Source organism: Rhinolophus sinicus, chromosome 7 (assembly GCF_057876585.1).
Source record: "Rhinolophus sinicus isolate RSI-liver-muscle chromosome 7, RSI-T2T, whole genome shotgun sequence".
Classification (NCBI taxonomy): domain Eukaryota; kingdom Metazoa; phylum Chordata; class Mammalia; order Chiroptera; family Rhinolophidae; genus Rhinolophus; species Rhinolophus sinicus.
The window spans coordinates 24737247-25313962 of record NC_142507.1 but is presented as its reverse complement, the minus strand read 5'-3'; the positions used below and the strand labels follow the sequence as shown (position 1 = coordinate 25313962).

The following is a 576716-nucleotide window of genomic DNA, read 5'->3' as shown; positions in this document are numbered from 1 at the left end:
ATTTGCCATTTGTATGTCTTCTTTGGAGAAATGTCTCTTCAAGTCCTCTGCCCATTTTTCAATTGGGTTGTTTGTTTTTTTGTTGTTGAGTTGCATGAGTTCCTTGTATATTCTGGATACTAGCCCCTTATCGGAGGCACTGTTAGCAAAAATCTTCTCCCATTCAGTTGGTGGCCTCTTTATTTTGTCAATGGTTTCTTTTGCTGTGCAGAAGCTTTTAAGTTTCATATAGTCCCATTCGTTTATTTTAGCTTTTACTTCCATTGCCTTTGGAGTCAAGTTCATAAAATGCTCTTTGAACCCAAGGTCCATAAGTTTAGTACCTATGTTTTCTTCTATGCAGTTTATTGTGTCAGGTCTTATGCTTAAGTCTTTGATCCATTTTGAATTAACTTTGGTACATGGTGACAAATAGCAGTCCAGTTTCATTCTTTTGCACGTGGCTATCCAATTCTCCCAGCACCATTTATTGAAGAGGCTGTCTTTTCTCCATTGTATGTTTTTAGCTTCTTTGTCAAAAATTATCTGTCCATATTTATGTGGTTTTATTTCTGGGTTCTCAATTCTATTCCATTGGTCTATGTGTCTGTTTTTCTGCCAATACCATGCTGTTTTGATTATTGTGGCCCTGTAGTACAGGCCAAAGTCAGGAAGTGTGATACCTCCATTATAGTTCTTTTTTCTTAAGATTGCTTTGGCTATTCGGGGTCTTTTGTGGTTCCAAACAAATCTGATGATTTTTTGTTCTATTTCTTTAAAATATGCCATTGGGATTTTGATGGGGATTGCATTGAATCTGTATATTGCTTTGGGTAATATGGCCATTTTAACTATGTTGATTCTTCCAATCCATGAGCATGGAATGTCTTTCCATTTCTTTGTGTCTTCTTCAATTTCTTTCAAAAATGTCTTATAGTTTTCAGCATATAGGTCTTTCACATCCTTGGTTAAGTTTATTCCTAGGTATTTTATTCTTTTTGCTGCAATTGCAAAAGGAATTGTTTTTTGTATTTCTTTTTCTGAGATTTCATTGTTAGTATATAGGAAGGCAATGGACTTTTGTGCGTTGATTTTGTAGCCGGCAACTTTACTGTATTCGTTGATTGTTTCTAGTAGCTTTTTGGTGGAGTCTTTAGGGTTTTCTATATATAGCATCATGTCATCTGCAAAGAGTGATAATTTAACTTCTTCATTCCCAATTTGGATGCCTTTTATTTCTTTCTCTTGCCTGATTGCTCTGGCAAGGACTTCCAACACTATGTTGAAAAGCAGAGGTGATAGGGGACATCCCTGTCGTGTTCCTGAACGTAGAGCAAAGGGCTTCAGCTTTTTTCCATTAATTATGAGATTAGCAGAGGGCTTGTCATATATGGCCTTTATTATGTTAAGGTATTTTCCTTCTATACCCATTTTATTAAGTGTTTTAATCATAAATGGATGTTGTATCTTGTCAAATGCTTTTTCTGCATCAATTGATATAATCATATGATTTTTGTCCTTTATTTTGTTTATGTGATGTATCACATTGATGGATTTGCGGATGTTGAACCATCCTTGTGCCCCGGGGATGAACCCCACTTGGTCGTGATGAATAATCTTTTTAATGCATTGTTGTATTCGATTTGCTAGAATTTTATTTAGGATTTTTGCATCGGTATTCATTAGAGATATTGGTCTGTAGTTTTCTTTTTTTGTGCTGTCCTTACCAGGTTTTGGTGTCAGGGTAATGTTGGCCTCATAAAATGAGTTAGGGAGTACTGTCTCTTCTTCAATTTTTTGGAAGAGTTTGTGCAGAATTGGTATTAGATCCTCTTTGAAGGTTTGGTAGAATTCACTAGTGAAGCCATCTGGTCCCGGACTTTTGCTTTTGGGAAGGTTTTGGATGACTGATTCAATTTCGTTACTGGTGATCGGTCTGTTTAGATTTTCCAGTTCTTCATGGTTCAGCCTTGGAAGGCTATATGTTTCTAAGAACTTGTCCATTTCTTCTAGGTTGTTGAATTTGGTGGCATATAGTCCTTCATAGTATTCTTGGATGATCCTTTGTATTTCTGTGGTGTCCGTGATAACTTCCCCTTTTTCGTTTCTGATTTTGTTAATCAGTGTCTTCTCTCTTTTTATCTTAGTAAGTCTAGCCAAGGGTTTGTCAATTTTGTTAATCTTTTCAAAGAACCAGCTCTTTGTCACATTAATTTTTTCTATTGTCTTTTTGTTCTCTATTTCATTTATTTCTGCTTTAATTTTTATTATTTCCTTTCTTCTGCTGACCTTGGGTTTTACTTGTTCTTCTTTTTCTAGCTCTTTAAGGTGTAACATGAGGTTATTTATTTGGGAGTTTTCTTGTTTCTTGAGATAGGCCTGTAATGAGATAAATTTCCCTCTTAAAACTGCTTTCGCTGCATCCCAGAAATTTTGGTAGGATGTATTTTCATTGTCATTTGTTTCTATGTATCTTTTGATCTCTCCTCTAATTTCTTCTTTGACCCAGTCCTTTTTTAAAAGTATGTTGTTTAATCTCCATGTATTTGTGTTCTTTCCCGCTTTCTTTTTACAGTTGATATCCAATTTCAAAGCCTTGTGATCAGAGAATATGCATGGTATGATTTCAATCTTCTTAAATTTGTTGAGACTGATTTTATGTCCCAATATATGGTCTATCCTTGAGAATGTTCCGTGTACACCAGAAAAGAATGTATAGTCTGATGTTTTAGGATGAAGTGCTCTATAAATGTCAATTATGTCCATTTCATCTAATGTGTCATTTAGGGCTACTATTTCGTTATTTATTTTCTGTTTGGATGATCTATCCATAGCTGTCAATGATGTATTTAAGTCCCCTAGTATAATTGTGTTTTGGTCAATTTCTCCCTTTAGTTCTGTTAGTAGTTGCTTGGTGTATTTCGGTGCTCCCTGATTGGGGGCATAAATATTGATGACTGTTATGTCTTCTTGTTGTACAGTCCCCTTCACCATTATGAAATGTCCATCTTTATCTCTTGTTATCTTTTTCACCTTGAAGTCTGTTTCATCTGATATCATTATGGCTACACCTGATTTTCTCTGGGTACCATTTGCTTGGAGTGTCAATTTCCACCCTTTCACTTTGAGTCTATGCTTGTCCTTGTAGCTGAGATGTGTCTCTTGGAGACAGCATATGGTTGGGTTTAGTTTTTTGATCCAATCTGCTACTCTGTGCCTTTTTATTGGTGAGTTCAGTCCATTTACATTTAGGGTGATTATTGATATGTGAGGATTTCCTGTCATTCTATCTTTAGTTTTCTGGTAAGGCTGTGTCTCCATTGTTTCTTTGCCTTTTTGTTGTTGTCTATTATTTCTGTGTGGTGGTATTCTATGATGTTTCCCTGTGTTTCTTCTCTTATTTCAGTATATATTTCAGTTCTGGATTTTTTTTGAGTGGTTACCCTTAAGTTTATGTAAAAGAAAGTTTGATATTTAGTGTATTCCATTATCTTCAGCACGCTTACTCTCTCCATTCCCATATTCCGATTCAGGCCTTTACTCTCCCCCTTTTTGAGTTTTGGTTGCCACAAATTGTCCCTGTTGATGGTGGTCGAATAGCCTCCTTTAGTATTTCTTGTAGTGCAGGTCGTGTATTAGAAAATTCCCTCAGCTTCTGTATGTCTGGAAAGGTCTTTATTCCTCCTTCATATCTAAAGGATATCTTTGCTGGATATATTATTCTTGGCTCATGATTTCTCTCTTTCAATAGTTTGAATATTTGGTTCCACTCCCTCCTGGCTTGTAGAGTTTCTGCTGAAAAATCTGATGATAATCTAATGGGCTTTCCTTTGTAAGTTACCGTCTTCTTTTCCCTGGCTGCCTTGAGGATTCTTTCTTTGTCATTGATTTTAGACAGCTTCAATACAATGTGTCTTGGAGAAGGCCTGTTGGGATTGAGGTAACTAGGTGTTCTATTTGCTTCTTGGATTCGAGGGTCCAGTTCTGTCCACAAATTTGGGAAGTTCTCATCGACAATTTGTTTGAATATTTTCTGTGTTCCCTTCTCTCTTTCTTCTCCTTCTGGTATGCCCATTATTCTTATATTGCTCTTTCTGATGGAGTCAGAAAGTTCTTGTAGAGTTCTTTCATTTCTTTTAAGTCTCAAGTCTCTTTCTTCTTCTCTCTGTGTCATTTCCAGGTTTCTATCTTCGATGTCACTGACTCTTTCCTCCATCTGGTCAACTCTACTACCTAAGCTGGTTATTTCATTCTTAATTTCTTCTATTGAGTTCTTAATCTCCAGAAATTCTATTTGGTTCTTTTTTAAGATTTCAATCTCTTTTGTAAAATGCTCATGCTGTTCTTTGATTGAGTTTCTGAGTTCCTTTAACTGCCTATCTGTGTTTTCTTGTATCTCGTTGAGTTTTTTCAGAACTGCAATCTTGAATTCTCTGTCATTTAAGTCGCATGTTTCTGTATCTTTAAGTGCCTTCTCTGGAGATTTTTCACTTTCTTTCTGAGTTATCTTGTTGCCTTGGTTATTCATGGCGATTACTGGTTTACTATTTCTCTTCCTAGACATCTACAGGAGTGGCTTCTGCAACAGGTTGATAGAAAGCGGTCTTTCTTTTGTTTGCCAGTACTTGTTGGTAGAATGTTTTATTATTTCTCCAACTGCAACTTATTTTCCTTCTCCCACACAGTAGTGCTATGTGTTCTCTGCACTATTCCAACTTCTCACGCAAAGGGGGGATTCCCTGGGAGACGGGCTTCTCCTCTGTTAATAGTTCGTCTAGGTCACAGGGCGCAGTGTCCCGGTGGGTATGCGGAGAGCTTTTGATGTTCGAAAGCTCTTCCAGCTGCTGATTCAGAGCCCGTATATTTCAGCAGTTCTGTTTACTCCTGCAGGGATCCGCCCAGATAGGTGGGGTCAGGGGCGGGGTGAGTTGTGAGAGGTGGCCCAGAGCAATCGCGGCGACCACCACCACAGCCGGTCCTGCTTCCACAGCTCTCTCCCCTTTGCTGGAACTAGTTGGGCTGTGAAATTGTGTTTGCAGTCCACAGTTCTCAAAACAGCAAATTTTCTGTTGTTTTGATCTGACACTGCTACTGTTTCGCTTTTAGCACCGGGCAGGTGGGGGCGGGGCGAGCTCTGGGAGGGGAGGGAGGGGGCGGCTAGTCTCAGTGCCTAAGGCTCCATTCTCTGCTCGGCAGTGCGGGCTTAAACCACCGTTTTCAGCCTTTTTCCCTCAGTCTTTTCTCCGAGGTCTCTGCCGTGAGCGTTGGGTTCAGCCGTGTTATATGCTGTCCCCTCAGCCCTGTGGAGCCCTGGCGGAGCCCTAGCAGTCCGATCTCCCGCAGCTGCGGTTGTTCTGGGAAGCAGCGAGCTCGGCGCACTGAGCTAGGTCTGCGTCCTCCGCCCGCGCGGTTCCGTCTCTGCGCGCTTCTCCCTTTCCTCCTCCCTCCACTCGCGCGCGGATCTCCCACCTGTAGGTGATTTCAGTCGGTAGTGGGCCTCTTCGTGTTGCCTGTGTGCTGTGCAGGGAGTCCTTTGTGGAGTTTTTGTTGTTCGATTCGTTGTAAATTCCAGGGGAGCTTTACAGAGGCTCACCTCACGCCGCCATTTTTCCGGAAGTCCATCCCATTCCTCTTTATGGCTGTGTAATACTCCATTGTATAAATGTACCACAGTTTCTTAATCAAGTTGTCTACCGATGGGCATTCAGTTGTTTCTATGTCTTGGCTATTGTGTTTAGTGCTGCAAGAAACACAGGGGTGCATAAATTTTTTTGAATTAGTGTTTTGGATTTCTCCAGATAGATACCTAGGAGTGGAATTGCTGGGTCATAAGGTAGTTCCATTTTCAGATTTTTGAGATCCATCCATACTGATTTCCATAGTGGCTGCAGAAATCTGCAATCCCACCAACAGTGCACAAGGGTTCTCTTTTCTCCACATCCTCTCCAGCACTTGTTGTTTGTTGACTTATTGACGATAGCCATTTAGACGGGGTGAGGTGGTATCTCATTGTGGTTTTTATTTGCTTTTCTCTAATAATTAGTGTGGTTGAGCATTTTTTCATATGTCTGTTTGCCATCTGAATGTTCTTTTTAGAAAAATGTCTTTTCATGTCCTCTGCCCATTTTTTAATTGGGTTGTTTTTGGAGTTAAATCGAGTGAGGTTTTTGTAAAGTTTGGATATTTTACCTCTTATTGGATATATCATTGGCAAATATGTTCTCCCATTCAGTAAGTTCCCTTTTTGTTTTATTGATGGTTTCCTTCAGTTTGTGGTAAGTTCCGGAGTGGAACTCAAGTTGACCACCTCGCTGCCACCATTCCTATGACGTCAGGAAACCACTTTAGGTACTCTGTAAGCAAGATGATCTCCTCCAGTTGTCTGTTGTTGTTGTTGTTGCTCATTTGTGGTTTTTTGTTTTATATCATATGATTCTTATCATTTTCCACTTATTTCACTTAGCATACTATGCTCAAGATCCATCCATGTTGTCACAAATGGCAATATTTTATCTTTTTGAAATGTACCGCATTTTCATTATCCATCATCCATCAAAGGACATTTAGGTTGTTTCCATTTCTTTTTTTTTTTTGTAATTAAAATTTATTGGGGTGAAAATTGTTAGTAAAGTTACATACATTTCAGGTGTACAGTTCTGTATTACATCATCTATAAATCCGTTTCTTGGATATAGTGAACAATACTGCAATGAACACAAGGGATCATCTATCTTCATGAATAAGTGTGGTAGATACTAAGAAGAGGAATTGCTGAATCTATTCTTAATTTTTATTTTTTTAAAATTAAAGTTTATTGGGGGAACAATAGTTAGTAAAGTTACATAGGTTTCAGGTGTACAATTCTGTATTCATCATGTATATATCACATCGTGTGCTCACTACCTACAGTCAGTTCTCCTTCCATCAAGATATATTTGATCCCTTTACCCTCATCTACCACCCTGTTCCCCGCTTAGCCTCTGGTAACAACTAAACTATTGTCTGTGTCAATGAGTTTTTGTTTCTTCATTTCTTTGTCTTGTTCTTTTGTTGTTTTCAGTTTTAATTACTATATGTCAGTGAGACCAAATGGTTCTCGACTTTTTCTGTCTGATGTCTGTCTGACGTATTTTGCTCAGCATAATAATCTCAAGGTCCATCCATGTTATCGTGAATGGTAGTATTTCAACTTTTCTTATGGTCACATAGTATTCCATTGTGTATGTATACCACAACTTCTTTATCCATTCATCTATCGAAGGACACTGGTTGTTTCCATGTCTTGACCACCATAAATAAAGCTGCAATGAACATTGGAGCACATATGTCTTTATGGGTAAATCTTTTCAGATTTTTTTGGTAGATACCTAGGAGAGGGATTGCTGGGTCATATGGTAATTCTGTTTCTTAAGTTTTTGAGGAACCTCTACACTGCCTTCCATAGCGGCTACACAAATCTGCATTCCCACCAAAGTGTAGGAGGGTTCCTTTCTCCACAGCTTCTCCAACACTTGTTGCTATTTGCCTGGTTGTTGATACCCATTCTAACTGGTGAGGTTATATTTCATTGTGGTTTTGGTTTGCATTTCTCTGATCATTAGTTATGTTGAGCATTTTTTTCCTATGTCTATTGGCCATTTGTATGTCCTCTTTGGAGAAACGTCTATTCAGGTCCTCTGCTTAGTTTTTAATTGGATTGTTTTTGTTGTTGTTGTTGTTGTTGAGTTGTGTGAGTTCCTTACATATTTTGGATATTAGCCTCTTATCATAGGCATTGTGTGCAGATATATTCTATTCGGTTGGTTGCCTCTTTGTTTTGTTGATGGTTCCTTTTGCTATGCAGAAGCTTTTTAGTTTGATATAATCCCAACATTTATTTCAGCTTTTACTTCACTTGCCTTTGAAGTCAAATTCATAAAATGCTGTTTGAACCCAAGGACCATAATTTTAGTACCTATGTTTTCTTCTATGTAGTTTATTGTTTCAGATTGTTGATCCATTTTGAGTTAATTTTGGTTCATGGTGACAGATAGTGGTCTAGTTTCATTCTTTAGCAATTGGGTTTCTAATTCTCCCAGCACCATTTATTGAAGAGGCTGTCTTTTCTTCATGGTATGTTTCTGGTTTTGTATGTTATCTGTCCATATTTATGGGAGATTATTTCTGGGTTCTCAATTCTATTTCATTGGTCTGTGTGTCTGTTTTTCTGCCAAGACCATACTGTTTTGATTATTGTTGCCCTGTAGTATAAGCTGAAGTCAGGGAGTCTGATATCTCCAGCATTGTTCTTTTTTCTAAGGATTGCTTTGGGTATTTTTGGTATTTTGTAATTCCACAAAAATCTGATGATTTTTTTTCTATTTCTTTAAAAAAGGCTGTTGGGATTGCATTAACTCTGTAAATTGCTTTGGAAATATAGCCATTTTAACTATGTTGATTCTTCCAATACATGAACACGAAATGTCTTTCCATTTCTTTGTATCTCCTTCAATTTCTCTCAAAAATGTCTTATAGTCTTCAGTGTATAGGTCTTTCACATCCTGGTTAAGCTTATTCCTAGTTGTTTTATTCTTTTTGTTGCAATTGCAAAAGGAATTACATTTCAAATTTCTTTTTCTGAACTTTCTTTGTTAGTGTATCAGAATACAATGGAAGTTTGTATGTTGACTTTGTAGCCGGCAACTTGACTGTATTTGTTTATTGTTTCTAATAGCTTTTTGGTGGAGTCTTTAGGCTTTTGTATATATAACATCATGTCATCTGCAAAGAGTGACAATTTAACTTCTTCATTCCCAATTCAGATGACTTTTCTTGTTTTCTTTTGCCTGATTGCTATGGCTAGGACATCTAATACTATTTTGAGAAGCAGAGGGCATAGGGGACAGCTGTATTGTGTTCATCAATGTAGAGAAAAGGGCTTCAGTTTTTCACGATTAATTGTGATATAAGCTGAGGGTTTCTTATATATGACCTTTATTATGTTAAGGTATTTTCCTTCTATACCTACTTTATTAACTCTTTTAATCCTAAATGAATGTTGTATCTTTTCAAATGCTTTTTCTGCATCAATTGATATAATCATATGATTTTTGTCCTTTATTTTGTTTATGTGATGTATCACATTGATGGATTTGTGTATGTTGAACCATCCTTGTGCCCCAGGGATGAATACCACTTGGTTGTGATGAATAATCTTTTTAATGCATTGTTGTATTCGATTTGCTAGAATTTTGTTTAAGATTTTTGCATCTGTATTTATCAGAGACATTGGTCTGTAGTTTTCTTTTTCTGTGTTGTCCTTACCAGGTCTTGGTATCAGTGTAATGTTGGCCTCATAAAATGAGTTAGGGAGTACTGTCTCTTCTTCAATTTTTTGGAAGCGTTTGAGGAGGATTGGTATTAGATCCTCTTTGAAGGTTTGGTTGAATTCACTAGTGAAGCCATCTGGTCCCGGACTTTTGCTTTTGGGAAGGTTTCAGATGACTGATTCAATTTCTTTACTTGTGATCAGTCTGTTTAGATGTTTCAATTCTTCCTGATTCAGCTTAGGAAGGCGATATGTTTCTAAGAACTTGTCCATTTTTTTCTAGATTATTGAATGTGGTGGCATACAGTTCTTCATAGCACTCTTGGATGATTCTTTGTATGTCCGTGTCATTTGTGATAACTTCCCCTCTCTCATTTTTGATTTTCTTTATTAGTGTCTTTTCTCTTTTTATCTGAGTGAGTGTAGCCAAGGGTTTGTCAATCTTGTTAATCTTTTCAAAGAACCAGCTCTTTGTCACATTAATTTTTTCCGTTGTCTTTTTGTTCTTATTTCATTTAGTTCTGCTCTGATTTTTATTATTTCCTTTCTCCTGCTGACCTTGCTGTTCATTTGTTCTTTTTCTAGTTCTTTAAGGTGTAAAGTGAGGTTATTTATCTGGGATTTTTCTTGTTTTTTTGAGATAGGCCTGTAATCATACAAATTTTCCTCTTCAAACTGCTTTTGCTGCATCCCAAAAATTTTCATAAGATGCACTTTCATTCTCATTTGTTTCTATGTATCTTTTGATCCCTACTCTTATTTCTTCTTTGACCCAGTTGTTCTTTAAAAGTATGTTGTTTAATATCCATGTATTCGTGGTTTTTCCTGCTTTATTTTGCAGTTGATATCCAGTTTCAAAGCCTTGTAAATGTGCTTGGTATGATTTCAATCTTCTTAACTATACTGAGGCTAGTTTTATGTCCCAATGTATTGTCTATCCTTTAGAATGTTCCATGGACACTAGAAAAGAATGTATAGTCTCATGTTCTAGGATGAAGTGTTCTACAATATCAATTATGTTCATTTCATTTGATGTGTCATTTAGGGCTGCTATTTATTTATCTATTTTCTGTTTGTATGATCTATACTTAGCTGTCAATGATGTATTTAAGTCCCCAACTATAATTGTGTTTTCGTCAATTTCTTCCTGTAGTTATTTTAGTAGTTGCTTGGTATATTTTGGTGCTCCCTGATTTGGGGCATAAATATTGATGACTGTTGTGTCTTCTTGTTGTATAGTCCCCTTTATCATTATGAAATGTCCATTTTTGTCTCTTGTTACATTTTTTATCCTGATGTGTATTTCATCTGACATCAGTATGGCTACACTTGATTTTCTCTGGATACCTTTTGCTTGGAGTGTCACTTTCCACCCTTTCACTTTGAGTCTATGTTTGTCCTTAAGTGAGATGTCTCTCTTCAAGGCAACATGTGGTTGGGTTTAGTTTTTTTATCCAATCTGCTACTCCATGTCTTTTTATTGGTGAGTTTTCAGTCCATTTACATTTAGAGTGATTATTGATATATGAGGATTTCCTATCATTCTATCTTTGGTTTTCTGGTAAGACTGTGCCTCCATTGTTTCGTGGCTTTTTGTTGTTGTCTGTTATTCCTGTGTGGTGGTATTCTATGATTTTTCATTCTGTTTTTTTCTTTTATTATGTTATATATTTTAGTTCTGGATTTTTTTTGAGTGGTTACCATTAAGTTTATATAATACAAACTTTCATATTTAGAGTATTCCATTTTTCTGCAGCATGCTTATTTTCTCCATTCCCATATTCCAGTTCTGGTCTTTACTCTCCCGTCTTTTATGTTTTTCATGTCATAAGTTATCCTTATTTATGTTGGTCAAATAGCCTCCTTCAGTATTTCTTGTAGTGCAGGTCGTGTATTAGAAAATACCCCCAGCTTTTGTATGTCTGGAAAGGTATTTATTCCTCCTTCATAGCTAAAGGATATCTTTGCTGTATATTACATTCTTGGCTCATAATTACTCTCTTTCGATAGTTTGAATATTTGATTCCACTCCCGCCTGGCTTGTAGAGTTTCTGCTGAAAAATCTGATGATAATTTAATGTGCTCTCCTTTGTAGTTTACCATCTTCTTTTCCCTGGCTGCTTTGAGGATTCTTTCTTTGTCGTTAATTTTTGACAGCTTCAATACAATGTGCCTTGGAGAAGGCCTGTTGGGGTTGAGGTAATTAAGTGTTCTATTTGCTTCTTGGATTCGAGTAAGTTCTTTCCACAAGTTTGGGAAGTTCTCGTCGAGTATTTGTTAGAATGTACTCTCTGTTCCCTGGTCTCTTTCTTCTCCTACTGGTATGCCTATTATTCTTATCTTGCTCTTTCTGATGGAGTCAGAAAGTTTTTGTAGAGTTCTCTTATTTGTTTTAAGTCTCAAGTCTCTTTCTTCTTCCATCTGTGTCATTTCTTGATTTTTATCTTCAATGTCTGATTCTTTCCTCCATCTAGTGAACTCTACTATCTAAGCTGGCTATTTCATTCTTCATTTCTTTTATTGAGTTCTTAATCTCCAGAAATTCTATTTGGTTCTTTTCTAAAATTTCAATCTCTTTGGTAAAATGTTCATGTTGTTCTTTGATTGTGTTTCTGAGTTCATTAAACTGCTTGTTTGTATTTTCTTGCATCTCATTGAGTTTTTTCAGAACTGCAATCTTCAATTCTCTGTCATTCAAATCACATATTTCTATGCCTTTAAGTTCATTTTCTGGAGACTTTTCATTTTCTTCCTGAGCTGTCTTTTTACCTTGGTTATTCATGGCAATTAATGATTTGTTATTTCTCTTCCTAGACATCTACAGGAGTGTGTTCTGCAACAGATTGATAGGAAGAGGTCTTTCTTTTGCTTTCCAGTAGGTGCTGGTAGAATGTTTTGTTTTCTCTCCAACTGCAACCTTTTTCTCTGTGACGCTGTAGTGCTATATTTTCTCTGCACGATTCCAGCTTCTCACACAGTGGGGGGATTTCCTGGAAGGCAGGCCTCTCCTCTGGGAACAGTTTGCCTGGGTCAGGGCGCCACCTCTGTGGGGAGATGTGGAGAGCTTCTCAAGTTCCAAAGCTCTTCCTGCACTAGATTCAGGGCCCGTGTTTTTCAGGAGCTCTGCTTACTCAGGCAGGGATCTGCCCATATAGGAGGGATAGTTGTGGGATGGGTTGTGAGACGTGGCCCAGAGCAATGGCGATGACCATCACCATACCTTGTCCTGCTTCCATGGCTCCCTCCCCTTTGCTGGAACTAGTTGTGCTGTGTATCCATGTCTACAGACCACAGTTGTCAGAACTGCAAATATTCTGTTCTTTTTATCTGACACTGCTACTGTTCCGCTTCTAGCACAGGGCAGGTGGGGGCGGGGTGAGCCTTGGGAGGGTAGGGAAGGGGCAGCGAGTCTTAGTGTCTAAGGCTTCTGTTCTCTGCTTAGCAGTGAGGGCTTAAACCACCATTTTCAGCCTTCTTTGCTTAGTCTTTGCTCCGAGATCTCTGCCATGAGCATTGGGTTCAGCCGTGTTATATGCTGTCTCCTCTGCCCTGTGGGCCATAAGCGGAGCCCTAGCAGTTCTAGTTCTTCCCTCTGCCGCAGCTGTGTTAGTTCCAGAATGCAGCGAGCTCAGAGAACTGAGCTTCGCCGGTGTCCTGCGCTGCACAACCTTGTCTCTGTACTTCTCCCTTCCTTCCTCCCCACCCACCCCTGCTCGTGCAATTTGCCCACCTTTAGATGATGTCATCAATTATTTCTTTGACGAGGCTCTCTGTTCCCTTCTCCCTCTCTTCTCTTTCTGCTATACCTATTATCCTTATGCTGCTCTTTCTAATACAGTGAGATAATTCTCACAGAGTTGTTTCATTTTTTAAAACTCTTAGTTCTCTTCTGGGTCATTTCTAGGTTTCTATCTTCAAGTTCATTAATTCTATCTTCCATTTGGTCTGCTCTATTTCCACTGCTCTCTAATGCATTCCTTATCTCATTTATTGAGTTCCGAAGATTCAGGATTTTTTTTTTTTAGTTTCAACATCTTTGGTAAAGTATTTCTTTTATTCATTTTTTTTAAAACTGAGCTCAATTGAACTGCCTTTCTATGTTTTCTTGTATATCATTGAATTTCTTTATAACTGTAATATTTAACACTTGGTCACTTATGTCATAGTCTTCCATGATTTTGAGTTTGGTTTCTGGAGACATTTTGTTTTCTTTCTGTGCTCCCAAGTTATCTTGGTTGTTCTTGGTTTTTGATGAATTGTTTCTCTGTTTACACATTTGAGGTAGTGATAATTTTTCTTGATTAAATACTGTTTTACTCTCCTCAATATAGCAAGCAAAACTTTATTTTGTTTTCCAATAGATTGTGATATAGCACAAGTTTTTGTTTCTCTTACCTGCATTATTTTCACCTTTGGGATTATGGTGGAGTGGCATCACTTTGGTTAAAGAATGTGCCACATACTCTTTGGGATATTGGTCACCTCTGTGACCAGCTCACCTCTGTCACCACTGTGGAGTGGGAATGTGGCAAGTGGTGGAGACCCAGTTTTATAAACCCCCAGAGCTACCTCCTTTTTACTATTGGCTGTTGGCCCCACTGTGTTTTTAGAGGTGTCTCCACTGCCTCTCTGGGGCTCTACCAGGATGGGTAGGACAGGGGAGGTAAGTTCTCTGTTTAATATCTCTACCTTCCTGCTAGCAAATGCTGTTAGCACTGTTGTGAAATTTAAAGCTTCCCAGGTTTCTTCACTGAGCTCTGCCAGTGAATGAGGGGTAAGGGGATCAATTTTGAGATCTCAGGGCTCCTCCCTCCTGCCAGAAATGATTTTTGGCACTGCTGTATTTTTTAAGGCTTCCCGGCCTCTACCCAGCTCTGCCATGAGGGAAAGGAAATGCCTTTTTCTGCGGTGAAACTCCTCCTGTCCCTCTTATGTTTCAGGCTATAGAGTGAGGGCTGCAGCTGAATTTCTCCACCACTTCTGTGCTTACTGGAGCCAAGGTGGGCACTGAACTGTGTCTGTGGCCATCATCTCTGTCCTTCCCCCTGCCTCTTCTCATTTGTTACAATATGCCCATCTTGAGATGTTCTGATTTGTGGATCTTTCAGGCATGTTTGTGTGTCAAGCAGGGGGTCCTTTTTTGAGTTATGGTTGTTAAACTTATTGTAAATTTAAAGAGAAACAATGGAGTGTTCTCACTCTGCCATGATGCTAGTGTAAGTGTAAACTCAGAATTTATAACTCTCAAGTCCTCAATCATTGGAAATTTGGCTAAATCAAAAAATCAAACCTAATTCATGCCATTAATTGCAGAACTCCTGATTTCTATTCAGCTCTGATAGCTACATTATCTTGAAGAAAATGGCAACAATTATAAACCGGTTATTACTGTTGGCTCAGAAATTCCAAGTTCTTTGGGATTTTACCCAATTCTACATTTATTAAACCATATTTCCCTCACTTGTTAGGAATGAAGTGCATTGGGAAATTACACAGATAAGCTTGGACTACTTTGCGTTCAGCATCACCACAAATACGCCAGAGCTGTGAGTCAGACAGGGTGGAAAGGTTTCATTTTGCCTACCCAATGTCTGTTCCTCGTCAGGTCGCAGCACCCACATTTGTGCTGGGGATTTAATTCCTCTCCCCAACCCCCGCCAAACACACTGTTTCAGTATTACTAGGACTGTAAATTAAAGTGTTTTCCCCTCTCCTGTGCAAGCAATGGTGACATTCTATTCTAACGAGATGCTCTCTACCTATCTGGGAACAGAGTCTGTCCCAGATGTTCAGGTGCCCACTCATTCCTGCTACCCACATCTCCAGAGCTATCCTTGGTGCCAAACATCACAAAGCCTAGTTCTACCGTTTCCCATACATTCTGGGAATCACATGAGGGGCTCACACTGTACCTTTTTACATGTTATGCACAATGAGTCCCTGTTATTTATAACCAAAGAACTCTAACTAATACATTTAAGAAAATTTGTATTAAAGGGAAAATATTTTAATCTCTGCCTCATTTTAATCAACGTAAAGTGGCTATACTCAATCCACATACAACAATGATTACCTAATAACAGATTCTAGGTTACTGGGAATGGTCTGCCAGACAGCCTGAGCCTGGACTTTTCATCTATAAACCATGATCATAAAACTACTAAATACATTTTGTTATAACCTTGCTATGACAGAAATTTTTTTTAAAGGAAACAAAACAGTTTTTCAGATCACAAAGCACTTTACAAAGTAAGACACTTATTTACCTCTCACTATTTTAACAAACATTTCCTACAAAAAAAACAAAAAAAAAAAACAAAAAAAAAACTATTCCTTAAAAAATTACTATTAAGATATTTTAGTATTCGTTATGCATATTTCAAAATAAATCAGCTGTTTTCTAAAATATGCAATGTAAGTATCTGAATGTTGACAGTATCCTTAACAGGTACGGTGGCTCTTTATTTTGGTTTGGTTTGCAATAATATCTAGTATTGCCATTACTTGATTTTAATGGGCAAATATAATAAGGAGTATACATTTAAAAGATATTTGAAGGAAAATTTTTAGGGAAAATGTAATAAAACTCTATGGAAACAAATGGAATTATAACTGATAATATTGATCAGATAATATTGACAATATTGTTTTTAATTTTATTTTTATTTACTTTTGTGTGAATTATTTTACACTATTCTATTTTTAATGTACAAGTTATTCATTGGGGTGCCCTTGGACTCACACCTCTGGAAGAAAAGGGGAGGGACGATTATTTGGAGGGACAAATTAAGTTACACTCTGGAGCTAAAATGACTCTTTAGAACTGTATAGAATTTGACTGAAAAGGCTGGGGTCTTACAACCACATCAATCAGTTATGGTATGTGGGTTGCTGCCCCAACAAGAAGCATGCTTTGGAGCCAGACAGCTTTGCAGCTGAAGGAATTCCTGAAGGGCTGATGTCTGGAGGCTTACTGCTGACACCACTCTCTGCAGTGATGGCAACAAATCCTTTAGCATGGGGGATCTGGGAAGCACACTCTAGCATTCACCACAGAAAATATTATTGCCTTTACTTCCCCCAATATCCTTTATCTCATCTCTCAGGTTCATTGCTAATTTATTCTCCCTTGTCACATTAATTTTTTTCTTCTTTTTTTTTTTTTTATTAGTTTCAGGTGTACAAAACAAAGTAATAGACATTTACACCCCTCACAGTGATAACCCCCCTTCCCCAATCTACTACCCCTCTGATATTGTATAAGCTGATACAATTCCATTGTCTCTATTCCCTATGCTGTACTCCACATCCCGTGAATATATATATATACATATAGTATAAAAAACATATAATATATACATTTTAACATGTATATTGAAATATATATAAATATATTATATATACATACTAAATATATATAAATATATTATATATGTATATATGAATATTATATAATATGAATATATATGTATATTTCATTGATGCAAAAGTTACTGCGGTTTAACATGTTAAATATACATATGTATTTGATTATAATTCACATTCAATATTATTCAGCTTCAGCTTCAGGTGTATAGCACAGTGGTCAGACATCTACACAGTCCTTGAAGTGGTCTCCCTAATAAGACAAATGTCCATCTGACCCCCAGCAAAAACTTTACAACATTATTGATTATACTCCCCAAACTATATTTCATATACTGTGGCTGTACTGTGATTACTAATTTGTACTTTAACCCCTTATCAGATGTATCATTGGCAAATATATTTTCCCATTCAGTAGGATGCCTTTTTTGTTTTATTAATGGTTTCTTTGCATGAAAAAACTTTTTAGTTTAATGTAATCCCACATGTTTTTTTCTTTTGCTTCCATTTCCTGAGGGGATATATCAGTAAAAATATTACTAAGGGTAATATATGCATACTTCCTATATTTTCTTCTAGGAGTTTTATGGTTTCAGGTTTTACATTTAAGTTTTTGATCCATTTTGAATTTATTCTTTATATGGCATCAGAAGGTGGTCCAGCTTCATTTTTTGGCATGTGTCTGTTCAATTTTCCAAGCATCATTTATTAAATAGACTGTCTTTACCCCAACATAAATTGTTACTTCCGTTATCATAGATTAAATGACCATATAGGCATGGATTTATTTCTGGGCTCTCTATTCTGTTCCATTAGTCAATGTTTCTCTTTTTACACCAATACCATGCTGTTTTGATTACTATAGTCTTGTAGTATGATTTGACGTCAGGTAGTGTGATACCTCCCACTTTGTTTTTATTTCTCAAGATTGCTGTGGATATTTGGGGTCTTTTATGGTTCCATACAAATTTTAGTATTACATTTTCCACTTCTATGAAAAATGGCATTGGTAATTTGATAGGGATTGCATTGAATCTATATATTGCCTTAGGTGGTATGGACATTTTAACTATATTAATTCTTCCTATCCATGAGCATGGTATATGTTTCCATTTATTTGTATCTTTTTAATTTCTCTCTTCAATGTCTTATAATTATCTGTTTACAGTGCTTTTACTTCCTTGGTTAAATGTATTCCTAAGTATTTTATAATTTTTGAAGCAATTGTAAATGGGATTATTTTCTTAATTTCTCCTTCTGATAGTATATTATTTGGTATGTGCAAATGAAAATGATTTCTGAATATTAATTTTGTATCCTGCTACCTTACCAAATTCATTTATCAGCTCTAATAGTTTTTTGGTGGAGTCTTTTTGGATTCTCTATATATAGTATCATGCCATCTGCATATAATGATAATTTCACTTCCTTCTTTCCAATTTGGATGGCTATTATGTCTTTTTCTTGTATGATTGCTGTGGCTAGAAATTCCAAAACTATGCTGAATAAAAGCAGTGAAAGTGGGCAACCTTATCTTCTACCTGATCTTAACGGGAATGCTTTTAGCTTTTCCCTAATTAGTATGATGTTAGCTGTAGGTTTATCATATGTGGCCTTTATTATGTTGAGATATGATCCCTCTATTCCCACTTTGCTCAGACTTTTGATCAGATGTACCATTGATAAAATGGATGCTGGATTTTATCAAATACTTCTCCTGCATTTATTGATATGACCGTATGATTTTTATTTTTCATTTTGTTAATGTGGTGTATCCCGTTAACTGATTTGCAGATATTGAATCAATCTTTTATACCAGGAATGAATCTCACTTGGTTGTGGTGTATGATCTTTTTAATGTATTGCTGAATTCGGTTTGCTAATATTTTGTTGGGGATTTTTGTGTCTACGTTCATTAGGACTATCTTCCTATAGTTATCTTTTTTGTAATGTCTTTGTCTGGTTTGGGGATCAGGGTGATAGTGGCCTCGTAAAATGAACTTGAGAGCCTGCTCTCCTTCTGGGTTTTTTGGAATAGTTTGAGGAGAATAGGTAATAATTCTTTTTTGAATATTTGGTAAAATTCACTTGTGAAGACAACTGGTCCTGGGCTTTTGTTAGTTAAGAGCTTGTTGATTACTGATTCAATTTCATTGGCAGTAATTGGTCTGTTCAGATTTTCTATTTCTTCTTAATTCAATATTGGAAGATTATATGCTTCCAGAAATTTATACATTTTTTGCAGATTGTCTAACTTGTTGGTGTATAGTTGCTCATAGTATTTTCTTAAAATTGTTTGTATTTCTGTAGTGTCTGTTTTCACTTCTCCTCTTTCATTACTGATTTTATTACTTTGGGTCTTCTCTTTTTCTTCATGAGTTTGGCTAAAGGTTTACCAATTTTGTTTATCTTTTCAAAGAATTGGCTATTGGTTTCATTGATCCATTGTATTGTGTTGTGTTTTTGTTGTTGTTGTTGTTGTTGTTTTTGTCTCCATTTCATTTATTTCCATTCTTATCTTTATTATTTCCTTCCTTGTACTTCTTTTGGGCTTATTTTGCTGTTCTTTTTCCAGTTCCCTCAGGTGTAAAGATAAATTGTTGATTTGAAATTTTTCTTGTTTCTTTTGGTAGTATAGCATTGCTATGAATTTTCCTTTTAGGACTGTCTTGACTGCATCCCACTGATTTTGGGCCATTGTGTTTTCATTTTCATTTGTCTAAAGGTATCTTCTGATTTCTTTCTTGATTTCATTGTTGACCCATTTATTATGTAGTAATGTGTTATTCATCCTCCATGTGTTTGTGTGTTTTCTGGTTTTCTTTTTGTAATTTATTTCTAGTTTCATAACACTGTGGTCAGAGAAGACGTGTGATATGATTTCAATCTTCTTAAATTTATTGAGACTTGTTTCATGGCCTAGCATGTGGTCTATCTTGGAAAATGTTCCATGTGCACTTGAGAAAAATGTATATTCTGCTGTTTTGGGAGGAAATACTCTAAAAATATCAATTAACTCTAACTGCTCTAATGTGTCATTTAAGGCCAATGCATCCATATTGATTTTCTATTGGGAAGATCTGTCCATTGGTGTCAATGGGGTGCTGAAGTCCCCTACTATGATAGTGCTACTATTGATCTCTGTCTTTATGTTTTTCAATACCTGTTTTATATGTTTAGGTGTTCCTATGTTGGGTGCCTAGATGTATACTAGGGTTATGTCTTCTTGTTGGATCGATCCCTTTATTATTATGTAGTGCCCTTCTTTGTATTTTATTATAATCTTCCTTTTAAAGTCTATTTTGTCCAATATAAGTATTGCTACCCCAGATTTTTTCTCATTTCCATTTCCATAAATTATCTTATTCAATCCCTTTACTTTCAGTCTCTGTGTGTCTTTTTTCTTAATTAAAGTTTATTGGGGTGCCTTGTTAGTAAAGTTACACAGATTTCAGGTGATAGAAAGAGAACTGACTCTGGGTGTGTGTCTTTGGATCTGAGGTGGGTCTCTTGTAAATAGCATACTGTGTTTCCCTGAAAATAAGACCTAGCCAGACAATCAACTCTAATGTGTCTTTTGGAGCAAAAATTAATATAAGACCCAGTCTTATTACACTATAATATAAGATTGGGTATAATATAATATAACACAATATAATATAATAATAATATAATATAATATTATCACCCAGGCACCCAGAGTGCACCTGGCAATGCAGTTGTGGTTGGGCAAGGCAGGTTTACAGGGGTCTACAGTGTGTGGTCCATGTTTTCTACAAATTTGGTGTAGTCTCATCTCCTGACTCCCCAGAACAAAACAAAACAACAGCAAAAAATACACACACACTCAAAAACTACACAAAAACAACAACAAAAATACAAAAAAACAGAAACAAGAAAACAAAAGCAAAACAAACAAGCAAACAAAAAACTGAAAAACACCAAAAAAACAAAACTAAACAAAAAAACAGAACAACAAAGAGTAGAAAAAAAGAAAAAGAGAAAGAGAAGAGAAAGAAAGAAAAAGAAGAAAAGAAAAAAGTGAGAGTGAGACAGAAAAAAAAGGAAAAAAGAATTTAAAAAAAGGAAGACAAAGAAAGACAAGAAAAAAAGCAGGTCTTGTCTTAGTGCCCTCTGGTAGTCTATCCTGTCCTTTGTGGATTGTCATCTGCTGTAAAAAACCTCTTCCTTGCAGCTTGCAGAGGTGTGGCTGGCCACCAGGTGCCCAGAGTGCCCCTGGCAATGCAGCTATAGGTGGGTGGGGCAGGTATCCAGGGTGCTATGGGATGTTGTCAGTTGTTTCTACAGAGTCAGTGCAGTCTCTGTCCCAGTCCTCAACAATGCTCTGAGAGCACCACAGTCAGAGCTTCTGAAATCCCAAAGCTTCCCCTTCAGCTGAATGGTCAGCTGTGTGTCCCCGCTGCCCTGGTTACCCACCGGAATCTGCCCAGAAAGGTGGGTGTAGAGTTGGATGTGGAAAGGTGGCTGAAACCTGTATTTCTGACTAGCTCAGAGCTGTATTGTCCCCCTCCAGCTCCTTCCTATTGCTTGAGTAAACTGGACTGTCAGCACAGTTCTTAGGGTTGTAGATATTTTGTTCTTTAAACCAACACTGCTACTTGTTTCTTCTGAAGCCCAGTTCTAACTGATGAGGGTGGGTGTGCAGCAAGTTCTGTGAGGGTCAGAGGGAGGAAGCGAGGCTCTGTGCCTTTATTTTCTGATTTCTGCCTGGCCGTGCAGGCTTAAATCTCTGTTCTTACCTGAGGTCTCTGCCTCGAACACTGGATGCAGCCACCTTGTATGCTTATCTCTCAGGCAGAACTGTGGGTCATAAGGGATGTATCTGGAGCCTGAATTTTTCCCTCTCCTGAGGCTGCGGCTCCAGTCCATGTCCTGGGGCCCTTTGGCCTGAAGCTGTGTCTTTGCACTTCCCCCTTCCCCCCTCCCCCACTAGCCTGATTTGCCCACCTTCAGTTGATTATCAGTGCGAGTCTCTCAGACGTACTTGTGTAATGAGCAGGGAGTCTTTTGCTGAATTATAGCTGTTCAATTTGTTGTAACTTGCAGAGGAGATTTCAAGAAGCATTCCTCACATCACCACTTCTGTGCCATCCATACACTTCGTTTAACATTCAATATTATTTTATATTAATTTCAGGTGTACAGCATAGTGGTAAGGCATTTATATAATTTAAGAAGTGATCCTCCTGATTAATTCAGTATCCACCTTGTACTATGCACACTTATTACCATATTATTGACTATATTCTTTATGCTTTACTTTACATCCCATGAGTATTTTATAACTACCAATTTTACTTCTTAATCCCTTCACCTTTTTACCATACCCTCAACCCCCTCCCATCTATCACCTTGATAAATCTAGTACCCATCTGACACCATACATAGTTATTATAATATTACTGACTATATTCCTTATGCTATGTACTACATCCCCATGACTACTGTGTAAAAACCAGTTTGTACTTCTTAATCCCATCTCCTTCTTTCACCAACACCCCCAAACCCCCTCCCATCAGGCAACCATCAAAATATTTCTGTTTTGTTTGTTAACTTTGTTCTTTAGATTACACATATAAGCGAAATCACTTTGCATTTGTCTTTGTCTGACATACTCCACTTAGCACAACACCCTCCAGGTCATCCTTGCCACTGCAGACAGCAAGAACCCATTCCCATCTTTGGCAGAGCAATATTCCATTGTATGTGTGTACCACCACCTATTTATCTGTTCATCCATTGACAGACACCCAGTGGCCTCGACATCTTGGCCATTGTAAATAATGCTGCAATGAACATATGGATGCATTCATCCCCTCAAAGTAGCATTTGGGTTTCTTTGGGTAAATACCCAGAAGTGGGATTACTGGGTACTTCTTTGTCTCTTGTTTTAAAGTCTATTTTGTCTGGTATAAGTATTGCTACTTCAGCCTTTTCTGTTTGTTTCCATTTTCACTAAATATCTTTTTCCATCCCTTTACTTTCAGTCTGTGTGTGTCTTTTGATCTGAAGTGAGTGGCTTGTAGGCAGCATAAGCAAGGATCTTATTTTCTTATCCATTCATCCACCCTATCTTTTGATTGAAACATTTAATCCATTTACATGCAATCTAACTGTTGATGGATATGTAGCTATTGCCATTTTATTATTCATATGTTTAATCTTTTTTTTTTTCTTTTTGTCATAAAGAAGTCCGTCTAAGATTCCTTGTAATACTGTTTGGTGGTGATGAACTCCTTTAGCTTTTTCCTGTCTGGGAAGCTCTTTACCTGTCTTTCAATTTTAAATGATAGCTTTGCTGGTAGAGTACTGCTGGTTTTAGGTCCTTGCTTTTCATCAGTTTGTATATTTCATGCCAATTCCTTCTCATGTGCAAAGTTTCTGCTGAGAAATCTGCTGACAGTCTCATGGGAGCTCGCTTGTAGGTAACTAACTGTTTTTCTCTTGCTTGCTGCTTTTAAGATTCTCTCTTTGTCTTTAAACTTTGGCATTTTAATTATGATGTGTCTTGGTGTGGGCCTCTTTGGGTTTATTTTGTTTGGGACTCTCTGCTATCTGTGCTTATATATCTATTTCTTTTGCCATTTTAGGGAATTTTCGCATCATTATTTCTTTAAGTACATTTTCAATTCCTTGCTCTCTCTCTTCTTCTTCTGGTGCCTCTATAATGTGAATGTTGGTATGCTTGATGTTGTCCTAGAGGCCCTTTAAACTCTCCTAATTTTTTTGGATTCTTTTTTCTTTTTGCTGTTCTGATTGGGTGTTTTCTGCCACCTTATCTTCTGAGGCACTGATTCCATCCTCTGCTTCATCTAATCTCTAATCTACTGTTGATTCCCTCTAATGTATTCTTCATTTCAGTTATTGTCTTCTTTACTTCTGAGAGATTCTTTTTTGTGTTTTCTGTCTCCATTTTTGTGTTTCCTATCTTTCTGTTGAAGTTCTCCCTGAAATCACTGAGCATCCTTATAACCAGTGTTTGGAACTCTGTGCCTGGTATCTCCATTTTGTTTAGTTCTTTTTTTTTTTTTTTTTTAAGCTTTGTTTTGTTCTTTCATTGAGAACATATTTTCTTGTCTCACCACTTTGGCTGCTTTTCTGTGTTTGCTTCTATGTATTAAATAGTGCTGCTATGTCTCCTGATCTTAGTAGAATGACCCTATGTAGTACGTGTAATGTGGGACCCAGTGGTGCAGTCTCCCTGGTACCAGAACCAAGTGTTCTAGGTGTTTCCCTTCAGTAGGTTGTCTGTACCTCCTGTTGTAGTTGAGCCTTAGTTGTTGTTTACACATCAATGGGATGGATTGACCTTCAGGCTGATTGCTTGTTAGGATGGGTCATGACCACAGTGGAGAAGATGTGGTGCAAATGTGGACTCTACAGAGCAAGATTCATTTTACCAAGGCTCTGGTGCCTCATTAGCTTGCCCTTTGGGTGTGTCATACTTGGAAGTAGGCTGGTGATGCTCCAGCTTGATCCAAAGCTGGTAACCAAGCATGCCAGCCCTGAGGCCTCCTGGAAAGGGACCCACTGTAGGCCAAGTTTAGCCACAGATTGTGCTCTGCTCAGGACCACCTGGTATGAGCCACAAAGCAATCTGTAGATGGCTGCTGTCCTCACTGGGCTTGGAGTTGTCTAGAGAGGCCAATATGCAAACCAAGACCTGCTCTTGCTAGTGTCAGCCTTACGGCTGCTCAGCCAGGAGGTACGGAATATGTTGGGGCCTGATGCTGCTTGTTTGGGTTTTGTGAACTTTGAAAAATTTTATGAAATTTCACAGTATGAGCTAAGACAGTTGTATGGAAAAGCCACTGGAAGGGACTTGGGTGTGCCCGAAAGTTGGGTGGGGTGGGGTTTCAGGCTATAACTAGGACAGGAGAGATGAAGGATGATAGCCAGTTTGATGGAGACTCAGATATGGCATTTGCCTGTGTGTGCATGCAGGGAGGGTAAGAGCTCAACAAAGAAACAATGGCTTCTGCCAGTTCCTCCTTCCAGGAGAAAGCTGTTCTTCCAGCCCTAATCATGAAGCTAGACAATTCAGTTCCTTCTTGTATGTCCCTGGCACTTTTTGAGCTGCTGGCCTTTTGCTGGAGCTCAAAGCAAGTGAGTCTGTCAATGAGTAAGTCCGTGCATGGGCCCTTAAGTGGAGTGCCTATGACTGCAGCTGCCCTCTGGCTCATTCAGCCACAATCTCTGCTGCTTTTCAAAAAAGAAGTTATGGGGACTTCTGTCCCTGGAACTGCAACCCTGGGCTGGGGAGCCTGGTGTGAGGCTGTAACCCCTTGCTCCTCTGGGGAAGACCTCTGCAACCGAGATATCCTTCCTGAGGTTTAATGGTCACACATGGGTGTGGGACCAGCGTGTTCCATGTTTCTGCCCCTCCAGTCTCAAGGTGGCTTTTTCTGTATGTTTATAATTTTAGGGCTTCAGTTCAGCTAGACTTCAGGTGATTCTCAGTGATGGTTTTTCTGTAGTTTAGCTGTAATTTATGTGATCCTGAGAAGAGGTGAGCACAGCATTTTTCTACTCTGCCATCTTGACTGGAAATCCTTGATCAGCAATTTCAATTGGCCTTTCATTTTTTCTGTTAAAATGTAATCTCATTCCTTGTTATTTTCATTCTAAGGGGACAGCAATTTATAGGGAAAAACACATGATTGACAACCATAGTGCCTGGGTCCCAGTCTAGGGTCCTGCATTCATCTTTGTGTCTTTAAGAAATTGGTTTACTTCTCTACATCTTTTCCTCAGCTGCCAGATGAACCTAATCTGTCCTGTGTTGTAAGAATCAACTAATATGGATTCTTTCTGAAGTGCTGAGCACTATGAATATATAGGTGATATTTACCCACAAGCAATTATTGTTTGCTTATAATCAAATATTTATTTAATACTCTTTACATACAACTACTTTGTGATTACTTTCAGCTAAAAACTTTCTTGTTTTTTTTTTCCTAGTACATTCTACAATTGAGCTGAAGATACATAATTTGTATTATAATGGCTATCACAGATTATAGCATGTAGCAAACTCTAAAATACTTACTAAATGAATAATAGTCATGGAAGCAAAGATTAAATATAGGTATTGCTAGAGAATGCAACTAAAATACAATTTATATCAAGTATATAAGTATAAACTCTAGCAGGATGTGAGGAACTTCTAAAACAGTGATAAATCTGTAGATCAGTGTTATTTTGACAAGGCTACTTTATAAGGACCAGGCCAACAGCAGCAGTAGCCCCTGAGAGCTTTTTAGAACCCACATTCCAAGCCCCAATTCAGATAAACTGAGTCAGAAGTGCTTGAGCTGGAGACCAGGTATCTGTGTTTTAACAGGGTCTTAAGTGGAAAAACACTAGCATAGACCTTCCCATTCCATTTACCCTTCTTAAATTATTATTATTATTTTTTAAAGTTTATTTTTTCTAGCTTTACTGAGATAATTGACATATAACATTGTGTAAGTTTAGGGTGTACAACATAATGATTTGATATATGCAGATACTGCAAAATGATTAAAACAATACAGTCATAAGTTTACTTAACTTTCATCACCTCACATATTTATGATTTTTGTTTTTATAGTTTTGTTGTCCAGTTATTCCTTTGTATGTCAAATGTAGTTCTTCGTTTTAGTAATAATAACTATAACATTAATGACAATATAATAGTAATGATAGTATAATAATGATTATAATAAGTATTTTTGCCCCCTCCTTCCTTTAGTCTAATATGCATGGGAAGCCTAAGTGACCCAAATAAGAAATATCACTCCTTTTCAAAACCCTCCAGAAGCTTCCTGTTCTCATTTGCAGTAAAATCCAAAACACTGCAACCTATAAGTTCCTGCTGATTAAGTTACTCTGACTGCTGCTTAGATGTATTTCCACCAATCTCACCTTCCATGCCCCTGCTTCAGCCACCTTCACTTCCTCTTTGTTCTTTGAATGGCCCAATTATGTTCTCACTCCAAGGCCTTGGGATTTACAAGTTCCTCTGCTTTTCTCCCAATCTTTCCCAGACTGGTTCTTATTTCTTTTAGACTCCAGTGGAATGCCATATTACCAGAGACCCTTTCCCTCACCCCTTCCCTAATTAGCCCCACTCCATTCCACTTACTGATAGCCATTTGACATGTTTGTTCCTGCCATCTGATGTGCTATTTCCCTTCCCGCATCACAGTGTAAGCCCCACAAGAGAAGGGCCTCTGTCTTTAGGCAGACATTGTTTCCCAGAATCTAGGACAGGGACTGCCACACAAGAGGGGATCAATACATTTTTGCTAAATGAAAGAATAAAGTACTTGCTGTATTCCAGGAACCATGAAAAGAGTAGGTCCTCCAATCCTTGCTGAGTTAATGATACCCCAGCTTTCTTAAGTCATGTCATCCTGTGAAATTTTGTAGGTGATGCTCTATTACCAGGGCTCTCAACCTCCAATGCCTAGGCCCACCCCTGGAGATTTTGAGAGACAAATATATGTGTGCTTTGTGGTGTTACCCTGGGGATTCCAGTGTGCAGCTGTGGTCAAAACCCTCAATTATAGTCATTCACCTACATTGCCCATGTGGTGAGGCACTCAGTGACAGTGGTCAAGATACAAGGGATAAGGGTGGTCAATACTAATAAGCATGTGTATTAATCAGAGTTCTCCAGAGAAACAGAAAAAATAGGATGCTATCACTATCTCTGTCTGTCTGTCTGTCTCTCTCTCTCTCTCTCTCTGTCTCTCTCTCTCTCTCTACACACACACACACACACACACACACACACACACACACATACACACACATGTATACATATGTGTGTGTTCCAGTTTGAGTTTGAAGGTCAGAGATGCTGTAGAATGAGGAAGAGCTGATGTTCCAGTTCAAAGACTATCAGTCACGAGAGTTATTTTACTTGGAGGTGGGTCAGCCTTTTGTTCTATTCAAGCCTTCAACTAATTGGATGAGGCCCACCCACATTGGGGAGGGCAATCTTCTTTACTCAGTCTACTAATTTAATTGTTAATCTTCTCCAAAAATACCCTCACAGACATGACCAAAATAATATTTGATGAAATAATATTTGGGTACTTCTTGGCCTAGTCAAGTTTACACATAAAATTAACCATTAAATCATCAGAAGTATCATGGCTGGGCTTTGTGCTTCTATGGCTGTCTCATTCCATGTTCTCAATACTTCATTCTTATAATTTACTGTTGTTTTTTGCAAAGGAAATTGAGACTCAAAGTCAAGTTACTTTATTCAGTTAAAACACAGCTGAATAGAGGGTATGAGTCCAAGTCATATCTAAACTCCAGTTATGTGTTTTGTTCACTACATAAATGTGTTTTTTCACAAGATGTTCATGTGTTGTGTGATAGAAGTGGACATGAATAAGAGTTGAGTAGTTAACAGACAGGTTTTTGTTGCTGTTATTCTTATTATTTTGTTGGGTTTGTTTAAAGGCTTTCTCCAGCTGACTCTAAGCTGGAGATGAATAATTTCTTGGGGAATTTTCAATGTCTTTTAGGGACATTAAACTCTCTGTCACTCAAAGACTCATTATGAATTTTGTCAGTCACACTCATTCTCTATAATAGCTTTCCACAAATATCTAACAGCTTAGGGCCTATGGAAATCCTTAGCCAAGGTAACGGCAGTGCTATTCATATTTAGACATAAGTACAAAGTTTTATTCACTATGACTTCCAGCTTTTGGCTCTTCTATGTGACAGCACTACAAAGTCTCTCCTATGTGTCCAGTCAAAATATTGAGTATTAGCCTTTGGCTCAGCACAGCTTTCTCTATGGATGTTTTTCCTTCACTATCTTAAAGAACACTCAATTCAAAGATGTCCTATAAAACAGAAAAGAAAAAATAATTATTTAACCCCTGAGAATAATAGAAAAGACTGTGCAACGAAAATCTCCACATGAACCACATTAAATTCTCGTATTTCTGCTTGAATTAAAGACAAGATTCATATGTTCCTTCTCTTCACCTAGAAATAAGAGGAAAGGTTTGAAATAAAAAGACAGAGCTTTTGGGGGAGGATAATGCTCAGCTACAATATAATGGACAGCTGCCACCATGCGAAGGTGCACTATTTGGCATTTTTCACACCAAAATGAAGAATAAAACCTAGAAAGACATTAGTTCACAAACTTAACATGGATGAAGGATGCTTTTGGTTTATTTTTCGTCAGGAGAATGAGTGATAAGTGATGAGTGGGGAAAACACATCTGTGCATCATGGAAAGCAGATGGAGCCCAATTAGAGCTCACAGAACAGATGCAGTCCTGGAAGTGCACTGCAGACGGGTTGCTGATGAGCACAGGCAAGCTCTGCCTGGAGTCTCTAAAAAGACCTCATAAGAGGAGGTACCAGGTGAGGAGGAAAGCTGGGGCTGAGACCAAGAGGAGCATCTGGAATGAGTATACTAGCCAGACCCTAGATTCTCCTACTCTTCTGCTCTGCTTTACAAAGACCTTTTCACACAGGGACACTAGAGGTTTATTCCCTGGTGAAAATGAGCCACATTGGACACTAACTCACCAGGCTCAGCAAAGGGTAGGGTGGGGATGAGTTGAAGAAATCAGGGAACTGAGAGAAATTTCACCGGTGAATGGTGAGATGTTCATACTCCTCCCCCAATTGGCTCCTGACATTCTCTTCCAGGTGGGATACTGAGTGACTCTTCTCTGGATAAAATGAACATCCTCAGGGAAAAGGTCTGGCATAAGCGACTTGGGAGACCTCCAGCTCCCCAGCTGATTCATCTCCATGGAGGCCACTACTTATAAGTCCTACCCAGCACAAAGAGGTTCCAATAGGTTTTTCAATGTCTCATTCTTACTTATGAATGAACAGCCAACAATTGCCAGCAATAAAGTCATTAAAGTCAATAATTAAGGAAGAGAAAGAAACAAAACAGAAAGAAATAAAGGAACTCATGGACCAATGGTAATAAAGTTATTAGAATAAAACTTAAAAAAAACTATACTTAATACCTTCAAGGAAATAAGAAATTAAATTTTATTCAAGACAAAGTATCAGCAGGCACAAACGGGGAACGAAAAAAAAAAAAAAAGAAAAGAAAAGAAAAGAAAAGAAAAAAGCTCTGGATAATAAAATACATGGGAACTGAAACCATGACACTCATCTGAAGATTTGGAAGATAGAGTGTAAAAAATCTATCAGAAATAATGAAAATAATATGGTAAAAAATGACAAATGGGAAAGATAAGAAAATAAGACAAATAGTCGGTGAGTTCCAATGTCCTTTAAATAACTTTATTAGAAAAGATGGAAGAAAAAATATTTTTAGTGTAGTTTTTTTTTCATAACTGAAGAACATTAGTTTCTGTGTTAAATGCCTTTCCTCCCCCTAACCTGACTGCTCAATACGGTGAACAATAAAGAAGAGTCTAAAAATATTGCAAGATTAAAATAAATGATTAAAACAAAGACAGAATATCAGAATGCCTCGATGCTTCTGAAGATCACACTGGAATTGAGAAACTATAGAGACATAGCTCCTAAGTTACAGAGAAAAATAATTCTACCTTGTGAAGGTAGAGCAAAGACAACTCCATACAAAAGAGTTCTCAAGAAAGATTACCACTCAAATACACTTCCATAGGAAAGAAAGTGTGTTTTCCCAATACAAAGGTATAAATCAGAACAGAGCAAGATACAGGTTTGAGAGAACAGGTAATGTGATGTAGATAAGAGGAAAATGAAAGTCCCTGGGAGAATGCTGTGCAGCATAGCTAGATATCTAGCTTTTATCAGAGCATAAACATGGGGTCTCCAGGGGAATAAGAAAACTAGAACTGATAAACTACTGAATGTGTTGGACTATATGGAAAATCATGTTCAGCAGTTATAAATAATACTGTTGGGAAGTTTAAGAAGAATTAATGATAGGGAATAGAAAAATTAAGCTAGTGAAAAAATGAGTCAATTAATAATAATGTACAGTAAAGAAAATCAACTTGTAGTGCACTGATTGGCTCAGCAGTGAAAAAATATCTACAGAAGCTCAATTGTATTTACACACAAAATGTTGAGATATGCTTACACTGGGAGGAAAGTGGAAGAAAAGTAGGGGTAATCAGGAATAGAGCACTAAATCCCTGCCATTTACATCCAGATGTTAGTAGACCATAGCTAGTCAAAGTTTAAAAAGTCATTTTAGACAATATCTAAAACTGGAAATATGGAGATAAATTTGAGGTAACAGCTAAGTGAATTGAATGTGGTAGCTTTTGAGAAAGATGCCCGGGAGTAGAAAAGGGGGGAACCAGGCAAATTATTGGATTTTTTTAATGTCATGTAGATGCATCAGTTTGATCGCTCAAAAATTAATTTTATATATGTGGTATATACAACTGAAAACAACAAAAGAACAAGACAACCAATGAAGGAACAAAAACTCATAGGCATACAGAATAGTTTAGGGGTTACCAGAAGGTAAGGGGGAGGGAGGCCCTGGAAGAGGGTATATGGGGTCTAATATATGGTGATGGAAAGAACTGACTCTGGGTGGTGAACACGCAATGTGAGATATAGATAATGTATTACAGAATTGTACACCTGAAATCTATGTAACTATACTAACAACTGTCACCCCAATAAACTTTAATTTAAAAAAAATTTAAATAGATAAGCATTTCAGTAAAAGTATAATTTCTTATGTTTAAAATTTTTTTCCTACATTTTTTATAACTTAAGTTAGGAAACTATTAGGTTGGTGCAAAAGTAACTGTGGGTTAAAAGGTTAAAAATAATTGCAAAAACCGCAATTACTTTTGCACCAACAATCTACTATAATAAAAATATTTCTTAAACTGGTTTTGTAGTTATATATGTGTATTAGTCAGGGAATCAGCAGACTATTGTTTTAGGAAGGTTTAATAAAGGACTCCTTACAAAGGAGTTGGCTGGATATAAGCCACCAGCAGGGCTGTACCCAGACTTGAAGGGAAAGTCATAACCAGCCAGTTGCTAAGGAGAATTGGGACCCAAGTGGAGAGACTCCACTGGAAGGGCTGGGAGGAGCCAGGAAACAAAAGCTCAATTTCTTTCTCCACTCTCCTTCGGATTTCCTGTTGGGGTTCAGGAGCTTATGGGGGTAATGCAGAGCTGATGGGAGAGTAGAGAATGGAGTAGAGTACATCTGGAAAAGCACACTGAAGTGACCTGAGAGACAGGTATGGGAACAAAGGAACTTAATTCAGGCATGATACTCATGGGCAGCGGTCCCCAACTTAGTCCTATGAGTGCCTGCTGAATCAGGACTATGACATCTGTGTTCATCCCTGGACCCTATTTCTCTCCCTGTTCAGTCCAGGCCTCTAGATTTTGGTCCCTGTGCACCTGTCTTCTTTTTCTGAACCGATGGAGACTATTTGGCTTTTGCTCTATTAATCTTTGGTTGCGGGCTGCATCATTGGTCATGAAAGACTTGCCTGAAAGGCAGGCAGCCTGGAATGATACAAGTCCTCACTGCTACTTGCCAGCTCCCTGACTTAGGGAAATTGTTTAATGTTTCTGAGTCTCATTTTCTTCTTCTATGAATTGAGGAAAATACTTCCTAACTTTTGTATGGGTATTAAAGAATACAATTTATGTAAAGCAACTAGTATAATGCTTAGTAAATGCTATTTTCCTTTTATTGCACTCAGAGAAGATATAAGATATTAAGATAATGTATAATGGGCTTGTGAAAGTAGACTTGATGAACTCCAGGAATCAAAGAAGAAATAGTTTCTTAACAGAAAATTTCTAGTCCTTTTAGAAGAGAGTTAAAGAAAATACTGTGAGAAGTAAGGCCTGGATTATTTTACATAATGCAGGCAATGGAACAACTATTGTGCAAACTTTGGTTCCCTCGTTTTACAAATAAGACTAATCATGATACCACTTATCTTCGAAGGTTAGATGTGCTGATACAAGGAGAATGCTTAGAGCAGTGTTGGGCACAAAGAATGCATACCAGGAACTCAGATTTTCAGGTAGTTTCCTGAGCCTTTGAAACTTTCCTCATGCTCACCACTTTCCAAATTTTTTGTTGCTTTTTGGTAAACTAGTAAAAACCAATATAATACAGCATATTTCTCTTTTCTGAGACAGCGGGGAGAAAGACAAATGGAGAAATAAGAATTGTCCCATAGCCAATGTTTAGAGAAGGAAGGTAGGGTCTCCTTGAGAAAAGCAATGTGCAGAGAAGAAGGATGAGAGCTCAATTTTTAAAGGATCCAGAAATAAGTTGCTTTAGGGAGCCTACCTGGCAGGAGGCCCAAGTATGACTTTCTGACTCAAACATATCAACCACCCATCTGCAAGATCTCGTTGGCACACAACTGTATTGTGCATTTTGAAAGTTCTTCTGTATCCAACTCTGTGCATTATGATTTAGTACAGTATACTTGCTGCATAATATGGGCTAGCTCAGTAACATGTCTTCAGCCATGCCACCAGGGCATTGCTAACATTTCTTCCATTAGAATCACACTTTGAGCACCTTTCTCAGACTTCTATGATGATGTGTTTGCATTTATTTATTGTCTATGGGTCTCTTTGGTCCTTTGAACAATGTGTATTCCTGGCTGGTGTAGTGAGTAGATTATGATCATGTTGGTGAATATGTTCACCGTGCAGTTAGCCTAACGCATAATTAGCAAGTAGAATTCAGTGTAAAGAGAATATGAAATGTATACAAAATGTTCATGACATCTTCTAATTGTCTGAGGGTTTTCTTGCCTTTGAGTTCTCATTAGTGTTAGAAATTTTTCATCTAGTCATTAAGCAAGTATTTATTGAGCATCAGCTATATGCCAGCTACTGTAAGGCTGGGGAGAGAGGCTATAGAAATAGACATGCCTCCATTTTCTTGGGGGTTTGCTGTCGTATTCATAAAAATCACTTTGGAATTATGCATTTCTGATCTAAAGGTGAAAGTCTTTCAACTACTAGGACACCAATAAATTATTTGAAAGTCTTCTCAGATCAGACCCAGAGTGTAGACTGTGTGTTTCCCAACCTGTTAACTTTGGCTCCCTTAGAGATCCATTGAGCTTGCTACACAGTAGTCTATATTAACTTTGTGAGAAAGAGCAAAGATAATTTTTCTTAAAAACATTTTTGTTTATTACAAAAGATGATAAGGAGATGGAGACAAAAAAACACATTGAGATAGTCATTAATTATAACTTTATAGGTTTTTCAGACTGAGCTCCAGAGTCTTTTAAAATCAAAGATATCCTTTTTATATTATGTATGTATTAAAATGTGTCCATCTTATTGTGAATAGTTAAATAGATACTTCTACAGTCTTTAAGAAATACCTAGTCAGGGTCATTGGGTCCTGTAAGCCCTATGTATTTTTTAAAGTTATAATAGCAGAGAATGATGAATTGTGCTTGCTTCTGGGGTGAGCAAACAGTATAAAACTCCTTAATCCTATCATCAAAGTGAGTTATCATAATTCAATTTAAATAGTGCCAGTTCAGAACTGCTAGTACAGATCTGAATAATGAATGTGCACTATAAGTTTTCTGGTCTTTTTGGCTCTAAGACAAATACACCTTGATTTCCAACCTTCTAATGTATTGCTGATGAACTGATGATCCGTGTATATGTGTATGTTCATTGAATATTAAATGTATCCATGACATTTGACTTAGCTTTTATGTTTCTATCTTTGTTGAAAGAATGCAAATTGTACTTCAATGGTAAACTCCTCTTAGTCAACTAGTATTTAGATTCTTGATTATATTCAGGAAGAAAAATGAAATGTAGATGTTCATATGTTTGGGTATTGAGTCTACGTAAACTTCTTTGTAGTAAACATTTACTTTATTATTATTGAATAATAGTATAGTGTTAAAAATGTGTTTAACACAGTTTTTGATTCTACAGAAAAAATGGGAGAATTGAATTTGTATATCCAAGATGGTGGAGTAGATAAACACTGTGCCTGCTTCCTTCCATGAACACATCAAAATGACAACTAAATTATAGAACAAGCAACCTGGAAAAACCACCTGAAGTCTAGGTGAACAAAAACTATAACTAAGGATATAAAGAAAAAGCCATGTTGAGACTGATTTGAGTGGTGGAGATGTGAAATGGTCTGGCCCCAAACCTCCATGTGGCAGTTGAGACTCAGAAGAGATATCTCAGCTGTGGAGGTTCCCCACAGAGGAGCAAGAGACTCCAGCCACACACCAGGGTCTCCAGCCCAGAGTACTGGTGCTGGAAAGAGGAGCCCCACAACATCTGACTGTGATAAACAGTGGGAATTCTGACCATCCAAGTGGGACAGAGGCTAAAACCCAGATGTCCTCTTAAAGGCACCATGCACAAACTCACTCACATTCACTCACCCTGGGCTCTGGCAGAGGGACAGTGACTGGGGGGCATTGGAGGCATATGGAGGGAAGACTGAAGTGTGTGGCTGCAGAGTGAGGGCTTGAGGACAGTTGTCATTTTCTCTGTGTGGGGTCTTCCTCTTGTGCACCCTGTAGGCAGGTGCCATCTTTTCTGTGTTGAGCTCTCCCCCAACACCCACGGCCAAATCTGAATCTGACTTGGTCTGGTGATCATCCCTGGGACCCTGCCCCACTCAACTCCCCCATTGCCAGAGGTACTTTTGGTGAGCAGCCAGCCCCACCTGCATTGCACCTTTCTGGAAAAACTGTTGGAGTCTGCAGGCTCAAGGAGGGTGACAACTGGCCTGAATGTGTTCTGAGACTTTAGCTGTGTATTTCCAGGCTCAGCACTGGCACCAAGCCACAATCTACATTAACCTGGTGACCACCACTCTTCCCACTCTAGCGATTCTCTGAGACCCTGCCTCACCCAACTTGCATATCATACAAGGCTTTATCAGTGGCTGAACCTTAAGGAAGCTGTCAAGTGGCAGTCAGCCTGGGGGTGTCCTGGCATTTTGCAGAGCCACCCCAGGCCTGGTACTGGTGGCCAACATCTTCGGTTTGCAGTGTGGCCTCTCTCATGCACCTCCAGATTTTGTATAGGCAGCGAACAACTGTGGATCACTTTGTAGCTCCTACCAGGTAGTCCCCAAGCAGTTACAGACAATGGGTGACCTGGGATTGCACCAGAGCCCCTGCCAAGAGGCCCCAGAACCAATATACTTGGAGGTTGGCTTCAGACTACAGCAGAACAGTGTCCAAAAAGCCCCACAAGCAGCATACACAAAGGGCAGTCTCAACAGGCACCAGAGTCCACTGGGGCAAATTCCACTCAGTGGGGTAAGCCCTTTGCACAGCAACCAATCAGCTGGATATGGCCAAAATCCATAGCCAATCAGCCTGAGGGGCAATCCCACCCACTGATGTGATAATGGCAATCAAGGCTTAACTATAACATGAGGGCACACACAATCCGCACAAGGGACACTTCTAGAGCACACGGAGCAGGTGACCAGGGAGGCTGTGCCACTGGGCCCGACAGGACACCTACTAGATAAGGCCAACTAGTCAAGATTGTGAGACATAGCAGACCTACCTAATACATAAAAACAAACACAGGGAGGCAGCCAAAATAAGGACACAAAGAAATATGTTCCAAATGAAAGAACAGGAGAAAAATCCAGAAAAAGAACTAAATGAAATGGAGGCAAGCAACCTACCGGATACAGAGTTCAAAACAATGGGTATAAGAATGTTCAAGGAATTTAGTGAGAACTTCAACGAAGAGATAGTAAGAATAAAAAAGAACAAAGAAACCATAAAAAAAGAACCAGTCAGAAGTGAAGATTATAATAACTGAAATGGAAGAATGCACTAGAAGGAATCACCAGCAGAGCAGATGAAGCAGAGGATTGAATCATCGATTTGGAAGACAAGGTAGCAGAAAACACCCAATCAGAATAGCAAAAAGAAAAAAGAATGCCCCCAAATGAGGACAGAGATCTTTGGGACAACATCAAACATAACAACATTCATATCATAGGGGTACCAGAAGGAGAAGAGAGAAAGCAAGCAATTGAGAATGTATTTGAAGATAATGACTGAAAAGTTTTCTAACCTGGTGAAGAAAGTAGACATTAAAGTCCAGGAAGCGCAAAAGAGTCCCATAGAAGATGAACCCAGACAGGCCCACACCAAGACACATTATAATTAAAATGGCATAGATTAAAAACAAGAAGAGAATCCTAAAAGCAGCAAGAGAAAGGCAACTAGTAACTTATAAGGGAGTTCCAAAAAGACTATCAGCTGATTTGTCAATAGAACTTTGCAAGCCAGACGGGATTGGCACAAAATATTCATTGTGGTTGAAAAGTAAGGACCTCCAAGCAAGGGCACTCTACCCAGCAAGGCTATCATTTAAAATCAAAGGACAGATAAAGAGCTTCACAGTCAAGAAAAGGCTAAAGGAGTTCATCACCACCAACCAGTATTACAAGGAATGTTAGAGAGAATTCTTCAAGGTGAAAAAGAAAAAGATAAAAAAATTATGAATAATAAAATGGCAATAACTACATATCTATCAATAATTACTTTAAATAAAATGGATTAAATGCTCCAATAAAATATAGGGTTGCTGAAAACAAGACCCTTACATATACTGCCTACAAGAGACTCACTTCATATCGAAAGACACACACAGAAGGAAAGTGAAGGGATGGAAAAAGATATTTTATGAAAATGCAAATGAAAAAAACAAAGAAAAAGCTGAGGTAGTAATACTTACACCAGACAAAATAGACTTAAAAACAACAATGTAAACTTTAATACATAATAAGAAAAAAAAAGGACCCAGTAATCCCACTTCTGGGTATTTACCCAAAGAAGTCCAGAACACTACTTCCTGGGAACATGTGAAACCCTATGTTCTTTGCAGCACTGTTTACAATGGCCAAGATGTGGAGGCAGCCTGGGAGTCTGTCGATGGATGAATAGATAAAGAGGAGGTGGTACATATATACAATGGAATGTTGCTCAGTCAGGGAAGGGAATGGTTCTTGCCATCTGCAGTAGCATGGATGGAGCTGGAGGGTATTGTGGCTGAGTGGAGTGTCAGACAGAGAAAGATAGATGCAATGTGATTTCGCTTATATGTGGACTCTAAAGAACAAAATAAACTAACAAAACAGAAACAAACTCATAGATACAGGAAACATTTTGATGGTTGCCAGATGGGAGGGGTGTTTGGGGGTCTGGGTGAGAAAAGGGGGAGGGATTAAGAAGTACGAATTTGTTGTTACAAAGTAGTTATGTGGATGTAAGGTCTAGCATAAGGAATATAGTCAATAATATTGTAATTATTATGTATGGTGTCAGATGGGTACTAGATTTGTTGGGGTGATAGATGGGAGGGGGTTGGGAGCTGGCTGAAAAAGGTGATAGGATTAAGAAGTACAAATTGATTGTTACAAAATAGTCATAGGGATGTAAAATAAAACATAAGGAATGTAGTCAATGATATAGCAATAACAATGTGTAATGCCAGGTGGGTACTAGACTAGTCGGGGGGGATCACTTCTTAAATAATATAAATGTCTAACCACTATGCTATACACCTGAAATTATTATAAAATAATATTGAATGTCAACAGTAATTAAAAAATAAAATTAAAAAAGAAAAAATGGGAGAGAATGAAAATTAATAATTAAAAATGAAGTGGAATAATAATAAAATATTAAAAATAGGGAGATCAATACATTTTATAGGAATTCAGAATTTATAATTAGAAATGCAACTTATGGAGAATCAAAAGATTTGATCTAGAAAATAAATCTGAACAATACAATTGATTTCCTATGATTATATCTTTAGATATTCATAGCTAACCTTGTTCCAAAATTTAAAATGAGTCAACACTACTAAAAAATATTTTGACATAGAGGGCTCTTTTCTAGAGTAAATAAATATGCCTAATTTTCAACACACTTAAAATAAAATAAAAATTTAAATGCAATCAGTGTTTAACTTAGCACCACTTTTTAGAACAGTTTGATGATGTTTAACTGGAAGGCTCAAGTCAATTTTTTAAAAAGTTTTTAATTGAAAATTTGAGTATATATGAATAAAATAAAAATCAGATATCAACTAATTGAAATTGATTTTGCCGTTATCACTAACATTCACGATATGAAAATGTCCAAAAATGATTTTACAAAGTACAAAATAAAAAAGTTAAGGACTATGTACTTGAGTCAGTACTGGAATCATTCCAGTAGAAAAGTGTCCTCAAATCATGTAAATAATTCACAGAGCATCTTTTCCATAGATTTTCTGAATACAAATGACAATTTGTAAATATAATTCCTTTTTTTCTATGATACCTTCTTCTATTCAAACTATGTGTGGAAGTTTGCTACAATGTACAGTGAGCTTTGTGCCTTCTTTAGTATTAATCTTGGGAAAGATCCTCTTTAATACTACTACAGTAAAGCCATGATTGGATTTTAGATTTCGTCTAGAAATGAATCCCAAGCTGAGTCTGTGCAATATTAAGTGAAAGGTCTTATCTGGAAATTATTCAATTTGTAGTAAATAAAAATAGCAGGTTCAGATAATGGTAAATATTGATGTACAACTGATTTAGTTAGTTTCCACAATTTAAATTAACCTGACAAATTTCATGTCAGACCAGAACCCTTTACACTTGGAACTTGACTTGGCAGCTTTCATTGTTTAAAAATGTTTTCAGTTTCCCTGAAGTTGTCCCAACACTCAGATCAGCCAGGTGTTTCAGAATCTTGTAGAGAAAACTCACTGAGTAACAGCAGATCTTTTACAGAGACAAGAATTCCTAGCTGACTCAGGGACTGGTACTGCAAATGGCAAGCTCAGAAAAAAACAGCTTGGGACTCAAAAGGAGGGAGCAGTGCCCTTCTCTGCTGCTTGAGCCACCTGGCTTCCTTGAGCCTGGGTGCTTCTCTCTCCGTGCTCAGTTGGGTTCATGTGCATGCGGGTAGCCCTTGACCTCTGTGTTCTTGATATCATCTTCTTTCCCTAACTGACCTCCAGATCCCTCCCACTGCCACTGCCACTACCACCAACAGGAGACATATTTAGCACGTTTCAATGTTTTACTGCCTTTTCACTACTTTTAAACCCAAATTAAAGAATTAAAGCTCGAACTCACTTTCCCCATGTCCTCACCCTTTAGTATATTTTGTTCTACTTTCCCAAAAAGCTTCCCCAGATGGTTGGTCGATATACACATCTTGATAAGATTTCTGTCATTTTCCTTCAGCTTCATTTCCATGCTGTTGAAATAGCACAATCTTATTATTTTCCATCCATAAACTTAATGGTCTGTCCTTCATGTAAATTGTATAATCAATGTCTCTCATTGCTTTTAATTCTTACAATTTACACTGGAAATAGAAATTCTTTCCACATTGTTGCAGTGAGTTGTCATTTACAGACATCTGAGTCACCTTTGACATCTCCCTTTCCTCACTGTTGATGTCATTTTCACCAATTGCTGTGGATTGTCTCTACTCCTTATCTTAAACCCACCCTTCTTTCTATTCTTTCTGCAGCCTAGTCTTGATACATAATCTCCTCCCTGGATTAATTCACAGTAGCCTCCAGTCTGGTTTTCACACCTCTGATTTTACCCCACTGCAATATATTTGCTGTAATGTTGTTGGAATAAATGAGCTTTCTATAAGTCATACCTGATCCTGTTATTTTTCTGCTGAAAATTCTTTAATGGCTCCCAACTATACATATTCTAAAATCCTTTCCAAGACATTTGAAAATCTTGAGAACCGAATTCTTACCTATATCTTGACACACTTGCCAGTCACATTCCATGCTAAAGCTGGTGGCTTCTGGAGGCCTTGCTGCAGGCTTCACTGCTGTGTTCTCCACTCATGTGGATCCTCCTGGTTGGAGACCCCTGGCTCTGGCACCAGGAGGCTTTCCATGACACCCTTACTCTGTTCCTCTAGTGTACCTCACATAATATTTTCTTATATCACATATTGTAGTAGATTATTTTTTGCTTGTCTGAGCTTCCTGGTAGAGTTAGACAAGGAGACTTATGGTCATGGACCATCTCCCTTTATACTGTGTTTGTTTTTGCATATTAACACGTAGTAAATCCTCAAAATTTTTAGTGGATTAACCATATATTTGTGAAAATCTGAGGTAAAAATGTATTCCCACTATCCTTTCCTCAAGTTATATAATTATTAATCATTTTTGAGTAAATGCCATTATTTACATGCCATATTATTTTTAAAAAATTGAGTTATCTAACAAGAAATTCACATCATATCATTATAGTGAAACATAAACAGTGGAAGTTATACAACACAGAATGGGATGGTATATATAATGCTATCTTGACTGCTAGAGAAGAACACATGAAAAAGCAAAAAATAAAAACCCGAAAAACATTAGCTACCACTGGGTGTTATATAGCTTAGCTATTAAAAAAAAAAAAAGCCATTACTTGTAACTCTGTGTTTAATTTCTGACTTTTAAAAATCTTTAAATATTAAACAGCTCTTTTATAGCTACTGTGTTTTTTTCCACTGAGCATATTTTCTCTTCTCCCCTCAAACAAGGATTGTATGAAGATCTTGGTCAGGATTATCTTGGCCTTTGGATTCCATTAGGGTCATATTTAGAGCTTGGCTAGAGCAAAAATCTGGCTCCAGCACACCCCTGCCTAACCAGCATTCTGTTTGGCAAAACCTGCCAGGTGCCTGATTGCACAGAGAAATGGGATGGGATCATTCAGTGTGACAATCATGAGAGATTTCACAGATCACAAGTGTTTGGAGAGACAAGTCAAAACCAAGCCATGGAAACATGGTCTGCCATTTTCCCACTAAATAGGGGTGGCCTGCCAAGGAGGAGTCCAAGATCACACGGAAGCACTGCTCCTTTGGACAATAGCCCAATAAAAAGTGATATCTTGAGGTATACCACTGGCGTATATAATTTTTTTGAAAAAAAAATTCCAAACTCTATTCTTTACTTGGTCAGCCAGCAAATACAGGAAAATTGGGGTTCAGCATGACTTGGTGGATAATAAGCCTCTAAATAATGACATTTTTACAGTTCATCCTCAAAGGAGTACAATGCCAACTTTGTTGTGAGGCAGATGGTGGGGAAAAAGGTGGATGTGAATCTGATCATTTAGCAGGCAAATTAATTTATGTGACAATAACCAGCCTCCAAATTGGGTTTATTGACTCATTACATTTTCTCTCTATGAAATTTAGTAAAATGCCAAACTCTACATTTTAAAGGAGCTAAAGGTTATTTTCTCATTTTAAAAGGGGCACATTCAGCATTAGTTAGTATCTATAGTAACAATATTCCCACAGCTTCAAGTTAGTTGCCGATTTTTCTGTAGTTTATGGATAATATGTTTGTAATAAAATTATGGTCCCCTAAGCAACCTTCATTAATCTTGAAAATAGTCAATTATATAATTGCTGGATCACCTTTTTTTTTAGGAACCCAAGTTTTCAAAACAAAAATAAAATAAGCCAGTAAAACCTCAAATCATTTTGATAAGTGCAAAAAAAAAAGAAAAAGAAGGAATGAAGGGAAAGAAAATTGAGGTGAAAAGTTTAATGTCATTTTAGCTCCTCCTTGAGTTAGAAAAGTCCACTTACAATGGAAAGGTTGTCTTATTTGATTTATTAAGGCCAAATTAATGAAAAGGAAGGATTTTTATTATGGAAAATCAAAGAGAGAAACAGAAACACAGACATTGTTGATTAAACTGTACTGTAGATTGTGCAATACATTCTTATAAACCTTACTTTAGAATCTCTGGCTAAGTCCCTGCTGGGGCAAGCTGCCTTGTCATGCTGACAAGAGCCAAAGGCTCTTTGGACAGGTGCATGCTTCACCACACCAAGACCCACCCAGTTGCAGTCTCCTGTGTCTCCACCTTTTAAAAGCAGCATGTTCTCAAAGTTTTCTTGCTCTAACTTTACTTATCTCCACAAGCCAAGAAAATATGGTAGATATTTACTTTTTGCCTGCAAAACAAACAAAAAAATTGGCATAGTAACGTTGCTTTTACATTTTTTTAAACATATATATATATATATATATATATATATATATATATATATATATATATTCTTGGCAAAAATCTGAACAGTGTAGGTGGCTACAGGCTAACAAGGGCATGTTCCTTTTTTCTCTAGAGATGATTGTCTTTATATTTATGAACACAGAGGTATGCACATACTGATCATGTCCTGTTTGTTTTTTAAGTAAATAAACTGGTATTTTAATGTCATTCTCTGGCTTGTATTATTCACAGAACACCATGTGTGTTCTTGGAAGGATGTTACCTCACTACAGAAACTCTGCCTCGGTCTTTTCCAAGCTGCGTAGTATTCCAAAGTGTGGATATACTCTCTTTTGTGTAGTCAGGCCTTTTTGTTTCTGCCTCTGAGATGGATGAAAAGGGACAATTTTGCTTGTTTTGAATAAAAATTCTAACTTCACCACTTTCTTATGTCTTGCCCAATGAGAAAATCTGGCAGGAGACCTGGAAAATAAGTATAACAAAACATAACAAGGATTAATAATCCTTAATTTATTTAAAAAGCTGTTTATCGAACAAATGATTTCTATAAAATGCTCTCTCAGCTGGTGCATCCAGTATGTCCCCAAAACACAACATCCCATTGTCCATTATATGCCTCTTCCTGGCCCAGGGTTTCTTTGCCTAGAGGCCTCCCCATCGCCTGTTACTTTGGCCTATGTCTTACCCTGAGCATGACCTTCAGCTCATTCTTCCTATAATGTGGATCATGACATCTTGTGCTCAAAGATCATTAACTGCTCTCTCAGCTACCAGAGTTGGATAAACTCTGAATCTCTGAATAATATTCATGTCTTGGCTCAGTTGGAGTCAGGGGGATGTATGTACTGTCCCGTCCCAACCACTAACCAGCTGTGAAGTCATCGATCACATCAGTGGCCCTTCCTGAATTTCAGTTTCCTCATCTATGAAAGGGGAGATGGTGACGGCATAACCTACGTGGTTATTTCCTCTTATTTCCACTGTAAGACTCTCAGCCCATTTCAGTATTGATCAAAGAGCTGAGAAATTCTGTTTGTTGTGCCAACTCTCAGATCAGCAGTATATTTCATTTTCTCTTCAACACAATTTAAGATCTTTTGAAGGATTTTGCTTCCATTTTAAACATATGAGTATGGATGTTTATTGAAATCCAAAAGCCGGATGGGACCTGGCTCATTTTTACATCCTGGCACCATTTGCAGCTAGTGACATGAGGTGCTTTTGCCAGCAAAGCCTGTTGTAATGCAAAGCTTTCATCTGAATTGCAGTTCACGATTTCTGGGTGATATAGAATAATTCCCTGCAGGATGGATGCACAAAGCTGTAATGCTGAGCTCTTTAACTGCCTATAGGAGGTAAACTTCTTTCATTGGACAAACTTGCATCAAGTGCTCTTTGCAAGTCACTATCTAAGGTCACGTGATGACTAGGATGCTGTCCGTGGCCTCACGTCGCTCAGAGTTGATAGTAGATAATCCATGAATACTGCACTATGATAAAATATGGTGAATATAGAAACATTATGAACTCCTAGAGTTTTTTCCCTTCACAGAGGGGAGAAAACACTCATGACTAGGGTGAAGAGATAAACAGTCAAGAAGCAAAAGGAATTTGTATTGCATAGTTTTTGTTGTTGTTTGGTTAGCAGTTACAAGGGTTATGGATGGGGGCATTGGTAGTATGATTTAGAACTATGCATTTGTGTAGACTTCACTTTTCCTCACTTTCGCCCACTAGGTATAGCAGTTAGCTGACTTTCAGTGATAAACCTGGTGAAAAGACAGGCATCATGACTCCCTGGAGCATATGTCCCAGCTATTTCAGTAGTGAGAGAGCAGGAGTGGCAGAGTTGCAAACAGAAATGAGAAAGCTGTCACCACCACTCCTCATAAGTCACAACCAATCTAGCCACATCCAGTAAAATATTTTGTTACTACAGTTGAGCAGTGATAATCATGCACACACAGTTTTTTCTCTAAGTTTTGTAACAGGGGAGAAGTAGATGCAGAAATCAGACAGGAGGTCAAAATTATATTTTCTGTGCTGCTGATAAGCCTTAGGTGGAGAATGCAGATGGGGTCTAATCAATAACCCCACACCCCCTTCTTCCTACCTCCTCCCCACCAGCCTGAATTGACTCACCCTCTAAAGCTACAGGCCTTCCCCCAACCTGCCCAGGCTGGAGGGTTGATTAAGTGAGGGAGAACAGATGGCAGGCAAGGAGGAAATGCAGCTACCTGCAGAAGACAGCGATGAGCAACACAAGCGCGGTCCCCTCTCAGAATTCACCAATCAGGGAAGCCATAACTCCTTTTGGGATAGTGAGCATAGGATAGAGGCAGAGGACAGAAGCCAGGAGGGTTCTATCAGTAGAAGTGCCCCATGTTAATACCAAGGCACGAAGAATATTCCTGGGGGTTTCATTTTCTACAACAGACTTGTGGTTGATCCCTGGATGGAGGAAATCAGAAGTTTAATGTTTTCTTCATCAATCTTGTGCCAGCTTTCATGAGATGGGTGCCCAGCATCCACGATTGCCTGCATCATTTTAGATATAGATCAGTTGTACCAGCAGTTATTCACCATACCCACTTTGCTCCAGGACACTGTTGTTCCAAGGATGGCAATTCTCTTCCTGTTCTGGTATCCAGCCCTGGTCTTGCCCAGCTGTGTGATTGAGTATAGATATCCAGACATTATACACTGTGACTGAAAGACCAACTAAGAATACTCCTATTCTAAAATGCCAGCAAAATATAAATGCTCCAAATTTTACCACTGTGAATTTCTGTACATTAACAGATTTCCAGGGAGAAAGTAGAAACTAAAAATGATCCCCCCCATTTTTTATTTCTCTCAGCTTTGCCAGAAAGTCTTCACTGTGATCCCTGATAGCAACTGTAGCTCAGGCTATCTCTGCCAACCCTACTTTCTTCAGGATCTTAGAAGTAGAAACAATTCAAGGTAATGCAAGTCTCTCATTGTTTTACTTCCTAAAGAATCCAGAGAGCTAATAGAACATAAATCATGCCACTAGCTCCATTTCCATCACATGCATATATACACATATGCATGCATACGAAGTCTGAAAATTACATTCACAAACTCACCACCAGGCGCTTACATTGGCAGCACTGTACAAACAGCTCAGTAAGATTTCATAACCTTAGCATATCAGTATCTTAAGCTGTGTTCATGCCGATGTGTGGCAGTGTCTTGCGGGGTGGCATTCATAAGTGTTGTTGCATGTTTTTGTGTGCCATTGTAAGAATATCTGAGCTTAAATTAGAGCAATGAACAAATATTAAAGTTCTTGTTAAACTTGGCAAGAGTGGAAGTGAAATCAGGGACATGTTAGTCCAAGTTTGTGGGGATAATGCCATGAAGAGAATGGCAGTGTACAAATGGATTAAACGTTTTTCTGAGGGGAGAGAATGTGTCACTGATGAAGAGAGTTCAGGGCAACCAGTAACGAGCAGAACTGACAAAAACATTGCCAAAATTAATTGAATTTTGCATTAAAATTGTGAGCTGACTGTGAGAAACATAGCAGACCAAGTAAACATCGATAGAGATACAGTTTAGAAAATCTTAACTGAAAATCTTGGCATGAGAAAGGTGTGTACAAAAATGGTCCTTAAGGAGCTCACCGATGAACAAAAGCAAAGGAAAGTTGTAGTTTGCCAAGACCTTTTGGAGAAACAAGATGATGTTTTGGGCCATATTATCACTGGGAATGAAACATGGGTGTACCAATGCGACCCTGAAACAAAGCGCCAAAGTGCACAATGAAAGTCGGCCAATTCTCCACGACCAAAAAAGTGCCATCAGTCCAAATCAAGAGGCAAAATGATGTTGCTAAACTTTTTTGATATCAGAGGGATTATTCATTATGAATTTGTACCAAATGAACAAATAGTTAATCAAGTTTACTATTTGGAAGTGCTGAAAAGGCTGCATGAAAAAGTTAGATGAAAACAACCTGTACTTTTCACCTATTCATGGCTCTTGCCTCACGACAATGCACCAGATCACTTGACACTCTCTATGAGAGAGTTTTTAGCCAGTAAACAAATAACATATTGGAACACCCTCCCTACTCACCTGATCTGGTCCCCAGTGACTTCTTTCTTTACCCGAAGATAAAGGAAATATTGAAAGGAAGACATTTTGATGACATTCAGGACATCAAGGGTAATATGATGACAGCTCTGATGGCCATTCCAGAAAAAAGGGTTCCAAAATTGCTTTGAAGAGTGGACTAGGCACTGGCATCAGTGCATAGCTTCCCAAAGGGAGTACTTCGAAGGTGATCATAGGGCTATTCAGCAATGAGGTATGTAGCACTTTTTCTAGGATTAGTTCACGAAGTTAATTGTCAGACCTTATAACCTCTCTGATGTGGGGTTCAGCTTGGTCCTAGAGATGGAGTGTAATTTGGATGTTAGGGTCTCACATGCCTGACAGTCATGCCTTGTGGCTTTCAAGTGTGGTTTGTTTGCTGCCAGAGTCCTTGGGGTTCTTTGCTGCTAGCAGAGCAGTGTTTCCATTATTAACAGATGCTATAGCCAATTCAGAAATGCCAGAAGATATTCTGCAGCCTAAACTTGGCAGTCTTAGAAAATTAAGGTGAATGTTTCTTTTCAGCTGAATAGCCAATAATTTATTTCTGCTTCTGTAAATATTCACCAGATCCTTTGATTTAGCTATAGTAGTTATATTCAGCTATAGATAATATTTAATCAGAATTGAAAAAGAGGATAAAAATTATCCCTTTAAATTAAAACAGAAAGCCTAACTGTTATGGACTGAATTGTGTGTCCCCAAATCCATATGCTGAAGTCATAGGCCTCAGTACCTGACAACGGACTGTATTGGAGATAGGGTTTTTTAAGATGTAATTAAGTTAAAATGAGATCATTAGAATGAGCCCTAATCCAATATGAATGGTGTCCTTGTAAAAAGAGAAATTAGGACACAGAGACATCACACCAGTGCACACAAAGAGGGAAGACCATGTGAGGACAGGGAGAAGAAGACGACCATCTACAAGCCAAGGAGAGGCTTTCAAAGAAACCAACCCTGCTGACACCTTGATTTTAGACTCCTAGCCTCCAGAACTGTGAAAAATAAATGTCTGTTAAGTCACATGATCTGTGGTATATTGTTATGGCAGCCCTAATAAATACTAATAAATTAATACAACAGGTCCTCAAATGTTTTTCTTTCAATGCCATTTTATTATAACGTTGATAAGATACCATGAGAACTTAACTCTTGTTTATATCAATTAGCACATGGTAAAACTGGTTTCATTTTAAGTTGTTCCTCTTAAAGTCCCACAACCTATCAATGATGTTAAGTAAACACTTACTGTACTAAGTAAATTAGTACAGTAACACATACATTTTATTTTTACTTTTTTCTGAGTGACACTTATAGCTTTGTTATGTTAATCTTATTTTTACCATTGCTGATTCTTTTCATTTGTTCCTGTGGCTTTGAATTGAATTACCATCTGGAGTCATTTCCATAGCCCAGTACAGCTTTTCTCCCACCCTCCTTGTTTGTGCTGTTATTGGCAAATATATTACATTTTTATATATTATAGGTACAGCAACACAATTATATGCATCTTGTTCTATGTAATTGCTTTTAAAATCAGTTAAGAGAAGAAAGGAGAAAAAACATGCACTTGTACTTTCATAAATACATAATTACCTTTATCAGAGCCCTCTGTTTTTCATGTGGATTCAAATTACTGTCACTCACTTTCAGCCTGAAGAACTTTCTTAAGTAAGTTCTTTTAAGGCAGGTCTGCTATCAACAAATTATCTATGTTTATTTATACGAGAATGTCTATATATTGTCTTCATTTCTAAAAGATAGCTTTGCTGGACATGAGCTTCTTTGGTAAAAGTTTTTTTCTTTGAGAAACTTGAAAATATTACCCCATTTCTTTGTGATTTCCATCGTTTCTGATGATCCTGATGAAAAGTCAGCTGTAATCCTAACAAGGGCCCCTTCTCAGTAACAATTTAGTTTTTTCTTGCTGATTGGCAAAGTCATGCCTGGTCTACTCAGCTTGCTCATCCAGATGTGAAATCTCTGCCTCATAAGCCAAGATGGGCTAAGGGCAATCTGGGTCCCAATATTTTCAGTGTCTGCACTCAAAGTAGAGTCTCCATCCCAAAAATGGGGACTGTGTGGAAAAAGATAGCCTTCATGTTTTGGCTGCACCCTTAGGAACTGAGCTTTTGCCACAGGTTGCCGAGAACAGGATGAGGAATACTGACATCCTATCCTGCCCCTTTCAGGAAGATACCTCAGTTCTCCACCTGATTGCTGAGGAGAGAGGGAGTCTGGTGTTCTTGGATACGCCTACGTGGAATGGATTTTCCATCATAGTGGAAGGAGAGAGAGGAGGGAGGAACGTGTAATGGTTCAAATGCCATAGACTCTTGCTGTTCTTACTAAGTTTTATAAGGTGTTTGTGATTAATGCTTCTTCATTTACTGTTTAGCCTTAGACCTAACTATAGAAGCTTTAAATTGCTATCTTTTTATAATTTTGACCAGTTCCACTGTAGAGTAGATCCATGGAACTCCCCACATTATTACGTTCAACGTGGAACTCCTGCTCACTTTTCTTTGTCTTCAATCTTCACTAAATCTCCGTTCATCGATTATATATTTTTCAGACAACTGTTATAGACTTAATTGTATCTCCCTCAAAATTTGTATGTTGAAGTCCTAACTCCCAACACTCCAGAATGTGACTGTATTTGAAGATAGGACCTTTAAAGTGGTAAATTTTAAGTTAAATGAGGCTAAATGGGTGAGGCCCTAATTCAATATGACTGGTGTCATTAAAAGAAGAGACACCAGATATGCACATGCACAGAGAATAGGCCATGTGAGGACGCAGCAAGAAGACACCCATCTAATAGCCAAGGAGAGAGGCCTTAGGAGAAACCAAACATGCCAACACCTTGATCTTGGACTTCTAGCTTCCATAACTGTACAAAAATAAATTTCTGTTGTTTAAGCCACAATATGTGGTATTTTGTTATGACAGCCTTAACAAACTAATACAATAACAGTATTAATTTTTCCTTTTTGTATTAATATTTTTCTCCAAGAAAGCTGAGCAAACATCTTTCCATCCCTTCCTATTAACCACTAAAAACAAAAACAAAAAAATAAATAAATAAATAAATAAATAAATAAATAAATAAATAAGGCAAATCCTGGCAATTCCTTCCCACCCCCCCACCCCCCACCTCCCAGCCTGCAGTGGAGGTGGTGAGCTACTGAAGTGGTGAAAGGCATTTTACTTTCAAATGGTTTTCTTTTCTTTTGGGGCTAACCTCCATAAGAACCAAACCCCACTAGCTCACTTTTTTTTTTTTTTTTTGCAAATGGGGTGGTATTATTAAGATTTTAGAAGGTTTATTAACTCACCCTTTCCCCCCGTATACACACTATTTCTGTTGGTTGAAAAGCAAGAGTATTAACTACTCAAAACTCCTCAGTAGTTTTTTTCTTTATTTCTTTAATATTCTCTTTTAAAGACAATAAATAGTGTGAAGTTGTTCCCCTTCCTGTGTAGGAGAACTCCTGTATGGTTTTCATTGCTTTTAAGCTTTGTTGTTACCTATTTTTTTCAGTTTCAGAAAACAAGATGTTGCCTTCTGGCTTAATTCTGTCACTATTTTATTATTTCATTCTACCCTCTTATCTCAGAAGAGCATCTCAAAAGAAAGATGGTGCAAATTTGGGATTCTGTTAGCCTACTTCTTGAAAACTCTCCTAAGAGGCTTTCATTCTATCTAAGGCAAACCTAGAGTGTCCTAAAGCTAAGCTTCTGTATTTCTGATAGTGGTCTGGTACAAGTGTCATAAGATTCCTCTGTCCTACTGTATAAAATAACATCAAGAAATGTGTTGCCTTATGAAAACATACCGCTGACCAGCACAAGTAATGTATTCTACCCCTCCATGATGTTAATTTTTTAATTGGAATTAACAGTCCAAGTGTGGCATTTAACTATCACCATTGCACAATCTGTTTCAACACCATAGTTGATATACATGATATATTGAAAGATTATTTTAAGAGGTGCAGTTTATGATGAAGCCTTCTAATAGTGCCTCATTACTGAACCAAGTTGATATTTACAAATGCTCAGGGGGGAAAAAGCTACGGAAATTGCATCAGAAAAAAAAAATTGAAGGGTTTGTTTAATATTAATACAGTGTACAATTACTTCTGAGCTCTTGCCAGGAGTTCCAGGATAACATAGGATATGGATGTCTCCGTGTACCTGAAAACTATTTTAATTTACAAAACCCTACTCAAGCTGCTGTTTGTAGATTTAAACTTGAGGGCAGATTCAGCAAAAGGAGCAGAATATTTGTCAAAGTATGCAAATATGCCTTAGAATGAAACCCCAGGCTTACAGCACTTTATACCAGCTAAGATGACAGGGCACAGGGGGAGACATTATATAATATTCAAAAGGACAAGACACTTCAGGAGGCTGCAGATTTTGCAGAAGAGTTCTGAAAAGGCTATGAGATAAAGGGAAGGTATGCTGCCTAGATAGCTCTTTCTCATGGAGTTCTCACATCCTTGCCTTTTCTCTTGGTCTTTGTGTTACTCAATTTCTCTCACCTAGTTTCATTATCATTTTCTTCAATTGCAAAAATTAACTTTCTTTGTTCTCTATCGCCTTCCAGATTATAACTTGGGGACCTTATCTTTTCCCTAAAAAACATACTTTCCTAAAATTAAAGTCATCTATTCTGAGATGAATTATGTACCTTCCATAGTGCTTGAAAAGGCATTTTTTCCTTTCAGTATATCATGCTATCATATTTTCATGTTTAATGGAATATTTTTGCATTAAAATTTTACAAAGAGTGCAAATTATTATCAGAAACAAGATAGCATAACATTTGAAATATAAATACACAAAGTTTAAATTTAAAACTTTGAACTGAAGCTAGTTTATCTTTGTTAATTATCTTTTGGATTAGGCACATAGTATTTTTCTCAGGGGCAGCAAAACTTCAGTGTTCTCTGAAGTCCTGCCATCTATTGGTTAATCAATGCAATAAGAATTTATTCTAAAACGAATGAAAAAAACAACCACTACAATGTCTTTCTTTTCATGGAATAGAAAATAGGTGCATTCTCTGTAAAATCACATAATTTTTTTCAGAAACAGTATGTACAATGAATAGATGAATATCAATTTTAGTGTTAGTAATTAAGTAGAAATATTTTTGTTAGAAATATTTTGTTTTCATAGAGGTTGTGGACCAAACTAAAGAAAAAATAAATAAGTGCTTGATACATAGCACAAAATAGAGATAAGATAACACCTAACCAACAAAAAATGTAATAGTCATGGTGATATGTGTGTTATTATTTCCATTTCATGCAAAAAAAAAGGAAGTAGATTACAGATAAGTTAACATCCAAAATCACACAAGGAGTAACCAACAAAGCCAGATTTCAGTCCATGTTTGTCTAATTCCAAATTTCATGCTCATGGCACTTGGAAAAGTAATTGCTTAAAGGCCCAATAATGATAGTGGTAGTCAAAATAGTCACTATGAAATATATGTAAGTCTAAAATATATCTTTTGGAAAGCTGTGGCTTCTCATTCTATGGCTTGAATAACTGACATGTAACAGTATCTGACAGACATGGTGCAGTCACCATGTCTACTATCCTACAATGCGCACATTGGTGGGAGGAATCCCCTCCATCTAGAAATTAATAGTCTCAGTTGTGGGAAGAACAACTGAAGAATAAGCTTAGTTGTTTCAAAGACACCTCACTGTTATTATCTTACATAATCCACATCACAAGTCAGTGAAGCAATATTACATTCTCAATTCCTACTTGAGAAAATGGAACGTGAAACTAAGGGACTGAGGCATAGAGGCAGTGTGGCAGAACTGGACTCTAACTCAGGGCCTTAGACTAATAATATCCCATAGCTAGTCTACCAATCAAATAAATGAATGACATTTGATTTTAATTCTGAACAAAAAGGAAGAACTCGTTAAAAAAAAAGTGAGAAAACCTTGGGAGAGTGGTTGTTAAGGTATATCTGTTGCTGCAACAAAAAACTACCCAAAATCTTTGCATCTCTAATCATAACCATTTTATATGCTCATGATTCTGTGGTTAGGAATTCAGACAAGCTCAGCAGCGTTGTTCACCCTACTCCATGTGATGTCTTCTGGGGCCAGAATGTTCATGATATTCTTTTCACTCATTTCTGGTTCCTCATTTAAGGTGGCCTAACAGCTGGAGGCTGGTTGGGACAACTTGAGTGGGGTGATATGTCTAGGGCCTTAGGATCTCTTTGTTAGCTGTGTTCCTCAGTTCTTTTCTGTGTAGTCTCAGGGTCTCTTTTCTCCTCTCCTCTCCTTGTTTCTCCTCTCCTCTCCTCTTCTCTACTCACTCTCTTCATCTCGCTCTCTTCTTACTCCCTCTCATTCCCTGTGGCTTGTGCACATGGTCTCACACAAAGTTTTTTCACATGGTCTCTTCAGCTAATTTCTTACATGGAAGCTCAGGGGTCCCAAGAGTGCAGAAACAGAAACTTCAAGAACTTAAGAATAGGCACAAAACTGGCACAGCTTCACTTCCACCATATTATTTTGAATAAATCAAGTGACAAACCCAGAATGGATTTAAGAGGAAGCATGAATACTGGGAGATGTGGTTAAATGGAGGGACTGATCCAACAGACTACTATAGTCCACCTCCTGACTTCTAATGATTCACGTTTCCGCCTGTGAGATTGTGATTTATAATAAGAAATGTATATTTGGTCTTCATCCTATTTCTGGCTCAGTGCTCCTAAAACTCTTGGAATTTCCTGCAATAAAATCCATAAAGGTGTGTTTTGTTATGATAATCAGGTGACTTTTGGACCATACCTAAGAATGGGGGCTGGTTACTAGTGGAGTGCACCATGTGATTCAAAAATTGGAACTTTCAGTTCCCTCTGCCTCTACTGACCTCTAAGAAAGGAGAGGAGCCAGTGAATGAATTTAATCACCAATGCCCAATGATTCAGTCCACCATGCCTATATACCCTGTTTTCCCCAAAATAAGACCTAGCCAGACAATCAGCTCTAATGAGTCTCTTGGAGCAAAAATTAATATAAGACCCAGTATTATATTTTTATATTACATTACATTACAATACAATATATTATATTATATTATATTATATTATATTATATTATATTATATTATATTATATTATATTATAGACCCGGTCTTATAGTAAAATAAGACTGGATCTTATAATAATTTTTGCTCCAAAAGATACATTAGAGCTCATGGTCCAGCTAGGTCTTATTTTGGGGGGAACACAGTAATGAAACCTCTATAAAACCTCAAAAGGACCAGGTTTGGAGAGCTTCCTGATTGGTGAATGCATGCAGATGCTGTCAGAGTGTCGTTCTGGGAGAGGGCTTGACAGTTCTGTTCCCCTTACCATACTACCTTGCTTTATGCATCTCCGCCATCTGGCTGTTTTTGAGTTGTATCCTTTTATAATAAACTGATGATCTACCAAGTAAAATGTTTCTCTGAGATCTGTGGGCTGCTCTAGCAAATTAATCAAAACCAAGGAGGAGATTATTCAACTTTTGATCTATAGCCAGTTGGTTAGAAGCACAGGTGACAATTTGCACTTGCATTTAGTGTTGGAAGTAGCGGAGGGGCAGTCTTGTAGGACTGAGTCCTTAACCTGTGGGGTATGATGCTATCTCTAGGTAGTGTCAGAACCAAGTTGAATTGTAGGAACTCAGCTGCTGTGGCAGAAATTTTTAGTTGTGCGTTAAACACACACACACACACACACACACATTGGAATTGGTGTCAGAATTGTAATATCACATATATTATACATTTACTCCTATAATGTCTTCCAAATATCTTATTCTAGCATGACATAGGGCTCAGGCCTTAGGTCCAGGATCTCCTTATCTAAATTAGGGCCAAGTACAGATGAGACTCCTTGGCAATGGGCCCTCTCAATCTGAAGACCTGTAAATTCAAGATTCAAATGATGTGTCCACTCACCTAACACACATTGGTGAGACAGTGACAGGAAAAACAGATATCTCTAATCAAAAAAGGAGAAAATACCTGCTGCAGTCACTGATCCATAGCAATCCTGAAATCCTAAAAGGAACAAACTGCTTATTCTTTGATTCTATCCCAGGTATCCCTTTGGGGAGTGTTTCTCCATAGCCCTTGTTTCCTCCCTTTGAGTCATATTTCTTTTCCACAAGAAATGGCATTTGTTTGGAGCAAATACTTTTCACAGACTATGTGATGGGGGTCCCCAAGATCACCCTCAGGTTTGGGCTTGAAGGACTTGCAAGGATTGGAAGCCATACTCATTATTGTGAAACTGTTATACTCATGGTTGTGGTTTATTACAGTGAAAGAATAGAGATTAAAATCAGCAAAGGGCAAAGGTACATGGGTTGATATCCAGGAGAAAGCAGTCACAAGCTTCCAGGTGTCTTCTCTCAGCAAATGCATACAATATAGTTAATCCTCCCAGCAACAATGTGTAATAACATGTGTAAAAGGTTTCCAACCAGGGAAGCTCATCTGAGCCTCCCTGTGTTTGTATTGGGGTTGGTCAAGTAGGCACACAGCACCTCAGGTACTCAGACTCTAGCCCCTCAGAGCAAGAGCAGACATTTACCATTAGTCACATCATTAGCATGAACTCTCTCATCAAATTGGTACCACATGGTCCAGGGCCTCAGACATACAGAATCACTCTTATCAGGCAGAATATTCCAAAGATTCATAGTTTATAACCCAAAAGCCAGCCAAGGTCCAGTTCTGAAGTGAGACCTTTCTTGAGAATGTGCATGGTTTAAGCAATTTAGATCTGCTGATTTAACCTTTTCCTGCACAGACCAAACCCTGGTCCTTGCCCTAGGCTATCATTTGGAAAAATAATCATATTTTTATGAACATACACATTTAATATAGCATTTATGTGATAGCTATAGTAATAATATCTGTCATATAACATTTGGAGTGTGGGGTAGGGATAGACTTAAAGAAACAAGTAATCCATTATTTAAAGCCGTTACATACATTTGTATATTTTGTACTAATTTGATTACCTGCTTTTCCATCTGATCTACTATTATTTGTCCCTTGTGATAAACTTGTGCAGAACTATTTAACATAGAGCCACCTGATGGTTTGCTAAATCCAATACTTCCTCAGGCCAATAATTTTCCATGGGTGTTACATTCTGAGGAGGCTTTAACTTGATCTCCCAATGCATTTGATCATCAGCATCAGTGTTACCATGTCACTTATTTACATACGTTGGTTGAATTTTATAAACAATGCCAGTGTTACACCATACTGCAGTATGGTCTTGGTACAGTTCAATTTTATTGAAAAACAAATCAGTAAGAATTACAAAGGCATTTGCTATGCCTTCCCAACAGAATCATTCCTTGTCCACATACCAGATATAATAATGGTAAAAATTGGCCATGGTTTTGTTAGTTCTGGGTTCCAAGTTAGTTGGGGGCAAAGCCAGTCATCCTGCCTTAGTTCACAGGATTGTACTGAGACTGGCTTGCATTGTGTACCGTTGTGCAGTGGGGCCTACCTCTTTCCTACAGGAATGACACAGGTGGTATTCAGAATATTTTCTATCCCTGCTAACTCTTCTACAGAATATCTCTTATTTTGATCTATTCTTGGGACAAAGGAAGTTGTAGTACATTGAGGTTAATTACACGTACCCTCAAAGAATTTCCATAGGTTTGGTGGTCCATTAGTTTCCCACAAGTGTGCCTCTTGGACTTTAGCAGCTAGAACAGAGGGCCATTGTCCCATGGCTACGTCAGTTTCCATCTATATTACAAGTCAAGAGGCCCTGTTGCGTCAGGGACTAGCCTTTGTGAATGCTGGGTCCTAGCTTCATGCAGCATTGTTTGTTGAGTTTGCCTGAGACACTTCACTAAAGCCTCATTATCTTTCCAGGATGACTCCCATTTATTGCCTTCTTTCTTGGGGAGAATTCCTTCTAAACTGCTTATTCTAGTTAATAAGTCTTTTCCCTCTGAATGCTGTTCCTCATTAAAAGCAAATTCAACTTGACCTGCGAAATTTAGACAAGCACCAATCTTCCCCTAAAGTCCTTTCTATCTGTGGGCCAATGTTGTTTAATCCACCATGCACGTTGTTGCCAGTGTGTAACAATGGCCTGAGTTAGATACATGTTCTGTGTCCAAAAATGTTAGGTCCCCGATACTAAGGTCAGGTGAGTGATAGTTACATTTAGATGTAATTTAGTCTGAGTCTGACAGAAGGCAACTCACAGCCTTCCTTGCCTTAGGGTGGGGCTATTTCCCAGGGAATTTTGGACCCACCATGTGATGCATACTTCTTAATTTCCATCATTCTTTTCTATTGTTTCATAGCTTTTCATCCACAAAAAATGCTGGTATATATCTGTGCACTACACACTGTAGCATGTCAGGTATGCAGCTATGTTTTATCCACTATAATGAGGGACCTTTCTAAGCATTTGGTCAGCAGGTTTACAGTTACACAGGTCAGTCTGCCAGGAGTTGTATACTGCAAGGTCCAATGGCTATATGCAGAGTAGTTCCCAGAAATTCTTTCCCAAATGGTATCTTTTATAATAGATGTAACTTGAAAAATAAGAGTCAAAAGATACTGACATAGTACTAAAGTCCCATTCATTACTAAAAGTTAGTCCTGTTCACAATCATATTGTATGAACAAAGTGTCTCTCAGAGTGATGCCATTCGGGTTTGCAAGTTTCTGTTCAACTTGTCAGATGTGGTCTGACAGATGTGGTCTTGGCAATATATGGTTTCATCTTTTCAGGCATCTGGAATAAATGAACTAGAAAACAGTATGATTCCTTGCTTTGAGCCTCTGTTGAGGCAGCAATGTAATAGTGGATCATTTCATAGTTCATTTATACATTCATTTACCCTCAGCTAATATTTCTTTTTTTCTCCATTGCTCATTGACTTTTACCCAAACTTTTCCAAATTTGGAAAGAACATTAGGTATCATCGCTGTGCTGGTTCAAATATCCATCAGTAATACTTGTCTAGCAAATGCCTCTTCCTCAGTCCACTTCCATTGATATGGGCTAAGTTTACAAAGGTACAGAACAAGTGGACTATCTCAACCACTAGGTAATATAGCTGCATTCACTGTCAATCCTAATTTTGCCAGGTGGGGTGAAGTCACAATCCACCCCATAAAGACCTTAGGAATTCTACCATAAATGTTTAAAGATAAAGTTCTTATTTAGGGATTATCCCTGCTTCCAGCACCACTGTTGTAGCTCTGGTCCTGGAACAGTTGAGCTGATGTGGAGAAGAATTATATACTTGCGCATGCATCCTTTCCCACATCTTCTTCCCCAGATCTTGCAGATAAGTATTATATAAACCCGAACTTGCTTCTCCATTCTATAACATTTAAAGCCAAACAACTGTGCCTAAATTAATCACTTTTACGATCCATTTTAGTAAAAGTTCTTCAGAAAGTTGATTATATTATTAGTTTCTTGGTTTTGCCTTTCCTTACCACCTAGACTAGGTCCTAGAGGTAATATCTGTTTTTCCAGCATAAAATTTCCTTTCTGTAGTGACCCCGAGACTAGCAGCTGTAGCTCAAACTAGTTAAATTCTGAACATGGCACAGCGACAGAATCAGCCCCAACACACCTTTTTCCTTTCATTCTCACTATCACAGACTGAAAACAACTAAGAGATTTGTATATTTAGGTTGTTTCTCATTATTTTGCATTTCCTTATGTATCCAGTGATCCAGTTTCTCAGGACTTGGGTCTGTCATTCCCAACTTATATTGATAACTTTTACTTCCAGTAACTGAGTGCAGTGCAAGAGCTTTCTCAATTCACAGGGTGAATTGGTAGTGACCCTGACATTAAAGGTTTGTCATGCTTCATACTATACTCCTGTCTTTTCCCTAACAATGCTTTGATATGTTAAAGTGATTCAGGTCATTCTAACAGATCCTATGTCTTATGTCCACTGTGTCAGAGATCCTCAAGACTACTCTCAGGTTTAATGATTCACTAGAAGGACTCACAAAACTCAGAAGCTATTATACTCACGGTTTTGGTTTATAGCAGTAAAATGGTACAGATTAACATCCGTAAAGAGACAATGTCTAGGATAAACCAGATGCAATTTTCCAGATTTCCTGTGCCACGAGTCATATGGACAGACTTAATTCTCCCAGCAATGATGCATAGCAACATATATGAAGGGTTGACAACCGGGAAAGATCACTTGTGCCTTGATTCCATGGTTTTTAGTGGGATCAGTCGTGTAGGCATATAGTATGACTTACTTCAGCTACTCAGACTCCACCCCCTCCGCAAAAATATTCACCATAGTGTGACTGGTTAGCATGAACTAACCAGTCTAATAAGTACCACATGTCTTAAGGCCTCAGGTATACAAAACCAGTTTTATCAGGCACACAGAGTATCCAGGGACTCAGAGCTCATCTCCTAGGAGCCAGTTCTGAAGACAGGCCTTTCGTGGCAGTATGAAGGGTTTGAGGAACTTAGGTCTGCTAAATTAACCTATTCCTGCACAGCCTGTTTTCTTCCATGGGAAGCTGAAAGCCTAGAATCCTTTTTTCATTTTGAGCCACCTCCAACCTTTTTAGTACAATATAAGTTATTTTAAAAGTTTAATAGGGCTTCCATGTATCAAATTATAAAACCACACCATTAAATAAAAATCATACCCATAAATCTCTTCAAGACAAATCTCTTTCTATTTTGAGCTGAAAGTCAGGGTAGTATGGAATAAATTAAAATTATTAGAAGCCCCAGTGTCTATTTGAGGGAGTCTAGAAGGTACACTCTTAAGATACTTAGAAACTGAAACGTTTTTTGCGTTCCTGAGAGTCTATGAGGTTTTGCTGTAACTCTTTCTGAAATCTTAACAGTGTCTTACAGGTTTTTGTTCCTGAGGCTCTTCTTTTACTGGCAACACCATGAATTTGATCTTTTCTCTGAGGAAATTTAGAATGTTCACAATCTTGGGTTGGCCGGTTAGTTCAGTTGGTTAGAATGTTCATAATCTTTTGTTACAAGACGCTGGGGATAAAAAAAAAAAGCTGTATTTTGAAACCCAGAAAATCCTGTTTCCTTTATATTTTCTCTAAATTTTGCTTGAAAACAAAACATTTCTTTCTTTAGCTCATTTTATTTCTCCTGTATTTTAACATAAGCAGCTAAAAGAAGCCAGTTGCATTTTCATCATTCTGCCATAGAAGTTTCTTTAGCCACAGCTGTAATTTTGTTAGAAATCCTCTTTGTTGTTTGTTTCCTGAAAGCAACACTTAATGCCTATTGTTCTGACCGGACATAAATCAGCTCCGCAATTGCTTACAGACCTTCCAGCCTTCAGCAGCTTGTGAGGCATCCTCAGTATTGTCTCACGGCCTGGCATTGAAGTCAGTGGGGCATGGCTTAGTGTTTGCTGATTGATCTATCAGTTTCTAATGAAGATGTGTTACATTTTCTTACCATGATGGTAGTTTTAGAAATTTCCCTTAAGATTCCATTGGGTTTTGAGATTATCTATCTGTCTGTCTGTCTAGCTATATCACAAGGCCATTTTGTCAGGTACGTACAAGTTCATGATTTCATTATATCTGCTAGCTTAAGTTGTTATTTTTTATTAATAAACCATCTCACTTCACCTGTCTTAATGTTTTATCCTCAAAATTTCTTTTGTCTGGTATTAATATCCCTATACCACCTTGTGGTTTGCTTGGTATATCTTTTACCAATTCTTTATTTGCAACATTTCTGTTACTAAGATTTGCATAAGTATCATATTGCTGGAATTAAAAAAAAATCTCTTTCCAGTAATAATGATTACTGATAGATTTGGGCATATTTCTAAGGTTTCAATTTTGGTTTTGTTTGCCATCTCTGAGGACATGTCATTTGATCTGAGACCTTAAGGATGAAAAGCATCCAGGCATGGGATGGGCCCTTTGTGGGGAGAGAGAAGAACAAATGCAAAGGTGTAACGGCAATAAAGAACTTGACATATTTGAGGATGAAGGAGGAGGTCACTGTGTCTGAAGCACAGTAAAGGAGTCCTCTGGGGTAGAGTAAGGCAGGAACCAGATGGGGGAAGGTCTTGTAGCCACGCTGAGTGTTGGGCTGTCCTGTGTCCTTATGAAGGGAGTTCTCCGTTAGGGGAATGCTCTTGACTTCTTTTTTTTCTATGTAAAGTTTTTATTTTATTTTATTTTTTAATTAAAGTTTATTGGGATGAGTAAAGTTACATAAGTTTCAGGTGTACAATTCTGTAATACAGTATCTATATATCACATTGTGTGTTCACCATTCAGAGTCAGTTCTCCGTCCATCACCATATATTTGATCCCATTTACCTTCACCTATCACCCTTCTTTCCATCCCAAGGGGACCAGTGAGTTTGCCAAATGATGAGACTGGGAGAAGCAGCAAAGCATGCCCCTTTCTGGGCTCTCTCTCTGCTGGGGGAACCCACATGCCTATAGAAGGGCTGTGTCGCTTCTGTGCTCTGCCATGTGATGATCTCGGCCTGCTCTTGTCATGAAACCTGCAACTGTCCAGCAGTGCCTCGGTCAAATCCAGGGCTGTAGGGTCCATGGCCCCACTTGGCCTACATCCAGAGCTGCATTCTCCTAACAGTTTTAATAGAAGTAAAGATTGTGCCTTTCCGACTATATGCTTATCTCCTGTGTCTAGTAGAACACAAAGATATTATTTAGTAAACACATAAAAACCCAGCATTAGTAACTTAGTATTTTTTCCAGACTGCAACGGGAAAGTTTTGAAAGGTTTCAAATCAAGGTTTGGGGGTGAAATGATTTGATTCATGCTCTATAAAAATCATTTTGGCTACGAAAACAGAATGGAATGTATAGGTAAATGAACAGAAGCTCATTAGTTATTCAGCCAAAAAGAAAAGTGGGTTAAGTTGAGATCTGCTTAGATTGGATGTGGGGAATGAACGATAGGGAAGAGTCTGTGCGATACCGTGGTTTTTAGGGTTAGTGCTTGAATAGAAGGTGCTGCCAGGTACTGAAATGGGAAAATCTATGAGGATAATATCTTTAGTGGCTGATATTAAGAACTGTGTTTGAGATTAGTTGAGCTTGAAATGCCCATTAGAAAGTCAAGTATGGATATCAGGTATGCAATTGAATTTGATGTTGAAGCTGAGGGTTACGTCAGGACTAGAGGCAGAAATTTGGGAGTCATCAGCGAAAGGGGGTATTTAATGTTTTTGGATTCTGAACAAAACATAACAGGCGTTTGATAACTCTAAGTATGTGGTGGGTGAGTCTGATGTTATAACAATATGAGGTAGGGGGGAAGTGAGTGGGAATTCAGTTATCACAATTACTAACAGTAGAAATCATTGCTTTATAAATTTATATGTTCTTCTCATAGTTGAGATAATCAGGATGGTGTTATGGCATAAAGCTAGGAAAACAATGTCAGGAATATTACGTTTAATCAAAAGGATGAACCACAATCTTTGATTTTAAATGTACTTATTTCACTCTTTTATAATTTTTTGTTAGTGTACAATTTTATGAATGCTATTGATTTCATAAAATAAAATTTCACAAAACAGAAAATGCATATATCAATACTTAAACCAGAAAACACAGATTTTTTATGTTGATGCTGTTTAACTAAATATATGTGTGTGTGTGTGTGTGTGTGTGTGTGTGTGTGTATTCAAAATATATTGGAGGAAAAAAATCCTAAAATCTCAAAGTACCAAAGCATACATAAAATTATATAGAAAAAATATAAACTTTTTTATTATTAAAGGAAATTTTGGACACACTTGTGAAAATGAATAAAAGTAAAAGGAAAATGTGCCAAAGTCTTTGTCATTATAAAACTGAGAAAATGTTTAACTGTAAAAAATTGGCAGCTTGATAATAACATAAAACGATGAAATATATATATATATATATATATATATATATATATATATTAATGATACAAAGTGCATTAAAATCATCGTAAGCTCTGCAGGAAAATATCTACAAACAGATTGTCCTCCTATTATTAGATTGGTGCTAATAATTATCCTGGCGCCAAATGGCAGTTTGGAGAATTGCTGAAAGAATTTCAGACCAATTCTTCCTTTTGAGACATTCCGGGACTAAAAAATGTGTGGAATTGAATTAAAACATTGGTAAAGCAATTTGTTTTCTCTTCTCCATTACAATAAGTTTATCTAACATTCTGGTTGATCCTCACAAATGGAAGGGAGAGGAGAAAGGAAAATGACATTTACCAAGGCCTCAGGTTCCCACGCTTAGTCAGTCAGTAAGGATTCAGGGGAAGTGAAGACACTATCCCAGTTCCCAGGGAATTCTAGTGGCTACTTTCTGTCACAGAAGTTCCCCAGGCAGATATAATAGTTCTTGTTTTATTAGAATACCCAGACTGAGTGAGAGGACCTGGGAGGGTAAAGAGAGATTGCCCATGGTCTCCACTAATGTGTGGAGATGGGTGCCGCCCAACCTGGCTTGCAGGAGCACAGGATCAGAAGCGGCAGAAACTGAAAGTCTGTGATATGTTTTATGAGTGGAACAGCATCAACAGGAATCTGTTATTCATTGATTCATTCATTTAACAAATACAGCGTACTGCCAATGTAGTCTAATACCAGGCATATGGAGGGAAATGGAACTATGATAGTGAGAACAGATGTGTCCTTTCTCTTAAGAGTTTACAATCTAATAGGAGATAATAATTATGAAGGTAAAATGCAGTGTGGAAAATACTGTGACAAGAAATACCATGGGTATCTTCACTTCATTCCTTCACAATTTACTCCAGTAACAGACCAGCAAGATTCCTGGGCCCTCTCAATCTCTTTGATTACTATGAATGTTGACTATCAAGGGCTTATAGATAAACTTAACCAAATTGATAGGTCAATTAATGGATAATTGGTAGGTTATTTTGAGATGTATATGATTCCTCTTGTTCCAGTTCACTCATCATAATCCCCTAATTTTGTCAGGGAATACAAGGAATTGCTGAGACTAAACTTGGTAACTGATTTTCTTATGATTCTTTAGCAAGAGAAGATATAAAAATAAGCTTTAAATTATCTGTAGATTTCAATTATTCATGCCTTTGTTGGCTTCTCCTTTTTTTTTCTTAAGAGGTTTATCTGCCTTTCCAAAAACTTGTCTCAATATTATATGGAGTAGGTATATTAAAAGTCCTGATGACTTTTATAAAATGGAATTGACTTGAAAGTTTTAAAAATTAATTTTGAAATATATAAAAATATAAATTGAGAATAGTAAAATTTGAAAGTCCATATTAAAAAATAAATACAAACATATTTCATTAATCAGAGATAACCATTGCTAATATTTTGCTATATTTTTACAATTTTAAATATTACAATTTTTCCTTAATACAATTTTTTTCTATATTAGTGAATGTAATTCTAAATTACCACTTAATGGTTATAGTATTCTATTACATGAATGTGTCATAAATAACTATTTTGTTATTTAATAATGAAAATATTTCTATCTTTTTGTTATAAACAATGATGTTCTTATTATCTTTGCATACATTTCTATTTTATTAGGTCTCATTTTTAGAAACAAAACTGCTGAATCTAAGATACTAACATATTTAAAGTTTTGACACATCTTGCTAAATTTTCCTCCAGAATTATAGCAATTTATGCTTCTAATAGCAGTGTAATAGAAGGTTTATTTTCAAAATCTCTTGTCAAGACTAGTTTTAATTTTTTTTAAATCTTTACCAATATAATGTATACAACTCATTGCTTTTAATTTAAAATATTTTGAATTCTAGTACATTAGCATTTTAAGGTACAATCTTTTGATTTTTGTTTTAGATTTATGCAGATGAGCAGGAGACAGGGAAAATTAAACCTACACTGTAAGCACTGAGCATACAGGGTTTAATTAATGACTTGAAGGAAAGATTTTTTTGATTTCATACCAGATATGAGGTGAGAAACACTAAAGATTAAGCCTACCAAGGTTGGGCAAAGGGAAGTGAAGGGACCTTCAGCCTTGGTCACCATCAGCATTGGGCCTATTAGAGAATTTATGAGAATAAAGGAAACTAGTGTGAATTGTCAGGAGATGCCTGGGGAAGGAGAATGAAAAAGAGTAGATACAGAAACATAGGGGCAGAAACCCAATAAGAAATTATTACAGAAGGCTAATTATAATGTTTATGATAACAACTCTCAGAAATTAAAAAAAAAAAGTGAACTGGTATCTATAGTTTTGTCTATTCATAGTTGCAACCATTGTCTTCCTACCTTGTTTTCCTTCATCATTTCAATTCACCAGTAATAAGAGTGGTAAACATTTATTAATAAGTATTTGTAGAGACCCTTTATATGCATGATTGTTGTCTCTCATGGAAAACAGTTCTGTGGGGTTGGAAAAATGTGACTGTTATCTATTGTCTTTAAATTAATCACATCAAGATCTATTAACACTTTTCTCTGAAATATTTGTTGTGCATATTACAAAAGTAAAATTTGTAATACTTGTGGCCTTCTAAACATTAGATCAGAGAGAGATGTTTTCCTGTTGAATATCAATCGAATACAGAATTATTAGTTGTACAATGGCTCATCATTTCTGTCCCAGGAAAGGTAATATTGGGGTGTTCATAACACCTAAAAAGTCATGTGGTTACGTATTAAACCCTCTGTGTTTGCCCTCCAAAAGAGAATGAGGCTCAGAACCAGTTTGGACTTTTGAAAAAAACAAAACAAAACAAAACAAAACAAAACAAAAAATAACCTCTTTAGTAGCTGGCTTAATTGAGTCTATCTAGCTGAAGGCTGAAACTAATGTAAGTAATAGCCAAATGTTTAATAGTATTATTTTGGATAGAAGATAAAATGGGTAATGGAAAATCCTTGATGGCCTTAGTCTCTCATTGTCACAGAATGTCTATCTCCTTGTTTGTTTTCAAAGAAACAATATTTATCTTAGCTAAGAGAATTAAGACACCATTAATTTGACCAACACTAAAGGCTTCTTCTAGCCATAGAACTTTAAAAACCAAACTTGTGGCAGTTGAATTAAAATATAAAATTACTTTTTCTCTCCATTAATAATGTCACAAAATGAAATTTCTTACTCATGGTATGAATCAGAAAAAATAATGACCATTTGTTGAAGTTTATCAATTCTAATATTAAAAAATACCCACTTTTTAGGAATTTCAATATTGTGATTTTTTTCTGCTGTAAATTGGATATTCTAGTAGAATCCGTCATTACCAGAATGATTTTCCTCAGGTCATCTTACAGAAGTGGCTGAAAAATCTAGAATGAAGATGTTAATTTGATCTGTTCTGCATTAATAAGCTTTCATGTGGTTCATCCCCAAACAGAAAATTAAGTTAATGTGGAATTATTACATTAAGTGAATTAACTAGTTCCAGAAAATTTTTTTTGATGAACATAGAAATTCTTTTGTTTCAATATGTTTATTAAAGCAAACTCTAACCTCCTTAATTTAATTTTGATCTGACCTGTCCGTTATAAACTGTAGCCTTGACTAGATGACTTCTGCTATGAATATTAGCTCCTATTGTTAGAGCTAGTGCAAAAAGGAGTCTCTTAGAGAGAGATACAAGAAACAGTTGAGTGGCAATAAGATGACTGTAGGTTGAAATTGTTTCAGTGGAATTTTAATAATATATATTTTAGAAGAAAAAGATACCCAAGGGATCTAATCCAACCTCTTATTTTATTGTAGAAAGGTAAGCCAGAGAAGTAAATGGCCTTATCCAATGTTAGTTGCAGATCTAAGACTAGAATATATGTCAATTGAGTTTAATTCAATGTTATTTCTAACCTGATTGATGTCAATATCTCTTTCTCTCTATTTCTCCATCTGTACATATACAGTTATGATTCTGTTTCTATGTATGTATATGTGTGTGTGTGCACGCATTGTGTGAGTGTATAATCTTGTCCTCTGAAAGTATTTAAATTTTGAAAAAAGTTTAAAACAGTTTCCCTCAGACTTTGTGACCTTGAGACTTAAAGTAAACTAAGATTTTGAAATAATATAAATATGGTTTATTACAAAAATAAATTAAATTATTCTGAACTTGTTTTTAAATTACACATCACACACATTAACATGTGTTATCATCTTTATAATTCATAATTAATTTTCTATTAACTTAATATTTTGTTGCAAAATCATCTAAGCTGGCAAAGAAATGAGGTTGTGGCAACTTGCCAAATTAACTACCTGTGGGAAAAATGCTTCAGAATGAGGCACACAAAAATATTAGGATTATAATAGGTTATTGATAGATTAATAAACCTCTGTTTATTAATTACAATAAGGTTAGTTAACACCTCCATCACTTCACATGATTACTTCTTTATATAGGTGGTGAGAACATTTAAAATCTACTCTCTTATCCACTTTGAAGTACATAACGCAATATTGTTAATTATAGTCAGCATGCTGTACATTGCATTTCCAGAACTTCCTCATCTTATAACTGGAAGTTTGTGCCCTTTGACCAACATCCTTCCATTTTCTCCTCTCCCAGGCCCTGGCAACCACCAATCCACACTCCATTTCTGTGAATTCAAGCCTATGTTACTTCTAAAGTTCTGACTCTTAGCCAGATATTTACAAAGGTGAGAAGGAAGTCAGGGTAACTGGGAAGATTGAAATTCCTGGTGATACAAGAGAACATCAGTTTTCATATTGTACAAGGGCAGAAGGGATGAAAAATATTGATTAGTTTAAAAAGATAGAATATGTCATTTCTCAACAACTCACTTATTCATTGACAAAAATCGGGGAGGAAAACAATCTACTATTTTCCCAGACAATGTGCTCAGAACTTTATATGTTACCTCATGCCAATTTTGAGAGGTCACTACTGTTTTGTCCTATTTGAAGAAGAAAGGCACCTGTCCTGGGTCTGTGTGTCTAAGCCAGCCTTTCGTACTCATGGATCCACCCATGGAACTCTCCTTGCTCGTTGCTTCAACTTCTCCTTCTTCTGATCTCATCTCATCTTGTTCTCATCTCTGTTCTTTTTTTTTTTTTATCACCCTACTCTCAGCACTTTGGACATAGCAGTGGATCTTCCTGGCTTGCTTTGAAACTCCTTAAGGATTCAGCTATTGCCTTAAAAGTTGCTCAGTATGGTCTGTGGAGAACTGGGTAGGTCAACTCTGTGCAATTCCTCTTGACAGCATGTTAATTCCAGCAAAAAACCAAAGGCTTGGAGAGGGTCAGCTGGTGAGTGGTGGATCAGACAGGGCTCTTTTGGTTGAAATGAGAGAATCCCAACTCAAATGAATGCAAATTAATGATTGGGGAGAGAGTTCTGGATAAAACACACACTTAGATTTCCCTTCCCTTTGTTTACCCCTGAATTGTGCATCTCCTTAGAGCTGTAGATGCTAAAACCTGCTAAGTTCTAAGTTAGAGTGAGGTCTTGGGCTCTGCTGAATATATCTTGGCAATTAGTTCTTTTTATTTTTTATTTTTTATTGAGGAATACTGGGGAACAGTGTGCTTCTCCAGGGCCCATCATCTCCAAGTCATTGTCCTTCAATCTAGTAGTGGAGGGCGCAGTTCAGCTCCAAGTCCAGTCGCTGTTTTTAATCTTAATTGCCGGGGGTGCAGCCCACCATCCCATACGGGAATTGAACCGGCAACCTTGTTGTTCAGATCTTGAGGTCTAAACAACTGAGCCATCCGGCCACCCCCGGCAATTAATTCTTTAGTGACAGTCACTAGCCTGCAGCTTAGTGATGAGGACTGGGGAAAAGAAGATACTGGGGAGATCCTGGAGTTAAAGGATTTGTAGATACACAGGGGAGATTGACATCAGCCCAGTGCGATAGGCCCAGACTGATGAGCTGTTTTTTAAGACTGAAGAATGCAGGGAAACCAAAGTGCAAGAAGCCTGGGCACTAGGAGTATATGTATGTACTACATCTTCTTTATTATCCATTTATGGACACCCAGGTTGCCTCCAATTCTTGGCTATTGTAAATAATGCTGCAATGAACAAACACATGGATGGACATATGCCTTCAAAGTAGTGTTTTGGTTTTCTTTGAATAAATACTCAGAAGTAGAATTACTGGGTCCTTCTTTATCTCTTGTTATAGTCTTTGCTTTAAAGTCTACTTTCTCTGGTATAAGTATTGCTACTCCAGAATTTTGTTTCCCTTTTCATAAAATATATTTTTTCTATCTTTTTACTGTCAGTTTATGTGTGTATTTTGATCTGAAGTGAGTCTCTTGTAGGCAGCATATGTAAGGGTTTTGTTTTCTTATCCATTCAGCCACCCAATCTTTAGATTGGAGGATTTAATTCATTTGCATTTAAAGTAATTGTTGATAGATATGTAGTTATTGCCATTATATTATTTATATTTTTGATCTCTTCCTCTTTTTCTCTTTCTTCTTCTTCTTCTTCTTCTTCTTCTTCTTCTTCTTCTTCTTCTTCTTCTTCTTCTTCTTCTTCTTCTTCTCTTCTTCTCCTCTTCCTCCTCCTCTTCCTCCTCCTTCTTGTTCCCCTTCTCCTTCTCCTTCTTAAAGAAGTCCCTCTAAGATTCCTTGTAATACTGGCTTGGTGGTGATGAACTCCTTCACCAGTTTTTCCTTGTCTGAGAAGTTCTTTATCTGACCTTTCATTATAAGTGATAGCTTTTCTGGGTAATCTTTGTTGTAGTTTGTTGCTTTTCATCACTTTGAATATTTCATGCCAATCCCTCTGGTGTACAAAGTTTCTGTTGAGAAATCAGCTGACAGTTATATCGGCACTCTCTTGTAGGTAACTAATTGCTTTTCTCTTGCTGCTTTTAAGATTCTTTCTTTGTCTTTAACCTTTGGTATTTTAATTATGTGTCTTGGTGTGGGCATCTTTGGGTTCATCTTGTTTGGGACTCTGCACTTCCTGGGCTTGCATATCTATGTCCTTTGTTGTCATTATTTCTTCAAGTACATTTTCTGTCATTATTTCTTTAAGCACATTTTCTATTCCTTGTTTACTCTTTTCTCCTTCTGGTACCCCTATGATGGGAATGTTGGTATGTTTGATGTTGTCCCAGAGGCCTCTTAAACTCTCCTCATTTTTTTTTTTCTGTTCTGATTGGGTGCTTTTGCTACCTTATCTTCTAAAATGTTGATTCAATCTTCTGCTTCATTTAATCTAGTATTGATTTCTTCTAATGTATTCTTTATTTCAATTACTGTATTCTTCATTTCTAACTGGTTCTTTTATATGTTTTCTATCTCCATTTTTATGTTTCTTGTTTCTTTGTTGAAGTTCTCCCTGAGATCATTGAGCATGCTTATAACCAGTGTTTTGAACTCTGCGTCTGGTAGATTGCGTCTCTCCAGTTTGCTTAGTTCTTTTTCTGGAGCTTTGTTTTGTTCTTTCATTTAGGAAATATTTCTCTGTCTCCCATTTTTGTTGCCTGGTGTTTATTTCTATATATTAGGTAGGGCTGCTATGCCTTCTGGTCTTAGTAGAGTGGCCTTATGTAGCAGGTGTCTTGTGGGGCCCAATAGCACAGGCTCCATGGTCATCTGAGCTGGGTGCTCAAGGTGTGTCCCTTGTGTGGGTGTGTGTGCGCCTTCTTATTGTAATTGAGCCTTGGTTGCTATTTGCATGTCAATGGGAGAGTTTCATGCAGGGGTTGATTGGTTGTGAGGACTGTCTGTGACTACAAGGAGGAATTGATGTTCAGGAGCTGACTCTAAATAGCAGGACTGACTTTAGCGGGACTCCGGAACCTGCCCTGACCGCCCTTTGGGTGTTCGATCCTTGTAGGTGATCAGGTGGTGCTCTGGTATGGTCTGAAGCTGGCTACTGGGTATGCCAGCCCTAAGGCCTCCTGGTGGACATCCCAATACAAGCCAAGTTTAGCCACAGCTTGTGCCCTGTCCGGGCCTACCTGGTATGAGTCACAAAGTGATCTGCAGATGGCAGCCACCTGTGCTGCTCTTGGAGCTGCCTCAAGAGGCCAAGCTATTAACCAAGGCAGGCTGCCACTAGTGCCGGGCTTGGGGCTGCTTAGCAAGAGGTACGGGCATACTGAGGCCAAATGCTGCTTATTTGGGATGTGTGAGCCTTTGAGAGATTTTAGAAAAATCCACAGCATAGGCCAAGGCAGTCTGTTTGTATGCAAAAGCCACTGGAAGCAGCTTGGTTTGGCCTGCAAATTGTGTAGCGCAAGGTCTCAGGGAATCATCAGGGTATGGCAAACAGTGTTAGCCACGTTGATGGAGAGTAAGATATGGCACCTGCCTGCATCTGTACACTGGAAAGATGGAGGACTCAATCAAGAAATAATGGCTTCTGGCAGCACTTCTGTCTGGAAGAAAGCTGCCCCTCCAGCCCTCTCCCTGCAGCCAGACAGTTTAGTTCCTCCCTGGTACCTTTCAAGCTGCTGCCCCAGCACTGGAGCGCAGAACAAGTGAGTCTGTTAGCAAATAAGTCTGTGCGTGAGTCTTTTAAAAGGAGCACCTGGGACTCTAGCAGCCCTTTGTCTCATTTAGCTACAATCTCTGCTGGTTTTCACAGCCAGAATTTATGGGGACTTCTCTTTCTGGTGCTGGAACACTGGGCTGGGAAGGCTGGTGTGGGACTGGGACCATCGACTCCTCCTGGGGAACTGCACAGCTGAGATATCCCTCCTGATTTGTAACTGCCATTTGTGGGCGTGGAACTAGCTTGGTCTGCATCTCTGCCCTGCCCATCAGTCTCCTCCTGGCAACTTCTGTATGTCCTTAGTTGAATGGCTTTGGTTCACCTAGACTTCAGGTGATTCTCAATGATGGTTGTTCTATAGTTTCATTGTAATTTTACTGTGATCACTAGAGGAGGCAAGCACTGTTTACTAGTCTGTTACCTTGACTGAGAAGCTTGAATTATTTTCTTGACTTTAAATATGATTAATTGACAAAATTTACACTTCATCATAACTTTTTTGGATGTTTCTATTACAGTAAAGCAAATTAGAATTCAGGGAGAAAAGTTGGTCTTTCATAATATAACAGCAATTGCTGACAAGAGAAAATAAATCTGAGTCAAGTGATTAAATTTTAAGAATTCTAAACAATGATAGAAATTTATAACATCTAAGATAATTACGTTTCCTGAAATGATTATTAGTTTTAAAATACAGAGTACAATTTAATACAGGGTTTATTCTTTGAACATATGTAAAATATATTTTGAATAATCTGACTTCCAAAATTTTGAGCATAATATGGTAATTCTCTATATTAGCACACACCTTCCCTGAAAAGAAATATTATGCCAGTGATGCAAATGTATCAGGCCGATTTTTTCCTAGTGTTTTTTATTTATTTATTTTTTTGAGGTATAATTGATATACAAGAAAGCTGTGTATATTAAACTGTACAATTTGATAATTGCGAAACCATCACTTAATCAAGATAAAGAGGACATCCATCACACCTAAAACTTTCTTGTGCCCCTTTGTATCCTTCCCTCATGTCTTTCCTCTCCATCCCTGACCCTGAACCCAGTCAACCATGGGTAATGTTAAATCTGACTTGAGCCCTGTGCTCCTGAAGAACAGGAATGGTTAAGAAATTCCCCCATCATTTTATTTTCCAAAATATCCCTTCCCCCCCTTTCTAAAATTAAAGTTTGTTGGGGTGACAATTGTTAGTAAAGTTACATAGATTTCAGGTGTACAATTTTGTAATATATCATCTATATATCACATTGTGTGTTTACCACCCAGAGTCAATTCTCTTTCCATCACCATATATTTGATATGAGGGTAAGGGGTTACCCTCATCTACCAACCCCTCTCCCCCTTACTCTCTGGTAACCAATAAACTATTGACTGTGTCTATGAGTTTTTGTTTCTTCATTTGTTTGTCTTGTTCTATTGTTGTTTTCAGTTTTATGTACCACATAACACTGCAATCATATGGTTCTCTACTTTTACTGTCTGACTTATTCACTTAGCATTATAATCTCAAGGTTCATACATGTTGTTGCAAATGGTAGTATTTAATCTTTTCTTATGGCAGAGTAGTATTCCATTGTGTATATATACCACAAATTATTTACCCATTCATCTATCAAAGGACACTTTTGTTGTTTCCATTTCATGGTCACTGTAAATAAAACGGCAATGTACAATGGAGCACATATATCTTTACACATAAATGTTTTCAGATTTTTTGGATAGATACCCAGGAGTGGAATTGCTGGGTCATATGGTAATTCTATTCGTAATTTTTTGAGGAACCTCCACACTGCCTTCTATAGTGGCTGCACCAGTCTGCCTTCCCATGAACAGTGTAGGAGGGTTCCTTTTTCTACACGCATCTCCAATATTTGTTACTGTTTGCCTTGTTGATGATAGCCATTCTAACTGGGGTGAGGTGATAGCTCATTGAGGTTTTTACTTGCATTTCTCTGATCATTAGTGATGTTGAGCATTTTCTCATATGTCTATTGGCCATTTGCAAGTCTTCCTTGGAGAAATGTCTCTTCAGGTCCTCTGCCCATTTTATAATTGGATTGTTTGTTTTTTTGTTGTTGTTGAGTTGTTCCTTATATATTTTGGATATTAGCCCCTTGTCGGAGGTGTTATTTGCAAAAATCTTCTACCATTCAGATGGTTGCCTCTTTATTTTGTTGGTTTCTTCTGTGTGCAGAAGCTTTTTCGTTTGATATAGTCCCATTCACTTATTTTAGCTTTTACTTCCCTTGCCTTTGGAGTCAAATTCATAAAATCCTCTTTGAACCCAAGGTCCATAAATTTAGTACTTATGTTTTATTCTACGCAGTTTATTGTTTCAGGTCTTATGTTTAGGTCTTTGATCCATTTTGAATTAATTTTGGTACATGGTGACAAACAGTAGTCTAGTTTCATTCCTTTGCCCGTGGATTTCTAATTCTCCCAGCACCATTTATTGAAGAGGTTGTTTTTTCTCCATTGTATGTTTTTTGCTTCTTTGTCAAAAATTATCTGTCCATACTTATGTGGTTTTATTTCTGGGTTCTCAATTCTATTCCATTGGTCTCTGTGTGTCTGTTTTTCTGCCAGTACCATACAGTTTTGATTATTGTTGCCCTGTAGTACCAGCTAAAGTCAGGGAGTGTGATACCTCCAGCAATTTTTTTGCCTTAGAATTGCTTTGGCTATTCAGGGTCTTTTGTGGTTCCATACAAATCTGATGATTTTTTTGCTCTATTTATTTATAAAATGCCATTGGGATTTTGATGGGGATTGCATTAAACCTGTATATTGCTTTGGGTAATATGGCCATTTTAACTATGTTGATTCTTCCAATCCACAAATATGGACTGTCTTTCCATTTCTTTGTATCTTCTTCAATTTCTTTTAAAAACGTCTTATAGTTCTCAGTATATAGGTCTTTCACATCCTTGGTTAAGTTTATTCCTAGGTATTTAATTCTTTTTGCTGCAATTGCAAAAGGAATTCTTTTTTGTATTTCTTTTTCTGAGATTTCATTGTTAGTATATAGGAAAGCAATGGACTTTTGTAAGTTGATTTTGTAGCTGGCAACTTTACTGTATTCATTTATTGTTTCTAATTGCTGTTTGGTTGAGTCTTATGGTTTTCTATATATAGCATCATGTCATCTGCAAAAAGTGACAATTTAACTTCTTCATTCCCAATTTGGATGCTTTTTATTTGTTTCTCTTGCCTAATTGCTCTGGCTAGGACTTCCAATGATATGTTTAAAAGCAGAGGTGATAGCGGACAGCCCTGTCATGTTCCTGAACGTAGAGCAAAGGGCTTCAGTTTTTCACCATTAATTATGAGATTAGCTGAAGGTTTGTCATATATGGCCTTTATTATATTGAGGTATTTTCTTTCTATACCCATTTTATTAAGTGTTTTAATCATAAATGGATGTTGTATCCTGTGAAATGCTTTTTCTGTATCTATTGATATAATCATATGATTTTTATCCTTTATTTTGTTTATTTGGTATATCACATTTATGGATTTGCGTATGTTGAACCACCTTGTACACCTGGGATAAAGCCCACTGGTCATAATGTATAATTTTTTTAATGCATTGTTGCATTTGATTTGCTAGAATTTTGTTTAGGATTTTTTGCATCAGTATTCATCAGATATATTGGTCTGTAATTTTCTTTTTTTGTGTTATCCTTACAAGGTATTGGTATCAGGGTAATGTTGGCTTCATAAAATGAAACTCTTCTCAGGGAGTATTGTCTCTTCTTCAATTTTTTGGACGACTAGGAGTAGGACAGGTATCAGATACTCTTTGAATATTTGGTAGAATTCACTCGTAAAGCCATCTGGTCCCGGACTTTTGCTTTTGGGTAGGTTTTGGATGACTGATTCAATTCCCTTACTGTTGATCAGTCTATGTAGATTTTCCAGTTCTTCGTGATTCAGCCTAGGAAGGCTATATGTTTCTAAGAACATGTCCATTTTTTGTAGGTTATTGAATTTGGGGGCATGTACTCTTTCATAGTATTCTTGGATGATCCGATCCTGCGTAGTTCTGTGTCATTTGTGGTAACTTCCCTTCTTTTATTTCTCATTTTCTTTATTTGTGTTTTTTTCTCTATTTATCTTAGTGAGTCTAGCCGAGGGTTCTTCAATTTTTTTAATCTTTTCAAAGACCAGCTCTTTGTTGATTTAATTTTTTCTACTGTCTTTTTGTTCTCTATTTCATTTAGTTCTGCTCTGATTGTTATTATTTCCTTACTCCTGCTGTCTTTGGGTTTCATTTGTTCTTCTTTTTCTAGTTCTTTAAGGTGTATCGTGAGGTAATTTATCTGGGATTTTTCTTGTTTTTTGAGATAGGCCTGTCATGATATAAATTTCCCTCTTAAAACTGCTTTTGTTGCATCCCAAAAATTTTGGTAAGATGAATTTTCATTCTCATTTTTCCTATGTATCCTTTGATTGCTCATCTTGTTTCTTCTTTGAACCAGTCATTCTTTAAAGTCATGTTGTTTAATCTCCAGATAGTTGTGTTTTTTCCTGCTTTCTTTTGCAGTTGATATCCAATTTCAAAGCCTTGTGATCAGAGAATATGCTTGGGATGATTTCAATCTTCCTAAATTTGCTGAAGCTAGTTTTATGTCCCAACATATGGTCTATCCTTGAGAATGTTCCTTGTACACTAGAAAAGAATATAAAGTCTTATGTTCCAGGATGAAGTGCTCTATAAATGTCAATGATGTTCATGTTCTTCTAATGTGTCATTTAGGGATGATATTTCTTCAGTTTTTGTTTTTTGTTTTTTGTTTTTGTTTTTTTCCCGTTTGGATGATCTATCCATAGCTGTCAATGATATATTTAAGTCCCCTACTATAATTGTGTTTTGTTCAATTTCTCCCTTTAGTTCTCTTACTAGTTGCTTGGTATATTTTGGTGCTACCTGATTGGAAGCATAAATATTGATGACTCATATGTCTTCTTGTGTATAGTCCCCTTTATCATTATGAAATGTCCACTTTTGTCTCTTGTTACCTTTTTTATCCTGAAGTCTGTTTCATCTGATGTCAGCATGGCTACACCTGATTTTCTCTGGACACCATTTGCTTGGAGTGTCAATTTCTACACTTTCACTTTGAATCTATATTTGTCCTTGTAGCTGAGCTATAGCTCATGGAGGCAGGATAGGATTTTTTGATGCAATCTGCTACTCTGTGCCTTTTTATTGCTGAGTTCAGTCCATTTGCATTTAGGGTGATTATTGATATCTGAGGATTTCCTAACATTCTATCTTTGGTTTTCTGGTAGGACAGTGTCTCCATTGTTCCTTTGCCGTTTTCTTGCTGTCTATTATTTCAGTGTGGTGGTATTCTATGATTTTTTACTCTTTTATTTTTCTTTTATTACAGTATATATTTCAGTTCTGGATTTTTTTTTAAGTGATTACCATTAAGTTTATGTAAAAGAAAGTTTCCTGTTTAGAGTATTCCATTTTCTTCAGCATACCTACTTTCGCCATTCCTTTATGCCGGTTCAGACATTTACTCTCTCCCCTTTTATGTTTTTGTTGTCAACAAATTAAACCTATTTATGCTTGGTTGAGTAGCCCCCTTCCGTATTGTATTGCAGGTCATGTGTTTGAAAACTCCATCATCTTCTGTATGTCTGGAATGGTCTTTATTCCTCCTTCATATCTAAAGGATATCTTCACTGGATATATTATTCTTGGCTCATAGTTTCTCTCTTTTTATAGTCTGAATATTTCAGTCCACTCCCTCTTGGCTAGTACAGTTTCTGCTGAAAAATTGGATGATAACCTAATGAGCTTTCCATTATAGGTTACCATCTTTTTTCCCTGGCTTCCTGGAGGATTCTTTCTTTGTCGTTAATTTTTGACAACTTCAATACAATGTGCCTTGGAGAAGGCCTGTTGAGGTTGAGGTAACTAGGTGTTCTATTTACTTCTTGGATTCAAGAATCCAGTTCTTTCCACAAGTTTGGGAAGTTCTCGTTGACTATCTGAATATACTCTTTGTTCCCCTCTCCATTTCTTCTCCTTCTGATATGCCCGTTGTTCTTATATTGCTCTTTCTTATGCAGTCAGAAAGTTCTTATAGATTTCTTTCATTTCTTTTAACTCTCAAGTCTCTCTCTTCTTCCATTTGTGTCATTTCCAGATTTCTATCATCAATGTCACTGATTTTTTCCTCCTCTCATCAGCTCTATTACCTAAGCTGGCTATTTCATTCTTCATTTCTTTTATTGAGTCCTTAATCTCCAGAAATTCTGTTTGATTCTTTTCAAAAATTTCAATCCCTTTGGTAAAATGTTCATTTTGTTCTTTGATTGTGTTTCTGAGATCATTAAACTGCCTGTCTGTGTTGTCTTGCATCTCATTGAGGTTTTTAAGAACAGCAATCTTGAATTCTCTGTCATTTAAGTCACATATTTCCATGTCTTTAAGTTAATTTTGTGGAGACTTTTTCTTTTCTTCTTCTTCTTTTTTTTTCCTGAGCGGACTTCTTACCTTGGTTATTCATGGCAATTTGTGAATTATCATTTCTCTTCCTAGGCATCTACATGATTGGGTTCTGCAACAGGTTGGTAAGAAGAGGTCTTTTCTTTGCTTTCCAATATGCGTTGGTGGAATGCTTTATTTTCTTTCCATCTGCATCCTTTATTCTTTCTTACACTGTAGTGTTATGTTTTCTGTACACTGTTATGGGGACAGAGCCAGGAGTGCAGTTTCCAGACTCCTGGCCTCACATGGAAAGGTGCTGGCTCAGGTAGTAAATGGCCATCAACTGTGATTGGATGGCCATCAGCTGTGGCTAGTTGGCCGTCAGCTGTAACCAGTGAGCCATTGGCCACTAATATAACTGCCATGGCTACGCTAGCAGCAAATGAGGTCTAGTAAGAAGATAGTGACTAGCAAGGGCGGATTGCAGCTAGCAAGTGGGGTTAGTTGTCAGAGAAGTGGACGGCAGTTTGCAGATAGTGTGGCTCCTGCTTCCTGTGTTCTCAATCCAGCCTCCATCGAGAATACAGTCATATGTCTCCCCAATGTATGGCTCCGTGGGTGTTCCTTTTTGGCCTCACCATATCCTGTGTTCTTATGTGGGGAGCAGGATCTGAGACCCCGCATGACACATGGAGCAGCGAGCAGGGTATGGTGCTGACCAAAGCTCTCTGAAGGACGGTGGAGCAGTTTGTGTGTATGAACACTCAGTCTCAAGAAGACCAGGAGGAGCAGCTGCCGGAGAGCTGGACCCCCGTGGAAGGTGGAAGGGTAGACGTGGACGGTTCTCCAACCAGCATAGGCCGGAGAATGCGAAGGTCATTGAGGCCCTGTGGGCTGGGAAGTTCTTGCTGAGGCAATCTGGATGCCGGACTTGTAGTCCCAGGAGGAAATGTTTGCTGAGTCCTCCGTGGGAGATGAGGGTGACGTCAAGGTCGTTCCTCACCCCCAGGACAGCCCTGGCGAATGACTGTGGACTATGGGGAATTGCCTTCCATCCCTGATTTGATGGACTGCGTGACTGTTTGCTTGGGAACATACCACCATGTAGTGGAACCAGTGGATGTTTGCTTCCTGTGTCTTGATTTGCCGCCATCAAGAATATGTAAGCACGTTGACTGTGAGCTGCTGTTTTTCCAGCACAGTACCCTGAGAGGCCCAGAGAGATTGGCAGTGCCCTGAGAAACCTCGCTGAGCCCAGGAAGTCTGGCTGTGCCCAGAAGGACTGGTGGTGCCCTGAGAAACCCTGGCTGTCCCCGGGAAGCCTGGTGGTACCCTAAGAAGCCCAGGAAGTCTTGCTGTGCCCAGAAGGACTGGTGGTGTCTGGGGAAACCCTGGCTGTGTCCAGAGATCCTGGCTGTGGCCTGGATATTCTATTCACCTCCAGGGTCCTCACATAGGGCCCCTCGCGGAAGACGCTTTTTGCATAGATTGTGATGCGAGACCCTGTAGGGGTGGAGTGTGGGGACAGAGCCAGTAGTGCAGTTTCCAGGCTCCCGGCCTCACGTGGAAAGGTGATGGCTCAGGTAGTAATGGCTATCAACTGTGATTGGATGGCCATCAGCTGTGGCTAGTTGGCTGTCAGCTGTAACCAGTGAGCCATTGGCCACTAATATAACTGCTGTGGCTACACCAGCAGCAAATGGGGAAATGGGGGTTAGCTAGAAGATGGTGGCTGGCATGGGCAGATTGCAGCTAGCAAGTGGGGTTGGTTGTCAGAGAAGTGGACGGCAGGTTGCGGATAGTGTGGCTCCTGCTTCCTGTGTTTCCAACCCAGCCGCCAGTGAGAATATAGTCATATGACTCCCCTATTTATGGCTCCATGGGTGTTCCTTTTTGGCCTCGCCATGTCCTGCATTCTTATGTGGGGAGCAGGATCTGAGACCCCGCATGACACCCTACATGACAAGTGTTCTGGGTTCTCTCACAATGGGAGGATTCCCTGGATTGTGGGCTTATCCTCTGTGAACAGGTTGGCTGGGTCCTGGGGCACCTCCTCTATTGGGAGATGAGGAAAGCTTCTGAAATTCCAAAGCACTTCCTGCACAGATTCAGGGCCTGTGTGTTTCAGCAGCTCTGTTTACCCATAAAGGGATTCACCCAGATAGGTGGGGGCAGGGATAGGGTTCGTTGTCAGAGATGGTTCTGAGCAATGGCAGCGTCCACCAGCACAGGCCATTGTGCAGCCAAGGCTCCTTCCACTTTGCCAGAACTAGTTGGGCTTTGAGTCTGTAGCTGTGGGCTGCAGTTCTCAGAACTGCAAATATTCTTTTCTTGTGATCTGACACTGCTACTGCTCTGCTTCTAAGCATTGCGCAGGTGGGGGTGGGGCCAACTCTGGGAGGTTAGGGAGGGGTCGGCTAGGCTCTGTGCCTAAGCCTTCCATTCTCTGCTTGGCAGTGAGGGCTTAAAGTGCCATTTTCACCCTTCTTCCTTACACGTTTGCTCCGAAGGCTCTGCCATGAGTGTTGGGTTCAACTATGTTATATGCTGATCCCTCAGGCAGGACTGTGGTACATAAGCAGAGCACCAGCAGTCTGAATTCTTCCCTCTCTTGTAACTGCGGTAGCTCTGGAATGCAGGGAGCTCAGAGCTCGGAGCTATTTCTGCGCCCTGCACCGCATGGCCCACGTGTCTACTTTTTCCCCTTCCTTCCTCCCCTGCTCGCCCAATTTGCCTACCTTTAGATGATTTCAGTTGCGTGTCTCTTAGTCTTGCCTGTCTACTGCACAGGGAGTCCTTTGTAGAATTATAGTTGTTCAATTTGCTATAAATTCCAGGGGAGATTTCAAGAGGCTCACCTCACGCTGCCATTTCTGTGACGTCATCCTGAGATTAGTAGTTCCCCTCCCTTTTGTTGTCCAAAAAAGTGCTCACCATAAGAGACTGCCTGCCTTTCATATTCTAAGGTAAGACTTATCTCCATCCTTTCTTATAATTCACCCCAGACTCTGGATGAATCTCTAGCTACCTGCCTTTCTAAATCTCCAGGCCACTTTCCTCTTCTCTGAGATGTTTCTCATTAATCAACACTCTCCCTTTGTAATAGGCTGAATAAAATCATCTCCTTAATTGTCAGGTACCTTTTGTGTTTGACAGCATGGTGACATGATTCCATATGATTGCAAGACTGCTTTGAATCCTTGCTTATTTGTCCTAGGTAAGGAGGCCTTCAAAGTGCCCCATTCCTGATTGCCCAGCTGGGGACCCAACAGCATGACTGACTTCTGATCCTCTACTCTGACTCTTGTCAGAACTCTTCACTGACAGCAGCATAAGAATTTGTTTGTGCTTTTTTGTGTGTACTCACTTGCTTTCTGTTGTCAGCTTCTTTTAGATTTATGACCTACCCATTTGGTAATCTCTAAATGAATTGATGCTTTGTGGAGATCTTGCATCTGTTATGTGAAAGACAATGGAGAATGTGATTTATTAATTTGTTTAACTTGTCTATTTTGAACTCAAATCAATTAAAGGTTCAGACCCATTGGGAAGAGAACAGCTCTGTGATATGAACCAGTGAGTTTATAATTTTGTATTTACCTTTAACCCATAGCTGGTATTTTGAATTGAAGCTATAAGCTTTCTCTCTCTGAGACATATGTTTATGTGTCTCTTTTTCAGAAAAACTTTTACCTCTCATTTGTGAATATGTAATGTTTTCCTGCCTCTAGATGATATTAATAAATTAGATTATAAGTCTCTTAAATGAAAGGAACTATACTCTGATTAGCTTAGAGACAAACAAGCATTTACATAAACTGAATATTTTTAAAATTCCAAGAAATTAAGGAAATTTAACTTCCAGTACTTTCAGTTTTCTCAAAAAATGGTATTCTTATAGAAACCAACTTAAACAAATATTTTCTCTATTACAATACACTGAATAAGATCACATCTTTAATTGTCTAACACTTTTTATCCTTGACACCACCGATCTACTTTCTGGCACTACAAATTAGTTTTTATTTTTTTAGAGTTTTATATAAATGGAATCATACAGAATGTACCCTTTCTTTTTTGTCTGGCTTTTTTTTCATCTGCCATAATGCTGTTGCCTGTATCAATAGTTCACAACATTTTATTGCTGGTGAGTATTTGTTTATTCATTCACTTGTTGCTGGACATTGGGGTTATTTCCAGTTTGGAACTATTACAAACAAAACAATTATGAACAAATATTTTTATGGACATATGGTTTCAATACTTTTGGGTCAATACCTAAGAGTGGGAAGGCTGGTACTAAACAAATTTTAATCTTTAGGTCTGTACTGATCTTCCCCTGTTAAAATTTTTTGAAATTGACTCTTCAGTATATGAGTAAGGTCATGATTTTAGGCAGAAATATTCCTGTGTATTTTTCTAGGCTAACAAGATGACTTTAACAATATTTTTGGGAAAAAAAACAACTTATGAATTTAAGAAATCTAATTGGCTTCTAAGGTTATAGATTTTATAAATAAAAGACAGAATTAATGTTGCCTGTCTGTTACATCTATAGTTTCAAATAATAGTTTCCATAGCATAACATTATCATAATGAGATGCCATTAACAAGAAATTATATTAATACTAACAATTGTGATAAACACAAATTAATAGATCAAAAGTATAATTAATACAGGAAAGCAATATTATGAGTGTGATGATGGGGGTGGGAAATATAGATAGTTGAAAGATGATTAAAGAGGTAAAACGATCTCAAGCTGTCACTCAAACATATTTCTTTATACCAGTTCTTTTCCATCAGCCTGGAGTCATGTCCAAGTCTTTTAAATAAGAAAACAAAAGGACTCCTTTGAACCAGCTTGCCCTTCCAGCTACTGGCCTGTCTCCTTTCCTTCTCTCTTCTGCCCCTGACCCTAACAACATGCTGCTAATGCTCTGGAAAAGTCCTAAATGACCTACAGTTGACCTTATTCAATAGATAGATTTTGATTATTATTTTATTGGACCTGTTTGCTACATTCGATATTGTTCATCATGTTCTTAAAAATTTCTGCCTCCCTGGGCCCTATGATACTGTTTTTCTCCCAGTGCTTCCCCTACATTTCTGACTGTGAGCTCTTGGTATTTTTTTTGTGGACCTCTCTCACCCACCTCTTAAACATCAACTTTCTTACTGCTCTTCTTTTTCTACACACTCTTGCTTTAAGGCCATTGCAGGGACTTCAGAGTCCTTTGAGTGAATTACAGGAGTACTTTTAAGTGGATGAATTAGGAAAAGGCAACCATTTTCTTTTGTGACACAGCCTAGAGCAGGGCACACGGTTTCTGAGGACTAGATGGCACCTTTATTCATTTCTTTGTAGGCACTGCTGAGCCAGAACACAAACAACACAGCTGTACACTGGCCTCCTCTCACTGGACAGTGCTTTCATGCTGATGATGTTTCTTTGCTCCCTGCTGGTTCTCATTGTTCTGAGAAATGTATTTTAAAAGATTGAGGTAGGGTAAAAATGTTTAGCTGCACTATAGATTTCCTATTTTAACTCCCCATCTTTTCATTCTACTCTGATAAATGATATTGGCATCTATAATTTAAAACAAGATTCATATCCAACTTGCGTGTTTTCTGAGAACAGCAGGATGCACAAAAGTACCTAGTAATGTTTTCTGGATAAAATGACAGGGTTTTTCTTCAGAGTTGTTCATCAGAAAGGTTTTAACTGATAAGATTTTCAACTCATCTTGCCAATGATTAAATTTTTTATAAAAATATATGTGTTAGGAAAATTATTGGGGAAATATTGGGAGAAGGTGAGGAGAAAAAATTCCGTACAGTTGGAAATGGCTACAGATGAATAATGTATACATTTAAATATTAACATTTTTTAATAAAGAAATGTTTTTTAATATTTCTTTGTGTTTCCTGAATTTCAGTGCAAGTTTTTCTATATTACTTGCTAATATATTAGTGTGTCAATGAAGACTAATTTGCAAGAAAAAATACAACTGGATATTAAATAATAACAAACATCATTATTGTTATTTCTGCTAGAGGCCAGACAAAATAAACATGGCAGAGACTTTTTCCCTGGGTCCTTCATGAAACATAGTAGAGCAGAGCTATTTCCAATGTATATTACACAGCCACATGCTTTGTATTTCTTTCAGCTTTTCCAGAGCCAAAAGGAAATAAATCTACTTCTGTAAATTATATAGTTGATATTGTATCAGTTTATTACTCTGACTTTTTAAATAAAATGAATAGTTTATGAACTAGTAACAAAATTCTAAGCATTTATAATGTTACCTTCTTTACCCAGTTGTTTCTAAAGTGACTTTTATAAAGATAGATGAAGTTTCATACATTTTTTTAAAAAATGTACAATGTGAATCAGAGAAAGGAATTTGTTCAAGAGTTTTATAATAAGTAGACTGTTACACATCTTAGTAATGAACATATTTTACATATTATATTATCTTTAGATTTGTTAAACATTAAAACTCAGTAAAATTCTACATCTACCAGGAAGCTTTCCGCACATCTCCCTTTCCCATTCCCTGGCCTTGAGTTCATTAATATAAAGATAGAATCGACAGGCTTGGGATCAGGAAGATGTGGCTTTGATTCTGATAGCTCTGTAAATTGAGGCTAACTCATTAACTTTTCTGGAGGACATGACTGGTGTTTATAAGTGGAGGAAGTCACACGGAACAGGTCAGCAATTGTGACTGCTTTGAATGTTACCCAGAATTGATGGAAGCCGGAATTTAGAGTGAGAGGCCACCAGAAGAATACAGCCCCTCTGGGAATCCTAATATGAATTGGAGAAGGTGCTGGAATTCCTGTAGGATGCAGGGTAGAGACATGAGTTAAATCACAATTTCCTTTAATATTCAAATTATTCAGAAACCAGAACTTGAGGACATTTATAACACTTTTGACTAATGCTTCCCAGAGCTACACTTTATCTTATAAATGATAATTTAGTAAAACAGACCTTATATGCTAAATTTCAGTCTTATTATTAGCTCCCTCATCTTCCTTTCCTGAGCAAGTGTCATTGATGTGTTATGACTACTTATTACGAACACCAGAAACTTTCCCCATTGTTAGTGTTTCTCCTTCCTGCTCTCATTTGTTCTATTCTTGTTTAGGTAACTTTTCTCCACTTACTTTCACTTTATTACCTTTTGCAATAGTTAAATCTGACCAATTGATATTTGCCCCCAAATACCATCCTTAACTTTGCATATTTTATTCCTCTTTACATGTTTCCTTCACTTAGAATGTCCATCTTCCATCCCCCCCCTTTTTTTCCCCCAAATTCTATCCGTTCTTTAAATCCCAGATCAAATATTACTGCTTCCATGATGTTTTCTTTGGTTTGATCAGAGTTCATCTTATTTGTTCTCAGATCATACTGTTTTGTTGTTTTTTCCCTTCTACAGTAGCACTCGATACATCCTGCTTTGCAATGTAGTGATTTAGAAAGAGTGCTTCCTGTTGCATAGAGTGTGGTTGAGGTGGGTGCTTGGTGTACCACCCAGTCCTTCACTACCAGGCTGAAGCACTGACACCCCTTCCCTCCAGCTTCTGAGAATTTGGGTGGCCAGCAGCTCACAGCTTAACCCATCTCCTGAAGTCAACTGCCATGGCCAAGCCACGCTCCCTTCACAGGGCTGCTAGGGTCAAAGGATTCATCTGCTGGGGGTGTGTGGGGTTAACAGACCAGCCCCCTTGCCTCAAAGTGGAACAGCTCCGTAGGCCATATCAACTCTGGAGCTCTCTTTGGGTTTGGCTGAGTTCTTGTGTGACTGCATTATAGTTCAAATCCTCCATCTGCTCAGTCCTGCTCCAATAGGACTTGATCCTAAGGGTACACCCCACTAAATTTTCTTCATGCAAAACTTTTACCTCTGTGTCTGTTTCCTGGGTTCTCACATGTTCCTCATTGGATGCTGTAGGTAGTGCTTGGCATGTGCAGTGGAGGTACTGAGAACATGTTGGCTGAACTGAACAGGAAAGAGTTTCTTAGTTCTGTCTCTTTCAAAATCCAACATCAAAAAGTAATCCAGTTGAGTTTTTGCTCTCATTGACAGATTTGCTTTGAGTTGATTGAAGGATTTGCATAGGAGACTGGGCCTTTTATTCCTGATGGGAATGCAATACTGAATTCAATTAAACCTATGCCCTATATAGTAGGAGAAAATGAGGCCAAGAAAAATTAAAAAACTCATTCAAGATCACACAGCTAGTAAGTAACAGAGCTAGACCTGCAACCCAGTTGTTTCCTTAGTAAGGACAACTTCCTATCCATTTCATAAAGAGCCTGTGACTTTGAGACTCTAAAAGTCTTGACTGCAGTGGGATCATTATAAAAAATAAAAAATAATTTTTAAAAACTGAAATAAAATCAACTTTATCTCCACCTTGGACTTCATGTTTGAGGTCCTACTTTGCCACTGAATTAAAATTCAAACATTCCTTGTTGAAGTGGCTGGTGGGCCTCTTCTGGTCCTCACTTTCCCTTTAACAGTTCCAGACTTTTCTCTGGAATCTGGACCTTTGTCTGGGTGGTCTCTAGTTGTTTTGACACTTTCCTTTGGAGCTGGGTCTCCTCTGTCTCAGGTATCACTTGAAATTTCTGGCATCTCTGCCCGGAAGTGCAGTGGTAGGACAGGAGTCACGAGACTTTGGGAGACATGGAAAATCAGTTTGCTAGTCTAGGTTTCTATCTCCAGTGTTATAACCCCAAACATGTTTAAAATTCCCATCGACCTGCCAAAGCTAACAGGGTAATGTGGCTGGAACACATCCTTGTGGATTTAGCATCAGACGTATGACGAGAGAGTAGCTTTACGGAACTCGCTATGTCCATCTTCCTCTCTGACAGGGTGCTGTCATGCATCGCTTGGCAACTTCGTGGGCCAACTGTACTAGATGAATTCTCCCCATGGTTCTAGGAGGACGAGCATAGAGGGGAATTTGCCCTTCCTTCTGGCTTGAAAGGATACCCTGCAGAGGTTTATCCCTGAGGAAGTTGCACCGTGAAGTGATGTCTGTTGGAGATCCTTGGGAGTAATGAAAACCTATGGCAGGAAGTTATACTTCTGTCTGATCACTTCTTTGGATTCCCCAAAGCTAATACAAGTAAATCGCAGTATGAGTAATTTTAGAAAAAGTCTTCAAACATGTTAAGTACTATTAAAGGATATTATTAAGATAAATTGTTCTGGGTCTACAAAATAGAGTGGGTATCAATTGATTATAGGGCTTTTGACTAAATTAAATCAGAGAATAAATTGGACTAATTTTTTAAATAAAATATTGTATAGGCTTTACTGGAAAAGAATTATTAGAGCAAAAGAGATGGAAGAAAAACAAATTAAAAGGAGTTGCTGAAAGGTAATAAAACTAGGTCACTGTCATCATGGTCTATGAAATATATGTAAATCCCCCCTTCTTATTTTAATGAGTTCCTCTCCGAAGATCTTGTAAAGCAACCCTTTTACTAAAGAGTAAACCATTTATTTATTTGTGACATAGATTTCCTCACATTGTGTGCCCTAACTAAATCAGGTGTTAGAGGAATCAAATACAGAAACAGCCTCAAAATCATGAGGGAACATTCAGAAAAATGATATGCACTCTGATAGGAAATGAGTTTTGAAATTAAGAGCATCGTGGGTAATGTGCATAATTCAGTCATAGGAACAGGCTAGAAATGGCTATTGAAAAGTTGATTTACTCATTGTTTAGTGCCAGATCCAAATGTAATTGCACTGGAGAAATTAGCATTAGATCATTGCATAGCAGTTTTGAAAAACTGTGTCTTGGCCAATTTGTTTTTCTAAATCTATATAACATTAGCTAATATGAGTCAGGCTGTAATATTATTCAGGCTCTGTTTACTTTGTACTAAAACCTTTAGATGGAAAGTTAAAAACAACAACAACAAAAAAACCTTAAACAACCAGTATTCATACAGATGCAGATGTTTTTAGTTCTAAGCCTAACACCTCACCTAAGTACCTTACAGTTTTTGCTAATATCAATCATAGTTTTATATACTTTGGGTGAAACAAAAAACGATTTACCTGTTGAGTAGGATTTTGCAAAGTGTAGTGTAGAGGGTGACAATCTTTTCGTTGGGCTGCCTGTGGGTGCCTGGCCCTGGCCCCTACTTACATCCCCAAATTAAGAGACCAGATGTAGGCAGGACGGTGAATTGGGAAGGCTATGTTTGGCCATGCCCCTTCTCTGCCTCACATTTGTTCCTCGTAGCCTTGTTGTGTTTTCCATCCAGAAATCCCTGAGACCAGGATTTCAGTGAATATGATATTAGGGAATATTTGCAGGAAAAACTGGTAGGGGGTGTTGGTTAAGGGGACAGGGAGTCCACATTAGTGTGTGATGTTAAGCAAAGCACATAGAGGCTGTGCTGCATCGCAGGTCTCAAAGTTTCCCCGGGCTGGTGTGGAAGGTTGCATCCAGTTAGAGGAGGCTCCGGTCTCACAGGCCTTGGGCCCATACTGAGAGGCATTTAACTTCCAGGACACAAAATTGCTAAGTGGCAAGGCTGAGACTCAAACGCTTTCCTGTCTGATGAAGCTTCTGTACTTTTTTACCATCCCCTTCTTACTGGCCATAGTCTCCATGTTTTTTATAACATTAAATATAAATTTTCTTCATTTCACAGGAGAGGGAATTGGGATCTAGACAAGCTCAGTGCTTTTTCTCAAATATCATGTAGTATAAGTATGGTGGAAAAGGGAAAAAAACAGAAATTACAATTATATCACATAATGTACTAGATAATATTTTTCAGGACACCTCAAGCATTTGTAAAACCAAATAGCATTACTGTACTGAAGATTTCTAGTAATCACAATTGCTATATAGTATAGTAATGAAACAATATAATGTAATATAATATAATGTAATATAATATAATATGATATAATATGATACTATGTAACTCTGCTTTAAAAATTTTCCAGGTATTCTCATACCTGTTATCATCCAAGAACCTCGAGGAAAACTGGCTCATATACTATTTCACATTTGGGAAAACAGACATAGCAAAGATCTAGTGACATTTTAGATGTGACTCACTCAGTTGCTTCTTTCACATATCCATTTAGTCAATTATTCAGACTCTGTTTGGGGACTATCCCTCACCCTGTGAAACAACAATGACTATAGTAGAGGTCTGGTCCCCTTTTAGCTGACATTTCAGCCAGGTAAACAGTCATAAATCATAAAGTGTTTGGTGTGTGTGATAGTGCAAAGCTCATGCTCATCCCATGGATGGGAATTTTAAGATCAATGGAGAGTGGCACTCTGTGGGGTCAGTGTTTAGAGAAACTGGGCTTTTTTGCCCCCTCAAATTGAGACATACCAATAAGTGCATATCAAACTTTGGACATATGCAATCCATTAATGAGTGTCCAACAATTGCAAACTTCCACTTTTTAGGAAAAAATAGATTTATCTGAATTAAAAAAATAATAAACAAAAAGTGTATTTAAGAATAATGACTTAAAAATTGCAGTTAAATGAATGCTATTATTTAAAGAACTTTTACCCAACTGTACCCGGGATAAATGAGCCACATATGTTTCTCCACATCATGTTGACTCAGTGGTTGAGAACTAGAGAGGCCTATTTCAACATCTGTTCTCTTCCTACTGAGTAACAGAACTCTGAACTCCAATTCTTAGCTATGTACACTGTTATCCAAAATAAAAGACTTCCTCTAGAGGAAGGTAAGTCCATGTTACTAATTCTGGCCAATGAAAGTAAATACAAGTGTTTTACACATAAGTGGGGTATGGGATGTCTGGTTAAAGGGACCTGGCTAAACTCTGTGTGTCCCTTTTATGCTCGTTGCCTTTCTTGCCATCCTTCTCTTAGTATAGGATGCAGGTGAGATGGCTGGAGATCTAGCAGCCATGTTGGCTGATGTGATAACCTTGAGGATGCAAGCTAGTGATAAGATGGTGGATTAGAAAGACAAATAAAATTAGAGCAGCAACTAGACTGCCATCCATCCAACTTCTTGGGGAGAGAGAGAGAGAAAAAAAAAAGAGAGAGAGAGAGAAAGGGCTTTCTATTGTTCTAAAGCTACTCTTAATGAGGTTTTACTGTTATGTTCAGATGAACCAAATCTACCTAATACAATGAAGTGCATCCTTATTTCTATTAAATTAGAAAACCCTAACGTGATGATTAGTCATGAAGATGACAGCGATTTTTTGGTGGCTCTGTAGGAAGTTCTGGATATTTATATTGAACATGGACCCAAAAACAATGGTGCGATTTCTTTCTCCTTACTAATTTCAGTATTTCAAAAGAATTAAGGTGACAAAAACCTCACACAAACACTGAGAAAGTTCTGTCAACTTGGACAACAGCCATTAATAGACTCCTAACCCATTCCTTGGTTGTATATGTCTCTGAAAACATTTTTTAATGTATTTGATCTTAGCATAGTTTATAAATACGTACAATAATAGGCCATTGATTTCTTTCTCCACTGAGTGAAAAAATAATCAAGTACTTCAGGGGATCAAACAGTTTGATCCATAGTCAATTTATTCAGTAATTAAGCTATTTTATCCTCAACATTTAAAATTATGATATTTTGGCTTTAAAGTTATAGGTTCAGCATATTTAAGACACTGAATATTTTTGATATCCAAACTTGACAAAGCAGCATAAAATCTTAGAGATGGTTATAATAGGATTATCCAGATAATAATGAAATATTTCTATCTCATTTTTCATTAAAAAAAATCTTGAATAGTATTTACACGTTCCCTTAATTAGAAAGCACACTCCAGGATAAAAAAGCAAACTTGCTTCCTAGTTCTTCACAAAAGAATGTATATATTGTGTCCAAAGATAATTTTTGAATTTCTACCATTTCCTTTAACACAGCATTAAGATCAAGAGGCATATTGCAATGCCAGCTGCTCTCTGTGAATGAAGTAGTTTGTGGATTGGCATTCAGGTTGAACCAATTTTATTCCAGTACGAATGCCCTTCCTTTTTTCACACTCAGCAGGTGCTTCATTAGTACTGAATCTAAGTATAAATAATGGCTTAAACTTTGTAATTAATTCAGCAAAAACATCTCACAGGTTTTGGGTGCTAATAGAATAGCACTCTCTCATTAACTACGTGGCAATGTATCATAGTGCTTACAACTGTGGGCTCCAGACCCACAATGGCAGACTTCAAATCCAAACTCTGTCACTTAGGAGCTTTGTAATTCTAGTTTAAGAAATCTCTACAGGCCTCCGTTTCCTCATTTATCACTGGGGAGAGTGTTTGTATCTGCCATATGGGATTTCTAAGTTGAAATATTTGTGTTGGAATTGCCATCTCTTTGTTTCACTTCAGTGAATCAATTTTGAGTCCTGGATTCATTTTTGTATCAACAAAACAAGACAATGAAAATTTAATCAACTTAAACGTAAGGCAAAATGGATGTAAAAATACATTTTCTGAGAGCGGTACCCCATTAACAGAACGTTAGCTTGTATAAACTAATCTAGGCTATCTGTTAGCTCTTTTGCAATCCTTAAGAACCTAATGATAAATGGGACTTCTGGGAAAATAATAATTTAGGTTATATTTCAAATTTGTAAATGAGTTGAACAAATTTTTTTTTCCCTTCTTGTTCCTTTAAAACTGTTACACCTTTTACAGATTATGTAGCTGGCCTCTGGACCTCACCGTGGTCTGCTTGCCACACCTCAGAAGTCCCAGCATTGGATGGTCAGCTAAGTTTCAGGGTTTTTGTTCATCTGGGGTAAAAAAACAAACAAAAACAAACAAACGAAAAACAAAAACAGACCAACAAACCCCAGAAATCATGATCATTAAGTGTACAAATGAAACCTAGGTGTCAATTTTCTTAGCTAATTTAAAATTATAACAATTCTACTTTTAGACATGTTTCATTGAACTTGGTCTTCCTCTTAATTTTCAATACAATAGCCCGTGTTCAGGTCCCCACCATTTTTTCTGTCTTTGCAATAGTCTCCCAGCTGGTCTTCCGAACTTTGTCTCCACCATCTACTTCATCTTCCACCAGGTCTGGTACTTTTCTCAATCAAGGATCAGGTTCAGGATAATTTGGGAGAACCTTGATATTTGGAGTCAGACAGACTTGGGTTTAAATTGTAGCTATTCCATTAGTCAGCTGGGTGACCTTGGACAAGTTACCTAACTTTTTTGAGTCTTAAGTAAAAAATATACATGTAAATACCTGCCTCGTGGTGAGATACTTTCTAAGATCACATATGCTCAGCATTTGGCTGCATTTGGTTTACATTAGACATCTCTCCTTTTGTTTCTGCCCCAGCCCTCTGCTCATCCATTTTGCTGTACTCAAGGATTATGTGTCTATCTGCTAAGGGCAAGGGCACTGTGTATTCTTTCTGTTTTCCCTTCTTCTTTCTTCTTCCTTCTCCTTCTCCTTCTCCTTCTCCTTCTCCTTCTCCTTCTCCTTCTTCTTTTTCATTCGTTTCAGGCTTAGAAAGCACAAATTGGTAGCCACAATATTGCCATGAAGACATGAAAGACAGTTTGGGGAATATAACCAATAATGCTGTGTATGCTTTCTAATCAGCCCTTCCCAGACACAAAATAAAAGTGTTGATTGAGGTGTTCAGACTGGTGCTGACATTACTAGTAGATAATGGCCTTGTCTCTGTCACATTTTGAGAATGTGTCATGTCCTCATGCCTAGGAACTCCTGCTGTGCCTGGCTACTTGGTCTCCACACTTTTCCTGAGTCCATCACTATCAGCTCTGAGGCCTCAGGATTCCTTAAGTCCACCATAAAATCTCTGCAAATTTACCTTTGAGAGCAGAAATTATTTACCCCACACAGCTTACCATATAAATTAATACAACTTTACCATTGCAGTTCTTTATCCACATGACTTTATTATTTAAGAAATTCTGTCTGGTAAGATAAAGCTTCAAATAACTTTGTTCACGTCAGGGTTTCTCCAAAATCCATTTAAATGAACATTAGAGCAGTCAATGTTTAATAGATAGCATCAAACAATTGTTTACTCTCCCAAGACTTCCTTCTAAACTCTCACCTCTTAACCCGTTCCACTGATTATAAGTTATTATATCACCAACCTTACTCAAACCTAGCTAGGCACTGCCATTGAAAGATCTATCTTTAACCCAAGCCCACAACCTATTATAACCTACCATTGCCTTTCCCCTTCAAGGAGTGGTGCTTTCCTTCCATGACAACAATAAAGTCAGGTTTTCCTATCAACAAAAGATCAATGTTGCTTTAAGGAAGAGAAATCTACGTGATATTTTTGGTTCTCTAATTTCTTTCTTTTTAAAAAAAAAATATTATTATTTGGGAATATTGGGGAAGAGTGTATTTTGCCAGGATGTCAAGTTGTTGTTTTTTCAATCTAGTTGTGGAGGGTGTAGCTCAGCTCCAAGTCAAGTGATTGTTTTCAATCTAGTTGTGGAGGACGCAGCTGACTGGCCCATGTGGGACTCAAACCAGCAACCTTGGTGTTATGAGCACCTCACTCTAACCACTGAGCCAACTGGTTGTCCAGGTTCTCTAATTTCTAATACCTTCTCTTAGCTTCTAATTCAGCATTGCATACTAAAGAAAAACTATTCCAACTATTACCGTGATCTTTTAAAGCAGAATTTGGTTATGTACATTGGCAATTATAAAAATAAAAACAAAACCTAAAACAAATTTATTTTAAGGTTGTGTAAGCATATTTAATATGTTTATGGATTTTATAGTGGATTAACCACTTTGTTTCTTGTCTGAACACATAAATATTTCTCATATGTTCTCATATTTTGAGGATTTCTCTGTCAAAAAACAAGAGGAGAAAAAAGCATTGTGATTTCTGAGCTATAGAAACAGTAAAAAGCATAATTTTTTGTTTCTTTTCTTTGAACACTGTTTTGACCTCTTGGCGAAGGAATGGTCAGACAGCACTTTTCAATAGAAATTGAGTGTGAACCACACATGCAACTTCACATTTTCTAGAAATTACATTGAAAATAAGTAAAAGGAAAATTAATTTTAAAACCATATGTTATTCAACACAATGGAGCCAAAATACTTTATTTCACCCTGTGGCAGCAGCCATAATTCAGTGCTCAGCAGCTACTGTATTGGATGCTGCAGGAAGTGCAGAAAGGTGAGATGGAAGAGGTAGGTGGGGGCCAGAGGCTGAGGGGGAGAGTGGGCAGAACAGAACGGAAATGCACCCACTGATTGGAAGAGCTGAGGAGAAGGAGGGTATAAAGCTGTCCTCTACTGTACACACGTTACTTAGTCACTTGGTGAATCCTTTTCAAAATGTGTATAATCATTCATAATTCACAGAACTGTGAGAATTAAATGTGTAAAGTGCCTGAGAAATTCCTGGTGACATTAAACACTGAATAAATGTTAACACCTGCCCCCAACACACACACCTTTTTTAAAACCGTCAGAGTGCGTTGCAGTACTTGTGGGAAACAGGGGCAGGGACTGTGCTTGTCCAGGCTCATGAATTAACTTCTGCTGTTGCCTGGAATTCACTTTTATTGCCTTTTGAAAAACTATGTGCCACCAGGAATGATCCATTTCCTTATCCTTGTTTCTCCTCTTTTCCTTACTCTCCTTCCTCCCTCTCTTCCTGTCCTTCATTTCCCCCTGGTTCTGTTGATTGCTTACATTTTTATTCATCTAGCTGATTCTCTGGAGACGGAAAGGGCATGTGGCAGAGAGTAAAAACATGCAGTTTTTCTTTATGTTCACAGAAGTATCCAAGAAGGTTGCTGGAAATATTTAGAGTTAAGCTTTTAAGTTTTCAACAATTCAAAATTAAGCCATTTATGTGCCTGCTTACTGAAAACTGAGGAGATATATGTATGTATATATATTTTCATGGCAGTTTGTAGGAATTATTTGGGTCTGTTGAATGCTGCTCCCATAGAATACAGCCAAAATAATCTGTTGATACATAAAACTTCATTCACCTTGACTGGGTCTTCACATTGTGGAGAAGGGCAGGAAGAGATGGGGTGTCGTGTAGTTTGGAAAGTCTAGTTTAAGAGGGCCTTTGAATGTAGAGTGCGATTAGAATTAGGCAAATTCATTAGTCAAGTTCACGACGTAACAGTTTAGAAGATATGCACCAGCACAGCTGGGGTTTCAAAGGGTCTCAAGAAGAAAACTATCATTTCAAAACGTGTGTTCCAGAGGAGTACATATTTACTTTGAGAGTACATTGAGTAGTTCCCATTCAGATCAATGCAGTATTAAGAAGTTCTTGGAACAAATAATAAAGATATTTTCCATTTTTATTCCTGGGCAAGAATTTCCTGGAAGAGCAAACTCATGTTAATAGAGACATCTCAATAGCCAACATGTGTCAGAGCAGACAGCACACTGTTGCCTGGGCATAGCCAACTCTCTGGGTGTGGAGATTTCTGGTCCTCGGGGTTTTGATAAGGCATAGTACTTGAAAGTTCTCTCAAGTACACTATTCTTGGGGATAAATATTTATAGAGATTTCTAGTACTTAAAAGTTTGATATTTTAAACCATTATTAGAGTGCTATATCCCCGAAGAGCCATTCTTACTTCAAAATATCTTGCCCATCCATCCAATCCTGGATTTCATTTCAAACTGAACAAGATAATCAATCACAGAAAGAAAATGACTATGTTTGTAGATGACCATACATATTTGAGTGGAAAATTCTAAAACAACAGCTGTTTCTTAAAAATAGGGAACTTGACATTCTCTTTGTAAATATTTAAGAACTGGTAAAGGTCAGTACGAAGTGTCTTTTTATTTATCTGAGGCTAATCCAAAACTGTCAAGCATAAACAAAGCAGCTAATGACAGAACACATACCATGTTTCCCTGAAAATAAGACCTAGCTGGACCATCAGTTCTAATGTGTCTTTTGGAGCAAAAATTAATATAAGACCAGGTCTTATTTTATTATAATACAAGACCAGGTCTTTGATATAATATAATATGATAATGTAATATAATATAATATAATATAATATAATATAATATAATATAATATAATACCGGGTCTTATATTAATTTTTGTTCCAAAAGCCGCATTAGGGCTGATGGTCCGGCTGGGTCTTATTTTTGGGGAAACGGGGTACTTATGTTGTTTTGCTCTAAAAACAACAAAATGAGTTGTTGCATTGTCCTTATTTTTGGTGTTTTTACAACCATATTAAGATTTTTCAACCCCTATTTGTCAAATAAATTATTAAGGTGTCATATTTTTATGATATGCCTTTACGTGAAAAATATATCATAATAGGGCGATTTAAACGTGAAAATGATGCTTTGAACAACTTTATCTGCAGAGGTGATTAAACTGGACCAATCACAATGACTTGAGGCACGTTAGGATGATGGTCAGCAAGTTAGGGGTTGGCTAAAGACAGTAATGATGGCTCATACCAGAGGGGACAGGAGCTCCTCTCTGGGTCAGAACCAGGTTGAATCCTAACCATGGTACTTATCTCTTATGCATCAAGCAAATTATTCTCTCTAAGCCTCAGGTTTCTATCAGTATAATGCTGATCAGAATACTCACATTGTAGTGTGGCTGTCAAGACTCTATGAGGCACTCAGTAATAGTAGGTAGGCATTATTATTATGTCAAGATTTAAGAATATTGGATATGTCTGAGCCCTAGCATGTATCTTAATATTAACCAATTCTTGGTTTCTTTCTTCTAGGTGAGATGCATCTGATGGGTGACTAGACAGATTCCCATATGTTAATTATTAAAAATAGTGGAAAGAGCTCAAATCTTAGCTGTACCTATTCCTAGTCTTACAGTATTGGGAAAGATACTAACTTTTCTGAGCACCAGTTTTCTCATCAGTTTAATTGGGCATGGTGATATTTTCTCCACAAATTTGTTAGATTTCATGAGTTGAAGTATACAAGACATCATTGATTGTGTCAGACAGTGTAGGCAGTTATTGGCCAATTAAATCTGCTTACTTTATAATTATCTGCTGAATAATGAGAGGAAATAGCCAAGTACTATTCCCAGACCACAATAAAATGGACATAATATGTAGAAAGAGATACAGAGAACATTAGTTTTATGAATATTAATAAAATATTTATGTACCATAACAAGCTAATTTTTAAAACTTTTTCTAATTAGGCAAATCAAAGATTTGTTCACTCCTTCTTTTCACTCAGGACATTGGTTCAAGTAGAAATATTTAATTGTGTGTCTAAAGGTACCAAACACCTTTCATGGGATGGTGACAATAGTTTCTATATAGCAGCCTGAAAACAATTATAGCAAGACTCATTGCCAATTTTTATTTTCTACCATACAGCAAAGATACAGCATTGAACACAATTATGTTTATGTAAGAAATATTAATTGTTTGAATTACTAGAACAAATTGTCTTTAATGGAAATCTGATCCTGTCATTCTCTGGTTTTAAATTTTTCATTGGCATTCTAAAGTCCGCTTGCAGAAATTAGAACTCTTTAGCATGGCTGCTTATAATTACCCACTTTCCCACTTATCTGAGACTTTTGCCTTTTATTTTCTTACTTCTCATCAATGTTTTGATATTTTAATTACCTTAAGTTGCTTGGATTTGTCTCATCACCATAACTTTGCACATGATATTCCCACCACCTGCAAATCTTTTCCTCAAATTCATCCAGCTCATCTGTAGCCAGTACTTTCCCCAGGAAATCAGATAAGTAACTCTCCACACTTTCCACAGCAGCCTGTGTGTACCTCAGTCATAATACCTATCACTCATTTCATCATCCCCTCTAGGCTGAACTTACATGGAAGTCAGGAAGTGAGCCTGACATAAATATATTCCAATTAAACTTCTGTTGTATGAATGTAGTGTAGTATATGAATGTGTAGTTCTTACTCATCGTTTTATTCTTATCTCCAATAGAAGTGGTACTGTTCTTCTGACATCTTGAGTGACAAGAATGCAGATACTACTCACTGATGTAAAATCCCAATCAGGGCAAGACACACATACCCTGCAAAGGGTAAGCTAAGAAGTCGGCTGAACAGATTTGCATTTGCACAGGATGTATCATACACGCATCTTGTACAAATACACTTAGTGACTAAAAGCAAGCTATATTGTGCATTGACTGCCATATACCAATCCCTGTTACATTAAGGACTGCCTAAGTTCCTTGCCTTTTCTCTGGGGACCGAGACTTCCCTTTAGCCAACTTTTCTTCATTACATGGGTTTTACCACATTGAGTATAAATGGCAACCATTTATACTCAAGCATTTATACTCATGTCCTACAGATGTGTAAGTCTGAGCAGAAACTGGACATTTTTTCATTAAAAGTACTGGAATAATATTGGTTAATAACACTATATAAATCTCAGGTGTACAACTTTACAGTACCACATCTGTATACTCTATATTGTGTGCTCACCACCCAAAGCCTAGTTTCCTTCTGTCATCATATACATAACCCCCATCATCTTTTACCCTTGTCATCCTTTCTTCAACCCTTTTCCCCTCTGGGAACCACCATTCTGTTGTCTGTATCTATGAGCTTGAGCTTTTTGTTTGTTTGTTTCTTTTTGTTTTATATACCACATATGAGTAAGATCATACTATTTTTGTCCTTTCCACCTGACTTATTTCAGAAACGTGAAAATTAAATTAAGCTGATTGATATTAGGTGGGAAAAACACATTACATGATAGAAATGGTGGCATGAGGTGAGTGTCTTGAAATCTCCCCTGGAATTTACAACAAATTGAATAGCTATAATTCCACAAAGGACTCCCTGTGCAGCAGACAGGTAAGACTAAGAGATGAGCAATTGGAATCATCTAAAGGTGGAAAATTGGGCAAGCGGAGCTGGAGAGAAGAGAGAAGATTGGAGACACTTCTGGGGCCACAGGCGCCCCAGAAAGCAGACTGAGCTCTGAGCTCTGAGTTCCCTGCATTCTGAAGCTATAGCAGTCACGGGAGAGGGAAGAATTCAGACTGCTGGAATTCCCCTCATGGCCCACAGTCCTGCCTGAGAGATCATCATATAACACAGCTGAACCCAACACTCACAGCAGAGACCTCGGAGCAAAGACTGAGGGAAGAAGAGAACGGTGGTTTAAGCCCTCACTGCCAAGCAGAAGATGGAAGGCATAGGAATGAAGACTAGGCGACCTTTCCCTACCCTCCCACAGCTCGCCCCACCCCCACCTTTCCAGTGGTAGAAGTAGAACGGTAGCACTGTCTGAATGGAAGTTCAGAAAAGAACAGAATATTTGCAGTTCTGAGAACTGTGACCCACAGCCACAGACACTTGGCCCAACTAGTTCCAGCAAAGGGGTGGGAGTCTTGGGTGGAGGATTGGCTGTGCTGGTGGTCCCCACCATTGCTCAGAGCCACCTCTCACAACCCCACCCCTACCCCCACCTATCTGGGCACATCCCTGTAGGGGTAAACAGAGCAACTGAAACACACAGGCCCTGAAACTGGTGTAGGAAGAGCTTTGGAAGTTCAGAAGCTCTCCACATCCTCTACGGAGGCAGTGCTCTGAGACCCAGGTGACCTGCTCACAGAGGAGAAGCCCACCTTCCAGGGAAACCCACCCATGTTGTGAGAAACTAGAACAGTGCAGAGAAAATATAACACTACAACATGAGAGAGAATAAAGGCTGCAATCAGAGAGAAAATAAAACATTCTACCAACACCTATTGGAAAGCAAAGGAAAGACCTCTTCTTACCAACTTGTTGCAGAACCCACTCCTGTAGATGCCTAGGAAGAGAAATAATCCATTAATTGCCATAAATAACCAAGGTAACAAAGTAGCTCAGAAAGAAAATAAAAGTCTCCAGAAAATGAACTTAAAGACATGGAAATATGTGACTTAAATGACAGAGAATTCAAGATTGCAGTTCTGAAAAATCTCAATGAGATGCAAGAAAACAGACAGGCAGTTTAATGGACTCAGAAACACAATCAAAGAACAAAATGAACATTTTACCAAAGAGATAGTAATTTTTAATAAGAACCAAATAGAATTTCTGGAAATTAAGAACTCAATAAAAGAAATGAAGAATGAAATAGCCAGCTTAGGTAATGGAGATGACAAGATGGAGGAAAGAATCAGTGACATCGAAAACAGAAATCTGGAAATGACACAGATGGAAGAAGAGAGAGAGACTTGAGAATTAAAAGAAATGAAAGAACTCTACAAGAACTTTCTGACTTCATCAGAAAGAACAACATAAGAACAATGGGCATGCCAGAAGGAGAAGAAAGGGAGAAGGGAACAGAGAGTATATTCAAACATAGTCAACGAGAACTTCCTAAAGTTGTGGAAAGAACTGGATCCTTGAATTCAAGAAGCAAATAGAACACTTTATTACCTCAACCCCAACAGACCTTCTCCAAGGCACATTGTATTGAAGCTGTTAAAAATTCATGACAAAGAAAGAATCCTCAAGAAAGCCAGGGAAAAGAAGAAAGTAACCTACAAAGAAAAGTCCATTAGATTATCATCAGATTTTTCAGCAGAAACTCTACAAGCCAGAAGAGAGTAGAATCAAATATTCAAACAATTGAAAGAGAGAAATTATAAGTCAAGAATAATATATCCAGCAAAGATATCCTTTAGATATGAAGGAGGGATAAATACAGACATACAGAAGCCGAAGGAATTGTCTAACACACAACCTGCACTACAAGAAATACTGGAGTAGCCTATTCGACCTCAAGCAGAAAAGCAAAGGACTACAAAACCATGAGTAGTATTATGAACAGACAGACAGAAGCAGGAAATGGCAACCCATAGACCAAATAGGACAGTATACATTTAAACTTAACTTACAAGGTAAAGGGGAAAGAAAAAACACTTAAAAAAAAAGAGAGGAAAAAGACAACTTGCTACTGCAGCACAGAAATCAACTCACAGCATAGATGTTGTGACAACAAAAGCATAAAAGGGGAGAGAGTAAAGGTCTGAACCAGCACAAGGAAATGGAGAAGGGAAGCATGCTGAAGAAAATGGAATAACCTAAATATGAAACTTTCTTTTACATAAATTTAATGGTAACCATGCAAAAAAAAAAAAATTAAAAAAAAAATCCAGAACTGAAATATGTAACATAAAAGAAGAATTAACAGAGGGGAAAATCATAGAATATCACCACACTGAAATAACAGACAGCAACAAAAAGGCAAAATAACAATGGACACAAAGACCTACCACAAAACCAGAGATAGAATGATAGGAAATCCTCATATATCAATAATCACCCTAAATGTAAATGGACTGAACTCACCATAAAATGGCACAGAGTAACAGATTGGATAAAAAAACTAAACCCAACCCTATGCTGCCTCCAAGAGACATATCTCAGCTACAAGGACAAACATAGACTGAAAGTGAAAGGGTGGAAACTGACACTCCAAGCAAATGGTATTCAGAGAAAAGCAGGTGTAGTCGTGCTGATATCAGATGAAACAGACTTCAGGATAAAAATGGTAACGAAACAAAGATGGACATTTCATAATGATAAAGGGAATTATATAACAAGAAGACATAACAGTCATCAATATTTATGCCCCTAATCAGGGGGCACTGAAATATACCAAGCAACTAGGAAGAGAACTAAAGTGAGAAATTGACCAAAACACAATTATAGTAGGGGATGTAAATACATCATTCACAGCTATCGATAGGTCATCCACACAGAATAAAAATAAAGAAATATCTGCCCTAAATGACACATTAGATTAAATGATCATCATTGACATTTATAGAGCACTTTATCCTAGAACATCAGACTATACATTTTTTTCTAGTGTACACGGAACATTCTCAAGGAGAGACCATATATTGGGACATAAGAGGATTGGAATCATCCCAAACATATTCTCTGATCATAAGGCTATCAAATTGAATATCAACTGCAAAAAGAAAGTGGGAAAGACCACGTATATGTGGAGATTAAACAACATGCTTTTAAAGAACTACTTGGTCAAAGAAGAAATAAGATACCTAGAAACAAATGAGAATGAAAATACATCCTACCAATTTTTTGAGATGCAGCAAAAACAGTTTTAAGAAGGAAATTTATATCATTAAAGGACAAAAATCATATGATTATATCAATAGATGCATAAAAAGTGTTTGACAAGATACAACATCCATTTATGATTAAAACACTTAATAAAATGCATATGGAAGGAAAATACCTTAGCATAATAAAGGCAGTATATGACAAATCCTCAGCTAATATCATAATTAACAGTGAAAAACTGAAGCCATTTGCTCTACATTCAGGAACGCAACAGGACTGTCCCCTATCCCCTCTGCTTTTCAACATAGTATTGGAAGTCCTAGCCAGAGCAACCAGGCAAGAAAAACTAATAAAAGGCATCAAAATTGGGAATGAAGAAGTTAAATTGTCACTTTTTGCAGATGACATGATGCTTTGTATAGAAAACCCTAAAGACTCCACCAAAAAACTATTAGAAATAATAAACGCATACAGTAAAGTTGCCGACTCAAAATTAACGTACGAAAGTCCACTGCATTCCTATATACTAACAATGAAACCTCAGAAAAACAAATAAATAAAAAAACCCATCCATTCCTTTTGCAGTTGCAGCAAAAAGAAAATACCTAGGAATGACCTTTACCAAGGATGTGAAAGACCTGTACACTGAAAACTATAAGACATTTTCAAAAGAAATTGAAGAAGACACAAAGTAATAGAGAGACATTCTGTGTTCATGGATTGGAAAAATCAACATAGTTAAAATGACCATATTTCCCAAAGCAATATACAGATTTAATCAATCCCCATCAAAATCCAATGGCATTTTTTAAAGAAATAGAACAAAAAATCATCAGATTGGTTTGGAACCACAAAAGACCCCAAATAGCCAAAAGAATCCTTAGGAAAAAAGAACAATGTTGGAGGTATCATACTCCCTGTCTTCAGCTTGTACTACAGGGTAACAAAAAGTAAAACAGTATGGTATTGGCAGAAAAACAGACACACACAGATCAATAGAATTGAATTGAGAACCCAGAAATAGACCCACATAAATATATACCGACAGATAATTTTTGAAAAAGAAGCCAAAAACACAAAATGGAAAAAAGACAGCCTCTTCAATAAATGGTGCTGGGAGAATTGTAAAGTCATGTGCAAAAGAATGAAACTAGACTGCTATCTGTCACCATGTACCAAAATTAACTCAAAATGGATCAAAGACCTCAACATAAGATCTGAAACAATAGACTGCATAGAAGAAAACATAGGTACTAAATTTATGGACCTTGGATTCAAAGAGGATTTTATGAATTTGACTTCAAAGGCAAAGGAAGTAAAAGCTGAAATAAATGAATGGGACTATATCAAACTAAGAAGCTTCTGCACAGCAAAAGCAACCTTCGACCAAATAAAGAGGCAACCAACCAAATGGGAGAAGATTTTTGCAAACAACGCCTCCGATAAGGGTCTAATATGCAAAATATATAAAGAACTCATCCAACTCAACGACAGAAAACCAAAGAATCCAATTAAAATATGGGCAGAGGACCTGAAGCGACATTTCTCCAAAGAGGACATACAAATGGCCAATAGGCATGAAAAAATGCTCAACATCACTAATGATCAAAGAAATGTCAATAAAAGCCTCAATGAGATATCACCTTACACAAGTCAGAATGGCTATCATCAACAAGACAAATAGTAACAAATGTTGGAGAGGCTGTGGAGAAAAAGGAACCTTCTTACAATGTTGGTGGGAGTGCAGATTTGTGTAGCCACTATGGAAGGCAGTGTGGAGGTTCCTCAAAAAATTAAGAATAGAATTACCATACGACTCAGCAATCCCTTTCCTTGGTATCTACCCATAAAATCTGAAAACATTTATCTGTAAAGATATATGTGCTTCTATGTTCATTGCAGTTTTATTTACGGTGGCCAAGACATGGAAACAACTGAAGTGTCCTTTGATAGATTAATGGATAAAGAAGTTGTGGTATATATACACAATGGTATACTATTTGCTATGAGAAATAATGAAATAGTGCCATTTGCGACAACATAGATGGACCTTGATATTATAATGGTAAGCAAAATAAGTCAGACAGAAAAAGTCAATAACCATATAATTTCACTGATAAGTGGTATATAAAACTGAATGCAAAAAAGGAACAAGACAAACAAATGAAGAAACAAAAACTCATAGACACAGACAATAGTTTAGTGGTTACCAGAAGGTAGGAGGGGAATAGGGTGGTAGATGAGGGTAAAGAGGATCAAACATATGGTAATGGAAAGAGAACTACTCTGGGTGGTGACCACACAATGTGATATACAGATGATGTATTACAAAGCTGTACACCTGAAATCGGTATAACTTTACTAACAATTGTTACCCCAATAGACTTTAATTAAAAAAGAAATGTGGTGAAAACACAAGTAACATAGGTGTTGTCAATAATTAATCATTATTTTTCTTTAATCTGAGTTCAGTTGACTTGTTTGAAGATACAGATATACCCACAGCAATTTGGAATCAGGGAGTGGGCCCTATATTTTATAGCTCACTAGATTCAGGTGTATTTCCTGCTAGTGCTACTGCTTCTTACATCAAGGGTACTCACTATTCTGTAGATGTGAACTGAACCAAGAGCTGTGACGACTTGCCAATTGGCAAAAAATCCTCTATACTTGGGGTAAAAAATAAACCAGGCAGACTTGTTGACAGAACCAAAATCCTTTAGAACTAGATGAGGACTCAGATGTACTCTACCCCAGCAGAACCCCTCTGGGACAGCGCTTTTCACGAGATGATAATAATGTTGTCTATATAGTAGCTTGAGAAAGATCACAGCAAAACTCATTATCAATTTTTATTTCCTACCATACACCAAATGTACAGCACTGAACACAATTTTGTTGCTTTGATGTAAGAAATATTAATTGTTTGAAGAAACATTATACAAACTACTTGAAATTAAAAAAAATGCATACATCATTGCCCTTTTGTTGTTTACAAAAGACCCAATTTACAGTATCAATCATTAACATAGTTGAAAGGAAAAAAAATTCAGTGCACATTATAAAACACATCAAGTACAAAGGAGGCAAATAAATACAAACGTACTTCACAAATATCCTGCTCAAACTATGCAAACACAAATAAATTAACCCAAAGTCATTGTAAATTATAGTAATAAATACATAGGTTGGTAAGAGATTTCTTTTAAATTAAATAAAATATATAACAAACTTGTTAAAATATTTAGCAAATTAAACTTTTGTCTTTTTAATAAGTGAACTAATTTGTACGCATCTCTCAAGTACTGTATAGCAAAATGTTTGCAAGTACATAACTTTAATAGAAAATTTTGTTTGGTGTCCCATTTGTAATAGACAGCACATATGGTAGCTCCTTTTCTTTTTAAATTGATTTTTAAATAAACACCTTTCCTACCTAAGAACAGACATTTCATTTTCACTAAACTAAGATTTAAGGGTTCAAATGAACCCCAAATCAAAGATAAGCCCCACTTACTACATAACAATGGCCACAGTTACATGGAAGTGGAATTACTGTTGATATTACTTTTCATTGTGCAGGTAACAGTAATAATGGGAATAATATATCAAGCCTGTAAGTGCCATCACATTCAATCTACATATCTATGACGCTAATAAAAAATAAACACTTTTGTTATAGAACAGAAAATTAAGCCCACACTAAGTTCAAGTGTCCATTTACACGGAGGCACATTGCACACGAGGTGTGTGTGCACACCAAAAAGGCAGTTTAGCTGGTTGTCTATACCTTTTTCTTAAAAAAAATAAATATAAAAAAACTTTTGAAACAATGCTTAACTACTTTACAATCCCTGAAATAGACATTGCCTTTACTATAGCAACTACTAAACTCTGATCCATCCGGAAATTCAAGGTTGCAGGCTCAATTTTATGTGTGTGAGTGTACTTGAGTGTGTATATGTGGGTGTATGCCTGTGTGGGTGAGTGTGTATACTTTGTAGCACTTATAATTCTACAGAAAGATTTTGATCAAATTGAAAGTTATCTTGTTGCCAAAGAGGGTGAGACCATATCACCTGTGTTCAGATCAGAGTAACATTTTTTCATGTGTTACTATATTTTCCATTCCTTTCCAGTCAACCCAGTAAGATAAATGCTATTTCAGGGGATATGGTATCTACAAAATTTTCCATTTGGATGTGTTTGTATTTGCTAAGTACAAATCTACATCAATATTGTCACTTGTATATTGTACCAACATATGGTAGGAAAACCTGGCTGGTCACATCAAGTCTTGTTTCTTGTCTCGGAATAAGAGTTGCCAACTATCTGATATGACTTGAAAAACAAACAGACAAATCTGCATCACTAAAAAAGCTTATGTTTCTTTAAACAATTTCAAATAAATAATTCACATTAGCTGAAACCGTACAGCCAAATTAAATACTTTACTGATTGCTATATTTAATTATTGCTACCCAATTCTGAACAGGCTTTTCCAGTATACTGTGCTTCTGTGAGAGCGCATCGGCCACTAGTGGGCGCCATTTATCTTCTTCTTCCACGAATCTTACCTTACCACAAGCCCACTTAGAAATACAAAAGCCAGTGAAAGGGGGGAAAAAGAAGTGTGCAATAAAATCAAACTGGAGCATAGTGCAGTCCTTAGACAAAGATTTCCTTCATACTTTTCTGTCTTCTCATTTTAACCCAGAAAGATATGTGATTTGAGAATAGCATTTCTATTTAAATTCTATTGGAAAATAAACAAACATACTTGTAAAAATATGACAGACTTCAAAATGCAGTTAAAAGATAAAAAATTCTTTGATTAGAAATAAATAAAATATAAAAATGTTACATTAATTTACATATACTTTACAAACAAAAAAATTTAAAAGAGTGCAATGAAGAAATAAAAGAAAAACATATGAAAATAAATAAGATCTAATATTTGACAGCATTGCTTTTAATCCAGAGTCTATCATAGTTTTTCTTTTCTTTTTATGTCAGCTGGGGGAATAAATTAGTGCAATGTTGCAATTGTAAATGCGGTATGGCAACCTAGTGCCTTAGTAGTGCAGGAGCCAGAGCCCCTAGCAGATCCATCGGTATTACTGCTGTTGGTGATTTCTGTTGCTTGGCAGTGCTGCGGTCCTACACGTGGATGCCCTTCACTGCCTGTTTGATACTTTCTAGCAGAGCTTTGCATTCCGGGGAATAGTCCCGTTCCAGATTGCTGTACATGTCTGTGAGTGTATTTACGTAAGCTTCAAAATTCTGCTCACTGATAGGCCCCTAAATGAAGACAAAACAATTTAAACCAATCACAGGGATTCAAATTGAGGCAAAAAGAGGATCAAATAACATGAAAGGAAGTCTGGAGTCTGGAAAGGAAGGTAAGGACACATATGGCTGCTGGAGTTTGGGGAGCTGGAGAGAGACTGAGTGTGCATTGGGATGCATCTGTTCATTCTTTACTCAATTAATGGGATTAACGTGATTGTACATATTTTGTGGTCAGGTGGAGCCACTAAAGTAGACGTCTGGCTGCTGAGTTGGACCCCTCTGGCTTAAGAGGCAGTCTCAGCTTCAACTGCATAAGCTCAGCATAAAACAGACTTCCTGTTTGCAGATGGTGAATGTCAGTGAGGCTGGGGAGGAAGGCTTGCTTGTACCAGATGCTTCCTTTCACAGCACTGGGTTGAATTAAGGAATTTAAGATTTGAGTGAGCTGCTTGCTAACTAGTTGTCTGGTGGAAAATGTCCTGTTTCATCCTCAGACACCTCTTTGTCCTATTTTCCCTTGCAGTATCATTGTAATATACATTTTATTTCTCTATTTCTCTTTCTAGGTAGAATGTGAAATTCACAAAATCACAGTCTGCTCATCCCTTATTATTATTATTTTTTTTCCGCATGTGTTTTGGTATTTTCTTTGCCTCATGTGGTGCTTCAAAGAGAATAGACACTGGATATGTAGAAATTTCATGCTGTGTGAAAGGAAATGAATGACACAAAGGAATGCTACCCAACCATTCTTTGGTGCCTCCATTTTCCCATCTTTTTGAAAAAAATTGACATTTGGCTTACTTCACAAGGTGCTTGGAAGAAAGGACTTTTAAAAGGTCTAAATACTATAAAGTATATTATTGTTATTGTTATTTAGAAGGTAGACTTTCTAAATTTGAAGAATATTTTGTTGTGCTTAGCAAAGTACTGATCAAAATTATTAGTGTTGTCTAACTGTGGTTTTCTGTGCCTTTTAGCTTCTGTCTTTGTGGTGCACATGTTTCTTGGAGAGTCACATCACTGGACTAGGTGGCAGAGTGAATAAAGGCCATACTGAAAGCCAGGCCCACCTGACTTGTGCTAGCTTTGGAACCTTGGTCAAATTATGTAAGCTCTCGGAGCCTCTGTTTTCTCAACTATAGAATGAGAAGCCAACGCTCAGTCCTTGGTGCTTTGTGAGCATTCAGTGTGGTTAGCCCTAAAAGGCACCACTAGAAAGCCTTATATGGTGACTATGCAAAGTACTAGTTATCTTGTGTGGTAATGATTATTTTTATGGTATTGGTTAAGGAAAAAATATTAAGGAACACAAATTTGAAGTATAAGTTAGACAAATGTTAACAAATAATATTATAATACTGTCCAATAATTATTTTAATACTGGCTACAAAGTAATAATTTATTTTCGTTTGTGTTCTTTATTACATTATTGAATTTTTTTAATTATTGATTTTTCTTTTTTTTTTTTTTTATCATCAAGAGACATATTTGGAATTGGTTAAGATGACAGCTCCATGCTGGGAAGTTGGGAAAATTGAGGGATTTATTGTTTTTAGGAAACCAATCATATTTCTTTATTAATTGCTGCTTCTTTAAACCACTCTAAATATAAAATTTGAAGCTTTAGAAAACTTGTTCTAAAAATACACGTACTGAGTAAATTAAAGGCATTCAACAATGCAGCCTCTCTCCCAAATGTTTATTACATTTACGAAAATGTAAAGCAAGCTAATTTTCTATTAGTTTTAAATAGTTGTTATACTTCAAATATATGTTTAGATTTTGGAAAAGGGATCCCTTACTCCCTTTGGTGCTTTTTATTCTATATGAAGGAAACTTAAGTATGTTCTTCATACTTAGTATAAAGAAAGCACCAAATTAAAAATTTTTTCTACACTTCTTGAGTTGGGTGAATGACACAAATGGCTGGGTCTCAGATTTCATAAACTTTCTATTTGAAAACAAATTTTTAGCAAGAAAGTTTTGGCCTCTGATATTCACATTACATTGTGAAACAAGTTTCAAATAAACTCTCATCTTTAAATGACTCCTCCGCTATCAAAAATCCTTGACCTTCATGTAACCTAAGTGTATGTATCTATCATGTTCCCAGTGAGGGAGGTTATTGCAAGTCGTACATGAAGAAGCATGATGCCTCTGTGACTGCTGACAGGCTTTCTCAAAGCGAGGTGGCTCTGTCTGGCAGCCCTGTTGGTGACTGCACACGGACATTGCAAACACTTGGAATGGAGCAGCCGCATTCTGGCCTCAGACTTACCATTTGTGGGAGCTGGATGTCGGCAAGGCTTGAAATGAGAGCTTGGCTTAACCCTGCCAGCTCCTTGAGCAGGCTTTCATTGTTCTGTTCTATAAGTTTATTCTCTTCCTCTATTGTCTTTAAGTTGCTCTCCATAGATGTGATCTGAAATGGAGATAACTTGAGAATATGAGAAGTAGAGTTTGGAAGGAGTACAAAAGGTTTTTCTCTGAAGGAAAATGCATCAGCTGAATTTAAATGCATACCCTGTAACTTCTCTTCACAGAAGGGCAACCCCAGAAGACTGTTCTTAAATTTTGCAATCACATTCCCAAATTTATATCTTTAGCCAAAACTTCTCCCATGAATTATAGATCCCACCCCGTCTCCACATAGATATCTTAAGCTCACTATGTTTAAGAGCAAACCTTTGCTATTTCCCCCAAACCTGCTTCATATACAGGTTTCTTCCCAGGTGGTGGCAACCTGAACGTTGCTCAGGCTTCGAGGTCACCCTGAGGACTCTCTTCCTCTCACACTTCAAATTCACCGGGCTCCTCCTTCAAAATGTACAGGATGGGATTACTGTCTCCACCTGCACTGCTGTCCCTTAAGCCTAGCCACCAGACTGACTGACTGCCTTCTCATGGGTGGCCTTGCCTGTGACTTTGACCCTCTGCAATCTATTCCTGGCCTATGTTCAATGCAGCTATCACTACAAGTCTCTTAAAATGTAAGTCAGATGCAGGTCAAATACGATCATGTTAACCCTTGGCTCAAAACCCCTCAATGGTTCTGCCTTCATTCAGAATAAAAACCAAGGCCTTTAAAATAGTCTAGGACACTCCATGTACTATCTCTGAGACTCATCTCCTTTGATGCTCCCCACATCACTCACCTGGAGCCACACTTACTCTATTTCTCAAAACTCTGGGCCTTCTCAAGATGTAGGGTTCTTGCACTTGCTATTTTTATTCTTTGAAACACTCTTCCCATACCTGTTTGGCAAACTCCCTCAGTTCCCAAAGTCTTTGCCAAAATGTTTCCTTCTTCCTGAGGCTTAGCCTGGCTATCCTCTTTTACATTGAAATCTGGCTGCATCTCTCTGCCCCCTTCACTCATACAACACAATTTATCACTTATCGATATGATTTATTTTTGTTATTGTCTGCCTCTCCCTTCTAGATTTAAAGTTCCATGTGGGCAGAGGCCTTTGCTTTCTTTGCTAATAGCTGTAAAGAGGAGTTCCTACAATTTGTAAACCAAGGCATTAAGCTCTTTTTGTAGACCTGATCTCTATCAATGGAAGTTTATGACATTGGTCATGCTGTATAAGGAAACCAAACCTGTGTTTCAGACAGACTAAAACCTTCAGTCTTAAGCTGCTGTGAATGAGGACTACTGAGCGTCAGTAACCACAGTGGTCTAAAACTCCTGCATTTCAGGAAAGGAGAGAGGGAGTAAGATACTTCAGCCTACATTTGTCTCATTGTTCTTTTCTTTCTGATTTGTTGCAATAGAGTTATTGTTAGTATTTTAAAAAATCCTGGACTGAACTTTTAATTTCCACTTGGATAAATTTAATCAGAAATGGGGAAGGAGAATGAAGAATTGAGAAACTGCTTGGAGTTTTGGTAAAGAATCTGTTCAGGAAAATCTCTGTTCAGGAAAGATCTGTTTCTAACAAAAACTGACATATTCAAATGTGTTATAGAAAAAAAAAATTAAATTTAAAAAGTTGTTCTGTTTTACTTGAGGTACATATATACTATGGAATATTTCTTGGCCATAAGAAAAGATGAAATGCTGCCTTTTGTGACAACATGGATGGATCTTGAGATTATCATGCTAAGTAAAATAAGTAAGAGAGAAAAAGTCGAGAACCATATGATTTCACTTACATGTGTGATATAAAACTGAAAGGAACAAATGAATAGAAAAACAAACAAAAACTCATAAACACAGACAATAGTTTAGTGGTTACCAGAGGGTAAGGGGGGAGAGTGGAGAGAAGAGGGTAAAGGGGGTCAAATATATGTATGGTGATGGAAGGTGAACTGACTCAGGGTGTTGAACACACAATGCAATATATAGAAAATGTATTTCAGAAGTGTACACTTGAAACCCATATAATTTTACTAACTAATGTCAGTAAAAAATAATGTCAATAAATTTAATTAAAAAGTTGCTCTGTTTTACTTGAATTTTGAATAAAACTAAGTAATCTTATATCTCCTCATGACAACTTTTCTAAAGCACCACATACTCTACAAGGTGATCTATTGGATGATCTGCTTTATTTGCTTATAAAGCTTTTGATGCACCCAAAGCAAAAACATGCAGCTTTGTCTTCAGCTACCAAATCAATATTCACATTTTTACAATAATTATGTAATCCAGACATGCTCTGTATATTTATTGTAAGATATCAGAGTACTTTTCTTCTTATCACAAGGTTAATAGTTCAGTGTTTTGCCTCCACTAAAGATTATATTTACCACAGAAAGAACTTTGTTTTACCTGTGTCTGAAGTTTCATCATATCTGCTTCAATTTTAAGGTTGGATTCATTCAGTTCCTTTATTTCTTCATCCAAATGTCTAATTTCTTCATCACTCTCTATACCTAAAAGAGTCAGACCATCTTAGTTCAAACTGAAAATATGAGACTATGACAAATCTGAGTCATTTTACATTTAATTTGTGGTTTGCGAAGTGAAAATTAGACTTTAATTTAAAATATTGAATTTTTAACCCAAATCCATATCCAAGATTCTAAAATGGTAGGTAAAAGGAGTTGCATGATTTCAATCCTTTGTAAGAAAAAAGGGAATGTATAAGTACCACAATTTAATGTTGCTCCATTATGTTCTAGGTGTGCTGCAAGATAACGTTTGTTAACGTTTTCTCATTTAAACTTCACTACACCCTATGGGACATATTCCAGTGTACATTTTTCACATATGAAGACACTGAGCCTTAGGCAAGTGAGGCCATGCTAATCACTGACAGAGGTGATATGACCTGTCTTGAGTATGATACAGAGTATGAGGCAGAGCTGGGACCGAATTCCTAAATTCATGCACTCTCTTATATACAGTGCTGCAATGACAGTTAAGACGTGAATTTTGTTTTAATTATACGTTTGTTAACTGTGGGGACTTTATGAACATTATAGAGGCAGAGCTGGGGTGCTGGCAGGTGGGTCACAGTCCAGGAATACACAATTTGGGTTCTCTACGTGGACTTGAATAAGGAGCAAATGCAATCTAGGAGAAGAAAAATGGGCTTTAGAGTTTGACGCTGGCTTTGGTTCTTGAACCTGGGAAACTTCCTTCTTTGTGCTTCAGTTTCCTTGTCTGTAAACAAGCATAAAATCTATGTTGTGCGAATCAATGAAATGAAATATAAAGCGCTGAACAAAGAGTAGGCTCTCAATGAACAGGAGTTATTTTCCCATCACTATTTTGTAGAAGGAATATGAATACATTTTAAAGATTTTTAAAAGGTGGGAAAGGTAGTAAATATTAAGGATGCCAGAAAGTTAAGGTAATCTCAACAGTCCACAATGATGAATCTAAACCAAAGAGATGCCAATTAAGTGGGATAAATGTAAACTTTTGTACTTATATTTAAAAAGATCAATTTTATGAAAGCAGGATGGGGAGACTTGACAATTTGTTTGAAAGAGATCTAGGCTCTTATACTTTCCTGGCATAACTACTTTGGAACACAGTTCACTATCTACTGAAGGTGAACTTCACATCCTCTAAGATCCAGCAATTCAAGTCATAGAATTCTAGGTACACGCCTGAGACAAACAGTTGCACATGTACAATAGGTAGCATGTGCAAGATGCACATGGTATATTGTTCACAAAGTGCAACCTGGAAACAAGTCACATGCCCACTAAAAACAACATGGATGACTCTTACTCACACAATGTTAAGAAAAAAAAAGTAAGCCCTGAAAATTTATATATAGCATGATAAAACAGGTAGCTGTTCTGTAGGTACTTCTCGCTTTATTATAAGTAACTAACTACCTGGATAAAAGTGGGCCATGCAGGGACCAATGAAGAGAGTGTGTCATAAGATTAAACTAATGCTGAGTTCTGAGATTTGATAAAAAAGAAAAGCAAACCCACAACTGAGATTTAGATATTTTAGTACCTAGATCAACTTGACTATGAGTCAAAAGTGTGACATGGCTCCTAAGAAAACAATAAACAATTTCCCAGGACCGCACTAATGAAAATATCTGGAATATAGGACTTACTCTGCATGGGCCTGTATATCTAAAGAATCACATTGCATTCTCAGCACCACACTTTGCTGGCCAGTATGCTGGTAGAGGAATCTTCTCTCAGACAATAGAGATTGAAATACTTGTTTTCAACAACTTCAGGGAGCACAGATTCTCAATTAAACTGGTATTTTTCAGTGCTATCAGCACTTAACTTTCTAATTTGAGCAAAAAAAAACCTTCGTTTGCTATCTTTCTTTGGCATATTGTTTTTTTGTGATTTTACTTTTTCTTTTTGCCTCTTTGGAATCAAATTCCACTTCAAGGAATGGTATTTTCTTCCATAATATCTGGTAAGGCAAACGATAAGCAAGGAAATGCTTATAATATATGAAGAGCTTCAAAGGAACCAAGCAGGGTACTATGGGTACCCTCACTGGAGAAACCTCATTTAATCTGAGGCTTTACTCAAATGAAAGAGGCAGGCATATGAAAAGCTAGTGGGTGAGAGGCGCATTCCAGGCTGAAGCGGCAGAAAGCACAAAGGCCTGGAGCGGGAAGGAGATACTCCTGGGACTTTCCTAAGAAGGTCCTTGTGAATGAAGGCACAGTGAGTGAGGGAAGTGGGTCATGGGGTAAACTCACAAGGAGCCTGCATTTCTTCTAAGTGCTATGGAGCCAGTGAAGGATTTTAAGTAGGGAGTGATGTGTTCTGGCTGACTTTTTGATAGCATAACCCAGATTTTTGAGCAGAGCATGGATGGAAGAAAAACAGAGTAGAAGCAAGAAGACTGGTTAGGAGATGATTGCTGCGGTCCTGCCTGGGTCGGATGACCCCTTGCCCAATGACAGTGGAAGCAGGAGTAATAGTAGTGGGCTCAAGATAAAACTTGAAAGTAGAATTTGCAACACTTGTCATGGATTGGAGGAAGGGGATGAGAGAATGGAGGAAATCAAGGAGGACTGCCTGTTTCTGCTTGAGCTGGGAACTCGTGGTGTTTCTGGGATGAGGAAGACTCAGGGGAGCAGCAATTTGCAGCACGAAATTGAAGAGCTTAACTTTGGCTAAGTTACGGATGCTCGCGAGAAGACTGTTTAAGTGAGAGTCTGTATTCTTGGTACTGAGATCTAGTTAGGATTATGGATCCCCGAGGTCCAATATTAGTGCCTCTTAATCAAGATGGGGCCAATTGGATGACGCCTAACAAGAAAAGGAGCCTAGAAGCCTATGGGAAAGGACCTCAACAAGGAAACATTATGATATAATCTAATACATAATAGGCACTGCACAAACTCTCATGAAATTAATAAATGAGTAAACTATGTCTTCATTAAGATTTCTGAGATTTGGGGAGATATTTTAGCCACAAGAGTAAATTCACCCAATGTCTTTGTACTTTTTCCCCATGAATATATTATCTTACCTTTTTCACCTGACCTACTCCTTTCAATACCTATACTCTTTAAGAGCCTTCACTATTGAGTGGAACTGGGAGGATGATATTGATTTTGAGTTTCACACTGTACTTGCAAATAGTAATTCATTTGAATCTCACAAGGAGACTATGAAGTAGGTATACTTAATTACCTCATAATGGGTGGGAAAATGAAGGCATGAAAGGGTTAATTAGTATGCTGATAGAACTGTGTGGAGACAGAGCCAGGAGTGCAGTTTCCAGGCTCTCTCCCTCACTTAGAAAGGTGCTCACTAGGGTAGTAAATGGCCATCAACTATGAATGGATGGCCATCATCATCATGGCTAGTTGGCTGGCAGCTGTAACCAGTGAGCCATTGGCCACTAATATAACTGCCGTGGCTACGCTAGCAGCAAATGGGGGCCAGCAAGAAGATGGTGGCTGGCAAGGGTGGAGTGTGGATTGCAGTTGGTAAGTGAGGTTGTTTGGCAGAGACAAATGGATGGCGGGTTGCGGATCATGTGCCTCCTGCTCCCTGTGTCTCCAACCCAGCCGCCAGTGAAATTATCGTCCTATGACTCCCCTATCTATGGCTCCGTTGGTGTTCCTTTTTGGCCTGACCATATCCTGCATTCTTATGCGGGGAGTAGGACTAGAGACCTCGCCTGACACCCTGCATGACAAACTGCAATTCAAAACGTAAGTTTTCTGGTTCTAGAATATGTTCTCTAACAATTATAATGCTACTTTTACACACAGGTATTTAATCTGTTTTGAAAGTGTTAGTAAAATGTGTGTGCTGATGTGGCTTTACAGATATACTTACATAGAATGTTAGACTAGCTAAGTATTGCTGATGAAGGAAACCATATAAACTTTCCACTGAATATTTTACTGAACTATTTCATGGCCCTTTATAGAATACACCTGTTTAAGAGCAAGGGCATCTGCTTTTTTTCGTTCAATAATTCTAACTTTTACTTGATACTAATCTAAGTACATAATCAGGGATTATATAATTTATAATAAAATTTTCTTCACATTCCATATAAATATATGTGCTGTATATATCTGTATAGAGGAGGTGTACTCATCTTATAAGGGTCTTTAACAAGTTATTTTTTCATATCATACAAATGAAACAATTCTATTTCAAACGGATTATATATTTTTTGAGGGATCCTTTATTTTTATATTTGGTTTACAGAGTAAATTTTTAGTTCTGTTTTTATTTAGGGGAAATGAGTTAACATACATTTGATTATTTTTATTACTAAAGGGGTGAAGAGATAATATCCAGAAAAGAATGATGTATCAAAACATTTAGAATATACTATGTTTTACCACATAGGAATAGCTAGAAGGATCCTAAATTAAAAACATATATGTAGGTCAACCGTCATAACTTTTAGTTGTATCCACAAAGACTAGAATGTCAAGCATTTGTTCTTGTACATATGATCTAATTTTATTATCAAGAACTAGTAATGGTCTTAAAAATTAGTGTGGCAATTTAATTATGGCAAGGATGAAGAACAGAGATCAATTCTTAATGAAAATTTTTTGATATAAACTTTCCATGTTTTAACTGGTTTGTAGGTAATAATATCATATGTTACCTAATTAGACCAATTGCATGAATAATTTATAGTAGTTTATACTTAACATAGTACACTAAGAAGTTTAAAGCCATGTATACTTTATATTTTATTGCAATTTGAATTTTTTTATGACGAGGGAGGCTTGGCTTAGACCTGCTTTATATAAATCATTTAGGGTATAATTATTGTGGCCACGCTTTAAGGTAGGGGGCTACAGAGGGGGAACGATATTAGAGCAGACTTAGAATCACGTTAGTTCCTCCTCGACCCTCAACTGATCACCGACCTGAATTCAAATAGATTTTTCTTCATGAAAAAATCATTAGAGGTTCTCAAGCTTCGTATTAGCATCAGCCCCTAGCTCCTAAGATTGTAAAAACGTAATTTTCTGGTTTCCTGGCCCACCTAGAATAACTGCACATCAGACACTTGTTAATGTTTTCCACCCATCTCACTGTTGCTCCACATCCTTGGAAAGCTCAGCTGAAGATGCTGGATTTATAAATGTCCCTGTGCAGGGTGTGTGCTCAGTGCAGCTGCTCCCAGATGACTGTAACAGTCTATCAGTGGGTTCGGACAGACCAGCAGAGGAGTGTAACTAGCCCATATCACTCCAACCCTCTATAAAAGCTTCATCGTGATTTGCTATAAAGCCACTGGCTTACTGTTTTCTTATCTTCATTAGGAGCAGCCTGTAAGGTGTTGTTGGTGCTAGCATAATGAAGATTCATAGGAAGTATTTCTTCAAGCACTCAGTTCCAGAAAATATTTTGCTCTGAATTTACTGACAGTGTGATTCTCATAGTGATTATACTCTCCTTTTGCTTTGACTTCTAAAAAGCTGAAAGTCAAATTTGAGGTCCTTTTTTACCCACCATGAAATGGCCGACTTCACACATTCATTCTATTATCCTCATGCTTGTCCTATCTTGCTTTCTTATCTTTGATTTCCTTCTGTCTCATTTTTTTTAAATTAAATTTTAAGTAGCTTTCTTTCTTTTTTTCTCCCCTTAAATGTAGTTTTGCACTCCCCACCCTTTAAGTATCGTTTAACATAAGGCGATGTACAAATAAATATTAATTATGACAATTTTCCTGAGAATGTGCTAAGAGGCATTTGAGTGGGGAGTATTTCCAAGGAACAATCAAAGCATCTGGAGAAAGCAATTTTACTGAGCATCTGAACACTGGAGAGCATGAGAGTGCAGATCTGTTCCTAACATCCAGCATGTCTTTCCTCCTCCACAAGCGTGCTGACCTACCTCAGCTCTCAGGAGTGAGTGCCCACGGAAGGAGCACCCACTTTAAGAAATGCCTCTGATGGCCTCAGAGGGAAACAGAAGGAAGCTTGAGACTGCTCTCCTCCTTGGCTATTGCATATCTTCTTTTAAAAATCCCATGCGAATTAAAAAGATTGAGCAATGTTTTCAGAGAAATAAAGTTACAACAGTTAAAAGTCTCCAGCTCAGTTCCATGGGTAGTCATGTGTGAAAGACATCATCAAATAAACCCTCCAAAGCAAAATAATTGCTTTGCTATTGTATCTCAGATGACGTAGTATGATCTTCGATGGAAAACAACACATGCCTGAGATAATGCTGATGAGAAATCTTAAGCAAAGCATAAATTATATAATTTATAAATATTTAACCACTATGCTGTACACTTGAAACTAACATAAAATAATATTGAGTGTCAAATGTAATTGAAAAAAATTAGAAAAAACAAAAATAAGCCACAAGTAAAATAATTTCTACCAAAAAAAGGAAAAAGGCTAAAAACATAAAAAAACAGAAAAGCACAGAAGAATCAAAGGAAAATTGGGGAATACAAATATAGAGCACAGAAACTGTATATTAAATTTGATCAGGGACTAACACTAGATAAAAATGTAGGGAAATATAAATATAGATGCTAAATTGAAATCATCTGGATTCACCGCGAAAATCATTTAGAGTATAGAAAGAATTTAAGGATTCAAATATAAATGACAGAAATTGATTCTTATATCTGGTAGAGAGCTAACACGAGGAACACACATGTACGCATGCACACATATATGAGCATGCTCATGCAGCTGTCATTTTGAGGACTGAGGGCAAAAGTCCGCTTGATTTTCTCTGTTGGGGATCCTTATTAAAAAGTAAGGAAAAAAATCAAGCTGTTCTCTTTAGATAAAATTATTGCTTTAGTTCAAATGTGAGGAAAGCTTCCTTCCTGTATAAAATTACATTCCCCACATAAGGTATAGTTTGGAATGCAGAATTATTTGGGGAGCTAAGGTCTGGACCTTGGTGGGGATGCTGATCCCCGGCCATGAGCTCTTACCTCCAGTTGCTTTGAGCTTGATGGTCATTAGTTCTTCTGAGACTTTGCCCTTTTTGATGGCTTGTGCATTTAAAGGACATCCAGATAAGCTGTAAAAATAGAAATTATACCAATCTGTGAAACATTATTTCTTATAAAAATTAATTTTTTATTCACTACTTACTATTTGTTTGTCTGCCTACTGATTGCATTATAATTTTCAGTCCCTTTGTAGAAAGTAACAAGTAAAAAATATCTATTAAAACAAAAGCAAAAGGCCCTGAAACAATGTAATATGTTTTGTGTTTTTTCTTGACTCAAAATATAAACAGTACTGTTGATATTATTTAATTAATTTTGTTAAAATGTTACTATTCTGCATTCATAAGCATCTTTCTTTAGTAGTGGTTACTTTATTTTCTATAAACAAGAAATTTTATATGTATATTACAAATAACAATTGTTCCAAATTAGTAAAAATTTCATGAATAATAAAGCAGAGTCTAGTTTTTTCTGTTTTTACTGTAGTCTGATCATTACAGAATGACTCAAATTATTACAAGGCCAAAATAATAACCCTCCCTCTCCATAACAAATTCAGTTTGGGTATGGGAAAGTTTCTAATTTATTCTTTAACTTCTAAAACATTGCGTTTCATAAAAAAAACTTTACTCTTAACGAGAATAAAAGGAACCACTATAAAAATATTCAGATACAATAATTGCTGAGGCAGTGTATGGTCCTGTGGTGGTGTTTATGCTGTTCCTTAATTTCACTCTTCAGCAACATTTTTTTCCTTTAATGCCATCTGTTTTATTTAAATTGCACCAAGATGAAAATGACATTGAACAAAATTTGTTTTCCATAACTATGTGTACTATGGTATTTGTTTTCCATAGTACACAAGCAGATGATTTCTTTTTGTTTTAAGCACCCATTCTTTCATAATTTTGTTGTATTTTTGGAGATACAATTTTTAAATAAAATTAAAATTTATCTCAATCAGCCATTTACATTTTGTTTCTGCTAAAATTTTATTACAATTCAAGTGTGAAACAATTATTTTCAATCCAAAGATTAGGATACTTGGCCAAGTGAAAGAAAATATTTCTGAAGCAAAGCCCTTAATAAATGCTGAATGGATGTATTTTTAAAGAATTCTAAATTATTCAATATAAAGATTATATAAAATATGAAAATAATAGGTTTGTAATATAATACATAAAATAAGTTTATGTGGTTTGCCAAAATTTGATAAATTATAAAATATTTTACACAGGAAAGAAAAATGAAAAAGCCCAAACTGAATTTGAACCTGATTTTTCTAATTTCGAAGCTTCTCATTGTCAAGTGTGGCCTATTTAAGTTTCATCATCTTTTTTTCTTTTTGGGGAAGTTTGCACAAATCTGTCTTGTTTTATGTCACATATTGTGTCCTCAGAAAATGGTCATAAACAGGGTTAATATTTAGTTGGTAAGTTGAATTTTAAAAGTGACCCATAGTAAGTCCGTTTGTAACATAATAGAAATTAATAGCTCATGGACTTCTCTGACTGTCTCCCTTAAAAGATCTGCTTTCTTCAGACAACACAGCAGTAAATGTCCAGTTGTAACACAGTGGTGTGGAAAGTGAATGAAGTGTCCAAAACTATGTGACTTAGAACCAAAGAGTATAAGTAAGCCATGAAAGTGAGGCTTGGTTTCATAAAGGCCACTTGATATTTTATATCTTCCAATGTAGTTATATCATCAAGGATGTAAAATAAATATTAAATTAAAAAAATTGGGGTGGAAAAATATTTAAAAAGTCTTTTTCTTGTGGAGGATGTCCTCTACGAGACTCCACCTCACTGGTGGAGAAGAGGTGGAAGTTGGCTGGGGTGTCCCTGTCGGGTTTTGGGCTCCACATTGCAAAGGCCAGAAAAATGTGCCTTATGTAAGTTTGACCAAATTTGCAATTCTATCAAGGCATATCAAGACCATGTAACACTACATCTGCTTTGTTAAAGTAAAATGGCCGGTGATACAATTTATGTAATGGACATCACTATTTTTGTTAATAAAACCTCAATAAAATTGCTAAGCTATGACATAGCCCTGAGTTCTGTTAATCAGAGAACTGCTTTTAAAGCTGCAAACATCCATAATGATTGTGTGTGTGTGTGTATTTTAATATAATATCATCTGTCTTTTAAGATTGCTATTTTTTCAAAGTGGAAGTTCATAACGTAAAGCTTTAAAGTAAGGTTTCAAAGTAATAAACATAATGCTGATGTAACACGAGTCAAATTGTTCTTAACCATTTTATAAGGTAAGTTTTGTCATTATTCCCATTCTGCTGAATCATAAAGTGGGAAAAATGACAAAACTTACCTTAGAGTATGGCTGAGGAAATTATGTGTCTAGTACATGGAAGGACTCAAACTCAGGGAGGCAGATGATACTGCGCTCACAAAAGGGGTTCTGGTGTCCCAGTACTTTCTGCAGGGGCAATTCCTGAACAGCCGTGAGCTCGTGTCCTTTTCTGTCCACAGAGGATAATTACAATACCTCTATAGCTCGCAGGGTTTTGTAAAGATTTTAGGGACTAAACCATGTAAGTTACTTAGAACAGTGCTCTCTGCTGGGACAAAAAGAGCCCTGAATAGGTGTTAGTCAGCATTTGACAGTATTGGAAAGAGTCCTGAATAGAATATATAACACATGACAGTGTATGGTAGGTTAGAATGTGGTATTCCAATATGTCATGCTTACTTTAGCACATTATTGTATATATGTATTTTAATATAATTTTATGAAAGAGAAAAGAAATAGAGTCTGTATGGAACACTTATAGTATGCCCAGGCAATAAGCTAGGCATTTTGTTATATTATTTTATTGAATTCTATATATACCGGAGGTGCAAAAAATGTGTACACATGAGTTGTATTCATCTTTTGTTGTCGGTATATATTGAGCATTACAATTTTAATGCAGTTTTTCCTTTCTTAAAATGTGTATACATATTTTTGGCCCCTTCTGTGGTTTAGAAAAGCATTCCACCTTAAAGAGAATCCCCCAAATTCAACATCTTAAATCTTTTAAGTAGTAAAATAAATCTCTAGTGAAGAAGAGTGAAATCTGAGTTATTCAATTGTTTAAATTCTTAATTGCTTTCGTTCTAGAAAATAATATCTTGGCATTAATCTTACAGCCTGTATTTTTTGAACTCATAATTTTGTTTTTTGTATTATGAAATACGTAATATGTACATAGATACATATAATATAGACTGGCAGTTTAAAGAATACTCTTAAAATGCACACCATTTCCTTCATACATAGAGCATGCCTTATTGTATCTTTGAAGCTCCCTAGGCCCCTCAACAATTGCTGTCTCCTATCCCCCAAAGAAAACCATCAACTTGAATTATAGGTTAATAGTTACCTAATTTTTTTAAATGTAATTTTGCTACATTTTTAACTCTTTGTAAACAGAATTATACTGCACATATTCTTCAGCACTATTTCCCCTTCAGTACTGTGTTCTAAAATTCACCAGTGCTGCGCCTTCATTTTCACCACTGTGGGGCAGCTTCTAAATGCAGATACTGCTCATTTATGCTCTTGACTGGTAGGGGGCACGTGGGTTGTTTCCAATTTGGAGTTAATAGAGCAAGGCTACCCCAGACATTGTCAGACGTGTCTCTGGACTCCACTGTGCAGGAGATTTTCCTGGGGCATAAGCCTAACAGCTCAGTGGATCGGCAGCAGAGGCCATGCATCTGTTCTTTGAAACTTGACTCCTTAAAGTCAGCTTGCTTCCTCAAATGGCTTTACCAATTACTCTTCCACCTACAGTTTATGAGAATCCCAGTTGCTCCTCACCTTGGTGTCATCATTTAAAATGTCTCCAGGATTTTTAAAAGTAACTGTGTAGTTGCTAACTGACAGGTGTGCTCACCACAGTTCTGCAGTAACATTTCATTATCAGTGTTAACATGGATATTGTTCAGGCAGTGATAAGAAAGCAAAGCTGCTGTGTAGTAAACGTGACATTAGGCACACTTGATTTGTGACTGTCATTTCTGAATATGAAATGATAATTCAAACTCAGAGTAAAACAAAGTACTATTGTGGAGGTTAGTAGGTATTTGAAAAATCATCAAAAAATAAACCAAAGTTCACGTTTTATCCACGAGCAGTTGTTGCTGCATATCCACTTAAATCAGCAATTCCTGAAAGGCTTCATTTTCTCAAACCATTGATATGTATCTTTAAAAGTGAACAAAATGTCAAAATGTCCCAGCTTTGCTCAATTTGATTCTGCTGATTAGCAAAACATCAGGGCTCACTAAAGCTTCATTGGATTTTAACTCCACGTCATGTGCAGTGGACCGCAAGGCTGGACGAGCCCTCATTGATCGGAGAAGTGTGCAGTCAATCTTCTAGCTCCTTTCCTTTGAGTAGAATGTGAACCAAAAAGCTGGACTAAGATCACTGTACCCACCAAGGGCTCTGTTGAAATAGGTGACACTCGGTGATAAAGGAGTTAAGTCATTGTGAAACTACAAAGGGTTATCTAAATCTGTCTCATCCTGTCGTACACTTAGTCATTATGCCATTTTCTTTCTGGCTGCTGGGGATGAGACATCTTCTCAGCAGCAAAACAACTACAATTTGGCCTGAAATTGAGCTAGTTCCCAAGAAGGAAGGAATGACATAAATATGTAAAGTGAAAGTTTACAATTACACAACATAATAGAGTTGATATCACCACTTGAAACAAGTGAACCATAAAAGGGCTAAACATTAAAAAATAGCAGCATAAACAATATTTTAGAATACAGGAAACAAATGCATAGTATCTAGAACACTTGAAAACTGAGTAATGAATTTTCAGAAATAGAGAAGATAGCTTTTATTCCTAAAACAAATCAATTATTTACCTGGCAAGACTTATTGTTATAACATATAAAGTGTTATAATTTATGACCTTGAGGAGGTTCCCTCCCATACATACATAAAGCAACCCAGGTGAAAAATAATCATAACAACAGCACAACAAAAAGAGAACAAATGTTACCTTCTGTGGGTGACAAAAACATTATTTACATGGCCCAGCCCATTGCAGCCTGGCAAGGGACAGTGTGGTAGTTCTTGTTTGTTCAGTTTCCAGGAGAGGGGGGCCCCATTGAGAGGATTCTCCTTCTGTCTCTTGGCAGCCAGGGGACAGCCAGAAGCTGTGCGATGGGATGTGTATTTACCTGATATGTGACCTTGGCCGTCACACCCTGTCACAGGACATCTAGAGAGACACAGCAGAGACATTACTAGCTGGGAGAGACTGAATAACTCACATGAGTACAGTAACTGAGTGAATAAGAAGGCAGTGGTGATTTCATACTATCCAGAAGGGAAATGGTGAAATTATAGAGTTTTAATGATGGTCCACTGACTCTGAGCTAAGCAATTTTCATTCATTATCTCCTGTAATCGTCATTGCAAATCTATTGGGCAGACAGTGTTATTATCCCATTTTATAGGTGGGGAAAATAAGGCTTATTAAGTTTAGGTAACTTGACATCCATTTCACAAGAAGTGGAGTCAAGTTCATGCCAACACTTTTTAGCCCTCGCCAACCAGGTGAGCACTGTCAGACTGCCTCCAAACAAAGACCAAGAGTATAAAATGCTAACTGTCTTGCCCTATTACATAGCACATTGCTCATAGAACTGGAATTTTGGTTTCCAGATGTCTAAATATCATACTTAGAAATGCTGTAGAACAGGCAATTTAAATTTCTGCATCTATATCTGTATATATCATCCAGCACTTCATAGCATATATCTCAGAGGAGGGAATTTAATTTAGATAAAATTTCACCTTAAGTAAAATTAAATTTCAGTATTAAATGCGGCCAATTTGTTGTTCTATGTGACAGTACTTCTGCAATGCTACTTTAAATTTAAAAAATTGGAAAAAATATGATCTCCCCCTTTTTTCTTTTACATCATGTAAACACTGTTGGAAACATAGCTAGCAATAGGAAAATTTTCTCAAACATCCAAACACTGACCACTGCTTCAAGGGTCCTTGTGTTTGATAGGGTACACTCTCCCTGAAACATAATCAATGCTCAGTTGCATCCCAACCAAGGTCCCGCCCATTTGACCAACAAGCTACTTCTGACCCTGATGCCACTACCTCAACTGCCACACTTACTTGAGTTCAGGGTCTTCTTTTTCTTCCTTCATAGGAGTCATTTTGACACCACTTTTCCTGGCACGAGGGCAGCCGGACAAACTAAAATATGTACCCAACAAAGAACAAAACAAAACCATGTGATTTCCATGGCCACTGCTGCTGACACTCTGATTTTATTTCTCAGAAATGGGATCAATCCTACCTTCTGTGGGAAGCATAGTTTCCAGTCACGTGCCCTGAACCATCACACCCTGGGGTTGGACACCTGGAAAACACAGGAACAGAGCACAGGCCACATGGTTGTAGTGGAGGAAGGGGCATCATGATACATTCAAGTAGAACTAAGCAGAATGAGCTGCTTTTTGTGGGACTTTTTGCTTCAGTGTAAGTTTTTGGCTGACAATCCACTTTTAGAAAAAAATATTAAGATATTAAACTACAGCATGATGCTTGGTAGATAATGTATTTGTTGTTATCCTGCATTCTATTCTTTTTTTTCTTTTATTTTAAACCTTATTTGGAACGAACCAGAATTTTGTCCTATAGCTCACTGCTGGGCTTCTGTCTACATCATGCAAAGTTCCTATCTTTTGCTTAAGAAAAAAAGTTTTCCAAATTGTTTTTGTCTGTAATTTAGTTTCTTTGATATGCTCCACTGCCGTGATAATCCATTAAATTCAGACGAACAACAGTGGTGTATGTGAATTCCAGAGACTTGGCACATTAATGTGGTTGCCAAAGAAGCTAAGTCATTTGTACCTGGTCTGTTCTGCCTCAAGGCCCAACTTAAATGGTACTTTGAAAAATCTACTGATAACTATTATTGACAATCAACCATTAAATTTGAAAGGAGGAGGGGAAAAGAGGAAGGAAAATCCAATTTTACTTCAAATGCTGATTAGGACTAGGTTTCAAAATATACTTGACTACAAATTATACAGCTTCTCACCCTTTTGTTGCCTTTTTAAAAATCTTAAATACTAATGAAAAACTTAGAGGCTATCATAAATTGAAGGTTCTTGTAGAAATCACCTTTGTTATTATTTCAGTTGTATGCTCACCCTGGTTCAGATTTTCACCCAAACTAGAGATTGGGGGGAAAAAAAATCTCAAGAAAAATGTGAACACTATGTCTTTTCTTAAATTCTAACCCATTGAACTTTCATGGAAATGCTTGTATATTCAATCCTGAGGCAGTAAATAGAAGTAAATGCTTTTTTCCAAATGAAATATAAAATCAGCAAACATCTCTTTAAGCTAACCATAGAAACCTGCATTGAGTCTTTAAATCAACCATTTTAAGATACAATCTGTATTCTATATTGTAGAAAAGGCTGGAAAGATAGTCTTTTTCTATTAACATTTTTAGTCAAATAGTGATTTACATATTGCAATTATGGAAAAATCTGTGTCAAGTAACCTTGTTTTGGAATTCTCCTGAGTATCTGAAGAAAAGGTCGATGAAATGTCTCTTTTTCTTCTGTGTATGGAACAGATCCAAAGCTGTTACTTGTTAGATGGCTGTATAAAACATGCTCATATAAATAATGGAGATTACTGTAGGACCTATCAATCTATATGTTTTCAATTTATTATCAACATTTTTTCCTAGAAATAATATTTTTAGAAAATACTTAAGAGGACTGATAATTATTATTAAGATATGGCAATGTAGAAGTTTAGAGCAACTGAGTAAGATTAAATAAGTAAGTACTGAGTAAGTAAGATTAAGTATGCCTGGAACTTCTCTCTTTCAATCTGTTAATTATTAGTCTTTACTTGGCATTCTTATATTTCAATCTGGAAAGTAGCAGTCAATAAAACAATTTTCCAAATCTGCACTGACACATCAATTGTACTTTACACTTGAAAATGAGAAAAGTTGTATGAGTGTATTTCACAGTTCCTTTTACTATATCCAGTACGAAAGTTCTAAATTTCTATATATTTTTTCATGCTTTTTTGGGGGTAATATTTAGGTAAAAAAATTTAAACAAATTATAAAATGGAAATACTAATAAAATGTTAAGAAAGTATAATATCTGAAATTTTACCTGATTTTGATACCAAAGTTGATTCTATTATTTATACAAATATTGTTTTATCACTAGACTTAGTAATACTCATTTTCCCTAAAATATAATTATTTGCAAGTAAATTTCATTAATTTTGTTTAATGTTATTCATCTTTTTAAAATTTGTGCTCTGTTATGTTTTTAAAGGGTATAAGGTAAATTAAAACTTTTTATTCTATATGTAAAATAACAAGATAAGAAAACAAGCAAGTAAAAAATTTGGAATAAAAGACGGTAAGAGTAGGAAAAATAAAATCAATAAGCAAAACTTAATATATAAGTGACTTGAGAATCTGTAAAGTAGATAGAAATGGGCCAAGATATGTCTAGCACCCAAAAGTGAAAGGCAGTCATATGATTCAAAATGCCCATAATGGAAAACATTATGCAGTTTTCTTAAAAATCAAATGACGAAAATGGTTTGCCACACCTTTACAGGTCTTATTTACTAAGTACACTCTGAAATTAATAGAAAAAAAGTATTTTGTTTAACTATTACTTCATTGCATTAAAAATTACTGTAAAAAACAAACCCCCAAAGTAAGTGAATTAATTAACTTACAGTGATTTGGTTTTAGCCATTTGAACTTTTTGGTGAAAGAGTGTGTTGGTTATAATTTAGTGAGACACAACTTACTACTTGTTAGTGACCACATTGGTCCTGAATGAGGAGAGTGCCAACATAGTGGACAAAGGGCAAGAAGGTCATGCTTCGGACACTTACTTAAGCTCCTGAGAGTTAGCAGCCATGAGGGATTTAAGAGTCTTATCTGCTAAAGGACATCCAGAAACACTAAAGAGGGATGAGAAAAACAAAAAAACAAAACACACAATACTGACATATACAAATCCAACTCAATTGGCATCCTGAGTCTGTGAACATCTGGTAAATTTACCAGTGACTGGGGGTTGGAGAAAAAAAAATAAACGCTTGAATCTGGCTTTGCTACTCGAACCAGTCTGAGCTGGCGAACACCTCAATTATTTCTCATAGACTCATATTTACTATTTATTAAGTGAAAACCTTTAACCCAATGAGACCCTCCAATTCTAGAATTAAGGGATACAATCATTACTTATGTGGAGTTCATTCTCAGTGCATCACCAAGAGATGGTGGCTTAAGGGTTTAAATGAGCCCCCAAAAGGAAAGCAAATCATAGCGATGAGGAAGGTAAGTGGAACGATTAAACACAGCCTTTTGTCATTGTTTAACCTCTCTCACATGTTGACTTATTATTTGCCAAGGGCCACATCCACAGGGTAAATGGTCAACGCTAGTCACTCTGTTATCTTACCTTTGTTTCACTTGAGTCCAAAAGCTAGAACAACCAAAGCCCTGACATAAACTCTAATTTTTGGTTTGTAACCTGGACCACCGGACAGAAAACCATTTTTGATCAAAAATCATGATTTCTATATCACATAAGTGATAAGATTAAGGATTTAACTTTGCTTTATTTCTGAAAAACAAAAGAAACCATAAACCCAATTCCCAATCCAAATAATATCTTTTTAGAATGGGCAAGAACAAGTATTTAAATTAGAACAAGACGATGAAAACCTGACTGCACACCGCATTATTAGGTACCTGCGATGGGATGCATAGTTTCCTGTGACATGGCCACTTCCATCACATCCTGGCGTTGGACAGCTGGGTCAATAAAAATATATATAATTAGAGTCAGAGGCATTTCATGAATTCATTGGCTCTGACTGATTCGCTAGGTAACTTCTCTTTTCAAGATCAGTTAACACAGTAAAGGACATACAGAAGAAACTGAACTAAGGATTTATGTTATATAAGAACCAGGAGACTAGCTAAAAGAAAATTGGCATGATCTTAAGTTATTAGCTCTCAGCATCACATCCAATTCTCTGATTCAAATAATGTAGGAAAGTGATGCTAAACTATGCGTCCTAGTGATGTTGTGTTTTATTTCTTTGAAAATGTGTTATAAAAATAAATATTATAAGCCCATGCTTTATAATGATAGTCGCTCTTAAGAATACCAACCCCAATTGTATAACAGATTTCAGAAAGGAATTTTTGTGCATCTTTAAGAGACAGGCAACAAAGTAACTTCATAAACATTTTAGAAAATGCCTGAAAAAGAAGAAACACTTTGAAAATATTACATATGACTGAAATGTAAACTGACATTTTAGAAGGGAAAGTTGCTGAGGGTTCAGAAATAGAGAGGTTTAGTTAAAAAGCTTGTGATCAGTTTCATTCAAAACTTGACTCCAACAGGACAATTGCTAATAAATAATTAACCTAAGCAATAGGTTCTCTGGAGAATCTGCGGAAGATCAGAGTCTGTGCCTACGCACTTCATTTTATTTCAGAAGCTGGTTATATTCTATTCTGTGTATCTCTTGTGTGTTTTAAAATAATATAAGAGGATCGATATCCTGAGCAGTTTTATGTTCATAGTTGATAGGTTCCTTGGTTTCTCAATCCTTTATTTTCCTCTGATGCTGTTCAAAAGTCACTAATTTGGAGTAAGCAGATTGACCCCAGCCTCCTCAGCGCTATTTGTGGTGGTGTTAATAGTCAAAGGAAGAATGTACATCATTCGTGCTTCCGATTTTCTCTGACATCCTGCCTAAAGTGAAGGCTTATCCATATGTGTAGAATGCACCATTTAACCCTTTGTAGGGATATTTAGGGAGAGATTGACAACATCCAAGATTTTCTGAAATGCTATCTTCTAAGTATTTTATTTTTCCCTGTGAGCCTCCTTCCAAGTTTTTTCAGGTAATCTAAAGAAATTATAAAAGTTAGAACACTTCCATATCTCAGAGAGATGTTTGATTTTTAGGGCTTGATACAAGAGGAGTCGTCTAGCTCTTATCCCATCACTTTCTTAGATGGGATATTAGAAAGGAAAGTGTGGAAACTATAGATATATGTAAACAAGCAAAGAAAAAATGAACAATGACTAACATTTGAGCTGAATTATCTGGCAAGTGCCATTCTCCCACTAAATGGAGAAACAGTCTTTTCTGAACTTTGCACAACTGAAATATCAGAGGGTGAGATGTGTTGCAACGGCCTGTTTTGCAATTCCCATTTTGGAACTACATCGCCACCTAGTGTTCAAAAATAACGTTGCATTTACTTTATTTTATTTGTATTTTTTAATTGCTACTCCTATTAATACTGCCAGGAGAGGCAAAGAAGTGTTAATAATTTTTAAACGAGTCAGCTATAAATTACTTAGGAAATATAATAATAAGGTGTGCACTTCATTATCTGCATATATATATATATGTGTGTGTGTGTGTATATATATATATATATATATATATATATATATATATATTTAAGTTTGGTGGTATAAAGAGGTCAAGCAATAAAGAAAGGATTGGGGGCATTGTTGTAGTGGGAAAAGCTTCTGTTTCAAATTCTGAAAGCTGGCTTTAATTACAATTCTTCAATGAAAAATCTTACACAATAACCTGTGCCAATGCCAGTTGGATGATATATTCTGGGAAGGTTTGCAAATGAAAGTATCAAAGAGAAAGTATCACAGAGAAAGGAAACTAGCTAGTTCTCTCACTACGTGGCAATTCAAAGTCTAAGCAAATTTATGCTAATCAACAACATCAGAAAATCCTATTTCAACCACACAATTTTTGGTAAGCAATTAAGGTATATTTATCTGTTAGAAACATAAAATAAAACATCATAAGGACAGGGTGAAACTGTAAAGTAGTGAGACTTTCACAAAACCAGTGTACCAAAACAGACACATATATGTGGTATCCACTGAAGCACTCACTTGGCTGTAAAATGAGGTGAGAACCAGGAGGTCTCTAGAGAGTTAATTTTCTAGGAATTCATGAATATATTCCAAAAATTGCTGAAAATCTTTATAGAACTCTTCCTCTTTTGTGTTTACCCTAGAGCCCTTAAGGTGTACCCATTACAAAATAATCACACTTCACTTTTCTATCCAAAATGGTAATGCAGGTTAATTATCAACATTTTACACTATGTTTAGTTTGGAATGACTCTGACAATTTCCAAAAATCTATTCCCAAAATATAAAAATTTGCCATTTTGAAGATATTCAAAATAATATGCAGAAAGAAATGAAATCCATAAAAAGACTTAAAAATTTGAATAGCAACTCCATGAGGGAATAAATATATGGCTGACCCAAGTCACCTCTTGAGAGGAAACAGTATTTAGTGAAATTGAAGTTCTAATATGTTTGTTACCATTCATCATGTTTCTTCAGGTGCCAGGTTTCAGGTGAATAATAAACTCATAAGGGAGCATGGTATTTGAGCTGATAAGGTTTGCCTATGCAATCCTTAAAGAATGCAAAGTCTACGATTAATTAAAAATCACTCACATGTCAAGACAGCAAACTGACGTTGGACTAGGAATAATTTTATTGAACATCTATTATTGCAAAGCCCTGAATTTGGCAACAGCGATTGAAATGTGTTCCTGATCCTAAGTTACTGTCCATGTAGTTGGGGAAATAAGAAGCAGCACAGTAAATATGTTCCAATGGTGTGTACATGGAAGAGAACAAAACGGACGAAAGAACACCCCTGCCTTCCTAGGGCCTCCATTCTAATAGAGGAAGCAGACAGAAGAAAAGATGGGTGAAACAAAAAGTATAAGTACGTTAGCTAGTGATATATGCTGAAGGAAAAACAATCTGGCAAAGGGAATACGGGTATCAGGTTTAGAGGTGGGGGAAGGGACTATAGTAGCCATGATGATCTCTCAGCTAAATGACAGTTGAGAGAAGAACTGAGGGAGGAGAAGATGGCATCCTACAGAGATCTGTGGGAAAAGCATTCTGGGTAGAGGGAAGAGCAAATGTAAGTCCCTAAGGCCTTAAGGGAAAAGCATAGAGAAGAGGGTGTCTGGGGAGAGGGCAGCTCGAGAGGGAGGCTTCTGGGGGAAGGGGAGAGATGATTGCCTTTGTGAGCTGTTGGAAATGAGTTCCATGGTCCCAGCTGGTGATGCCAGCCCAGGAGTTCTCAGTGTAGAGATGGTTCTAACACTGAGAATCGGGAGGAGTGAGTGTAGATAAAGGAGAGTAGAGGAGAGGAGAGGTTCCAGGACTGAGCTCTCAGTCATTCCCATCTTTGGGAAGTCATTCCCATCTTTGGGAAGTCATTCCCATCTTTGGGAAGTCTCCAAAGACTATCTTTGGGAAGACTCCAAAGACTATCATTGGAGGCTGCACAGGAGTCTATGAGGGGATAACAGGGGAGGTGGGAAAAAAGTCTTTAGGTGTGGTGTCCTACAAGCCAAGTGTAGAAAATAGATTGAGCAGTGGGGAGTGATAAGCTCTGTCAAATCCTGCCTCATCGAGTAGGAACAAGAGTATGAAGAATGAACATCCAAATGGGGTTCCCTGGAAAATGTAAGAACAGTTTGTTGGAGCAATGAGTGAAAGCCTGCCTGGGAAAGATTCAGAAGAGAAATTCAGTTACACAGTAGTGACAAGTTTCTTGAGGAATTTTGCTGTAAAAGGAAGGAGAGACGGGTCGGTTGGCAGCTGGGCCAGGAGAGAATTTAAAAATAATTTTTATTGGAAAAATTTAAACATATTTTTTCTGCAGAAGGATACAAAAGAGCGCATGTAGATGCTGGTGCCTAGGTGGAATGATTACTCTTTGCCAGAAACCTTCATTAATTGGCAGCCTTAAATATACGTGGGTATATACTTTAATATTTCAGCATTTACACATGGAAAATATTTTCTGCTTTTTACTCACTTACTTACTCACGTTAAACACAACCTAGCCAAGACTATATTACCTGCTGAGGATGTAAAGGCAAAATTGCCAAGGTTCCTGTCTTGTCTTTGCCTGAAATGCTTTCCTCTTCCTCCTCCTCCTCCCCTACTAATGTCTTCTCTAGTATCTATCTTTACCTACCCTGCATGTTAACCGGATGCTGAGGTAGAGAAGGAGCTCAGGACTGCCTTCTGTCCTGGTGATGGCCCAGATGAACTCATATCTGCAAGGAAGTTGTGTGATTTACCCTCTAAATTCTAACAATCCACGAGAGAATTTCAGGGTTAAAAAAATAAGGACGTGTGAGCTGGGTGAAGTCCGCAATCTTAGTTGTTATCGCTGCAGTAATTGGTGTCACCACCTGCTCTGTACCTGCATACACACTGCTCTGAATTTCCTTCCCAGATTCTACATTCCACCTGCTGGCTGGCCTTCATTATTTTATAGGACTCTTTTCCAAAGATTTGTCCAGCGTTTTCTGATTTAACCTCTTTGAACTTCTGGAGGCATCTGATATCATCAAAAGGCCCAGTTTTGGGATTTTCTCAGGTTTTAGCTCCCATCGCAATCTTTTCCTTAGTTTTCTTCCTCTAGGTGGCCTCATTTCTGTATTCTTTGCGTCATCTTCTTTTAGGTACCAGACAAATGTGTGTCCTCCAATTCTTTGTTGACCACTCTGTTCTTTTCTTTCTGTACTTCCTCTCTCTACATATCATTTGAATCTCTGTATCAACATTTGAGATGAATTTTCCTGACTCCAGACAGACTCAGTATAATTCTTCACACTGCTCCTCCTAAAATGCTACACAATTAGTTTACTTTTCTGCTCAAACACTATGGAGCTTGTTTATGCAAAACCTGCCACCAGGACACTCTTCTCAGGGCCCTCGTCCGTCCTACTGGATTCTGTCCCTGAACTCTGTCTCTCAAGTCTGTCTGGTCCTCAGAGCTCAGCTCAGGATTTTCTGCTCCAAGAAGCCTGGTCCCCACTCTGTGTGTCCTGACCTCCCATTTCAAAACTTGGTTGCAGTTTTAACTAGTGTTTACTGCATTCGGGTGTCCTAGTCTTTAATCTCTTTTGAGTCACAGAACTTTTTGAGAATGTGATGAAAACCATGACTTCTCTTATCCAAACAACAATGTGCATTAAGTTTGAAAAGGTTAATAGACTCCCCAGAACCCTGACTTGGATAATCTGGGGTCAGTGGATGTCAGATTAAGAACTTCTGATCAAAACATAAACATTTCTAATTCTTTTATATTGTTTTGCTTTGTAATCAATTAGACTTTTAATTCTCTTAGCATGAGATCATATCATATATACATTTCCCCTTCCCCATAATCCTTATAGTTCTGAGCATAGGTTTAGGCACATATAGAATATTTAACTACTGACTGGTTAAAATGGCCCTAAAACATTCCTAAAGTTACCTGTATAAGTCAAGATATTATTACTTAAAATTATGAATTTGAGTTTCTTATTTCCAGAATCTCAAAGAGTATACCATTATGGATCACTTACGTGATTAGTTCCTTTTTGAGATCTCTTACATGGAGCTTGGATTTAGGGCTTGGTATGGAGACCTCTCCAGGAAACTTTTTTTCCTCTAAATTTTCTAGAGAGCTCACTGGGTCTTTCTGGAAAAAACAAAACAAAACAAAACAAAAAAAACAGAAGCACAAAAACCATTAGGGAACACTGGAAAGACATCTGCATTTGAAGTCATCAGGGTCAAATTTGAGTTTTGGCTTAAATGTAGTCTGAAATTCCTCATAGGATATGTACACAAAATAAACAAGAAAATGAGTGTAAGGATATATCCTGATTGTTACAGACATCTTCAGGAAAGAATGAGAAATTATAATTCATGAGGACACCTTTAAAAATTTCACATTTTGGTAAATATAACTACGGGGCATTTCTTGAGCTATAGAGTTAATATTTTAATATAGTTTAGGTTTTATTGTATAATAAATGTTTTCAAATGAGAATGAAAATACATCTTACCAAAATTTTTGGGATGCAGCGAAAGCAGTTTTAAAAGGGAAATTTATATCATTACAGGCTTATCTCAAGAAACAAGAAAAATCCCAAATAAATAACTTCATGTTATGCCATAAAGAATAATAAAAAGAAGAACAAATGAAACTCAAGGTCAGAAGAAGAAAGGAAATAATAAAAATCAGAGCAGAACTAAATTAAATAGAGAACAAAAAGACAATAGAAAAAATTAATGTGACAAAGAGCTAGTCTTTGAAAAGATTAACAAAATTGACAAACCGTGGCTAGACTCACTAAGATAAAAGAGAGAAGACACTAATTAACAAAATCAGAAATGAAAAAGGGGAAGTTATAATGGATGCCACAGAAATACAAAGGATCATCCAAGAATACTATGAAGGACTATATGCCACCAAATTCAATAACCTAGAAGAAATGGACAAGTTCTTAGAAACTTATAGCTTTCCTAGCCTGAACCATGAGAATTGGAAAATCTAAACAGACCAATTACCAGTAACGAAATTGAATCAGTCATCCAAAACCTTCCCAAAAGCAAAGGTCTGGGACCAGATGGCTTCACTAGTGAATTCTACCAAACCTTCAAAGAAGATCTAATACCAATCCTACTCAAACTCCCCCAAAAATTAAAGAAGAGACAGTACTCCCCAACTCATTTTATGAAGCCAACATTATCTTGATACCAAAACCTGTTAATGACAACACAAAAAAAGAAAACTATAGACCAATATCTCTGATGAATACAGATGCAGAAATCCTAAACAAAATTCTAGCAAATCGAATGTAACAATGCACTAAAAAGATTATTCATCACGACCAAGTGGGGTTCATCCCCGGGGCACAAGGATGGTTCAACATACGGAAATCCATCAATGTGATACATCACATAAACAAAATAAAGGACAAAAATCATATGATTATATCAATTGATGCAGAAAAAGCATTTGACAAGATACACCATCCATTTATGATTAAAAAACTTAACAAAATAGGTATAGAAGGAAAATACCTTAACATAAAAAAGGCCACATATGACAAACCCTTAGCTAATCTCATAATTAATGGTGAAAAACTGAAACCCTTTGCTCTACGTTCAGGAACATGACAGGGCTTTTCCCTATCACCTCTGCTTTTCAACATAGTGTTGGAAGTCCTTGCCAGAGCAATCAGGCAAGAGAAAGAAATAAAAGGTATCCAAATTGGGAATGAAGAAGTTAAATTGTCATTCTTTGCAGATGACATGAGGCTATGTATAGAAAACCTTAAAGACTTCACCAGAAAGCAATTAGAAACAATCAACGAATACAGTAAAGTTGCTGGTTACAAACTCAACGTACAAAAGTCCATTGCATTCCTATATACTAACAATGAAATCTCAGAAAAAGGAAAAAAAAAAAAGCAATTCCTTTTGCAATTGCAACAAAAAGAATAAAATACCTAGGAATAAACTTAACCAAGAATGTGAAAGACCTATATGCTGAAAACTATAAGACATTTTTAGAAGAAATTGAAGAAGACACAAAGAAATGGAAAGACATTCCTTGCTCATGGATTGGAAGAATCAACATAGTTAAAATGGCATATTACCCAAAGTAATGTATAGATTTAATGGAATCCCCATCAAAATCCCAATGGCATCTTTTAAAGGAATAGAACAAAAAATGATCAGATTTGTTTGGAGCCACAAAAGACCCTGAGTAGCCAAAGCAATTTTAAGAAAAAGAACAATGCTGGAGGTATCACACTCCCTGACTTTAGCTTGTACTACATGGCTACAATAATCAAAACAGCATGGTATTGGCAGAAAACCAGACACATAGACCAATGGAATAGAATTGAGAACCCAGAAATAAAACCACATAAATATGGACACATAATTTTTGACAAAGAAGCAAAAAACATAAAATGGAGAAAAGACAGCCTCTGCAATAAATGGTGCTGGCAGAATTGGAAAGCCATGTGCAAAAGAATGAAACTGGACTGCTATCTGTCACCATGTACCAAAATTAATTCAAAAGGGATCAAAGACTTAAGCATAAGATCTAAAACAATAAACTGCATAGAAGAAAACATAGGTACTAAACTTATGGACCTTGGGTTCAAAGAGCATTTCATAAATTTAACCTCAAAAGCAAGGGAAGTAAAAGCTTAAATAAATGAATGGGACTATATCAAACTTAAAAGCTTCTGCACAGCAAAAAGAAACCATCGACAAAATAAAGAGTCAACCAACTGAATGGGAGACGATTTTTGCACAGTGCCTCTGATAAGGGGCTAATATCCAAAATATACAAGGAACTCATACAACTTAATAACAAAAAAACAAACAACTCAATTGAAAAATGGGCAGAGGATTTGAAGAGACATTTCTCCAAAGAGGACATACAAATGGCAAATAGACATATGAAAAAATGCTCAACATCACTAATCATCAGAGAAATGCAAACAAAAACCACAATGAAATATCACCTCACCCCAGTCAGAATGGCTATCATCAACAAGACAAATAGTAACAAGTGTTGGAGAGGCTGTGGAGAAAAAGGAACCCTCATACACTGTTGGTGGGAATGCAGACTAGTGCAGCTGCTATGGAAGGCAGTGTTGTGGTTCCTCAAAAAATTACAAATAGAATTACCATGTGACACAGCAATCCCTCTCCTGGGTATCTATTCCAAAAATCTTAAAACATTTATCCATAAAGACAAGTGTGCTCCTATGTTCCTTGCAGTTTTATTTACGGTGGCCAAGACATGGAAACAACCAAAATGTCCTTTGAAAGATGAATGGATAAAGAAGTTGTGGTATATATACACAATGGAATGCTATTCGGCAGTAAGAAAAGATGAAATAGGACCATTTATGACAACATGGATGGATCTTGAAATTATAATGCTAAGCGAAATAAGTCAGACAGAAAAAGCAGAGAACCGTATGATTTCACTGATATGTGGTATAGAAACCAAAACAACAAAAGAACAAGACAAACAAAAGAGAAACAAAAACTCATAGACACAGACAATAGTTTAGTGGTTATCAGAGGGTAAGGGGGCAGGGGGGTGGTAAATGAAGTAAAGGGGATCAAATATATGTTGATGGAAGGAGAACTGACTCTGGGTTGTGAACACACAATGGGATTTATAGATAATATAATTCAGAATTTTACGCCTGAAATCTATGTAACATTACTAACAATTGTCACCCCAATAAACTTTATTTAAAAAAGTGTTTTCTAGAGAATATAGGACTAGTTCTTTATGTACACATTGGCAAAACTAAAGAAATATTGCAAAAATAAATCACACAAATTTTTTAAACAGAAAAAGTAGAAGTACATTTAGATTGAGTGTCCTTTCTAATATACAAATAATTAAGATTTAATTTTTTTGTTTAAGTATTTAATAACTGAGTCCACAGTATTTAGACATTTAGCTTGATGTTTTTCTGGATAATTGCTTTTATTCTTATATCACTTCCTGCTTTTCTTAAGTTACCTCTTTTACTAAATTGGTATCTTGTAAAGCTTTTACTTATTGGATGGAATTTCTTATTGGATTATCACTAATTTCTGTGGCCTTGTTTTAGGACTAATAGTGATCTTGATTTCATAAGGAAGACTCATTAATCCTTTCAAATCATTTGTCTTACAGAAAACTAATGATGGTTGTCCTAATCACGTAATTAATTTACTTTATCATTAAGTTTATACCTGGTAAATATCATAGTCTTTGGATTTAATATTAAAATAAGATTAACCAGTATAAAAAACTGTATTCTAATTCTCAAAAGTACTAATCTATTTAAGGTGATAAAAGTATTTTGAACTTCTCAAGGTAAATCTTATTTAAATCGAATAAATATAAAAATGAAAAAAAAAAATGCAACAGCAAACATACTGATAATAATCCCAAGTCTACATTCAAAAACAATAGAAAAACAAAATCCCTAAGTATTCCCAACCGAAGAAAAATTCTAAACCATGATTTCAGTCATAAAGGCAAATGCAATTTCTTGCATTAATTACTTAGATAACAATTCCATCAATTATTTTACATAAGACCATACAGTGGTAAATACATTGGTAAATTATCTCAAGTAACATTATCTTTAGACCAAATGACTACATCCGGTTTTGCAAAATTTCTTTCTTCATATAGTTTATAGTGCTAAGTATTCCATTTCGTTTTATTGATAACTGTTTGAAAATAGTAGCAGATAATAATATACCATTTGACAATAAAGAGAAATGGGTGCTTGGTAATAGTTGCCCACTAAGATACACAGAGAAGTGGTGTTTTAGCAGCTGCTTCCACGGCATCTGTAGCAAACAGATGAATGATGCTTTTCAACTTTTACAGCGTATCTGCCTAAAGTGAAGCAATTCCTAATTATAAGACTTTAAACCTAATGATACCACCATCCATTTTATTTGGTGTTATATGGATTCAGCCTAGGTACTATTTTTCCATTATAATTTATAAAAGTCTTGGCTTTTGGAAAGTATATACAAATGCTAAATCCAATATTAAGTCTCAGTGTGGAACAGCCTTTGTTTTTGTGTTTAGATGCTGAATTTTTCACAAAAATGGCACAAAGAGCCATTTTACTATTTTGTTTATTATAAAGTTAAGAACAAGTATCTCTAAGGAGTCATGATTTACAGATGAACATATAAAGGTTATCAGCTACTATCTGACTGCTGAATCTATACATTATGGAAAGCAAGGGGTAGGAGATTTTCAAAGAAAGAATTATGAAAGTTTAAGTTATTATTTCACTAGAATGCATATAAATATAATGCTTTCAGAACATATGGCATTTAATTTGGTATAGTAATATGTGGTAATGTTTTAATAAGATAATTATATTAGTTTTGACCTTTTAAGTATTTTGTAACTTCTTTTAAAAACTATGGACTCTTATATATGCAATTGCATTATAAAATAATTGTCTTTTTCCTTTTTCTTTGACCAGCATACTACCCCTAAAATACTTGCAAAGAGCATATGTATTCTTATACAGGCAACCGTGACTAAGAGAATTCTTCATTTTGTAATGGATGCATTTTATAATGGATACATTCCTAAATAGCACCTAGTAAAAAAATAAGCCAATATCGTTTATAAAATTTTCTTCAAAATTTGAACTATTATTTTGAAACTAATGATTTTATCCTATGGATATGTAAAAGAGAATGTGGTATATATGTGTGTGTTTCGAGAGTATATGGGTACAATGAAATTCCTTTAATGTACAGATGGAAGTTTATGTTGGTTTCAGTAAAGACCAGAACATAATGGTAACATGAATAACAGATAATAGCATCTGGCACTTTTAACATTTTAAGCCCTGAAATCTTTGGAGAACTGACAGTTGAATGAAACTGACAGCCCTATTTTTCAGTACTTTCCTTTCGAGATATTTTGAGTTTTTTCCAGATTCAGGATTTTTTTTTTTTTAAGGGGGCATCTGGACAGGCTATTTCACTCAGAGAGACAGACAATATTTTCTGAAAATTACCACCAAAATTAAGCAACTGTTGTGCATATGAGCTAGATAACAACGAATTAGAAATAATCGCTCAATTTCTGGTTGTGTGTGTGTATATGTGTGTGCGAGTGTCATGTGGCGTGGGATGTGATGAGGTAGTAGAGGAGGCAATGGGAAGGATGAGGGTGTGGGAGCAGGAACAGACCACAAGCCAGTGCTCAATATATCATCTGGGCCATGTGCAGCCATCCAGTAAATCTCATTGGAAATGACAAGCATGGGCAAGTCCCTGTAACTGGTTGTGTGGTCACATCCTGTGGATCTAGGTCATGCTGTCCTCGTTAGCATCATAGGCCACTTCGGTCTCCACCACACCCTGCCATATACCATTTCTTCATCATTCTCTTTATTTCTTTCCTTTCTAACATTTTTCAATATTCTCTAGTCGTTTCCATTATCTGGTGTTTTCGTTTTGTTTCGTTTGGTTTTCACTTTTTCTTCTCTCTATTTTCTCCCTTTTCCTTTCTTCTTGCTTTAGGGAAGCCCAGGCTCATTATTTTAATTTCCATATAACCAAGGATCAACAATTTTATCTCCTTGAGCCACAATTTTCTCCTCTAAGAACTTTGATAATAATCTTGCTTCTCAGGGTTGTTAAAATAATGAGACACTGAGTATAAAGATCCTTTATCTTTATTCTTCCTGAACATGGTATCCTTCTGCTACCTTTGCAACAAGGACATTGAATACAATCTACTTTTTCAAACTAATACCTGTCAAGTACCACATTTTTAATTTTTAAGATACAGAACAGGATGTGAAAATATTCTCTATTAATAGATTACCTTGGCACAGAAGAAGGAACAAAGAACAAAAGGTGAGAAACTGCACTCAGGAGTTACAGTGATCCAGAAGCTCTCCTGTGTGTGCCCCTGCTGGCTATAGCTTTCCCAAGCAAGGAGTCACCCATGTGCAGATAACTGTGACAACAAGCATTCAGCTTAAAAAATATTTTGTCAACTGAAACCTAGGGCAGGCACTGTGACTCCAACAACTCACTTAGCAGCTCCAAAGTCCTCTTTTTTACTTTTAATGACATTGTATTTCCAGTTTCTAAATTCCAGATTTCAGAATACTTAGGTTTTAAATTGGAGCAGTAAAAGTCTGTACTATCAGACCTGAAGTAAGTAAGCCATTCTGAAAAGAGCGGAAATCTAATCTAAACCCATTTCCCCCCCCATGATTTGCTGGGAAGTAAAACACAATCACAGATATATAAGCATTAGATAAAAACACACTCCAGTTGAATCCATAAAGCTGCCAAGGTGAATCCAGATGATTTTTTTGAATTATGCAAAAAATTGAGATTGGAAGTAAAGATAAAAGTTTGTTATGATATCTCATTTTCTGGCTGAGTGATAAGTGTAGCCAAGGAGGTCTGTGAAGTACTAACTAGACCTCCAAATGGGAGAAATCTCTCAGAATATAAAAGGTACAATATTGACATTGCTGCTGAGGGCACAAAATTATAACTGATGTCAAGCAACACAAGACCCTAAATGGAAACGAAAGCTCACTTGTTGAAAATTTGCTTCATTATGAAATTTGCTTCGTAATGTCAGAACTGGATCCGTATGTCTGACAGTGTATGAATAGAAAGGAGATTTCTGATGAACACTAAAGCATGGTCCATTTATAGCAGTCAAAAGGCTGAGGACAGAAAATCTGAGTTCCACCATGCACATGACCTTGAGATACTCTCAAACATGGTGGGTTGTATTCTAGTAGGATTCATCCAAGAATAAGGATGCAGTGTGCTTACCTTGTAAAGCACTGTCCTTCATGTGACATATGACTTTTTACAAAAGCTCATCAACAGATCCTGTAACTAGGATGAGATTCCCTGTTAGTGGTGTAGGGTGGGATATGCCACAAGTCTATCGGCAATTGACTGGCTAAGGACTAAGCAGTCTTGTGAAGTGGAGGTTAAAACCTCACCTTTTCTAAAGCTGACTTGTATGGAATGGGATTGAATCAACAATTTTGATCTCATCATGATTGTGCTTTATCAGTTAATGTGAATATCAACAGACTTCTAAATGATAAATATAGATGGAAGCTCGGTGTAACTTCTATTCTTTTGCACAAGCCTGAAATGGTGGAGGGGTGGAGTGGAGGAAAGGAATATATATTTGTCATTCTGTGGTTATCACTTACCTTAAACCAGCTTGTTATACTTTACAAGTGTCAGTTTTCTATTTATTAAAGTCAAACATATTTTAAGGAACTGTTCTTCTAAAATAGTATTATGATAGATTAAGTAAGACCATCCCTTAATACTTTAGGTGAATTTTAAAAAGCCAAGCAGAATAAAATGACTAAGGCCAGTATGACAGGATCTAATCAGAAGCTGCTGTTGTGTAAATTTCCCTCTGTCTTTTCTGTGATGGTATGTGTGGTAATCACCCAGAGCCTGCCTTGGGTCCTGGGCCAAGGGTGCTCCTCCAGGAACCCGTCCCCACTCATGCCACATAGAGTTGGCCATTCCTTCGTTGCTGCATTCTGTGCCTGTTCTTGCTACTACAGTTATCAGTGTATCTGGTTGTGCGTCAGTCCTCCTACCAGACTCTGAGCACACATGTGGCGGAAACATGTCCTATTTGGTACTGCATCCTCAGGACCTGTTTTACTGCCAGTGAAGGTGTGCTCAGGGAAGGAAGGAAGGAAGGAAGGAAGGAAGGAAGGAAGGAAGGAAGGAAGGAAGGAAGGAAGGAAGGGAGGGAGGGAACATTGGAAGCAACCCAATAGTGCAATCACTACTGGTTATGGCAACTTATGCTCTGAGATGTTAAAGCATATGCTAAAATCAAATTAGACTTCTCCCAAAAGTTTCTGAACTCAAAAAGCTGAAAAAAGTGGTGCATACTTCCAAAGAGAATGGCTATTTCTGTTCTTTAAACATGTAAATTGGCAAGTATCAATAACCTGCCTAACAAATAGCAAAACAGAATCACTTACTATAATAATTAGGGCCATGTTTGCAATGATATAGAGTTTAAACCACAGAGGGTTCTAGCCATGAATTCTTTTGAATGACACTAAGTCATGCTAATCAGGCCAAACCAGTCAGCTCAAACTTTGGAGATGACGCCTACATCAGTTTCTGCACAGTCACAACATCTGGCTTTCAGGGGTGAAACCACCTCCAAGATAATCAAACTCACAAATGCATGTCCTTGACTTTGGGATTGATACAACTCAGACATCCAAAATTCATGATCCAATCTCTCAGATAATGATTCTATACAGTCGTCCCTCAGTATCTGCAGGGGATTGGCTCCAGAACCCTCCACAGATACCAAAATTCATGGATGCATAACTCCCTTATATAAAATGGCATAGTATTTGCACGTAATCTACACACATCCTCCTGCATATTTTAAATCATCTCTAGATTACTTGTAATACCTAATATAAATAATATGTAAATAGTTTTTTATACTGTATTGTTGAGAGAATAATGACAAGAAAAAAAAGTCTACATGTTCAATACAGACACAACTATTGTAAGTTTAACTACATGCACACGTCAACAACAATATAAATTGTTTTCTGAATACTTTCTAACTCCAGGGGGTTGAATCTGCAGATGTGGAACCCGTGGATAAGGAAGGCCGACTGTACACAGTTATGCTAACACAGTGCCGTCAAAAAACCAAGGAAATGAATTTGACATGATTCTTATTTGTCTCTGAATTTATTTCATTTTTCTATCTTCTAGTGCAGAAAGAATTCGTAAGCTGGCATTTCAGTGTTGAGTGATACATTGCCCCTTACAGGCAACTATATCCGAAAGGATATATAATATAATTTCTTGTGCAGTGCACACAACTGCAACCATAATGGGGATAAAATTCACTATAATAACATGTCAGTTTAGGCAAATGACAGGAAAAGTTGGATTCATTCATATATATCATTCCGATATAGAAAATGATCACTTTAACAAAACTTAAAACAAGGTACAGAACGAGGTATAATTTAAACAGGAATGTGAAAAATAATTTAGGAGGAGAAAGTTAATAATACTCTCCAATCACGCTCTGTCTTAAACTTATTGACATATTGAAACAATACCTCTTTCTCCTCCTCTGTCTTCCCATGAGTTTTGCTATAGTTGATAGGAGTATCCCAGCCCTCTTGCTCACAGAGAGCCTGATAGAACGCTGCATTGACCAAAATGCTGCTTGTTTTGAACGGGGAAGAGGAAGGCGTTGGAATAGAAGTGTTAGAGGAAGTTAGGGATGCAGCTTTGTCCAAGGTTCGATTTCTTTTCATGCTTAAGTCCAATGTGCCATTTTCATCCACTTCTATCTCGGCTCCCTGGTATACAATAGGAAACAGAAAAACATTTAAACAGTTTACAGTCATAGCCTAGCCATGTGGGGCTTTTAAGGGATAATTTTAAATGCAAGCTTTTATGTAAGTATATCTGATTTTAAATATAGCTTTCTGATTTGCTGTGGCTAACGTTCAATTCTTAGGCAGACTCTTAAGAGCAGCCCCATTAGTGAGCTTCGTGTTTCTAGGTTTAAACAAAGTAAGCCTAACATAAATAAGATGTTCCAAATACTAAATGTATTGGCTAAACCTATTATACATATTTTTTAGTTTAGCTTTAAATCTTCTTTGCTAGTTTGCAGGATTCATCATTTAAACCATTTAATGCTTGAGCTTATAAAAAGGCACAACACTACTGCCTCTTCCCCCAATCACAATATTACTCTAACGTGAGAAACATGCAAAAATAACCAACTGGAAGAGAAATTTTATTGGAATATTAGATCAATATGATGGTAGCATTTTACTGTGGGTTATTTGACCCAGAAGACCTTTGTTGAATTTTTGGGGGAAGGTTGAGGGAGGCAGGCATGCAAACCATAATTCACTCTGGGGGCCTTTAGGTAGCAGCTGCCTGCATGACTGCTCAGAGTTTAAGTTTTACAGTGAAAACTTTAGAGTAAAGGTGATTATTTTCTAGCTACTTAGTATGAGACTTAAAACTAATTCTCCTCACATTTCTTTTTCGGATACTTTTGGCTAAGCTTTTGTCGTTGTTTACGTTTATGTCCCAACAAACTGCCCATATGCTCTGGATATTTTGCAAGGTACATGCTATAGGATGGCTTCTATGGAGTCATAAATTGTGAACATTGCCAGGCAACAATTCTTAGAATTTGGGAAGAACATGCTTGTCATTTTCCCAAGTGGGTCAAATGAATATCTTTCTGGCATTTTCACCATCATTCATCAATTTACATTTAACTTCTGGACACCTTCTCTACTCTTTTTCCTTTTGGCTGGCAAAGCAGGATTCTTCTTTGGATGTGTTAGCAAGATCCCTAATGCATGTGGAGCCAGTTACTTCCCAGGGGATTTATTTTAACTCCCCATTTACACTGAGCCCACACCTCCCCACCATCCCCCATCCCTGCCCCAAGAGTTGCCATTGTGTGGCCCACAATAGCTGGGCTTAGTGCTTACTCACTGTTTGCCCCTGATTTAGGAAATAAAAGCACCTCTTCTGTTTGCTTGTTTTACCTGCAAAGTTCCTATTTTTCAATTTCTCAGCCTACGAGATAGATATGCTTTATTATTATAAATTATATTTATATTTGTGGGAGGCAAATATACTTCTAATATGTTTGTACTAAGATGCTTTGGCCATATCTTTCTGTCCTTTTTAGTAAATAGTTTAATCTCCTGTGATAGTTTTAAGCCCTGAATTTAACAGTACAGTTTATCCAGGATAATAACTTAGTAACCACAACATCTTATGCCATCTGTATAAAATCAAATACATTTTTATACCAGCATTAATAAACCTTAGTTACAAAAATCCAAGATATTAACCATATCAATGCCATGTGCTCTCTCCACAATATAATAATGTATTCTGCCATGAGCATATCAAAACAATTATTGGCTTCATTGTGACATGTAACTAAAGCAATGAAATAGAGCTATAGCAATCAAGTTTAATAACCAATGTAAAGTAAATTGCTAAATACTGTAGTTGCAGACATTTTTCATAAAAAAATAAAAACTTGGGTTAAGACTGCACAACCAACATGCACATAAAATTCCAGACCTCTGTGACAGATGGCTTAGCAAAAAAGGAGCCATGTGACTGGGCTGCAGAGTTTTATAGTACAAAACCCATAAATAGTGCAAATTTGATCTTGCTGAAAAAGATATCAATTATTCCAAGGCAACACTAATATATATTTTAGTTTTTACAGAAAAAAGTTCCAAATAGTAAATTAAAAAAAATTAAAAAATGGAGTTGTTGTAATTGTACATCATGAGTAATCATGTGCTGGTTGAAAAAAAAAGAAAATCATTCCTAATGTTTAAAAGAGGCACTTTTCTACAGGCTGAGCTCAAGCTGGCTGCTTAGAGCACCTGACTTGACGGGAGAGAGCTGGGCCACACGTTTGGGTAGCAGGGTACAGATGGGCTTTAAGTGAGCACACAGATGCATTCAACAATTACACACAGTACCAGAGAAGCGTCCCTTTCTGCCCATAGATGGGTGGATCACACGTTTACTGCATGGAGTTTTATTCAGTGCAGTATCAATAGAATCACTTGTCTCTGTGCTTGAAACTCCAAATGGCAGGATAACAAGGAGAGGGTATGGAGGAGGCCACGGGGGGAGGAGGCAGTAGCTCTACAGCTGACACGGAGGCCTTCCCCCCAGACTTTTAATATTCTAATTTCTCAGAGTGCTGCTTGGGATCCTTACTTTATCCATTTAAATTAAATTTTTAAGTTTTTTCGAGGGTAGGTGTTCATCTACTACTATCCAAGTATTTTCCAACTTATGAGCGTATCAAAGACAATTTATTTCATCCACTTTCAAGCTTCAGATGATACCTATGATTTATTTACGCATTAAGTTGTTGAGAAAACACTTAATATTTTCAAGCTACTATATTTTGAGGAAAAGAAAATGGAAAAACTATGTTGTTCCTGTCGTCAAGGAGCTTATTTTATGCATATAAGAGATTTGTAGTGAAAACTAATTTAATAAATATGTTATAAATTAGTATTAAACTGAAAGTTGGCATAATTACTCATTATAATCCTTATCTGTACTATAAATAAGAAGTGTCTCAGTTGTCCATCAACAGAGAAATAATTATTGAAATTATGCTACATCTATTTAATGGCACATTATGTGACCACTAAAATAATTATGAGGACTTTATAGTAACATGGAAAACACATAGCACTGAAAACAGAAAACAACCTGGCATCCCTACTATGCATACAAGTAGGAAAAATAGGTAGACATTTCTTTCCGGAAAAAGAACAAAGAGGAAAATACAGAAATTATTGTAGTTATATTATTTAGAGAATAGGTTTGTGGCTATTTTCCTCTGATATTTTCCAGGCAAATGATGACACTACATTGTTTCAACTATTAAAAATGTTATCATACACTCAAAGATGGTGAAGTTAAAAAAAGCAAATTTATAATTTTAAAAGAGAAGAATATCCATCGATGGGGAAAGGGAAAATGATCTCAAATTTTAGTCATCTTTGTTTGATTCATTGTTTGGCTTCAGCAATTTTAGAACATGGAGCATGTAAAGGTTAAAGACAGAATTCTGAGGAACAAAAAACATCTACACGTGCAGATGGAAAGCATTCAGCTTAGAACCATTTACTCAAGTGATTTAAGTAGGTAGCACTGATCATTATAATCTTAAATGTTCTGATTATGAAAATTATTAATTTTCAAAATATTGATAGAATAAGAGAGCATTGTTTTCCTTTTTTTGGCAAGTTTTCTACTGTGTTTCCCTGAAAATAAGACCTTGTCGGACAATCAGCTCTAATGCATCTTTCGGAGCAAAAATTAATATAAGACCGGGTATTATATTATGTTATATTGTATTATATTATATTATATTATATTATATTATATTATATTATATTATACCCGGTCTTATATTATAGGAAAGTAAGACCAGGTCTGATATCAATATTTGCTCCAAAAGACACATTAGAGCTGATTGTCTGGCTAGGTCTTATTTTCAGGGAAAGAGGGTATTAATAATATAGGATAGATCACCCACCATCTTTTTCTTTTTGACTTGGCAAAAGGGAAGTGCAAAATGAAGTGTACCTCAGACTAGGTTTCTGCTGTAATTAACCCTGGCTTTCATCTCTCCACTCGTTTGCTCATTCTTACTTCAGGGTATTTGTTTGGGGAGTATCTTTTCAGGATTGAAAGCTATCTTTTCAAAGCAGGCAAGATATTAACAATAAACAAATAAAATGAAAATATCTAATTATTACTAAATAGTAATTGAGTATTAAAACTATTAAATTAAGAGTATAAACTTGTGAAATGTACTCAATGTAAATAGAAGGGAATTCAGAGGAGAAATGTGTCTATTATAAGGTATAAAATTGAAATGAAATTTCCCAAAAATCTTTGTCTGGGACTTGGAATCATAGTCAGTGAAAACTCTTGGTTGAGACAGCCGTCGTATACCACATAAGGACAAGATATTTAAGAAGATAAGAACAGGCATGAATTCAAATTTCAGCTGCAAAAATTATAGTGTGCCACTAGGAGAATATTGTTTAATATCTCTATACTACTATTTCCTCATCTGCAAAAGGAGATAATATCTGCTTCACAGAGTTTCTAGAAGGACTAAAAAGGATTAATGTGGGCACAGTGCTTATTTACAGGACCTGGTGCATAGTAAGCATGCAATAAATGACAACAAATAATAATAATTTGATTGGGTTTGAATACCAAAAGAGATATGTCCCTATACTGCTGTACACAGAGGTAAAGCATCAGTTACTAAATATCTATTTTCCCTACGCATGTATTAGTCAGTTCCTTGAAATCCTTGTCCTGATTCCCTCATAACATTTCACTCACAGTATATAGTATAATCTGCCTTGATGTTAAAGTTACTGAAAAGGCTGCTTTTGGACTCTAACCATCCTGAGAGCCACCAGGCTATTTCTGATATTAGGCAGCAAGAATGGTGATATGGTATCATGTCGTTTCTAGGCCTTGTTCAAGCACAAAACAGACTTTGAACTTTAAACATTTCAAGCAAGTGTCAATTTTTTGTTTTCTTTCAAGGCACACTGTGCATATGCCACTTTGTCTAAACAGGTGGGGAAAACACCAAAACAAACAACAGAATGCTTGGCAAGCAGCAGTGAATAGGATAAAGATAGACTGTGAAGTGTGTTTCTACCTCTGTTGATGAGGGTAGGAGGAAGGATGGAAAATGGGGAGTATCTCTGATGCATGTTGGCACAGGCTCTCACGGGGCTGGAAGAAATCGCTCAGCAAACTCAACAAACCCAGGATGCTCACTCCTTGCCTACTGCCCATTTTGATTGAATGCTGGGATCTTATCAGTACCAGCAGTCACCAGGCTAAAGGGGAAAGCTGTGGTCCATCTATGTTTTACAAACTCATATTAATTCCAAATTAAAATGAAGGACATTATAGAAATCTTAGAAGCAACAAAAGTACTAGAATCAAGAGGGCTCCTACTTCAGACAAAATTAACTTTAACTATTATGATATACACTAAGTATTGATATTACTAATTTTTTCACCTGACTTGGTTCCTCAAAGAGATACTTAATATACCTATAAGTGATCTTTGCCAGTTTAGATGTGTTATGTAATGTCAGATTGTATTTTAACAAATAATTCCTTTAAAAATTAATGTTCAGAATATAATGGAGTTGAGCTTGGCCAGTAATGGGCCTTGTTAGCACTGATATCCTTAGCACAGTGTTGGGAAGGGGCTGATGAACGAAGCACTTTCGTGTTAGATAGACAGCTGTTTGAGGAGGCTGAGAAGCTTTGGAAGGAGAACACTGTAGAATATCCACATCATCTGTCCTTCATTGTTTTTAGTGTGTAGGAACTCAGTTCTCTTGCCCCTCTGAAAACAGCCTCTGCTTCCTTTATCTTCCATTAGAGTAGGAATTTTGAAAATCATGAATTCAGATCTCTTACTAAACTTGAAATCAGTTGAGAAAAAAATCTGTATTAGCCCCAAGTGGGTATGAAGGCAATTTCGAAGTTAGTGCCCTTAGGCTTAGTTTAAAAAAAGGTTATGCCTGTGTGACATCATGATCTGTAATTTGCTCTTCTATTGGGCTCTTTAAGCTACTTCACAGAAGCTGATTATGTAGAAGAAAGGACTGGATGGAGATAGAAATAAAATAGGAAATCAGCCTTTGCTCACATTCTGATCAAATTCCCTGCAAAGCCACCCACGCCTCCACTGAACGTGAGGAGTGTTATCTCTGAAAACCTTAAGCTCTCTACCTAAAATGACCAGTTCTTTTGTCCTGCTTTGTCTATAAGCCTGAAGGCAGGGTCTGTGATGGAATCTAACCTGGGCTTGAGCAGTCCAGAACTTAAAGATCTTTTGGTTGGTATAGCTAAGAGTTCATCTGCCAGAATGTCTCGCTAATAAATCAAAACTGCTCGGCTATAGAAGTCAAGAGTAGGGAAAAGCTGTACATCTCTACATCCTTTGTTTAAATAGGGAACTCAAGAGATCTATGGATTTTTTGCTATCAGAAATAAACATACTAACAACTTGCCATGGAGGAAAAAGATCATAGTGGAAAGAGAATCAGGCTAATATCCAGCGTGGAGGGGAAGACTGTTTATACTTAATCCAATGTTAAGTAGAAAACACAGAGCAACGTGCAACACTGACAACAGAAATGGCCCACATTGGGCACTGTTTGATCAGAGGCCATTTTTCAGGATTAATTATTTTGGCTTTCCTCTTTTTTTTTCTTCTTTTTTTTTTTACTACAATAATTATTTTTTTGTGGTTTTGGAATTTATGAGTTTCTCTTCTATATTCAGAAATAGGATCCAACTAGGACAGAATTCTGCAAATTGTTACAGTTGTATGCAAATGCATGCCAGGAAGAAGGATTCTGCACAAAATGCCATTGTAGGGTACCATATTTATGTTATTTTAATAACCACTATGTCAAACGAGACAATTTTCATGGGAAAATGGTTTTTAAAACTGCCAGAACAACAAACTTCTTCTAAAAATCAATCTGTGCATGTTCTATTTCTTCCATCCTCATCATCACATCAATGGTTTGGCTTCCGCAGTTCAGACTTGGTTGGAAGTTTGGAGGCTGAGACCTACAGTAGAATTCCTGTAACACTACGCAGGTGTTATCTACTCCATAGGACAACCCTGGCACACAGAGTGCTCCCAATAGGAACATAAAAACATACACAGGAAATTGGTTATTTGAATTTTTGAAATGTGCCAATTTAACAGTTACTTTTCTGAAGAGAAATGTATTTTACAAGGGAAGAACATCTATTGATAAGGGAAAATGACCTCAAATTTTATTCATCTTTGTTTGATTCATTGTTTGGCTTCAGCAATTAATAGTACAGGGAGCATGTAAAGGTTAAAGGCAGCATTCTGAGGAACAAAAAAATCTACATGTGCAGATGGAAAGCATTCAGCCTAGAACCATTTACTCAAATGATTTAAGTAGCACTAATCATTATAATATTGATATTTTTATTTTCATAGAACAATCTACACAAATAATGAAGTCCTAAGAAGGAAGATATTTTAGTATTTCTCCAAAGACCTGCATATTAGAATATCCCTTTAAAAAGGAAAAATTTATTCAGGTTTCGACAAATAAATTTAAAAAATGACTAAACTTGCATTTTAAAGTACCCTAGGTCATTTATTTATGTAAATAATTTTTGACTTAGATTCCTTTGTATTTGGATAGGTTGGTATTTTCTTTGTTTTTTAAAGGATATGTTTTTCTTTGTTTAAGAACCTCATTTGTTTAAAAATTGTTTTTGAGTGTTTTTTGGCCACCAACTCTTCCTGGGGCTTACTTGGCTCGGATTTGTCCAGAAGCTAATTCTGATTCTTCTGTCAAATGCTCCATGGCACTGTGTTCCTGCTCTCCTGAAGGCCTGGCATGGCCCAGGTGAGCAGCTGACCACACCAGAGATGGGGCTGTGCTTAAAGGGAAAAAGGGAGCTGTATCCTTTAATCGCCTAAGTCTCTGGGTTACAGTTTAACCCAGGGCATCTTTCGCTTAAAGCAGGGGTAAAATCCCTTTTCCAAATAAGCCTGCACACTTTATTTCTGTTGGCTTCGGCCATCTAGGTGGGGAAATGATTTATTTTAACTGAGCCCTTTGTGTAGGTAGGAGTTACTGGCTCCTGCTGATGGCAAGAGCAGTTCCTACCCTCCCTCCAAGGATTAATGTGACTGTAGCGATCAATCCTCCTCTTCAAAAGGCAAGACTTGGAGGATTTCTGTTTCTTGTTTTCATCAAGGTATCATAAACATGGATATGGATTTCTTGTTGTTAGTTGGAGAGGCAAGGTTATTAGAGAAATGTGATTAACTTCAGGGCTTCAGAAATGTGGCATCTTCATAAATTTCACAGAATTTGATTTTGGGTTTGAATGCCCTCAGTTCTCAAGTCCCCCTCAACTATCTCTTGTTGGTTTACCTTGTGTCCTTTAAGATTATCAGGACAACTTAGGCTAGGAGCATGTGCAATAAAGTTTCATGAGTCAATTTTGCAAATATTTTACAAGTCACTGTTTAATCCAATATTTCCCACTATCTTAGAATTGCAGACAGCGAAAAGCTTCCATTGTTCAGACTGATTTTAATGGCAATCCTCTTCTATTGTGTGCCAAACTCCTGAACACAAAAATATGTTTGAAACCTAAAAATTCTTTGGGGAGCCAAAGAATCTCCATAACTCACTTCTTACCCAACTTTCGTTCACTACCTTCAAGAACAGCCACTCTGTCACTCCTCCTTGAACCCTCCTAGCTCAACTCTGTCAATTAGTGCTCCTCTGAGCCTCTTCCTAAGACAAGCAGGGGCTGTGCTTCAGGGGGGGAGCAGCGTGGTAGTGAATGTGGTTAGGAACATGAAAGGCAGTTTATTCTCACGGTTCAGTTTCTGGCCCACCCTCCAGGCTCTTGGACTGGCCTACCTTGGCATGCAGGCTCTGTGGTTTGTTGGAGAGGATGTCTGCAGCTTCCCTGCAGTGGGTGGAAAGGTTCAGGATGGCAGCAGCTGCCGCTATGTGGGTGTCTTCACTACACTGACCGTAGCTGTAAGAGCTGGCACGGCAATGGCTCTGTGTGTGGGCGCCTGCACTAGGCAGTCGATTAGGAAATTTCCCTGGATTTGAAAAATGCTTTGCTGTTGAAAAGAGATTTGATTAGCAATTGCATGTACGTGGTTTTAGTCATTAAATTGATTTGTTTTAAAGATATAACTTCTTGCATTAAAATATGTGAAGAATAAATTAAAACATTATCCATTATTATTGGTACATTAAATGAACGTTATTCAGATTGTTTTTCACAGAAGTTCACAGATCAAATGATGTGATTGCTGGGAAAGAATGCCTATTCTCTTAATATTTTCTGTATTTATGCTTCTTATGACAAAACTCCATAACTAATGTTATGGGGCAGGTGCACTGGCAGCATTTGTGGCAAAAATTGTATATTAAAAACCACACTAACAAAAAGAAAATACATCAGAGACTACAGAGGCTTAAGGTTTGTACATCTACAAACTATGTATGTGTGAAAACCAGTAATTCTAGTAGACAAAAAATGTATCCTTTCAATATTTATTTTCACAACAATAAGTTATATTTAGACATGGAATTACATTTTTATTATTTGATATGCAGGTTTGTTTTGTACTTAAACCAGTAGAAGTTTTTCTTCATCTAATTAGATGGAACTAAATAGATGGCAGAGCCTTTGCATATTCAGGTAGAGCACGTTGAGTAAAGGATGTAGAAAATGTTCTCAAAGTGAACAGAAAGGCAATTTTCTTATCAAGGCTGAACTTCTGTTTTATGTTTCTGTCGTGGGTACCAAGGCATTGCTGAGAGATAGAATTAAACATATTTCTCTTCATTCTGGGTGTTAGTACACATCACTCAAGGTTATGGGAGAAACACCCAACATGTAATGTGGGATCATATAAAGCATTTAGTTATTTGTTTTGCTGTAAATATTGTTTATTTTAAATATTTGATCATTACTTTTCTTCAAACAAAATTTAAAACATTACCAAATGTTATGCCTATAATTATAAAAATATGCAAATTTCACTGTTTTGCATTTTTAAACTAATATTCATATTATGAGTCTAATAGATTACCCTTATTAACTAGCGTCACTTGAATTAAACATATATGTGCATGTTATATTTTGTGTGTATATATATAATAAAACTGTATAAAACTATACATAAAATGTACAAATAGATATGAAACATACTGTGTGTGTGTGTAATTTTTTTTCCCAACTCTAATAGATTCTCAGTGGTTAGTAATGTTGTCTGGGACCTATTTTTGGTAAGAATAGGTAAAATATCTTTTGGAGTATAATGTATTTCTCATTGATGGGCAAACTCGTTTCAAGTCTGTTTACCCACTGCTGGGCTTCACATGGCCTTCTAGTTCTTTGAAAAAGGCGATCAGCATCACAGAAGGAAGCACATACTCTGTGTCCTAAGAGCACTCAGTCTAGGTAACTAGGTGTGAGGTCAAAGGGATTCCGTGGAATTGTTAAATGTGTAAAATTCATGGTCTTTGGAGGACACAAAGTGGGGAATTACTTTCTTCTTCCCATAATGATTAAGTTATCATAATGCAGAAATCAATCCTGGGTTTATTTCCAACATTCACTTTCTCTCCTTTTCATTACAGTATTCAATGACTCTAAACAACTTGAAGAAATGTACTAGTAAAAATACCAAGTTTCATAGGTTATAGCATGTTTGACTTATGAACACATCTTCCAGGTGAATGTGTGAGCATTAGGGTATTAACACATTTTAAATGTTTTTATATCAATTCTTAAATTTGTGGATAAACATCTCTACAGCCACACATATTTTTTTCTAGGAAAACAATTGATTCTTAAATGGTGAATTTCTTCTTAGACTTTTCACTTTCCCCCTACCTTCAGTCTGAATGAGTTTGCTGATTTAAGTAATGTTTTAAGTAGTTTTCCAATATTTTATCTATTAAATTTCCATAGTTTCAATATGAATTAAAATTACTTTATTATAATATTTATTATAGTTTTCAATATATTAATCCCAACCCCAGCCAAATGTGAATTAAATATTTTCTTTCATACTTGTAGAATAATTAATGTATTAACTATTCACCATATTCAGTGTAACTTCATGTAAAATGCTGATCAATTAATCATTGTTTATTTTATTTCATTGTACAATGTGTTTTCTCTCCTCCCAGCATTAAGTAGCATATTTGAGTATATGTACTTCCTCTCAGCACATACATATACATTATGCATGTTTTATGAATAAGTATTAGAATTCAAAGCTTACATTCAGGAAATGGTGGCGTTTTCTGTCCTTGACCTGTTTGTATGAAGGGGCGTTTACCAAAAACCTGGGCATCGAAGCTGGCATAATCAAATGGTACTTTTCCAAATTTCTCTTGTTCTTTTGACACCGTGGCTCTGGGAGAGATGATGGCTTGTGATCGGAAATTGAATTCAATTTGCTTCACCAAGCTTGTCCTGAAGAGTTCAAAAGAAATGTGATGAAACTATGGGTGAGTGTATTAGCATCAGAATTTAAAGCAGAGCAGGAGTGTCATGCCTGTAGGTACTCATAGAGACACTGCACTTTGGAAAAGAGCTGTGATTATAGCATGACAGATCAGAGAGGTCTGCACCAAGAGTAAGAGATAGGAAGGAAGGACTTTGGGCTCTTGGTGGCTAAAGTGAGGCTTCGGTGAAAAAGAGATGTGCAGTCTTCCATCCACCTTATGCTAATGCCATGAGGAACAAGTATTTGATATATGTTAGCACTGGGAGCTCTTTAGAGAAAAACGCCATATAACTATTACTAGGGCACTGACAAGGTGTGCACATTCTGCTTATCAGGACTGTTAATCAAATTAGCAGTGAAAAGTCATGATTGTAACTAGTGAGGAAAAGTCATTATATTCTGTTCAGAAGAAGGGATGCTGAGCTCTGTCTGCTCTGTTCCTCAGCACTGGCAGGAGCCTAACACCTGAGAGGGGCAGTATAGGCACCAGAAACTTGATTCCTGAACTGTGAGTTTCTTTTCAGGCTTCTCCCCTTCCTTGCTAACTTCAGTTTGAATGTTTTTGTTAATTCTAATAATATTTTAAATAGTATTTCAATATTTTATATATTAAATTGCCATCATTTCAGTATAAATCAAAACTATTATATTGTAATAATCATATTTTTCAGCAAAATTATCCTAATCTAAGCTAAATGTCAATTAAATATTCTTTTAAAATTATTATATTTGGATTAAACAAGGGCATAAGTAAGCAAAGATTAAATATTACCATTTGCAACAACATGGATAGATCTTGACGTTATTATACTAAGCGTAATAAGTCAGGCAGAAAACCTCAAGAACCATATGACTTCACTCACATGTGGGATATAAAACTGAAAGCAACAAAAGAACAAGACAAACAAAGAAACAGAAACTCAGAGACACAGACAACAGTTAAGTGGTTACCAGAGTGTAAGAGGAGTGTGGCAGAAGAGGGAAAGGGGGTCAATTATATGGTGATGGAAGGAGAACTGACTCTGTGGTGAGCATACAATGTGATATATACACGATGTATTATAGAAATGTACAATTTTACTAATCAATTTCACCCCAATAAATTTAATATAAAAAACTTAGAAAACAAAAACAAATACATCATATTTATACAGTATCAATTACAGCCAAGGAAAACACAAATGTTGTGCTGTGGTCTAATAGCAAGCCAGCATAAACAAATATACCTTTGAGAATTAAGCAATATCAAAAAAATATACATATATATTGTCTTTTGTTTTCTACCAAAACAAGCCCAACTCATCAGAATGCCAAACTTTTGATTATTTTTTTGGGAATTTGGTAAATTTTTTTCAGCTGAAACAAAAATATTTGAGTGATTAGTTTATCTTGTTATTGTATGTGTAACTTGGTCAATAATCCTAATGCTGCATATATGTTCTAGTCTAAAACGATATTTATTTTTTTTAAAATGAGCAAAATGAAACTTAACGTTATTTCTATATTTGATAAATAACCTACTTAGGGAGAAACTAGAGAATATAGTAATACTAACTAAGAATATTATTATAAGATTTAAAATTGCTAGTTATTTAGTAATTCATGTTCTTCACTTGACATAGTCTTCACTCATATGATTTGAATGTCAATTTTGACTCTTAATTAAATCTATAGATACAAATATTAAGGAAAATCATATCACAAAAATATTCCTATTATTTTGCATTTCAGTATGCAGTAACAACAATGAAGATCTGGTCATCTTGTTTTAATCCTGAAATCACCTTTTTCACATATATGATTTTTATATTAATAAATGTACAACTTCACATTAAGTGGCATCATACATAATTTATTATTTTGCTATAAGTAAGGTTATCCAAACTACTATATATTGTGAAGCATCCAGGACCAATAGGAAATATTTTACCAGTAGTTATCAACTCTTGGAATAAATATTTGTTTTAAAGAAACTATATGTATATGTGGAACAGAAGGATGAATATATAACATCACACAGTTTGAGTGGGTATGGGTGATTTTTGATGGCATTTTCTCTGGGCAGAAAGGATAAGTCAATCATAAGGAAAAGCTTACCTGACTAGTGAGATGGGTTTTGTTTACTAATGCAGAATTTGATTAATATATGTTATCATATACTTTATTTCTTTCAGATTAATCTACATTATGTTGCCTTTGCATACAGATTAATTTCAAGTGAAACTTCGGGAGAGTCTAGAAGTTCCATTAGGTGACAGTATGATCAACTGGACCAGCCTCTTGAGTGGATATTAGTAGCTGAGAATGAAGATCAGGCTAGTGAATTGGTGCCTGAGGAGTGACAGAGCCATTGTGTAGGGGAATGGCATGAATAGAGTATCAAGGACATCATGGGAGAGTCATACCTGTGAACCTGTTCAGGACACTGCCTGGTTTGGGGAGGATCAAGCTGACTTTTGTCTTGGGATACTGCCAATTTTTCAGCTGCAGCAATTGGACAACCAGAAAGACTGTTTTAAAAAAAAGTGGGAGGGTTTAAGTTAAAAAGATGATGTAATTTGCTTTGGCCTATACCTCACAACATACTTGGTACGCACTAAATGTTAATTCCTGTTAATAGTTCTCTTAGTACCATTCTCATACCTAAAGATCCCAAACGGTTTTGCAAACTATAGTGTCAACATCTGACCCTCAACCCCATCTCAGAGATGATAAATAACAAACTCATTTTTAAAATCAAAATATTATTTAAGGGAGAAATAACTAAATTATTCTTAAACTTCATAATATTTTTGATGGAATGTGCTTATTCCAGTTGCAATGTATCCAACTATCAATGATAGCATGATTGTTCCATGATTTAGCTAAGGATATTTAGCAAAGTGGTAAGGACTTAGTTTGATATCATAGTTTAAATTGAAAGAATAGAATATGAAGGTTTCCGGCAATATGCTTATAAATCAAATAGTATTTCAAGACCATATAATCTATACATAATATAAAATACACATAAAACAATAAACAGTTCACCAAAACTATTTATATATACACAATATATTTGTATATAAATGCACACTTGTGTTTTTAGTTGTGGTCTCAATGAGATGAATCTCAAAGAAATGAAATATTTACTTTCAACCACATTTATAGTTAAAACCACAGTATATTGAAGCCCTTTTGATACCTTTTAAGTGCTTATTGAATGGGATTCAAAATACCCCATAAGCAACTCTTTTCAATGTCAAAACAGCCATGGTGATGGTCCAGAGCAAAGAGAACATGTTCTACTTGTATGATTATTTGAATACGTAACCATAGTCTTCAAATGTAACTTTTTTTTGTTAGCATAATTGGCTGCTAAATGAAAATTTCTAGGAAAGTAAATAATGAGGTAATTTTTTTTTTTCTCCCTGACAAATACTTATGTATTTCAAGTGGTAAGGTATTTGATACTGATCCAGTAATTTTGATAACACATTGTTAGTTCCCTATTTTCTTGGTGGAAAGTTTCTCCCACTTGTTTTTGTAATGAAAAAGATTAGAAACTCATCACAATTACCTCCTGTGGGTATTGCGATTGCTGTTCACATGCCCTCTTCCTGTGCATCCTGGGGTGGGACACTTGAGCACATTTTCATGCATGGCAAGAACTAAGAACAAAATATCACATAAAAGGAAAACATAATATACCATAAATACATAACACACTAACAAATTGATTTCTCAACTTAAATAAATTTAGTTACACAATCCACCATGCTCCCTCCCCACAGACATTCGGGTTGAAATAAGTGAGCACATATGGACTTAAAAAATTAAATTCAGCAAGATTGTTCAAGTTTTAGTTTATCTAAACTTCATGTTATGGTTAACACTAGACTTAAATGAGACTATTCTGCTTATATTTAACTTAAACTGAAAAGCTCATAACTTTCCTTTCACAGTTATGTGTTTTTCCCTGGAATGAATGGAAGCCATTATTTGTTTGTTTCCTTTTCCCCCCATTGTGAAGTTCTGAATATAGTTTATTTCTTAAGATATTATTTTGAAACTTTGTCCATCGCCCCCTACTCTCCACCTTCACTGTGCCGTTCAATTGTTGGTGAGAAGATGGTTGAGTGAACAATCAGGTAAAGAGTTTGGGAAACTGCTAATCTAGTGGGACAGTGCTGAGATGATTCGATTCAGTGCTTTAAAAAAATGCTTTTGAGAAGGGTAATTTTGGGGCCTTCCCATCACTGTGGTTTGTATGATCTAAGAGGTGTTTAAATATATATATATATATATATATATATATATATATATATATATATATATATATATATATATATAAAATCTCCATGGGACGTGGAGTACAACATAGGGAAGATAGTCAATGGTATTGTAACAGCTATATATGATGTTAAAGTGGTAGTAGATTGGGGGTGGTTATCACTTTGTAAGGGGTGTAAATGTCTAACTATCACATTGCTTTGTATACCTGAAACTAATAAAAAAAAAAGTAGAAGATGTGACACAGATACTTCAGAACTTAAGAGGCAGCCCTTTCCTTTTCCTTCAGTTTCTTAGCTCATTGCAGGGCTGTGGGTGGGGAGACTAACTAAAGGTTGCTCTTGATCAGGGCCCTCAGCTGCTGTAGGATGCCCTGAGGCAATATCACAGACATCACATGCCCCTAAGTGCCGAGTGGTTCGGGTGGACATTGGTGATGTGATTCACTTTCCATATTTAAATGATATACTGAAACTAACACTGCTTGTGGCTTCAGGAAACTGTGCCTCCAAGTGAGAAAGGGCTCTGCAGTCCCATAGTGTATTAACCATGTCTTTTATTTTCTGTATCCTGATACTTGGACATCTGAGGCCTTGTTGACCCTGGAGAGATTGTCCCTCCCAGTGATATCTAATTGCTAGAGATAGTAAATACTTTACAGATACAACAAATACTTTACAGATACAACAAACTAAGTCTGAGCCCTCAACCAACTGCCTCCTTCATGAGGCTCTTATACTTCAGGAGACTTTCCACCTGCTCTAATCTCCAAGAGCCAGAAACTAGACAATTATAGAATGCCCCTAAATCCCAGAGCCCACTGAAAGAATTCAAACTTTTCAATCCTAAACCTGTTTACTCTGCTCTTTCCCATGGAAACCACAATAAAGGCTCTTGCCCATAATTCCCCCCTCCCTCTGCCCCTGACTAACCCAGGGGTTCCCAGGTAGCCCTGCCTGGTGTGGCCTGCTACCTCCTCTCGGGTACTGGTGAGTAACAAATTATCTTCTCATTGTCAGTCATCTCTTGATCTGTTGGTCTGACTATACCCCAAATTTTCTATTAGTACACTATATTTTAAATACCAGGCTAGATGAAAATCATCTTGACACATAGAAAACTTTATATTTCCATTCAAATTCCAAATTAGAGGAGAAAAAAGATAACGTTGTGATGTCATGGCATGTATAACAAGGCACCTACTTCTTTTAGGGATAAGCAGTACTCACTTTCCAGGGGAACCCGCACCTTGTGGGGGCATCCCGAAAGGCTGCGGTGGTGGGGGTAGAGCCCTGTCACATGTCCTGTGCCATCACACCCTGGGATAGGGCATTTGGTCTCCCTCTTTTCAGGCCTTGGTGAATCTACAGAGAAATTAAATCGAGAGATTCATTTGGTTATTCTTCTTTCCCTTCCCTTTCAATAGAGTGGCCTTGAAGGGTGACATTCTCATTTTATTCAGTTTATCATCATGAACACTCTTCTCACATTGCCTTGAATAAGACCCTCAACTAAGACCTGTGGAAACATAAAACATGTTTTCAATTTTCTTAGTTTCCTAAGCAAAGGCTGACACAGGGCAAGGGAGTGTTAAAACAGAGATGGTTTTAAGTTGTCATGTCACATCCTGTAGTTAGAGCCTCATAATGAAAAATCAATTCCACACCATAGGATGCACAGTCTCCTGAAAAAAGCAAGAAAGAATTTATTTAAACCAAAGCTATCTCCATTTGAAGGAGTCTGGAAAAAGCCAAGTTCAAAATTACATTGTATGTTTTTTTCTTCTGTGTCAAAAATTATCTGTCCATAGTTATGTGGGTTTATTTCTGGGTTCTCAATTCTATTCCGTTGGTCTGTGTGTCTGTTTTTCTGCCAATACCATGCTGTTTTGATTATTGTTGTCCTATAGTACAAGGTTAAGTCAGGGAGTGTTATACCTCCAGTATTGTTCTTTTTCTTAAGATTGCTTTGGCTATGTGGAGTTTTTTGTGGTTCCAAACAAATCTGATGATTTTTTGTTCTATTTCTTTAAAAAAAATGCCATTGGGACTTTGATGAGGATTGCATTAAATCTGTATATTGCTTTGGGTAATACAACATCCATTTATGATGAAAACACTTAAAAATAGGTATAGAAGGAAAAATACCTTAACATGCCTTTATTAACATAATAAAGGCCATATATGACAAATCCTCAGCTAATATAATTAACAGTGAAAAACTGAAACCCTTTCCTCTATGTTCAGGAACACAACAGGGTTGTCCCCTATCACCTCTGCTTTTTCACATGCAAAAGGATGAAACTGCACTGCTATCTGTCACCATGTACATAAATTAATTCAAAATGGATCAAAGACCTCAGCATAAGACCTGAAACAGTAAACTGCATAGAAGAAAACATAGGTACTAAACTTATGGACCTTGGGTTCAAAGAGCATTTTATGAATTTGACTACAAAGGTAAGAGAAGTAAAAGCTACAATTCATGAATGGGACTATATCAAACTTGAAAGCTTCTGCACTGTAAAAGAAACTATCGACAAAATAAAGAGGCAACCAACAGAATGGGAGAAGATTTTTGCAAACAGTGCCTCCGATAAGGGGCTAGTATCCAAAATATACAAGAACTCATACAACTCAACAAAAAAAAACCAAACCACCCCATTGAAAAATGGGCAGAGGACCTGAAGAGGCATTTCTCCAAAGAGGACACACAAATGGCAAATAGACATATGAAAAAATGTTCAACGTCACTAATCATCAGAGAAATGCAAATAAAAACTACAACGAGATATCACCTCACCCCAGTTAGAATGACTGTCATCAACAAGACAAATAATAATAAGTGTTGGAGAGGCTGTGGAGAAAAAGGAACCCTCACACACTGTTGGTGGGAATGCAGATTGGTGCAGCTGCTATGGAAGGCAGTGTGGAGGTTCCTCAAAAAATTACGAACAGAATTACCATATGACCCAGCAATCCCTCTCCTGGGTATCTACCCAAAAAATCTGAAAGCATTTATACATAAAGACACGTGTGCTCCAATGTTCATTGCAGCTTTGTTTACGGTGGCCAAGACATGGAAACCACCAAAATGTCCTTCGATAGATGAATGGAGAAAGAAGTTGTGGTATATATACACCATGGAATACTGTTCAGTGATAAGATGAAACGGTACCATTTGTGACAACATGGATGGATCTTGAGAATATAATGCTAAGCAAAATAAATCAGACAGAAAAAGTAGACAACCATATGACTTCACTGATATGTGGTATATAAAACTGAAAACAACAATAGAACAAGACAAACAAATGGAGAAACAAAAACTCATAGACATAGACAATAATTTAGGGATTACCAGAGATTAAGGGGGTGGGGGGCTCTAGAAGAGGGTAAACAGGGTCTAATATATGGTGATGGAAAGAGATCTGACTCTGGGTGGTGAACATACAATATGAGATATAGATAATGTATTACAGAATTGTACACCTGAAATCTATGTAACTTTACAAAAATTGTCACCCCAATAAACTTTAATTAAAAAAATAAATTACAAAACAATGAAACTACCATATCTGAGAAATACCTCTCTGGCCTTGTCACTGTGGGTCCCTGGAAGCATGTGGCCCTAAGGCTCGGGTCCCAGCGGCTGGCTGTTCATAGACAGGTGTGGAATCTGCTCCAGTGAGTTAGTACAGGGAGTCAAGAATGCCATCTGGTGCCATGCCCAACTAATTGTCAGTGCTGCAGAGGCCCAAAATTTCAAAACCCCAGTGGGTTGTCATTTTGGATCAATATGCAGTGACTACAGAGAAGAAACTGTTGATTTTATTCTGAATGCAGAAACTAAAGAACGGAGGCAATAGGAATAAGGTTTGGCAAAGAATCGTTCTTGTGGGAGACTTAGAGAGAATGGAAATACAAAGAGTGGAGGCTGCCTTGAGTGGCCTGGAGAACAGAGTGCTGCCAAGAACATGGGGTGGGGGTGGGGATCACAGGTGCAGCCAGACAGGGAATAGGGGTACCTCCTAACACATTTTGTGAGGCTGCCATCGGACAGCAGCTTAGAGGGGGGGGGGGGGCTGAAGATAAGCTTAGGGTTTTAATTTTCTGGCACACACAATGCTGAGGGTTAAAGTGTTCTATAAATATATAAAATAAACCAGGACTAACATGAATACCATGGAGGTTAGAGCTAACACAGAAGAGGCCTTCGTTAGATATTTTCATAATGGTGATTGAGATGGTAGATGAACTTAAAACAAATGCATTTATGTATGTCAAACTGCCCGCTCACTCTTGCATGGGATGATACCAGTCATTGGGGCAAGCCTGTCACTCAGCATTCTGGGTATTTAGAGGAACCAGAAGCAGAACAGGTATGAAAACCTCAGGGAAAGGACCAATGTGGAATGGAAGCAGCTGGAGGCTTCTCAGAACATGAGGTATGAGGAAGAGTGAACACACTTGACGCTGAGAGTGAGAATAAATAATCTGTATGATCCTGCTGCCAGAAAACTGCGGACGATGGAATCCTGAGCAGGGTCGATGGCATGTATGCTCCTGCTCCAAGCGAGGCACCAAGAGTAGGGCAATGTCACAGGAGGTGGCAGCTGTCTCCAGGGTCGAATACTGTGTTGAGCAGGCATGCCTCTGTGATAGCACGTCAATCCAGTTGTTGGATTATTAACGGTCCTGGGCAGATGGGCACAGCAGGTTGTATGTAATGCAATTATTTGGCAGCATGGTTTCAGCAAATGGGAGGAGCCAAGGATCCTTCAATTTATCATGCATGAGGGGGTCGGGTGCAGAGAGAAAAGAAAGCTTTAAGTTATGAGAAAGGAACAGTGGAAAGAGTTCCTTGAGCATCAGGCATTTTTGTTTAATGAGAGACAGGATTTAAATACCATGATTTCGAGAATGCACTCTGTTTTCTGTGACAAAGGGACATGTTAAGAGTTTTGACATGGTCTATGATTTATTGGATATATATTTTATTTAATCCAAAAATGTTGCAAAATTTCAAGTTGATCTGGGCATGTAATATCTGTAGACCACTAGTCAAAAATCTTTGAAGTTTGTTGATAGTGAAATATGAAAGTGAATTAGAAAAAAGGAGAAGTAATGTGTATTTTGGTGCCCTTCCTCTCTTGGATCTCATCCAGGTGAGACCACACTTCTAAACCACATTAAAAGGTTTGGCATCAAGCGTTTCTCCTCCTTGCCACACTATTTATCTACAGGAAGCCAGAGAGGGTGTGGGAGATAAGGCAGGGCTGGCACCTGACCAGGTGTGGTCCACTGACAGTCCATCATGCACCTTTGTCAGCAAGCCTCTTCTCTGTGAGTGAAAAAAAGATGCTGATGAAATGCTCTATAGGGCAGAACCTGTTTGCAAGATAAGAAGCAAGAGCTCCTGTGACTCTCAGACCTGGCTTTTCATCTTTGATTTTCTTTGTGGAATGCTACATAATGAAGGTGACCTTATATCCTGGTTTGTCTGGGACTGTCCTATTCACACTTGATATACTTGTGTTACTGTTCATATCACTCCCCCTCACTCTAAAAGTGTCCTTGGCTGTACAATAAATTGTATGATGACTACTTATGTTGTGACCTAAAGTCTCACTAAATGCTTAGTAGTAGCAACAGGAGAGCCAAACTTTTCTTTCATTTTAGAATTGCTGACTCATCTGAAGACTTGAGCAAAACGATATTTTAAAATCCTAGTGTTCTCTTCTTAACAGCAGAGTCACACACGCAAGGTGTATGGAAAATTAGGATGGTATTATGGAGAGCATGGCTCTCGTTTAGGACAAGAAAAATGGAATGCATGCCAGAGAAAATAGTGCCTCTTAGTCAGCTGGCTCCAACATCTGGAACAAGGAACAGGAAGTGAATACTTAATTTGGATTCTGCAGGCATCCTCTGGGCTAAGCCTGCAGAGTTTCCCTGTATTGTGAGCTTCACATCTTTTTTCTTTCTTTTTTTTTTTTTTTTTTTTTTTGTCTGTTTTATACCAGTGTGGTCTCCGTGTTGCATAGGCTTTTAACACCCCACGGCAGGAACTTACCCTACCCAATAAGACATACTATTGACTCATGCAGCCACATTAGTAATTTAGTAAGTCTCCAACTTGAAGTGTCTACAAGCCCAGATTCTATTTCTTTGTTAATTTTTGAAAACAAAAAATTTTAAAACTTCTACAAAAATGACCAAAGGATTGTCAAATATTTTAAGCTAAAGCACAAGTAGTTAAAGTTTCTCCAAATATTGGATTTTATTGGCTGGAAGTTATTAATTGTAAGATGAAACATCATTTTGTGTGCTAGTAAGAAGAAAAAAACTATTGAAAATTAAATCATGCCACACCCTTCTGATTTAAGAGATGTTGAAATGGGAAACTATGTATCCTAGAATGAATGAAATCAATTATATTGGAAATTATGGGTTGGAGGAATTTGAAGTAAATGTCATCTCTTTTTCTGATTTCATAGTTCATTAAAACATACACACACACACACACACACACACACAGGTAAGTTCAACAGTTGCATATTAGTGGAATGCACAGTGCTAAATACAGTGTTAATATTCTGTCTCCATCCCAACACTGGCAATATATGTGCATAGCATTATCTTGCTCCTCACCATATGTCGTTATTTTATAAACTGCAAGAGAATATCTGACAAGATTGGAGGTGAGTACTAAACTGGTCTTAAAAGGACAAATTATATCATTTATTTCTGCATAAATATGAGTTATTGGAACATCTAAACCATACTAACACATTATTCTCATAAGCATTTTGGGGCCACAACCTTGATCTTCTCTAAGATACCCCTGCCCTAATTCTGTGGTTCTCAGACTTTAGGGTGTCCAAGACTCATCTTAGAAACTTGCTTTAAAAAAAAAAAAATCAAGTTCTGGAAGAGTGAGCCTGATGGGATCTCGGAAATACCCATCTTCAATAGCCTTCTAGACACTTAAATATCACTATTTGGGAAATTCACTTAACTGCAGGAATCATCACCAAACCCACCTGGTACAAGGCTGGGAGGGCAAAGGAGGGGATTATCTTTATGAAAGAAGGACCACAATTTCCCTAAAGTCTGAGGAATAATTGTAGTCTACTCCAAGCACATTTTCTCTCTCATTCAAGTAGGCCCTGGGTTAGAGAACTTGTAAAAAGCATAGGCTTATAAAAGCATTGACATCCAGTTTTATTCTAAGAAGGATCAGGTAATCCTACCTGACTTGCTGGTAGTTTGACATTATTTTGAAGTTCAAAGGCAGTCAGATGGTTCCAGAAAGAGGGTGGGAAAGAAAAACTGAATTTTTGAAACTGATTTGACTAATACAATGATTTCAAATCCAATAATACTAATGTACTTCTAACATGTCCAATAAAGTGCTTTTTTAAAAAGTACTATGTATTTTTAAGAAGCAGTCAAATTAAAAGAAATAGAGGCAATGATCCTTTCATCGTGTGTGATAAAGTTCACTAGTAAGTTTAATCTGAGAACAATCTAGAAAGTAGGGGAAAAAAAGAAATTGTTTATTTTATAATATAAATTAGTTTTTAAATTGTAAGTTGTCAAAATACTACCTGGAAAAGGTAATCAAATCTTACTAATTTTTCCCCAAAACTTAAAGCAATTTTATTTCTAAAATAAATGGAAAGACATGTCTTACGTTTACTGCTAAAGATTTGTCTTCCACCCATGTCAATAACTTTGGTTTGCCTCCTTTCCCCTGCTAGGTGCTCCAGTAGAAACCTGTCCAGCTCTTTGTAGGTCTTGTGAAAAACACAACCTCGCTCAGCCTGCAGAGCAATTGCCTGCTCCAGCAAATTTAAGTTCCCCTTTGCTTTCTCCAGGTCAACAGACTCTTCTGTCATAGCTGCCAGGCACTGGTTATCATCTTCCTCAATCCCAGGGAATGCGGGCTGGGTTTTGCCATCCAGTGGTTCCATATGAGCATTCTGTAGGTCTCTCCTTTCTATTTCAGAATCACACCTGTTTTCACAAGAGATAAATTTGTCACCTTCAGTTTTTATTTCGGGAACTTCCAATAGGTCTTTTCTATTATTCACTAAAATATATTTTGGGCCTCTATGTGATTTGGTTTCTTCTGAGAAGTTGGAGCCACTGTCCCAACCATTCTCTGCGCTTCCAGTGTTACTTTCGTTGTCATCAGAGGAGCAGAACCTTAGTTGGGAGTCATCCATTTTGTCTTTTCCATCATTGGAATGAATCATAAAGCACTCATCTACTTCTTCACTCTCCGCTTTTAGAGATTGGATGCCACTGTCATTTAAGTTTTCATTTATGGTCTGAAGAGATGCATTTTTTTCAAATTTCCCCAAGTTCATTAAAGATTTGGCTATGAGCTCTTGGTAACAGCCATATCTGTCTTCCTTCCCTTTGGAGTTTTCTTGTACAGTTGAATGAATATTCTCATCCATAGGTTTTATCATGATTTCTTCTATGGAAAAATAAAACCAATATTTGAAAAACAAGAATAAATTTATTTAATAATTTAAAATTATTTTAAGAACTATTTTCAAAAAGAATTCAAGGAAATTATATATATATGTATATATATATATATATATATATATATACATATATATATATGAAATATGTGAGTATGTAGGGTCTGTCGATTTTTTAAAACATTGGGAGAAAAGTATATATCCTCTTAAGACAAAACAAAACTTACACCTTAATATTCTGAGAATTACCTTTAAAAAAATGAGCGATTAGAATTTTCAGTATATTAAGGTCTAAGTGCGTCTAGGGTACTGAAGTAGATACATAACAATAACAGACTGCTAACAGTGAAATTATTGTTACAGTACCTCTTATATTTGCAAATCTTAGCCACCTAGAATGAAATCAAATATACATAATACTATACATTATAAAGGAAATATTCATAAGATTTCTCTGTTAGCATGACAATATATTTTCAAAGCTTATGTGGTTTATGTTTTATGTCTTTTATCTTCATACTTTCAGATTTTATGGAATGTTAGCTAAAATACATCTACATAGAGATGATAATTTAAAAAATTCTGAAGCTTTCAAGACTTCCTGACCACTCATAATTGTCATATGAAAATTCCATGTTGAGGAAAATGCACACAAATGGGAAAATTAGCATGATCAAATAATATCTTAAAAAGTAACACATTTTCTGGTCTGGTACTTGTGTACATGTGTGTAAAAAGGAAATGAGACAAGAGATGGGGATGGTTGGAGGATGTTGAATGTTACCTAGTTCTCGGTACAGGGCCAACTGGCATCTTGACAGTTAAGTAGGCCTGTGACAAGCTCCCAACAGCCAATCTGTCTAGGATAGTCCACTGGATCTCTGCGGTCTCAGTACAGTTATTAGTGTCACCCTCTTTCACTCTCTGCACTGGCCCAGTTGGGGTGACAAGATTGTACGTATATATATGTCAGCCTACTAAGCCTGTCCCAGTGCAAACACACTAATTAAGGGTACAGATTCTCTGGTGACCTAACCCTGGCCCAGCACGAGGTGTAGTCTAGGGAGCATGGCACCCAGAAGCAGGACCATTTCTGTGTCTCAAAAGGCAGGGTGGGGGAAGGGAAACACAAAATAATAAGCCCCCTTAAAGACTGCTAAAGATACCAAATGAAGTGCATTCTGTGTTAATAAACATCTCTGGAGGGAAGAAAAGCACAGCCATCCTGTGTGAGGATTGAGAGAGAGGGTGTCTGTGTGGAAGACAATGTGTCTTTTTTCGTCTCGTTTAATTTTTTATAAACATTGTCTCTGACAAGGACACTCAAAAATACATCTCCATCATCTTCCTTTCTGGTAATTATCTCCCTAAATCAACACTGGACTGCCAGGATCAAGTAAATATTGCCATAGTAACTAAAAGCATTTTTGGATGAAGGGAAGAATTTAGTACAACACTAGCCCCTTTAAATAATACTGATTATAGGGTGCAGTCTTTTGTTGGGATCTATTCAACATAAAATGAAAAATTTAACATTTTACTTCCTAGAAAAGAGGCTGGATAAACAAGCACATAATATTTGATAGGATGGTCTACCCTCTTCTGAATTCATATCAGAGGAACTCCAGGTTTAAATAATATATTAAACATAGTCTAAAATGCAAATGAAGTTTTTCTCAATATCACGGTTGGCGATTAAGAGAAAGTGTAAAGGGTTATGATAATTTTAAAGTATTATGAACTACAGAAAACAAATAAAAAGCATTTTCAGTGAATATGCTCAATTCATTGAACTATTCTCTCACTCCACTTAACTACCCACATGTGTACAATAATGATTTATAGACATTATACCTAATTATGCATATTTGGGCTGTGTTAGAGTGCTAACAAAAGCTCCAGAAAGCAACAATTACCTCTGTTGCTTAGCTACATAGTTTAAAATATTCTTATTAAGTGCAGATCACCAGAGAGGCGGGAGTGACAAAAATGCACATGTGCACGACAATGCATTTCACTGTGCTGCTGCCAACTGCTAGCATTTTGGGTCATTTCCAGTTTACATAATTGTTTGGTTCAATTGTGTGTTATATACTAAAAGAAAATATTTATTAATTGTTCTTCAGGAAAAAAAGGAGTCCTGCCGATAGAGGTGCCTACGTGCATCTCACACGATGGTTTCCAGGGATGCTCTGCTAGCCTACAAACCAACTTTCTATGTATTCACCTCTCCCTGGCTTTCACTGTAATTTTAAGTAAAAAAAAAAAAAAAAAAAGTTGAGTGAGCTTTTGAAACTGACAGATCTGTGACAAGGCACTTGTTTCTTCTAGCTTTGTAATTGGCTGCCTACTTTTTTTATGCTATTATGTTTTTATTTTCCCCAGTGGCCTACTGATTTACCTTCTGCTTTTGCCATCAAAATAACTAAAAGATCCCTGCCTTTAGAATTAGAGGGACCTTGGTTTAATTCTGGGCCTGGTGTTTATCTCTGCGCAAACTCTGCAGGTCCCGTAACCTTTCTGATGCTGCTGTCCTCACTCTCACAGTGAGGCACACTGGTCAGATGGGAGCACATGGAAAGCAAATAACAACCAACAGGTTTTCAGTAAACAATGACTCTCTTCTCCCTTACTATTTTAGAAGATAGTAATGGCAGAGGAAATGTAGGACCCTCCACATAAGTGAGATGGGGCCTGTTTATCATTTAGAATAAGCAGTGAAATTGAGCCCCGTGAAAGGGCACAGTCCATAGTGCAAGGAAGGCTCAGCCCAGGTCACCACCCATGCCACACATGCTATGGCAAAGCTCACCAACTGTCTGGGGAAACTGGAGGGTCAATGCACAATGAGCAATAGGAAGGGGAAACCGCTATGGCTGTGAGGTTCAGAGACTGGGGTCGTGTGGCTGGCCCAGCACCACCTGCCTGTGTGACTTGAACAGACCCATGTCTTCTGAGTCCCTGATCCTCATCTTCAATCTGAGGATAATCCAATGATCCAATGACTAGATGATCCAAAGGCATCTTAGGACAATAAACTCATGTGTTCCTGACATGGTGTTCAAGTCTTTATTTTGTTTAATCTGCATAATAACTCTAAAAAAGGTACTTTCTACTCCATTTTACAGAAAGGAAACTATGCTTCTAAAGAGCTAAAGGCTTGCTCAAGATCACACAGCTGGCCAACAGGGGGGGTGAAATTCAGAACCAGGGCCAGGGCCTCCCAGCTCTATGCTTGTCCCTCTGTAACAAGCTAACCCCCAGATCCCACAACCTACAAATGTTATATGTCATGGGCGATGTTTACAAAGTACAGCAACTGTCAGGAGAAACTGTTCAGAATACAAACGACTATTATTTTCAAAAGTTTGAATATTTTCAAAAGTGAATTTATGGAAAGATATTAGAATACAATTGACAGCTAACTCTCAAAGAAAAACAATGATCACTAAATTATAAATAAAAATATATAAAAACAAATACAACAACAAAACAAAAACTAGCAAATAAACCCACATCTACTTTCTTAATACCACAACAATATAGGTCAAGAAATTCCTAGTGTCTGCTTCTGGGGACAGTCAGAGAGTTGGGCAGTTACCAAGGACAACCCTTTCTCAGTCCTGAGTGCAATTTCAAAGTGTAAGGGAGATTCAAGGGTCTGGAGCTAACACTTTCCTTGAAGAGTGAAAAAATAAACACCATTTTTGCCTAATATGTGAAAGTTCACATTTGTTTAATTGCTTTAAACCAAAGTCTCTACTCTGAGGTGTCTGGTAATCCTAGAAGGCCTATACTAATGGATTCTTGCACGTATATCAGCTGTTCTGCATTAAAACAACTTAAACAAAAGAAAATCCTCTAAAAATCACAACATATTTTGACTTTGACTCCTTCAGTATAACTGGATTTCGTTATAATTAGATTTTTGTTCTGTTTCTATAATTATCTGAGTTACTTTTATAGATAAATTAGTTCTCCAGGCCTCTTTAATATGTAAATCTTGCTGGGAAGAAAAGCCTTAAAGAAGTAAATTGTCTTTCAAAGTTCTAAAATTTGAGTGGCTTGTCTCTTATTTGCTATTTGTTGAGAGATAATATGGGTTAAAAGTATCATCTCAACCCCTTGTGCTCCTATAACTGACAGATTTTCCTTAATCATGAGCATGTGGCTATAAACTGGGGACTCTACACTGGGTTAATGTCACTGTTAGGTGACCCTTCTTTTTCTTGTCTGCATTGGGAAAGTGTGCACTTGTCCTACCTCCTGGTAGTACTTTGCAAACTTGTCTTATCTTTGCCCCAGTTAAGGTGTATCTGCTCAGTTTTGTTCATCATCCTTAATGTCCTTGAAAGACAGTCAGTTGACAGTATGGTCTGCAGTTTTGCCATCAAATGGACACAAGCTCATGAGCTTAGCTTTCATGAGCACTGTATTTTCTCTTCATCATCTGAACTGCCTGCTGAAGACACAATTGGGCACACACCTGACCAGGTAAAGACATTGGGGTACCCAGAGTACTCCAAGAGATGAAAAGTCCTTACACTGGGCTTGGGCACTAACTTACTCTCTTTCCCTCCAGAGAGTGAGGGAGAACGTGCTCAAAGACTGAAGACAACTTAGAGTTTTTCTCTTTTGACCAGAGATAGGAGCATCTGTGGCCTGTAATTTCTGGAAATGTGACTTTGTGATTTAACATTGTAGAAACTTAGCCCAGTCTACTTTCTAAAGGTAGTCAGAGCTTGGAGATAATTAGATTATGGAACATGGTTATCTGGGAAATAATTTTTTGGTTGTTCTTCAATTTCAGCCTCATGCACAAAGTAGTAGGTGATATTCTGACTCCTGGAGCACTGACTACCAGGGACTAACGGAACTAACTGTGAACTGGGTAGAAACACATCCTAAATTTTTGAAATAGTAACTATATATCACTTAGCATGCAAAAGCACTTGATTAATGATTGAAGAATTGAATTAATGAAACATGATGTGTGCCTATAGGTAAATTAAAATGATTTATTTGGGAAATAATGGCCACAGTGATAAATTTTCTATAATGTATCATTTTCTGAATGAAGGAGACTCTAAACTGCCAAATTTAGGTCTCTTCTGCCATCCATTGCTATAAATATTTATTTTAAAAATGTTGAAAATATTAAGGTCACAGTCCACTGGCATTGGTCAATGGTGTTATCATCAATTATATTTGGGAGGGGGGGCGTAAATTATACTACATGTTTATAAAACAAAAATACAAAAACAAATGTTTTATTAATATGTCATATGTTGAAGCTTAAATGTGTCCTTTTATTTTGAATGGTTCTTTCAGGCATTAGTTATCCATCCTATTAGGGAGTCAAGATACTCTGCAACATTAAGGCTTAGTACCTTTTATTTTCTTCAGAAAGGTCAAGGACCCTCTGGTGCTTATCTTTAGATATTCCACAGTTACTGATAAAAAAAATTGGCCCTCAGTAAATGGATGCTGAGTGAAATTAAGTGTTTGGTTTGTTTCCAAATTGGAATATGGTTTGAACCACACAGACTGTATGTTCTACAGAAATTAAGGCTGAGTCTTTGGTGCTAGGGCATATGAAAAGTTTAGGGCACTCCTCCTTGCTACCTGTGGTAGGTTGGTTGTTGGTTTCCAGAAGACCATCCTCCTCCTCTGCTTCAGTCCTGGTGTCACGCTCTTTGCAGTCCATGTTTGGGCTGTAGTGTCGGGGCTTCATTAGCAGGGATTTTCTCTTGTTGACCGGGACACCCGGAGCCTGTTCTTCAGCTCTCCTCTTCTTCACCATGGAACAATCATATGCAGCACTGTGGTGATTGAGAATGTGGTATTATAAATCAAGAACTTGGTAAAATAGTTTACTGCTATTTGCCCTTTGACTTTACTGAAGTATAATCTAAACTCTGTGGAAACTTGGTCCTAAAGGTTTAGGGTTCACTTTTGGCACTAACAACCCATCCATTGAATAAGCTGTGGATTCTATTTTACTGCCTATCAAAATAGTTTTAAAAAAATCATCCTTAATCCTGAGTAAGCATATGTTAATCTGTGCTTTGCTTGGCACTATACTAAATAACTAGGGAGGGATGAAACAAGATTTGACTGGTTTGCTAATCCTAAGAAACAACTAATGTGAAAAATATACCACCAGATAAAACAAAGCAAAACAAAACAAAACAACAACAAAAAGTGTCCAGTATGGATAAATCACAAGGTTCTTCAATAGCTGTTTGCTACCCAAACTATTTATCTCTGCCACAGTTGCATATCAAACTTTAGATGCCACTTTCTGAGCTTTGACTTGAAAGAAAGAAGCATAAAGGGAGGGGACAAGTTATGAACATTCAATCAACCCATGTCCAGTCACACACACACACACACACACACACACGCACACACACAAAAGGTGAAAAGATGCTACATGGAATTTTGCTTTTTGATTCTTACCAATTTGGTACAAAGAACAAACACATAAAAGGAAGAGAAATAAGATTGGAATTCACAAAAATGGACAGCAGTTTATTCTTACTCCTCTTCTCATATGGTTTTATTTGGATATGCTCCTGAGGGTGGCCCTTTCAGAATGGATTTTTTTTTTTTTTACACACAGCTCTCTCAGAATTAATGTAGATCATTCTATGTATTGAAGTTAACACGAACATTCTCTTGGCAAGATCCAGCAAACCAGAGGGTTTAGCCAACCGTGTGAGTCTATGAGAGATATTTATTAGATGCTCTAGGAACAAACTTGCAACAGCTTTATATGAAAAGATTCAGAGGAGAGAATCTTAGACTCAGAGCAGTAAGATATTACTTACTCCATTACTAAAAATGATGAAATACTCAGTAATATTGCTAAATAGACAAAGGCCTTAAATTGTTCTCTTAGAAACATCAATGCAAAGATGGTGGCCCATTCATGAAAATTATTTTATTATAATCACAGATGAAAACTTCAGAGGAAAAAAGTGCTATTCCTTCTAGGAGAAAAAAATGATTCCAGAAAGAGAGATAATTCAAGAGGCATAGAAATTTCTAAAATAAGATTAAAAATAGGAGAATTTAAAATTATTCTGAGGGAGCAGTGTAGTTACTAAATAAACAAACATGCTTTTGCAAAATTTCTTTGATGAGCTCAAATTAAAAGTGACCATGTACAGAATATGGAGCAAAAGAGGATATAACCAGATAACCATGACAGCAAACACATGCCTTTAAAAGAAGACTGCAGCAAATGAAGACCTACATGGCCTGAACCTGCCAGTTTGTCAAGGAACATTAGTCTATAACATGCAGTTATAAAGTAATGAAAGTGAGCACAGAGAAGCAGAACTGCTTTACACTTGCCTCCTTTGCCAAGGAGATTGACCTTTGAAGGAGGAGGGACAGAAGAAACATATCAAAAGGAAATAAATTTCTTAGTCATGTGAAATGAGTTCAAGAAGTTCCCTAAACTATTACAGTTAAAGTCTCCTAAATCAAGTGAGTTTCCATCAAAGATACTCAGAAAATACACAAGTAAGACCAGTAAACCATTATCTCAAACCAAAAGGATTTACATAAAATGAGAGAGGCTTCTGGCAAATATTATTCAGATATTAAAACAGGGAAAGAAAGTGGAAAGAGGCTGAGAAAGTTTATGAAGATGAAGATTTTTCAGTGTCAGAAAACACTGATTAATGATACCTGGGTCTCTAAAAAGAACTGGTCAGTCAGAAAAAATTCATTTCTTTCTTTAATGGTTGGGGTGATGAATGAGGCTGCACGTCTACCTGTAAGATACTTACAAACTTTGTGATGTTAATATTATTATCCAAATTTACTTATAAAGACAAAATACATTCCCGAAATCCCATATCTGGTAGTTGGTGGTGCTGATATTTGAATCCCACTCTGCTGGGCTCCAACGCTCATGCTCTCCCTTTCATGTTGCCAGATTAGAACAATTAATTTGGGTAATTTCCATCTGCATTTGACAACTGGGTGAAGTAGTACCTGGATAAATGAGTCACTTCTCTAAGTGGAAGGAAGTTGCCTATTACAGGGCTTTATCAGGTGCAGATATATATGACATTCATTAGATCTGGAGATGCTATTGAGCTGCAGCAATGAAAAACATGTTGCAAAATGTAATTAAGACACTCAAAATGTCCATATCTGGAACAGTAGAATGAAACTAATGAGATGACATTTAATGGTAATAAAAATCAAGTTCAGTACTTGGGTCCAAATGATAACTGTGCAAGGAGGAAACATATAAAGTTTTATCTTAAGGATTAGGTTGGTGCAAAAGTAATTGCAGATTTTGCAATTATTTTTAACCTTTTAAACCACAATTACCTTTGCACCAACCTACAAATTTAGCTTAAAATAAATTATTGTGTTTGATATTAACTGTGTATGAATTTCCTTAAATAATATATTAGCTGTGCAATCTGTGACAAACAATTGAATTTTTTGGAACATCAAATTCTTTATCCATCAAACATGGATAGTTCTTTTTATATCACAAGTTGTAGATAAAGTAGATAACTTCTGTGCTGGTAAGGACAAAAATAGGTCAACTTAGAGCTGTTCTGACTCCCAGCTCAGTGCTCTTTGGACTCCATCAACCTCAGGCTGATGTCGCTACTATGCAACCTCACAAATGCTCTCCCTGGCACACTGTGCAGACATACGCATAATTGTATGTCCATGAATGCATGTTCTTTTTTTACATATTATTTATATTTACATAAATTATGTTAGATTTATACATAACATTTTCTTTAAATCTCACACTCTGTACATTTTTCTCCATTGCAAAGTAGCCATGGCCCAGGCAGCATTTGAAGCTAAAATGAAAGGACTTATAATAAATATTACCCTTTGTGTGTGCATGGAAAATGGTCCCTTTCTCTAGTTTTCCCTGAGGGCACACTATTTTGGCTTTATTGTGACACTTCACTGTGACACTGCAATGAGGGAAAGCCATGCTTTACATGTCACTGAAAGAAATGCCACAAATTGCTAACATATCTTCTCAAGGTTGCCAGAAATAATTTCCACTGGGTTGTGCTTTCCCATCTGTGGAGCTCGGAAATGTTAAGGAAATAAATGAGCTCTATTATCTATATTTTTCTAGTAGATGAGAAAGAAAGAGAGAAAATACACTCACCACTGCATTTATTGTTCTATTCAATCAAACTGTTGCTTTAAACATTCAGAGTCCTCCAGGGAACTTTATCAATACACCAAATACCTGTCAACACTATATTTCATATCTGTGGTTTTTGTTTTATTAAAATATCTTTAAAGGATCTGTATTTTTACCCAAGGGAAATTTTTAGTTACATATTTGAGAAATGCTTCCATTTAGAAACTCAAATTCTAATTTGAAATCATACTCCATTTGATGAAAACGTGTGGGTAAAATATTATTAAAAAATGACTGAGGAAAACAACAATTAAATAACATTAATAATATACTTAGTGCTGGAATTGTGTTTAGAAGTCAAATTCATTAACCCTTCAGGTCTCAAAAAATATAACAAATTAGGAAACTGTGAAACCCCAAAATCTGTCCAATAAGAACTGGGCTCCAGAACAGTTTTTCAGCTTATTTTCCACAGTAATAAATTCTCAGTGCAAGTTACTAGAAGATATGTAACAAATTTTTTAAAATGTAGCTTCAGCAATAGATATAGTCTGAGCATACCCGCACCCCCAAAGAATATAACAGAAAAATAAATGAAAGTTATTAATCCCTGAAACCAAGGAAACTATTTGCATGCTCTAGTATTTCCATGGAAAATTCATAGTGGGTATTCCTACTGGTTTCTTGTAATTAGGCAGAATACTACAGACTCATTAAAAGGGATCAGGAACTATGAATTTGAATGAAGAAAGAAAAAAACACACACAAAGGTCTGATGATTAAATAAGAAAAAAATAAACTATTATTTTTTCAGAGACACGATTGAGGAAAACCAAAAATAATCTACAGATAAAATATTAAAATAAGGAAGCAAATTTAGTGAGGGCATTATTAAAAACGTATTTGAACTTCTATAAACCAGCAATAAAAAAATTATGAAAATAATAAAAAATGTAAAACCACTTATAATACATAGAAGTAAGAAATACTTAGGAATAAATATAACAAAGGACGTGTAAAACTCATATAAAACAAATAACATTTTGAGAAAATTAAAGAAGACTTAAGTAAATGGAGAAATATAAAATGTTCATGGAATAAAAGACTCAGTATTGCAAGATTTCAATTCTCTCAAATTTATCTATTACATTCAATGCAATCCCAAATAAAATCTCTAGAATAATTTTCTGTTTAGAAATTAATAAGTTAATTCTGAATTTGTATGAAAATAAAAAGAACCAAGAACAGCAAAGACCATCTTGAAGAAGAATGACGACAAAGTTAGAAGAGTTACAGATTTGGATGTCAAAGTTTATCATTAATCTGTAGCACTTAAGATGTGGTGTTATTGGTGCAAGCATAAACAAATAGACAAATGGAACAGAACAGACGTTCTATCTTTCGGGTCCAGAAATAAGCCCACGCATATGAGACCTGGCAATTAAGTTTGAGAACTTGTTGCAACAATGTTGCTAAACTTTTTTTTATATCAGAGGGATTATTCATTATAAATTTGAACCAACTGGACAAACAGTTAACCAAGTTTACTATTTGGAAGTACTGAAAAGGCTGTGTGAAAAACTTAGACGACCTGAACTTTTCGCCAACAATTCATGGCTCTTGCATCACAACAATGCACCAGCTTACACGGCACTGTCTGTGAGGGAGTTTTTAGCGAGTAAACAAATAACTGTATTGGAACACCCTCCCTACTCACCTGATCTGACCCCCAATGACTTCTTTCTTTACCCAAAGATAAAGGAAATATTGAAAGGAAGATATTTTGATGGCATTCAGGACATCAAGGGTAATACGATGACAGCTCTGATGGCCATTCCAGAAAGAGTTCCAAAATTGCTTTGAAGGGTGGACTAGGAATTGGTGTCAGTGCATAGCTTCCCAAGGGGAGTACTTCAAAGGTGACCGTAGTGATATTCAGCAATGAGGTATGTAGTACTTTTTCTAGGATGAGTTCATGAACTTAATTGTCAGCTCTTGTATATGGTAAATTTATGACAAAGGTGTCACTGGGGAAAGGATTATTTCTTCAATGAATAACACTAGCTTAACTGGATATCTAGCTCTAAAAAAAAAGTCTTGCCTTCTACCTTACGACAAAGAATTTCAGAAGGATTTTGGATTTAGAACATGCACTGTAAAACAATAAAACTTCTAGGAAAAAATGTGAGGCAACATTTTCACGACTTTAACAAAGATTTCTTAACCAGTTTACAAAATCCACAATTCAAAAGAAAAAAAATCCTGATAAAGTAGACCACATTAAAATTAAGTTTTTATTCACCTAAAGATAACCAGTAAATGGAGCTTCCTATCAATATTCTGTTCTTGATGTGTTTACATAAGCATGTTCAGGTTGCAAAGATTCATTGAGCTCTTTTCTTTATGATATATACGTGCATATATATGTATATATATATGTGTATATATATAAATACATACATATATATATATATATATATATATATATATATATATATATATATATATTACAATACTCTTCAAAACAGTTTTTAAAAGACCAATAAGAGTGAAAAAAGTAAGCCACAGAGTGGGGAAAAATATTTGCAATTCATATATACTATATATATATGTACTCTAAATAATCATTATATAAGGCAATATGCACTCTAAATAATCATTATATAATGCTATATCCTGGATAATTTGAATAGATGGGTCCAAGAACTAAGATGAAATTAGGAGTGGCTTGGTTTCCCAGCCTCTCAGTCACTAACCCGAAGGATTTGTACATCCCTTGCTCCAAATCTTGGCTCTGTGGGTCTAATGATCATAGTCCCCAAAAGGAGAACACTTCCACTGGGGTACATAGTATGAGTTCGAATAAACTTTAAACTCTGACTGCCTCTCAGTCACTTGGACTTCTTGTGTTTAGAGATCAAAAGGCAAGGAACAGAGTCAACATCCCGGCAGGAGTAATTGACCCTGATCATTGGGACTAGGAAGGTTGCCATTCCATTTTGGTGACAGGGAAGAATACATTTGGCACTCAAGTGATCTGCTGAGGTGACTCCTACTTCTTTCTGGCACACACTTGACAGCAAATCAACATGTCCTGCAGCCAGAGACTCTGAAAGTCATGGTGACCAGGGTCTCAAATCCCTTAAGGATGAAGGTCTGAGTCAGGCTGCCAAGTAAACCATCTAGATTAGCAGAGGTACTTGGCAAGGATGAAGAGATTGAATAGAAGAGTAAATAGGCAGTGAACTTAATATGCAAAGTAAGTGAATTTGAACTGTGAAAAAGTACACTGTAGTGGATACTGTGGCATGCCACTAACCCCTCCCCACTGCAGGACTAAGGTATTAATTTCCCCCACCTGATGAGAGTGTTGGAAGCTAATGGATCTTAGCTGAATCCATTTCTGGGAATTGCCCTCAGTCAGAGAACGCTCTACCTCCAAATCACAGCCTCATGGGGACAGCCCATATTCAACCTTGCCTTAAGACAGAAAAAACTGTGAAGAGCAATTTCAGCCCCAGAGCTCCCAGTAAGAATGGCTGAGACTTGTGCTGCAATTGTGTTATAATTCAACTTCTCACACTGCCCAGTCCTGCTTCCTTTTCTGCTAACAGGTATTGATGTCAAGAGCATGCCTCCAAAAGCATTGTGTCAAAATTCCTGTCTCAGTCTGTTTTTCAGGGAACCTAACGTGGGGCAAGGGCAGGTAGTAGTGGCTAGGCTAGAAGAGCTGGGAGCTTTGGAGCTCGCTCTTGACCTACAGGACTTAGATACAGTCCCTCTTATAGTCTGTTCTGATGGTCTAGAAGGTACATGATCATGGCTGCAGTTTTTGTTTTTTGCTCTTTGCTCCATTTGAAGCAAAAGAAGGAGACAGAATTCATTATTGTTCATTTAGGAAGCCAAGAGATATTGATGCATTTGACTTAAAAGACCAATGGTGGAGAAATATGCTATTTTATTTGACAAAACAGGGTATTATTTTGACATATGGTTTTCATATTGCTCTACTGGGATATCCATCTGGGGTGAATCTTTATCATTGTATTTTCAATTTTAAAATCTGAAATAGATTGACATATTTCAGTGACTTTTCCAAGGAGTTTATTATCTCAGTATAACAAAACATATAAAAATGTGAGACATGACCTGTCTTTGCTAAGAACTCATAATCTAACTTATGGAAAGAAAGTAAACACAAGACAACAATAACTAATAAGAGAGAATACGCAATTAAATTTGAAATGAGAGACACAGGAAATGTGAGAGAGCTAGGTCAGAAATGAAGTAGACAGGATGGGTACTCTTCTCCATGTGTTTTAACAGATAAGCTTCCTTTTAATGATCTAAAATACCACCTACTGAAATCTAAAAACCTCATTAAAAAAAAGAAAATGTAGTCTTAATATTATGCTTTAGGAAGTTGAGCCTTCAATATTTCCTCACTGCACATTTCACAAAATGAACAAATTATCCTAAATGCCTAAATCATTTCTGGTAAGAATTTATGCAATGTATAGTCATTTGTCCCCCATACATGATGTCACATGAGATGCAATGCTATATTCTCTCTGCATTTTTTAATTGTTTTAATTTAGGAGGTGGTCACTTTGCTTCCTAAAGCCCTCTGACCCAGCACTCTGTGCTGTGGATACCCTGACAATTGGCAACCTGCAACAACTATTTGACTGCACTTTAAGGAAATCAGGAGACAGCAGCCTGGGTAAAAGTTAAAGTCACATGTTCATTTGAAAGAAGGCTCATGATTTCTAAGAGAGTTAAAGGCTATCATAAATGACAAATTTATTTTTATGCAGTGAGGATTATAGAGATATTGTTCATTCTTCAAGCACAGTCCCTGAAGTTCATAAGTCAGCTCTCTCAGCTATGTTTTAGAAACTTGTGACCATGCTCATATTTACAGAGCTATGCCAAGCTATAGCATGCCCAACAGTAAACCTATAATTTAAGCTTCTCCTATTACTCTTGTCATAAATTCATCAAAGTTGTTGCTATTTATCAATGGTTGGTTTGCTGTTATGGAACACTGATTACACTGGCAAGGTTATTTGATAACATCAGGTTTATTAGAGGGGAGAATTTTTTTTCCCATAAGGCCAGAGCTAATAGATGTTTTCTCCTTATTTAATTGGGATTAAGTTTTATGAATGATTAATTAATTGCATAATATTCACACCAGTTTTTTCATAAAAGAGCCACATATTAATAATGATGATGATAATAATAGTAGTAATAATAATAAAAATTTGCTCTAAATCGTGAGGTAATAGTTAAATGGAACTAAGAACACTTCCCACAAATCTCCTGCTGCCCTCCTGTGCCAGATGAACATATCCTCCTTTGGGATGTCCTTCCAGCAACAGTGTCAAGACACATTGCTTCTATGCCACATAGTGTTTGACATTTAGCATGAGTATAAAACATAACCCTCTGAATGGTAATTCTTTCTCCTAGTAACCTGGAAACATCTGCAAGAAAGCAGAGACTGTTTCTTGTCCATTTGATATCTCCTGTGTGTAATAGAAGGCCTGTGTCTTTACACATGTTGAGTACATGCTCACTGAAGTTGAACTCCACGCAGATATGAGCATATAAACATGACTTTGGTGCAAACATGAACCTAGAGAATTGCCTTTCTCTAGGAGATGTCTCAAAAAGCCATCCATTGAATGTACAGATGATGTGCCTGTCCCACCCTCCTTGAAACAAGAGTTCACTGATCTGTGCAAGCTTTTGTTGCTAGTTCCCATCACCACTGACGATGTGCTTTTTCCAGACAGCCAAAAGAGAGACAGGAGGTAAGTTAACAGTATCAAGTAAGTCAAGAAATCCCAGTTCGTCCATAAAAAGATTGACCAAATAACCAGGACATTAGGAACTAATCAATCCCAAACTCTGCTCTCCAGGAATACAGAACAATCATATAGTTTTAAAGATAATTCAATCCTCTCATGAACCAAAAATTTTAAAGAAACAACTATTTAATAATTAACTAAAATACAAAATAATACACCAGCATCAGGAGTACACTCTAATATAAACTTTAAATTATCTCTGCTTTATACCCAAAGACAATGTATCTCAGTTAAAAATAAGGGTACCATTGATCTCCTTTTAATGGCCTATGGATTGATCAAAGAATTCAGTTAATGTATAGCCACATCTCAGTCATGCAATATATAAATAGTTCATTGGCCTTTTCTGAAATATAATATGATGGATCATAGGGATTCCCCCCAAAAAAAAGAAGTTGACTATATTAACATAAAATTAGAAAATTAAAGACAGCAAAGAGATGATCATTATGGATTTTAAAATCCGGATACTGAAAGAATTTAGAAAGAAGTTAAATACAAAAGGATATTTGTTGTTGTTTGCTTGTAAATTTGGCTTCATTAAAGCCAGGCTGTTATTTTAATTTACTTTCTCTTAAGTATAAAAAAAACAATAAAATATATGTGATCTTATATTAATTTTGTCAAATAGTATAAAATTAAAGGTACTAAGAAAAATTAAACATAAATGATCTTCTTTTGATCATGAAGTAATACAAAAACAAAATTCACACATTTCATAAGTGCTTTGCAAAAATAATGATTATATTTGAGAAGATATTTAAAATATGCCTTACTTTAAAAAACTTTAAGATTACTTTAAAAAACGTTAAGATTATTGCATCATCTTAGTTGATCTATGATATTTTATTATAGATTGTATCTGCTGAAAAATTAAATATAGTTGAATAATATAGAACCTTGACAATTCAAGTTAAATGCATTTGTAGAATCGAATTCAAAGTGACTCTTTTTACTTTAATTAGTCAATAATCTGAATTTTTTTTAACTTGAAGCTTGTATTCCTAACCAAAAATTATATATATATGTAAATATATATATGTAAATATATATATATATGTAAATACACACACACACACATATATATATATATATATATATATATATAGAGAGAGAGAGAGAGAGAGAGAGAGAGAGAGAGAGAGAGAGCTGTGAAATTTCATAATGGAGATAAAAACACTGCATTTTTGCATATTATGTACGTTGTAAAACTATATACATTCGTTGTTTGTGTATTCACAAATACCTCATTTTGAAGGAAAATAAAGTTTGCCCTCATTTAATTTCACCAGCATAGTATTTTATATAATTTTATACAGAAATTGTGCCACCAGCAGAAATTTTGTTAGCAGCATATACTAGCAAAGATGGTGAGATTTAAAAAAGCAAAAAACTTAAATGCTGCTTAAGTAATAATAGGTTGAGAGGTACCCTTGCTCCTTCCTCCTCCCTCCTACACCCCTAGGCTGGGTCTTAAGACTGCACAGTCTGCCAGGGTACCTCCAACTTTTGGTGGAGGAACCAGCAATGTTGGCTCACCTTTTCACTGGGGGTAAGGATTTTAAACTCTAAATCTCAAATTTGAAAGAAAAAGAAATATTAAATACAAGTACAAGTATCTTCATATTATTTTCAAATCACCCCCATGAATGATACACAAAAGTTTTATTTGTCTTGCCATTTTATCAATATCCTATTTTATGTTGCTTGGTGAGTAACAACATCAAAACACAGACAATAGTTTAGTGGTTGCCAGAGGGTAAGGGGGGCGGGGGGTGGGGGGTGGGAGATGAGGGTAAGGGGGATCGAAAATATGGTGATGGAAGGAGAACTGACTCTGGGTGATGAACACACAATGGGATTTATAGATGATGTAATACAGAATTGTACACCTGAAATCTATGTAATTTTACTAACAATTGTCACCCCAATAAATTTAATAAAATAAAATTAAAAAAAAAAAATCCTACTTCAGCTCTCATTTTTGTAAGTCTTCTCCCTGAATTTGAAACTTATTTATACTTTATCTATGCTAATTTATAGTTTACATATGTATGTAGCACAGTTCTTCAAGCTTCCTAGAGGTCAGGGAGTATTTGTTGTGATCATCTAGGCACTGTACAAGCACTTTCTGCAGTTTGAGGAGAAATAGAACCCTTCCAGGCACACTTTTAAAGAAAGAAGAAACAGTTTACTTCATCATAAAACTTAGAGATCAAAATGAATTGCAGTTATTTAATAATCAGAATGACACTGCAGCATTATTGACGGTGGCCAGGGCATTGAAACAACCTAAGAGTTCTTCAATGGGTGGTTGGATTAAGAAGCTGTGACACACACACACACACACACACACACACACACACACACACACACAGTGGAATACAACTACTCAGTCATAAAAAAGGATGAAATACTGCCATTTGCAACAACGTGGATGGATCTTGAGAGTATCATCCTAAGCGAAATAAGTCAGGTGGAAAAGGACAAGAACCGTATGATTTCACTCATATGAGGAATAAAAAACAGCAACAAATGAACAAGCAAACAAAGTTACAGACACAGACAACAGTATGGAGGATGAAGAGGGTGAACGAGGTCAAATATATGGTGGTGGAGGGAGACTAGATAATGGGGAAGATGTATTATAGAACTGTACCCTTGAAACTTGTATGCTATTAACCAATGTCGCCTCAATAAACGTAATAAAAAATCAGAATGAGAACTTTAAGACTTAATGGAGATTGGTGAGTAGAATGCAGAACCACTCTCTAGGCACTGGCAAAATTGCATTTCAAAAATCTTATTTCAACTCTCATTTTTGAATGGGAACATCAGAATGGAATAGGCAACAGTGATTGCAAAGTACACATAGAAAAACATCTGTTCTAAATTAGTTTCAAACAAAATTAACAAAGGTGATTAATATTTAATTTGTGATCATGTGAATAAACTCAAGATCATGTGAATTAGCCAGACAACTCAGAGGGGAAAAAATGTTTACCGTGAACAATTTACAAAGAAATTATCTCTATTTAGCACCATGTCCAAAGCCATCAAATACCAAGTTCCTATTTATGTTTGTGATGCATACATCCTTATTAACAAAAATTATCTCATTTCTTCACAAAGTAAAAATCATTAACTAATGATGGGGTTGGAGCTTCTTTGTTACTGTGGGTCAATCACTCACAAAGCACTCAGGCTGGGGCCACATAAGTAAAAGTGAGTTAATTTAGTAGGGCTTGACATGAAGATAAGGAAACACAAAGGTCTAATTAGTACTGTAATGAATAAAGCATAGGTGTCCTTCTGTTCTCTCATATGAACATTTTTCTCTTTTTCCCAAGGTACGCATACATAACTCTTTCTAAGGAGCAGGCTCTGAATGGTTATTGAGAATGACAGACAATGGAGCTTAATATAAGTTCAAAAATTTGATGTAAGAATTAAATGTTTTACATGTAATAGATAGTTATAATCATATCTTACATATTAGAAACTAATATAGTGATTTCTCTTTGAAATATAACTAATTCATTACTTCTAGGTAAAATTTATGGATAAATAGTTTTATTAGGTATTGTTATTTCATATTTTTTTAGTAAGAAGGAGAGTCATATTATTTTTGTCATCGAGAACAAATTTTATTAATGTTGACCTTTTCATTATTCACTGGTTTCTTTTACTGGCAATTTCTGTTGTAGTTTCTACTACAGATATTTCTCAATGTTCAAAAGAATGTGTTTCTCAATTTCGAGTAAGGTGGGCCTAGTATGAACATTTAGAATAGAAATTTGCAGAAGAAGAAAAGATACCACGAAAAGAAGGAAAGGTGAGAGAGAGGGAGAAAGTGTGTGAGATGGAGGCGATCAAAACGAAGGAAGGCAGGGAGGCTGGGGAAAGAATGGAAATTAAGAGTGTGTGTAGGGGGGAGGGCACAATTAGATAGTCGAAGATTAACCGAAATAAAGACACTGAGCAACTTAAAAAGGAGACACAGACACAACAGTATGAGTTAAAGATACACCCACTGAGGGGAAACAAAGCAAAACAGCATATATACAAACACAACTTCATCAAGTAATATGAGTACTATGGTAATTTTTTGGCTTTTAAAGTTACTGACAAAAGACTTTTTAAGAGTATGTGGCTGTTTTATGACTACTATCCAAAAATGCCAATTTTATTTCTTCACATTTACCAGAATGCTGATATTTGGTCCATAAATGTAGGCTGCTTTCTTAGTACCCTGGACTGAAAAACTAGAAACCTACAGATATACACAAGGGCTTTGTTATGAAAAAGAATTGTCTGATATTTGCAATGCTTCCATTTATCCTTCTCAACTTCCCAAAACATACTATGAATCATTTCACAGAACTAGCTGCCATGCTTGGAGTAATATTTAAAAGGAGGATCAAGTGTTAAAATAATGAAGTGAGTATTGACTTAGAAGTCACCTACTTTGATATACTATCATAATTATGTGTATATAAATGTATGTGTAATATCTCTCTATATGTGTATGCGTAAGTATATATATGCACACACACAAATCTGTGAAATTTTTTAGCAGCTGAGAATCCTATTGAATCAGAAATAACTTGCTTTTAAAGGCTGTGCCTGATTTAGAAGTACTCAACTAACAATGAAGCCTACAAGTGCCGCATGTCTCTTCCTGTAACCCAACCCCTTCTATGCACACCTGTTCTTTCCTTCCTATTCACTACCAGAGCTTCTGAGAAATTACCCCTCCTGCCCAGCTATCCCAGCCCCCACTAAGTCAGACAGGCTTGGTCACAACATGGTTCTGCTGTCTCCCAATGAAGCAGGCTGGCCACCTTCCCGTGGCATTCATGGGATGCTGCTATATTTCCATTCACTAGTGGGGGTAGAAGTGAGTGACTATTTTGCCAGCACGTGAATCCTAGTTTAATATTACATCATACAACCTTTTTTAAAAAACTCATATTGTCATTCAGGATATTATACAACTGTGCTTTCCTGAGACTGCCAAAGCAACTGGAGACTCATTTCTGAGCCAGAGTTAACTCATCTAGACAATGTGGACAGTAGCATCTGTCCATATCCTATAAAACAGGATACTGAAAGTGTTTGCACAATTCCTGCGACACAGGCAATGATTCAGGGCATGGAAGGGCTTCGTATACTTGCTTTACAATTTGACCCACATGTTGGTGGGATGTAATTCTGGGAGCTATCCTGTAAATCATTATTTACAAGGATATTTCCATGGGTAATAGGGATCATGAGGTTAAAAACCTGTTTGCAGGCTTGGTCTACAGTGTTGTCAAGAAATTGTACTGCATTTGTTTTAGATATAGAAAGAAACTGAACATCAAAGCTTAATTCATTAAAGCATAAAATTATAAAAATCTAAGACATTTGGATCTTAGAGTGTACACTTTCTTTTGATACATGACTTTTTATCACTTTCAAAAAAATATAGGGCAGTCTTGTTAAGGATGGGTAAGCAGAAGTGGATTTGAAGGAATGGAGGGAATCGGCCTTCATATACACTGAGAGACAAGCTCTGCTCTTATTTAACCTTCCTCCTCTGACCTGTCCCAGCCACTGAAATCGACAGCAGGCCAAGAATCAGGATGCTGAAAGAGTTTGCCTTTCAATCTAATTAAACTCATCTCTACAGAGTACCTGCTTTCTGCCCATGGGAGTTCCCTGCTTGGATACATTCTCATTCTTCCAGCTCAGGTTAAACCCCCAGCCAGAAATGACTACCCATTCCATTGAGCTCCCTTACATACACTTTTTTATAGGAATTATTACACTGTGCTTTTAAGACCTTTAGGCTGTTTCCTTTCAAAAATTGTGAGTGCCTGTTTTATTCCAGTGCCTTCTATTATACCCAGAACACATTTATGCAAGTTTTTTCATTAGCACCTATATGCATCAGGTACCATTCTAGATGTTGTGGATATTATCGATGAAATAAGAGGTGACAATTCCTGCTTTCAGGAAACGTACACTGTCATGAAAGGTGACATATTAGACACAAGGTAATAAGTAGTACTGCATATAAAAGCATGATCATTTTTTTTTTTTCCACTAAGAATAGAGGAAACTGAGAAATGAGGACTTGGCATTTTAAAGGTTAAGGTCAGGGAAGGCCTTAGTCATTTGAATAAAGACTTGAGGCAAGTGAGGGAGGAAGAAAGGCAATTGTGCAGGGAATTGTATTCCAGGCAAAGGGAAGAGCATGTAAAGGCCTGAAGCAAAAGCAGGTCTGATTTAGGAAGGGGTCCGGTGCGCAGGGTGCAATGGAGATATTAAAGAGACCAGGCTAGAGTAAGGATTTTGCATTTTCCTTTGAGAAAAGTGGAAACCACAGAAAGGTTGAGAAGAGGGGAGACTTGATCTGACTTTCACTTAAAAAGTAAAAGTGTTTAAGGTAGTCATTTTGGCTGCCTTGTGGAATGAACTATAAAGGGCAAACGACAGAGGCAGGGAAACCAGTCAGGAGGTTACTGCAATAATTCAGGTGAGCAGTGATGGTTTGGGAGCATAGTAATAGCAACACAGGCAGTGAGAAATGGTCAGATTTGGGTTTATCTTGAAATGTGAGCCATAAGAATGTTCAGAAATTTCATATAGGTATGAAGAGAGGATCAAGGATGGCTCCAACGCTTTTGTCCTTCCCAATTCTCTGACAAGTGGAAAAGTGGTTTGTCCAATTTATAGAGGATTGTGATTTCAATTTTGGATGTATTTCGTTTTGAGGTATACATTAGGGATCCATTTGGAGATGCTTACTACACAATTGGAGATATGACTTTGGAGTTCAGGGAAGACAGGATTCGTTTACATACAAATGTATTGAAAGCCTGAAGGAGATCACCAAGGGATCACCAGCAAAAGAGATTGAGGATGTATCCTGGCATCAAGGTCCACTGTTGGGAGATAGGAGAGCTGAGGGGGAACTAGCAATAAGAACTAAAAGGGCACAGTCAGTGAGGTAGGAGGAAATTAGGGAGCATGTCATGTTGGGGAGTGACATTTCTTTGAAAATGACCATAGAGAGTGAGCCTGCCAGACCTGCCTTTCAGGAACCCAGTGCTGTGGTCCTACAGTACAGACCACAGGCTTTGTGTTGGCTTTCACCTACAAGGATCTTTAGAGGATCTGAAGCAATTACCATAAACACTGAGGTGTCTAGGAATCTAAATTCTCTCTCTTTTTCACAGGGGCAACATGGAAGAACAGGGTCTACTCTATGATTTCCACACAGGGTGATACAGACAGAAGCAGTTGCCAGGGGCATAATGCAATCATTTTCCTACACAAGTTTCACTCCCCTGGCCCTGATTTTGAATGAGTCCCTAGAGACACATTCCCTACCCCTCTTTGGAGAATCATCCCCATGTGTGCCTCCCCACAGACGGTGTAAGCTCCCATGCGTCAGGCTGAGAAACACTGTGAGAATCTTTAAGGAAAACCCCTAAACTGTTATTCCTAATCCATACTGCTCTGTACTTGGTGGCACCAGCCTTCTCTTTCTTCTAAGTGTTCACATGTTCAGCGGTGGCTTTATTTTCTCACCTTGTAGCATCAGGCCACACCTGTCCACAGAATCACCTGGCTGATCACTTCATGCAAGCAACTTAGAAATGGGCAATGTGCATTTCTTTTCTAGTTTTGTTTTCTCTTCCTGACTGAAAATGACCAAATGAGATTAAGAAAGAAGTTAGCAAAATTAAGAGCACCTCACTTTTATATTTGATATTTCCATAAAGTATATTTGTAGAGGAAGACAGTTTTTGGCAGTAGAAAAATGAATTAGAAATGATTATAGTTAGAGGACCCTGATTTGTAACTAAGGGGCCAGTGGAAACTTTGCTGGCTTAACAGTCTTGACTTTAAAGGGACAGAACTAGCAAAAGAATCTAAGAATTTCAAAGCAAAAAGATTCAGTCCCTTTAAAGATAGTTATAGAGAATCAATATATGAAATAGGAATTCCTTTACAATGAATTACTAATTATATTGTTTACCCTCAAAACAAACACTGGTGTGAAATAAAATATTTCTCCAGTAACATCAGGTACTAGGGATACAACAGGGAATAAAATATATTTCTTGTCCTTAAAATGTTGACAGTGCATTAAAGGTTTTTTAAATAGTATGCTCCTTTTTCATTGTCTCCCTAACCAAACTGTAAACTTAAAGGCAGAAGATCTGCTTTCTTTTGAGTGGGTGGACAGATGGACAAATGAATAATAAAATAGCAATGCTTCAAAGTAATAAATGCTTTAAGACAGACAAGAAAATAAGTGCTTTGGGTACTCAATGAGAAAAAGTATCAGCCTGGGAGGTTATGGGGACAATTCATGGAGGAGATGACAGTCATTAGCCTTAAAGGATGAGTACAAATACCATATGGGGAAAGATGAAGGAAATACTTTTCTAGGAATAGTCTTAATAGAGTTGAGATGGAATGAGTATTTTATAAAAAGAAAAATAAGAAATTTCTTTAGGCATGGGATTTCCTGGAGAAAACAGTATGATGATGAGATTAGAAGAACAAAATTTGGGGTGGGGGTGCTTAGAAAAAAATCATTTATCCTTCAAGGAGGAGAAAATAAGCAAGGAGAGAGATCATGCAAAAAAAAAAAAAAAAAAAAGTGAAGAGGTTAAATTTAGCTATGATTTGGGATGGGGGAGGCAGGTAGGGGACAGGGAGGTGAATTTCGAAGCCAGAACTGAAAGTGCTATATAGAAAAAAGTTGTATTAGTCAAGAATCAGCAAGACTTGACATTGGAATATTTCTCCAAAGGCACGCAGCTAATCACTGATAGAGCACCCAGAACCCAGGGCTGCTATTATCCCATTTTTCTGTCCAACACATAAATCAGTCAAATTCTAAGTGAGGGTTTGCATTAGAGTTATGACAGGTCACCCATTGTGAGGAAATATTGAAAACTAAAGCACACCATGCTTCGGTTGTAGGGAGTTGATTTGTCACCATTGTGGAACACATTTATTTCAGTTCACACTTTAAGCAGGAAAAATATTACAAGATTCAGAAACATTAAATTTGCAAACATATAATATAATTGAAATGGGACTTGAAATGGATATAGTTTACTTAAAAGATAACAGTAAGAAATGAAATGCTCTGCCTAAGGATTAAAGTTAATGCATTCTTTCAAGGAGCATTGTAAAGAAACAAGAAATAGTGTTAAATAATTTTGTGTTGTGTTAGAAATACTTAAGAGCACATTAGGGTGAGAAGATACCAGCCAAAACAACAAATAAACTGAAGTGCTGAGCAGGTTGAAAGGAGCCTCAGCATATTTGTTACCAATTTATCAAAGTGGTAAGACAGTCATGTGACAAATGGAAATTGACAGATTTTGGATTTTGTTTGAGACATAATAATTAAATATTCTGAGAATACACTCTAGAGAGTCATCTATGAATGCATATAAAATGGTCTTTTAAAAGTGTCCTTACATAAATTCCCTTTCTAATGAGCTATGGTAAATATTTAAGGAAGATTAAGTTGATTTCAAACTCTTCCAAGAGGTCAAATAAAAGACTTGTAGAAGACCAAAGCTTGTGCTTTTTGCTACACTAATGTCAAAATTATTTATTCAGAATTCTGCTACTCTTCATCAAATAGAAATGCAAACACTCATTAACATTAATCCAAGAATTCACAGACCAAGAAAATTCCAAAGAAATCCAGACACTAAACTTTTCTTCCAGTTGACATCACTGAAAATTAGCAATGAAGAGAAGAGTTTTTCCAAGTAAGCAGTAAAGAAGCTAGTGTCTCTCAAACTTTTATATGCCTATTAATAGCTTGGAGATTTTGTTGAAATGCAGGTTCAATAGGTCTGGGGTGGGCCTGAGAGTCTGCATAGTTCTAATCAGATCCCAGGGGATACCAACCATGCTGATACTCTGCATGTGCAGGCTCCAAGGTTATATTTGAGCCCCTAGTGGGAAGTCATCTCTCCCAAATGCCTGCAGCACTTTGCTTATATCACCCACAGTGATGTTGTTACCTAATTCCCTGGGTTTATTACGCTGACACCATTAATTTTGTCTCCACTGCAATATTGAGTACTACACTGGTGCAGAAGTGTTGAATGAACAAATATTGAAGGAAATACTCATTCCTTAATCAAGAGTGGCAAATTCTGCTGGGTTAAAAGATTTACATTATAAGAAGAAAAGCTAAATGGATGAAAAAATTATCTGTGCGGGTAAGGTCTGCAAACCCGCAAGCCACAATGAAGTAACTCTTCATGTGCAACCTACAGTGGTGGCATTTTTCATTTTTAGAAAATGTCTGATTTCTAGAGATTTTAGTAACTTAGACTCCTATAACCCATTGGTCCACATTGACCACCAATATCCTTGGGATAAAACTTGAACACATAACAAAAGGCAAAGTAAATAAAGTATATTTTGTTCTTATTTTTGTCTGACAAACTTCATTCTAGATATTTTTCAGAAATGGAGACATTACAATTTAATACGGAGCATATAAATTAAACTGTCCCAGGTAATCATAATTATATATGTTATAAATATTTAATTTTATATTTATAATTATATATTATATATTATATATACATACATATATGTATGTATATGTAGGAGTTCAGACAATTAAGTTCACTAACTCATCCTTGAAAAAGTGCTACATACCTCAGTGCTGAATACCATCACTACTGTCACTTTCAAAGTACTCCCCTTGGGAAGCTATGCACCAACTCCAACACCTAGTCCACCCTTAAAAGCAATTTTGGAACTCTTTTTCTGGAATGGCCATCAGAGCTGTTGTCGTATTACCCTTGATGTCCTGAACGTCATCAAAATGTCTTTCTTTCAATATTTTTTTTTATCTTCAGGTAAAGAAAGAAGTCATTGGGAGGTGAGTAGGGAGGGTGTTCCAATACAGTCATTTGTTTACTGGCTAACAACTCCCTCACAGATGTTGCCATGTGAGCTGGTACATCGTGGTGATACAAGAACTATGAATTATTGGTGAAAAGTTCAGGTCGTCTAAGTTTTTCACACAGCCTTTTAAGTACTTCCAAATAGTAAACTTGGTGAACTGTTTGCCCAGTTGGTACAAATTCAAAAAATGTTAGCAACATCAGTGCAACAAGTTCATGAACTTAATTGTCAGACTTTGTGCGTGTGTGTGTCAGTGTGCATGCAAACTTGGAAACACATAGCCATTTTTCCCTCTAAGTTCAATATACTATGAAGGGACTGGACCCCATTGTTGGCTCATTTCTAAATGGTGCCATTGGCCTCAGGTAGATTTTAAGTGGCACCCCTTTCCTCACTGTAAAATTGGTCTCTGAAATACAAGACCCATGATAACTCATCACCTGGGAAGTAGCATTTTGAAGAGGAAAACAAATAGAACAAATAGATATTTGTATTATCTTCAGAAACTGTAACATTGATTTAAAATCAATTCACGGAAAGTAATCTAGAAGGAAAGGACAGTGACCTCTTTATAATTGGCAGTGCAGTGAATAAAAAAAAAAATGTGGTGGCGTTAGTTTGTAGGTCTGAGATATTTCTACTTGATTTATTAATTAATTGACAAAATTTAAATTAGTATTTTCCCAAAAATGTGGATGATAAAACGGAATGCAGTTATGTCAATGTAGGTTCATCAGTTGTACAAATGTCCCACTCTGGTGGGGAATGCTGTTAATGGGGGTGGCTGTACATGTTTGAGGGAGGGGGGTTATGGGAAATCTCTGTAACTTCTGCTCAGTTTTGCTGTGAACCTAAAGCTGTTGTAAAAAATAGTCTATTAAACAAAAGAAGAGGACTTCCAGTCAAGATAGCAGAGTAGATAAACAGTGTACTTGTTTCCTTCCATGACCACAGCAAAATTACAACTAAATTATTAAACAACCATCATTGAGAACCACTTGGAGACTAGCTGAACAGAGGTTCTATAACTAAGGATATAAAGAATCCACAACTAGACTAGTAGGAAAGACAGAGACATGGAATGGGTAGGCCCATACCCATACTGTAACAATTAAGAATCAGGAGGGATATCCCTGCTGCAGAGTTTCCCCTTGAGGAGTGAGGGATTCTAGCCCCACATTGGGCTCCACAGCTGGGGAAGAGAACTCCCTATAACATCTGGCTGTGAAAACCAGCGACAATTGAATGCTACTGATGTGGAGGGCTGCTGGAGTCCCAGGTGCTCCTCTTGAGGGGCCTACACATGGACTTGCTCATTCACAAACTTACTCGCTCTGAGCTCCAGTGCAGGGGCAGCAGCTCAGAAAGTACCAGGGACATATGCAGAAGAACTGAATTGACTAGCTTCAGGGCTAGGGCTGGAGAGGTAGGGGTCATGACAACCCTCTTCAGGGATGGAAGCACTGGCAGGTGCCATTGCTCCCTTGTTGAGCCCTTTCATGACACACACAGCCAGGAGATGCAGGTGGGTGCCAAATCTGATTTCTCCATTAACCTGGCTAACATCTTTCACCCTGCCCTGGTGATTCCCTGAGACCTACCCCACCCAACTCACCCACCGAGCCTAAGCTTCTTCCAGCAGTTTTTCCACACCAGTAGCCTGCTTGGCTTGCACTGTAGACTTTCCTAAAGTCTCCCAAAGTTCCACAAACCCCAAACACCAGCTGGTGTCAATGTGCCTTGCACATCTTGCTAAGAGGTCCCAAGCCTGGCACAAGTGTTGACCAATTTCAATTTGCACTGTAACTCCACCAGGTGGCCCAAATCTGGCATAAGCTGTAGTCAGTATTGGCTTGGCACCTGGCTTCAACTAAGTGACCACAAACCTGGCACAAGTAGCAATTGGCCTCAGCTCACACTGTGGTGCCCAGCAAAGGGCCCCAAGCACAACACTAGTGGCAGCCGATCTTGGTTCACAGCATAGTATCTCTCAAGCACCCCCGAGTCCAGCACAGGCAGCAATGAACCACAGACCACTGTGTATCTCCCACCAGGTGGCCCCAAGCTGGCAAATGGCAGCTGATCTTGGTCTGAACTGAAGCTCTTCCCAAGAGGCTCCAGAACCAAAACACTTGATGGCTGGCTCCAGACCATAACAGAGCACCATCCAACCAACTCCACAAGTGATATACCCAAAGAGTATCACTAAAGTGACTTCTGCTCCCTGGGGTCAGCCACCCCCCACCCCCACCCCAGCAGATTGTATGCTATGGACATGTTCAGCAGATTGTATGCTATGGACATGTTCAAAACTGGCTATGGACAGCCAGTCACAATGAGGGTCAATCTCACCCATTGACATGCCAACAGCAATCAAGGCTCAACTGCAACAGGAGGGCACACAGAACCCTCAGAAGGAACACTCCTGGAGCATCTGGCTCAGGAGAAGAGGAAGACTGTGCCACTGGGCCTCACAGGACACCAACTACTTAAGGCCACTCTGCCAAGACTGGAAGACATAGCAGATTTACCTAATACATAGAAACAAACACAGGGATGTGGCCAAAATAAGGAGACAAAGAAACGTGTCCCAAATGAAAGAACAGATCAAAACTCCAGAAAAAGAACTAAACAAAAATGGAGACAAGTAATCTACCAGATACAGAGTTCAAAAACACAAGTTATAAGGATGCTCAGTGAACTTAGGGGAGAATAGATGAACTCAGTAAGAAGCCTAATAAACAGATAGAACCCATAAAAAGAACCAGTCAGAAGTGAAAAATACAATAACTAAAATGAAGAATATATTAGAGGGAATCAACAGCAGATTAGACAAAGCAGAGGATCAAATCAGCGATCCGGAAAACATGGTAGCTGAAAACACCCAATTAGAACATCAAAAAGAAAAAAAAAATTGAATAAAAAAATGAGAATAGTTTAAGGGACCTCTAGGACAACATCAAGCATATCAACATTCTCATCATAGGGGTACCAGAAGGAGAAGAGAGAGAGCAAGGGAATGAAAACCTATTTGAACAAATAATGACTGAAAACTTCCCTAACCTGGTGAAGGAAGTAGATGTACAAGTCGAGGAAGCATAGAGAGTTGATGAACCCAAATAGGCCCACACCAAGATACATTATAATTAAAATGCCAAATGTTAAAGACAAAGAGAGGATCTTAAAAGCAGCAACAGAAAAGCAGGTAGTTACGTATAAGGGAGCTCCCATAAGACTGTCAGGTGATTTTTTTCAACAGAAACTTTGCAAGCCACAAGGGAGTGGCATGATACATTAAAAGTGATGAAAATCAAAGAACTACAACCAAGATTACTCTACCTAGTAAGGCTTTCATTCAGCATTGAAGAAAAGATAAACATTTTCCCAGACAAGAAAAAGCTAAAGGAGTTCATCACAACTAAACCAGTATTTCAAGAAATGTTAAAGGGACTTATTTAAGTAGAAAAGAAAAAAATATATAAATAAATAAGAAAATATAGGAAAGAAAAAAAATTCCCATGACAAAGGCAAACGCTTAATAAAAGTAATGGATCAACCAACTATACAGCCAGTACAAAAATTAAAAGGCTAAAGTAGGATGATCATGTGTAATTACAACAATAAATTAAGGGATATGCAAACACACACACACACACACACACACACACACGAAATAAAAAATAATTTAAAAAACATAAATGTGGAGTGGGTGAGTGAAAATTTTAGTGATTTTAGAATATGCTTAATCTTGAGTGATCATCAACTTAAAATAGACCGCTGTAAACACAGCTTGATATATATAAAGCATGGTAACCACAAACCAAAAATGGAAGGGATATACAAGAAATAAAGAGAAAGGAATAAAAAAATGACACTATGAGAAGTTATCAACATGCAAGAGAGACAGCAAGACAATAAGAAAGGAACAGACAAGAACTATAGGAGCCGGCCCGGTTGCTCAGTCGGTTGGAGCCTGTTGCTCCTAATGCTAAAGGCTGCCGGTTTGATTCTCACATGGGCCAGCGAGCTGCGCCCTCTACAGTTAAGATTGTGAACAACACCTCTCCCTGGAGCTGGGCTGCTCTGAGCCTCCGGAGGTTGGAATAAACTGCCCTGTGCTGATGTGGGCTGCTGTGTGACGCCATGAGTGGCGGGTGGCCAGCGTGAGTGGCCGGCAGCTGGTGAGAGCTGCTGTGAGCTGCTGTGAGTGGCGAACCGCCAACCAGCATCCGACTGCCTCAACCAGGGGGAGCACAAGGCTCATAATACCAGCATGGGCCAGGGAGCTGTGTCCTACAACTAGGCTGAGAAACAACAACTTGAACTGGAGGGGAGAGGAGACAGAAAAAAGGGGGGGAGAAAAGAACTATAAAAACAAGCAAAAAAAAACCAATTAATAAAATGGCAATAACTATATGCCTATCAATAATTACTTTAAATGTAAATATACCAAATGCTCCAATCAAAAGACATAGGGTGGCTGAATGGATTAAAAAAAACCCAAGACCTGTACATATGCTGCCTACAAGATACCTACTTTAGATTGAAAGATGCACACAAACTGAAAGTAAAGCAATAAAATAAAAGATAGTTCATGCAAATGAAAATAAATAAAGCTGGGGTAGCAATACTTACATAAGACAAAATTTAAAACAATAGCTGTAACAAGAGACAAAGAAGGGCATTTAAAAATGAGAAAGGGATCAATCCAACAAAATAATATAACTCTTGTAAACAACTGTGCACTCAACATAGGAGAACCTAAAGATATAAAGCATATATTGACAGATATAAAGGGAGGGATAGACAGTACTGCAGTAATTATAAGGGACTTTAACACCCCATTGACATTCGTGGATAGATCATCCATACTAAACAGTGAAAAAAATGAAAACTTTTTCTTTAAGATCAGGAAAAAGACAAGTAATTTACTTTCACTACTTCATTCAACATAGTACTGGAAGTCCTAGCCACAGCAATCAGACAAGAAAAAGAAATAAAAGGCATCCAATACAAAAGGAAGAAGTAAAACAGTCATTATTTGCAGAAGAAATGATACTAAATAGAAAGAACCCTAAAGAATCCACCAAAAACTATTATAACTACAAAATGAATTCAGTAAGATAGGACGAAAAATTAACATTCATCTGTTGGTTGCATTTTTATACACCAATAATGAATTATCAGGAAGAAAAATTCAGAAAACAAGCCCATTTACAATTGCATAAAAAAAGAATAGATTACCTAGGAATAAATTTAACTAAGGAAATGAAAGATCCATCAGAAAACTGTAAGATATTGAAGAAATTGAAGATACAAATAAATGAAGCGTATACTATGTTGATGGATAGGAAGCATTAGCATCATTGAAAATAATTAAGTTGTCTCATGCCTCTAAGTAGCATGGTCAGCACCAGCCTCACCCATTACACAAGGTGTAGATGAGAAAGATGTACGAGAGTGAGCAACTGGACAGTGATACTTCAGGCATTCACTAAATGGATACATCTCCTCTTCGAAATTAAATCCTTATCATCACCTCTTTGGTTATCAGTCTCACTTTCCCCTCAAAGTGGTTTACAGGAAAGTGGGTTTTCTTTAAGGTGTCAGATTCTTGGATTGTAATTTATAGGTTTAACCATAATGTTTAGGTGGACATATTGCTAACATATATAGTAGGTATGTTATCAAAATACCCTAACATGTACTGAGCCCTGCATCTGGAAATCATAGTAATGAAAGGAAAGAAAAGGGTTTTTTCCTTTCTTTTATAAAACCTCATGATTAGAAGTACTTATTTCTTTTAACCTTGATGATGGATTTATGGAACATTTAATAATAGAAGTCACTTTCCTTTCGTTCTTTTTCTTTTACTTGTCATCTCCAAAAATTTGTGCAACAAGTAGTTCCAATAAAATCATGGCTACTAAGGAAAATTTCTATTAAAAAAAATAAATTAGAAAGAAAATCAGTAAGTATTAAGTAAAATGTTTGACTGATATAAAGACTGAAATAAGAAGAAAACAGAGAAAGTCATCTAAAGCTATGTCATAATTTTTTTCACATCCATTAAATGTTGCTATTAAATCTATAGCTTATGGATTACAGAGCTACCAAAATATTTAACATTTTAAAACTTACAAGAACATGCCAGATAATAAATGAACAAATTTTATAAAATAAAGTAAATAAACAAGTCAACTAAATCAAAATTTTCATTATAAAACTTAAGCCAACAAATTGGTAAGCAGCAATAAGACCATGGTATTTGTCTCTAATATACTTAAGAACCTTGATTTCTTTTGTGTCTCTAAGTTGTCACAAGAGAAAGCCATTTCAGAAGCTATACTATATTTTCCTAATTAGAAGAAAGGGGCTAGATTGGTATAAAAACACTTTGCCAATGCATGAGACAATTACCAATATTAGTAGATACAATAGGAGGAGGATCAGAGTAAGGATAATAGTAATAAAAGAAAAAAGCAAAGATAATACAACTGCCATGATTCAGAAAGATGCAAGAGAGCCTTCTCAGCTCCACCTGTAACCTGAATTGTGTTGGAGGAAAGACTGGAAATGCTATAAGAAATGTGATTAAAGGTGGGCCTGTGGTTATAAATTGCTTTTTTAATGGTGATGATAGTAGCTGACATAGAGTATAATAAGAAGATGAGAATGTCAGTATCAATTTTTATTAGTGTCATGAACAATGTATAGTATATTTAAATTAGCTTCATTTGTATTAGTATTTTTGTAAGTGGTAGCTCAAGAAGCAATAACATGTCCAATATGTTCTAAAAAGAAAAGCTAAATAAAGTTGCCAGTATTCTCTACAAAATAGCCATAACTTTTATACTGGGGAAAATATGCCACATTTCCTAAGATAGTCAAAATTCAGGCACACACCATATTCTAGATTATACATCACAACAAATCTAGGGAATAAATTGGAGGAGCAATTGTCGCAAATGCATAAAGTCCTACAAATTTGAAAAGACACTAAAAATATAACCTTACATACATTAAACTTCTTTCCAAGATATGCATAGAGTGATAATTACGGTCTATATCTGGGTCAACTTATACCTTTAAGAAATGGGAACTATTCAGCCTGAGCATGGTCATTCTGTTGAAAATAAGCAATTATAAAATTAACAATAATCAGTAATTTTTATAAACTAGTTCTTATTAAAGAAAAATAGATGAATCAGTTTTGTTTATCAATTTTCTCAGCAATTATCACCAGCTTTCTGAGTCGGTCTAATGACAAATTAGGTAAAACAAAATGTCCTTCGATAGATGAATGGATAAAGAAGTTGTGGTACATATACACAATGGAATACTATTCGGCAGTGAGAAAAGATGATATAGGAACATTTGTGACAACATGGATGGATCTTGAGAGAGTAATGCTGAGCGAAACAAGTCAGACAGAAAAAGCAGAGAACCATGTGATTTCACTGATATGTGGTATATAAACCAAAAACAACAAAAGAACAAGACAAACAAATGAGAAACAGAAACTCATAGACACGGACAATAGTTTAGTGGTTGCCAGAGGGTAAGGGGGGTGGGGGGGGAGGTGAGGGTAAGGGGGATTGAATATATGGTGATGGAAGAACTGACTCTGGGTGATGAACACACAATGGGATTTATAGATGATATAATACAGAATTGTACACCTGAAATCTATGTAATTTTACTAACAATTGTCACCCCAATAAATTTAATTTAAAAAAAAAAATATCTAATAAAAACAATTTTTAGAGTATTAGAAGAATAAGAAACATTATTATTTTGATTAAAATATATTCTTTGTTTGAATTTCAGAAAACTAAGCTTTGAAAAGCATACCATAAGGGTTAAAGTATAGAAGGCATGAACTCTGAACCATTTCTTTTTTATTTATATCTTAGACAGTATTAATTGTGTATGAGAGAAAGCATAGCCTGGTGGTTAAGAAACTGGTCTCTAAATCAGAAGTCTGTAACTTACTAGTAGTGAAAACTTGGACTAGTTCCATAAACTACTTTCAATTTCTTCATCTGAAAATTGGAAATCTCACAGTTTCTACCTTTTAAGATTATTGTGATGATTAAATGAGACAGAGTGATGAATAATGCTCAAGAGTGTCTGGCTCATAATAAGACCTCAGTAAATATTAGTTTTATTATAATTATTAATGCTAATAAAGTACTTAAATAGAAATTTCTATTTCTCTAGAAAGGTTAAGTTAAACATTTCTTCCCTCCAAAAAGCCGCTTCTCTCTACTAATTCCTTCCTTTTTCTCTATGAATTATATATTTCTCCTTAGGGCAAAACACACACTTATTCCTTCTCCTTTAAAGCATTCTCCTTTTCGAGTTATTTTTCAAGACACATCACTCAAAAGGCCTTTCCCACATCCTCCAAATAGTTTGATTCTCTAAAAAAGACTGACTGGAAACAGTTACTTCAAAAGGTGAGAGGACCCTGCGTGAGTCCCTAAGCACCGTGTCTGCTCTAGACCACTAGGAAACCAATTCCTGAGATGGCAAACATCTCACTCACTTTGAGCCATTGATCATTTTAAACTTCTCTTGGTCATTCCACAGGGCACATAAAGTTCCAAACTGATAGGAATTTTAAATGAGAGCAGATTTAAAAATCCAAAATTTAAGTGAACCAGACAATTCAGTTATTTAATTGAATGTCTGTGTATTATATGTTTGCTCCTATATAAGTAGTTTAAAATGTAAAATTCTCAATGAAAAAATTGATAATGTAGGCAGTACCATGGATTCCCTACTGACAAACGTCCACAGAGAAGAGCATCAGCATGAAAGCTTGTACTCAATTCTGATAGATACGTGTTCCACTAAACAGGTGGACCAAATCTGACAGAATGAATCATATGGAACACTAAGTAACTAAGATAGCCCTTGCTTCAGGAAATCACAGCACAGTTGCTTGGGAAAATAACGATGTAAATTGTTAATGCACACATTATGAATTTCAGTGTGTATCAGACATTGTTACACATACTCCAGTTTTCAAATAGTTCCCTGAGGAACACATATAGACCACTGTCATTTTCACAAAGGTGGATAGATAGCGGGTTTGGGACTTTCTGTGTTTTGCAATAGCAAATTCAGAGGAGACAAGGGACTTATCTTGTTCCTGACACAATTTCACTAAAAAATATCACCAGTACAGAAAATGTATTGTCAGTATGTGTTTCTTTTTAATCATGTACTTAAAGAAAAACTATACCTCACAAAGATACTGTGAAAGAAAACCTAATTGGAGTTTATTTTGCAAAGCTTATTAAGGTAGACTCCAGAACATTACCTGAGGTGTATCTAAGGTGGAAATGCTTGAATACACATAAAAACCTATCAAACACATTATCTTCAAATGTCTACATTTAAAAAATCATGTGGTTACTTGATAGAATTATCTAATTATTATTTGTTAAATGGAGAATTTAGGACCTGAGCTATCTGTTAAGTTCACAGATAACAAATCAGTTTTTCACTTACCATAAGTGCAGAACCAAACCACATGTGAGGTGTGTACATAGAGGCAGCACAACACTCCATGGAGAAAAGTGGAAATTTACTCACATTACAGCAAAATGCTACTGTTTTTATCACAATTGTTTGGGATCAATTATCAATAGTTTTTTCCCTTTCTCTGTTTCTTTGGTGTATAGATAGAGGCTATGTGAAATAAGTTAATTGGTGTATTTCTCATACCTACTAAAACAGGGATTCTGAGGCTTGAAAAGTACAAAATATTTTACTAATTAAAATAAGTCAATATTAGAAAAAGTAATGTAGGACAAATCTTACCTGAGCTCCTGGATTAGAGAATCCATTGGCACTGTTGGAAAAAAAAAATCAGTTTTTAATTTTGAAAACTGTATGATTGGGACTTTTAAGCCACCTAGAGATAATGACCGATAATGGTTAGTACTGACCCCACTTAATTTCCCTCTGGGTGGGTTGATCTTTTCTGGTTCTGGTTCTTTGGAGAGAAGAGGACAAATTAATATGGTCCAGAACAGATGAGTCTAGGTTTAGTGCCTTAGGTGACCTTGGGAACAGATGTCATGGATTGGACTTTCCAAATATCTGTCTTTAGAGATTCATTAAAAATTTATAGAAGTACAAAGGACTTGAATTACTTTTAAATCAATTTAACTAATTTTATTGTTTATAGAAAATTTTTTCGAAAGAATCCTGTTTACATTTTTATTGACTTTAAACAAATATATAAATAAAACTGGCAAAAGTTTTACTAATGAATATGTCCCAAGATATTGTTCCATAAATTTCATACATAGAGAAAGAGGAGGATAAGCTTCAGCCTTGTGAATATCAACATTATTTTTAAAATAAGAAATTTACAGAAAAAAGAGCTTTGATTTTTCTGACTGAAATCATGGTAACTAAAGAAGTTCATGTTTATAAATACCTGCCTACACAAGGATAAGCAGCATATTGAGATAGATAACAGGTGGTTTTAAAGATTACTCATGCTACATGAGAAACAGTTGTTTCATTTCTCAGAGAACATTTTGGCTCTATTTAAGAGTGTATACATATGTGCCAAAAGAATTTGAAGTCTAAAAAAGAATTGCAAATTAAAAGAGCCACATTTTAAAAGTATGCTAGAGTGGTGTGTTTTTAGGAGTCTAAACAAGAAATTTAAATAATCCAAATACAGTCCTTAGAATGCTGATATTTATGGAAGATGTGAGCTTATCCTAAATAATTATACAAACTGTTTTTCTTAGACTTGTATTTTATTGAAAAGTTTGCTGCATACAAACTTAATGTTTGGAAATACTGTTCCAAATATTAGACTACCAAATATTAGACCACTTCAACTAAAAGTGGAAAATAATACAGTGTGAAATTTCTGTTTAGGTAAAGCCCCATATCTCCTACAGCATTATTCTGCACTTTGAATATTATGGCTAGTGCTAACCATGGTTATATTTTAACTGAAAAAAAAATCATCCTGGAATTTATTAAACACTTTGGGATTCTGGACTTTACTCAAAAAGAAATTATTTACCTTTACTACATATATATAAACATGGCTAACGAAACTATTTCATGTGATTAGCCACTTTGAACTGTAAATTTCAAACTGTTTCCAAAATATTGCACTATTGCTACCTGACTCAGTTCTTCTCAGCAAGGCTGACTTTGAGAAGACTGGGGTGGGGAACAGCTACCCAGAGTGTTTTCAGAGGGCATGGTGAACCTAGTTTCTTGTTTAGAATTAAGGGTCACAAAAATATAGCTAATTATAACAAAAGTTATTTTCCTTAAGGGGTATTATTATTGCCAGTCAATCCTGTTTTCCAGATGTTTAGATCATCAAGGGCCTGTTTATATTTCAATATTATATTACCATCTGTTGGTTACCAAAAGAGAGGGATAACCAGCAAGTTAAACCTTTCAAACGTTTCTTTGCAGAGCTGCTGGAAATTCCCAGCAGGGACAGTCAAAAAACAAACATTAGCATTTTACTTGAACTAAGTTTAGAGTGGGAGCCACTAAACCAGATAACATAAAAATCAAAACCTGCTTTGGCAATAAACTAACAATTTGGTTTTTTCCCTTGGCCATTAAAGTCACTTCAATAATTTGAAGGTCTCCATGAAGCATTCTTCACTCACTGACTCTTATATTGTTTCGCATGATGTTAAAGTCTATCATGATTGCATTTTGTAAAAATTAGCATCATATATCATTTAGACTTTTCCGAGTCCTTTGACTCCTGGTTCGTAATATTTTGCCCCTCAAAACCATGATCCAATGTTTTAGCTTGATTTAAAAAAAAAATGTTATAATCATTCGGACTACACATTAGGGACTGAGCACTGGAACTCCCATATTTCATGGTGCGGTGGGCACGGTGTCATGGAATCTGCTTGCTAACTCACCCTTGGTTCCTTTAGAGCGGGTACACAGCATTTTATCTGCAGCCTCTGCATCCATCTGTAACATGAACACAAGTCCTGAGGTCATTCCTTTGACATTGACCAAAACATGAAAACATGTCATTAGGAGTTCTGAAGGTCATTTTGAAAAACAGAGTAGCCTTTCATGCTCTCTGGTGGTATTCTCACTCTGTAGGGATACAACTGTGACTGCCCTCACACTCCATGAGTTTTGGAAATACTTCTATAGATGCCGGAACCAGAGGAAACAGTGACAACACGGCAGATGTCCTTATCCATAAGTTTGCAAGTGATTCAAACACTTTGGGCATTACAAAGATAGAGTAAAGGACTGTCTGCTTAACAGTGGTTGTGACAAACAGTGGTTGAGACAAAACCTCAAATGCCAAACCAAAAGGTTTCAGACGAATTTACTAAAACCTGATTCCTTTACATTTCTAGATCCTTTCTGATACATACCTTGTGCTAAGTCAGAAAAAATAATTCCCTGTGTAAAAAAGCAACGTGAAAGCAAACCCCTAACATGCCCCCATTTCAAAACACCATTGGAAATGTTGATTGTCAACAACAATACACATTTACTTCCAGTATTACAGAATAAATATTGGTTATAATCATCCAAATCTATAAGGAAGGTGCAATTTGAGTGTTGTGTGTGTCAGTAGCAAACTTCCTTAAAGTACCATTACTATTTTAAATGTAATCAAATAAATTATCAAAAGGATGCAAAAACTTTAAGTCTGTTGTTTTTGTCCACATGGAGATAGATTCTGACCAGAGTACACTCATCCATTTCACTAGAATCCCCAGTAATCTCTTAGTTTAATTCACTTTTACACGTTATCAGAAGAAATTCTTAAATAGAAAAAAGTTGTTTTGCTTGATGAAAATCAGACAGGCCGAAGGCACTCTCTGTGTCTCCCGTCCTTAAATCCTGAACTAGACTAGCATGGATGCCGTGTGGCTGCAATGGTGATGGGAGACGTATCTCTGCTCTCCGAGGCTGAGTTGTGATTGAAGGCACTGACCTGCCATAGACTTATAATAGGGGAGCAGGTGTGGCAATGATGGACTTTAATTTCCTTTAATAAACCTTTTATGTGCCACACTTTTACTGCCATTTGACGCTCTCCAAGGTCCTGCACATAATAGGTTCATTACTTTTGATTACTATAGTCTATTGAGACAAACAACTCCAGAACACACTATATATTATGTTCAGTTAAGCCAATATAGACTATTTATCCATTGTGCATTTTTTCACCTGCAACACTACAGACAAATTAACGACAGCGCTCGTAAGCTAAAACTATTAAAACCACCAGTAATCTTTTGTCATCATTTCATAACAAACACCACACCAATCACTGAACTGTTTTTTTTAAATTAGCAAACAGAAAAGTGTTCACTGCTTTTGAGAAACAGCAGTTGCTTTAGTCTAAATAAAATGGTCATTGTTATGAATATTTTAAAATTACATAAGAGAAAATAACAAAAAAAGATGTGATTTTTTTCCCTGTATTTTTTCCTCCTTTTAAAACAACATGAATTTATGACAGATGTGACACTGCCAGGATTACCGTGTTTCACAGAAAATAAGACCAAGTCTTATACCGTATTTCCCCGAAAATAAGACTGGGTCTTATGTTAATTTTTGCACCAAAAGACGCATTAAGACATATTTTCAGGGGATGTCTTATTTTTTTCATGTACAACAATCTACATTTATTCAAACACAGTCATGTCATCTTCTTCTGGAACATCATCATAACATACTAAATGGGTCCGTCTGGCTGATGATCTTAACTGGGGCTTATTTTCAGGGTAGGTCTTATTTTGGGGGAAACAGGGTAAAATGGTGTGGTTTACTTAGGATGGTGAGTACTGCGTTATAAAATCCCCCTTCTCTGTGAATATCTCTGTTGCATGCAAGATGGCTCAACTCATGCAAACTCCCCTCCATGTGCTAAATGAATAACTTGATTAAGAAAGATCAGTAGCATGAGGGTTAGTATGATGAGAATCATCAACTGTTTCAGAGGAAGCTACTCCCATGGGTGAGCATCAACTCAACTCAAGTCTAATGTTAGCCTGCCACGCAGGTGCTATTTATTAGCTCTCACCAACCACTCTGAAAAATTCCCCCCAAAGGTAAGTGAATGTTGAACTCCATGAGTTTCTTTACCAAACATGAAGCACACTCTGAAAATAGTACCAGTAGACACAAATAAAAGTTCCTAAAACCTACTTAAATATAACTTTATTTATAACAGCTTGAAGACTAATTCTATTTTGCAATTCTGGTACCCAAGTACCTGACCATTCTGTCATCAACCCATGCAGTTGCCTCCCCATTCAGATCATTGGAAGGGATGCACAAATATTCATGGATCTGTGCTTGATTGTGCTGGGAATGCTGGCCTCATAATTGTGTTTTGTGGAGCTACTGTCCTCTTGTTGGTGTAGCATGTATGCACTATATAAATATTGTAAAACCTGATACTCATTTATAAAACTAAGTTTTCAGATTTAACTTCTGGGCCAAGAAGTAGGAGCGAAATAGACCAAGGCTATAATATACAACCTATGTATTTCACCTTCTTTCTCTTCTTCACACCTGAAGAACAATAAAAGATATGAATTTTAGTGTCTAGTCATGTCTTATAGCTTGTCAGTGAATAAGAACATCAGAAAGAGAAAGCACATGCACTTTTCTTTTTGGGTGTGGAAGGTTTTAATATTTATGAGATGGCTTACTCTCCTCAAAGTTCTCAATTTGAAAATAAGTCTTTGTTTTCTAAAACCTTGAATATGGGAGTAGAAATTTTAAGTGTTTTCTACTTGAATTATTCTCATGGACTTTAATAAATTGTCAATAGGTAGACTTAACTTTTATGGGGATCACCATCATTTCAAATATTCCTACAGTTATAGAAGAGGCACACAATTATGGTATGACTCAGGACATTGACCTAAATAACATGTGCTGCAATGTTAAAAACTTTACTTATCACTGGGAACACTGTTTTCTTTTTCCATTGGAAAAGGAGATTTGATCATCTTTATTACTTAAGTCCCAAAATACTATTGGCCAACCCTGCAATTAATTTTGTAAACTTTAATGAGTCATTTCTTTTCTCAAAACACAGATATGATTTTTAAAAAGATGTCCTTATCCAGGTTTCTTTGGGCCTTTATTTACCTCATTCCATTTTTTATGAATGGGAAAAAGACATTTTCTGAGATTCCTACAATGGTTCCTCCTGGCTTTGACAATCTACTTCTTAATAGAGGTAAGACTATTAAAGGTAGGTTTTGGCACTCTTATTTTTCCTGATCTGAAACTACTTTAATAAAGGTTTATTTAACCTATAAATATGGATATATTATATATAATATTATATAGAAAGGATAAAAATATGGCCCTTTCTTGGCATGTAATTCACAGTAAAGCTATGAGGAAAATTTTAAACATACTTTATTCCCTACTTGCCTGGGGAGAAGAGTCAATACAAGGAGAAATGACAAGAGGGAAAGAAAATTATAAACTAAAGAAGGCAAGGAGTGGCCGGATGCCTCAGTTGGTCAGAGCTCGAGCTCTGAACAACAGGGTTGCTGGTTTGATTCCCACATGGGCCAGTGAGCTGCACCCTCCACAACTAGATTGCAGACAACTGGCTGCCGCTGAGCTTCTGGAGGGGCAGCCAGATGACTCAGTTAGTTAGAGAGTGAGCTCTCAACAAGGTTGCTAGTTCAATTCCCTTATGGGATGGTGGGCTGTGCCCCCTGCAACTAAAGTTTGAAAAAGGCAACTGGACTTGGAGCTGAGCTGCGCCCTCCACAACTAGATTGAATGAAAACAACTTGGAGCCGATGGGTCCTGGAGAAACATTGTTCCCCAATATTCCCCAATAAAAATAAAAAATAAAAAAGATTTAAACTAAAGAAGGTAAGGAAGCAAAGCTTGGAGAAAGGACATGCAAGAACAAACACTGGAAATAAATACATAGGCAGTGAAGAAGAAAATAACCATAAAATAAAATATAAAATTTAACTACTAATTTGAATTTGGAAGCCATCCATTTAACATTTTTATATGCTTAGAAACAGGTGTACAATTTCCTAGTTACTTGTACTTAACCATCTTTTCTTACTAATGCTTAAATAAGGGGAAATCAACAGATCTCCTGTTCACATGACACCCATGCACAGATTTGATGCTTTCCTTTGGCTGAAAGGACAGTCCTGGAATTGCCAGTTTGTGGAAGCAAGAGATTCAAAGAGAAGGACACAGAATTCATAAACTCAATTTAGGTGTTATTCACACAAATAAATTACTGGTATGTGAGATTTAGTTCCCTTTGATTTTATTTTTCACTCCCAATCCTATTTTAACACAATGGTAAAAAAAAAAAAAAAAAAAAAAAAAAAAATCAAGTAAATATTTAATCACTTTTTAAGAACTGGATAAAACAAATCTCTTGGTAACGTTTATATTTTATTTCTCCTTCAACAAAATTTTAGACACAGACATCCTTACTATTTTTTATAAGAAAACTTGAGTTGCTTAAGATTAATACCTAAGAAAAGCTATGGTGATTTATAATGTTCTGAGGACATTTTCTCAAAATCCATATACAATTAATCTTAATATTGTTTACATATATATAGTCTCATACTGGTAGCTACTTTAAATTTGAGAAGTCATTCATATACATTCAACTTGCAATAATTTCCAGTTTTAATAAAATTTTATTGTGTTCATCTCCTAAGATTTTTGAACTGGCAACGCAGTTTTGTATGTTGTGTCACTTTAGCCTTGTGCTATGGCATTTCAATCCTGGAGAACCCATTGCCATGATGAGAGGAAGTTCTGTGGCTGCTGAGAAGAGGTCTCAGCATTCTCTCTATGATGAGCCCTTAATCCTCAGTGGATGCTTCCTTTACAAAGATCAATTAAAAAAAAAAAATGACAAAGAGAAACTCAGGAAGTTGGGAAAGACTAAACCCAGAAAATGAAACAACGAGATGATGCCAGGCCCTTGGAATAAAATTTGGCCAGATTGAAGAACAAAAGACCCTACATTGAGTGTCTTTTCTTTGATAATCCTGGCATCTTTTTGTTTAAATATAGCTTTGTATCAGTCCAAAATGGCAGCAAAAGAAGTTTCCCTGTTACACAGGGAAAAGATGGGGGAAATGAGTTGTGACATCAAAAGAATAATAGACTTATTGAAAGGAATACTAAAATAGAATGTTCAAGTATGGTTTTTCTCTGATTTTACTTTTCTGGTTTTATTTTCATACACTTATAAATTACTCAGGAAAAGAATTCCATTAAATAAACATTTAAAAACCTAAAGTAATAAAAACAGGGATTTTTACATCATCAGTGATGACATACTCGTATGTATAATTTTCTGAACAATTTTTGAATCATTTATCCTAAATAAAATAAAAATTTTCTGAATCTTTTATTTAGGGCACACTGTCCCTGATTTCAACTCTCTGTTCCTTCCTTTCTCTTATTGTGTTGTCTTTTACTCTGTATAGAAAGCTGAAGAATTGCATGATGTGTACCCTTCAAATTTATGATCTCTCTCCTCGTCTCCCCTAATCCCTCCCACCCCCAACAAACACCATAACTAAGGAAAGAGGCAGATTCAATCCACTATCAGATTAAATACAGTTCTCTGGGAATAGCTCCTCCTGAGGGTCAAGTGCATGTGCATTCCCCACAGATCAGGTGTTTTTTTCCAGAGTCACTTGGAAATGTACCGCAATAAAAGAAATCTTAGACCTGAGAGCAGTCGGGTATCTTTATAAGGCGGCTCATTTATTTTGATTCTCACTTCTCATTTCTGCTGTTGTAGACTTCATGCTGTAACTTTGCACAACTGGCAATGCTGAATATAAACCAAAGCCATATGTTTGTGTCCTTTTGCCAAACGACTCCAGCAAATAGTCCTATTATTCCCTTAGGTAGCCAATGTGTGCCAAGGATTTCTATTAGTCCTCGTACCACGGCCTCTGAGTCACAGCTTTGTGATATAAGGGGACAGTTGCCGGCTTGATGTTTTAGGAGGCATTTTTTTCTTTGTATTTTTTTAGTATGCCCTGTTTAAAGATAACTCAGAGTAAGTAATACCCTAAGGGCCTTCTTCTTTTTTTTTTCTTGCTGATACTTTGAGATGCATGTGTTGCAAAATATATAAATGTTAGCAAACAAGCTCTTTCATATAGGAGTAAATTATTTTAAATAGATTTTTTTTTCTCCAAGAGCAACCCAATTCCTTTACTTTTCAGTATTTGTAGGAATTAACTTTAGAAGTTATCTATAGTGCTTTCTAAAACATGCTTTTGAAATTTATCACTTATTTACGCTTCATCCTTAAGTAAATTAATTTCTAATACAAATGAATTCAAATTGAATTTTTAGTACTACTTTAACACTGAACTTTTAAGGGCAAATGTATATAACAAATAACACATACCAGTCAATATACAAAGGTTTGTAGCTCAGAGGACTTTACCTGTTTCATATTTTTATATATTAAAATGACCATGTTTCTGACAAAAATCACAATGCTAATTCAGCACTAACAATAATTTTTTTCAAAGCAAATCCACAAAGATAAAGCACTGATATACAGGTGAGCCTCAATATGTAACATTTTTTAATAAAAATATTGCCTTACCTCTCTTTCTCCAGGTAACTTGTATGCCAACTTGGTTTGCCCTGTTTCGTCAAAGTGACTGAATATCTGTCCACTTCACTGAGAAATCTTGAAATTCATTCTATTAAGATAAAAAAAAGAAGAAAAGCATATCAGTTAGGACAAATTAAATAGATCAGTAATGAACACTGAAGTGAACAATAAAGGATGCGTTGACACTTTTACCTACAATTTAGTTGGACTATACTATAAACAGAGTGACAAATTTTATACTACATATCAATGGTAAAAAGATTTTTAAATTTTTAAAGGTTAGCCAAATTCATTTTTGTCTTTATTACTAAACTATATATATATTATGTCTTCAATTTACTATGGAAATTGGATAAGAAAGACTTTCTATTATCACTGTTATTTTACTTTTAACCACCAAAAGAGAAAGTTCAGACAAGATTTGGAATGTACTACACTCATGAAGTCACAAAAAAACAGATTCAAAATTCATCTGTTAGTATATAAGGCTCTCTTTAATGAGGCTGTCATAAAATGTTACTAATTTTTTTTTTTTTTTTTACCAATGTCTTAACCTGTCTCTTATGGAAAAATTTGCCTTTGGTTTATTTTCCATTCAGACATAATACACAGAGCTGCATCACCTCTATTTGGTCCCAGAGATGGGAACAGAATCTGTCATCAGCCCATTTGAGATCCTTGAGAGAAAACTTTGAAATTCAGTGTAGTACACTCAACATACTAGAGAGGGGCTATTTATACAAACACCATGTATGTCAATGTACATTTAGAAAGTTTATATCTGGCAATTCTGGTATGTTACAACATAAGCCACCAACCTTCCTTGCAGATTTCTCTCGTTCTGTATTTTACCCTTTGCAGTAGATTGAAGTACCTGGCTTTTTAAGCATAGATTTCTGTGTTACTTGTAAGCTTTGACCAGACATTAAGCAGATGCTTCTTCAACTCAAGTCAGCAACTGTAGTTCCTGAGGGGAAATAGGGATAAAACTCTCTCAAGTGATAGAGCAGATTACTGCACATTAAGTAAGAATAGAAAAGTAGCATAGGAGCTTGGGAATTCTTAGTTTGCGTTTGAATGCAACTAAAAAAAAAAAAGGCTTTCTCGAAAGTGTGTTCGGCTTATTCTACTCCACCCTCAGTTCAGAAAGAGTTCTGAAGCTTTCCACCTGCCTATTGCCCTTTGTTTGCCATACTCTAACCTAAAACAAAAGATCCTGGAAAACAGTCACAGTGGTGAGCAAAGCTCTTTCTAGATCCTGAAAGTAATGGCTTTTTGTCTAATACCCTATCGTGTTATGTATTTATTAGCAATACATTTTCCATTTATTTTCTCAAAGATTGCCAATAAAGAACTGAATCACATAAGGGAGTAGCTGTAAACCCTCTGAGTTCCCTAATGTCAAACTCATTAGCATCCGAATAAGCACACAGCAGCACATCATCTGCACAATTACAATTTTTTACTACTTTTAATAGCGTTTCTCAAAGGGCTCATTTTCAACTTTCTTCAGTGGTTAGTTTGTTCTCAGGGGAAAAGTAGCTTCCTGATGCTCGCAGCTTCCACTCAACAACCAGGCCGTTTGCTGTCAGACACATCAGCCCTCTGCCCTAACCCCATCTGCTGTCTCTCCCCTCCCTGGGGAAGAGAGTTAAGGCAGCACAGCTGAGATCGCCTTGGAGCAGTGCACAGAGGGCTCAGACAAAATACAACTTTAGAAACATGATTTGACACAAAAGGGCTGGAGAAGTCCAGGTACACCAAAATACAAATGGAAAATACGAGCCCTTCAGAGGCTCCCCGTTCCACGTGTCGATCAGTCTATCATTACTAACTCCACCCACCCGCTTTTGGGACACACTCTTGGCTGACACCAAAAGGAATCTTCCACTGAAATCGGTTCCCTTCATCCCAAGCATCTGCCCTACTGTTATATCAAGGAGATCTGTTTAAAAACCCATTTTTATTAATTGCCATACTTTAATGTACTTTGCAGATCTTAAACTATTTTATAAAACTTAAGGACTTACTAAAATATTCATAAAATATACACATTTTGAAGACAGTTAACCTAAGATTTGGAATCTTGACCAAGCTGCCACACCTGGCAACTGAGTTAGTTCTATCCCCCACCTACCAGGATGAACACTTTTGTTTTGAAGCTCATTTTCTTTTTTTATAAAACTGCAACCTTAAAAGATAAAACTATATGACGAAGAAGGTGTTAGTAACTTAATTAGTTACAAAATCCTTAAGTGTCCTTCTAATTAAGACATGGCTTTACTTGTTAAATGGAGTTATCACAAAGCACTTCATTTGTCTGGTTTACCATATGTCAATAATTAGGGACTCAGTTCTTCACAACTGTTTTATGGGTGAGTATCTACTTCTGAAAATATATACACTGAAGTGGACAAAATATATACAATATCTATAATACAATGTAATGAATTTGCTGTGTTATTAAAACAGGTATATTAGATTATATTTTATTGTGGGGGTGGTGAATGACCTAAAGTGAGATGATGTATATATCAACTGTATCCTTAAAGCAGAGAGTCATAGATTTACTTATGGTTCAAAAAATATGTAATATTAAGAATGTCCTCCAACTAAACTTGAAGTGAAAATTTTGATGATAGGGCAAATAAATTTAATATGAAACGTATGTAGCACTTGTAGCCCTGTAATATAACTAGTATGAGCTGTCCACGTCCACCAGTTCCTTTTTGGAATTTGCGTACTATGGAACCAGACTGTTCTATCTCAGACACATTGGAAATGCACAGCAGGGAACTCTCAGAAGTTTGGAAAGTTAATACAAGCTCCAAAGAGCCCTCTCAGATTTAGTTTCTCAAGGAGTAAAATAAAAGCAGAAGAGTGCCAGCACATTTGCCTTAGCATTGCTATCCTTTGAGTCCCTGTCTTCATGACTTCTAACAGTTTTTACCTCCTGATCACTCTGCTAACTTTAATATCTTCACCAATTGTTCGTCACTTGGAATGATGAAAAGAGAGGGGTACTCTGTGCCTTGTGTGTGTGTGTGTGTGTGTGTGTGTGTGTGTGTGTGTGTGTGAATGGTAAGGCAAGACCTTTACAGTTCTAAGTTTCCAGATTTATTTTTTTATTAATGAGTATGATAATTTAAGTTACAGTCAAAGTTTGTATAAACCTTAATGATATCTTTGCCTGGGTAGTCAAATTATTTGGTTTTCCATTTGCCATGTTGCTCTGTTAAATTTCTAATGAAAATTTAAGTCCCTTTTTTTGGAGTTTCTAATCAGTGAGTTATAGAATTTGTTTTCCCATCATAGCAAGAGATTATATATTTAAAAATTGATGCATACAAATTATATAAGCTTATTGCCACTTTATATTTATGCCGTCAAAGATGACTTTTCTCTGCTTAGCTCTACAGGTTGATACCAGTAGTAGCGGATATACTTCATTGGCTGGAGCAGATGAAGAGAAGCAGTGAGTTTCATTTAAGTTGTTTTAAATACTGCATATTGGCCACAAGCTTCACTTTTACCATTAGCCCATAATCAGGCTCCTGATCACAGTAGGATTAGAAAAAAAGAGCTTCATCAAAACCGGAACTACTCTGCAGGAAAAAAAAAAATCTCCCATTGTAAAGTAAGTCAGTGGTACACTTACCTTTAGGGAAGATGTTTTGGATTTTAAATCATTACATATTCAACGAGATTAATTCTTTGATATTAGCAACCAAAATGCTTTTCATGATCCATTTTGAACATTTTTTTGCTTCCCCTAGTGGTCACTGAAGTTCAAAGATAAACAAAACTTCTTGTTATCAGTATAGTTTGTCATTTTAAAAGAAAAACAAAAATAAGATTTGTCAATATACAAAACGTCCCCTGATGGATTTAATTGATTTGTTTTTTGTTTGTTTGCCTAGCTTTTAAAATCTCTGCTCTATAAAATATTTCAAGGAATTTTCTGTACAAGGAGTGCTATGGCAACTCTGATCTCCCAGAAAATGCAATTTCTGCTTTGCAAATTGCTGGTCATACAGCGCATGCAAATAACTTCTGGTTTCCACTGTACTATATATAAAGTAGTTGTACTAGGAGGCATTATACTATTTGTATTTGTCCTTCCAGTACCTGTACAAATAAAACACAGGCCTCTTCTCCTTAAACTCTGAAGCAATGCCAATAACTTGCACAAAACGTGTATTTCTCACCACAAGAGGATTTAACTTTCACCTGATTTAAGAAACAAAATAGCCCTCAAAGACACTTAAAGCTTTGCTGCAATTAACATAACTGCATTTAGATGCCATTCATGACTGATAATTCCAACACCTTGTGGGGAAAAAAAAGTTGCATGCTGTAAACATTATAAACATATTCAAATAAGCTTAACACAATCTGCCATGCTTATTTCTGCCTAGATCATGGACCAGCGAAATGGTTAATGCAAATGGATTTATAATTTGCTTTGGGGGGCCAGTTTCTTCTCCTTATTTATTAGCCCAGCTGATGGGGCAGATTTGATGAGGCACTTCTGGAATAATTGAGTCATCACACAAAGAAGGCTGCTAGCATTCAGAGTGGTTTTATCAGCAGCAAGCAGGCCTGATTACTGACAATTACACTCTGATCCGGTGATGGAAGAGAAAGAGCCAACGAGTGGGAAATGTCCGTGTTTCTATCCAGGAATAATTTCTACATTCATTTTACATGCTAAGTGTTTCCTATCTCTGCATAATAAACTGTAAACAGGAATAGATGGCACAATGTCCCTTAATATTTCCTGGTAATGAAGACACAAATGTACAGTGAGTGCTGATAAATATAGATGAAACATAAGCTATTCTCCTAGTCTGTATTGTTACCTTTAAAACAAATGCATTTTTGTGGTAAAAGCATAATCATAGCTAATGCAAAAAAATGACAGAAGATTGAAACTGTCCTTGTAACTACATAGAAACTTTGTAAAAGTCCTGTTAATCAATGCTGTTTTAAAGGCTCAGGAGCTGAAGGTGAGATACTAGAAACCACATCATTTTGTTTCTCAACAGCTAACTGTGAAGAACTCCTTGGGTTAGACACAGCAAAGGACAATACTGAAAGTGACCTCCATTAACACTCAAAGAGAGCATATCTCAACACTGAACTGAGAAAACAATAAAGCTGGCACAAAGAAACATCTTCAGTAGCATGGTTTTCCATTTCCCTTCCATCAGGGCTTTCAACAAAATGTTGATCAAGCTTAATAAGTTAGACCTAAGACTGCATGGTCTGTCACAAAGAGCAAGGTATTGCTGTTTTTTGCATGGCACTTTTCACCACTTGCTTATGTCGTGGTTTATTAACAAAACACTATGAACAAAATGCACCTCACAGAGATACTTTATTAAACTAGTTTTCCCTCTGACTCAGAATCTAGCTTGAAATGCCTAGAGAAAGGGGATACTCAGTTTTCTTAATGTGCTGCTAGAGATTTTAGTGGGAAAATCTTTAATTTCCTATAATACCAACAGTTTCCTCTTTTAAAAAACCAATCGGGTGTGGAGACCTGTATAATAAACCTGCTTGGGTCTGTTTGTTTAATTCTTTTCCTAAAGACACTTCTTGACTTCCAAAGAAGTAAAACCTCTGTTCTCATCTGTTCTTGTGGTAACTATGGAAACTCTGTTTTATTAAACTAACCACTTAACTTCAAGGCTTGTGTTACAACTAAATGTTCTATTTTGAGTAAATCTATACTAAACAAGCATATAATGTCAAAACATTTTAAATAAAGTTCAAGGAGCACTTGATGATTCAAAAATGAGGCTTTTTATGTAGAAGGAATTTTATCTTTTTAAACTATTTTATTATATAGGTTGTTATACAGTATGCTTCATATCCATAGACATTTTCTGTTTTCCTTATCCATTTTTAAGAGGCTTTAAATTTTTTTTTTCAACAAATCTGCTGTTTTTCCCAGCAGTAACTGTTTGTTTTCCATTAAAATCTTCACCATGTTCTGTAAATTTGAGTTAAGATAAAAGAATAAAGTCATTTGTCTTCATTATCTCACTTGGAAATATGGGAGAACCTACTGAAATTTACAAAGAAAATGACATGATTCTCAATTGTTGAGGACAATGGGAACTGGATTTTTGCAGAATTATCCTTGGATTTTAATCTCACTTAGGTGTTTAATTTAATATGGATTTTTAAAATACAAGTCTATTTCTTCTAAAAAATATACTTATTATTGGTTCAATACAAATTTACCTAGCATGGATTGCTCTATGCTAGACAGTGGGAATTAAAAGATATATAAATCACAACTCTTGTCCTCATAAGTATAAACCACCAAACTGAGGCTTCCAATACGATATGGAATGCCTGATAACAGAGGGAGGCAGAAGGAGCAATGGGAGTTGAAGCTTTGACCACATTGGAAAATCTCCCAGAAAATGATGATTACTGAAGAATTTATACCTGGAGAGATTCAGAGAACTTTGACTAAAATAAATAAATGTCCCCAATGACCAAGTAGAAAGACACAAATAGTCAAAATTGTACTTGGCTTGGTTAAACAATATATTAAAGCCATATTTTTATATAGTTACAAAAGGGTCAAAGGAGACTAAATGGTCAAAAGCAAATATCTAAAATTAAATGTTTAGAATTTGTCAATTTATTTTTTTTAAATTTCAGAGGAACTTTTCCTTCAGGATCAGAACTGCAAAATCTATCTGCTGAAATGTGATTTATCATTCATGTTGTGGTTCAAGTGACACTATCTCATAGGATTCTATATCCCAGCAGTGTTTTGATGGCACTTTCATCTTGATTATTATGCTTTACCTGATATTATATTCACTCATGTTCACTTACTTTTCCCTGTGTCAGTATAAGCTCATGGAAGTGAAAGGCTGTGTCTTTCAATGTGGCCAGGGTAGGTGATCTATACATTATTATTGAATTGAATTGAAATAAGCCAAAAACAATCCTCTTAAGATAGTTATTATTTTTAATTGTACTTCAATATAAAACATCCCAGACACACAGCAGCTGGGGCTCTATAGATTTAGTCTGTTTGACTGCTATGCCAGTTAAGGAGAATTACAATTCTGTCTCCTCTTATGTTGAAAAAAGTCAGCTCCCAAAATTCAAAAAAGAGCATGAATGAAGTATAACAGATTTTATCCACTGTCTACTTGAATTTATATGAAAAATTAGTTTATGATTTAAATGGGTCCCTTTGTGGGAATAAAAGCCAAAGGTAAAATAGAAATATAGTCTTATTTTTTTTCCAAATTTTGGCAAGAAAACAATCTAGGAAGATCTCCAACTCATTTAAACTATATCCAGTTCCCAGATTTTATACCTTGCTTTTCTTACTCATAGTGGGTCAAAATGTCCTAACTATTATACACCTACATTTTATTTTAAATAAGGTGTAGCCATATACTCCAAACTGATGACTTTTGTATTGGAAATAAAATGGCACTAACCATGAGAAAATACAAACGTAATCAATTATTTTTTATCAAAATAGTAAATGACACAGTACTTTCTAACTGAATATAGTTCACCTTTACTGAACTCTTAACAAGTGCTGGGCATCTTGTGAGTACTTACATGCACTCTTTTCCTTAGTCATAATGACCTGCCTATAGGGAAGTATTACCAATTTTACATATGAAGAAGGGGAACAAAATGAGCTCACTACCTTACCCAGTGTTCCACATGTAGCTAGATGTTCCAATACAGCACGTACTCATTTGCACTTTGGATGATATAGGCATTGTGTTTACACAAATATCATGTGGAGATTTTTTCTTTTTGTTTTTTTTGTATGGGGAAATGTTTTGCAAAACAGAAGACAGAAATCTCAGAGTTGGTGACAATTATCATTAGGATCTACAAATGAATATTCCAATTTCTAAAAATGATTAATTAGTCTTGGCCTCTCAAGAAATTTTTCTCCTCTTCATTTAAACACAGGAAATTCTCCATAGAATTTATATTGCCAGCTGCAAGATATATGCCATCAATTGACTGGCTGATTTATCTTCTGTATTATTAGTTTTCTATTGCTGATATAACAAATTTCTACAAACTTAGAGGCTTTAAACAACACAAATATGTTATTTTCTAGCCCTGGAGGTCCAAAGTCTGGTACATTCTCACCAGACTAACCTCAAGTCAGGCCACAATCTTTTCTGGAGGCTGCAGGGAAGAATTTATTTTCTTGCTCATCTGGGCTGTTGGCAGTCTCCAGTCTCTTGCTATTATAGGACTGGGGTCCCTGTTTTCTTATTGGCTGTAGGTTGAGGGCTGTTTTCAGATTCTAGAGGCCTCTGCATTCCTTGGCTCATGGCTCCCTGCCTCCCTCTTCAAGGCCAGCAATGGTGGGTTGAATTTAGTCCTTCTCATGTTGCATCTCCATGACTCATTCGTCTTCCTTTCTCTTAAGGACAATGTGATTAGTCGGGCCTACCTGCATAATCGAGGATAAGCTCTCCATCTCAAGGTTCTTAATTTAATCACACTATTTGCCATGTAAGGTAGCATATTCACAGGTTTCAGAAATTAGGACATAGACTATTTTTTTTGGGGGGGAGCATTATTCTGTCTACCACATTCTTTAGTTACATATGTGAATTCTGATTATGTTAAAGTATTAATGATCTTCATATGAGACAGGTGAAGTGGTAAATCAAGATGAACAGTTGTATACACTCCTCATAAAATATATGAATATAGTGCAAATTATCGTGATGATACCAACACTAACAAAGTCAATCATCTTTGTCCACTAAAATCAATTTCCTTAATGTCTCAAGGTTTTGAAGGGCATTGAAAATTTAAAATTTAGGGATTACTTCTTTTTAGGGGGAAATTTTAAATAATGTTCACTTACCTTCCCTAATATCCATTGGATTTCAACTGGAGAATTTCCATTGCTACTGCTGAGAAGCATCATCAGAGGAAAAATGAAAAGAAAAAAAGAGAGAAAATTTAATTAAGGGTAATTATCTACAGTTTACTGATTATATAAAACTATCCTTTCAAGTCATTTACATACTGACCATGCAAGTATAGGTTGGGGTAGGACCAATCTTCAATAGTCAAACATAATATTTATTTGAAAGAACTCTGTCAATAAGTAAAACAGGTGTCTATTGTTATCAGGAAATGCTTTTTAGATTTGAGCCCTTTTGTATATAAGAACATTTGAGAACCTTTTCTAGGGACACACCTGAGAGTGAAAGTGAAAATTATCAATGACAGTCCTTTAAAAAAAAAAAAAAAAGAATCAGTGGTTTAACACTAATTTCTAATCAGATCCTACAGAAAGGAACAGCCCGCACGGCAGCTGTACTTTTCCCAGGGTTAATTACCTTTCACTGCTCTCTGCTAATGAGTCAGCTGTTCCTGTCATCGCACACTACACTGGTTCATCTGGAGCTCTAGATGGACAAACACTGAGTGACAGTCCTATTTACATATGGGGTGTTTGTTGTGCAAAAATTTCAAAAGGATTTTTAAAACTCCTTTAATTCTCATGTGTTTTCATGCTAAATATATTTTTACAAATCAGACTTCGCTTGGTCAACTATTCTTTTCCTCCCAGGCCACTGGATTCACCACTAGTAAATGTTAAATGCCAAAGGTTTGGAAAGAAGTAAACTTTATCCACCTCCACAGAAAGCATTCTTACTGATTCCTTAGCATTGTAACAATTATCCTATTGGGATGAGATGGAGCCTTGAAGGTCTGTGACTTAGCTTCACTGGTTAAAAAGACTTTCTAAATAGATTCACTACAGGTAATTAAATTCAAAGGTAAAAAAAATAATCTAATATTAAAGGAACAAAACATAGATTTGTTCGTACATGAAAAGTGAATTAGAAAATTGAGTTTTCAAAAAAAATTAGACTTGAAAACTATGCTTTCACCTAATGTCTAAATATGTATATAATCACACAATATTTAGACATTAGGCAAAAGCATAGTTTTCTAAATTTTTTTGAAAACTCAATTTTCTAATTCACTTTTCCTGTGAATTATACATATATATGTGTGTGTATATATATATATATATATATATATATATATATACACACACACACACATATATTTGCTATTATGGATATATATCATATACATACAGACATATGATTTATTACCCAGATAATAACTCTGCTCCCCGATAATGGTTCTGCTCTCCATCTCATAATGTAGACACAGTGTGTCTTTATGTGTTTTGAATAATGCAGAAAAGAGGTTTACACATCTCTTCATTTTTCTTTCTTTCTTCTTCTTCTTTTTTTAATCCCAGAGGGAACTGAGAGGGATATACAAATAGTAAGGTATCCATTGAGTTCCACTTGGACAGCTCCCAAAATGCCTCTAAATAGAGAATACTCTCCTGTTGGTAACTTTGCTGCTCTAAACCTTGGGTCAGTGGCTTTCAGATTTGAATATGCATCAGGGTCACCTGGGCATCTTGTTAAACTGTAGGTCATGATTCGGCACCCTGAGGTCGAGCATTGCTAAAAATGGCCCAGGTGTTCCTGCTGATCGTGGACCACACTTTGAATTGCAGTGTCAGAGCAGTGGTTCTCAAAATTTCACTGGCATCAGAATCACCTGGAGGGCTTATTAATGCATAGGTGACTGATCAGCAGTCTGAAACAAGGCCTGAGAATGTACATTTCGAACAAGTTTTCAAATGATGCAGGTGTTGATGGTTCAGGGACCAAAGTTTGAGAACCATTGCCTTAGATATTAAATGTATTGAAGAAACCCAGTCCCCAAAGGCTAAATACTTTACATCCACGTGGAACAGAAGCACTCCCATTTTACTCTAGAGCTATTTATTTGCTTTGTTTTGTCATTACTTTCTGATAGAAAGGAACAGATAAAAAGTGAATGTTTTCGACCATCATTTAAGTACATTCTGAGAACACTTTATGGCTTATTGAACTTGATCTTCCCTTCAGATGAAGCCATTCATGTCAAGAAAGAAACAGTAATTATGTACTTCTTCATTACAGGTGCCATTATCAAATATAAGCTCACAAATTACAAATCTAAGATTGTACAATATTTAAACTTGCCAAAGCAAATAAAATATGAAAATGGATTAATTAAAAATCATATCATAAAACCAAATTTCAATGTCAAGAAAGAAGACAAATTTCCTTATGATGTTCAATGTTTTATCAGCCCTAGTAAATTGGAACTTATTTTCTAAATGGTACAATTTTCTCATATACACTGTGTGTTCTTTTTGACTTTTGCTATTTTGAAGAATACATCATCCTAAAAACTTCTTGAAGGATGAAAAAGTCTTTTAGCCTAATACTTTAAAATGTAATTGTATTGCTGTTCATGTAAATAGCTCATTGACAAATGTTTTACAAGGGCATTTTGCAATGTTGTTCATAGGAATGCATATATTAGAAAGAGGAGAATGGAACTAGTTGTTAATAAAATAAATTACAGAACGAAACATTACTGAGTGTGTATTAGCAAAGAGATGGAGGGTGATTCTCCAAATAGCAAGTTACACTCTGAGAAGTTAGGTACTTTAGCATTTATCTGTTCAGGCCAGAAAAAACTATCCATTGTCCTGAAACCTGATCTTAGTAAATAGTAGAGCAGTAAAGCTGGAAGAATATGCTCAATGTAAGAAACACCAGTAAGCGCATGAGAAAGATTTTAAAGGAATCAATGCCACTAATGATTCTCACTGCCACTTATTTGGCTTTGCTATCCCACTGATATTTATTACAAAGCTATTTCTAAAACATCAGTCTCATCTAAATATGAGAAGATGATAATGTCACAAATAGGGAATTTGATTATATCAGTGAAACCACCCCTTCTAGGATAGAACAGTATTACTTAACGAATTCATAATTTATTTACTCAAATCTTCATTAAGCACTTATTCTTCCAGAGAAGAGCAGAAATTGTTTATATAAACAAGTGGAGTCCTCAGTAAGTGGAGAGGTGTATGGTGTGTGCAGCTCTAATAGTACCGATATTTCTGTTGTAGAAATCAAAGAGGCAATAAAATAAAAATATTTGATGAGATGTGGTACTGAATTGATTTTTTTGGTAACATGGGAGAATAATCTGAAGGGTTGGTAAGAATTCTCTTCCAAAAGTACAAACATCAGGGTACGTAGTTTGAGTAAAGAAGAATTCATAACCATACAAATTCGGGTCAGAAATTCACATGGGCTGAGCCTGCATGTGAATGTGAAGATCCTAAACTGATCTCTCTCCTTGGATGATTTTTAAGAGTTACAATGAATCAGACTAACTAAATGCCTTTGGTAATTTGAACATCTGGTTTTATAGTTGTCTCATGTGATTAATCAGAAGTCAGTACAGTTCACATTAGGCCCTTTGTCCTATGCTTACCCAGTTCCAGTCTATTATTTTCATTGGCTTTCATTGGCGAGTTGGTTTCTCTCTGTAACTGTTTCATTAGCTGTAAGTAGATGACTGAGGGAATCGGACCCTAGTTTTCTGTCAGAGTACCAGGCTACATATTTTGGGCTACATTAAATTTTTCCAAAAAAGCATGTGAAGAAGAAAACACTTTTGAAGAACTATAGAGTCCATGCTTTCAGAGACCTAATTTACACAATGTGTTTTCAAAGTGAATAACAAGTGATCATGAAATTAAGACTTTTCTTCAGAGTAATATGGATGGGTTTCCTTTCATTCTATTAAGTTCTTTTCCCCATGTCTGGGTTCCCACAGGAAGCTATGCTTATTCCTATAATAGCACCTGGTCCACAATAATGAATCAATGTTGACACATTCATCCTCTGCTCTAGATTGAAAGCTCCTGCAGGACAATGACAATCTCCCCTTGCTTTCCCTTCCATAGCCAAGGTCCTCAATGAGAGTTTTGACTATTGAAGTATCTGTTGATTAACTTTTAAGAAAATAGAGAACTATGATGAGACCACTGCCTCTGTAGTATAAATTTTAGGAAAACAATTGATCAAATATTTAGAGACTATTGAAATACAAAACTATCCATAGCATGTAGCAAAAAGTTATGCCTTTATCAACATACAGTTTAGATTAGCTTGTAAAACCAATAAATGTAATACTTAAAGTAAATTACTGCATTATTGATTTTATATATGAAAACTAATGAAGTAGAAAATAATCTTATGAACAGTTTACATATATAAATTGATATTAATTTTACAAATTAAAACAATGGACAAAAAGCATATGTAATACTGTTATGTACTTAAGACAACTAACTATTGACTTTAATGCAAAGGGGAGAGGGTATTAAAATTTAAGGACTGTCACTGCCAGTTCAATCATATGTAAAATTAGAGGAGTGACTGGCATATTACAAATGCCAAAAGAAACTAAATTGGCCAGTTCTTAAAAGACTAGGAAATAAAATTAAAATATAATAAAAGAAACAATATTATTTGCCATGAAATTATAAATGAATATGCTAAGAGACATATTGGTCTCTGATTAGATAACAGTGGGGAGGGGGTTAGAAAACAGTAGACAATGCTTTGAGTATCCAAAAGAGGCCAAAGGCAAAAACAAAATCAGATGAGGCTTTCAGCAGTATCTACCATTAAACTGTGAGTGGATGCTGACTCAGTCACTGGACTAGGCATTTTATGGATATATTATTTTTATTTAAGTCTCACAACAACCTAAGGAGGTTGACATTATTATTCCCCATTTAAATTGAGCAAACTTAGGTCACACTATTGATAAGAGCTAGTATTCAAAATCATGTCTGATGCCAATGTTTTTCCTGGTCTGTAGTACTGGGTAAAATGTCAGTGTGCAACTTGATAGCCACATTTTGAAAGCCACATCTTTCCTTGAGCAAACCATAGAAAGGCACACAATGATACAGTGGGAGCTCAAGGGATGTGAACTTTTGTGCTTCATTTAGTCTGGATATAGACTGGATTGAATTTTTAGAAAATCAGTAATGAGTGCTAAGATAATGTAGACACTGAAATATTGTAAAAATCATAAAACTGGTATGTGGGGGAAGACAGTAATAAATAACTTGGGAATGCTTTGTTGATGACTGGAGAGCTTGAGACCTGGCTCAAGGCAGCAGATTTAGCATGGTGACATGCTTTGTCTCTGAACTAACAGCAACATGAGTTTGAATCCTAATTCTGACATTTACTAGTTCTGTGATCTCAGAATTGTGTTTAACGACCCTAATATTCAGGTTCTTCATCTGTTAAGAAGATATAATAACAGAACCTCCTTTTAGAGCTGTGAGGATTACGTGAGATATCGTACATAAAAGATATTGCACACAGTAGAAATTCTGTGACATTTCATGATCCAAAAAGAGATCAGTCTTTATGCAAAGTCCACAGGTAGGTAGTACCCAATTAATAACTCTGTGTGGTCATGGTGAGGATGTGTGTTGATGAGACTGATAAAATCCTTGGAGAGTAAGCCATTCTTTTTCCTTCAAGAGAGCATGTAGTTAGTAGGAAAATTTATTAAGTACTCATTCAAAAATATCTGTTGACTTTTTAAATTCCATTATTTCTTTGTGTTTGGCACTATCATAAATGCTTTATGTATACTATACATTAACTCAATCTTTACAAAAACTTTATGAACCAGGGATAATTAATTATTCCCACCTTTCAAATGAGGAGATTAAAACACAGTGAAGTACTTGCCCCGGGTCACACAGCTAGTGAGGAGTAGCACTGGAAACTGGACTCCAGCTCCAAGGTCCATATGTTTAATCACAACAGCCTCTCATCATCTTGAGACAGGTGATAGAGAAGCAAGGATGTACAGTAGAGAAATTATATCCCAATGTGGGAACCAAACCAAAAGCCAAGGAAACAATACAATACAATGCAATTTAAAGCAGTAATAAGTACTATGGAAAAATAATGTAGACTAGAAGATGGGGATGTGTTTTAGTTTGAGGTAGGAAACATCTTCTTTCATTTGAGAAAGAGTACAAGAACCATATGGCTAGGGTGAAAATAGATAGAGCTCTTGTATCTAAAATATATAAAGAACAATTGCTACTCAATAATAGAAAGACAAATTACCCAGTTAAATATGGGCAAAGTACTTGAATAGACATTTCTCCAAATATACACAAATGGCAAATAAGCACATTAAAAGATGCTCAACATTATTAGTCATTAGGAAAATGCCAATCAAAATCAGAGTGAAATACCACTTTACACTGATGAAGACGACTATAACAAAAAAGACAGACAATAACAAGTGTTGATGAGGAGGTGAAGAAATTGGACCTTCATACATTGTTGATGGGAATATTAAATGGTACAGCTGCATTGGAAAACAAACTGGTCATTCCTCAGACGATTAAACATGGGGTTACTATATAACCCAGAAGTTCAACTCCCAAGAGAAATGAAAACATGTCTACAAACACCAAAAACAAACTTTACACAAATAAATATCCATAACAGCATTATTCAAAATAGCCAAAAAGTGGAAACAAACCAAACTAATCAACTAATAAATGGATAAATAAAATATGGTATATCTAATCAGTGGAATATATTTAGCATTATTATTATTATTATTATTATTAAATTATTCAGCAATATAAAGGAATCAAGTATTGACACATGATAAAACATGGATGAGACTTAAAAACACTATGCTAAGTGAAAGAAGCCAAACACAAAAGATCACATACAGTGTGATTCCATTTATATGAACTTTCCACAATAGGCATATCTACAGAAACATAAAGTAGATTAGTGATTGCCTAGAGCCTGGGGCGGAAGGGGGATTGGAAGGTGATGGTTAAGGGGCATAAGAGCTTTTCTTGTGGGAAATGAAAATGTTCTAACACTGTGAGGATAGATGCATAACTCTGAATATACTAAAGACTATTTATTAAACTGTATACTTTAAGTGGGTAAATTGTACATTATGTGAATTATATATTATTAAAGCTGTTTAAAAAAACAGGTGGAGCCATTTTAATTTAAGTGTGATGGAATACCCTTGGACAGCTTTAAGCAGAGAAGTGAAAGCAGAGAAATCAATTTCTAGACCATGGCAGTCATCCGGGTACAAGAAAGTGGGCCTTGTCTGGTGTAGAGGTGGTAAAGGTAAAGAGAAGGCTAACGGTTAAAGTTCTAGCGGCAGTGTAACACAAGGAAAAATGCAAAAGAAGAGATATTAAGAGCAGAAATGTATCTGCTGCCTGCTATGATCTAAACTCATTACTCTCAACACTCTGACACGTGTCCTGTATGGAGAGAAGCCAATATCTTCCTACTCCTTCCTCCATATGGCTCCAGAAGGAAGGATGATCTCCACTTCCCCTTTACCCTTCCAAATTGTGTGCATCTTTTACAACAGCTCAATCCAAGAAAATCCCTAGCTCTTCTGTTTCTCATTAGTCTCATTAGACTATGCCATTATAAATTACAAATAATATCTAGGAGTGAGGTACAACCTTTTGTTTTTAATACTATAATGTAACTGTAATACTTTTTTTAAAACTAGCATGTTAGAGACACTTGCCGTTTAAAACCATTGCACACAGAGTTGATACAGAATTTTGCTGCCTAATTTGAGAGAAAATTTTGAAGCTATCAACTCTGAATGGTCTTAATATCTCATCTTTACAAACATATTTCCTTCTGTATGCATCCTTGCTCTGAGTTTAGCAGAAGAGAGTGCTTCATTTCTAAGACAGATTCTCCATTGGACTCTATTACATTTGCTTCTTACTTCATTTAGTTTGTTTTTCTTCAATATCTTCAAACTTTTCAGATGTCGTCTCTCTTGTGGTTCCTTCTCTTTGGTATATATACATATTTCTCCTCCATATATTACTATCTCTGTTCTTTAGAGTCAATCATCTTAAAATTCTCATAGACTTTTTTTTCACCCTACCTTCCCTACACAACTCATGGCCATCTGGCTACCATCCTAATTCCACTGAATTTTCTCTGGCTAAGATCACCAGTGACGTCCTATTTGGCATATATAATGGTGCATTTTTAGACTATCTTCTGAGCAATTAACACTATTGCTCAGTCTTCTGTAGAGAAATAGTTTATATCTATTTTCTCTGACTCTCCTGGCTTTCATCAGCCCTCTCTAAATTCCTTCTTTGTTGGCTCCCCTTTTTCTTTTTTATTTCCTTTAGATTACTCAAAAAGCTTACATTTTGTCCCCACCCCTTTTTATACCTTTCCATTAAATATTGGTATTCCTGAGGGTTCCTCATTTTGGTTCTTTTCTCACTTTATATATTCTCCTTGGAAACTACATCCAATGTCCATCTTTCCATTCCAGATCTTACTCTTGAATTTCAGATCCATTGATTAACTGTATACTCAACATCACCACCTGGTTGTTTTGCATTCAATATGTACATCATATTTTTCTTCTAAATAACCTCTTCCTTCTGAATCTCTTTTCTTTGTTACCCACCCACCCTGTAGTCCAAGCCAGATGGCTGTCATTTATGACTCTTGACCAGTTTTCAAATCTGGGTCTTGGGCTTGCCTCTTGTATAAAACAGTCCCACTCTATTGTAAATATCAGTTTGCTTGTCACCTGCTATGGTGGGAGATCTTACAGTACTTATGTCTGTATCCTCACTGCTTGACACAGTTATTCAAATATAATAGATCCTCAATAAGTTTATTGAATGAAAGGATTCAAGAGTCTTTAAATGCCTCTTCTATGAAATCTTCCCAGATGCTACCTCTAAGCAAAGATGGTAATTCTATTCTTTAGGCCATAACTTTATCTTTTAGAGGGAAAATAGAATTGACTAATGCCTGGTGAGATGCTCCAGCCCCATATGCATTAAGGCCAAGTGACAAAGTTGAATTGCATGTGGCCACAGTGTATTTTTCTTTGCACAGGCTACAGTAGTGCATAAGCCTCCCCTATCACATGAACAATTACCTGAACAAGGTTGGGAGCTTCACCTATACCACTGTCCTCTACTCTGGTTCATAAAATCCTTGAGGGCAGATACTATGTCTCTCTGCTTGATACACTCATTCTCTGTACTTCTGGTACCTTCTGGGAACATAAATATTTCTTAATCAACTGATTGAACAGAAACTACATAACCTCTTCACAATTTTCTAGTGTTGATATTCACATTTTTTGCTTCACTTTCTTGGCAACTTTAGGACATATAAAATAGAAGCAACATTTTAAATCATATCCAGCTGGAATAAAATATTTTACTTTTTTTTTTCACTTGATGTGGTATCTACTTAGGAAGAGTTTTACAGTGATTAAACCACTCCATTCCTATATTCTTTCTTTCAACAAATATTTGGTATACTTCTCAATAAATTCAAAGTTTCTCTGTGAGGTATTGAGAAGAATAAAATGATTTTAAATACAGTTCCTCTTCTAAAGGAATTTTGTCAAATCTCATTAACTTGATTCTTTTTACTTAGTATTATATTTTCAACATGGTATTTACAACATTTTTAAAAATTTAAAACTGCCTTCAGGTTAATCTCCTATAATAATTTAAAGAAATTATGTGAGTACTATAATAGTAACTGATTAATTAAGATCTAAAATACAAAAATAAATACTACAATGTGTCTAAATATTTTGTAACCTGTAAGCTGTATTTCCAAACATGATTTTAAGCAAAGTGAAACTTTAATAAGCCCACAGAGGCCGAATGTGTAGTGGTTTGCACACACTGCCCAAGATTATGGTGCTGAGGTGCAGTCGAGGCTCCGACACGCCAGCCACAGTCTCCCACAGGTTGCAGTCTCTTCATTGTGCAGTCTTCTCATTTATAAAAAGGGGATGATAGCAGACTTTATCCTATAGGCTATTTCTCTGCTTATTGTAGTTGTGAGAATTAAAAGAATTCATAGACGCAAAGTACTTAGAAGAGTGGTTGGACCTATGTCAAAGCTATATTATTATAATAAAAAAATAATATTTTCTGCTTCACACCAAAATACTCAGAGGAAGAATTCAATTACCAGACGTTTCTAAGTATCTATGTTTATGTTCACAGAGCTAAGATTTTTGGCTGTACAGCCAAATATTTAACTTTTGATCTGATGGAGCTAAAGCTCATATAGTTCTCAGAATGACTACTTCTAATATCAAGGTTAATTGGCATGCTAAATATGTGTGTCTTCCAGAGGAATAATGAAGGCTTATGCTGTCTCTGAATTATTTTTCAAATTCATGGGATGTTTTAGTCATCAAAAGTTCATAGAGCTTTAGAATTTAGGAAATGAAAGGGACCCCAGGGGTCACCTACTATAAACCTTATCATGACACATGTTATCTATAAGGAAAATAAAGTGATTTGTCAACTTACTTCATCAGGATCATTTAATTACTTAATGATATTTAACTATGACTAGAACCCAGGTGCACTTAGGACCCAGTGTCATTTGACACTATGTTGCTGACACCAAGTTTTCCCCTATATTTTGTTCCCATAGATCATAGAGCACAGGGAGAGATTAAGAGCATGGGTTTGGGAAACAGTTAGATTTGAGCTCAAGCCTCTACCCTGCTGGTGACCTAAAGAAAAGCATCTTAATGTCTCTGCTTCCTCTGCAAAAAAAGGGTGCCAATGGAAATACTATGAGTACTAAATTATATAATACATGACAACAACACAGTGCCTGGCACAGTATAGGCATTTGGTAAATGTTAAAGATTATTATTATTGTTATATATATTATCATTGTTATGAAAAAATTCATACACACAATGTTTGTTCCAGAAGTTCTTTTTCTTATTTGCCGAAAACCCTAAGAACGAGTTCTTGGGTCAAAGATTTCAGAGGTACGTTTGTGTGTGTTGTGTGTGTGTGTGTGTGTGTGTGAGAGAGAGAGAGAGAGAGAGAGAGAGAGAGAGAGAGAGAGAGAGAGACAGAGACAGAGAGAGAGACAGAGAGACAGAGAGAGAGACAGAGAGACAGAGAGAGAGACAGACAGAGACAGAGAGAGAGATATGGGGGGAGAGAGTATGTGTATGTTTCTATTATTTGACAAATCTAAGAAGTCCTGAAATCCTAAAATCTCTTTAAATTCTCCTCAGCTTACTTACAGTCTGCTGTGATATGGCCTACATACTAAATGCCAAACCTGACCCTTGAAATCCTCTGGCTGATAAGCTTGATTATGAAAGAAACATTTCTAAGGAATTAAGTTAATCACATATGGAATGTAACCAAACTTCAAATGTTTATGGTAGCAAAGAAGGGCCACAAGAAGACACATACCAAAGGAAAATCTGGTAAGTACATAAATTCATACAAAAAACACTTGGAAATTTGACCTGTATGCCAAAAGCCTGTATCAAAACATACAAACTTCACCACAATCTGAAATCTACGGCGGAAAGCTTATTCAATTGAGTGTATTTCAGAAAAATAAAACGAGTAGAATAGTCTATTAGTTCAAAAAGTCTAGATGAAATGCATTTAATGTACCTGTGAAAAACAATGTAAGGAATCTTTGGAAGGGTTTTTTATTTGTTTGTTTTGTTTAGACTTAGAACCTGACTTTCAGGAGTAAAATGATAGAGCTTTAATCCATAGGAAAAAAAACTCCCAAATTCATCACAGAAACTAGGATAATCCCTCATGAAGTCAGAAGCAAAAAAGGAAAGAAAGAAAAGGAAAAAATAACTTCCTCTACCATTAAAAATAACCACAACAGCAACCCCAATCTCTATTCTTTCTTTTCCTCAGGTCTGACATTCTGCAGATGACCGCCCTTATTTGTCCCTACATGTTTTCCAAAATATAAAAGTGAAATAGAGTCCCAAGGGCACTGTACTTGAAAGGTTATGAGAGTTAGAGAATTTTAACCATGCCTGCCAAATCAGCAGATGGCTTGTGATTATAATTATATGCATCAATAAAACGAATAATCTTTACAAAATTTGAATTTCTACTAAAGTAAGGGATTTAGTAAGCAGATGCAACAGAATGCATTTTCTTTAACCCTTTTGGTAGACACTGGTATCTTTCACATACACACAAAAAGATCAAGGGCTCTGTACATAATAGGTTGTATACTCTAATTTTTGCCCCCTTCCTACAGTAGTCATATTGTCAGCCTCAAACTTTTCTTGATTTCATTTTCTTCTTGAGCATATTTCGTCCTCACACCATTTTCACCCTTTAGAATAGAAATGTTAAGACTAATTCCATACCATTGTTTGATATTTAAAAGAAGAAAATTTTGAAAAGGTAAATACCTTCATTCTAATTCATACCAAATATACTATAGAAACAAAACAGCAAATAATGGGTGCATCTTTCTAGTTGATGGTATTCTTTTACAAATTAGGTTTTCAACAAAATTTTTCAGTTTTTGTTTTCTTATTCTCTTTAATCTATACCCCAAGAATGAAAGTACTGTTTATTCTCTCTAAATAATTAATCATTTCATTTTTATCTGGTTCTGCCTACTGTGACAAATAAAGATAACTAAATGTTGTCTCGTGCCTAACATACATATATGAAACATCTGAAAAAAAAAGATGAGACAAGGTCTACACACTGACCTTTAGTCATGTTTCTTTCATGAGGAAAAACTCAACATTTAGAAAATTAAATTAAACTAACGATGGTACTTTTAAATTTTGGAAAAGATGGATAAAATGTACCACAAAAATTTGCATACCTATTTTTTTTATTAAATCATAATGTAAATGTTTTTCATGGAATTACTAAATGTAACTCTTCAGTACAATAGTATATCAATTAACATATATTTTACTCTAACAAACCAACAAATATAATATTTAGGAATATTTAGAGAACATGTATTTTGTGCAGATATCTCTGGCATCTTCATATTTACATTGTATAAATCAAATAAATTAAAATGTTCTAATCTAAAAATCTAGTATGCTGTTGTAGTTACTTAACAGTATAAGTTACTAATAAGACTTTGAAGGCATTGGCATTTTTGTGGGCCAGTGCAATTTACCTGTGGATATAAGAAATATGAGATCAGAAATTCTTCTTAGCAACAAAATTCTTGCAAAGTTGCAACTTAAATGTATAGGTCAAATCATATCAGAACAAAATTCCTGCGATCAAAATCTGAAGAGTTAAGAAAGTAATAAATTCTTGCCCAAAAGCTTATAAATTTGATGCGACACTTGACAAAACAATATTCAAATACTTGTAAAGAAATTTGGGTATCTCTTAGAGTTCACTGGAATGAAATTTTGAAATATTCAGCAATAAACTAGGTTCAAGTTTCTTTAAATAGTGATAAAAGAAAATACTTTCCTTGAAGAGGGATTTTTTTTTAACAAATCTAAAGTATCAAATAAAAGAAATAATCTTAGCCAAACCGTGAAATAAATCCCAAAGGGGCAAAATTAAAATATTAATTTTTAAAAAAGGAATGAGGAGTAAATGAAATAATCTTAGTAGATAAAGACTTTTGCTATAATTAAATATTTAAATTATAGATAAACCATTTTGAAATTAAATGAAATTAAGTATTTTTGCTTATAGAAAATTTAAGTTGAAATGTCATGAAATTATGCATAATAGGTCAATTTGATCATATATACTTAATATACATTTAGTATTTTTAACTTGTTACCTTAGACTTGAAATTATCACTCAGCCATGTAAAATGGAATTTTCACCGTTCTTCAAGAAATCTCACAAAATTTAGGGCTCTGAAAGTAAAAACACGAGAAAGAATTCTGTACCGGTAGGGAGTATACAACATGGTATTGGCCACTTACTGTCTCAAACTCCAAGTGAAAGTTAAAAAACACTTTGAACACGTACGATACACCAGGGGCTTTAGGCACATTATCTTATTTAATTTTCACATAAATCATGAGGTAATATTTATCTATCCTGGTCCCCATCTAACAAACCAGGAAACCGAGGCCCAGAATAGTTAAATAACTTATCCAGGATCACAAATTTAGTAAATGGAAGGTTTCAAACATGTGAACTTGAGAAAGGAGTGTCATAGATTCTCTTGTCACTGTATGTCACTCATATGGCACTTATAATGACTGCCTTATTATCTAGAAAATATTTTATAGTTCTTAGATCATAATCTTTACGGGTGGAAATAAGGACCCTATAGTATGCACAGCACCTAGTGATATCCTTTGAAGCAAGTTGTTGTTTTAATAATATTTATTTGTCGAATAGGTGAATCTGAATAAAAATTCAGTAATAAAAAGTTCCCCTCTGTCAACAAAAATTAAGTTTCTCAAATTTCTTTAAAAAAGTTATACATCTGATAAAACCATTTTCTTAGCATATTTCCATAGTTAGTTTTTTTAAATCTCTCAAATTCAAGACCAATATTAGTGGAAACAAGTTCGCATAAACCAAAAAGTAATGATCTGTGCCCTCTAATCTTAATTACAACAGAGCCCTATTTTGTTTTCAACACTTACAATTCCATTTCTGTGAAAATAATTCCACTCAGTTTTATCAGTCTAACAGATTTCAGTCAAGTTTGCTCACCCTTTGCTGTAGTGCTGAGGACAGGGATAAAATATTTATAGCCATCCAAAAGGATTGTGTCTTTTCTGAACAATTTACTTCTATATTAACATGATGGACATTGGTAACTATAGAAAAATAAATTATAATACATGGTATTCAAATTTAAAATGTTCAGTATCAAAAGATAATCTAATATATGTGTAATGCCCGAAAGAGTGACTAGTTGTGTAACTGCCTTAAACTAAAACTGTTAGGCAGCAAGTGTAGCCATTTCAGGGAGCTTTCTTTCCCCATGATTTCTACCATATTAAAGCCATGATGATGAGATTATATATTAGAAAAATCTGAATTTAGTTAAATCAAAGTACATCTTCCTTATATATGTTTTATTTGCGATTAACAAGACACAACTATACCACATTCTTCACAAAATCTATTTCCTTCAAATTCTGGTTACTATAAAATAATATGTTTGTAATACATAATATATGTTATATACTATACACATACAGATTTAAACAAATTATATAAGTAAAATTAATGTTGGGAAAGGAATTGGAAGGCGCTAAGACTGAAAAAAGAATATGTGATCTCTGATCACCCAGATCATATTGTGAACTTCTATTATGAATTTCTCATGAATACTAATAGTAAGATTTATTCTGTATCATATTTCTGTATTCTTACATAAATAAAAATATTTCGGTGCAAGTAGTGTGAGTTAGCAGCTGGTTTCTACATAACATGGAGAATTTTAATTTGTGAACAGATGATTATGACATGCCATTCTAATATTAAATGACAGTGTTTTTAAAAATTGTATCCTGTCACTGATATTATGAATCCATCTATTTTAAAATACCACACTTATGTTAACAATACTTTTTAAATGTTTTCAATGAGATTGTCAGAGTTTATTAAACCGTTGACGATCCACTTAGCTGACAGTTCTCAGAATAAAGTATCTAATTTACCTGAATGTCTTGTAACAATATCATCCCCTCTTGAACTAAGCATCCTCTGAGTACACAAGTTTAAGGCAGGCAGACATTTCAGCAAGGAAAATAAGACTATCTGGCAACTTCCTGTTGCCATATTTCTCTAAAAGGATCCTGCAACCTTATACTTCAATACTGCAAATGCATTTTTCCAGAGACACAGTAAGCCAATGCTCAGTGTCAGATAGCTTTGATTTTTTTCCCCAAGTACAGCAAGCAAACAACCACTAATCCTATTCAATATTACAGATTCGCAGCAATGATTTTATTTGCAGATTCAAGAGAAATGAAATACATGAAGAAAAGAGAAGGCTTTATTTTCTTGTTTTGTTGTGTTGGATTGGTTGACTTTTAAAACACTGATCAAAGAAATGATTATCCCATATATGATATTTAATATATATTAGCAGATGGGACAATTTTATATTGAAGAATGAAGTTCATGCCCCAGGTTTCCATTTTCTTTTAAAAGCAGTAGGACTAACTAAAATCAAAGTTGTCACATGCATTTGAAAGTTTTTCAAACCTGAACACAAACGTGAACGGTAGTCATTTGTGAAAGCATCATTTCTCCAATAAATAGCCTCCCTTGAAATTCAAGTTCACTTGCATTTTGGAGTATACTTTACTTTTGAAATGTAAAAACTTTTTATGAAAAGACAAAACAAAACAACAATAACAACATAAGAGCATTGATCACTGAAGCAATATCTCCAGAAGTGATAGCAAAATCCCTTCATTCTGACCTACGTGTCGAGAAACGGACTTTCAGCTTCATGGTTAGGCTAAGATTTGTTCTACTTTCTCCCTAGGGCTTAATTGCCAGACTGACTTACCGGTGCCTCCTAGCCTTTGTTCTGCCTCTCACGCTGACATCAGGGAAGCAGTGATGTAGAATAAAGCAGGGGTGGGCTAGGTTAGTCCAGTGTTTGTGTCGTTGTGTGGTGTGCAGGGACACTCTGTGATACTCTAGTGAGCTGCTAAGCTTTTTTTGTAGGCTTTGTGTCATTTACTTAACGACCAATCTCATTAGCTGCCAGGGTACAATGGGCTGATGCATTTTCTATGTACATACTCTACACAGTGACCCTCAAGGTTGCCGAAGGTCTATTTAATCAGTCAAATGCTGAATATATTTGCAGTAAATCACTGAAAAAAAAAGAAAAGAAAAGAAAAGAAGAAGAAAGAAAAGAAAAGAAAATTTTAAAAAAAGGACTACTGAGGTATCTTATAGGCTTACTGTTTATGGGTGGTTATTCGCAGGTAATAAAATGCATGCATATTTAGCCAAAAGAAGGGTAGAGCAGGGCAGAGATGAATTATCTAGTTTGTACTGGTGACCTTAATTTTGTGAAACTTTCAGAATCAAAGGTATTTTTTCTTCGCAAGGAACCCAGATTTGAAATTTAATTTCTGTCTTAGTTTGATCATATTAGCAAAACAAAAAAGAATTTATTTCTTTAGCAGTTTCTCCTTACTCTGAAGTCACCCCCACTTCAGTCCTACCCCCTGTCCAAGCAGCCTCAGAACTGGCAAAGTTGCATTTATGCCTTCTTTCAGTTACAAGGTAAAAACCTTTTAACTCCTATGAAAAATGAAATGCTGAGAGCACTATGAATGACGACAGCTGTCCATAAGTATCAGGGAGAGTTCTATTGTCCAGCTTGTCCCTGGATAAAATGAATACTTTACAGCAGAGGCTGTTCAGCTTGGCTAAAGAGTATGGGGAGAAGGGGAGGAGGTCACTGGAGATTTCACACACTAATTTAATCTGGGAAAAGGACAGGCTCTACATCTCCCTTGAACAGACTGGCAGCAATCTGGGCCCCCACAGAACTATCTCCTTTTGCCTGTGCTCTATTTATTCCTTATCTCTGTTTACCAACCGCTAGGTCCCTTTCATTCACACCACGAGGCCGTTTTTCCTACTATCAGTCAGCAGCTGACACTGTGGAAGAGCCTCAAAGGGAAAAAAAAAAAAAAAAAAAGATCAAAACTAAACCAAAGCTGTATAAACAATGCAACAGTACAAGTAAATGCATAAACCCTGATTCTTAACCCAACCCAAAGGGTGCAAACACAACCTTTATAGTAAATCCAACAAACCCACCACAGTGAGCTATGGGCCACAGAGAAAGAAAAGTCAAAAACCATTCATGAAATCACCATCCAAAAAGAATTGCTAAAATATATCCTGGCTCCTGAAACAGGCTTGTTTTCAGAGATGTTCTTATCTCTATCATGGATAAATTAACTGACAACAGGAAACATTTACCTTGCCCAAAAAGGTGACCTATGCATTTCGAAGGGAAAGTTCACTCTCATTAAAATGTTGGGAGATAAAGAATTCACCAATACGACCCTAAGTTAAAGGGAATTTAACATTAACTTTTCTCATACCTTATCACGTTGATTAAATTTAAATAATACAAGAAACTGGGCATCAAATCTCCATTATTTTTATATGAAGATACTAAAAAGTCCTGTGCAACCAGCCAACTACATCTTTTTTCCATGCTTTGTCATAGTTAACATAGCAGAGGAGTTGGGAAAAGACTGCATACAACTTTCTATCTTTTGAAGTATTCTGCAAGGTGCGAATGAAAACAGAGACTGGAGCACCTAGTTTAGAGTGTAGAAAGAGGAGAAAACAAAACAAGTGTTATTTTTGAATCTTGCAACTTTTGAGTAAATATAAATTTTGAATCTAATATATTCTTTACTTATATTAATTTGAGTACTAAATAATTTGGAATATTTCAACAAATGGGAGAATGCTACTTAATATAAGTTCATTGATGTGATTCAGAATATATACATATATCAGAGAATATATGTATATATTATAAGCATAAATACACACACTGCTATCCATATATACATATACAAAATGAGAAAGTGCAATATTTCTAGTGGCTGCTTTCACCTAGGTTAAAAACTGACTCACTTTAAATTTTGCTGAGTCTTTTTTTTAACTATTGAAATGATTGGAAATGATTGGTTATTGTCATAAAAATCAACAGCATTATTGACTCAATCGCTAAGTCCTTTACCAAAGAGGACAAAATGTAGCTCATTATCTAGCATGATCAATTGGACCAGATTTCAGTTTGTGTTTTCACCTATATGCATTATGAGCAAGGAAGTTTTTACTACTTGGATCCTTTTTTTCCAAATGAATTAATGAATTAAATTTATCCTTTCACCAGCTGCTAGGCAGCAGATGGAACCATTTCTGAAGCCTTGTTGAATTCAATCCATAAAACTCATTTCCCAGGATTAGCAGTCCAAAGTTTCTTTTAATGTTTATATACCGCTTGGGATTTTGAATTTCATGATGCTAAACTTTCAATTTAACTATTCTTTTTGCATTTCATATCAAACAATTATGATCTTTTGGATTTCTATAGCAGACGTAGCATGTCACATAAGGACAAGAACTAATTTCAAGAACAATAAATTCATGCAAGTTACATTTTTTGATGTTTGTTCACGTTGGCCTACTACCATGGAAACTATTTGCATTGTGCTTTTATATTGTCAACCTAAATGATTACATACTTAATAGCTTATGATTTTTGTTTATTTACTCATAAATACTTTAAACCTGCAACCAGGAACATTCATTAACATTATGGAAGTTTAAAGTTTTGCAATTTAGTTGCAAGAGTAAGATTGTTACATATCTGCAAATAATTATTGTATATACAAAGTTAATTTCTCTAATAAGAAATTAATCCTGACCTTTAAAAATGGTAATAAAGCCAATTACACAGATTATGTAGATACGCACTTTGTAACAGTTAACATTTAAGAGTCTACTACCATGGACAGCTCCAAACATATCTATTTTTTTTCTACTTAATTTGCACTTATAAATGTCTAATTTAAGAAGAACCAGGAAACTTTAACTCTACTGGTTTGATGTTATAGCAGAATAGTAATGGCCACTCTTCAAAAAACAAAAGTGGGGGGCCTCCTTTAAACATAACTAAATGAGAATCTCATGAAAGTTCCAATGTACTTTGAAATGTTTTAAATACGACTACCTTATTCTCTCCAAGGGACAGTATATTCACATTTAAAATATGAAAGCTTTTAAGCTAAAATGATGCTGCTTCTATAACATAAATACAACTAAAAAAGAGTGAATCACTCTTATGTGCAACAGTGATTTCCGCTAATTTGGCACAAGAAATCTATATTAATCTAATATTGGAGTAAGCCAAGAAGGCCACATAATAATCACCACTGAGTAAATGAATATTTAGAAGAAGGAGAAAAAGAGATCACTGGTAATCTTAGATTACACACATAAAAGTAGGCTAATATGCAGATGTTATTTGCAAGGAAAAAGAAGTTAGGTAAAGTCTAACTTCAGTTTTATTTTAGACTATGAATCGGATTATTTCCTGAAACTTATTTTTTTTCCTAACATAGAGATAGTGTACACAGTTTTGTTCAAGGATCCTTCATCATTTTTTTCTTTTTACTTTACTGGATTTTGCAGTGCTAGTTATGGCATGAGATGAGAGTTGTTATAACTTTTTCTGACAATAAGCCACTTTCTTAAAAAATATCAATATTGGAGAAGTTATTTTACTTACTTTGCCTATTAGCTGCTTTGTTCTTTGAAACTGAGAAAGCTCACTACACCCATTTAGGAGACTACTTCTATTATTTCCACATGTATCAAAGCAAACATATTTAATAAATACCTTGTTAGAATGAAAGGAATATGAGACAAAGTACTTTTTATCGAGGTATTTGAACATTTTCTCTATCCTTTAGTAATATTTCATCGAATTCATCATTTTGCAAAATTTTGTTCAAAGTTAGTCTTTCTCATTCTACAACCTTTTCTAATATTACTCTTTTACTTTCTGAAGAGTCTTCTGACATCTGCATTTACCAAAAATGAACTGTATCATTTTTAAGGAGACTGATCTCATTCAATTCTCTAAATATTTAAAGACAAGATTATAAATACAATACTTATCAATTTAAATTTATTTGCAACTTCCCACAAACTCTTTTCCTATGTGAAGCCATGACCAGAATTTCAGCTTTTCAAAAATAATATATGAAACATCTTTTTGATATTGGTTACTGATTTATACAAATAACTGATATTGTGTTGGCAACCCCTCCACCCCAAAATATTTCTATTCTAGAGAGATGTCAGATTTGGGGTCTCAATGGTAATTTTTGCAATTCCAGAAATTATTTCCACTTTACTTTTTGCAAAGGAAAAAGTATACTGAGTTTCATCTCACAGCAAGTACTCTCTGCTGCAAATTTGCACATTTCAAAATGTATATGAACAAAGGCGTTACTGATGCAGTGTAAATGCAATTGCACCATGACATTTTATTCTGAAATCCTTCTCAGAACACATACAGTAACCTTTTTTTTTTCATAAGAGAAAGAGAGACAGAAATAGCATTTAAAGTAACGACCTAGTATACATCACAGCAAGAACCAAAAGCCAAAGTTCAAGACACACATCAGAAAAACCATCGACACACTTCTAAGCTTCAACCTCTAGTAATATATATTTTTCCAGAAACAAAACTAAATGTTATGACATAAGACATGAAAACTTACTAAAATTCAGAATGGCTTAAACATCAGTGAGAACCATATGTGGTTCAAAACTTTTAAACTTACTTTTTGTTTGTTTCCAAAACTTATATTTCTCTCCTCCCTTGTGTGCTGAACGGAAACACTAAAGCTGTTTCTTTGAAAGGTAGTTCCCATGATATGACAACCCGTGCCTTTGACTGCTTAGAGATAAGCACCTGCATTTGTGTCCCCTCTTTACGTCACACCTCCCTATTCAGACCTTCTCAATATGATTCACATTTGCACATCAACAGCCTCATGCGCATACACAGATTTTTTTTCGGCTCTGGGCCCAAAACTTTCACTTTAATTTTCATCACATGATTGCTGTGGCATATGTCCTTCCAAACCTCCCATATATCAGTCATCATGCAAATGAGATGGAATATCACTCCTCTGCAGCAGATGGCCAGGGATGATAACAATGGCTCAACAGAGGAGATTCAATGTCCCTGACTTTATCGCCACGGCAACAACAACCTAAAATATATGTAATGGAAGTGGTGCTTATTAATTTTGCAGGCTCAAGTGTTCTGATTTTGTGAGTGAATGGGCTGAGTTAAAAAGGGGGCTGTGTCCTCCTGCCTCTAGAAGACTATCTATAAAAGCCAGGGACCTGGAAATTATTTTCAGTGACTAAGAAGGCAACAGCCTAGCAATTATTTGAGTAATTAGGTGTAATTCCTCCCTGTAGGCCTTGTACCCTCCTGTGCTTGCTTCACAGAAGCTCACGAATTAGACAGGCACAGATACTGAAAAGAAAAGTGCCTCAAGATACAGCAGGAGAGCTTGCAGGAGCCCTGTCACTTGGCCTCCACCAGGCTTGGTAAACACAAGCCCCAAGCTATAAGTAAATAGAGGCCCCACTTCACAAACACACACCAATTAAAATGACAAAAGCAACCACACTTCTGGGTGGAGCTTAGGAAAGCTTTATTCTTGCACTAGACCCCATGCAAGTTGCACACAGAAGGGTCTCTTAGTTCAGAGTACCAAGCGCTCCGTTTCCATTACTAGCTGTCACGACTGGACACTAGCTCACACCTCTCTGCCAATTGTGCTGTTGTCACCAGGGAATTTTTTCATGTGGCTATTTCAGTGGATATTCAATATGCACTCCTAATAGTATTAAATAAATTAAATAATGGAAAAACAATTCTTCACAATTTGCAATAAGACCTTCTACATTTAAAGACATGACTACCAAACTGCCCAAACAAGTGGGAGCTTATGATACACATATGGATGAAAAACTGAGTGAAAAATCTTGTCTCCAAATATTTTCCTGGAAAGTATTTTTTAAACACCCTTTGCAATATTTTCATGCTAACGCATAAAAAAAATATTTTTTTTCTTATTTATAGGGTTGAACCGCATATTAACATTTTTAAAAGTTTGAGTCTACTTATTTTGCATTATTTTTAAGAAAAACCACCATGGCAGTCTTATAAGAGCAAACTAGACTCTGTGGAGAGAGAGAGAGAGAGAGAGAGAGAGAGAGAGAGAGAGAGAGAGAGAGAGAGAGAGAGAACTTACTGCTTTAGAAGAGGATAGTTGTTTATAAAAAAGAATTAAAACCTTCCCACACCCTTTCAGCATTCAACAAAGCCCATACACACTGTGCTAGGCTCTGCACAGAATGAGGAATGTGAGGTAAGATATCTTTGTATTCTCTTCCAGCAGGACCTAAATAAATTATTGGAGACCCTTTCCTCCTATTGTTCTTTTACAGTGTTTACTTTTATGAGAAGCACCTCACCTCCCACCCCCATTCCTCACCCCTGCCCACTGTTTCTGACTGGCCTCAGCCTTTCCTCCAAGGAAGTGGCAGCACATGCACAGAGATAGGATCCCTCTAGCCTGTTAGGCTAGTGTTCTCCAAGTCTATGTTAATCAAAACAAAGTAGTCTGCTACTTGCTAAAATTAAGTACAATATTATATGCTTTACAACCTAACTTTAAAAATAGTTTCATTTTCCACCATGAAGGGATGTGTACATTTACTTTCCTTTCTAACATGTGGGCTATCAATTCATCATTTGGTATTGTAAATAATATAATTGCATAGTGTAAAACTTCATTGTGCTATTTAAAGGTAATACTCTAATGAAAGAGAAATTAGGAGCCGGGAATGTCCAGTCTGAAAATACCCACACTGGGAGTTATAATACTTAAACTCCACTCTGTGAATGAATCCCTTTACAGAGCCATCAACTGGACCAATACAAGATGCAAATGAATCCACATAAGAAGCAAATGTTGTTGCCACAAGAACAATGTATTAACAATATGGATTTCTAACTGACAGACCAGTCACCTGATCAATTTCAGTGACTTTAATAGATATTAACACCGAAATAAACCTAATATTGGACATTTTAAAATAATAGCTTTATTGAAATATAAATGACATACCAAATTATCTACCCATTTAAAGTACACAATTCAATGACTTTTACTATACTATAGAGTTGTGCAACCATTGCCATGATTTTAGAACATTTTCATCACCCCATTCAAAAATACCACAACTATTGGCAGTCACAACCTATTCACCCACCCCCATTCCTCTCCTCCCTGGCCAACTCCTTCCTTTAGGCCCACGCAACCACTAACCTACTTTCAGTGTCTATGAATTTGCCTATTTTGGACATGTCATAATAACCCTACAACATCTTATCCTTTGTTACTGGTTTCTTTCACTTAGAGTAATATTTTCAAGTTTCATCCATGTTGTAGCATGTATCAGTAACTTTCTCTTTATTATTGAATGATATTTCATTGTTTGGATATACCACATTTTATTTATTCACTCACCAGCTGATGGACATCCATAAATTATGCTGCTATAAATATTAATATACAAGTTTTGTGTGGATTTATGTTTTTATTTCTTTTGCGTATATACCTAGGAGAGGAATTGCTGGGTCGTTTGGTAACCTTATGTTTAACTGTTTGAGGAACTTCCAGATTGTTTTCCAAAACAGCTACACCATTTTACATTCCCATTAGCAATGTATGTGTCCTATTTTCTCCACATTTTCACCAACGCTTGTGATTGTCTGTTTTTTTTTTTTTTCATTATGGCCATTGTAGGGCATGTGAAGTTGTATCTTGTGGTATTGATTTGCATTTTCCTAATGACTAATGATACTGAGCATTTTTTCATGTGCTTATTGGTTATTTGTATATCTTTTTTTGGAGAACTGTCTGTTCACATCTTTTACCCATTTTAAATTGGATCATTTGTTTTTCTATTATTGAGTTGTAAGAATTATTTACATATGTGTCCTTAGATACAAGTCCCTTATCAGCTATAAAATTTATAAAAATTTTCTCCCATTGTATGGGTTATCTTTTTACTTTCTTGATTTTCTCCTTTAAAATACACGTTTTTAATTATGAAAAAGTCCAATTTATCTATATCAGTTCTTTGACTGCTTGTGCTTTGCTGTCATATCTAAGAAACTATTGCTAAATTCAAGGTCGCAAAGATTACACCTGTGTTTTCTTCTAAGAGCTTTATAGTTTTAGCCCTTACATTTAGGTCAACCCATTTTGACCTAACTTCTGTACATGGTGTAAAGTAGGGGTCCAGCTGAATTCTTTTGCACGTGGCTATCCAGTTGTTCAGCATCTTAGTTGAAAAAAAAATATTCTTTCCCTGTGAATTGCCTTCGCATTCTTGCACAAAAGCAGTTTACCACAGAAGTAGGGATTTATTTATTTCTGGACTCCCAGTTCTTCATTAATTGCTATGTCTGTCTTCATGCCAGTGCCACATTATCTTGATCACTATAGCTTAGGAATTGTAAATTCCAAAATCCACTAAGTTTTGAAATTGTAAAAATGTGAATCCTCTTTGTTCTTTTTCAAGATTGTTTTGGCTATTCTGAGTCCATTGAATTTCCATATAAAATTTAGGATTAACTATTCAATTCCTGCAAAGACGCCAGCTGGGATTTTGATAGGAAATGTTTTGAATCTGTAGATCATTTTGGTTAGTATTGCCATCTTAACAATATTGAAATTTCTAATCCATGAACATCTTTTAATTTATGTAGGCCTTTAATTTCTTTCAGTGGTATTTCATAGTGTTCAAAGTTTTATGCTTCTCTTGTTACATTTATTTCTAAGTATTTTATTCCTTTGATGCCATTGTAAGTAAAATGGTTTTCTTACTTTCATGTTTTGTTTGTTCATTGCTACTGTATAGAAATATAATTGATTTCTGTACATTTGTTTTGTAAACTGAAACCTTACTGAATTTATTAGCTCTGTTTTTTAGTGGCTCATATTTTCTACATAGAAATCTATATACAATATCATGTCATCTGCAAATGGAAATAGTTCTATTAGTTCCTTTCAATCTGGAGGACTTTTATTTTATTTTCTTGTCTAATTATCCTGGCCAGAACCTCCAGTATGGATTAGAAGTGGTGAGAGCAGACATCATTGTTTTGTTCCCAATCTTAGAGGGAAAAAAGTCAGTCTTTCACCACACTAAACATGATGTTAGCTAATTTGGGAATTTTGAAAACTCAGTTTAAAAGCATTTTAAATTTAAACGCTAATTGCTACCTGGCATAGTAAACTGCCCTACATTGGTATAACCCCTAGGGAGACCAAAAAGAAATCCTCTACTCTCTAAAATGTTATAAGTACCTGTTGTGGAATTTGTCATAGTGCTGGTCACATTTCCTCCCTAGCTGCCTCCTTCCCTAAAATCTGCTAAAGTGTGATTAGAATCCTTTGACATGGGAATTCATTCTCTCCAGATTGGCTTGCCTGGGTGGCTCAGCGCATTCTTAAGGAAGTCAGCAACAGCCTGTTAGAGCTAAGTAGCAAAGTTTTCTTTGAAATCTTGCAGGTTTTGGTAGTAAAGGTCAGCTGGATCCCAAACTTAGTCACACTGTAGAGGCCAAACTATAGGCTTGACTTCTAGGTCTTCTATCTTTCATGCCAACATTTATGAACATGCTCTGACAGGGTCAGATGTGAGCAGTGCACCTAGATTCTACTAGCTGCCTGGGATTAAATGAAAGGACAATTCATAAGTATATTGTCCATCCAGTTCACACTGCCCATTTTTTATCTCTTCATATGGACTCTGGGTATTTCCTATAACTATTTACAAAGGTAGAATATTTATAGCCAATAAAATAAAGCAAAATGGAATCAGATTTTAGGAAAATTATAGAATCATATGACTGTTTGATAATGAACGAAAGAAGAGACCCCCCCAATGCAGCAACATGTTAGCTCAAATGATTTCTATAATGATGATATTATCAACAGTAATTGTAGCTAACACTTGTCTTGCTATTTATCTTATGACAAACATTGTTCTAAGTACTTTTTTGTGGATTAATTTGGAAGTTGAGACACTAAAATATCAATAAATTTTCCAAGTACTGCTAGTAAGGTTGCTGGACTAAGATTCATACTCAGATCGTCTGTCTCCAGGCTCACACTCTTAACCACAATGCAATACTGCCAATTTCACTCATACCTCCGCATCATATCAGATCAGTGAAAACCACCATGGGTCTGATAAAGAAATTCTCCAGAGAATTTTTTTTTTCCTTTTTTCTTTGGCATTTTTACAAGACATTGACACCAATGAAAACATTTTCTAATGTTGCATCTTCTAAACTTTCATAGAACTGTTATCATTCAGGAAACTGAAAATTTTTCATGTAAAATTGATTGATGGAATCAGTAAGAAATTTTAAAGCTCTTTCTTTTATCAGGTCCTTCTTTTCATCAGGAGCCAGAGGAACACTAAAATATAGTTTAAAATATAATGAAGGGTAAAATATTTGCTGAGAAACATGGTACATATCTATATATCTATTTCTGTACTTGTATATATATCTTTATCTATACCTATGCCTATATCTATGGTTGTATCTATATTTATCTCTATATCTATTATGTCTATAACTTTATATTTGCAATATGGCCTTGATATTAGATAGATAGTTTTGCTTCATCACCAGGCAACTGAATTGCATACGGTCCATACATTTGGTGGCCAGCTCACTCATATTCTATCTTGTTCACACTCACCAAGTGATATGCAACACCACTCACCTGTGTAAAATCTGTGTTGAGATCCCTTTACATAATTTACATGTGTGGTGAAATGGTGGCTTTGGATAGGGGACTTAGGTGATCTGAAAGGTCACCATGGTAATGTGCTCATCTGCTTCATCCCTCAACATTCTTGCTGGTTCTGGATCACACTCCCATAGCTGAAAGTCCAGCACTTTGTATATGCTGGGGTATGTAAAGTCATTCTAGCTGCATAGGTCCTTAATTTCTCATTTCTCTGTATACTCCTTTTATGCACACACACACACACACACACACACACACACACACACGAGTGCAGAACAGCTATCCTATTTAGATAGATTTGTACTTAATCTTAATTCAAGCTGCTATAACAAAATATCAGAGACTGGGTGGCTTGAACAGCAGACATTTATTTCTTACAGTCTAGAGGCTGGGAAGTCCAAGATCAAGGTGATTCAGTTCCTGGTGAGAACTCTCTTCCTGGCTTGCAGATAGCTGTTTTCTCACTGTGTTTTCACATAGTAGAGAGAAAGAAAACTTTGGTCTCTTTCTCTTCTTATAAGGACACTAATCCCATCTTGGGTGGGGGGTGGGGGGGAGGGCTCACCTTCATGAACTCATCTAAATTTAATTACCTCCCAAAGACCTCACTTCCAAAAACCATCACATGAGGGGTTAAGCTTCAACATATTTGGGGAAGGACACAAACATTCAGTCCATAACAACTAGTTTATTTCCCTCATCACAGAAAGGCAAATCAGACTTATTATGATTCCACTTAGGAAAAAACCCATATTTTCTAGACTGGTAATTTGACTTCCAGGTTTCCTTCTCGCTGTGATTTAACACTGTAGACCACAATGTCTCAAACAAAGGATTCTCTGTGGTTTCTACAATTAGTTTTGTAAATGTATTTGAAAGAAGTGTCTTCATGACTGAACAGTTAGCATTTAAAACAAAAAAAAAAGCAAATACAGAGCAAGGGAGGAAGGATGGATTTAGAATGGCCCAAGCAAAGCAGACAGCCTGTTGGCTAACACTGAATATCCTGGGATTGGAGGTGAGGCTGACATGGTGCTCTGGATGCTCAGCTGCTGCCACTGACTTTTAAAGAGGTGAGAAAAAACATCTAAATAAATCATTTGCAAAGACCTTTAAAATGTTGAACACGTTTTCAGAGCTCACACTATATTTTTCTTACACTTTGCTGAACAGACATCATGAACAGAGGCTATTCTGGAGCTAATCCTAGGAAATGAGGCAAGGATGACAACTATTATGTGATGTGGGGCTGTCTCAGATTTGGTGGGTCTCCTGTCATTCAGTATTCATCTCCAGTCTACAGCACAGAGCTGAAAGCCTCTCAACAGCGTGGAAATGCAGTTTGGTTAAGGAGCTTACTCAGCCATTTCACTGGTCTAGGATTCAAGGCCCTTTTTTATTCTCATTTTGGGTTAATTCCCCAAATATAAGCTTTCTCAATCTTAGCAGGAAGTCCAGGTTTTGAAGGTCTAGTCCTATTGAGTCACTGCCTAGTCATCTTGCTGATTAGTGTCCAAGCTTCCGATTTGCTCCATATAATATGTCCACCCACAGCCACTTTCAGGATCCCCAGGCTCCAACAAGTTCTCTACCATTCCCACAGCTCCCCAGAGCCTTTTATGAACTCCTTCAATTGTATTTCCAAAGCCTTGTTCCAAGCTCTCATCATCCATTATCTGATCTCCTAACATATCCTAGTACCCAGTATCTCTGACAGTCCCAGGGAAATGTGCCCCTTTTCAAGACTTCCTTCCCCTGTCTCCATCATTATTTTTCTATAACGCATCCTTATGACCTTGCTTTCTTCCTGGACAAACAACCAGACCATGTCTCCCACCCTCCTTTGAAGTTAGGTGGGGCTGTGTGCCAAGGCAGTGAAGCAGCATGATGTGTTTGTCACTTACAATCCCCCCGTATAAACCCCCAAAATCATCTCTTCTTCCAACTGCGCACATGAACGCAAAAGCTGTTATTTGAGGATGGCAGAGCCCTGGTCAGTCTGAGTCCTGAATGACTGAATAGACCAAAGCCCCTAACCTCTCTTACAAACCAAGAACTTTTAAAATTATTTACATGATCAAAAATTAAGCTATTCATGTGTTGTGTCATTGTATTTTTTGTGTGGATTTCTTACGTAGCTAATGTTAGCCTAATAAATACACCTCCTGCCTAAAACTCTCTTTTATATATAGCAGTAAGTCCAAACTTCTTAGTGATACTTGGGCTTTCTCAATTTTATCTCAGCCTACCTATTCAGCTACCTTACCTGATACTTTTTACACACAGACTGTATAGTTAGCTTCTCACCATTTATTGAAGGTGTCACACTCATTCTTATCTAAGAATAAGTTTAATCTCTAGACTTTATTTAAAAGAGGCATCAAATGTGACTGTCTCACAGAACACCCCTCTTAAAAGGGGCCAAAACTTTTCTTACTGCTGTACTCAGGCTATTATATGGGTTGTAGCTTTTCCCCAGACACCCAAGTCTATGGAGCCAAATTGAAGCTTCAGTGCTTCTGTGAAGGGCTTCTTCTGCCTTCTTGGCCTTCAGTTGCCCCATTTGGAGTGTCACAATTAACAGTTTAGATTTCATGCTGTTTTTCCATTTTCCACACACATCTAGATTGGGGAATTAATAGGTGATAAGCACATTACAGTTTGGACAGACTGGATTCGTCTATCATATACCAAGAGGAAATGAGGTTGCTTCCTCTTCTTATCTAAATCATCTCCTAGGTAGATATATAGATGACTCAAAATATTTTGAGTTTTGCAGAAAAAAAGTTAAGTAATCCCCGAATGTTAAGACAGATTCATAAACAACTAACATTGGAAGAAGACTTTGCAGTTACCTAAGGCAAGTACTTACCCAGACCTGAGTTTCACAAAACATCTTTGACAAGGATACACTTAAGTGACAACTGAGGGAATCAGTTCAATCTCTGCAGAGCTGTCAGAGCCAAATGTTGTTCCTCGTATTGACTACCATATATGTTAACTTAGTGTTAACATTTTGCTACGTATATTTAATCCTTCTGATTTCTGATAACAGCATATACATTTTTATAAGTGAAATCTACCAGAATTCCTTTAGTTATTTTACATTCTTGAAAATAATGACAATTTCCTGTTGAATTTATGTCCAATATTTTGGGGTGGGGTTGTCCTATTTCTTAAACATTAAGAAACAACATATTAAGAAAATTGGTAGTCATGTGGAGTTTATAAACAGTAAGTCTCCACAATGTCCTCATAAATGGAGAAGGAAACGTTCATTAAGATGATTGCTCCAATCAAGTCAATAATGTTAAAAGTTCAAAATTTCAAAAGCCACTGATCCAAAATGAACAAATTAAATGACAATACTTGTTGAACTTCCAAAGAAAAATTATTTTTAAATTTTTAAAAATTTTAGAGCAGTTTTAGGTATTGTATAAGGAAATATTGGCCAAAGAGATTAACCTCTTAACCATCATGTTGAGTCTGAAAAAATTGGGGCCCAGCTCAGTCAGTAAATCAATATATAAAACTAGACCAGTTTTTATGCCTTTGTTTTTAATTCTATAATTGAGAAGAGTAGAAGCAAATAAATGGAAAGGGTAAAATGTTGATGAGACCAAGAAAACAAGGTGTTTGTTCTCAAGGATTGTTAAAGAAATTTCTAGGTTTTCAGACGAAAATAAAGCTAGATGCAGCCTAACTTTTTCTTCTTCTTTTCACACATTTATTATTGAAAGGGACTTTAAGAAGAATAGTAGGGTAATATAAGCATTATAAAAGCATAAACAAAAAAAGAAAATGAGTACAAGGTAACAGCTGCGAATTAAGTAAAACAGGGCAATGGGATAAAGAATGTGTGTGTGGGGGGGTAAGATTTATAATGGAAGGCAGCACTGAGAACATGATGTTTTAGTTTAGATGCAAGTGACTACAAAAAGTCAGCTGCTGGTGGGAGATGGAAAGGTAGAGAACTCAAAGCGAAAAAAGAGGCAAGTGCAAAAGCCATAAGAAGACAATGACTCTGGTATGTCTGAAAGAAAATAGGGAGGTCCTGTGGTGGAGCAGAGATAACAAAGAAGAGAATAGGAAATAATGTCAAATGATTCAGGGCTTAAGCTGTGGCTAGGTGTTTAGATTAATTGTATGTACGATGGAAAGTTACTGGTTGTCTCCAACTAGGAGACAAAAATCGACCTATATTTTTAGAATATCACTCTAGATCTTGTATGGAGAATAAATTGAAGAGACACAGAAGGCAAGCAAAAAGACAAAGTATGTACTATGCAAATAGTCCAGGCAGTTATAAGGTAGCTTATGTTCTGGAAGGGGAGCAGTGGAGATCGAGAAATATGGTCAGATTCAGAAAACATTTTGGAGATAGAATCCACAGAATTTGTTGGAAGTGAGATAAGAATTACTTCTTATTTTGGGGCCAGAGCAACTGTATAGAAGGCAGTATATTTAGTGATAAAGATAAACTGGAAAGAAGTTTTTGTAGGGGTAAGGAAATAAAGAGTTGTCTTTTGGCCATGTCTAAATTAAGATGCCTATTGGGAATAATTCTGGATTTCAGTGAAAGTTCCAGTTTAGAAGATATAAATTTGGGTGTCATAGCCATGCAGATAGTATTTAAAGTCAAAGGGACTAGATAAGAATACATAGGAAGAGTATAGCTATGGGAAAGAGTAGAAATCCAGGGACTACACTATGGAACAAGATAACACTTAGAGACAAGCACAAGAGGAGAAGTTAGTAGGGGAGACTGAGCATGTGATATCACAGATGTCAAGGGGAGAGAGCTTATTAAGAAGGAGCATGTGGTCAACTATATCAAATACTGGCAATTAGTCAAATAAGTAGAGGACAGGGAAAGGACCATTGAATTGGCAATTTGAAGTCAATGGTGACCGGGCAAGAGCAGTTTTAGGAATGGTAAGAATAAAATGAAGTGAACTGATGAGAAAACAGAAGTGGAGACTTGGGCAATAGATGGCTCTTTCAAGATGTGTTACTATGACCCTGAGCAGACTGATATAAGTGTAGTTAAAGATGGAGGTCAAGGAAAAGTTTGTTCAAAAATGACATATCATTTTCTTTCATAGGAATTCTATACCAGAGTAGGACAAACTAACAATGAAATGGAGGGAGGGTATTGTAATAGGAGTGAACACTTAAGAAAGTGGAAGGGTGTGAAATCCATTGCACAAGGGAACAGAATGTATAGATTCAGAATGGTAGCATATTCACAGGAGAAGGATGAGGGAGTTTCTATCTGCCAATATTATTTAGACAAGTAAGGGAGGATTGATGTCTTGAGAAGAGAGTGACACATAAAGCAGTCTGTTTGTCATAGCCCTGTCTATCTGCTGGCTGCCTGTGCAGAGTTAAGAGAATTTGGCTCTAAAGAGAAGTTGGCTGTAAGGAGGACTAATTTTTAAGAGGTGAATACAACAGAGTGGAGGGCGGGTAACAGGACTGGGGGTGGTTTCAATGATGTGTAGTGATGAATTGTGGCAGCTACACTTATAGAAGAGGGGAGAGTAATCAGGAAGGAGTAATCAGGAATGACTTCTGAGACATTGCAGATATTGGTGACAACAAGCTCATGGTATCAGAATGAGCTCAGAGGGGAATTAAAGGAAAGATCACTGGAAGTGGGGAGGTCACAAAAATGAGAGACCGGTATATGAGAAGGGTGACCATGTTGCCCTAATACCACTCTTAGAAGTGTGGTGAAGAGGAAGATAGTGAGCTGGCACTGGAATGGTCTTTGACTGTGCAGGGACAGCAACATGAAAGCGGTGGTGAAGATAACACGATCTTCACATAAATTAAAATTTTCAAAATTTCATAATAAGTTGAAAGTAACAAGGGAGAGCAAGGCTACAACTTTCCTTCCAAACTCAGTGGTAAGTAAAAAAATAAAATAAAATAAAATAAAATAAAATAAAATAAAATAAAATAAAATAAAATAAAATAAAATAAAATAAAATAAAATAAAATAAAATAAAATAAAATAAAATACAACAAACAAACCGAAACACAAAATCCCAGCCTCCCTTTGGGAAACATTCAGGGATAACGATGTCCTTAGAAGATGGTACACTAGAAGTTCCAATTCCTTAAGGGCTTTATAATTGACTGGAAAAATTATTAATTAACAAAAATAGAGTAATTACTATGTAGCTCATATTTAAGAGCAGTGTTATACATTCTCTTTGCTGAATACAAATTTTAAGAGGGGTATTCATGTCAACACAGTTCACCTGGGAAGCAGGATTAACACGGGGTTGTCAGACTCAGTGGCAAAGAGCAGAAACATCCTTTGGCTGTCAGACTCTGATCTTATCTTGGAAGCATTCTCTTTGGGATCCCCTCAACTGCTGTCTCATTCCCACATTTCATCTCTGCATCTAATTCATCTAGGCATAGATATCTGAGATCAGAGTGAAATTAAAGGGAAGCAGGGCATGAAAATAAGCATAACAATCATAGCTCACCCCTAAATATAAATTTGGTGATTTATTTTTATTTTTCACCTTCATCGGCAAGCTCCCTTTGAACAGAATAGAGTGCACTAAAGATCCCTCACTACAGGGGGCAGCCAGATGGCTTAGCCTGTTAGAGTGCAAGCTCTCAACAAGGTTGCTGGTTCAATTCCCACGTGGGATGATGGGCTGTGCTCCCTGCAACTAAAGATTGAAAACGGCGACTGGACTTGGAGCTGAGCTGCGCCCTCCACAATTAGACTGAAGGACAACGACTTGGAGCTGATGGGCCTTGGAGAAGCACACTGTTCCCCAATATTCCCCATTGTTATTTTTTAAAATCCCTCAGTACAATATTTGCTGATTATGACAAAATTCAAATATTGAGAAATAGCAGAGAGCATTTTGGTCCAGTGTGAATGTGTCTGTACATATGAAAATGAGTCCCCATCCTTCTTCATTACAAAAATTGAGTGTTAATTTAGACAGCAACCACAAACAGCCTTCCTGAGTCTCCTCACATTCAACTTTTTACAGTGTTTTACTTACTGTACTAAGCATTAGTTCCTTCCTTCGCTGGTCTTAAAATCTGGAGGCAGACCAAGGACAGGCATGAGGGAAGAGACCTTGCCCAACATTCAGCAGGCCTGACCTCTTCCCAAGCCTCTGGATTGCTGGTAAAACAGAGGAGACTATTGATTTATTTACTTATTTACTAATGTACTGTTTGTTCCAGGAAGAAATTTAAGCAGCTTGTAAGAATTCATAAAATGCAAGAATGTATAATAAATATAAAGGAGGAGGAAAGGAAGGAAAAGCCAAGTGGATGGATATAAAATTGGACAGCGATATGGCTGAAGAATGTAGAGCAGAAAACCCTATTCCCTTCCTGTGGGTGTGCCAGCAACATTACTATAAGCTTCTTAGCATCAGTGCTTAAGGAACACCTGTCACACAGCTCATAGTACCTGAGGTCACAACAGAGCCAATACTCGGGAGAAGTACGGCTACTTCTGACGCTGAGACCAGCTGGACTTTTGCTTCATAAAGAAGAACATGCAGAACACCATGGACAGTGTACTCAACAACATCTTCATGGGACACACAGTGACTTTTTATGCCGTCCCTCAGTAGAGGCTAATGACATCAAGTTATGGTCATGGAGTCCAAATTGGATAGGGTTTTGCTGCTATAACTCAATTTAGGAATAAATTTTAGAATATATAGAATATCCTTCAAGCAACCATCAATACTACTCTTTCTATCAGAGAAGATTTAGACCAAAACTGGAGGTGATGGCTTTGATGATACTCCCTTGTGGAGTACAGCTCTGTAATGCTGTCAGTTAAATTTGGAGGAAATCTAAAACCCTAACCAGGGCTCTGCACCTGAACAGATGTCCCATTTTCCTCTATTTAGATGTGAACTGGAGGGTTACTCCTAGGAAACCTTTAAGGTGACCTCTAATGCACACATAAATGAGTGAATGCCTTTTTACTTACGATGACTAATGATTTTCTCCAGGAAAATGGTGAAGAAAGGTATAACATTAATTAATGGTTGCTGATGAGGGTGAAAAATAACAATAAATCACCAAGTTTATATTTAGAGGTAAGCTATGATTTTTATGCTTATTTTCATGCTCTGCTTCCCTTTAATTTCACTCTGATCTCAGATATCTATGCCTAGATAATCTTATAACCCGGCTAAGGTATAAGATGACTATAGCCTGGGATACAAAGCTTCTGAAAGACCTCTGTCACTTAATAGGATGTGAAAAGTGCATAAAGGCACAGTTTGTGTCACTGCTGCAGACATTTCTGAGAAAATACTGGCTGCCCTTTGGGCCACTGACCAGTTCCACTGGTATGAGTTCAGTGAGAAAACGTGTGGTTCCGTGCAATTGGAAATCACATTTTAGAAGGGTGTTTGGACACGTTAGAGAGTATTGTGAAATGACTTGGCTCCTCCTCTAAGTGATTCTCCATCTGGAGACTGAGTATTAGTATTTTGCATGTTAGAAGAGAGTAACTCTTTTCTCTGTCTGCACTGCCAATTTCATGGTGGGATCATGGAATCAAAATGGGAGATGTTTAAGGGTCCTTTAAAATCACTTAGCACAAGCCCTTTATTTTACAGATAAAAAAATTGACAGTAGTTGGTATGGGCCAAGTTTACTGGATTATTTATTAAACCTCTGATTCCAAATCTAATGTTCTTTCATACTGTCCCTCTCTTCAGAAATGCTCGCTCTGACAAGTTCAGGGATGGAGACTCTGCTGGGTGAGTCTGTGAAGGCTCTTAAAAACTTACTTTGTTAATCATGGTAAAACCAAACTTGCACCTCTCATAGTTGATCTGTATTTTTAATGTTTCCCTCCCTAAAAAATGTAATGTGTACCTAGAGAAAATATAGAAAATTTTTGCAATTACAAAAGGACAATAATAATTTGTTTTATTTTCCTTCAGAATTTTTCCCATGGAGGAAAAATGTTTATTTCTTGTTTTACATTGTTTGAACATAGTGCATACATAATTTTGTATTTTAATTTCACTTACCATCATAATATCAGCATTTTCTAAATCTTCTAAAGTTTTTGTAAAAATCATTGTAGTGTATGGAGCCGAAAAACTTAATTTCATCGAATGTTTGTTCCATGATATGATCATCTTCCCCTTGTATATAACGGGCTTTTCAGAGTTTCTCCATTATAATCAAGTGTGTGAACACCCTTGTTGGAAAGTATTTTTCCCTATTTAGGGCTTTTATTCAGAAAAAATTCTCAGAAATAAAAATATTGCACCAAAGTATCTGAGTATATATAAAGTGTTTGGTAACTTTTTCCAGATTGCTTTCCACTACAGTAATACCAGTGTATACTGCCACCATTGACTACCGTAAGAGAGGTCCTTGTCAATGTGCCCTTCCAATCGTGAATCAGCAGTACTGTTGAATATTTCTCAAATCCCCATGATGCTTGGTATCTAATGGCTTATCAATGAATATTCAATATTACCACTTAATATATTTTCCTCAACCTCTTGTTCCCTTAAAGCTCATGGATTCACGACATCTAAGGTTTTTGCAGGAAAAAGATCTTACAAAAATCATATAGTTTGTAAAGGTGGAAAGAGGTGGTAGATGAGGGTAAGAGGATCCGATATTTAGTGATGGAAAGAGAACTGACTCTGGGTGGTGACCACACAATGTGATATATAGGTGATGTATTACAGAATTGTACACCTGAAATCTGTGTAACTTTACTAACAATTGTCACCCCAATAAACTTTAATTTAAAAAAAAAATCATGTAGTTTGTAACAATATTTCGCTTTTAGGTTCTCTGTTTTCCACCAGTGCACTATTAATAGTTCCAAATGACACTCAGTCTACTATTTTATCATTTATATTCCTTCCTGACATATTCCCAATTAAGTCATCATCCCCCTGAGAACAGGCACTATCTTTTATACAAATCCTGTGCTTTTATACAAATGTTGAACAAATGCTTTCTTAAATGTGTTGCAAGTAACTTTAAAATAAATTTTTAGTCTATCAACTTCTTCAGTGCTAAATTTAACTTTATAAATCTAGCCATCAAATGGTGGGGAGTAAAATGAATGTGCCTAAAGTATTTGCAAATTAAGACAGAAGTGTTCAATGAATTTTTTAATATAAAAATATTTTGCATATAGGACATAATAGAAGAAAATTCACAAAAGTTGTAAGTGACTAAAAACAGGAGGTTTTGATGAAAAGCATTTTGAAACCTGGCACTCACTTCCTCAAATGCCATAACGTCATAATGACTTGTATTTCTTAAGCACAATAGAATGAGTTAACTGAAAACACTTCATGATTTCTTGTGTCTAAGAGTTGCAGTTCAACTCGAACATTGTATGCATTCAGTTTTTTAAGCTTAAAAGGATATAAGGATCTGTCAACAGAAGCCCTTTATTTCTTACAACAAGAGAACACTGTTTATAATGTGACACCAGCTGCTCAGGCAAAATGGGTTCTATTAGAACTAATTTAATTTTACATAAGTTGATCTATTTGCATTTTGAGTCCCCAGTTAGATGACTAGGTACTACTTTATAGACTGATCTTGTTTCAAGCTCCAGTGTGTGGACAATGCTTAATCAGTGTGTACATCAGAAAATAAACATAATCATCAAGTACACTAATTAAGCCTAGAAAATGTTGCAACATGCATACAGTGAATGGATTAACAAGGCAATTCATTAAAAATCTTAATTATGAATATTATATTTCTCATATATTTTATTCCACAATGCTTCAGATGAGTTCAGCAGTTCTATAACCCATTGACACTACTCTCTTAAGTGAATTCCTTTTAAATCATGATGCATCTGTGTATCCTCTCTACATTGAAGGCCTCTACAGAAATAATGCTTCTCACCTTCAACCAGATAACTTGACATCTTTTCTTATAGCAGCTAAAGAAGAACAATTAAACTGCTAGTAGACACCTTGAAAATAATTAAAATTATAAGATGGAAATGTATCAAATGCCATAATCACTAAGCAGTATCCCACTTATACACATTCACTCTTAAAATGTCATGATTGATGTTGATGGGCTATACAGATTTCCTTTAGAATAAAATACATAAAAAAAGGTAAATGTAAAATACACATGTTGGTAAAACACACACACACACACACACAGATACATATATATGTTAAATATATAAAAATATATGTATGTGAAATAAATATGTCCTTTACCTACACACTTAGTTTTTGGAAATCAGCATTTCTCAAGCAAAATTCCATTAATGAGTATAACACAAACAGAATGAAAAAAGAGTTGAATAGTATTTCAGTGACACAATCTTTTTTGTTCTGTCAAAAAACAGATAATTTCCAATAACATATAAAAAATGGAGGGAAGGAAGTGAGGGGTAGATCCTGCTTGCTCCATCTTATTAAACACCTTAATTATAAATACAAAAACCAAAAACAGTAATTCTCGGTCTTATGGCAACAGTGTATTACATTTTAGTTGCAAATAGTTTTGATATATAATAAATAAATTTTCAAAAAATATCCTATTAACAAATAATCCAATTTTTAAAACTTGTCTAGACCTACAGTCATGTTTTGAACTCTATAAAAAAATGGTCCAGTTAATTTCATACTTTAATAATTGGTGTATTACTTTCTATTTTCCCAAATTTTTGAATTCATAGAAAACTATTTGTTTATGAAGGAATAAAATTTTGTTTAAATTTACATATTTATTTGTCTAACTATATGAAATACATAGAGAATTGTTTATTTTTTATCTTCTGCCAAGCCATGTACAGAGCTTTAAAACATTTTAATTTTGATGGTCTTTTAATAAAAATGTTACTTATTCTTCCAGATTGAAAAGTTGCTTATATAGGCAGATTTTGTTTCTATACAATATATAGTCAAAACCCTAAATATTAACTGATAAAAATCTAAATTCAAATACTTAAAAAATAATTTAATGAGGGATACGTCTATGTCTTTTTCATAAATACAAGTAAAAACTTAAAATAACACTGACTACTGAACCTGGAAACTATATTAAGTAAACAAAAGCTTTTCAACCTGGTGAATAGCGATTATGCACTGTCTTCTACTATCTAGAGTATAGTGTTGTCTCTCATGTCCTTTTAAAGAGTAAATTATAATGAAAATGAGATGGATGACTTTTGTTAAAGTTCACTTCAAGTTTAAATTCATTTGTCTCAGTTTATCAACTTTGAAGCAATTTTGTCTCAGTGCATTTGGTGTGTCATATCATCAAGCTTTGCCAAATTTAATCCATTATCATTGAAGATCCAAGCAATAATAACTTCCTCATCACTGCAATGCAAGTCCTGTGCAAGTCGATATTTATCTGTGGTAAATTATTATACTTTTAACTAAAAAGTTGGCAGAATTATATAAAATATGCTATAATTTATAGAAACTAAGCAGACTTCTCTGTAAGATAGACTGTTATAATAAATCATTTAATATTTTTTAAGGGGGATGTATCACAAACAATTTTGTGAGGCTGATAAAAGCGATAGACCCTATTCCTCAGCAAATTACTTACAGGTGCGAATAGATTTTTCATAGCACAGTAGCACAGTGCCTCTCATGCCCAGACCACATAAGTAAGATGAAAGAAAAAGCTGGAAGTCTCTAAAATTTAGAAGGTCAGAGCCCACCAATGTTGCAAGAAACAAATGTGAGAAGCACTTCTCTAAGGATGCATGATTCCAGGAAAAAAATAAACACACACACACACACACACACACACACACACACACACCTGAACATGATGTCCTCCAAGAAACTCAAAAAGAAAGTTATTTTCCCAATTCATTTAGATAAATTATGATTGACATTCCAGGATCCTATACTTTGTGGCAGGAAGCAAACACTTGCCTCAGGCAAGGAATCCATTTCTTCTCTTGGTCCCTCCTTCAGGTTGCCTCTTAAAATTTGCACCAACAACTCCATACAAGTGATCAGCTCAGTCACTGTTAATGAAACCAACTCCATACTTTCTAAATCTTCAGGAAATTAAATAATCTATTCTGAGAGTAGAAAACAAATAATTACTTGCCCAAATTATGCTCAAAGCTATAAAATCCCTCATGTTTCAGTTGTATTTGATACATTTTAGATCAGAGAATGTCTGAGAATAGACGAGGGTATAAGGTAGCTTGGGCTGAGCACTACCTCAAAGAGTGGCCTAAAAATGTCTGGGCATAAAAAAGGGAGACCAGTAGAAAACACTCATTAGATTATGTCCCTGCTTGTCCTGAGCACTATTTCTTGACGATGTCACAAACCAGCACAGGTCCTCTCCTGCTTTAAGTCCCCCAAATCATGGAAATCATGGTTTTTTTTGTCCTAAAATAAAATAATACCCAGAACAGCAGAATGTAGTACTTTCCTCAGCTTTCTAGAATATAATACTTTTCCTCAACATTAAAATCTCCATAATGTTGAGATTTCAAACCAAGGAAAGGATTTCTCATCTCATGATATTCTTAGACTTCAGAAGAAATTTATTAAATATCATTTAGTCTATGTTTGTGGTTTGGATTATATATATTGTACCTCACCTCATAGAGAATTTGAAGCAATTATGAATATGCTTTTTAAAACATGACAAACATAAAATAGTGTATTTATTCATCAAGGTTCATACTAGCAAATTAAAACTTTAAAAGTAGAAACAAAACAAGTAGGTTATTAAAACCTTACCATTAACAGTACTTAGGAAATATTAAATAACAAAAGGATTTTAGGTCATCCTTGAATTTCAAGATTACTTTTAAAATTCTTCTTCTTTTTTTTTTTTAGGATTTGTTGCTGAGATAGATATATTTTCACATGAAGGAAAAAAATGAGCTTTTGAGACCATTTTTATCTTGTAACCCTTAATTTTCTCTGTTACCAGGACAACCACATAGAATTTATAACAATGCCATTATGGAAGTAAACATGACACACTATTGGGTTTTGCACAATATTATATAAATACATAAAATACTATAATATTAATTATTTTGTGAAGATACTATGTAGACAAAACTTCCTAGCCAATTAATACTACCACATCTACTAATGCTTGTGGTAGCCACAAACTTTGAATTGCTTATCTTGAGCTAGAGACTATGGATTTTAATCTAAATGTTGACATTTAGATTAACTAAGCGATTTCTGCCCAGGAATGAGCATAATGACTGCCCTTACTATCATAATGTTTTGGGAAAGAGTTTTTCTTTTCCTTTTTCTTCTTTTCCTTTTTCCTCATCGAAGATGAGAAGGCATTATATAGATTCCATTTGCTGGAAATATTTAGAGTCAATAGTATTTTAAAAATAGAGATCTGGTCAAGATGGTAGAGTAGGTAAATGTTGACCACATCAAAATTACAACTAAACTACAGAACAGACTTCATTGAGAATCACCTGAAGTCTAGCTGAACTGAAGCCCTACATCTAAGGTCATAGAGAAGAAGCCACCTTGAGGGGCAGAGACACAGAAAGTGCTGGTTCCACACCTGCATGTGACCATTAAAAATTGGGAGGGATATCTCAGCGGCGGAGGTCCCCTCCCATAGGGATCAAGGGGTCACAGGCCCACACCAGGCTCCCCAGCCCAGGGTTTCACTTCTGAGGAGAGAAGTCCCCATAATTTCAGGCTGTGAAAACCAGCAGAGATTGTGGCTGAGCGAGACAAAGGGCAGCTGCACTCCCAGGCACTCCTCTTAAAGAGACCATGCACAGATTTACTCAATGACAGTCTCACTTGCTCTGAGCTCCAGTGCTTGAGGCAGCAGCTTGAAAGCTGTCAGGGACTTACAGGGAAGAACTGAGTTGTCTGCCTTCAGGGCGAGGGCTGGAGGGACAGCTTTCTCCTGGACAGAGGAGCTGACAGAAGCTCCTCTGTTGAGCCCTCCACACTCCCAGCCTTTAGTTGACCTGATGTCCTGAGATTCAACCCTACCCAACTTTTGGGCCCACCTAAGCTGCTTCCAGAGGCTTTTCTGTATAAACAGCCTGCCTTGGCTCATGCTGCAGACTTTCCTAAAATACCTCAAGGTTCACAAAACCCAAACATGCAGGATCTGGCTTCAGTGTGTCCTGTACCTCTGAATGAGCAGCACTAAGTCCAGCACTAGAAACAGTCAGTCTTGGTTCATGGCTTGGCCTCTTAAGGCATCTCCAAACCTAGTGCAGGCAGCAGCCATCTATGGATTGCTTTGTGGCTCATGCCAGGTGGCTGCTGGGAAGTGTACAGGCTGCAGCTGAACTTGCCCTGTGTTGGGGTCCCTCCCAGGAGGCCCTGGGGCAGGCATGCCCAGAGGCAGCTTTGGACCAGGCAAGAGCATCACCTGGCCACCTCCAAGGAGGACACATACAAAGGACAGACTGGGCAGGTACCAGACCTCTGCTAAAGTGAATCCTGCTTCATAGGTAGGGTCAGCCCATGCACAACAGCGTCTCTACTGTAGTCTGGCCAATCCTCACAACCAATTGGTCTGAGGATCAATTCCTCCCACCAATGTCAAACAGCAACCAAAGCTCAACTACAACACACAACCCACACAAGAGACACCCATGAAGTACCCAGCTCAGGTGACCAGAGAGACTGTGCACTGAGCCCCACAACATACCTATCACATAAGGATACTCTACTAATACTGGGAGGTATAGTACCCCTACATAGAAAAAAAAACACAGAAAGACAGGCAAAATGGGGAGACTGAGAAACATATCCCAAATAAAAGAAAACATATCCCAAATAAAACAAAGCTCCAGAAAAAGAACTAAATAAAATGGAGACAAGCAATCTACAAGACACAGAATTCAAAACACTGGTTATAGGATGCTCAGTGATCTCAAGGAGAACTTCAACAAAGAGATAGGAAACATCAAAATGGAGATAGAAAACATAAAAATGCACCAGTCAAAAATAAAGAATGCAATAAGTGAAATGAAGAACTGAAGGAATCAACAGTAGAATAGATGAAGCTGAGAACCAAATTAGCAATTTAGAAGATATGGTAGCAGAGTACACCCAAACAGAATAGCAAAAAGAAAAAGAATCCAAAAAAATGAGAATAATTTAAGGGGCCTCTGGGAGAACACGAAGTGTACCAACATCCACATCACAGAGGTACCAGAAGAGAAGACAGAAAGAATGGACCTGAAAATTTATTTCAAGAAATGAGGGCAGAAAACTTCCCTAAACTGGTGAAGGAAATAAATATGCAAGCCTAGGAAGTGCCGAGAGTTCCAAACAAGATGAACCCAAAAAAGCCCACACAAAGACACATCATAATTAAAATCCCAAAGGTTAAAGACAAAGAAAGAATCTTAAAATGGCAAAGGTTAAAGACAAAGCAAGAGAAAAGTAGTTACATACAAGGGAGCTCCCACAAGACTGTCAGCTGAATTCTCAACAGAAACTTTGCCAGCCAGAAAGGACTGGCAGGAAATATTCAAAATGATAAAAATGAAGGACCTATAACCAAGATTGTTCCACCCAGCAAAGCTATCATTTAGAATGGAAGGACAGGTATAGTGCTTCCCAGGCAAGGTAAAGCTAAAGGAGATATGCAACAACAAAACAGAAGTATAAGGAATCTTACAGGTACGTCTTTAAGATGAAAAAAAAGAAGACACTTGTTGCCTACAAGAGACTCACTTCAGATCAAAAGACACACACAAGGCATGGGCAAAAGATATTTCGTAGAAATAGAAACAAACAAATAAACAAACAGAAGATGGAATAGCAATACTTATACCATACAAAATGACTTTAAATCAAAGACTTTAAAATGATAAGAGACAAAGAAGGACCCAGTAATGCCACTTCAGGGTATTTATCAGGAGAAAGCCAACATGCTACGTACAGGGGGCATGTGCATCCCTATGTTCTTTGCAGCACTGTTTACAATGGCCAAGATGTGGAGGCAGACTGGGAGTCCACTGATGGATGAATGGATAAAGGGGAGATGGTACATATGTACAATGAAGTATTGCTCACCCAGGGAAGGAAATGGGTTCTTGCCATCATTTGTGGTGGCATAGATGAACCCGAAGGGGATTGTGCTGAGTCTGAGTGGAGTTTGTCAGACAAAGAAAGGCAGCTGTGATGTGATTTCACGTATATGTGGAATCTAAAGAACACAATAAACAAACAAAAGAGAAACAAACTCATAGAGAACATTTCCACGGTTGCCAGGTCGGATGAATTTGGGGGTGGGTGAAAAGGGGAAGGGATTAAGAAGTACAAATTGATAGTTACAAAATAGTGATGGGGATGTAAAATAAAGCATAGAAAATACCATCAATAATATGGTAATAACTATGTATAGTGCCAGGTGGGTATGACACTAGTCAGTGGGATCACTTCTTAAATTATACAAATGTCTAATCACTGTACTCTACACCTGAAATTAATATAAAATACCATTGAATATTAACTGTATTTAAAAAATTTTTAAAGGGGTGGAAAAGGTGAAGAAGAATAAGAGGTTCAAATTTCTAGATATAAGCAAATAAGTCATGGGGATGTAATGTACAGCATAGGGAATATAGTCAATATGTGATAGCATGGTACAGTGTCAGATGGCTGTTGGGCTTTATCATGGTGATCATTTCTCTAGGTATATAAATGTTGAATAACTATTGTGTACATCTAAAACTGGTATAATATTGTATGTTAGCTATATTTTAATAAAATTTTAGAAACTAGTATGAAAAAACAAATACATCTTCCTCGGGGGAAAAAAATAAAAATACAGAATATTCTTAAACATACTCAAAATGGTTAAATAAATAAATAACATATATGTGAGCAAGAGAGGATGCTGACAGACATCTTGGAGATATCTGCCAATCCCTGGTTCCCTGGAACTTTGGCTTTAGTTAGCCATGCAGAGGGTGGGGGTAAAGCCTATAACTGCAATTTGGGAAGCAGATTTGGAGATAAAACCTGCCCCCACTACCACCTGCTTGGAAAGCCTGAACCCATGGAAAGAAATACCCACAATAAAAAGATTAACTAGAAAAAAATATATATCAAGGGGAATTGAAAGAAATTTGCCTGCCTTGGACCTGGCTTTGGGTGAAAGTAGAAAATAACCACTAACCTAGGTATGCATGGTGAGCAATTCTACTTTCAAACAACAATAATGACTTATAACAAGAATTAGTCCCTCGTGTGGGTTTGGTACTAGAAGCCACCTACTGTGTGGCACCCCCAAAAAAGCCAAGTTAAGAATTCAGGTTAAAGTGGTTTGGGTTGCCTCCTGGTGGGAGCAAACAAAAACTTTCCCAAAGGACAGACCTTTAAACAATCCTCAGAGACTCCCCACCGATATGGCTCCAAAGCAACTGAATGTACAGTTTTTCAAAGACAATAATAAAACAATTCAGAAACTAACTTAAAAGTATAAAACAAATGAGTCAGAGATAATAAATAGAAGAAAAAGACAGCAGTATCAGACCCATAAAGATTGACATTTGTGAAAACAATGGCCATAAAACATAATATATTTAGAATAATTAAAGCAATAAATGAACATACCTAATCTATGATTAAAGAACAAGAAACTATAAAAAATGACAAGGCATAATTGGTAAAGAACTAACTATAGCATCTAGCAATGAAAAAGTAAAGCAAAATAAAAACTTTAATGGGTAGACTAAGCAACAGATTAGACATAATTGAATGAATCTGAAGAAATTACTCAGACTGTAACAAAAAAGATAAAACATTGAAACAATTAATAGACATTGAAGATAGAATGAGAAGGCCTAACATACATCAAACAGCAATTGCAAAAGAAATATTAGAATCAGGGTGCTGCAATATTCAAAGAGAAATTGGATGAAAAATTCCTCATATTTCTGAATTCCAGTCAGAATAAATAAAACAAACTGTACACCTGCATAAATGATTATGAAAATGTAGAAGATTTAATAAATAAACAAGAAGATTTGGAAAACAATTGGCGATTACTTGAAAGGAAGTGTAGTAAACTGTTAGAAACCTTCTCCACAACAAAAAAGGAAGCCAGGAGTCAGTATTTCCAAAGGCTAAGAGAAAGTAAGAGAAAATTACCACCAAGCTAACTATGTAGCATGAGCAATTCTATCTTCAAAAATGAAGGAAAAGAAAATCATTTTCAAATACAAATTGAAAGACTTTACTACAAATAGGCTCTCCCATAAGGAGTCTTTAAAGAATGTACTTCAGGAAGAAAGAAATCATCCAAATGAAAGTCTGACATGCAAAAGCACTAATAAAGAAGACGGTTAACATGTGGGCAAACTAATCAAACACTGACTCCATAAAGCAATAATAATAATATCTAATTGGGAGAAAAACCATTAAACCGTGGTTCGAAAAAATAGGAGTCAGGAAGGGTTGGTTTGATTTACAGAAGCTTATGACTGTATTGTCTGAGAGGAGGGTGAAAGTATTGATTAATTTTAAACTTATTATGTAGAACATATATGTGAAAGATTCTAGGGTAACCACTAAAAGAATGAAGTATTTATTGAAGAAAAAAATATTTATTCAAAACAAGGCAAGAAAGAAGAAAAAGAAAAAGCAGAGCAAAGAGAAATCATCAGAATTATCTTTATCATTTGTCATATAATAACAAAAATTTAGTTTATCAGGAACATATAACAATCTGGACTTGTAAGCATCCAATTAACATAGCTTCAAAATATGTAAAGCAAAAATTAAAAGAATTTTAATAAAAATCGACAAATCTACTATCACAGTGTGGAGTTTAAACTAACTCCTGCAGTAGCTGATTGATAAAGCAGACAAAGGTCAGTAATGTTGTAGATGATTTAAACAATACCCAAATTTGAGCCAAGGGACATATATAGAACCCATTCTTTAAAAACGTACATAGACAACAGTTTAGTGGTTACCAGAGAGTAAGAAGGGTCACAGGGGTGGTAGAAAAGCGTAAAGGGGGTCAAATATATAGTGATAGAAGGAGAACTTCTATTATGTGGGTGGGGAACACATAATGCAATATATAGATGATGTATTATAGAATTGTACACTATAAATCTATATAATTCTACTAAATAATGTCATTCCAATAAATTTAATAAAAATGAAAAAATAAAAACATACATAGAAAATTATGATGATGATATACTAAAAAATAAATTTCAAAGAATTAATATCATACAGACTACATTCATAAGCATAGGTAATTAAGTTAGAAATCAGTAATAAAAAGTAACTTTAAAAAACAAACATTAGAAATTTAAATCTTAAAATACTTCTGTATAACTCATTGAGCACATGGCAATTAGAAAACACTCACAGAAAGATAAAAATATGAGATATCAAAACCTGTGGGATATGGAAAATGTTATCTACTTAGGCTTTAAATGTATGTATACTTTACCTAAGAACGAAGAAAATCTAAAAAGTAATGAGCTAAACAGCCAATTTAAGAAATTAGAAAAATAAAGAGCGTAATTGTAAAGATAAGAAAATAATAAATAGGTATTAATGCAAATGCAAATGAAATAAAATTCAGGGGCTAAATAGAGTCAAAGTTCTTTAAAAGAAAACCACCTAATTATAAAAGGGAAAACTCAAGTGAGAAAGAGCAAGAAGAGTAGTACAAATAAAAATATTAGAAATGTGAAAGGGGAAATACTCATAGAAGCATTAGGAAAGTAAATACTATGAACAACTTTATGCCAATATAATTTAAGACTGGATAAACAAATTCCTCTAAAAATATAAATGATTAGCCTGACTCAGGATTATCTGGATTTCAAATGGTCTCATAGCTTTAATTAAATTGAAATGACACGTTAAATTCTTCCCTGAAAAACAAACAAACAGTTCCAGAAGGTTTAACAAATGAATTTTACCAGAGCATTAACAGATGATTACAATCATACGCAAACTCATGCAGAGAATAGACAAAGAAGGGATGCTCTTCAATTCATTTTATGAGATTAAGTACAATAATGATACTAAAATCAGGGGGGAAAGAACAGTGGGAGACAGAAAGTTTCAGGATAATCTTATTTGTGAACTTAGACAAAAAATCCTAAATAAAATGTTAGTAAACTCATCTAATAATGTACTATAAAAGGAAATCTGTCATGTCAAAATTGGGTTAATTAATTTCAGTCATACAAGGTTGATTCAACATTAAAAATTCTAATCATATAATAGCTTACAATAGAAAAATAAAGTGTGTGCTGATGACTGCCTTACCCCTGTGGGCAACTGAGGTTCAACCCCACTGGAGACCTCTAGAGATTGAGAGAAACACACCTGAGAATAGCCCTACCTGGGGGTGAGAAAGCCGAGATACTGCCCTTCCTCATTAAAGGACGGTCCCTTCTGCCCTGCTGTGTATAGGCTGAGCACAACCCCATGGCCAGAGAAACTCAAGTGCTTGAGGAACAAATCTCTTGTCTGTGTATTCCAAAGTTGTAGGTGCCCTCAGGTGGGTCATGGGGTAAGGGTGGATTTCCTACAGCATCTGCTATGTAGGCAGGAAACAGCAAATGTAGAGACCCTGAGAACACAGCATACCTGATAGGGTGGATTATCTAAGATCTTGGATTGCAAGGAATTGGTCTTCACTCCCAAAGAAATGGAGGGGTTTGAGTAGGAGAGTAACATATTTGATTTTTTAAATAAGGATTCTGGCTACTGGATTGTGGAGAGTGCATAAGAAAACAAGGGTAGAAGCAGGAAGACCAAGTAAGAGGCTCTCATCTAGGCAAGAGGTGATTGTAGCTTGGACCAAGGCATTAGTGATAGATGCAATGAGAAGTGGTCACGTCCTGGATATATTCTAAAGTTAGAATCGATGATTTGCTGATGTGGAACATAAGAGAAAGAAGTCAAGGATGATTCCAAAATTTTTTGATTTGACAACAGGATGAATACAGCTGCCATAAACGGAAGGAAAATGGAGAGGAGCATGTTGAGGGGGAAGATAAGCAGCTCACATTTGTCATGTCTTGGTTGAGGTATCTATTGGACATTGCAATGAAGATGTTGAGAAGGAAGTTTGACCTTGCACATGTCTAGATATTATGGGAAGTTGGCGATATGAGAAGTGTCAATGCAGTGATTACATTCAAAGTCAAAAGACTGATTTTGAGATTACTCAGGGTGCGGCCTAGAACACTCAAAAGTTCACTGATCAGGGGATTAACACAGAATGAGCAAAGGAAACTGAGAAGTAGGAGTCAGTGGCACAGGAAGAAAACCAGGAGATGGCTGTGAAGTGGAAACCTAGTTTAAAAAAAAATTAAAAAGTATCTAGAAGTCAGTGATAATGAAAATAATACATCAAGGAAGGTGAGATTAACTATATAAATACTGCTGATAATTCAAGTAAAGGGAAAACTGAGACTTGACTATTGGGTGTATCAATATTAAAGTCACTGTTAACTCTAGGGCAAAATCCTGAAAGAAGAAGAGAGGAATTGGGTCTAGGAAGGACAAACAAGTCTTTTGAGGAGCGCTACTGAAAAGAAAAGCAGAGCAATATGGCAGAAGATGAAAGAAGAGTAGTCAAAAAGGTTTCTGAAACTAATATAAAGGAGAGAGAGATGATAGGTGTTTATGCTAATGGAAGAAAGGGAAAAATAGATGTAGGAGAAAGAGTAGGAGAATTGCTGGAATGCTGTGATGCCCTAGCACTGGTGAGAAGGAACGGGATCTAGTGTGAAAGTGGAGTGTTGGCCTTTGATAGAACCAGTGACAGTTCTGTCAGGAAAGCTAAGAGTATGCTACAGTCACGAGTCGGTGGGTAAATGGTAACTTGCAGAAGTTCTCTTCTGAGGGCTGCAAATTTCTTAGTGAAATGTCATCAACTAAGAGTGCGGATGTAGGAGGAAGTGTTGGGTTTGAAGAGACAAATATAAAAGACTATAACATGAACAAATTAGGGAAATGTAGCATAATGTCCATGTGGAATCAGGCCTGAGATTGCTGGTCATGAATATAAAATGAGATCAGTCAGCCGGGTTGAAAATAACCCAGGCACATTCAGACACATTGGTACAGATGCAAATAGGCAAAAAAGGGATTCAAGCAAGTTTATTACCAAAGTTTTAACCAAAGACTTTCTTCTAAGAGAGTAAGACGAAGCAAGAGAGAGGCAGAGCTAGGGTGGTATATATGAAAGTGATTTGAAAGTTTGATTATAGAAAGTTTGGTAACTGGTGTTAGAAGATTTTTAGCCCCTACTACAGTCAAAGGATATTGGAATTGGAAAGTTAGAAGGACTTGCTTGACGAGGAAAGGTGGTGGTACTCAGAAGAGATTCTTGAAGGTGAGACAAGGAAGCATTTGTAGTTACTGGCCAGGAAGATAACTGTGAGAGTGAGTGGCTGGGAGGAATACAAATTTAAATGCTACATTTTTTAAAACAATCATCTATGACATCAATGATTTGGGGGATGTTGAAACCACCCAGAAAAAAGAAAAATCACCTGTAGTGTTTAAAAGAGTGGCTCTGAGCCAGGAGATAAATCTTGAAGAAATGAGGGGAGTGACTAAGGATTTCCAACTGACTGCCCCTAAGAGAGGATGCAGAACTGTGGCTCTTTAGGAAGAGAGGAGAATGGTCTAGAAGCAGCAATTGTGGAGAGTGCGGGTGAGGTCACATATCCCACCTCTAAGCCCATTATCTTGATGAACATTGAAGAAAAAAAGGCCTTCACTTCTGAAGAGTTACAGGGAATGTAGTATCTTCAGGTGAAAACCAGGTCTGGGTGAGGACAGGAGCTTAAACAAGTTCAAGTGATAGAGAATGTTGCTGATGCTGGATCATGAGTTCCAGAGGACACAGCATCAACGCTCCAGGATTAAGAAGAAATGCAAAGTGAAGATAGAATAGGGAATTTGAAAACCATCATGGGGATTAGAGTAAAGGAGAAAATATACACCCCTGCCCCCCCAAAAAAAAAAATCAAATGTAGCTTTAATTATGAGTCGGCCCATTCTCATTTGGAAACATCTTTAGGAAACTTGGTTATCAGAATTGTAAGGTATTTCTTTTTCTTTTATATTGTGTTTCACATCAGAAGGGACAATTAAGACAATAAATATAGGTAATAAAGAAGAAAATGTTGGCCAGCCATAAGGAAGAATGTCCTAACAACGAGATATTAAAAAAATGAAACATGCTAACTTATCACTACAAATGTGTGGGGAGAGCCCAAGTGGTTGTCTGTGACGATATCTCTAAGTGTATTTCCCACAAGAAAGAAAGCTGGATAGGATGACTTCTAAAGTCTCTTTCAATTCCAAGTTTCTCAGGATTTCATTTCCATTAACAAGAAAAATAAATACTTATCATTGTATTCATCATCACCACAGTGCTTGAATCTGGTCCACGCTGAAAGCTATGATCTTGGTGGTCTCCCCCTTTGCAGTCTGGTTCTCACTCTTAGAAATAAAAGCTAGAATAGGATTCCTTAAATGTAATAGAGATAGAACTTGTCATTCCATATATCCAACACATTTCCTTAGTTTAACTTTCTGTTGCTGAAAGATTTCCATACCTCAACAACAGAATTACCTTGTATTTTCTTTGGTTTTCTCACTTTGTATTTACCTCTCCTTCTAAATGTGAGAGGTCAGATGCCAGGCTCTAAACCAGACTGGCTGGGATTAGGATTGTATGGCAAAGAAGATGTATTTCTGAATCCTCAAAAAGGTGGCTGTCAATGTTGAAATACACACAAAGCTTTCAATTTGAGAGAGTAGGGGAGACTTTGCCCCAAAAAGGGGGGCACACAGAGAAGGGGACAGGGAAACACAGAACCCCTGGGTGATTCAGGGGCATAACCTGAAATGATGGGCTTCATTCTGATGCCAGAAAATGCTGTCAAGGCCTGTGGAGTCTTTGGAAAATATCAAATTCCAAAATATCTGCCACATTTTACTACTGGTCTTCATCGATTTTTCTTAAGGAGCATTTCTTCTCTGTATTTTTCATTGACAAGTCAAAATGCCTCCTTTGAAGTTAATTCTTTTTTTTGTTGTTGTTAGTTACTCTTCCAAAATAGGAAAAATCATGTATAAATGAATATCCTTTCATGTTAAGCTTATTTTTAGTCAATTTCCAAATATCCACACTTAAAAACAGAAAAGTGTGAGCTTTAAAAGAAAGTTTACATTACATTTAGTATTAGGCACAGCATGAAGCTGGCATTGTCTATTTTCCCCCATTTTATATGTGAGAAATAATAGTATTCGAGAGACAAAATGTCTTGCCTACATTCATATCATTGTGTAGAAAATAGCAGATAGCAAATCCCAGGTGTTGGACCCAAATTCCATAATTTTCCTGTGTCATGCTGCCTCTCTATATATGACATTTTAAAAAAATCTGTAAACACCACACAAATATAAAGTATTTGTAGTATCATTATTATCATTTCTCCCTTATTGCAAGTTCTTTTAATTTAACAGGCTATGAAGATTACAAAAATTTGTGACAGCTGGCCAGTAGCTGGCATGCTGATTAGGACAGGAAAAGGGCTAGCTTCGGTTTTCCACTGACTAAGCATGGGTGGGCATCAGGATTTTCCTCACATTTGAACCTAGGTATGTCTGACTCCAAAATTCATACTTATTCCACTAAAACACACTGCCTCACAAAAACGTTATCTGGCTACTAGATAATCACAAAGTCTGTGCTTCTAAAAGTTTGGCCTCTGGACCAGCATTACCTGAGAACTTATTATAAATGAAAATTCTTGAGCCCCATCCCAGACCTACTGTGTCAGAAACACTGGGAGTGAGGCCTGAAAATCAGTATTTAATAAGCCCTTCAGGTGATTCTGGTTATGTGTGATGTATGCTCAAGTTTGAGAATTAGAGTCTAGAGAAAAGACTGGGCAAACATGTTTTATCTACAATACCTAATTACCTCAACCCAATAGGCCTTCTCCAAGGCACATTGTATTGAAGCTGTCAAAAATTAACAACAAAGAAAGATCCTCAAGGCAGCCAGGGAAATGAAGACGGCAACCTACAAGGAAAGCCCATTGGATTATCATCAGATTTCAGCAGAAACTCTACAAGCCAGGAGGGAGTGGAATCAAATATTCAAACAGTGAAAGAGAGAAATTATGAGCCAACAATAATATATCCAGCAAACATATCCTTTAAATATGTAGGAAGAATAAAAACCTTTCCAGACATACAGAAGCTGAGGCAATTTTGTAACACACGACCTGCACTACAAGAAATACTGAAGGAGGGTATTAGACCAGCATGAATAGGGATAATTTGGGACAACCAAAATATAAAATAGGGGAGAGTAAAGGCCTGAACCAGAATATGGGAATGGAGAAAGTAAGCATGCTGAAGAAAAGGGAATGCTCTGAATATGAAACTTTCTTTTTCATAAACTTAATGGTAACTACTCAAAAAAAATTCAGAACTGAAATATATAATGTAATAAAAGAAGAAACAGAGGGAAACATCATAGAATACCACCTCACTGAAATAATAGACAACAACAAAAAGGCAAAGAAACAATGGAGACACAGTCTAACTGGAAAACCAAAGATAGAGTGATAGGAAATCCTCACATATCAATAATCACTCTAAATGTAAATGGACTGAACTCACCAATAAAAAGATATGATGTAGCAGATTGCATCAAAAAACTAAACCCAACTATATGCTGCCTCCAAGAGACACATCTCAGCTACAAAGTCAAACATAGACTCAAAGTGAAAGGATGGAAATTGACACTCCAAGCTAAGGGTATCCACAGAAAATCAGGTGTCACCATGCTGATATCAGATGAAACAGACTTCAGGATAAAAAAAATAACGAGAGAAAGATGGACATTTCATAATGATAAAGGGGACTATACAACAAGAAGACATAAGAGTGGTTAATATGTATGCTCCTAATCAGGGAGCACCGAAATATGCCAAGCAACTACTAACAGAACTAAAAAGAGAAATTGACCAAAACATAATTATATTAGAGGACCAAAATACATCATTGATAGCTATGGGTAGATCATCCAAACAGAAAAAAAATAAATATCAGCCCTAAATGACACATTAGATGAAATGGACATAATTGACATTTATAGAGCACTTCATCCTAGAACATCAGACTATACATTCTTTTCTAGTGTATATGGAACGTTCTCAAGGATAGACCATATACTGGGACATAAACTTAGCCTCAGCAAGTTTGAGAAGATTGAAATCATCCCCAGCATATTCTCTGATCACAAGGCTTTGAAATTGGATATCAACTGCAGAAGAAAGGGAAAAACCACAAATATGTGGAGATTAAACAACACACTTTTAAAGAATGACCAGGTCAAAGAAGAAATAAGAGGAGAGATAATCACCAAGTCTGTGCTTCTAAAAGTATGGCCTCTGGGCCAGCATTACCTGGGAACTCACTGAATGGGAGAAGATATTTGCCAATGATATATCTGATAAAGGGTTACTATCCAAAATTTATTAAAAAAACTCACTAAACTCAACTACAAAAAAAACCAAACAACCCAATTAAAAAATGGGCAGAGGACATGAAGAGACATTTTTCTAAAAAGGACATACAGATGGCAAACAGACATATGGAAAAATGCTCAATCTCACTAATCATTAGAGAAATGCAAATAAAAAACACAATGAGATACCACCTAACACCAGTCAAAATGGCTATCATCAATAAATCAACAAACAAATGCTGGGGAGGATGTGGAGAAAAGGAACCCTTGTGCACTGCTGGTGGGATTGCAGATTGGTGCAGCCACTATGGAAAATAGTATGGAGGTATCTCAAAAAACTGAAAGTGGAACCACCTTATGACCCAGCAATTCCACTCCTAGGTATCTATCCGGAGAAATCCAAAACTCTAAATCTCTAAATGTATGCACCCTTATGTTTATTGCAGCTCAATACACAATACACAATAGCCAAGGCATGGAAACAATCGAAATGCCCATCAGTGGACGATTGGATTAAGAAACTGGGGTACATTTATACAATGGAGTATTACACAGCCATAAAGAAGAAGGAAATCTTACCATTTGTAACAATATGGATGGACCTAGAGAACATTATGTTAAGTGAAATAAATCAGACAGAGAAAGACAAATACCATATGATCTCACTTACAGGTGGAATCTAAAGAAAAGAATAAATGAACGAACTAATCAGAGACAGTCTCAGAGACAGAGGAAAAACTGAGGGTTGCTAGGTTGGGGCAGGGGAGATAAGAGGGAAAGTGAGAGGATTAGAAAACACAATCAGTAACCACAAGATTGCCACGGGGAAATGAAACTCAATTTGGGGAATGAAATCAAGAATGCTGCAAAGATTTTGTAGGGTATCCTATGGACACTTGTCTTATTAGGGAGACCACCTCAGGTATGACGTAGATGCCTGATCACTGCACTGTATACCTGAAGCTGAGTTGAACAATAATGAATACCAACTATGATTATATATATATATATATATATATATATATATATATATATATATGTGTGTGTGTTTTTAATAAGAAGTGGAGTACAGCATTAGGAATAGACACAGTGGTAATGTAATGGCGGTATGTAATGTCAGAGGGATAGTAAATGGGGGAGGAGGGTTATCACTTTGTGAGAGATATAAATGATAATTGTCTAACTATTACATTGTTTTGCACACCTGAAACTAATATACATGATTTAAGAATAGAATTACTATATGACCCAGCAATCCGTCTCCTATGTATCTACTCAAAAAATCTGAAAACATTTATCCATAAAGACACGTGTGCTCCAAAGTTCGTTACAGCTTTATTTACAGTGGCCAAGACATGGAAACAACTAAATGTCTTCGATAGATGAATGGATAAAGAGGTTGTGGTATATATATATAATGGAATACTATTCAGGGGTAAGAAAAGATGAAATATACCATTTGTGACAACATGGATGGATCTTGAGATTATAATGCTAAGCGAAATAAGTCAGACAGAAAACGCAGAGAATCATATGATTTCACTGATATATGGTATATAAAACTGAAAACAACAAATGAACAAGACAAATGAATGAAGAAAAAATAACTCATCAACATAGACAATAGTTTAGGGGTTACCAAAGGGTAAGGGTGGAGGGGAGTTCTAGAAGAGTGTAAATGGGGTCAAATATATGGTTATGGAAAGAGAACTGACTCTGGGTAGTGAACACACAATGTGAGATACAGATAATGTATTACAGAATTGCACACCTGAAATCTATGTAACTTTGCTAACAATTGTCACCCCAATAAACTTTAATTTAAAAAAAGGAAATCTTAATGTGTCATCAAGTGAATAAGATTAAATGAAGTTGTCATAAGGATTTTAAAAGTAAGCTTTAATATCAATAGTGTTCCTACATAAAACTAGACCTTAATTTTCTTTAATTTGCTAAAACGACAAAGTATTACTGGACTAATAATCGGCTCTTAATAAGAGATTATGGAGATGTCATTGAAATGGCGGAGTGAGGTGAGCCTCTGTAAATCTCCCCTGGAATTTACAACAAACTGAACAACTATAACTATACAAAGGACTCCCTGCACAACAGACAGGCAAGACGAAGAGGCCCACTACTGAATTCATCTAAAGGTGGGCAAATTGCACGAGCAGTGGAAGAGGGAATGGAATAGTGTGGCAACGGAGCCACGCGGCCGCAGGACGCAAACCTAGCTCAGTGCTCCGAGCTCACTGCATCCCTGAACTACCACAGCTGCGGGGAAGGGAAGAACTCCAATGGCTAGGGCTCTGTATATGCCCACAGGGCTGAGGGCATATAACATGGCAGAACCCACCGCTCACGGCAGAGACCTCAAAGCAGAGACTGAGGGAAGAAGGCTGAAAACAATGGTTTAAGCACTTATTGCTCAACAGAGAATGGAAGCCTTAGGCACTGAAACTGCCACCCCCTCCCTACCCTCCTAGAGCTCGCCCCGCCCCCACCTGCCCAGTGCTAGAAGCGGAACAGTAGCAATGTCAGATCAAAAGAACAGAATATTTGCAGTTCTGAGAACTGTGGTCTGCAGACACAGATTCGCAGCCCAAATAGTTCCGGTAAAGGGGAGGGAGCTGTGGAAGCAGGTCTGGCTGTGGTGGTGGTCACCGCCATTGCTCTGGGCCAGCTCTCACAACCCACCATGCCTCTGTCCCCACCTATCTGGGTGGATCCCTGCAGGAGTAAACAGAACTGCTGAAACACACGGGCTCTGAATCTGGTGCAGGAAGAGCTTTGGAACTGCGAAAGCTCTCTGTATCCCCACACTGACATTGCGCCCGGTGACAGAGGCAAAGCATTAACAGAGGAGAATCCCGTCTCCCAGGGAATACCCCCGTTGTGTGAGAAGCTGGAATAATGCAGACAAAACATAGCATTACAGTGCGAGAGAGAAAAAAAGGCTGCAGTCGGAGAGAAAATAAAACATTCTACCAACAAGTACTGTAAAAACAAAAGAAAGACCTCTTTCTATCAACCTGTTGCAGTAACCACTCCTGTAGATGTCTAAGAAGAGAAATAACAAGTCATTAATTGCCATGAATAACCAAGGCAACAAGACAGCTCAGAAAGTGAAAAGTCTCCATAAAATGAACTTAAAGATATGGAAATATGTGACTTAAATGACAGAGAATTCAAGATTGCAGTTCTGAAAAAACTCAACAAGGTGCAAGAATACACAGAAAGACAGTTTAATGACTCAGAAGCACAATCAAAGAACAACATGAACATTTTAACAAAGAGATTAAAATTTTAAAAAGGAACCAAATAGAATTTCGGGAGATTAAGAACTCAACAGAAGAAATGAAGAATGAAATAGCCAGCTTAGGTAGTAGAGTTGACCAGATGGAGGAAAACATCAGTTACATCGAAGATAGAAACCTGGAAATGACATGGATGGAAGAAGAAAGAGATTTGAGAATTAAAGAAATGAAAGAACTCTACAAGAACTTTCTGACTCCATCAGAAAGAGCAATATAAGAATAATGGGCATACCAGAAGGAGAAGAAAGAGAGAAGGGAACAGAGACTATATTCAAACAACTAGTCAATGAGAACGTCCCAAATTTGTGGAAAGAACTGGATCCTCAAATCCAAGAAGCAAACAGAACCTAATTACCTCAATCCCAACAAGCTTTCTCCAAGGCACATTGTATTGAAGCTGTCAAAAATCAACAACAAAGAAAGAATCCTCAAGGCAGCCAGGGAAAAGTAGATGGTAACCTACAAAGGAAAGCCCATTAGATTATCATGAGATTTCTCAGCAGACACTCTACAAGCCAGCAGGGAGTGGAACCAAATATTCAAACTATTAAAAGAGAGAAATTATGAGCCAAGAATAATATATCCAGCAAAGATATCCTTTATATATGAAGGAGGAATAAAGACCTTTCCAGTCATATAGAAGCTGAGGGAATTTTCTAATTCACGACCTGCACTACAAGAAATACTAAAGGAGGCTATTCAACCACCATCAACAGGGACAATTTGTGGCACCCAAAACATAAAAAGGGGGAGAGTAAAGGCTTGAACTGGAATATGGGAATGGAGAAAGTAAGCGTGCTGAAGAAAATTGAATACCCTAAATATCAAAATTTCTTTTACATAAATTTAACAGTAACCACTCAAAAAATATCCAGAACTGAAATATATACTGTAATAAAACAAGAAAGAGAGGGAAACATCATAGAATACCACCACACAGAAATAATAGACGACAATAGAAAGGCAAAAAAACAATGGAGACATAGTCTTACCAGAAAATTAAAGATAGAATGACAGGAAATCCTCACATATCACTAATCACCCTAAATGTAAATGGACTGAATTCACCAACAAAAAGGCACAGAGTAGCAGATTGGATCAAAAAAAGCAAACCCAACCATATGCTCTCTCCAAGAGACATATCTCAGCTACAAGAACCATCATAGACTCAAAGTGAAAGGGTGGAAATTGACACTCCAAGCAAATGGTATCCAGAGAAAATCAGGTGTATCCATAATGATATCAGATGAAACAGACTTCCGCGTGAAAAAGGTAACAAGAGACAAAGATGGACATTTCCTAATAGTAAAGGGGACTATACAACAAGAAGACATAACAGTCATCAATATTTATGCCCCCAATCAGGGAGCAGCAAAATATATCAAGCAACTACTAACAGAAGCAAAGGGAGAAATTGACCAAAACACAGTTATACTAGGGGACCTAAATACATCATTGACAGCTTTGGATAGATCATCCAAACAGAAAATAAATAATGAAATAGCAGCCCTAAATGACACATTAGATGAACTGGACATAATTGACATTTACATAGCACTTCATCCTAAAACATCAGACTATACATTTTTTTTCTAATATACATGGAACATTCTCAAGGATAGACCATATATTGGGACATAAAATCAGCCTCAGCAAACTTAAGAAGATTGAAATTATACCAAGCATATTCTCTGATCACAAGGCTTTGAAATTGGACATCAACTGCATAAAGAAAGCAGGAAAAAACACAAACATATGGAGATTAAACAACATACTTTTAAAGAATGACTGAGTCAAAGAAGATATTAGAGAAGAGATCAAAAGATACATAGAAACAAATGAGAATGAAAATACATCCTACCAAAAGTTTTGGGATACAGCAAAAGCAGTTTTAAGAGGGAAATTTATATCACTAGAGGCCTATCTCAAGAAACAAGAAAAATCCCAAAGAAACAACCTCACGTTATACCTTAAAGAACTAGAAAAAGAAAAACAAATGAAACCCAAGATCAGCAGAAGAAAGGAAATAATAAAAATCAGAGCAGAACAAAGTGAAATAGAGAACAAAAAGACAATAGAAAAAATTAATGTGACAAAGAGCTGGTTCTTTGAAAAGATGAACAAAATTGACAAACCTTGGCTAGATTAACTAAGATAAAAAGAAAGAAGACACTAATTAACAAAATCAGAAATGAAAAAGGGGAAGTTATCACGAACACCACAGAAATACAAAGGATCATCCAAGAATACTATGAAGGACTATATGCCACCAAATTCAATAACGTAGAAGAAATGGACTAGTTCTTAGAAACATATAGCCTTCCAAGGCTGAACCATGAAGAACTGGAAAATCTAAACAGACCGATCACCAGTAACGAAATTGAATCAGTCATCCAAAACCTTCCCAAAAGAAAAAGTCCAGGACCAGATGGCTTCACTAGTGAATTCTACCAAACCTTCAAGGAGGATCTAATACCAATCCTGCTCAAACTCTTCCAAAAAATTGAAAAAGAGACAGTACTCCCTAGCTCATTTTATGAGGCCAACATTACCCTGATACCAAAACCTGGTAAGGACAGCACAAAAAAAGAAAACTACAGACCAATATCTCTGATGAATACCGATGCAAAAATCCTAAATAAAATTCTAGCAATTCGAATACAACAATGCATTAAAAAGATTATTCATCACGACCAAGTGGGGTCATCCCCGGGGCACAAGGATGGTTCAACATCTGTAAATCCATCAATGTGATACATCACATAAACAAAATAAAGGACAAAAATCATATGATTATTTCAATTGATGCAGAAAAAGCTTTTGACAAGAGACAACATCCATTTATGTAAAACACTTAATAAAATAGGTATAGAAGGAAAATACCTTAACATAATAAAGGCCATATATGACAAGCCCTCTGCTAATCTCATAATTAATGGTGAAAAGCTGAAGCCCTTTGCTCTACGTTCAGGAACACAACAGGGATGTCACCTAGCACCTCTGCTTTTCAACATAGTGTTGCAAGTCCTTGCCAGAGCAATCAGGCAAGAGAAAGAAATAAAAGGCATCCAAATTGGGAATGAAGAAGTTAAATTATCACTCTTTGCAGATGACATGATGCTATATATAGAAAACCCTAAAGACTCCACCAAAAAGCTATTAGAAACAATCAACGAATACAGTAAAGTTGCCGGCTACAAAATTAACATACAAAAGTCCATTACTTTCCTATATACTAACAATGAAATCTCAGAAAAAGAAATACAAAAAAGAATTCCTTTTGCAATTGCAGCAAAAAGAATAAAATACCTAGGAATAAACTTAACCAAGGATGTGAAAGACCTATATGCTGAAAACTATAAGACGTTTTTGAAAGAAATTGAAGAAGACACAAAGAAATTGAAAGACATTCTGTGCTCATGGATTGGAAGAATCAACATAGTTAAAATGGCCATATTACCCAAAGCAATATACAGATTCAATGCAATCCCCATCAAAATCCCAATGGCATCTTTTAAAGAAATAGAACAAAAAATGATCAGATTTGTTTGGAACCACAAAAGACCCTGAATAACCAAAGCAATCTTAAGAAAAAGAACAATGCTGGAGGTATCACACTCCCTGACTTTAGCTTGTACTAAAGGGCTACAATAATCAAAATAGCATGGTATTGGCAGAAAAACAGACACGTAGACCAATGGAATAGAATTGAGAACCCAGAAATAAAACCACATAAATATGGAAACATAATTTTTGACAAAGAAGCAAAAAACATATAATGGAGAAAAGATAGCCTCTTCAATAAATGGTGCTGGGAGAATTGGAAAGCCACATGCAAAAGAATGAAACTGGACAGCTATCTGTTACCATGTACCAAAATTAATTCAAAATGGATTAAAGACTTAAGCATAAGATCTGAAACAATAAACTGCATAGAAGAAAACATAGGTACTAAACTTATGGACCTTGGGTTCAAAGAGCATTTCATAAATTTAACCTCAAAAGCAAAGGAAGTAAAAGCTTAAATAAATGAATGGGACTATATCAAACTTAAAAGCTTCTGCACAGCAAAAGAAACTGTTGACAAAATAAAGAGGCCACCAACTGAATGGGAGAAGATTTTTGCAAACAGTGCCTCCGATAAGGGGCTAGTATCCAGAATATACAAGGAACTCATGCAACTCAACAACAAAAAAACAAACAACCCAGTTGAAAAATGGGCAGAGGACCTGAAGAGACATTTCTCCAAAGAGGATATACAAATGGCAAATAGACATATGAAAAAATGCTCAACATCACTAATCATCAGAGAAATGCAAATAAAAACCACAATGAGATATCGCCTAACCCTAGTTAGAATGGCTATCATCAACAAGATAAATAGTAACAAGTGTTGGAGAGGCTGTGGAGAAAAAGGAACCCTCATACACTGTTGGTGGGAATGCAGACTGGTGCAGCCATTATGGAAGGCAGTGTGGAGTTTCCTCAAAAAATTACGAATAGAATTACTGTATGACCTAGCAATCCCTCTCCTGGGTATCTACCCAAAAAATCTGAAAATATTTATACATAGGGACACGTGTGCTCCAACGTTCATTGCAACTTTCTTCATGGTGGCCAAGACATGGAAATAACCAAAATGTCCTTTGACAGAAGAATGGATAAAGAAGTTGTGGTATATATACACAATGGAATACTATTCGGCAGTAAGTAAAGATGAAATAGGACCATTTGTGACAACATGGATGGATCTTGAGATTATAATGTTAAGTGAAATAAGTCAGACAGAAAAAGCAGAAAACCATATGATTTCACGGATGTGTGGTATATAAACCAAAAACAAGACAAACAAATGAGAAATAAAAACTCATAGACACAGACAATAATTTAGTGGTATTCAGAGGGCAAGGGGGTTGGGAGGTGGGAGATGAGGGTAAGGGGGATTAAATATATGGTAATGGAAGGAGAACTGAGTCTGGGTGGTGAACTCACAATGGGATTTATAGATGATGTAATACAGAATTGTATACCTGAAATCTATGTAATTTTACTAACAATCGTCACCCCAATAAACTTAAAAAAAAAAGAAAGAAAAAATAAGAGATTATGAAAGTTTTTGTCTTTAAAGTGATTTGCCTGGATAACTAGGATTCTGTGTTTTTTTAATAATTTCCTGTGTTTATCAGGTCTTTGATTTCTTAAACTGAGTGTCTTGGTAATGGTTTGTATATTTTCTCACTTAACTGAAGCCTTTCCTTGTAGATAGGCTACTGCTACTTCTGTGACTAAAACCCTATTAGGAAAAAATTCATCCCTATCTGGGGAGACTCGTGAACTTCCTAATTGTATTTATTTTGAGAGCAGCCATACATTAGTACAACAATCTTTCCACAGCTCATTCCTGAGAGAGAAAGACCTTACACATCACACCTTGGAGCAACCTGTTGGAAAGACCCGTATTACGTTCTGTTAACCAGCCCTTGTTCTGCCAAACTCCAAGGATCTATGTGTCACATCTAAAGAAAGCATCAAATCCTGGCTGGTCCTGCACATCAACTAGGCCTGAAAATAAACAGTTCCAGAAATTGAAGCAGATGACGGCTAAAGGAAACAGCTTTCCCAAGATGACCTGACCAAGGGCTCTATCTCGCTATTGCTTTATACCTTATTTTTTCTTTCACTTTCTTGGCCCAATCTCTTGCAAGAGGGGAAAACCTTTCTGACTGTTGGATCTGTCACTAGAAACTCTGATCTGTTCTTCCAATTTCTCTTTGATCCCAAATGCCACTATTGGACCTATCAGATCAGTCTGTTATAACCAAGTATTCCATACCTTGTTTCAACCCTTCTCTAATCATAACTACCTGTCTGCCTTCAGGTATGGGCTCCTGGTCTAGGATTATTAAACAAACTGGGGTCGTTATTCTGCTAACGTTTGCATGTATTGTCTGTCAAATCTCTGCAGAAATGATGTACCCAGTAGGGTGATGTTAACTCAGTACTCCAAATGATCCGCAGTGCTTACCTCAGATGCCTGAGAGTTCTCCCTCCTACCCTTCCTTGTTACTCAAATGTGGCTTCAACAGTTTCCAATCTGTGTACTTTCCCTCTGACATGGGGCAAGACAACCAGGAAAGGTCCTTCCTGTCACTGAAGGAAAAAAACACTAAATACAAAAATTTTGAATCTTGATCAGCAAGGCTTTCAAGGAAAGATCTTGACCGAAAGGGGGAAATGTTACAAATAAATTAAGGAAACCTCATTTAAAATGGAGTCAGGAAGCCCTGAAAGGGGAGCTCTTAAGCACTGCTACCCAGACTCCAAACAGGAGGAGGAAAAAAGAATTTCTTCTTGCCCAGCAAAATACCTCTATTTTTGTCACTTGTCAACTGAACCTTTTTAGCTGCTTTCCTTCAGATTTGGGCTCCTAGTTACAGCCCAGCCAATGAGAAACTGACACACTTAGTCAACGACAAGCCATTACCACCCTGAATTGTTTGAAAGAGCCACCCAAATTTCTTTTTTCCGCTATAGAAACAAGCCCCTCTCCTCTGCTCTTTAGACTTGCCTATGGTTCATCATAACTTTCTTGTCCCAAATTGCAATTCTTGTTATTCCTGAATAAACCCATTGGCTCTTTCACTTTTTAAAGATCAATAGAAGTAAGAGAAAAAGATGAGGCCATGATGAGAAAGTGTGATGACAGAAAGTCTTTAAATGAAATCATTCAGCATTGTTTGTTAAGAATGTTAATATCACCAGAAATTTTAGAAGAATAAAGATTGTGATAATTAACTCTCAAAACAGCAAAAAGACCATCAAAAATATTGGCCAGAGCAGATTCTGAGGAGTATGAGATGGAATTCTATCAGAAGAAGGTCAAAGAGAAGAACAAAGGTGAGGAAGCTGGAGTGGTGAATGTCAAGGGCAGGTCGGCAACGTGGCCTTTACAGATGCAACCTCCAGCTCTCGCCTTAACATACACGTGCAGAGCCATGTCCTTGGGTGGGAAGTCCTGGAACCTGTCCCTGTTTTCCTAGGGGATCGTCAGAGCCACTGTCAGGGAACCCTCTTATTGGCATCTATACAACCATGAAACGTAACTGAGAAGTAACAAACAGTATCTTTTTCCCTCAGATTTAAAGAATTCCAGGCCTTGATGATCAGAAAGCATCTTAACAAGCTACCTCTCTACAGATGACAAAAACCAAGTTTAATTCTAAAAAAACTTCACACTTAACCCTGGGTCTTTCCATTATCTTAGTAATGATTATATTAATAAAATAGATTTCAGGAAGTGGTACATTTTGCCTATAGTAGTCAAATTTAATTAGCATGTCACAGGACTCAGAAGGCCTGCCAACTCAGCCACCTAAGTGTTATTACATCTTTCTCAAGGAATAATCAGTGTTCAGGGTGGGGTGTTCATGAGGGTGAAATAATAGGTTATTACCCTCTCTAAAATCCACTCTCCCACCCTCTGCTATTGTAGCCATTCACCAGCTTCTTTTTTAGTCTTATAGTAATGGGAAATGGTGGCATTTATATGGTGGCTACTCTGTATTAGATTCTTTCCACAAATTTTGCCTTTTAACCCTTGTTAGAGATGGGTGTGTTTATCTCCTTTTTTACAGAATGGGGTATGAAGGCCTAAGATCATGGAGTTAGTAAAAGATGGAACCAGGATTGAAACACAGGTCTTAAGGCGGCGTCTTAAGGTGTTGTCACTGCTGATGTTACACCTAGAACAGCGCTGGTGGCTGCAAGCTCCTCCTTAAGTGGGACCATCTATTTCCCTGCAACTCTGATCCCACGTTACCTTTTGCCTGGCTCAGCACTAACAACCACAAATCTACTCCCTCTTCTAATACCACCTTTGTATTATGGACAAAGAGCTAATTCGAGTCTCCCACCTGAGTATTCTTTTCTCCAGGGTCAGCATCCTGAGCTCCTCGGTTGGTTGGGCTTTTGACATAATTTGGAGACCTCTCATTTTTCGGTGAACACACTAATTATTCCCTCAAAAGGAAACACAACGCCTGATATCTTCTCTGATGTAAAACATGCTTAATGGATAAAACTTGAGATTATGGAATGATTATTTGTTATAAATAAATAATATTTTTAAATTATCTTTAAAATATCAAGACTAGAAAAGCAACAAAAAGTTGATAACTACTTGCCCCCCTTGATATTAGAAAGAAGGTTAATTTGCTAAGCTTCTTAAATATGTTAATTTGCTAATACAGAATTTGTGTAAAATGCGGGGATAGTTAGTCTTATTCCTCAGTGTGTCCCAGGACAAAGCATGAGGTGTGGAAGACTCTTCCCTATCCTCTGTATCTAGTTATCTGCCTGCTACCCACAGACTCCAGCTCAAGGAAGTGTTTTCTCACCTGCCCTTGACCCCCACTACCTCTATAGAATCCTGACCAACCAGGCTAACTCAAGTTTTCCTAGTACAGGATTTCATGGCATCCTGGACTTTTTCTCCCTAACACTTCTTTATAACCACCCTATTTGTACTCTCTGCTACATCGTTCTGATTCTAGGTCTTTGTGCTGACTATTCCCTCGAGGACACACTGTATTGTGGCTGAATATTGGTATCTGGCCAGCACCAGTGTGGACAGCATCTCTGCAGTGAAGCCTTAAGAGTGTCACCCCTAAGTCACCCCTGGTGGTTTCATCATAGTATCAATCACTGCCTACTTAGAGTCTCCTATCCCTCCACAATATAAGCTTTAGAAGAACAGATATACCATCAGCCTTGCCCACTGCCTGTTCCCAGTGCTGGGCACCCATAGGTGTCACAAACCATTGCTAAATAAACTGCAATTTTTTTGGCTGATAACTTTTTCCTCAGTAGTCAGGTTATACATGCCCTGTCTCTGCGCTGTCTCAGTAGTCTATTCCCGCAGTGGCTGGCAACACCTGGTACATCATACAAGCTCAATTAGTTTGTTGAAATACTGAATGATTGCTATGGCTTATTACTCTTGTTGTTTCCTATGGAAAAGCAAAACTAATCTACTACTACCTTCAGCTTAACCATTTATCAAAAAATTTAAGACTATTGGAAATTAAGTTGAATATTAAAGAGATCTTAAGTCTTTCTGTTTTGAAGTGTTGTTTTAATAGTACAGTTATGGACACTTTATGTTAATTATACTCCAGATAGATTCATCGACTTTTAAAGATCTGCAACTGCTCATTTTTGTTCCAAATATATCCTTATGTTTTCATCTTTTTATTGCACATGATCCTTATTGTATTGCATCTCCTTTTTATTTCTCACTTTTTAGTTTCATTAATAGGCATGTTCTCCATTCTTTCACACAGTATTCACACAATGGCTGAAAATATACATAAACCTGACTATCATTTACTGAAAATTTCTAAAATAGATATTCTCTCTTCTCTCAGAAAAATACTTAACTTGCAAAATTTAGAAATATGCTCACTGGTACCACTTTTAGCACTCCATGCATTAATCTGAAAAAAAATGCTTATTTTTGCAATTGCTTAAGAAGTACCTATTTGTATACTTTAATAGAGCAGTGTTACAAATAGAAATGCACTGATGTAAGATGTGCCGGTGTTTGGAAGCCAGATGGTACTAACTACATCATATGACAGTGCTAAGACAAATAGGACTGGTTACATTTTGTGAATGTATGTGTATCAATGGAAGAAGGTCATAAAATATCTGCAAGTAGATGTGATGAGACTCGAAGAAATTATCCACCTAATGCCTTAAACAGCCTCAGGTGTTGTCTCTCAAACAGAATCTTCTCACTCTGGACTATAACATGATAGTAACATAAAATGAATAAGCTACGAACACACTGTCCTTTAGGGAAAAGTCTTGGCTCAACATTCCCTTCAGTGATCACTGGGAATACTGAGAAAGGCATTTAACTCCAATGTGTGTCTATTGAGTTTAATTGTTTTTTGTTTTTTTTTATTCAGACTTACAATTGAGTGTTTTTAAATGACGGGGCTCATCTACAAAACCCTTTTGCATAGCAAACAAACAGAAAGCCTTGGTTTTGTAATATCAAGATACTAATACTTAGAAATTAGGTTGTCAATCAACTCTGTCTCCTCCCTTCAAATAAAGGAAGAAAACCTCAGATATAGGATCTGTGTATAATGAAGTTATTCTGGCCTCTTTCCTATGAATTGTTTGGCACACAGAACTTGTCATATTAAATATTGTACTTTGATAGCTTCAACAATATTTGTAGGAGGTTGGAAGTTAATAAATCATAAGAATTATGTGTGTTCCCTCTGGACCTTGAATTCTATGTGTGTACGAGGTGTGATCAAAAACTACAGAGAATGTTTAAATAAAAGAATTATTACAGTAAAAGACACATTGCCATTAATCCCCCTCAAACTATTCCTCTTCTCTTTAAAGACACTTAACCCATAATTCTTGCCACTTTCTGAAGCAGTTCTGGAAGTCTTCTTTCATAAGTGTCTTTAGTTGTGCTGTCATGGCTGCCTCGATGTCCTGAATTGATTCAAAACGTTTACTTTTCATGGTCATTTTGACTTTGGGGAAAAGCCAGAAGTCACACAGTGCCAGATCCAGTGAGTAAGGTGAATGAGGACACACCGTAATGTTTCTATTTGACAGAAATTGCTGTACCAGAAGTGCTGTGTAACAGGGAGCATTGCCATGATGGCGGATGAAACCATTTGCCCATTTCTCAGGCCGTTTTCTATGTGCATCATTTCTTAAACACTCTAATAAGCCCTTATAATATTCGTAGTTCACTGTAGTGTTCCTGGGTACAAACTCAACTTACACAATTCCATCAAGGTCAAACAACACAATTAACATCATCACCTTGATGTTAGATCTGGATTGACACGCTGTTTTCACATGAGGAGAACTGGGTGATTTCCATTGAGAACTCTGAACCATGGTCTCAGGATCATAACCATAGACCCAAGTTTCTACATGATGACATGTCTTGGAGAGCTGGAATCTGAAGCAGCAGGATCGCACAACGCCAATGAAATTGACAAACGCTGTTGCTTTTGTTCGACAGTCAAAATTTATGGAACAAATTTAGCACTCACTCACCTCATGTTCAAATCTGTTGTTAAAATGCTCTGAACTGAGGCATAAGAGATATCCAGAGCATCAGAACTTTCCCTGATAGTCAATCTCCCATTTGATAAAATCATTTCCCTTACTCTTTCAAAATTCTCTTGGGTTTTTGATGTTGAAGGACATCCCAATCTCTCCTCTCCTTCAATCAATTCACAATCATTACGAAATCACTTGAACCACTTGTAAACTGTCACATACATACATAATTAAATTTGTTTTTTTCCCTGTTAATCTGTCATATCAATTGAATTATTAGACGAGCCAAAGATCCTAGAGAGGGAGAAGGGAAAACTTTTCTGCCTCTACATTCTGCAGATCCTGACTGTGTAGTACAGAAAGACTCCCTGACCCAGCTGCATGGATAAGAGCTGGCCGTGATGACCATCTGAAAAGCAAGGGTGATGAATACACACAATAGTGCCACTGTGATGAGAAACTTGTAGGACGTATTTAGTGTTAGGTACGGTATGTTCTTTCCCATTTTCTTAGTGTTAACACATCCTTCTTCTACTCCATGCTCAAAGACAAAAGTAAAAGACGAGTGCTTTTGGCTCAGTGTTTCCATACATTGGATTAGTAGCCAATGTAACATTTGTCACAACACTTTGCCTTCTCATTTTTTGCATCCAGAATGTGATTCTTGTTGAATTCTTTATGTAAAAAATTTTTTGCTATGTTTGCTTCCTTTATTTTGTCTATTTTGTCTTTGAAATTTTATTAAACTGGTTGGAGACTTAGTTTCTTCATTGATAAGTGGGAATAATGTCTTTCCTGTATGGTTATTGCATGGATTAAATAATATATTACTTATAAATAACATATTATTTTTAAACTATAATGCACCACACAAGTGTTAATAATATTTTGAGTAGGAGTCAATAATTTATTGTCATTGAATGGAATCTGAAGCCTTACCTTAAAGTGAAGAAAGTTTATTTCCTTTAAGTTCAAATTCAAATGACACTGAAAGCTGACCTGGGATTTTGAACAGTGGCCATAGCCTGGTTTTCCATGTGCATTTGCCCATGGTGGCCATCCTCACTGTGACTGAACACAGGTTATAACTGAGTGTCCGGTGAGTCTTGTTCATAGCTGATCTATTTCGATTAATTTGTATGCAATGTGGATAGGGGCTCCAGCCCTATTAGGGCTTCCCTTGTTCCTCAAAGAGGCACTGGAGGAGGACATTTTCAAATTATAAGTGTGATACTCTTTAAACAAATTTGCTGCAAATAAAATGGGAAGTAACATTGACCCCCCTGAGATCCTTTATTTGCGTCTGACCCTGAATCAGAAAGGAACTGAAAAATGAACTGGTTAAACTCCCTGAAACAAATGATGCTTGAGTGGTTTCATGCATAATAACTGCCTTTGATGTAAATGGGGCCATCCATCAACAGGCACCGACGCAGTCAAACCTCTCTATTTCTACAAGGCCTCTCATGCAGGGCCCAAAGCCCACCAAGGAACTTGCTGCTTCCGCCAGCCCCAGGTACCAGGAAACAAGCTAGAGCTTGTTGAAACAAGGGACCCTGTCTTCAGAGAAGATTCCAAAGATTGGAAGCAAGTTCTGCTAGGCAGGGATCTGGCATACGTTCCTTCCTAACAATATTATTAGGGAGATTTGAATTTTAGCTTTCATGGGCTTACCTAACTCTGCTCACACAAAAGTAAAAGGGATGCTGTTTTTACGGAACCTGTGAATGGCTAGTGTGTTTAAACATCACCCTTAAAAGTAAAACTGAAAGAAATGCCTTCAGCCTCAGATCTTTCTGTGCATTGAGTCAGCAGCCAACATAAGATTTGTCTTAACACTTTACCCTCTGATTTTTTGTATCCAGTACATGATTCTTGACAGAGCAGAGCCCCCACCTATAGACTAAAGCTCTGGACTCAAATCTCCTGTGTAGAGAAAACGTTTTGCTCAGAGTTACCATACACAGCTCACTGCCTACTCACATATATTAACAAGTTGCTATATGCGATTGCACTTTATTTCTTTTAAAACAAATATTTATTTTATGCTTGCAGTTTGTATGATGAACTTAGAACGTAAATAAAAAGAGATGGATAGGAGTCATTTTCAGACAAGATTTACCTCTAAGGAGCTCACAAAGCAGCAATTCATTTCATCACCTCTAGCCTGACAAACCACTGACACTAAAGTCAAAGGCATGTCCTAATCATCACACAGGTAACCACTTTTTTCTTTTTTTCACATTTGTATGCTAATTACGAGAAGCAAAAATAGACTTAGATTGGAAATCAAAGATTGGTTGTATACAGGTAATAGAGTATTTGAATGCTTTATTTAAAGATAGAAAAGGCTCTTGAACCAGTCTTTATTATTGAAATAAGACTATCTATCCTTTTTGACACTTTTTAAATTAAGTTCTTCCTCTAATTTATGTTTTTGTCAGCTTTCTTCCCTTACCTGGTTTTAAACTGGCTTTTCCCACCTCTCTCTCTAAATAATAAACAACTCCAGAATAGAGAAAAATTTTAATGACCCTAGAAATTCAGATTAACAAAATGGATCATTTGTATACAGCCACAGAATTATGAATCCTTCTGAAGTATCTGCAGAAATTTTGCCTGATACAAAATTTCATTTGCTCTCTCCTTGACAACTCTCTGACTTACCCTTTTTAAAAATAGAATAGTTATGGCACCTCTTTAGTAAGTAAGGTCAAACTCTGAAAAGTAAAGGGGTTTGGGGACAATTTTGAGGCTTAAATGAAAAAGCTTTTTTTTTTTTTTTTTTCTTTTGAATTAAGGAAGACAAGCTCCAACAATGTTTTAGCATATCAAAGAGAAAATTGTTTGTGGAAGCTGAACTTGTACTACCAGTTTCTGCCTGCCTCCTCACTGAATGTTCAACCTGCCTCCCAGTATGTTCTGCATCCCACCTGACTTATGCAGAGTTTGAGAGAGGTTGGGACAAATAGAAGACGGGAGCAGCTGCATGGTGATGAGTGGTGGCAGCTAGATAATCTACTATGATGTCTTGTTCGAAAAAAACTGGGACAACGTAATTTCCCCAATTTGACATAACCTCTGCTTGGAAAACATAAGCCAAACTTAACATGCAAATTCTTTGCTGCTTGGCATCATTTTGTTTTAACATTTTATGTATAGAAAAAAAACAGTACAATGCTAGGGGAAAGTAGAAATTCAAATTGCTTAGCTTCAATAAAGAATTAGTGATCAAAGTTATTTTAAAAATGACAATAGGTTGTTGGTAACATATTTCCCCCCAAAAGTTATTTGATTTCCCAATAGATATCTGCCATTGAAGTCTGGTTGATTTCCACTAATGGCATGCTTCTGCTTTTCCCTCATTATGTACACTGTTTCTTCTGCCAAAAATGCTTTTACCCCTTCTCTCAGTCCAGCAAGGTATATTACCATCCTTCCAAGTGCAGTCCTGAGGCCTCTGCAGGAACTTCCAATACCACCCGTCTCTCACCACCTAACACTCCTTGTTGGAGGGGCCAAAAGCACAGTGAACACAGAACATGCTGACCAGAGCCAGCCGGCCTGCATATGAATACGGACTCTGCAAGTCTTAGCTGTGTGGCCTCTCCACACCTCAGCTTCCTCATCTCGAGAGTGCAGCAATAGTAGTTCTGCCTTTCCAAGTTATTGTGTGCATTAGGATAAAGTCTATCACATAATAGGCACTAGAATAATATGTGTTAAGTAAGTTAAATTCAATCCATATGATCCAATTTAAAATAATTAAGTCAGACAAGTATTTATTGCCTAACCACCAGCATAGATGGTACAGATAAATATCCCATGTCTGAAGAAAAATTGCAGTCTAGTATAGGATCCAAGACAAGTGTGCAAATAAGTATTAAATAAAATAGAATGAATATTAGAATTTTTCCAATGATGAATTCCAAAAGAAAATATCAATAATGTATAACTCATAGACACAGATAATAGTTTAGTGGTTGTCAGAGGGTAAGGGGGGCGGGGGGTGGGGGATGGGAGATGAGGGTAAGGGGGATCGAATATATGGTGATGGAAGGAGAACTGACTCTGGGTGGTGAACACACAATGGGATTTATAGAAGATGTAATACAGAATTGTACACCTGAAATCTATGTAATTTTACTAACAATTGTCACCCCAATAAATTTAATAAAATAAAATTAAAATTAAAAAAAATAAATAAAATTTAAAGAAAGATGAAGTTGCAATTAACTAAGGAAACGCTAAAAGCTTAACACGAAATGGCATTTAATATGATTTCTTTTACCATTACTAAAATTTTAATGAGATAATAATATATGAGTCAGAGAGATAAATGGAACAGAACGGGGTTACCCACGAACAGACCTCAATTCAAGTAGTTTGTGTACAATAAAGAAAGCATCACCTTGACTCTATAAGTATCGCCCTCACACCCAATTGAGAATGGTGCCAGACAGCATAGGAACCAAGACTACAAACTTTGGGTGTGGAGTCCATTGGCCTGGGTTCAGATCCTGGCTATCCCACTTCCTAGCTCTGTCACTGTAGACTAGATACTTAAAGCTCATCAGCTCCTGTTCTTTGTCTGTATGATAAGATGCTAACAACAGTATTGTCTCAGTGACTGATGCAAGCATTGAATTAAGCAGTGTATACAAAACAATTAGCTCTTGCTCAACAAGTACACATAAATGGCACAATTATATTTTTGTATTTTTACAGTTAAAATATGTTATTAATAAATGGTATTTCCTATAATCATAACAAAAAAGAATTCCACACAGGGTAAAAATTTAATTTAGAACTGAAAGCTTGTCTAGAAAAAGAAAAGTTTGTTCTAGGATGTCTAGGGTTCTAAGCATAAAAATCAATGGAAGGAATTACAAGCAACAACAAAAAAATAGGTCTGATTTCCTAAGATTTAAAAATGTTAAAGGTATTTGGATCAAAACATAATATCATAAATTGTAAAAGCTACTAATAAAGTGAGAAATACTTATAACATATCTGTAATATATAAACAACTCATAGTTTAAATATACATATGAGTTATGATCAAAAGATAGGGTAAATATTTAAATAAAAAATGTATTACAGTAAAAGACACATTGCCATCAATCCCCCTCCAAATACGCCCCCTTGCTTCGAACACACTTATCTCAACATTCTTACCACTTTCTGAAGCAGTTCTGGAAGTCCTTTTTCATGGGTGTCTAGTTGCACTGTCAGAACTGTCTTGATGTCCTGAATCAATTCAAATGTTTACCTTTACTGGTCATTTTGACTTTGGGGAAGAGCCATAAGTCACACAGTGCAGATCTGGTGAATAAGGTGGATAAGGACACACTGTAATGTTTTTATTTGACAGAAAGTGCCATGCCAGAAGCGGTGTGTGACATGGAGTGTTGTCATGATGGAGGATGAAGTAAAGACAGTCATGAAAGAGGACTTCCAGAACTGCTTCAGAAAGTGGCAAGAATAATGAGATAATTGTGTTCAAAGTGAGAGGGAATATTTTGAGGGGGATTAATGGCAATGTGTCTTTTACTGTAATAAATTTTTTTTCAAATATTTAAATGTGAGCATATCTTTGATCACACCATGTATATACATACCGTATGTTGCCATGTATAATGTGCACCCATGTTTTTGGCCCAAACTTTCAGGGGGAAAAGTCTTTCATTTTAATTTTTTAATTCAAATTTTTATTTGTTTACATTTAAGTACTTTTTTATTATAAAGGAATTTTAGCATGTAAATGAATTTAACATATTATGGTGCAAGAAATTTTATATAACAAATAATTAAAAAACACAAGAACAGATACCAGGTATAAGAAATTTTATGTACCGGTAACAAATTTATAATATTTACACATCATACCTAGAAGGCCAAGAATTCTTCATCGTTGCAAGTTTGTCATAAGTTCAACAAAACCAATTATCATAATCCAGGGTATTATTTTGCCCTGGAATTATTAGAAATCGTTATTGATTTCTAGAGTTATATTTTAACTCATAAGCATAAATAAAAGAATTAAAAACATTTATATAGATGCAGAATTAGTACTACCCACGTATAATGTGCATCCTTATTTTTCCCTCACAAATTTGGGCAAAAAACTGTGCATTGTACACAGAAAAATATGGTGTGTGTGTGTGTGTGTATGTGTGTGTACACACATATATATACACACACACATTTATGTATGTATGTGTGTGTGTGTGTGTGTGTGTATATATATATATATATATATATATATATATATATATATATTCTAAACTCAACAGTAAAATGGCAAAGAATAGAAAATGACAAGTCACAAACAGAGAAATATAAATGGGTACTTGTTCTAAAATGCCTGCTATATATGCCCAGGCAAAGGTCTGATCATTATAAACCATGAATAAATGATTTCTCCCTGAGATAATGAAAGCTGTACATGGAAGTTACCTAAGATTGGGGTTTCCCTTCAAATTAATTGACAACAATATAAAAAAAATTAGCTGTTTTCCCAAAATGATGATTGTGTTATCTTCTATAACCGTATTCTTATGTCCTCTGTACTCAGAGGACATAAGAATAACACCAATAGGAGTAAATTGAGACTCTGATTCATGGTCCACCACTAGGGCATCGTCAGAGCCATCCACTCACCCTGGCTTCATTTATAAGAGGATCCTCTGAGGCATTGTAAGGCATGGAAATGCTACACTTCATTTCTGCATGAATTTCACTATCCAGAACAGTCACTAGCCCAAAACTAACACCAGAAAGGCTGGGAAAACATTATCTGTGTGCCCAAGAATAGGAAATGGAATTGGTGAGCGTCTAGCTGGTCTCAGGTACATTATGGGACATTCAAATGATGGACTATTAAGTAGAATTATGAAGTGATATTTCTGAAGAATATTCAATGACATGGAAAAAGCCTCATTTTATAATAGAGATACAAAAACAGTGGATCATATAATTAGCATGTATCTAAGTAATAAGTACAAATAGATAAGACTAAAAGTCATACAGTGAAATAACGATTGATAAATTATGATCACTTTACACTAATTTTTGTAATTTTCTCTCTTTTCCTGTGTGCAACAACATGCATTACACTTATTTAAAATATTTTTAAAAGAGTGAGAAAATTTCCTTTTAAGATGGAAATATGAGACTAGCATTCAAGTCCTCCTATTCATTTCTGGAAAGTAGAAATTCATGGATCCACCAAATGATATGAAATTATACCTACACATTTACCATTACCTTTACACATATTCCTCTTTTGCATCTCATACTTCCCATTTCAGATATTGTTTCTACCTGAAATTGATAATTGATACTTGTCTTATTTCTTCCCAATCTTGAAATATTGGTTTGATGTTTTCTGTTTGCTTGTTTTTTTTTTCTCAGCACACAAGATATGACTCTCTTCAGGATTCCATTGTTACTGCTACAAATTCAGCTATCAGTTTAATGTGCATTTTTTGGGGTAAGTACTCTCTGTTTTCTAACTGGTCATTCTTTTAGGTGTTCTGAAGTTTTATTACTGTGTGTAGAATTCTTTGTATTTTATTTGGCTTTGGAATTGTTGGGTTTTCTAGATTAAGAATTTGGCACCTTTCAATAACTGAGTAGAATTCCTAGCCAGTAGAGTGTGGAATTTCTTCTCACCCTTACACTATTTTTTCCCTCTGGGACTCTGAAATACATGTGTGTATATTAAGTGTAGTAATGAGGACATGATTCTTTGTTATATTATTATATACACCACAGTATACTTGAACATTCATGAAAAGTATTAAAAGAAAAACAGCATTAATCTCAAGAAGATAGAGAAAATGTGAAGTTATATATATATGTGTACGTACGTATATGTAAATATACATGAATCAAGATATATGTGTATAGCTATATATGTATATCATAGAAATGGCAGCATGAGGTGAGTCTCTTGAAATCTCCTCTGGAATTTACAACAAATTGAACAGCTATAATTCCACAAAGGACTCCCTGTGCAGCAGACAGGCAAGACTAACAGACTTGCAGTTGAAATCATGTAAAGGTGGGCAAATTGGGCCAGCGGGAGAGAAGGGAAGGGGAAAGTGTGGAGACACAGGCCACAGGGGCACAGGAGCAGACCTAGCTTGGAGCTCTGAGCTCCCTGCATTCCAGAGCTACAGCAGTGGTGAGAGAGGGAAAAGTTCAGACTGCTAGTGCTCCCCTTATGACCCACAGTCCTGTCTGAAAGATTAGCATATAACACGGCTGAACCCAATGTTCACTGCGGAGACCTCAGAGCAAAGACTGAGGGAAGAAGGGTGAAAACAGTGTCTTCAACCCTCTCTGCCAAGCAGAGGACAAAATATAGGCACGGGGCCTAGCCACCCCTTTCCCCACCCTCCCAGAGCTCAACCCATACCCACCTACCCAGAGCTAAAAGCAGGTCGGTAGCAGTGTCAGATCAAAAGAACAGAATATTTGTAGTTCTGAGAACTGTGGCCCCACAGCTACGGACCCAAGGCACAACTAGTTCTGGAGAAAGGGAGGGAGTCTTAGGTGGTTGTGCTAGTGGATGCTGCCATCGATCAGATCCACCTCTGGCAAACTACCCAGAGCCTGCCCCCACCTATCTGGGCAGATCCCTGTAGGGGTAATCAGAGCTGCTAAAACACACAGGTCCTGAATCTGGTGCAGGAAGAGCTTTGGAACTTCAGAAGCTCTCTATATTTCCCCATGGAGGCAGTGCTCTGAGACCCAGGCGACGTAACAGAGGAGAAGGCCACCTTCCAGGAAACTGAATCCATTGTTTGAGAAGCCGGAACAGTGCAGAGAAAATATAACACCACAGTGTGAGAGAGAATAAAAGGCTGCAGAGGGAGAGAAAATAAAACATTCCACCAACACCTACTGGAAAGCAAAAGAAAGACCTCTTCCTATCAACCTGTTGCAGACCCCCTCCTGTAGATGCCTAGGAAGAGAAATAATAATTCATTAATTGCCATGAATAACCAAGGTAACAAGACAGCTCAGAAAGAAAACAAAAAGCCTCCATAAAATGAACTTAAGACTTAATATGTGACTTAAATGATAGACAAGTCAAGATTGCAGCTCTGAAAAAACTCAACAAGATTCAAGAAAATGCAGACAGGCAGTTTAATGAGCTCAGAAATACAATCAAAGAACAAAATGAACAATTTACCAAAGAGATTGAAATTTTAAAAGAGAATCAAATAGAATTTCTAGAGATTAAGAACTCAATAAAAGAAATGAAGAATGAAATAGCAAGCTTGGGTAATAGAGCTGACTAGGTGGAGGAAAGAATCAGTGACATAGAAGATAGAAATCTGGAAATGACACAAATGGAAGAAAGAGAGACTTGAGAATTAAAGAAATGAAAGAACTCTATAAGAACTTTCTGACTCCATCAGACGAGCAACATAAAAACAATGGGCATACCAGAAGGAAATAGAGGGAGAAGGGAACAGAGAGTATATTCAAGCAAATAGTCCATGAGAACTTCCCAAACTTGTGGAAAGAACTGGATCCCGAATCCAAGAAGCAAATAGAACACCCAATTACCTAAATCCCAAAAAGCCCCCAAGGCACATTGTATTGAAGCTGTTGAAAATTAACAACAAAGAAAGAATCCTCAAGGCAGCCAGGGGAAAGAAAATGGTAATCTACAAAGGAAAGCCCATTAGATTATCATCAGATTTTTCAGCAGATACTCGCAAGCCAAATGGGACTGGTATCAAATAGTCAAACAATTGAAAGAGAGATAATGTAAGCCAAGAATAATATATCCAGCAAAGATATCTGTTAGATATGAAAAAGGAATAAAGATCTTTCCAGACATACAGAACTGAAGGAATTTTCTAACACAGGACCTGCACTACAAGAAATACTGAAGGAGGATATTTGACCTGAAACAAAAAAGCAAAGAATAGAAAACCATGAGCAGTATTACAGACAGACAGAAGCAGAAAATGGCAACCCCAAATAGGACACAATACACTTATACATAACATACAGGGTAAAGAAGAAGAAAAACAACACTTAAAAAAAACAAAATAAGAGGAACAAGACAACATCTACTGTGGTGCAGAAATCAACACATAGCATAAAGAAGGATAATTTGTGACAACAAAAACATAAAAGGGGAGAGAGTAAGGTCTGAACCAGCATAAGAGAATGAAGAAAGGAGCATTGTGAGGAAAATGGAATACTCTAAATATGAAACTTTTTTTTTACATAAACTTAATGGTAACCACTCAAAAAAATCCAGAACTGAAATATTTAATGTAATAAAAGAAGAAACAGAAAGAAAAATCATAGAATACCACCACACTGAAATAATAGACAGCAACAAAAAGACAAAGAAATAATGGATACACCGTCCAACCAGAAAACCAAAAATAGAAGATAGGAAATCCTCATATATCAATAATCACACTAACTGTAAATGGACTGAACTCACCAATAAATAGGTACAGAGTAACAGATTGGATCAAAGTAACTAAACCCAACCATATGCAGCCTCCTAGAGACACATCTCAGCTACAAGAACACTCAAAGTGAAAAGGTGGAAATTGACATTCCAATCAAATGGCATTAGGAGAAAATCAGGTGTAGTCATATTGATTCAGATGAAACAGAGTTCAGGATAAAAAAGGTAACAAGAGACAAAGATGGGCATTTCATAATGATAAAGGGGACTATTTAACAAGAAGACATAAGAGTCATCAATATGTATGCCCCCAATCAGGGAGCACCAAAATATACCAAGCAACTACTAACAGAACTAAAGGGAGAAATTGACCAAAACACAGTTATATTAGGGGCCTAAACATTATACACCATTCACAACTATGGATAGATCATCCAAACAGAAAATAAATAAAGAAATATCAGCCCCAAGTCACACATTAGATGAAATGGACGTAATTGACATTTATAGAGCACTTCCTCCTATAATATCAGACTATACTTTCTTTTCTAGTGTACGTGGAACATTCTCAAGGATAGACCATATATTGGAACATAAACCTCGCCTCAGCAAATTTAAGAAGATTGAAATCCTCCCAAGCATATTCTCTGATCACAAGGCTTTGAAATTGGATATCAACTGCAAAGGAAAGCAGGGAAAACCACAAATATGTGGAGATTAAACAACACACTTTTAAAGAATGACCGAGCCAAAGAAGAAATAAGATGAGAGATCAAAAGATACATAGAAACAAATGAGAATAAAAATACACCCCATAAAAATTTTGGGGATGTAGCGAGAGCAGTTTTAAGAGGCAAATTAATATCATTACAGGCCTATCTCAAAAAAGAAGAAAAATCCTAGATAAATAACCTCATGTTATGCCTTAAAGAACTTGAAAAAGAACAAACGAAACCCAAAGTCAGCAGAAAAAAGGAAATAATAAATATCAGAACAGAACTAGATGAAATAGAGAACAAGAAGACAATAGAAAAACTTAATGAGACAAAGACTGGTTCTTTGAAAAATTAATAAAATTGACAAACCCTTGGCTAGACTCACTGAGACAAAATGAGAAAAGACACAAATAAACAAAATCAGAAATGAAAGAAGGAAAGTTACCACATATAACAAAGGATCATCCAAGAATATTATGAAGGACTATATACCACCAAATTCAATAACTTAGAAGAAATGGACAAGTTCTTAGAAACATATAGCCTTTCTAGGCGGAATCACGATGAATTGCAAAATCTAAATAGACTGATCACTAGTAAGGAAATTGAATCAGTCATCCAAAACCTTCCCAAAAGCAAAAGTCTGGGACTAGATGGCTTCACTACTGAATTCTACTAAACATTGAAAGAGGATCTAATACCAATCCCACTCAAACTCTGCCAAAAAAACTGAAGAAGAGACAATGCTCCCTAACTCATTTTATGAAGCCAACATTAATTACCCTGATACCAAAATCTCGTAAGAATCACACAAAAAAAGAAAATTACAGACCAATATCTCTGATGAATATGGATGCAAAAATCTTAAACAAAATTCTAGAGCAAGTCAAATGCAACAATGCATTAAAAAGATTATACATCATGACAAACATGACCAAGTGGGGTTCATCCCAGGGCCACAAGGATGGTTCAATATATGCAAATTGACAATGTGGTACACCACATAAACAAAATAAAAGGAAAAATCGTATGATTATATCAATAGATGGAGAAAAATCTGCTTATGGTTGAAACACTTAATAAAATGGGTATAGAAGGAAAATAACATACTAAAAGCCATATATGACAAACACTCAGCTAATGTCATAATTAGTGGTGAAAAGCTGAAGCCCTTTGTTCTACGTTCAGCAACCTAACAGGGCTATCCCTGTCACCACTGCTATTAAACATAGTATTGGAAGTCTTAGCCAGAGCAATCAGACAATGGAAAAAAAATATAAGGCATCCGAACTGGGAATGAAGACATTAAATTATCACTTTTTGCAAATGCCATTATGTTGTATGCAGAAAACACTAAAGACTCCACCAAAAAGCTATCAGAAACAATAAATGAATACAGCAAATGTGCCAGCTGCAAAATCAACTTAGAAAAGTCCATTGCATTCCTATATGCTAACAATGAAATCACAGAAAAATAAAAATAAAATTCCTTTTGAAATTGCAAAAAAAAAAACACAAAAAAAAAAACCTAGGAATAAACTTAACCGAGGATATGAAACACCTATACATTAAAAACTATAAGACATTTTTAAAAGAAATTGAAGAAGACACAAAGAAATGGAAAGATATCAATTGTTCATGGATTGGAAGAATCAACATAGTTAAAATGGCCATTTACACAAAGCAATATATAGATTTAATGCAATCCCCATCAAATCTCAAAAGATTTTTACAGAAATTGAAGAAATAAATCATCAGATTTGTATGGAACCACAAAAAATCCTGAATAGCCAAAGCCATCCTAATAAAAAAAGAACAATGCTGGAGGTATCACACTCCCTGACTTCAGCCTTTACTATAGAGCAACAATAAACAAAACAGTATGGCCTTGGCAGAAGAACAGGCACATAGACCAATGGAATAGAACTGAGAACCCAGAAATAAACCCACATAAATATGGACAGACAATTCTTGACAAAGAAGTAAAAAGCATGTAATCGGGAAAAGACACCCTCTTCAATAAATGGTGCTGGGAGAATTGGAAAGCCACATGCAAAAGAATGTTAGTAGACTGTTCTCTGTCACTGTGTACCAAAAATTAACTCAAAATGGATCAAAGACCTAAACATAAGACCTGAAACAATAAACTGCATAGAAGAAAGCATAGGTACTAAATTTATGAACCTTAGGTTCAAAGAGCATTTCACAAATTTAACCTCAAAAGCAAGGGAAGTAAAAGCTTAAATAAATGAATGGGACTGTATCAAACTAAGAAGCTCTGCACAGCAAAAGAAACCATGGACAAAATAAAGAGGCAATCAACCAAATGAGAGAAAATTTTTGCAAACAACACCTCCTATAAAGGGCTAATATCCAAAATATCTAATTATATATATCTCATATATTCAAGCCTCTCTTTTCTATATTAAAATATATTAAACCTAGTTATTTTATATTCTAAATCTGATAATTATATTATCTGACACATATTCAGTCCAAGCTTTGCTTTATTATTCCTGTGATTTCTTTTGGAGATTTAAAAATGTGAGTCCATGTGTCTTGTGGAAATTATGCAGACCTACCTGAAATAGCATCGCTTCCAAGCAGGTTTTTATTTGTTTTTCTGCCAATCACCTGAAACCATTATCAACCTATGACCACTTTATATTAAGTTCTCAATTTCAGCTTTTCCACCAGGCTACAAGTGGATGTGAAAGCCAACTCTGGTTTACAAATGGAAGTTTATTTTTCTCCCACAGGGCCTTGTTCAAGTCATGCTGTTCTAATCTGTGTTCACCCTTCCTGAGTATATAGTCCCTAGCTCTGGAGAGCCAGGATAGAGTCCTTCCCTCGTGCCTGTTAGAAGTGACAACAGAAGCTCTGCATCACAATTTGTTGGCAGATAACTTTCTTAGGGACAAAGTTGCTTTGACACTTTTTGATCAATCCTTCGAGGTCCCTGATTTTAAATTGTTTTCAGCCTCCTGTTGATTCCTTCTGCTTATCTAGCTCAGTGTTATATTTCAAAACATAGTCCATATTTTTTGGTTTTTAAAATGGTTTCCATTGAGTGGGTATGAAAGTTAGTTTTCCATGAGGCTGCCAAATGGAGAAGTGGTTTTCTCTATTTGTAATCTCTTAAGTATCAGGCATTGTAATGTGGTTATGGTCGTTTGTTATTAATACATTCTTATACAGATTGTTGTATTCTTGAACATTCATGAAAAATAATTAAAAAAACAAGCATTAAACTCAAGAAGACAGAAAAAACTAATATTAATAAAAGCAGATAGAAGAGATGACTCAATTCTTAAAATGTTAAGTCATTTAGAGAACAAAGAATTAAGCATAAATATGATTAACAAATTTAAGTGTTTTTTTGTTTGTTTGTTTTTTTGCTCAAATCTGTGAAATAGACTAGGGGTTGGAAAACTAGGGCTTGCAGGCCAAATCTTGCCTGCCACCTGTTTTTGTATGACACTCAAGTTTAAATGTTTTTTATATTTTTAAATAGTTAGGGGATAAATAAAGAGTAATATCTCATGACACACAAAAATTATATAAAATGCAAATTTCATTGTCCATAATAAAAGTCTATTGGAACACAGCCACATTCGTTCATTTGTGTCCTTTCTCTGGCTACTTTCATGCTACAAGAGCAGAGTTGAATAGTTGCTGCGATAGAGGCCTTATGGCCCACAAAAACCTATATATTTACTCCCTGCCCTTTATAAAGAAATGTGCTGAACTCTGAAATACACATACCTCTAGTATAATTGCCAGAAAAAGAGATATGAGAGAGAAAGAGAAAGAAAAAGAAATACGCAACAGCACACATTAAAAAAAAAAAAAAAAACAGACACAAATGCCGAAGATATTTAAATACTATAGTTTTCTTTGAAAGTCAATTTGAAAATATCAATTAAACAAATTACTTTCTAGGAAAGCGCACATTACTAAAATGTTATTTCTTTCATTATTTTTAAATAATTTCAGACTTACATTACTAAAGTGTTATCAGGGAGAGGTAGAATGTCTGAATACAATGGAAGAAATGTTTCAAGTTGTCATAGAGATATAGTACTCTCTTCCCTTCAAAATGGCCATATTTGTTAATGTTTTACAAGCAGGTTACCTCAAATCAAATAATTTCTAATTTATTTAACTCTTTTGAGGCATAGATTAGAAAGAAAATCTTTCAATGTGTTTTTGAACACTAGTATAATACTGATACCAGAATATGAGGAAGACAGCATAATAAATAACAGAAAATTCCTGAAAAATAATCAAATCAATATAATCATATAGTTAAAGAATGATGAGATTTTAAAACAATCAGTGTTTTTTTCTAAAAATGTGGGAATGTTTTAATATTAAGATATTTATTAACGTGTTTGGTTATATTACTAACTCATGGGGAAAACGTCAAACTATCATCTCAATATATGCCAAAAATGCACTTGATAAAATTCGAATTCATTGTTGACAAAACCTAAGCTAAACAAGAATGGATATTTATTCCTAATCTGATATAAGAAAGTCTATTTCAAACCAACTGCCAATATTCACACAAAGTTAAAACACTAGAAACATTTATTAAATAAGAAAAAATATACTGGGGGTGTCAAAAAAATGTATATGAGTGGACACTTTGGTCCACGTTGCTCAAGCAGTAGTTTGCCATAATCAGAAGAATCTAGACACCAATGATAACCACTGTGAGCACCTCTTCTAATTGCAGAAGTCAAACGTGCCTTGTATTCATCTTTTGTTATTGGTATATATTGAGTATTACAATTTTAACACAGTTTTCCTTTCTTAAAATTTGCGTGTTTTTGGCACCCTCTGTATTAACTTCACATTATTCAATATTTCCTTATAAGTGAAATTTGATGAAATATTAGGGAGTCAGTAGAAAATCCATTATTATTTGAAGATGTTTCTATGATCTATTTGGAAAAGCTCAAGAGAATCAACTGAAAATGATGAGACATAGTATGAATGCCTTCCTCCCTCCCTCCCTCCCTCCCTCCCTCCCTCCCTCCATCCCTCCATCCCTCCCTCCTTTCCTCCCTCCCGCCTTCCTTCTCTCCTTTCTTTTCTTCCCTTCCTTCCAACCCAACACTAGATATCAGAGCCTAAGTGGGTTGAAGAAGGTGTCCCAGTAAAGAGGTGGTGTGGTCACAACCTGGTAAGTCTACTGGAGTCCAGGAAAGGTGAAGGTGGTGTCAACATAGTGCCGGGATCATGGAGGGCTGGCATGGAATGAATAAGGCTTCCCTCAGCAGTATTGCTGTGGCCCAGCAAGGATCTCCAAGCCTGTGGAGGGCATCCACCCAAAGGAAAAACAGCAGTCTGCCTGGGTTTTTGAGGAGGTCATCCACATGGCATGCGGAAGAGGTTGGGGGTGACAGCAGTGAAAGAGATTGGTTAAATACAGGGGTGTTAAATGAATAAGAAAATATGTTGAAGATATTGGGAACCATATATGGTACTATCAGAGAAGGGAGTTATAAATGAGGAAAGGGAGAAAATTAAAATAAATCCTATGGTGTTGGACTGGAATTGGAGGTATAGTGTGTAGAACACGGTTTTCGATGTGTATATAAATAGATGTATAAATAAATATAGATTTCAATGGTATGCATGTCTACATTTATATATATGTATGTTACATTTATATATATGTGTGTATATATATATATATATATATATGTTACATATGTATGTTAGGGACAGTGTGTCCATAATACTGTTTCCTGAAAGGACCCACGTGCACCAACACCTCTTAGCAATGGGCATACCTAGCACGTAGATCTTAGTTTCTAAGTATCATTCTACACTAAAAGGAACTAAGACTCTTTACAGAAATGGCTGATTCCAAGGACAGAAAAATAGAAGGTGAACTTAAAACATTTCATTGTGTCAAAAATCATGGAATATATCAAAAGGACACAAGAGCCAGATGGAAGGAGTTCTGCTGACCATATCTGGAATAATTTGAGCATCAATATAAGAATGATAGTAACTTATAACACCTTGACTAATGAATCTACACAGGTATAAAAACATAAAAAAATAACTGGAGAAAACAGACTCTTCATTAGAGTAGAATGCCAACAAATGTACATAGAAGGAATGATGCCATTAGAAAAATCACCATTTGTCAATCACAATGATTAACTGAGCCAAGAAGCATCAACGGATGCTAAAACCTACTAGGCGAAAGTTTTATAAGGGACTCTCTTACTTAATCTCAAAGTATCCCCTCAAAAAACTTATTTATTATAATGGAGAAAATAGTAACTTATTGTACAGAAATCTGTACATATCTCATATTAGTTTCTTAGAGCTGTAGTATCCGATTGCCACAAACTGAGTGGCTTAAGATGACACAAATGTATTCTCTCACAGCTCTGAAGATTAAAAGTCCAAGGTCAAGGTGATGGCAGGGCCCAGCTCCCTCTGAATGCTCTAGAGGTGAGTCCTTCATTGCCACTTCTAGATTCTGGTGGTTTCTAGAAATTCTTGGAGTTCCTTGACTTGTAGACACATCACTCCAATCTCTGTTTTTGTCATCATATGGCCTTCTTCCTTCTGTGTTTCTGTCTTCAAATCTCTCTCCTCTTATAAGAAGATTTTGAGCCCACACTAATCTAGCATGACCTCATCTTAACTTGATTACATCTGTAAAGACCTTATTTTCAAATAAGGTCACACTCACAAATACCAGCAGTTAAGACTTCAACACATCTTCTTGAGGAAAACAATTCAACTGCAATGTACCTTAATTGAGAGATGGATCAAAGTGGACATCAGTACTGGGACAAACAGAAATCATACACCGCCTCATAGAATGCAATGAAAATAATATAGCATCACTTCTGTGAGGTTCTTGGCAAAGATTCATAAACTGAATGTAATCATGAAGAAGCTGAAATTTAAATTCACAGATATCATATAAAATGGTTTATAATATTCAAAAGTGTCAAGGTCATGGAAGTTAAAAAAAAAAGACAGGAATTATTCAGGATTGAAGGAGTCTAAAAGGACATAACACTAAATATAATATTTCATCCTAAATTTAACCTCTTTCCTATAAAAGATATTATTGGGACAATTGGCAGTGCTTGAATGGGTCAGCCCCATTGCATGGTAGGTAGAAATCTAACAAGTTAATTTCCTGATTTTGGTGGAAATTTATTATATTGTGATTATGTCCTTACTTGTAGGAATTATTCAAGTATTTGAGGTGAAAGGCATTACGTAAGTAACTTACTCTAAAATAGGTCGGGAAAAACATGTCCTTTGCATCTTTTCTGTAAGTCTGAAATTATTTTAAAATAATAATCACTTTAGCATAAAAAAGAAATAAAGATACAAAATAATTGAGGCATATACAATAAACTTAGTTAAATGAAGGAATATACTACGTTCCTAAATGGAAACAATCTGCATATTTTAAATGAAATTATCATACAAATTTTAAGCAGTTCTAATTAAAATACCAACAAGATTTTTTCAAACCAAGTAAATCTGAAATAATCAGTGTGCAAGTACATATACACACGCACATACACATACCTATACTTATAAAGTATGAATAATGGAATAAACTTAACATCTGAAAATTATAAATTATATTAATTTAAGCAGTTAAATTGAGGTTTTCAAACCATACACATCCAGAAATATTAATTCTAGAAGCTCACCTGGTAGAAATTATTTTATATTACTCAAGAAGATATATATATATATATATATATATATATATATATATTCATATATGTATATATGTACATATATATATTCATCAAAATGATGTTTACAATATCAAAACCTGTAAACAAGCTGAATGAGCAGTTATAGATAGTTGGATTTAGGATGATATGATGATATTTTTGTTATGCTTTGTCTTAGTCTGTTCTAACAAAAATATCATGAACTGAATGGTTTAAACAACAGAAATTTTTTTTCTCACAATTCCAGCAACTGGGAAGTCTAAAATCAGGGAACCATCAGATTCTGTGTCTGGTGAGGACTCACTTCCTGGTTCATAGATAGCAGTCTTCTCACCGTGTCCTCACATGGTGGAAGGGGTTAGGCAGTTCTCTGAGGTCTCTTATAAGAACACTAATCCCATTCATGAGGACTCAACCCTCATAACATAATCACCTTCCAAATATTCCACTTTCGAAAACCATCACATCAAGAGTTTAAGATTTCCACATGCAAATTTGGGGGGAAACAAACATTCAACATATAACATGATTTATTTATATTTACTCTTGTTTTCTCACCAACTCTACAATGTTTAGGGAATATAAGTAATCAAAAATTTAAGAATCACTCCATGTAACTGAAATGTTGAGTGATTATTTGTTTTATAAATAAAGTTGAACATTAATAGGAAATTTTAGAGCACGGTTCATGAACTAGTCCCACCTAGTTCAAGAATAAAATATATATTAGTTAATGTCTAAGTAATATTACGAGAAAATAATTTATACCAAAGTAGATTGATGCATTTAACACAGCAGATCATGTTCTTCTCTCAGAAATTTTTTTTTTTTTCTTCACTTGAGCTTTCTGGAAAACTTGCTTAGTTTTCCTTTTAACTCAGTGGGCACTATGGCTTCTCCTCTTTTGTTGGTTTTCCTCGTCAGTCTCACTTTTATCTGTGGGAGTACATGAGAGTTTGGTCCTTGGACTCTTTATTTCTTTATTTATACTCATTCCTGTATGTATATCCTCAAGTCTCACGGTTATAAATATAATCTTTCTGCTAATGACTCTCAAAATTGTAGCTCCAGTTGGATCTGTCCTCTGAACTCCAGACTCCTATACTCAATGGCCTACTTGCATTTCCTCTTGGATGTGAAATAGATATCTCAAATGTAACACAACCAAACATAAAATGCTCCTCTTCCATTTCTATACCTGCTCTAATCTCAGTCTCCCCCCTCTCAGTTAATGATGACCCAGCTGCTCAATACAAAATCCGAAAAGCTATTCTTGACCTCTTTCTTTCTCTCCCTCCCCACATCCAATCTATCAGCAAATCTTTGGACTCTTTCTTTGAAATCTATTATCCATCCAAGTAAGATCTTTTCTCACCACTTCCATGATGCCTACGCACCACTTTGGTGCAAGTTCCATGACCTCTTGCCTGGATTATTGTAACTGTGCCGTAACAGGACTCCTCACTTCCAGCATTGCCTCATAACTGTATTTTCTCAATATTGTGGCCAGAGTGTTCTTTTATAAGTGTTCATCAGATAAATCACTTCTCAAATTCTTTAGAGGCTCTCCAAACCTCTGGGTAATAGTCCTCATCTGTACAATGGCCTTGAGACTGAGACCTATTGGCTCTCTATGACTTTCCAGCTGTCCATACATATTGATCTGGACACAGTGATGTGTGTACACTCTCCATCAGAGCAGTATGATTGACCATCCTCTCAATCCAGAATATTCTTCTCTCATAATCTCCATATTTATCCTTCCCTCATTTCCTTCAAATCTTTGCTCAAATGTCACCTTTTCAGTGAATCCCACTCTGGTTGTCTGAACTGAGATGCTAGTTTGGTGCCTTTTCACTCTGAACTATGGATCCTCTTTACAACAATCACATTCTAGCATGGTTCATAATTCACTTATTTATTCTATTTAATTTTTGGCTCCTCTGCTGGAATGCAAAATCCTAAAGGCAGGGGTGTTTGTTTACTCTGTTCACTGATGTGCAGAACAGAGCTGGCATTGAAGAGATGTTCAGTAAGTTCGTTGAATCAATGAATACATGAAAAAATGAATACATAAAAAACTATTGTGAAGGGCATTGTGTACCAAGGTGAGGAGTGTATACTAAATTTGATGTGAGGAGCGTGGGAAAAATCCAAGTAAGATGGGTTTTTTTTAATATGAGATTGGGTTGAACAGTAGGTAAATTAGTAACATGGTGAACAACTTGAAAAATTAAGTACAATGAAAGAAGAAGAGGACACTTGCTGGAAAACAATACCTAGGACAGAAGAAATGGTGAAGGCCTGTAATAGGATTAGGATGGTGGCAGTGGAAGCCAGAGGCCCTGAGGACTTTAGATTTACCATATTTAATCATTGTTTGTAATACAGTGACAAGATAGGTATAAATCAAATATATTTACCAGACTTTGATGGTGAGTGACCTAGATGATGATGACAAGAATGCATAGAAATTTGGTAAGAAAGCTCTTGGGACAGAAAATTCAAAGTACTATTCTGGATTAAAAGCACTAAGGTACAGGTGGGAAATCCAAATCAAGATCTATAGAAGGCTGTTAAAAAGTGATCCTGGAGCTCAAAATCTAGGTCATGTTGGAACTAGTAATGTGGGAATCATAAAGAAAGAATGAAGGTTTAGAAGTAGATGGATTTTTTTATGGAAGACAAATGTATATAGAGTTCTTGATCCTGGAATTAACAAGTAAAACACAAAATAATAAACAAAAACCTTAGGAAATAATTAGAGCTGAGTTCTTGAATTTTATTTTACTTGCCAAACATGTAAAAGAGAGTTTTAGTATTGGAAAGATCAATATTGTAGGCCTTTTTAGATTCTATATTGACTAGACTTAGTTAGTAGATTTAGACATACTACGAGATATATATAATCATATTACATATATGAATTTGTAGTGTGGTTAGCTATATTTAGATATTAGATTTAGTATGTTTTGTAGTCCAAGAATTTTTAAAAATATAAACTAGAGTCTCAATGTTTCCCAGGCACAGCTTTCAAACTGAGGTTTGGGAGGTACAATAGAAAAATTCAGAAATACAGTAGAAAAAAGTACAATAGAAAAAAGTCCTGCTAGAGTTCTGACCTAAGAAGAAAAGATACTGGGGTGATTTTAGACCATAAATTATGTGACACTGCCATTGTCCATCAAGTAACTCCCTAAGTAAAATTCTTTGAATTTTTCCAAATTCCAAAATCCAAAATGTGGATATCCTGAGGGTAAGGCAAACAGTGAACACTACTCGGTCTTTTTAATGACTTGAGGAGTTCTGTCATCATCATACCTTGCATTATTCTGTTGAATTCTATGTCAAAAAGTAATCCTTAAAATCTTACAATTTGCCACAACATGTCTGGACCTTGAAGACGCTATGCTAAGTGAAGTAAGTCAAGAGAGAGAAAGACAAGTACCATATGATCTCACTTATATGTGGAATCCAAAAAACAAAGCAAACAAATAAAAAAGAACTCATAGATACAGAGAACAAACTGGTGGTTGCCAAAGGCAGGGGGAGGGGTGTGGGTGAAATGGGTGAAGGTGGTCAAAAAGTAGCCCAGTTATAAAATAAATAAGTCTTGGGGATGTAATGTCTAGCATTTCAAATATAGTTAATAATACTGTAAAGTGCATTTGAAAGTTAGGAGAATAGATCTTAAAATTTCTTATCACAAGAAATAAAAATTTTGTAACTATATGTGGTGATGGATGTTAACTGGACTTGTTGTGGTGAGCATTTCATAATATATACAAATAACCGAAACATTATGTTGTACACCTGAACCTAGTATAATGTTATATCTCAAATTATACCCCAATAAAAATGCAAAATACAGCAAAATAAAATAATCCTTAGTAATTATGTAACCCAGTCAGTCATAAGCAGATTAGATATAATATTATTCATTGTTGAAATTTCCCTCACCAACTGCATAACTTTATCTTTCATAACTATTTTTCCTGAATTATAAATGCAATAAAATGGACATTTGTGAAAATTTTGAAAAAATAAGAAAAATCACATATGATCTTGTCATCTAGAATAATCACTGTTAAGATTTTGTTATAGCTCTTTCATTGTATTTTCTATGTATGAATGTGCATGCACATGTGTATGTGTGCTATATGTGTATGTCATAGTCAGATACATCACTTTTACATACTATATAGATGCTTCTGTATTTTTTCTCTTATTATAATAATATAAGCAATTACCTTTTGCTACAACTCTTTGATGTTGCGTATATCAATATCTTTTACATATCAATAACTTCAAGGACTTTAAAAAAATTTTTTTTAAGATTTTTACAAAAATGTATCTAATATTCAATGTTATATTAGTTTCAGGTGTAAGCCATAGTTATCCAACATTTATACCTAAAGAAGTGATCACCATGATAAGTCCAGCAACCATCTGACACGATACCATGACTATCACAATATTATTGACTATATTCCCTATACTCTATATTGCATTCCCCAAGACTAATTTTATACCTGAAAATTTAAACCTCTTACTCCCATTTACCTTTTCCCCCTTTTTAATATTTTTCAACTACAGTTGAATTCAATATTATTTTATATTAACTTCAGGTGTACAGCATAGTGGTTAGACATTTATATAATTTAAGAAGTGATCCCCCTGACTAGTCTAGTACCCACCTGGAACTATACATAGTTATTACCATACTATTGATTATATTCCCTATACTTTTCCTTACATCCCCATGACTAAATTTGTATAACTACAAATTTCTATATCTTAATCACTTCATTTTTGGCACCCTGCCCCCAACTCCCTTCCATTTATTACCCTGATAAATTTAGTACCCTTCTGACATCATACATAGTTATTACAATATTATTGACAACATTCCTTATGCCTATATTCTTTATGAATATATTCCCTATATCCTCATGACTACAGTGTAACAACAAATTTGTACTTTTTAATTCCTTCCCTTTTTTCAATCTATCTTCAAGCCCCCTTCCATCTGGCAACTATCAAGATGTTCTCTGTATCTATGAGTCTGTTTCTGTTTCATTTGCTTTTTTTATTTTGTTCTTCAAATTCCACTTATAAATGAAATCATATGACATTTGTCTTTCTCTGTCTGACTTAATACACTCAACACAATGCCCTCTAGGTCCACCCATGTTTTTATATGGATGGCAAGATTTAATTCTTTTATTATGGCTGGGTAATATTCTATTGTATATATGTACCACCTCTTTTTTATCCATTCATCCATTCAGGGACACCTGGGTTGCCTCCATATCTTAGCTATTGTAAATAATGTTGCAATGAACATATGAATGCACACATCCCCTAGTAGAAGCATTTGGGTTTTCTTCAGATAAATACCCAGAAGTGGGATTACTGGGTCTTTCTTTGTCTCTTCTTACAGTCTTTGTTTTGAAGTCTATTTTGTCTGGTATAAGTATTGCTACCAAATTTTTTATTTTTTTTTTTTTTAATTTCTGTTTTCATGAAATATCTTTTTCCATCCCTTTACTTTCAGTCTGTGTGTGTCTTTCAATCTGAAGTGAGTCTCTTATAGGCAGCAAATGTATGGGTCTTGTTTTCTTCTCCATTCAGCCACCCTATGTCTTTTGATTGGAACATTTAATCCATTTACATTTAAAGCAGCTATTGCCATATTATTATTCATATTTTTATCTTTTCTTTTCATCTTAAAACAATCCTTCTAAGATTCCTTGTAATGGTGGTTTGTTGTGATGAACTCCATAACTTTTTATTGTCTGGGAAGCTCTTTATTTGTTCTTCAATTCTAAATTATAGCTTTGCTGGGTAAACTAATTTTGGTTATAGATCCTTGCTTTATATCACTTTGAATATTTTGTGCCAATCCCTCTGGCCTGCAAAGTTTCTGTTGAGAAAAAAGCTGACAGTCTTATGGGAGCTCCCTTGTTGGTAATTAGCAACTTTTCTCTTGCTGCTTTTAAGACTCTCTCTGTCTTTAACCTTTGGCATTTTAAGTATAATGTGTCTTAGTGTGGGCCTCTTTGCATTCATCTTGTTTGGGAATCTCTGTGCTTCCTGAGCTTGAATATCCATTTCCTTTGCCAGGTGAGAGAAGTTTTCCATAATTATTTCTTCAAATAGGTTTTCAATTCCTTGCTTTCTCTCTTTTCCTTCTTGTATCCCTATGATGGTGAATGTTGGAATGCTCAATGTTGTCCCAGAGGCCCCTTAAATTGTCCTAATTTTTTGGATTCCTTTTTCTTTTTGCTATTCTGATTGGATGTTTTCTGCTACCTTTCTTCTACATTACTGATTCGATCATCTGTTTCATCTATTGATTCCCTCTAATGTATTCCTTATTTCAGTTATTGTAGTCTTCATTTCTGACTGGCTCTTTTTTATGTTTTCTGTCTCTATTGTTATGTTTCATATTTCTTTGCTGAAGTTCTCCCTGAGTTCATTGAACATCCTTATAACCAGTGTTTTGAACTCTGTGTTTGGTAGATTACTTGTTTCCATTTTGTTTATTTCTTTTTCTGGAGCACTATTCTGTTCTTTTATTTGTGACATGTTTCTTTGTATCCCCATTTTGGCTGCCTCTCTGTGTTTGTTTCTATGTATTAGGTAGGGCTGCAATGCCTCCTGGTCTTAGTAAAGTGGTCTTATGTAGTAGGTGTCTTGTGGTGCCCAGTGGCAAAATCTCCCTGATCACCAGAGCTGGGTGCTCCAGGTGTGTCCTTCATGTGGGTTTTGTGTGTCCTCCTGTTGTAGTTGAGCCTTGGTTGCTGTTTTCACATCAATAGGAGGGATTGACCTTCAGGCTCATTGGTTGTGAGGACAGATTGTGAATACAGTGGAGGAGTGTGGTGCAGAGGCTGACCCTACCAAGCAGAATTTTCTTTAGCAGGGCTTTGCCCCACCGACTTTTGAGTGTGTCATCCTGGCTACTGGGCATGACAGTCCCAGTACCTAGTAGGAGGGGAGCCATTGCAGGCCAAATTTAGCCATAGCCTGTGGCCTGCCTGGAGCCACCTGACATGAGCCACAAAGCAATCCACAGAGGACCACCATCCACACTGGACTTGGGGTAGCCTCAAGAGCTCAAGTCGCAAAGCAAGGCCAGCTATCTCTAGTGCTCGGTTTAGGGCTGCTCAGCCAAGAGGTATTGGGCACACTGAAGCCAGATGCTTCTTGTTTAGGTTTTTTAAACCTTTGAGAGTTTTTAGGAAAGCCTGCAGCATGAGCCAAGGCAGGTGGTTTGTATGGAAAAGCCACTGGAAGATGCTGGGGTATGCTTGAAAGTTGGGTGAGACAGTGTCTCAGGAAATCAGGGCTAATTAATGGTGTTAGCCAGATTGATGGAGACTCAGATATGGCATCTGCACACCAGGAGTGGAGAGGGCTCAACAAAGAAACAATGGCTTCCATCAGTTCCTCTGTCCAGGAGAAAGCTACCCTTTCAGCCCTCGCCCTGCAGCCAGACAACTCAGTTCCTCCCCATATGTCCTGACACTTTTCGAGCAGCTGCCCCAGTGATGGCGCTCAGAGTGAGTTCATCAGTAAGTAAATCCATGTGCGGGCCCTTTAAGAGGATCTCCAGGGACTCCAGCCATGCTCCATCTCACTCAGCCACAATCTCTACTAATTTTCACACCAAAAGTTATGAAGACTTCTCTCCCTGGCACTGAAACGCTGGGCTGGGGAGTCTGGGGAGGCCTGGGACCCCTCATTCCTCCAGGGGGAATCTCTGAAGCCAAGATATCCCTCCCAATTTTTAATGGTCACTTGCAGGTGTGGGACCAACCCATTCCAGTCTCTTCTCCTCCTACCAATCTTGATGTGGCTTCTTCTGTATGTCCTTCATTGCAGAGCTTTGGTTCAGCTAGACTTCAGTTGATTCTCAATGATAGTTGTTCTGTAGTTTAGTTGTGATTCTGATATGGTTGTGAGAGGAGGTAAGCACAGCATTTACCTATTCTGCCATCTTGACCAGAAATCCCCTTTTTCTAATGTTGACTATTTTGATGTTTTACACCTAAAGGGTAAATAAATTTGCCATGTGTGAAAGAAAGTGAAGAGTGAAGAAAACAGAGACCTTGAAGCAAGAGCATGAAATATTTTTAAAGTAACCTTAAGGGCCTTTCACTGATTACTACCAGTTACATAGTTTGAAACTGTTGAAGGTCATAGGAGCTCTGCCAGGAAGACCCAGGTAGAATGAATGAGCATGCATCAAATAGTCCCTTACCATTTCTAGACTTATTTTTCTATTAATTCACTCTAGTCTTTTCAATACCAAGATTGGCCCTAAAGCACATGAACCACAGTAGATAAACCCACTTAGGATGTGAGTAATGGTATATTGACACTGAGCTACATAGTTCTAGCTATTAAATTTCAAAAAAGGAATATTACTTGCATTTTATTTTTTGTAGAACATTTTACTATAAATTTCCTTCCTTAATTTCCAAAATAACTGTGAATTTGACATTGAGGATAATTATGTTATTTTACACTTGACAAATTTGGGCTCAGACAGGCTACAGGATCTCTTAAGGCTCATACAGCCAAAGCTAAGTAGGGCTACAGTATGAAGACAGGTTTCCTGATTCCTTCCCAGTGTCCTTTCCATTATACTGTTTCAGGGGGAAAATGCTTGATTTATTGGCGATTCTAAAGAGCAAGAAATATTTCCCAGAAAACTCTCCTTGAATTTCACTGATGTACATGTGTCATATGCCCTTTTCTGAAAGAATTACTGTGTTCAGAGGAAAGTGTGGCTCTGTGTAACATTTCTGAACCTGTCCCTGGCAAAGAGTAAGAGCCACCTGGGACCAATTAGACTTCCCTCTGGGCCCCCAGGAAGTGAGTGAGGGTAGACGCTTGGAGAGGCAGTGAGCAGTATCCACCACACTCCCCACATTTCCTGTCCAGACACCTGTGGAGTTCAAAGGGGTTGGGGTAGTTGGCTAGTCAATATGAAAGCCAAGACTTTGACTAAGTGTTCTAAATCTGCTAGTACTCAACCTGGTACACAGAGAGATACGTTATTTTACACTACTTCATTAAGTATTAGCTAAGTGCCACTGTGCAACAGTCACTCTAGTAGACACAGGGAGAAGTCATAGGGACAAAACAAAGCCCTTCTGTTCCTTCTGGTGAGTAGTAAAGAATAAGGACATACATAAAAACCTAATGTAAGAATCAGTACTGACAAACTTAATGAAGAAAAATCAGGCAGAGTAAAGGCACACGGAGTGAAGGGTGGTGGGTGAAAGTAGCTGCTCTATATAGATGGTCAGTCATGTTTTCCTTTTAATAGTGTTAGAAATACAAGTAGTGCATTAAACTATGATACATGGGTCCTATTGTTTACTATGAGGCTCACATGTATTTACTTTAAACAATGAATTTATTTAAATAAAAATATTGATAGATAATAGTAAAATGGAACATAGATATAAAATAATTAAGAAAGTAGTACCCAATATCAGATGTCTGGGTTGGGGGTGTGAAGGTCTTTATGACATCCTTCTGCCTTGTTCTCTTGTCTGAACATATCTTCACTAGGGACCACCATTACCTAGTCAGACTCAAGGCAGTGTGGATAACATGGTCAGTAGTTCTACCCCTTAAATCAAACTATTTTACTTTCCCCATCCAGGACTCAGAAATAGAAGCCTTTAATATAAAAACCTGGATGTCATTAATTCCTTTCTTTTTCTGCCTGTCCCACATTTTACATATATGGGGATGATGGAAAGACAGAAATCGAGAATTGGTTAATTTGCATCCTGGATTCAAAGAGACCATTGGTCTGATTGCTTAGTCATTCAAAACCTCACTTAGTGTTTAATCCATATACATTTTTAGTCCTACATTTGTGACATGTCCCATACCCGTGGCACTACGATGTTTAAAATATGGACCACAGAGAGAATGAGAGACCTTATTTTTCTTTCATACAGTTTAATGGAGTGGTGATGGCATGGCAATTATGCACCTTGGTTGCTATATATATAAATTATCAGCATTAGGAACAGCTAGAAGATAGATAAAACAACTAAAGGATTCTGTGCTGAGTCTGTTTTTGTGATAATAAACAGCAACAGTTCCACAACTAAGTTATCCACACACCTACACACATGTACTATAAATATAATTGATGCTGTGCAACTGGTATGTCCTTTGTTGTCGCTAATTGAATGTTGCTCAATATTTCCACTATAAACCCTTGTTTCTGTGACAGTTTTGATTTTTAATTGGTATCATATAGAAATTATAAGCAAGCAAGGAGTGGGATTGTTTGTGATAGGCTGTGCTTTGTTTTGATAGAAAAAAATGCTGAAGAAAGAAAATCAATTTTGAGGGGAAAATAAATGGATTTTGAAGTCAACCCTTTTTCTTTGCCTACCCTACTCCAATTCTCATGAATGTGTTCTTATTCCAGGACCTCTGTAATGTGACTCCAGTCCACTTCCTCTTTCTCTCTTGTGCTTTATGCATCCTCCAGTGTAAGGACAGACAGAAAGGTGGACCTGAAGGCCGTGGTAAGGTGCTTGGCTTTCAATCAAGGTGCAGCAGGGAGTCTTGGGGAGCTGTGAGCAGGGGAGGGATGTGACCTAGTCAGACTTTAAAAGTCCCTTAACACTCTGTGGGAGTGGTGATGGCATGGCATCACCCACGTAGGCTGGGAGCATCACAGACATCATGAGGGATATCACAGAATGGGGTGGTAGGATGAGCACAGGGACCAGTGATCAAATTGAGACTTATTTTGGAGTTAGTATAAGGGTCTTCTTGATGGATTAGCTATGGGGATGATGGAAAGAAAACTCCTAGATTCTTTCCAGAACAAGTGGGTAAATGGTGAAGGCTGGGGGAGAAGCAATTCAGAAGGGGGTGGGTAGCCACAATTCTATTTTGACAATGTTCTGTTTGAAATACTTACCAGACCCTCAGGGAAGCAGTCAGTTGGGACTCAGCAGAGAGGACTAGGTAGAGTTAGGTGTTTGAGGGCATCTTCCCTGGTTACTCATGCTATTTTTTTCTCCCTTAAAGTTTAAAAGTCTTTGCTGCTTTCAGATTGATGTGATCTTAAGCCTAACATTATCTAGCTCATGGCACCTCCCAAAACCCATGACCAAGAAGTTATTCCCATACTGGCTCTCACCTCTTACCTGTGTCACCTGGGCCAGGAGACTCCTCTGCTCTACAGTCCTATTGTCTCATCAAAAAATGGAAAAGTGAACCCACTTCTAAGGCCTGATTAAATGTATTTAGCACAATATATAGAAAGATGAAAAAATGTACACTGTCAACATTGAGCACCTGAGTATAAGACAAGCTCACAGAAATAATGCTCTGTGTGCGTGTGTGTGTGTGTGTGTGTGTGTGTGTGTTGCTATTTAAACACAAGCATGTTCACAAGCTCCTTTGCATTTACCTCTCGTAGGAACTCCTGAGATATATTACAGGTTATTATCCTATGTTTATAATTCAGGAAACTAGCAGAGAGATATTTAATGACTTCCCAAATCAAACAGCTAGACAGTTGCTGCAATAGGCCTGAATAGCTTTCTCTCTCAATCCTGTATTCTATCCATATTCCACCTACTAGAATTCTCAAGTAGTCAACATGCTCCTGGAGGTCAGGACCCCCAGGCATGGATAGGGAGGTACCAGTGATCCTTAGGTAAAAATGCCATTCCTTTGCAAGGAGAGCAGTTAGGGACTGCCTCCAGCAGTTAATGCCTCCAGAATACCACATTCTCTCAAAGGAAATCTCTGTAATTGACCAACTCCCTCAGTTAAGACAGTAAATCAAAAACAATGCTATACCCTGGAGGAGAGGATGGGGTGCAGAGATTAGTGTCACTCTTGAAGATTTCAAGGATGCAGTGTGATGTTTTCTATCCTGTCATTTGATTCACTAGGATGGGGCCTACAGAAACCAGATGGATCCTGGAGTGTCTTGCTAGAGCAGATCAACATAGCTTCAGATACATGGTATGTGACTGTGGGGACAGAGCCCCAGAGAATAGTTTACAGGCTCTCGGCCTCACGTGGAAGGGTGCTGGCTCGGCTGTGGCTGATTGGCTGTCGGCTGTGGCCGGTTAGCTGATTGGCCGCTGGTATAACTGCTGTGGCTACGGAGGAGAGCCGAGGACTGCCGAGGATTGCCGAGGATTGCCGAAGAGCCGAGCAGAGCCGAGGAGAGCGGAAGAGGAGAGCCGAAGAGAGCAGAAGACAGGAGAGGAACAGAGTCCAGGAGAGTGGAGGAGAGTCGGTCGGTTGGCGGAAAGGCGGATGGCAGGTCGCGCGTCCAGTGGGCCCAGCATCCAGTGAGACCATAGTGGTATGGCTCCCCTACCTATGGCTCCGTGGGTGTTCCTTTTTGGCCTCACCATATCCTGCATTTTTGTGTGGGGAGCGGGAGCAGAGACCCCGCAGGCCGCCCCGCCTGAAAAAATGGCATGGTGAGCAGGGTCTCCCGCACGACAGTGACTATTGTTTAGCAAGTGTATTCTTCTCTATCCCACTCAGAAACACCATTCACATGGAACAAACAATGATATTCATTTAATGATACCCTAGCCCATATACTTGGCATGAAAGGTGGCCGGCTCTGAGTGGGGCCTGGCGTAGGACACAGATCTACAGCATCTCCATGCTACTACCAGCTGGTCTTGCTTCTTTAGCCATATGAGCTGTAGGCCCCCACAATCTTGAGGTGCCCGTGGTGAAGAAAAGATGCAGTGTGCAGCTTATATGAAGACTCAGGGGAAGAAGAAACACAAGGCCAGCCCCTGGCTTTCTGGAAAAAGAACATGCTGTCTGCAGCAGAGAACTTTGTGCATGTTAAAAAACAGTTCCTGGTGTGCTACCACTAGGCCCTGGTAGAGGGCCCACTTGGCTGTAATCCCCCAAGTCCCTACGTGTCCTGCACTGCCCCTGAGGAGATGGGTCCTTGACTCACCAAATCATCAAACTGAACTGTCCAGCAGCAGTCCTTCCAAAGATGAAACTGGAATGTCTGGAATTGACCCTGAGTAAGACTTAAGGGCACAAGTAAACTGGAAGAGCGGGCAGCCCAAATCCATGTTATCTACAAGTTATCTAGCCTACTCCACCCCACCCCCTGCCCCACTGCTTGTACCTATGGTTGTATTGGTGTATGTTCACCAATGCAATGGGGAGAGTTCAGCCGAATGACCCACCAATAAAAGAAAAAGCCCAAGCTTGTTTATAAATTAGAGCAAGAGAAGTATGTGTGGATTCTGTCTGCCTGGGTACCTCTTAGCACTCCCTTGCCCAATTATACTGTGAAGGGACACATACAGCAGCCCTGGCCTGAGAAGTGTGTGGTTATCAGATGCACAGAAGCCTCAGGATGGAGAGTTTGGGTCACACCTCAAACTCAGGCTGGCAGAGGTGACAGGTGAGGCTCAGAAGAATTTGGAATGTATCTTTGCCACCCCAAGCTGTGGGTCCTCCCACTAACCTTCCTCTTCAAAGTTTCTGACAAGATTGGGAGGTCCCTGGAACCCCAAAGGTGCTTCTTCCCAACCACAGATTGAGAATTAGAGACACAGGACACGAGCATGGCAGCCATGCATCTCCAGCATGCCTGGCTCAGCATTCCCTTCAGGAAAGAGCTTCATTTCAGTGCAATCCAGAGCTGACAGAGCTGACAACTCAACCATGACCACCTTCACGATCTACCTCAGCTCTCAAGCCAAGGCCAGCCTCTTCCAGGCTTGAGGTAGCTAAAAAGCACACAACAGAGCACCACATGGCACCTTCCAAGCTGCTGCCTTGGGATTTAGGGCTTTGCATGTAGGCAGTCCTTGCTCCACATCTCCCCACTAGGCTGTCCGAGGGCTGCTCTCCCTGCCCTCTCCCACTTCCTCACCCTTTTTCTTTCACAGGCCTTAACTCCCAGTGAACTTCTTCCTAACCTCTAACTGCCTGCTCCCAGAAGACCACCAGTGTCTGCTTCCAGAAATTGGATATAGGTACTGAATATGGGTGAGTGGATAGGGATGCAGATCTAGAGAATATGACATCCTGCATGTGCTCAGGCCTTCAGATCTACAAGGGATTGCCTGTCCCCATTACTGGGCATGCACCATCAGAGGTGTTGCCTCCCTGCCTCAGGTCTTGAATGAAGCACCAAACCTAGTTTCCTTTATATCTATCAAAGGTGTTGCCTCAAACTCTGTTCCACTAGCCTTAACTCCAGAGCAGATTAGATGAACAGCTAATCCTGCTTCATATCTTGATTCTGTGTAAATCAGATATTGCAGCCAAGCTTCTTCTCTCTCTTTTGCTTATGACTCCTTTTCCAATGCTCTTAAAATGCCTATGACTTTAGACCTTCAAGCCAACCATTGCCCCATCATTGTCTGGCCCATCTTCAACCAAATCTTACCTGCATTCACTTTCCACTCTTACCCATTTGCATCTTCCCTCCCAGTTATTGCAGGACTGTGTTTCCTCTGCCTGAGTCATTCCTCCTGAACCCAGAGACTCAGGGATCAGAGTATGTGTTGCATTCAGCTGGCTCCCAAGAAAGCCAAACAGCCTTGATTTTAAAATAGTTGGGGTCTTACTAGGTGGTACAGACCTTGTTTTCTGAAGAAGTGTCAAACTGAATGTGAGGTGTGTAGATTCCAGCCTCCACTGATGATGGTGTGAGGTGCTGATGCAAGCTTCACACCACTTCTCATAAAACCAAAATGTTGACAGGGATGCCCCATTTTGAAAAGACATCTGATTTCCTCTTTCATGTATGGCCAATGCTCTGATTTCTATATTGCTTATCTAGAAATAAAATAAGCTGAAATGATCAAAATTAGGGTACCCGGGCGGGAATTCCTTCCCGTCTGTTCTGGGGAATATTTTTCACTTTCCCGTTCCTGAATCACGAGACAAGTTGGTCAGGAAGTTTGGGAAAATCAGCTCTTTGAACCCAGTAATACTCACAATGGGAAATAAACATACTACTCACAATGTATTTCTTAGACCTTTTTCCTGTTTACCACTATCTAAAGTTACATTGTGTTACAGTGTTACACACCACCAGACACGCACCCACCAGACACGCAGGTGGGACACCAGATTCAGGTATCACATGACCAGCTAATTTTAGCTCTAGTAAATCAAGCACATTTGATCATGGAGGACAGAAAACTGTTTGTATTTACACAGAGAAATATTTATTTTCACAACCCAGAATTTGACTACAAAGTCATCTTCAAGTGAACTAAGGAAATCTAAGGTAGTTTACCTTAATATGACATTGTAGTCAAATCCTGGGTTGTGAAAATAAATATTTCTCTGTGTAAATACAAACTGTTTTCTGTTCTTCATGATGAATCATTTCCACAATGTGACGGTCGATACTACCAACCACGTTCGAACAGTTTGTTTGCGTCTGACGACTGTGATATATGTGAGTATTCTTGGCTCTCTCAGCTACTATGGGTAAATCAATCTATTTAAAAACAACTTGCACTGCTAATATTTTATTCCAATATTACAATAATTTTCAATCTCATATCATAATGTTTTGATATGTAGCACTTTTTAGCTATAAATATTCGCTGCACAAAATAGGTCTTTCTTAATTTTTTCTTAATGCTTTTAGAGGAAATAAAATTGGAATTGGTTAAACGTAGAAGTAGATATCTTGTGACTCTGACAAAGTAATTGAGCAACGTTAGTTGTCTATGTCAGATGGAAGAGGATGAATTTTTCGCCTTGTCAATAAGAATGAAATTGCATGATTGGCGAAGTCATTAATGGAAAGACTTTTTAAAGGAACATTTACAGCAGAAGAAGTTCCAAGAGAAGAAATAAAGGTGTCCTTACAGAGAGTTCTGACATTAAAGCAGAATCTGATCTGAAGTGTGAATTGACTAAAACAATATCAATTTTGACATCAAAGCGTAGCCTTATACAGGCAAAATATTTGCTTCTCTAAGGAAGGAAATGAGTTTATATGAAGCAACGCATTCTCTCACTTTCAGCTTGAAGATGCCTTTAGACACACTCATAACAACTCAACCAACGTCTACAGAAAATGAAAGAATTTTTCCACATCAAGTATATTTGTTACAAAACGAAGATCACAATTGTCTGATTGGGCAATTAATGCTCCATATGTTTCTTAAAGTTTAATTTTAAAAATGACAAATAAAAACTATTTGAAGCCTTTTTAAAATTTTCAAATGAATAATATTTGCTTTTGCTTTCTATTAATGTTTAATTTAATAAATAAAATATTTAAATGAGATTGGGAATGTTAATACATTGTGTGATATATGTAAAAACTCACTATATACTATAAGGTTTGGTTAAATAAAGCTTGTATTAATTACATTGTTTATATTTTTGGGAAAATATAACAGAAACCTAGCCAAAATGATACCGTAGTAACCCCTGTTTAGCCCTCAGGGCAAGAGATGCACTAGTCATGAAATTCCGGTCAATCTCCATTTAGGAAATTTTATTTACTCAAGCTTTGCATCAACCTTTTACATATAGGAGTGTCTCCAAACCTCTGAAAGACTGCGCCTGGGGCCACGAGTCCTCCTTGCCCCACCTTCTCTATGGCTTTTCTGTTTATTAACATTTACTGTTACATCCATTATTACAGATAATCAATGAAAGTTAAGTTTAAAAGATTATTTCGAGAATTCTCGAGAATTCTTGGCAAATATGATTTCCTGTTCTCAGTTCCTAAAGGTTCCAAAATGTCGGGAATTTGGAAACCCTAATCAAAATAGTGTTTGATTTCATTATTCTATTTTGTCCTTATATAGAAATAAAACTGATTCTATTCAATAAGGGAATTGATAAGACATTGCCACAGTTCCATGGTGACTCGCTGTTCTGATGTGGTATTAGAGGAAATAATCTGTTAAGAGGCTTCGGTGTAAAGACAATACATTTTAAACACATACAACAATCTTTCATTAACCTTGGAAAATGAGTTACATCACTAACCCCTGAGATATTCACATGGCTGACTCCTTCACCTTATCAAATATTTGCTGATATGTTATCATTTCAATGAGGCCGACCTGGACACTTCTACTGAAAATTGCACCTTACACCCATCCTCCTTAACCTGTTTTGTTTGTTTGCTTGTTTGTCTATAGTACTCATTATCTTCTAACACACTCGTTAATTAATTTACTATTATTTTATTGTCAGCTTTCTTCCACCAAAAGATTAAGTTCCAAAAACTTCTAACCTTTTACTTATTTTATCTCTGATACAAATACCAAAAATGATATCCAAAACAGAGTAGTGCTAATAAGTGTTTGATTTAAAAAGTATATCTTAAAATAACTGCAAAAAAATAATAATAGCAAATGTGCTACTCCTGTCAAGAAAATTTAAATTTGAATATTTTTACTTAAAATTCCTTCCCACGCTTTTTGGTATGTGCATCCCCACTATTTGTTGTTTCTTTTATAATTCAGGTACTCAAGTCAAAGAATAAATCCTCCTTTTAAAGTTTATTACAGAAAATACTAAAGTTTGACATCATTCTGAAACAAAACCACTATATCTATTGTGTACCCTTCCAGAATCTTCTCCACTTATTTATATATATATAGATGGACCATTAAGAATGATCATGATATTTTGTGTGTTTTTGGTGAATGGCATCAGACTGCATATATTCTATAACTTAAATTTTTCAAGTGACATATACATTTTAGATCACATAGGTCAACTTTAAATTGGTAATTAGAATTTCATTGTGTGAATAAAACAAAATTTATATTTTAGGCATTCCCTTAACCATGGGCATTTAGGTTGTGTGAACCTCATTAAATATGCCTCCTTTTGTTCATTTGCAAGTATTTCTTGAGAGTAAATACCAGGTAGTAGAATTTTCAGGTGGTAGAATATGCAGATTTTAAATTTTAGCAGTTACTGACAAAATGCCAATCAGGTGCTTATACTGGCTTAGACTTCCCTCAGCAGCACATGTCAGCTCCATGTCCTTACCTACCCTCGACATTAGCAAATTTTATAATTTTTGCAAAACTTTTTAAAATTTGTGTAGAATTGACAGTTTTATAACACCGAGTCTTCCTATGAATATGAAATAGCTCTGCATTCATTTATGATTTTTTTTATGGATTTCATTTTTTTTTTAATAGCTTTTTCCAAAAAGACTATGGTTATTTTGGTTAGGTATTATTGTAGACACTTTATACCTACTGTTACTATTTTGAACATATCTTTTCTCCCTATTACACTTTTTAACTTGCTACCACTTATGTACAGAAAAACCAATAATTTTTCCATTGCTAATGTCTTCCTTTCAGAGTTTATCATTCACTTCTATTTGGTTTTCTAGCTCAGTAGCCATCTTGTATGCCTTACAGTACTGTTCTTGTCCAATACGTTTACATCTTAAAATTTCTCATCTTACTGTATTAACAAGGACCTCCAGGATCATGTGGAAAAGTAGTGGTGAGAATGCACATTCTTAACTTGAATGGGGATTTTTCTAAATTGTGACCCTGACTGGGAATTCATGAAGATGACCCTTATCAAGTTAAGAAAGATTTTTTCTTTTCACAGCTCACAAAATAATGTTTATTCTGAGTGTTTAACTTTTGCAATTCTTTAAATTTGAACTTCAATTACTGTCTTAATTTAGTGAATTTAGTTAGTATTTTAGAAACCATCTTTTTATTTTATTGTTTGTATTGGGGTGTAATGGTGACCCCTAAAAAATATATGTTCACATTCTAACTCCAAGAAGCTGTGAATGCGACCTTATTTGAAAAAAGGGTCTTTGCACATGTGATTAATCTGAGGACCTTCAGATGAGATCATCCTGGATTATCCAGTAGGCCCTAAATCCAATGACAAATGTCCTCATAAGAGACAGAAAGAAGAAGACACAAGCACAGAGAAGGAAACCATATGAAGACAGCGGCAAAGTTTGGAGCAATGCTGCCAAAATCAAGGGATTCTTCAAGCCAACAGAATCTGGAATAAACAAAGAAGGATCCTCCTCTAGAAACTCTGAATGAAACACAGCTTTGAGACACCTTGATTTCTGACTTCCAGCTTCCAGAACTGTGAAGGATAAATGTCTGTCATTTTAAGCCACTAAATTTGCAGTAATTGGTCAATGATACTCTTTCTCTATGCCATCATTTTTCTCCTTTCTTTGCAATTATCTATTTAATTTAAAAAATAAAATTTCTTAAAATATCAGTTAACTTATTTTTCAATATTTTTTGTCTAAAATTTCATTTAAGGCTATAAATTTCCCCTCTTGCTTTCTAATTTGACAATATTTTATAGAATTGAATACATAGAGTTTTCCTTTTTTCTAATTCTACAGTTTGTCATCTCCATTTGACTTGCCTCATGATAAAAATTATTTATAAATCTTAGATATATACAGATTGTGAGCCCATATTTATTGTAGATTTCTAAATTCCTGTTAATTGTCAGTAAAAGTAGACTGTATGTAATTATTCTTTATTTGTAAAAAACTTTAAACAGGATGCAATTGTTGTCAAATTCTTTGTTCAATGTGGCATATTTTTTTAAAAATACATATTCACTTTGATACAAAGAATGTTTGTGTATACATGTACTAAAGCTATATATTGTATGTGTGTTTGTGTGTGTGTATGTATGAGTGTGATTAAACAATGCAGTGAATGTTTAAATAAAAAAAATTATTACAGTTAAAGACACATTGTCATTAATCCCCCTCAGAATACTCCCCGTCACTTCCAACACACTTATCCCATCGTTCTTGCCACTTTCTAAAGTAGTTCTGTAAGTCCTCTTTCATGAATGTCTTTAGTTGCGTTGTTGTGGCTGAATTGATTCAAAATCTTTACCTCTTTGGGGAAGAGCCAGAAGTCGCACAGTGCCAGATCCGGTAAATAAGGTGAATGAAGACACACCGTAATGTGTTTATTTGACAGAAATTGCCATACCAGAAGCTAGTATGTGTGACACAAGGCCTTTCTATTCTGATCACAAAATATGGTGAGTGCTGCTGCTGAGTGCCACCCAATGGAAAGGCAGGGATCTTCAATACTTGAAGTGACACATTGAACATTAGTAACAGTGTGTAATAAGTTTCAACATGTTCAGTTCAGTCAGTTGGGTACGAGCTACAGTTGAGAGAAGGTGTGTTTTAAAGTGTGCCATAAAACATCCTCTCTCGTGACAATGCTCCGTGTAACACAGCAATTTCTGTCAAATAAACATTACTGTGTGTCGTCATCCCCTTATTCACCGGATCTGGCACTATGCGACTTCTGGCTCTTCCTCAAAGTCAAAATGACCATGAAAGGTAAACGTTTGGAATCCATTCAAGACATTGAGGCAGCCATGACAGGGCAACTAAAGACACTCATGAAAGAGGACTTCCAGAGCTGCTTCAGAAAGTGGCAAGAGCAACGGGGTAAGTATATTCAAAGTAAGGAGGAGTATTTTGAGGGGGATTAATGGCAATGTGTCTTTTACTGTAATAAAATTTTTTAATTTAAACATTCACTATATTTTTTTATCAGACTTCATATATATGTCACTTAAATCCTCTCAATTCTGATAGGTTTTTGTCTACTATGTCTGTTATTATCTAAGACATGTGTGCTATCTTTTATTATGATTGTGAATACGTTACTTTTTTTTCCATTTTCTCTTTGTATATTCCAGACCTAGGTTTTGATGCATAAATATATGCCTAGAACATGTTTCTTTTTTCAGTTTATTATTATGAAATATCTTCCTTTATAATTTTAAATTTTTTTACCATAAATTCTATTTTGCTCTATAGTAACTGATCTGGTTACTAATGCTGTGTAACAAACTACTCCAAAGCTTAGTAGTATAAAACAACAAATATTTTATGTGGTTCATGATTTTGTGAGCCAGGAATTTAGGAAGGGCTCAGCTGGGTAGTTCTCAGTTGGGGTCTTTCATGTGGTTCCAATCAGATGTTGGCTGGGGATTGCCTTGTCTGAAGGTTCAATGGGCTATATTCACATGGCTGGCAATTCTCAGGGGCTCTTCACCCCTGCACCTGTATGTGTCTTCTCAGGATAGTCAGACTTCTCCCATGGCAACTGGCTTCCCTATGGAGTGACCATTTCAAGAGGACCAGGTGGAAGCTGAATGGCCTTTTCTGACCAAACATTGAAAATCACATTGCATAATTTCAGTCATACCGAACTGGATGACCAAGTCACAAGTTCTCTCAAATTCAAGGGGAAGGAACATAGAATCCCTATCTCTCAATGATAGGACTGTCAGAATATTTGGGAGACAAATTTTCAAACATCCCATATATACTCTGTAAATATTTTGCTTCGAGATACATTAAGTACAAATAGAAAGTATGAAACAGTTTGTATGGTTTGCTATAATTTGTGCTAAAAAACAGAATTACACACATGTGTATGTATTGTACACCTGTAGGCAAAGAGTATGTTAGGAAGGATATTCAAGAAACTGATCCTCTAGTTGGCCTCTGGGGAGGAAACATGTAGGGCTGCAGTACAGGGATGGAAAGGAGACTGTATAGGAGATTTTGTACTCTTGAATTTTTTTAAACACATATCAATAAAATTTATTTTAAAAATAAAAAAAACTTAAGCTGCATGCTGGGAGATGATACATGCAAAACATATAAATCACAAAGAATCGTTTTTCAGAGTTTGTAAAAGACTCGGACAAATTAATAGACACACACACACACACAAAATCCAATTTTGAAAAGTGTATGTCAAGGATATTAACAGCCAATTCACTCAGGAAGATACCTGAAAAATAAGATGCTCAATTTTACTAATAATCAGGGAAGTGCCAACTGAAACCGCAATGAGAAACTATTTGATTGGCAAACATTAAAAGGTATCACAACACCAAATGCTAGTGAGGATACAAAACAAAGAAGCTCAGACACTGCTGTCAATTGCTACAACTTTGAAAACAATTTGGTAATGCCTGGTGAAGTTAAAGAGATAGGTACCCAATGGCCTATCAATTCAGCAGCTGGAGATATAACCTATAAAAACTTGTGACTGTACACAAGAAGATAACTATAAGGATGATCAGACTGTATTGTTTGTATTAGTGGAAATAAATAAATGCTCATCAATAGGAACATACCATGGAATATAACAAAGCGCTAAAATAATTGGCTAACTTACCTCGTGATATCATGTCTTAACATGTTTAAATTTAATAAACATAATATGGAGTGAAAAAATTTCAAGTTGCAGAAAGATTTCTTTAGTATGCTACCAATGACACAAATTTCCGAACCCCCACAAAAACAACGCCATAAAACGTTAATGTCTATATATACATGGAGAAAATATAAACACCTGGACAGGAAAGAGGCACTCCCATATCAAGGTGAGGATTACCTATGGGAAAAAGACAAGGGTCCAAATCAGGAAGGAATCCAGAGGAGGCTGGAACTGTGTATGATCATTTAATTTCTTAAGGAAACAAACATCTAAAGAAATTTGGCAAAATATTAATATTTTAATTATTAAATGTTTGTTCTAGTTTTATCTGCACTTTTCTGTCAGTATGAACTATTTTGATAATGAAAACTAGAAAACAAATTTAAAGGGTCTATAAAATATATCATTGTTTAAATAATAATCTAGACAATTGACATTTTTTAAAATTTTGTTAGTTTGTTGGGCTGATTTGGGTGAGAGTTAGCTACAAGCAGTTGTAAACGGAGAACAGTATCATTATTCCCTAGTAAGCAGTGAGCTTATTTTTGTGTATTTCTAGAATCACAGAGTGATGTCAATACAAGTCACCAACAATATCACTTACAAGTTTCACAATTCCTGCGAGAAACACTAGCAAAAAAATAATGTTTTAAATAACTAAGTGAACAAAATTAATTATTTTAAATATTTTTTAAAATTCCTTACAGAGATTTATACAATGAAAGTGGGTCCTCGTAATGATATCATGACACTTAAAATATATCACTAGAATTACCATTAATTAGAACAAAGAGGATCTTTAGTCTTTACCCACTAACCAGAACTTCTCTATCAACTACTAAATAATTAGGTTAGAGCCATATTTTTAAAAGTTATTAAACTAGACACATTGCTTTTGTTCCCCGCATCCTGCTTTCCCCTCTCACCTATATGGTTACTGTGGGAGCAGCTATTTTTTTGCAACGTGATGGTGCTTTTTTGGCATAGTTTATGGGATCAGAAGTGGGCAACTAATAAAGTTGAACCAATTAGGATTCTTCTTTGAATTTCTTTGAAAAAGATATCCTGTAATGAGAGAGACGCATGAAGCAAGTATGGGAGTGAGAGGAGGGAGAGAAAGTGTTGGTGACCCATGAGTGAGTTCCTTTCTCCAGTTTTCCCTAAGATCCTCATCTTTTGTTTGGCTCAGCTGTCTTGTAAGATATTCAAATACTTTCCCAGTAGTTCCCTCTCCTCTTTTTATTTACTTAAATTCATTCATACGGGATTTATGTAACTTGCAACAAACAGCCTTAATGAATATTCTTACTGGCTCTCATTTATTGCATGTACAAGAAAAAATAAAATTATAAAAATTATAACATTGATAGCTGATCAATTTTCATTATATTAAAACAACTTTAATCAAATAACTACTTCAATTATACAATAAAGATTAAATTAACATAAAGATAACATAATGCTATTATTTCTTGACACTCTTTTTTCCATCAAATGCCATCCAACCCAGTATCTCCTCTCTAAGGATTAGTTGATCCGCTTATTCAGAGACAGAGTTCAGTGTGATTACAAACCTGTGCTGGCTCCTTCATCTGAAGGCATTTTTTTTCCAGTAGAGTAAATCAGATAAAGCACTAACTGTTTTAATATTTAAGGAATATAGCAACATCTTTGTAATCTAATTCATTTTTGTTAAAAACCAACTAGTAAGCATAGTTAAATCATACCATCAAGCAAAGAAAATACCCATACTCAAGAATTATTTGACAACAATATTGATAACTATAGCCAGTGATTTGGTGGGTTATTTAATATCTTGAATATTTTTCATCATCTGTTACCACAAAAGAATCAGTAGCTATCCCTAATCAATCAACCCAAAGCTGTTTCTTGAGCACTAATTATGTACTGGGCATTGCCAAGTTCTGAAGCAGTGATATTCACACAGTTTTTCTGAAAGACAGCTGCCTGGCCAAAAATCATATTGTACAAAATGATTGTGATGTAGTAACTCTATGGATGGGAGGGAATGAGCTAAGTTCTAGGCATCAAAGCATTGTGTCTAGAATAATGAATTTTTTAAAAAAATATTCGTATGAAGCCAGAAGAGGCCAAGAAGCTAGGGGTCTTGACTTGCACCCTTACTTTAACTACAGATGTTCTATTTGGTCTGGGTTTTAAGGCCAATTTTGTCACATATCAGCTTTATTACTTAGAACAAGCCATATTACCTTTTTTATGGCACTAACTATAGAAATGATATAGCTGATTCCAAGCAATAAAACTGATATGTGACAAAATTGGACTTGAAGCCCAGACATGATCCAAAAGAGTAATCTAGAACTCTTTTGTGAAAATACCAGAAAATATGTTTGGAAAATTAAGATGGGCATATTTTTTTTTTTTTCAAGTTTTGAATGCCAGTCTGAAGACATAGGACTGAATTTTTAAGCAACAGAGAACCAATAGAAATTTTAAAGGGAATAATGGCATGATCAAATGTTACTTTATAAAGATTAACCAGCCTGCAATGTTCAGAACAAATTGTGAGGCAAAGCAACGGTGAAAGAGGCAGAGAAATAAGTAGGAGATAATCAAAATAGCAGAGGTCCAGTGTGGGGGTGAAAATCGTGTAGAGAAAAAGAAAAAACAAAAATATGATAAAGAACAGTAAAAAGAAATCATTGTAGCGCTTAATGACTAATCTGAAGTAGTTCCAACCCTGAGTATCTAAGAGAATGATGACATCACTGATAGAAGTAGGAAAGCCCTGAGGAGATCGTTTGAAAGATAATTAGTTCAGCATTCCTGGCTAATGAATCTATAAGTACCTGGTGTTGTACTGCTTAAAATAAAACAAAATTTGCATGTTTGCATTGCATTTAACCTAAGAGTAGTTCATTTCTATATCTAAGAAAGATATATTCTGTGTAAGTACTATACTTATGTATCCTGAGTGCTGAAGTAGAACAAGGCATCTATTATTATAATTATATCACACTAATAAATTAATGTCAATGTATTTTTCAAAAAAGACATAGTAAAAAGAAGACAGAAAAATAATACCCTTGTATTTTAAGCTTAGAATTATTTTTTTTATCTTCAAACTCTTTATCTTAAAATTCAAATACAACATTCTATAGTTCTCTAATTTGCCTATTTTCAGATACCATTAGTTAGGAATCTTTACCCAGATTCTTTCTAGACAGTATTCTGCACTACTCTTACCTTTTCTAATCTTACCCACCCTCTTTTAGGAATGACAAGGGTCCCCAAAGAAAAAGTCCACATAGGTTACTCAACTTCCCAATTAAATTAATTATGCAGGCTGGTATCTGGCCACATAGTACTTGTTTGTTGGAAGTCTCAAGAATCCTTACGTTTCTCTCAAATGTTTCTTTTCAATATATCATGATAATGTCATTAAACTGCTTCTGAGATAGCTATAAAGAATACCTAGTCATTCTGTCGTAAAAACTTAGGTTGAATACTAACCTGTCTTTAGGCTTTTATGCTTAGTTCCCTGGGGTCATGGGTATAAAAATACAGCACAGACAAAATTTCAGAAAACTTCTATACTTCTCAAAATACAACAGACATATTTCCAACTGTTCGCTTCTATTGATGCAGTATAAATTCCAAAAACAAGGCTAAATTTTGATTGGCAACTCTCAATCTTACCATCTAGTCCCATTTCCACAGTGGTGAAAACTGGATTCAGTACATAGTAGCAGTAGGGGAGAGGACATAGGGAGTTTACAAGAACTGGAAATGAGAGAATTTACTACAGACAGAGGTACAGAATGCCAAAAGCAAGACTTTTCTGGCAACTCTAGGTGCAACCATGTAGAAAATATTCATTGGTGTGACCTTTGGTTTAGTGCACGAAGGTTTATATGATTCAGCAGAACCACAGGATTCACATTTGCAATAATGAAAGATGCATAGTTATAAAACTCATTCTGTATTAAAATTGTCATTAACTAACTATATATTTAGTCAGGTGAGGCTATAGACATTTTACAAATTCAGTAGCGTAAGGCAAAGTCAATGGTGCCTCCTTTGTCCCAATAACAATGCCCAAAGATGTATATGTTCAAGCTGGGAAGTGATAATCATGGAAAATTTATGGGAGGAATATCTGAAAGGCAGCTTAAAGGCCCAGAAACCATAGGGAGCTGCACAATTTCATAAATACTGAAAAAGAATTATTGCAAATCCCCCACCAAGCCCATTATATGTGTCAGACCTTGGGAAATTTGAGAAAAGTGATTTAACGCCTGAGATGGTGACTGCCAAGAATGAATATGTCACAATTTCTCACAGGAGTGAGAAAACCGTCACAAGGGCTGGTAGCAGTCAATCAACAGCCCATGAAGAGTCCACTGACCCAGGCCAAGTCCAAGTAGTGCCCTAGGGAAGCCAGAGAGGTAATGTTCAAAGGAACTGCACACCTCATCAAGGGCTGCTGCTGGGGAAGGAACCCCACAGTCTCAATTTGGGTTTGGTGTTACAGTTACTTGGTCCACAGTTGACTGCAACCTCCTGTAGCCACATTACTCGCAAGCCATAAAGGGCATAAAGGCAAAAGTAGTAATTCTACTATCCTATCTGCAAATGTCAAAGCAACTATCTACTGGTCAAGTCTACACAGTATTTACTTATACACATCACAAGAATGTTTTCCTAATGAGGTCATTTATGGGAATCTGCATTCTTTCATACCAATGTAGTGCCTCACTTGGGTGGAGGTGAACTTCAATGGAGTAAAGTACTCTCTGCTGGTTTCGCCTATTTATTGGATTGATTCACATGGCAAGACTGGTCAGCCCTGTTCTTTCTTTAATTCTGTCCAGTCATGTCCATTCACCAAGAGAGACTGTGTATAGAAACCGCTCGGCCTGTTCTGCCTGCCTAAGAAGGAGAAGAAAATATACCACAGAATTTTTTTTTTAAGCGCTATCTCCCTGTGGTCTAGATAGCAACTCAAATTTTCAAAATCTCTTATTATTCTGATGTGCTGAGCAACTTGCTCATTCCGTTGTAGAGCACCACTGTTTCATGTTTTTCAGGCAGCATTTTTCTCCATATTGTTTTAGACACGGTGCCATTATAATCACTTGCAATTGACCAGTAATTGTTGCAGAAGCAGGCCTCCCTCTGCCAGTGCCACCCAGTTGCTGGACTACACCCAGCTGAGTGCAATAAGTTCCAGAATCCAATCAAAGCTAAGCCCCATCAGTATCCAGGTTTCTCATTATGAAGAGCCAATACTTGCTTCAATGCAATACCTCCCTCTTACAGAGCACACACAAAGACACGCCATTTTAGTTGTGATTCAGGTCCCTGAAATACCTCTGTAGGCAAACTCAATAGGAGACTCAGCCATGATCATTAATTCATGTTCAAAGATCTTGTTTTTGTGATTGGCTTTATAATGAATATGTATACCCATATCCCATCTGGAAAGTGAGAATAGCAACATTTTCTTTCAAGAATGTGAGAATAATCTTAGCTCAAGAAAACAAAGCTAATGTGCATCCTATAGCCTTAGCAAAGTGAGAGAATAGCCTCAGGATGAATAACTATCTCTGAGTATTCATCATATTCTTGGTTTATGATTAAATTGGAATCACACATGGAAAGCACAGACATATAACCCTGCACTAGTTAATTCTCAATAATGTTCCTATCTTCTAAGCTGTTCAATACTGAACAGCCTAGAGTAATTGGAACAGAATGAGAATTTATTAATAGGGTGGTCTTAGCCAAACTACGTAACCTGTTCTATGTAAAATGGCAATAACAGGACAAAGCATCTTCACCACCTGGTTATGCTTAAACAGAGTAGGTGCTCAATACAGGATTGCTCCCAGAGATAACTTCCCACTTCCTCTATTAATAATAATAACTGGCATTTATTCACTACAATTGAGGAATACATCTACTATCACTCATGTCCACAATTTAGCACATGGTAGTCACCTGTCCGGAATTTACAAAAACCCTAAGGATGTTTAAATTACAACACAAGCTCTCACTATCATCCAGGTCTAGTTAAGTAGTTCCTTGCGGCACACACACTAGCACTGACCCTTCCAGCACATTGTATACAACATTATCCCGGGCACGTGTGACTTCATATATTCCTCAGAATGACAAAAATTAATAAAATCATCAAAAAGATGCAAGCCTTTTATTTTTCCAATAAAAAATATCAGCAATTTTCCGCAAGTGGACTGAGTGTGGATGTAAGTGTGCCAGAAGGCCTGCTGATAAACAGGAGAAGTTTCGTTCTGCTGGGTGAAGGATGTGTCATATCTCTCTGGCGGTTCTGGCTTCTTCCCAAGTGCTCCAGTCATTCACAGTGAAACTTGGTAATGTGACTGTTTTATAAAACAGAACTTTCCCTTCCCACACTTCATTGCTTCTTTAACAGTGCCTTTGGTGCCCTAATTATTCATTTATTTCAGTTGATCTTTTTTTTTTATATATTAATTTAGCTTTCTTCTCTCACACAGTGTATTCCAATGACTAAAAAAATAAGAGAATGTTTTTAGAGGGATACATGTGTTTAAATGTTTGTGTGTATTTGTGCCCCTGGATGTGTTGTTCTGTGTGTGTATTTCTGTGTGTAAGTGTGTGTGTGCTGTGTGTGTATTCATTAGGAATGGTAAGGATGGTGAGCACACAATAGAGTATGCAGATGTAGAATTATAATGTTGCATAACTGAAATTTGTATAATGCTATTAACCAATGTTACCTCAGTAAATTTAATTTTTAAAAAAATGACTGACCCTGGCCTTTCCGAATTAAAGGTGTTAATAGAGTTCTTACTCCCTGTGGGTTTAGGCCTCATGGAGACGTTACACAGCCTTAGCATCTCTATATGCTTTCACAACAGGAGAGGGTCTTCTCCAGGAGCGTTCCTTGTTTGTGAAATCCTGAACTCTCTAAGGAAAACAAGGGTTGAATCCAAACCCTGTTTAAATTAATGCTTTCCCAGAGGCTTACAGGGGTCGCAAAACATCACTACCTCTGCTTCTCCATATCTAAAAGGATGAACAGCCTGCTTTCCTAGATAGTGGATGGTTTCACTAGTGGATGTTTGTGTAGTGCTATGAAGTATAACAGACTGCTACAAAAGCTCTTTGTCTTATGTGTTTACATGTTTTGTAAATGACTGAGTGTAATAGAGCTCTGCTCATCTCAGGACTCTTATTGAATCAAGGATAGCAAACATTAAAAATTATCTTAAAATATGCATTTGCCCGAGGACCCACAAGGAATTTTACATCATTTTCTTTATGTGTCTAGTAGATTAATATTTCCTTTATGTTAATATGCAAGTTTATTATTCTTGTTATCTTCATTTAATATCCTAAGGAACCAGGTGAGACAATTTTGTCAGTTTAATGATCACTGGCATAAAGTATACATGAGGGTCACTCAGGACATGCCATCCTTTTCAAGGCATTTTGTCAAAAGAGCCTGGAGTTAATTAATTAATACTAGGAAGTCCCCTGCCAGTCCCAGCTTTGAGAGACAAAATAATAATAATAATAATAATAATAATAATAATAATAATCTTCTAGGCTTTGGCCAACACACCTGTCCTATAAAAATTAAAAGCCTAATCAGAACTCTGATATCAGATGTCCTTTTTCAAAGAGTAGTTAATATAGAATTCATTGTGTGGGACAAAGGATAAATAAATGGTGGACCCAGTCAATTTCTGATACAATATATGGCATCTGTATCATTCTTTATCACAAATCAAGTTACCTTGATAGCTATGTTGGAGTTTGTGTTGATACAATATAGCTTCCATGGATCATGATGTGGCATTCAAGGCAGGCCCTGTGCTCACCTGACAGATAACACTCGGGTTAGGAAGAGTGAAACATGACTTTACCTTGCGTGAACACTGACTGAATGGAGGCAATGGGCAAAGAACTGAAGAGGATAGAATGATTAAGGGTTCCTTGCTTGCTCCTAGTGTATGGTATGTCTTAGCATGCACATAGAGAAAAAAGGCAAAGAAGCAGAGACCAAGAGAGAGTGACTCAGAGGCAAAGAGAGAAAGACAAGAGCCACAGAGACAGAGAGAGAAAGAGACTGACAGAGGGAGGGCAGAAAGAACAAAAGCTGGGGATGAGTAGGGAGGAAGCAAGCACTTCCTGGTTAACTCATCCCCCTATTTGACTGGCTGCTACTTACAACTGTTTCCCTGGCTGCAGTTGCTGTGCAACTGTTTCCTGCAATTAACTGACTTTATTTACTTTGTCTGCTCCTCCTCATCCATTAACCTCTTGTTTGCCAATCCATCTGAGGAGACCACAGCCTGGCTGGAGGAGGTAGATTTATACTAGCACACTGTACTTCATTTCAACCACATCCACTTGAAGCTCTAAAATATATATAAATAAATGTATGTATTTATATCCTATATATTTATATATAAATCATTTATATATATATATATATATATATATATATATATATATATATATATATATATTTATAGAACATATTAATAGGCTTATTTATATTTATATATAATATTTATGTTATATAATCCATAAACATATCTCCTAATCCCTTTAACATCCATGTGAATACAACATCAATTTATGAAGAGCTCATTTCCTCGCAATTGTGCACACCTATACACATACATGCACGCACATACATATACACAAGTAACCAAATATTGACACACCCAATCTTTCTCTGCAAAGAGAAATGAAGAGGGAGAAAGCATAAATCTGACAGTGTTAGGTAGGGCATTTATTTTATGTCTACATATATAAAACCTGGCAAAATGGCTGAAAAATCATAGCTACATAATACATTTAGTGAGTGAATGAATGAATGAATGATAACATATTGTTGAATTATTTACTAACAACTTTGACCAAATAATTTAATAGGTCCTTCTTGAGAAATAAGTGCAAAGGCTCTGGGAAACAACTGAGGAGTCATAATTTTACACAGTGAGTATGGCAGTTCACCATATATATATATATATATGACTTTTCCAAAGGGAGCTATGAAAACAATGTTTTCCCAAAGCTACCTCTTGCTTTGTATTTTTTCTCTGTTGCCTGTTATAATTCCAAGGTTTGGATCAAACCAGCTCATCTTCTCCATATTATTTTTTCCCCTCAACATTTTCTGATAAATCAGATGGAACCCATTATCTACCAAACTTCCCATTTCAACATCCTAACCCACAGAACTATTTCTGAGCTAGCTCTACCCACCCTCTATGACCATCAGTTTTTTTCTCTCAGAGATCACAGAAATTAAAACGTTACTGCGATTTGTTGAATAAAGAACAAAATTACAGTATTTGGAAAGAGTATCTTGAGAATTGAATTGGAGATCTCAAATTTCTAATTTTTTTGTCTTAATTGCTATAGAATTTTATTTTTAGAATTCTAGCTTATTTTCTTCCCCTCTCCCCCACTGAGTGATATAGACATCAGCTATCTGATACCTCCTGGCCATCATTTGGTCGTCTAAAATGAACCTGAAATCTACTACATCCAAAATGAAATGCAAGTCCTGTATCCGAAACAAAGCAAAATTAAAAAATAAAATAAAAAAGGGAAAGAAAAAAGTGATTTTCCAACATTCAAGGTTCCAGGGAATTGCGTAACCACTCCTATACCCAGGAATCTATGACATCTCCCTTCCTGTCATTTGCTTTAGTCAATCTGTCATCAATCCTGTTGATACGAATTCCTAAATAATGCTATAACCTTGCAATGTCTGCTTCCACCACTTCTGGAGTCCAAGGGAATACTGCCAGCCTTAAATCCTTCAGACACCTCTCATTGTTGTTCAAATAAAGACAGTAATTTTTAAGTGGCCTGCCAGGGTGGAGTGTGGGGGGAAGTGAGCAGATCTACCAAAGTCTTGCTTCCCAGCTTGTCAATGATACATGTACATTTCTCATGAAAGAAAATACATAAGTGCTGGGATGTTTTCTGACATTCGAGGATAACATATTCGGCTGAAGTTCTGAGCCTGAGTGGCAGTGATCCCTGCTCTGCCCCATATGTAGTCTCTCACACAATTCTCAGTCTTGCATAAAATAGTTTTCTTGCTCTTAAAATACTTTCATTTTAAATGATTTTGACAAAAAGGCAATGCAACCAGTTTGTAACAATTCAACCAGTGCTTTCAGAATGACATATTTTTACACACTAACTCCACTGAAATATGGGGAAGTCAGTTTCAGAAAGTCCTTTATTCCAAATCTTTGAAAACCAAGTAAAGATGTTTGTTTTTCAAAAGGTTGCTTAATGATCATTCTTTTTGACATTACATGATGGTAAGTCAACAATGTGACATTTGCCATAAGAAAAACAGAAAGATGGGACTGAGAAGTACAATAACAAGAGCTGCCACTGAAACAGCCAGTAAGTCTGGGATAATTTTTCAGAGCAATTTGTTTCTTTTAGTCTGGCAAAGGCTTTGGCTTCAGTTTCATGTTCTTTGATTATTATTATGCCCATCTACTACTGGAAAGTGCAAGTACTCTTTCTGTCTTTCTATCCTGGAAGAGTGAAAAGGAGAAATGAGCCAAATCTGCTTTGAACACGGGTTTAGAAGAAAACAATCCCACTATTGACTCGAAAGACCCAGTAGGGCTAGTTATCCATATAGCTCCATTTAACAGAGTTATTGAGTCCATGTCACACATGTAGGGAAAAACCTCCAATGGGCAGTGTGAGGGGTATGGGTCAAACCCAGAGAGCTACATCATATGCTCTCTTGGAACTTAATTGTTCAGGGTAAGCCATCAGTTTTATTGCTAATGGGGTGGGCATTCCACTGAGATGCCACAGCTTCTCCATTTACAGTGAAGCACTCACTAAACTGCATCACAGGGCACCTCGGCCTCAGGTACAGTAGATGGACAAAACCCTGATTCACCCTGCAGTGGTCTTTGAACAATATCCATGTGATTAAGTGTAACTAGCTACAGACTAGCGGGTTTTCCTTCTGTTATCCAAGTTTTAGGTCAAATTGACATACGATTATACTCCATATCCTTAATATATGGTGATCACATCTACGGTTGTAAGAATGGCAGGATGAACTGAACAGCATCTTCCAAAAGAAAATGTCATTCTCAAGGTAAACTTTTTAAAAATGTAAGGAATATGGCTATATCAATTTCAAGGAATTTTCTTTTTTAATGGCATATCTTCTGGTGATCCCTAATGTACAATTAAAATACATAATTTGTATTTAAAACATTTTATGACTCATACTACAGTAATAGGAAAGAAAGGAGTTTCATGAATTCCATTACTGAAATATTTCTTTATAAAATTAGAGATTGTATAAGTTTTCTGTAGCTGCATAATAAACTACTATAAACTTAGCAACTTAAAACAATACATGTTTATTAACTCACAGTTTTTCAGGTCAGAAGTTCATATACAGCATGACTGGGTTCTCCACTCAAGTTCTCACCAGACCAAAATCAAGTTGTTGACAGGATCTGAGCACATGCGGGGTTTGGGGACTCTTCCAGGCACATCCAGATTGTTACAGGATTCAGTTCCTGTGGCTGCAGGACTGAGGTCCCTGTTCTCTTACTGGCTAGCTGCTGGTGAAGCTCTCAACTTCTAGAGGACATTCTGGGTCCCTATCATGTGGGTCCCTCCATCTTAAAAGTCAACAATGGAAAATGTCCCTCATAAGGGATTCTTCTCCTGCTTCCAATATCTGACTTCCTTTTTCTCTGATCTCTCCACCCAGGTTTAAAGGGCTCATAGGATCGGGTCAGGCCCACTGAGGATCAACTCCCTTCTTAAAGTCCAATGTGCCACATAACAAAACATAACCACAGGAATGAATTGCGTCTTCTGTCACAGTCCCAGGGATTTTGCAAGGTGTGAATAGCAGGGAACACATACCTTGGAGGCTATTTTAGAATCCTGCCTCCACAGAAAGGTGTGGATTTTATTAAGGAGCTCCCAATTCCGCAGATTTACTTATTGGCTCTTCCTCCTGAGGTGTCTAGAGCACAGTGCAGTGGAGGGCATTGGGCTGAGGACCCATGGTCTAAGGACAAGTGCAGCTCTGCTCACATCTCCATCACCATTGTTCCCCCTTGCTTGACTCCAGGCCAGCCCAGGGCCACTCATTCACTGCCACGTGGAGGCTACTTCTTGGAGTTCTCATCTTTTCCTTCTTCCACCACCTCTTTTCTAGTTCTATTTTAGTTCCTTGGATGTTACTGATTTTTGTGGATCTTTTAACACCTTTAATTGCTCTTCTATTCCATGCCTATTAAGTTTTCTCACCCTTTGATATTGGCATTAGAAACATTTTAAATAATTTGCCAAATAATGTTTTACCACTGCTATTTTCTGTAAGTTACACTGCTTTGCCTTTAACCCTGTATTAATTTTGCTGTAAAGTGTTCAGTTGCATGAAATGAGGTTGTTTCACAGACAAGATTGGACAACTCCTTAGATTCGAAGTCTTATTTCTTCTCATGGATATTACCTCAAAGTAGAGGCAATTTAAGATTGTAAATTTGCTCTGAAACTCAGAAACTAATTTTAAAGATGATGTTATCTTTTGGCGTACAATGAGGGTATGCCATTTAGCTAGAGTCTGAGCACTCTAACTCTAAGAAGGAGTTAGAACGTTTTTCCAACACTGAAATTCTCTTAAACTCTCCATAAAGCTAAAACATAGAACATTCATCATCAATACTAGAATGACAATTCTTCACACCCTGGCACATTTCACTGGTGTCCTTTTGAGGTGTTCTGAAGCTTGGACTTGTTTCTAACTCACATGAACAAACAGAGAAATCCTTACACTTTCTCATGATCCCACCCATGGGGGATATGATTCCCAAACTGCAAAAGCAGAGATGAGCTGTAGCTCTATGACCACATTAAAAGAATGGACAAGAGCCACATTTTTTATGTTCCAGAAAATCTACTTGTACCTCTTTTGTCACACGTCTGTGACTTTGAGATCAGCCGGACAGGATTTCATTTCTACCTATGAGCAGAAGAAATTAATTGTTCATGCTGATTCTCAAATAACACCAACTGCTTCAGCACTTAGCCCTTCTTCCCTTGTCATCTGTCCTCTTCCCACCCACCCCACACAATTTCTGCAAAATGTGGCCCACTTTTCTTAAGACACACTCTGGTGCTCTCTATACCAGGAAGAAAGATGCTGTTTGTTCTCCACTTTTTTCCATAGCTCAACTTAAAACGTGTCTCCCTCGTTGTCGCTGAGCTCATCTTAACTGGAAAGTGAGAAAGGAAAGAGTGATGTGTCCTAGGGTGAAGTGTCCCCTTGAAAACAATTAGAAGAAGAAAGTTCTGAGCAACACCTCATGAACAAACTTAAAGACCAAACATTTATATAATTTTTTCCTGAATTTAAACTAGGCACAACTGAAATGTAAGATTCCCTGGGTCCTGTGACCAAAAGTATAAAAATATAAGAGTCCTTTAGACTGGCAGTTGCCCTAAATCATACTGAATAAAATGAAAGTCTACTTTCTTCTATCCCCCTCCCCCACCTAACTTTACCCTACAGTATGTATAGCAAACATATAGTTTACATAGAGATATAAGACTCATACACAAAATAATTGCCATTCATTTCTCCCCCAAAAATGTGTGTGCTTTGAAGACTCCAAAAATCAAATGCACGGAAAGAGATGAGACAAAGCCCTTTCCTTCATCTGGCAAATCACCAGGGCTTCACTATGAGTTGAAAAAGATGTAAAAGATAATCGACTTTTTACGAAACCAAAGGAAATAACCTAAAAATATCTAAAAATTTGCTAAGACTGGAATCTTTTCTTCTCATCCATCTGTGGTGGGCAGGATAATGGCTTCCTGAAGATGTCCACGTTCTAATCCCAGGAGCCTGAATATGTTAGATTACATGCAAAAGGTAATTAAGTTACAGATGGAATTAAGGTTGCTCATCAACTGGTCAGCTAACTTTGAGATGAGGAGGTGATTCTGGATTAACTGATAGGGCCCAATGTGATCACAAAGGTCGCCTAAAAGTGGGAGAAGGGGCCACAGAAGGTCACAGTGATGTGATATAAAAAGACTCTACCTACTCTTGCTGGCTTTGAAGATGAATCAAAGGACGATGAGCCAAGGAACGTGGGCAGCCTCTAGAAGCTGAAAAGGCAAGGAACCAGAGACTACCCAGAACCTACAAAAAGGAACACAGCCCTGCTAACACCTAGATTTTAGCCTGGTGGGACCTGTGTTTGATTGCAGACTTGTAGAACTGTAAAAAATAAATTTGTGTTTTTTAAGCCACTAAATTAATAGTAATTTGTTATGGCAGCAATAGAAAATTAATACAGCATCTAACACATCATTACTAACTAATGCGTGTGAAGTAATAGTATCTGAATTGACATGTTAATTAGCACTGAGAGTTTATTTTTTCATTATAAATTGAATGACATAATATTAACTATTAAATTAACATAAACTACCAGTTGCATGAATGATTGCAAAAAATATAGACATCTTAACTCTGAATTATGTTCCATAAGAGGGGAAATCTGTACACTTTTAATTTATAGTATTCCCTAAATTGACTCCTCCAGGGGCCCTGGAGACTAGTGCCACCACTTATTAAAAGTTCCAGTGCCTTTGCATGGGCAGATTTCCAGACAAGAAGCAATGATTCTTATTTCATGGTTCTGTTCTCCAGAATTCTTTACCACAAAAGAAATGTTTTCTACCTCAGGTAAACTCCAAGAACAAAATGCAGTCTAGAACCATACAATCTCCCATCAATTTACAGGATCAACCTTATAATTTTTATATTTAGACATTTGTTCAGATTTTTTTGGTTATTCCCAAAAAGTCTGTGGTCAGAATTTTGCTATAACTAAGAACATAGACTTGGTGCATGCTGACTAAGATTCACTCTGATGGATTCTCCTGGCTCCTCCCACCCATTGCTGCAGCTCCATACGTAGGACTCAGGATTTGTGGTATCCCTCTTTGGTCCCAGCTCAGCCTCGGGGCTGTATTGCTGGACTTGGGGCAGCTTCTTCCCTAAGGACTCCAGCTCTGCCACAGCCTGGGACCATATAGGGGACGGCAAAATGTGCTACAAAAGAATATCTAGCCTCCGTTCATTTGAAGAAACAACTTTCCAAAGAATGTGCACCTTGAAAATATGAACAAGAAACAAACAAACAAAAATGGTATTCATGGGAGGACTCCATAACAAAAATAAAGCCAAAAGAGAGAGAAAGAATCTAAGATCTTGTATGGGATTTCGCACAACTCTCACACCCAAAAGAGAACAAAATGGTCTAGGAGACCAACAGCTGTTGTTAAAGAGCAACTTAGGTCTTTCATTTAATTATTCATGAAACATTTATGGAAAGCTTATGATGTTCCAGAGCACTATGAGAATGAGAACATGAGTTGTATTATATTATGTTGTAAAATCTCTCATGGGAAGTGACATTTTTAGAACCACCTTCAATGAGTTAGTTAGCTAGGGCAGTGCATCTAAAACTTTAGTGTACACACAAACCTCCTGGGCCCTTGCCACAAGGCAGGTTTTGATGTGACTGAGGCCCCGCATTTTTAACAGGCTCTTAGAAGATGTAGAAGCTGCTGTTCCTAGGAACACACTTTTAATAGTAAAAAGCTAGAACCCAGGACTCATATCCTGTTTTATCTACCTCATTTCACTATTGTTCTCCTGGAAACAGTTTATAAAATTTTTGAGAAGAGATATTTTTCCCTGTTGCAACCATGCAACTATGTTACACAACTCAATAATATTTTCTGACGCTGACCTTGGCAAGTGTCATAAAAAAAAGTGACTGGTAAATCCAAAGGACAAGTATATTTTCATTGTTGTATATGGGGAGAGACGTATGAGTGAGGTAACAACGAATATAGGATATACATTACCTATATTCATCAAAATAGTATGGCTCAAAATGTCAACAACTTTGAAGCTCTTACATTGACTAGACTAAGCAAGCAGGTGTTTTATTTGTCAGCAGGCTATGGAAACACACCTATCACAGACAAGCGATGAGGATTCAAAGTCAGTTTTCAGTGTGAGAAACCTCTTTAGCCGGGGCAGAGGTAGGGGCACAGAGTGGAAGTAAATGTCCTGCATACACAAATAAACTGGGCCATTACTAACCCTCCAGAAAATAAAACTTCAGGAGAGTCGGGTTTTACTACCATATTTTACAAAGCACCGTGCCTTGAACTGCTCCCAGGTGCACAGTTCAGGTCCATGCTCCTCATGTCCTATTCCTATTTTATGTGAGGTGATCATTTCTTTTTCTCACAGAGCTGGGAAAGACGTCCTTGAATGTACCAACCATAGACATTTCTATCATTAACGCTTGATTATAAAATCTCCCCTAAGAACAAATGGTAGGGACCATGCTGGCTTTATAAAAGTTCCATTAGTCCTAGGAGCGAAGTCTCCATGGCCGAAACCCAAATCCCTCACACACAGTGGAACCATCACTGACCATAAAAGACAGAGCAGCTATAACCTTTCACACAGAAAGACATTTGTAAGTGAATTAAAAGTATAATAGTAAAAGGATTAAAATTATGACTATGAATCAACAATTTCTGATAGATGGATACTGCTCCACAAGCTAAGAAGTAGAATAATGAGATTACCTTATTTAATTACAGATTGCAAAACATTTCTTTTAAAATCCTGACTCCACATCCCTAAACTACTTTTATGAGTATTTTAAGTAGTTAATTATCTTTTCACTTAAAAGTATTAGTATTTCCTGCTATATTAAAGGAAATACAGTCTATTGGGAAGGTATTCTCTTTTTAGCTAACATAAACACACAGGACGGATATGTTAATATTTTCAAGGAGTCAAGAAAAAAATCACCATTTTATGCAGATGATAATGTGAGATGTTTAACCTGTAAAATAATTCCCTCGTATATTATAATAGCTGTAATTATAATAGCTATATCATCATTAATAGCCATACAACAGCAGTACAGCTATTAATACTAAGGCACAAAATCAATTCAAATTTAGTCAGAAGTTTTGTTATTATCAAAAAGTTATTAAGACTTCTTTTATGTATAATTTTAATTATCCCCAAAGCATCCTACATAGTTGAGTCAATTGCTGAAGAGCCAGATATCATAAAAGAAACCTTACTTTTCCCTGAAAGCTAACACAGAGTTTATATAACAAAGTATTAGACTCTTAACCTTTTTAAAGATGTAGAGAAATGTTAAAATAATTTAATTTTAAACAAGATTCTTGGATATTGTCTTACATCCCTGGTAAAGCATATTAAATATTATTAAAATCCCATAATAACTGTCACTTCTAAAGAGGATTTTAATCAATGACATACCAGAACATCACTTGAAATATTAATATTTTGTAGTTAATATATTTAATTTTAAAAGTAAAAATAATTAAACAAATAATAATAAAGCTAATATTTATGGAAGGTTTTCCATGTGCCAACAACATGTTTAACACTTCACACTTATTCCATGACTTGATTCTCAGGTATGTATATATTTGTTACTACTGCTATTGTTATTATTCCCACTTATAAATGAGAAGCCTGAAATGCTAAAATGTGGTAGTTGCACAATTTAATTTAAGTTGCTCTGACTCTAAAGTTTATGTACTTAGCTAATATAGCATGCTGCTTTAATATACAAATAATTAATTTCCATATATTGAGGGTGGAACAATTAAGTTGATGAACTCATCTTAGAAAAAGTGCTACATAGCTCACTGCTGAATATCACTACGGTCACCTTCAAAGTACTTTCCTTGGGAAGTTATGCACTGATGCCAGTGCTTAGTCCACCCTTCAAAGCAATTTTGGGACTCTTTTTCTGGAATGGCCATCAGAGCTATCGTCATATTACCCTTGATGTCTTGAATGTCATCAAAATGTCTTCCATTCAATATTTCCTTTATCTTGGGTAAAGAAAGAAGTCATTCGGGGTCATATTGGGGAGTAGGGAGGGTGTTCCAATACAGTTATTTGTTTGCCGGCTAAAAACTCCCTCAGACACTGTGCCTTGTGAACTGGTGCATTGTCGTGTTGCAAGAGCCATGAATTGTTGGCGAAAAGTTCAAGTCATCTAACTTTTTCATGCAGCCTTTTCAGCGCTTACAAATAGTAAACTTGGTTAACTGTTTGTCCTGTTGGTACAAATTCATAATGAATAATCCCTCTGATATCAAAAAAGATTAACAACAGCGTTGCAACAAGTTCACGAACTTAATTGTCATACCTCATATAATTATAACATAATCTTTAATTCTCAGACAAAACAAAACTTGAGTAGTATCACTTGGTTTTCAATTAAAACAATAATTTAGACTTTTGGCTCTAGATAACAAATTAGCCATCCATGTTTGCCTCTTACCCTTCATGATCCTCCACTGAAATGAAAGTCAAAACAGATAAAAGGAAATGAACCTAAACAGCAAAGATAATTGGAGAAGGGTTTGTCAATGAGTGATGATCTCAACATATTTATAGAAGATGAAAGTAGAGGGGAGGGGATTGACACATGGAATGCATGGAGAAAGCTATGTCCTGGAATCTACTAATAAGGGGCTGAAGAAAAGATGTGGGCTAGTTTCTCGGACAAACTCCAGAGTCTTAGAGTAACAGGTACAATGTAAGCAGGAGTAAGACATGAGGCTAAACACAGGTGTTTAATATAGGCAAACTGCACTAGCTGCCCCCATCACCACTCCAACTCTTCCAACTGTGCCTGCAGAGTACATGCACTGAAATTTCTACTCAGGTCAAAGCATAACAGCTGTCTCTAAGAAATCTGAATAAAGAGCCAGACGGTCCAAGCAATCTAAAGTATGTATTCCTCCCTCCAGAATAAAAGTCCTTCTTGTTCTGGCATATAATAGGACCCTTGACTTGACCACTGCTTATCCTCTCACTGAAATGCAAAGATTCCTAGTGATTAAACACTTCCCGTTTCTACTACACACAGAATCTCCAGTCAGAATTTCTACTCAAAGGAGAAATAGAAATTTCTAAAAATCCTAAATACACAGTAGCAAAGAATAGATATATTTACCATCCAATAAAATATAAACAAATCATTAGATATATGAGAAAAATGATCATCATGAAAGAGAGAGACTAATTATATAAATTAAAAACAAACAAACAAACAAAAACTGACCCCAGAGCTAATTGAGTAAATTCAGGGAAAACATAGAAATTAAAAAGTGAATAAATAATAAAGTTAAAGATATTAAGTGACATATTACCTCCACACAGCAGAAAAAAGGTACACGTAAATTTTTTAAAATAAGAAAATGAAAGTCTTAAAAATTATAAATAGAATTTCCAAACAAATATTTTGAAGAAAAAGTCTAACAAAGTCAAGAAAAAAGGAAATGTCCTGTTATGTAAAAGAAAAAGACAAAAAGACCGAGAATATGAGAGAAATTATGTGACCAGTCCAATAGAGCCAATATTCAACTAAAATGGTCCCTAGTAAAACAAAGAAAGTGGAAGGGAAAAAAATAGCAGAAAAGAATTTCCCAGAGTGATATGGCAATTGAATTTCCAAATTACAAAGGCCCAAGGTGGTCTCCTCAATAATTGAAAAATGCTGAGATCCAGACTCATTGTCATTAAATTTCAGAACACCAAGAGCTCTAGTAGGAAAAAAATTAATAAATGAATGATAAACACAACTGCACCTGACTTCTCATTAGCCACACTGTTGCTAGAAGTTAACAGAATATTTTAAAAGCTTTGAGGAAAAATAATTTTAACCTAGAACTTTAGCCCTGATAAAACTTCACTCAAGAATGAGAGCAACACTTTCATATCAGTAAGAATTCAAGGTGGGAGAGATGGAGAATGACTAAATAGAACTATGGTATGGTTTTAAGAAAAAGCAGTGGAAGAAAGCAGTCTCTCGAGGAGAAAGTGGAGTACATAGAATAAATGGAATGACTGGAGTGGGGAAAAGGCAAACAGGAATTCTGGAAAAGTCAAAAAGCTATGGTCCAAGTAAAAAGCAAAGTAAACTATAGTTTCATTGTAAGAAAACTAAAAAGGGGTATGTAACAAAATGGTTCATTTGACCTTGATGCTGGAAACAATCTTAGAGTGATCCAGGATTAGGACATTGGACACATAAAGGTAGACATATAGTCCATGCAGAATGCCTCTTGGTCTAAAATAAAACATTATTTCTAGGGCTATAATGACATAAATCATGTTTATTATTTTTCACCCTTTACAGTCAGTGTTAAACAAAGGAAGAAAGACTTGCTGATTTCAGGATGGCATGCAAACATGTACAACCTCAGCCATTCTAGAAGTATAAACTAATGGGAAATGGGTCATGGAAAAATGGAAAGAGCAGAGTGCATACACTCATCTTATAAAGTAGGGAGTCGATAGAAAATGGGAAGAGGTGATAGAACAGAAATAGCAGCTCATATGCATTATTTGAAATGTCAAACGTAACCAACAGAACAAAAAATATTGATATATATCAAACATTGTGATAAAAAAGAGGGGAAAAGAGAAGGATCGAATAAAGGTGATCATTCCTCGTCTTTTTGGGAAGTCAATAAATGCTTTCTAAAATTAATTTAATAAAAACATACATTACTATACTAATAGTTAGCCCTTAATGGCTATTCACTATATTCCAGGCACTATTCTCAGCACTTTTATGTATTTATACATTTAATTTCCACAACAACTATAAAAGAAAAGGGAAGAAGTTGAGACAGAGATGTTAAGGAACCTGCCCAGATAAAACTATCTGGAGAAATGGAGAGGCCTGGCTTCAAATCCACCTAGTCTGACTACAGAGGCTGTGCACTTGATCGCTATGTAGACCGCGTTCTTAAAACAGCACACACTACGTGCTGTCCGTGTGTAGGCACTAGTCTAAGTTCTTTATGTGAATTGATTTGCATTTTTAAAATATAGACACATATGTAAATGGGAGTAATATGTTCCTCATTTTATAGACAAGGAAACTAAGGAGCAGAATCATTAAGTAACATGCCTGAGGTCAATCCTATTACCTAAAACTATGAAAGTGGTCCTGTAAAGAAAAAAAGAATGTTAAAAGCTGCTGCTGAGAAGTAAGGCAAGGGTGGATCCGGAAATAGTTGCTTTTCATTAGTAGCTTTTCTCTACTATTTGGTCTGTTTTTGTGTGTTAATAGCAGTGTTATCCTCTTCTTCCAGGACATCTGACCTAACTCTTTCATGAGAATCCAGAACCTTTACATATGGAGGTGGAGGAAGGGTTGCATGAGGCAGTTATTGCCAATGAAATATGATGTGTGACAGCAGTTAAGAGTAGGTGTGCCTTCTCTCCTCTCTGTCCCTCTTCCCTTGTGCCAGCTGCTGAATGGAGAGGATGCCCACAACCCACAGGAGGAAGGAGATTCAGATGGAAGGAGCCATAGTCCTCAAAGACTATGCATGACAGAGAAGTCTCTCCACAAACACATTTTCCACCAGTCCACACTGGACTGTGATGTGACTCAGAAATAAACTCTGACTGTATTAAACCAATAAAATTTTGAAGCCATCTGTTACAGCAGTGAGCGGACCTAACTAACAGCCCACAAATGCCGAGATGGCTAGTTATTCTCCAGTCTCCCCTTCGTCTATAGCACAGGATGGCAAACTGCAGCCCATGAGACAAATGCAGTCCAAAGCTGGTTTGGTGGCCCATGAGCTAAGAATGGTTTTACATTTTTAAAGAGTTGGAAGAATAAGAGAAAGGAAGAGGTAGAGAAGGAGGAGGGAGGAATGGAGGAAAGGGGAAGAAAAGGAGGGATGGGATAAATAGATTCTGCATGTGATCTGCAAAACCTAAAATGTTTTCTATCTGGCCTCTTATAGAAACACTTCACTAAACCAGTTTTTATAGTAAGGACTGGGTAAGTGAATGCTCCAAGTAAAGACTATATTTCTCAGCCTAACTTGCACCTAAGATCAGGAGACTTCTAATTTGGACGACACTAAAGCAGAAGTGTCATGGGCAGCTTCTGGTCATCTTTGTCACAAACAGCTGACGTTCATCAGGCTCTGCCTCCTCTGTCACCTCTTTGCCTCCCTACCGGCTGGAGATATAGTAGAAAGTTTGTGTCCCTGAGAGCTTTGTAAAGCAAAGCTGCATATTTGTCCTGGACTATCAGTATTCTAAGTTTTACGTGAGTGAGAAACACATTTCTATCTTGATTTATCACTGTTATTTTAGGTTTTTGCTTCTCCCAGCTAAATCTATTGCTAATCAGTAAAATATGTGAGTGTATTACTCTGACTTTTTTAAAATGTAACTTACTTAAAGGTATGTTTCATCCAGTTTGAGCCCATCCCAACAAGGTGCCTAAAAATTGGTTATAAACATGTGTTATAATGCTTTTTTATTTGAAATTAGATTGTCATTTAACTGTTTTCTGGGACAAATATAAAGGAAGAATAATAAGTAGAAATTGAATTGTAGACATCAAATAAATTTCTGATTTCTAGTACAAATAAGTAGTTCAACTCACTAATCTAGTTTTTCTGGGTATCAGTTAAGGCCCTGGTGGGAAAAGACTGCACACTCAAATTGGGTAATTTAAGGAGTGTTAAATAAGAGACTGCAAAGGTGTGAGCAGGGCAGGAGAATCAACAAGGAATGAATAAGGCAGAGCATGAAGAGGGTGGGAGTAGAGGGTAACTATCTGAGGAGGTCCCTGACAGGACCTGTAGCTTTTGAGAGAGACACACTTCTCCCAATGACAACTTTTCCTGGAGGCAACTCAGGCCTCAAATAAACCAACTCCATGCCCTTCTTACTGCCCAGTCTCCTGCAGAGCCTCCCAAGCCCAGAACCCAACCTGAAGTCCAAGGAAAGAGTAGGACGGGCAGGGTAAAGCAGTGTGGAGAACAGATTTGGTGCAACAATATCCATCCAATTCTCTGAAGAAAGAAAACCCAAAGATTGTATGTCAAAATATCCATTGAGGTTCTAATTTAATGAACTAGTAAACTTATAAAAATAATTTATTCTTAATGCCCTTATTCAATGTCTAATCATTATAGTCCATTGTGGACAAAGGAACACAGTGGATCATTGCACCAGAGAGTGTTTTCTGAAAACTCGGGGGAAATGAACTTCTGGAATGTGTTTGATCTGAGACAAATTAGTGTGGCGATGTCATATATACAATATGCAAGGTCAGATTCAGAGAGTGGAGACTCACACCGCTAGAGAATTGGGTATCATGGGAACATCAGAGGGCACTTGTTACTATCACTATTCCAATGTGAAATGAGGCACAATCATTCTTCATTTGGAAACCATAATAATTACAAACCAAACATAGTAATTTTCTAAGTCTTGAAAATTCATTTCAAATTTTGAGATTAAACTACAACCAAGACTATCGCAGAGTAGGATGGGGAGGACGCAATCATACAGGGACTTCCAACACATCCCTCTATTTAATTTTTCATCATAAAACTTACCCCTATCATTACCTGGTATTTTCTTATCTTTGACTGTTACCTCAAGAAATGTTAGTGTCTTAATAACAATAACAGGAAATATGTCTGTCTTTCTATTTTGTAGTAGATGCCAAATAAATGATTGTTAAATAAATGAATGTCAAAATATGTTCATTTTCTGAGACATTATTTTATATAAGGCTATACTGGTAGAAAATAAATAATTTCAGAACAACTCAGTATCACTCTCAAGGATGTCAACACCTGATGAGATGAGAAAACAATAATTCTCATTTCAAGTGATGCTTCCTCCAGGAAGCCTTCCACAATCAAAAGTGCTATCTCTGCTGAATCTCTAGAGTATGTTTACTTGCCTTTCAGATATGTTAGTAATTTTCCCTATACACTACTTAGTTTTCACTATCACATTATTAACAGATTCCTGGAATACAAAGAAGTAGTTACAGGTGTTTTGCCCCTTTTTGGAACACAATAAATACTTATTGAATCACTGAGATTGAGATATACTAGAACTCTCATAACATAAGGACATCTTTTCTCACTGCCATCTTTGACATCTTTTTTACATATCTTCTAAGTAATTTGGGAAACAAATACATGCCTGAATTGCCCTGTCAAGTGGAGCTACTGCTATTTACGCCACCTCAAGTGAGAGAGGGGAAAAAGCCTTAAAAAAATTCAAATATGGTATTCGAACATTTATCATATTATTTATATATATGGGAGTGAGTGACTATTTTAGACTGACTTCTTTTATCTTAAAATTAGAACTTCATTGATCTACATTGGATTTATTTCAAGGAAAAATGGCATGGCTTTTTGGGTGGTTCAAAACAAAGAATAATCTATTAGAAATCTAGAATCTAAAGCTTCTATAAAAAAACATTTTTCATGTTTACAGTCACAGAGTCTGAGAAGAGTAATTAAATCACTGGTCTAAATAGATGTTAAACACTGGTATCGATTCTATAGGGAACCAAAAATATGTATGTAAGTAGCTGCAATGGAAATTCAGAAAAATAATGTACCTGTGGTTTCAATGAAAACCCAAACCAGCAGAGAAACTAGAGTTGGAAACTGGATGGATGAAAGAGACAGAAATGCAAAGTGTAGTTGATATGGCACATTCAGATGCCAAACAGAGCATTGGCCCCACCTTTTTTTATACCCATATACTTTGGCACAGTTTGCCAAATAAACATCTGGTAAGAGTGACTCTTGAGGAGAGAGATGTGATGGAGAGACAATGGAAGCAAAGTCAACCTGAACTGCTCTTGACTCAGGCAAGGCCAGGAGATTCTGCTTTATCCAGGCACTAGATTCACCTGCATATCGCTTGATGTAGGATTTCTTCAGTACCCAAGCAATAGAGTGACAACAAGGACAAACCAACACCTTCAAGTCGGTGTAGGTTATATTTCGTTTATTAAATAAGCATAAATATAGTCATGAAACCCAGAGAGTGTTCAGGATTTTAAAGATACTTTTTCAAGAACAATGATCATTCTTCCCAGGATTTGTGTGTGCATCCCCGTTCTATATATTTAAGTAAAAGTAATAGCAACAGTTGAATGAACCCTTCAGACAAGTCTAGAACTATTTTCTAGGTGAAAATAGACATAAGATAAGTAAGAAGTTTGGATCAGCAAAAATTCAGGAAGCATCTACTGTCTGCGAGGAGTTGTACATAAGACATGCCCCAGTGGGATGAATAAGTAAACCTGGTGTGTTTTCAGTCTGTATTTGGTGGGAACCTGATAAGTCAAAAGCACTAGATGGGGGAAGACATCACTGAGAGCTGTGAAAGAAGTACTTATACCTGAGTAACCAGCTATATCACAAGCACTATATTAATTTGAAATACCTCACTTCCCAATCAGAAATATCCTGAGAGTTAGGTAAATTTTATAACACTTTAAATATGGCAAACTGAGCTCAGTGTGGAATGAAATAACCAAGCTATGACCTCACAACCATTATGGTGGATTTAGGACATCCAGTCCAGTATGATTCTAAACTCCTGTTCTTTCCACTATTCCACACTATGCTCCCACAAACATACATGAGACTAGGGACCTGGCTTCACGGAGTTTGTTACCTATTAAGGAAGTAAGAGGTACACATAAATGACCACATCATAAGATACTATTATGTACTAAAAGACAAGTAGAATGTGATAATGTGGGAGAGGGCTTAGCTAATAATAATAACATTTATTGAGTATTTAATGATATACCTCACACTGTTCTAAGCAATTTACATGTTTTTGTCTTAAGTTCTAAACGTACAAAACAAGCATAATCTTTCTTATTGTAAATAAATTATTTTAAAGTCATCATAAAAAATGTAGTACCCTATTGCAAATAATGTTTTTAAACCACGAAATGTCCATTGGGAAAAATAAAATATGGCACTAGATTCTGAATGGAGTTAAAGAAGAAATAGAAGATATTACCTTTGCTGCCAGAAACTCTCTAAATAGAGACACACTTCCACGGACACACAAGAAAAGTATGAACAACTAGGAATTAACATGTAGGAACTCTTTACATAAGTATTGATGGGAGGAAAATTGAATGTATTTTAATGGAAACAAAAGTTTTGATCAAGCGTTTTAAAACATCTGCCAGAGAAGAATGGAAAGATAATTATAGTTAAGGGAAATGGATTAAAACTGTAAACAATAAGAGAAAGAAGGATTGAATATAATAAGATAATTAAGATAACTCACATAGCATAGTGCTCAATCAAAAGGGAATGCTGAGTGAATGTCAGTTTCTGCCTCTTCCTTCACCCCTGCCTTCCATAATGGCTGCACCAGTCTGCATTCCCACCAACATGTATGAGGGTTCCTTTTTCTCCACAGCCTCTCCAACACTTGTTACCATTTGTCTTGTTGATTATACCCATTCTAACTGGGTTAAGGTGATATCTCATTGTGGTTTTTATTTGCCTTTCTCTGATGATTAGTGATGAGCATTTTTTCACATGTCTATTTGCCATTTGTATGTCCTCTTTGGAGAAATGTCTCTTCAGGTCCTCTGCCCATTTTTCAATTGGGTTGTTTGTTTTTTCGTTGTTGAGTTGCATGAGTTCCTTGTATATTTTGGATATTAGCCCCTTATCAGAGGCACTGTTTGCAAAAATCTTCTCCCATTCAGTTGGTTGCCTCTTTATTTTGTTGATGGTTTCTTTTGCTGTCAGAAGCTTTTAAGTTTGATATAGTCCCATTCATTTATTTAAGCTTTCACTTCCCTTGCTTTTGAGGTTAAATTTATGAAATGCTCTTTGAACCCAAGGTCCATAAGTTTAGTACCTATGTTTTCTTCTATGCAGTTTATTGTGTCAGGTCTTATGCTTAAGTCTTTGATCCATTTTGAATTAATTTTGGTACATGGTGACAGATAGCAGTCCAGTTTCATTCTTTTGCACGTGGCTATCCAATTCTCCCAGCACCATTTATTGAAGAGGCTGTCTTTCCTCCATTGTATGTTTTTAACTTCATTGTCAAAAATTATCTGTCTATATTTATGTGGTTTTATTTCTGGGTTCTCAATTCTATTCCATTGGTCTACGTGTCTGTTTTTCTGCCAATACCATGCTGTTTTGATTATTGTAGCCCTGTAGTACAAGCTAAAGTCAGGGAATGTGATACCTCCAATATTGTTCTTTTTTCTTAAGATTGCTTTGGCTATTCGGGGTCTCTTATGGTTCCAAACAAATCTAATGATTTTTTGTTCTATTTCTTTAAAAAATTCCATTGGGATTTTGATGGGGATTGCATTAAATCTGTATATTGCTTTGAGTAATATGGCCATTTTAACTATGTTGATTCTTCCAATCCATGAGCATGGAACATCTTTCCATTTCTTGGTGTCTTCTTCAATTTCTTTCAAAAATATCTTATACTTTTCAGCATATAGGTCCTTCACATCCTTAGTTAAGTTTATTCCTAGGTATTTTATTCTTTTTGCTGCAATTTCAAAAGTAATTCTCTTTTGTATTTCTTTGTCTGAGATTTCATAGTTAGTGTATAGGAAAGCAATGGACTTTTGTACGTTGATTTTATAGCCAGCAACTTTACTGTTTGATTGTTTCTAATAGCTTTTCGGTGGAGTCTTTAGGGTTTTCTATATATAGCATCATGTCATCTGCAAAGAGTGATAATTTAACTTCTTCATTCCCAATTTGGATGCCTTTTATTTCTTTCTGTTGCCTGATTGTTCTGGAAAGGACTTCCAACACTATGTTGAAAAGCAGAGGTGATAGGGAACAGCCTTGTCGTGTTCCTGAATGTAGAGCAAAGGGTTGCAGTTTTTCAAGATTAATTATGAGATTAATTGAGGGCTTGTCATATATGGCCTTTATTATGTTAAGGTATTTTCTTCTATACTTATTTTATTAAGTGTTTTAATCATAAATGGATGTTGTATCTTGTCAAATGCTTTTTCTGCATCAATTGATATAATCATATGATTTTTGTCCTTTATTTTGTTTATGTGATGTATCACATTGATGGATTTGTGGATGTTGAACCTTCCTTGTGCCCCGGGGATGAACCCCACTTGATCGTGATGAACAATCTTTTTAATGCATTGTTGTATTCGATTTGTTAGAATTTTGTTTAGGATTTTTGCATCTGTGTTCATCAGAGATATTGGTCTGCAGTTTTCTTTTTTTGTGCTGTCCTTACCGGGTTTTCGTATCAGGGTAATGTTGGCCTCATAAAATGAGTTAGGGAGTACTGTCTCTTCTTCAATTTTTGGAAGCGTTTGAGCAGGATTGGTATTAGATTCTCCTTGAAGGTTTGGTAGAATTCACTAGTGAAGCCATCTGGTCCTGGACTTTCACTTTTGGGAAGGTTTTGGATGACTGATTCAGTTTCGTTACTGGGGATCAGTCTGTTTAGATTTTCCAGTTCTTCATGGTTCAGCCTTGGAATGCTACATGTTTCTAAGAACTTGTCCATTTCTTCTACGTTATTGAATTTGGTGGCATATAGTCCTTCATAGTATTCTTGGATGATCCTTTGTATTTCTGTGGTGTCCGTGAAAACTTCCCCTTTTTCATTTCTGATTTTGTTAGTTTCTTCTCTCTTTTTATCTTAGTGAGTCTAGCCAAGGGTTTGTCAATTTTGTTAATCTTTTCAAAGAACCAGCTCTTTGTCACATTAATTTTTTCTATTGTCTTTTTCTTCTCTATTTCATTTAGTTCTGCTCTGATTTTTGTTATTTCCTTTCTTCTGCTTACCTTGGGTTTCACTTTTTCTTCTTTTTCTAGTTCTTTAAGGTGTAACATGAGGTTATATATTTGGGATTTTTCTTGTTTCTTGAGATAGGCCTCTAATGAGATAAATTTCCCTCTTAAAACTGCTTTCGCTGCATCCCAAAAATTTTGGTAGGATGTATTTTCATTGTCATTTGTTTCAATGTATTTTTGATCTCTCCTCTAATTTCTTCTTTGACCCAGTCATTCTTTAAAAGCATGTTTAATCTCCATGTATCGTGTTTTTTCATGCTTTCTTTTTGCAGTTGATATCCAATTTCAAAGTCTTGTGATCAGAGAATATGCTTGGTATGATTTCAAATCTTCTTAAATGTGCTGAGGCTGATTTTATGTCCCAATATATGGTCTATCTTTGAGAATGTTCCATATACACTAGAAAAGAATGTATAGTCTGATGTTTTAGGATGAAGTGCTCTATATATGTCAATTATGTCCATATCATCTAATGTGTCATTTAAGGCTGCCATTTCGTTATTTATTTTCTGTTTGGATGATCGATCTATAGCTGTCAATGATGTATTTAAGTCCCCTAGTATAATTGTGTTTTGTTCAATTTCTCCCTTTAGTTCTGTTACTAACTGCTTGGTACATTTCGCTGCTCCCTGATTGGGGGTATAAATATTGATGACTGTTATGTCTTCTTGTTGTATAGTCACCTTTACCATTATGAAATGTCCATCTTTGTCTCTTGTTATCTTTTTCACTTTGAAGTCTGTTTCATCTGATATCATTATGGCTACACCTGATTTTCTCTGGGTACCATTTGCTTGGAGTGTCAATTTCCTCACATTCACTTTGAGTCTATGCTTGTCCTTGTAAATGAGATGTGTCTCTTGGAGACAGCATATGGTTGGGTTTAGTTTTTTGATCCAGTCTGCTACTCTGTGCCTTTTTACTGGTGAGTTCAGTCCATTTACATTTAGGGTGATTATTGATATGTGAGGATTTCCTGTCATTCTATCCTTAGTTGTCTGGTAAGGCTGTGTCTCCTTTGTTTCTTTGCCTTTTTGTTGTTGTCTATTATTTCTGTGTGGTGGTAGTCTATGATGTTTCCCTCTGTTTCTTCTTTTATTACAGTATATATTTCAGTTCTGTATTTTTTTTGAATGGTTACCATTAAGTTTATGTACAGAAAGTTTGATATTTAGGGTATTCCATTTTCTTCAGCATGCTTACTTTCTCCATTCCCATATTCCGGTTCAGGCCTATACTCTCCCCCTTTTTGTATTTTGGTTGCCACAAATTGTCCCTGTTGATGGTGGTCAAATGTCCTCCTTTAGTATTTCTTGTAGTGCAGGTAGTGTATTAGAAATTTCCCTCAGCTTCTGTATATCTGGAAAGGTCTTTATTCTTCCTTCTTATCTAAAGGATATCTTTGGTGGATATATTAGTCTTGGCTCATAATTTCTCTCTTTTAATAGTTTGAATATTTGATTCCACTCCCACCTGGCTTGTAGAGTTTCTGCTGAAAACTCTGGTGATAACCTAATGGGTTTTCCTTTGTAGGTTACCGTCTTCTTTTTCCTGGCTGCCTTGAGGATTCTTTCTTTGTGATTGATTTTAAACAACTTCAATACAGTGTGCCGTTGGGAAGACCTGATGGGGTTGAGGTAATTAGGTGTTCTATTTGCTTCTTGGATTCGAGGATCCAGTTCTTTCCACAAGTTTGGGAATTTCTCATTCACTATTTGTTTGAATGTAGTCTCTGTTCCCTTCTCTCTTTCTTCTCCTTCTGATATGCCCATTATTCTTATATTGCTCTTTCTGATGCAGTCAGGAAGCTCTTGTAGAGTTCTTTTATTTAATTTCAAGTCTCTTTCTTCTTCCATCTGTGTCATTTCCATGTTTCTATCTTCGATGTCACTGATTCTTTCCTCCATCTGGTCAACTCTACTCCCTAAGCTGGCTATTTCATTCTTCATTTCTTCTATTGAGTTTTTAATCTCCAGAAATTCTATTTGGTTCTTTTTTAAAATTTCAATCTCTTTCGTAAAATGCTCATACTGTTCTTTGATTGTGTTTCTAAGTTCATTAAACTGCCTTTCTGTGTTTTGTTGCATCTCGTTGAGTTTTTTCAGAACTGCAGTCTTGATTTCTCTGTCATTTAAGTCACATATTTCCATATCTTTAAGTTCCTTTTCTGGAGACTTTTCACTTTCTTTCTGAGCTGTCTTGTTGCCTTGGTTATTCATGGCAATTACCGATTTATTGTTTCTCTTCCTAGACGTCTACAGGAGTGGCTGCTGCAACAGGTTGATAGGAAGAGTTCTTTCTTTTGTTTTCCAGTACTTGTTGGTAGAATGTTTTATTTTTTCTCCGACTGCAGCCTTTTTTTTTTCTGTCTCATACGGTAGTGCTATGCTTTCTCTGAACTATTCCAGCTTCTCACACAATGGGGGGATTCCCTGGGAGATGGGCTTCTCCTCTGTTAATAGTTCACCTAGGTCACAGGGCGCAGTGTCCATGTGAGTATGTGGAGAGCTTTTGAAGTTCCAAAGCTCTTCTTGCACCAGATTCAGAATCCGTATGTTTCAGCAGTTCTGTTTACTCCTGCAGGGATCTGCCCAGGTAGGTGGGGCCAGGGGCAGCGTGAGTTGTGAGAGGTGGCCCAGAGCAATGCTGGCGACCACCACCACAGCCGTTCCTGCTTCCACAGCTCGCTCCCATTTGCCAGAAGTAGTTGGGCTGCGAATCTGTGTCTGTGGTCCACAGTTCTCAGAACAGCAAATATTCTCTTCTTTTGATCTGACACTGCTACTGTTCCGCTTCTAGCACCGGGCAGGTGGGGGTGGGGCGAGCTCTAGGAGGGTAGGGAGGGGGCGACTAGTCTCAGTGCCTAAGGCTTCCATTCTCTGCTCAGCAGTGAGGGCTTAAACCACTGTTTTCAGCCTTCTTCCCTCACTCTTTTCTCTGAGGTCTCTGCCATGAGCGTTGGGTTCAGCCATGTTATATGCTGCCCCCTCAACCCTATGGCCATAAGCGGAACCCTAGCAGTCCGAGTTCTTCCCTCTCCCACAGCTGTGGTATTTCCGGGATGCAGCGAGCTCGGAGCACTGAGCTAGGTCTGCGTCCTGCACCCGCGTGTCTCCGTCTCCGCACTTCTCCCTTCCCTACTCCCCCACTCGTGCGGTTCGCCCACCTGTAGGTGAATTCAGTAGTGGGCCTCTTCGTCTTGCCTGTCTGCTGTGCACGGAGTCCTTTGTGGAGTTATTGTTGTTCGATTAGTTGTAAATTCCAGGGGAGCTTTACAGAGGCTCACCTCACGCCGCCATTTTGATGAAGTCTCTTTGATACTACTGTATATGGGATATTTTTTAATGTCTTTTTCAGATAGTTTGTTGTTTGTGTATAGAAACACAATTTATTTTGTATCCTGAAATTTTACTATATTCATTTATTAGTTCTAACAGACTTTTGATAGTGTCTTTAGAGTTTTCTATGTATAAGATTATGTTATCTACAAACAAATAATTTTATTTCTTCCTTTCCAATTTGGATGCCTTTTATTTCTTTTTCTTCCCTAATTGTTTTTTGGCTAGGACTTCCAGCACTATGTTGATTACAAATGGTGAGAGTAGGTATCCTTATCTTTGTTCCTAATCTTAGAGGAAAATCTTTCTGTTTTTTACTGTTGAGTATGATATTAGCTGTAATCTTATATATAGCTTTTATTGTGTTGGGTAAATTTCTTCTATTCCTGGTGTGCTGAGAGTTTTTATAAGGAAAGGGTATGGGATTTTGTCAAATGTTTTTTCTGAATCTATTGAGATGACCATATGACTTTTATCCTTTGATATGTTAATGTGGTGTATTACCTTAGTTAGTTTGTGTATGTTGAATCATTCTTGCAGCACTGAAAATAAATCCGACTTGGTCATAGTGTATAATCCTTTGATGTGCTTTTGAATTTGGTTTGGTAGTAGTTTGTTGAGGATTTTTGCATCTATGTTTATCAAAGATATTAGCCTATAATTTTCTTTTCTTGCATAGTTGTAAAGGAGCAGTTTTTGTATACTATTGAAACCAAGTTCCTATTAATTCAAACTTGATTGATATAGAGTTAAGATGTTAATTGTAGTTGTAATCCCCAGTGTATCCACTAAGGAAAACAAAATACTGAAAACATGGGAACGGAATCAAATGGTACACTCAAGAAAATTAATCACAAAAAAATGGTAATAATGGAAGAATTGAGGAACAAAAAAGTTTTACAATATACAGAAAAAAACAAAATGGCAATTCTTTCTTATCAGTAATTCCTTTAAATGTAAATGGATTAAATTCCCCAATTAAAAACAGAGATCAGCAGAATGAGTTTTAAAAAAAATCCAATATATTACTTATAAAAGACTGATTTTAGATTCAAAGACACAAATATGTAGAAAGTAAAAGGGTGAAAAAAGATTTTCCAAGCAAACAGTAACCAGAAGATCGTTGGGGTGACTATACGAATATGAGACTAAATAGACTTTAAGACAAAAATCGTTACAAGAGACAGAAATGACAAAAAATACATTAAATATAAGTGAAAAGATCCAGCCGTCAAGAAGATATTACAATTATGAACATATTCATAAGAACAGATCCACAAAATATACAAAACCAAAAGTGACAGACTCAAAGGAAGAAATAGCCGATTTTACAATAATAGTTGGAAACTTTGATCCTCCATTTGCAATAACAAATAAAACTAGACAGAAGATTAATAAGGAAATAGAGGACTTGCACAACACTACAAGTCAACTAGAACTAATAGACATATATGGAGACAGAGCACTGCATCACACAGCAATAGAATACACATTTTTCCGAAGTGCATATGTAACATTCTCCAGCATAGACCATAGGATGGAGCACAAAACAAATCTCAATAAATATTAAAGATTGAAATCATACAAAATATCTTCTCCAACCACAATGGAATGAGAGTTGATGTTAATAATTGTAAAGTTCACGAATATGTGGAAACTAAACAGCACATTCTTAAATAACCAATGATTCAAGAAGAAACTGCAAGTGAAATTAGAAAATACTTTGAGATGACTGAAACTGAAAATATAACATATAAAACCTATAGGATTCAGTGAAAGCACTTTTCAGAGGAAAATTTATAGCTCTAAAGGTTTACATTAAAAAAGAAAAAAAGACCCCAAATCAATAACCTAACTATGTATCTTAAGGAACTAGAACAAGAGCAGGATAAACCCAATGCTAGACGAAGGAAAGAAATCATAAAAATTAGAGCAGAGAAAAAATAAAGAAAGAATAGAAAAACAATAATGATATAAGAGGGTAGAGATGGTTAACTATATGGTGACAGAAGGAAATTTGACTTTGAGTGGTGAACACACAATGCAATATACAGATGATGTATTATAGAATTGTACACTTGAAACTTATAAATTTTATTAACCAATGTCACCCCCATCCATTTAGTACAAAGAAAAACAACAGAGAGAATTAAAAAAAAAAAATGGGTTCTTTGAAAATATCAACAAAATTAGTAAGTCTTTGGCTAGACTGGAAAAGGAAAAAATGAGAGAAGATTCAAATTACCAAATTCACAAATAAAAGTAAGGACTAACTTTACAGAAATAAAAAGAATTATAAGAGAAGGCTTTGAATGATTGTACGCCAACAAATTACATACCCTAGATGAAAAGAACAAATTCCCAGAAACAGACATGAACTATGCAAATTGATAATAAATAGAAAATCTGAATAGACCTTTAATAATTAAAGAGATTGAATCAGTAGTTAAAAAAGAACTACCCACTGACATCAAAATGGCGGCGTGAGGTGAGCCTCTGGAAATTTCCCTTAGAATTTACAACAAATTGAACAACTATAACACCACAAAGGACTCCCTGCCCAGCAGACAGACAACACAAAGAAGATCACTACTGAATTCATCTAAACGTGGGCAAATAGAGCGAGCAGGGTAGCAGGGAAGGGAGAAGTGCGGAGACGGGAAACATGGGCACAGGACACAGACCTAGCTCAGTGCTCCGAGCTCACTGCATCCGAGAAATACCGCAGCTGCAGGAAAAGGATGAACTCCGATAGCTAGGGCTCTGTATAAGCCCATAGGGCTGAGTGGACAGCATATAACATGGCTGAACCCACCGCTCACAGCAGAGACCGCAAAGAAAAGACTGAGGGAAGAAGGCTGAAAACAATGGTTTAAGCCCTCACTACTCAGCAGAGAACGGAAGCCTTAGGCACTGAGACCAGCCACTCCTTCCCTACCCTCCCAGAGCTCGCCCTGCCCACACCTGCCCAGTGCAAGAAGCAGAACAGTAGCAGTGTCAGATCAAAAGAAGAGACAATTTGCAGTTCTGAGAACTGTGGTCTGCAGACACAGATTCGCAGCCTAACTAGTTCCACAAAGGGAAGGGAGCTTTGGAAGCAGGACTGGCTGTGGTGGTGGTCACCACCATTGCTCCGGGCCACCTCTCACAACCCACCCTGCAACCCCCTGTCCCCACCTATCTGGGTGGATCCCTGCAGGAGTAAACAGAGCTGCAGAAACACATAGGCTCTGAATCTGGTGCAGGAAGAGCTTTGGAACTTCAAAAGCTCTCCGCATCCTCACAAGGATGCGTCGCCCTATGACCCAGGAGAATTGCTAACAGAGGAGAAGCCCGCCTTCCAGGAAATACCCCCATTGTATGAGAAGCTGGAATAGTTCAGAGAAAACATAACACTACAGTGTGAGAGAGAAAAACAGCCCACAGTCGGAGAGAAAATAAAACATTCTATCAACAAATACTGGGGGAAAAAAGAAAGACCTCTTCCTATCAACCTTTTGCAGAACCCACTAGATGTTTAGCAAGAGAAATAATAAATCATTAATTGCCATGAATAACCAAGGCAACAAGACAGCTCAGAAAGAAAGTGAAAAGTCTCCAGAAAAGGAACTTAAAGATATGGAAATATGTGACTTAAATGACAGAGAAATCAAGACTGCAGTTCTGAAAAAACTCAATGAGATGCAGGAAAACACAGAGAAGCAGTTTAATGAACTCAGAAACACAATCAAAGAACAACATGAACATTTTACCAAAGAGACTGAAATATTAAAAAAGAACCAAACAGAATTTCTGGAGATTAAAAACTCAATAGAAGAAATGAAGAATGAAATAGCCAGCTTAGGGAGTAGAGTTGACCAGATGGAGGAAAGAATCAGTGACATCGAAGATAGAAACATGGAAATGACACAGATGGAAGAAGAAAGAGACTTGAAATTAAATAAAAGAACTCTACAAGAACTTCCTGACTTCATCAGAAAGAGCAATATAAGAATAATGGGCATACCAGAAGGAGAAGAAAGAGAGAAGGGAACAGAGACTATATTCAAACAAATAGTCAATGAGAAATTCCCAAACTTGTGGAAAGAACTGGATCCTCGAATCCAAGAAGCAAATAGAACACCTAATTACCTCAACCCCAACAGGCATTATCCAAGGCACATTGTATTGAAGCTGTCAAAAATCACCGACAAAGAAAGGATCCTGAAGGCAGCCAGGAAAAAGAAGACGGTAGAAAGCCCATTAGATGATCATCAGATTTTTCAGCAGAAACTCTACAAGCCAGGAGGGAGTGGAACCAAATATTCAAACTATTGAAAGAGAGAAATTATGAGCCAAGAATAATATAACCAGCAAATATATCCTTTAGATACGAAGGAGGAATAAAGACCTTTCCGGACATACAGAAACTGAGGTAATTTTTTTTTTAATTAAATTTATTGGGGTGACAATTGTTAGTAAAATTACATAGATTTCAGGTGTACAATTCTGTATTACATCATCTATAAATCCCATTGTGTGTTCATCACCCAGAGTCAGTTCTCCTTCCATCACCATATATTCGATCCCCCTTACCCTCATCTCCCACCCCCCACCCCCCGCCCCCCTTACCCTCTGGCAACCACTAAACTATTGTCTGTGTCTATGAGTTTCTGTTTCTCATTTGTTTGAAACTGAGGTAATTTTCTAATAAACGACCTGAAGTACAAGAAATACTAAAGGAGGCTATTTGACTGCCATCAACAGGAACAATTTGTGGCAACCAAAACATGCAACGGGGAGAGTAAAAGCCTTAACCGCAGTATGTGAATGGAGAAAGTAAGCATGCTGAAGAAAATGGAATATTCTAAATGTCAAACTTTCTTTTACATTAACTTAATGGTAACCACTCAAAAAAAAACAAAACAAACAAACAAAAAACCCCACAACTGAAATATATACTGTAATAAAAGAAAACACAGAGGGAAACATCATAGAATACCACCACACAGAAATAATACACAACAAGAAAAGTGCAAAGAAACAATACAGACACACTCTTACCAGAAAACTAAATATAGAATGATAGGAAATCCTCACATATCAATAATCACCCTAAATATAAATGGACTGAACTCACCAATAAAAAGGAACAGAGTAGCAGATTGAATCAAAAAACTAAACCCAATCACATGCTGTCTCCAAGAGACACATCTTAGCTACAAGGACAAGCACAGACTCAAAGGGAAAGTGTGGAAATTGACACTCCAAGCAAATGGTATCCAGAAAAAAATCAGGAAAAACCAGAAAGCAGGAAAAATCACAAATACATGGAGATTAAACAACATACTTTTAAAGAACGACTGGTCAAAGAAGAAATTAGAGGAGAGATCAAAAGATACATAGAAACAGATGAGAATGAAAATACATCCTACCAAAATTTTTGAGATGCAGTGATAGCAGTTTTAAGAGGGAAATATATATCATTACAGGCCTATCTCAAGAAACAAGAAAAATCCCAAATAAATAACCTCACATTACACCTAAAGAATAGAAGAAGAAGAACAAATGAAACCCAAGGTCAGCAGAAGAAAGGAAATAACAAAAATCAGAGCAAAACTAATTTATGAAATAGAGAACAAAAAGACAATAGAAAAAATTAATGTGACAAAGAGCTGATTCTTTGAAAAGATTAACAAAATTGACAAACCCTTGGCTAGACTCACTAAGATAAAAAGAGAGAAGACACTAATTAACAAAATCAGAAACGTAAAAGGGGAAGTTATCACGGACACCACAGAAATACAAAGGATCATCCAAGAATACTATGAAGGACTATATGCCACCAAATTCAACAACCTAGAAGAAATGGACAAGTTCTTAGAAACATATAGCCTTCCAAGGCTGAACCATGAAGAACTGGAAAATCTAAACAGACCGATCACCAGTAACGAAATTGAATCAGTCATCCGAAACCTTCCCAAAAGCAAAAGTCCGGGACCAGATGGCTTCACTAGTGAATTCTACCAAACCTTCAAAGAAGATATAGTACCAATTGTGCTCAAACTCATCCAAAAAAATGAAGAAGAGAAAATACTCTCTAACTGATTTTAGGAGACTAACATTACCCTGATACCAAAACCTGGTAAGGATAACACAGAAAAAAGAAAACTGCAGACCAATATCTCTGACGAATACAGATGCAAAAATCCTAAACAAAATTCTAGCAAATCGAATGTAACAATGCATTAAAAAGATCATTCATCACGACCAAGTGGGGTTCATCCCCGGGGCAAAAGGATGGTTCAAAATATGCAAATCCATCAGTGTGATACATCACATAAACAAAATAAAGGACAAAACTCATATGATTTTATCAATCGATGCAGAAAAAGCATTTGACAATATACAACATCCATTTATGATTACAACACTTAATAAAATAGGTATAGAAGAAAAATACCCTAACATAATAAAGCCCATATATGACAACCCCTCAGCTAATTTCATAATTAATGGTGAGAAACTGAAACCCTTTGCTCTGTGTTCAGGAATACCACATGGCTCTCCCCTATCACCTCTGCTTTTCAACATAGTGTTGGAAGTTCTCGCCAAAGCAATCAGGCAAGAGAAAGAAATAAAAGACATCCAAATTGGGAATAAAGAAGTTAAATTGTCACTCTTTGCAGATGACATAATGCTATACATAGAAAACCCTAAAAACTCCACCATAAAGCTATTAGAACCCTACAACGAGCACAGTAAAGTTGCCGGCTACAAAATCAACGTCCAAATGTCCGTTGCATTCCTATATACTAACAATGATATCTCAGAAAAAGAAATATAAAAAACAATTCCTTTTGCAATTGCAGCAAAAAGAATAAAATACCTAGGAATAACCTTAACCAAGGATGTGACAGACCTACATGCTGAAAACTATAAGACATTTTTAAAAGAAATTGAAGAAGACATGAAGAAGTGGAAAGACACTCCATGCTCATGGATTGAAAGAATCAACATAGTTAAAATGGCCATATTACCCAAAGCAATATACAGTTTTAATGCAATCCCCACCAAAATCCTAATGGCATTTTTTAAAGAAGTAGAACAAAATATCATCAGACTTGTTTGGAACCACAAAAGACTCTGAATAGCCAAAGCAATCTTAAGAAAAAAGAACATTGCTGGAGGTATCACACTCCCTGACTTTAGCTTGTACTATAGGGCAACAATAATCAAAACATCATGATAGTGGCAGAAAAACAGACACATAGAGCAATGAAATAGAATTGAGAATACAGAAGTAAGACAACATAAATATGGACAGATAATTTTTGACAAAGAAGCTAAAAACATACAATGGAGAAAAGACAACCTCTTCAATAAATGGAGCTGCCAGAATTGAAAAGCTATGTGCAAAAGAATGAAACTGGACTGCTATCTGTCACCATGTACCAAAATTAATTCAAAATGGATCAAAGACTTAAGCATAAGACCTGAAACAATAAACTGCATAGAAGAAAACATAGATACTAAACTTACGGACCTTGGGTACAAAGAGCACTTTTTATTCCAAAGGCAAGGGAAGTAAAAGCTAAAATAAATGAATGGGACTATATCAAACTTAAAAGCTTCTGACAGCAAAAGAAACCATCAACAAAATAAAGAGGCAACCAACTGAATGGGAGATTTTTGCAAACAGTGCCTCTGATAAGGGGCTAATATCCAAAATATACAAGGAACTCATGCAACTCAACAACGAAAAAACAAACAACCCAATTGAAAAATGGGCAGAGGACCTGAAGAGACATTTCTCCAAAGAGGACATACAAATGGCAAATAGACATGTGAAAAAATGCTCATCACTAATCATCAGAGAAAGGCAAATAAAAACCACAATGAGATATCACCTTAACCCAGTTAGAATGGGTATAATCAACAAGACAAATGGTAACAAGTGTTGGAGAGGCTGTGGAGAAAAAGGAACCCTCATACACTGGTTGGTGGGAATGCAGCCCACCAGACTAGTGCAGCCACTATGGAAGGCAGTGTGGAGGTTCCTCAAAAAATTACAAATAGAATTACCATATGACCCAGCAATCCCTCTCCTGAGTATCTACCCCAAAAATCTGAAAACATTTATATATAAAGACAATGTTCATTGCAGCGTTATTTACCGTGGCCAAGACATGGAAACAACCAAAATGTCCTTCAACAGATGAATGGATAAAGAAGTTGTGTTATATATACACAATGGAATACTATTCGGCGGTAAGAAAACATGAAATAGAACCATTTGTGACAACTTGGTTGGATCTTGCGATTATAATGCTAAGCGAAACAAGTCAGACAGAAAAAGCAGAGAACCATATGATTTCACTGATATGTGGTATATACATCAAAAACAATAAAAGAACAAAACAAACAAATGAGAAACAAAAACTCATAGACACAGACAATAGTTTAGTGGTTATCAGAGGGTAAGGGGTGAAGGGGGTGGTAGAAGAGGGTAAAGGGGATCAAATATATGTTGATGGAAGGAGAACTGACTCTGGGTGGTGAACACACAATGGGATTTATAGATGATGTAATACAGAATTGTACACCTGAAATCTATGTAACGTCACTAAAATTGTCACCCCAATAAGCTTTAAAAAAATTAAAAAAAAAAAAGAACTAACCTCCCAACAAAGAAAATTCCAGGAGCAGATGACTTCACTTGCAAAATTCCACCAAATGTTTAAAGAAGAATAATTAATACCAATCCTTTTCAATCTCTTAAAAAAAAAAATGGAAAAAGAGTGTACACTTCCTAACTTATTCTTTGAGGCCAGCATTAACTTTATACCAAAGCCAGATGAAGACATCACAAGAGAAAACTAAATCCATATGCTTTGTGAATATATATGCAAAATTCCTCAACAGAATACTAGCAAACCACACATAGTAGCATATTAAGAGGACTATACTCCATGACCAAGTGAGTGTTATCTCAGGAATGCAAGTCAACACGTATAAATCAATCAGTGTAATACTCCACATTAACAGACTAAAGAAAACCGTGATCATCTCAATTGATGCAGAAAAAGCATTTGAAAAAGTTTTCAACATCTTTTCATGACAAAAATAATCAACAAACTAGGAATAGAAGACAACTTCCTCCACATGATAAAAGATATTTAAGCAACTAGATAGAGATGATGGTTGTACAACATTGTGATTGTATTAAATGTCACTTTAAAATGGTTAATTATATGTTATGTGAAATTTACTTCAATTAAAATAAAGACAGAGAAGGAAGAGAAGGTAAAGCAGCCATGACCATGATGAGCAAGACTGATGAGTCTCCTGCTCTTTTAAGGCTTCAATTCTAATGCACAAGATACATAAGAAGCAAGTTGAAAATTTATTATGTACCAGACGCTATTCTAAACACTTTGGGTACAAAATCGTGAACAGCTCAGAACTCTCCAATGAAACACATTATCTTCTTTTCACAGAAAAAGAAAAGAAAAGAAAAGAAAAATTTGAGGTAGAGAGAGAGAAAACCACTTGCCCAAAGTCAAGTAGTTATAAAATGGCAGAGTCAGGATTTCAAGCCAAAAGTCTAATTTCAGAGATTACATTTATAACTATTATACTATATAATGCCATAGGTAGGGAGTGGGGTGAAAATAGAGTAGAGTATGGAGATGGCACTGCTGGAATTCCTAAGTACCCTATTAACTAACATACATCTTAACTGCTATAGTTAAATTTGGCTGATACATATTAAGACTGATAAAAGTACACAATAAATTCTCTGAAAGTTTTTTAGAGAACATGGAACATTGAGTTTGGTTGCATTTACTTGAGATAAGAATAGTATGAGGTGTGATAAAAAAAATACAGTGAACGTTTAAAGAAAAAATGTATTACAGTAAAAGACATACTGCCATTAATCCCCCTCAAAATAAGTGCTTCAAACACACTTATCCCATTGTTCTTGGCACTTTCTGAAGTACTTCTAGAAACCCTCTTTCATGTGTGTCTTTAGTTGTGCTTTCATGGCTGCCTCAATGTCCTGAATCATTCTGACTTTGGGGAAGAGCCAGAAATTGCACAGTGCCAGATCCGGTGAATAAGGTGGATAAGGACACACTATAATGTTTTCATTTGACAGAAATTGCCGCATGTCAGAAGAGATATGTGACACGGAGCATTGTCAGGATGGAGGATGATTTACCACACACTTTAAAACACACCTTCTCTCAACCTTAGCTCACACCCAACTGACTGCACCAAACAAGTTGAAACTTGTCATATACTGTTAGGTGCACTGATTCCCATATTGAAGATCCCTGCCTTTCTGTCTGATGGCACTCGGCAGTCGTATTCACTGTATATCTTGATCACAAAGGAAAAGCTCTGTCACACATTGTTTCTGGTGTGGCAATTTCTGTCAAATAAAAACATTACGGTGTGTCTTCATCCGCCTTATTCAATGGACCTGGCACTGTATGACTTCTGACTCTTCCCCAAAGTCAAAATGACCACGAAAGGTAAACGTTTTTGAATTGATTCGGGACATTGAGGCAGCCATAACAGTGCAACTAAATACACTCACGAAAGAGGACTTCCAGAACTGCTTCAGAAAGTGGCAAGAACGATGGGATAAGAGTGTTGGAAGTGAGGGGGAGTATTTTGAGGGGCATTAATGGCAATGTGTCTTTTACTGCAATAATCTTTTAAATTTAAACATTCACCATATTTTTTTATCACACTTTGTACAGCAACAAATAAGGAATTAAACCCAGATAAAATTAACATTATTAACCATAAAATCAAGTAATTTTCAAACTTCTTGTTGGAATCACTGATTCACATTAAACTAGTTTAAGAAATAAATTTAAATATTATCAAGTCTAACTCCATCTTTCTTTAGTTAAGAAAAGGTTTCAGAAGAGCTAAATAACATGCAAATATGTGCCATAGCTTATACCTCAATCCCATAAATCTTAAACTATCAGTCTTTTCAGCATATTTTACCCATAGTTATATAGATCTACTTATCAGATTTCAGAGTTGTTATGCAAAATAATTTAAAACAAAAATTTATATGAATACTTAAGTTGAACTTTTTATAAGCACATATACATATGTGTGTACATATGTTTAAATTATTTATATGTATGGTTAATTCAGTCTACATAATTAAATATAAATAGATTATGGTACATCTTTCCACATTTCAGCTTTAGCATCTTCACACACTATTGCAATATTTGGATATCATATGGTGCAAAACAATTTATACCTAAGCAAACGTTTCCTCGAAATGTAAGATGGTGATGGGGAAATAGGCATAAGAGCTGGAAAATCCAAAAGCATCTTGGAAAGATCAAATGAACTTTGGCAATTTTTAGGCATTATTGAATTTTGCTAAACTCTAAGTAAGTGTTGTTAAGTATTTTCTATTTATTTTGTACCCATGTGTTATAAGGAAAATGTCACCCATATGTGTTTAATTTGATTTTACTTCATCTGAGAATAATATAATTGTTGAGGAGTTATTTAATGTCCAGTACAGTTTTTGAGTTTTAGAAAGCCTTTCTTCTCCCTCTGAACAAGCAAGTGGTGTTTTGCCAGCACAGAACAGAGCTTGAACAGGGGGCAGATTGAGTTTGGTTCTAAACTTAAAGCACACAAATTTGAGTGACTGCCAAGCCTGCTCAAATGTGTTTTCTCCAATCTTCTTAAAGTGCATGAAGATTTCAAAGAAAAAATTGTAAAGGCTTTCATTGTGAGTTTTTTCTTTCCGTTGGATATTTCCTGAATTGAAAATCACATATTGAATATAAGATTGATATATATTGTATCATGTCCTGATCTCAGTATATTTTACTTTAGTATATTTCCCAAAAATTCTACCGTGCAGCATTTCTAAGCCTATGCAGTTTCCTTTATTTAGGTATAGAATTGATTATTCCTGACCATTTTGCTCTTGAAATTAATCTACCTTCAATAATCAAAGAAGAAACAAGTGGATAAGGTAAATACTATATAAAAAGAATATATAATCAATGAAATTCCTAATTTCTGATCACAACAAAGAGTTTAAGATAATTCACAAGAGTCTTGAAGGGGGATGGGAAAGTATCAGTAAAATCAACAGATTGATCCAGACATATGGAAAGCATGGAAGGCGACTGAGAGTGGGAGAAGGGAGAAAAAGGACATGCAAAACAAGGTGCCATGTAGATCAGTTCACTCACTGCCAATAAACTGAAAAACATGTCATGGAGAATTTACCATTTAAATGGGATGATATTTAAATAATTCCCTTTGTTCTTGCTTTTTAGACTTCTCTATAATTCATAAAACAGCATGAATTATTTTGTATATCTCTATTCCTTTTAAACAACTTTTTTTCACCTAATTTCAAATCTGTCTTTTGCATTGCAGCTAAACTATGCTAAGAAATATTGAGGAGGCTCAAAGAGGACGAAAGAGTTAACATCTTCATAAATAAATTTTTAATTATGAAAAAAAGCTTGTATTTTGGATCATGCTGAGAGGTGGGATTTTATTTCTAGATTTCATTTATTAGTGATCATTTTAACTGATTAAGAATCAGTTGTCTATTTCATCTCTGCAATTCCGAGCGTTTGTTGCTTTCACACTTCACTTATTTTTTTTTTTCCTTTCAGGATGAAACCCAGTGTGTTGAAGATGATTTCTCTATAGGTTTTGCTTCAGTCTTAGGTGAATTATTGATATATCTATATTACTAGTATTTGGAATCCATATTCTGGTTCAGAATTTTGAAAACATTACCTAGCTTTTAATTTATCAAAAGAGGAAGGTTATAAAATCAGCTTTTAATTTGTGCTATTTGACTGAGTCATAAGTACAAACTTGGAATATTGTCCCAGTCAGTTCAAGTCAGCCAACAGCTTTTTAATGGTCACTTTAGCAAAGAATGTGATGTCATTTCTCACACATTTAAGAATTATATCCCTATATTGGTACGGAAGGTACATTGCATAAATATTTAATATAAGCTACCATATTTTTGAAAGTGGATAAAAATCAGGGTCATTGAACAAGTTTGCCAGAAATCAAATCAAACTAAGAAATACCTAGTTGGCACCTACCAGTCCTTGGCAGCATAGCTAGGTGAGCAGCCACTGTTTTCAGCTACCGCACTTCAAGTGCTATTTACATCCATTTGTGATACAGGCAGATTTATCTTCTGTTTGCCTAGGTTTCCTCATCTATAAAATTAGACAATTGTAGTGAAACCTAAACCTACAAACTAAGATTGTTGTGAGAATTAAATGAGCTAATGCTTAGATTCCAGTGGGGCACGGAGGGAGAGGGGAGAGGAAAAGGGTTAAGAGGGGAAGGCTGCTGCAGAAAGGGTTGGGGACCTGGTGGGGGTATCTGGCACAGCAGGGGTCCCCTGAAGTGAGACTGTGCTCCTTGGGTAGTCAGAGGGGACAGGACGGGTGGGACCAGCAAGCGAGCCTACTCACCCTCAACGTGACTACGCCCTCCTAACCAGTCCTGCATGGCCACGGGTGCCCCTTGTTGAAGTCAGCACTCCCCCAACTGATTTATAATCAATGGATAAAGTGGGGGGAATGTAGAATAATTCCAAATGCAGATGTCAGAATCTCTTCAGTCATGAGGGAGGAAGCCTTAGTGAAAATGTGGACATGAACTCCAACAGATATTTTGTCTGTCAAATATATTTGTAAGTCAGTATAAGAGTTAGCTCCTCGGAAACAAAGCAGTCCCTTAAGAGAAAATGTTGCAGCACAACTGGGATTAAGCCCTTCAAAGAATTCTTCTAGGAGAAACCAAAACTCTGCCATTGAATTTCCTCATATTATTGAAACAAGCAGGTAATGATTCCTGTGTCATCCTGAAACAAGACTTGAGAGGAGAGATTCTTTTTTTTTTACACTGTTTATTTGTTTGTTTGTTTTGACATTCAACATTATTTTATATTAATAGCAGGCGTACAACATACTTGTTACATATTTATAATGAAATGATTTCCCTGACTAGTCTAGTACCCACCTGGCACTATGTATAGTTATTACCATATAATTGACTATATTCTCTATGCTTTAAATCTCCATGACTATTTTGTAACAACCAATTTGTACTTCTTAATCCCTTCACCTTTTTACCTTGCCCTTCGACTTCCCTCCCACCTATCACCCCAATAGATCTACCACCCATCTGACACCAGATATACTTATTACAATATTATTGACTACATCTTACATCCCCATGACTACTGTGTAACAACCAATTTGTACTTCTTAATCCCTTCCCCTTTCTTATCCCTAGTCCCCCTCCCATCTGGCAACCATCAAAATGTTCTCTATAGCTATGAGTTTGTTTCTGTTTTATTTGTTTCTTTATTTTGTTCTTTAGATTCCACAAATAATCAAAATCACATTGCATCTGTCTTTCTCTGTCTGACATACTCCACACAGCACAATACCCTCCAGGTCCATCCATGCCACTGCAGATGGCAAGAACCCATTCCCATCCATTGCTGAGCAATATTCCATTGTACATATGGACCACCTCCTCTTTATCTATTCATCCGTTGATTGATACCCAGGCTGCCTCCATATCTTGACCACTGTAAACAATGCTGCAATGAACATATGGAAGCACACGTCCCCTCAAAGTAGTCTTTTGGGTGTCTTCTGATAAATACACAGAAGTGGGATTGCTGGGACCTTCCTTGTCTCCTGTTATAGCCTGTGTTTTAAAGTATTTTGTCTGGATAAGTACTGCCACACCAGGTTGGTTAGTTAGTTAGTTAGTTAGTTAGTTTCCATTTTCACAAAATATCCTTTTCCCATCCTTTTACTTTTAGTCAGTGTGGGCCTTTTGATCTGAAGTGAGGCTCTTAGAGGCAGCATACGTAAGAGTCTTATTTTCTTATCCATTCAGCCACCCTATCTTTTGATTGAGGCATTTAATCCATTTACATTTAAAGTAATTTTTGATAGATATGTAGTTATTGCCTTTTATTATTCATATTTTTGGTCTTTTTTGTTTTCTTCTACTTCTTAAAGAAGCTCCTCTAACATTTCATGTAATACTGATTTGGTGGTGATGAACTCCTTTAACTTTGCTTGTCTGGGAAGCTTTTTATCTGTCCTTCTGTTCTAAATAATAGAGTTGCTGGGTAGATTAATCTTGGTTGTAGGTCCCTCTTTCTCATCACTTTGAATATTCCATGCCAATCCCTCTGGCCTACAGAGTTTTTGTTGAGAAATCAGCTGATAGTCTTATAGGAGCTCCCTTGCGAATAACTAACTGCTTTTCTCTTGTAGCTTTTAATATTCTCTTTGTCTTTAATCTTTGGCACTTTAATTATGATGTGTCTTGGTGTGAGTTTCTTTGGGTTCATCTTTCTTGGGACTCTCTGTACTTCCTGGGCTTGTATATTTATTTACTTCACCAGGTTAGGGAATTTTTTTCATCATTATTTCTCAAGTAGGTTTTCAATTCCTTGCGCTCTCTCTTCTCCTTCTGATATCCCTATGATGCAAATGTTGGTACAGTTGATGTTCCACAGGACCCTTAAACTATCCTCATTTTTTTGGGATTCTTTTTCCTTTTTGCTGTTCTGTTTGGGGGGTTTATGCTACCTTATTTTCTAAATCGCTGATTCAATCCTCTGCTACATCTAATCTACTGTTGATTCCCTCTCCCCGAGATCATTTAGCATCCTAATAATAAATGTTTAGAACTCTGTGTCTGGTACACTTGCTTGTCTCTATTTTATTTAGTTCTTTTTCTGGAGCTTTGTTCTGCTCTTTCATTTGGGACATGTTTCTTTGTCTCCCCATTTTTTTGCCTCTCTGTATTTGTTTCTGTGTATTAGGTAGGGCTGCTATGTCTCCTGATCTTAGTAGAGTGGCCTTACATAGTAGCTGTCCTGTGGGACGAACGAGTGCAGTCTCCCTGGTCACTAGAGCCAGGTGCTGTAGGTGTATCACTTGTATGGGTTTTGTGTGCCCTCTTATTGTAGTTGAACCTTGGTTGCTGTTTGCACATCAATGGGAGGGACTGGCCCTCAGGCTGCTTGGTTGTGAGGACTGACTGTAACCACAGTGGAGGAGCTGTGGTGCAAGGGTTGACCCTACAGAGCAAGATCTGTCTCCACAAGGCTCTGGTGCCTTCCCAGTCTGCCCTTTCGATGTATCATCCTTAGAGGTGGCCAGGTGATATTCCACCTTGATCTGAAGCTGGCCACTAGGTGTAATAGCCCTGGGACCCCCTGGAAGGGGACCCACTGCAGGTCAAGTTTAGCTGCAGCCTGTGTTCTGCCTGAAGCCACAAAGCAATCCACAGATGGTCACCACCTGAATTGGACTTAGAGGTGGCTTCAGAGGCCAATCTTCACATGGAGGTTGGCTGTCACTAGTATGGACATAGGGCTGCTCAACCAGAGGTACAGGACATGCTGAAGCCAGATGCTGCTTGTTTGGGTTTTGTGAACCTTTGAGAGATTTTATGAAAGTCAGCAGCATGAGCTAAAACAAGTTGTTTTTATGGAAAAGCCACTGGAAGTGGCTTGGGTGTGCCCAAAAGTTGGGTAGGGCAGAGTCTCCAGGAATCACTAGGGCAGGGAAGATGAAAGGTGATAGCCAGTTTACTGAGACACAGAAATGGTATCTGCCTGCATCTGCATGCAGGAAGGGAAGGTTCATCAAAGAAACAATGGTTTCTGCCAGCTCCTTTCTCTGGGAGAAAGCTGACCCTCCAGCCCTCACCCTGAGGCCAGACAACTCAGTTCCCCCCTGTATGTCCCTGGCACCTTTTGAGCCCCTGCCCCAGTGTTGGAGCTCAGAGCCAATGAGTCTGTCAGCAAGTAAGTCCATGTGTGGGCCCTTGAGGAGGAGTGCCTGGGACTCCAGTCACCCTCCATCTCATTCAGCCACAATCTCCACTGGTTTTCATACTCAGAAATTATAGGGACTTCTGTCCCAGGCACTGGAAACTTGGGCTGGGTAGCCAGGTGTGGAGCTGGAATCCCCTGCTCCTCCATTGGGGACCTCCACAGCCAAGATATCTCTCCCAATTTTTAATGATCACATGCAGGTATAGGACTAGCCCTTCCATGTCTCTTCCCCTTCTACCTGTCTCGAAGTGGCTTCTTTTGTATGTCAGTAGTTGTAGGGCTTTGGTTCAGCTAAACTGAACGATTATGGTTGTTCTGTAGTTTAGTTGTAATTGATGTGGTCCTGAGAGGAGGTGAGCACAGTGTTTACCTGCTCCACCAACTTGATCAGAAATCTGTGAGAAGAGATTCTTACTCTGGACATGATCTGTGGGATGGGAAGTAGAAACATTCCTGTTCTACAAAGACACAAAGTTTATTGATAAAAAGTTTGGTAGAACTAGAAGTGGACTTCAAAAGAGATAGAGGCAATATGAGGTAAGCTCCATACATAATAAGGGCAGCATTTCCAGCAGAACTGTAGGAAGTAGCTCTCTGAGACAGAGGTTGCAGGATACTGTGGACTTGTATTTTCCCCTGAGAACTTACAACAAGCAGTCGAAGACTCTCTTTTATAATAAAATAAAAATATAGCTTTCTGAATTAGTGTTTGAGAAATGCCCTTTTCCTGCTGGCTCAGATTTAGGCCCCAAATAGCATTTGATTTGACAGCATACAGCCCCTGTAAGCCCACATTCAACATTTTTTGACAAATTTGATCCATCCTTGGTTTCTACAGAAGATGAAGAAGATAAGCTTAGAGAGAGAAGGTGGCTTAGTATTGAAGAAGGGGTTGAACCCCTACCAATGGACAAATACATACGAGGTCTGACAATTATGTTTGTGAACTTGTTGCAATTATGTTGCTAAACTTTTTTGGTATCATATGGAAAATTTATTATGAATTTTACCAACTGTACAGTTAACCAAATTTGCTACTTGGAAGTGCTGAAAAGGCCAGATGAAAAAGTTAGACAACCTGAGCTTTTCGCCAATGCATCACGACAATGCACCAGCTCCCATGGCACTGTCTGTGAGGGAGTTTTTAGCCAGTAAACAAATAACTGTATTGGAACACCCTCCCTACTCACCTGACCTGGCCCCCAATGGCTTCTTTCTTTACCTGAAGATAGAGGAAATATTGAAAAGAAGACATTTTGATGACATTTAGGACATCAAGGGTAATACGACGACAACTCTGATGACCATTCCAGAAAATGTTCCAAAATTGCTTTGAAGGGTGGACTAGTTACTGGTCCACCATAGCTTCCTAAGGGGAGTATTTCAATGGTGACTATAGCGATATTCAGCAATGAGGCATGCAGCACTTTTTCTAGGATGAATTTGTGAACTTAATTGTCCTTCCTAGTACATTTGAAGCCACTGCACAGGTTAATCTGTAATATAAACTGGAACCAAAGACAGCTCCTGGAATGAATGAAATGAGGGCAATTCTGCAATTCCACAAGCTAGTTGTGGCTCAGAAGAGTGTACAGCCACACTGTGTTTGCCGTCATGTAGACAGAAGCAATGTCAGGTATCTAGGAAGAGCCATGCCCATGTTAATAGACAAGGAGCCTGGAAAGTCCATACATAAATTGATTACATATACTGCCTTGTGCCTTATTTGCTTCAGAACACAGGTAATCCCTGTTCCTGGGGTGTGATGGACTGTTATGAAGCAGAAGCCCTTCTTGAAGGGAAACCTGAAGGCACATTTTCGCTCAGAGACTCTGCACAAGAGGATTATCTCTTTTCTGTGAGCTTCTGTTACTAAAATAGGTCTCTGCATGCCCAAATTAAATAGTGGACCACAACTTTAGTTTTGATACTCACAACCCATGTGTATTTCCCTCCTACACAGTAATAGGCCTTTTGGAATATTATAAAGATACCAGGTCTTCCATGTGTTTTGAACTATTGCTTCCTATCTCACTAAATAGGACTTGAGCCTTTTAGCCTGCAATATATCTGCCATGTAGTAATATGCAGATGTACTACATACAATGGAATTGATGGGCTCCCTTTACCATCAGTGTTATAGGATTTTTCAAGAGTATTATTATAAATATAAAATTAGAGTTCACTGGTTAGAAGGAAAACCAGTCAAGGCAAAGTAAACTCTCCTGTCCCCAAAGGTCATTAACTAGATCTGTTTTTATGTGCATTAGACAGTATACCTATAGCAAGCACATACATCAGTGTTAAGTTTCTTTTTAATACAGTATATAAGCTTAGTGTTACTATCTGTCAAATGTGGTGTGCTGTTACTCAGAAAAATGTGGTGCCTATTGAGACAACAGAGGATAGAACTACAGGTGTTCAGTAAGGCTACAGAAATATTTTGTCAATTTAGCTAACCACTTGGTTTTCAATGGCTGTGGTAATTGAGTGAGGCAACCCTGGGGCATTTGCTATGAAGAATTCTATATCTTACTGAGGAACAAATATTAATATCTGATGAGTATTTCAACAGTGTGACTAATGTTTGAAATTATTTTTTTCAAGAATTTTTCTATAAACTTCAAAAAAGTAGTGATGTTTATAGTTACTATAAATCAAGCTTTGAAAATCCAAAATAAAGACTGCCTTCCTTTTAGAAAAAAAGAGTGCAATTTTCTGGCCACAGGGCATAGTGTATTTCAGTGAAGTGTTTATATCATTTATAGTCAGTCTCCTTTTCTCTTCTGCAAAACATACTGTTAAGGAACCCAGGTTTTCAACACAGAAGTACTTAAAATTCCAGACTTATAAAGATGGTAGAAGAATTTTATTTAAAGGCCTTGGGTATCAATTTTTTTTATAAGTACTTTAACTTAAAACACTTTGGAAATAACTGCTGCAACGTAGTCCTGTGTGTGATTTTTAAAGTTGATGTGCAGTTTAATCGTTGATTCAATGTTGGATCTTTTCCTATGCTCATGATGAATTTGTGAATCATAAAAAAAAAAAAAATGACACTAGAAGATGCCTAAACAAGTCAAATAATAATAATAACTACAATGGTTGCTGATGTTGAGATTATTTTTAAACTGTAATAATTTGGATGGCAATATTCATCTCTTTGTTGTAAACTCTCATAGTTGAATTGCTTAAGTACAATTTATAGAATTTCAGTGCAATTCATTTTTAATGGAAAATCTGAAACCTAAATTACAGATTTAAAAGCTACTGTACAACCACTGTATCTGTAAATAACTTTACTTAGCATATTTTTGTCACTTAGAATAGTGTGTAATACTATTTGAGTGAGCTATTTTGGAAGTAATATCAAGTTGTAGTGTTTGCTTCTTACTATCGAACTGAATTTACAGTTTGGTCCTAGACATTTTGCACTAAAGTAATGGAATCCATTCTTGTGTCTCTTTGTTAATGTGCTCTGTACCACTGGCGAGTGCGCCTTCGTTTCCTTACCTGCTGCTACAGAAAGTTATTTTACATCCTGATGACTATTGCCAGGGCAACAGAAAAGAAAAGCTATATTTGTATGCAACACTAAACCTTTGTCTGCTAATGTATATTTCTGCTTACTGTGCCTTTTTAGGGCTGCTTTTTGTGCTAATAAAGTATGTTTGATGTTCTCCTTGTAAAGTAAAATAAAATACTTAGAACAATGCCTGGTACACAGAGCAAGAGTTCAATTCTTGTTAGCTATTATGTAGCAAATTTTCCCCATAGAATTCTGCAAATATAATTGTTCAGTGACCTTCCTCATGCTTTGCTGTGAACCCAAACAATCTTTGATGAGTAGCTATTTAAATTTTAGTTATTCAGACTTAAAGTATTTGGTAGATTTCGCAGGCTGTTCCTTCCAGTATGTCAACCCAGCACACATACTATCTTGCAGATTCATTTTTCTACTCAGCATCTTTGGTCCTCAAGATTCACATCCTCTACCTCAGCATCAGGCGTCCTTTTCTTATGAAAGCCTTCCTCTAGCACGGGGGTGTCCAAACTTTTTTCAACGGTTTTCACCAAGGGCCACATGTGGTACAATACACAAACAGCCGGGCCACTCACTCGAGGTGAAGTACGTATTGCCTCACATGGTTTATTTAAGTAAGCTAAATATATTTTTGGAATTTGCTGCGGGCCAATTAACAATGGGTAATGGGCCGCAGTTGGCCCACGGGCCACAGTTTGGACACCCCTGCATCTAGCACAAACTCTATCAGTTAGTAGAGAAGTGTGTTTAATCTCCCACAATGACTGTAGATTTGTCTATTTCACCTTTACATTCTGCCATCTTTCACTCCATATATTTTGAGGCTATTTTATGTCATAGCATTTACCATTTTTACATCTTTCTGGTGAATTAGACCATCTTTGAATTATTTAGAGATATCTTCCAAGCTGTTTTTCTTTTAGTCTTTTATATCTTTGTCTCTTGCTCAGCCCATTAATTAATAGCAAAACAATTATATAAGATTGGGTACTATCATGGGCTCTGTTTAAATTGTATGCACCATAGAGAGCTCTATGCTGCGTATTTTTAAGTATGCCATTATATTTCTGGATGGTCAAATTGGCAAAGTATTGTGTTTTATGGTTATTTTATCAGAATTGACTTGTAACATTTCAACTAGCCTTTTCATTCATGCATTTGACATTTATTAAGTATATTCCATGTGCTAGACCTCAGCTAGGTAAGAAACACAAAAAAGGAATACTCTGGGTCCTCAGCTTGATTATAACCCAGTCATGTAGAAGAATTCAAGTGTCATTTTCCTAGGATTATATCATTATTCATTCTGATTATTATGGTGAATATTATTTTTGTGTGTATAGTTTTTTTTATAATTTCGGAACTTTTAGGATAACCAGAGTCCAGTTTTATAAAAATAAGGCTAGGACTAATTTTAGGTGCTTTAAGCAAGTCTCTGGAAAGATTTCTGTATAAAATAAGGAAGTATAGAAATCACTGGCAAAAGTTATGTGGCTCAGTCAGAACATGAGAGAGCCTGAAACTCTTTTGCAAAGCCCTCATTCCTCTTGCTCTTACAGCAATGTGGGCACTATCCAGACATTACAGACACATGAAACTGTCTTTAAGTTGTTACTTTATATAATGTACACTCTTCACTAAGTTGTAAAACAAGGGCTGAAGCAAAGTCTCACTGATAAATGGATTATGAGCCCTTATCATTGCATGGGTTTCTCCATACATCCATTTCTAATTTAATTTAATTGCTAACCTTCATTTCATTCTCTTTTAGAATCTAGTAGGTTTGTCTGTATTGAGAAAAGACATTGAAATGAGGAAATCAAAGAAGATTTAACAAGACCAGCTCTGGAAAGAAAAGGACTCTGTGTCCTCAGTGAGTTGGAGCCAAGCATAAGGAGAAATGTGTCTTTCTTGCCACATTCCACTTATAAAATGCTTTCTATGACATGCAGGTCTATCAACTTCTAATTGAACAATGTAATATATTTTGCGGTATAAAATCTAAATTTCAACAAAGCTAAATGACTTAATTAGGCTGGAGCGGGAACCAGGATTCCACAACCTAATCCTCCCACTCAATCATTGCAAACCCGCCCCAAACTGGAAGATAGAGCTTCTTAGAATAAAAACCAGGAATTGAGTTATAATTAGGAATCTACTCTAAACAGAAGTAAGGGAAATGGATGTGTTACTGACACAAATATTTCTAAAAATTTATGTAACTAAAAAGTGTTCTAAACATAGTTTATAATAGTAACTTTCCTTATAGCAAATGATTCTTATAATCAGAAACTGATTTTTTAAAACCACTAGATTATTTATTTTAAAAATATACTGTAACAGATCAATATAAATAATACTTTGTAAATATTCAATACTTATTAAGCACCAAGTACAGTCTTAAATGTATTTCATGAACTATCTCATTAGACATCATAATAGCCTTTGAAGGGTTATCATTGTTCCCACTTTCCAGATGAAGTAAATGAAACTCAGAGAGGGTACACAAATTGTCTAGAATCATTGTTACTAGGAGGTCAAGGTGTGACTTGAATGCATGGAATCTACTTCCAGGACCTCAATCACAATGGGTGTTTGCCCACAGGATGCTAGCCCATAACCCACCTGTGCCCACAGCCCCCACAGGTTCCTCATCACCTCCACTGCTTGCACCTGTCTGAGCCACCCCCTTCTCTGGCCTGAATGACTCAGACTCTCTTCATTGGCTCCCTATTTCAATGTTGCCCAGAACATAAACACTCTTCTCTACAGCAAGCAGCGCAGTCTTTTTGGAACATAAATCCTATCATGTTTCTCCCTTCTCAGAATCTTCAGTGGCTTCTCATCACACTCACACCTACATTCCTCTCCTTGATCCAGAAGATCCAACAAGACCTGGCTCCTGTCCCTCTTTCCAACCTCATTTCCTGCTCCAATCATGCTAGACTTCCTGCTACTTCCTAAATAAGTCTTGTTCATTTTCTCTTAGGGCCTTTGCTGCTTACTATTGCCTCTGCCTGAAATATCTGTCCAATGATATTCAATAGGACTTATTCTCTAATTTCATTTGGGTCACTGCTCATGTCACTTTCTCCAGGAGGCCTTTGCTTCCCACTAGGAAACTATGTAAAGTGTATCTTCACCCTGTTCCATCACTGGCTGTTTCCTTACCCTGCTCTTGTTTTCATCATTGAATTCAATATTACCTGATATTATTTTATTGTCAGTTGTTGATTTGTTTATCATTTTACCATTAAAAAGTAAAACACATGAGAACAGAGACTTTGTATCATTCATTATATTATATTTCCAAGACCTAGAAGAGTGCCTGGAAAATACTGAGACTCAATAAATATGAATTGAATGAAATGCTTAATTAAAGAGTTAAATATCCTTAGGATAGATATTAAGAAAGAGTAATCACTACCAGATTAAAGGGCATAACATATAAAGGTCATTGATATATGTTGCAATTTTATTTCCAAGAAATTTGTGTGATGAACATTATATCACATTTGAATTGTCAAAAACATTAAAGAACCTGACAAAGGAGAGCATCCCAAATGAAGAATGATAGCTAAAGGTGTATAACTCATAGACAAATTAGTGTCTAGCGTCCTCTCTGGAATTTGTTTTCAATGTGACTAATGGGTGAAATTAATTAGCAAATTTAAAAATCTTACTAAACCGGTAGCCTTGCAGTAGGGGAATGACCATTAAAATACGGTGCTTGAGTCATTACTCACTGATTCCTTCCATTTTCCCAATCTATGATCCTAATCTCGGCTTGGAACTCAAGTCTAGAGGAGGGAAACAAATGACAGAAATGTTTTTTTGACTTTGGAAATATTTTGACTGAGTTTGTATAAATTAAACTAGTAAAGTTTATTAATAAGATATCTAAGCTAGTGTTTCTACAGAATTATGGCATCATTTTCACTTGGGAGTTTAATGTTAAATGAGTTGGCTAATTTCTTTCTTTCTTTCTTTCTTTCTTTTTTTTTTTTAACTTTGCAAGGCCTCAGAACATATATTCCACCCTGAATTTAAATATGGTCTCCTAGATGCATGATATTTGTTCTCTAAGAATAAGTTCCAATGTCAATCTTTTATGAAAAATATTATAGCAAGTGTTATATGGAATTCCTGCCAGGAATAAAATAATTCTTTTTAATTAAGCATCCCAACATGCAAAAATAGAAGGAAAAAAAACTATTTATCATCAGAAAAACCAGTGTCAGAAAAACTGCTGTTCAATTTCTAAAAGATGGAAAATAGTCTTAAATGTTTTGACAGAGAACAAAATTCACAAACAAATGGAAAATTTGTGAATAACAACAGAATTTGGAGAAATGTTACAACCCAAAAATGTTCACCAGCTGCTTAGAGATCAAAATTCTAGTGTTTCTTGTGGATCATTTAGTTCTATACCACAGTAATTACAAGAATCAATAGCAAATGGGAGCATAAAAAGAGTTAGTGTATTAGTTAGAGTAAGCTGAAGTGATATTTAGCTAAAGGATTCCAAAATATATCATGCTGGAAAATAATGCACATGAAGATTTTTTTTTACTTATGTAACAATCCAAGAAAGAGTTCTTGGTCAATGGGCAGCTCACTGCCACATGGTGATTCAAAGATCCAGGTTTCTTCCATATCGTGAGTCAGGAACCTCCTTGTCTGCATTCAGATGACCAAAGGAGAAAGAGAACCTGGACTTCTCACACCCACTTCAGCAACCTTAGTCTGGGCAGGGCACATTTCTCTTCCTCTCACATGTCATTCCACTGTTGAAAAATATTCACTTGACCACATCTGGTAACAAAAAGTGCTGATAAATGCAATGCTTTGCTGGCCAACCACATCCCAGTGACCACTATTTACCGAGAAAGAGGAAAACAGATTTAGTGACCAAAAGCCATCTCTGTAAAAGATATACACTATTTAATATTAACATCCATCAGAATCTCAATGAAAGGAGTTATATATCTATGATGTGGTAGAGATTGCTAGTTATCTGCCAAGTCATTTTCCCTTTCTTCTATTATATTAGGGCCCTTGCATTTTACGCAAGTACATGGTCACTTACATTAAAGATCCATTTCCTAAACTCCCTTATATTTAACTGTGATCGTATTGCTAAGTTCTGGCCAAAGGGAGGAGCATAGAAGTAGAGTGTACTATTTCTGAGTCATACCCTTAAAGGGAAGAAGGATACTCTCTCTTTCACATTCATTTAACTTCCTGCTAACTGGAATGTGATCAGCCAAATGACCTGATAAACCATCTGAGACTATGTAAATGAGAGTAAAACTCTTGGTATCATGGAGCAAAAAGATTCAAGGGGGCCTGTCTTTTGACGATATACCACCCTACTTATGCCCAGATAGTTAAATGAGAGAGAAATACACTTTTATCTTGGGTAAGCCACTCTTTTTTCATAAATCTCCATTACAGATGCAAAACCGATAACTAATACGTATGGCAAACAATATGGAATTCTGTTCAACCCTAGTTTAACGTTTAAAATGTCATAAAAAGGAATGAAAGAAAAGAACTCAGCCAAAAATAGAAAATATAAATGTATTGATTCCAGCTATATGACATAAATTGAACTAGATATTAATGGCCTTTTTCATTAAATGTGTGGCTATTGAAGGTGAAATAATAATAAAAAATAATCACCATCTCTGCTCAAGAGCTAAATTCATCCTTACGGTGTTTATAAAAAATGTTCCTCGGGTTATTTAGACAATTGCCTGGAAATGTTCTGAAGGGTTTCTCTGTATTCCTCTAGAACATAATGTGGTAGTATTTGCCAAAAGAAGGATATTTACCTCATCAGACCAAAGCAGACTTCAGGTACCATTTATCATGTGTAATTATTCACTTCACAGACACACGTGAGCATGCACAATCTAGGTTACCTGTTAGATCTAATGCTCATGTGAACAACATCAAAAGTAAAACTCCCAATCAAGTAAAGAGCACAGCTTCAATTCTGAATTTGGGATTGTTGTAAGAGATGACAAGCACTGTTGTTATTCAGGGTTGCGTGTGGTGCACTAGCAACAGATAAAGGGATTTCCACTGATGGCCAAGAGAATGTAAAATGAAGGGTCAAGGTAGGCTAAGCTCAGAGATAGGGGACAAAAAGGTTGGGAAGCAAAGGCCTAAACAGAAAATTCCCTCTGACTTTTGAAGAGTATGTTTATCAGGCATGTGTATGTGTGTATGTGTGTGTGTGTGTGTGTGTGTGTGTGTGTGTGTGCGCGCGCATGTGTGTATACATCAAAGGGCTGAAACTGCTTAAAGGAGAAACTACAACATAACCACCATTCCAGGCCCCTGATTACCCAGTGGTCAGGCCTCTCATCATCTTAAAAGAGCCACACATCCATGCACGTTTAAGCTTTTCTGAAGCTTTCCTAAACAAAATATTACTAGATGGTTACAGGTTATGAAGTTAAAATTAATATTATTGAAACAATCATTTCCAAGCAGCAAGCAGGCCTCCACATGATGGTTCATGTATGGGGACTCATCTCCAGTCTCTGACTCTCCAGTTGTCTGAGTCCACAGAAATGATGGTCTCTTCATCAACAGCCACTTTACCCTTAGGGGCTCTTACTCATTAACACATGCCCTTTCCCTCTGGAGGACTGAGAGGTTGTTGGTGACAGTACACCCTAGTTTCCTGCCTATATAAATCACCCACTGATTATTTTTTTCTTTATTATAAACTAAGCAAATTGATCCAGTCACATCTAAAAGGAGGAATACACGAGGTCTGACACTTAAGTTCTCGAACTTGCCACCGTGTACTTACATTGGCAGCATTGTACAAACAGCTCAGTAAGATTTCATAACCTTTGTATATCAGTGTCTCGCAGCTGTGTTCATGTCAATATGTGGCAGTGTCTTGCTAAGTGGCATTGATTATTGTCATTCCATGTTTTTGTGTGCTGTCACGAGAAAGTCTGTGCTTGAATTAGAGCAATGAACAAACATGAAATTTCTTGTTAAGCTTGGCAAGAGTGGAAGTGAAATCAGGGACATATTAGTCCAAGTTTATGGAGATAATGCCATGAAGAAAATGGCAGTGTACAAATGGATTAAACATTTTTCTGAGGGGAGAGAATGCATCACTGATGAAGAGGTCAGGGTGGCCAGTAACAAGCAGAACTGACAAAAGCATTATAAAAATTCATCAAGTTGTGCATCAAAATCATTGGCTGACTGTGAGAAGCATAGAAAATCAAGTAAACATCGATAGAAAAAGTTAGGAAAATCTTAGCTGAAAATCTTGGCATGAAAAAGTGTGTGCAAAAATTGTCCCAAAGGAACTCACTGATGAACAAAAGCAAAGGAGAGTCGAAGTTTGCCAAGACCTTTTGGAGAGACAAGACGATGTTTTGGGCCATGTTATCACTGGTGATGAAACACGGGTGTACCTATATGACCCTGAAACAAAGCGTCAAAGTGCATAATGGAATCAGCCAATTCTCCACGAAAATAAAAGTTCCATCAGTCCAAATCAAGAGTCAAAACAATATGTTGCTAAACTTCTTTGATATCAGAGGGATTATTTATTACGGATTTGTACCAACTGGACAAACAGTTAACCAAGTTTACTATTTGGAAGTGCTGAAAAGACTGCGTGAAAAAGTTAGGCGAAAACGGCATGAAATTTTCACCAATTCATGGCTCTTGCATCACAACAATGCACCAGTTCACATGGCACTGTCTGTGAGGGAGTTTTTAGCCAGTAAACAAATAACTGTATTTGAACACCCTCTCTCCTCACCTGATATGACTTCTTTCTTTACCCAAAGATAAAGAAAATATTGAAAGGAAGACATTTTCATGACATTCAGGACATCAAGTGTAATACAACGACAGCTCTGATGGACATTCCAGAAAAAGAGTTCCAAATTGCTTTGAAGGGTGGACTAGGCACTGGCATCAGTGCATAGCTTCCCAAGGAAAGTACTTCGAAGGTGACCATAGTGATATTCAGCAGTGAGGTATATAGCACTTTTTCTAGGATGAGTTCATGAACTTGATTGTCAGACCTCATATTTTTATGTCTTAATTTACAGACAGAATATAACATATGATCATACAACATTATACAACAATCCTAATTCATATAAGGTCCAATGTTTGTGTTCACATATCCAGAGGGTGCTAAAAAAAGTATACATATTATAAGAAAGGAAAAAACTGCATTAAAATTGTAATAATATATACCGATAACAAAAGATTAATACAAGTCACGTTTGACTTCTGCAGTTACAAGAGGTGCTCAAAGCGGTTACCATCGGCTTAATTTTAATACAGCTTTTCCTTTCTTAAAACATGCTTACATTTTTTGGCACTCTCTGTATATATGGACATAAGCATATATATATATATATATATATATATATATATATATATATATATATATATATATATATCTTATGTGGTAAATTCTATTGTCATCCCATTGTTCAGACAGGACTTGAGCCTGTCTATTAGGAGCCATGTTTTCCACCACAGTGCTATATTGCCTCCCAACTCTTTCTCCTATGAGCTGTGTGGCTCTGAACTCTTCACTTGCCAGGTAAAATGAGAATAATAACAACATCTACTCAATAATGTTATCAAGATAATTTGAAGCTAATCCTAAAAGATTTGAGAACATAATTTAAAGCTAACCCTAAAAGATTCGATAAACGTCATCTAAAAAAATACTAGTTTATGCAAACCAATCCATTTGGTTATTATCAAGTTATCATTGAATAGTAACTAACACCATATAGGCTTCTATGTATGACAAGGATGCTCTCAAACTGTGTCAAATCATGAAATTGGGTATGATTGAAAAGACACCAAGACAGTAGATACTGTCAAGGAATCATTGTTGATTTGGGGTGTGATAATAGCACTATAATTATCTAAGAAAGTGTTTTTTTCTTAAGATGCATACTAAAGTATACTGAGTATGACATGATATGCTTTAAAATTCTTCAGCATTAAGCCAAAAGAAAGGCATAGATGAAAAGAACATATAAAAGGATTACGGTTATGAAGTTGGGTGATGAGTACATGAATGTTTATCATATAGTGCATATTTGATTTTTTTCAAAATAAAATATTAAAATAATTTTTTAAAAAGAGCACCATAAAAAATTGCAGAGCTGACTCTTCAAATTCCCTTCAGTAGAGTGCCATATTTTTGGGTCATGGGCTCTGCAGGGGAGCCTCAGGAATGGGAGTAGAGGGGGCAGGGCAGAGTTCTTGGTTCTTTGTCCACTTGCAACCAGAATTGTTCAACTTTTGCCTCTTATCTCTAACGGAAAACCATGTAAGAGTTCATTTACATAGGAAGATGAGGAAGGCATTGTACAACTGATTCAGCCTCCTTGCTCTTCCTTTTTGGCACTTTCGGATCATGAGCCCTCCCACACTTTTGAATCTCTTGGTATCAAATTGTATCACATACTACCTTCCATTTCACTTTTATCTATCAACTCCAAATCATTTCCCTTCATTTCCAGGAGATTTTAGCTCTTAGTTCACTGTCATTTTCACCATCACCAATCTGCTTAATTTTTGGTAACTTTAACCCCATGTATAAATGATGCTTCCCACCTCCTGGCCTCTCAGTTTCTCAAGTTCTCTCCTCCAATTATTCTGTTATTCACCTTACCTCAGTTGCTCCCTCCCAGAGTTTAAGTCAAAAGCCTTCCCATAAGCCAATTCATGAATAATGCCCTCTGAGTACTACCTGCTATCACCCCCAGTACTCCCACCGTATCCACCATCCTATGTGCGGGGAAGTGTTGGCCTTTTCCACTATCTTTCATGATGTTGATGTCTTCATTCTCTTCTTTTTCTAATTTACATTCCAGGGTCAGTTATTTTAATACATCTCATAGATATGCCCCAACTCTCTTGACTCACTTCATTATATTTGTTTGGCAAAACCACCCCAGTAAACCCAACACAGTGTCTACTTGATCCATGCATCCATGTAGCAGAGCATGTCTGGAGAAACACACACAGCCATGCTGACTCAGCTCCCATTGAATTCAAGAACACCAATCTCAAGTGGGGCCTCCAGCTACAGGTTTACTAACAGTCTCCTGGATCATGTACTCTTCATACTCTAGAACACCATTAGCCTTCATCTTATGCCTCAGTCTTCAAATACCTCCTTGCTTGCCTCACTCTCAGTTGATGACTTTGCTATCGACTTTACTGAGAAAATTCAAGCAATCTACAGAGAACCTCCAGAGATTATCTACCAGGTTTTTGCGTCTACCCAGAACCTATGAATATGACTTTATTTGGAAATATTTGGATCTTTGCAGATGTAAGTTAAGATGAGGTCATATTACATAAAGGTGGTCCTTAAATCCAATATAATTAGTGTTCTTATTAAGAGGACAAGAGACACAGAGGAGGTACACACAGAGAATGCCATGTGACCATGGAAAATGGAGTGATGAATCTATATGCCAATGAAGACCAAGAACTGCCAGCAACCAGCAGAAACTAGGAGAGAGACTCTCCTTCAACCTGTCAGAAGAAGTCCACCTTGCTGACACCTTGATTTCAGACTTCTGGTTTCTGGAACTATGAGATAATAAAATTCCATTATTTTCAGCTGCAGTTTGTGGTATTTTGTTATGGTGGCCCCAGGAAAGACACATAAACTCCATTCATCCACTCATTTTTCTTCACAGACCTTTCCTTCCCACGTTTTAACACAAATAAACCCTCCACACTCCTACGTAAAGCCAATCCCTCTTCTTGTCAACTTGATCTTAGCTCCTCTCACTTACTCAGGAACATCACTTATATCTCTCCTTTTCTCATCATCCACATTTGTTTTTAATTTCTTTTGGATAATTGCCAGTGGCATATAAACATCCTGTTATTTCTCTAATCTTAAAAACAAAATAATAAAACAAAATAAAATCTTCATTTGTCCCTACTTTCCCTGCAAGCCCCCATCACTTTTATTTGCTCCCGTTTGCAGCAAAACTCCTCCAAACTGCTTTCTATACCCCTCTGTCTCACCTACCTCTCTTCCATTCTCTCTGTTTCATTCACATTAGGCTTTTGCCATTCATGAAACTCTACTTGCCAAAGTCACCAATGACTCCAATGTGCTTAACCAATGATTTATTCTCAGTCTTCATCTTATTGGATCAATAAGCACCTGACACAACTGTTACCCTCTCTTCTTTAACAATACTCTCTTCATTTTGCTTTTAGGACCCCACATTGTCTCATTTTCCTTCTTTGTCACCAATGGTTTTTTTCAGTTCCCTTTAGTAGTTCCTCCTGCTCCCAAATCCTTAACTTTGGAATACTCCCAGGAAAATGCCCTTTAATCCTCTTTCCTTTCTATTCTCAACCCCATACTGATTGCACAGATTTAAATATTCTCTATACCAATAACTTCTAAATGTACCTTTCCAGCCAAGACCTTTCTCCTGCACTCCAGACTCATAGCAACTGCCTATTTGATATCTCCACTAGGATGTCTAACATATACATTAAATTAACATGTCCAAACTGAGCTGCTGGTCTTCTCCCTTGTCCCAAACCAGCTCTACCCACAGTCTTTCCCACATTAAAGGACAATAATTCCCTCCTTCTAGTTGCTCAAATCAAAAGTTAGAATTGAGTTTTGCATCTCTCACATCCCGCTTTAATACTTCATTCTTCTGCCTCTACCTTCACAGAAGGTACATCAAAATTCTGGCTGCCTGCATTACCTCTGTCATTACCATACAGGTTTTCAACACCTCCATCTCTCCCTTGGAGAGGCAACTGCCCATTACAGGTCTTGCATCTGCCCTTGCCCCACCACCTGCAACCAACAATGCAGTGGTCTCAACAACACAATGTTTCCCCATTTTACTGAGTATAAGACAACGCTCTTACAATGACCTCTAAGGCATCATGCTCTGTCACTGGTTATCTTTCTGGCCTTCCCTTCTACCTATCACTCCACCCCTATGTGCAGTTCAACACAATGGACTCCTTTCTTGTACATACTGGGCTCAACACTCCACAAGGTTTTTGCTCTAGCTCTTTTCCTTACCTAAGACATCCTTCTCCAAAAAAGCTCCATGGCTAATCCTTTCATGTCCTTCAAGTCTTTATTCAAATCTCACCTTTCCTACAAAGCCCATATCGGCTCCCCTACTTAATGCTGCAAGCAGTTTTTCACTCTCCCCCAAAGCTCTTGATTTCCCTTCATGCTCTACTCTTTCTTTTTATCCATACTTATCTTCTTCTCACATACTATATGATTTAGTTATTTATTATTTTTATTGATTATGCTCTGTCTCCCTGCACTAGATGTCAAGCTACTTGAAGGAATTGTCTTTGTCTGCTATGCTCATCATGTATCCCAGGCACCTAGAATAGAGCCTGGTTCACAGTGAACATTCAAGCAACACTTGTTCTCTAGGAAAGTCAGTGTGATGGAGTCTAGGTGGCAGCTCCATCACTGAACTGGCTGAATCTAAGGTTACATGATCTAATTCTAAGGTAATGGGTATATTGCCTATCCTTCCATAATATCTCCATAAATATAATCACAGGCAATTTGAGTTTAAATGAGTTTAGGATTTTCATACTTATTAAGTACGTGAAATGCAGCTAAGCTCTGTTGTCAATTAAATGTGGAATCACATATCTTAACTGATAGTCCATCTGCGGGTAGCATTGGCAACCTCTTATGACAATAGATTGGTCTAATAAAAATGCCATTTGTACTTGAAGGTGGACCAAGGGAGCACCATCATCATGGTTAAAAACACATTTTGAATCTCCTTTAATACACAGAAAAAAAAATAGGTGATGAAATCCACAAAGTATTGCAGCACACAACATGGTTAAAATATTTTATCTCAGAAAAAAATTAATCGTCTAAGTCAAATGTTGGCAATAGTCATTCAAATTGGAATCAATGAAGAACCCACAGGACACCTAGCTTTGAGCAATATTATTTTCTAGTGTTTATGCCTCTACTTGTAATCATTTATTGCAACAAAACCTGTGACTCAAATATATGTGGTGATTGATATGTCAGGATATTTAACTAGTCACTGTTCTATGAGTTGAAATAAGCCAAATGGTGGGGAAGGGAAGTTAGAAAAAATAGTAAAAGGACAAAATTTCATGTTGTGACTCATTAGGGAAATTCAACCTTATGAAAAGTAATGAACTGTTTGTCACTACAATGGGTCTCAGATCCTACAAAGAATGTCTATGCTAAACCCAAAAGTGAGGTGCATGTGTGCTGAAAGTAACATTTTTTAAAATGTTCTCAGTGTTCTGTCATTTCCCTGGTTTATCCAGGAAGGCAGACATTCAAAAAAAGAGAAGTATATCTTCAGGTATGTATTAAATGTAAATCTTATTTCAAGTATCTTGCTACTTTCAACAACCTGAATATAATAATAAGTGTAGTGGGAGGCCCTGAGCTTTGTTATTAGAACTAACAATGGAGCTGACAATGGTCAATATGAAGATATCACTATTCAAAGTGTATTTCCCATGAAAGGATCTGTGAAGCACTTCTAGGAGGCCTTTAAAAAACAAACAAACAAACAAACAAAATATATATATATATATCACATATTTATGTATGTATTATATATAAATAGATAGGTTTCTAGGAGGCTTTATAATACATATCATATATGTCATATGCCGTGTGTATATATATACACATATATATACATATATGTGTGTATATATATATATATATATATATATATATGTATATACATATACATACATATATGGTGCCAAAAAAAGTATACACATTTTAAGAAAGAAAAACATTGTATTAAAATTGTAATAATATATACCGATAACAAAAGATGAATACAAGTCACGTTTGACATCTGCAATTACAAGAGGTGCTCAAAGGGGTTACCATCAGCGTCCAGACACTTCTGATTACGACAAACTACTGCTTGAGCAATGTTGACCAAGTGTACATTTTTTTGGCACCCCCGGTATGTGTGTGTGTGTGTGTGTGTGTGTGTGTGTGTGTGTGTGGTGTGTGTGTGTGTGTGTGTGTGTGTATATATATATATATATATATATATATATATATATATATATATGCCATTGAGTATAATTGCTTCAAATATTGTGAAGGGTGAACATCCTTTTGTGACAAAACTCATCTGGGTAATTACTTAATCTGAACACTTTTACACTGTAATGTAGAGTGAGTACTTGAAAATTAAAATGCTATTTTTCCAATAATTTTTCAATGAGACAATGTCATTCAAATATGGAATGCACCAGACATTCCTACTTCACATTTTTGGAGATAGTATCAAACATTGTAATGACAAGCAAACAGGCCTATGTTACATAAGTGCAATGGAATAATTACGAACTGCTGCAAGAAGTAATTCTGTGTGTTTTTCACTTTGATTGTGTTACAATTCTTATAGGCCATATGTTATCTCTCATTAGAAACTTCACTTCAGGTCAGATGTTGCCACACCAAATAATGCTATCCATCCATTGTCCTTTAAAAAAGTAAAATCTATTTGTAAGACTGAAACAGATACGAACTTATACTAATAATTAATTGTTCCATATGCAGCACTGAAGTAAGATGTTGCATTGACCCAGAGACAGAAGGCATCTGCCTCCTCTCTCTAACTCTCCTTACATATTCTTCAATGTTTGTGCAAAACATTAGAGGTGATCCAGATCTCGGAGTTGCAAATATCTTTCTGTATGGTATATCATCCAACATCATCCAGAAGAATCTGACAAAATTGGCTATGTCAAAGCTTAAATTCATTCATTTAAAAAAACATATATTGATCTACTGCTACAGGCCAGGCAATATATTAGAAACTAGTCGTAAAGCAGGAAATAAGATAAATGTTGTTCTCAGCATTTAAAGTTCAGTAGGGAATAAACATCCAATCAATACTGATTGACTGAATGAATGAATCGATGCAATTTAAGTGCTCAATGAGTATTATGAAGAAAAAGTGCAGGTTGTGACCGAGTCTGGAGGAGTGAGGTTCTGTGAACACTCACTGTCATGGCCACTCTTAATGGCCCCATCGCTCCTTCTGGTATTTTCCCCCAACTACATATAGAACAAATGTTGAAAGAGTTGTAAGTGTGATTACTCAATGTCATTTAAGCAAAACAATGTGTAACAAAACCAGTTTTAGCATAGGATAATTGATATAAACAGGAGTTAGGTTCCTATGACATATGACCGACATTTTTTAAAAAAATGGTATTGAACAAAATGATGTTATATGAGGGCATGCTGTATCGGAGGTGGCTCACATAGAATCCACTGCTCCCAAATTTTGCTGCTGTCTGAAGTCTGATTGTCTTTATCTAGCAACCTAGGAATGCTCATAGAATAGAAAAAGAGAGAAGCTGCCATATGTATCCATGAATTAGGATCCAGAACACATCACATGATTTTGGAACCCTATACATAGCTCTTATGCAATGACAGAAATCATCCCACCTCTTTCATAAGTTCTTATCGGATGACTCTAAGCTGCTTGCCCCCATGGATGGTCAGCACTGTGTAACATATAGCTCATCTGTATAGCCTCTTCTCACTGTTTTGTTCTGTGTAGCTTTGCCTCCCAAACTAAACAGAAACTCCCGATAGGAGGGATATTAATTGTTACCACTTGTCTCCTAAGGAGTTATCAAATACTTCACAACTAGTAAAGAAATATTTACAAATTGATTGGTTTCTATAAAAACAGCCACTCCTACAACCTACTTTAGTATGTACTCTAAATATATATATATATATATATATATATATATATATATATATATATATATATAGTATATACTATACATATTCTAAACTGGTCATAATGTCTTTTGCCATTGGATTCATCTCATAACTACACAATAATAACTCATTCCATTAATAATTATCATACTCTGCTGGGCAGATTGTACCAGATCTTGGAATGTAATCAATTAATGTTGAGCACTGAGTGTTATTAGTATGTGTTCTTGCTAATCAGGACTAGCATCTTTCCGTCTGAAGCCAACCTGTAAGCATTTTTAAAAATCTTTCTCTGCTTTCCAAACTGAAAATACTATATTCAAAGCATATCACCAACGGTTGTGTCCAAAAGAGCTCATTAATTCTGCCTTCTTCATGAAAAAAAAAAAAATTCATGAATATAAATTTAAAAGAATATAATAATATGAATATACTAACTGAGATTTGAGAGCTATATGTAGCTTTTAAAAAGAAAGACCAAAAAAAAATGTTATGGATTTGCAACAGGCATCTCTAGTAAAACTTTGGATGTTTTCTAGGCCATTGTGATTAAATAGTAGTTAGAGATTCTGATTTGGGATTTGTTTGCTGTTTCTTTCTATCAAAGCCCAAAACCTTCTGGCACCTAAAACTGGCAGAGCCACCCGTCCATTTAAAGCCTTCTATCAGATTACCAGGACTGTGTGATGTCGTCCACAAAGCTGGATAACAGTTACAGCCGTTTATATCCAGTACAAAGCTTCTCATAAATAACTAGGGCTAGAGGCATGTTTGGATAGCAGAGGACAGCCTCCTGCTCCATTCTCACTGAAAGATGGCCCTGGTTTAGTACAGATATGGTTTACCGGCAAAAAAAAAAAAAAAAAAAAGGCAGCAAAAAAACCCAGTTATTATCTAGTTAAGTGGTGGGATGTTCAGACATGAAGCATGAAGCCCAAGGAAACATTTTTAGCCTAATCTCGAAGGCAAGTGATTTACTTTGTACCGTTTCAAGGCATTCTTTTTTTATTGTTAATTTTTTGTATGGTAGAACAGCTTGTTTGCTTGGAATCACTGAGATGCAAAACATCTTGTCCACAGGACACTAAGAAGATGAAGAACAAAGATGAAAGGAAAGAAAAACAGAACGGGATATTTTCACACAAAGCAAGAGCAATCTGATGAGTCCAGTCATTACTCAGTAGTGAGAACAGGAAGGAAGAGTACTTTCTCCAGGAAATTTCTTCACATTCAATTTTTGGTAGAGACAGAGCAGAGAAGTGTTGCGTGAAAGAAAATCTTACAAATTCTCAAACCCTAAGACACTCATCCCGACCCATCAGGAGCGGTAGCTCTCAGGGGCCACACACCCTGGGGAAATGGACATCCTGGACTTGAGCAACTAGCTTCTAAGAAAGAGGCAAAAGAGCAAATTTGCCATCATGCTTGTCTGGTAACACTAAGTACATACTTTCCAGTAAATCCTTCCACTGGAAAGCCTGCACAGTTCCTCTACCACTGAACCAGAAGCAGGCTCTTAACCTTTTATATTTTTAAATTCTAAAGACAGAGTAAGCTCAAAAGAAAACTTCCATTTCAGGGTTCAGCCTTCAAATTAACTTTTTTATATTAGAAAGATAAACAGGCAGGTGCAGTTCTAAATATGCCCTTCTGCTAGTCATTCAGAGAAGAAAGAATACACTCTATTATCCCCAACTGTTTCCCTTGCTCTTTCTCCAGGAAGAATACACAGAAGGAAATATTTTAAAAGTTAAGCCCTGTGTTCTTCTAAATATGTAATAAATAAATAAAAAGATCTGCAAAGTCATAGACGGTGGTCCTCACCATGATTATTTTTAACTTTTAAACACTATTTACAACATAAATGTGCCTGTATACCATACTCAGAATATGCTTAACACATTTCATCCTTAGAATATGTCATCTGTAAATCAGGTCAGGGTTGAATCTCTAAGTGCCTCCTGAATGTTATGACTATTATTTCTAGCATTTTAACAGTCAATTTACAGACAACTCTCAACAGCAAAGCAGTCAAGGAACTCCATGATCTGGCTCCAAACTCCCTTCTCAGCCTCATCGATCACCTATTCCCTCCACTTTTTCCCCACTTCACTCATCCTCCCGATGCACACACACATACACACTCACATACATTCACATATACACAAACACACACACTTTCTCACACACTCATACAACCACAACCACACATATTCATACACACACACACACACACACACACACACACACACACACACCTCAGCCTACTCAATATTCCCTTACCAGGCCAGGCATTCTCTTTCATAGCTACACACCTTAATTTAAGTCACCTCTTGAATCTAAAATGCCACATCTTCTCTGTCCTTTTAGCACTCTGTCCAAAAGCCTACGCATTCTTCAATGACTAATTTAATATTGCTCTTCAGTGGAGACTTCTCAAAGCTGCCTTTCCCCAAATTAATTAAAATTAAATTTTATTTTACTTTTACACATTCATGACCTTCTTGCAAAACTTCTCAGTTCCTACTATGCATCTTGGTTTTATGTGTGTGTCAGTGTATGTGTGTGTCTATTAGTATCACTAGATCCTTTAAAATGGAAATCATGTCACTAGCCACTTTGTATATCTTCCGTGCTGTGAGTATAGCAGAGTATACAGTAGAATACAGCAGTAAATACACTTGGAATTGGTAGAGAAAATGAAAGAAATTGCATTTACAGTTAGTTCAGTTGAAATGTCAGGTTACTAGTACTAATACCTTACATTGACTGGTATTTATTTTATTTAATCTCTCCAATAACCCTTTACCCATTAAATGATAGAAAAGTGAGACTCAGAGAGCTTAACTATAGAATAATTGACATTTTGGATTTTGATTGGCCAAGTTAAAGTGGAAGGACAGAATATAAATGTATTAATGGAAGCTAGCAGGGATAAAATAGTTTCGTCAAAAAACACATCATGACAGAAATGCATAGCTAACAGCTACTCTCTCTGTTTGTGATATCCAACACAGCTTCCTAAGAAGGGACAATAAATCATACTGCAAAGTATGAATAAAAGATCTAAGATTGAATCCTGGGCCTCGCATCTAGACCACTTTTGCTCTACCATGCTTTCTCCTGCTCCCTCCTCCCTGTTATCTAACTCAATAGGAAACAAGTGGAGAAAACCAGAATGTTTTCTAGTTCATGTATTAAAAACACACCTTCCCAAAGCTAATGCAATGAAACAAACATGTAATCACTATTTGTATTTATTAAAGTGAAGAAAATAACCGTCCCAGTAGCTGAAGGTATTCCAGTGGATGTTTAGGGGACCCCATCCAGGGTGCTATAGTGGCAATTTCTACATCTAAATAAGGAAAATCTGTCACTCTCTCAGCCCTGTCCTAGGAAAGAGCACACACCAATGTCGGCACCTCTTCAGTGGCTCATAAGCCTCCTCATTCATTACACCCTCTGACCCAGTAATTCCACACCTGGGACTTGATTATGGAGAAAGAATCCAAAATATAAACAAAGATGCACAGACACTAATAGCCTTCTTTATAGAAAACCTATAGGTAATGCAAATTTCCATCCAACAGTAGAGGAGTGGTTAAAGAGAATAAAATAAAATATCATACAGTCATTGAAAATATTTTTTTACAAAGCATGCTCAAGGCCATGGCAGAATTTTTTTCTGTAGAATTTTTATTATACTATGTTAGTTGAAAAAAGTTAAAAAGCAAGAAACACAATTAAGTTAACGTATGTTCAACTGCCTAACTATATTGAACAATTTAAAGACCAGAAAACAATCACAGTCTTGCAGATGACAATATAAATTCTCACCATCATATATCTTTTCTGTTCCTCAAATCCACAAAAAGCCATAAAAGACAAATATGTAAGTCATCCAACTAGTATAAGTAAAAAAAAAAAAAAATTCCTAAATGGAAGCACTTTGGAAAATACATCCAATTAAAAAAAAAAAAAAAAAGATTCAATGAAAGTCTGTTACCATCATTCCACAAGAAGTTACATTATTATATTTACAGATAACTTATTTTCTTTCTCTTTTTCTTTTTTCTTTCTTCATTCTTCCTTTCTTTCATTCATTCTTTCTTTCTTTCCTCTATCCTTCCTTCCCTCCCTTTTTTTTTTTTTTTTGCTTTCTATCTCTAAACTGAGGTAATAGAGAAATTTTGAAATCTCAAATGATGGCAGATATAATGGAAAAATTATAATCTAGATTTCTCAGCCAAATTATCTTCAGCATCTTTCTTCTTTTCTTCTGTGTTTTTGAGAGTTCAAGTGACATTTTTAATGGAATCTTTGGGTAAAAGGATCTTAATACTAGCTTGTCAATAGTACCCACATGTTTGTTCTATTGGAGCATTCCCCTCGGTTTGGGATTAAACTAAATTCTAAATGTGAAACCATTATCCTTAATGTCATGGGCAATGTGATGTCAAACTTTAGTTGTTTGTTTTTCTCTGCTTTATTTTGGATTTCTTTCCCTAAAAGACTGTGCTGCTTTTACAGCTCATGTCCATTTTGTGAAAGAGATGGCTTCTCCACAGAATGAAAATTTCGTTACCCTCCTGATTCTACCACTTTTTATGGCTGTACAAAATGCTGATTTTTCTCAGAGCTAGTGTTGCAATAGAAATTAAAAAAAAAAAAAAAATATGTTCCTAGAAGTTCCATGACAGAAGCACAGAAATAATTACACTAACTTGTCTGCCAGAAATGTTTAGGTAGATACTTTGGCAACTTAAGATATTTTACATAATCCTAAAAAAAGAAAAGAAAAAGAAAAACAATGGCTTGTGAACACAGGTTCCTTCTAAAGTTTTAAGTAAAAGTGGCATTATCAGTGACTAAAAATAACTTACTGGTTTTAATTAGCTTAATCAACACCGAAAGAGCATTTATTTACGTATTTGCTTGACATACAGTCAGTGGCATCTCCCCCATGCCAGGCATTATTCTAGAGTATTTAACAGTGACAAAGCTATGACAGGGTGTGCCATCAAGGAGGGAATATTCTTGTGAGGGAGAGAAATGAAACGATTCAAATAAATAAAATCATTATAGGTACAGTCTGTTTTTGCTACAACACTTGTTTGGCAATAATTTTGTTCCAACATGATTGATTTATTAGGGAGCAACTTGAGCATAAGGAGCATAAGGCAAATTTTGTTTTGTTTATGTGTGATATTATCTGCAAGAAACACTGGTGAACACAGAAAAACTGCACACAGCAGAGCGAGGCAAACTAGGAAAACACAAATGCACACTTATACACCTTGAATATCTACCAGCTCCTTCAGCTGCCCACCTGTGTTATGAGCCACCCACCCACATTTAACGTTACAACTCTCCTTCCATGTCAACAACCTCTGTGGGGACAGAGCCCCAGAAAGTAGTTTACAGGCTCTCAGCCTCACGTGGAAAGGTGCTGGCTCGGGTGGTGGATGGTCATCGGCTGGGGCTGGTTGGCCGTCGGCTGTGGCCAGTTAGCCAATTGGCCGCTAATATAACCGCTGCGGCTACGGAGGAGAGCCGAGGAGAGCGGAAGAGAGTAGAGGAGGAGAGCCGAGGAGAGTGGAGGAGAGTCGTCGGTCAGTTGGCAGAAAAACGGACAGCAGGTCGCACGTCCAGTGAACCCAGCCTCCAGTGAGACCATAGTGGTATGACTCCCCTACCTATGGCTCCGTGGGTGTTCCTTTTTGGCTTCACCATATCCTGCGTTTTTATGTGGGGAGCGGGAGCAGAGACCCCGCAGGCCGCCCCGCACGACAACCTCCTTCCAACACTTGACAGCAACACACAAACCACAGACCTCCAACTCTTCTTCCTCACACAAACACCAGACCTTTTTTTTGGTAAAAATGCCATCATTATTGTAGTATTTATTCATGTAATTTAACCATTTAACACATGTAAAAGTGTGCTAGCATTTTTTATTCAGTTTCTCTTTTTGTTTAATGTGTCACTGAAAAATATTTGAGTATTGTGCCCTGACCCCCTTCTTTCATAAGGCCTGTGGTGTTTAATGGGTGATTTTGCATAGCGTATTATGGCATAACTAACTGTAGTAATTACTGTTTTGGAGAAAAGATGTCAGGGGGTAAGAAAGAAAAGAACAGGGAGCTCTACTTAGACAAGCATGCCAGGGAAGGCCTGTCTCAAAAGGTGACTCTCAACAAAAACCTAAAGGATACGAAGGAGTCATCAGTGCTGCGTCCTGGGTGTCTGTGAGAAGGCAGAGGAAAGGGCAGAGTCCCAGGCCGCAAGAAAGTGTGAAAGCTGGAAGAAGGATGAAGACCTCAGAGCTGGACAATACAGAGGAAGCCAGGAGGGTGGCAGTCGAGATGGAAATATAGGCCTATGCCTGGTGGTACAGACTCCGCAGACCTCAGCAAAGTGGGCTGTCATGGACTAAGGAGGAATGTGAAGCACCCCAGGGCTCCACACAAAGGAGCAATGAAAGAATACTCTCCTGTTGGGAGCACTCTGGAGGCACGTAGAGAATGAATGGAAGGGAAAATAAAATGGGATCAGGGAGCCCAGTGAAGAATCTTTCATGGCACATTTGTAAGAAAGTTGATTTTTTTTTTTTTTCTTGGAAAGTTGATTTTTTTTTTTTTTTTTTTTTGGATAGAAATTGACTGGATAAAATCTTCTGAATGATGTAATATTACGGTTATATAGGACAAGGGTCTCAAAATCTGAGTGGTTCTTACTAAATGCTATCCTTGCTAAATGATAAAATGTAGCACAGTATTTTGCAGACACAGCTATAAACAGGATGAGCTTCACAGGAACCCAACCAGATAAGCTGGCCAACTGCAAAGAAGGAATCAACGTGTAATTAACCAAATAATGTATATAAGCAATGGCTAAGCCTCCATTCAGGGAGACAGATCTTTGGATGTGAATGCCCTGTCTCCTTTACTTGCAGCAAGTAAATAAAACTACCTAAGAACAACCATATCAAGCTCTTGAATGAGCACCCCAGGCAGAGAACCCCTTGAATTTGGTAACAGTATGATGCTAGGAAAGGAGAAATCAGGATGCGGGAATGACCTACCCTATCATCTTTGGTGGCATTAACACACATCCTTGCAAAACCCATTGCCATCAGGGTCCTCCCTAAAGGATTTAAACGTTAAGTATGTAACGCTATATGCATTTCATACACTAGCTCCTTCCATCTTAGGCATGGAGAGAAGTTACTTTGAGTCGTGCATCTACAAAGAGACAGAGTGGGAATGAAATCTGTTGGCCTCAAAGAGCCCGACCTTCTGCCCCTGAAGTACATGTGCACATACAGGGTGAGGAGGCCATGCAGAAGAGCTGTTGAAGTTGGCTCTGCACCTGCCCTCCTGTGGTGGTAATATATAGATAGACATCTTTTACCACTTTCCTCTCTTGTCCAACTACAATGTTCTCTTATGGTTGGCTAGAGACAGATACTGATTGGCAACTATGTCGTTCTAGGAAAAAAACAATTGATGATTATAAAAATGGGCTCATTTCCTCCTGCAAGCATGATGCTTTGCAGAAAAAGTAGGATTAAGAAGGTAAGTGCTGCAGACTTCCGGAAAAATGGCGGAGTGAGGTGAGCCTCTGTAAAGCTCCCCTGGAATTAACAAAAAATCGAACAACAAAAACTCCACAAAGGACTCCCTGCACAGCAGACAGGCAAGACGAAGAGGCCCACTACCGACTGAAATCACCTACAGGTGGGAGATTCCCGTGTGGAGGGAGGAGGAAAGGGAGAAGTGCGAGGAGACGGAGCCGCAGGGGCGCAGGATGCAGACCTAGCTCAGTGCGCGGAGCTCGCTGCTTCCCGGAACGACCGCAGCTGTGAGTGAGGGAAGAACTCAGAATGCTAGGGCTCCGCCAGGGCTCCACAGGGCTGAGGGGACAGCATATAACACGGCTGAACCCAACGCTCACGGCAGAGACCTCGGAGTAAAGACTGAGGGAAAAAGGCTGAAAACGGTGGTTTAAGCCCGCACTGCCGAGCAGAGAATGGAGCCTTAGGCACTGAGACTAGCCGCCCCCTCCCTCCCCTCCCAGAGCTCGCCCCGCCCCCACCTGCCCGGTGCTAGAAGCGAAACAGTAGCAGTGTCAGATCAAAACAACAGAAAATTTGCTCTTTTGAGAACTGTGGACGCAGACACAAATTCACAGCCCAACTAGTTCCAGCAAAGGGGAGAGAGCTGTGGAAGCAGGACCGGCTGTGGTGGTGGTCGCCGCCATTGCTCTGGGCCACCTCTCACAACTCACCCCGCCCCTGACCCCACCTATCTGGGCGGATCCCTGCAGGATTAAACAGAACTGCTGAAACATACCGGCTCTGAATCAGGAGATGGAAGAGCTTTGGAACATCAAAAGCTCTCCACATACCCACCGGGACACTGCGCCCTGTGACCTACACGAACTATTAACAGAGGAGAAGCCCGTCTCCCAGGGAATCCCCCCATTGTGTGAGAAGTTGGAATAGTGCAGAAAAAACATAGCACTACCGTGTGGGAGAAGAAAAATAAGTTGCAGTTGGAGAAATAATAAAACATTCTACCAACAAGTACTGACAAAAAAAAAGAAAGACCGTTTTTTATCAACCTGTTGCAGAAGTCACTCCTGTAGATGTCTAGGAAGAGAAATAGTAAATCAGTAATCGCCATGAATAACCAAGGCAACAAGATAGCTCAGAAAGAAAGTGAAAAATCTCCAGAGACGGCACTTAAAGATACAGAAATATGTGACCTAAATGACAGAGAATTCAAGATTGCAGTTCTGAAAAAACTCAACGAGATACAAGAAAACACAGATAGGCAGTTAAATGAACTCAGAAACTCAATCAAAGAACAGCATGAGCATTTTACGAAAGAGATTGAAATTTTAAAAAAGAACCAAATAGAATTTCTGGAGATTAAGAACTCAATAGAAGAAATTAAGAATGAAATAACCAGCTTAGGTAGTAGAGTTGACCAGATGGAGGAAAGAATCAGTGACATCAAAGATAAAAACCTGGAAATGACACAGATAGAAGAAGAAAGAGACTTGAGACTTAAAAGAAATGAAAGAACTCTACAAGAACTTTCTGACTCCATCAGAAAGAGCAATATAAGAATAATGGGCATACCAGAAGGAGAAGAAAGAGAGAAGGGAACAGAGAAAATATTCAAACAAATTGTCGATGAGAACTTCCCAAATTTGTGGACAAACTGGACCCTCGAATCCAAGAAGCAAATAGAACACCTAGTTACCTCAATCCCAACAGGCCTTCTCCAAGGCACATTGTATTGAAGCTGTCTAAAATCAATGACAAAGAAAGAATCCTCAAGGCAGCCAGGGAAAAGAAGACGGTAACTTACAAAGGAAAGCCCATTAGATTATCATCAGATTTTTCAGCAGAAACTCTACAAGCCAGGAGGGAGTGGAACCAAATATTCAAACTATTGAAAAAGAGAAATCATGAGCGAAGAATAATATATACAGCAAAGACATCCTTTAGATATGAAGGAGGAATAAAGACCTTTCCAGACATACAGAAGCTGAGGGAATTTTCTAATACACGACCTGACTACAAGAAATACTAAAGGAGGCTATTTGACTACCATCAACAGGGACAATTTGTGGCAACCAAAACTCAAAAAGGGGGAGAGTAAAGGCCTGAACCGGAATATGGGAATGGAGAAAGTAAGCGTGCTGAAGAAAATGGAATACTCTAATTATCAAACTTTCTTTTACATAAACTTAAGGGTAACCACTCAAAAAAAATCCAGGACTGAAATATATACTGAAATAAAAGAAGAAACAGAGGGAAACATCATAGAATACCACCACACAGAAATAACAGACAACAACAAAAAGGCAAAGAAACAAGGGAGACACAGCCTTACCAGAAAACTAAAGATAGAATGACAGGAAATCCTCATATATCAATAATCTCCCTAAATGTAAATGGACTGAACTCACCAATAAAAAGGCACAGAGTAGCAGATTGGATCAAAAAACTAAACCCAACCATATGCTGTCTCCAAGAGACACATCTCAGCTACAAGGACAAGCATAGACTCAAAGTGAAAAGGTGGAAATTGACACTCCAAGCAAATGGTACCCACAGAAAATCAGGTGTAGCCATAATGATATCAGATGAAACAGACTTCAAGGTGAAAAAGATAACAAGAGACAAAGATGGACATTTCATAATGGTGAAGGGGACTGTACAACAAGAAGACATAACAGTCATCAATATTTATGCCCCCAATCAGGGAGCACCGAAATACACCAAGCAACTACTAACACAACTAAAGGGAGAAATTGACCAAAACACAATTATACTAGGGGCCTTAAATACACCATTGACAGCTATGGATAGATCATCCAAACAGAAAATAAATAATGAAATAGTAGCCCTAAATGACACATTAGATGAAATGGACATAATTGAAATTTATAGAGCACTTCATCCTAAAACATCAGACTACACATTCTTTTCTAGTGTACATGGAACATTCTCAAGGATAGACCATATATTGGGACATAAAATCAGTCTCAACAAATTTAAGAAGATTGAAATAATACCATGCATATTCTCTGATCACAAGGCTTTGAAATTGGATATCAACTGTAAAAAGAAAGCGGGGAAAAAACACAAATACATGGAGATTAAACAATATACTTTTAAAGAAGGACTGGGTCAAAGAAGAAGTTAGAGGAGAGATCAAAAGATACATAGAAACAAATGACAATGAAAATACATCCTACCAAAACTTTTGGGATGCAGAGAAAGCAGTTTTAAGAGGGAAATTTATCTCATTACAGGCCTATCTCAAGAAACAAGAAAAATCCCAAATAAATAACCTCATGTTACACCTTAAAGAACTAGAAAAAGAAGAACAAATAAAACCCAAGGTCAGCAGAAGAAAGGAAATAACAAAAATTAGAGCAGAACTAAATGAAATAGAGAAGAAAAAGACAATAGAAAAAATTAATGTGACAAAGAGCTGGTTCTTTGAAAAGATTAACAAAATTGACAAACCCTTGGCTACACTTACTAAGATAAAAAGAGAGAAGACACTGATTAACAAAATCAGAAACGTAAAAGGGGAAGTTATCACGGACAACACAGAAATACAAAGGATCATCCAAGAATACTATGAAGGACTATATGCCACCAAATTCAACAACCTAGAAGAAATGGACAAGTTCTTAGAAACATATAGCCTTCCAAGGCTGACCATGAAGAACTGGAAAATCTAAACAGACCGATCACCAGTAACGAAATTGAATCAGTCATCCAAAACCTTCCCAAAAGCAAAAGTCCGGGACCAGATGGCTTCACTAGTGAATTCTACCAAACCTTCAAAGAGGATCTAATACCAATCCTGCACAAACTCTTCCAAAAAATTGAAGAAGAAACAGTACTCCCTAACTCATTCTATGAGGCCAACATCACCCTGATACCAAAACCTGGTAAGGACAGCACAAAAAAAGAAAACTACAGACGAATATCTCTGATGAATACCGATGCAAAAATCCTAAATAAAATTCTAGCAAATCGAATACAACAATGCATTAAAAAGATTATTCATCACGACCAAATGGGGTTCATCCCCGGGGCACAAGGATGGTTCAACATCCGTAAATCCATCAATGTGATACATCACATAAACAAAATAAAGGACAAAAATCATATGATTATATCAATTGATGCAGAAAAAGCATTTGACAAGATACAACATCCATTTATGATTAAAACACTTAATAAAATGGGTATAGAAGGAAAATACCTTAACATAATAAAGGCCATATATGACAAGCCCTCTGCAAATCTCATAATTAATGGAGAAAAACTGAAGCCCTTTGCTCTACGTTCAGGAACACGACAGTGATGTCCCCTATCACCTCTGCTTTTCAACATAGTGTTGGAAGTGCTTGCCAGAGCAATCAGGCAAGAGAAAGAAATAAAAGGCATCCAAATTGGGAATGAAGAAGTTAAATTATCACTCTTTGCAGATGACATGATGCTATATATAGAAAACCCTAAAGACTCCACCAAAAAGCTATTAGAAACAATCAACGAATACAGTAAAGTTGCCGGCTACAAAATCAACGCACAAAAGTCCATTGCCTTCCTATATACTAACAATGAAATCTCAGAAAAAGAAATACAAAAAACAATTCCTTTTGCAATTGCAGCAAAAAGAATAAAATACCTAGGAATAAACTTAACCAAGGATCTGAAAGACCTATATGCTGAAAACTATAAGACATTTTTGAAAGAAATTGAAGAAGACACAAAGAAATGGAAAGACATTCCGTGCTCATTGATTGGAAGAATCAACATAGTTAAAATGGCCATATTACCCAAAGCAATATACAGATTCAATGCAATCCCCATCAAAATCCCAATGGCATATTTTAAAGAAATAGAACAAAAAATCATCAGATTTGTTTGGAACCACAAAAGACCCCGAATAGCCAAAGCAATCTTAAGAAAAAAAAACAATAATGGAGGTATCACACTTCCTGACTTTGGCTTGTACTACAGGGCTACAATAATCAAAACAGCATGGTATTGGCAGAAAAACAGACACATAGACCAATGGAATAGAATTGAGAACCCAGAAATAAAACCACATAAATATGGACAGATAATTTTTGACAAAGAAGCTAAAAACATACAATGGAGCAAAGACAGCCTCTTCAATAAATGGTGCTGCCAGAATTGAAAAGCTATGTGCAAAAGAATGAAACTGGACTGCTATTTGTCACCATGTACCAAAGTTAATTCAAAATGGATCAAAGACTTAAGCATAAGACCTGACACAATAAACTGCATAGAAGAAAACATAGGTACTAAACTTATGGACCTTGGGTTCAAAGAGTATTTTATGAACTTGACTCCAAAGGCAATGGAAGTAAAAGCTAAAATAAACGAATGGGACTATATGAAACAAAAGCTTCTGCACAGCAAAAGAAACCATTGACAAAATAAAGAGGCCACCAACTGAATGGGAGAAGATTTTTGCAAACATTACCTCCGATAAGGGGCTAGTATCCAGAATATACAAGGAACTTATGCAACTCAACAACAAAAAAACAAACAACCCAATTGAAAAATGGGCAGAGGACTTGAAGAGACATTACTCCAAAGAGGACATACAAATGGTAAATAGACATATGAAAAAATGCTCAACATCACTAATCATCAGAGAAATGCAAATCAAAACCACAATGAGATATCACCTCACCCCAGTCAGAATGGCTATCATCAACAAGACAAATAGTAACAAATGTTGGAGAGGCTGTGGAGAAAAAGGAACCCTCATACACTGTTGGTGGGAATGCAGACTGGTGCAGCCATTATGGAAGGCAGTGTGGAGTTTCCTCAAAGAATTACGAATAGAATTGCCATAAGACCCAGCAATCCCTCTCCTGGGTATCTACCCAAAAAAATCTGAAAACATTTAGAGATAAAGACACGTGTGCTCCAATGTTCATTGCAGCTTAGTTTACGGTGGCCAAGACATGGAAACAACCAAAATGTCCTTTGAAAGATGAATGGATAAAGAAGTTGTGGTATATATACACAATGGAATACTATTCGGCAGTAAGAAAAGATGATATAGGAACATTTGTGACAACATGGATGGATCTTGAGAGAGTAATGCTGAGCGAAACAAGTCAGACAGAAAAAGCAGAGAACCATGTGATTTCACTGATATTGGTATATAAACCCAAAACAACAAAAGAACAAGACAAACAAATGAGAAACAGAAACTCATAGACACAGACAATAGTTTAGTGGTTGCCAGAGGTTAAAGGGGGCGGGGGGTAGTGGGTGGGAGATGAGGGTAAGGTGGATTGAATATATGGTGATGGAAGGAGAACTGACTCTGGGTGATGAACACACAATGGTATTTATAGATGATGTAATACAGAACTGTACACCTGAAATCTATGTAATTTTTACTAACAATTGTCACCCCAATAAATTTAATTAAAAAAAAAAAAAAGAAGTGAATTGATAATAAAGTCAACTCATTTTATACTGCGTAAAAAAAAAAAAAAAAAAGAAAAAAAGAAAGAAGGTAAGTGCTGTTTAGACTCAGACATTAAATCTATTTCTCCAGGCTGACACACCTTCAAGGTGAGATGCCTCCATTCATTGCTCTCTCTTTGTCCATTAGGCAAATATTTACTTTGTGCTGGTCTAAAATCTGACTTATCAATCTGTTAGGAGGAAAAGCAAAGAAGCCAGCAGGTGAGTCTGCCTAAGAAAGTCCAAAGTGCACTATTTACACGTACATCACTCTCTCTTTCAAGACAAGAAAGAAAGCTCCCCTCCCATATGTCAGTGTACCAGGTGTATTTAGACCATCATTAAAGGGAAGAACAAAAAATAATCAGAAAATATCTTAAAAAATATAAAGAGAGAAATTGAAAAAAGTAGTAGAAACACATCTGATTCTGACATTGGAAGTAAATATCATAATCCCCATTGATTTGCTTGCCATTGAGCACTACATTTTGAGGGACAATGACTTGGCAAGAAAAAGAAATGATGGGCAATAAGTGAACCCAACTTGGGAATGCTAGCCTCCAAGGACAGCAGCTGAACAATGGATGCAGACATGGGTCTTTCCCAACACACATGCACACTGGGCCCAAGCCACAGACAACAGTGTCATAGACTGCTTACAGAAGGAAAGTTACCCACTAAATGGTGCAAGCACAGCCTGGCCCATCTGTCATAAACATTGGGTCCAAAGGCCACAGGTGCAGACGGTACTAAAAAGTAAAAATTACACTCGGGTAGCGGCCACTTGATAGAACAGGAAAAAGCAAAATCTAGGATTGGTTTCCAATCAATAAATGGGCTAAAAACAATCTATTCATCTTTAGCACCTGTTGTTTCTTCCTCTCTCTGATTCCCCATGAATAAAACAGTTTTATTTATAAAAGATGTTGTGTGTACCCAGGACCAGCCTTTAGCCTATTGTCAACTATGCAAAGTTTGTCTTTGGTGCCCTCCATGGCCAGCTGGCCCATACTGCTTCCTTTCTCTCCCAGCAGGTGTCAGGACCCCCTCTTCTGGCCAAAACCCTCTCTCCAAGCCTTCTCTCATGCTCCTGATTTCACAAATGTTTCTTTAACACCTAGAATGCAAATCACTGTGCTATACAAGAGGTGAGAGGTTGAAAGAGCTGTAAAACAACCATTGTCTATATTGCTGACATGCCAGTGAGTGATACAAACACAGATACTGGTAAGCAAAGTACAGACATTTCTAGTGATCTAACAGAAGGGGACAAAATAGCCATGAAACTATGGAGGAAAAGAGTTAGTTCCAAATTGTTTTGAAAAACCCTGGGGAAGACATAGAATGTGAAATATAGCTTGAAGAATGGAAAGGATTGGGAAGAATTTTGATTGGCAGAGAAGAGGAGGAAGAGCACTCCAATGGAGGGAAGATAGGGGCAAATGTATGGAATTTGGAGGGTTTAGGTAGCAGTAGGAAGGCAAGAGATTACATATTGTTTTGAATTCTGGATACACCAAACACTAGATGTTTGAACTCAGAAAATTAATTATCCTCTCTGAGCCTTGATTGCCTCATCTGCAAAATTAAAATTCACCCAACATAAATTTATTGAGGATCGTATATGAGCCAAGCTCTGTGCTTGGTGTTGAGGGTGCAGTTGAATTAAGAACACATACTTTTTAAGAATATCTCAGAGGGCTTATGTTAGGATTGAGGAACATGTATGTGAAGAACTTAGCACAGTACCTAGCAAGGAATAGTTGCAATGAATAGCTGCCAATGCCTATGGAGTTGTAGTGGTGGTGGTTGTGGAGGTAGTGAGGGAGGTGGTGAAGTGTATGTAGTGGTAAGCATAGTTGTAGTGGTAATGATGGTGGTAATATGGTGGCAAAGTGGGTGGTGGCAGTGATGAAGGTGGTAAAGTGGGTGGTGGTGAAGGAAGTGAAGTGGGTGGTAGTAGTGGTGGAGGAGGTAAAGTAGGTGGTGATGGTGGTGAAGTGGGTAGTTGTGATGGTAATAGGTGGTGAAGTGGGTGGCAGTGGAGGTGGTGAAGTGGGTGGTGATAGTGGTACAGATGGTGATGAGGGTAATGGTGGAGGTGAGGATGAGTAAAAGGTGCTGTTGGGAATGAGGGGTTCACTCTGCTAGAAAAGTAGAGCATGTGGCAGTAGGTTTGCAAGAGAGATGCCCTCTCAGAGTTTAAGAAGAGATAGGATATAGCCTTAATAGAGAAGAAACAATTCTAATGTGGAAATAATGGCCTTAATATGACAGACACAAATCTGATGTGAAATAGACTTTGAGTGAGCAAAGTTCTGAGCAGGAAATAGGCCCTCTCTACAGCCCTGAAACTCTACTTTCTGTTCACTCCCAAGGCCAGCTCTCCGTGCAACTCAGACATTTATTAAAATTGATTTAATCGACTCAGCACTGGCAAATGTGAAGAATAATGTACCCTTCTCTGTTGTTTTTGGAAAACATGGCCAGTGCTGCCTAGAGCTGTGACAGAAACCTTTCAGAGTCTGTGACAGGAGAAATGTAGACAGGAGGCAAGTCTTGTGAGGCAGCATCACAGTCCTGAACAAGTTGCCTCGAAATACATTTCAATTTGTAAATCCTATTTTCTACTGACTTACCATGTGAAAGTGCACATGTGTTCCTCTAGAAAAATCAGGTACTCCAAGACAAAACAAAACCACACCGAAGAGGGCACTAATTTTTCATTTTTAAGAGAAATGAAAAAAATCATAAAACTATTAATAATACTTCTCGTCTAATGCACATCCCACACCTACATACATGTGTAGTTTTGTCTCTCCTCACTCCGAAACAGAGGTTATAGGCTGCTGCCAAAATAATCTAAATGTAATAACCATCATATTTTTCGACTCACAAATCTTCACAACATTCATTAATGCCTGGTGTGTTCTCTATCTACTATAATGTCCCAGAGCCACCACTTTCCTCTCCCCATCTCAGCAAAGAGCATCATTGTCTAGCTAGCAACATCAGCGTCACCTTGGTCATCTTCTCTTACTTATCCCGAAGCCATTCCCTGAGTAATTTCTGTCAATTTTACCTATAAATTTGTCCTTTTGTGTGTATTTAAGTTTGGGCTTTTGCCATAAGTTGGCCTTCCCTACTCCAATCTTCTTAAAAATTTAAAATTAAATAAATAAATGCTAGAAAAATTTCACAATGTAAATTGGAAGAAATGAGGTAGACAGTAAGCCTCAAAACATACAGAAAAATGTCTTCAAAATCTTCTTTCGTCATGTCTCTTCACAGATCTCACATCTCATGAGAACTTCTCCAACTTCCTCACCCATTCTTTTCACACTCCAGCCTGAGCTGGCTCTTTTCAGAGTCCTGGTTTCCTCTTCAACCTTCTTTTTCCTTTTACTTCTTCATTACTCAGATTTTTAAAAATTGAATTCCTATGCCCATCCAGCTCTGTAAGAACAAAAAGATAATCCTCTAAGGCCCACCTCCTTCAAATGGTGGGGGATGGGAAGTCAGAAAACTGATTTTACATTTAATAATGTTATTCTTGTCACAAAAGGAACACTGAGGGCAACCAGCACTTGCTATACTGTCAGTACTCTTCACTGTATGCCTTTTCTGCATGTTTTCTCCCCCCTACAACTAGGAAAAAAAAAAAGACCCTTAAACAAAGAGCCTAGAGAGCACATATTAAGCGTAATGACAATGTTATGTTTTCCCAAAACCAATCCTATGTGCTTAGTATAAACCATTGGCTTTGGAAAATTCATATGCTGATCAACTGAAGGGAATAGAAACTCCAGAAAATACAGCAGAGGCAGTGATTCATGAAGCAAGAGTGGATGAGCATAGAGAGAACATTTCCTAAAACATATGGCAAGGGGGCCGGAAACTCTGTAAAGTGAGTCACTGGGAAAGTCTTTCATTTGAAAATTCCATCAGAGCATTTCTAACTATGGATGTCACAGAGTGTTCTGGCTGGGGCAGAGTAGGACTGATTTCTTCTGATGTGTGAGAACCACCACAACCATCTCCCTATACTTTCATTCAACAGTGATTCAGTAAACAGCTAGTATGTGCCAAGTATGTTCTAAGGGCTGGGCCAGAGCAACCATCAGAGAAGACACAAACTTATTGAGCAAATAAACAAAGAGGAGGAGAAAACATATATATCATATTAAAGAATGATAAATGCTTTGGAAAGCAGGGAAAGAAGACAGTAGTGAGTGGGGAGAGCTGGTGAAAGTGGGGATGGAGCTTTTCAGTTTCACAGGATAATAAAGGTAACATTCCAGTCAGGAAGTGAGGGAGCAATGGAGCCATGAAAATATCTATGGAAGAGCTCAGAATCTTATGAGATGAATTGGACGTGGCACAGGCATAGTAGGACCATTTGATGAATGTGACTGTTCCACAGTACAAACAGGCCAAAAAAATTACAATTAGAGAGACTGTATGGTCCATGAAAAGAAACCATCCTAAGGGAGGGAAGAGACTGACATGTTGTTTGAGATTCAATCACAGAAAACCATGTTAAGAGTTCAGTGGTAATTTCAGCACTGCCTAGCTATTAGCGAAACCTATCCTTGAGTGTGAGTGTGCCTGGAGTGACAGTATTCTCCACAACACTGGAAGCCCTCTCTAACCAAAATATCTAATTTGGGGATTCAGTTTTGAACAGGATTTATTATTACTTTATCATGAACAATGAAGAAATCTCTCCCTTACCTTTCCTCCCATGTTTTCTCCTCTAAACTCTCCATTTTTATTAACAATATTACGTTGACCCAAGTTTGAAGCATTTTTATTTCATTCTGTAAACACAGTTTCACAGTGGGTTCATCTTCGTTCTGTCTTTAAAGGGATGGTAAGCTCACCTCTAGTCCCTTCACACCAGCTTGAATGGCTGACCTTTATCATTAAATAGTTTCTTCATGAACCTATTTCGTGAAACTTTAAAAATGTTTACTTGTTATATGTATTGTGTTAACAACAACTTGTCTAGGTATTTAAATTCTTGAGTTCTATTTTTCCTTAAAACTTTCTTCATCTGCTTTTCCTTGAATCACACTATGAAGTGTGATGCCAGCATAATTTTATTTTACGTTTATATTAGTCCTCTCTGTTGCAGAAATGTTTTCTTCTACTTGATTTTTTGGATAACATTTTTCCCATTTTGCATCAGCATTGCCTGCTCTCCATTTTTATTTTATTTGGCTAATTGTTTCCATCTTCCTTTTTCCTTTGCATTCAAAGGAGTTGTTTCAAATACCTCCTCTGTCACTGATTTGGTTTTCAAATGAATTGCTATTCTGCTTCCTGATTATTCTAATGCATTTATCAGTTCTTTAGTGGTATTTTTAGGTCTTCAATTTGTTTTTTTAACATCATACCCCATTTCCGTTACATTAATTATGTTTATTTCTTAATCAACTTGATTAGTATCTTGTTTCACCTATTTGAGTTTATTTTGTTCAAAATTTTTAAATTATCTTTATATCAAAATTACATATATACATAATCTAGAAAGTCAGAAAGGGTTTCATATTTTTTAAATGGTTTGTATCCACTCTTTTCCTTCCTTAGATGCTACCACTTTTCGAACCTCTAGTTAACTGTTTTTTCTTTAATTCCATATTTTCAAGTAATATGCTTGAGTTGATTTTAGGAAATTCCATTTTGGCTTTAAGATTTAGTTCTTCCTCCTCTTACACCCAGCACACGCACAATCCCACTCCCATCCTCCACGGTAATATTACCATAATTCCCACTAATTTGTGCTCTGTTTACATACAAATTTGTATGTAAAATTTGGTCAAAAACAGTAGCTACCACACAGAGTTGTGAGGGTTACAAGTTCATAGAGATAAAATGCTTACAGGAGTACATCGCACAAATTAGTGTTAGTTGTGATCATGAATTACTACCAGAGGTGGATTTACTAAAAGCTTTGAAGCTTAAGCTTCAAGGCTCCTCACTTATAAAGGCTGCTCCAAAACCCTGGGAAAAGTCCTGATGATGTGCTCCCATGGTTAAATGCTTTGTAAAATCTGAAAAAAATAAGATACTTTAAGACCAATTGATTAAGACCATAATATTTCACTCCAGCTTCCCCCGTCTCACTTCCCCTCATGTGAGAGTTTATTTTTCTATTATTTTGTTTTTATTTCCAAGAATTATTTTGTTCTCCAAATGTCTTGTTTCATGATTGTATCTCTTTGGAAATATTAATAATCGTCTATTTTTAAAGCCTTCCTCTTTTTATTTTTATTTTCTCCCAATTTGCGTGCTCCATTTGCTAGTTTTGCTTAGAGGCCTCCCTCCTCTATCTGGTCCTCCTTGGTTAGCTGTGGATATTTAAGAGTGAGGGATTAGAGGGCTGACTGGGGTCCTTAGTATAAGAGTGGAGATTTTTGACTGTGAGCTGCACAGGCAGCTTGTCTTCCATTGTCAGAATCTTCAGAATCTTTCTTCTCCGGCTGGTCCAAGTCCCATGGAAAATGTTTCTAATATTTTTCTGAATGTTAAAGTTTTGGATGCAAGTATTATACAGGCTTAGTGAGGGAAGACAGTGGCAATAGGAGGCTAGGTCTCCAGAATGCAAATATTTACTTGATTTCAGTGCATATAAACTCAGATGTGATTTTGGCCCTTCAGTAGATAGATGCTCTTTTATTACCAACTCCAAAAAAATAAACCTGTGTCCTCTTCCTCAGTGATGGGTGAGTCTCCAGGCTGCACAAAGGGAAGGAGGAAATGAATACTGCACATCTAACTCCATTTATATGGACTCGCAATCAAGTCTCCTTATTTTAGCAGCCTTCCTTCTCTCTCCACCTCTAAAATGCCCAAGTACTCCCAACTTCTGAGGCTTTGGGGGATTTTGCCCTATATATTAGATTAGCTCTCAAATTTTCACCTATTGGATTAAAATTTAGATTGTGGGGGAGCCTATTACATCATTTACCTCTCATTCATCCTATATCCTAACTTGTGAATTTTTTAAAATTACCTTTATTATTTCTGTGGGGATTTGAAAGGAATTAAAAGTAGATGTATGTGTACAACCCATCATCGCTGCCCAAAAATCCTCCAGAATGCATTTCAGAACCATAACATCTTCTACACATTAAACTCTACTTTATTCCTCTTCCCTTTTCTTCCTGTTCTCGTTTTTGTAATACTTTGCTTGGTCATCACAGCATTTCCTTTCATTGTATACTTATTTAACTGAACAGTATTTTTCAAGATTTTTTTCTCTTTTTAAGATTTCTTGGATAAATTCTCCTTTAATTACCATATGTCCCACCATCTCTGACATCTGTTTATCTATTCCTCAGTGCTTAGGTTTGATAGATGGCTATTTCCCATTCTAGTACTTTTGACTCAACAGCATTAGGAAGAGGTTGGAAAGAGTTGTCCCCCAAAACCCCTAGGTTTTTGGTATATGTGGGCTGGTAGACTAAGATTCTGCATTTAAAAATCCTGGATAATTTCCAGTCAAGACAGTGGAGTGGGTAGATGCTTTGCTTGCCTCCTCTCATGGCCACATCAGGATGACAACTAAGCTATGGAAAGCCATCAATGAGGATTGCTGAGGTTTAGTTGAACAGTCCTACAGCTGGGGACATATGAAGGGGGCCACCTCAAGACTGGTGGGAGGAGCAGAGATGCAGAATGGGCTGGCCTACATTTGCATATGACTTAAAAATATAGATGGATGTATCCACTTCGGAACAGAGGTCCACTCCCCAAGGATTGAGTGGTGGAACACACAGGGCTTCCCAGCCCATGGTTCCAGAGGTGGAGCAAGAAGTCCCCATAACTTCTGGCTGTGGAAAAGGTAGACTGTGGCTGAGTGAGATGGAGGGAGACTAGAATCCAAGGCATTCTTCTTAAAGATCCCACACACAGACTTGCTTACTGACAGACTCACTCCCTCTGAACTCCAGCACTGGGGCAGCAGCTCAAAAGGTGCCAGGGATATACTGGGAGGAACTGAGTTGTCTGGAGGGCAAGGGCTAGTGGGGAAGCTTTCTTCCAGACAGACTTGCTGCCAGAATACATTGCTTATTTGTTGGGCTCTCTCCACTCCCAGTATGCAGGTGTAGGTGGTTACCATATCTGAGTTTCCATCAACCTGGCTAACACCATTCATTCACTCAGCTCTGGTTATTCCCTGAGACCCCGCCCCCACCCAAGCTGCTTCTTGGTTGGCTTTTCCATACAAACAGCCCATCTTGGCTCAGGCTTCGGACTTTCCTTATATATCTCAAAAACCCAAAAAAGCATCTGCCCGTGGCATGTACCATACCACTTGCTGAGCAGCTCTAAGCTCAGCACTAGTGGCAGCCAGCCTTGGTTCACATCTTGACTTCTCAAGGTACCTCCAAGCTCAGCACAATTGGAGTCCATCTGCAGATTGCTTTGTGGCTCGTGCCAGGTGGCCCTGGGCAGGGCACAGGCTGTGGCTGAACTTGGCCTGTGGCAGTGCCCCTTCTAGGAGACTTTGGGGCTGACACCTGGCTTCCTCCAAGGACGACACAACCAAAGGGCAGACTGGGCAGGAACCAGAGCCCTACTAAAGTCATTCCTGCTCTGTAGGGTCAGCCCCTGCACAACAACTCCTCCACTGTAGTCATGGCCAGTCCTCACAACCAATCAGCCTGAGGGTGAATCCTTCCCATTGACATGCAAACAGCAACCAGGGCTCAATTACAACAGGAGGGCACACACAACTTACACAAAGGACACACCTGGAGCACCCGGCTCAGGTGACCAGAGACAATGCACCACTAGGCCCCACAGGACACCTACTACATAAGGCCACTCTATTAAAATCAGGAGAATAGCAGCCCTACCTCATACACAGAAAAAAACACAGGGAGGCAGTCAGAATGGAGACACAAAGAAACATGTTCCAAATGAAAGAATAAAACAAAGCTCCAGAAAAAGAACTAAACAAAATGGAGACAAGCAATCTACCAGACGCAGAGTTCAAAACACTGGTTATAAGGATGCTCAATGATCTCAGGGAGAACTTCAACAAAGAGATAGGAAACATACAAATGGAGATAGAAAACATGAAAACATGAAACACATGCAGAAATGAAGACTACAATAACTAAAATGAAGAATGCATTAGAGGGAATCAACAGTGGATTAGATGAAGCAGAGGACTGAATCAGCAATTTGGAAAATAAGGTAACAGAAAACACCTAATCAGTACAGGAAAAAGAAAAGAGAATAAAAAAAAACTAAGGGTAGTTTAAGGGTCCTCTGGGACAACATCAAGCATACCAACATTTGCATCATAGGGTACCAAAAGAAGAGAGAGAGCAAGGAATTGAAAACCTATTTAAAGAAATAATTATAGGAAACTATCCTAACCTGGTGAAGGAAATAGACATACAAGCCCAAGAAGCACATAGAGTCCCAAACAAGATGAACCCAAAGAGGCCCACACCAAGGCACATCATAATTAAAATGCCAAAGCTTAAAAACCAAAGGAGAATCTTAAAATCAACAAGAGAAAAGCATTTAGTTACCTACAAGGGAGCTTCTATAAGACTGTCAGCTGATTTCTCAACACAAACTTTGTAGGCCAGAGGGATTGGCATGAAATATTCAAAGGGATGAAAAGACGAGATCTACAACCAAGATTACTCTATCCAGCAAAGCTACTATTTAGAACAGAAAGACAGATAAAGAGCTTCCCAGACAAGAAAAACTAAAGGAGTTCATCACCACCAAGCCAGTATTACAAGCAATGTTAGAGTGTCTTCTTTAAGATGAAAAGTTAAAAATATATTAAATATATGAATAAAATGGCAATAACTACATATCTATTAATTACTTTAAATGTAAATGAATTAAATGCTTCAATCAAAACATAGGGTTGTTGGTGGATAAGAAAACAAGACCCTTACATATGCTGTCTACAAGAGATTCACTTCAGATCAAAAGACACACACAGACTGAAAGTAAAGGGATGGGAAAAGATATTTCATGAACATAGAAATTAAAAAAAAAAAAAAAACTAGGGGTACCAATACTTATACCAGACAAAATAGACTTTAAAACAAAGGCTGTAGCAAGAGACTGAGGACTCAGTAATACCACCTCAGGGTATTTATCCGAAGAAACCCAAAACACTGCTTCATGGGGATGTGTGCATCATATGTTCATTGCAGCACTGTTTACTATGGTCAAGATGTGGAGGCAGCCTGGGTGTCCGTCGATGGAAGAATGGATAAAGAGGAGGTGGTACATATATACAAGGGAATATTGCTCTGCCATGGAAGGAAATGGGTTTTTGCCACCTGTGGCTGCTGGGACTGACCTCTAGGGTATCGTGCTAAATGAATTGTCAGACAAAGAAAGACAGATGCAATGTGATTTCACTGATAAGTGGAATCTAAAGAACAAAATAAACTAGCAAACAAAACAGAAAAAAACCTCATAGATACAAAGAACATTTTGATTTCCCAGATGGGAAGGCAGGTAAAAAAGGGGAAGGGATTAAAAAGTACACGCAATGGGATTTATAGATGATGTAATACAGAATTGTACACCTGAAATCTATGTAATTTTACTAACAATTGTCACCCCAATAAATTAAAAAACAGAAAAGAAAAAAAGAAAAAAAAAGTACAAATTTGTTGTTACAAAGTAGTCATGGGAATGTAGGGTACAGCATAAGGAATATAGTCAATAATTGTGTAATAACTACGTATGGTGTCAGATGGGTACTAGATTTATCGGGGTGATAGATGGGAGGGGTTTTGAGGACAGGGTAAAATGTTAAAGGGATTAAGAAGTACAAATTGGTAGTTACAAAATAGTCATGGGGATGTAAAGTAAAGCATAGGGAATATAGTCAATAATATGGTAATAATTATGTATAGTCCCAGGTAGGTACTAGACTAGTCAGGGGAATCACTTCTTAAGTTATATAAATGTCTAACCACTATGCTGTATACCTGAAATTAATATAAAATAATACTGAATGTCAAAAATAAACTCCTGGATCAGTGTTAGGTCTACACCGTAGAGGCACATTGCACAGTTCCCTTAGCTCAGTGGAGCCACCAGATACACAATCTACTCCAGGCATTCACTTACCCCATTTCAGGCTTTCTCCCCAGTACTTTTTTCATTGTTGGAAAATTAAGACAGGAAAATACGTCAATTTATGTGCTGAGTTACTTATTTACAGCAAAGAAAAATGACTTCACCTGGGATTTTTCTGGTCCTTCATCCCTTGAGCCCCCTGTTACTTAAATAATTGCCTCTTCTTTTCACTTGTGTCTTCCATTCCACTAAATATCTAGTATTTGTTAAGACAAAGATGAGCTCTGGTAGATTTCAATCTTTCTGTTTTCTTTTTCTTTCTTTTCAGCCTAGAGAAAGCACTGAAGTTCTGTTCTCAGGAATCACCAATACCTCTCCTTTGGTGTTTATATAGCCATTAAGTCTTCTCCCCATGTTGGGCAATGGTAATAAGATTTCAGGTTTCTTTCACTAACACATCTGCTCAAAGTTAGAATGAGGTGGAATGTTGTCTGTTTCCCTGGTTTCTATGTTCAAAGTTCAAAAATCATGCCACAATATTGCATGATTCCTTCTGGGGTGTTTTTTTTTTTTACTTATTTTTTGTACTTTTTTAACTTAATTATATTATCTTACTGTGAACATCCCCAATGATATTTGAAATATTATTTTTTTTAAATATTTTCTTTCTGAAAATACTGCCAACTGTTTTTTGTGGGTTTTTTTGGCTATTCAGTTTCCTCATCTATAAAATGTGACATAATAGTATCTACCTAATGGAGATGTGGTGAAAATCTAATGAGATAAGTATTGTAAGGTATTGTGTGTGGTCCTAGACTAATTGTAAAATTACACAGTTGAGTAGAGACTGAATACTAGAGATACTGTGTCTCTCTAGACAGGTAGTAAACCATTCAATGAAGGAGCTCAAAAAAGATGATGCTACCATTTGGCAACCATCATAATAATAACTGATACAGGCAAGAATTATCAATAGATGTTAAAATTAGTGAGATAAAAATCATATAAGAAACAGAACCTTATAGTCTTAAAATATCTCCTTATGAGGTATTAACATTTAAAAGAGAAAAACAGTGACTCTGCTGTAAAAAGCTTTGACCAATAACACCTTACTCAAGGGAACAAACCAGTAATAAGACAAACCGATACCCAGGCCTTATATAATACACAGAGAACACAGTATCACTTTTGTAGTGTCCTTGCCAAAAATGGATAATGTGAATCAAATCACGAGGAAACATCAGACAAACCCAAACTGAGGTGCATTTTACAAAATAACTGGTCTCTACTCTTCAAACATGTCAAGGTTAGGAGAGGTAAAGACTGAGAAAATATGCCTGATTGAAAGAGACTAAAGTTTCATGACAGTTTAAATATAGTACATAATCCTGGTTTGGATTCCTGGATAAGCTTTTCTTTTTTTTCTATAAGGGACACTATTGGGATAACTGGCAAAATTTGAAGAAAGTCTATAGATTGTATCACTGCTAATTTCATGATTTTGATTGTGGAAAGGTAAGATAATGTGCATGTGTGTAGGAATATACACTCTGACATTTAGTGGAAAGGGGGCATCATGTCTAGATCTTATCAGAATATCTTATCACAAATGTTTCATGAAAAAAATAATATGTAATATATACATGTGTGTATATATATAAATACAGAAAGAGAAAGAACAAATTTGGTAAAATATTAACAATTGGGAAATCTTGGTGAAGGGTATTCAGAAATCCTTTATACTTAAAACTTTTTCTGAGTTTGAAATTATTCCAAAATTTTTTATTTCAAAATAAAAAAAAATTGAAATGTCAGTACTAAAGCATAACCTCCTTTTAGAGAGGTCTGTTTCTGAATCAGTAATGAGGAAAGTTATGGTTTGGGTTTTAAATCCCAACTCCAGAGCTTACTAGTTTTACGATTTTGAAAAATTTTCCTTACTTCTCTGAAAGTCTCAGTTTCATCACCAGTACAGTGGAAATAATAATAACAATCTCTAAGGGGTCTTGAGAGAATTAAATGAAATAGCACATTCAAATGAAACCAATGCCTGACACATAAAAGTGTTCGGATATTTATGGAAAGAATGAATGATTGGCCCTGCAGAAATGAAGGGAATTAAAGCATTTGCAAGCCCATGGAACAAACATTGCTAGCATTTCTTCTCTGATTTTATAACATCCTAACATTTAAGAGATAAAGAACAGGTGATGTGAGGGATGCAAAAGGAAAGAGGAAGATGAAACAAGCTGTGATCTATAAAACTCATCATTCTGTTTTCATGAACTAACCATCGCAGAAGATACCAAGCAGAGTTGTGGGAAAAGATGCCAAGCAAAGTCCATTTTTTCCCTTACTGTCTCTCTTAGTAGTTTAAGAACTTTAAAACTAAGTCATCCTTTGATATTTCTACCACTTTCCTATGTTTTCTATCAAGTTATGAACATCAACTTATGTTTCATGTTTAACCAAAGCCTTAGTTAAAAACAAAACTCAAAAATCCTGCTGATATGCTTTAATGCTTGGACTCTTTTTTGTAAGTGTGATTACATACATATTTAAAAATAAAAGTTTCTTCAGGGTCTCCCAAGTACTCAGAATAGCATGCAACCTATAACTTTCAGTTACCTTTTCCAGACCCAGTTACTACTTTAACCAGTTGATATATTATTGCTTCATAACCATAATTCTGTTTATGCCTTTTGAGCAAGCTGATGAAAAGAAACATTTACTTAAGGTTCCCATCAATGAATGCAGAGCTTAGACTAGTCTTTAGCTTATGCAAACGTTATGCTTATTAATTCAGAATATTCATTCAGTTACTCAAATATGATAACAAAGCTGTACAGTGAAAGACTGATACTCTTTTATACATATTAGTTTTGCACAAAAATCCTTTGGCTCCGGAATAACTGACCCCATCTGAGGAGTCATATACCTGTTTGAATTTTTAAAACTGTGATTTATGTATCAAAACTATATCATCAATGCACAAATTATAAATTAGCAAATAAGTCTATCTGATTAAGAACGCTCCAGCTGATTTCAGCTTAAGACATTGTAAAAGAGTCTGTGTGCAGGCCAGTCCACACCAACTTCCACAGCATCCTTTTTAGTTAAAAACCAGTGATATGACCCATGCCACCTGTTTCACTGATCCTGCTGTACTCCTATTTTGGTCAGAGTTCTCTTTTGAGGATTTAAACTTTTATGAAAACAAATAGCAAATATTTATTCAAATTGATCATTTCACACCCTACAAACTACATTTCTTACTATAAAATTATATTTATTTACATTAACTTTAACAAGCCAAGGATTATTCAATGTGATAATTGCAGTGGTAATTGTAGCTAGTAGAAGGGCTGGTAGCTAAAAACAACTAGCAATAGATAGATAGATAGATAGATAGATAGATAGATAGATAGATAGATAGATAGATAGATACATAGATACATAGATACATAGATACATAGATACATAGATACATAGATACATAGATACATAGATACATAGATACATAGATACATAGATACATAGATACATAGATACATAGATACATAGATACATAGATACATAGATGATAGATGCTTTCATACATATATGCTTATTTAGTTATATGTATATCCTTACTAAAATTTCTTATACACCCTTAGAAGTAGATTTTTAAAAATCTGCTTACTTAAAAACACACTTCAATGGGATACTCTTGTCCTAAGTGAGTATATCAAACAGAACAAAATATAACAAATACAGAAAGAAAGGAACGGTTAGGAGTGGGGGAGGAGGGGCAAGCTCTGATTTTATGTCCAGATGTAGACAGCAGATGATTAATTGTTGCAGCTCTCTAGATTTTGAGTTCAATGTAGAGCCCATGGGGAGACTTCTACTGAAGCCCTGTACTTAGACAGCAATCTGCTCCCATTTAAAGAGTTCCACTAGTGGGATTTGCAGACTATATATTATATTTTTGTCTTATTTGTCAATTAATCCAGTCACTATTCAATCAGTTGTGAGGACAAGAGCCAAAGTAAAGGGAAAAAAAAGTACAAAATGACATTCTAACTGCACTGTCTGCCTAGATGAGGTGAAATGTTTAAACAAAACAAAGAATGTACTCTACAGTAAACAGAGGAATCTTTTACAGACCACAGGAACAATGATTTCAATTTCTCCCTTCTTCTCTGCTCTTCAGGAACCATTTGGGTGTGGAAATAAGCATAGTAGAACAAAACTCTCCATGATTTGTTAACAGAAACAAGATCTAAGACTGATTCTCTAAGGTCAGTGTGTATGAGTCAGCTGGGATTCTGAGGCCCCATTCAGAGATTCAGAGGTGGTCACTCCCTGGTGGGCCAGCAATCTGTACTTGAAGGAGTTCCTGGGGAGATTTAGGGTAAGAGTTTGGGGGCACTACTCTCAGGAATCTGCCCAGGAGCCATGAGGAGTGAAACAAAACCTAGAACACAGGTATCAATTGTGTTCCTACCTCCCAAATGAAAATGAGAGCTGACAAAGCAAACCTGCAGGCAGCTAGCTGAAGTTTTAATGTCCAAGTGAATACTTTTGTGAAATATATCCACCTCTTAACCAACCCATTCACATTAGCCTATTACATGAAGTCTTTGGTATTTTTCCTTTTGCTACACACATTACTCATATCGGGAAGTGAAGTGAGCTGAGAGTTCAAGGGCACTTTTGACTGGCACCAGACAAATCATTGCAGTTGCCTGGGAAACCTTTGAAGACAACAATACTTTATATGTCAAATATCTCAAGTTAATATGAGCCAAAGTCATTTAGAAGGTAAATCCAAGAAAGCTAATGGCATAAGAGAAACACTTGGCTTGTAAAAGTAGTTCCAATTTGTTATGTGCTCATGAACTTTTGAAAAGATAAAAAGTGTTTTATAATCCTAATTAGCCTATAAAAATGATAATCTTAAATGCTAACTTTCAGATTACAGTAGAAAATTCAGGTTAAAGACATTTAGATTCTGTAAACATTTATGCATAGACCATTAAACTAGAGTTTTTATAATAACCTCATGACAAAATACAACATGTTTTCAGAAAATTGTCCCTCTTAGTTCTTTGGAATTCTGTTCCAGTGTAATACGTCTTTTTCCTTCTAGACTTCCAGTGTAAAATGTATGTCTAATATTGAGTACAAAATGTTCATTGTAGTAATTTTGAAGAGAAATAACTTAACAAGTAGAATAATGTTCTACTGTTTTACGTCATGAAAGTGTATTTAGTGGAAAACTTTCTAAGCTCTATTTTGCTTCAAATGTTGAGGTTGATAAGGGATTGTTCCATGAATCTGAATTTATGATTTCTTCAATATTTTTCAAAAGAAATATCACTTTGAAAAGCTTTATAATGAAAATTTGTGCACAGCACTGGTACTTGCATTCACATAGTCTTTTGTAATAAAATAAATCAAAAGGAAAATCAAGTGCTACCACCTCTGAGGACTACAAGGAAATCAAGATTTGTCTCACACCTCAACACTTTCATGGTTAGAGGCTCATTTAGGGATTAACACGTTTGGACTCTTTGAAAATTATTTAGAGAGATATGATTTTGGTGGAGGATGCTGTCCAAAAGTACAACTTTTTTTTTTTTAAATTAAAGTTTATTGGGGTGACGACAATTGTTAGTAAAGTTACATAAATTTCAGGTGTACAATTCTGTATTACATCATCTATAAATCACATTGTGTGCTCACCACATAGAATCAGTTCTCCTTCCATCACCACATATTGGATCCCTTTTACAACTTTCATACAGATATTTTCACTTAAATTTTTAGAAGTCTATTTGCAAATTCTTCTGAGTTCATTGCTCTGTGCTTCCCTCTGCTGGTAATCTCCTGTAAATGGTTTCAGGAAACAATCCTGTTGCTGTGGCTTCCACCCACCCACATTGCCACCTGAATTCATAAATACATTGCTCAAAGGGCTCTGTTTCTTATGGGGTGACGTACACAGCTGTATTTTAATTTAAATGCTTAAATAATTAAGTTAAAACTTTTTAAAAGTGCAGAATCTTTGCATTTAATTTTATTTCATGTTGGAGATGCTTTTTCCAAAGAATATTAACTTAAACAATCACAAACCAAAGACACTATTTTATCTAAAAAGTTTGGTTTTAAAGTCGGTAAGGAAAACAATATGTAATTTTTAATTTATTTAATCTAGGATGGTTTTATTAGGAATGTCATAATTTTTATCTCAGCTGGGTGAACATGGCTTACAGGAGACTCACTTCTATTGCATTATTCAATGTAAATTGATCTAAAGGGACCATTTCTGTTAATTTGACAACATTGTATCTCAAGTGGAAAGATCAAGGCTCTAAGTTATATGCAACAAATGTATCCCACCAACTGTTTGAAAATCAGAAGCTCTTTCCCATTGGAAAATAACTCCAATGTAACTTCTACTCTAGTTATATATAATTGATTTATTTTACCCAAAATCATGAGACATAAAACTGACACAGTCCTGAACACCAACAGCTTGATTTATATGCCTACTGGAAAGACAATCTTGTTATAGTGCTAATGCCATGTGTATATAACCTACCAACAAATAAAAATGTTAGCTCTGCTTTGCTTAAGAAACTCAGAATCCCAAACACTACATAGTAACTAATGCAGTCTTTGTCCCTCTGAACTTCATTCAAAGTACCCGTTCTAAATGTTCATTTCAGTGACCTAAATTAGCTGGAGATTCAAAAAATAAATAAATAAATCTTATGGCTCAAGAGAAAAATCATAAAGTTGGATTCCTCGGTGCCCATATTCCAGTAAAGAGACATACAGCATGCGTATGTTATAGGTCCCCTACAACGACAAACAAACGGTTCCAGCATTCAACATGTCTTCATATTTGATGCTTAATATATGTAAGCAACAGATGTACTTCTCATCTAAGTACCGTAAAAGTGATTTTTTAAGAATCCTAAATAAAAAATGAGTCAGTCCCAGTGCAAATGTAAACCTAAAAGAAATTCCATACTGTGCAAGTAACATTTGCAGTGTTAAACACATTGACTTTTTAGCAGGAGAAGTGCCTGGCGAATGTCATAATCTGTCAGATCCCCCCTACTCCATGTACATGCTTTCTATAGCTATCCAGCTGTCATTAGAAACAATTCCTGATGACCATCAATTGCCACAGGGGACCCAGGACTAGCATCCCCCTGCCCATCCACGCCTGAAAGAGTGAGGGATAGAAGGGGGACTCTCCTAACTCCCCCTCTTCTACCCTGCATCAATGGTAGGTGTTTTTCTCCCAAAGTTCGACCCAGTGTGACAAAACGAAATAAGTTGAATCTTCTTTTTACAGTATTTTTTTTTCTTACCTTTACCTGGTGGATCTCTACAGATGTGTAGAAAGTTATCTTTTCCGGGACATATTCCAAAATGCTCTTATGCTGTTTCTCAGGATTTCTCCACACTGCCCCATTCAGAAATTTTCTAACTTTCTAAAGGAGGGAAAAAAAAAAAATGTGCACATGAAATTATCATAAGAAACCATTGACCTTTAACCAAATCTAAACAAAGGTCAAACCAACGGAACAGCACCTTCCAAAACACTATGAGGCATTGGTTTTAGTGTCATGGATAGAAATATTTTCTCTTCATAGCTTTATTAAAAATGTAAAATATTCACAGTTATCTCAATAATTGTTTTCTCCTTACCTCTAGTATTCCAGCGAGGTCACATTCTGTTAAAAACATCCTGCCTTTCTCCCTACAAAAAGGTTTCATAGAATCAGAATGCAGAAGCGCTGCAACTTGCTAACTTTGCTCTGTGTTATTTACCAACCGCACAAAGAAAACGCTGTCTATTCAGAACTCATTTCAAAACTCTTTTCACTGAGAGTGAGCGAACAAGTGGGCTCATGTCCCGAGCTACAGTCACATCTCCAATGGTCCGGTGCTGCCGCGGGGCTGGCACGGAGTGGCACTGCCCCCCTGCTGTCCTACAAGGGGCCCTTGTAAACAGTGGACATGGACTACACAGACGGTGGGAGTATAAGAAAGTGGCAGGGGCGGGGGCTAGGGTTTTTTCATTTCTCACCCCAAGTTTCTTTGCTTGGTTGCCCTAAATTTCTGACATGAGGCTATCCTCTTCCCCTGAGGTGCCTTCTTCCAGATACAGTTTGGTCCACAGGCCTGGGTCTGAGTCCAGACCTAATTACTGGGTTTCTGCAAGTTATTTAAACCACTTGGGGTTGAGTTTCTTTTTTATTTTATGGTCTGATTAAAATAAATCTCATTAGGTTTGTGGACTAAGTGATTGTACCTATCTCATTAGGTTTGTGGACTAAGTGAAATAATTCATGTGGAGTGCTACTACAATGCCTGGAACAGAAATGTAAGGGATTTTAGCATAGAACTCTCTCTCTCTCTCTTGATCCAGCTGAGGCTCCAATATTCATATTTTAGTGTGAAACTTAACTCTCATCCCCACAGCTGGCAGGTGTGCAGAGAAAGCAGCCCAAGAACTTGTTTTATGGCTGAGCTCTGGACACCCCCACCCCCAATCAAGAATAGAGAAAAAGATTAGAGACAGTATGAACAGGGCCCCGAAAGAGACCTCCTCCACACCATACCACAGCCCCCACTGCCCTTTAGGGTGCCGGGGTGGGGGATGCTACCTTCCAACCACAAGTCCATGCAGAGGGCGTCTTCCCTGCAGTTAAGTTCCCTGCAGTTGGGTAAGTTCCCTGCAGTTGGGAACTGGGAGCCAGCCCTAGAAAGCCTAACCCAACTGTGCATGGGGTCTGTCCCAGATGTCTGGGAGGATAGAAGAGCTGACAAATAGCTTTGGAGGCAGAACTGGAGCACAGCACCCATGGATGTTGGCAGCAAGGGGGTGGGGAATGAATGAGGGTTCCCAAAACCAGATATGTGTCCCTGGGACCAGCAAGAGAAATTCTGTCCAAAGGAAGACCTGGGAAGGAAGAGCCGCGAGGTAGACCCATGGATAGCCCAGGCTGAGGAAGGCATGGTCAGGATGACCAGAAGGAAGTGAGAGGCATCCATCCGGGGGTCAAGGGAACTCCAAGAATAAGTAGGCTTGCCATCCAGAACTTCCAAAGACTAAATGCTCTAGAAGGTCCATCATCAAGAGAGTTAGCTCAAATCATCTGGCAGGGCAGAAAACCAGGGCATTAGCCAGCCAGGTAAGAAATGGCTGATGCTCTTACCTATCCTTCCTGAATGCTCCCCAACATACACATGTACACACTCACACAAACACACACCCTACAACCATGGCAGAGGTTGGTGAAATGGGGAAGGATCAGAAATGAGAAAGCAGAAGGATCCGTCAGCCTTGCTGTAGGCAGTCAGGCCAGAGGAGGAGACCTGATGAGATGGAACTAAGTCAAAGTCAATTTTTGACTATTGCATAGGACCAGGCATTTTAAGTGCTGAAATGACACATTTCTGTGACTCAAGTTAATCAGGGGACCTTCTATATCATCTGAGAATGAGCAATGAACCTGCCAGAGTTTTTCTCCAGGAGTCAAAGGATATTGTCCCCACTGACTAAATTTTATAAGAACAATGGGAGAAAACTTAAGTTGTATTTTGGTTCTGTCCAGAGTAGTGCTTTCTCAAATTTCAATTACTTAAACTATGCATGATAAACTCCTCTGCTAGACTAGAAGCTCCAAGAAGACAGGGACCCTGCATTTCACACTCCTTGAGGTTTCTCCAGAGTCTTATGCAGTATGTGGCCCACGGCTGCCAGCTAGCTGTACTACCTGTTCTTGGTTGTTTTACGTTAGGCCATTCCTGTCCATCATGGTTTTCTTAGAGAAATCTAGATGAATATGTTTTCTCACAAACTTTTCATTACCTCTAAGACATTCTTACCGTTAATTTGTTACCTTTCTATACTTTGTCCAAAAGCTACCTGTCTCTGTCCCTGTCTCTTTCAGAAAACCTTGTATATGAGGTCTGACAATTAAGTTCATGAACATTTTGCAACAATGTTGCTAACCTTTTTTGATATCAGAGGGATTATTCGTTATGAATTTGTATCAAGTGGACAAACAGTTAACCACGTTTACTATTTGGAAGTGCTGAAAAGGCTGCGTGAAAAAGTTAGAAAAACTGAAGTTTTTGCCAACAATTCATGGCTCTTGCATCACAACAATGCACCAGCTCACACAGCACTGTCTGTGAGAGTTTTTAGCCAGTAAAGATATAACTGTATTGGAACACCCTCCCTACTCACCTGATCTGGCCCCAAGTGACTTCTTTCTTTACCTGAAGATAAAGGAAATATTGAAAGTAAGACATTTTGATGACATTCAGGACATCAAAGGTAATACAAGGACAGCTCTGATGGCCACTCCAGTAAAAGAGTTCCAAAATTGCTTTGAAGGGTGGACTAGGCACTGGCATCGGTGCACAGCTTCATTTCCCAAGAGAAGTACTTCAAAGGTAACTCTAGTGATATTCAGCAATGAGTTATGTAGCACTTTTTCTAGGATGAGTTCGCAAACTTAACTGTCCAATCTCATATCTATAACTGTATACTATACACAGAAGGCACAAGCTGAATGTTTTTGCTAGTTTTGATTGTCAGTCATCAAAAGAAGACTAATCAAAGAACACCTTAACATGCTTGTCTGACAAGCTCCAGACACAGCAGAAAACTCCTCAGCAGTTTCTCTTGTGAACTTATTTTTGTAGATCAACATCAATTCTTTTTTCCAGAAAAAAAAAAAAAAGAGATACCAGAACTCTTTGTGACCTTCCTGCTCCTTCCACCCCTACCCTTACTGACATATCAATGAATTGCTGAGAAGGTCCTTCACTAGCTACTCGTCTCTCTCTTCTGGGTTGCAAATAAAATTCAAGTATTTTGAATGGCACAGAAGCTATTTCTCTTTGGCCAAAAGAAAAACTCAGGGGAAGGAAAAAAATCGAAGGCAAGCCTACTTGTGAGCTTCCCAAACTGAGCAAATTTGGGTGTAGCATCTGCAGTCTCAGTTTTGGAAACCACAATATGCCATTCATCCCTCACGAGATGACAGGACAGAAATGTTGTTGCTGAACCAACCCAGGGAAATATGCTTGCTGCTTACCCAAAACAAACTTGCAAAATCCAACTACTATCACTTGAAATTTTCAGATGGGAAGGTTTTCCCTACGTATAATTTTGAATTTTTTTTTCACTTGCTGAGTGAAGACGAGTAATCTGGGGGCACATTTGGAAAGATGGTGTTCTGACCTTATAAAATATGGACCCAGAACTAAAACAACTGTTGCTTAAGGAAATTCAGGAAGAGCTAAGGCCAAGTCCCTTCTTCAAGATAGAAATGGGTGTGTGTGGAGAGGGAATGAGTGGTGTCAAAGATACTGATATTAAAACACATTTCTGAAGCCAATTAAACATTAGTTATTTATTCCCTCTGTTACGGAAAGCCTTTCATCCATTCATGAAGGAATTCCCTTCACACCACACCATGTCCTTTCCTGGGTCTATAATGGAGAGTCTTTTCACACAGGAGCTAACTTCTTTGAGGCCCAAGACTAGATAACCCTGACAAAGCAAGCTGAGGAATTTCTACTGGGGCCCTGCCCAGAGACACAGCCCTTGGGTAAAACCTCCATGGGGCTTCTTCCTGAAGACAACCCATTGAGCTTTTTTGTTCTGAGCACTGGCCTGTCTCCCTCCTCACTGAGAAAAAAGGCCAAAATAAACAGACCTACCTGTCAGTCCAAATGCAAATTCCAGTTGCTTGTCCACAAACTTTCCCTCCACTTCCAAAGCACACCAACAAAGCATTATGCCTGCAAGTACCTATTGTTTAGGGCTATATACTTTGGGGGAGTTGAATTTGCAGTAATCCATAGACTGAATACTCACTCATCGATCAATAAAAAATTATTACTATGAGCAATATAAGAGCATTCCAGCAAGATGGCAGAATATAGACATCATTCCACAAAATGTGCTTTGAGAACCTGAATTCCTGGCTGCTCCAAAGTGTCTATTAATGGATAAAACTGCTATTTTACTAATTACTCATTTTTTTAAACTATCCTTAAAACAGTCATGTAGTTGCATTCCATTCAGAAATAATTGCTGCTTAAGGTTTTGGGTTTGTTTATTTTATTGTATTTTTTTTCTGGAATACTAGATTTATTTAAATCAGAGGTTTGAACAGCGAAGTTTGGCCTAACGTTTATGCTTAAATTGAGGCTCCTGGAGGAGTAATATGACAAGGTGATACCTAACACTTATTGGCAAGGACGTGATTTTCTCTGAAGGACTGCACCCAAGTAAAATAGGTAATGATTACTCGTGCTCAGATTCCAAAGCTTTAATTATCGGCTTTCTGAAGATGCCTTTTGGAGCCTGCAGGCAGCACTGGCAAAGATGAAAGGAAAAAGAAAATGTTTTCCTGGCTACTTGTAAAGTACAGCTAACACTGCGATATCCACGGTGCAGCAAAATGCACATCCTCAGTCGGTCAACCTGGATTACAGTTTCCAGAATGGGTGCGAGAAGCCAGCTAGGTCAAGGTGGCCATGTGTCTCCAGCACTGTATGAACCTGGATGGGGAACCCACATATTTCTGAGTCTCTTTCCTTGAACCATGTGCCAAATATTTTTATTATTCTTTGAGAAATCAGTGGGTGGGCACAGATGGGAAGTGAGAAGCTGCAAAAGGGAAGAAGACGGTATTGGAGTGGAGCACAGAGCCTGCGCGCCTTTCCAGGCGCGTCCTCACAGACCCAGATGGCATCGCACTCTGCGTTGTCTCTGCCTGGTACTACCGCCTCCGCCGCCCATGCAGCGCCCCCTATCCTGCCAGCAGGGAGCAATGGCAACCGAAACCTAGCTACCCCCTTTTGTCTATTTACAATAAACCCCAGGGGCTTCTCCTCAACACGTAGCCTGTGGGGTGTTCTATGCACACAACAAACATTTCAAAAAAGAACAGCCAGTTTAAAAGAAAAAGTTGGAGCTGCTCTGCAATGTGAAAAGCTTGTTGTTATCGTTGTTTTATACATGCAATTTGATGTCATTAACTTTAAAATCCCTTTCTTCCCACCTTCATATAAAACCAAACTCCCCTTAAGGAAGGGGGCTTGCTTCAGTGCATCCAGAAAATGGAAATGCAGTTGTTTCCTAATAACTTCCCAGCAAATGCCATCAACTGAGGAAAAGTTATGAGTTTAGTGGCTCTGTGTGTGTATACATCCCAGTAATTCGATAAGGCATTGTGAAAGCACGCTTTGCTAGGCTTCAGAACTGGATATTCTCAGAGTTTACAAGGGGCAACACGTACTGACAGGCTTGTCCTCTTCAAAGTTAGCTATATCAGAGATAATGGTTTACAGTGTCCCTTGATGGTATCTATGCTTTTTGCTGTTTGTTAGAAGACATACTGGGGAGGAAGAGACAGGGAAGCAGCAGGAAACTCCACCTCGAGTTCTACCCTCTGTGAACTATTCTCAGGTTCCTTTGTTATTTTCGTCTTAAGGAGGCTCTCCCAAACTCATGCTTGCAGGCCCTGGTGTGGGATAGGGAGAACAAACCTCCATCAGGAGGATGTTTGGCGAACTGAGGAGTTATAGAACTAAAGACCAAGTCTGGTACCCAACCCACGGAGGTTCCCTGGTCTTTCTTCTTCATCAAGCCCAGCCTGCCCTATATGTCTGCACAGACCAACACGAAATTGTAGACAAACTCATGGCTCAGTACCAGGACCACTAACATAAAAACATACTGCACTGCAAGTTTCTTGAGAAGACCTTGGGTGTTTAGGCGTGCTTTGGCATGGTAGGTTTTAAGTTTTTAAAGTGGCAGACCCTTCCCTCAAATGCTGAACTGTGACATCAAAACATACAAGAGCCAAGTCGGCACAATAAGAAAGAGGCATTACACTGTAGCTATGAAGAGCCTGACTTTGGAGCCTGATTGCTGGCTTCCAACCAAGCTCTGCATTTACTATCTATGTGACCTTGAGCAAGGCACTTGCCTGTCTTGTGCCTCAGTTTCCCCAAGTGATTAAAATCCTACTTTCCACTTAGTGTAATCATGAGGATTGAATCCATTTATCTAAAGTGCATAGAACGGTGTCTGTCATACAGTAGATACTGTCTACACATTTGTTAGTATTCTTAACACTGAGATTAAAGGACATGGAGACAGCCCAGCACATGCAGCCCTCCCTCACCTTGCAGTTGCCCTAAGTCACATCTAAAGAACCCTCAAGCTCTAGAACTCAGCTTGCAAACGTATGCTCTGTGAATTCAAAACACATGCTTATTTAGAATCCTTCTAGAACATCCTAGACTCAAATATCAATTTCAGATTTAGCATTAAAAATAGGAATTACTTGAACTAGTAGATCTCCTATGACTACTCAAAAACAGCACTGAGTCAGAGGCAGCCTGACTACAAAGGGTTGGGTTTTGTGGATCATCAATATTTATCAATAAATAAACCAGTATTTACTAACATATACTATGAGCCAAAAAATGTGTAGGGTCCTAGATATGGAACAAATAGAGTATTGGCTGTAAATTTTGGAAAAAAGAAGCATAAAGTGCTATGGAGCAAATAGCAAGCGGATTCTCCCTCATTCCAGTGGAACTAGGAAAGGCTTCCCTGGAGAAATAACATTCAATCTGAGATGGCAAAACAAACAAACAAAAAAACAAACAAACAAACAAAATAACCAGTAAGAACTAGTTAGGGAATAGGATTCTTTCCTGGCCAAGGAACAGCATGCAAAAAGGGCCCAATAAAGAAAAGCAGCTCAGGAAAGGAAGTGAAAGTCCAGGTGGTCGGGAGTGGTTGGGAGTTGGGAGGGTTGCAGAGGTAACAGCAATGTAAAGAGCGAAGCCCCCAGTACCAGAGCCTGGAGGCCTCCAGTGGGGCTACTCAGCAGCTCACGGTCTCCTGATCTCTGCCTCTGGGTTGCCTCATCTCGACATCTATTTCCATGTTCTCATAAACATTCCCTTTATAGAAACACAGGCCTCAGGGAATATTTCCATGGAGAATTAAAAACATGTGATTCACAAGTGTCATGTGGGGTCTCATGCGGGGTCTCTGGTCCCACTCCCTGCACGAGAACACAGGATATGGTGAGGCCGAAAAGGAACATCAACAGAACCACAGATAGGGGGCTCATACCACTATATTCTCTATGGCGGCTGGGTTGGAGATACAGGAAGCAGGAACCACACGATCCACAACCTGCCATCAGCTTCTCTGCCAACCAACCAATGAACTTGCTAGCTGCAATCTGCCGTCTTCTTCTCTGCCAACCAACCAACCCCTTGCTAACTGCAATCTGCTCTTGCTAGCGTAGCCACGGCAGTTATATCAGTGGCCAATGGCTAACTGGTTACAGTTGATGGCCATCTACTACCCGAGCCAGCACCTTTCCACATGAGGCTGAGAGCCTGGAAACTGCTCTCTGGGACTCTGTCCCCACAACAACACAAGATCACAAACTAATCTGTATATGGCAAGGTAACAAACCTGTCTGTGCTTCCACATTTTCTTTCATGGCACTCTTTTTTAGATATGTGAATTTCTGTATTTTGCCTCCAAGGAATAGCCCACAACCAGTCTACTAGACCGTTTTCATTAAATAAATAAATAAAAAGGCATCAAAATTTTCCAAAATTAATTGCTGATTTTTTTTTCTTTTTTTGTAACATCTCTTGTTAATGAAAAATAAATTTGAAAGACTAATTCAGTCAACCTGGGTAATGAATTAAGATTTCACTCAAGATCTTGAAAATATGACAAGTATATGTAAAGCAAATATTTCATGTTTTCAGTTATAGTCAATCCACAGATAGATTGAAGTAATGAAATAGCACCGATAGAAAAGATTTTATACTTCTGTTCTTTCTTTATTTTATTTATTTGTTGTAAGCCCAAATAGTTTACTTTGTCTTTAAAAGTAGTTAACAGTGAAGACTTTAGTTAAAAGCCCTGTACCTGTGTTAGAGTACAATGGGAAGAACCTCAGGGCCAGCTCAGAGAGAGTTCCAGGCCTTTTGTTATCAACTAGGTAGGTTACTGGAGTGAGTTGACTTTAACAGACCCACTCTCAATTTAAGTAGAAAATCTTAAAAAAAAAAAAAAGCTATAACAATTAGCCAATTAGCCTTGAATCGATACAAATAGCACTCACCAGCTCCATGCCATGTGCCCATTACATAGCTCCCCCGCTTATCTGCCATTTTGCTTTCTGCACTTTCAGTTACATGTGGCTAATCATGGTCTGAAAATATTAAATAGAAAATTCCAGAAATAAACAACTCATAAGTTTTAAACTGCACAACATTCTGAGTAATGTGATGAAATTTCGTGCCATTCTGCTCAGTCCTGCCAGGACATGAATCACCCCTTAATCCAACGTCTCCACACTGTAGATGCTACCCTCCTATTAGTCACTTAGGAGCCCTCTCGGTTATCAGCTCAATCAACTGTTGTAATATCACAGCATTTGTGTTCAGATAACCCTATTTTACTTAATAATGGCCCCAAAGCCATTCACATAACTTTTGTTACAGTATATTATTATAATTGTTTTATTTTATTATTGTTAATCTCTTACTGTAACTAATTTATCAATTACACTTTATCATAGGTATGTATGTATAGGAAAACACATAGGATATGTAGGGTTTGGTACTATCTGCAGTTTCAGGTATTCACTGGGGGTCTTGGAACGTATCCCCCATAGATAAAGGGGAACTACTGTACTGTCCTGCACTCTTTACAGACACCACTTTTTTCCTACCCACACCCCCTAAACTGGAGCAGAACTCACCCCAAATCTCTACAGTCTCTGATTTTAGGGGGGAAAAAAAAAAAGCTCACATTTCCTACTTTTCCTCCGCTGCTCCCTACAACACTTTGAACTCTGAAGAAAAAAGAATTCATGTATTAAGAGCAATCAACTCATAAGACTTCCTCCCTCTGCTACAGGCTGTTGAAACTGATGTGTTTAATTTCATCATAACTGCAGAGGGAAAGGAGAAATAGCCTGAGGAGGAGTTTTCATGGAGACAAAGATTCTGGAACACCCTCTGAAACCACAGGGATGCTTGGCCACGGGACACTAGGGAGAGGCATCACCAATGACTAGTCTGAATGAGTGAGTCCTCCTGGAGTACGAGACCTGGCATCCTATCACTGTGCCTCTATGTCTCAGGACTACCTCCAATGGAAAAAAATCCACTGGTAAAGAGCAGAAGGAAACCACATCCCTTCCATTTGGAGGAAGGACATTAGGAACAAGTGAAATTATTTTTATTCATCATAAAAAGAATGCTGTGTTTTTTAAAATGCTGTGTTTTTTAAAGTACTGTTTTAATTATAGGTTTAACATTTTTATCTGGATCACAAACACACATGAACCTGCACACTTTAATACATTCATAAATACCCAAGAGCAATACAAAGCCATGAATAATAGCAGTAACTGGCATACATGTTTTCTTACTATTCTCCTCTCAAAAACATAGTCTCAATTACTTATAGATAATAATGCAAGTTATTCACCATCCTACCAGAAAATTAAGAGTTAACTAAAATACATGAGTTATAAAGCCATTCCTGAATAGAAAATAAGAGAAACATTCACATTTATGGAAAATAGGATGAACTTTTAAAAATAGAATAAGGTACAGATATTCTTCACTTGAAAGAACATTTAAAATCTAATAATAGCAACATGCTATTATAGGGTCTTTGAAGTTTCATGTCTGATTTATCCTTGTAAACCCATATAAACCCATAAATCCTAACAACATTACTTGGTGGATATTGGTTAAATAAATGAATAAATTACCCCCCAAAAGCCCCACCCATAAGGTAGTTAAGGCCATTAACTATTGGAATCAGGAACTGAAGGAAGCAGAGTTAGATAAATTTTACAAAATAATTCTGGTAATCCTCCAAATTTTGGGAGGACATAAAAGCCTCTAGAAATTTCCTGATTCCAAGCAGTTTTTGGTTCAGTAAGTCTGCTCCCGAGCCCAGGAATCTGCATTTTAACAAACGCCCTAAAGGATTTTGAGCATAAATTGAAGAGTACCAGTTTGGTGGGTATTCAACAGTTTCTGGTGTGGTCCTGTGGCTAAAATCCATGCCGGGACTGGACCTCCTGGCCTCAGTCCCCAGAGCTGCCTCTTTCTGACTTAATACCATAGGGCAAGTTCCTCCACCTGTGTGCCTCCATTTCAATATCTGTAAACTGGACGTGATAATGGTACCTGACTAATAGATTATTAGTTATTGCAAAGTTCCTAACACAGTACAGGCATAGGTATTAAGCTCTCCTAAAACCAGTATGGAGAAGTCAGTATAGTTTGCTTACACATCATTTTTTTAAGCAAAATATTTTATATGTGTTGTAAGTGGAAATCTGTCCCCTAAAATTTATATGTTCAAGTCCTAAGACCCAATATCTCAGAATGTGACTGTGCTTGGAGGAGATAATTAAGAAAGATAATTAAGTTAAAATGAGGTTGTGGGGACAGAGCCAGGAGTGCAGTTTCCAGGCTCTCACCCTCATGTGGAAAGGTGCTGGCTCAGGTAGTAAATGGCCATCAGCTGTGATTGGATGGCCATCAGCTGTGGCTAGTTGGCTGTCAGCTGTAACCAGTGAGCCATTGGCCACTAATATAACTGCCGTGGCTATGCTAGCAGAAAAACAGGGAGCTAGCAAGAAGATGGTGGCTCAGCTAGCAAGAGCGGATTGCAGTTAGCACGGTGCATTGCAGCTAGCAAGTGAGGTTGGTTGGCAGAGAGAAGTGGATGGGAGGTTGCAGATAGTGTGGCTCCTGCTTCCTCTATCTCCAACCCAGCCACCAGCGAGAATGTAGTGGTATGACTCCCCTATCTATGGCTCCATGGGTGTTCCTTTTTGGCCTCACCATATCCTGCGTTCTTATGTGGGGAGCGGAACTAGAGACCCCGTGTCATGCGGGAGACCCTGCTCGCTGCGCCATTTGTCGTGCGGGGGACCCTTCCTGCTCCCCACATAACGCAGGATATGGTGAGGCCAAAAAGGAACACCCACGGAGCCATTGATGGGGGAGTCATACCACTATATTCTCTCTGGCGGCACTATACTCTCACTGGAGGCTGGATCCACACTGTCCGCAAACCGCCATCCACACTTGCCAGCCCAGTCGCCATCTTCTTGCTAGCCCCCGTTCTTCCTCTCTTTCTCCCTCTCTCTGCTAGCGTAGCCACAGCAGTTATATTAGTGGCCAGTGGCTCACTGGTTACAGCTGACAGCCAACTAGCCACAGCTGATGGCCATGCAATCACAATTGATGGCCATTTACTACCTGAGCCAGCACCTGTCTATGTGAGGCCGAGAGCCTGGAAACTGCTCTCTGGGGCTCTGTCCCCACACCCCGGATGACATCCTGCATGACAGAGGTCATTAAGGTCGGCCCTCATCCCATATGACCAATGTCCTTATAAGAAGAGAAAATCTGAACAGATATGTACTCAGGAAATTCTGCTCCAGAGTGTCTACAAATTCCAACTACAGCATCAACTCTTCCCTGGCTCTCCAGCCCACTAGCCTGCCCAGCAAATACTGGACTTGCCAGATTGCATAATCCAGTGAGTCAATTTCTTAAAATCAATCAATCAATCAACAATCAATCTCATTCTACAGAGGGTGCCAAAAAAATGTATACACATTTTAAGAAAGGAAAGAAATTGTATTAACACGTTGCGTACGGATCATGAGAATCTTCACGAGGGATTTAAACCCTGCCGTACGCAACGTGTTAAAATTGTAATACTCAATATATACCAATAACAAAAGATGATTTGGGGACAGAGCCCCAGAAAGTAGTTTACAGGCTCTCGGCCTCACGTGGAGGAGTGCTGGCTCGGGTAGTAGATGGCCGTCAGCTGTGGCTGATTGGCTGTCAGCTGTAGCCAGTTAGCCAATTAGCCGCTAATATAACTGCTGCGGCTACGGAGGAGAGAGAAGAGAGAGAAAATGGGGGCTAGCAAGAAGATGGCGGCTGGGCTGGCAAGCGTGGATGGCGGTTTGCGGACAGTGTGGATCCAGCCTCCAGTGAGAGTATAGTGCCGCCAGAGAGAATATAGTGGTATGACTCCCCTACCTATGGCTCCGTGGGTGTTCCTTTTTGGCCTCACCATATCCTGTGTTCTTGTATGGGGAGCGGGAGCAGAGACCCCGCAGGCTTCCCCGCACGACAAATGGCGCAGCGAGCAGGGTCTCCCGCATGACATGTACATTTTTTGGCACCCCTGGTGTGGGGACAGAGACCCAAAGAGCAGTTTCCAGGCTCTCATGCTCACATAGAAAGGTGCTGGCTCAGGTAGTAAATGGCCATCAACTGTGATCAGATGGCCATCAGCTGTGGCTAGTTGGCCGTCAGCTGTAACCAGTGAGCCATTGGCCACTAAGATAACTAATATAACTGCTGTGGCTACGCTAGCAGAAAATGGGGGCTAGCAAGAAGATGGTGGCTGAGCTAACAAGAGCAGATTGCAGAGAGGCGGATGCCACCAGCGAGAATATAGTGGTATGACTTCCCTACCTATGGCTCTGTGGGTGTTCCTTTTGGGCCTGGCCACATTCTGCGTTCTTATGGGGGGAGCGGGAGTAGAGACCCCTCAGGCTGCCCCGCACGACACCTGTGTTCTTGTGCAGGGAGCGGGAGCAGAGACCCCACCTGATACCCCGCACGACACCTGGTGTATATACATATATATGAAGACTGAATGACACTTTTTTGCACTTCTAATTCTTTCCAAGAGTCACTACACTCCAGAAAGTCTCTAAAGGGTAGAGTGTGGGAGCTGATGAGAGCCCAGGGGCTGGCAAGCACATGGTGTTCTCCCTCATGTGAGCTCCTACATCTATCCAATTCCTAATTCTGCACAGGATTTTAATGTATAGAGTGTTCCTCGGCCTTCTGTGTCTGTTTATGTGTGGGATCAACTGCAAGGGTATTCTCTGAAGGTGCTGACTGTGTTTCCTGGGCACTTTGAGAATGAGCTTAGTAGAGCTGAACTGTGTGTGGGGAGAGGAGATGGGGGCAGTGAGAAAACAGCCAGGAAATTCCCTTCCCCTCTTCCTTCTCACCATCCTTGGTGTCATTCAAAGACCCATGCACTGTGAGTTACTTCCAGCAGGTAGAGGGGCGTTTCTGAAATTAGATCTTAAGATCTCAGCCCTCTTCCTCTACTATCACTCCCATTCCACAAGCCCAACCCAGCCCCAAAAGCCAGTGGTTGCAGACTTGGAGGATTATTTCTTTTACTTTAGAAACTGTCTTCTTTCATTTTTAAAGCAGCAGGGCCGGTGAATCTGCAATTTTCTTTTTTTTTTTTTTTTTTTTTACTTAGAATCAACCAAGACATCTGCTTTTGGTTTATTAGGAAAAGTCTTTCCAGCCTATGGAGGCTACCCTCTGAGCAAATGTCCCTTTACTTCTGAGCTTGCCAATCCTGAGATGAGGAGCATGTCCCTATTCCAAAAATAAATACTCTTGACAAAATTATTTAAATGCTGAAATAGTATGTGACATTTTTTGAAATGTTTTTGAGACAATAATTTTGGTGTAACAATAAACTGGAAGCGATAATTGTGGCTTATTCATCCAAATTATCTTCAACACCTAGCTTGTGGTGAGTGGATACTCTGGAGGGATTTGCGAGAGGAAGGGAGGGAAGAAGGGGGGAAGGAGATTTACCTTCCTAATTATCACAGACCCTAATGAGCCAGGAGCACATTGTGCTTTTGTTTCCATCCTTTGGAGTCTGACAGCTGAAGGGCTTCCCTCTTTCCACTGTAGCAATTAATATGTAAATTGTCTAAGTCCTTTATTTAATAAAACAACATATATTAGGAGAGCAGTGTTTCATAAAAACTTTTCCAAAGTAATCATAATTCTCTAGAATGAACACCTACCTCAAAACCATAATAAAATATAAAAGTCTCCACATCTCTTGCTACAGTAGTCTAGAAAATTCAGATGTAAGTATGTTAACTTTATTCTCTAATAACAACCTTTTTTTTTTGGATTAAAAAACATTTCTTTCAAAGGATCCAACTTTAACTGTATTTTTAAAAGAATAGTGATTTGTATCACTAGAGGGAGACACAGTTTGACAAAAAGCTATTGTCAGGCAGAACTGAAAACTTTCCAGTTCTTAAAAGAATAAAACACCAAGAAGTAAAGCTACTACATATTGTTAGATATGCATATCATTTTGTGAATTTAATAAGTCGTATGTGGAATTATTGAACCAATAGGTTAATTCTTCCTTGCTCAGATAACATTGAAACTGTAAATATAAACATAAAAATGGAAATTGACAAACTTTAGTAAAATACTAAAATCCAAAAGTGATACTGTTGAAATACCAGATTTTTTCAACAATCTCAGAGTAGTCATTCTACTAATAAAAGTCACTATAGAAAGATTTATGTGCATAAGAATCTGCCTCTGTGAACAGCTGCTTTTCCAACATAAAATTGAATGAATCTATATCTCCCTCCCAGTTAAAGTCAAGGCTGAATTCTGAACTCACATCCCAATGAAAATACCAGACCTGACACTGAGATCTTGCTGTAGAAGAAGTGAAGTGTCAGAGTTCCGGCTCTTAATCAAAAGAGCAACGAACATCATACTTTTATTTTTTCTGTGATGTATGCATTGATGACTGGGTTTGTGTTTTTAAATCACAATTCAGTAAAAATAAAGAAATGCGATTATGCTTCTGGCAGTTGAGTTGATTTTGTTTTTGTCTTTGTTTTGTTTTGTGTTTTACATTCAGACAGCTTAATTCATTTACATTTCCTATCTTGCCTCTGAAGTCATTTCCATTTTTAATGCCCATTCTAGAAGTTTAATGTTCGGAGCAACTCAGTATCTGTAAGCAACGTTAACTTACAAAAGGCAAAAAGTTTTAGTTAATAAGTGATTAACAATCTGAAGCCCACAGCCTAGGTGAACAATTTTTTTTTTTTTTAATTTAAGTAATACTCACTTAGAATGGCCTCCCTGACTTTTTTTCCTCTATGACTCTCTACTTCTATGCCTTTCTCACCACTTTTTGTGTGCTTTTCTACTTTACCTAGACCAACTCCATCCTCTTTCTCCAAATCTTTCTGTTTTTCACTTCCCTTCTATATTTAATGAAATATATTTTTCTCTTAGTATTTGTTCTAATTATTAAATATATAATATTCCCTTATTCATTTTAAAATAGTATTGGTTAAGCTTTAATAGGTCTCATTTAAAACATAAATTTATTTCCCATTATGCATGTCACATCAATTCTTTCTCCTATAATTCAATGATCTTCAGTAAAAACAATTCCACCTCTCCGTGCTTCTTCTAAACCCCTGTAATTATGCCAGACATTTAGTTTTCCTGTTATTTATAGTTGCACTCACTTTCTTTCAGGACACTGTATTTCCAGAGAAATCCTAGTGAGAAATACAAAGGTTGAGAAGAGGTGGTGGCACAATTGTACCTCAAGTCACAGCCATTCACTGGAGTGAATGTAATTGAGTACCTTGGATTCTATAGGGAAAAAAATAGGTGATGCAAAGACTGTCACCAAAGAAATGCCATCCAATAACTGGAGCACTTGAAAATGAAGCTGGCGTACCCAGTGATGAGAGCACAGACACCACTGGTGCCATACAGTAAGTCCTACAGAGGGAGCGGCCGCTGGTAGAGCACATAGTGTGCAGTATCTTTACTATTACAGAGAATACAGTTCCCTACATGCTTCTGAACACTGATGCCCAACTTCTCAGAATAACCACAGCATCAAAGACAGATGGCTCATCTTCCCAAATGCTGTCATAAGAAAGTCAAATGTGCCACAATGTCATTTCTGCAAGAATAATGACATTACATTTAAAGTCATTCACAGCCTATCTTAATTTGTGATAACAAAGCATAGAAAGAAAAAAGAAACCAGAAAGTACACTCAGCACTAATTGCTGCATAAGCTGAGTTCTAGCTGTCACCTGTTTGGAATTAGCCATTGCTGCTGCTTCCTAAGGCTGCCAAGTACTACCATGTGAAGGGCAGGATCCCCCCTCCTTGTTATTTCATTTGAAACTTACTTTCATTCAAACATTTAAATGAAATGAATTTTGAATTACTGCTTTGACAATACACCAATATTTGTCAGCTCTATTCTCTACACTCCAGAAACAGTGGTTCATAAGAGTTGACTACAAGGAAAATATAATCAGTCAATCAAAAAATGTAAGTGCTAATTTTAGAAAATATTGAGAAAAAACTTTACCCTAGTATAAAAACTATTTATAAAACTATGGTAGCACTATATTCAAGATTGTCTTTATTAGTTTAATAGTGATAGAAGACTTTACACAGGGCAAGAGAAGAGGTGACATTTCAGTATATAATACATCCATTTAGGAAGACTTCTTATTCTCCCTGGGAAATATTCCAAATTACATGTCAAAAGACAGCTGTTTTCTTCCAGATGTTTTTGAAGATCGCCAATGTACATTTAAACTCAGAATTAAGCTACAGACAGGGATTTAAAAGAAAAACATAGCTCTTTTATGATGCATTTAAATTAATTTCTTTTAGCATTTAAAATAAAAGGAAGAGCAGATGGTGAAGACTTAGTTTAAAGTGAAAGCCATTAAAATAATTGTAGCTGGAGATAAAGTTTCCCATAACAGAAATTCATGAACTGTAAGTGTTTAAGCAAAGTTTTAAAATGACCTATATACCAAGAAAATCTATGTCATGGTTATATTTCATATACTAAACAGATACATAATAAATACATTTAAAATTTTATGTCCAAATAACAAAAATGATGAAATGTCACCAAGAGAGTAACTGAAAAAATGTTGATACAACCACATTTTTCTTCAAAATTTTCCTCAGATTTTATAATGGTTCAGTTTTAGATCTCCAGCTATTAGTCATGTTTTATACGTAATCTGTATATGTCTTATATTCATACATAAAGTATTGCTTAATATTTTTTAATTAAAGTTTATTGGGGTGACAATTGTTATTGTTAGTAAAGTTACATAAATTTCAGGTGTACAATTCTGTATTACATCCTCTATAAATGACATTGTGTGTTCACTACCCAGAGTCAGTTCTCCTTCCATCACCATATATTTGATCCCTTTTACCCTCATCTACCCTCTGGTATTGCTTATATTTTTAATATGATAATATTATTTATGACTGCCAGGTTTTAAACTACATAGATCCTGTCTTTACATGGCATTTTTTAACAGAAGATGGTAGTCAGTTCGCATAGTTTCCATTGATAAAGTGATTTTTGCCCCCAAATAGAGTTGAATAATTCTTTAGAAAGCTGTAAAAAATTATCTCTGTGTATATTTACATAATTTAACATACATTCATTCACATATTACTGTAATTCACACACACACACACACACACACACACACACACACACACACGTCATGCTGAATGACATAGCCCTGCAGCTGTTGAACTTCCAATGCTAAGTCAGTAATTTTTGGCTAACAGATTCTGAAATAGCTGTAATCTTATTGATAACTCACAGTGAGAAAATGATTGTTAGTGATAGTAATGGAACCAGAGTTTGATGAAAGGGGCTGGGGTTGGCCCAGTAATAATAGCTGAGGCATCAAGTTTAAACCTCTTTATTGCATAGCTGACCCCAATTACATCTTAAGACAAATAACATCCTTTACTCAAACACCTGGTACCAAATGTGGCCACTTTAAATTTCTCCCTCATGGGAGCCTATAATCATTTCGGAACCATTCAAACATTGGGCTTTAATTGCCAGCCCTTGTATTTGATATGCTGGACCTCTCTGAAGTTGAACAAATTAATTTTTTAATGTTTTGATTTATTGAGCATGATTTTTTTAAAAAGAAGACCCCTTAACTAATGCTTTGTAAAAATTAAATTAAAACAAAAATGATGTCACAATCCAAGGTGGGGATTAGGCACATGAGGAACAGTTCATGCAAAGTGCAGCACGCTCTGCAACAAGACCTGGATGTCCTGGGTACATCAAAGTAGTGATGACTGTGTTTATTTCAAAAATGATAAAATCACTCAAAATATGAGGGATTGCCACTTGGCACTAAAACAGAGCAATCGAACACTGCAAGATTACTTTACACTAAAGCATAGAAAACATTTCTATTCAGGTTTTCTGGAAGGCAAGACCCAGGTCACTTGTCTCAAGGCATATTTTACATAAATGACAAAAATCTTGGATTTAGCTCTGAAATCAGGCTGACAGAGATTGGACTTTCAGCTAGGTTATTTTGGGCATCTTACTTAGATTTCCTACACTTCAGTTTTCTCAACCATAAAACAGAGTAATAATAGCATCTTTTTCAAATGAGTTAATAAGTGTAAGGAACCTGGTACTACATCTAACCCACAGGAACATTTAATCTGTATTTTTATTATTAGGATTATGGATAGAAAAAAATTGCTCAGTTCTTTTAAGTGAATAAAGCACATTATTTGTCTTTAATGAAGTGCTGGAACAGACTTTAAAAGGACTGTTATATTTCTTTTATATTTATTCATTTGCTTAATCACTTATTTATTTATCAATCAAAGACCTTCTTTATGCCAGATCCTGGACTAAGTATATATCTCTGTTCTCAACATGTTTACCCTCTAAATCTTTCTTAAGACAAGAAATTCCATGCTATGGCTGAATATTTGTGTCCCGCCCCCAAAATTCATATGTTGAAGCCCTAATCCCCAATGTGACTGTATTCGGAAGTGAGGCCTTTGGAAGGTAATTATGTTTAGACTGTGTCATGAAGGGGAGTATTCATGATGGTATTAATGCCTTTATAAGGAGAGGAAGAGACCAGAGCCTTCTCTCTCTCCACCATGTGAGGACACAGCAAGAAGGCAGCCAACGTGGCAGGGCTGCCCCTCTAAGCATGGAGGCGACACCACAACTCCTGTGGATCTGGAAGGCAGTGTATCAAGCTTAAGAAGATTATTCTCTAGCTTTAGGATCTCATGGAATTTTCCTGGCTAAATTTCTACTACCCTGGGACCCATCTTCCCTTTCTTCCTTGAAATTCCTCCCTTTTGGAATGGGAATGTCTACCCTATGCCTGTCCCACCATTGTATTTTGGAAGTACATAACTTGTCTGGTTTCACTGCTTCACAGTTGGAGAGGAATTTACCTCAGGCTGAATCATACCTTGAGTCTCACCCATATCTGATTATATAATATTTAGAGAAGACTTTGGATATTAGACTTCATAGCTGATACTAGAATAAGCTAAGACTTTTGGACTGTTGTAATGGAATGAATGTATTTTGTATATGAGAATGACATGAATTTTAGGGGCCCAGGGGCAGAATGCCATGGACTGAATTTTTGTGTACCTCTGAAATGTATATATTGAAGCCTTAATCCAATATATGATGTTATTGGAGGTGGGATCTTTGGGAAGTATTTAGGGCTGTATTAGGTCATGAGTTTAGGGTACTCATGATGGGATTAATGCCCTTATAAAAAGAGGAAGAAACACACAATATCAACCTTTCTCTCTCTCTCCAGCCCACTCCCTCCTTGTTCATAAACAAAGGAAAGGCCATGTAAGGATATAACAAGAAGAAGTTCGTCTACAAACCAGGAAGGGAGACCTCACCAGATACCAAAACTGCTGGCACCTGATTATGGACTTCTCAATCTTCCAGAACTGTGAGAAATAAATGTTTGTTATTTAAGCTACTCAGTCTTTGGTATTTTGTTATAGCTGCCTGAGCTGATTGAAACACTCAGAGATCACAGCACTGTGAATTGGTGCTGAGAAAAACAGCAGCTGAGGGCATTGTGGAGCTGGAAGTCAGTAGAAGAGAGTGCAGAACCTTGGGAAGAGAGGACAAGAGAGAGCATCTTATCAAAAACAAATATCACAAATGAGCAGGAAGGTGTTGTGGTCCATCATTGTCACAGTTATTAGTATTGTTGTACAATTTGTTCACTCATTATTTTATGGATCAGGGTAGGACTTATTAAACTGATGGCCCTCTTTTCTCCCCAGATCTTTTCCTGCCATTCAACACCCATTCAATTTTTCTCTTCCTTGTAATTATGTTCTTTATTTTTATCTTGGCTTGTCCACAAGCTGTAGCAAAAGTGTTTAAATTTCAACCCAAGACATTTTAACAAGGAGCAGTATAAATAGGATGAGATAACCAAAGAAATCTAGAACGATTTCTTGCCACTACCTGAAAGCAATATTAAAAGACAGGAGGACTTCTCCCATTTATACTATGCTACAATTGTGTTAAAAGTTAAAGAAGCTAAAGGCACTGAAATTAAGAGTAAGGGCATGCCAGGATATGACAAAGAAAACAACGAATGCTCGATACAAGTGCATTGGACGATATCCAATGAACATGCATAAGCACCAGGATGGCCAGCTCTTGCTGATTTACCTAGGATTTTCCCAGTTTCAGCACTAAAAGCTGCCCATCCTGGAAACCATCTCAGTCCTGAAAAAACCTGGAAGATTGGTCACACTAAAATACATATGAGTTTACATGTCTCTTTTTGTCAAATACTTTTCCTTACAATAGTATATTATTTGTTCATTCAACTTACATTTATTAAAGATTCCAGCATGCTAGGCCTCAGTCTAGGTGCTGCAGACATAGTGATCTGTTACAGAGAGACTAGGTCCCTTACATTCCAGTGAGAGTGGCAGAAATAACCAAAAAACAACTGAAAGAGACAGTGTTATGAAGAAAATAAAATCAATCCAATTGAAAACTGGGCAGACAACCTGAACAGACAGACACTTCTCCCAAGAAGACATACAAACAGCCAACAGATATGTGAAAAAATGCTCAACTTCACTATCTATTAGGGAAATACAAATCAAAACTACAATGAAAAAAACAACAACAACAATACAGAGAAATACCACCTCACACCTGTTAGAATGGCCACCATCAACAAGACAAGTAATAACAAGTATTGTAGAAGCTGTGGAGAAAAAGGAGCCCTCATACACTGCTGGTGGGAATATAAATTGATACAGCCACTATGGAAAACAGTATGGAGGATCTTCAAAAAATGAAGAATAGAATTACCATATGACCCAGCAATACCTCTTCTGGTTATCTACCCAAAAAATCTGAAAATTTATGTGTAAAGATGTATGTACTCTGAGGTTCACTGCAGCATTATTCATGGTGACCAAGACATGGAAACAACAAAAGTGTCCTTCGGTAGATGATTGGATAAAGATGTAGTACATATATACACAATGGAATACTATTCTGCCATAAGAAAAGATAAAGTACTGCCATTTGTGATTACATGGATGGATCTTCAGATTATCATCTAAGCAAAATAAGTCAGACAGAAAAAGTCAAGAACCATATGACTTCACTCATATATGGGATACAAAGCTGAAAGCCACAAAGGAACAAGACAAGCAAAGAAACAAAAATTCATAGACACAAGTAACATTTTAGTGGTTACCAAAGAATAAGGGGAAGGGGTGGTTGAAGAGGGAAAAGGGGGTCAAATATATGGTGATGGAAGAACTGACCTGGGTGGTGATCACACAAAGCAATATATAGATGACATATTACAGCACTGTACACTTGAAACCTACATAATTTTACTAACCAATGTCACCCCAACAAATTTAATATATAAATGATTTTCATATGTGCTCCAATGTTCATTGCAGCTTTATTTATGGTAGCCAAGACATGGAAACAGCCAAAGTGTCCTTCAATAGATGAATGGATAAAGAAGTTGTGGTATATATACACAATGGAATACTATTCGGCCATAAGAAAAAATGAAATAGTACCATTTGCGACAACATGGATGGATGTTGAGATTATAATGCTAAGCGAAATAAGTCAGACAGAAAAAGCAGAGAACCATATGATTTCACTGATATGTGGTATATGAACCAAAAACAACAAAAGAACAAGACAAACAAATGAGAAACAAAAACTCATAGACACAGACAATAGTTTAGTGGTTGCCAAGGGTAAGGGGGATTAAATATATGATGATGGAAGGAAAACTGACTCTGGGTGGTGAACACACAGTGTGAGATATAGATGATGTATTACAGAACTAAACATCTGAAATCTATGTAACTTTACTAACAATTGTCACCCCAATAAACCTTAATTTAAAAAAAAAAAGAAAAGAAAGAAAATTAGATCATAGAGTGACTTTAGGGAGTGGGGGCACATGGGGGAAATATTTGGGCTAAGCCCTGAGTGATAAGAAGGAGACAGTCATATGAATATCTGGGAAAGGACATTGTAGGTGAAGGGGAGAGCCCACAGCAGTAACAGACTGGTGTGTTTGTGAATCCAGAGGAAGGCCAGCCAGATCTGAGAGCAATGGCAAAAGGCCAACAGAAAAGAGACAAGCTCTGAGTGGAGTGTAGGGTGAGGCCGTGGAGGACTTTTGCAGGCTGGTTCAGGGCTTTGGAATTAATTCTAACTGTCTATTCTTGGGGAATTTGAAGTAGGACAGTGTGAGCAACATAGAGATTCATATGATTCAATTTACTTTTGCTAAAGATCACTGGCAACTAAGTGGAGAAAGGACTATAGGGAGATAAAAGTAGGAGGGGAAGCAGCTCAAAGGCTACTGTGGTTCATATGTGATGTTGCCAAGGCCAGTAAAAAGGTTCTGGTCACCAATTCCAACATATGAAAGGGGAGTTTTCCCACACCACCAAGCAATTCTCCAACACCAACTCAGTGTCCTATAGTTCAACTCAATTCTGACACTATATCTTCAGATATCATCAGATCCCACAGATTAACGGCTCAGTCCTATAAGACTGCCCTCCCTTCAGATGCCAACTGAAGTCCAGGTTGTCACCTGGGATTCTGACCAAGAGGCTATAGAGCACAGGTTCCCACAACCCCTCCTTGAGTTCAATTAATTTGTTAGAGCAGCTCACAAAACTCAGAGAAATATTTTACTTGCTAGATTACCAGTTCATTATAAAAGGATATAACTCGGGAATAGCCAGATGGAAGAGATGCACAGGGCAAGGTATGGGGAAAGAGTGTGGAGCTTCCAGGCTCTCTCCAAGCATGCCTTTTTTCCTAAATCTCCATATGTTCACCAACCTGGAAGCTCCCTGAACACTGTCCTTTTTGATTTTTATGGAGGCTTTATTATATAAACATGAATGATTAAATGATTGGCCATTGGTGATTGAGTCAACCTCTAGCCTCTCTCCTTTTCCCCAGAAGCAAGGGGAGTGCGACTGAAAGTTCCAACCCTCTAATTACATAGTTGGTTCTTCTGGCAACCAGCTCCCCTATCTTTAGAGCATTTCCAAAAAAGTCACCTCGTTAACATATACCCAGCCTTGGTGGAGAGGGGCTTGTTATGAATAACAAGACACCATTTTACTTTTATGGCTCTGATGCATCTTTAGGAACTGAAGACAACAGATCAAATATTATAACAAATGTGGGGACAGAGTCCCAGAGAGCAATTTCCAGGCTCTCGACCTCATGTGGAAAGGTGCTGGCTCAGATAGTAGATGGCCATCAGCTGTAACTAGTTGGCCATCAGCTGTATCCAGTTAGCCATTGGCCACTGATATAACTGCCGTGGCTAAGCTAGCAAGTGTGGATTGCGGCTAGCAAGTGGGATTGGTTGGTTGGCAGAGAAGCAGATGATGGACTGTGGCTAGCAAGTGCAGTTAGCAAAGGGAGTGTGGGTTGCAGATCGTGTTGATCCTACTTCCTGTGTCTCGCCCGGCCACCAGCAAGACTGGGATGCAGAAGGGCTTCTCATTGGGGTACTGGCCGATGTTTGCTTTTGTGTCTCGACCAGCTGCCATTGAAACTGTGGTGGTGTGACTGCCCTATCTGTGGCTTCATTGTTGGTCCTTTTTGGCCTCACCATATCCTGCGTTCTTGTGTGGGAAGCCAGAGCTGGGTCCCTGCATTGCAACAAAAGATGCTCCCATTGCTCTTATAGCTCTTATCACTCAGGAAATTCCAAGGGTTTTGGAAGCTCTGAAATGGGACAAAGATTAGATAAATATTTCTAATTCTAAATCACAGTATCATAGCCAGTGATCCTCAAAGTATGGTCCCCAGAACACCAGCTTCAGTACCACCTGGAGCCTGTTAGAAATGCAAGTTTTAGGCCCCATCCCAAATCTCAGGCTATGTAGCCCAGCAACTTGTGGTTTGCCAAGCTTTCCAGGTGGTTCTGATGCAGGCTAAAGTGTGAAAACCCCGGGTCTAGGGCCAATGCTGGGTGCACATTACAGTCACCTGGCGAGCTTTTTAAAACAACCAGTGCTGGAGCTGGACTTTGGGTGGATTAAGTAAGAATTGTTTAAAAAAAAAAAAAAAAGATTCCAAGGAGAGTTGCTAACAGATTAGATCTGTGGAGAAAGGGAAGAAAAATATATTTCAAACACTTAGAAAAATAAAAGTCTCTCATAGTAGAGCTAAGAGGTCACGGTGAGCTTAGCAGCCTCATAAGTCTAAGTAAGAATTTAATACACCGGGCTAATATGTTACGATAACGATCATCTTCCTAAACCTCAGCTCTACGCAGCGTTATCCCACTCTCTAACTGCCAACAGCTCAAACCTCAAGTTTTCAGCTCCACATTTAAGATTATCCATCATTGAACCCATACCTGCAAAGTCAACCTTGTTTTTTAGGACTCTTCATCTTGATCTCAGAGCACAGCCTAATTAATTTACATATTGTTCCCTGAACACATCAGGACCAATCCCGAGTCTGTTTCTTTGCCTGTAATATAAAACTTTTGTATCTAGCAAGGATTGATTTAGATATAAAAAGCAAAATAGATGTCAATATTTATTTTTCGCCAAGTATCTAGCCAGGGGTGTCAAAACTGCGGCCCGCGGGCCAACTGCGGTCCGCAATCCATTGTTAATTGGCCGGAGCAAATTCCAAAAATATATTTAGTTTACTTAAATAAACCAGGTGAGGCAATATGTACTTCACCTCAAGTGAGTGGCCCGGCTGTTTGTGTATTTTACCGCATATGGCCCTTGGTAAAAAACGTTGAAAAAAGTTTTGACACCCCTGAAAACGATCTCTTCTCCAGGAATTTTCAATGTTCTTTTTAATGTATCCGTGCTTCTCCCTTTGAATCCATGCCTATTTCTGGGTGTGGGGGCGGAGCCCCAGAGAGTAGTTTCCAGGCTCTCGGCCTCACATAGACAGGTGCTGGCTCAGGTAGTAAATGGCCAACTGTGATTGCATGGCCATCAGCTGTGGCTAGTTGGCCGTCAGCTGTAACCAGTGAGCCATTGGCCACAATATAACTGCTGTGGCTAAGGAAGAGAAAGAGAAGAAGGATGGGGCTAGCAAGGAGATGGCGGCTGGGCTGGCAAGTGTGGATGGCGGTTTGCGGACAGTGTGTATCCAGCCTCCAGTGAGAGTATAGTGCCGCCAGAGAGAATAAAGTGGTATGACTCCCCTACCTATGGCTCCGTGGGTGTTCCTTTTTGGCCTCACCATGTCCTGCGTTCTTGTATGGGGAGCGGGAGAAGAGACCCTGCAGGCCTCCCGGCACGACAAATGGCGCAGCGAGCAGGGTCCCCCGCATGACACATGGCGTAGTCGGCAGGATATGGTGCCGGCCAAGGCTCTCCGAAAGGTAGTGGAGCAGTTTGTGCGTATGAACACTCAGTCTGAGGAAGACCAGGAGGAGCAGCTGCCGGAGAGCTGGACCCCCGTGGAGGGGTGGGAGGACGTGGACGGTTCTCCCACCAGCACAGGAAAAGCCATGCAGCTGCTGCAGAGATGGAGCCCCGTGGAGAGGTGGAAAGATGTGGACGGTTCCCCAACCAGCACAGGCCGGAGAAAGCGAAGGTCGTTGCAGCCCTGTGGGCCGGGGAAGTTCCTGCTCAGGCAGCCCGGATGCAGGACTTGTAGTCCCAGGAGGTAACGCTTGCTGAGTCCTCCTTGGGAGATGAGGGTGAGGTCAAGGTCGTCCCTCACCCCCAGGACAGCCCTGGTGAATGACTATGGACTATGGGGAATTGCCTTCCATCCCTAATTTAATGGACCGCTTGACTGTTTGTTTGGGAACTGTTGTTAGTGGAACTGGGGGATATTTGCTTTTGTCTCTTGACTGGCCACCATTGAGAATATGTAAGCACCTTGATTGTGAGTCGCTGTTGTTCCAGCAGGGTACCCTGAGAGGCACAGAGAGAGTGGCAGTGCGCTGAGAGGTCTGGCTGAGCCCTGAAGATACCCTGGCTGTGCCCAGGAAGTCGGGCTGTTCCCAGAGAGAGTAGTAGAGCCCTGAAGGTACCCTGGCTGTGCCCAGGAAGTCGGGCTGTTCCCAGAGAGAGTGGTGGTGCCCTGAGAAACCCTGGCTGTGTCCGGGAAGACTAGTGGTACCCTAAGAAGTCCAGGAAGTCTGGCTGTGCCCAGGAGTACTGGTGGTGCCCTGAGAAACCCTGGCTGTGTCCGGGAAGACAGGTGGTACCCTAAGAAGTCCAGGAAGTCTGGCTGTGCCCAGGAGTACTGGTGGTGCCCTGAGAAACCCTGGCTGTGTCCGGGAAGACAGGTGGTACCCTAAGAAGTCCAGGAAGTCTGGCTGTGCCCAGGAGTACTGGTGGTGCCCTGAGAAACCCTGGCTGTGTCCGGGAAGACAGGTGGTACCCTAAGAAGTCCAGGAAGTCTGGCTGTGCCCAGGAGTACTGGTGGTGCCCTGAGAAACCCTGGCTGTGTCCGGGAAGACAGGTGGTACCCTAAGAAGTCCAGGAAGTCTGGCTGTGCCCAGGAGTACTGGTGGTGCCCTGAGAAACCCTGGCTGTGTCCGGGAAGACAGGTGGTACCCTAAGAAGTCCAGGAAGTCTGGCAGTGCCCAGGAGTACTGGTGGTGCCCTGAGAAACCCTGGCTGTGTCCGGGAAGACAGGTGGTACCCTAAGAAGTCCAGGAAGTCTGGCCGTGCCCAGAAGCACTGGTGGTGCCCTGAGAAACCCTGGCTGTGCCCAGAGAGCCTGGCTGTGTCCAGGATATTGCATTCACCCCCAGGCTCCTCGCACAGGTCCCCTCGCGGAAGACGCTTGTTGCGTAGATTGTGAGGCGAGAGCCTGTAGGGGTGGAGTGTGGGGGCGGAGCCCCAGAGAGTAGTTTCCAGGCTCTCGGCCTCACATAGACAGGTGCTGGCTCAGGTAGTAAATGGCCAACTGTGATTGCATGGCCATCAGCTGTGGCTAGTTGGCCGTCAGCTGTAACCAGTGAGCCATTGGCCACAATATAACTGCTGTGGCTAAGGAAGAGAAAGAGAAGAAGGATGGGGCTAGCAAGGAGATGGCGGCTGGGCTGGCAAGTGTGGATGGCGGTTTGCGGACAGTGTGTATCCAGCCTCCAGTGAGAGTATAGTGCCGCCAGAGAGAATAAAGTGGTATGACTCCCCTACCTATGGCTCCGTGGGTGTTCCTTTTTGGCCTCACCATGTCCTGCGTTCTTGTATGGGGAGCGGGAGAAGAGACCCTGCAGGCCTCCCGGCACGACAAATGGCGCAGCGAGCAGGGTCCCCCGCATGACACTGGGTGTTCCATTTTGTTCTGTGTATTGGTCATCTCCTCTGGCATAGCGATAAAATGTTTTAGCTGCAGCTCTCAAACTCTATGGTCCTGTGAACTATCCCTTACCTTTACTCAGAAATGTTGTTTCTTTGGTGTGTTTTTTTTTTTATATATCAGGATTATCTAGAAAACCACCTATAATCTTGCTTGTTTCAACTACGGTAAGGGTAGCTTTTGGAATCCTTACTTTTCTACCTCGAGATAGTAAACTAAAGTCAAAACTATACTTTCTTCTTTTTTTATTCCCCATGGCATTTATGCTCTGTGAGGACGCTCAATGCCTAACTGCTGAAAGAAAGATTGAAAAGCTATTCATAAAAATGTTAAATTAAAGAAACATTGTGTCCAAGGCATGAAAACATAGTTCTGTTAACACAAATTAGATGAACAGGCTGCCTGGGATGGAAGTCAACCTCAATAGGAAATAAATAAAGCAGACTCACAGAGCAAAGTGATCTGCAGAAGGGTGCAGGTCAGGGGCCTCTCAGCAGGGGAGGCCTTTTGTTCTGCTATAGTGGAGAACAGCTTTATCTACAGCTGCTCCCAACATTCTATAAGAAACCCTGTCTAGAAATGCCATCTTTCACTATTGTGTCATGCACAAATCACATACACACCCTGCCATTTCTGCTGCTGGAGTAGCCAAACGATTACATACTTGAAATCTAACAAAATACACAACCCCTTTTCGCTTCAAGGTTGAACAGGTGACTAGTCATTGCTATAATCTGAGCTGCACATGAAGGTGCTGATTTTACCCACCCAAACCAAGGCATTAGGGACTAAAGGGTTCCTTCCTCTAACGGCCAAAACACAGAGTTTCTGGGTGGGATATTGGGCACTGCAAAGCACATATTGGGGTCTCAGTATTATTTCCCATAGGACCCTTCTTGGGAGTCTGAAAATGTGAGAGAATTTCAAGCTTTCATTAATTCCAGAGTGTCGTCCGTAGATACCAGTGTCAAGTGATCTGCACAGTACAATATGGTGGGCCCAGTACCTGAGGCCACCGAGCACTTGAGATGTGGCTGAATCAAAATCAGATGTGCTATAAATATAAATTTCAAAGATGTGGTATTAATAAAAATAGAGAGTTAATTAACTCTTTAATAATTTATATTGATTAGGCATTAAAGTATTAATATTTTGGATATATGAAGTTAACTTTTTTTATTTTACCTTTTTCATTTTTTTAATATGCCTATTAGAAATTTTTAAATGACATATGTAGCTTGTATTTGTGGTTCAGATTATATTTCTATTGGACAACACTAATCTATGGCTGTCTAACCATATTAGTAGAAAGCCTCATCAGTACTGTTGTCTAGAAAGATAGGTAAAGTATTGTTAAGTCCTCCCTCCACCTGAGTCTACAGTGTGTCTGATGGAATGAGCTTTTAAGCTTCTTTTCATTTAAATAATAAATGTAATTTTCTTTTAATTCAAGTAATAAATCAACTTGGTCCAAAGAATTGAATCTCACGATGCACAGCCAGAGTTTAGAAAATGTCCCCCTACTATTTCAGAAGAGAAATTTCCCTATTCCATAAAAAAGGGGTGGGGAAGCCACTGGTCTTTCTAGGGTTACCCATGGTTATTTATCTCCACATAAAACTTGTCATCAGAGACCATAGATGAACTACATGACCAGCAGATGGATTTTTGATTACCACTTCATTTGGGTTCTGGAAGCAGGGAACTTAGATGCAAACAGCAGCTCTAGCATTTGTCATTTGTGTGACCTTGAATAAGATATTTAACTTTTCTAATCCTCAGTTTCTACATCTGTAAACTGAAGAAAATAGTAATGCCTATCCATAGTGCTGTTGTGACGATTAAATAAGACAATACTGTCCAGCATCCAAAGTAGTCAACAATTATTATTTCTTAATTGTATCATTATTAATTATCCCGTGTTTAGGTACTTACAGCTCATGATGATTATTGATTTTTTTAAAATCATAAAATTGTATCTCAATTTAAACAGTGCTCAAATTCACAGAGATATTTATCAGTAATTGTCATGCAGGGTGTTATGCGGGGTCTCAGATCCCGCTCCCCATATAAGAACGCAGGACATGGTGAGGCCAAAAAGGAACACCCATGGAGCCATATATAGGGGAGTCATATCACTATATTCTCGCTGGTGATTGGGTTAGAGACACAAGAAGCAGGAGCCACACAATCCGCAATCCACCATCTGTTTCTCTGCCACCCCAGCCACCAGCGAGACCATAGTGGTATGACTCCCCTATCTATGGCTCCGTGGGTGTTCCTTTTCAGCCTCACTATATACTGTTTCCTTATGCGGGGAGCGGGAGCTGAGACCCCACGTAACACCCTGCATGACACATGGCCCAGCGAGCAGGGTGTGGTGTTGGCTAAAACTCTCCAAAAGGTAATAGAGCCGTTTATATGTATGAAAGCTCAGTTTCAGGAAACCTGTGAGGAGTGGCTCCAGGAACAGGAGGCAAGATCTGCTTGGGAGAAATGTTACTCCTGGGTGAATTGGTGGGCCTCTCTAGCCTCCGGATAGCACGCTACCCTATTGGCCATGAGGGGCGTCGTCATGCAGGGACTCAACTCCTGCTCCCCTCACAAGAATGCAGGATATGGTGAGGCCAAAAAGGAACACCAACGGAGCCATAGATAGGGGAGTCATGCCACTATACTCTAGCTGGCGGCTGGGTTGGAGATACAGGAAGCAGGAGCCACATGATCCAAAATTGTCCGCTTCTCTGCCAACCAACCAACCCCCTTGCCAGCACAGCCACAGCAGTTATATTAGTGGCAAATGGCTAACTGGTTACAGCTAATGGCCAGCTAGTCAGAGCTGGTGGTCATCTACTACCTGAGCCAGCACCTTTCCGCGTGAGGTCAAAGCCTGGAAACTGCTCTCCTGGCTCTGTCCCCACACTCCACCCCTTCCACGATTTCACCTCACAATCTATACGACAAGCATCTTCCACAAAGGGCCCTATGTGAGGAACCCAGCCCATGAGAAAAGGTTTCAGTTCAGTTCAAGGAATGTCCCAGGGGGGTGTCCCTCAATGTCCACCTACTTCCTGGACACACTCAGGGTTTCTCAGGGTACCGTGCTGGAACAAAAGTGGTTCACAGCCAAGGTGCTGACATAGTCTCGATGGCAGTCGGTCAAAACACAGGAAGTAAACATCGCCTGTACCCCAACAAGGGGTCTTCCTGCATCAGTCTTGCTGGTGGTTGGATGAGACACAGGAAGTAAACATCCACCTGTTACACTACATGGTGGTACATTCCCAAGCAAACAGTCAAGCGAGCCATCAAATCAGGGATGGAAGGCAATTTCCCATAGTCCACAGTCATTCTCCAGGGCTGTCCATTGGCCTCACAATGTGTGCCCTCTCCTCAGACCGAGGTCTCCAAGTGCTCCCTAACCTGGGGGTGAAGGATTACCTTGACCTCACCCGCATCCTCCACTGAGGACTCAGCAAGCATTTCCTCCTGGGACTACAAGTCCCACATCTGGGATGCTCCAGCAAGCACTTCCCAGCCCACACGGCCACAATAACCTTCGCTTTCTCCAGCTTATGCTGGTTGGAGATCCGTCCACATCCTCGCACCCCTCCATGGGGGTCCAACTCCTGAGAACAGTGGCCACCGGGCACCACACACTGTGTGGGGGCCACATGTCCTCCTTCCCGGAGTTAGACATCATTTTTACCTGGTTGGAGTCTACACGCCAGGTATCCAAGTGGGTGGTGGCCTCAGTGCAAGATGTCCACAACTCTAGGAGCCCACAGCAGCAGCAGACCACCAAAAGGAAGGTGACTCCCACCATGGCCAACAGGGTGGCGTGCCATCCAGAGGCTAAAGAGGACCACCAATTCACTGAGGGGTCATGTTTCTCCCAGGCAGATTGTGTTTCCTGCTCCCAGCGCTGCTCTCCACGGGCTTCCTGAGACTCAGTGTTCGTATGCACAAACTGCTCTACCACCCTTCAGAGAGCTTCAGCCGGCACTATACCCTGTTTGCTGTGCTATGTGTCATGCAGGGACTCAGCTCCTGCTCCCCGTACAAGAACACAGGATATGGTGAGGCCAAAAAGGAACACCAACAAAGCCATAGATAGAGGAGTCATACCACTATATTCTTGCTGGTGGCTGGGTTGGTGTCATGCAGGATGCCATGCGGGGTCTCTGGTCCCACTCCCCATATAAAAATGCAGGACATGGTGAGGACCAAAAGGAACACCCACGGAGCCATAGATAGGGGAGTCGTACCACTATAGTCTCACGGGCGGCTGGGTTGGAGACACCAAAGTTAGAGGTATCATATCACACTTCCTGATTTCAAAATATAATACAAAGCTGTAGTAATTAAAACAGTATGGTATAAAAAAGACACATAGACCCATGGAACAGAATAAAGAGCCCTGAAATAAGTCCATACATATACAGTCAACTAATCTTCAACAAAGATACCAAGAATACACAACAAGAAAGAACAGTCTCTTCAATAAATGGTTTTGGGAATATTGGATTTTCACATACAAAAAAATGAGTAAATAAAATTGAACCTTTATTGAACCACATACACAAAAATCAACTCAAAATGGATTAAAGACTTAAACATAAGACCTGAAACTATAAAACTACTAGAAAAAAATATAGGAAAAAAGCTCCTTGAAATTGGTCTTGTCAATAAGTTTTTGGATTTAACACCAAAAAATGCAAAGCAAAAATAAACAAGTGAGACTACATCAAACATTTTTACACAGCCAAGGAAACAGTCAACAGAGAGAATGAACAACCAACAGAATGGGGAAAATATTTGCAAATCATATATCTGACAAATGATTAATAACCAAAATATGTAAGGAACTCATACACTCAATAGCAAAAATAAGTAAAAATAATAAAAAACAGGCAATGGACCTGAATAGACATTTTTCTAAAGAAGACATAAAAATGGCCAACAAATACATGAAATGTGCTCAAAATCACTAATCATCAGGGAAATACAAATCAAAACCACATTGAGATATCACTTCACACTTATTAGGATGGCTATTATCAAAAGGTCAAAAGATAAGTGTTTGCAAGTTTGTGTTGTGGAGAAAAGAGCACCCTCATACACTGTTTGTGGAGATGTAAATTGGCACAGACATTATGGAAGACAGTATGGAGATTCCTCAAAAAATTAAAAATAGAACTACTATATGATCCAGCAATTCTACTTCTTATTATATATAAAATGGAAATGAAATTACTATCTCAAAAAGATATCTGCACTTCCATGTTCATTGCAGTATTATTCACAGTAGTCAAAATACGAAAACTGCTTAAGTGTCCATTAACAGATGAATGGGTAAAGAAAATGTGATACACACACACACACACACACACACACACACACACACACACACAATGGAATATTATTCAACTTTAAAAAAGAAAGAAATCCTGCAATTTGCAACACTGTGGATGAATTTGGAGGACATTATGCTAAGTGAAATAAGCCAGACGCAGAAAGACAAATGCTATATGATCTCACTTTTATATGGAATCTTAAAAACTCGAACTCAGAATAACAGAGAGTAGAATGGTGGTTACCAGAAGTTAGGGGGTGGGGGAAATGGAGGATGTTTGTCAAAATGTACATTCAGTTATTAGATGAATTAAGTTCTAGAGACCTAATGTTTAGCATGGTGACTATAGTTAATAATAATATTGTATACTTGGAAGTGGCTAAGAGAGTAGATCTTGAGTATTCTTGCCACAGAGGAGAAAAAAAGGTAAGCATGTGAGGTGATGGCTATGTTAATTAGCTAGTGTGGGGACGGAGCCAGGAGTGCAGTTTCCAGGCTCTCGGCCTCACATGGGGAGGTGCTGGCTCGGGTAGTGGGTGACCATCAGCTGGATTGGATGGTCGTCGGCTGTGACTGGTTGGCTGTTGGCTGTGGCTGATTGGACAATTGGCTGCTGATGTAACTGCTGTGACTGCGTTGGTTGGTTGGCTGGTTGGCAGGCAGAGAAGTGGACGGCAGATTGCGGATCGTGTGGATCCTACTTTGTGTGTCTCGTCCGGCCGCCAGCGAGAAGTGTTATGACTCCCCTATCTATGGCTCCATGGGTGTTCCTTTTTGGCCTCACCATATCCTGTGTTCTTATGTGGGGAGCGGGAACTGAGACCCGCATTACACCCTGCATGACACATGGCACAGCGAGCAGGGTTTGGTGTCAGCCAAAACTCTCCGTAAGGTAATGGAGCAGCTTATACGTATGAAAGCTCAGTTTCAGAAGGCCCGTAGGAGCTGCGCTGAGAATGGGAGGCGTGGTCTGCCTGGGAGACTGGAGCGTCCAGATGGCACACCACCCTCTTGGCCATAGAAGGCGTCGCCTTCCTTTTGGTAATCTCTGCTGCTGTCGGCTCCGAGGGTTGTGGACATCTTGAACTGAGGCCTCCATCCACTCAGATGCCTGGCATGGTGAGCAGTATTCTGACCAGGTAGAAATGGCGTCTGACTCTGGGCAGGAGAACATGTGGCTCCCACACAGTGTGTGGTACCCGGTAGCCACTGTTCTCAGAAGTTGGACCCCCGAGGAGGAGTGGGCGGACATGCATGGCTCTCCGGCCAGTGTGGAGAGGGCCCTGCAGGTTCTGGCTGAGCGGTTGCCGGAGGAGGCGAAGGGGACAGGCAGCCGTGTGGGCTGGATGTTCCTCACTGCGTTGCGTCGTAACGTGGAGGACGCGCTTAATGAAATAGCCCAGGTGCGGGACCAGCAGCCCCAGGGGAGGCGCTGGAAGATGGGGACCATTGGTTGGAGGAGGTTCTCACCGTGGTGCATTATAACTCAGAGGAAGAACTTGCTGCAATAGCCCAGGTGCGGGGCCAGGTGTCCCGGTGGAAGGGGTTGGAAGCTCGGGTCCTCCTGTTAGAGGAGGAGCCCCACAGTGGAGACTCTGAGGCAGATGCGGACACCGTGAGTGGAGACAATGTAACTACCAACCCCCAAGCCCGGCCCATCTTGAAGCAAAAGGTAAATCGTGAGCTACCTTTGGGCCCTGGGGGCATTGCTGCCTGTAACCCAGCTGTGACTGAGTTCACAACTTACATCCCTTACACTTCCACTGAATTACAGGAGCTGGGGAGGCGGTGCCGACAGCCCCCTGGAGAGCCAATCAGCTTGGCTACTATGTCTATGGGATGAGGGGGCAGACAGCATTCTCTGTTCTCCAAGTAAAATGGAAAAGCTAGCATGATGGAAGGGATTTGCCATTGTTGGTTCGTAAGACTCCTATTTCTTTCCGCCTGTAGGTGGCTATAGGCTAATATGGCACAGGGTCCCTCGCAGAAGACGCTTGTCACATAGATTGTGAGGTGAGACCCTGTAGGGGTGGAGTGTGGGGATGAAGCCAGGAGTGGTTGGCCAATTGGCTGCTGATGTAGCTGCCGTGACTGCATCGGTTGGTTGGTTGGTTGGTTGGATGGTTGGTTGGTTGGTTGGTTGGTTGGTTGGTTGGTTGGCTGGTTGGTTGGCTGGTTGGTTGGCTGGTTGGCAGGCAGAGAAATGGAAGGCGGAATGCGGATCTTGTGGATCCTACTTCATGTGTCTCGCCCGGCCGCCAGCAAGAATATAGTGGTATGACTGCCCTATCTATGTCTCTGTGGGTGCTCCTTTTTGGCTTCACTGCGTTCTTATGTGGGGAGCGGGAGCTGAGACCCCGCATGAGTCCCTGCATAACATCTTGATTGTAATAATCATTTCACAATGTGTATGTGTATCAAAACATCATCTTGTACACCTTAAGTACACACAATCATACTTAAATGAAGCTTGAAAAATATTTACCAGGCATAAAAGGAATAGGGAAATATGAACCATAACTAGGAGATAAATTAATTAATAGACTCAGAAATGTCAGAAATGATGGGATTAGCAGATAAAAATATTAAAATAATTATAAATATGGTTCTTATATTCAAAAGTTTAGAGGGAAACATGAACATAATTTAGTGAGAAAAGGATGATGTAGGGAAAGAAAGTCATGCTCCGGGTCTCAGACAGCTGTGCCTCATTGATTATGTTGTTTCCTTCCCACCTGCTCCTGTGGACTTCATTGTAGTAACCAGGGAGTGACACCAGATATAGTAAGTGACCTTGTGTCACACAGGGTATCAGGCGGGATCTCTGATTTTGCTCCCCACATAAGAACACAGGATATGGGGAGGCCAAAAAGGAACACCAACGGAGCCATAGATAGGGGAATCATACCACTATATTCTCGCTGGCGGCTGGGTTGGAGACACAGGAAGCAGGAGCCACATGATCCGCAACTCTCACTCCTCCGCTTGCTAGCTCAGCCACCATCTTCTTGCTAGCCTCCATTTACCACTAGCGTAGCCACGGCAGTTATATTAGTGGCCAATGGCTCACTGGTTACAGTTGACGGCCAACTAGCCACAGCTGATGGCCATCCAATCACAGTTGATGGCCATTTACTACCTGAGCCCACACCTTTCCATGTGAGGCTGAGAGCCTGGAAACTGCACTCCTGGCTCTGTCCCCACACCTTTTCATGCAGGGTCGCTGGTCCTGCTCCCGCACAAGAATGCAGGATATGGTGAGGCCAAAAAGGAACACCAACGGAGCCATAGATAGGGGAGTCATGCCACTATATTCTCGCTGGCGGCTGCGTTGGAAACACAGGAAGCAGGAGCCACATGATCCAAAATTGTCCGCTTCTCTGCCAACCAGCCAACGCCCCAGTATATCCACGGCAGTTATATCAGTTGCTAATGGTTAACTGGTTACAGCTTATGGCCATCTAATAACCGAGCCAGCACCTTTCCACGTGAGGCCTAGAGCCTGGAAACTGCTCTTTGGGACTCTGTCCCCACACCTGCTCATGTTCCCATTCTGTATCCATGTATTCTGAACTCTTCAGTAAATGTATAGAAAGACTTTTCTGAAGGAAGTATAGTAGATCATTGGTTTAGAGGGAAGTGGGTTGGCTTTAAGATTAAGTATATTGACTGATTTCTTTGGCATTTTTAAAATTAAGAATTGGCATATTCAGCAATAATTGAAATTTCTTTTCATAGCATTTTATAAAAGAGCTCTTAATTTCCTACCAGTAGCATATGTATCACTGTTGTTCTTTTATTGAAGGAAAAATAATGTTCCAGAGGTAATAAAGAGTTAATGAAGAAAAAAAAACATAAAGCTTCTAAAGATGAAAAATACATCTGAAATGAAAAATACACTGAATGGGCATAAATGATACTATTGTGATAATTTCTCAGTGTATCATTCTAACCATTAAATATGTCATTGTACCATCTTTGTTCATAAACACAAAAGCTCTCCAGTGGCTCAACAAACAAAAAAAAGCACATTGTTAGTGATATTTTTAAGCTAGAAAGTCTGGCCCATCACTTTGCCATGAAACCTACATGCACTTCAATTTTATGAACATTGATGCTACATGTTATTGAGACACACTTGACTATGCATGTCAGAACCCACGAGTCTTAATTAAAGTTATGATGTGAACAAAGAGTGTCCATTACACAAAAAGAATTTGGTCTTGGCAAGTGATATTTGCATCAATTTGCTTAATTAGATCAGTACTTTTAAAACAATTTGTAAAGCATAGGATTAAAGGCCTGAATTTCAAAGGATTTAGCCAAAGCCACAATCATGGTTTCAAACAAATCATCTGCAAGAAATTGTAGGCTGAAAATAGCAATTAGCAGCTCACAGAAAAAAAAATTTAATGGAGACCATTTCTGTCAATTGAATTACCATGTGTAATATAGCTTAGCTTGAATCATTGGTAACTTAACCTTCACCAAATTTTTCAGAGTGGAAGCAAACTGCCCCTCTTGTTTGTTTCAGAACTATATTTCAATTAAAAATTAATCGCAGTTGCAAAAATATTCCATATTATTTTGGCTTTGCAGGAAAAGCAACAAAAGAGGCAGGGTTGGCAAAGCTCAGTTCCAGCCTTATCTTCTATACTTACCTCTCCATCCTCATATTTTAAAAACTGGAAACACAACCCCTTGGTATATAGAGTCAGTCAATAGCCACTGACTTAGTAAATCTACTTTCAGTTAAAGTTATAATTCCAAAGTATTAAAAATGTATTTTATTTATTCTAAAACAAGTAGCTTAATCACTAGTAACCTTGCCCATTCCTCTTCCTAAAGGAGAAAAGAAATATTGGGGGAGGGAATAATGACATGAAAAAGGTAATTTTTTTTGAAGAGATTTAGTTTAAAATAAAAGATACTCTCTGGTTTATGCCAAAACTTGTTTCAGAGGCAATCAGAGCATGAGTAATCAGGCTTACCATCATCCAGCAGTTCCTCCCCCGCTTCCTCCCCCCTGTCAAACGTAATCAATCCTTCAGAGTTTTGCTAATTGATCCATAATATTCGTAAGACCCTGAAATTCTCCAAAATTCTGATGTCTCTTCTAATTCAGAGAAAGAGTGAAAATATTAAGTGAATAAAATGCATCTCCACTTTTAAAAATAATGTTTATATCTCTGTTATCTTCTACTACTCTCCCCTTAATTTCTGTTTCCCAGATAATAGATCTACACAGTGGTAATAATTGACAGAAACAGAAATTCTCTTCCTCAAAGTATAAAGCATTAAAACAAGTACATAACTATTAGTATAATGAGGAACCTTAAATCAAAACTGAAACCAACTAGTATCTCCCAAAGATGAGAACTGAATTTAGACCTTACAGACGACTACCATTTTGCAGAGCTATTAATTTTATTCTTGGGGAACATTCTTTATGCCTACCTAGTTTCCTTAGGATAAAAGCTCTTTGTGGGTTTCTGTTGCTGTTTTTAGTAGGTCTTGGGGACACAAAGTAATCTAGTGCACCATTAGTTCTAGTGAATACTCCACCCTGTTCTGTCTTTGCTGCTACTGGTCTACATAAGGATCTCTAGGATATGTGCTATCAGTCATTTTGAATATATTTTCCAGGCAAATGAGTATGAGGTACAACTGCATCAAAATAGCAGATAGTAAAAGGCATTTAAGAACACATTTGAAAATATGCGTACATTTTATATTTTGGCTGAATATCTGTTCTTGAGTCACTGATAGGCACTTTAAATGAAACTAGCCCAGTTCCAACTCTTGATCCATACCTCCAACCTCGCCCCCAAATCTGCTTCTTCAGGTTTCCCTTCCATAAAATTCAATTCCAATATTCCAAAACTTCCATGTCCTCTTTTTTGTCTCCTTTAAGCCTCCTGTCCTGTGCCTCAGCAAATCCTGTTAGCATGCCCTTCAAAGTCGATCCTGACCCCCCACCTCCACCGGGTCTGCTGCTCCCACTAGGTGCAGACTCTTTTATCTCCCTGTATGGCCAGCATGTTGTCTTCTCTGTGTTCTCCTTACTCTGTCTTTCCCCTGGATCTATACATAGCAGCCTGAGAATGCTGTCCAATGGAAGACCTCCTATCACTTTTCTCTGCCACCTCCCAAGTGTTGTGTCCTAGGCCCACCAGAAGAGCACTCTAGCTGGCACATCCCCACTCTCTCCCTCCGTCCTTCAGGTCTTCATTCCACTGTCACATTCTCAGTGAGGCCTTCCCTGGCACAGTATTTAAAACTGCACCCCCTGACCCCTCCTCCTACCTTTTCTGGCATCTCTGTTCCTGGACATGTGCGTGGCTCTCTGCCATGCCTCAAGCAGTGATTTCACCCATCAGGTCCCACTGGCCCTGTGCACCCTATTGCCACAGGGCGCTCTGCTTTCCTCATCATGCCCACCACCTGGCATAGGATGTGCTTGTTTATTTATCGTCTTCCTTCTCCCACTAGCATGTAAGCTCCATGAGTGTAGGGACTTTGTTTTGCTCACTGCTCTGTCCCTAGCACCTAAAAGCCTATCTGGCATGGAGTAGGTGTTCAATAAACATTTGTTTAAAGAAAAATGCTGTTGTATTTTTTAAAATTAGATGAAGAGGATGTATCCTGAGGAAATATGCAGGACACAAGGTCTTGGGCTAATTTTTCTCCCTCTATATTTTCACTCTGTTACAGCATCTCAAACACTTTCTGACTGGGATACTTTTTAACAAAGTGATACCTAAATCTCAATCCAAATTCTGGATTCATATGCTAGAGTGATACATCTCATAGTAACTAATAGTTTTCCTGTATTGAACGTACTCATATAGTACCAAAGCATTTTGAGCACAATGAATTCACATAGGACAATACTTTCTTCCCCAAAGTATGTTCCATATATTTGTTTTAAGGGTTTTAAGAGTCTTTTGGAAAAATGATCCATGATCTATACGTTTGGGAAATGTTAGGTCAAAGTTCATTGTTTTTCTTTGTAGCCCTCTCAGTTTCTTAACTTGGCAGTGTATCATATGACTATTGTTCGTTAGAACATGCCTGCAAATGCTAAGTTGAGGTAACAGATGAGAAAACCAGCATATTTATTAGGAGCAAAGACTTTTCACTGTCCTCTCCAGATCACTCTTCTACATGCCCCTGTAACTTCAAACAGAAATATATTTAGTAACTACCAAATACTGCTATTTATTTAATTTATTCCATTAGTATGTATTGGGCCAGGCTCTGTTCTAAGTATTAGGGAGAGAACAGTAAACAAACACAAACACAAATCCTTGTCCTCACCGTGCTTCCATTCTAGTGGGTAAGACATCCATAAGCAAGATAAAGTATACAGTATGTGAGGTTGTGGACCTGCTAAGAATGGGGATAGAAGTGTGTGTGTGTGTGTGTGTGTGTGTGTGTGTGTGTGTGTGTGTGTAGGAGGGGGCATGAGGTTGCATTTGTAGGTACCTGCAGGAAAGGCCTCACGGAGAATATTGACATTTGAATAACGACATAAAGGAAGGGAAGGAAAAAGCTGGGGCTGCTGAGATAGAGTGCTCCAGGCAGAGGTACCTCCTGAAGCAGGAACATGCTGACAGGTTTAACAGCTAGGAAACCACAAGCTGAAGTGATGCAAGGGGGAAAGTAATAAGACAAAGAAGGAGAACAAAGCAAGGCAAGTCACAATGGACTGTGTGCCTTCTAAGGAACTGGGCATTTAATATGCATGCATCAATGAAAGGCTTGAACAAAGAAATGTCAGGATCTGACTGTCGTTTCACCCAAGTTACTCTGGCTGCTGTATGGGCAGAGGAAAGGCAGGGCAAGAGGGCAGCTAAGCCAAGGAAAGGTTGCACTGACCTGGTCAAGTGGTGACACTGGGGGCTTTGAGAAGTTATGGGAGTCCTAGCACATTTGAAGGCAGTGCTGTTGGGTGGCAAGGGTGGTTTGGAGAGTGGAGTGTAAGAGATGAGGTCAGTAAAGAATGACACCCAGTCACCGGACCTGAGAAACTAGAAGAATGAAATTACCATTTACTGATATAGGAGAACCAAACAAGTTGAAGGTTTTGAAGGGAAATATGAGAATCTCAGTTTTGGACATATTAACATTAAGATATCTCTTCTTATTGACATTATTATCTCTTAGAGTTGCCTAAGTCCTTTCCATCTCTGCTGCACCTACATTTAAACTATCCTCATAGCTAGCATCAGTCTGAATGAAGACAAAGGATTTTTTAATAAATAGAATACTTGCCAAAAAACTATTCAGAGATACATGTTTATATACAACAGAATCTGCCTATAAATAATTATGTTCCTTTCTCTTCCATTAGAAAGAAAACAACATACTTTACCAAGAAAAGAATAAATATTGTCCTTAAAATAAAAATTAAAATCTGAATTTTTAATTCCAGACCAGTTTGTCCCATACCTATAACAAACCTTTCTTTCAATCCTAAGTAATACAGTACTATATCACTGCAACTTACAGTGGTTTTAAGAATTGCTAATAATTAAAATGTATTCAAGCAATTAATAATTATGTATTTTAGGGTTATAAAAATATGACAGAAACTCTATGCCTAAATTTCGATTATGATTCATAATCGAAATAATTTGTCTTTCGTAGAATTTTAACAAAACCTTATAATGCCCTTACTCAACTCACAGAACAGCCCTCAAGTTAAATCTGAGTGTTGACAAGCAATTTAATAGACATTATTTCATTTCATCCTAAAATAATTTTCAGAAGAATATATTACTATTCTTTTTTCCCAGTGGTAACAAGAGGAAGGGGGAGCAATTTTCCACTTAATTGATTTTCTCAAAGATTTAATTATCTGAAAGAGCTCAAGACAAATTATACTTTATGAATCTCAAAATATAAAGCATTAAGAACAACAATCTAAGTACAGCATAGGGAATATAGTCAACAATATTGTAATAACTATGTATGGTGTCAGGTGGATACTAGAGTTAGCAGAGGGATCACTTCATAAGTTTTTTAAATGTCTAAACATTATGCTGTACATCTGAAACTAATATTATATTGAATGTCAACCGTTATTGAAACATTTTTTTAAAAATTTATTTTTAAACCACAACAACTTAGCCAGATGCCAGGACAAAACTACACGGGAAAAAAGAAGAGTTGGTGAAATACTTCAGGATCATCCCCAAACTAGCAACATTCCTTTCCATCAAAAAAAGAAACGGGGGGTTGGGGTATAGTTTAGCATTTTGATAATTGTTTCTATTATTGATTCAGCTTAGCCAGGACTCCCTTCCCTTATGCCCAGTTAACATTGAAAAAATGGAGATTGCACTTCCTTAAAGAAAAGAGAGAATCTGGCTTGATCCATTTGTTCCATTGATTAAAGACAATAATGAGTCTAAGAGCAGAAACTTGTGAAATTATAAAAAACTCAACTTGTGAAATTATAAAATGCACCCACTCTATCACCATGTGCGTAGCTTCATCCAGCTGAGGAGATAGAGGCAGAAGGTGCCCAAAATTAACTAGGATGACTTCATGTTTATATAGTACAAATCTCACTTGTTTCCAGGAAAATATATTCCTAAAACAGTTGATAATTTTGATCAGCTTTAGAAACTATAGCCTACGTGTCTAAAAGAGGATTTCTTTCTTCTTTGTTTCCTCTGTCAGCTGATCACTTACCCCAAATAAAATTGCCATATTTAGCATATAATAAAATAAGATACCCAGTCAAATTTGAATTTCAGATAATCAATAAATAAATTTTAGTCATGTTCTATTTATCTGAAATGCATATTTAATTGTACATCCTATATTTGATCTAGTAACCTTAGTCCCAAAGTAACTACAAAAGAACCTCACACAAGGATTTTAATTCTTCCATTCATTTAATGCACCATGTAAAAGCTCATCAATCTGGCATCCTAGTTATCTGAAAAATCTGTCTGAGAAATACTTTAATGAATTAGAATATGTAACCCACTCTATGTTACTCTATAAGCATCAGAGTAACTTTTTATTCATCTTGTTATCTCTTATAGATCTTTCATTTTACCTCTTCCTGTTGTTCCAAAAGAAAACATAATTATTTTTCAAACACCTGCCTCCTGATTTTATGATATTTCAAGAATTTGGACATGGAACTGCTTAGTGACTAGAAACTGTTCTATCTGTTGCACACCAAGAAGTCCTAACATCAAAGGAGATGATACATTTTATAAGTAGATTCACAGACACTCACTTTAGGAAATCACTATTTGTTCATAAACTATAAGAAGGTTAAATTTCCTATTATCCCCCTCATATAGACCAGAAAAGTAGACATCACCCATGAAATCACTATGTCTGAAATTCTGCTGTCTAACCACAACTTCCTTGTCTTCCACATGCTTCCTCACTTAGTCTGATTTTGGTTCTTCTAGTGGTCACTATTTTAACTTTCTATAACATATATTTCAACTCCACTTCCTGATTTTCCAGTGTTAAATTATTTCTCTTGACTCCCAACCATAAAATATCAATATATTGTGCATATTACAATTGCTGTACATCATTGCCCACACCTCCCTTCCTATCTTTGATTAAATAAACCATATTTTGTGTTCTTATGGCTTTTAAATAGTTGTATGCTTAAATCTCTATGTTTTTATTTATGAGCTTTAAATATTGTCTTCTGTGTCCTCACAATGCAGAATAAAGAAAGACTTCATCTCTTGTTTTTTCAATCCCACCACCTGCTCTTCAGAGTTTCTATTATTACTTCTACATCCTGGGGATGTATGATGTTTATATTAAATCTTGTTTCCAGTATTCCTGTGGGCATTTAGCCTTAATTCTATTTTATTTTTTCTCTTTTTATCTCTTGTTTGTCTAGATGTCTTCACCAAAGAGTTTCTTCAAGAAAGGCTCATGCTATATTTCCTGGGTGTTTGAATAACTGAAAACATCTGTCCATCTGTCTGTTGCCTTAGATTTGAATTATATATGTACTAAACTCCATGTAAAATTATTTCTTTCCAAAGGTATGCGTCAACATTTCTCCACTACCTTCTCACATTAAAAGTTTCCATGAACCATGCTCACCTCCTCCCATAACCACAACAAAATTACAACTAAATTATAGAACAAACACCCTTGATAACCACCTGAAGACTAGTTGAACAGACTCCTATATTTAAGGATATAAAAAATAATCCATGTTGAGACATGAAACAAGCTGGTCTCACACCCATAGATAGCAGTTGAGAATCAAGAACAATATCTCAGCTGCAGAGATTACCCTGAAGATTGATTGGTACCAGGACCACCTCAGGCTGCCCAGCCCAGAGCATGAGAGCTGGGAAGAGAAGGCCCCATAACTTCTGGCTGTGAAAACCAAAAGGGATTATGGCTGAGTGAGATGGAGGGCTGCTGGAGTCCTAGGCATTACTCTTTTTTTTTTTTTTTTTAAAGATTTTATTGGGGAAGGGGAACAGGACTTTGTTGGGGAACAGTGTGTACTTCCAGGCCTTTTCTCCAAGTCAAGTTGTTGTCCTTTCAATCTTAGTTGTGGAGAGTGCCATTCAGCTTCAAGTTGTTGTCCTTTCAGTCTTAGTTGTGGAGGGCGCAGCTCATCTCCAGGTCCAGTTCCCATTTCTAGTTGCAGGGGGCACAGCCCACCATCCCGTGCGGGACTCGAACCAGCAACCTTGTGGTTGAGAGGACGCGCTCCAACCAACTGAGCCATCCCGGAACTCAGCGGCAGCTCAGCTCAAGGTGCTGTGTTCAATCTTAGTTGCAGGGGGCTCTGCCCACCATCCCTTGTGGGACTCGAGGAATTGAACTGGCAACCTTGTGGTTGAGAGCCCACTGGCCCATGTGGGAATCGAACCGGCAGCCTTCAGAGTTAGGGGCATGGAGCTCTAACTGCCTGAGCCACCAGGCCGGCCCCCCTAGGCACTACTCTTAAAGGGCCAGTGCATGGACTTACTCACCGATGGACTCACTCACTCTGAGTTCCAGTGCTTGGGCAATAGTTCAAACAGCACCAGGGACAGAAAGGGAGGAACTTATTTGTCTGGATTTGAAGTGAGGGCTGGAGGGGCAGTTCTGGTCAGGACAGAGAGCTGGCAGTTGTCACTGTTCCTTTGTTGTGCCTTCCCCATACACAGCTGGCAGGCACAGATGCGTATAATATCTGAGTTTCCATCAACCTGGCTAACATTACTCACCCCACCCTGGTGATTCCTTTAGACCCTGCCCCACTCAATCCACACATCAGACCTAACCTCTTTCAGTGGTTGTTCCTAACAAACTGCCAGCCTCAGCTCATGCTTCAGACTTTTCTAAAATCTATCAAAGGTCCACAAACTCCAAACAAGCAGCAGTTGGCCTACGCATGTCCTATATATCTTGCTATGCAGCCGCCCAGCACTAGTAGCAGCCAGCCTTGGTTTGCAGCACAGCCTGTCCCAGGTACCTGCAAGCCCAGCACAGGCAGCTACCAACTGCATATCACTTTGTAGCACCTACCAGCGGGACCCAGGCCATGCACAGGCAGCAGCCTGCTCTGCAGCCCATCCCAAGAGGCCCCAGAACAAAACCACCTAGTGGCTGGCTTCAGACCACACCAGAGCACTACCCAATTAGCTCCGTAAATGACACACCCAGTGGACTCAGAAAGCACCAGAGCCCTGTTAAAGTGAATCCTGCTCCATGTGTTCAGCAACAGCACAACAGCTCATCTGCTATAATCACAGCTAGTCTTCATGGCCAGTCAGGCTGAGGGTCAGTTCCACCCACTGATGTGTCAATAGCAACCAAGGCCCAACTACAACAAGAGGGCAAACACAATACACACAAAGTACACCCCGGAGCACTGGCTTAGATGACCAGGGAGTCTGTTCCACTGGACCCCATAGGACACCTACTACATAAGGCCACCAAGATTACCCTACTAAGACTAGGAGATGTAGAAGATATATCTAATAGATAGAAACACATATATGGAGACAAAAAAGAAACATGTACCAAATGAAAGGAGAAAACTCCAGGGGGGAAAAAAAAAACCTAAAAAAAACAGACAAATAATCTACCAGATACAGAGTCAAAGCACTGGTTATAAGGATATTCAATGAACTTAGGGAAAGAATACAGTACAAATATAATACAGTGCTTTATTGTATGCATGCTTTAACTTACATAATAATATTATAAAATAAATTTTACCCTTTTTCTTACTATTTTGCACTCAGTGGTGTGTTCTGAGATCTATTTATTGCTACATGTAAATCCTAGTTCATTACTTCTGGTTGCTGCAAAAAACCCTACACATATGCCCTAGGGTTTATTTCTTTATTTTTATGGCCACCTGGTATAACAAACTATAATTCAATAAACACTTCTATACACATCTTTGTTGACTTGTACAAAATTTTCCCTAGAATGTGCAACCACAAATTGGCTTCCTGGGTCATAAGACAGTGCTGGTTACTCATATCTTCACTAGCAATTAATATTTGTCAGTTTTCTAGTTTTGCTATTCACATGGGTTTAAAGTTGTATATCACTATTGTTTCATTTTCCATTTCTCATTTACTAAAGAAGTTAATAGCTCTTCACATACTTATTAACCATTCAGTTTTATCCTTCTGTGAAATGTCTATTTATAACCTTTTGTTGATTTTCTATTGTGTTGATTGTATTTTGCTTTCTGATTTCTAATATTTCAGATATTGATTGCTTGTTGGCATTGGACATTGCAAATATCTTCATCTAGTCCATCATCCACTTATTAATTTTGTCTTTGATGTCCTTCATGGAACAGAAATCTTTAATTTTGATATAATAAAATCCATCTATTTTTTCACTTATAGTTTTTACTTTGGTTCCCTTTTAATTATTTCTCCTTGAAAGTCACAAAGATATTCTCCTACATTTTCTTTTATTTGATTTATAATTCTACCTTTCAAATTTAGGGTTTTAATTCACATAGAGTTCACCTTTGAATCAAAAGTGAAAAGGGATTTATTTAATGTTGTTTTTCTCCAAATAGTGAGCCAATTTTTATTAGCAAATAAAATAATGCATCCCATCAGTTTGTGTTGCCTCTGCTACCACAGATCAACCTTCCCTAAAACAAGTTTTCTTCTCTGTTCTACTGGATTCCTTATTGGCTTTCACAGAGAACCATGCTTTTATTAATCTAGCTTTGTAAAATGGAGCATATTCCATATCCTTGCTCTACATTTTCAAAATTGTCTAACATTTTTGTGGACTCATTATTTCATATAACTTTTAGAACTGGCTTTCCCACGGTCCACAAATATCTGCTGGTATTTTAATTGAAATGGAATTGACCATATAGACTAATTTGGAAAAATTAAAATTTTCATCTATGGTTATTCTGTCTTTTAGTATACTGTATATCTTTTTCAGACCTTTCCAACGTGTTTTTGTTTTATTTTTTTTATTTTCCCCGTAATGATATGATTCATTGTTTGCTAGATAATTTTCTATAAACTCTATAGTTCTATTGTTATTTTAATTAAAACATTTCAATTATTTTCCAGATGATTTGTAGCAGTATATATGATCATTATTGATTTTTGCATATTCACTTATATCTGGAAATCTGGCTGAATTTTTTTCTTGATTTTTTTAGAAAATAATGACAATTTCTCACTTCCGTCCAATATTTCAATTGCTTATTTATTTTTTTGGCCAAAACTTCTGGGAACTTGTTAAATAGTAACAGTAATAATAAAAAGAAAGAGAATGAAAAGGAATAGGAGGAAGAGGAAGCGGAGAAAGAGAGAAAGAGAAGAAAAACAGAAGAGCTCATGCTTATCAAAGTATTGCTATGTTCCACACACTAATCTGAGTACTTTATTTAAATTAACTAGTTTGGTCTTCTAAATCTTATGATGTAGGTACTACTACTATTTCCACTTTAAAGAAGAAAATGAGTGCAGAGGATTAAGTAACTTGCACAAGTCCCCTCCCTAGGGATAGAAGACATTGTTATTTTCCTCCCAGCATTTAGAAGCATTTAAAGTTTCTTTATAAGGGTGATCTCTTATATATTTGAATGTTCTTTATATAGATTTTTTTAAACCTTGTTTTCAGGAATATCAATTATATGGATGTTATAGATATGTAGAATCTATAGATATATAGATTCTCTTTTGTTTTCCATAATACAGTGTGTCCAAATATTTTTTAATTTGTAATTTTTACGTCATTTTGTTTATCTGTCCTCTGTGACTATAACTGCACGGTCAAAAGTATCTTAAATTCTCCTGCTTATAAGTGATTTTCATTTTTAACATTTTATTTTTAAAGCCCAGTTCTTTTCTGAACCTGCCAGTTCATTCTACATTTTTTTCCATGTCTTCTTGTTGAATAAGGTCTAGCTTAATTTAATTTTTTATATTATGGAGAAATATCAAGCATTTATACTTTACCAGTTTTCTTTCACATGTGTTCTTGAAATTTTTGTTATGTAAATTTCTGCTTTTTTGTTGTTTGTTTTTTAGTACAGTGCCTCCCTTATCCACCTTATCTACATTTTCAGTTACCTGCGGTTAACTGCTATAAATGGAAAATTCGAGACAAAAACAAAGTATATGTTTTAAAATGCACACCATTCTAAGTAGCATGATTAAATCTCACACCATTTCACTCCATTTTGCCCAGGACATGAATTATCCCTTTGTCCAGCATAATGCTGCTGTATACTCTCCCTACCCGTTAGTCATTTGGTAGCTGACTTGGTTATCAGATCAACTGTAGCAGTGTCACAGTGTTTGTGTTCAAGTCACCTTTCTTTTAATTACTAAGGGCCCCAAAGCACAAAAGTAATGATTCTGGCAATTTGGATATACCAGAGAAGCTGTAAAGTGTTTCTTTAAAGTGAAAAGGTGAAAATTCTCAACTTAACAGGAAAAGAAAAAAAAATTGTATGCTGAGGTTGCTAAGATCTATGGTAAGAACAAATCTTCAACCCATAAAATTGTAAAGAAGAAAAACACTCATGCTAGGTTAGCCATCACACCACAAACTACAAAAGTTTTGGTCACAGTATGTGATAAGGACTTAGTTAAGATGGAAAAGGCATTAAATTTGTGGGTGGAAAACATAAACAGAAAACGTGTTCTGACTGACGGCAACTTTTTGCATCAGAACGTATAGAGCCTATATGAAGACGTCAGCCAGGGACTCCCTGAAATGAGTGACCACATTCATATAACTCATTATGGTATATTATTATCATTGTTCTATTTTATTATTAGTTATTGTTGTTAATACCTTACTGTGCCTAATTTATAAATGGAAATTTATCATAGGTGTGCATGTATAGGAAAAAAACCTAGTATGTATAGGTTTCAATACTATTTGTGGTTTCAGGCATCCACTGGGGATCTTGCAACATACCCCCATCAATAAGGAGAGACTACTGTATTTAGGCTGTATACTAGGTTTTTGTCCAATTTTTATTCATAATTTATGGAGTCCATTATTCCTCATCAAGTTATTTGTTTTGGTAAAAAAAATGGATGGAGACGAGTAAGGGTGGTGAATTAAAACCACAGGAAACTTCAGTTGAGAAGATTTGCTCTGCAATCTCAGCTTTCCCTGCTTCTTCCCAGTGGTCACAGGAAGGCTGCTCACCACAGAGTAAACCCCTGTGTATAATGAGGGTGATGATTTTAACTTTACCTGGATCAGTATATGTGTATATATACAGTGAACAGCAAACTCAAAAGTGATTGACACCTTGAATTCTGCTTCTTATAAAGATGCCTTTGGGAGGTTTTGCCTCCCCCAACACCCCTCCATTCTGGAATGTGCAGTGCAGTCAAAAATCCTGCAGATACCCAATGGCTCCAGACCATGCTGGCCCATGTAAGGAATCATTGATTGGATCTATCTGATTTGTGCCACCTACTGCTGGAAAATGTGGCCTAAACTGAAATTTCAGAAATACATTTTCATTCTGTGTTCTCCCATTGTTCATCCCAAACCTTACTATAGTTCGCAGATATTTTCATCACTTATGAGTTGAGTTTATGATAAATGTGATTTTACTCTTTGTTTATATGTTTTTTCTTGCATATACTAGTTTAGGGGCCATAAATGTCTTTAGTCTGCCATTTCCAACCAGAATGTCTCTAAATATGTACCTATCCATCCATTTTTCTCCATGTCTACTGCTATCATTGGAGTACAAGCCACCAATGTGTAAAATGGACACTCCTATCCCCACCTAGTCATTGTCCACCCCACAACCAAAGGGGCTTTTTTTGAAATGCAGGACGAATTATAACCCACCCCAGCTTACAACCTTTAGCATGGTCTTGCTCTTAGGATAAAATGCCAACTCTTTGGTGGTGTAGGGTCCTCTTAGAATGGTGTGGCTCTGCTGCTGTCTCTGTGCTGTGCTCTGCTCTGTACCACATTCTCAGCACTCCTTTTCCCATCCCGCTGGACTTCTCTGGCTTCCTCAAATCTGTCAACCCTCTTTGTTATGTGCTTCCTTTAGACTAAGACATCTACCCCATCCCTTTTCACCTGACTCCCATACACAGAATTCATATTTCTCCAGAAAGCCTTCCCTGGACACTGTGCTCTGTCCCATCTCAGAGCGCCTGTAGGGCTATTCTTAAAACAGCATCGCAGTTTCATGCTGCAGCTGTTTCATTGTCTGTTCCCTGATAGACAGTTGGCTGAATGTACACGGTACTTCTATAACACAGTTTCACTCTAACACGGTTTGAGAATTGGGGAAAACCCTCATACAACACGGCACCCTAGAACACAGTTTCACTCTAACACGGTTTGAGAATTAGAGAAATCCCCGAACACAGAGCATAATAAGAGCTTTTAAGAGCAAATAATATCTCATTTGAAATTAGGGAAATCCCCGAGCAACGTGGAATGTAATAAGAGTTTTTAAGAGCAAAAGATATCTCATTTGAAATTTTTCATTCGAGCATGGATGTCATATCAGATTTAACTACCGAATTTTTAAATTTATTAGAATTTTAAATCCATTTTGTTCATGGAATATTAAGTTCAGAGGATGAAGATCGCTTGTCAAAAAGAAAACGCCCTCGGTCAATGGTGCTTAACAGTGGTGATGAAGAAAACATTATTTGATACATATTAATATGTTACACTTTTGGTGAAAATTGCTTTAATAAAGATATTTCTCTTAATTATAAAAATATAATATGTTTTGTTTGTTTTTTTAATTTTTGGAATCTAACCCCTTTTTTTGTGCTTGTTCTGTTTCGTATAACATGGATTCGCATAACACAGCATTTTAGGGACCTAACAATCGTGTTATACGGGGGTTACCTGTAACTGTCATGTGACTATCTTGGTAACCTTCATATCTTCAGGACCTACAGGAGGGACTGGCATGTTGTAAATAATTAGCAAACATCCACTGAGATAGAATGAGCCAGGCAGTATACCAAGCTCTGAAAACACAAATAAATTAAGATCATTTTCCTCAAGGAGTTCACATTCTAGTGATATAAAATATGGATTATATAACATATCTAATATGAAAAGCTGTGGGAAAGATCGAGAAGCATTTTCTTTTTACAGCAGTTGCATTTGACATATATTAATATAATAAAAGAGAACATTTTAAAAACACTCCTAGTGGGAAAGCTAAATAAAAGTACTCAGTAAATCTGAATAAGAACTTAATGACTCAGACTAATTTGTGAAAAGAACAATGATAACCAGAGTCTTGCCAGCCACCAGCTCAAGTCCTGCTCTGCAGTCGGCATTCAGAAGCGTCCTGAGCGCTTTCCTCCCAGACCTTGAACAGAGCTGTATCATGCCATTACTTTGTTCCTTGTCCCTGAACATCCTTTTACTGAATGTATTGTTTTCAAACTATACTTAATGACAGATTTTTAGTGGCTAAGAATCCAGAAGTTCACATTCCATCATGGAGGCTCTTATTTTGGGGTATTTTAAAAACTAAGGTCAATTACAACTAAAAGGGTCTCAGTAAGATGCCCTTGTACAGTGACAAACAAAACATCCCATGAAAATTGCATACTACTGCCGTTGTCCAAGGTATACTCTGTTTCTTGCCAATTGGTTGGAAGCTCTCTTAATCCTGTAAGTATACATCTACTATTTGACTCAGAATATGGGCTAACCTCAGAAAAAAGAAGAACCTAAACATCTAGTTTCAATAGAATCTATTTAAGATGTGTCCCTGTCACAGTCTTGCTCAACTTCCTACTAAAATAACTAAGGGGGAAAAAATGAAAAGATGAAAATGTACACTATCTCCAAAACCTAGTGCCAGAATCTTAGAATACTTTTTACTAAAAAGACTTACTTTTCCACTTTAAAAGTAAGGTTAATGAAAACAAATTAAAAACATACACACCGGTGCACATACACATAACTCAACACAAACAAAAGCTGCTGAAAAGAGAGCAATCAGAAGGTATATGACAAGGTATATCCCCAAGACCACACCACTGTCGGCTACCTGAATTTATGATAAAGAAAAACTTCTCTATAAATCTATGTAGAGAAAAAAATGATTACAAAGAAATATCCACTTTGTTTTTAAAGGTAAGAGTCATAACCCCAGAATAATATTGTTAATTGTTATCGCTCATAATACAATACATTTCTAAGAATGGGCTTAGAATCCAGCAATTCCATTCCTAGATATATATACCCAAGAGAAATGTAAACATATATTGACACAAAAACTATACATGGATGTTCATAGTAGCATTATTTTACTAGCCAAAAAGTGAAAACCCAAATGTTTATCAATAGATGAATGGAAAACAAGAAGTGGTATATCCATACAATGGAATGTTAATCAGCCATAAAAACATATGAAGTGTTGATACGGGCTACAATGTGGGTGAATCTTGCAAACATTATGTTAAGTGAAAGAAGTCAGATATAAAAGGTATTATATGATTCCATTTATACAAAATGTTCAGAATAGGGAAATCTATAGGAACAGAAAGTAGATTAGAGGCTGGGGTGAAGGAGAATGCATTTACCACAATGGGTACAGGTTTATTTAAGAGGTATTGGAAATGTTCTGGAATTAAATAGTATTAAATAATCATGACAGGTGTACAACTTTTTAAATATACTAGAAACCGCTAATTTGTACACTTTAACAGGGTGAATCTTACGGTATGTGAATTATATCTCAATTTTTTAAAAAGAAAGGGCTTAGAAAATATATTCCTGATGTGTATTTGAGCAAAAAAAATATTTAGAAATATAGAAATATATTCCAGCCAATTAAGATACAAATGAAGTATACGAATTGAGATTTCATAATATTAGAAATTTGGTTATTAAATAAGGCAATAAACAGAACAGATCTTGGTCATCCTTCAAGATGAAACTGTAATGGCCATACTGTATATGCACAGTAAGACTTCCTCCTTTGTTCTTCCCCCCGATATACCTTCTTGCACTTACACCAATGATTATATGTAAAACCTCCTCTTTAGTATCAGTACAAGCATTGGAATCTTTGAGAATGATCTGTTAACACTGATAGATCAGATAACACTGATATGTGGAAAACAAGAATGCATTTTGGAACTTTTTTTTTTTTTTTAACCAGTGGTCACTTTCAGACCCCTATGCCTAAGACGCATGGCCCTTTAGCCATGTACTAACCTCTGTCCCTACTATGCTTCTTTGACTCCTGGGTTGAAAAACTCAGGAAATCATTGAGGTTCAACAATCTAATACTCTCAGTGCGAGGCATGCAGGTCACTTCTTATGCTTTATCACTGTTAACCTTATCATAATTATTTACCAAACAGTAGCTTGGAGGGTATTTTTCAGGTAATTAGCACATTGGCAGATATGATTGATGGTTTTTCTAAGCATCATTTTTTATTGAGATGTAATTGACATATAACATTATATTAGTTTCAGGTATTGGTCTTCATTTTAAAAGCATGTATGTTAAGGGCTTGATATAGCACTATGATAAATAGTATGCCCTAGAGAGTAGGAAGATGGTGAGTAGGAAGGTGGCTCTCCATGTGGAAATTTGCACACAGAAGTACAGCAGCACTAGCAGGATAATAAAACCATAATTCCGAGAAAAGAAAATGATTCCCAGATGCCTATTTACCTCTAGTGGGATGGAAAGACAGGAACATTTTGCAGAGTGATATAAAGAGAATCAAATGGAAATTCCAAAATTGTCTTTAGTTCTGAATTTTTTTTAATCACTGAATGTGCTTAGCAACAGAATGGAAATGACAGAGGAAAATGTCAATTAACTATACAACAGCAATAAAAATTATCCAATCTGAAAAAAAGAGAAAAAAATGATAATAGAGCCTCAAAGACCAGAGGGATAATATTCAAAAGTCTAATACAATATACTTGGATATTGTACAATTACAGAAAAAGAGGATAGAGAATGGGGTAGAACAATATTTGATGAAATAATGGCCAGAAAATTTCTCAATTGGGTGAAAGATATGAATTTACAGATCCAAGAAGTTCAGTATATCCCAACCAGGATAAATGCAAACAAAACCACAACTGGACACACATAGCCAATTTGCTAAAAACCAAAGACAAAATTCTTTGGTATCCAGAGGAAACTAACACATTACATAAAGGGGAAATATGTTTGAATGATCATTGACTTCTCAAAAACTAAGAAAGCCAAAAAATAGTGAGATAACATCTTTTAAGTGAGGGGAAGAAAAAATGTCAACCCAGTGAAAATATCCTCCAAGAATGAAGATAACATAAAGATACTAAAGAGGAAAAAGAGGAGTAGTAGGAGGGAAAGGGGGAGGAGAGTAAAGAGGAGGAGGAATAAGACAATGATGACAAATACTAAGAATTCGTTGACAATAAATGAATGCTACAAAATATTCTAAAGAAAGTTATTCAAGCTGAAGTGAAATGATGCAGAAGAAACTCAGATATCCAGGAAAAAATGAACAGCATCAGAAATGGTAAAAGTCTAGGTAAATATAAAAAGACTATTTTAACTCACAATTTCTTTAAAATACCTATGATTGTTTAAAACAAAAATTATAACACCATTCAAAGGGATTTATAATGTATGTAACTGTAATACATATAACAACTACAGCATAAATAACAATGGGGTTGGTAAATACACCTACACGGTTATAAATTTTCTACATGTTATAAAGTGCAATTCTAGTTCTAATTAGATTGTGAAAAATTAAGATATATCTACATCACTAGAACCACCACTTAAAAAATAAAACAAATAGGTAGAGATAAGAAAAGCTTAACTGATTAAAATTGAATTTTAACAACTATTCAAAAGTCCAAAAGAAGGCGAGAAAGGAGGAACAAAGTAATAGAAAATATAGAGGATAAATAATAAATTATTAATAGTGATGGAGATATAGTTACATGTAAAGTTATTGATTAAACACTCCAACTAGAAGACAGAATTGTCAGAAAACAAAAAAAATGCGAGACCAACAACATGCTATCTCAAGAAGCACCCAATAAAAATAAAGATCCAGATAGGTTAAATGAAATGGATAGAAAAACACATGACATAAGAACAATAAGCATAAGAAGGCTGGAATGACTATATAAATATCAGATTGAACATACTTTTTTAAATTAAATTTTATTGGGGTGACAATTATTAGTAAAGTTATATAGGTTTCAGGTGTACAATTCTATAATACATCATTCATATATCACATTATGAGTTCACCACTCAGAATCAGTTCTCCTTCCATCACCAGATATTTGATCCCCTTTACCCTCATCTATCGCCCTCCACCCCCTCTTACCCTCTAGTAACCACTAAACTATTGTCTGTGTCTATAAGTTTTTGTTTCTTCATATGTTTGTCTTGTTCCTTTGTTGCTTTCAGTTTTATATCCCACATATTAGTGAAATCATATGGTTCTCTACTTTTTCTGTCTGACTTAATTCGCTTAGCATAATAATCTCAAGATCCATCCATGTTGTCACAGATGGCACTATTTCACCTTTTCTTATGGCAGAATAGTATTCCATTGTGTATATATACCACAACTTCTCTCTATTCATCTGTTGAAGGACATTTTGGTTGTTTCCATGTCTTGGCCACTGTAAATAAAGCTGCAATGAACGTCACAGCACATATATCTTTATGGAGAAACGTTTTCAGATTTTTGGGGTAGATACACAGGAGAGGGATTGCTGGGTCATACAGTAATTCTATTCTTAATTTTTTGAGGAACCTCCACACTGCCTTCCATAGTGGCTGAACAAATCTACATTCCCACCAACAGTGTATGAGGGTTCTTTTTTCTCCACAGTCTCTCCAACACTTGTTATTTGTCTTGTTGATGATAGCCATTCTAACTGGGGTGAGGTGGTATCTCATTGTGGTTTTTATTTGCATTTCTCTGATGATTAATAATGTTGAGCATTTTTTCATATGTCTATTTGCCATTTGTATGTCCTCTTTGGAGTAATGTCTCTTCAGGTCCTCTGCCCATTTTTCAATTGTGTTGTTTGTTTTTTTGTTGTTGAGTTACATGAGTTCCTTGTATATTTTGGATAATAGCCACTTATCAGAGCTGTTGTTTGCAAAAATCTTCTCCCATTCGGTTGGTTGTCTCTTTATTTTGTCGATGGTTTCTTTTGCTGTGCAGAAGCTTTTTAGTTTGATATAGTCCCATTCATTTATTTCAGATTTTCCTTCCCTTGCCTTTGAAGTCAAATTCATAAAATGCTCTTGAACCCAAGGTCCATAAGTTTAATACCTATGTTTTCTTCTGTGCAGTTTTTTGTTTCAGGTCTTATGTTTAGGTCTTTGATCTCTTTTGAGTTAATTTTGGTACATGGTGACAGATAGCAGTCTAGTCTCATTCTTTTGCACATAGATTTCCAATTCTCCCAGCACCATTTATTGAAGAGGCTGTCTTTTCTCCACTGTATGTTTTTGGCTTTTTTGTTGAAAGTTATTGTCCATGTTTATGTGGGTGTCTTTCTGGGTTCTCAATTCTATTCTACTGATCTGTGTGTCTGTTTTTGGGCAATACCATGCTGTTTTGATTATTGTTGCCCTGTAGTTCAAGCTGAAGTCAGGGAATGTGATACCTCTAGCATTGTTCTGTTTTCTTAGTATTGCTTTGGCTATTCGGGATCTTTTGTGGTTCCATACAAATCTATTTCTTTTAAAAATGTTGTTGGTATTTTGATGGGGATTGCATTAAATCTGTATATTACTTCGGATAATATGGCCGTTTTAACTGTTTTGTTTCTTCCAATCCATGAGCACGGAATATCTTTCCATTTCTTTGTGTCTTCAGTATCTTTTTAAAAAATATCTTATAGACGACGTCATAGAAATGTTGGCACGAGGTAAGCCTCTTGAAATCTTCCCTGGAATTTACAACAAACTGAACAGCTATAATTCCACAAAGGACACCCTGTGCAGCAGACAGGCAAGATTAAGAGATGCAAAATTGAAATCATCTAAAGGTGGGCAAATCGGTGAGTGGGGGAGGAAGGGAGACGGAAGTGTGGGCCACGCGCGGCTGCAGGACAGACGCAGACCAGAGCTCCAAGCTTGGAGCTCCCTGCATTCTGGAGCTACCGAAGTCATGGAAAAGGGATGATTTCGGACTGCTAGCACTCCACTTATGTCCCACAGTCCCACCTGAGGGATCAGCATATGACATAGATGAACCCAACACTCACAGCAGGGACCTTGGAGGAATGACTGAGGGAAGAAGTATGAGTACGGTGGTTTAAGCCCTCATTGCCAAGCACAGGACAGAAGACATAGGCACGGAGCCTAGCTGACCCCTCCTCACCCTCCCAGAGCTCACGCCACTCCCATCTTCCCAGTGATAGAAGTAGAACGGTAGCAGTGTCAGATCAAAAGAATAGAACATTTGCAGTTCTGAGAATTGCGGCCCCACAGACTCGCGGCCCAACTAGTTCCGGTGAAGGGGAGAGAGCCTTGGGTGCAAGATTGGCTGCATGACCTGCTCACAGAGGAGAAACCCACCTTCCAGGCCTCCCTCCAATTATGTGAGAAGCCAGAACAGTGCAGAGAAAATATAACACTACAATGCGAGAGAGAATAAAAGTCTGCAGTGGGAAAGAGAATAAATATGCTTTAAGACAAAAAGATTAAAAGAGATAAAGAGGGACATTTAATAATGATCAAAATGTCAATTCATCAGAAATACATAATAATCATAAATGTGTATGTGCCTAGTATAGTGTTCAGAAATGCATGAAGCAAAAATTGACAGAAGCAGGAGAAATAGACAATTTCACAACTATACTTCAAGATTTTAACAATCCTCTCTTGCAAATTGATAAAAACAATTAGACAAAACATAAGTGCATAGATAATCTGAAGATTATCAATCATCTTTCCCTGATTGATATTTATAGCACAATTGTAGAGTACAGTTTTTTGAAGTGCACATAGTACATTAAAAAGAAACAGACTATATTCAGGCTATACAACAAGTCTAAATAGATTCAAAAGGTTTAAAGTCTCAGAAAGAATGTTTTCTGACCACCATAGGATATAATTAAAAATCAATGAAATAATTAGGGAATTCTTATATATTGGAAAATTAAGCATACTTCTAAATGATCCATTGATTAAATAAGAAATTACAAGGGGGATTAGAAAATATTTATAACTAAATCAGAATAAAAATGTAACATACAAAACTTTGTGAGATGAGATGTAACTAAAAAAGGGTTTATAAGGCAATTTGTAGCTATAAATGCCTATATTAAAAAGAAGAAAGTTCTAAAATCAATGACTAAGTTTCTACTTAATGAATTTAAAAAGGAAGAGAAAAGTAAGCCCAGTGTAAGTTTGTAAAAGGCAATAATAAAGAGCGTAAATCAATAGACTTTTTAAAAGAGAATAAAATAGGGAAAATTAACAAAGTAAATAGATGTCTTTGAAAAGATGAACAAAATGGATATACTAAGTTGAATAAGAAAAGAAGAGAAAGAACACAAATTATGAACATCAGCAGTGAAAATAAAAGGTTATTGATAAAGATTCTGCAAACACTAAAAGATAATAACATAATATATGAACAACTTTATGACACCAAATATGAAAACTTAGATGAAATAGAAAATTTCTTTGAAAAACACATCCTACAAAAAACTGTCACAAAATGAAACAGAAAAATCTGAATAGCCCTATAATTATTTAATGAAATGAATTTATTATCAAAACTCTTCCTGCAAAGAAAACTCCAGGTTCACATGATTTCACTGGTGAATTCTTAACCAACCTCATATTAACTCTTTCAGAATATAGAGAAGAGCTATTTCCCAACTCATTCTATATGATCAGCATAATCCCAATCCTAAAGCCTGACAAAGATACTACAAAGGAAAAAAGAAAATTGCAGACCAGTATCTTTTATGAAAATAGATGCAAATATACTTTACAAAATTAGCAAATTAAACCCAGCAATTATGACCAAGTAGGGTTAATTTCAGTAATGTAAGGCTGATTTAACATTTGAGAATCAATGTAATCCATTACTTTAATAGAATAAAATTCAAAACTATAAGATCATTTTAATAGACACAGAAAAAGCATATGAGAAAAAAAATCCATTTTTGATTTTAAAAAGATGCCCAGCGAAGCAGCATAGAAGGACACTTCCTCGACCTTATAATATAAAGGAAGGGCATCTAAAAGGAGCCTACTGCTAATATACTTAATAGTGAAATATTGACACTTTCTTCCCAAGATCAGGAATGAAGCAAGAATTCTCACTCTACTTTTATTTAACATTGTACTAGAGGCAAGAAAAAGAAATAAAAGATATAAAGATCAGAAAGAAGAAAAACTGTCCATATTTGCGTGTAACATGATTGTTTATACAGAAAAGTCTACAATTACTGAACTAGCAAGTGATATTAACAAGATTGCATGATACAAAGTTAATATATGAAAATCAAGTACATTTTATATACTTACAGAAAACACTCAAAACCTAAAAATTTAAATATTTAAATTAGAATACCACCAAAAAATATGAGTTTCAAATAAATTGAACAGAAAATGGACAAGATGTCTACATTTACAATTTCAGAACATTGTTAAGAAAAATTAAAGAAATGAATAGATGTGCCATGTTCAAGGATTGCAAAACTCATTGTTACGAACACAAATTATCAACATCAGCAATGAAAAAGAGGTTATTGATACAGTTCTCCTCTACTTGAACTATAGACTCAAAAGAATCATAATATAATCCCAGCAAGCTTTTTTTTGGTAAATTTTGACAAAATGATGGTAAATTTTTTCTAATAAAAATATGATAGAAGACCTAAAATGTCTAAAGCAGTCTTGTAAAAGAATAACCAAGTTGGAGGACTTACAACTATCTAACTCCAACAATTACTGTAAAGTTTCAGTAATTAGGACAGCACTTAAATAAGGATCTACAAATAAATCAAAGGAAAAGCTTTACTCATCTTGAGTGCCTTGTTTATTTTTATACGGACTGTGTGAATGTTAAAACTACCTATTTGCTGCAAGGAAGCTCAGAGCCAAATTTGTAGTATACCTCTAGAAACAACCCAGTATACTACAATATGTTATGTCTCTCATTATAATGGATCTTTTTAAAATGAGATGGTTATTTGTTTTAACTCAAATTAGTTTCTATAATAGTTTTGTTATATTATATTTTTGTTATATTATTAATAGAATAATTAGTGATCACAATCTAATAATGTATTACTGGTATCCTTCTGTTAAACTAGTTATATCTCTTTGATATTACATTTTGTGTTTTATGATGATAAAAATAATTTCATGCACCTCTTTGAAGTAACTGAAATAAATCAAGTGAGGTCTATTGTAAAAAAGTAAGAAAATATTTCAGCAAAGGACATTCTAGAACTCCTGCCCAATCAGGAAAGAGGTAAAATGTTAATAGAATGTCATTTTCTGCTGACTCCCTGGAATTCAACCAAATATAAATCTATTTAATCATCTACATTCAGCAACCCATTAATCTAATATCTTCAAAACAAAGAAAAAATGGATTTAAGGTTCAGTAGCCCATGTTAGTGATCATACATCATATGATCTTCACCAACTGGTTTTGTAAATTACTGTTTTAAAGACAAAGCAGTCAGCTCACACCTTTTCTTCTGTAGAAAAAAAGATATTTTTGTCATAAACTGTACATGGATTATGGGACAGATATTATAACACCAGAATCAATAAATTAATAAATAAAACTCACAGAATGAGAACATTTTTATGATATCAAAAAATAACAATGATTTTTTATAAATAGACATTTAACTTCCCTCATTTAGCAATAGTGCTTTAAATGTCTGCTATTCATGAAACATTGCATCATTTTAGGACACCTAGAATAAGAGAAAAATTTTTAAAGAATACAAGATAACATTTGTCCCATGAGGTTATTAAATTTAGGTGAATAGCCAACACACAACTCCATGAAATGCCCAAGAACCTGTGTGAAGACACATCTAACCACAAGGATCATGATGGATTCTGCATTTCAAGTGCAAGTCCTGAAGGGAGATGGCGAAAAGGGACCAGCTGCAATAAGGCCCCCATGAGACGTGCCTTAAGGCCTGTGGCAGATGTGCTGGTGAGTAACACAGCACAGTTCCATGAGAGTGGAGTGACTCACTGGGATTTGGAAAAATATATATTTTATAACTTTATAAGAGCAGCAAAGTTTTGGATGTACTCTATCATCCCCCTTTCCCCCATATGGATCAGGTAATTCAGTACAAATGTGTATTTTTCTAGACACAGCTAGCAATTTTTGTTTAGCTTTAGTTACCAAATGTAAACAATACTGAAACTTTTTACAAGGTAGTGTCTATTAAGTTCCCTTTTAAAAGTAAGCACAGACTAGTTAAAAATAACACAGAAAACAAAAGCATCCCTAAACCAAACATTAATCTTACGCTAAAAGACAGACCAATTTTTACACAAGCAGTAAAATTTTTAAATGTCCTAATAAATTTGTATCAGAAAGAAAATGAAAGGCAGAAAAAGAATTCTTAGCAATGAAACCACAGCAACACATCTGGATTTTGAACTAAAATGTCAGTAATTTCTTTAAAAGTGTTCAAAATCTTACTTGTGAAAGAAGTTCGAAAATCAGCTCCAAACCAGCTGAAGGGAAATGTAATCTGACAACTTTAAAGGACTCACATCTAAAACCTTGACACATACACAGGACATAAAAAAAGGAAAAAAAACTTTCCACAAAATTTGAAACCATGTGATTTCAACTTTAGTCCTGTACCAACTTCTCCTTTTTCCCTGTTTGTTCATATTCAAAACTTTCATGCTAATGTACACAGATTTATTTATTATAAGCAGGTGGTTTGCATTTTAGTTCATCTCTGTATAAGACTGAATCAGAAATTAATGTCTGTCATTTTATAGAGAGGCGAAGACTCTTTTAATTGCTCTTTGATACGTTTGCCATTAGTTTCGCCTAATTCTCCAAAGGGTATTGTTGTTCAATGGTATGAACAGTAAGTGAAAATCAAAGAGGGGAAGCATCAGTGAGAAACCCTGGTACCAGCATGCCCAGCATCAGAATCAGAGTAGAGTCTTTCGGACACAAAGTGGTGGGGGGGAGAAGGTGAGGGAGGACCTGCTAGGGACCATCAGAAAAAACATACCAAAGGGTTCATTTATAAAGCACTATTTGGTGCAGTATTTGGCACAGCATTAGTTTTTACATTACCTTCAAATTCCACACATATATTACTGACTTTAAATATTTGGAATCCAAATGAACTAGACAGGATTTTTTTTTTTTTTTTTTTTTTTTAGCAATTAGTATTCATGGAAAAGCAAAAGTAAAACAACACCAAAAGCAAACAAAGCCCATACCTGATTATTATACTGTTGCCTCTTGGTTCAATGTTTCTCAAATTAGTTTTAACCATGTCGTACGTGGATCAATATAGAATTCCCTTTCTCGCTCATCTTCAAAAATGGACCAATATTGTTGTTGTATAGTTAAATGAATTATTAAGAGAAAAAACAAAACCTACAAAATTCTTCTTGCTGTGTAAAAGATTAAGGCTTATACCTGCTAATAAATTTGGCTTTGTAAAGAAAAATGTTTAGCCACAATTCAAGTTGATCAAACTGTTCAAGGAGTTTCTCGGGGGGAAAAAAATTAAAAGATGAGTCTTCCCTTAGATTTTGTTTTTTAAAGCACAGAATTTTTTGTTAACCCAGACTCAATTGTAATTGTAAATGATGGAGCTAAATGGCTAATATCTATTGATGACTAATTAAATTTACTGATCATTTATTTCAAAAACAAAACAAAACGAAACTAAGATTGCTTTTCCCGAAAGACTGAAAACAATGTCAAATTCATTTTTAAAAAATAGTTTTTAGAGACTGATTTAAATACAACAACAATAGCAAGCAAATGAACTGGAAGGTCCTTAAAAGCCAAACTGAAGAATTTAGTTTGGGATCTTATAATTAGATTCTATCGTTATTCAAAATAGTTGTCAATGTTGAATGTACTTAATATATGTAATTCCTAGGAAAATAGCAATAAAAAAATATCCATCACCAGTCTCAACTATGTGGTGATACAACTTTCATTCAGAAGCAAGATTTGTTTACCAACAATACAGCAACCCATTTTTCCTCTATTCAATTGCAATTTCATATTGTCCTATTTAATGAAGTCTGGAAAAGTTATTTTAATTAAAGTTTAGGACAGGTGTTCATGGTTTGCTTTAGCATTAAACAGTTTGGCGCTAGCTCTGGATAGTATTAATACCTGTAACCAAATATATTTGAAAAGCAAATACCCCAGCACCCTGTTGCTACAGAAATAATATGAACAATAACAAAAGATAGGGATCTCTTTCAAAACATCTTGGTTAGGCTCTTTCTTGAAAATGCCTTACTTCTGCTTCAAGCAATGATCAGAAAGAGTGAAAAAGTAACAACATTTGTAAAACATTAATAGTCAACTTTTATAGCACTTCTTGGCAAAGATTCAAATCAGTTCACAGACTATTATAAATTTTGAAATTTGGCTTGAAATTCTGAATGCTGCTTGTAATGCCTTTGAAACATCTATCAGATTAGAATTTTTCAGTGGAAAACATATTATTTCAGAATCAAGGTAAAATACTTTGAGGGGTGTTAAACCTTAAAATGTATTTGACTTTTGGAAATTGACTTGGAACCCAAGTGCATTAATAAAACAGAACTAAAAAAAATCCAAAATAGCAGTCAAATCAGCCAGAGCAATACTCTAGCATTTCAAAAACATTTGCATGGGCAACTTTGCATTGATTTACATGCACAAACTTATCCTTTCAGCTGCATGATTAGGAATGAGCATTCTATCATAAGTAAGAAAATAAATATTTAATCCAATAGTCAAAATGAGCCTTCATCATATTTTTTTTACTCAGCTCAAGAGAGTTCTAGACAATGACTACTTTGACAGAGACATTTTGAAATGGTCGAACCTGTAAGGAAGTATGGAAATTAACATATTGATTGCTAAATAAATTAAACATGAAACAATGTATCTGATCTAGCATGCTGCAGGAACTTTTTTAACATTTTGTAAAATTGCCACTAATTTGCTTAGTTAACAAAAGATAATCTATATTATGATCTCCCAAAATTGCTAAAATTTCTATAGATACTCAATACACATTGCCACATTTTAGAGGCAGAGCAAACTCTTTCCCACTGAAGTGGAGGCCTGCAGGAGGTACTCAACCACCCCTCATGAGATGAGTGATTATGTCGGAATGCAACAAAGATCGTTTGGTTTCCTTACCTGAAGGTTCTGTTTATTAAACCCAGAAACAACTTTCAGAATGATAGTCTCAGCATTATTAAAATGGCATATATACTAAAAGTCACCCTACCTTTTTGTATTCTAACACATTCTACCCAATAATGGACAAGGTAAAAATTATGTTCATTTTGTCAGTAAAAGCTGCTGTTTAGAGTAATTGCTCTTATAGGACCTGACCTAAATTTCTATTCATAGGTTAGATTTTTGAGATTTTCAAATTGTTCATCTAGAGGAAGAAGTGAAATATGATGGAGGAAGTGGTTCAGTGTTGACTACAATTTGGATTGGGTTATTAAACCCCACAGTTTGTAGCATTTAAAACTTTCATACGAGGTATGATAGTACAATGCACTTTTTTGGTAATTTTCACACTGGTATGCCACCCTCATCCCAGTTCTCCAATATTGTAATTAATAATATCATTATGTACCCAGGATGAACTCCCAGAGGTTTCAATCCTTTTTCTGTTTTACTCAACAATGACATTTCCATAAAATCCTACAAATTTAATTGATGAAATAAATTTATCTCAAATTTGTTTCCTCCTGTCCATGCTCATCTTGACTGCCTTAATTCAAGCCTTCATAATCTCTTGCCTAGACTTTACAAGAATCTGCTAATTGGCCTGTTGACCTCTTCACATTTCAGCCCTCCTACTACTGGAGCTAACAATGATATGGATGTGTCACTCATCTAGAACATAAGATCCACGTTTCTGCAAACATTTGGTAAATCCATTCCATAATCCAATCCAGTTTACCTTTCTAGGCTCATCTTTTTTTTTTTTTTCAATTAAAGTTTATTGGGGTGGCAATAGTTAGTAAAGTTACACAGGTTTCAAGTGTACAATTCTGTAACACATCATCTGTATATTACATTGTGTGTTCACCATCCAGAGTCAGTTCTCCTTCCATCACCAGCTATTTGATCTTGTTTACCCTCATCTACCACCCACCCCCCTTATCCTCTGGTAACCATTAAACTATTGTCTGTGTCTATAAGTTTTTGTTTCTTTGTTTATCTTGTTCCTTTGTTGCTTTCAGTTTTCTATCCCACATATGAGTGAAATCATATGGTTCTCGACTTTTTCTGTCTGACTTATTGGCTTAGCATAATAATCTCAAGATCCATCCATGTTGTCACAAATGGCAGGACTTCCATCTTTTCTTATGGCAGAATACTATTCCATTGTGTATATATACCACATTTTCTTTATCCAATCATCTATTGAAGGATATTTTGGTTGTTTCCATGTCTTGGCCACTGTAAATAAAGCTGCAATGAACATTGGAGCACATATGTCTTTATGGAGAAATGTTTTCAGACTTTTTGGGTAGATAACCAGGAGAGGGATTGCTGGGTCGTATGGTAATTCTATTCTTACTTTTTTTGAGGAACCTCCACACTGCCTTCCAAAACAGCTGTACCAATCTGCATTCCCACCAACAGCGAATGAGGGTTCCTTTTTCTCCACAGCCTCTGCAACACTTGTTACTATTTGTCTTGTTGATGATAGCCATTCTGACTGGTGTGGGGTGATATTGCCTAGGCTCATCTTTCACTACATATCACCCACGCTGGCTGTGGACACACGATGTACTTTCAGCCTACTGATTCTAGCACCTTAGACCTGCCTGGGTGTTTGCTGAGGGCAGAAAGCACAGTACTCATAGTTAGAAATGCCTTACAAAGTAGATAAATTTGCTTAATACATATACAGAACATTTGTTTCTGCTTTAAAATTATGAAGCAAATAAAGTGAAAGTTTCATAAAGCACGAAGGATAACACAGACTATTTTTAAATAGTTTATAAAATGTAGACTAGAGAGAGAATAGACCACATAGATGATCTTTAAGAATTGTTCAGTCCTTTTGATCCATAAAGTCCACTCTTTAACTCTCCTATATGGATATTTTCAGAGTAAAGAACAAGAAAAAAATAATAAGCAGATTTATATTGCACCCCAAAATTCAGTTAGGCAAAAGGAAGAATGTTCAATAATCAACATTTAATAGTAAGTCCTTCAATATTCAGTAGTGAAATTGACTATTTTTAAAGATTTTATTGGGGAAGGGGAACAGGACTTTGTTGGGGAACAGTGTGTATTTCCAGGACTTTATTGGGTAACAGTGTGTTTTTCCCAGGACCTATCAACTCTAAGTCAAGTTGTTGTCCTTTCAATCTTAGTTGTGGAGGGCGCAGTTCAGCTCCAAGTCCAGTTGCCGTTGTTCAATCTTAGTTGCAGGGGTTACAGCCCACCATCCCTTGTGGGAGTTGAACCAGTGGTTGAGAGCACGGCACTCCAACCAACTGAGCCATCCGGCCACCTGGGAGCTCAGTGGCAGCTCGTTGTTTTCATTCTAGTTGCAAAGGGTGCAGCTCACTGGCCCATGAGGGAGTCAAACCAGCAACCCTGTTGCCCAGAGCTCACGCTCTAACCAATTGAGCCACCCATCCTCCCACTTTATGTTTCTCTTATTTGTATCACTTTGTGCCACTTCTGAGTAATACTCAAAGCTATGATGCTACAATATCTCTTACCAGTTTTTCTTGCCATTCCGTAACTATATGCCAGTCAACATGATGTGGATTTCCTAAGGCATGAAGGCAATTTATTCATTTCAATTTGATATCTTCTCTCAGCTTTCTCATTATTTCATAAAGCTCTGGATCAAGAAAGATGCAAAGCATAATTTATAAAAGCTTATAAATAACATATGGTAATAAACCAAATGGCATTCTATCAAAACAAGTATGTATCAAATTCAGCATATAAAATTATCAACAAACTTTAGAATGAAGATTTCTAGGTAGATTTGAAAGACCTCATTGAAAAATACTTTCCTCAATAGATTGTTCTTTTTAATTGACTATTCTTTCTTTTTGGAAGCTGACAAAATTTAAATAATTTTAAGTAAGTTACCAAATTATCTTTTGTCACTGTCATTTGATAAAGAAGTTAGGTACCTAAAATCTTAATCCAACTAAGTGTAGATCTGTTTGTCGTGCGGGAGACCCTGCTCACTGCGCCATTTGTCGTGCGTGGAGGCCTTCTCGCCGCGCCATCTTCCAGGCGGGGCGGCCTGCGGGGTCTCTGCTCCCACTCACCACACAAGAATGCAGGATATGGTGAGGCCAAAAAGGAACACCCACGGAGCCATAGGTAGGGGAGCCATACCACCATGGTCTCACTGGAGGCTGGGCCCACCGGACGCCGACCTGCCGTCTGCTTTTCCGCCAACCGACCAACCGACGACTCTCCTCCACTCTCTCGACTCTGTTCCTCTCTCTCGGCCCTCCTCTTCCACTCTCTTCGGCTCTGCTTGGCTCTGCTCGGCTATCCTCGTAGCCGCAGCAGTTATACCAGTGGCCAATTGGCTAACCGGCCACAGCTGACGGCCATTCACCACCCGAGCCAGCACCCCTTCACGTGAGGCCGAGAGCCTGTAAACTACTCTCTGGAGCTCTGTCCCCACACTGTTCAAAAGTACTTTCGTTAACAATATATTTTTTTGCCATTCATTTCCAGCCTTATATTATCAGCATAAACTAATTCCCAAAAGGGATTAAGTTTTAGTAACAATTTTGAAGCTTGAATTTCCTGAATTAAAAAAAAAAAAAAAATACGGGGCGGCCAGATAGCTCAGTTAGTTAGAGCGTGAGCTCTGAACAACAGGGTTGCCAGTTTCATTCCCACATGAGCCAGTGAGCTGCGCCCTTCACAACTATGTAGATTGAAGACAACGAACTGCCACTGAGCTTCTGGAGGGGTTGCTAGATGGCTCAGTTGTTTAGAGCACAAACTTCTCAACAACAAGGTTGCCGGTTCAGTTCCCACATGGGATGGTGGGCTGCGCCCCCTGCCACTAAGATTGAAAACAGTGACTGGACTTGGAGCTGAGCTGCGCTCTCCACTACATTGAAGGACAATGACTTGCAGCTGTCGGGCCCTGGAGAAACACACTGTTCCCCGATATTCCCCAATAAAATTAAAAAGAAAAAATAATTTCTAAATAGTTCTTTTTAATTTTGAATCAAAATTTAGCATAAGTTCATTTCAATTTGAAACTAAAACCTAGCTTTTCATGGAAAACTGCTTTTTCACTTAAGCAGCTTGCCACAGCTTCCCATATTTCATTTATAGCCTCACTAAATCTACGATGACACATATCCTCAATGGTGATGACTAAATAACTATAATAATGAGGAGTGTGAGAACAACCTCTCAGTCATTTTACAAACTGACTGAAGGAATTTTAAAATGCATTATTCTGGGGAGAGAAATTTTAAATTTGCAATGCAGATACAGCAAATTATTATTTACATGTTTAATTGTGGTTATAGCCATTTGTAAAGTTACAGATTAATTGTATACAGCATGGCTATTCTATAAATATGTGGATAAAAATAGTTTCTCTTAGTTAACTTAGTTGTATCACTCTTCGAAAACTCAACAAATAATAATTTAAAAAACACCCTAAACTACTCTAGCATTTTTCTTTAAAATAAATTGGTACTCTGCTGAACTTGAATTCTGTAGACTTTTCTTTACTCTTAAATTTTAAAGTGGTTATTTTCCTTAAACATAAAAAAGGAAAAGAAAGCAGGGTTTCTGGTTTCTCCTGAAACAGCTGAATCCTTAGTCATTTTCCTAAGCCACTTCAATACAAAACAAAAGAAAACTTTGGACTAGACAGATGGCTTTATTTACTTAGGTAAAGTTCACATCTAAAGAGCTTGCCAGACTTGTAAAACCACATTGTCCAAATAAGATTGCCAAACAGTGTCAGTGCTCACATATTCATGCAGCATAAATGGCCACCATAGGGTGTGTGTCTTCCCCCTGAGGCATCTTCTAGTACACACTCCCTTCAGGTGCCTCCCACTCTCCTGGGCAGGCATCCTGGTTTCCCCTTACAGGAAGAACTGACCACCAGCCATCTTACTGGACCAAAGAGTAAATGTAATCATAGAGCATCACCTCCTTTATTCATGAAAACCCTGAAAAACCTACCTCACAAAGATCCTATATATTATCTCCTCTTCTCCTAGCATGTCTTTGCTAACAGCTTGGCTTTGTTTTTCAAGGAGGGGTTTCTGCTGAGGAGTGAGGGGTTTTTAATTACTTCAGACTCAGGACACCTGGCCACAACAGCTTCAACAGTAAGTGAGAAAAGAATTTCTAAAGAACTGACTCCTGTACTGCATTCAGAAATTGGAAGAAAAGATTAATTATGCACACCTGGTGCTGCCCATTTGTTCACAGACTCCAACAAGTTTCACTGGATGTTTGTTAATGTAGATACATTCCCACCATTTTTTCTCAGTTCTTTGTGCATCCTTATTCTTATAGATCAGAATAAACATATTTAAAGATCCAAATTTTTCCATTTCCCAATATCCACTTCTTTAATTATATTTATTTAATTGATATGCATGTTTTTAAATTATTGTTAATGATTTAAATAGCAATCATTTCCATATTTAAAAATGCCTACTATGTATGCTAAAAATGGTAGTTCAGCCCTTATAGGTCCTGGATTTGCATTGTCTTATTGATACAGGTTAGTTAGCATGTTGTTAGGCAGACAGGAAAGTCCCTGGTGGAACAAACAAAAGACAGCCATTTCCTGAAACTCCAGGCTCTGAAGTAACTCATTAACTCCAGAACAAAATGTAAGTGTGCCTTGAGGCTAATAAATTATCTCATAAATTCCTTTTGGAGCAGATCTGATAGATAGGAATGGGTTATTTCATTAATCCCTTCAGGATGGATGAATTCCATTAGAAGGCTCCAGCCCCCTTCCCCAAGCAGGCAAAGGAAGGTATAAAAGTAAGAACTCTTGCCTCAGCCACTGGGCATCCCATTCTGGAACCCCTCCCACTTGGGAGCTTTGACTCTTTACTTAGTAAACTATCCTCTTTTACAACTCCTTGCCTCTCCTTGGTCCATGCTTCCATTCTTTGGTTTCACGAGACATGATCCTGACACTCACACAGGAAATATTCCTACATCATTATCTCACCCTGTGGAGTGGTATTTTGACCTCTGTTGCACAGACCAGGGAGGGCAGTTGAGAAACTGATTGGTGGTATAGCCTGAGTGACCCAAAGTGGACCTGGGAAATCTAGTTTATGTCATCTGTTTTGCTCATCAAACCTCGTCTGGGCAGTAACATCCGTGATCCTAACTTGTTTCTGCACCTAACACATCAACAAACTCTATCAGCATTACCTTAGATATTGCTACAAAATTCAACTCCTTTTCACTATATTCACTGCCACTAGTTTGGGCCCAGCCCCAGTGGCCTCCTATCTGGATTAGAGCAGAAGTCTCCTAACCAGTCTCTGCTTCTGCCCTCCACTCTGAGCATCTACCCTGCACACGCTTACACCCTGTACATGTCTCACAGGGGATCCTGTTAAAACAATGACCCAGCCTGACATTCTGTTCAGGACCGCCTATGATCCACTACCTTCTTCAGATCCAGTCCTAGGTCTGTGTGGTTGCCTGGAGGGCTTGTTTGTCTTGCCCCAGGCCTCCCTCTGACCACTCCCTGCCTTCCCCCAGCTCAGCTCATGACCCTTTCAGCTAATCCTAGAGCAGTTGAGGCATGCAGCCTCCCTTGGCAGGATATTTGCAGTCACTGTCCTTCCTACCTGGAAGGCTCCTCCCCAACTGTTTTCCTCACTCGCTCCTGCCTCTGCTCAGCTGTCACCTTATTAAAGGCCTTCCTCCAACACAGGTTGAAAAGAGTATCCTCCATGATTCAAATTCATTACTCTGCAGAACAATTAATTACTACCTATACTTTAAACATTTGTGTGTTCACATCTGCTTCTTTGATGACATGGAAGCTCCGAGAGAGCATTTACAGTACCTAGAACAATACTTGGCACAGGATAGGCCCTCGGTATAAATCAACTGATATGAGTAAATCCAATTTCTGACAGAAGGGCAACTCCAAGGATTTAATACCTGCTCTAGGCTACAGGATACACAAAAGAGGTATCCATGATGTGCCAGCATGATGCCCAGTCATTTGTACAGCCATACATCTCAGATTCTGAGGGACCCGCTTAAGTAGCCGGTGGTCAAATAAATTTGGGACACACTGGCTTAAGTGAAGTTAAGCAAATTTATTTACTATAGTACTTCTCAGCACTTTTAATGCTCTAATATATACAAAGGGTGCCAAAAAAATGTAAACACATTTTAAGAAAGGAAAAAACTGTATTAAAATTGTAATACTCAATATATACCGATAACAAAAGATGAATGCAAGTCATGTGTATACATTTTTGGCACCCCCAGTATTAACAAGACAACAGTACATGCAGCAAGTTTCAAACTAATTGAACCATGGAACCCTTTCAACACTTGCAAATATATTTGAATGCCCTCTGTGGGGACAGAGCCCCAGGGAGTAATTTACAGGCTCTCGGCCTCACGTGGAAGGGTGCTGGCTCGGGTGGTGGATGGCCGTCGGCTGTGGCTGATTGGCCGTCGGCTGTGGCCGGTTAGCCAATTGGCCGCTGGTATAACTGCTGTGGCTATGAAGGATTGCCGAGGAGAGCCAAGGAGCCAAGCAGAGCCGAGCAGAGCCGAGCAGAGCCGAGCAGAGCCTAAGAGAGCGGAAGAGAGGAGAGGAACAGGGTCGAGAGAGTGGAGGAGAGTCGTCGGTCGGTCGGTTGGCGGAAAGGCGGACGGCAGGTCGCACGTCCAGTGGGCCCAGCCTCCAGTGAGACCATAGTGGTATGACTTCCCTACCTATGGCTCCGTGGGTGTTCCTTTTTGGCCTCACCATATCCTGCGTTCTTGTGTGGGGAGCAGGACCAGAGACCCCGCAGGCCGCCCCGCCTGAAAAATGGCGCAGCGAGCGGACCTCTGCGCACGACAAATGGCGCAGCGAGCAGGGTCTCCCGCACGACACCCTCTATGAAATACTATACTAGTTCTTCCAGCATCTTAATGGTTAAGAAATGTTGACATGGGAGATCCCCCTCACCACAGAAATTTTAAGTCTCCTTTTCCCTAATGTATTTCCCCCAAAATAAGACCGGGTCTTATATTAATTTTTGTTCCAAAAGATGCATTAGGGCGTATTTTCAGGGGATGTCTTATTTTTTCATGTACAGCAATCTACATTTATTCAAATACAGTCGTCATCTTCTGGAACATCATCATAATGTACTAAATTCATCTGTCTGGCTGGCGATCTTAACTGGGGCTTATTTCAGCGTAGGTCTTATTTTCAGGGAAAAACAGTAGTTTCTTAGCTCCTTAGCCCCTGGCTTTGATTACTCTTCTAATCAGTTTCTGAAGCCTAGACTAAAGATTGTTCCCAGCCTGAATCACAGAACTTCTCTCACCCCTGCTTCAGGTAACTACTTAAAAGCCTGTGACTTCCCAATATCTCCAAGCCATTCCAGACCTAACTCTTGGATAATTCCATCCCAGAGACCAAATAGGTTTTAACATTCCCCCAGGCCAGTATATTTGTTGATTGTAATCATTGAAGCCTAAAGTTCTTTCCAACCCATTCTGGGCCCAGCTCCTGGACAATTGACGCCACCTAAATGACTGGTTGAATGGCCACAGGCTCTATGGAGCTACTGGATTTATTAATTAAAATCTATTTTTCCTCATTTAGGGCCTTTGGGGATGCAGTGGATACCCCAGCAAGATTGCCAGTCACAACCAAAGAAGCCAACAGGGTCTTCCAGGCAGAACTTGAGACCTCTTCCTCTCATCTGAGATCAGATAGGGTGGGAATTCCATGAATTCCCCAATGGGTAGGGACAGCTCTACACCCCTACCCAGCAGGAAGCAAATACAGAGGAAGAGACCCCCTGTCACTCAACTTCCCATAGAGATACTATGGGGATCACGTTTATCAAGAGGAAAACAAGACAGGCAGTTAGATATAGGCATCGGATCTCTGCATTCTTGCACGTCCAATACAACCCACAGAATGCGACCGCCCAAAAGACTTCCCCTTTTCATTGTAATTATCTACTGCTATGAGCAGCAAATGGGTACAAAATACCCAACTGGATTAGACCAGTCACTCACACCTGTGCAGCAAATGGAATTCTGGGAAGGAACATGCGCAGTCTAAAAAGATGAGGTAATAGCTTCTTGTCAGTCACAGGTGTCAATCAAGTTGTCCCACACCGGGAAAGAAACAGCCCATTCTAGAGAAAAAGGATAAAAACTCCAAGTCCTCACCAGTCAGGGCCTTTTGAGCCTCTTCTTTTGCTCGGCCTGCTCCAAACTCTTTGGAGTGTACTTTCTTTTTTAATAATGCCACCTTGGGCCCTTGAGCCATTCTCTACTGCTCAGGTCCACTCCTATTTCCTTGGAGTGTACTATTTCTTCTAATAAACTGCTTTTTCACTACTTTACCTTGGTATCTCGTTCAATTCTTCGCTCGAGATGCCAAGAACCTGGACACCGCACCGAGGAGGGCACACTCTCCAGTAACAGGTAAGCTATTTCTTTTTAAGGGAATTTTTTATTTTGTTTTTTAATAAGAACTTAGTCACTAAAGATCAGGTTCAATTATATTAGTAATAATCATCCTACATACCTTGGAAAGAGAGAGTAAATCTTCTAAGAAATGATTGGATCTGAAGCACAATCGCGTGGTTTGCTGTGTGCAACCAGGCTGCCCCTTGGCATGGTGAGCAGCAGACAATCCTCTACTGCAGAGCTTGTCCCTCCTCTCTCAGCTCTTGTTGATGGGTCAGCAGGTCAAAGGAAAGGCAGCTCCCAGAGATCAGTGACCAGTGGCCTATGATCAGTGCAGCTCCTCCAGCCCTAACAGCAACCTGCTCTCCACCCTGCCATGTTCTGTTTAGTGCTACCTTGTCAGCCCCAAGAACCCCCCCCCCCAAAAGCCCTAGTAAATGCTACTGCCTCTTCAGCTGTTGGAGCAAATACCTGGGCAAGGCCTGGTGCTCCCTGGGAATCTCTGTCCTTATAAATAAATGAGCTGGAAGGTGCTCAGCACAAGGCTGGCACAAGGTGAGCCCGTGTCCTGGCCTGTCACTAACCAGCTGAACGTGAGCTTTCCTCATCTTATTGGCAGGGACAACAAGGGCTGAGTTGAGGGTCATAAGCGAGAACATTTCTAAAAGTGTCTGTGACTGAGAGGGTCTCAGAGATACACAGCTTTGCTGTACAGCTTTCTTGGTAGTCTTCCCCAAGTCCAAATTTCTAAGCCTTCATTTTTCATTGGAGCAAAGATGTAATGCTCAGAGAGGCTGAAAGACTAGAACCTCTCAAGACAGAGCTCCTGAAATAACAGTGCACCAAGTAAGCTGGCAGCAACAAAGCCAAGACCAACCTTGTGTCTATTCCTTTACTTCTCTCATCTCACTCTTAATGCAACTCCTGAAACAAAATAAGTAAATGGCAAGGACTCAAGGTTTTCACACAGAACCGTGCACAAATGAGAGGCTAAAGCTTTGAGAAAATTGTATGTTTTTGTTACTGTGCTTCTACTGGCCCAGCCTCCTTCTAACAGTCATGACACAGAACAAACAGATGTTGGGGGGCTTCTTCAGGAATAGGGAGTAGACTAAATAACCCAAATCTAAAGCTACTGATTCTGAAAAACTACCAAATAATGTTTTATGTTTAAAATACTGTACGCTTTGCTGTGTGTAGTCTGACTCCTTGGCCCCCTTGAGTCATTGGTCTTTTGCTTTCAGACCCAATCTCTTGAGCAAGTTCTTCAGAAAATGCTCACCACCAGGGGGCTTAGGAGTGGGCTGGCTGCAGGAGAGCTGTTTCCATGGCACTGATTCATCTGGGGCTTTTTCCTTGAACTTTGACATGGCAAATGTAGAGGAAAATTTTCCTGAACAAAAACGGGCAGTGGGAGACTTATAGCGAGGCCTCTAAAAGGTTAATTATATGGTCAGGAACAGTGCAATCTTCCCTGCAAAGAGAAAAAAACAAATTTTGCAAAAGAAAAATGGTCAGCTTTAGCCCCCAAAATTTGAGGTTTTTCTTGGCGTCATCAGTGGAGATGGGAAGCGGCCTTCGCCGGGAAGCGGCCTTCGCCGGGAAGCGGCCTTCGCCGGGAAGCGCTGATCCTCTTTGCCATTAAAGTGCATTTTGTTGTTTTATGCCATCTTATTTTTTGCCACATTTAAGTAGTGTCGTTCCCATTCTTTTGGAGGTAACTTAACTAACCAAAGAGCCTGGGAAATTGAAATGGCACTTCATTTTCTTTTTCTAAGAATTAAAAAACCCTGACACTGGTATGACTCTTTAATTTGTATTCTCTCATTTGTGTTTGGTACTCATAACAATTCTGTGAGAAGAAACTAAAGCTTAGAAAGGACTTTCTTAGAGTAGAAATTTTCTTGACTCAAAACATTTTGGGAAAAGAAATTTAATTATTCTTAAATTAGAAAATAGATTCCAATGAAAAGTTCCTCCTAACCCATTTTACAGATGAGAAAACGGAGGACCTGGTAATTTCAGAAGCCTGCCCAAGATCACACAGACACAAAGAGCTGGCTCTGGAACTCCTTGACCCCAAGTCTTGATTATAAAGTCTAATCTCGAGAGAAGATGTGACTCTGACCTTCCCTGTAACCTAATCTCGAGGCTGATACAGTATGCTTGGCCAGCTAGTCTGAGGTGTCCTTTCTCCTTCACCATCCCTGGATGTACCTCCCATGGCAGTGGTTGGAAATGGGCCTGCTCAGCTCTGTGCTGTGAGGAGTCACTGTGCTCCTGAGCTGGGATCTCAGACACATCCTCCAGAACCCTGGGAGTAGAAGAGGAAGCTGGATCTGCACCCTGGCTCTGCCTAGCACAGCGCCTGCTTCTCAGTTGCCTTGACTGGGTGCCACTCCGTGAGCACGGTTTCAGTCTGCCAGGGGACATGGAGTCCCTCTGATGTGCAGGGTGTTGTTTCCAGGAAGTTGTCCCCCATTCTTAATGTACAGAAGAATAACCTGAGGAGGTGCTAATGTGCAAATTTGGGAACCCCATCCCCAAAGCTTCTTTTCTGCGGTGCAGCTGGGAACTTGCTTTTTAGCAAATTTGCCAGGGAGTATTGATAAGGGAACTTGGTGGATCAGACTTTGAGATACATGGTTGTAATAAAGTCTTAGTTGTATGCTGTGCTGTCAAGGGCTTTACAGTCAAACCAAATAACCAAATATATATTAAATAATATAATACAGTATACACTAAATATCAAGAGGTACATGAATGTTAAAAAAGTGAAGAAAATGAGATGCATGTGGACAGTGTGGGAATGGTCTTGGGCCTGATGAAGGTAAGATTCAGGCAGAGCAATGCTCTTCAAAATGTGGTCACCATCCAGCAACACAGCATTTCCTGGGCACTTGTTGGGAACACATCTTCCTTGGTCCCACCCAGACGTAGGCAATCAAAACCTCTGGGAACGGGCCCAGCAATCTGTGTTCTGATAAGACCTCCAGCTCTAGTTTGAGCACTAAGATGCAAAGAAGCTGGGGAGCATTCAGAAAATCTGATCCAGGGATCAGACTATGCATGATGCCTTTAGAGGACAGCAGGTAATATATTAAAAGTAAAATGTGTTATAAACAAACCAAACCAGTGATTATTCCTGCCATGCTAATCCATTATTTTGTATGGTAGTTGCCTATAAAGCACAAGTTCTTTTCCTGTCGTGACCATGATGACTGCTGTACTCACAGTCATACGCCTTAGTAGAAAATGAGTCTGGATGGAACAGTTGCTCTTAATGGTTTCGTATACGTAGCCATCAGAATAAATTATGACTGGTATACAAAGATCACCATAAGATAGTGCTATGTTTTACAGTGTTTGTCCAGTTTATATTTAGCATTCCATCTGTACCAATTAAATGGTAAATTTGTCCAGATACTAGAAAAAAGAGTGTGTTCTTTGAAAGTGATAATAAGCCAACAGTTTTCAAAATGGTAATGCTTAATAAACTAAATGTATGTACTTTTTTAAAAATCAGATGTTTTCATTTATCTTGATCAATAGATATTAAAAATACCTTTTCGAGCAATTTCACAAATATCAAGAGGACCCCTATGAAATGCTAACATACTCAACTATGCATCTGAATAGTTCTATAATTAGAATTATATGTATTTTCCAAATAAATAGTAAGGTGTTAGGTAGATAATAACCAAAAATTGAATCTGGGTCCTTTTTTCTTTATTACCAATACTTGTTTTATATACTTCATAAGTTATTTCAACTTATTCCATAAAGGCAAAAAGAAATTTTTCTGCACCGCTGGTGAAATGTATCAGGTGTTATGATTTCTTGATTTTATGCCATTAGTTTTCCTTATGACTTTTTCTTCAAGTGAAGTAAATAATTCTGAGAAAGTCCACTAGGAGGAGTTCTTACCACAATTATAAAATAAAGACAGCTCTTGCTATTTGCTGATTGAGACCTTTAATATATTTGTCTTCAATTTTTCTGTATACTTCAATTAGTAGACAAAATGTACACTCCATAGGCAGCATATGCAAATATAAAAATATTCAAACCAGCATTTATTAAATCAAAGAAGCAAGGATGGTAATCTAGGACAATTTTTATAAAACTTGTATTACCACCTAAATTAAAGCCAAAAATAAGTACATCTGCAGACAAACATGACTAATGTCTTCCAAAGGATAATATATGTATTTTAACAGGAGCATATAAAGTTGAGATTGTCTTAAAACTTCAACTGAATATATTTATTTCAAAAACGTTCCATTTCTATTTGCTGACAGTTCTTAAACTATATTGATCAAACGTGTTCCTATCAAATGCTTCTAAAACTCACCTGTCCACCCATATCATTTTCACTCAGACAACCTTGATGTTCCATATGTGACTGTATTGACTTTCTCCAACTCTTAAGAATGATTTTTATTATTATGAATTTTAATTTGCCATTTATTAAGAAAAATATAGTATGTACATATAAGCTCTCATATACAGAGTTTTAGCAAAATCTTCTATGGAACTGCTGTGTTGGGGGGGAGGGATAATGTGTTCCTATGTGTGTCTGTCTTAGTACTGTCATCCTGGCCCACTAATATTAATGGTAAAATGCTCCATATTACTATTTTTTTATTTGAAAATTAGCTCAAGTTTTCACTTCATTCGAAGGAAAGATTGTATTCAGTCATCTGTGGAAAGATGGATGAAAAAATAGCAAATGACCACATAAGAGAAAGAGAAAAGCTGCATTTTTAACCTTTCCTGGTGCCATGTGCCTGACTTCCAGGCCTTGTGAAAAAGCCAGGCCTCCATGAGTGAGGAGCAGATGGAACAAGCAGTAGTAAGACATTATAAACATTTTTGAAAATAATTCTGCAAAGCCAAGTGGCCTGTGGAGTAGTGATAGGGGAAGAGAGACTGAGGAGAGAACAGCAACCTGACTTTGAGATTTTCAGCAGGTGGCAAACACTACCAAATGATTCTGGTATTAAAACCATGGAGCTGGGGGGAAGCCGGATAGAGCATTGCGAGGAGGAGCAGATGCTCCCCTGTTCCCTTTTCTGAGTCCACCTGTGCGTCCTGGCAGCCATTTTCTGTACTATACCCATTTGTTTAGCTCAAATTCTAAGCCAATAGCTACAGTGGATCCAGTCTAGCCAAAGGCAGGATAACGTTCCAAGAAAGTACACAAGATGCTATTCAGACTGGTACTAAAATCCTCATTACCTGCAGGATAAAATCCAAACTCCTTAGCATGACATTCGGCGTCTCCACAATCCGGTCACACAACCTTTCCAATATGGCCCCTCACAACTTCATTTCCTAAAAGCCACACTCCACTAAAGTAATCATCATTCCCTATTCTCCCATGCTTTCCTACCTCCTTACAATCTCTCCACTTGAGATGCTCTCCTGTAAAAGTCCACCAAGTCTCTACTGAAAGGCCATTTCCTGTGAAAGCTCCTCCAAACCCCTCACTAGCCCAAATCACTCTCTTTTATTCCCCAACAGCACTTAAGTTATTTCTTCATTATATCATTTAAGTCTAATTTTTAACTTCCCTATGTGTCTGCAAGATCTTTAAGGAAACTCACTCAGCCTTACAAATACACAAAGGTATATCTGTGTCTTATGCAACCCCTACTGCTGCCACCATGTCTTCCACTGCTGTGACAGCTACTAGTTGTCATCTACTTAACACTTATTATATGTATGCTCAGTACTATAAGTGGCCTCATTTTAATCTGCCTGGGTTGGAATCCTCTATTTACCACTCACTAGTTATGCAACCCTGCGTCTGTTGTTTAGACTATCAGTGCCTCAGTGACCCCATTTATAAAATGGGATAATAATGGTCCTTGCTCACTGAGTAACTGTGTGTGGTATATTTTATATACATATACATATATGTATATACACACTCACACAAACACATACACACAGGGGATGCCAAAAAAATGTACACAAGTTGACACTTTGTTCAACATTGCTCAAGCAGTAGTTCACCATAATCAGAAGCGTCTGGACGCTGATGGTAATCATTTTGAGCATCTCTTGTAATTGCAGAAGTCAAACGTGACTTGTATTCATCTTTTGTTATCGATATATATTGAGTATTACAATTTTAATACAGTTTTCCTTTCTGAAAATGTGTATACATTTTTTTGGCACCCTCGTGTGTGTATGTGTGTGTGTGTATATACACACACACACACATACACACACGAGTTCAGATAATTAAGTTTGTGAACTTGTTGCAATGATGTTGCTAACCTTTTTTTGATATCAGAGGGATTGTTCATTATGAATTTATACCAACTAGACAAACAGTTAATCAAGTTTATTATTTGGAAGTGCTGAAAAGGCTGCATGAAAAAGACAACCTAACTTTTCACCAACAAGTCATGGCTCTTGCATCATGACAATGCACCAGCTCACAGGGCACTGTCTGTGAGGGAGTTTTTAGCCAGTAAACAAATAACTGTATTGGAACACCCTGCCTACTTACCTGACTTGGCCCCCAGTGACTTCTTTCTTTATCCAAAAATAAAGGAAATATTGAAAGGAAGATATTTTGATGACATTCAGGACATCAAGTGTAATACGATGACAGCTCTGATGGCCATTCCAGTAAAAGAGTTCCAAAATTGCTTTGAATGATGGATTAGGTACTGGCACTGGCATATAGCTTCCCAAGAGGAGTACTTTGAAGGTGACTGTAGTGATATTCAGCAATGAGCTATGTAGCACTTTTTCTAGGATGAATTCACCAGCTTAATTCTCAGACCTTCATTTGTGTGTATGTCTATGTGTGTGTGCATGTATATATAATATATATGGTAAAAAGACCTCCAAGATCATTAAATCTAAACTCTATCCTTTACAAATGAGAACGTTCAGGCACATTCATGCATTTAGAAAGTTTATTGAGTAGTTAGCAATTGTGAAACACTGGTATAGGCATTTGGCTGGGTGGTGAGGGAAGCAAAAAATGCGATGCCTGCCCTCAAAGAGATTATGGACCAGCAGAAAATCTTCATATCTCCTATTGTTGAGAGGAGGCATGACACGTTGAACTTGTTAGTGTCAGTCATGACCCCAAATGTCATTGCTTCTTGCTCTGAAAGCTTGCCGTTTTATCGTTGCATTATAGTGTTACTATAAAAAAGCAATTCAGTGTAACAGAAATTTCTCAAGTAAAATGTTTTGCTTTTAACAAGTCTCTTATTCCAAAGATTCATCTTTCTAATAGCAATCTTGATGGCCCTGAGTATGCCTTGAAGGAGTAGCATTACACAGGATTAAATATACAATCTACCATCTTTTCTCATGAAGCTTCAAATGCAAGAAACTCCATATAGCTGTCAGACAGATGTGTGCAGCCTGAAACTCTGAAATTACCTTTTCCCACCCTCCTTTCTCTACAGTCCCTCTTTTTCTGTGGGTTCTTTATGAGTGAGTTCATGTCCATTGCATAGGATTATGTGAAGGTTAAATAAATCAAACAGATAACAAATAATTACAATTTAAGTAAATCAGTAATATATGGTGATCTGCTTAGGAATAAAGGACATAAGTCTTATAAAGAGATGCATATTAACACCCCTAGCTGAACTGACAATGTTATATATCTGAGTATAGGCCTTATTCAGATTGTCAGTGGTCTCCCCCATGTAAAATGTAAAGTTAGATACTATGCTTGTTTAGTTAGGGCAAACTAGAATTAATTATAGGTAAAAAAAAAAAAAAAGGTATTTATAGTATTATTAAGAATATACTTTTGAATTATGTCACTAAAATACAGAGTGGGGACATCCAGAGGTTATCCCTCCATGGAAACTCTAAAAACTTGGCATAAATTTTCACCATAAGCCTTATCATAACTCTAGAAAACAGTAAAAGGTTTACAGCAACCAAGTGAACACTTAGCCAGTATTCACAGTGTCACAGGGTAGGACATCTTTGTGGCATTACCCAAAGCTCCCCTCCACCCTAGCTTGGTATAGGCATTTGGGTGGCCACCAGGTAACCAGTATGGTTACCTGATTCTGGAGGGAGGTAAGTAGACCTTGTCCCCAAGGAACTATATTTGTCTGCTTTGATCTGACTGAGGTTTCCCCTAGGAACCCTGCAAGGGACTTCCCTGTGTTATGCCTGACTTGAAAAACTATCAAGGCCCAGCAGCTACTTTATTCATAAAAATAATGAAAGCCAAATGAACAAGCCATTCCCACCTGAGGAGGGAAAAAAATTGGGGGCAAATAATAGAGATACGAAAAGCCTGGGAGGAAATCTAAGGAGTAGTATTTAAGAGAAGAATAGGGACTTTGAAAGGGGAATGCCAGAAAGTGCATGCTTAAGACAGAACATATGGTGAGAAAAGACCTGAAAAACCTCAAGCTTTCACCTCTGGCTGGTCTTCAGTCTCAGAGCAAGCAGGAAGTACAGGTTAAGGCAACATTGTAAATAATCTAGCTAAGTATTGAAGGAGTGTCCCCACACAAAGCCAATCTGCAATTTTCTAGAGAGTATTTTTTTCTTTTCTTTTCCTTTTCTCTTCTTTTTTCCTTCCTTTCTTTTTTCTTTCTTTTTTTTCCCCTGCACATTGCAATGTTTAAAATGTCCAGTTTTGACCAAAAAAATTATGAAGCATATAGAGAAAAAAGAAAGTAGGTCCTACTCATAGGGAAAGAAGACGTTAACAGTAACTTTCCTTGAAAAAAAACATGGACATCACACTTACTAGGCAAAACAAATGTCTTCAATATACTCAAAGAGTTAAAGAAACCATGAATCAAGAACTAAAGGAAACCAGGGAAATGATGTTTTCACAAATAGAGAATATCAATAAAGATACAGAATTTATAAAAAGAACCAAATAGTAATTTTGTAGCCAAAAAGTATAATAGTTGAAATGAGAAATTTGCTGGAGAAGCTCAACAACAGATTTGAGCAGACAGAATAAGAATCAGTGAGCATGAAGACAGATCAAATGAAATTATCCAGTGTGAGTAGCAGAAAGAAAAGGAAAAATGAACAGAGACTAACAGATCTGTCAGACACCATCAAGTGGACCAACATACACATAACGAAAGTCTCAAAAGGAAAAGAGAAACAAGGAAGCAGAAAAATGTTTTTTTTTAAATGGCTGAAAACTTCCCAAATTTGATAAAAGATATCAATCTACACATCCAAGAAGCTGAATGAATTCCAAGTAGGATAAATCAAAGAAGTCCACACCAAAATAGTTTGCTATTATAATCAAACTGTCAAAAGTGAAAGATAAAGAGAAAATATTAAAAGCAACAAGAGATAAGTGACTCATCACAAACATAGAATCTTCAATAAGATTTGAAACAATTTTTCTTCAGAAACCATGGAGGCTAGAAGGCAAAGGATGATATAGTCAAACTGCTGAACAAGGACAATAAAAAAATGTCAACCAAGAAGTTTATATCTGGCAAAGCTATCCTTCAAAAATGAACAAGAAATTCAGAGACTCTCAGATAAACAAAAGCTAATAGGTCTATTACTAGTAGACCTGCCCTACAAGAAATGCTCAAGTATAACCTTCAAGCTGAAATGAAAAGAACACTATGCAGTAACTCAAAGCCACATGAAGAAATAAAGAACACTGGTAAAGTAACTACAGAGGTAAATATAAAAGCAAATATTATTGTATTTTTAGTTTATAACTCCTCTTTTAGTTTCCTCTGTGATTTGAAAGACAAATGAATAAAACAATTTTAAATCAATGTTAATGAATATAAAATGTATAAAGATGTCATCTATGACAACAATATAAAGAGTAACAGAAATGTATAGGATCAAAGTGTTTGTATATTATTGAAGTTAAATTGGTATTAATTCAAATAGGGTGTTTTAAGTTTAAGATGTTAATGTAGTCCCCAAGGTAACACTAAGAAAATAACTAAAATATATACAGAAAAGGAAATAAGGGAATATGCAAATCCATAAAGACAGAAAGCAGATTAGTGGTTCCAGAAGCTGAGGGGAGGAGGGGATAGGAAATGACTGTTTAATGGGGTTGCCATTTTGGGTAATGAAAAAGCTCAGGAACTAGATAATGGTGATGGCTACACAACATTGTGAAAGTACTTAATGCCACTGAATTGTATACTTTAAAATTGTTATAATAGTAAATTTTATGTTATGTGTATTTTACCATAAAATTTTTAAAAGGGGAAAAAAGAAAAACACTATGAGCTTTACTCAAAAAGACCATTCAAACTCTGCAAAGGACCTCATTACCACAGGCCTCACTCCAATTCTGTGCCATAGAAGTTATAACAAACATTTGGAAATATATCCATATTCTTCTTCTCATAATTTTGCTGAGCATTTCCTAAATAATTTCCTAAGCTTTTGAGGCCATGAGACCATTCCAGATATTATATAAAACAAGTCATAAAGGATTCCTGACATTTGGGGATTAACAAATAAATCATGATAATGAATATTTATCAATAACAATAAGGAATGCTCACACCCTCAATTTCTTAAATATTCCATTTTGTTTAGTGCCTCAATACCTTCTACTTTATACTATTTAGCATTAATATCAGTCTGATATTAATTTGTTGAAAATCTGGTGAACTTCTGGAGAGCAAGGACTGGATGACTATTGATCTCTGTATCTAGTAATACCTGGAACATAAAAAGTGCTTAATAAATATTTACTGACTAAATATGTGAATGTCATTACAATATTCAGTGGAAGGGACATGTGATTCCTTAAGAAGCCAGAGTAAGATAGAAACTCTTCACCATGAGGGTGAATCCTTAAGCTTGAGGACTCTGGGGATTTTTATGGTACTATCTATTTTTCCTTGATGTACAGACATATGATACAGACTACATGTATTGGCAGAGAGTTACAAATATTGAAGATATTTATTGGAGTATGTTTATATTTTTGTCATATTTTATTTTTCAGTCTAAGTTCTAAAAGCCTTCCTCTCTGCTCCGAATTATGGTTACTAACCTGGATTTTGGTTGGTTTCTAATGTTTACAAAAGGTGTTTAGTTATCTGGCTTTTGTCTTGACCTTTCTTGTGCATGGGCCTTTTACAAAGCCCTGAGAAGAGTCCTAGACATGTATTCACATGACCATGTTCTCCTACGATGAGCCCAAAAAAAACCAAAAAAGATATTTTAACCAATTTCTTATGACAACAGTTCTGGGATACAGCTAAGGGGAAGTTGAGGTAGGAATATATTTATTTGAGGATTCGTGGGACATACTTATGTGGTTAGCAGTCACTTCTGTGTATAATAAAGTCATGGGTAGCTGCCCTGGTATAAGAATGGCTTCCAGGAATACTTCTACAACGCACTGTGGCAACTCACCCTGCATCATGATGTCAGAGTGCCACAGGCAGTGTACATATACAACTTGGTCTCTTAATCTTCTGGGAGAAAAATTATCACCACAATACTTGAATATGTTGACCATTTCGGTATTTTGCAGTTGATGTATATTTTCTTCTGGGGGGTGTCTACCTCATAGTTATAAAACGTAAATTGGATTTTTCTTTAAAGAATTTAAATGTTATAAGACAATCTGCTCAATTTGCAGTTCTTTAAGCTTTGCAATGAGGCAACAGCAATATTTTGCAGATCTAAGATGTATTTTCTAAAACTAGAAAAAAGTGAATATAAACAATATGCAAAAACTTGACAATGAGATGTCATCAAAATGGCGGCGTGAGGTAAGCCTCTGGAAATCTACCCTGGAATTTACATCAAATCGAACGACTATAACCCACAAAGGACTCTCTGCACAGCAGACAGGCAAGAGGAAGAGGATCACTACTGAATTCACCTAAAGGTGGGCAAATTGTGTGAGCAGGGAAGGAGGAAAGGGAGAAGTGCGGAGACGGGGCCCCATGGGCGCAGGTGCAGACCCAGCTCAGTGCTCCAAGCTCACTGAATCCCCGAACTACCGCAGCTGCAGGAGAGGGAAGAACTAGGACTGCTAGGGCTCCCTTTATGGCCCACAGGGCTGAGGGGACAGCATATAACACGGCTGAACCCAGCACTCATGTCAGAGACCTCTGAACAAAGACTGAGGAAAGAATGCTGAAAACGGTGGTTTAAACCCTCACTGCCACAGAGAACAGAAGCCTTAGGCACTGAGACTAGCCGCCCACTCCCTACCTTCCCAGAGATCGCTTGGCCCCCACCTGCCAATTGCGAGAGAATTGGAACAATAGCAGTGTCAGATCAAAAGAACAGAATATTTGCAGTTCTGAGAACTGTGGTCAACAGACACAGATTCACAGCCCAACTAATTCCAGCAAAGGGGAGGGAGCAGTGGAAGCAGGGCTGACTGTGGTGGAGGCCACCACCATTGCTCTGGGTCACCTCTCACAACCCACCCGCCCCTGTCCCTAACTATCTGTGCGGATCCCTGCAGGAGTAAACAGAACTGCTGAAACACATGGGCCCTGAATCTGGTGCAGGAAGAGCTTTGGAACTTCAAAAGCTCTCCGCATCTCCATAAAAACACAGCGCCCTATGACCCAGATGAACTGTTAACAGAGGAGAACCCTGTCTTCCAGGAAATACCCTCATTGTGTGAGAAGTCGGAATAGTACAGAGAAAACATAATACTACAGTCTGAGAGAGAAAAAAAAGGCTGCAGTCGGAGAGGAAATGAAACATTCTACCAACGTGTACTGGAAAACAAAAGAAAGAACTCTTCCTATCAACTTGTTGCAGAACCCACTCCTGTAGATGTCCAAGAAGAGAAATAAATCATTAATTACCACAAATAACCAAAGCAACAAGACAGCTCAGAAAGAAAATGAAAAGTTTCCAGATAATGAACTTAAAATATGGAAATATGTGACTTAAATGACAGAGAATTCCAGATTGCAGTTCTGAAAAAACTCAACGAGATGCAGGAGAAACAGAAAGGCAGTTTAATGAATTCAGAAACACAATCAAAGAAAACCGTGAACAGTTTAATAAAGAGATTCAAATTTTTAAAAAGAACCAAACAGAATTTCTGGAAATTAAGAACTCAATAGAAGAAATGAAGAATGAAATAGCCAGCTTAGGTAGTAGAGTTGACCAGATGGAAGAAAGAATCAGTGACATCGAAGACAGAAACATGGAAATGACATGGATGGAAGAAGAAAGAGACTTGAGACTTAAAAGAAATGAAAGAACTCTACAAGAACTTTCTGACTCCATCAGAAAGAGCTATATAAGAATAATGGGCATACCAGCAGGGGAAAAAAGGGAGAAGGGAACAGAGAGTATATTCAAACAACTAGTCGATGAGAACTTCCCAAACTTGTGGAAAGAACTGGATCCTTGAATCCAAGAAGCAAACAGAACACCTAATTACCTCAATCCCAACAGGCCTTCTCCAAGGCACATTGTATTGAAGCTGTCAAAAATCAATGACAAGGAAAGAATCCTCAAGGCAGCCAGGGAAAAGAAGATGGTAACCTACAAAGGAAAGCTCATTACATTATCATCAGATTTCACAGCAGAAACTCTACGAGACAGGAGGGAATGGAACCAAATATTCAAACTATTGAAAGAGAGAAATTATGAGCCAAGAATAATATATTTAGCAAAGATACCCTTTAGATATGAAGGAGGAATAAAGACCTTTCCAGACATACAGAAGCCGAGAGACTTTTCTAACACACGACCTGCACTACGAGAAATACTAAAGGAGGCTATTCAACAACCATCAACAGGGACAATTTGTGGCAACCAAAACATAAACAGGGGGAGAGTAAATGCTTGAACATGGCAATGGAGAAAGTAAGCATGCTGAAGAAAATAGCATACTCTAAATATCAAACTTTCTTGTACATGAACTTAACGGTAACCGCACACAAAATAATCCAGAACTGAAATATATACTGCAATAAAAGAAGAAACAGGGAAAAATCATAGAATACCACCATACAGAAATAATAGACAACAACAAAAAGGCAAAGAAACAATGGAGACAAAGTCTTACCAGAAAACTAAATATAGAATGACAGGAAATCCTCACATATCAATAATCACCCTAAATGTCAATGGACTGAACTCACCAATAAAAAGGCACAGAGTAGCAGATTGGATCAAAAACCTAAATCCAACCATATACTGTCTCCAAGAGACACATCTCAGCTACAAAGACAAGCATAGACTCAAAGTGAAAGGGTGGAAATTGACATTCCAAGCAAATGGTATCCAGAGAAAATCAGATTAAGTCATAATGACAGCAGATAAAACAGACTTCAGGGTGAAAAAGGTAACAAGAGACAAGGATGGACATTTCATAATGGTAAAGAGGTCTATACAACAAGAAGACTTAACAGTCATCAATATTTATGCCCCCAATCAGGGAACATCGAAATATACCAAGCAACTATTAACAGAACTAAAGGGAGAAATTGACCAAAACACAATTATACTAGGGGAACTAAATACATCGTTGACAGCTATGGATGGATCATCCAAACAGAAAATAAATAACAAAATAGCAGCCCTAAATGACACATTAGATGAAATGGACATTAATTGAGATTTATAGAGCACTTCATCCTAAAACATCAGACTATACATTTTTTTCTGGTTTACATGGAACATTCTCAAGGATAGACCATATATTGAGACATAAAACTAGCCTCAGCAAATTTAAGAAGATTGAAATCAAACCAAGCATATTTTCTGAACACAAGGCTTTGAAATTGGATATCAACTGCAAAAAGAAAGGAGGAAAAAACACAAACACATGGAGATTAAGCATACTTTTAAAGAACAACCGGGTCAAAGAAAAAATTAAAGGAGAGATCAAAAGATACATAGAAACAATTGAGAACGAAAATACAGCCTACCAAAATTTTGGGGATGCAGCGAAAGCAGTCTTAAGATGGAAATTTATATCATTACAGGCCTATCTCAAGAAACAAGAAAAATCCCAAATAAATAACCTTACGTTACACCTTAAAGAATTAGAAAAAGAAGAACAAATGAACCCAAGGTCAGGAGAAGAAAGAAAATAATAAAAATCAGAGCAGAACTAAATGAAATAGAGAACAAAAAGACAATAGAAAAAAATCAATGTGACAAAGAGCTGGTTCTTTGAAAAGATTAACAAAATTGACAAACCCTTTGCTAGACTCACTAAGATAAAAAGAGAGAAGACACTAATAAACAAAATCAGAAATGAAAATGGGAAAGTTATCACGGAAGCCACAGAAATACAAAGCATCATACAAGAATACTATGAAGGACTATATGCCACCAAATTCAATAACCTAAAAGAAATGGACAAGTTCTGGGAAACATATAGCCTTCTTAGGCTGAAAAATGAAGAACTGGAAAATCTAAATAGACCAATCACCAGTAACGAAATAGAATCAGTCATCCAAAACCTCCCCAAAAGCAAAAGTCCTGGACCAGATGGCTTCACCAGTGAATTCTACCAAACCTTCAAAGAGATCTAACACCAATCCTGCTCAAACTCTTCCACAGAATTGAAGAAGAAAAGAGACAATACTCCCTAACACATTTCATAAGGCCAACATACCCTGATACCAAAACCTGGTAAGGACAACACAAAAAAAGAGAACTACAAACCAATATCTTGGACGAATAGAGATGCAAAAATCCTTAAAAAAATTCAAGCAAATCGAATACAACAATGTATTAAAAAGATTATTCATCACGACCAAGTGGGATTCTTCCCAGGGGCTCAAGGATGGTTCAACATATACAAATCCATCAATGTGATACATCACATAAACAAAATAAAAGACAAAATCATATGATTTTATCAATTGATGCAGAAAAAGCATTTGACAAGATACAACATCCATTTATCATTAAAACACTTAATAAAATAGGTATAGAAGGAAAATACCTTAACATAATAAAGGCCATATATGACAAGCCCTCTGCTAATCTCATAATTAATGGTGAAAAGCTGAAGCCCTTTGCTCTATGTTCAGGAACACGACAGGGCTGTCCCCTATCACCTCTGCTTTTCAACATAGTGTTGGAAGTCCTTGCCAGCACAATCAGGCAAGAGAAAGAAATAAAAGGCATCCAAATTGGGAATGAAGAAGTTAAATTGTCACTCTTTGCAGATGACATGATGCTATATATAGAAAACCCTAAAGATTCCAACAAAAAGCTATTAGGAACAATCCTATATATAGAAAACCCTAAAGACTCTACCAAAAAGCTATTAGAAACAATCAACAAATACAAAAAAGTTGCAGGCTACAAAATCAACGTACAAAAGTCCATTGCATTCCTATATACTAACAATGAAATCTCAGAAAAATAAATTTAAAAAAATTTGTTTTGCAACTGCAGCATAAAGAACAAAATACCTAGGAATAAACTTAACCAAGGATGTGAAAGACCTATATGATGAAAACTAAAGAGATTTTTAAAAGAAACTGAAGAAGACACAAAGAAATGGAGAGATATTCCATGCTCATGGATTGGAAGAATCACCACAGTTAAAATGGCCATATTACCCAAAGCAGTATATAGATTTAATGAGATCCCCATCAACATCCCAATGGCATCTTTTAAAGAAATAGAACAAAAATCATCAGATTTGTTTGGAACCACAAAAGACCCCAAACAGCCAAAGCAATCTTAAGAAAAAAGAACATTGTTGGAGGTATCACACTCCCTGACTTTAGCTTGTACTACAGGGCTACAATAATCAAACAGTATGGTCTTGGCAGAAAAACAGACACATAGACCAATGGAATACAGTTGAGAACCCTGAAATAAAACCACATAAATATGGACAGATAATTTTTGACAAAGAAGCAAAAAACATACAATAGAGAAAAGATAGCCTCTTCAATAAATGGTGCTGGCATAATTGGGAAGCCACATGCAAAAGAATGAAACTGGACAGCTATCTGTCACCATGTACCAAATTAATTCAAAATGGATCAAAGACTTAAGCATAAGACCTGACACAATAAACTGCATAGAAGAAAACATAGGTACTAAACTTATGGGCCTTGGGCTCAAGAGCATTCCATCAATTTGACTCCAAAGGCAAGGGAAGTAAAAGCTAAAATAAATGAATGGGACTATATCAAACTTAAGAGCCTCTACACAGCAAAAGAAACTATCGACAAAATAAAGAGACAACCAACTGAATGGGAAAAGATATTTGCAAACAGTCCCTCAATATTGGGCTAATATCCAAAATATACAAGGAAGTCATGCAACTCAACAACAAAACAACAAACAACCCAATTGAAAAATGGACAGAGGACCTGAAGAGACATTTTTCCAAAGAGGACACAAATGGCCAATAGACAAATAAAAAAATGCTCAACCTCACTAATCATCAGAGAAATGCAAATAAAAACCACAATGAGATATCACCTCACCCCAGTCAGAATGGCTATCATCAACAAGACAAATAGTAACAAGTGTTGGAGAGGCTGTGGAGAAAAAGGAACCCTCATACACTGTTGGTGGGAATGTAGACTGGTGCAACCGCTATGGAAGGCAGTGTGAAGGTTCCTTAAAAAATTACGAATAGAATTACCATATGACCCAGCAATCCCTCTCCTGGGTATCTACCCAAAAAATATGAAAACATTTATCCATGAAGACACGTGTGCTCCAATGCTCATTGCAGCTTTATTTACAGTGGCCAAGACATGGAAACAACCAAAATGTCCTTCAACAGATGAATGGATAAAGAAGTTGTGGTAATATATACACAACAGAATACTATTTGGTGGTAAGAAAAGATGAAATAGGACCATTTGTAACAACATGGATGGATCTTGAGATTATAATGCTAAGCAAAATAAGTCAGACAGAGAAAGCAGAGAACCATGTGATTTCACTGATATGTGGTATATAAACCCAAAACAACAAAAGAACAAGACAAACAAATGAGAAACAAAAACTCATAGACACAGACAATAGTTTAGTGGTTACCAGAGGGGAAGGGGGGAAGGGAGCGGTAGATATAAGGATAAAGGGCATCAAATATATGGTGATGGAAGGAGAACTGACTGGGTGGTGAACACACAATGTGATTTATAGGTGATGTAATACAGAATTGTACACCTGAAATCTATGTAACTTTACTAATAGTTGTTACCCCAATAAACTTTAATTTTAAAAAAAGTTGATAGTGTTTTAATATGCAATTTGGAAAGAAGCTTTGGAGCACTTCTTTAAGACGAATGAAAATATACAACCTCTTGATATGAACACGTATTTAGTGTACCTACTTTTGTCATCTTTATTTGTATAGAGAATAGCCAAATAAAAAAGTAATAGTCTATGAAATAATATTAATAAAGAGCAACAATAAAATCAATAGAAATTATACTGATAACGGGAAGGGAATTTTCTTTTAATTTTCAGATCAGACTAAAAGCAGTAACTCATTAAGATAAAAAAACAAATTTCAAGTAAAAATAGTGAATTGGCTGCTTTATTGTCTGTGTAGGGGAGTGAATTATAAGAACAGTGAAAAAGTTACATGCTTTGCTATTTTGACCTTAAATATCAACATTTATGAAGATAACTGTGGTAGACAGAGTAATGGGATACTCAAAGTTGCCCATGCTCATGTCATAATCCCCAGAACCTGTGAACATGTCAGGTCACATGGCAAATGGGAATTAAGGTTGCTCATCAGCAGACCTTGATTATCCAACAGGTCCCAATGTCATCACAAGAGTCTTTAAATGTGGAAGAGAGAGTCAAAGACAGAGAGAAACCGAAAATTCTATGCTGCTGGACTTAAAGATGCAGGAAGGAACCCCAAGCCAAGAAATGCAGCCTGTATCCAGAAACCGAAAAATGTAAGGAAACGGATTGTCCCCTGGACCTCCAGAAGTAACAAAGCCCTGTTGACACCTTTAGTTTTAACCCATTGAGATCCATTTGGACTTCTGACTTCCAAAACTGTAAAAGGATAATTTTGTGCTGTTTTAAGCCACAAAGTTTGTAGTAGCCTGCTACAGTAACAATAAGAAATTAATACAATAACATAAACCTTGATATACTGCAACAAGGATATCCACACTCAAGTGGTTAGAGAATCAACAATTCAAAGAGCATTTAAGATTATAGGACCTGCACAGGAAAGCGTGAAATGCCCCCCAGCCTTACAGCGTGTGTGAAAGAGAGGTGATAGAGACCATTTTGATAACCAACCTAAAACTTTAAATAACGTTAGCAGCTGTGAAGCTGAAAAAAATTTCATAAACTGTTAATAACAGAAAAACAGATTTTGCTCAACCATGCTAGAAGTAAGCCTGAATTGTCTTTCAAATTTTGGTATAGAAAAATCATAGTCCAGAATAATTGTCATATGAAGAGGCAATTACAAAAAATGAAGGCTAAGGTGCAGAAAAGGATAACTACCGTGTTTCCCTGAAAATAAAACCTAACCGGAAAATAAGCCCTAGTGTGATTTTTCAGGATGACATCCCTTGAACATAAGCCCTAATGCATCTTTTGGACCAAATCTTAATATAAGACCCAGTCTTGTTTTCAGGGAAACACGGTATTAAAAAGATGTGTCCGGCAATTAATTAATAAAAATATGATAGTTTACTAGATTTTCTGATGATTGTGATATTGATCAGCTTTTTAAATATTTGTATTTGCCTTTATCTTATCATTCTAAATAAATATATAATTTTTACCCAATTTATAATTTCGTATTCTTTCTCAAAATCGTATAAACTTCAGGCTCCCCAAAATTCAGATTCTCCCTGGACACCAGGTTGTCTGCTAAAATCCACATAGAGTGTCCCAACCTATTCTTACCACCATCAGCATTTCCATTTAAACATAAGGAAATGGAGACTTGGAATGCTCAGGTCTCTTGTTCCAGGTTACTCGGTGATATCAGAGACAGAGCTTGGATTTGAAACAGCATCTAACTGGAAGGCTCGAGCACTTTGCCATAGGGCAGAGGTTCTCGAAGTGTGGTCCCTGGGCCAGTTGCATCCCATTCCTTGGGATTGTGTAGACCTGCCAAATCAGAACATCTGCGCTGCAGCCTTGCAATCCCCATTTTAACAAGCTTTCCAGGTGATTCTGATGTGTGCTTCAGTTTAAGAACCATTGCCATAAAATATACTAAGACCTAAAACTTATGGTCTGGGAGGTGCAACAATTACAACACCATTCTTCATCACAGGCACCCCTATGCCATTACAATCTGTCATGACTGCCCCAGGTATTACAGCACCCAGAGGACACTCCGACAATGGCTCTCAGAAATTTGACTCATTCGTCAGTGGAATTATACCTTCCATTTGCTTGCTGAGAGTAAAGACTTATACCAAGTAGCAATCCATTTGCATTGTTGTTAAAGGTCGACATTCTGTTCTAAACCTTTAACTGGAATAGTATAGTATAAAGCCAACCTGAGGACTGCTCAGGTCCAGAACTTCTGGCCTTTTCAAGAGCAACTCTGACATTGAGGCGACATCTTGTGGACAAATGTGGGCACTTCATGAAAGTAACGTGTATGGTGGACAAGGTTTTGGTTGGTTTGTTTTTTAGCATTATTTTTCCTCCAATCTGTCACAAACTAAAAACACAATGAAGGTTTTGAAAAATAAAATGAAGAAACCCTGTTAAAAACAAAATTCAACTGAGGACATTTTTTAAATCTTATTGGCTTTATTTAACTATTCATGAATCGGGCAGCTTCAGAACTAGCGAATAAAAAGGAACTTCGAGGAGCTATTGTCAAGGAGACCCTGCTCGCTGCTCCATTTGTCATGCAGGGCGGCCTGCGGGGCCTCTAGTCCCGCTCCCCACATGAGAACGCAGGATGTGGCAAGGCCAAAAAGGAACACCCATGGAGCCATAGGTAGGGGAGTCATACCACTATAGTCTCACTGGAGGCTGGAGTCACACAACCTGCAACCTCCTGTCCGCTTTTCTGCCTGCCAACCAACCGACTCCCCAACCAACGCAGCCTCAGCAGTTATATCAGTGGCTAATTGGTTAACTGGTTACAGCTGACGGCCAACTAGCCAGAGCTGACAGCCATCTACTACCTGAGCCAGCACCTTTCCACGTGAGGCCGAGAGCCTGGAAACTGCTCTCTGGGCCTCTGCCCCCACAGCTATACAAAATGAAAGACTAAGCAAAAGGGAGCAGAAATCAGGAAGTTATACTAGGCAAAACAAAGAAGTATTGGTTATGGCAAGTTTACTTTCCTTTTGGATGACAGAGATCTATCAGGCAGATTACTTAACTAGTGCCGATGGGGGTGACTTCTGATTGATTGGTTTAAGATTCCATTTTTTAGAGTGTCGAAACTGTAATTAAGTCTTGGTTTGGTGATATGGGTGTCACGTGGGGTGGCCTGCAGTGTCTCAGCTCCCGCTCCCCACACAAGAACACAGGATATGGTGAGGCCTAAAAGGAACACCCATGGAGCCATAGGTAGAGGAGTCATACCACTATGGTCTCTCTGGAGGCTGGATTCACATGACATGGGACCTGCTGTCAGCTTTGCTGCCAACCAACCGACTCTCCTCGACTCTCCTCGATTCTCCTAGACACTCCTAGACTCTCCTCCACTCTCCTCGGAGCCAACAGCAGAAGCAGATCAACAAAAGGAGGACAACGCCTTCCATGGCCAAGAGGTTGGTGTGCCATCTGAAGGCTTGAGTCTCCCAGGCAGACCGTGCCTCCCACTCCCGACATCACTCCTCGTGGGCCTCCCGAAGCTGAACTTTTGTATGCATAAACTGCTCTTTGGGACTCTGTCCTTTCTTCCATTTTTTTTCTTTTTTTCTAAATTATGGCCTGACTTGTTAATTAGAAATAAGTTGGCCATGAAGATTCTCCACCTCTAAGAACTTCAGCTTATGGTTATTTACCAAGTGAAGGCTTTGCCTCTGGAAAAAGCTTTCCCAGAGAAAACACAGTGCAATGAACTAGGTATTTTATAAGTACCCACTCAGGCTGGTTGTTCTTAACACCTTTGAAACCACTAGTTCTCAAACAATGGTTTGCAGACCAGCAACATACACATCATCTATCTCTGGGAACTTGTTAGAGGTGCAGATTTTCAGAGCATAACCCAGACCTGCTTACTCAGAAACTCTGGGAATGGGTCTCAGCAATCTGTACTTTAACAAGATGTTCAGGAGATTATGATGATGCTAAAATCTGAAAACCATTGACTCACCATCCCTTTTATTTATCTCGCATGACACCCTGCATGACACATGGCACAGTGAGCAGGGTATGGTGCCGGCCAAAGCTCTCCAAAGGACAGTGGAGCAGTTTGTGCGTGTGAACACTCAGTCTCAGGAAGACCAGGAGGAGCAGCTGCTGGAGAGCTGGACCCCCGTGAAAGGTGGAAGGGAAGACGTGGATGGTTCTCCAACCAGCATAGGCTGGAGAATGCGAAGGTCGTTGCAGCCCTGTGGGCTGGAAAGTTCTTGCTGAGGCAGCCCGGATGCAGGACTTGTCCCAGGAGGAAATGCTTGCTGAGTCCTCCATGGGAGATGAGGGTGAGGTCGGGGTCATCCGTCACCCCCAGGACAGCCCTGGAGAATGACTATGGACTATGGGGAATTGCCTTCTATCCCTAATTTAATGGACCACTTGACTGTTTGCTTGGGAACATGTCACCATGTAGTGGAACAAGCGGATGTTTGCTTTTGTTTCTTGATCGGGTGCCATAGAGAATATGTAAGCACCTTGATTGTGAGTCGCTGTTGTTCCAACACAGTACCCTGAGAAGCCCAGGGAGACTGGCAGTGCCCTGAGAACCCTGGCTGAGTCCAGGAAGTCTGGCTGAGCCCAGAGAGAGTGGCAGTGCCCTAAGAGGCCCTGGCTGTGCCCAGGGAGACTGGTGGTACCCTAAGAAACCCAGGAAGGCTGGTTGTGCCCAGAAGGACTGGTGGTACCCTGGGAAACCCTGGCTGTGTCCAGAGAGCCTGGCTGTGTCCAGGATATTGCGTTCACCTCAGGCTCCTCGCACAGGGCCCCTCGCGGAAGACGTTTGTCGCATAGATTGTGAAGTGAGACCCTGTAGGAGTGGAGTGTGGAGACAGAGCAAGAGTGCAATTTCCAGGCTCTTGACCTCACGTGGAAAGGTGCTGGCTCAGGTAGTAAATGGCCATCAACTGTGATTGGATGGCCATCAGCTGTGGCTAGTTGGCCGTCAGCTGTAACCAGTGAGCCATTGGCCACTAATATAACTGCTGTGGCTACGCTAGCAGAAAATGGGGGCTAGCAAGAAGATGGTGGCTGAACTAGCAAGAGCGGATTGCAGTTAGCAGGGCAGATTGCAGCTAGCAAGTGAGGTTGATTGGCAGAGACAAGTGAAAGGCGGGTTGCGGATCGTGTAGTTCCTGCTTCCTGTGTCTCCAACCCAGCTGCCAGTGAGAATATAGTGGTATGAATCCCCTATCTATGGCTCCGTGGGTGTTCCTTTTTGGCTTTACCATATCCTACATTCTTGTGCGGGGAGCAGGACCAGAGACCCCACTTGACACCCTGAATGACAGTATATATTTCAGTTCTGGATTTTTTTTTTGAGTGGTTACCTTTAAGTTTATGTAAAAGAAAGTTTGATATTTAGAGTATTCCATTTTCTTCAGCACGCTTACTTTCTCCATTCCCATATTCCAGTTCTGGCCTTTACTCTCCCCCTTTTTATGTTTTGGTTGCCACAAATTGTCCCTGTTAATGGTGATCGAATAGCCTCTTTTAGTATTTTTTGTAGTGCAGGTCGTGTATTAGAAAATTTCCTCAGCTTCTGTATGTCTGGAAAGGTCTTTATTCCTCCTTCATATCTAAAAGATTTCTTTGCTGGATATATTATTCTTGGCTCATAATTTCTCTCTTTCAATAATTTGAATATTTGGTTCCATTCCCTCCTGACTTGTAGAGTTTCTGATGAAAAATCTATGATAATCTACTGGGCTTTCCTTTGTAGGTTACCGTCTTCTTTTCCCTGGCTGCCTTGAGGATTCTTTCTTTGTCATTGATTTTAGACAGCCTCAATAAAATGTGCCTTGGAGAAGACCTGTTGGGATTGAGGTAATTAGGTGTTCTATTTACTTCCTGGATTCGAGGATCCAGTTCTGTCCACAAGTTTGGGAAGTTCTCATTGACAATTTGTTTGAATATATTCTCTGTTCCCTTCTCTCTTTCTTCTCCATCTGGTATGCCCATTATTATCATATTGCTCTTTCTGATGGAGTCAGAAAGTTCCTGTAGAGTTCTTTCATTTATTTTAAATCTCAAGTCTCTTTCTTCTTCCATCCGTGTCATTTCCAGGTTTCTATCTTCGATGTCACTGATTCTTCCCTCCATCTGGTCAACTCTACTACCTAAGCTGGCTATTTCATTCTTCATTTCTTCTTTTGTTCTTAATCTGGAGCTCTTAATCTCCAGAAATTCTACTTGGTTCTTTTTTAAAATTTCAATCTCTTTCATAAAATGCTCGTGTTGTTCTTTATTGTGTTTCTGAGTTCATTAAACTGCCTTTCTGTGTTTTCTTGCATCTCATTGAGTTTTTTCAGAACTGCAATCTTGAATTCTCTGTCATTTAAGTCACATATTTCCATATCTTTAAGTTCCTTTTCTGGAGACTTTTCACTGTGTTTCTGAGCTGTCTTGTTGCCTTGGTTATTCATGGCAATTACTGATTTATTATTTCTCTTCCTAGACATCTACAGGAGTGGCTTCTGCAACAGGTTGATAGGAAGAGGCCTTTCGTTTTCCAGTACTTGTTGGTAGAATGTTTTATTTTCTCTCCGACTGCAGTCTTTTTTTCTCTCTCTCACATGCTAGTGCTATGTTTTCTCTGCACTATTCCAGCTTCTCACACAATGGGGGAATTCCCTGGGAGACAGGCTTCTCCTCTGTTAATAGTTCGCCTGGGTCACAGAGCTCAGTGTCCGTGTGAGTATGTCGAGAGCTTTGAAGTTCCAAAGCTCTTCCTGCACCAGATTCAGAGCCCATATGTTTCAGCAGTTCTGTTTTCTCCTGCAGGAATCCACCCAGATAGGTGGGGCCAGGGACGGGGTGAGTTGTGAGAGTTGGCCCAGAGCATTGTCCGCGACCACCACCAGACCTGGTCCTGTTTCCACTGCTCCCTCCCCTTTGCCGGAACTAGTTGGGCTGTGAATCTGTGTCTGCGGACCACAGTTCTCAGAACTGCAAATATTCTGTTCTATGATCTAACACTGCTGCTGTTCCGCTTCTAGCACCGGGCAGGTGGGGGCGGGGCGATCTCTGGGAGGGTAGTGAGGGGGCAGCTCGTCTTAGTGCCTACGGCTTCCATTCTCTGCTCGGCAGTGAGGGCTTACACCACCGTTTTCAGCCTTCTTCCCTCAGTCTTTGCTCCAAGGTCTCTGCTGTGAGTGTTGGGTTCATCCATGTTATATGCTGTCCCCTCAGCCCTGTAGGCCATAAATGGAGCCCAAGCAGTCCAAGTTCTTCCCTCTCCCACAGCTGCGGTAGTTCCGGGATGCAGCGAGCTCGGAGCACTGAGCTAGGTCTGCATCCTGCACCCACGTGGCTCATCTCCGCACTTCTCCCTTCCCTCCTTCCCCGCTCACGCGATTCGCCCACCTTTGGGTGAATTAAGTAGTGGGCCTCTTCGTCTTGCCTGTCTGCTGTGCAGGGAGTCCTTTGTGGAGTTATAGTTGTTCAATAAGTTGTAAATTCGAGGGGAGATTTCCAGAGGCTCACCTCACGCTGCCATTTTGAACACTCAAAACACTTTTTAAAAAGGGTAAACAATAAAGTAATAGTGGAATAAAATGAAGCCATAAGTAACTGGGGTAAATAGTACATCAGTATAGAAATTGGGAGGTTTTTCAGATAAATGGGCTAAATATTGAGAAATACTATTGTATTTAATCCCTATCACAAAATGCTGACTAAAAAAAAACATAATCTACACACATTCATCCAGAATTTAAGTGTTTCCAGATACCTTGAACACTGAAGGCTGAATTTTCACCCGAGAAGATAGTAGTTGGATGATATTAAGGCCACCAGAGCTGGAGAGAAACATTGGTTAACTTAAGGTAAATAAAACCCTAGAGTCAAAGTGAGGGATTAGCTCCCTCATCATGCTGCTAGAGGTAAATGGTACCTCATAACACAAGTATAAATTAAAACTAGAATATGAAAATAATTATTTTCCAAGTTCTTTCAAAGGAAAATAACTCAAATTCATGGAATACATTTAATGGAATCTCAAAACAACTACTGAACTGAGGGTGACCTCCAGCTGCTGTGATCAGGAAAGGATTTGTGAAAAAAATATCTACAGATGACAGGATTCTAGTCTCATCAAGTAATAATCCACTGGACAGTGGGCTGTCAGAGGACTAACATGAAGTGCCACCAGCTGTGTTATGCAGAACTTGATGCAAAAATCTATGTCTGAAAGAATCAGGATTCAATGAATACACAGTGGGAGGTCCAGATATTTGGAATAGTTTGATGCTTTAGAGAGAAGAGACAGTGTACTTTATTCACTTTCAACTTCCAAAACACTTGTCAAAGTGCCTCGCTCAAAATTTACTATCAATAAATATCTATTGAATTACATTAGATGGGGAAAAATTTTTCCCCATCTGGGCCAGTTATTCTGAGAAAATATCTGAATTCAAAAATATATCTTGTATATTTCTAACTATATTTAAGAATATTGCAAAAATTTTCTGAAGTTTCTGCATTTGCATAAGATCATAAAATTAAAAAGCTAGAAACAAGTTAATCCTGATATCCTTTTTACAGTTCATTTACTCATTCAGCACATATACAGCGGGTGCCAAAAAATGTGTATACATTTTAAGAAAAAAAAACTGTATTAAAATTGCAATACTCAATATATACCAATAACAAAAGATGGAGTGGCCAGTTAGATCAGTTGGTTAGACCACGATGTTTGTAACACCAGGGTTGTCAGTTCGATCCCTGCATGGGCCAGTGTGAGCTGCGTCCTCCACAACTAGATTAAAACAACTACTTGACTTGGAGCTGATGGGTCCTGGAAAAACACACTTAAAATGTAAAACAATAATAATGTTTAAAAAAAAAAAGATGAGTACAAGTCATGTGTATACATTTTTTGGCACCCCCAGTATGCCAGGTATAATGCAATGTACTACAGATGAAATAGTGAGTGGCCTCTGATCAAATAGAGTTACACTCTTGCCAAGGAAACAGACAAAGAGTTATATAATACAAGGGCATAATTCATATACTGTGATTGAAAAAATAATAATAAACACTGAGGCCTATAGAACCTGTAGCTCTAACTGGTCTTTATGAAGTGCTATGAAATACAGATACTTTACCCATAGGAAATGTATATCTTCTATGAAAACCTACCACTTGAGAGATATTTTATGTTTTTCTCAATTATCGTCTTCTGGGGACTGTATCTTGTATGGCACAGCTCACTTATTTATCATAAATAGATTGTCATAATAATGTTACACCTTTCCATATTTGTCAGTGTAAATATGTGTAAGTGTTTAAGGACTATTCAACAAATATTGCCTTTGCTTCCTCAGGGAGTTTAAAATGTGTAGCAGCATTAGAAATCACAAGTTGTGTTCTGAGACTTAAAATGGTATTAGTTTAATTTGGCAAATGCCAAGATTCTAAGCCAAATTATTCTGATTCTCCAAGTTTGAAGAAGGATAAGCCACCACCTTCTTTTTGATATACAGTTTAATGTTCAGATTTAATTCCAGTGGGCCCCAACTGCAGTTTCCTTCATGTTTGATGTTCTCTTTGAAGCACGTAAATCTATCTCTAGAAAAATAAGGACCCCACTAATGCTATTTTAAATACATTTTAAATTCACCTTCACTCTTTTCAGCTTGTCCCTGATCCTACCTTGAGAATGAGGCTAGAGCATTCATTCATTCAAATACTATGGCTTTCCTACTTTGTGTCACACACTGGCCCAGGCTTAAAGGACACCCATGCAAAGTGTTTGAGAACAAACTTTGAGAAAATTTAAAAACTCAACGATAAACATTTGTATTTCATTTTCAAATAACTCACCAAACTTGATGCCCAATCACGCTGGATGGTTACTGGAACACCAAATTCCATTTCTGTCCCGTCTCACCACCCAGGAGAAGCACTGACTTTTGTAATTACACTCATCAGTAAAAATGCCAGATAAATAACTTCAGGTTATCCCTTAAAGAACTAGAAAAAGACGAACAAAAGAAACCCAAAGTCAGCAGAAAAAAAGGGATAATAATAATCAGAATAGAATTAAATGAAATAGAGAACAAAAAGACAATAGAAAAAATTAATGCAAGAAAGAGCTGGTTCTTTGAAAAGACTAATAAAATTGACAAAACCTTGGCTAGACTCACTAAGATAAAAAGAGAAAAGATACAAATAAACAAAATCAGAAATGAAAGAGAAGTTATCATGGATGCTACAGAAATACAAAGGATCATCCAAGAATTCTATGAAAGACTATATGCCACAAAATTCAATACCTAGAAGAAACGGACAAGTTCTTAGAAACATATAGCCTTCCTAGGCTGAATCACAAAGAATTGGAAAATCTAAATACACCAATCACCACTAAGGAAATTGAATCAGTCATTCGAAATCTTCCCAAAAGCAAAAGTCCGGGAGCAGATGGCTTCATTAGTGAATTCTTCCAAACATTCAAAGAGGATCTACTACCTGTCCTACTCAAACAGTTCCAAAAATTGAAGGGTAATACTCCCTAACTCATTTTATGAGGCCAACATTACCCTGATACCAAAACCTGATAAGGATAACACACACACAAAAAAAGAAAATTACAGACCAATATCTCTGATGAATACAGATGCAAAAATCCTAAACAAAATTCTAGCAAATCAAATACAACAAGGCAATAAAAAGAGTATACATCATAACCAAGTAGCACTCATCCCACAGGCACAAGGATGATTCAACATACACAAATTGATCAATGTGATACATCACGTAAACAAAAAAAAGGACAAAAATCATATGGTTATATCAATAGATGCTGAAAAAGCATTTGACAAGATACTACATCCATTTATGTTTAAAACACTTAATAAAACAGGCATAAGAAGGAAAATACCTTAACATAATAAAGGCCATATATGACAAACTCTCAGCTAATCTCATACTTAATGGTGAAAAACTGAAGCCCTTTGCTGTATGTTCAGAAACACGACAGGGCTGTCCCCTATCACCTCTGCTTTTCAACATAGTGTTGGATGTCCTAGCCAGAGCAATCAGGCAAAAGAAAGAAATAAAAGACATCCAAATTGGGAATGAGGAAGTTAAATTGTCACTTTTTGCAGATGACATGATGGTATCTACAGCAAATCCTAAAGACTCCACCAAAAAGCTATTAGAAACAATAAACAAATACAGTAAAGTTGCCGGCTACAAAATCAATGTACAAAACTCTATTGCATTCCTATGTACTAACAATGAAATCTCAGAAAAAGAAATAAAACAATTCTGCTTTCAATTGCAACAAAAAGAATAAAATACTTAGGAATAAACTTAACCAAGGATGTGAAAGACCTATATGCTGAAAACTATAAGACATTTTTGAAAGAAATTGAAGAAGACACAAAGAAATGGAAAGACATTCCGTGCTCATGGATTGGAAGAATCAACATAGTTAAAATGGCCATATTACCCAAAGCAATATACAGATTTAATGCAATCCCCATCAAAATCTCAGTGGCATTTTTTAAAGAAATAGAACAAAAATCATCAGATTTGGATGGAACAACAAAAGACCCTGAATAGCCAAAGCAATCCTAAGAGAAAAGAACAATGCTGGAGGTATCACACTCCCTGATTTCAGCTTGTACTACAGGGCAACAATAATCAAAACAGTATGATATTAGCAGAAAAACGGACTCACAGACCAATGGAATAGAATTGAGAACCTAGAAATAAAGCCACATAAATATGGACAAATGATTTTGGACAAAAAAGCCAAAAGCATACAATGGAGAAAAGACAGCCTCTTCAATAGATAGTGCTAGGAGAATTGGAAAGTCATGTGCAAAAGAATGAAATTAGACTGCTATCTGTCACTGTGTACCAAAATTAACTCAAAATAGATCAAAAGCCTAAACATAAGACCTGAAACAATAAACTGCACAGAAGAAAATATAGGTACTAAACTTGTGGGCCTTGAGTTCAAAGAGGATTTTACGAATTTGACTTCAAAGGCAAAGGAAGTAAAATCTAAAATAAATGAACAGGACCATATGAAACTAAAAAGCTTCTGCATAGCAAAAGAAACCATCGACAAAATAAAGAGGCAACCAATCAAATGGGAGATTTTTGCTAACAACACTTCCGATAAGAGGCTAATATCCAAAATATATAAGGAACTCATGCAACTTAACAACAAGAAAATAAAAAATCCAATTAAAAATGGGCAGAGGTCCGGAATAGACATTTCTCCAAAGAGGACATACAAATGGCCAACAGACATGTGAAAAAAATGCTCAACATCACCAATCATCTGAGAAATGCCAATAGAAACCACAAAGAGATATCACCTCACACCAGTTAGAATGGCTATCATCAACAAGACAAGTAATAAGTGTTGAAGAGGGTGTGGAGAAAAAGGAACACTCATACACTGTTGGTGGGAATGCAGATTGGTGTAGCCGCTATAAAAGGCTGTGTGGAGATTCCTCAAAAAATTAAGAATAGAATTATCATATGATCCAGCAATCCCTCTCCTGGGTAGCTACCCAAAAAATATGAAAACATTTATCTGTAAAGATTTATGCTCTCCGATGTTCATTGCAGCTTTATTTATGGTGGCCAACACATGGAAACAATCAAAGTGTCCTTCTATAGGTGATTAGATAAAGAAGATATGGTGTACATACGCAATGGAATACTATTATTCTGCCCTAAGAAAAGATAAAATAGTGCGATTTGCGACAACATGGATGGATGTTGAGATTATTATGCTAAGCGAATAAGTCAGACAGAAAAAGTAGAGAACCATATCATTTAACTGATATGTGGTCTATAAAACTGAAAACAACAAAAGAACAAGACAAACAAATGAAGAAACAAAAACTCATAGACACAGACAATAGTTTAGTGGTTACCCTAGAGTAAAGGGTAGGAGAATGGTAGATGAGGGTATATGGGATCAAATATATGGTGATGGAAGGAGAACTAACTCTGGGTGGTGAACACACAATGTGATATACAGATGAGATATTACAGAATTATGCACCTGAAATCTATGTATCTTTACTAACAATTGTCACCCCAATAAACTTTAATTTAAAAAATAATAATAATTTTAGAAGTGAAGAAGAATGCATTTTTGCTCACACACATGCAACAAATACTGACTCGGTAATTTTGTGGATAATTAGAAACATAAATGTTGATTTCAATTCTTATATATAATTTCCAAATTTAAGAAGGTAGTGAAAAGCATTGCAGGATGTACTATAAATCTTCTATTTGCCCCTCCAGGACTACTTTTTATTCTTGTCCACCAGGATCTCTATCCCAGGAGGTTGGTGTGTATGATTTCATCAACAGCTTGTGCCTCTGGCTAAGACAATAGGGAATCCAGCAGGGGATCAGAGAGATCACAGTGTACTTTTTCCAAAGGCAACCAACTATATACAGCACCCTCCCTTTGAGTTCTGATAACAGTCCATCTCCTCATTTTTTCATCCTAGGAGTAACTATAACCCAAGAGGCTCTATAATAGGTCCCTGATTACTGCACTATCATTTGTTCTTGTACAAGTACACCGATATAAACAGTTCTGTTTGTATCAAATTATCTTATTTTGTCTATGCATTCTATCTCCTGTTGGCATCATAATAAATATTGTCATTGGCACTGGAAGTAACACACTTCTGATACAAAATCTGTGTTAGTTTCCTGTTGCTGCTGTACCAAGTAATGAGTAACTTAGTGGCTTAAAACAATACAAATTTACTCTCTTACAGTTCTGAAAGTCAAAAATCTAAAATCAAGGTGTCACAGGGTTGCATTACTTGTAGAGGATTTAGGGAAGAATTTGTTCCATTGCCCTTTTTAGCTTTTACAGGCCATCTGCATTCCTTACCTCATGGTTCCTTCCTTGTATCCCTCCAGTTTCTTGCTTCCATTGTCACATCTATTACTACTTACTTTGATCTTCCTTATTATAAGGAACTCTGTGATTACATTGGACCCACCCAGAAAACCCAGGATGATCTCCCCAATTCAAAATCTTTAACTTAATCACACCTATAAAATAACTTCATGGCAACATCTAGATTAATGTTGGATTGAATAACTGAGGACTATAACCCAGCCAAGTTTACCCATAATACTAACCATCAGAAAACTTCAGAAAATAGACTCTCAAAACTGAATAATAGAATTGGGTGGGACTTGGTCATATATTTAAAGAATGGAAGAATTAGCTTCTTATCAAGTGAAATTTACAACATGCTATAGCATCTGGATTACTCAACTGTCACGGTTGGTAGCATTGTGTGGTATGAAGATGGAGGGTAGTTACTAGAATACAAATTGTCTGTGGTACTGTGGACACAGTAGTGATGAGAAAGGTTACAGATCCATGCTATTTCTCCTGATGGCCATAAAGAGCATAGTGGGGGGAAATGGAAATCTAAAAATATAAGCATGAATTAAAATCTGAACATAAACATGAGTATGAGAATTAAGAGCTTTCATGAAGAAGAATCAGGAAGCCCTCCCAAGAAACTTTGAATGGGTCCCTCAACCCCTAGTCACAGAGTAGACATAACTAACGTATAACTTAGCCAGAGTCTGACTGCAATATTAGGAGAGACACCAAGCAAATGCTTGACTCCTTCAGGTCTCTTGTTAAACAAAGGCTCTACTTAGAAGAAGCGGAACTCTGGATTATGGAACTGGGACACTTAGGCAGAAATGGATGAAATTTAAAACTGATCTTCCAAATTCGCTGAACTTCCTTTCTCTCCCTCCCCTACCCTTCTTTCCTAGGAAATCAATTCTTCTTTACATCCAAGTCTTTCAGTGATATAACTATAAAAGTTGTTTTGCAAACTAATGCTGATTCTTCTTAGGATACACCTTCCTATGTCTCATTGCCTCGAGGCCATAATGAGTGGGATCCCCAAGTATCACAGATAGGGAGGAATGGGGCCTGTTCTAGAAAGAGTTACACCAAAGGGTTAAAAGACTTCGACAAACTTACTGACAGCCTGATGGCATCTGTAGAAGTGGATTCTAAAAATGTAAGACTCGGCCTATCTAAATTGACTGACAGGTACAATCACACCTGGGATCTGGGATTTACTGGGTTGGTTTGAGTCCCAGTGGGAGATGAGGATAAGGGGGATCGAATGTATGGTGATGGAAGGAGAACTGACTCTGGGTGATGAACACACAATGGGATTTATAGATGATGTAATACAGAATTGTACACCTGAAATCTATGTAATTTTACTAACAATTGTCACCCCAATAAATTTAATAAAATAAAATAAAAAATAAATAAAAAAAAATTCTCTTTAGTTGGCTAATTGAAGACTGAACTTATCAATGCCTAGAGTAAATGGGTATTTCATATGATTCTAGTGTGGCAATCTTCTAGCTATCCCTTATAAGAGCCCTGAAGAAATTCCATTCATTAAGACAATATGAAATTCATTGCCTCAGGGACCATCAGCATCCTTGAAAAGATCTTTGGCTCTGTAGGCAAAGATAATGGTGGGGAATGCTACAATGAAATTAATTTACGTGATCTAGTGGGAATAATATGATTCTACAATGATAGAGGCCATGTGGTAGTACTTAACCATCAGAAAAAAGTGGGGAAGAATTACCTGGCCTCTGAATGAGCCTTCATGTTACATAGGCTTAAACCAGAAGTGGCTGGACTCAATCAACAGGAAGCAGCTTTGGGCCATCTGGAGCACTTATCTTTGGGGACATCACAGGTATCCGAAACCATATACCCATCAGCCCACAGTTTAGAACTTCCCGTTCCAGTTGCACTTAACCCATTTACAACCTCTTGCTTTAGACAACACACTTAGAACCATATTATTTCCATTTCTTGGCCCCAGGACCCATATCATTATTGGGAAATATAACCAAAATCCTTGGAACAAGAAACACTAGACTTTAAGCACCAGCAACAATTACCACTACTCAATTCTGTAAGACCACTATGACTGGGAGGCATATACCTGGGATATCACCTCACAGATACTTCCAGGCGCTCAACATAGACTCACAACATAGAACCAAAAAGCCCCAGAAAAACCCTAGTTTTGTGCAGCTTGGCAAGTTACAGGGGATAGGAAAAAGGGAGGCAACCAGCTCCAGGTAGCCCCTTTGAGCAGTGAATTCTACTCTGTGCCTCTCCTGCATACCCCAATATATCTAATCTCCTCTTATTCACAGACTGTCTCTTAAATATCTAAAATAAAGCCTCATCAAATCTTCTCTGCTCTCTCTTCACTTTCCCAGACACCAAGCTTATGTCTCTGCTGTACCCTAGACTCACATCTAAGATTCGCTGCATATTTTGCCTTTTCTTGTTATGTCTTTGGCTTTTTTTTTTTTTTTTTTTTAAATGTAACTCATCCTCTCTGTCCAGGCTGATTCATGAACTCCCTTTTCTGCCCAGTCTGCCTGACAGATACAAGGACCTATGCCACATCAGATGATGACACACCCACTGGGTGCATTTAGACTCACCTGGGAAGGACTCAGACTATTAGAGCAATGCAATACAGCCCAAAGAATATCAGACTTAGAATCAGAAAACCTGGGGCCGAATCTTAACTCTGCTACTTGTTATCTATATACACTTGAGGAAGGTATTAAAAATCTCTGCTTAAGTCCCCTTGTCTCTAAAATAAGGCTGAACACTGATATCTACCTCATAATTTAATTCCATAAGAATTAAATAAGATAACATGAGAAACCGCTCCGTTTAATGTTTAGCACATAGCATACATTCAAAAATAAATTGTAACTGTCTCTGTGTTTCACTCTAATACACGCAAAATAGTTTCCATTAGAACACACTTCAGAAATTTTTTAATTTATTGATATTTGCATATTTAAATTCACTCCACAAATGCTTTGAAGCTGCTGAGCTAAAATCCTAATTTTAGAAGCTGCTATTTTTATAATAATAACATCACTCCAAATGATGATGGAGGAAGATTCTAAGTCTTTACAGCAAACCAAGTGCCTTCCATGAGCCACTTAAGGCCCTTTTGCACACTGATGATAAATCAGTGATGTGGTAGAATTGGTAAAATATAGAGAACCCAACTTCCTCCTTCTTGACCCTATTACAGCTTCTCTTCTTGGCACTTAACTCAAGAAAATAGATTAAAAAGACGTTCAGTGTTACACATAAGTGAGAAACCTTGACAGACTGTTGGAAATGTGTAACCACTAGGAGACAAAATAGTCAGTGAATAGCAGTTTTATTTCCCAGGAAAAGCTCACTTGTTGATTTCAACATATGATCCAGTATGGGCAAATCAGTTCCTCTCTACCAAGATATTTAACTTTTTAATAGAAATTGAACATTTGAAGAGCTAAATCTTATTAATGTTCTCGAGGGAAGTTCCACAAATTATTACAGTTAAGGTCCCAGGATCCTGGATCTCTGTCCTTTCTAAGGCCAAAGTCTGAAGCCATGAGTTACCCTAGTATCCTTTCATAAATATTTCTCTTTGCTTAATCAAGTTGTTTCTGTTATTTATAATGTAGTTTATTTTAACACGTACACAAATATGCTTGATAAAAGAGAAGAAACTAAACGTTTATCTATGTAAAATACTTTGCTGCAAAAACTAGAAATTATTTTATCTGTTTTGACATTAAAGTCCACTAGGGGGCAGAAAAGATTCAGCTGAATTTTCTCCAATCTACAAAAAGCAAACCACACAAATTTACGCTTAATTTTAAATGGAAAGATAGTTCTGGGTGGTGAACACACAATGGGATTTATAGATGATGTAATACAGAATTGTACACCTGAACTCTATGTAATTTTACTAACAATTGTCACCCCAATAAATTTAAAAAAAAAATAAAAAAAAGATAGTTCTATTTCAATCAAATAGAATAATCATTATTATATTTTTAGAAGTATTATATTTTTTAGACTATTATTCTTCTATCTTAAATTAATTATTGGCATAATAATTATTGGTCGAATCAAGGCATAAATTGACTATAGAAAAGAGGTTGACAAGACGTCTTCAAAATGGCGGCGTGAGGTCAGCCTCTGTAAAGCTCCCCTGGAATTTACAACTAATTGAACAACAACTCCACAAAGGACTCCCTGCACAGCAGAAAGGCAAGACGAAGAGGCCCACTACTGAATTCACCTACAGGTGGGCGAATCCCACGAGCGGGGGTGGAGGGAAGGGAGAAGTGCAGAGATGAGCTGCGCGGGCCCAGGACACAGACCTAGCTCAGTGCTCTGAGCTCACTGCATCCAGGAACTACCGCAGCTGCGGGAGAGGGAAGAACTCAACTGCTAGGGCTCCGCTTATGGCCCACAGGGCTGAGGGGGCAGCATAAAACACGGCTGAACCCAACGCTCACGGCAGAGACCTCGGAGAAAAGACTGAGGAAAAAAGGCTGAAAACAGTGGTTTAAGCCCTCACTGCCGAGCAGAGAACGGAAGCCTTAGACACTGAGACTAGCCGCCCCCTCCCTACCCTCCCAGAGTTCACCCCGCACCCACATGCCCTGTGCTAGAAACGGAACAGTAGCAGTGTCAGATCAAAAGAACAGAATAATTGCTGTTCTGAGAACTGTGGACCACAGACACAAATTCGCAGCCCAACTAGTTCCGGCAAAGGAGAGGGAGCTGTGGAAGCAGGACCAGCTGTGGTGGTGGTCACTGCCATTGCTCTGGGCCACCTCTCACAACTCACCCCACCCCTGGCCCCACTTATCTGGGTGGATCCCTGCAGGAGTAAACAGAACTGCTGAAACATATGGGCTCTAAATCTGGTGCACGAAGAGCTTTGGAACTTCAAAAGCTCTCAGTATACCCACACGTACACTGAGCCCTGTGACCCAGGTGAACTGTTAACAGAGGACAACCTCTCTCCCAGGGAATCCCCCCATTGTGTGAGAAGCTGGAATAGTGCAGCGAAAACATAGCACTACCATGTGAGAGAGAAAAAAAAAGGCTGCAGTTGGAGAGAAAATAAAACATTCTACCAAGAAGTACTGGAAAACAAAAGAAAGACCTCTTCTTATCAACCTGTTGCAGAACCCACTCCTGTAGATGTCTAGGAAGAGAAATAATAAATCATTAATTGCCATGAATAACCAAGGCAACAAGACAGCTCAGAAAGAAAGTGAAAAGTCTCCAGAAAAGAAAATTAAAGATATGGAAATATGTGACTTAAATGAGAGAGAATTCAAGATTGCAGTTCTGAAAAAACTCAACAAGATGCGAGAAAACACAGAGAGGAAGTTTAATGAACTCAGAAACACAATCAAAGAACAACACGAGTATTTTACGAAACAGATTCAAATTTTAAAAAAGAACCAAATAGAATTTCTGGAGATTAAGAACTCAAGAGAAGAAACTAAGAATGAAATAACCAGATGGAGGAAAGCTTAGGTAGTAGTTGACCAGATGGAGGAAAGAATCAGTGACATCAAAGATAGAAACCTGGAAATGACACGGATGGAAGAAGAAAGAGACTTGAGATTTAAAAGAAATGAAAGAACTCTACAAGAACTTCCTGACTCCATCAGAAAGAGCAATATAAGAATAACGGGCATACCAGAAGGAGAAGAAAGAGAGAATATATTCAAACAAATTGTTGATGAGAACCTCCCAAACTTGTGGTCAGAACTGGATCCTCGAATCCAAGAAGCAAATAAAACACCTAATTACCTCAATCCCAACAGGCCATCTCCAAGGCACATTGTATTGAAGCTGTCTAAAATCAACGACAAAGAAAGAATCCTCAAGGCAGCCAGGGAAAAGAAGACGGTAACTTACAAAGGAAAGCCCATTAGACTATCATCAGATTTTTCAGCAGAAACTCTACAAGCCAGGAAGGAGTGGAAACAAATATTCAAACTATTGAAAGAGGTAAATTATAAGCCAAGAATAATATATCCAGCAAAGATATTCTTTAGATATGAAGGAGGAATAAAGACCTTTCCAGTCATACAGAAGCTAAGGGAATTTTCTAATACACAACCTGCACTACAAGAAATTCTAAAGGAGGCTATTCGATCACCATCAACAGGGACAATTTGTGGCAACCGAAACATAAAAAGGGGGAGAGTAAAAGCCTGAAGCGGAATATGGGAATGGAGAAAGTAAGTGTGCTGAAGAAAATGGAATACTCTAAATATCAAACTTTCTTTTACATTAACTTAAGGGTAACCACTCAAAAAAAATCCAGAACTGAAATATATACGGTAATAAAAGAAGAAACAGAGGGAAACATCATAGAATACCACCACACAGAAATAATAGACAACAACAAAAAGGCAAAGAAACAATGGAGACACAGCCTTATCAGAAAATTAAGATAGAACGAGAGGAAATCCTCACATATCAATAATCACCCTAAATGTAAATGGACTGAACTCACCAATAAAAAGGAACAGAGTAGCAGATCGGATCAAAAAACTAAATCCAACCATATGCTGTCTCCAAGAGACACATCTCAGCTACAAGGAGAAGCATAGACTCAAAGTAAAAGGGTGGAAATTGACACTCCAAGCAAATGGTACCCAGAGAAAATCAGGTGTAACCATAATGATATCAGATGAAACAGACACTAATTAACAAAATCAGAAATGAAAAAGGGGAAGTTATCACGGACACCTCAGAAATACAAAGGATCATCCAAGAATACTATGAAAGACTATATGCCACCAAATTCAATAACCTAGAAGAAATGGACAAGTTCTTAGAAACATATAGCCTTCCAAGGCTGAACCATGAAGAACTGGAAAATCTAAACAGACCAATCACCAGTAATGAAATTGAATCAGTCATCCTAAACCTTCCCAAAAGCGAAAGTCCGGAACCAGATGGCTTCACTAGTGAATTCTACCAAACCTTCAAAGAGTATCTAATACCAATCCTGCTCAAACTCTTCCAAAAAATTGAAAAAGAGACAGTACTCCCTAACTCATTTTATGAGGCCAACGTTACCCTGATACCAAAACCTGGTAAAGACAACACAAAAAAAATAAAATGACAAACCAGTATCTCTGATGAATACAGATGCAAAATTCCTAAACAAAATTCTAGCAAATCAAATACAACAATGCATTAAAAAGATTATTCATCACGACCAAGTGGGGTTCATCAATGGGGCACAAGGATGGTTCAACATCCACCAATCCATCAATGTGATACATCACATAAACAAAATAAAGGACAAAAATCATATGATTATATCAATTGATGCAGAAAAAGCATTTGACAAGATACAACATCCATTTATGATTAAAACACTTAATAAAATTGCTATAGAAGGAAAATAACTTAACATAATAAAGGGCATATATGACAAACCCTCAGCTAATCTCATACTTAATGGTGAAAAACTGAAGCCCTTTGCTCTACGTTCAGGAACACGACAGGGCTGTCCCCTATCACCACTGCATTTCAACATAGTGTTGAAAGTTCTAGCCAGAGCAATCAGGCAAGAGAAAGAAATAAAAGGCATCCAAATTGGGAATGAAGAAGTTAAATTATCACTCTTTGCAGATGACATGATGCTATATATGAAAACCCCTAAAGACTCCACCAAAAAGCTATTAGAAACAATCAACGAATACAGTAAAGTTGCCGGCTACAAAATCAACATACAAAAGTCCACTGCATTCCTATATACTAACAATGAAATCTCAGAAAAAATACAAAAAACAATTCGTTTTGCAATTGCAGGAAAAAGAATAAAATACCTAGGAATAAACTTAACCATGATTGTGAAAGACCTGTATGCTGAAAACTACAAGACGTTTTTAACAGAAGTTGAAGAAGACACAAAGAAATGGAGAAATTTCTTGCGGGAGTCAAGGAGTCCAACTGGCAACCATGTGGTTTGGAGCCCACTGGCCCTAGTGGGAATCGAACCAGCAGCCTTCGGTGTTAAGAGCAGCGTTTGGTGTTAGGAGCATGGAGCTCCAATCACCTGAGCCACCGGTCAGGCCCCAATTAATCATTTTTTAAATATGTAGAAAGTGTTAAGACACATACATCCCCCCCCAAAAAAAAAAAATCAAACATGCTTCCCATCTTCTAGGTGCTCTCTTCAGTAACTGCATCTTGTCTTTCAAAGCAAAGGATGTACAAAGAAAGTGAAGTGGAAGTCAGGTAATTATCCAGATAGTTCAGAAATTAACTGGGCTATCTGCTAAATCCCTTATGTTACTGATTGAGAACAGCTAAGTTCATTCATCTAGCTTTCAGTAATCTGGAGTAAACATTGTTAACCTTCTGTCTTGCTGCTCAAACAATGAAATTATTTCTATGATGTTTGGATGGTACCTTTAATAAATAGCCTTGAATATTTTACCCTATTCATTTCTCAATTGTTTATTTCCCCATGTGAGAAAAGTTTTCTCTATGAGGACAAATTAAAGTCTTTGTATTCATTACCCTGCCAACCTCTCTTTGTTGAGGTTAATACAGTGAGAAAATGAGTTTTATGTAGTAAAATAAGCATCATTTTAACAAGAGATATTTTTAATCAACCTTTCTAACTTTTAAATATGCATATAGCATAGAATACATTTCTGAGGCACATCAGTCATCTATGAGAATGTTTAAAATTTAATTTCATAGAATTCCATCAGAAATAATTTACCTAATTGAAACCATACCAAACATGAAACCCCGTCAGGCTATTTTCTGTGTTTCAGCCATATATGTATCACAAATAAATTATTATTTGTAATCATTCAATAGCCTCTTCACTTTTATAAAAATATCTCTGCAGCTCTCTAGATAGCTATGAGCAAAAACGACTTCATTTTCCCAAATGTAAATATCATAATTACTATGCTAAGTGCAACCAACTAAAAATATGCTGCTCATCTCATTCTTCATTATAAAACATTACCATTCTTCCCACCCCCTCCCAAGTTTTTTAAATGTTATATATTTGTAAGTCCTTGGCCACAGGTCAAAACAAATAAAACTGAAAATTGAAAATGTAGTTTCATAATGTTCCTGAAGCCAAAGGGCATTTTTGAGCTTGATTTTTTTCTGATGGACAAAGGGGTATATATATTTAAATACACAAATAGACATGATACATTCAATTATGGGAGAGACAAAAGATGTTGAAAAATGAAAGTGATTGCTAGTACAGACACACATATACATGCCTTGTTGATACCAACACAAACAGTAGAAAAGTAATAAAGTCAATGATTGTATTGTCTATTCATGTTAAGCAACTCACACTTTGTCAACTGTTAAAGGATGGGGGCTTTTCTATCATTTTACTGTAGGTTTCTCATTTTTTCATTGTTGTTTTTAAATGAAACTAATTCAATGTATAAGGGTGTTTTGTTATGTTCTGAATAGAGCATCCGGGCAACCCACATATTCGTCTCATTCCACGGCACGTATCTTTCCAGTCTATGTGTAATTGGACTTCAAAAACACAAAAATTGTCTAATGATAATAAGAAAATACATATTTATACATATAGACACATACATGAGTCATATTTTAATAGTATAGCTTCTGCTAATACCATTAATTCAAAGAAAAACAACACGAGCTTTTTCATATTTCAGTTTTAATAAAATTCATATTTCAAATTAATGCAAATAAAGACAGCAAATTCTAAATAAATTTGTTTGACTATTATTAAATAAGAATTATAAAAGTGGATTTCAAACACGATTATTTGACAAACATTACTAAAAATCACATAAAAATCATTTCTTATTGGCACTCTCAGACATAATTTACATAACTAAATACATAATTCATACATATATGAAATGTTAATTCATATAACAAAATAATATGTAACAAAAATAAAGAATAACAATTTTTAATATTCTATTTGCAATATGTGAATTAAACTTTGTTTTAAAATTTTTCAAATTACTGTATACACAAATATAAACCAAGAAAGACTCCATTCTATGGTAAGAATGGCATATCAGCTATTTCTGGAGAAGTCTCTTATTTTACTCAACTTAATAATATAAAATTAGAAGTTTCATCTCTTTTTACATTTAGTATGATGCCAGGCACTTTTTTCTTCAAATTAGATCTACATTCTTAAGCAATACCTGTGTGTGGGGGGTGGGGGGAGAAAAATGTTATTTATGACCTGGTTTGTTACTACTTTATATATTTATTTAATATAGTTATATTTTATTTTATTTTATTTTGCTTAAAAACATCTGTGGACTCTGAATTTGTCGTCTAAAACTAAGAATGTAGATTCATGTGTGTGGAAAGGGACAGGGGTTAATCAGTAGTTTTAGTACTTTAAATGATGACTTCCCCATTAAGATTTTATGTTTCTAGATTAAGTCAAAACAAATGAACTTGACATCACCTAAATAACTCAAAAAGATTCTTAAAATTTATTACTATGTAATACTGTGATTGTAATATTTTGTTAAATAAATAATTAGACACAGATACTTTCATAGATGACTTCACAGAGGAAGTCACTAAATCTCCAATCTCTAATTTCAAAGGTGCATATTTGTGAGCTCTGTCTTCTATGGATCTACTCCCAGGAGAATGTAAGTTTGGATGCAATATTTTAAATGATAATGCAGTACTTGATTTTTGAGAACTTTTCCAGTTAATATGTTTTTTTAATTTAAATATATTAAAACAAAGAAAGAGGTAAATATGGCTTGATTTAGATCGTTTCAATAGCTTAATAAACATGATGTATTCATGTTTTACATTATTCAAAAGATTTGAGATAGACAGATTGAGAGGAAGTGGTTCAAGTATCTTGCCACTGAACACTGAAATGATCTAGATCATTTCCTCAATCTAAGAAAAGAGAAAAAAAATAAATTTAGCTGAATTAATAATGCCAATTATTATTAATTTATAATTGGTTTTTAAATAAGAATAAGAATAGCAACAACAACAACAGATCAGGAGTATCTCAGAAACAGTCACAACAAACCTAAAATGGGTTAAGTAAATCCCCATGCAGTTATTTGGGATAGATTAGGTTACACTGTCCAGATGGAGATATTCAATCAAGGGTACTTCTAGACTACCGGTACTCAATGACTTTCATTTCCACTCTCACAAGCTGAGGAACCAGTTTCTTTAACTGGATTTGTCCATGGTACTGAAATGCTGACCCTCTAAAATGTTGACTTTGTACTACTCTGGAAAGAACAACTGATTACAAGATCTTTGCAAAAAAAAAAAAAAAAAAAAAAAAAAAAAAGAGTCTCTTTAAAGTCTTTTGTATAGATTCTATTTTTGTAAACAAATGTTACAATTTGCATTAGATTAAATTAGGCTATAGAAATACGCTATTGCCCTAGGGCTCGTAGGGTAATTTAGCCAGAATGAAAAATTCTGACTTACCATTTCACTCTGGCAAAGTATATACTAGCGTGAATGATGATTACATGTTCATTATATTTTTGATCCTTTACTTTTTCTTCTACTTTTCCAATGCTTTCTGTCTTCTCCTTACCTATACTGTGTAAACCAAAATTTTAGGACCCAGTTCTACTTTTATCATATCTTCTGGCCAGTTAAGGAAAGGTAGACCTTTAAATAATTTTGTTCTTCTAATATCTATCTGCATATAGTTTCTGGACAATAATAAAATAACACCAAATGTTGAAAGGTTTTTTAAAATCACTCAGGATTGGTAAGGCTGCCAAAATGCTCTTTATCTTACTTAATTCAATCAGTGTTGAGGGCATTTAAAATTAATTCAATAAACTAGTCTGTGCATTTAATTAGGCCAAGCTTTAACATTAAGTGAGAAATGCACAGATTAAGGTCACTGTTTCTAAAACCAGCTTCCAGGTTTTTTAAATTGTTCAAAATTTCTTAAGAAAGTTAAGCTATTTAACAGAATAAGAAAAATAAATAAATGCATACTCACAGGGTAGGTCCTCTAGGTTTGTGAGCACAGTGGACTCACTGCTAATCTTGTTAACAATCTAACACATCTTTTGTAATCTAGCAAAAAATATTTAAAGGTAAATTATGTATACAATTACTACAAATACGGGGAAATCATGTCAATTATGATCACTAATTCACAATGATAGTTGTAATTTAATAGGCATCTAATATATCAAGTGCTTAACATGATTTTCTCATTAATTCTCCTAATAACACAATCAGGTATTATTATCTTCACTTTACAGATAAGAAAACAGCCTCAAAATGTTAGGAATCTCATAGCTAGAAAGCAGTTTGATCCCAAGACCTGCAGTTTCTCCACTGTGCTGTGCTGCCAGTTCATCATTTTGCCTTGATTCCAACATGATTAATTTTCCCTAGTCATTAAACACAAATTGTTTTTGAAAAAATTATAAAAATTCTGACTCAACATCCTGAGTAAAATTAAATAATCCTCAACATGAACAATCTTATTGAAAAGAAACAAGAAATGCTTAAAATTGATTTTCTTTAAAAGGCAAGTTTAGGTTTAGAAAAGAATTTAAAAACTGCCACTGGTTTACCACACAAATCATGATTTGGACAGTTTAAATGATAGCATTTAAGTATCGTGTTTGGAATACTTCAGTAACTTAACTGACCAAAAGAATTCATTAGAGCAACCTTTAAAACACTTGCAGCCATTATTCAGAAAAATCTATCACTCATTGCATAAATGATGTGATATAAAAATATTTACTTTAAAATAACTTATGAGGAAATGTTGACTTACACTTCACAGTCATCTTTTTTTATTTATATGAGAAAGCAACTTATTTATGCCAAGGAATTTCAAAACTGATAAAAGTTTTTTTTTTTTTTTTTTTTTTTTTTTTTTTTTTTTTGGTGGGATCTTTAATTGGAGGGAAGGGTAATAATTATAGCTTTACAGTTGTTCTTACAAATCTACAATGAAATGGTAAAACCAGAATCTAGCAAGATGTTTGTCCTCCTTTTTTTTTTTTTTTTTTTTCATTTTAAGATGTATTTTATTTTATTTTATTTTATTTTATTTTTTTTTTTTTTTTTATTAATTAGTTTCAGGTGCACAAGACAAAGCAAAACTTAGACATTTATCATTTATATCCCTCACACTGTGTGAACCCCCCTCCCCCCATCCACTATCCCTCTGTACGTTCCCAAAACCTCTCACCTTCCCCTTATCCCCACCCCCCTGCCCATCTAGCAACCCTCAGTTTTTCCTCCATGTTTCCAAAACTGTTTCTGATTAGTTCATTCACTTATTCTTTTCTTTAGATTCCACATATAAGTGAGATCATATGGTATTTGTCTTTCTCTTTCTGACTTATTTCACTTAACATAATGTTCTCTAGGTCCATCCATGTTGTTGCAAATGGTAAGATTTCTTTCTTCTTTATGGCTGCGTAATACTCCATTGTATAAAGTTTTAAATCCTGACAAACATTTTCGTCCTTAAGGAAATCAGGCTATTTTCAGATTTGGATATAATCCCAATTAAAATGTGATTTTGTTCCATATAGTGTCAACAAGACACCTTAATTTAAATACTGTCAATGTTATAAATAGCATCTCATACAATGTTTAGTCTATTACTTCCTACCCATTGAAAGTTGAAGTTTAAAATTACATGCATTTATTCTTGGATAAAGATTTTTAAAATTGCCCAAGCTACTTACAAGTTGGCATTGAACAATCTCTGGTATTGTAAGAGTTGGTGGAAATGTTTGCTATATTCAGCTGAAAATGTGACCGGCCCTATTGGACAGGAAAAGAATGATTATGATAAACATAGGCATGTTTACCAAACAAATTTGCTAGCACTTTATGGATGGAAATAATATAATTTTACATCCTCAATGCCCTTACAAGAACTTGCTGGAGAGCTTTTCTCCTCACCCAGACTCTGTGGGAGGTTGTGAGCTGTAACCTGTGAAAAATAATCTAAATGTACCCAACATTCTCAACATCTCACATAACGGAAACTTAAGTTTCAGGAGAACTCTTTAGAATAATTAAGAGGGAAGAGCTCTAGACTATATATATATACATATATATATATCCATATATATGTATGTATATATATATATACATACATATATATGTATACATATACATATACATATATACATATATATATATATATATATGGAGAGCAAACCAAGTGGATATGAAGAATGAAAAATAAATATCCTTGGTTTCTACTTTCTGTTCTCCAGATTTTTATTTAATAGGAATTAATGTTTATATGCAGAGACATTTCTAATTATAGTAATTTCTGTCTTGTTAGTGTCAAGGACTATTGTAAAGTGAAGAGAGCCATGACATTTCCCTTATCTATCCCCACAAATCCAAGGTAGTCCCCACCTAAACGCATCCCTACATCTAGAGTCTGCTCTTTTAGAAGTGGTAGAAGTGGAAGAGCCCACATTCATGCCACTAACTGACTGCCTAGAAGCACTCGATATTGGGAAGTTCCTTACACTTCCACATGCTTCAGGTGGGTTGATTGGTCTGAAGTTAATTAACAAACATGGCCCTTGGCTTTTGTTAAGTGAGAAAACCATATCTCTCCCAGTTTATAGGCTTGAGATATAAAACAATGAAAGGTAGCTGGGATGACTAGGAAATCAGAGGTGACAGCAATAACAAAGGTGGGGAGTGCGTGGTTCAAAATAATTTAATAATTTGTTAGAACTTGGGGCATAGGATGATTTCTAATGATTCACAAAGTTGACATGAAGAACAAAACAGTGTCATAAGAGAGTTTTTCATTTGTACTGATGATGTGGCATATGAAAATGTGACTCTCCCCTATTAAAAAACTCATTGTTCCCATTGGCTGGGGAGCACAGCCTAAGTTCCTTAGCATACCATTTGGGATTTTTCACAATATGATTCCAACCTACCTTTCCACCATACTCTTGCCCAGTGGTCACACACTCCCTTCCCTAAACTTACCCCACAGTGAATCCCTATCATCTACCTGTCCTGCCCCCAAACCACACCATGTGTTCAAAGGATTCCTTTGGACCAGAATGCCTCTCTCTTCCAGAAAAATCCTATTCATTCCCAAGAGCTCAACTTAAATATCATGTCCACCGCAGGACTTTCCTGGTAGTTTCCCAAAACTATTCACTTCCTGTGTATCCCTAAATCTTTGTTTACACTTCTATTACTTATCGAGATCTGGTTTACATTATAGTTAATACAAGTTTATCGCATTTATCCACCTCCCTAACTGGACTGTGAGCTTCTTATGGATATTTATCTTCTTATCCCCCGTGCATTTTGCATATAATAACTTGCATACAGTATGCAAACAATATGCATATAATATACAAACAATAATTTGCATACAATCTTTTTATTTAATTAAATCACTGATAAATGTTATGCTTACCTGTGAAATGCTTTATGAATTTGTCTTTTAAGTTCAAATCTCTTGGGAATATTTCTGAAAAGAAAGAAAGCTTTCAAATTTCTTGAATACGTTTCCACCATTAGAAATATCCTTACAGAGTAATGTCATAGGAATGGTGGCAGTGAGGTGGGCTTCTTGAGTTCTCCTCTGGAACTTACAATAAATTGAACATTTATAACCCATTAAAAGATTCTCCGCTCATCCCACAGAACAGCTAAGAGACTCCCACGAAGATTACTTAAAGGTGGGCAAACAGGGCGAGCAGGAGAAGAGGGAAGGGAGTCGTGTGGAGACTGCTGCCCGCATCCACGACTGCGGTGCCCCAGGATGAAGACCAGAGATTGCAGCAGCCAGGCTCTGGACTTTCCCTGTGTCCCACAGCTGATCTCTCCTGCAGAGAGAGCAGCATATACAGCATTTGAAGCAGTGACCTCAACTGAGATCTCAAACTGGGCACTAGGTCAAAAAAAGTAAACTCCATACCTGGACCCCTCCCCCCACTCTCCCACAACAATCCTACCCCGACCCTTCCAGAATCTCAAGCTGGTTCCTGAACTGAGGAGTAGTGTCAGATTACAGAGGAGTTGTAGAGCTCAGGATCTGGAAAAAGCAGGTTTGCAGCTGTGACCTAGGGGAAAACCTGGCTGGGCCAGGAGACAGAAGGCACCTGTCTTCCCAGACCCCACCTTTTCTGGGCTGCTCAGGGCAGGGCAATTATAGTTAAGGAGATACATGCAGGGGTCAGCAGCAGGTGGCAGAGGCAGCTCTGGGCTTTCAGCAGCTCAGCAAATGCACTTTCCACACACCCCCGATGGAAGAAGTGCCCTAAGGCCCAGGAGACTGGCACACAGGGAATAAACCCACCTCCCAGTGGCTGGCTGTGGTGCTCTAAGCACGCGTTTGTGCAGGCGAGAGCAGAAACTGCACTGACTTTGTAAAAACTACCAACCACACCCCATAGCCCCACTCATCTAAAACTGCATTGCCAGGGTCACTCTGGACACCAGGTGGCCAGTTCTGCCTCCACAAGACGCAGAGGAGTCTTTGTATAGCAGAGGACAACCTGGAGATAGTTTGGTGGGCTTAAGACAAGACTGGTGCTGCTTTTTTTATTTTATCTTATTTTAGTAGTATTATCATTTTCAGCATATATATATATATATATATATATATATATATATATATATATATAATTTTAGCATATATATACCTATATATACACATACACATTTTCCCGTTTCTCTTCTTTTCTTTTTTCTTTTCATTGCCCTACTTTTCCTCTCTCTTTCCATTTTTCTGCATTGAGTTTCTTTTTGGGGGAGGTTGCTATTTTTTGTTTGTTTCTTTAGTTTTGTTTCTTTTTTTGTATTTTTGTTTCTTTTTTTTTTGTATTTTTGATACTTTTGTCTGTGTTGAGTGTTGCTTATCAGTTGTTTTTACATGTGACTATATTTGTTTTTTTTTCTTTATTATTGTTGTTGTTGTACTTGTTGATTTGTTTTCTTCTGAAATCACCCTACACCAGGGCCCAGCCCACGAGGTACAAGATTCAACACACCCAGAGGCCAACTCCAGACCAAACCAGAATATTGCAAGGTTTGACCTACAAGTGACACTACCAGAGGGAATTCTCTACAGGCACAGGAGCCCATAGGGCCTAGCCTCATCTGAGGGGTCAACCCTCACACAGCAGCTTATCCACTGTGGGCATAGTCAATTCTCACAACTGGTCACCCTAGGAGTCAATCCTACCAACTGACAAGCCAAAAACAATTAAAGCTCAACTTTAACAGGAGAATACACACAACACAAAGGTCGCCTCTGGAGCACACACACAGGAGAATAGGGAAGCAGTGCAATTTAAATATAAAGGACACACACTATGTAAGATCACTCAGCAAAGACTGAGAACCCTAGGGGATTTAACTAATCCATCAAAACAAACACAGAGAGTCAGTCAGAATGAGGAAACAAAGAAATATGTCACAAATAAAAGAACAGAAGAAACCTCCAGAATTGGAACTAAATGAATTAGTGGTAACCAACCTTTCAGAGACAGACTTTAGAACACTGAAGATAAGAATGTTTAAAGAGTTTAGTGATGACATAAAGAAGGATAGAGAAATCATAAAGAACAACCAATTAGAACTAAAGAATACAATAACTGAAATAAAGAACACACTTGAAGGAATTATCAGCAGGTAAGATGAGGCAGAGGATCGAATCAGCGATTTAGAAGACAAATTACCAGAGATCACCCAAGCAGAACAACAAAAAGAGAAAATAATAAAAAACAATGACGATGGTTTAAGAGACCTCTGGGATAACATCAAGCATAACAACACATGCATCATAGGAATACCAGAAGGTGAAGAGAGGGAGCAAGAGATCGAGAACACATTTGAAGTAATAATGACCAAAAATTTCCCTAACTTGGTGAAGGAAATTGACATACAAGCCCAGGAAGAGCAGAGAGTTCCAAGCAAGATGAACCCAAAGAGGCCCATACCAAGACACATTGTAGTTAAAATGGCAAAGGTTAAAGACAACAAGAGAATCCTAAGAGCAGCAAGAGAAAGACAGTGGGTTACATACAAGGGAACTCCTGTAAGACTGTAAGATGACTTTTCTACAGAAACTTTGCATGCCAGAAGGGAGTGGCAGGAGGTATTCAAAGTGATGAAAAACAAAGGCCTACAAACTAGATTGCTTTATCCAGCAAGGCTATCATTTAAAATTGAAAGAGAGATAAAGAGCTTCCCAGAAAAGAATAAGCTAAAGGAATTCATTACCACCAAGCCAGCATTGTAGGAAATGTTAAAAGGGCTTCTGTAAGCAGAAGAAAGGTTAAAACAGTCTAACTAATGAAGACCAGAAATACAAATAACAAAACGGCAATAACTATGTACCTATCAATAATCACTTAAGTGTAAATGGGTTAAATGCTCCAATCAAAAGATATTGGGTGGCTGCATGGATAAGAAAACAAGACTCTTGTATATGCTGTATACAAGAGACTCACCTCAGATCAAAAGACACGCACAGGCTGAAAGTGAAAGGTTGGCGTAAGATATTTCATGCAAATGAAAATGAGGGGAAAAAAACTGGAGTAGCAATACTTATATCTGACAAAATAGACTTTAAAAAATGAAGAATACATTAAAAGACAAAAAAATTTTATATTAAAAATTTTTATATTTTTAATATAAAAAATATATTAAAAGGACACTACATAATAATAAAGGGATCGATCCAACAAGAGGACATAACCCTAGTAAACATCTATGCACACAACATAAGAGCACCTAAATATATAAAACAGATATTGACTGACATAAAGACAGAGATCAACAGTAACACTATCATAGTAGGGGACTCCAACACACCACTGACAACAAAGGACAGGTCCTCCAGACAGAAAATCAATATGGAAATAGAGACCTTAAATGACATATTGGACCAGTTAGATTTAATTGATATGTTTAGAGCATTTCACCCCAAAGCTGCAGAATAAACATTATTCTCAAGCACACATGGAACATTTTCCAAGATAGATCACATGTTAGGCCACAAACCAAGTCTTGATAAATTTAAGAAAATTGAAATCATATCAAGTGTCTTCTCTGACCACAGTGCTATGAAATTAGAAATCAATAACAAGAAAAAAACTGGAAGACACACAAATACATGGAGGCTGAATAACATATTACACAATAATGAATAGGTGAAAAATGAGATCAAGGAAGCAATCAAAAGATATCTTGAGACAAACGAAAATGAAAACACGATGACCCAAAATCTACAGGATGCAGCAAAAGCAGTCCTAAGAGGGAAATTCACAGCATTGCAGACCTACCTAAAAAATCAGGAAAAATCTCAAATCAACAGTTTATCCTTACACTCAAGGGATCTGGAAAAAGAACAGCAAAATAAGCCCAAAAGGAGTACAAGGAAGGAGATAATAAAGATCAGAAAGGAAATAAATGAAATAGAGACCAAAAAAAAAAAAAAAAAATACAAAAGATCAATGAAACCAAGAGCTGTTTTTTTGAGAAGATAAATGAAATCAACAAACCTTTAGCCAGACTCATCCAAAAACAGAGAGGACCCAAATTAATAAAATCAGAAATGAAAGAGGAGAAGTGACAACAGACACCACAGAAATACAAAAAAAATTAAGAAATTACTATGAGCAACTATATACCAACAAATTAGACAGTCTGGAAGAAATGGATAATTTTCTACAAGCATATAACCTCCCAAGGCTAACTCAAGAAGAAACAGAAAACCTGAATAGACTGATTACTACCAGTGAAATTGAATCAGTAATCAACAAGCTCCCAACAAACAAAACCCCTGGAACAGATGGCTCTATAGGTGAATTTTACCAAACATTCAAAAAAGAATTATTACCGATTCTCCTCAAACTATTCCAAAAAATCCAGAAGGAGGAAAGCCTTCTAAACACTTTTTAAGAGGCCACGATCACCCTGATACCAAAATCAGATGAAGACATTACAAAAAAAAGAAAACTACAGGCTGATATCCCTAATGAACATAGATGCAAAAATCCTCAACAAAATATTAGCAAACAGAATTTAGCAATACATTAAAAATATCATACACTACGATCAAGTGGGATTCATTCCTGGTATGCAATCTTGGTTCAATATCTGCAAACCAATTAATGTAATACACCACATTAACAAAATGAAAAATAAAAATCATATGATCATATCAATAGATGCAGAAAAACCATTTGACAAAATCCATTTATGATAAAAACTCTTAAGAAAGTAAGAATAGAGGGACCACATCTCAACATTATAAAGGTCATATATGATAAACCCACAGCTAACATCATACTCAATGGGGAAAAGCTAAAACCATTCCCCTGAAGATAAAGAACAAGGCAAGGTTGCCCACTTTCTCCACTTTGATTCAACATAGTTCTGGAATTTCTAGCCACAGCAATCAGATAAGAAAAAGAAATAACAGGCATCCAAATTGGTAAGGAGGAAGTAAAATTGTCATTATATGCAGATGACATGATGCTATGTATAGAGAACCCTAAAGACTCCACCAAGAAACTATTAGAGCTGATAAATGAATTTAGTACAGTAGCAGGATACAAAATTAATATTCAGAAATCATTTGATTTGTATATACCAATAATAAACTATCAAAAAGAGAAATTAAGAAAACAGTCCCATTTACAATTGCTTCAAAAACTATAAAATACTTAGGAATAAATATAACCAAAGAAGTAAAAGACCTGTACTCAGAAAATTATAAGACACTGAAAAGAGAAATTAAAGAAGGTACAAATAGATGGAAACACATACCATGCTCATGGATAGAAAGAATTAATATAGTTAAAATGTCCATACTGCCTAAGGCAATATACAGATTCAACGCAATTCCTATTAAACTACCAAGGAAATTTTTCACAGAAATAGAACATATAATACTAAAATTTATATGGAACCTTAAAAGACCCCAGATAGCCATGGCAATCTTGAGAACTAAGAACAAAGTGGGAGGTATCACAATACCTGACATCAAATTATACTACAAGGCTATAGTGATCAAAACAGCATGATACTGGCATAAAAACAGACACATAGATCAATAGAACAGAATAAAGCCCAGAAATAAATCCATACCTAGATGGTCATTTAATCTATGACAATAGAAGCAAGAATTTACATTGGGGTAAAGACAATCTATTCAATAAATGGTGCTGGGAAACCTGGACAGACATTCACAAAAAAAAAAAAAAATGAAGCTGAACTACCTCTTTACACCATATATAAGTATAATTTCAAACTGGATTAAAGATTTAAATGTAAGATCTGAAACCATAGAACTCCTAGAAGAAAATATAGGAAAAAAGTTTACAGACAGTACCCAGAGTAAGATTTTTACTGATTTATCCCCTTGGGCAAAGGAAGTAAAAGAAAAAATAAACATATAGGATTAAGTCAAACTAAAAAGTTTTTTCACAGTAAAGGAAACCATCAATAAAACAAAAAGCATCCTACTGAATGGGAGAAAATATTTGTCAAAGATATATCTGATAAGGGGTTACTATCCAAAATTTATAAAAAAACTCATTCAACTCAACACCAAAAAAAACCATACAACCCAATTAAAAACTGGGCAGAGGACATGAAGAGACATTTTTCTAAAGAGGCCATACAAATGGCAAACAGACATTAAAAAATGCTCAACCTCACTAATCATTAGAGAAACGCAAATAAAAACCATAATGAGATACCACCTCACCCCAGTCAGAATGGCTATCATCAATAAATCAACAAATAACAAGTGCTGGTGAGGATGTGAAGAAAAGGGATCCCTTGTGCACTGGTGGTTGGATTGCAGATTGGTGCAGCCACTATGGAAAACAGTATGGAGGTATCTCAAAAAACTGTAAATGGAACTACCTTATGATCCGACAATTCCACTCCTAGGTATCTGTCCAGAGAAATCCAAAACAGTAATTCAAAAAAAATCTATGCACCCATATGTTTATTGCAGCATTATTGACAATAGCCAAGACATGGAAACAACCAAAATGTCCATCAGTAGATGACTGGGTTAAGAAACTGTGGTACATTTATACAATGGAGTATTACTCGGCCATAAAGAAGAATGAAATATTACCATTTGCAATGATATAGATGGACCTAGAGAACATTATGCTAAGTGAAATAAGTCAGATGAAGAAAGACAAATACCATATGATCTCACTTATATGTGGAATCTAAAGAACAGAATAAATGAACAAACTAATCAGAAATAGTCTCAGAGACATAGAGGAAAAACTGAGGATTGCTAGATGGGAGGGGGGTGGGGATGAGGGAGAAGGTGAGGGGATTAAAAAGTACAATCGGTAACCACAAGATTGCTACGGGTATACGAAAGACAGTTTGGGGAATATAATCAATAATGCTGTAAAGATTTTGTAGGGTATCTGATGGACACTTGTCTTATTAGGGAGACCACTTCATGGATGGTGTAGTTGCCTGATCACTGCACTGTACACCTGAAGCTGAAGCTGAACAATAATGAATGTCAACTATAATTATATATATATATATATATATATATATATATATATATATATATATATATATATGTATGTATATAGTCACAGGAAGTAGAGTATGTCATAAGGAATAGAGACAGTGGAAATGTAACAGCTGTGTGCAATGTCAGACAGGTAGTAGATTGGGGGAGGGAGGCTATCACTTTGTGCGGGGTATAAATGTCTAACTATTACATTGTTTTGTACAACTGAAACTAATAATAAAAAATATATATCCTTACAAATAGACTATAATAACAAGCACTAAACACATGAACTCATGGCTGTGTATGCAGCTGATTTCAAATCTGTCTCTTCAGCCTCGACCATCTCTCCAGACCTTCTGGAGAGCGAACTGTGGCTCTACTGCTCTGTTAGGGAACCTTAACCTAGCAAGAGTGCATAGCCAGAACTGAACGTTTGATTTTCCCTCTAACTCCAGACTTCTTTCTCCCCATGTTCCCCAGTCTCATAAATGGTATCATTCTTTACCCCTTGTTCAGGCCAAATATCAAGAAGATGTGCTTGACTTCCTCTTTCCCTCTGTACTACATCCAATCCATTACTTAATTTTGTATAACCCACCTCCAAAAATTACCTGAGACCCACACACTTTTGTTTCCTCTCATTAACACAAAACTAGTCCAAGCTGTCACACTTTTGTGGTTGTACTTGGGCAGCACCCTTCTAATTGGTCTCCTTCCTATAATCCATTCTCCCCTCAGCAGAAAGAGCAAACGAATTGAAATGTACTTCAGGTCATGACACTCTCCCACTTAAATGCTTTGTGCTTAAAACAAAAGAAAATAAATCAAACTACATCTCAGACTTTGTATTCATTATAAATACACCATCCAGAAAGTGTAATTTATTAAACAATTTGGTAGCATACGCAACTCTTTTAGAGGAAAAGAAAACTAAAACTTTAATAAAGCCTTACCTTAATGTTTTTCAGCTGTCATACATTTAAACTCATAAAGTCCTTATTACAGATTGACCCCTGTGCATGTCAGACATTATATAAAGATGATGGGGAAATGAATGTTTGTCACCTCCCTATAAGTGAGTCGGAATCACCACATTAATTTCTGACCTCACTGAGACAAGACAGTAGAAAAATGAAAACATGGGAATTCTAACACTCCTTTATATCCTGGAAGTTAATGAGGGGCATAAAAGCCCTTCCCTGCTCTTGGAAGCCCTGCGTGAGTCCAGGGCAACATTGTGAGGGGTTGACAAGAGTGTGCCTGAATCGGAGCTCCCCTAGCATTGACAGTGAATGCCTCTGCTTTACAATCAAAACTAAGAAGTGAAGATGAAAGGATTTCTTTAGGTAAATATTTTGGTGTTCCCATCAAGTATATTCCAGCCTGAACAGAGTTCTTTCCCCCATACCTCTCTAAAACCAAGCATGGCATCAATACTCCACGTTTTAACTGTCAAAGAAGCTCTGCTGGCCCTTTCTGAAAGCACAGCAGCTAAGCGCAATAGAAGTATTATGGCTAAAGGGTGTTCAAAGACTATACATAATTCTACTTCCAAAATAGTTTTACTCTGTAGACAGCACACTGATAACACTCAGATTCATAAGGCATACATTTTTTAAATAAATTACCCCTCTTCTACACTCCCGTAACACATTTTGTAACTTCTGGGAAGGCAATTATCATATTCTGATTAGCATGATAGTGTAAATTGTGCACCACACAGTTGTGAGCTTTATGAGGAAATGGACAATGTCTTGTTCATCTGTTATCACCTGCAGTGTGTACAACAGTACTTTGCAAAGAGGGCACCTATCAAATGTTCAAGAAATGGAAAGCTGAGAGCATGACCCCTCAAGTAGGTTGTTACCTTTGAAATGGAAATGATCAGTACCTCACTGGGGCTCAATATAGGTTTCCAAGAAAACCATATGTTTAATACACTTATATTTTCATTTCAAGGTATAAACATCATAAAGCAGATTGATTTAACTGAAACAGAGAAGTGATATTTAAGTTGACACATGAAGTGATAAGCAAGAGATGTAGAGGTAAGAAGAGATGGTAAGAGCACCCTAGACCAAGAAAAAAAAGGAGAGAAATCTCTGAAGAGGAAAAGACTACAGTGTGGTCATTACAGCAGGTCCTCAAATAACATTGTTTCATTGTAACGTTGATAAGATGCCTAGGAACTTAACTCTTGTTTGTATAAATTAGCCCATAGTATAATAAATTGGTTTCATTATGTCATTGTGCTTCCTCATGTGGTCCTGACTGACATTTTGTTTCTAGGGAACTGTGAGTAAAACTTCTTCCCTTATGATGGTTATTTCTGTGTCTACGTGTCTTGCCATACCTGATTAAAACAAACCCTGAGTACATTTTAAAACATGAGTGGTGGTAGATACTGAAAGAAATGGTAACCTAATCATATTTGTTTTATTTCATCTGGCAGCAATGCAAAAAAATGGTTACAGGAAAGCTTATACATTTCCTTGTAATCTTCTATAACAATTTTAAACTACCTTTCTCTACATATTTCCTCCCTAGATAAAGCAAAGGAATTATTTGCATGCAAGAGTTTTCCAGTATATTTATTTTCCTTAATGTCAGCTTTTTTCAACTAAATTTCAAAATACCTTACCACGAACATTACTGAAATGTGTTAAAAGTTATATGTTAAAAGTTCTACCAAAATAATTTAAAAATATTTATTTAGATATTAACATAGAAAAAGCATTCCTAGAAAAGGTTCTTCCTGAGAATGAAATGTAAATAGGTTTACAAGATTGCATAGATAAAGGTCACAAACAGTAATATAATGGAACCAAAATTTAATTTGTGAACATGGAGAGTAAGTTTACTACTCATTGTCCTCCATATAACCTAACCTATGTGTTTGTTTCTTTTCTTTCTTCTGAAGTATCTTTTCTTTATACTGTGATCTATGAAGAATATTTCAAGGAGTGACTATATTAACACTTCATCAATTAATGCAGTAGTAATGAGTAAATATTTAATGCAGTAATTAATTTATATTCTTTTGACTTAAAATTCAAACTCTAAATCCTGTCTTTTTCAAACAAGACTTCACTTTTAAATCTATTATATAATATAGGAGATAGTCACAGGAAAGAGTTACACACACGGATAATATTCCAAACCCAACATGTAGGCTGTTTTCCTCATCTTAGGAACAGGCGTGTCTTCTGGAAACAGAAAATCTCCTATAAATATAACCACACTGTGAGGCAGTTATAATGACACTCACCTTTACAGATTTGCCATTGCACTGACGCCCACAAGCAAGAATCCAACACCCTTTCCTGCCTTGTACACAGGGAGTCCTGTCAGGTACTTTACATGCGTCCGCTGTTTAATCTTGACAAGAATCTCCATGATGCGCTGTTTCCTGTGACATAGATGAGACGCCTGAAACTCAGAGACGCACCTTGCCCAGGGCCCAAACTCTGTGACCCAAGCAAGTCCAGAACCAGTGCTTTCTGTCTCACAGCATGCTCCCTAACCAATGGCCAGCACTATCGATAATCTTTTTAGAAATCCATAAGCTGAAAATATTGGCCTTTCAGAGTTTACATTATTAGTGTTGTTTTTTTCTTGTTCTCTCACAAGAAACAACCACTTAATAAGTATAAGACACTTTGCTTAAAGTTGGCTCACATAACTTCTCTTATATCCACAGAAAACACATTGTCTGCCCAGAGTGAAGTAGGCGTGTAGCACAATAAGTGAATAGTGTTATGCATCTGTAGAATTTAAGCAAAGTTGAAGGCTCACATATTAAGTTTTTAAAAAAATGTTAACAAAAGTACAAAATATTCACAGTGGACACACTATTCAGGAACAACAGTTAAATTGAATGATGTCATTTTACTAAATTTATCTCAATATTTATTTTTCCATTGACAATAGCATGCTGTTTACTGTAATCATACTCCTTAAGCCACGAGCTGCAGACTGAGTCACCTGCAGTGGTCCCTCCCCATTACTCTGCCCTCCCCAGTTCACCTTTCTTTTTTTCCCTTGTTACTTTGCTCTGGCCTAACCTTTTCTTCCAGGGAGGGAGGGAAAGAAGAAGAAAAAGTTCTGACTAATACTGGTTTATAGAAAGTTTCCTGTACCACAGGTCTTCATTGTTCTTATATAGTGCTTCTCTAACAAGGGACTTAATGGCCATGTTCCTGAAACTGATAAACAAAGGAGGCTTTTTTTTTTTTTTTTTGGCAGATTATATTTCAAAACACACTGGAAACTGTAGCTGTAGAGCTGTGAGTGTATATGGGGATGAGAGACTAGGCAGTGACATACCGAAATAGAAGCATGGCTAAGGTTGTGCAACTGTCTTTATCTCAAAGAAACTTTCCAGAAGATTCTGATGTACCATTGGTGCCCTTCCCTCCCTTCCCAATTAAAATTTTCTGGTGGTCCCCAAATCCTCAAAGAGGATGCACATATATGGTTGCACTCAGAGATTTAGGATATCCAGGGTGTAGGACAATTACATCTGAAACTTGCCTGATGATTGATTCTGAGACATATGGCCACAAGAGCCTTTTAGGGACCATTGCTCTAGAAGGCATTAAGGGTAGAAAATGTTGTATTGTCTAAACTAGGTTATAAATACCAAGAAATTAGCTTGTGACTCAGAACAACATAGATTAAATCACAAAGTGATAGGCCTAATTTGGCTTCAGGGCAAATAAAACATCAAATTCTTTTACTGTTAAAGTTAAATTTAAAAAAAAATAAACACTCAAATTTTCTTTTCAAAATTTCAGTTCCATAGAAAAGAAATTCTTGCTAAACATCAACTTTGTACTGTGACTTTGGTTGGTTATAGGGTATTAAAAACTGAGTAATCCTCAATGCTCAACCTAAAGAGGCTTACATTTCAGACAAATATGATAACATAATATCAAAGGTATATGAATTACAGTATGAGAAGTGCTATAGTTGGAGAAAAACAGGGTGTGAGGTTAAAGGAGAAAGAAATCACTGAATGAGATAATCTAACCAAAAAGGTTAACAATAAATCCAAGTAAATCATATTTTAATGGTATTTTAATAAAATTAAATGTAAATGATTCTATTTTCAAACCAGATGTACTTTAGCTACTATTTCCTGTTAGTTTATGTCAACAGATACAGAATTAGAGTTATAACAAATGCTAAAACTACAGAATGTGCTACTTCCCACTTCTGTGATATTTTCTACATTAGCAGATAAGGAGGGAACTATCTGGACTCTGCACCAGTCACTTGGCCACATTTTTCTGTCCTCCTATACAGCAACAAAGATCTCAGAAATATATTTTCAAATCTTTTAGAGCTCATTTCTAGCAATAAAAGTGAAGACCAAAAGAAAAGAAGTTAACATTTAAGAATAATTTTTTAGGTCCTAGTCAATACTTGATTGAAAAGTAGTCTCCTAGGACTGTCATCCCAGGGAAAGAGAAGCCATCATGTGTGATTCTGTCAACTTCCTGCACAAAATTTCCCTACTTAGCAGTTTAGATGAATGAGCTCCTGGAAAGAAATAACCATTACTACTCAGAGACACAATGAATGGGCAGAAATTCATTCATGTAACTTATCTCTGGCTCCTCATACTAAGTGTTCTCCTGGTGATAGCACTTGCCAAATATACTTAGCAAAATATCATACATAACCTTTCCATCTTGACCTCATCCAACACTAACAGTTTTCAGTAAAACAAATAGCTTTAAGTAACTATGCAAATAAACCACTTAAAAAGTACCCATCTGTAATGCCTTCTTGGTGATATGCAACATAGGGAAAATTACTTTTATTATTCATATGGAAGAAATTTTTACTCACCAGGTAGGACTGACCAAGTTGGCAGATGTAATAGTAACAGACTTGCAATAAAAGGAATTTGGGTTGTACACACAAAATTCCACTATTGTGCAAGTCCCAACAGTATTCAGTATACATGGTTTTGTTGTTGTTGTTGTTGTTGTTTTTTAAGTCTTATCAGAATACTTTTAGGTTATCTATTGGATCTGTTCCTTTAGGTGTTCCCCCCAGCAGGGCCCGTTTCTTCAGGTGAGTACAGGAGTACTGGTAGTTCAGTTTATCAAAGCAGAAGTGATGAGAACTTCCATTAACGTGGGCAGTCCTATGAACAACACAAAGTGACTTCAGCTTTTGTGGTTTGTTGCCTGACCTCTTTTTTCAGGGTATTTCTTCCTAATTTTGATCATCCATTTCACATTTAGTTTGGCAAACTCTGCTGCTTTAAATAATGCCAAGAAGGCCCCACAGAGAAGAGTGATTGTGTTCCAAGGACATTTGCAAAGTAAATTTACATCATATATATATATTTTGACACAGAATAACTACAATGACATCATGAAGGAAGAAGGCCTAGAAGGATACATAGAATTAGAATGGGCAAACATTAGAAAAGCACATTCCAGGAGAAGGCACAATAGCAGAGGCAGAGCAGATGGTGTCTGCAAGGGGCTGGCCCATCCCCTGTGAGTGGCACAGGAGCACTTACAGTGACATCCTGTGAGCACATGGGCAGGCCACAGGAAGACTTGAATGTCCTGAATTCAAGAGAAGTTAGAACTTTCTTTGAAAATCAAGACAAGGCACTGAAGACCTTCTTGGAGGAACAAGCCAGCACTATTTACTAAGAATATTCCTTTGAAATTGTTCAGAATAACCTCTCCAAAATCATCTTCACATTCTCACTTAAGCCCCAAGCCAGTAAGGCGTTATATTAAAAAAAAAAAAAAAATCTGACTTTAGAAATTCTGCAGAGTAATGTAAATGTTTATTAAAATCTCCTGTATCTCCCCATATTTCACACTAATTCCTTTTCTGTCCCAAATTCTCTACTCTCACTACTGCCCATTTCTCAGACATCTGATCTTGTCTTTATTTCAGTGGGCAGGTACTCCTGTGCTCCTTTTCTTTTGACAGAGTTTTAAGTAGGATTCTTTGCTCCATTCTGCTCGTGTGATGGTCAGAGACAAAGGGAGGAGAGAAGAAGTATAGGTTATGAAAACACAAACTTCCTAATTCTTATCCTAATAAAATAGATGGGCAGGGGGCACTCATGGAGTGACAGAGACAATCTAGAAAGTCATTGGAACCCTGTCATGAAGACTTGAACTAAGGTGATATGAAGAACAGTAAAAAGAAAGGATCAGATTCTAGAGATAGTCAAGGCAGGATTTGTTAACTAAACTGAGCTCCTCCAGAGCAAGAGTCAATAATATTAGTTAATGTCATACTCCCAAACTCCTCTAAGAGACCTCAGATGTGTGCTGAATGGCTAAATGAATGGATGGATAAATATGGACAACAGGCAGGCTATGGAGATGAGGAGAGACATGATGGTGAATCCTGAGTGTTCCTGGGTACCTAACACTCACATCCTCTCTTTACCTGTCCTCTTGCCCCTGCACCCACAGTCTTAATGGCATCCTCACTGGTCACCCTCTCACCTCAGGCTTTTGCATTTACCACTCCCTCTATCTGGAATGATCCCCACACACACACTATCTTGAGCTTCACATCTGTATTTAAGGAGGTTGCCTAACCTAGAGAAAACAGAGAGTGCATAATTGCACATGCAGCAAATATTTCACAGTTCAGAGCATGTATATTTGGTCTGGGTGGTGGTGCTTATTATGTCACAGAATGAAAGGGGCAGAATTCCAGCGGCATCTGGCAGGGATGAGAGTTATTGGCCTCCAGAACCTGGGAGATGTTTCTGAATGAGCTATGGCCCCTACCACTACCAACACCCCCTGTATATGACCCATGAGAACATCCAGATAGGCTTCTATTCTCACGCCCTTGTTGGTCCATGATCCACACCCAGACTGAGATATAGATGTACTGAGCCACCCTTTCTCCTCATAGTAACAAAGTACAGTAATCAAAAGATGAGACCATCACAAACAGCGATAGAAAGCAATGGACTTTGAAGAGGACCCACAGATGAGTTTCTGTCCAGCTATATAGTTTTTAGCACTTCAGACTGTGACCACTTTTAACTTTTAACAAAATGTTCTGTTTTTTCCTTGTAACTCACTTCAGTAAATCTTCACTGTCTTTTAACCAAAAAGAAAAGATCTGTTAAATTTAAATGAAACAGGTCTGAACTAATGTGTTCCCATAAATGTTTCTGTAGTTTGAGACTTCCCCCACTTTTACATTCTAAAGTGACATTTCATTCTCTGAGATAAATATTTGGGTTACCAATAATTTCAAGTTCTGCACAGGTCCTAGACAAGGGAGCTCAGCAACCCAGCGCAGCTACCCAGGCCCTCCTTATTACCTTACTCTCAGCTTAGCTCCTGTCACTGCCCTCCTCTTTAGACTTACCTGTGTGCCAGCCTCCCCCTCCTTCCACACCCAGGAGATACACTGAGAGAGCAAAGACACCTGGATGCCTCTGGGTGGCCTCAGCCCTCTGCATGATTACTGCCATGTAATGGGCACTCAATAAAAGTTTGTGGAGCGAATGACTATTCATGAAGGGCTATTCATAACTATTTACGAAAGAAAAGTTATACTAAGTCATCCCTCTTTGCTTTCTTAAAAGTGATGAGGCAAAAGAACTTTGAGGCGGCAGCGAGGTGGGGCCTGCTGGGCTTCCCCAGGCAGCCCGGGCTGTGTCCTCTCAGCAAGCCTCTTGGCACTGACTCGGGGCCTCTGCTCCCAACCTAGGCCGGCAGCTCCAACTTGCCCTCCATTTTCAGACTCTAAACAAAGACAGGTTTGAGTAGCTTCTCTCTGCTTTCTTCACTGCCTTCTTTTCTGCTCTGCGTACCCTGCACTCTTCTCAATCCCCTCTGACCTCCTTGTGCCCTGGGCTGTTCTATCTCAGGGTGTCTCATGGTGCTCTATATTGGCTGTTTTATCTCCCTCTTATTTCTTCCCCACCCCTCCTTGGGCATCTAAGTAGTCAAGAACCTGAGTGTCCAGAGCTCCACCTTGCTCTCTCTATTGACCGTTTTATCTCCCTCTTATTTCTTCCCACTCCTTCTTGGGCATCTAAGTAGTCAGGAACCTAAGCTGAATTGGGAGCCTCAGTCAGCGTTTGGGGCCTGCTCAACTGACCCGGAAAAGGTTGGGGTTAACACAGGCCAGGGCAGCCTGCTGAAATTAGCGCGGTCCTCCCCCTTTCCCTGTGGCCAGCTTGAACGGGGAATCAAAGGAGCATCCGGAGCACGTGAGCGCATGTAACAGCAGAAATCTTACCCACAAGGAGCCTCTCATAGGTACATCACCCGTCCACTGTGCGTCGCTGGCTAGGCTTGAAACCCAAGTCTTTCAGTTGCTTTACCAGCCTGCTTAAAAGGCCCTCTCACACCTGGGAAGGGTGTGAGATAGCTACAGAGGTGGTCTGTTCTCTACTGTGCTTAGTACAGGCTTCCCAAATCTAGTGCCTTTCCCGGACCTAGCAGGAATTCCTTACGACCCAGGCTCAGAGCAAAGGACCGGTTAGGACGCAGGAGGACTTACCTGCGATCCGCGAGACGCTAGAAGCCCTGCCGGCGCCGGCCACTGGGAGGAACAGCCACGGCTTCGGCTCCTCGTCCGCGACGCGTGCTCCTCTGCGACCCCGGGGGCTCCCCTGGGAACCGTGCAAAGCCAGCGCGAGCAGGAGGAGCGCGGGCAGCCGGGCGCCTAGCTTAGCTGGCCGCATGTCTGCGCCGAGAGGACCCAGTAGGAGGCTCAAGGCGGCCTGGTCCTGAGACAGGTAGTGAAGCGTCCGCGGCCCAGGAGAGGGGCAGCGGGTGGCAGCTAGAGCCTGCTGTGGCAGCCCGAGTCCTCCTAGCTCGCCCGCCGTCACCAGCGTACCTGTGGCATCGGGCTGGAGCAGCACTGGGACTTATCCTGGGCAGGGACTCGTGGCGGGGCGGAGACTGGAGGCCGCGGTGCTGTCCCGGGACAAGGGTGAGTTCCAGGGCGCAGGACCCTCAGAAGTCGCGCTGCCTCCCGGACAGACATGAGTCTCGGGCTCAGTCTGGTCTTCCCCACTCCCTACGGAACGCCTCCCCGGCCCCGGACACTAGGCTCCTGGCTTTCGCTTGCGTCCCTAGGTGGCCCAGGAGGGGATTCCCGGCTTCTCACGGCCGTTCTCCCAGGACTCTATCTCCCGCCCCGCCCCAGTCTATGGGAGTCTATAAAACTGGCAACTTCTAGGTCTGGACCGAAGAATGCAGAGCTGGGACTTGGCCTGCAGTGGACCGAGACCTCGATTCCCACCACAGAGAGGTGCGGAGTTCATCTCCCCTGCACTGAGCCCTGCTCCTCTCAGAAGCACTGACCAGCCGGTCCCTCCCACTACCCCAGCCGGGTACGGAAGCCCAACTTGCTGGGCGGGCGGCTCCGCCTTCTCCCCAGGGGTCAGAGTGGAGCTGAGGACCGCGAGTGCCGCTGCACAGCTGAGCTCCAGGCGGCCTCCCTGCTAGGGTTTCTCCCCAGAGTCACCTGTTCCAGTGCACCTGGTAGTGAAGTCACCAAGGTTTACAAATATGACTAAGACCACCGCTAGATCTTTCTTTCTTAAGATTGAGGACGGGAAAGGGGCCATACATTAAACCTGACAAAGTCAGGAGACTGAAAATAACCACATAGGATGGAGTCAATATAAAAAATAATAATAATGACTAAGGTGGGCCATATCCATCTTTATCCTCCATAAAGTCAATCTTCACCTTAAGTGGGCCTGTCTATTGTCTTTTTGCACCTAAGATGACATCCTTGGAATGTCAGTAATCCTTTTTTTCAGTCCCACAGCAGGAAAGTACAGAACCCCTCATTATTATTTTTGTCCCTTATTAATATCTCCACGTGAACTATTAACTATCCTGTATCCACCTATGTGAAAGAAGTACCTGTCTCTCCAATTTACTTTTTTCCAATCCCAGAGATTTCATCGCTTAGCTTTCTCCCACCCCCTTAATCTACCGACAGTAGATTTTATGTAACCCTCCTCCTTTGATTCTAATGTATAAAATAGGTTGCAAAACGGCCATTTTCCGGGGCATTTTCTCAATCTGTTGAGATTTTGCTTCCCGGCAATTGTCATCAGTTTGGCTCAAATAAACTCTTATAAACTTTCTCTTAGGCTGGATGTTTTTCACTGATAAGATGAAGAACTGCTCTCCAAACGTTTTGTCCATACTAACAACAGAAAAAGGAGATTAAGTCCACTTGTTCTGATTAAAATAAAGTGGCATCTCTGATCAAACCCTGCTCTGTAAATTATTGTGATTTTGGTCATTTCATTAGCCTGTTTTATTGCTTTATACTAAGTATATATGGGCATATGTTTACATTGCTCCCTAATCAATTGATTGCTAATTATCTCATTATCAATTGATTGCTAACTTGCTAAGTGGAAAACATGTGAAGGAGGGAAGGAACAACCCATTGTCCAACTTTCAATTACAAAGAGATCCTGTCAGTCACAAACCTTGAAAAATAATCCCAACTCCTTCAAATCATTTTTCTAGACTTGGTATTTCCAACATGTCCAGGAAATTGGGGAAACCAAGCAAGCTTGACGTGAATTTTATAAAACCATGTCTTTGAATAAAACTGTTTTGTGGAAGTTGTTATACAGGGGAAGACTGCTGCTTTCAATCACTTTAATATTAAAGAAGCATAAGAATCTGGTGTTTCCAAAGCAAACGTAATGGCATATGATAATGGTTTCTACCATAGGGGACACAGAAAAGAGATCTTAGGGGGGAAAAAAAAAGCAAAAAACGTTAGAAGAGTCTCAGAAGGCCCTAGTTAGGTGGAATAAGTTCTTTTTCACAACTCTGCTATAATAAGTTAGGGACAACTATGAAAAACAATGGGAAAAATACAGTGTGAAGTAATGTTAATAGAAGAAGTGATACCGAAATGGTAATGAGAAATGGACTCCAAATCAACTACCTATAAGGGACGGGGGGAAAAAAAACAACCAAAAACACCCTGGAAGCTGGACTATTTCTCTGCTTTTGGTACATTGAAACTAGAGAAAGTAAACAATCTGATTAACTTTTCTAAGCCTGACAATTTGAGCTCTACCTTTTGTTGAATCCTTAGCCATGGAACTTCAAACAAACTATTTAGCCTCAATTCTCTCTTTGACAAAGGGAAGAGATTGAATTTCAGTCCTGCTCAGACTGCATGTAGCATGTGAAACAAGCCCTTGGTGTGAGTCTGTGAAGAATGCAGATTCTGAAACTCCAGGGATTTGAGTTCCAGGTAGCTGGTGCCCCAAAAATCTGCATTTCAAAGGTCTCTCTCTGGGTGGTTCTGAAACAAGTGGTCCTTGAAGCTCACTTTTATTCATTCAACAAAATTGATCTAAAAGCAAACTATACACGAGGCACAGTAGGAAACACTGGAGCAACAACAGTGATTAAAAGTCCCAGACAAGATCGTCTTCTTCGTTGTCAATGAAAAAACATCCAGCCTAAGACAAAGCTTATAAGAGTTCATTTGAGCCAAACTGACAACAATTGCCTGGAAGCAAATTCTCAACAGATTGAGAAAAGGCCCCGGAAAATGGTGGTTTTGCAGCTTATTTTATACATTAGAATCAAAGGAGGAAGGTTACATGAAACCCATTGGTTATGAATTAAGGGGGTGGGAGAAAACAAAGCAGGAAAACTCTGGGATTGGACGAAAAGCAAAATGGAGAGACACACACTTCTTTTACATTGGTGGGTACAGGATAGTTAATAGCATTTTACAGCACATAGAGATGGTATTTGGGGAACAAGATAACAATGAGGGATTTTGTAGTTTCCTGCTCTGGTGTGGTGGGTTGTGCGCCCTGGGATTACTCTTACATTCTAA

General features: G+C 37.2%; 2 protein-coding genes, 1 long non-coding RNA gene and 1 pseudogene across 4 annotated transcripts; 1 reads left to right on the top strand and 3 right to left on the bottom strand.

The window, feature by feature from the left end:
* Window positions 1–104802: 104802 nt before the first annotated feature.
* On the bottom strand, window positions 104803–213837 carry ST18 (ST18 C2H2C-type zinc finger transcription factor). Of its 2 annotated transcripts, none has more exons than XM_019712586.3 (21): window positions 213753–213837; window positions 207037–207091; window positions 204929–204959; window positions 174740–174936; window positions 168313–169104; window positions 161844–161978; window positions 159902–159992; window positions 158748–158852; window positions 156115–156308; window positions 153722–153933; window positions 144761–145006; window positions 134639–134754; window positions 128933–128995; window positions 128068–128136; window positions 125471–125533; window positions 125287–125367; window positions 124148–124369; window positions 119104–119192; window positions 112036–112139; window positions 109537–109680; window positions 104803–107264 (listed from the first exon to the last, which is right to left on the bottom strand). In XM_019712586.3, the coding sequence occupies exons 2-21, from the start codon at window positions 207089–207091 to the stop codon at window positions 107124–107126; spliced, it is 3150 nt and encodes a 1049-aa protein (XP_019568145.2). In that variant the 5' UTR covers window positions 213753–213837; the 3' UTR covers window positions 104803–107123. The 2 variants fall into 2 exon arrangements, with proteins under 2 accessions (XP_019568145.2, XP_088655560.1); XM_088799434.1 differs by having other exon boundaries at window positions 168313–169101.
* An 806-nt stretch (window positions 213838–214643) lies between these two features.
* On the bottom strand, window positions 214644–434580 carry LOC148757646 (uncharacterized). Its single transcript, XR_016021723.1, has 4 exons — window positions 434418–434580; window positions 434078–434200; window positions 222658–222706; window positions 214644–214731 (listed from the first exon to the last, which is right to left on the bottom strand). It is a non-coding gene; the product is annotated as an uncharacterized LOC148757646 (long non-coding RNA).
* Window positions 378889–384421, top strand: LOC109435022 (suppressor of cytokine signaling 5-like; annotated as a pseudogene).
* A 118066-nt stretch (window positions 434581–552646) lies between the features above and the next one.
* ALKAL1 (ALK and LTK ligand 1) lies at window positions 552647–574205 on the bottom strand. Its single transcript, XM_019712558.3, is given in 5 exon segments — window positions 552647–553381; window positions 555025–555056; window positions 555058–555103; window positions 556749–556802; window positions 573375–574205. Coding segments are annotated over 5 exon segments (381 nt in total). The 5' UTR covers window positions 573559–574205; the 3' UTR covers window positions 552647–553316.
* Window positions 574206–576716: the final 2511 nt, after the last annotated feature.

Bases quoted from the DNA above. Each gene is read 5' to 3' on its own strand.
- ST18 (XM_019712586.3), bottom strand. From the start codon at position 207,091: ATGGATGCAGAGGCTGCAGATAAAATGCTGTGTACCCGCTCTAAAGGA. The intron at 174,937-204,928 runs GTAAGATTTGTC...CAATCACCACAG, and splicing joins TCTCTAATCCAGGAGCTCAG to TGCTGCATATGATTGTTCCA. The intron at 161,979-168,312 runs GTAAGACATGTC...ATTTCTCTGTAG, and splicing joins ACAAATCTTTAGCAGTAAAC to ATTCACCAAGGCCTGAAAAG.